Here is a 470,703-nt window from a genome sequence, read left to right as displayed (position 1 = left end):
ACATTCATGTACAGGTTTTTGAAGAGATATATGCTGTTATTTCTCTTGAGTAAATACCTAGAGCCAAAATGTCTGGATCATGTGATTGGTATATATTTAACTTCTTCAGAAACTGTCAAAATATTTTCCAAATATTTTACATTCCCATTAGCAGTTTATAAGAATTCTCCTTCTGCCACAGCCTTGTCAACACTTGGTGTGGTCAGTCCTTTAATTTTAACAATTGCAATAGGTATGTAGTGGTACCCTATTGTGGTTTTAACTTGCATTTCTCTAATGACTAATGATGTTGGGCATCTTTTCACATGCTGATTAGCTGTAAAGTATCTTTTGAGATACTTTGGCCTATAAAGTATCTGTTAAGAACTTTGGCCCATTTACAAAAATTGAGTTATTTCTTATTGTTGAGTTTTGAGAGTTCTTTAAATATTCTGGATAGAAATGTTTATCAGATATCTGATTTACAAATATTTTCTTCCAGTCTATGGCTTGTCTTTCATTCTCTTTTGATGAAGTTCAACATTTCCATTTTGTTTTCTTTCATGGATAATGCTTTTGTTGTCATATCTAAGAAATCCTTGCCTAATCCAAGGTCACAAATGTTTCCAAACAGTGGTGATAAGAATGGAGAGAAATGTACAGATTAAAGAATTATGTGAGAGTAAGGTCTACAGGACCCAGTTAAAGAGAAATAGGAATTAAGAATGATTCTCAATTTTTTGGCCTGGGCGCTTAGGTGATGTCATTCAAAGGTATAGGGAAAGATAATGGATTCAATGTGGCTATCTTGTGCTTGAGAGTTTGCAGGTACATAGTAAGTTTTTGGCATAACCTTGGTGCATAGTAATTGTTTGATATTAAAAAATTAATAAATAAAGGAGTCAAATGTGTTAATTATTTCTTCAGCTATTTTTATCCTGAAGATGGAAAAGATAAGGAAAACTTCCTCTAAGGTCTAGAGAAGCCTGAATCAATTGCTGCTCTGGTAAATTCACGTACTTCTATGGAGATTTGTCTAGAAATGAAACAATGTTATTATTCTTGAAATTTTGTTTTGTTCTAGACTCACTCATTGTATTAAGCAGGTTGTAATAAACAATCCCCAAATCAGGGATTTAATATGATAAAAATTCACTCTCTTGAAACATTTCAAAGTTGGTCTAGTGGTTCCCCTTATCAGAGCTCCTGCTAGCTCAGTGATTTAAGCTCCTGCAATTTTATAAATCTGCTATCTTAGAGATGTGACTTCTGAGGGTGTCACATTAGGTGATAGGGCTGAAGAATTGCTCAAGATATTTTAAGGAATATGCCTAGAAGGAGATTAAATCACCTTTGCCCACATTCCATTGACCAGACAGAGTCACATGGTCTCAACCCAATGCAAAGAGGCTGTTAAATCCAACCCTGTGTCTGCCTAGGAATAGGAACTAGGATAGATGACCATCTAGCCAGTCTCTACAACAATTCAAAATCAAAGAGCTAGTTTTCAGGTAAGTGCTCAAATAACAAGTATACAATACCAATTGTCAACATTTGTGCTCCCATGCAGATTTACTGTTCAAAGAATGTATCATTTATTTTGTAATTCCAAAATAAGATCATACTAGTCTCTTCTACTCATTTAAGACACTTTGTTATTTGGATGCCAAAGGCTTGCTTAATTCTTCCAGAGAAATTCAAATCCTTATGCTAAAGATAATACTTAGTGGTTCTTTAATCCTGCATCAGCTTTTAAAGTTTTGAAGCACTTTTCTCTTTGCTATCGAGACTTAAGAAAAGTTTCGTCAGGATAGAATAATTACTGCACTGTATCTAGATAGGTCAGCCTTTCCAATACTTAGTGGTTCTTTAATCCTGCATCAGCTCTATGAGAATTTGCCACCATAACTACAGAGGAGAATTTGGCAAACTGAAACAGAGACCTTCAAGAGATGTAGAACTCAGATGTTTCAAGTTACAAAATCTCAAATGTCGTTATTTAAAAAAAAAAAACAGTCTTTTTAGGGATATCTTAATTAAATAACATCTGGCATAGTACATAAGAATCCCTTATGTTCACATAATATCTTATGTACATGTATTATCTTATTTGATTATCATAGTCACCCTAATATATTCTCTTTATTTGTCATCATAGTACCCAGATTTTCTATGGGGAATGCTACTCTTCACCTACTCTCTCAAGTTCCTACTGTTTGAGTGGAGCTGATACCTCTCATTTATGGGATGGACATACAGCCTAGACCGGGCCAATAAAACTTCACATCTGCCTTATTGCAAGGAGTAATTCAGAGATAAACACAACATCCAAGTCATGCTAATCAGAGTCATTGCCAATCAGTGATTTAACTACTGTTGTAACAGTTGAGAAACAGACCTTCTCTTTCTGAAGCTCGCTGGATATAAGCTGGAGTTTTTGGTGGCCATCTCACCCCATGAGCAGAACCTGCCTGAGAGCTGGATCTAACAGAAAAAAGCAGAGCCACGGCATCGAGAGTGACTGTCTTAGTCTGTTCGGACTGCTGTAGCAAAATACCATAAACTGGGTGGTGTATAAACAACAGAAATTTATTTCTCTCAGTTCTGGAGGATGGGAAGTCCAAGATCAATTTGCTTGGTAGACTGATGTCTGGTGAGAGCCTGCTTCCTAGTTCATAGATGTCATTTTCTTGCTGTGTCCTCACATGCAAGAAGGGGCAGGGGTGCTCTCTGTGGTCTCTTTTATTTATTTATTTATATTTTGGTCACGCCACACGGCCTGCGGGATCTTAGTTCCCCGACCAGGGATCGAACCCCAGGCCCATGCCAGTGAGAGTGCCAAGTTTTAACCACTGGACTGCGGGGGAATTCCCTGGGGCCTCTTTTAAAAGGCACTACCTTTTATCAGGTCACCTCATGACCTTCATGCCCTAATCACCTGCCAAAAGCCCCACCTCCAAATACCATCACACTGGGGATTAGGTTTCAACATATGAGTTCTGGGGGGGACACAAGCTTTCAGTCTATAGCAGTGACTGAGTCCTCTGTGATATTGTTTGAACTGGAATCCAGCCACACCAATGCAAGGCTACTCCTGGAGGGTCAATGCATTATTTTTGTTTCCTTTTGCCATTTTGAGCTGAGTATCTCTCATTTGCAGCTGAAAGAGTCCTGTGCTTTTTCTTGAGCTGTTACTACTTTCCCTATTTTATAGGAAAATAAACTGAGGTTTAGAGAGCTTAGGCAACTTAACTGGTAGGGCAAAAGGAAAATTGACTGAAGGGCAATGCTCTAATTTTTTATTTAATTAAGATTCTTTTAAAGTTTTAAAGCACTTTTCTCTTTGCCATCAAGATGTAAGAAAAGTTTCGTCAGGATATAATAATTACTGCACTGTATCTAGATAGGTCAGCCTTTCCAATATTTATTGGCAGTTGTTGTGTAGCATTTTGTTATTATAAATATGAATGCTGAGTCATTCCCAAGAAGTAAATAGTAAATTTAAGCACTTTATGAGCCGTATGATGGATGTCTCTGCTTCTGTTCTGTACTGTACTTGAAATGAAACTTTATCTACAGTTGAGCCCCATGTCTGATCTAAAATCAACAGAGAAGGTTTGAAATACTCAAATGTGTGCCTCTTATGAAATCTAGTGGTTTTAGAAAAAAGCATGTGTGTACTGTATACTTCAAAATAACTAAATAACAGTATTCTTAATGGGAAAAAAATCCCATTTTTTCCTGGAACTGTGAATGGAAAACTCAACTGCATACCATTCCAATTCAAGGATCTGTAATCTTAGACCATTGAAGAGTTCCTCTTTCCAAGGAATGTTTCTCTGTGTGGTTTCTAAACCTCCTGACTTTTTGCAAAAATTTAGCATACCCTGGGAAGCTTAAGAGAAACAGCAATATAAGAATATCACAGGTCTTCTTGAGTTTTCACGTCTGACGCATAATTCTTCCATTTTTATCTATCCTATTTAGTCACACTCTTTACTTCATTTGCTTTTACTTAATCTTCAGAACAAAACAGCGAGCTATCAGGTAGTCATAAGGATTTTCTCTTTCACAACAAATGTGAAGACAAAATTTGCTAGGCCTCAGCCATAGGTACTACAGAAACGTGTGGACAGCCAAGTTGTTAGGAATCTGGTGTTCTGCTTTACTCTTTTAAAAGTCAATAGTTATAATTTCAGAGCACTAGATTTAAGATTTTTCTTTTTATAATAATAATAATAGCAATAATTAACATTATAGAGTGTTACTTTGTAGTAATTAATATGCAAATAACGTTATGCACATTTTCTCCATCCTGACAATAGCCATTAATTTTATTTGAATTTCAAAGAAATTAAACAACTGTCTCAATTCAATCAACTAAAAACAATAAAATAAAATAAAAATAAAAGTCAATAGTTATCATTTTAATCAAACTCTGTAGCATTCTATATGGTGTTTGTTTACCTTACTCAGATTGTTTCCTAATTGCCTGCTTCCTCCTGATGCCCTCTGAACAACATATGTGAATAAATAGCTCACACAGAGTCACAAACAGGGTAGAGAGGGAAGTTAAGTTTCCTTAGCTGTTAAATAGAAATACTAATGCCTTCCTCAGGGAATTTGTGCAGATTGAAAGGTTAAATGTTCTTTTCACCTTTACTGTTCAGTCCAAAAATAAGCACTGTAAATCTGTATGTGAATATAAGATATTAACGATAATTTAGCACCAGTTTTTTAACTCCTCCCCTGACATAAAAATTATGGAAATACATTTAAAATCCAAGAACTAACAAACTACAGTCACCTATAAAACATAACCTCTGACAAATTAAAGTCAAGTTAGAACAAGAGTAATTGTACAGTTAAACTGTATTAGCTACCATATATATATACACACACACATACACATAGTTTCAATTTAAGTTTAGCCAAATAGAGAAATCAGATTTGAGAAAAGTCCCTGTCCAATAGATGAAGATGTTAGAAAGTGATTTCTGTGGCAGTGCTCTGATGACTCATCCCTCAACTACCATGGTTTCTTAATTAATTTGAGATATTTTAATTAGATTCTTCCTCATCGTCACTTTAGCCCGGCATCTCTGGGTGGGAATCAATCCCTCCTCTCCCCCACCCTCACCATCCCCAACCCCAGCCCAGGCAGCAGCCATTTAAATTTTTTTTTAATATAAATTTATTTATTTATTTATTTATTCATTCATTCATTCATTCATTCATTCACTTATTCCTGGCTGCGCTGGGTCTTCGCCGCTGCACGCGGGCTCCCTCCAGCCACGGCGAGCGGGGGTCACTCCCCACCTAGGTGCACAGGCCTCTCACTGCAGTGGCCTCTCCTGTTGCGGAGCGCGGGCTCCAGGCACACGGGCTTCAGCATTTGTGGCACGTGGTGTTCAGCAGTTGTGGCGCATGGGCCCAGCCGCTCCGCGGCATGTGTGATCCTCCCGGACCGGGGCCCGAACCCGCGTCCCCCGCATTGGCAGGCAGACTCCCGACCACTGTGCCACCAGGGAAGTCCCTGCCAGTTAAATTGCCACCAGGCAAAGCATTTCATCACCTAACCACAAGGAGAGCCAAGTGGCAATAGGACATAAATAAAACTTGTCTTTGCTACTTCGCATTTCAACTTCTTGGTTCTTATCCTCTGTCTCCTAACCCTCTCCTTATCCTTACCCAGATTCCTGCTCCCCTGCTCCCTTGAGTCGCATGTCTTCTCTGAGGTCCCTTCCCTGCCTCCTCTGAAGGCTCTCCTCCTCCAAGATGATCACTACTTTTTTCCAGTTTCCTTTTCCATCAAACTCACATTCTTTCAGACCTGCTGATCTCAGAGAAGTGTAAACAGAAAAACCAACTAATCAAGCCTAAAGTGTAAAAAGTTGCTTTTTCCTGCCTGGGATTTTGCATTTTAAGCATGTTAACCCATACTCATCTACAATTAGTGAAATCCCATGGAATTTAAAGGGGATTTTGGTTACAGGGTGGGGACATCTATGGCAACAGACTTCTTCATTCCCTTAACTTTCAACTCACTTGTGAAGCTTCCTCCCCCTTCGGTTAGGGCCAGTCTCTAAAGACTCTACATTTATTTCCCCAGAAAAGTCGCTTCCGGCTGCCATCTCAAGCTTGATGGCAAGAGTGCAGCGTTGTTCATGGAGCGTGAAAGCAGCTTGTAGAGTCCTGCTGACTGGTATGAACCCACGAGGAAATAAAGTTTTTCATTCATGTGTGCACATACACACACACACACACACACACACACATACACACACATACACGCATATGCACACAAAGCAACACTTCTTCCTCATTCATGGGCAAACACAATTTCAATTGCATTGGACACTTTTTCACCTTTTTGGTCTTAGAACATAGAAAAAAATACAGGTGTGACTGGTGATTAAATACTGAATTGTCAATTGACAAGTATAGAAGCTACAAACTTCAACTTCCTTGGCCTTTGATGAACTTACTCTCTGGAGGTCTTAGAGAATCTTGGGAAGAATGAGTGTTTTGTGTAAATTTTATTATTTTTGCTGAATATATGAAGTTGCAGTGATTCTGTCTAAGGCAGTGTTCATAAATTGTTGCAGTGTATTATCTTTATTAATTGCTTTGCATAAACTTACATCGAATTTATTGGTAGAAATAAATTGCATTTATGGTTTATTTGATATTTTTTGTTTGTGCCCCTTGAACTCCAGGAACCAGGAAGATCAAAGTGTTCAAGGACCATAGAACCACAGATTCCCTCAGTCTGAGCACAGACCCATGAAGGGAGCAAGAAACGTACATTTGCTCTTTAGCTCTTGTTCTCAAGAGCTAAAAGTGAGGCGGGAGTTACTAAACTGTTTATGTGAAAAAAAATTATTTATGAGACAGGGCTTGAAAAAATAGTCTCAACATTCTTCCACATGTATAATCCACCTTTTGCCTCCACCATACTACTAAGATACTTCACAGGCTGATTCACCACCTGACTTCCAATGGTCATGTTTTATGGCCTCATTTTAGTCCTTGTATCCCACTCTTGACACATTCTCATATTGATCCTTCAATGTTGGAGTTCCCAGAGTTTCATCCACCGTCTACTGGCCTCACTCTTCTTCAGAGTTCTCAAAGTAGAGGCCCACAAACTGAATACAGTCCACAGATACTTTCAATTTGGGCTCAATAGTATTTTAGGCACTATAAGAAACAGGATTTGAAACCTGAACTTTTCATTTATTCATTTAGATTTTCCAGGTTCTTTTAAAACATGGAAAGATTTGACAACACTAGACCAACATTTGTGCATCATAGCTAATTAGTTGGAACTAAATAGAAGTTGCTGGCCATTTGCTCTCCGGTTACTATAGTCCTCACCACTCCCTACTTACTGAAATCTCTGGTCCACCCCCTAAACTCACTTCCATGAGTGAGTATTTGCAGCTACTCCTCATGAACTCCTCCTGTGGAGTCTTATCCTTACTTGTGGTTTGAACTACCTCACTCTAAAGTTCTAATCCAGAACACATTCTCAGACACCTTACAGTATCTCTGTTCCCCCTGGTTGTACTGTAGGTTCCTCACTCTCAACATGTCCAAAACCAAACAGATTTTTTTCTCAATTGCCCCCAAATTCGCTTCTCCTGTAGTCTCTGTACAGTTAATAGTGTCACCGTCTGTAATGGTCAGTTTTATATGTCAACTTGTCTAGGCCATAGTAGCCAGTTATCAGTAAACACTAATCTAGGTCTTGCTTAGAAGGTATTTTGTAGATGTGGTTAACATCTACAATTAGTTGACTTGAAGTCAAGGAGAATATCTTTATAATCTGAGTGAACCTCATCCAATCAGGTGCAAAGCAACATTGAGTCTTTCCTGAAGAAGAAGAAATTTGGCCTCAAGACAGCAGCATCAGCTTAGCTCCTGCCTGAGAGTTTTCAGCCTGCCAACCTCCCCTACGTACCTCAGACCTGCCATCACCCACCATCCTACTGGCTCTGTTTCTCTGAAGAACCATGGAATTGATGCCCCAGCCATTTCGACATCCATACTAAGAATCTAAAAGCCTTCCTCAACACTTTCTCCTCCATATAGCTTTCATCCAGTCATACCCCTTTCCAATTATTTTTCAAAATAATTATCAGATCTGATTTCATATTTCTGTAACTTGGATCTTTTCCCTATTACTTAGACATCCAAGTCCAAACACCTAAGTAGGGTACACATGGCTACTCATTTTCTGGTACCTGCCTACTTCTCCAGACTCATTTCTTACTGTGCTACCCGCTTCCCTGAGGCTGATGAGCTCAGCAGTGAGCCGGCTGTGTCTGGGTTTTAAAAGCCCGGGTCCGGTGTTTGCATTTGGTCCTCCTGTTGTTTGCACAGGGTATCTTCTGCTTTTCAACCTCTGGACTTTGACTTAGTTCCAGCTCCAGTCCCTGGGAAAACCAGTCTTTGACATATTCTGCTCCACTTGGCCAGTATCTGACTGACCAGGCCAATTCCATCTCCTACATGTAGGGGTGAGTTAGCAAATCAAACAAGGGGGAGGAATGGCTAGGTTAGAGCCAAGATTGAGGCGAGATAGGAGGCTGTGAGCTGAGTGGAGAAAGTGCCAGCAGCAAAGCAAAGAATTTGAGCCCACAGTTGGTGCAATGGGAAAACAAGACTAGGAGAGAAATATGCCAAACTATTGCTAGGGTGATCTGATTTACTGCTTCAAAGACCATGTTCATTTCATGCCCAGATGAAATATCTATATTACACATTATGACCCTTTTCCGACATAGGTGTAGGAAATAGACTCTCTTAGGTACTCGAGTGGGAGTATAAATTAGAAAAATTTTTAAGAGGGTAACTTGACAAGTCCCTTAAATATTTTAAATGTGCATTCACTAGCAGCAAAATATTTTTTAAGGAAAGAAGGGGTTCAGCTTTATTATTTAATATTGCTCAAGATGTCCTACTTATGCAATAAGACAAACAGACCCACACTCACCTATCTACTCTATTCCCAAGAGTAATAATTAATTTAATAATAAATACATAAAACTCATATGAAGAAAACTATAATTTCATTGATGTTTATATGAGGGCTAAAAACATCTCTCTTTGATGACGCTAGTATTCTTATATATAGAAAACCCAAAGAAATAACTGATAGTTTCACATTAGAGTTCAGTAAGGCAGTTAGAAATAAGGTAAATATATAGAATTAATTATATACATCAGCAATACTACTTAGAAAAAAGAATGAGGAAAAGGAAGCAGTTCAAATAGGTAAACGACAGGTAGATTAATCAATAAATAATTTGGGAAAATTTGCTAGCCAAGAAAAATTATATTCTTTCTTCATACAACACACACACAATCCAGATGGCTTAAATATGCAAATAAAGAATATAATAATATAATAAAATATGGGAGCACCAAAACAAAATATAGCACTAAAACAAAACTCTTTCTCGGTGTAGAAAATCCTATTGTGACACTCAGGAAAAAATCCAAAAAGTGAAAAGGAAAATATTGACAGTTGATTGCATAAATTTAGAAACTTAAATACCATAGAAAACTTGGCCAGTATATAACAGACTAAGAGGAAATACTTGTGATGCATTTGAAAGGTTGAATATTTTTGTTATAAAGCGTGCCTACACATGGGAAAAGAATCTAAAAAAAAAAAAAAAAAGAGTGGCTATATGCATATGTATAACAGATTTACTTTGCTGTACACCTGAAACTAACACAACATCGTAAATCAACTATACTCCAATTAAAAAAAAAAAGAGTGCCTACATATCAGTAAGTCAAACACTCAGTAGGAAATAAGCAAAGAAAATGAAAAGGTAATTCACAGGAGAGACTTATAAATGAAGAACAAACACAGGAGAAGTTGACCAACATTACTAAATAAAATACATACAAATTCAAACTAAGCAAAATATAATCTAATACCTATTAGGGTGACAAAGATTAAAAAGATTTCTAATCAATGTGGAAGACAAGAAACACCTCAAGAGAAGAATGAGCAAAGAAAAAAAACCAATTTTTGTATATCAGATTAACAGAGATGAAAAAGATAGACATAATGAAGCAGAACAGAGTGATTAATTTGTGTTTGTTCTTCCTGTAAGCATGTTCTACCCCCATTCCAGCCTTTCTATTTTCTTATCTCATGGATTTTTCCAGATTTGCCAGACAAAATCTCCCTGGCTCTGCCTGTCATTTGTACATAACTGAACTTATTGACCAAATTGTCTGGTTTCATAGAGAGGTGGGGAGAAAGTGGTAAGAGAGATGGAGACAGAGATGGAAGAAAACAGAGGGTGATTTACAGGGAGAGAGAAAGTTGAGGTTCAAAGGGTCATGAGGGCGGCAGGACTTGAGCCCCCTGCCCCCCACCCCGGGGTGGGGGCAGCACCCTTCGGAGTCTGGAAACCAGCTCTAGGTTTACAGCTTTTTAAAGTTCCCCAAGTATGGCGTGGAAACGGCAGAGTCATCAGATGCCAAGGGATAGTGAGGCCCTGGAGAATAAGCACGGCTGTTGCAGCCCTGTGGACAGAAGGCTTTGGGGATCTCTCTGCTGCACTGGAATAGTTTTAAGAATCCCCAGATTTTGCAAGACCTTGTGGCTTAGGGTGGGGGACAGGTTTGGAGGAGATCCCCAGTTACAGCTGTAATTTAATCCCTTTTCCCACGTGAACAGGATAGACCACCAAGTCTAATTTAAGTTTTGTTGTTTTTTTTTTTTTAAGTAAATAAGGGAATATGACATTTCTTGTGCACCAAGGCTTGGTGGCTTAGTTGCAACATTGTTATCCAGCATGTGGAAGAACAGGCACCGCCAGAAAATAAGCATAACTATTCAGGAGGACTGTTTGTTAATACGTGTTAAAATGTAAAATGAGCGTTTTTTTCACTAGCAATCTTAATCCCAGGACTTTACACTAAAGAACTGTATTTATTGAGCAAAGCGAATAGATATACTGCAAAATTGCTTATAATGGTGAAAAGATTTTGGAAAATTCTGCTTGCCTATCAGTAGGAAACGGCTTAAATAAATTGTGAAATAAACCAGGGTACATACATACAATGGACTATTCTGAAGCATTAAAAGTGATTATGTGCTCAAAACATTAGTCATTAAGGAAATACAAATCAAAACCACAATGAGATGCCACTTCATATCCACTAGGCTAAGTATAATTTAAAACAAGAAAGAAAATGACAAGTGTTCGTGAGGATGTGGAGAAATTGGAATCCTCATACATTGCTAGTGGGAAGGTAAAATGGTGCAGCCACTGTGGAAAACAGTTTGACAGTTCCTCAAAAACTTAAACATAGAATAATCATACCACCCAGCAATTCCACTCTTGGTTATATATCCAAATGAATTGAAAACATATGTCTATACCACAACTTGTACATGTATGTTTGTAGCAGCATTATTCATAATAACCAAAAAGTGGAAACAATTGCAATATAGATGAATGGGTAAACAAAAGTGGTGTATCCATGCAATGAAACATTATGTAATGATAAAAGGGAATGAAAAAAAAAAAAAAAAAGGGAATGAAGTACTGATACAACCATAAAAAGGAACAAAGTACTGTGATGGTTAATATTTTGTGTCAGCTTGACTGGGCTAAGGGATGCCCAGATAGTTGATAAAACATTATTTCTAGATATGTCTGTGGGAGTGTCTCTGGAAGAGAATCAATAGACTGAGAAAGAAGATCTGCCCTCCCCATTGTGGATGGGCATCATCCAATCCAATCCAATCCAATCCACTGAGGGCTCAAATAGAACAAAAAGGCAGAGGAAGGGTAAGAGTTACATTGTGTGGTTCTTGTAAAGACTGAGAAAATGTGCATTAAAAGATCCAGATTGAAAAAAAGAGTGAGAGAGAAGGAGAGAGAGATGGGACATTCACCTCTCCTGCCCTATGACATTGGAGCTCTTGGTTCTCCAGCCTTCAGACTCTGGGACTTACATCAACAGATCCAAGTTCTCAGGCTTTTGGCCTCAGACTGGGAGTTACATCACTGACTCCCCTAGTTCTCAGGCCTACAGACTCTGACTGAATTATACCACCAGCTTTCCTGGTTCTGGGGTTCCAAACTGTGGGACTTCTTGGCCTCCATAATTGCATGAGCCAATTCCTATAATGTCTCCTTCTATCTATATCCTTATATATCCTACTAGTTCTGTTTCTCTGAGGAACCCTGACTAATACAGGTACTGCTACTGATACCTTTCTCCACATGAGTTACATTCACAGGTTCCTGGTGGACATACCTCTGTGGAGGCACCAATCAACACACTACAGACGTGTAGCAAAATATCTCAAAAGAAATCCTTGAAGGGTGTGATTTCAAGCATTATTAGCTTTTCATATACTTAACTGTATTTTTAAAATAAGGAACATGCACTATTTTCCCAAAACCAGTAGAAAAAAAAAGAATTGTTAACAACTAGAGTTTGCTGGGGTGTAGAGAACTGAGATTTTCATGTACCATTGGTATAATTGTAAATTGGTAGAGCCTTTTAGAGGGCAATTTGACAATTCAATTTCTAGGAATTTATCCTGTGGGAGTAGTTATACCCTTGTGCAAAGTTATATAGGCTCAATGATGTCCATTAGAGCATTGTTTGTGATGGCAGAAAAGTTTTAAAAATTACTTTTTGTGGTCTATTTCCCCTAGGCAAAATTTCCTTATGGACCTAGAGCAAGAGAGAGTAAATAATTCTATATTATTCAGCCATTAAAAATAAAGGAGAGGGGTTGTTTTCTGTATATTGACAAGGATTAATAGCCACAATATATTGTTAAATAAAAATAGCAAGTTAAAAGCACTATGTATAGTGTGATCTCATTTAAGATTACTGTTTTTATACACTCCAGAGAAAAATTCCAAAGGATGTATACCAATTGGATAGCAACAATTATCTTTGAGGGATGGTATTACAGAATTTTTACTTCCCGTTTTATGCATTTCTACATTGTAGGAATATTTTACAATTAGCATCTATTATTTCCATTATAAGAAGGAAAACAATGTAGGTTTTTTTTTTTTTTTTTTAAGAAAGAAAGAAAAATCCCACAGAGAGCAGCCTTGTTCCAGGGCTGGGTCTTGGGCCAAGATTTAGACTCTGCTGCACAGCAGTGGACAGGACCTTACTCAGCTGGAGCTTGTGAATAGCTTGATTGACGTTCTCTGCCTGGGCTGGGCTTTCATGCATCTGGCATGGCTCAGCTGGGAACCCCCTTGAAATTTCCATGAAAGGGCCTCTCCTGCTGTGTGTGTGATATTGACCATTTCTTAGTTTTCTGCACAGAGAGCCAAGAATGCCACCAGCAGTGGAACCAAGCTCTACTCAGCTCATTACTTCTTAGCTGTGTGACCTCAAGTAAGTTATTTAACCTCTCTAGGCTGCCTACCTCAAAGGTTGATTTTGAAAATGAAGTTAAAAAACATGTAAGATATCTTCATAGATGTTGCAACATAGTAGGTGTGTAATAAATGTCAATTCACACCCCCACCAACTCTGCCACTCAATGGGAGCCCTACCATCCTCTTGGTGGCATTTTATAAATGGGAGAAGGAACAATTTTGGGTTGTCACCACAGTGAAGAAGCTACTGACTTTGACTAGATCTGTAGGCAGGGTCCAGGAATGCTAGATGTCCTGGAATACAAGAGACAGTCCAGACAATAAAAATTTATCTAGAATCCTACAAAACTTGTCATTGTTCCACAAGGTATTCATATAAGTTAAAAACCTATTTATATTACCTGAGTCTAGAAGCTAATTCTATTTTATATAACAACACTACATTTCCCAGGGGGAAGATCGTATTTTGTTTTGTTTGGACTTTACCACTGTTTTTGATCACATTCTGACAGTAGCACCACTTATGTATGCTATTTCAGTCTCCAAATAAAACACACCTCTAACCATCTGCCTTTATAGTTGTCACAAGCAGGTTTGGTACATAGGTACAGCCATCTCACTACAGTGTTATGTCTTCTAGAATGCTCATTCCTACGCATTTACATAATGAAATCCATGCTAATCTATTATGAATTATTTTTCTCCTATTTCTCTTTTATATAAGTTTGTACATTCTTTTTAATTTTTTGGGAAAGTTTGTGTATATAGGTTACATTATTCTTGGCTTTTACTTTGGAATCATAAAGGTAGCATTACAAAATAGTTATTACAAAAAGAAGACATGACAGAGTCTAGAAGATCATAAACTTTTCCAATTGCAGCCAAAAACCTGGAAGAGACTATCTCTCCGGTGAAGTAGGGTGGGTTCAACAATTGCATACTTTCAATTGTAGAATAGTGATATTGACAAAAACTCAAGTATCTCACTGTCTGCATTTCCACAGGGCTTATAAGCATTCAAGATAACAGCCAACATTGATCCTCTGGAGCCAGAACCAGGGAGGCAACAGGGCCCAGAATAACACTTACGAGAAAAGGTTCTGTCCAGTTCGAGAAATCAAATAATCTTGCTGTCCTTTGTCAAACTGGAAGGCAAGAGATACCTCATGATCCTGTAGAGGAAGTGAAAGGCAAGAAGCAGAGATGCAAGTACACTAAGAAGGGGCAAGGTGGAGACAGGTGTTGGCAGGTAGTGGACAAAGTAATAAGTTGGATGGGAGTAGGGTGAGGAGTGTGGAGCTCTTTTTTGGCCACAGCGTCTCTTTAATATGGGGACTGGGTTCCAGCTGGGCACCTTGATTTGCATGATTCCACTGAACAGTGAATCTTTGTTACATGGCTTCTTAAAGGTGTCATCCAGCATCTGAAAGACAAGGAATTAACACATCTGACTTCCTCAGTGGGCCAGATGCTAATGGGCCAGAAGATGGAGGAAAAGCGTCAAAAATTGCCAATAAATAAATTGCTATTTATATTTTGGAATACTCTGTGTTACTTTTATTTTAGTTTATATCTGCTAGTGATGGAAGGTCTTCCTTCACAAAGTCGCTGAGAACATCAGCATAGGAAGAACCATGGTAAGCATGGTCTAGACTTAATAAGGATAAAGTGTACGTTTTGTTTGGAACTGCGGGCATACTGCTGGATAAGGGCATGTCCCTCGCTGTCCTCACACCAAGCATCCTGAATGGAAGAGCATTAAACTCTTGGAGCAGTAGGTGGGAAGTCTCCAAGCTCTGCTCCAGGAAATCTCACCTTGCCGTGATGGGCAGGATAGATTAAAGTCAGGCAGGACTAATGGCAGGGAGACCAACCAGGTTTCAACAATCCAATCACTATGTGAAAAAGGCATCTACTTAGTGGCTCTGTGAGTATGGAAAGGAAAGGGTGTCAGAGAGACCATGAGGTAAGAGAGAGAATCTAGAAGGCAAGTGAGAGAGAAGAATCTCCATTCTTGGACATGCTGGTTGAAAAGGCCAGTTAGCCTTGCCCCACTGCAGAAACTGTGGGGATCAGGCCAAACCAACTGAAATGTCAGCACAAGTATCAATGTTTCCCTCTATTAGTAATGTGAGTACTAAGTTACCAGTCCTCATAACAAATACAACACAGAGCATGGAGACCATGAGATGGTACTTGTGAAAGCAGTTGTTTTCTTGGAAGACTTGACTTTGGTACTGTTAAAAAACAAAGCTAGAGGGGCTTCCCTGGTGGCGCAGTGGTTGAGAATCTGCCTGCCAATGCAGGGGACACGGGTTCGAGCCCTGGTCTGGGAAGATCCCATGTGCCGCGGAGCAACTAGGCCCGTGAGCCACAACCACTGAGCCTGGGCGTCTGGAGCCTGTGCTCCGCAACAAGAGAGGCCGCGATAGTGAGAGGCCCGCGCACCGCGATGAAGAGTGGCCCCCGCTCGCCACAACTGGAGAAAGCCCTCGCACAGAAACGAAGACCCAACACAGCCAAAAATAATAAATTAATTAATTAATTAAAAAAAAAAAAACAAAGCTAGAAAGCTCAGTTATTATTTGGCCAATAGGATTTATTTATCTTGCTTATATGAAGTAATAGTTAACAACCTTAAGAGTTTTAAATAGCCCCGAACAGTTCTCTGTCTCAGAAAAGTTAGTCAGCTCATATATAGGTAGGTATGATGGTGTCTCAATATAAATTAATCAGTACGCAGAACCACAGACAAATCATTTGTTTTCTCCACTTTCTCCACGATGGTTTCGGCACATCAGCTCCTCCACCATTTACCACTGGTTAACATTGGCCCGGGAGAATCCAAAGTAATACATTCATTGCAGGGTTCTTTTCTACGTACCTAGATGCCTATGTGGAAAACTTACAAAGAAATACTTATAGAGAATAACAAAGAATAAGCCTATTTCAGGACTCGAGTGGGTGAAACTTGGTTTCAGTACTAATTTTAAGAAACAGACAATTGAGAAGCATGGCAAGTTCCTGAACTAGGTAGGGACAATTAAAATGGTGTTTTAACATTTAATTATAGTTATTGTTTAAAGTAAAAGCGGGAGGGAAAAGACTAGAAGCCTTTACGGGAGCTTGCAAGAGGAAGAGTCGTCGTGATCCATTCAGGCTGCTATAACAAACAACCACAGATGCAGTAGCTTATAAGCAGCAGAAATTTGCTCACAGTTCTTGAGGCTGGAGGTCCAAGACCAGCACGATAGGGTGAGGTCCTCTTCCAGGTCCCAGACTTCTTTCACCTTCCCATGGTGGAGGGGCTAGGGAGCTCCGTGGGCTCTTTTTTGTAAGAGCACTATCCCAATCATGAGGGCTTCACTCTCACTACGTAATCACCTCCAAGGTCCCCATCTACTGATATCATCACCTTTAGGGCTTAGGATTTCAACATAAGAATTTTGGGAGTACACAGACACTCAGATCATGGCGTTCTGAGTGTGTTTTCTGTCGTGCGCTGTATAGCTGTATCATGTTAGGTGGAATTATGATCCTGTTACTGTCCTTACTTGAAAATTAAGTTGAAGGAGATGCATATGGGTACCAAGCTGATAAGAGTAGACTCGTGGTGGCCAGTTTTATGCATCAACTTGACTGGGCGAAGGGATGCCCAAATTGCTGGTAAAATATCATTTCCGGGTGGGTCTATGAGGTGTTTCTGGTAGAGACTAGCATTTGGTTCGGTAGATTGAGTAAAGAGATCCATTCTCACCAATGTGGAGGGCATCATTCAATTCATTACGGGTGCAAATGGGACAAAAAGGCAAAGGAAGAGTGAATTCTTTCTCTCTTCTTAAGCAGGGACACCCATCTTTTCCTGCCCTTGGATATTGGAGCTCCTGGCTCTTGGGCCTTCAGACTCCAGGGCTCACAGCAACAGTCTCCCTGGTTCTCAGGCTTTCAGACTGAGACTGAATTCCACCCCCAGCTTTCCTGGTACGTCTGCCTGCAGATGGCAGATTATGAGACTTGTCAGCCTCCATAGTCACATAAGCCAATTCCTATAATAAATCTCCTCTTCGATCTATCTCTCTATCTCTCTATCTATTCACCCATCTCACATCTATCTATCAATCATCTATCTATCTATCCTGTTGATTCTGTTTCTCTGGAGATCCCTAACAATCATCATAGCAAATAAAATGGAAAACAGGTGGAGTTTCAGATTTTTTTAGTGCCTGGAAAAAGGGAAAAGAAAAAGTGGCTATAAAAGATGTTTTAGATAAGGTGGGCACTATAACTTGAAGCTATGCCACGCGTGAGAATGAGGAACTGGATGAGAGATGTGAGGAAATAGGTGCTACCACAGAAGAACAGATTAAACAGCAAGGCCAGTAATTAGCATTACGGTCAGTACAGGGCAACTAAATTTAGAGATGCAAGGCCACTAGATTTAACCCAGAAGAAATCACTGTTAATCTCAAGTGGATACCCAATTAAAGGATAGTGCAAAAGGAGGGGGAAAATGCTAATAGAAAGCAAGGGAATAATGAAATTACAAAGAGAGATAGGGGGTGGGAGAAAGAAAGCAACAACATGTGTCTGGACCTCAGAAATATGGAAGTTGAAAGATAAATTTGAAAAGCGTGAGTGAAAGTCAGAACGTTCTGGTAGTTTTAGAATTCCTGCTACTTTTTATTGCTCTATGAAGTATGAATTGTGGAGCCTTAAAATCGTTTTGAACATAGCATAATAGATGGGGGAGAGCACGGTTTCAGCACACAGCGCCTCTTGTCTTGTCATCCATCCATGAGAAGGAAAAGGCAGTGCCGTGAACACAGGGGAGCGGGAGAAGCCCGTAGATGAAAGACGGATACAGTAACAGGAATAATGATTAAAGAAACAGAGGAAATAAGTGTGGGGAGGGAATAAACATCTATTTCCTGATAGGAACCAGATGCTCTAAATACATTATCTCATTCAACCTTCACCACAGCCCCGAGGAGTACACGTCACCACGACCCGTTTAGGATCGAAGAAGCAGGAGGTTAAGCAACTGGTCCAAGAACATACAGCTACATGGAAGCTGAGACTGTGTTCAGAGTCTCCTATCACAACACTCGTCTCCTCGATACGACAAAAAAAAAGAAAAAGGCATTTGTAGAGTCGAAGAAACAAAAGGAGAAAAACTGAAGCTGAAAATTATTAAGTAGAAAAAGTCCTAGAGAGGTGATGTTAAAAACATTCTCACAAGCCATGGTCAAAGTCAAGTCAAGGGTCACAGTCATGGAACAGTTGTGGAAAATGCCCCTGAACTATTAAGGAAATAGTAACTATTTACAAAAATGTAATTTCACATATGGAGTGGTGGGAAGAGACTTGGATAATCAACCGAGACATAGTATGAAAATTGTAAATAATGAGGAGACTGTCATGTTTCCTCTGGCAGAAAAATACGGCCAGATTGTGGCAACAGTTCAAGAATTTTATGAAGGAGAGACCCCCCCTGGAGAAGAGTCATCTTTCCTCTCCCTTTCCCCAGTCCCTTCTACGAGCCAGACCTTTCTCAGAAACTCTTGATTTGGGGAAATAAAACCGGCAGGAAATTCAGCGTTTGCTCCTGGCAGCACTGCCTTTCTTTTCAGGCCGCCCCCCTACATTTCCCATTTGATCCATCTATTATAATATGTATCCGCATCTCATAGCCTCCATAACTAAAAGAACTACTAGCTATTAGCAAAAAAGTATCTCCTTCACAAGCGATTTTCTTAAACGTCATTACTTTAAGTCCACATAGAATAAATAAATCAATAAAATGTAAAATGTCTCTTTCCTGGACAAAACATTTCTGAAAATTGTTTATTTCATGAGAAATGCATGACAGATGGTGTGAGGAGTGGTGAGGCATTCAAAACAGTACAAAGTTTCCTACTGTTCTGTCAGATGTTTCCACTCTCTGTTCCATCCATTAAACGCTGACTGACTTTTCCTCCACAAACTTCAGTTTGACTTTTTAAAAACAAATAATGCTTCTGGTATTCATTTAAGATTTTATTACACTGTTACTGGAAACCTCCATCTGAACTGGAACCTTCACGTGACACAGAACAAGTGGTTGGAAGCATCCATTCTCACGTAAATGTCACAACACAGAGAATATGATGCTCGTTGCTCAAGGAGCGTTGATTAAATTACCTATGATCGCCGAAATTATTATATTCAATGTGTAGCGTGATACATAAGTAGTTGTTAAATTTGTTTAGTTAAAGAAAATTACTGTTGGGGGTGTAAGGGGCGGGGTGTCTGGTGGGCACGGGAGAGAATCCCAGGTCCTGCGTGGAGTCAAGCTGAGAGCACTGAGGGAGGACTGTGGGGAACCTGGACCCCAGAATAAAGTGGGTCCTGGGAGGCAATAGGGCGGGATGAGCACGTGCAGCACCTCCTGACATCCGGGTCTCAGAGTCGCTGGGGAGGGGCTGTAAGGGGCGGGGTCTTAGGCAGGCACAGGAGAGAATCCCAGGTCCTGCGAGGAGTCAAGTTGAGGGCCCTGAGGGAGGAATGAGGGGAACATGGACCCCAGAACAGAGTGGGCCCTGGGAGGCCATAGGGCGGGATGAGCACTGGCAGCACTTCCTGACATCCGGGTTTCAGAGACGCTGGGGAGGGGGTGAAAGGGGCGGGGTCTCAGAGAGGCTGGGGTGGGGGTGTAAGGGGTGGGGTCTCAGGCGGGCACAGGAGAGAATCCAAAAAAAAAAAAAAAAGAAAATTACTGTTAAGATTTTAAACGTCCCATCTGTCAGTAACTGATTTGTTAAAACAATACCATAGAAAATTATGTTACCTCAAGGATAGTTCTATTTGGCTACATTTGGGTAAACGATGACTGGTATTCCCCTTGAGGTCCACTCTACTTTATGGCTGTGAATTGATAAATACATGAAATTGAAGTATTTGCACGCCCACTGGCACACGTGTGCATACAAACACAACTTCCAACAAGATATTGTTTAAATATGGTCCTACATGACCCAGATGTTCCAAGCCTACTACATGCTTCTCCCTCATTCAGTTTGTTTCATTCATTCTCCTTTTATGAATCTTTTGAACAACAATTTTGGATCGAAAGGAACAATGAGCTTCTAGAAGAAAACTTGTAGAGATGTGGATGATAATGTTTTCAGTGGGCCTTCCAGATGACAAGTGTGTCACCTTTTTGTTCTTCCTGCTGAGTCAGATCCTTTATTGAATCAAGTGACTTGGTATGTGCTGATCTATGGTCAAAACCTAGATTTTTATCACATTTATATAAAAAAGACCATAATCTCTAAAAAGAAACAAGAAAAAAGGAAAGATATTTGGATGAAAGACCCCAATTAAAGGCCAAAAACTTTTCAGCAAAACCATATCTGCTGAAAATTAGAAGAACGTTTTCAAAGTCATTCTGGAAATAAATTGACTCTGCTTGGCAACCTTCACGAAATGGAAAGTACTGCAGTGTCTCCTGCCAGTTTTCTTGTGTGCAACTGACCAGTGCTAAATAAGAAACAAGCCCCAAACTCCTTTGCTTTAGTTTTTTGTCTGACCAGCAAACCAGCTTAACGAATTATATCATTTTTATAAAAGATTCGTGAAGTAGATTGCCATCTGTAATTGTCTGTTTTTGAAACACAGCACTCAGTAGCATAATTGGCTAAAATTTCGTTGTTAATAGAATCCTAATGGTAATTACCAACTGAAGAGAAAACGAAGATATTGAAATCTGAGTAATTTGAAGCCACATTTTTAAAGTGGCAGCAAAATAAGTCTGCTATGCTGTCTTGCCTTCTAGGTTTCTTGTCTCCAGAATTCAAAACTGTGACAAGCACAGGTTGGTACTTCAGCTTTATACAGTTAAGTTTCACTGGAGGATTAATGGAGAGAGAGATTGGGAGAGAGGGAGAGAGAGAGAAAGAGAGGGGCTAGCAATGCCAGCATGCTACACATGGTTCAGAACAGATGTCTAAGTCACCTTGTCCTGACTTCCATGGTACATTCCAACCATCTTAGTAGAAGAAAGAAAATGTGATTCCTTCTTCTGAGGCTAACTAACTACTTTAGTGCATCCATTAAGAAGTATGTATAGAGTATTTATTTGCCAGTAATTACAAAGTGAATGTTACCCCCAAAAGCAATTTCATTACCAATGGTGACTATCACCACTAAAGAATGGAATTTTTAGGTTCTGGTCCTTTGTTATGATATGAGGATTAAAATAAGATTCTGCTGAGATTAAGTCTCTGTTGGAGGAAGGGAGATAGAACTATCATTAATTCTCTTGTGATAGTTTTTTGGTCAGACATCCTACTTAGCATTAGGATCTAGCTCAGCCCCTCCATTCCCCATTTCAACCAGATGTTCATCTTAAGTTGCAAAATGTCAGTAAACTAACATACAATCCTTATATATTTTGCATTAGATTGTGGCTCCCATTGCCCTTAGAATAAAACACTAATGCTTTTCCAGGCCACACGAAGCCTCCTACAATCTGGACCCTGCCTATCTCACTGATTTCATAGCTACTACACTGCTCCACTATTCTCTAGCCACACTGCTCTTATTAATTTTCCTATAACATTCAAAGTCACTTTTTAACTTAATTTAATTTTTAAATTTTTGCACTTCCTGTTCCCTCTATCTGAAATGCTCTCACTCCAATCTTTTTTTTTTAACATCTTTATTGAAGTATAATTGCTTTAAAGTGGTGTGTTAGTTTCTGCTTTATAACAAAGTGAATCAGTTATACATATACATATGTTCCCATATCTCTTCCCTCTTGCATCTCCCTCTCTCCCACTCTCCCTATCCCACCCCTCTAGGTGGTCAAAAAGCACCGAGCTGATCTCCCTGTGCTATGTAGCTGCTTCCCACTAGCTATCTATTTTACATTTGGTAGTGTATATATGTCCATGCCACTCTCTCACTTCGTCCCAGCTTACCCTTCCCCCCTCCCCGTATCCTCAAGTCCATTCTCTAGTAGGTCTGCATCTTTATTCCTGCCCGTCTTGCCCCTAGGTTCTTCATGACCTTTTTTTTTCTTTTTTTTTAGATTCCATATATATGTGTTAGCATACGGTATTTGTTTTTCTCTTTCTGACTTACTTCACTCTGTATGACAGACTCTAGGTCCATCCACCTCACTACAAATAACTCAATTTCGTTTTTTTTTATGGCTGAGTAATATTCCACTGTATATATGTGCCACATCTTCTTTTTCCATTCATCTGTTGATGGACACTTAGGTTGCTTCCATGTCCTGGCTATTGTAAATAGAGCTGCAATGAACATTTTGGTACCTGACTGTTTTTGAATTATGGTTTTCTCAGGGTATATGCCCAGTAGTGGGATTGCTGGGTCGTATGGTAGTTCTATTTTTAGTTTTTTAAGGAACCTCCATACTGTTCTCCATAATGGCTGTATCAATTTACATTCTCACCAACAGTGCAAGAGGGTTCCCGTTTCTCCACACCCTCTCCAGCATTTATTGTTTGTAGATTTTTTGATGATGGCCATTCTGACCGGTGTGAGATGATATCTCAGCGTAGTTTTGATTTGCATTTCTCTAATGATAAATGATGTTGAGCATTCTTCCACGTGTTTGTTGGCAATCTGTATATCTTCTTTCTCACTCCAATCTTCATGGCTGAGCTCAAATGCTGCTTCCTTACACTGACCTTCCTTCACCTTCTTAGTTACTGTTACTTCACCTTGCTTTATTTTCTTTGTAACAGTTATTTTTATTTGAAAAATTTGTGTTCATTTGTTTGCTGGTTTATGGTCTATCTTTTCTGTTGCTAAAATGTAAAGGACATGAATGCATAAACCTCATTTCTCTTTTCCATTGCTGTGTTTCCTGTGCCTATGACGATGCCTGGCACCTATTTGGTGAATAAATGATTGAATAAAAGAATATGTAGAAAAGATCCTTGATTGAGGTCTCTGTTCACAAGGTCTTCTGGTTATTGGTGCCTCTTCTCCATTTTTCATGACTGGCCAGTCTAAGTTGCTCAGATCTTATTTCCCCAAATTTGAAGGCTCTGATCTCGCTCCACCCCCTGGTGTTTATGTCCTCCTACCTTTGTGCATCCACTTGGCATGTGGCTGACTCTAGTACTCCCCATGCCCGATGCCCCTAGCTGGACCCAGATGTAACAACTTAATTTCTCGCCACGGCTTCTGATGCCCAAGGCAGCTGTGGGATAATGGGAAAAAAGCCTGGATCTGAGTCCAATTCTCCTGCCACTCTGTGACCTCTGGGAAAATCAGCAAAGCATTAAACCTGATGTGTTTTCTGAGAGGCTAGGTGTGGGCTGTAAGAGAAAGGGAAAAAAAGAGACTCTCACGTATTTGACTTGAGTAAACAGAGCTGTGTTTACTGAGATGGAGATGAACATTAGAGAAGCAGGCGTGAGATGGGGGAGAAGTTGGGCAGCTCCATGTTGGATGTGTTAATTTCGAGGGTCTAATTAGACATGCAAAGTTAGAAGTCAGAAAGGCACTTTACTATAGATGTCTAGATATCAGGAGAGCAGTCTGGGCTAGAGGTACAATTTTAGAAGAATTAGCGTATTGGAAGTGTTTAATGTTTCAAGATTGGATGAGATCACCTACCTGTCACCTACAGCATAGAAAGAAAAGAGAAGTGGCCCAAAGTCTGAGCTCTGGGCATGCAACATTTAGAAGTGGATGAGTGAAGGAGCAACTGGCAAATGAAGGGCAAACAAGGGTGAAGAGAATCCAGGAGAATGTGAAGAAATGATGTAACCTCAATCACATACTTTATATATAACTTAATAGATATTTACTAAGCATGTAATCAGTGCAAGTCACTTCAGGGTAACAAAATGAATCAGATTTGCCATGAATTCTGCCTTCAAGGTGATTTCACTCTAGTAGAAGGATAAAGGTCTACAAATCATTCAAATGCAAGGTAAAGAGTGATAAATGAGTCACAGATAATAGTATAAGATTTTAAAAGTGTGTAACTAAGTGCAGTGTGGTATCCTGGATTGAATCCTGGAACAGAAAAGCACATCAGTGGAAAAGCCAGTGAAATCTGAATTAACTCTGTGTTTTAGTTAATAGTATTGTACTTTTGTTAATTTCCTAGTTTGGACAAATATGCTATTGTTATTTAAGAGTTAACTTTTAGGGAAGCTGAGTCAGTGGCATACAGAGATTCTCTGTAATGTCTTTGCAACTTTTATGAAAGTCTAAAATCATTTTAAAAAATTTAAACAGTCTGGAGATTGAGATGAGACAGACCTGGGGAGCGGAAGGTACAAAGGGGAAAACGTCATGGTTTAAAGGGGGGTGGGTAGGATTAATACACAAAACTGAAGAGGGGGTGCATTCTAAGCAGAGGCAAAAACATTTTCAAAAGCAAGGAGGTACAGTTCTGACTAAACATAAGATGTCAAACAGCACGAGCTCCTCGGCTAAGTGGTTCTAAGTGTGGTTTAGAACTACTTCCTTGCTAGACTCAGAAATGGGGGACCAATCACTAGATCTCGGATTTTGCATCATGTCCCCAAACTTCTTATCTGTTAGACACTCAACCCAGTTCCCCCAGAGACTATCTGTCCCCATCTGGTGAATCTCATTTTCTTATTTGGTCCGTGATGGCAGATATATAACATATTTTTACAGCTACTTTGATCAAGCTGTTTTGACATGGGACTTTTTGACATCACTTTACCCATGTTACAACTTCAATTCAAATGCTACTTAAAAATGAAGGAGTCTTCCTTTCTTTCTCTTGGACTCTTGAGCATTTTTCTGAAGGAATCACTTAGTAATTATCACTTTTTGCCTTAAAGCAAACCAGTGCCTGAGAAAAAAGACACTGTACCGCAATGGGGAAGTACTCAGGATCTGTAGTTGCTGTTCTATTTCCTGCTGGTTACATAAGGTATAATCATAATCATCGTCTTTAACTTTTCTGAATGGTTTCCTCACTATTGTGATGCTAGTAACCTAAGCATTGGGTTGCTGTAAGCATGTAATGAAGTAAAATCATGTAGTCCAGGGCCTGGAATAAAAGAAGTGCTTGATAAATGTTTGATATCATTCTCAAGAAGTTTTTCTCTAAGAGGAGAGATTTTGTCTTATTCATCTTGAAACCCCTATAACACAGTGCCTTATGACTATCAAGCTGAATCCTCAAAGGAAAAGACAAACAGCCTGTTGAGATATTGTTCAGTCCCTCTTGAGAACTGTACTGCATTGCTAGTCTTTAGTGTATAGAAAGTGTAGTGCTTTGTGCTGTAGATATCTTAGCATTAAAGGGTTCTCATTGTATAAACTTTACAAAAAGAAATTAAAGATCAAAGGGGTTAAGTGACTTGCTTAAGAATATACAAGATGGCCAGTGGCCATGTTACTCCTATGAGATAGTTCCTATTTCACAAAAGATGAGTCAACATATATTATTTAAATATCTACTCTGTGTCAATCACTATCATGAGTACTTTCAAATAAAGATTTTATTCTTAAATATGATCTTAGAATTTGGATGTTACTTCCTGCATTTCCCCTGACTACTGAATTGTATTTTGGTTGTGAGCAGTTGTAGCTGGATGCCCTGACCTAAAAGAGTCCATTTTAGTTTGCTGTCTAATCTCATTAAGTTCCTAAAGTCATGTGACAAGTTTCAGGTTACTAACAGACTTCTTTCCTACTAGAGCTCTTTCCTTTACTCATACCTGCTTTCTCCGCTATTCTATGGCCAAGGAACTCACCATAACTCCTGTCACAGCTGATGAATGATATCATTCAGCTCAAAAACATCCACTTCTTCATTCTAGGTGAAAATTCTACCTAATTCAGACAAGATGTAAAGTCACAATATGTGATGTGTGACAATGTCTGGTAAAAGATCAACAAATTTCCCTAGTGCTTTTAAAGCAAAAGTGTGTGATGCTGCACTTCCTTTCTATAATTAGAGGTGGATATTTGTTTTATATATATATATATATATATATATATATATATATATATATATATATGTTTTATATATATATAAAACATATCATATTTCTTCTCATTTGTGAACATTAAAACATATTTTAAAAACTCAACATGTTAGCCACAATATTGAAATCATTGGAATGCGTGTCTTTATTTTTTCTATCATATTTGTAAATTAACAATATTTTATAAAACCCTATATTTCTATTTATACTTAATATGAAAGTGTGCTTGGGGTTGAGACAGTAAAAATCTGAATATGGGGCTTCCCTGGTGGCGCAGTGGTTGAGAATCTGCCTGCCAATGCAGGGCACACGGGTTCGAGCCCTGGTCTGGGAGGATCCCACATGCCGCGGAGAGACTAGGCCCGTGAGCCACAATTACTGAGCCTGAGCGTCTGGAGCCTGTGCTCCACAACAAGAGAGGCTGCGATAGTGAGAGGCCCGCGCACCGCGATGAAGAGTGGCCCCCACTTGCCGCAACTAGAGAAAGCCCTCGCACAGAAACGAAGACCCAACATAGCCATAAATAAATAAATAAAAATTAAAAAAAAAAAATCTGAATATGGTTGAAAGCTATATTAAGGTATTTTTAATTAGTTTTTTCTAAATTTTTATAGAATTTAAAACTTGTTGTGTTCATCAAGTTAACTATTAATACATAATAATATAATAATTGCAGACCTCCCCTTTTATATTGTAAGAAATACATGACTGGTTTGGAGCAAAAGATGTAGAACACAGATCTTTCCTTTCTATGTCAGCAGAGTGATGTTACATGCCCAAGTTCTTGCATTTGATCAAAGCAAAACCTGTTTGTTCAATACCTCCTCTTCCCTCCTGAAGAATTGTTTTTTTTAAGTGAATTTGTTACAAATATTTATTTTATGGTTGTTAATAATCTATTTGCCTAGTACTGTGCTTTTGTTTAGCTTACTGGGTCCTCATATGGATGTTAGGGTGGATGGGTGAATAGAGATTTTTATTGAAATTTGAGCCTTTCTAAGTTTCCTGAGAATGTCCTTTATTACTCTTCTGCATAGCAATTTTACTCCTTGAGCTGTGGGCAGCTTAAGAAGAAATAACTAAGGATATGAATAGAGTAAGAAAACATTGTTTTTTAAAACCAGTATTTTTAAATGTATCAATGTCTTCTATTGAATCATACCATGTAAAATTGGTGTCCCAAAGTATTGTAATGTAATTTCAAAAGAATTGCCCTAATGTAATTTTTGCATAATTGGCCTATATGCAATTGTCTACCTAATCTTTTGTTCCTATAATGATAAGAGAGAAGTTCCTTAATTCCATGTTTTCCACAAAGATTCCTTTGACAAAGTTGACTCTTTAAAAGAAGATGGGGGCTTCCCTGGTGGTGCAGTGGTTGAGAATCTGCCTGCCAATGCAGGGGACACAGGTTCGAGCCCTGGTCTGGGAAGATCCCACATATCGCGGAGCAACTGGGCCCGTGAGCCACAACTACTGAGCCTGCGCATCTGGAGCCTGTGCCCCGCAACGGGAGGGGCCGCGATAGCGAAAGGCCCGCACACCGCAATGAAGAGCGGCCCCCGCACCGCGATGAAGAGTGGCCCCCACTTGCTGCAACTAGAGAAAGCCCTCACACGAAAACTAAGAGACCCAACACAGTCATAAATAAATAAATAAAATAAATAAATAAAGTATTAAAAAAAAACAAAAAACTAAACTAATCTTTAAAAAAAAAAAAAAAAAAAGAAGATGCTTTCAATAAGCCAATCAATTAAATTCCCCAGGAGGTCAAGACACAGGTAAACACTCCTACCCTGGCTGCCTCTTACCTTTCCTTTCTCCACACATTTGTTGTTGCTGTTGTTCCATGAACCCCTACCCCAAACTAAGAAGGTTTGCCAAGACCAGAGCTGATTCTATTCTGTCTAGTACAAATTTATAGTTAGTAAATTCCTTCTAGTTTTATTCCATGAATGAAATTCCATGTCTCTTCATTATGGTGTTTTATAATAATCCCCTCACTCATTGATTCATTTATTTTTCTGGAAAATTTTTATTATCTGGCTAAAATGTGTCAACCACAATATTAGAATTTAGAGATGAAAATATGAATAGGAGAAATTTACAGTCTTCATAGACCAATGGTAATATAGGCTTATAAATCATCAAAATACACTATAACAGATAAAAGTGCTAACTGTATAGAAGCACAGAGGAAGAAGTAAGAAACTATAGTTGACTGAACAGAAGTTTCCCAGAAGAGCTGGGTCATAAAAACTGTGTAGGTGCTCATCGGGTGGAGAGGATGAGGATGGACACCTAGGGCGCAGGCAAGGAGTGGCAGAGCAGGCAAGTCAAAAGAAGAATCTAGGCATTTTTCCAAAGAAAACATACAAATGGCCAATAGATACATAAAGAGAAGCTCCACATCACTAGTATCACTAATACTCAGGGAAATGCAAATCAAAACTACAATGAGATAGCACCTCATATGTTAGAATGGCTATTATCAAAAACATAAGAAATAACAAGGGTTGGCAAGGATGTGGAGGAAAGGGAAGACGTGTGCACTGTTGGTGGGAATATAAATTGGTGCAGCCATTATGGCTTCCCAGTAAGAAGGTTTCTCAAAAAGCTAAAAATAGAACTATCATATAATACAGCAGTCCCACTTCTGGGTATACATCTGAAGGAAATAAGAACACTATCTGCACTCCCATGTTCATTGCCACATTGTTCACAAAGCCAAGACATGGATACAACCTAAGTGTCAATCAATGGATGAGTGGATAAAGAAGTTGTGGCATATATTTATATATACAATGGGATATTATTTAGCCATAAAAAAGAAACACCTGCCATTTGTGACAACACGGATGAACCTAGAGGACATTATGCTAAGTGAAATCAGTCAGAGAAAGACAAAAACTGTACATTTTCACTTATATGTGGAATCTAAAATAAATAGATTAAATAGTTGAAATCATAGAAATAAAGAGTAGAACGGTGGTTGCAAGGGGCCACAGGCTGGTGGAAATGTGCAATTATTGGTCCAAGGACACAAACTCCCAGCTATAAAATGAATAAGTTCTGTGGATCTAATACACAGTGTAGTGACTGTAATTAACAATACTGTATCGTACATTGGAAGGTTGTTAAGAGAGTAGATCTTAAATATTAATACCATAAAAAATCAATAATTATGTGAGGGGATGGAGGTGTTAGCTAACTTTATTGTAATCATTTTGTAATATATACATGTATCAAATCATCACAGTGTACATCACAAACTTACATGTGTTATATGTCCATAATGTCTCAATAGGGGCTTCCCTGGTGGCGCAGTGGTTGAGAGTTTGCCTGCCAATGTAGGGGACACAGGTTCGAGCCCTGGTCTGGGAAGATCCCACATGTCGCGGAGCAACTGGGCCCGTGAGCCACAACTACTGAGCCTGCGCGTCTGGAGCCTGTGCTCCACAACAAGGGAGGCCGCAATAGTGAGAGGCCCGTGCACCGCAATGAAGAGTGGCCCCCACTTGCTGCAACTAGAGAAAGCCCTTGCACAGAAACGAAGACCCAACACAGCCATAAATTAATTAATTAATTAAAAAAAATAATGTCTCAATAAAGCTGGAAAATAAAAGAGAGAAGAGTCTAGAAAAATAGAACTCAGCCAGATACTAAAGGGTCTATATCACAATCATCTTGGGAACAGGGAGGATTTATAAAAGGGCTTCAGTCACAGGTTGAAATAAACACACAAAGTCATAATTTCCTCTACATAATATATATCATTTTCTTTTTTCTGGCACAGAATGTTAGGATGTTGTTTAATTTGGCTATTATCATCTCTAGGTATGACTTTATTGATATTAGAACACTTAGCAGCCAAAAATGGTCCAGAACTATTTCTTGTTTAATTAACTCTTCCCCTCCAAGTCCCTAGTGAGGATTCATAAAATTTTACTTGATGATAGGAAAGCATTCCCTTCTAAGAAAAGAGCCGGGTTATTGGGCCATCAAGATGCAGCCCACTGGGGGACCTTCAAGATGGTGGAGGATTAAGAGGCAGAGATCACCTTTCTCCCCACAAATACATCAGAAATACATCTACGTGAAAAACAACTCCTACAGAACACCTACTGAACGCTGGCAGAAGACCTCAGACCTCCCAAAAGGCAAGAAACTCCCCACGTACCTGGGTAGGGTAAAAAAAAAACAGAGACAAAAGAATAGGGACGGGACCCACACCAGTGGGAGGGAGCTGTGAAGGAGGAAAGGTGTCCACACACTAGGAAGGCCCTTCTCGGGTGGAGACTGTGGGTGGAGGAGGGGGGAGCTTTGGAGCCACGGAGGAGAGCGCAGCCACAGGGGTTCGGAGGGCAAAGCGGAGAGATTCCCTCACAGAGGAGTGGTGCCGACCAGCACTCACCAGCCCGAGAGGCTTGTCTGCTCACCCGCCGGGGTGGGCGGGGGCTGGGAGCTGAGGCTCGGGCTTTGGAGGTCGGATCCCAGGGAAAGGACTGGGGTTGGCGGCGTGAACACAGCCTGAAGGGGCTAGTGCGCCACAGCTAGCCAGGAGGGAGTCTGGGAAAAAGTCTGGAGCTGCCGAAGAGGCAAGAGACCATTGTTTCAGGTGCGCTAGGAGAGGGGATTCAGAGCACCGCCTAAAGGAGCTCCAGAGACAGGCGCGAGCCGCGGCTATCAGCGCGGACCCCAGAGACGGGCAGGAGACGCTAAGGCTGCTGCTGCCGCCACCAAGAAGCCTGTGTGCAAGCACAGGTCACTCTCCACACCTCCCCTCCCGGGAGCCTGTGCAGCCCGCCACTGCCAGGGTCCCGGGATCCAGGGACAACTTCCCCGGGAGAACGCTCGGCGCTCCTCAGGCTGGTGCAACGTCACGCCGGCCTCTGCCGCCGCAGGCTCGCCTAGCATCCGTACCCCGCCCCCCTCGCCCCGGCCTGAGTGAGCCAGAGCCCCCGTCCCCGTCAGCTGCCCCTTTAACCCCGTCCTGTCTGAGCGAAGAACAGACGCCCTCAGGCGACCTACATGCAGAGGCGGGGCCAAACCCAAAACTGAACCCCGGGAGCTGTGCGAACAAAGAGAAAGGGAAATCTCTCCCAGCAGCCTCAGGAGCAGCGGATTAAACCTCCACAATCAACTTGATGTACCCTGCATCTGTGGAATACCTGAATAGACAACGAATCATCCCACAATTTGGGGGGTGGACTTTGGGAGCAATGATATATATATATTTTTTTCCTTTTTCTCCTTTTGTGAGTGTGTATGTGTGTGCTTCTTTGTGTGATTTTGTCTGTACAGCTTCGTTTTTACCATTTGTCCTAGGGTTCTGTCAGTTTTGGGTTTTTTTTAGTATAGTTTTTAGCCCTTGTTATCATTGGTGGATTTGTTTTTTGGTTTGGTTGCTCTCTTCTTTCTTTCTTTTTTTAAATTACTTTTTAATTTTTTTATTTTTAATAATTATTTTTTATTTTAATAACTATTTTATTTTATTTTTTTCTTTCTTCTTTTCTTTTTTTCTCCTTTTCTTCTGAGCCGTGTGGCTGACAGGGTCTTGGTGCTCTGGCTGGGTGTCAGGCCTGTGCCTCTGAGGTGGGAGAGCCGAGTTCAGGACATTGGTCCACCAGAGACCTCCAGGCTCCACATACTATCAAATGGTGAAAACTCTCCCAGAGATCTCCATCTCAATGCTAAGACCCAGCTCCACTCAACGATCAGCAAGCTACAGTGCTGGACACCCTATGCCAAACAACTAGCAAGACAGGAACACAACCCCACGCATTAGCAGAGAGGCTGCCTAAAATCATAATAAGGTCACAGACACCCCCACACACACCACCGGACGTGGTCCTGCCAACCAGAAAGACAAGATCCAGTCTCATCCACCAGAACACAGGCACTAGTCCCCTCCACCAGGAAGCCTACACAACCCACTGAACCAACCATAGCCACTGGGGGCAGACACCAAAAAACAACGGGAACTACGAACCAGCAGCCTGCAAAAAGGAGACCCCAAACACAGTGAGTTAAGCAAAATGAGGAGACAGAGAAACACCCAGCAGATGAAGGAGCAAGGTAAAAACCCACCAGACCAAACAAATGAAGAGGAAATACGAAGTCTATGTGAAAAAGAATTCAGAGTAATGACAGTAAAAATGATCCAAAATCTTGAAAATAGAATGGAGAAAATACAAGAAATGTTTAACAAGGACCTAGAAGAACTAAAGAGCAAACAGACAAAGATGAACAACACAATAAATGAAATTAAAAATTCTCTAGAAGGAATCAATAGCAGAATAACTGAGGCAGAGAACGGATAAGTGACCTGGAAGATAAAATAGTGGAAATAACTACTGTAGAGCAGAATAAAGAAAAAAGAATCAACAGAATTGAGGACAGTCTTAGAGACCTCTGGGACAATATTAAATGCACCAACATTCGAATTATAGGGGTCCCAGAAGAAGAAGAGAAAAAGAAAGGGACTGAGAAAATATTTGAAGAGATTATAGTTGAAAACTTCCCTAATATGGGAAAGGAAATAGTCAAGTCCAGGAAGTGCAGAGAGTCCCATACAGGATAAATCCAAGGAGAAACACGCCAAGACACATAGTAATCAAACTATCAAAAATTAAATACAAAGAAAAAATATTAAAAGCAGCAAGGGAAAAAAAACAAATAACATACAAAGGAATCCCCATAAGGTTAACAGCTGATCTTTCAGCAGAAACTCTGCAAGACAGAAGAGAGTGGCATGACATATTTAAAGTGATGAAAGGGAAAAACCTACAACCAAGATTACTATATCCAGCAAGGATCTCATTCAGATTCGATGGAGAAATTAAAACCTTTACAGACAAGCAAAAGCTAAGCACGACCAAACCAGCTCTACAACAAATGCTAAAGGAACTGTTCTAGGCAGGAAACACAAGAGAAGGAAAAGATCTACAATAACAAACCAAAAACAATTAAGAAAATGGTAATAGGAACATACATATCAATAATTACCCTAAATGTAAATGGATTAAATGCTCCAACCAAAAGACATAGACTGGCTGAATGGAAACCAAAACAAGACCCGTATATATGCTGTCTACAAGAGACCCACTTCAGACCTAGGGACACATACAGACTGAAAGTGAGGGGATGGAAAAAGGTATTCCATGCAAATGGAAATCAAAAGAAAGCTGGAGTAGCAATTCTCATATCAGACAAAATAGACTTTAAAATAAAGACTATTACAAGAGACAAAGAAGGACATGACATAATGATCAAGAGATCAATCCAAGAAGAAGATATAACAATTGTAAATATTTATGCACCGAACATAGGAGCACCTCAATACATAAGGCAAATGCTAACAACCATAAAAGGGGAAACTGACAGTAACACAATCATAGTATGGGACTTTAACATCCCACTTTCACCTATGGACAGCTCATCCAAAATGAAAATAAATAAGGAAACAGAAGCTTTAAAAGATACATTAAACAAGATGTACTTAATTGGTATCTATAGGACATTCCATCCAAAAACAAAGGAATGCACTTTTTTCTCAAGTGCTCATGGAACATTCTCCAGGATAGATCATATCTTGGGTCACAATCAAACCTTGGTAAATTTAAGAAAATTGAAATCGTATCAAGTATCTTTTCTGACAACAATGCTATGAGACTAGATATCAATTACAGGAAAAAATCTGTAAAAAATACAAAGACATGGAGACTAAACAATACACTACTTAATAACCAAGAGATCACTGAAGAAATCAAAGAAGACATCAAAAAATACCTAGAAACAAATGACAATGAAAACACGACAACTCAAAACCTATGGGATGCAGCAAAAGCAGTTCTAAGAGGGAAGTTTATAGCAATACAATCCTATCTCAAGAAACATCTCAAATAAACAACCTAACCTTACACCTAAATCAATCAGAGAAAGAAGAACCAAGAAACCCCAAAGTTAGCAGAGGAAAAGAAATCATAAAGATCAGATCAGAAATAAATGAAAAATAAATAAAGGAAACAATAGTAAAGATCAATAAAACTAAAAGCTGCTTCTTTGAGAAGATAAACAAAATTGATAAACCATTAGCCAGACTCATCAAGAAGAAAAGGGAGAAGACTCAAATCAATAGAATTAGAAATGAGAAAGGAGAAGTAACAACTGACACTGGAGAAATACAAAGGATCATGAGAGATTACTGCAAGCAACTATATGCCTATAAAATGGACAACCTGGAAGAAATGGACAAATTCTTAGGAAACCACAGCCTTCTGTGACTGAACCAGGAAGAAATAGAAAATATAAACAGACCAATCAGAAGCACTGAAATTGAGACTGTGATTAAAAATCTTCCAACAAACAAAAGCCCAGGACCAGATGGCTTCACAGGCGAATTCTACCAAACATTCAGAGAAGAGCTAACACCTATCCTTCTAAAACTCTTCCAAAATATTGCAGAGGGAGGAACACTCCCAAACTCATTCTACGAGGCCACAATCACCCTGATACCAAAACCAAACAAAGATGTCACAAAAAAAAGAAAATTACAGACCATTATCACTGATGAACATACATGCAAAAATCCTCAATAAAATACTAGCAAACAGAATCCAACAGCACATTAAAAGGATCATACACCATGATCAAGTGGGGTTTATCCCAGGAATGCAAGGATTCTTCAATATACACAAATCAGTCAATGTGATACACCATATTAACAAATTGAAGGAGAAAAACCATATGATCATCTCAATAGATGCAGAAAAAGCTTTCGACAGAATTCAACACCCATTTATGATAAAAACCCTCCAGAAAGTAGGCATAGAGGGAACTTACCTCAACATAACAAAGGCCATATATGACAAACCCACAGCCAACATTGTTCTTTTTTTTTTTTTTTAAACATCTTTATTGAAGTATAATTGCCTTACAATAGTGTGTTAGCTTCTGCTTTATAACAAAGTGAATCAGTTATACATATACAATATGTTCCCATTTCTCTTCCCTCTTGCATCTCCCTCCCTCCCACCCTCCCCATCCCACCCCTCTAGGTGGTCACAGAGCACCGAGCTGATCTCCCTGTGCTGTGCGGCTGCTTCCCACTAGTTATCTATTTTACATTTGGTAGTGTATATATGTCCATGACATTCTCTTACCCTGTCACATCTCACCCCACCCCCTCCCCATATCCTCAAGTCCATTCTCTAGTAGGTCTGTGTCTTTATTCCCGTCTTGCCACTAGGTTCTTCATGGCCTTTTTTTTTTTTTTCCCTTAGATTCCGTATATATGTGTTAGCATACTGTATTTGTTTTTCTCTTTCTGACTTACTTCACTCTGTATGACAGACTCTAACTCCATCCACCTCATTACAAATACCTCCATTTCATTTCTTTTTATGGCTGAGTAATATTCCATTGTATATATGTGCCACATCTTCTTCATCCATTCATCTGTCGATGGACATTTAGGTTGCTTCCATGTCCTGGCTATTGTAAATAGAGCTGCAATGAACATTTTGGTACATGACTCTTTTTGACCTATGGTTTTCTCAGGGTATATGCCCAGTAGTGGGATTGCTGGGTCATATGGTAGTTCTATTTGTAGTTTTTTAAGGAACCTCCATACTGTTCTCCATAGTGGCTGTATCAATTTACACTCCCACCAACAGTGCAAGAGTGTTCCCTTTCCTCCACACCCTCTCCAGCATTTATTGTTTCTAGATTTTTTGATGATGGCCATTCTGACCGGTGTGAGATGATATCTCATTGTAGTTTTGATTTGCATTTCTCTAATGATTAATGATGTTGAGCATTCTTTCATGTGTCTGTGGGCCATCTGTATATCTTCTTTGGAGAAATGTCTATTTAGATCTTCTGCCCATTTTTGGATTGGGTTGTTCGTTTTTTTGTTATTGAGCTGCATGAGCTGCTTGTAAATCTTGGAGATTAATCCTTTGTCAGTTGCTTCATTTGCAAATATTTTCTCCCATTCTGAGGGTTGTCTTTTGGTCTTGTTTATGGTTTCCTTTGCTGTGCAAAAGCTTTTAAGTTTCATTAGGTCCCATTTGTTTATTTGTGTTCTTATTTCCATTTCTCTGGGAGCTGGGTCAAAAAGAATCTTGCTGTGATGTATGTCATAGAGTGTTCTGCCTATGTTTTCCTCTAAGAGTTTGATACTGTCTGCCCTTACACTTAGGTCTTTAATCCATTTTGAGTTTATTTTTGAGCATGGTGTCAGGGAGTGTGCTAATTTCATACTTTTACATGTTCCTGTCCAGTTTTCCCAGCACCACTTATTGAAGAGGCTGTCTTTTCTCCATTGTATGTTCTTGCCTCCTTTATCAAAGATAAGTTGACCATATGTGTGTGGGTTTATCTCTGGGCTTTCTATCCTGTTCCATTGATCTATATTTCTGTTTTTGTGCCAGTACCAAACTGTCTTGATTACTGAAGCTTTGTAATATAGTCTGAAGTCAGGGAGCCTGATTCCCCCAGCTCCATTTTTCGTTCTCAAGATGGTTTTGGCTATTCGGGGTCTTTTGTGTTTCCATACAAATTGTGAAATTTTTTGTTCTAGTTCTGTGAAAAATGCCAGTGGTAGTTTGATAGGGATTGCATTGAATCTGTAGATTGCTTTGGGAAGTAGAGTCATTTTCACAATGTTGATTCTTCCAATCCAGGAACATGGTATATCTCTCCATCTATTTGTATCATCTTTAATTTCTTTCATCAGTGTCTTATAATTTTCTGCATACAGGTCTTTTGTCTCCTTAGGTAGGTTTATTCCTAGATATTTTATTCTTTTTGTTGCAATGGTAAATGGGAGTGTTTTCTTAATTTCACTTTCAGATTTTTCGTCATTAGTGTATAGAAATGCAAGAGATTTCTGTGCATTAATTTTGTATCCTGCTACTTTACCAAATTCATTGATTAGCTCTAGGAGTTTTCTGGTAGCATCTTTAGGATTCTCTATGTATAGTATCATGTCATCTGCAAATAGTGACAGCTTTACTTCTTCTTTTCCGATTTGGATTCCTTTTATTTCTTTGTCTTCTCTGATTGCTGTGGCTAGGACTTCCAGAACTATGTTGAATAATAGTGGTGAGAGTGGGCAACCTTGTCTTGTTCCTGATCTTAGTGGAAATGGTTTCAGTTTTTCACCATTGAGGACAAGCCAACATTGTTCTTAATGGTGAAACACTGAAACCATTTCCACTAAGATCAGGAACAAGACAAGGTTGCCCACTCTCACCACTATTATTCAACATAGTTTTGGAAGTGTTAGCCACAGCAATCAGAGAAGAAAAAGAAATAAAAGGAATCCAAATAGGAAAAGGAGAAGTAAAACTGTCACTGTTTGCAGATGACATGATACTATACATAGAGATTCCTAAAGATGCTATCAGAAGACTATTAGAGCTAATCAATGAATTTAGTAAAGTAGCAGTATACAAAATTAATGCACAGAAATCTCTTGCATTCCTATACACTAATCATGAAAAATCTGAAAGAGAAATGAAGGAAACACTCCCATTTACCACTGCAAGAAAAAGAATAAAATATCTAGGAATAAACCTACCTAAGAAGACAAAAGACCTGTATGCAGAATAGTATGACACTGATGAAAGAAATTAAAGATGATACAAAGAGATGGAGAGATATACCGTGTTCTTAGATTGGAAGAATCAACATTGTGAAAATGATTATACTACCCAAAGCAATCCACAGATTCAATGCAATCCCTATCAAACTACCAATGGCATTTTTCATAGAACAAGAACAAAAAATTTCACAATTTGTATGGAAACACAGAAGACCCCGAATAGCCAAAGCAATCTTGAGAAAGAAAAAGGGAGCTGGAGGAATCAGACTCTCTGACTTCAGACTATACTACAAAGCTACAGTAATCAAGACAGTATGGTACTGGCACAAAAACAGAAATATAGATCAATGGAACAGGATAGAAAGCCCAGAGATAAACCCACACACATATGGTCACCTTATTTTTGATAAAGGAGGCAAGAACGTACAATGGAGAAAAGACAGCCTCTTCAATAAGTGGTGCTGGGAAAACTGGACAGGTACATGTAAAAGAATGAAATTAGAACACTCCCTAAGACCATACACAAAAATAAACTCAAAATGGATTAAAGACCTAAAGGTAAGGCCAGACACTATCAAACTCTTAGAGGAAAACATAGGCAGAACACTCTATGTGATAAATCACAGCAAGATCCTTTTTGACTCACCTCCTAGAGTAATGGAATAAAAATTAAAAATAAACAAATGGGACCTAATGAAACTTAAATGCTTTTGCACAGCAAGGGAAACCATAAACAAGATGAAAAGAAAACCCTCGGAATGGGAGAAAATATTTGCAAATGAAGCAGCTGACAAAGGATTAATCTCCAAAATTTATAAGCAGCTCATGCAGCTCAATATCAAAAAAACAAACAACCCAATCCAAAAATGGGCAGAAGACCTAAATAGACATTTCTCCAAAGAAGATATATAGATTGCCAACAAACACATGAAAGAATGCTCAACATCACTAATCATTAGAGAAATGCAAATCAAAAGTACAATGAGGTATCAACTCTCGCCAGTCAGACTGGCCATCATCAAAAAATCTACAAACAATAAACGCTGGAGAGGGTGTGGAGAAAAGGAACCCTCTTGCCCTGTTGGTGGGAGTGTAAATTGATACAGCCACTATGGAGAACAGTATGGACGTTCCTTAAAAAACTAAAAATAGAACTACCATATGACCCAGCAATCCCACTACTGGGCATATACCCTGAGAAAACCATAATTCAAAAACAGTCAGGTACCACAATGTTCATTGCAGCTCTATTTACAATAGCCAGGACATGGAAGCAACCTAAGTGTTCATCAACAGATGAATGGATAAAGAAGATGTGGCACATATATACAATGGAATATTACTCAGCCATAAAAAGAAATAAAATTGAGTTATTTATCGTGAGGTGGGTGGACCTAGAGTGTGTCATACAGAGTGAAGTAAGTCAGAAAGAGAGAAATAAATACCGTATGCTAACACATATATATGGAATCTAAAAAAAAAAAAAAAAGTTCTGAAGAACCTAGGGGCAGGACAGGAATAAAGACGCAGACGTAGAGAATGGACTTGAGGACTCGGGGAGGGGAAAGGATAAGCTGGGACGAAGTGAGAGAGTGGCATGGACTTATATATATTACCAAATGTAAAATAGATAGCTAGTGGGAAGCAGCTGCATAGCACAGGGAGCTCGGCTCGGTGTTTTATGACCACCTAGAGGGGTGGGATAGGGAAGGTGGGAGGGAGACGCAAGAGGGAGGAGATATGAGGATATATGTATATGTATAGCTGATTCAGTTTGTTATAAAGCAGAAACTAACACATCATTGTAAAGCATTTATACTCCAATAAACTCCATAAAGAGCAGATATGACTGCTTTCCTCCAATAAAGATGTTAAAAAAAAAAAAGATTCAGCCCATCTTTATGCTTATTTAACCTCACTTTGACCTTGAGAGCATTTAAATGTTTTATTCATTATTTCATGTGCTTGATATGGTCTCATTTCTTGTTTAGTTCCTCTCTAAGGAATTGAATCATTAAAGTGAAGCAGAAAGCTCTCTGCAGTCTTTGAAACACAGGTCAGTGTGGGGAAAAATGGGCTTAAGAAACAGTGACTTTGTGAGATGTAACTTAGCAAATCAGAAGAAAAATAGTCGACCTCTGTATTCAGCCTTAATAGAGTAACAGAACTCAGATTTACCTTCTTGCCGTAGACAGCTGGAACACTGGACAAAATACATGAAACAAATGTTTTTAGATATTTGGCAATAGGCACTGCATGTCTGTGATCTCTGATAAAATTTCTTTTTTTTTTAAAACATGAATCAAGCATCAGTGACCTGTGGAACAATACCGGGTGGTTTAACATATTTGAGTCTTGGGGAGAGGGTAAGATTATTTGAGGAAATAATGAACAAAAATGTTGTAAATTTAATGAAAATTTCAAAAATGTCTTCAAAGAAAAGCTAACAATGTAAATTAAGAATAATAATTTAGATCTAAATTCCAGATTACATCAATCAAAATTGTGAAGTGGGGAGAGACAGTAAGGACAGTAAAAGACTAAAAGATTTCTCATTTTACACAGATGATAACTAATAGACACAGTTACATTCTTAACCTTGATAAAAAATATTTCAAACTGCTTTTAATAACAAAAAGATAATCACTAATAGAAAAAATTGTAATTGTGCCTTCCAAATTACTAGAGAAATAAGAGCTAAGAAAATATAGTTGATGAAAATATAACAGTGTAAAAAAACTATTATACAATATGATCCTGTTTTATTATACGTATATATGACATATATCGGAAAATAAAAAAAAGAAAAACCCCCAAATTATAAAAGTGGTTGTTGGGCTTCCCTGGTGGCGCAGTGGTTGAGAGTCTGCCTGCCAATGCGGGAGACACGGGTTCGAGCTCTGGTCTGGGAGGATCCCACATGCCGCGGAGCAAATGGGCCCGTGAGCCACAATTGCTGAACCTGCGCATCTGGAGCCTGTGCTCTGCAGCGGGAGAGGCCGCGATGGTGAGAGGCCCGCGCACCGTGGTGAAGAGTGGCCCCCGCTTGCCACAACTGGAGAGGGCCCTCGCACAGAAACGAAGATCCAACACAGCCATAAATAAATAAATAAAGCACACCTAGTATAGTGTAATTAAAAAAAAAAATTCATTAAAAAAAAAAAAAGTGGTTGTCTCCAACAGGTTGGGATCATGGGGTTTGTGGTTTGTTTTCTTATTAATGTGTTTCAACTGTTCCTAAATATTCTACAATTAGAACACTATTTCTGTGATTTAAAAAAATCAATAAACATTAAAATTTTAAATTAAAAAAAAACTCATGATATATGCATCCAGATAGATTAGATTCCATGTTGGTGAGGATGGGGAGTAGTAATTGGAACTTCCATTCATTGCTGATAGGATGTAAACTGGTACACCATTGTGGAAAAACAACTTGACAGTTTCTCATAAAGTTAACATATGCTTACTACACAACCAAGAAGTCCCATTTCTAGATATTTACACAAGAGAAATGAAAACACATGTCCACAAAAAGACTTGTACATTAATGTCCATTGCAACTTTATTTATAATAACCAAAGATGTAAATAGCTCAAATGCTCATCAACAAATGGTGAATGGATAAAGAAATTGTGGCATATGCATACAAAGGACTACTACTATAAAAAAATAACAAATTACTGACATAGTCAACAACAGGGATGAGTTTCAAAACATTATCCCGAGCAAGAGATGTCAGACACAAAAGAATATACACCACATGATTCCATTTATATGAGGCCTTAAAATGACAAATTCAATTTAAATGGACAGAGAGCAGATATGACTGCTTGGGGCTGGGAGAACGGCAGCAATTGACTACAAAGGTGCATAAGGGAATTTTGGGGTTTGACAGAATGTTCTATAGTTTGATCGTGGTGGTTGTTACATGGCTATCTATATCTCTCAAAATTCACCAAACTGTACTGTTAAAAGAGGTACATATTATTGTATATAAATTATTTCTCAATAAAGGTGATTTTTAAAGCAGAATAACAATGGCATAATTATATGATGAAATTGAATTCTAACGTAGCACTTATCTTTTAAGGCTTTAAAGTCAGAAGGTCTTGAAGTCAACATTCACTAACCCTGTGATCTTACAGCAAGTGACTTCAACTTTCTTAACTTTTTCCTTATCTTAAAAATATCGATACTGCCTCACAGGATTGTTACTACTAAAAGTACTTCAAATTCTATGTAAAATTATTTTTCAACCCATTTTTATGCGTTGAAAATAATTTTTTACTTAATTTTCATATAATTTCAGATTTATAAAATAATCACATTCTCCATATAACTTCACTCAGATTCCCCAAGAGTTAACATCATGTATAACCAAGAGATAAAAATAAAGAAATTAACATTGGTCAGTACAATCATTGAATCTTACTCACATTTTTATCAATTATTCTTCGAATGTCATTCTTCTTGTCCAGGATCCAATTCATTCCAGGATCTCCTGTGACACTTAGTTGCCACATATTCTTAGTTTCCTTTAATCTGGAACTGTCCCTCAATCTTTCTTTGTCTTTCACGACCTCGACACTTTTGAAGAGTGCTGGTCAGTTATTTTTTAAAATGTTCCTAAATTTAGGTTTATCTGATATTTTCTCAAGATTAAAGTCAGGTTATTTATTTTGGATAAAAATTCCACAGAAATGTTATTGTGTCCTCTTCACTGTAACACATCAGCAGACACCTGCTGTTGATCATCGTCTCATTACTGGTAATGTTAACTTTGATTAGTTGGTTAAGATGATATCTTCCAGGTTTCTTCACTGTGGTTACTATTTTCCCATTTCAATCAATAAGTAACTTGTAGAGAGATACTTTGAGACTACATAAATATCCCATTTCTCATCATATTTTTCACCCAGTAATTTTGGCATCTATTGCTGATTCTTGCCTGAAACACTTATTACCGTGTTGGTTGCCAAGTGATGATTTTCTGTTTTCACCCTTCCTTCTCTATTTGTTAGTTGGAACTCTAGCATGAGGAAGAGCTTTCCACTCTCTCCACTTATTATTTTGTTTCAATTATCTATTTACATCAGTATGCATTCATGGCTTGTTATTTTAGCCTATAGATTTTAATCCATTATAATCATTATTAGTTCATTCATTTTTTGCTCAAATTGTCCCAGATTTGACCATTGAAATTCCATTCAAATTGACTCCTGTATATTTTTGACATTTCCCCATCACTTTTAGGCACCTCCTTGTTTTCTGGTACCACAACATATTTATCTTGCACTTCTTTGGTCTCAGTCCTGGAGTCAGACATTTCTCTATGGAACACTGCCTTCTTTCATTAGGCAATAATTTAACACTCTATTAATGAAAATGAAAGCTCATGTTCCACCTCTTTAATCAATCTTAAAATATGAGCCTCAAAAACGGAATGAATAATAGATGGTAGTAGAAAGATGAGAAAAGACATGTGGAAGCTTGGGTTTTCATCAAGTGATTGGCTTTAAAATCAAAATTGTTGTTGGCTTTCAGTCTTGCCAGTTGAAACATACCTTGGGATTTTACATACTATCCAACTGATACTGGAGTCAGAAGGTGAGGATGGGTTGGGAAGAGTATGAAACTGCCATTCAAGATCTTGCTGGTGCTGCACAGAATGCCTCAAACATGGGTCATAAGCAGGACTGTGGAGCTAATATTTGAGTCATCATAAAATTCTGGGCTCAGAGCATGGCAAAGAGGAACTAAGTTTAGAGAGTCAATGAATGAGCCATTTTTTGTCCCAAATGACTTACTAGTTAGGCAGTAACACAAAAAAGCCTGGCTGAGCTCTGGGTGAAGTTCAACAACCTGTCTGTGTGGGAATCCAAAAGAGTAACTTCAGTCTCTTCTGCACTGAGAAATGGGATTGAGACCCTGAAAGACATTTTCCATTGGAATTTCTGTGAAAAAGGGAAATTCAGTCACAATTTTAGAGAAATGACTATCATATGGACCATTTCACTTGGTAGAAGTTTTCAAAATGACTCTCCTGAATTTTTAATCAATCTTCAAACATCATATATCTTTTCAACACGAGTGAAAATTAATATGATTAGCATGTAACTGGCATAACAATACTTGAGGAGTAGCCCACATCCTGAAGCTACTCAGGCAAAATTCCAGGCTTTTATAAAAATGGAAAAAAATCCTCAGAAAGTGTACACTGCCACATTTTCCCACCCAGGTTGGCATAAATAGAGAGAGAGAGAGAGCGAGCGCAGAGTCCTGACATTTTTTTCAGGGGTACATTGTATCCCTTTCTACATTTCCATATCTTTCCTCTAGTCTAAGTGTTTTTCTTGAGCTACTTTAATTTTTTTTTTAAAGTAGAGATGGAAGGAATCTCCTCTATCCCCATCCCAGTCAGGTTGGAGTTAACGGAGCCATGCCAGGGACAAAGAACTCACCAGGCCCCTGAATTGTGCTGATAGCAACTCCTTTTAAGTGGGAAAGCCTAAGAAATCTGTAACGGGACCAAGAGTGTGCTAATGTGGGTCTTTTCCTGGGTTTTTCTCCATGTAGCATGCCATTTTCTGCTTCATAAAATAGTCATGTGAGCTGCTGTCCCTCATTCCACCCTAGAAGATGGCCTTGAATAGCCTGGAGAAGTCAGGCAGCGGAGGAGTTCCCTCTCTGGAATGTTGAGCAAGTACATTTTTACCTGATGCTGTAACCCTGGATTCATCCTTGGCTCTGAAATCTTCTCCCACGTGGTCTGCAAATCAACTTATCCTCATCCCACTACGCTTGCTTACTCCACTGCTTCATCTGATGATTGCTTGTAATGGCAACATCTGTTGCTTATCTGCCTTTTAGGAGGTTGTGGAGATGAGTGAGGTAATATGTGTGAAAGTGAAAGGAAAGCACTTCAGCTCACCCTTTGCCAGGGGTAGAGTGTCACTGAACACCTCATTTTCCCAGAATGCCTCCTGATTTAATAATGGAAGGTGTCCTTTTACATATAGGAGAACATAATTACCAAAGAATGAAGAGACTTCGTGGAAACACAATTGAAGATGCAAATAATCCAAATTTAGGACTCAAATTTCCAGATTTTACAAGGGCTATATTTAAAACACTGCTATCTCCCTACTCCATGGAACACATAAGAAATGTGTATTAACACATGTAAGATCCAGCTTCCTAGTTACAACAAATTGCGGCTTTCTAGACTCTAAAGCACAAGGCAGAGTAATTCTCATGGTGGAATGCATTTAATTAAGAGTAAGGCTATGGTCAAACCATTTGAAAATAACTTTATTGAATTTACGTTCATATCACAGCCTATTTCTAAGCATGATTAAATTTTTTTAAATAATATGCATATTTTCTGGTTTAAAAAGTAATATAGAATCTATGTAAACCTTGAAAATGTAGAAAAAATGTAATGTAAAAAATGTGAAGTGTAACACAATAAAAATAAAAATCACTGTTAAAGACAACCACTACTATAATTTTGGTTAGTAAATCCCCTCCAATTTTTTTCTTTCTGTTTTTTGAGGTGTAATTGACACATGCCATTGTGTAAGCTTAAAGTGTATAGCATGTTGAATTGATACACTTATATATTGCAATATGATTGCCACCCAAAACTTTTCTGTCCATGTATTATAATTATACTTTTATATATTTTACAATTACATTGTATTATACAATTACATTTATTATATATAGTTATATAGATTTATATAATATAACATACATGTGTTATATATCAATGTATTATAGAATATTATACATTAGTATCTATTATTATACACTATTAATATTATATAGCAATAATAATTATTATTTTATTTAAAAATCAGATGGCTCCTACTGTGAAAAAAACTCCTTCTTACATTTATTATGAAACTTTTCCTGTGAACTTATACAACCTGAGTTTTAATGACTGTGAAGTATTCTATTGGATGATTGTACCATAATTTATGTAAACATTTTACAATACTTAGGTAAATAACATATTGTTGGGACATGGATTCTTTTTTTTATATTATTAACAGTGGTCAAATTAGTGCTCATATATTTGAATCTCTATGCATATCCGTAATTTTTCCCATAGAATACAAATAGGCGAAATATGTACGTATTCAAATTTAAAAGTTTTTGTCTCCATATTGACTGTAGAAAGTTTGCCTCAAGTTACACCCTTCAGTCCCTGTTTCCCTATTTCTTTATTCTAACTATTAGGATTGCATCTGGCTACAGACAACATAAAAATCTGACCACAGTGGTTTTCAAAAGTAAGAGGTCTAATTGTCTCAGGCCGCAAAAAGCCGGGAGTCAAGGTCTGCCTGGTACAGGTGCTCAATGATATCATCGGAAAGCCTGTCTTCTTCTGATCAGTTTTGCCAGATTTGGCATTCGGCTTGCATCCCCTGGGTTGAAAGATGGCTGTTGCACTTACGGGCATGTGTCAGTAATGCTGATTCAGAGAAGGAAGAGCACAAAGCTTTCTCCTCGTGAACCATCATCATTTGTTCAGGAAGGGCCTCCCCAGGGACATCTACCTGCATTCCATCACAGCACACCCCTTGCTACCAGGATAGGTGATTATTTTAGACTTCCTAATTCCTGATTCTATAATAGGAAAAGGCAGGAAGAGGAGTTTTGAATATCGTTGAGTAGTCAGACTCAGGGCTTGCAACATATGGTACGTCTATTTGAAGTTTTTTAAAACATAATGCTAAAATTACCCTCCCCCCTGAACGCTTGAACCAAAATACACATATTTTGATATATGTGTTGTTCATATTTTTTTGCATTTTTTTTACTGGAGTATAGTTGCTTTACAATGTTGCGTTACAGTTGTTTCTACTGTACAGCCAAGTGAATCAGCTATACGTATACACATATCCCCTCTTTTTTGGATTTCCTTCCTGTTTAGGTCATTGCAGAGCACTGAGTAGAGTTCCCTGTGCTATACAGTAGGTTCCCATTAGTTATCTATTATATACATAGTATCAATAGTATATATGTGTCAATCCCCACCTCCCAATTCATTCCACCCCCCGGCTTCCCCCTTGGTATCCATACCTTTGTTCTCTACATCTGTGTCTCTATTTCTGCTTTGCAAATAAGATCATCTATACCATTTTTTTTTAGATTCCACATATATGTGTTAGTATATGATATTTGTTTTTCTCCCTCTGACTTACTTCACTCTGTATGACAGTCTCTATATATAATTTAATATCATCTTTTCATTTAATATTATTTCATATGCATTCTCCTATGCCATTATACTTTTGAAAAATTGACACCAAATGGCTGCCTAATATGATGATTTTATTCTTATCTTCCCCAATTTCCCCTAACTTTTTTGCTATCTTGATTAATTCTGTTTTGAACAGCTCTACGTGTAATTTTTAGTCTGAATCTTGGATTATTAGAGTTCTATGAATGAGGGCTTCTATCTACTTTGATGTTGTGGTCTAGTACTTTTTTTAAAATTAAATTTTTTTAAAAATTTATTTATTTTATTTTTTTATTTTTTTTATTTTTTATTTTTTTAATTTATTTATTTTTGGCTGTGTTGGGTCTTCGTTTCTGTGCGAGGGCTTTCTCTAGTTGTGGCAAGCGGGGGCCACTCTTCATCGCGGTGCGCGGGCCTCTCACTATCGCGGCCTCTCTTGTTGCGGAGCACAGGCTCCAGACGCGCAGGCTCAGCAGTTGTGGCTCACGGGCCCAGTTGCTCCGCGGCATGTGGGATCCTCCCAGACCAGGGCTACGAACCCTTGTTGCCTGCATTGGCAGGCAGATTCTCAACCACTGCGCCACCAGGGAAGCCCTTAAATTTATTTATTTTTTTTTTTTTTTTTTTATAAATTTATTTATTTTATTTATTTATTTTTGGCTGTGTTGGGTCTTCGTTGCTGTGTGCGGGCTTTCTCTAGTTGCGGCGAGCGGGGGCTACTCTTCATTGCGGTGCGCAGGCTTCTCATTGCGGTGGCTTCTCTTATTGTGGAGCACGGGCTCTAGGCGCATGGGCTTCAGTAGTTGTGGCACTTGGGCTCAGTAGTTGTGGCTCACAGGCTCTAGAGCGCAGGCTCAGTAGTTGTGGCGCACGAGCTTAGTTGCTCTGCGGCATGTGGGATCTTCCCGGACCAGGGCTCGAACCCGTGTCCCCTGCATTGGCAGGCGGATTCTTAACCACTGCGCCACCAGGGAAGCCCCCCTTAAATTTATTTTTAAATGAACTTTTTATTCTAGAATATTTTTAGATTTATAGGAAAATTGTAAAGATTGTAAGAAGGTTCCCATAAGCCTTGTACCCATTTTCCCCAGCTGTCAACACCTGACATTAGTAGAGTACATTTGTCACAACTAATGAGTCAACGTTGGTACATTATTATTTCCTAATGTCCATACTTTATTTAGATGTCCTTAGATTCTACCTATTGTCCTTTTTCTGTTCCAGGATCCCATCCAGGATACCATTTATTAACATGTCTCCTAAGGATCCTCCACACTGTGGCACTTTCTCAGACTTACCTTGTTTATCACGGTCTTAACAGTTTTGAGGAATACTGGTCAAGTACTTTGTAAAATATCCCTCAAATTGTACTTTTATGATATTTTCCTCATGACTAGACAGGGGTTATGAATTTGGGAGAGGAAGAACACAGAGGAGGAGTATTATTTTTATCACCTCATATCAAAGGTACATGCTATCAACATGACTTATCACTAATAATGTTAAGTTTGATCTCTTGGCTGAGGTAGTGTCCTTAAGCCTTCTCCACTGTGGGGTCACTCTTTCCCCCTCTTTCCATACTCTACTCTGGAAGGGCACCACTATGAGTAGCCCACACTTAAGGGGTGGACGTTATTCTCCACCTCCTTGAGAAGGCAGTATCTATATAAACTGTTTGGAAATTCTTCTGCATGTGCAGTTATTTATTCATTCATTTATTTACGCCAGTAAGAAACTCATGGATATTTGTTAAATACTTTGGGTTATAATTCAATACTACATTATATCTTTTCTTGCTCAAATGGTTCCAGCTTTGGCCACTGGGAGCTCTTTCTGTTGGCTCCTGTTTCCCTTTGGCATACTTCCATCTTTGGTTTTGTTGTTGTTGTTGAACACTTCCCTACTTTATAACACTACAAAATGCTTCAGGCTTATCTTGTGTATTGCCTGGTCCAGGCCTAGAATCAGTCATTTCTCCAAAAAGCCTGGTTCCTTTTTCTGGAGAATAGAATTAGAAACTAGGATCTGGACACAGGGCTTGTTTAGTACTTTACATCTTGTAATCATGAATATATTTTCTCCAATTTTAATCTTGTTCTCATTATTTATATATTCATTATTTATATATTCTAAGCCTATTCTTTGTGTCCTTTTCTTGATAGAAATAAAGCAAGGATGTTTCCAAACATACGTTAGGTTTCTTCTAATTTTAATATGAGTAAGGGTGATACATGGATATTTGCTTGCTGACAGAGGCCTTTTCAAACTTCCTGAGGTCCACCTGAAGTTCCCAGCCTCAGCCTTCTGGTCACCCTTTACAAACCCTGTGAACTTGCACAGGAGGAAGGAGAAGGTCCACTCTCTCATTCTGCATCACCTCAGTAAACCCAGCCATAAAAAGGCACTTCTGTTGTAGTTTCTCTTCCTTCACACCTCCCACTAAATACCCCCAAGATTCTGCCTCTGAAAAATAAATTTTATATAGCAAAGTAGCAACTGAGCAAAATACACCCTGATTTGAAGCTCCATTTTGTACCATTCCATTTTTAACACCGTTTTTGTGAAATGACAAAACAAGAAGAACAGATGTAAGAAACATGAGGAGCCCCATTCATTCTAATGCAGGCATTATAGGCATCATACAGTGACAGAGGCCACTGGCATCAGAGCTAAAATAAGAAGAGAAGTAGTGTTAATGGGGAATCCATCAATCACATTAACAGCAAATTGCATACTAATCATTTATCTATTATTTATCATACAGATAAGTGTATCCTGTCTAGACTGCGGAAGCACTTAAATACAAAGGTGCCAATAATTACAAATAGAGATAACTTTATTGAATAATAATAGACATTAATTATAAATTAAAATGAATGGAATATAAGGAAAAACACCTTCTAGATTGTGTTTATTGACACAGCCTATTCTATGAAATTGTTCAAGGAATTATGGTTTATGTTAGCTGCTGAGTCTGATTTTGGAAATTAGGTGAAAAAAGTACTTGTTCAGATTTTTCAAATAAACGTACTTGTTAGAAAAAGGATCCCAAAAATGAGTAGAATTTTTAATTTACATAACCAGTGGCTTTGGTGTTTCCAGATATTTTTATTTGATTTTCAACTTTTTATTATATCAATTTTATGTCCAATAAAAGAACTAAAGCAAATAGTTTACTTGGTCAAATTTACCAATCATGACTTGTCTAGTGTTAAACAGGGAAAGATCTCTGTTAAAGACAATCACTATTATAATTTTGGTTAGTAAAAATCACAAAATGTAGTGTAGAATTTAACACATATTTAGATAAAGTCAGGAAATAGCCCCAAATCTTCCTAATTTTTTTTCATTCAAAAACTGAGTTTCCCCTTTTTTGCTTAGTTGTTCAGTTAAAAGAGAATTTCATTTGGACAGTGTGACCAATGGCTCACAGTGGGACAGGGCAGGCAGGGAGGAGCCAGGCCTGACAGAAGGGCCCATTCTCTCCAGTGGGAAAGTTGACCTGCCTCCTAAGGCTTGTAGCCTGGGTTCAAGCTCATGGGCATTTACTCAGAGAAAATTGAGTACGTGGGGGACCCTGGAAATCATTACCTTCATCTAGGGAGTCCTTGGCTCATGTGATAGACGCCAGGGTTGACAGCGGAGATCCATGACACGACACCAGTGTCTCAATGAATGTGTGGGTCCCAGCCGCAGGAGATCCAGGTGTCCACGGATGGACTTGATTTCAGGAACAAGATTCCAATATCTGGCAGAGCATTTGCCTGGAATAAAACAAGCTCCTCATTTTCTGAGAGTATCCAGATAGGTCATTTAAGAAAGATCTTGAACTGGATTAAAGCAGAAGCCCAACTTTAGAATCAGAGGCACATAGCAAGAGTGGCTTTGGGTACAAGACCACCTTTTAAGAACATGGCACCAAAGGGAGGTTGTGATTAGGGCATGAATGCAGAAGTCAAAGTTCAGCTGAAGACACTTCATACTGGATCAAATAAAAAGCAAAGGGGTCTTGGTCTCAGCAAATCAGTTGCTGGAACAGAGCACCATGGAAAGCTTCAGGACTGATTTGGTACCTCACCAGGAACCTTTAGTATGGGGTCAGTTTGATGATGATGGGATTTTAGGTGAAGGCTTCTTTCTGCTGGACCAGAGCAGATTAAATATCGTTGACTCAGGGCTGGAATTGCTCTAGAAAATGGGAAGGCAGGAGGCACAGCTGTGGGGAACTGGGAATTACAGGAAGCTCAAATCTGGAGACGTGACAACTAAAGGTAACGTGACATCCTGAATCGGATCCTGGGACAAAAAAAGATCATAGCTATCTGAATAATGTATGGACTTTAGTTAATTATAATGTATCAGTTGTATATTATTAGTTACAAATGTGTCATAAAATGTACAGTGTTAACAGTAAGAGAAACTGGGTCCAGGGTATCTAGCAACCTTTTGTACTATCTATGACTTTTCTTTAAATCTGAAACAATTCAAAAATAAAAGTTTAGTTTAAAAAAATCAAGCTTCTCATCATCTTCCTCTTCTTTTTTCTCTTTTTCTTGTAAACATTTTTCCTGTTCAATGAGAAAACAGCATTTCTAATTTATTTGATCCGGGTGTTTTTGTTATTATACAACTCAAAATGTCTTCCCAGTAATATGACATTTATACATATATTTTGTGTATTTCATGTACAAAAACTGGCCCATTTGCCTATGTACTACTCTCTGTACTGTATCGAGAACAAACATATACTATGACTTCAAATGTAATAACTCATTTGAAAAAATACTTTTGTTAATTTGGAAAAAGCACATTTTAAGAACAGTATTATTGAAAAACAGAATCAACTTTTGCCAATAAAGATTAGATTAAAACTTGAAATCATTCTAAATTTACTTCCTTACTTCTTTCCTTCTTTCCTTCACCTCTCGCTTTCCTTTTTCTTTCCTCCTCTGCCTCCTTCTGTTCCTTCTTTTCCTCATTCCCATTTTCTTTTTTTTTTTTTTTTAATAAATTTATTTATTTATTTATTTTTGGCTGTGTTTGGTCTACGTTTCTGTGCGAGGGCTTTCTCTAGTTGTGGCGAGCGGGGGCCACTCTTCATCGCTGTGTGCGGGCCTCTCACTATCGCGGCCTCTCTTGTTGCGGAGCACAGGCTCCAGACACGCTGGCTCAGTAGTTGTAGCTCACGGGCCCAGTTGCTCCGCGGCATGTGGGATCTTCCCAGACCAGGGCTCGAACCTGTGTCCCCTGCATTGGCAGACAGATTCTCAACCACTAGCGCCACCAGGGAAAGCCCCCATTGTCTTTATTTTTCATTTTAATAGGTTTGAAGTCCTTACTTAGATAAGTCTTCTTTGGATTCCTCCACATTCTAACATTATTTAGCAACTCCCTGTGGATTAATAACCTGGAATATATATAACATGAAGTATTCTGTTAAAATCTACAATTATATTTGATAACTATAAACATCTAGTTCAATCCCATCTTTTGATAAAGAACTTGAGGTTTAGGGTTTGGAGAGGTTGCCCAAGATGAGCTATGTAATTCCACAGATTAATAAATAGCAGAACTGGGCCTGAATCCAGTGGTCCACCTCCCAGTCAAATGCACATTTTACTGCACAGTATGGTCTTCACTCTATAAAAATTACTCTGTTTGCAGAGTTACTCTTGAAATTTCCCTTCCTATAAGGAGAAAAACAAGTTTGTGCCAGTAACTATTTGCCTGGACTTTATCATCTATTGTTCAGCAGGATGTTGTGAATCCTTTTACAGCCTAACTTTATTATCTCCCTAAAAGTAAATGCTGAGAAAAATTCATGATTCTCTTACTTAGATGAAAGTGTCAGCTAGCTAATAATTTATAAAATTAATTTACTACCGTATGGATTTCCCTCTCATCTAAACCTTTTTTACAAGTACATATATGGGCTGAAATTTTAATAGTGTAAAGAGTGGTGTTGTTTTTCAAATTGTCTTTACAGTTATACAGCTGTAAAGGAGATGAAATTTGTCAGCCGTGAAGGTGATGCTGTAAAGATATACAGTTACTTGTTCAAAGAGGCATGCTCATCTGTGTATTCTGGGCTGTTCTCTATTTTGTAGCTATAGTCTATTTGCTGCAATTTTCTCTGAGGGAATTTCTGCTTCTATCACAAATGGTCTGTGTCCCAGAAGAGCTACCCAAGTTAATTTCTAATCTTCTTTTTATTCCCTACAAGTCAATGTCCTGCTTCATGAAAGATATGTTTTCATGTCCTGAGGGCAATTCTTTTGCTCAAACTAGCAGCTGCCTCAGGTGGTTTTACCTGATATAGCAACTGCTGTCATCTTACTTGTCTTTCAGTGGTGGTGCATGGACCAATGGAAGAGTATTTAGAGATTTTTAAAAATGGCTCTATAGGTCAGATTATTGGTGTGGCAGGCATGGGTTTCTGGTTTTGTTGACAGGGGATCCTACCCTGCTCCAACACTTGAGTTTGGTTAGGGCTAGGTGACTCTCTGGCGCCACACACTGGCATCCTGCTCATAGGCAAATCCCTTTGGACTCTCCATCAATCAGTGCAGCAGGTAATATCCAGAAAAATCAGGGGAAGAGCAAGGTAAACATTTCTGCAAAATCTATCTGATTTCAGAGATTTAGGACTAGCCTAAGTAATTTTCTTTCAAACTTTCTTCCCTTCAAGTATTTAAAGTTAGAGCTAAAGCACAAATTTAGCTTTGAGTTCCCATTTGTACCATATATTTCTTAATTTTCATGTTTTTCTGTTTTAGATTTTCTAATTACAAATAACATAAGCATCACTGAAACAAATCATTTAAAAGGAAGAAAATAGCGAGAATCTCCACCCTATCCCTTAGAGAAAACCACTAATCACACGCAGTATATATCCTTCCAGCTTTTTAACTGTGTTTATGCAAACATGTATGTAAACATACTACCAAATACTACCAAATAATACATCATAGTGTTTGTGTGTGTGTGTGTGATTTGCACTAGCTTTTTAACTTAACAGTATGCATTGACCATCTTTCTATATCAATACACAGAGTCATCCCACTCTTTTTAATAGCTGCGTAGTATTCCACTCTCTGTTACATGGAGTTGTCATAATTTATTTAACCAGTCCCTCAGTCACGTACCTTTGGATTGCGTTTATGTTTTTGCTGAAGGTAACAGCATTATACATGTACCTCTGATTACTTGGGACAATATTTCTGTAGGGTAAATTCCTAGAAGAGAAATTACTAAGATGAAATATTATTTCAGTTTATACTTTTCCACCAAGAATGTATGAAAATGCTTATTTTCTTATGGTCATACCTAATAGTTTAAATTTTAATCCTTTTTATTCTTCACTAGTCTAAGTGAAATTTGCTTTCAGAAGTGAGTCTCTTTTTAAAAAATGTTTCATGATCATCTGAATTCTTTTATGAATTTTATGTTCATATTTTTTGGGTATTTTACATAGTAGTGTTTTCCTTTATCTCACAGATTTGACAGTTAAATTTCCCTCCTTTGTCATTTGTCTTTTATCTTTGTTTATATAATCATTTCTGTTCATCTTTTTCTTTATGGTGTCTATCATGCTGTTATTTAGCAAGGTATTCGTCACATAAAAATTATTTTCTTCTGGGACATTTATTATTTTTGTAATATGTTCTAATAAACTACAAGTCTAGATTTCATTAATCCTTTGTATATTTTTCTTGGCTGTTCTAACTTATTTTTTCTTTTCCAAGTGAAATTTAAAAATAATTTTTCAAGGTTCTGAAAATGCTACATTTAGTTTTCAATTGTAGTTGCAATAACTTTATTATAATTTATCACTTTATACTCTTTCCCCGATATGGTTATGTTTACTCTTTATTTTGCTTTTTGTATTTCATTAAAGGCTTACGTCTTTCTTGTTGGATTTATTTCTAAGTATGTTTATTAGTGTTTTTAATGAGTCTTCTCTCCTGTTTCATTTTCTAACTTGTTATTGATTTTTGGTATATTACTCTTGAATTGACTGTTTCCCTGTACTTACTTTCTGTTGCTATTAATACATCAAATGATTATCTTGGTCTTGCTCCAAGGATGTTATATAATTGTTGTTAAGTGATAGTACATTTTCTCCCAATATGTATACTTTATTTCTTTTCCTTATATTCTTTCATTGGTTAGAAGTTCCAGAATATTGTTGACTGATAGTGGTATTAGCAGAAAGATTTCTTTAATTTATGACTTCAATGTAATTATTTTTGATATTTAATTACTAAGTATCATATTTGTTTTGGATTTCTGAAAAATACTCCTTATCAAGTTAAGAAAGCTTGTTTCTTTCATAGCTCACTAAGAATTTTAGTCAGAAGTAATGTTGAGATTTAGGAGATGACCTTTTAGCATCTATTAACATTAAATTTACGTATTTCCAACACTGGATACATGACATCATACATTTGTCAAACCCATAGAACTGGACAACACAAAAAGTGATCCCTAATGTAACTATGGACTTTTATTAGTAATAATGATCAATTGTAACAAAAATACCACAGTAATGTAAGATATTAATAATAGGGGAAACTGTGTGTGGCAGGGAGAGAGGGAATATATGAGAACTCTATACTTTCTGCTCCATTTTTCTATAGACCTGAAACTGCTCTAAAAAATAAAATCTATTAATTTAAACAAAAGAAAAAAAGAAAAAATACACTAAAAAAGTCATTTAACTCTCCTCAGCCTCAGTTCCATCATCTATAAAATGAGAGGCTTAGACTAGTTGATCTCTAACTTTTCATCCAAAAAGAAGATTCTATCATTCTCACTGCCAATATAAAGATGTCTGGCTGCCAATATATATATTTTTTCTTCCAGTTTTACTGAGATATAACTGGCATACAGCATTGTGTAAGTTTAAGGTGTACAGTATAATTATTTGATTTACATGCATCACGAAATGATTATCACAATAAGTTTAGTGAACATCCATCATCTCATATACATACAAAATTAAAGAATTAGAAAAAAAAATTTTTTCTTCTGAACTTAGGGTTTACTCTTTTCACAACTTTCATATATAACATACAGCAGTGTTAATTATATTTATCATGTTGTACATCACATCCTCAGTGCTTATCCATCTTATTACTGGAAGTTTCTACCTTTTGACCACCTTCATCCAATTTCCCCTCTCCCACCCCCCACCTCTGGTAACCACAAATCTGATCTCTTTTTCTATGAGTGAGTTTGTTTCTTTGTTTTTGAAGTATAATTGACCTACAACACTATGCTAGTTCCTATTACACAACATAGTGATTCAATATTTCTATACATTTCAAACTGATCACCACAGTAAGTCTAGTTATGATATTATATAGTTATTGACTATATTTCCCACACTGTACATTTCACACCTGTGACTAATTTATTTTGTAATTGGAAGTTTGTACCTCTTAATATCTCTCACCTATTTCTTTCCTCCCCCCCACCTCTCTCCCCTCTGGCAACCATCTGTTTGTTCACTGTATCTATAACTCTGTTTCTGTTTTGTTATACTTGTTCATTTGATTTGTTTTTTTCTTTAGATTCCACATATAAGTAATATCATGATTTTTTTTTCTCTGTTTGACTTACTTCACTTAGTATGAGAATCTCTAGGTCCATCCATGTTGTCATAAATGGCAAGATTTCATTCTTTTTTATGGCTGAGTAGTATTCCAGATATATATATATCACATCTTCTTTGTCCACTCATCTGTTGATGGATACTTAGGTTGCTTCCATATCTTGAATACTGTAAATAATGCTGCAATGAACACAGAGGTGCATATATCTTTTGTAATTAGTGTTTTTGGTTGTTTTCGGATAAATACTCAGGAGTGGAATTGCTGGATCATATGGTAGTTCTATTTTTAATTTTTTGAGGAATCTCCATATTGTTTTCCATAGTATATTTTCCATAGTATATATTTTCCAATACTTATGAAGGTAGAAGAAAAGAGTATTTTGAAAAACATAATTCATCAGTTTAAGCAAACTGTAAAGGAACATCATTATGCAATTCTGGCAAATAAATGGAACCATATAATTATTGAATGAATCTGGTGATGAAATTGTAGTTTATGTGAAAGGGATAATGGTGAAATGGAGTGTAAATAGGTATTGATGAAGCATTCATTTAAAGAAAATAGCTCAAGTTTTTAAAAGATAACTTCAGATGCCTCAGGTGCTGTGAAACTAAATGACATGGTCTAATGATAACTAAAAGATTGTCAATCATGGAAGTTTTATGAAAATTATTATAAAATGATTTGTGGCTTGGGGAATTCGTATCTAAAATTTTCTCATCCTTATAAATCAGATGATGATGTCCACAAAGATGCTGATACAGATGTTGTTTCTGCCTCATATGATATATTTCTGTCAGATATATCAGATATATCTGCGTGGGGGGAGCAGGCAGCTGCCTGTGAGGGGTGGTGGGAACTGTAACATATGAGAAAACACAACCCAGAGCACATGGCTCTTCAGTAACAGAAAGGGAATTAAACCTGAGGTGTGAGAGGCACTGACTGGCAGTATCCACAGCGTGGTGTTATGATTAAAACCCCAAAATACATGATTTCATATCCCAGTTCTGCCCTTTGCTGGCTGTGTGACTTTTTGGGCAGTTTACCTAATTTTCTCTCTGTCTCCATTTCCTTTTATGTAAGATGCAGATAATGATAGTAACCATTCTCAGTGAGGATAAGAAGAGCTAATATTTGTAAAGTGCTTAGATCAGAGCCTGGCCCACAGTAGGTGTTATATGGGTGTTTATTAAATAAAAATAGATACACTTGAACCCTGGTTTCCTTAGCACTATCCCACTATCCTATGACTCAGCACTTTTTTGAAGCCTGCCAGGAAATCACCCCAAGTATCTCCTGGTATCATCATTTAGCTGCGTGTAACAGAACACCCTACTACATTGCTTTCAACAAATAGGGGGTTATTCTCACATCACAAGAAGCCTGGAAGGAGGCCACTGCTGGCATGGGTTCAGCAGGTTATAGATGTTAGGGCAAAGAGCTCTGGGATCCTCTGATTCTTTTCTTCGTGCTTACAAGGTGACTACTGAAGCTCCAGTCATCCTGTACGCAGTGAAACAGGAAAAATAAGGATGGGGGTAGGGCTGTAGGGAGGGGTGTACTAATGGAATACTTCTCAGAAGTCCTTTCAGCAGATTTTGACTTTACACAGAATCGTGGCTTGGCCCAGACACATCACTGCACGCTCCAAACGTCCTTTTGGGTCTGTTCTCTTCTTCTGTGTGCAGAGTCCAGCAGGCTTGAGAGGGTTTTTTGGACACCCTGGGTAAGATGTTAACATGGCACTCTTCCAAAGTCCCACCCTGCAGCCTGCTAGCTGACTCCAGCATACAGGTGTGGTGGTGTTGTTCTCGTTGTTGTTGTTTTGGCTGATACAATTTTTAAAAATTTGGACTACAATGAGTCTACATAGGGCATTTGCTCCAGTTTTTCAAAGATCCAATTTTACACTCTTACCTTACATCTAGCTTGACTGAATTATATACATGCCTGGTCTCTGAAGGATTTGGATTTAAGACTTCTGAAATATCTTTAAACTATCTGTTGAACATTTATTTAGACTAGAGGCTGAAGGCTGTTGGGAAAAAAGCCCCCCTGGTGGTAGGGGTCTGCCTCTTCTCTACTCCCCTGAGCAAGTAAGTTCTAGTCCCAAACTCCTGCATATGGTCTACCCAGCAAAACAAAAGCTCTGCAATTATCCTGACACCCACTGGGGAGAAGAAATTTAGCAATGATTTACTATTACTCTAGAGCGCATTAGGAGGGCTCTCTCACCAGTCACCCATCCACTGAAGCAGTTTATGAAAACGTTTCCTCCCTGAGAATAATTCTGGTAAGTGGATTACCTTCAATTTGCCACACTTCCAGGGATATTTTGGTGCCATTAAGTGACTGGCACCCCCAGGCCATCTGGCTCTTCTAACACAGCACACTTGTGATGCTTCCAGACAATGCAGACACTGCAAAGGGGGCAGTTTTTGACAAAGGAAATGGTGAGTACAGGTAGAATTCGGATCGCCACTAAGCCATCCACGTGGATTGTTCAAAGCAGGAAGATGACATCCTACATCCCGAAGAGGGACTGGCAAAGTGGGCTTTCACTGAGTCTTGCCCAATGTGCTGGGTCTGGATATGTGCACACCGAGAGCATTCCTGGCAGGACGAGTAGCTTTGGCAAAGTTACTGACAGATCTCAGGAGTGAAGGGGATGTTTCACATCTTCACATCCGTCTGAGATCTAGCCGGTGCCTCACGCCAAATGTCAGCACTACTTTTTCTAAAGCTTTTCAGTCACTGTCTGTAGAATCCTTGGTGTTTAGAAATCTCATAACTTAGGGTTCTTTATATATATATATATATATATATATATATATATTTTTTTTTTTTTTTTTTTAATTTGGTGGCACTCGGTCTTAGTTGCAGCTCGCTGGCTCCTTACTTGCGGCACATGGGCTCCTTTAGTGGTGGCATGTGAACTCTTAGTTGCAGCATGCATGTGGGATCTAGCTCCCTGGCCAGGGATCGAACCCGGGCCCCCTGCATTGGGAGTGTGGAGTCGTAACCACTGCGCCACCAGGGAAGTCCCGTTAGAGTTTTCTATAGCAATTCAGTCCATTTTTAAATGTGAAAAAAACTGTTGCGATCAGCAACATGAGCACAACTGCTCGTTGCTGCCGCTCATTTGCCGTGTAAGTAACAACCCTTCCTGGTTAATAGCAAAAAAGTCTGGCTAATGAAATGTATTGTCACTATGTTTCATATCTAAAGCAATTAAGAATATCTGTAGTGAGCATCAATTATTGGGAAAAAGAGTGATTTTTGCCCACTTCTTAATCTTCCCAATTGCCCTCTAGGGCAAAAGAGCTCTCCTTGGAACCTCAGTCCATAATAAACACATGTGAACAAATATACACATTAGGTTGTAAAAGGATGGTTTCTTAACTGGTTTTTGAGCTACAAATAATCCCTAAAAAGTGGCTTTCTCAACTAAATATGCAGACATTACAGTGTATTTATAGTGATTAGAAACTGGAAACAAACTAAATATCCAAAAATAAAATTTAAGCAAAATTATGTTCCTATTATGTCATGCTATGCAACAATTAAAAATGATTTTTACAAAGAGTTTTAAATAATAAGGTAACCTACTTATTAAATTTAAAGCAAAAAGAATCTGCTTGATGCAAATTGTTACACGGTATGTCACAACTAAGTATATATTGTAAGAAGGACTGGCAGGTATGTGCTAAAATGTTAACAGTGTTTTCTGTGTGTGTGTTTTCTGAGAGTGGGAGTAATTTTTTTTAATTTCCTATTTTAATATCATAAATATGCTGCTTTTATAATGAAGAAATATGAGCAACCCAAAGGTATCTTTTCTGCGATACTGAAGGGATTCTTCCCAAGCCCAAACCTCTCAAAGGGACACATCCCATCTTCTACCCTTATGGTGCAGACAACTGTGAAGGGGGAAAAATAATCCTTTCAAATACATTGACACTGTTAGAAAATGCTTATCCAATGTAAACACAGAACCAAAGGAAATGCGTAAACATTGAATATTATAAGGATACGCATAAACACAATTATTCCTCCTGAATTTGTAAGCAAATACCCATGGCTATATGAAGTTGGCTTGGTGGAATACAATGTAAGGGAGATAGAGGGTCCTTGTCATTTCCAAAATTAGTAGGGATTATCATCACCAGTATGTTAGATGCTCTCCCCCTTCAAAAAAAAAGAAAAAGAATGAAGAGTCTGTATCAGTTTTTAGAAGTACTTAAGGAGGAATAACTTGAGCCCATATATAGACTAAGAACTATTAACAATAATCAAAGAAACACTAATGTATAATAACTAGAAGCTAAAACAAGGTCTTAAACTCTTCCCTTGGGAAACATGTTTTCATGAAACTCCACTGGACAAGGCTATTCTCCTCCATCCCCACTCATTGTGGGGCAGTATGAAAAAGCTAAAAAAGTGACATGCAGATATTTCTTCTGTATAGTGTACAATGAAAAACAGTATTCTCTAACTCAAATATGGAATCATGTAAAACTTATCAGTGATTAATGTATTATAGTTCATAAAAAAGGATAACCTTCCACAGAGTGAAGTTTTAAGTGCAATACTGTATTGCAGTACTTACACTAAAAAAAACGCAGTCTGTGTGTAGGTTAATATTTTTTTCACAGAGACATGTGAAACATGTCTAAGATTACTAGATATGGTCTAAAAAGCAAAAAGAGCAACCTGGATGTGTTCATAGATAATCATCAAGATGTTCCAAAAATTGTAGACTGACATTCTCATAAAATATTTGAGTCAATGTTTATGCAAATGTTTCATTTTTTTAAAAAAAAAGCCCACAAAACTCATTACCTTATTATGGTTAGCAAATAACAAAAGCAAACCATTAGAATAGGTTCAAAACACTTTTTGAATGCTATAGTTACTTAAAAAGAAATTGAGTACAGAATAAAATTTTAAATGGCTTTATACAAATATTATTATATTTTTCAAGGATGGGATAGGGAGTCTTATTTATGATTTTCTAAATTGTAAGGTAGGAAGGTATATCAAATTTTAAGGATATCACACGAACTCAAAACTTTATTAAGGACTTAGATCTTCAGTAGATCTACTTTTTAATTTTGCAATCTTATGAACCTGTAGCATGGACACACAATTTTTAAAAATGCACTCAACTTTTACATGAAGATAAAACTAGAAATCATCAATAATGAATAGTTTTATGCTGGCAGAACCTTCTTGGAATTATCTTGATTTGGAGGACATTAACTTCTATTGGCATAATTATGAGGCCGATTAGAAAATATCTACTGGGTTTCTTTATTTTGGTTAAGGGATTGGTTGGAAAAATTCAGGAAAACGTTCATGAGTTGCTACTTTACCTCTTAACACTCTGCACTCTGCTTTCCCTGCCCCCTCACTCCACATTCTGTGACTCAGAGACTATTTTCAGAGGACACCTGTTTTAAATGGATCCACAGGAAATACCTATGTTGTCTTTTCATAATCTGACCCTGCATCTGGTTAGCTGAAATGTGATGCGGCCCACAGAATGAAGCAACTTCAGTGTGACAACATTTACTGGAAGGCGGAGGGGATACAGTTTATATTTATTTTCCTTCCATTAAGCCCTGGCATTGGAGTGTAGGAAAAAAATAAATAAGGAAAAGGGCAAAACCAGTTTAACCCTCAAAAGATTAGTATTAAATTACACAAACGGGTTTTACATCCAGACTCAGGATGATCTGCTCCTGAACTGAATGTAATCTTGCAGCAGAAACTTATCCGACACTCCTTTCTTTACAACGTTTTATTGATAACCCCCTGGTCCACAGTTCACAGTCGGCCTTGTTATATATTGATAGGATATTTATAAACCCCCTGTGGAAAGTGCAGGGCAGCCTACCCCCTGGAATAGAATAATAAGGGGATTTCATAGTGGTTAACAGTAGTCTACCACTAAAATTCCAGTTGGGTCCAAAATAAAGCAAGTCACTCGGGGGGCCCCGTTTCACGGGTTTGCACCGCCCCCCCCCACGTGCGCGCCTCCACCGGTGCCACTGGCCAGCAAGTCCCCGAGCTGGACCGTTTGCCCACACTGGGGTCCGCTCCTTCCGGGCGGGTTGCCCGGCCCCCGCGCCCGGCCCCGCGCCCGCTCACCCTGGGCCGCGCTCCCTCTCCGCCCGGCCGCTACCGCTGGCGGCGGTCCCCGGAGCTCGGCGCGCGCTCCCCGAGCCCCGGTCGCCCTCGGAGGCCGCCCACCCGCTCCCGGGGCTCTGAGGGGCTGCCGCGGGCCGGGTCTCCGGGGCCCGCGAAGGCAGGAGCAGAATGACGGAGATGACGAAAGAGCTGACGCCACACCGCCCACCCGGCAGCCGCCGGTGCCCGCACACACCGCCCCGCCCCGCCCCGCCCCGCCCCGCCCGCGAGGTCGCCCGCGCGCTCGCGCTCGCGCCGGTCCCGCGGGACACGTCCGCCCCGGCCCCCGCCCGCCCGCCCCGCCCGCGGCCGGAGTTCCCACAGCGCTCGCCCGAGCCCTGTGCCGCCCGCCCTCCTGGTCGCCGAGCCCGTCCAGGCCTTTCGCGAACATGGCGCTTGTCCCTTGCCAGGTGCTGCGGGTGGCCATCCTGCTGTCCTACTGCTCTATCCTGTGCAACTACAAGGCCATCGAAATGCCCTCGCACCAGACCTACGGAGGGAGCTGGAAATTCCTGACTTTCATTGATCTGGTAAGGCCGCCCCCCTCCCCCTCCCCCGTCCTCCCCTCACCCCGAGCCCGTGTGTGTTTGTGGCTGCGCCGGCACCTGCGCGCGTGCTCCAGCATCCACCCCGGTCCTCGCCTCCTCCCCAGTGACTGCGTCTAAAGGCCAGGCTGCCCCCGCAGCAGCACCTTCTGAAGCACCCAGCGTTACCTGGTAGCTGGGGCACGAGTGGAGGTGGGGCGCAGCCAGGTGGTGGGCTCTTTGGAGGGGAACACACACCTGCTTCTAAGAGGTGACACGGGAAGATTCTCAACTTAGCAACTGGATCAGACGACCTTGATCATGAGCGGCCTCAGCCCCATTCGCCCCCAAGGTGCTTTCCAGAACACCCACCGTGGGATCAAGTCGCAGCAGCTGAAGGAAACTGGGTATTGTCGAATTACTTGGCGCTTCCTCAGAAAGGACTGCCCTCCTAACAAAGGAGAGAAAGCTCCTCATAAAGAAGAAAAATCGCCTAATAAAGTTGTCTTCTTTGCATCTGTTTTTGCCCATTGTCAGTAATTTACTTCCAACCTTCCCCCCCCCCCACCCCAGAAGCATTAGAAGAGAGAGCTTGTCAAAACGCATTCACAGTGGGACTTTATACTTTCCCTATCTTCCTATGTAAAAGTTCACAATAGTTTGCATAAGCAGTTCCTCTGTTGGCACAATGATGGCCTTGGCAGTTGGAGGGTTTTGGTTTTTGGTTTTTTTTTTTTAACAGTTTATCCACTTCTGGCACTAAAAGGGCTGGAGAAATATCACATGAGCATAAAATCCAATAAGGACATGGGGTGGAACCTAGGAACTTCAGGGTGAAAGACTGGCTCAAACATACACTAAAAGATGGTCAAGTATGGACAGAGAATTAAAACAAAAGCGAGGAGTTCTGAGGACTAGAGAAAAAGTAGAACCAATTCCTGGATCGCCAGAACTGCCCGTCCAAGGTTATACACAAGGTTGGCTACACAAGCAAGATTGTAATCTCTAATTGTTGACCCTTCATTTTGATGAAGAGAACTTGACACCTGTTTTAAGATACTTCCAAAGGCTTAGGATGCTTCAAAGATATGCAGTCAGCAGGTTTTTGTATAGAAATACCATTTTAAATTTGTATCATGTTAGATACTTTCAGAGAGGAATTTAAGTCCTTTTCCCCAGCACTTTCCAAACTGAGCACCAAGACTGACCAGGACATAGAGTGTTTCAGGGGTTTCAATTTTCAGTTCCTCAACTTCCAGCTCTTTCTTGAAACTGATCTTCTCTGAACACGGGTGTTGCCTGCCAGTTCTCTTTTCTTCTGCCCTGTTCATCCAAGGGACGAGCACGTGACAAGGCTCTGTGCTACATTTATCTGTTCCTTTTAGGATTCAGAAGATAGACAGTTGTCACTAGAACTATCTTCATATTTGATTGAAAAACAAAGTCAGACTTATCTTGACAGAAAGTCTTCTTGGGTTGATTGGCTCGTCATTGAGGATTGGCTCTACCTTTTATGTTATGTAGCAGACTTCCGGAGACTGAAACCTGCAGCCCTGAAGTTCTGATAAATATGTATCAGAGTGTTAGAAATCATGTCCCCTTTTCAACTGTTCAAACTTATGTTAAAAATATTTAGATGTTATTTAAAAAATATGTGCATAGATTTTCAGAATTCTTTTACTGGCTATGTGAACAAAATTTCTCTTGGATCACTACCTTATCCCATTTCTTCTGATCTCACTTTGAGCTGGCCCATTTGAGTGTTGTCAAGGAACAGCACTGAGCTGAAATACGGATGGAAACCCTACCAGAACCATAGGAACTATGAACAGTTCTCAGAAGCACCTTTGCATTAGATATAGTTTTGGGGGCGCAGGGGAGGAGATTAGCAGGTGAGAGTGGTAGAAATTGAAGGTATTGTTAACCCATGGGAGAAATGACAACTCACATTGGCATTGCTTACTGTGTGTTATAATACAAGACTCACAAGAAACAATGTACCTCTCATAACCTTTGAGTGACGTGAAACTGTAGTAGAGCCAATCTGACTCTGCTTAAACTGTCATACACTTTATATTTTAGCATTTGGTGGTTGGACCTGCCTATTTTAAATAATAATCATGACAAATATATTTTTGTCTCTCAGAATTCAGGCCATAAATTCAAATTTGAAACTTTTACTTTGTTTCATATTTAAATTCAGTTTGTATAGGGCCTTCAGCCAATTATTCAAACTTTTTATCTCTGTGGCTTCTGATTAAAATATAATAAATCTTTAATTGAGGGTTCCTGTGAGAAAATATGTCTAGAATATATTCAAAGGAACAGTCATGCAAAGTGTTATTCTTTTTGTTATTAGAGATTTAGAGTCTTTGGAGCCTAAACATTGTACAGCTGTTAAAACAACCAGCCTGTGAGTCCCTACTATTGGCATGAAAAGATTAGGCTACTATAATTTACCCATTTAACTTTTCATTTTTCTATGTTAAAGAAAACTGAATAAACTTTATTACTTAGTGCTTTGGACATTTTTAATGATTCTAAGCTCATTAGAGCAATTTTGGAAGAGGGTTTAGCCTCTCAAAACTTCAGTGAGAAGGCCCTTGTTCTAGCCAACTTGGATCACAGAGAGTCAGGACATTTATCCTGGTGGCCACAGTCTGATTCCATGATCCGTGGCATCAGTGTACCAGAATGTAGCTCAGGAATCTCAGGCGACACATATCCAGGAGCATGTGGTTATGTGGCAGGGGCCGTTCCAGCTATATCCATACCTTACTTTGAGTATGAGAGTCATCCCAATAGAATCAGAGCTCATGGCAAAAAGTGAAATGAAAGTTATTGCATAAGTGAATGAATCTGCATCATTTGAAGAAAATTCATCAGCTGTGATACTGGTTAAGAAGATATTTGAACATTAGTAATGTTCAGTAATCTTATCCTGTTATCAGTAATCTTTTACTCTTATTGTTATTCCCCAAGAGCTTCTTTTCCTAGAATCGAATAACTGTAGAAGAACTAAAAAGTGCTTCAGGAAAATTCAAGCTAGTAAATGGAAATGGAATACTGTCTCCACATGATAGGCAGAATAATAGGCCCCCAAAGCATGTCTACATCCTAATCCCTGGAACCTGTGAGTATGTTAGGTTACCTGGCAAAGTAATTAAAGTTGCTAATCAACTGACTTTCAAATAGGGAGATTTGCTCAGATTATCCATGTTGCCCCAAGGTTTCTTAAAAGTGGAGGGAGGCAGGGGAGAAGAGTCAGTTGGAGGAAGATGTGACGGTGGAAGAAAGTCCCAGAGAGGTGCAACATTGCTGGCTTTGAAGATGGAGGAAGGGACCAGGAGCCAAGGAATGTGGGAGGTGTCTACAAGCTGGAAAGGGCAAGGAAATAAATTATCCCTAGAGCCTCCAGAAGGAACACAGCTCTGCTGACACCTTGATTTTAGCCCGGTGAGACCCATTTTGGACTTCTGACCTCCAAAACTATAAAATAATAAATTTGTGTTTAAATCACTAAATTTATGCTAATTTGTTGCAGCAGCAATAGAAGACTAGTACACTTGGCTCTAAATCCTGTGACCTAGAAAAAAACCCTTAAATGTTGTTGTACTGATGTGGTGACTCAGCTAGTTCTTTATGTGTATTAGATAACTGGTTAATTTTAGTTTTAACCAGCAACTATGCTGAGGAGACATACATGTGACAACAGGCAATATGAGAATCTATAAAAATGGAATAACTTTGGAAAAACTAGGCCTTTTCTTTACTGTGAAGTATTTTAGAAATTATCATTGCGAAACATGCCATGCTGGGAGGAATACTCTTAACTGGAAATAAGCTGGAAAGAAAAAAAAATTAAACTGACTAATGTTCAAATATTTTCTTAACCAATATCACAGCTGGTGGATTTTCTTCAAATGATGCAGATTCATTCACTTATTCACTAATCAAATAGTTTCCCAAGTTATATAATAATTGTCCCCCAAAATAATAGAAATGAGGAATCAATCAAACCAACATACATAAATTAAAAGAAAGAAACTGGATGTTGAGGCCTCAAAGTAGTGCTGGAATACATTGGGTGTTAGGAAACATTTGAATAAATGGAACTTTCCAGATGTTCAATGAGTATTCTTTTCTTGTCCCGTTTCCTCCTAAAAACATTCAAAACACTACGGATTTTTTTTTTTTTAAATATATCAACCAGAATTTTATTCAGCTCTATATGGTAGAATGTCTAATACGTGAATAAGAATCAACTTCTTTGAAAAACATGAACTGGACATTTGTTATAAAAAATTAATATTGATTTTGGATTTAAGACACTCTGATTTTTAAAGGTTGAAATAGAAATGTGATGATCCTATTTGCTCTAGTTTGTGGTACTCGCCATTTGGATAGTTATCATGTCTTAGGGCTCCATTATATTCATTATTTCTCCTATACTGACTTTCCATTCATGCACAGGCTGAACACCGGTGAGGCCCCACCTCCTCAAAGTGTGGTGTGAGGACCAGCAGTGATCTTATCTGGGAGCCTGGTAGAAATGTGGACCCTCCAGCTCCACCCCAGACCTTCTGAATAAAAATCTACCTGTTGATAAGATCACTAGGTGATTCCTTTTCACGTTTTAGTTTGAAAAATGCTGCTCTAGGCCATGCTGTTTTTGTTTTGTAATTTAACATGGAATAGCTTGTAGGACACAGCCTTCATATATTAATTCTGCCAACTATATTTAAAACATATTTAAACATATTTCAAAATATATTTAATTATGTCACTTTTACTGTGGCATAGTTAAAAACATGTTGTAAAAAAATTACAACTGTAAAATAAAAGAAAGAGAAAAGTATGTATTTGGCACCAAGGGTAAGCTATTTGTTGCAATTGAGAAACAAGTTTGGCTAATCTTCAGGGAAATCAGGTGAAAAAGAATACACATTTGATAGCATTGTCTCTACTGTTGGAATAAAGGAAGCATAACAATTTATCAGGAAAAATACAATTCTTACCAGGCACTGACTTTGCAAGGTTATTTATCACTCAACTAGTCATATAAATGACATCGGGTAGCATAGCAGATAATGCCTTTGATTGTTTTCTAGCAGATTATCTATAGAAATATTCTTATCGTTGATTTTTTTTATATTATGATTTTATGAAAGCCAAAGGCATGGTCTTCTGTTTTGACTGGGTGAAGGCATTTTTGCAGAGGTTTAAGGTAATACAATCTGGGTACTTATTTTTGTTATCTAAATCCATTTTGCAAAAGAATTTGAGAAAACCACAGAGTGAGCAGGATAAATAAGGGCTGGGATGTTGAAAAGCTTGGGGTGTTCAAAGAGCAGGAAATGGTCAAGTACACCTGGAGGATACATTTTTTGCTTTTAGACACACTAAGAATTTTTGACCTTTAAAAAATGTTTAAAAGGGAGAAAAAACTGCATAAGTATACTAAGTGATGCATTTGAGTTTGTCTTATATTTTTACTTATATACTTATAATAAAATATTCTTGACTCCATTAAGTCCATGGCTTAATTTTAAATAGGAAATAAAATATCTTGAGAAGAGATTCTATATACTATTATGTAACTATGATACTTAGCTTTGCCAGTCAAAACTGCAGAGTGCCATGTGAAGGCCAGTAGTTCATTGAGTAGTCTGAACAAAATTAGATTGGTTTGTTTTGGTTTGGTTTTTTCTTTTTTTTGTTGTTGGATATTATACAAAGAGGGTGAAACTGCAAATTTTTTTTCAGTACAATCAGACTTGACCCTAAAATGCACGTAAACTTTAAGGATTAAATAATGCTTTTTCCTAACCTGGGAGAAGAATTTTGAGTATAATACTTTACACAGAGTCCTCTTCCCCCTCTTTGAAAGTGTTTCTTTTGGATCAAACATAAAATAGGGGCCTGGTTTTGTCAGAGTCGGGGAAATAGTTGATGATATAATCTCTAATTCCCTTTCTTAGTTGCAAATGTTATTGAAATTACAGAGTCATCTGACCATGTTGAGGTCACTTCTTTTCCCATCTCTGCCATCCCCCATGTCTGGTATAACATTTAACAAAATTGGTAGCTGCTCTTGAGGCTTTCATTTGTTTCTCTGTGTTCCCCTGAAATGTCATATGTTTCTGTGGAAGTGTGAACAATAGTACAATTTTCCATATTGAATCAGATGTTCCTGTGATCCAAGCACGCTTGGAAAAATCTTACTGCTTAGGATTCCATAACAACATAGCTTTCTTTTGCGTCTAGCAGCCCGTGGCTAGACAGTTAAAGGGCCCCTGTCTCACCTGCAGGGTAGTCCTGCCAGAGGACAGTGAGTACAGACCTCTCTGCATGTGAGAGACCCCTGGATCAGATCCATCATGGAGGGCAGCAAGGTATGCAATGTTGCTTTGATAGGCTGGATCAAGACAGGCTAATTGGGAATCACCAGAGAAATTGCTTGAATTCACCAAGTGATAAGAATACTGTCATTTTGAATCTTGAGCAAATGGCATGTGTTCATGACAGTGCTTTAGAAGGATGGAATTCTAAAAAGTCAGTGAGACAATGGTCTAGCCCTTTCAGATTGACATATTTAGAACTGTCAGGCTGTATTATAACTTAAAATTTTAATTTCAAAAGCAGTACATAAAATTCCAGAAAATTTGTATAATACCGGCAACCGTAGGGAAGCAAATATATTCCATCTTAAGTATCCCTAATTTTCAGTGCATCTTAGCATTGTAGTGCTTCAAGATGGTATTTACTTCAGAACTTCATGAACACTCAGAAACACACATAGAGGGAAAGTCAGACTGCATATATATGCATGTATACATTATATGCATGTATGTGTATATATGTGTGTGCACATTTATATATTCAGGTTTCAGAAAAATCATATTATTTATAAAAATTATTTTTAAATTATATTTAAATTAAAGGAGATACCAATGTTAGTATTTTGACATTTGCCTTTTGAGCCATATATGTACTTTTCTTTAAAACAAAAATTCAATATATACATATGGTTTGTGTAAGTTTGTTTTTTAAAATTAATATACACCATAATTCACTCTTTTTGGTGTGCAGTTCTGAGTGTTGACGGATGCATAGTAGCCACCGCCACAATCACCTAAAAATATTAAAATATTCCCTTGTGCTGTCCCCTTATAGTCAAACCCTCCCCTGAATCTTAACAATCACAGGTTTGTTTTCTATCCTTGTAGTTTTGCCTTTTCTAGAAAAATACGTAAAGCATACAGGATATAGCCTTTGAGCCTGGCACTTTTCGTTTAGCATAATGCATTTCAGATTCCTCTCTGCTGCTGTGTGTATCCATAATTTGTTCCATTTTAACGCTGAGTAGTATTTTATGGTATTGATGTATCGCTTTGTTGATTCACTCATAAATTGAAGTGCATTTGAGTTTTTCCTAGTTTGGGGTGATTATGAGGAAAGCTGCTATAAACATTTGCATACAAGTTTTTGTATGAACGTGAGTTTTTATTTTTACTGGGAGTGGGATCGCTTGGTTATATGGCAAATATATGTTTAGCTTGATAAGAAACTGCCAAACTGTTTTCCAGAGTGGTTGTGCCATGTTGCACTGCCATCAGCAATGTATGAGGGTTCCAGTTGCCCTGCGTCCTGTCAGTGCATGGCATTGTCAATTTTTCTTCTACTTTAGCTATTCTAATAGTTGTGCAGTGGTATCTCATTGTGGTTTTAATTTGCATTTCCCTCATGACTAATGGTATTAAGCCTCTTTTCTTATACATTCTTTTTTTTTTTTAAACATCTTTATTAAAGTATAATTGCTTTACAATGGTGTGTTAGTTTCTGCTTTATAACAAGTGAATCAGTTATACATATACATATGTTCCCATATCTCTTCCCTCTTGCATCTCCCTCCCTCCCACCCTCCCTATCCCACCCCTCTAGGTGGTCACAAAGCACCAAGCTGATCTCCCTGTGCTATGTGGCTGCTTCCCACTAGCTATCTATTTTACATTTGGTAGTGTATATATGTCCATGACACTCTCTCACTCTGTCACACCTCATTCTTATCATACATATATCTTCTTTACGAAGTGCCTGTTCAAATCCTTTGCCCATTTAAAAAAAAGGGTTGTTTTTTTATTGTTAAGCTTTGAGAATTTTTGTGTATGCTGAATAGAAGTTCTTTGTCAAATACATGATTTGCAAACATTTTCTCCCTGTCTGGGGGTATCTTTACATTTTGTTGGTATAGACAGGCCCCAATTTACAATGGTTCGACTTTATGATTTTTCGACTTTTTTATAGTATGAAACTGATACACATTCAGTTGAAACTGTACTTCCAGTTTTGAATTTTGATCTCTTCCTGGTTTAGTGATATGTGGCACGATATGCTCTTGCAATGCTGGGCAGGGCAGTGAGCCCCAGCTCCCAGTCAGCCATGCGATCAGGAGGGTAAACAACCAATACGCTTACATTCTGTTTTTCACTTTCAGTAGAGTATTCAGTAAATTACATGAGACATTCAACACTTTATTAAAAAATAGGCTTTGGGTTAGATGATTTTGCCCAACTGTAGGCTAATGTAAGTATTTTGAGCACGTTTAAGGCAGGCTAGGCTAAGCTATGATGTTCAGTAGGTTATGTGTTCCGTGCATTTTTGACTTAGGCAATATTTTCACCTTACCATGAGTTTATCAGGATGTGACACCATGGTAAATTGAGGATGATCTGTAGTGTCTTTTGCAGAGCAGAAGTTTATCATTTTGATGACATCCAATTAATTTCTGATTGGTGTGTAGTGCTATCTCATTGAGGTTATAATTTGCATTTCTCAAATGGCTAATAATCTTGAACATCTTTTCATGTCTTACTTGCCATGTGTGTGTCTTCTTCAGTGAAACAAATAGTATTGTTTTGTTAAATTTTACTTTTTGTTAAATATTAAATACATTTGATTTTTGCATATTGACCTTATATCCTATGATTCTGCTAATTCACTTATTCATTCTAGGAGCTTTGTTGTGGATTTCATGGAATTTTCTTTTTTTATATAGACAATCATATCATCCGCTAATAGAGACAGTTTTCTTCCTTTCTAATTGTCATGGCTTTTATTTCTTTTTCATGTGTTATTGCATTGATTAAGACTTCTAATATGATACTGAACATAAGTGGTGAGAGTGGATATTCTTGTCATTTCTTTTTTAGGAGGAAACAGTCTTTTACAAGTAAGTATAATAGTAGCTATAGACTTTTTTTGCATATACCCTTTATCAGTTTGAGTACATTTCCTTCTGTTTCTTGTTTACTGAGAAGCTTTTTAAAAAAATATCATAAATGGATGTTGAATTTTGTCAAATGATTTTAACTGCATCTATTGATATGTTCATATGGCTTTTTTTCCCTCTTAATATGGTGAATTACATTGATTGATTTTTGAATATTAAGTCAGTGTTACATTCCTGGGGTGAATGCACTTGATTGTGGTATATTGTCCTTTTTATATATTGCTTAATTTGATTTGCTAATATTTTGTTGATTTTACCTCTCTGTTAATGAGGAATATTTGTGTGTAGTTTTTTATTTTTCTTCTTTGCCTGACTTTGGTATTAGTGTAATGCTAGCCTTATTCCTCCTCAGTGTTCTGGAAGAGATTGAGCAGAATTGGTTTTGCTTCTTCCTGAAATTTGTGACAGAATCTATAAGTGAAAACCACTGGGCCAGGAGTTTTCTTTGTTGAAAATTCATTTTGGTTGATTGCAAGATATAGGCGTATTCAGCTTATTTATTTCTTTTCACTGAGATTTGGTAGTTTATATCTTTCAAAAAGTTGATCCATTTCATCTAATATCAACATTCTTTCCTTATCTTTCTCTTATTGTCTTTAGGGTCTGTGGTGATAACCACATTTCATTCCTGGTATTGGGAATCTGTGTCTTATCTCTTTTTTCTTCATCAGTGTGGCTAAGGACGTCTCAATTTTATTTATGTTTTTCAAAGATCAGCTTTTGATTTCACTAATTTTTTCCTATTGTTTTTCTGTTTTCAATTTCATTGATTTCTGTTTTTAAAGTTTATTACTTTCTCCCTTTTGTTTTGGGTTAAATTGGTTCTTCTTTATTAGTTTCTTAACTAATAAATCCGTGGAAACAGATTGTTTATTTATTAAATTGAGTCCTTCTTCCCTTTTAAAACATTTAATACTAAGTACTGCTTTAGTTGCATCTCACAAGTTTTAATACATTTTATTTTCATTGTCATTCACTTCAAAATATTTTTTAAATTCCTTTGAGTCTTTCTATTTAAAAAAATTATCAAGTCTTTTTTTTTGGAGCAGTTTTAGGTTCACAGCAAAATTGAGGGAAATGTAGAGAGATTTCCCATATATTCCTTGCCCCCACGAGAGTCTTTCTATTTTACAATGGTTATTTAAACATGTGGGGTTTAATTTACACATTTTTGGCTATATCTGAGATATCTTTCTGTCATTTGTTTCTAGTTTAAATTCCATTATGATCAGAGATCATTTTCTGCATGATTTCAATTCTTTTAAATTTGTTAAGTTTGTTTTTATGGCCTAAAATATGGACTATCATGTTGAATATTTCATGTACACTTGAAAAAAAATGTATTCTTCTCTTGTTAGGTAGAGTGTTCCTTAAATGTCAATTACATTAAGTTAGTGGATAACATTGATCAGGTCTCCTATATCTTGCTGATTTTCTGTCTGCCTGCTCTCTCATTAACAGAGAGGAGCATTGAAGTCTCTCTGTAATGGTGTGATTGTGTAAAAGTGTAATTGTGGGTTTGTCTATTTCTTGTTTCAGTTTTATCAGTTTTACTTCCCATATTTTGGGGCATATACATTGTTAAGTACATACACATTTAAGAATGCTATATAGCTTGATGAATTGTTTGTTTTATGATTATAAATATTCTTCTTTTTCCTTGATAATTTTCCTTGTTCCAAAGTCTGCTTTGCTTGCTATTAACGTAACTTTTCCAGCTTTCTTTTGATTGTATATTTTTTTCATCCTTTTACTTTTATCTTATCTATAGTGATATATTTAAAGTGGATTGTTTTTTGACAACATACTGAGTCTTAATTTTAAATTTATTTGATAATCTCTATACTTCAGTAGATACCATTTACATTTAATTTAATTATTGAAATGGTTGGAGTTAGGTCTACCATTTATTATTTGTTTTCTTTTTCTTACCCTTTTTTTTCTTCCCTCATTCCCCATTTCCTGCCTTCTTCTGGATTATGTGAGTATTTTTTAGTATTCATTTTAATTTAACTATTGGCTATTTGGATTATCTCTTTGTATTATCATTTTAGTTGCTGTTCTGGGATTATCATATACACACCTCACTTTACACAATCTAGAGTGAATAGTTTACCACTTCAATTAAAACATACAAACCTTATCTCTTTACCCTCCCCACTTTATGTGATAATTGTCATATTAAGTACATCCAAATAACTTGAGAACTCCATAGACAATATTATAAGTTTTGCCATCAAGTCAAATATTTTAAATAATTTAGTAGAGTAAAATAGTCTATTATATTTACCCAGATATTTACCATTTTTATTGTTCTTCGTTCAGTCCTTGTGTCTATATTTCCCTCTGATATCATTTCCTATAAGCCTGAGAACTTTTTTTTAGCATTTCTTTAAGAACGCATCTACTGGCAACAAATTCCTTTAGTTTTCCTTAATCAAAGACTTCTTCTGTTTTGCCTTCAGTCCTGAAAGATATTTTCACTGGGTATAAAATTCTTGTTAATAGTTCTTTTATCACTTGAAAGATGTTGTGCCACTGTCATCTGGCCTCTGTGATTTCTGATGAGAAATCTGCAATCATCCAAACCATTGCTCCCTTGAATGTAATGTGTTGTTTTCCTCTGGCTTGCTTTAAGTTTTTTCCCTTTATCTTTAGTTTTCAACAGTTTGATTATGATGTGTCTGGCCCTGTTTTTGTGAGTTTATGCAATTAGGGATTTGCTGAACCTCTTGAATCTGCAATCTGATATCTTTCACTCAATTTGAGAAGTTTTCAGTCATTGTTTCTTCAGATATTCTTTCTGCACCCATCATCTATCTCCTTTATCTCTTCTTCTGGGACTCCATTGATATGAATATCAGACCTTTTGATTATTGTCACACAGGTTTCTGAGGACGTGGGGTTTTTTTTTTTTCAGTCTTTTTTTTCCTCTCTGTTCTTTAGGTTGTATAATTTCTATTGATTTGTCTCCAAATTCACTGACTCTTTCCTTTGTTATCTGCATTCTGCTATTAAGTGCATACAATGAGTTTTTAAATTTCAGCTTTTGTCTTTTTCAGTTCTAAAATTTCCATTTTCTTCATAGCTTCTACTTCCCAACTAAGCATTTCTATCTTTTATTCTTTTAAACAATGTTCACCTTTTACCTTATGAAGGATCGTTGAAGAGCTGTCCTAAAGTCCTTGCCTGATAATTCCAACGTCTGGGTCATCTTGGAAGTGGCATTTGTTATTTGTCTTTTTCCTTGAATATTGATCAGATTTCTGGCTCTTTGTATGTCAAGTTATTTTTGAATGTACCCTGAACATTTGGAATATTATGTTGTGAGACTCTGGGTCTTGTTAAAGCCCTTTGGAAAACGTTGACTTGCTTTTCTGTTTGATTGTTTAAGAGGCAATCAATCGGGTTAGGTTCTAACTTCATATTCTGTCTCATAGTGGTTCTGATGTCAGCTGAATTTTCAAAGATTTTGCAAAGCTTTTTGGATCTTACTGGAGCTTACACCACTCAAGGGTTAGTCTAGAACTACGGTAATGTTTTCTATGGTAGTTCAGGTCTTGATGCCTCTGCTATGCTTCTTTAGGTTTGTTCTGGGCAGGTCCAAGACTTATGTCAGTTCATAACATAGACTTAGGAGTTGCTTCTTTTCAGCTCTCTTCTCTCCATGATTTCTCCCATACTCTCCAGCCCTCAGACACTCTTTTTCTTGGTTTCTCTGGCCAGAAAGATGGAGTCCTCTCAGAATCTGAGCCTCCTATGCTGCCATGCAGTCCTACACAATTGGAGCATCCTTCACAGAGAAGCAGCAAGAGAAAAAATCCTCTGTAAGAAGGCCTTTTCCCAGTTCCTCTGGTTTTTCTTGGGGTTTAAGATACATGTGCTGTTGCCTGTGCAGCTCTGTGACTGGGCCTGGCCTCAGAGCACGGCTGGGAGAGAAATGAAAGGTGAAAAAAAAGGGATCTCCCTCAAAATCTCCAGCACACAGGAGTCTTTTTCCCAGACCTCTGGCCGAGAAGAAGGTGTTTCTCCTGGAGTTTTTGCTGTCTGTACTTGCTGCACAGTTCCAGAATTCAGCTTGCCCTCAAGTCAATTCTAGGGAAAAAAGGAAAATAAAAATTCATGAATCTCACCCATTATGGATCCTTAATTCAAGTTTTCACTTTAATTCCCAATACACCTGGTATGTGTACTTTTCAAAGTCCTTAGGTGGTGGTTTTTTGTATTCTGTTGTGAGTTTTAGTTGTAATCAGTGGAAATGATAGGCTGCAGTCAGCTTTCTCCATCATGGCTGGCACTGGAAGTAGCTTACATATCATTTTAATACCTGTTTTTTCCACCTAGAATATTTTGTAAATATTTTTCCATGCCATTATACATTCTTCCATAACATCATTTTTAATGACTGCATATTCCTTTTTATATGGGTGTTTATATTGATTGTCTTAGTGAACAAATGGATAAATAAATTTTTACGCACATCTGTGATTATTTTCTTAGGATAAATTATTAGAGGCAGAATTGCTATACAAAGTCTTTAAAAGAGTATCTTAAACTTTAAGTCAGTAAATTTACATTCTCTCCAATATTTAGAGTGCTTATTTCTCTATATTCCTGCTAATACATTTTTCTATGAATAGAAAAATAATGCCAGTGATCACTCGAGGTGCTTCAACCACACAGTTTCCTGTCCAGGAGATGCTGTGTAAATATTTCACCACATATGTCATAAATATAAGTGACTAGCTATCTTTGACTGTTTATAAAACCCAGTGGTATTAGGCACATTTAGTTTGGGCTCATAAATACTTGAGGCAAACATAAATCTTTAAGTGCCTAAAACATCCCAGTTAGGATGGAATTGACATGGCTGAAGTGAGCAAAATAGTTTTCTATGCGCAGTAATCATGGGTTTGCTTGTTCATTCTACTCATCTTGCATTAAAATTGTATGTTAACTGAGTCATGAATGATTTATTAGATCCAATTTGAAAAGTCAACATTAGGAGTCCAAGGAAAGTGTGTTTGCTGTAACATTACCCATCCTTTTCTTTGTAATTACACTTACACATCTTTGCTATTTCTAAAAAGACATATGAACATTAAGAATGCATATAGTATGGGAAAATATCCTCTTCTAAAATATTAAGGCATTTGTTCTATGCCAGAACAGATCATTTCTGTATCAGCCCAGGTCTTTGCAGAGAAGAGAGATGGCACACTTAATTCCGGTAATTTGAGTGAATTTAGTGAAGGAATGATTTACAAGGGTGGACAGGGTGTAGAGAAGTCACAAGATATAGCACAAAACTTGTGGACTAGTAACAGGGGCAAGTTACCACTGTGAGGCCCGAGCAGTGACCTTCGGTGCTCATCTGGTATGCAAGGACCCTCAGGGATTGAGGGAACAAAACAAATACCCCTGATTTCCTGTCCCTTCCTCTGTCTGATTTCCTGCCAGTACTCCTCCTTGGTTAAACCCTACAGGAAGTCAGAGGGTAAGAAAGCCCCTTCATGCAGTGCACAGAGATCTACCAAAATGAATATAGGGAAATTTATTGAATTTAAATCCCCTACCACAAGCACATTCAGAAATCTCTGGCCAATTTGCAACCATTTGTATATGATGAACGAAAATTTTTGTTTCAGAAGGTATTAATTTATAGTTGAATATATAAAATGATAATTCTTAACATATGAGATTTTTAGCAAAATATACTATCAATTTATTGTAGAATTATATGCAACATATTATACCTGTTAAATGGAGACTTTATAGCATAAAAGGTGAGCAGTTGGGTTTAGAAGTCAGATCGAATTTGAATCCCAGGCTTTCCATCTACCAGATCTGATTCTGGGTAAATTTATTACCATCTCTAAGGCCTAATGTTATTATTGCTGTTGTTTTTAATTTGTTAAATGGGAATAATGATAGTATCTATCACATAGAGTTGTGAGGATTAAATGTGATAATGTATATTAATTGTATAACCCAATGCCTGGCACATATCAAGTAGTTAATAAATGTTATCTACTATTATTTTAATTGTTACATATATACCTGTCAACAGAGACAAGAACCATGATTTGAGAGGACTGTGGTCATTATAGGATGAAACTAATTTTTAAACTAAGTATAGTGTTCAGAAAGGATAGAGAGTTCAATGATTAAGTGCACAGGCTCTGGAGTAAAATCTCCTGGGTTGACAGCCTAGTCCTGCCTCTGACTGCTTCCTTGGACAAGCCACTTATCTGCTCTGTGACCTAGTTTCTTCATCTGAAAAGTGAGGATGATAGAAATATGTGTATACATAGAAAGGATGAGGGACTTCCCTGGTGGTCCAGTGGTTGAGACTTCACCTTCCAATGCAGGGGGTGCAGGTTCAATCCCTGGTCCGGGAGCTAAGATCCCACATGCCTCAGGGCCAAAAAACCAAAACATAAAACAGAAGCAATATTGTAACAAATTCGATAAAGACTTTAAAAGTGGTCCACATCAAAAAATCTTTAAAACAAAATAGAAAGGATGAAATTCACAATAATGTAAAAAATTTAGAATTTACAGTCAACCTGGTTTCAGAATCTGAGAGGATAGTCCCATGAAAGCCAGAGCAAGCGAAATTGTTTCCAGATATGTAACTGATGGCCCTCCATATCTGCTGGTCTAAAATCTGAGATGGTAGTACTGAAGCTCTTTTCTTGTTTCTGATTCAGGGATAAATTGCCTGGAAAGACTTCTTTATTCCAGGGGCGTACATCTGGGAGGCAGCCAAAGTGTTGCCTAATTGGTGTCTGTAAAACCCAGAAACAACTAGGCAAGAGGGAAGTAGGAAAAGGTCTAACAGAAGTGCATTACATCCTAAGAAATGTAATATACACAAACAGAGCGTTGTAGGTTTCTACTAATAAGCAGTAGTGTACTCTGAGATTTATAGTTTCTTTTTCATGTACTCCATTACTTCAGAGTGATAGAGAACCAACCTATGAGTGGGGCAAAATGCCTTCTCAACAGGGCAAATGCTCATTACCTGGAAAGCTTGCAAAATACTACTAAATTGAGCTAAAATTATACATATAAATTATTATTCATCCATAGTTCTGGGACTAGAGCAGCACTGAAGTAAAAGAGTGACCCCCAGATCAAGCTACATATCCTATCTGTTGGAAAATACTAGTCTTAGATAAATCTTTTTTTGTTCTGAGCTGAGTAAATAGAATAAAACCCAACTATATGCAACCCTTGAAAATATTTGAATAACAAAGGAAATGGAATATCATCTTAGAAACTCACAAGAAGAGCATGGTAATAAAGATTATTTACACTAGGAAACCAAAAAATTTTAGAAAACTATTCAGAATTCTCAGATTCATTAGAATGAATGGCCTCCAAGAAACAGAGTACAATGTTGTAAGTTGAGAATAGAACAATGAAAAAGCAACAGGATGAGATGAAAAGGAAGGTGGGTGAGAGAACATTAATTGCGAGACTCTAAAATCCACAATGGGACCAGTAAAAACTAAAATCGATACTGTGGAAAATCAGATCAGTTTGATGGAGAACAAGCTAAAAAAATTCTCCCAGAATTCAAAAGAAAAAGGAAAAGGAACTAAAATAATGAAAATGAAGCCATAATGTAAAGAGAATGGAAATTCAATAACAATTATTGATTATTTCTGAAAAATAAACCACAGCAGTTAGAACAGAAATAATAATCAAAACAAAATTGAAAAAAATTCCCAGTGCTGGGGGGAAAAAAGTTCTGGGTATATGAATTGAAAAGGTTCATTATCTCTCAGGCAAAATAAATAAGAAATGACACACATCTGGACTCATCCTGGCAAAGTTTGTGATTTAAAATAATTATTAACTATCATATAAGTCTCCATGCATGAAAAACAAAATAAGACATAAACATAGAGCACTTTAACAAATTACCTGCTAGGGAGCAAATATTACAATACTCTGAGTCATCTAAATTTAGTATCTATCATTTAGACTCCAAATTAAAGAAAGTAACAGAGCAACACCCACAGAATTTTGAGGAGAAAATGATGTGATTTAAAATTTTGTATTCAACCAAGTTATCTTTTTGAGTTCAGGTAATTGACATTCATTATCAGTTATGCCAGTTTTCATAGAATCCCACCCCTATTTACCTCTTCTTTTTTAAAAAAATTCTATTTATTACTGCCTTTTTATTGAACAAACTGAGAGGAATTAAAATGTAAAATTCAAGAATGAAGTAGGCATAGTATAAAACTTGTGTTGTCTATGAAAATGATGAATTATAGGGTAAAGTCTAAAGAATCTGTTAGGTTTTTTCAGGTTGCAAGGACCAGTGGAATAGTTAAAAACTAAAATGTCACTAAGGGAGACTATTGGCCAGACATCTAGCTGAGTTAGTGAGGTCCGAATTATATATTTTTCTAATGTTGTTTTCTTGATTAAAGTTGCACAGAACTAATCTGAACAAATGTTTCCTAGCAGAGATACTACTTTAGTGAGTACAAGAGAATTATTTGTAATTAGCACCTGAAAGTACTAATCTGAGCAGTGTTGGTTTTGCTGCTTCTGTTGCAGTTTACATGAATTGATATACCAAAACTGGCTAAATCACCTTTCTAAACTGTTAGAATGCTTTTATTATTGGTCAGTTTCAAAGGCAAATTACAGTCTTATTTAGGCCAGTCTAAAATAAGAGATCTCACCTGTCTAGACTGCTCCTCTCTTTGCTCTTAAAATATGATTTCAAATAGCATAGAATTTTAAAAAAGAAGAACCTTGTGTTGTCACTGTAAATAAGACTTAATCTTGAAATCTCACGATATGAATTTCCTTGGACTAAGATTTCACTTATGTGTATACCACCACAGTGCTATAAATACTATATGATGGTCAATAAATACTATATGATATTACTTGATTAGAAGTTTTCTTGATAACTTCTCTGTCTTCAAAAAAATAATTTAAAAAAAAGGAATATCCTTCAATCTAGACATGGGTCTCTACCAAATTTAAGTTAGAAATTAATAGGAGTATATCATAGATACAGTAATACAATTACAATTGCTTTATTCCTACTTTACATTTTTACTGAAGGACAACCTAGCATTATCATTTTAAATGAATTTTTCCTTCTAATATCTAAAATTTCTCCAATGTTAACAGAAGTTAAACTCATAACTTGACTGTAATAAACATAATCTGAGCCAATTTCTGTTTGTCACAGAGAGCCATTATGATGTGACCTAATTTGATATTTTAAAAATTGCTACTAATGACTTTAGGCATAAATAGAAAGGGAGCAGCAATATACCAGAGGATTGAAATTATAAAGGAAAAGTGAGATTTTTTTTTTCTAGAAGAATGCCTGTCAGATGTAACCTCCCTTGCTTTTTGCTGAAATGGGGATTGCTGTGTTATTTTGTAGAGGGAGAATTTCTCAGAGATATTCTGCTGTAGCCTCTTTCCCAGTCCTTATGTCCCCCCTCATTTCCTCATTTTTTACGCATAGATTCCATGGTCCAACATTTTCACACCCTTGCACACCATCAACTACCATGTCCTTTTCTGCTTTCAGTCTTATTGGCCTAGAGAACCTTTAATTCTGATTAAACCCAGCTACTACCTACTCATTCTTGCACCTGAGCAGCTGAGCATGATTAAAGAAAATCATGGAAGCATGCTGTTTGGTCCTCCTTCATATTTATGGCCACAGATATCATGTGGGCCCTCAGTACTGCCCAACAATGCACTACATTTCCCTAATCATTTGAATCTCCTATTTTCACAGCACCTTTTTCATCTGTTTTTCTCTATCCTTAAATCTTGGGCATCCCTTCCCTGATCCTCTCACACAGAGAACAATCTTTATACTGGCCAAAGAGCATGATGAACGTGCTGTTTGTTTCAATTAGAAAACAAAAACAATCAGAAGAAACTTCTTCATCCTCCCACCGTCAAATCTGCCAATCTACCTTCATCTGAGCCTGTACTCCATGTTCCCTCTGTTAGGATGGATGAACTCCCCGTACTTCTAAGGACAACTCTTCCATGTGTGCACTGGACTCCAAAACTTCTTGCCTACTTGAGTGTTCCATTACTGAGATTATTTCCTCTCCTTCCTGTATTATACAGTTTCCCACTTCAGCTGCTTCATTTCCATTAATCTGCAAACATACTTTACTATCTTTTATCATAAACAAAATAAAATAAAATTTATCTTGGTCTTGAATCTTTTAGTGCCACCCTATGTCTCTTGTTCTGTTTCCAGCAAAACTCTTTGAAAGAGCTGTCTACACTTCCAGTTTCCACTTCCTCTTCCCCCATTATCTCTTAAACCCACTCCATTCTGATTAAGGTTACCAATGACCACCGCAATGACAAATATAATGGCCAATTCTGAGTCTTCAGTTAACTTAAACTCTCAGGAACGTTTGATCCAGTCAGTCACCTTCTCTTTCTTGAGACACTTTCTTAAAACTTGGCTTCTGGGAAAATACACTCTCCTGACTTTCCACCTACATTTCTGGCTGTTTCTTCTTAGTCTTCCTTTCGTAATTCTCTTCCTCTTCTTAACCTTTCAATTTCGAATGCCCCAGAAATCAGTCCTAGATCCTCTTCCCTGTATAGTCCACACTCACTCCCTTGAGGAACTCATTTAGCATCATGACTTTAAATATATTCTATGTGATGATGATCCTCCAAATTTATATCTTGAGCCCCAATCTCTCCTGAGCTCCTTATTCTTATATCCAACTGCCTGCTTTTTGTCTCTGCTTAGAGGATTAATATGCATTTCAAACTTATGTTCAAAAACAATTATTGGTTTCACCTTCCAAACTTGTTTTTACCTCATTGTTCTCTATTTCAATAAATATCACCATCATCCAGGACAGCGGTGTTGTACAAATCTGGGTTGCATTGTTCCTCTGAATTAACTGAATTTTTAATTTGCATCTTCTGTGTACTTTCCCCACTGGGATCTCATTTATTCAAAATAGGCTTAAAAATGTAAACAATTAAGCATCAGTATCTAGCTCTTGAAATTTTTAACCTAACTGGGCAGCTACTATATTAATAATATGATGAAAATGATCAACTAATACCCCTTTGTTAGAGAAATTGCTGTAAATCAGGGAATAACCTTCATACCAGTCAAAGCACACACATAATGCACCCAAAAATCTTTTAACCAGTTTTATGTCTTGAAGATTTTTTAGCAAAGGGTTTTTGATTTTTAAAAATTCAGCTTTTACCTAGTGTTTAGGGAAGTAGCAAATATTTTGTAATAACTGTGAATGGAAAGAAGTCTTTAAAAATTGTATAAATAATTAAGAAAATAAATAATGGATAGAGGACCTGAATAGACATGTCTCAAAAGAAGACATACAAATGGCCTACAGCTATATGAAAATGTGCAAAACATCACTAGTCATCAGGGAAATGCAAATCAAAAGCACAATGAAATATCACCTCACACCTGTTAGGATGGATCCTGTTAAAAAGACAAGAGATGACAAGTATTGGCAAGGATGTGGAGAAAAGGGAATGCTTGTACACTGTTGGTGGGAATGTAAATTCGTATAATTCGTATAGTCATTATAGAAAGCAGTATGGAGGCTCCTAGAAAAATTAAAAATAGAACTGCCATATGATCCAGCAATCCCACTTCTGGATATATATCCAAAGGAAACGAATTCACTATCTTGAAGAGATATCTGCATTCCCATGTTCACTGCAGCATCAGCAGCATCATTCACAGTTGCCAAGATACGAAAACAACCTAAATGTCTGTCAGTGGATGAGCAAATAAAGAAAATGAGATAGACATATAGATAAATAGATAGAAAGAAACAATGGGATATTTTTCAGCCTTAAGAAAAGAAGGAAATACTACCATTTGCAACAACTGGGATGAACCTGGAGAACACTATGCCAAGTGAAAAAAGCCAGACACAGAAAGACAAATACTTCATGATCTCACTAATATGGGAAATCTAAACTGGCCAAACTCATAGAAGCAGAGACTAGAATGGTGCTTGCCAGGAACTGGGAGAAGGGGAAAACGGAGATGTTTATCAAAGGATGCAAACTTTCAGTTATGCAAGATGAATAACTTCTGGAGTAGTACTATATTATACACTTGAAATTTGCTAAGAGGGTAGATCTTAGACATCTTGAAAGAAAGAGAAAGGAAGGGAGGAAGGAAGGAAGAAAAAGAGGGAGGGAAAGAAAATGATAACTATGTGAAGTGATGGATGTGTTAATTAGCTTGATTGTGGTAATCATTTCACAATGTATACATATATCAAAATATCAAATTATAAATCTTAAATATATACAATTTTATTTGTCAATTATACCTTGATAAAGCTGAAAAAATCAGTTTTTACCTAGTGTTTAGAGAAATAACCATAAATCATTTTTTGATTTGACCAAAGATGGCCACATTGTTTTTGACTAAAAAGTGGTAAATATTATGTAGAAAATCTGAAAAAGATTGACCAAAAAAACCTCCTGGAACTAATAAGTGATTATAGCAAGGTTACAGGATACACTCACTTTCCTGTATACTAGCAGTAAACAAATGAAATTTGAAATTAAAAAAAAAATACCATTTACATTAAGATCCCCCAAAATGGAATACTTAGGTATAAATCTAAAATAATCTGTGTAGGATCTATATGAGAAAAACTACAAAATTCTGATGATGAAACCAAAGAAGAACTAAATAAATGGGGAGAGATTCTATGTTCATGGATAGGAAGACTCAACACGTCTGTTTCTCCCAACTTGATTTAATGCAGTCCCAATCAAAATTCCCAGAAAGTTAGTTTGTGGATGTCAAAACACTGATTCTGGCAAAAGACCCAGAAAGCCAACAGAAGATTGAAGAAGAACAAATTTGGGGGGCTGACTCTACCTGACTTCAAGACTTGCTATAAAGCTATAGTAATTAAGGCAGTGTGGCATTGGTGAAAGAACAGATGGACAGATCAGTGGAACAAAATAGAGCCCAGAAATAGACCCAAATAAACACAGACTACTGATCTTTGACCAAGGAGCAAAGGCAATACAATGGAGTAAAGATAGATAGTCTTTGCTAGAACAACTGGAGGTCTACATGCAAAAAAATGAATCCAGACATAGACCTTACACTCTACACAAAAATTAACTCAAAATGGATCACAGGCCTAAATGTAAAAAGCCAGACTATAAAACTCCTAGAAGATAGTATAGGAGAAAACCTAGATAACCTTGGGTATGGCGATGACTTTTTAGATACAACAGTAAAGGCATGATCCATGAAAGAAATAATTGATAAGATGGACTTTATTAAAATTAAAAATGTCTGCTCTGCAACAGAAAAGAAGAAGACAGATTGGAAAAAGTATTTTCAAAAGACATATAAAGATCTGCTGTCCAAAGTATACAAAGAACTCTTAAACCTCAACAATAAAAAACAACCCAATTAAAAAATGGGCCAAAAACCTTAACAGACACCTCACCAAAGAAGATATATGGATGGAAAATAAGCATATGAAAAGATGCTCCACATCATATGTCATCAGTGAAATAAAAATTAAAATGAGATACCACTACACACCTATTACAATGGCCAAAATCCAGAACACTGATGACACCAAATGTTGACAAGGATGTGAAGCAACAGGAACTCTCATTCATTGCTGGAAAAGGTACAGCCACTTTGGAAGAGAGTCTGGCTATTTCTTACAAAACTAAATATACTCTTGCCATATGATCCAGCATTTGTGCTCCTTGGAACTTATCCAGAATAGTTGAAAACTTATGTTCACAAATGAACTTGCACATGGATGTTTATCGTGACTTTATTTGTAATTGCGAAAACTTGGAAGCAACCAAGATGTTTTTTTGGTAGGTGAATGAATAAATAAACTGTGGTGCATCCAGACAATGGAATATTATTTAGCACTAAGAAGAAATGAGCTATCAAGCCATGAAAAGACATGGAGGAATCTTAAATGTGTGTTACTAAGTGAAAGAAATCAATCTGAAAAGGCTATATACTGTAGGATTACAACTATAGGACATTGGGAAAAAGGCAAAACTGTGGATACAATGAAAAGATCAGTGGTTGCCAGGAGTTGAGGGATGGGAGGATGAATAGGCAGAGCATAGAGGATTTTTAAGGCAGTGAAAATACTTTGTATGTATTACCATAATAATGGATACATGCCATTATACATTTGTCCAAACCCATAGAATTTACACACCAAGAGTGAACCCTAAGTTAAACTATGGACTTCGGGTGATTATAATGTGTCGATATTGGTTCATCAGGTGTAACAAATGTACTGCTCTGATGAGGGATGTTGATAATGTTGGATCTTGTGGAGGAGGGGCAGGGGGTATATAGGAAATCTCTGTACCTTTCCCTCAATTTTGCTGTGAACCTAAAACTGCTCTAAAATAACAAACAAACAAAACAAAACAGAGCTGGAGGAATTAGGCTCCCTGACTTCAGACTATACTACAAAGCCACAGTCATCAAAACAGTATGATACTGGTGCACAAAACCAGAAATATAGATCAATAGAACAGGATAGAAAGCCCAGAAATAAATCCACACACCTATGGTCAAATTAATCTACAACAAAGGAGGCAAGACTATACGATGGAGGAAGGACAGACTCTTCAAGAAATAGTGCTGGGAAAACTGGATAGCTACATATAAAAAAAAAGGAATTAGAATATTCTTTAACACCGTACACACAAAAAAGACTCAAAATGGATTAAAGACTTAAATGTAAGACTGGATACATTAAAACTTGTAGAGGAAAACATAGGCAGAACACTCTTCGACATAAATTGCAGCCATATCTTTTTTGAGCTGTTTCCTAGAGTAATGGAAATAAAAACAAAAATAAACAAATGAGATATAATTAAACTCAAAAGCTTTTGCACAGCAAAGGACACCATAAACAAAATGAAAAGACAGCCCACAGAATGGGGAAAATATTCGCAAGTGATGTGACCGACAAGGGATTAGTCTCCAAAATTTACAAACAGCTTATGTGGCTCAATATCAAAAAACCAAACAACCCAATCAAAAAATGGGCAGAAGACCTAAAGAGACATTTCTCCAAAGAAGACATACAGATGACCAAGAGGCACGTGAAAATATGCTCAACATTGCTAATTATTAGAGAAATGCAAATCAAAACTGCAATGAGATATCACCTCACAGCAGTCAGAATGGCCATCACCAAAAAAATCTGCAAACAATAAATGCTGGAGAGGGTACGGAGAAAAGGTATTGCCACTATGTATTCCCACTACGTATTCCCACTAAGCTGTTGGTGGGACTGTAAATTGGTAGAGCCACTATGGAGAACAGTATGGAGATTCCTTAAAAAACTAAAAGTGGAGCTATCATATGATCCAGCAATCCCACTCCTGGGCATATATCCAGAGAAAAACATGGTTCAAAAGGATACATGGACCCCAATGTTCATTGCAGTGCTGTTTACAATAGCCAAGATATGGAAGCAACCTAAATGTCCATTGACAGATGAATGGATAAAGAAGTTGTGGTACATATATACGATGGAATATTACTCAGGCATTAAAAAGAATGAAATAATGCCATTTGCAGCAACATGGATAGACCTGGAGATTATCTTACTAAGTGAAGTAAGTCAGACAAAGACAAATATCGTATGATATCGCTTATATGTGGAATCTAAAAAAAATGATACAAATGAACTTATTTACAAAACAGAAACAGACTCACAGAGTTAGAGAACAAACTTATAGTTACCAGGAGGGGAGAGTGAGGGGAGGGATAGATTGGGAGTTTGGGATTGACATGTACACCCTGCTGTATTTAAAATATTAGGTAACTGACAAGGACCTACTGTATAACACAGGGAACTCTGCTCAATATTCTGTAATAACCTAAATGGGAAAATAATTTGAAAACAAATAGATACATGTATATGTTTAACTGAATCGATCACTGTGCTGTACACCCGAAACTAACACAACTTTGTTAATCAACTATATTCCAATATAAAATAAAATTAAAAATAAATAAAGTCCTAATTTTGGGACTTCCTGGCGGTCCAGTGGTTAAGACTCCATGCTTCCACTGCAGGGTGTGTGGGTTCGATCCCTGGTCAGGGAACTAAGATCTCAGATGCCATGCAGTGTGGCCAAAAATAAATAAATAAATAAATAAATAAATAAAGTCCTAATTTTCAAAGAAGTGTAAATATCAAAGAACTAAAAGTGCATCATTAGCTCTTTTTATATGCTGCTACTACTGTCGAAAACTTTATTTGCTTTTCAGCCAGAAATATTGCAAAGATCAAAGAGCTTTCTAAGGGATTTCTGACTAACAATAAAAATAGGTACCCTGCATAATCCAGACTTGCAATGCTCTCTTACATAGAGGACTCCATATTCCAGGAAAGAGAGAGACTTTTCAAAAGTCAATCGTGGAAAAAATTATACACATAAAATAGTGTAATAGATATATGCAAAAGTTATTAAGCATAATTATAAAATTGATTTTGCTGTTGTTGTTTTCCACGTCACGTTCCTTTCCCCTCCCATATTTCTGCCTCCTGCCTAGAGGTAGCCACCATCCTGAATTTTGTGTTTATCATTCCCACTTTTAAAAGATAGTGTGTACTCCTAAACAATATATCGCGTTGGTTAGTTTTGCTTGATTAGGGCCTTCATAAAACTGGTATCATTGTGGAGGCAAATAGAAATGGCATGTTTAAGTAGGGTAAGCCTGACAGTACAATGAGCCATTGTGATATTGTTTACATGCCTGTGTTTCTTATTGCCTCAGTACTGTGTAATTTGGTCTTGCAACTGATTAGCCAGTTAGGAACTGGAAGGGTGATATGTAAATGTTACTGTCTAACTGACAGAATGATTTATTAGATGCGTATATTTGAGGAATTTCACCTGCTTTGTTGTTTGGGAGGCCCAGTGCCAAACTGAAACATGTGTGTCAAGGGCAGAACTGTGGCCAGCTTTTTAAGAAAATTCAGCCAAAGTTGAGTTCCATTCAAGTACAATTTGGTTTGTTTGCCAGTGGTGTCATACTGATTTAAAAATGGATTTATCTTTCCTGTAGCTTCGATCAGCAATGTTGAAACTTTCAGCACGCTTGGATATAACCCATGGGTCCTGATGTCACCCACTCGTTGACTACACTAGCTTAATTTTTGCCACTGCTCATGCTAGGACTTTCTATTCTTCCAATGTCAGCTGCCAAGTGGAGCCCCTGAACCATAAGATTTCCATAAAGATGTCTTCCCTTTTTGGTTAGAAAACTATGTGTACTATTCATTGACCCAGGTTGTTTACTTTGGTCTCAGAGATGGTTGGCGTTTTGTTTTCATTAAAAATATTCTTTTGAATTCAGTATTTTGTCTCAGTGTGATTTGGATAGAAAATGCTATCAATTATTTTTATAAAGAAAACAGAAAAAGAAGAAACTTGACAGTTGGCCATAACTTTAATCAAAAAATAAAAAGCATTCATTTACTTTAGGAAATAACAGGACTCAATATTATAAAAATGTGTTAGTTAAAGGTTCCTAATTTTAAAACGGCTCCCTTAATATTCTGATCTTTTTAACCTTTGTTTTAAAAGGCAAGTGATATATACATACCCCCGTAAAGATTTTATAAGACGCTAATGGAGAATAGAATAATATGGTCATACTTAAAGTTTATTACCTTAAATAATTAATTTAAGCTCGCTGGTATAAAAGCTTGAATTTTATTTTGTACCATTTTTGTATGCATATCTGAGAAGCTTTTATGTTTCTTATAACTCCTTTTACTTGTACTGATGTCAAACTGCTTTAAGTAGCAGACATAGGTAAAATTTATAAAAATGAGCTGTCAGGTTGATGGTTTTTATTCTTCAAGTTTCTATTTTAGTGGAATAAGGTGAGAAAGTATGGCAGTGAGACAGCACATCTAGAGGCATCTGAACCCAATGCTCAGAAATCCCAGGGAGCACATTCTATCAACTGAAGTACAAGTAGCCCACGAGGGTGGTACATATCAATAATACCCAACACGTGTGAATTACTCTGTAATCACATTGTTTGCATTCTAACATCTTAGTCTAATTTCTAGGGAATTGTTGGTTGGAGGAAAGAGGAGCAAGTTGGAAGCGTTGGGGAGAGGAAGACCATGCTCAAGGGCATGAATGGAGCCTGGAACAGAGAGATCTGCAGGGGCTGGCATCTGTTGGAGGACACATGAAGGGTGGGGCCCTGAAAATGAGGGAGAAAGAATCCAGAATGGCTTGTCAGACAAGACCACCATAGAAATCATCTACTGTGACTCCTGAATTAACGTCTGAGCAAACATTTTCAGTCAGAAGAATGGCTTAAAACATCCAGGAGATGTTAAATGGAAATGTCATTATTGCAGGTCTCTGAATATTTTTTAAAGCTCATACACAAAACATACCCAGTGGGAGATTACATTAATTGTTCATCATTGCATTCATTTTAACATTCGGAACCCTGCATGTAAAACTGTCTAGATAAAATAATACTGCTTGATATTATTTTTCATCACCATCATACGTATTTACTTTCTGTTCTAGTTAACAGATATCTGACTTAAAATACAAAAGTTAGTTTTGAGCAGAGACAGATGTAGACATGCCAAAGTCGTCATTTATATTTTCATCAAAGCCAAAACCAAAGTAAAACAAAGAAACAAACCAAAAACTCCATACATCTGATTGCCACTTTATTTATTTATTTATTTATTTTGTGTGCTTAACATAGGTGTTGAATTTATCTTGATATTGACTTTATCCAATTATTTTTTTTGAATTTTATTTTATTTATGTTTTTATACAACAGGTTCTTATTAGTCATCAATTTTATACACATCAGTGTATACATGTCAATCCCAATCGCCCAATTCATCCCACCACCACCACTACACCCCGTCCCTTTCCCCCGTTGGTGTCCATACCTTTGTTCTCTACCACTGTGTCTCAATTTCTGCCCTGCAAACCGGTTCATCTGTACCATTTTTCTAGATTCCACATATATGCGTTAATATATGATATTTGTTTTTCTCTTTCTGACTTATTTCACTCTGTATGACAGTCTCTAGATCCATCCACGTCTCTACAAATGACCCAATTTCGTTCATTTTTATGGCTGAGTAATATTCTATTGTATATATGTACCACATCTTCTTTATCCATTCGTCTGTCGATGGGCATTTAGGTTGCTTCCATGACCTGGCTATTGTAAATAATGCTGCAATGAACGTTGGGGTGCATGTGTCTTTTTGAATTATGGTTTTGTCAGGGTATATGCCCAGTAGTGGGATTGCTGGGTCATATGGTAATTCTATTTTTAGTTTTTTAATGAAGCTCCATACTGTTCTCCATAGTGGCTGTATCAATTTACATTCCCAACAGTGCAAGAGGGTTCCATTTTCTCCACACCCTTTCCAGCATTTGTTGTTTGTAGATTTTCTGATGATGCCCATTCTAACAGGAGTGAGGTGATACCTCATTGTAGTTTTGATTTGCATTTCTCTAATAATTAGTGATGTGGAGCAGCTTTTCATGTGCTTCTTGGCCATCTGTATGTCTTCTTTGTAGAAATGTCTATTTAGGTCCTCTGCCCATTTTTGGATTGGGTTGTTTGTTTTTTTAATATTGAGCTGCATGAGCTGTTTATATATTTTGGAGATTAATCCTTTGTCCGTTGATACGTCTGCAAATATTTTCTCCCATTCTGAGGGTTGTCTTTTCGTCTTGTTTATGGTTTCCTTTGCTGTGCAAAAGCTTTGAAGTTTCATTAGGTCCCATTTGTTTATTTTTGTTTTTATTTCCATTACTCTAGGAGGTGGATCAAAAAAGATCTTGCTGTGGTTTATGTCAAAGAGTGTTCTTCCTATGTTTTCCTCTAAGAGTTTTACAGTGTCCAGTCTTACATTTAGGTCTCTAATCCACTTTGAGTTTACTTTTGTGTATGGTGTTAGGGAGTGTTCTAATTTCATTCTTTTACATGCAGCTGTCCAGTTTTCCCAGCACCACTTATTGAAGAGGCTGTCTTTTCTCCATTGAATATCCTTGCCTCCTTTGTCATAGATTAGTTGACCATAGGTGTGTGGATTTATCTTTGGGCTTTCTATCTTGTTCCATTGATCTATGTTTCTGTTTTTGTGCCAGTACCATATTGTCTTGATTACTGTAGCTTTGTAGCATAGTCTGAAGTCAAGGAGTCTGATTCCTCCAGCTCCGTTTTTTTCCCTCAAGACTGCTTTGGCTATTCAAGGTCTTTTGTGTCTCCACACAAATTTTAAGATTTTTTGTTCTAGTTCTGTAAAAAACGACATTGGTAATTTATATAGGAATTGCATTGAATCTGTAGATTGCTTTCGGTAGTATAGTCATTTTCACAATATTGATTCTTCCAATCCAAGAACATGGTATATCTCTCCATCTGTTGGTACCATCTTTAATTTCTTTCATCAGTGTCTTATAGTTTTCTGCATACAGGTCTTTTGTCTCCCTAGGCAGGTTTATTCCTAGGTATTTTATTCATCTTGTTGCAATGGTAAATGGGAGTGTTTCCTTAATTTCACTTTCAGATTTTTCATCATTAGTGTATAGGAATGCAAGAGATTTCTGTGTATTAATTTTGTATCCTGCAACTTTACCAAATTCATTGATTAGCTCTAGTAGTTTTCTGGTGGCATCTTTAGGATGCTCAATGTATAGTATCATGTCATCTGAGAAGAGTGACAGTTTTACTTCTTCTTTTCCAATTTGTATTCCTTTTATTTCTTTTTCTTCTCTGATTGCTGTGGCTAGGACTTCCAAAACTATGTTGAATAATAGTGGTGAGAGTGGACATCTTGTCTTGTTCCTGATCTTAGAGGAAATGTTTTCAGTTTTTCACCATTGAGAATGATGTTTGCTGTGGCTTTGCCATATATGGCCTTTTTTATGTTGAGGTAGGTTCCCTCTATGCCCACTTTCTGGAGAGTTTTTATCATAAATGGGTGTTGAATTTTGTCAAAAGCTTTTTCTGCAACTATTGAGATGATCATATGGTTTTTATTCTTCAATTTGTTAATATGGTTTATCACATTGATTGATTTACGTATACTGAAGAATCCTTGCATCCCTGGGATAAATCCCACTTGATCATGGTGTATGATCCTTTTAATGTGTTGTTGGATTCTGTTTGCTAGTATGTTGTTGAGGATTTTTGCATATATATTCATCAGTGATATTGGTGTGTAATTTTTTTTTTTTTGTATTATCTTTGTCTGGTTTTGGTATCAGGGTGATGGTGGCCTCATAGAATGAGTTGGGGAATGTTCCTTCCTCCGCAACTTTTGGGAAGAGTTTGAGAAGGATGGGTGTTAGCTCTTCTCTAAATGTTTGATTGAATTCACCTGTGAAGCCATCTGGTCCTGGACTTTTGTTTGTTGGAAGATTTTTAATCACAGTTTCAAGTTGATTACTTGTTATTGGTCTGTTCATATTTTCTATTTCTTCCTGGTTCATTCTTGGAAGATTATACCTTTCTAAGAATTTGTCCATTTCTTCCAGGTTGTCCATTTTATTGGCATAGAGTTGCTTGTGGTAGTCTCTTAGGATGCTTTGTATTTCTGCGGTGTCTGTTGTAACTTCTCCTTTTTCATTTCTAATTTTATTGATTTGAGTCCTCTTCCTCTTTTTCTTGATAAGTCTGGCTAATGCTTTATCAATTTTGTTTATCTTCTCAAAGAATCAGCTTTTAGTTTTATTGATCTTTGCTATTGTTTTCTTTGTTTCTATTTCATTTATTTCTGCTCTGATCTTGATGATTTCTTTCCTTCTCCTAACTTTGGGTTTTGTTTGTTCTTCTTTCTCTAGTTCCTTTAGGTGTAAGGTTAGATTGTTTATTCGAGATTTTTCTTGTTTCTTCAGGTAGGCTTGTATACCTATAAACTTCCCTCTTAGAACTGCTTTTGCTGCATCCCATAGGTTTTGGATCATTGTGTTTTCATTGTCATTTTTCTCTAGGTATTTTTTGATTTCCTCTTTGATCGCTTCAGTGATCTCTTGGTTATTTAGTAACATACTGTTTAGCCTCCATGTGTTTGTGTTTTTTACGTTTTTTTCCCTGTAATTCATTTCTAATCTCATAGCATTGTGGTCAGAAAAGATGCTTGATATGATTTCCATTTTCTTAAATTTACTGAGGCTTGATTTGTGACCCAGGATGTGATCTATCCTGGAGAGTGTTCCGTGCACGCTTGAGAAGAAAGTGTAATCTGATGTTTTTGGATGGAATGTCCTATAAATAGCAATTAAATCTATCTGGGCTATTGTGTCATTTAAAGCTTCTGTTTCCTTATTTATTTTCATTTTGGATGATCTGTCCATTGGTGTAAGTGAGGTGTTAAAGTTCCCCACTATTACTGTGTTACTGTTGATTTCCTCTTTTATAGCTCTTAGCAGTTGCCTTATGTATTGAGGTGCTCTTATGTTGGGTGCATATATATTTATAATTATTATATCTTCTTCTTGGATTGATCCCTTGATCATTATGTAGTGTCTTTCCTTGTATCTTGTAACATTCTTTATTTTAAAGTCTATTTTATCTGACATGAGTATTGCTACTCCAGCTTTGTTTTGATTGCCATTTGCATGGAATATCTTTTTCCATCCCTCTCTTTCAGTCTGTATGTGTCCCTAGGTCTGAAGTGGGTCTCTTGTAGACAGCATATATATGGGTCTTGGTTTTGTATCCATTCAGCAAGCCTGTGTCTTTTGGTTGGAGCATTTAATCCATTCATGTTTAAGGTAATTATTGATATGTATGTTCCTATTACCATTTTCTTAATTGTTTTGGGTTTGTTTTTGTAGGGCCTTTTCTTCTCTTGTGTTTCCCACTTAGAGAAGTTCCTTTAGCATTTGTTGTAGAGCTGGTTTGGTGGTGCTGAATTCTCTTAGCTTTTGCTTGTCTGTAAAGCTTTTGAGTTCTCCATCAAATCTAAATGAGATCCTTGCTGGGTAGAGTAATCTTGGTTGTAGGTTCTTCCCTTTCATCACTTTAAGTATATCATGCCACTCCTTTCTGGCTTGTAGAGTTTCTGCTGAGAAATCAGCTGTTAACCTTATGGGAGTTCCCTTGTATGTTATTTGTTGTTTTTCCCTTGCTGCTTTCAATAATTTTTCTTTGTCTTTAATTTTTACCAATTTGATTACTATGTGTCTCGGCATGTTTCTCCTTGGGTTTATCCTGTATGGGACTGTCTGTGCTTCCTGGATTTGGGTGACTATTTCCTTTCTCATGTTAGGGAAGTTTTCGACTGTAATCTCTTCAAATATTTTCTCAGGTCCTTTCTCTCTCTCTTCTCCTTCTGGGACCCCTATAATGCGAATGTTGTTGTGTTTAATGTTGTCCCAGAGGTCTCTTAGGCTGTCTTCATTTCTTTTCACTCTTTTTTCTTTATTCTGTTCCACAGCAGTGAATTCCACCATTCTGTCTTCCAGGTCACTTATCCGTTCTTCTGCCTCAGTTATTCTGCTATTGATTCCTTCTAGTGTATTTTTCATTTCAATTATTGTATTGTTCATTTCTGTTTGTTTGTTCTTTAATTCTTCTAGGTTTTTGTTAAACATTTCTTGCATATTCTCGATCTTTGCCTTCATTTTTTTTCCGAGGTCCTGGATCATCTTCACTGTCATTATTCTGAATTCTTTTTCTGGAAGGTTGCCTATCTCCACTTCATTTAGTTGTTTTTCTGGGGTTTTATCTTGTTCCTTCATCTGGTACATAGCCCTCTGCCTTTTCATCTTGCCTGTCTTTCTGTGAATGTGGTTTTTGTTCCACAGGCTGCAGGATTGTACTTCTTCTTGCTTCTGCTATCTGCCCTCTGGTGAATGAGGCTGTCTAAGAGGCTTGTCGCCACTTTATTTTTTTATAATATCACAGAGTCCTGAAGATTTGTGTACACTTTAAGCACAAGTATCTAGCATTCAAATATGACTTAGGCCGTTACCAGTGAATCTGTACTTTTGGAGAGTGTTGCTGGAGTGTACATTTAAAATCAACACAGAGGGGGGCTTCCCTGGTGGTGCAGTGGTTAAGAATCTGCCTGCCAATGCAGGGGACATGGGTTCGAGCCCTGGTCTTGGAAGATCCCACATGCTGCGGAGCAACTAAGCCCATGCGCCACAACTACTGGGCCTGTGTGCTGCAACTACTGAAGCCCGCACGCCTAGAGCTCGTGCTCCGCAACAAGAGAAGCCACCACAATGAGAAGCCCATGCACTGCGACGAAGAATAGCCCCTGCTCTCCGCAACTAGAGAAAGCCTGCACACAGCAACAAAGACCCAACACAGCCAAATATAAATAAATTAAATAAATTTTTTTAAAAGGTTCATTTCAATATAAAGATGCCTACACATTGTAGAGATGTGTCATGAGTAAATAACCTATGTGGACAATTTATTTAGATGGAGCAAAGTGATAACTTATCTATAACATTGCCATAGACGCAAATATCTATCATCTAGATTGTGGAAACTAACTATACAAAATTCTAGTGATATTGCGAATGAACTGAGATATTTTCAAACTAGAAGTGAAAATGTGAGTCCTTAAACGTAAACTGGAAAAATTCCTCCCCTCCAAGTGCAAGCAACGAAAACATGCCAACTGGCTGTATGTGGAAACCTCATCATTTGTTTACTTACCATTTAGCCTTTGTTCCAAGTGGCTGAAAAGCAGAGGGGAAAGAGCCTTAGTGAAGACTGCGAAGGGGACAAGACAATTCAGAAGGACACAAGGAAGGGGAGAAGAATTCTGAATCAGAGATGGAAGGGATATCTTCTGTAATACTCGTTCTCAGAACCCATGAGTTACAAGTCTTTTCTGAAAACTTGGAAATCACTAAAGTATCCTTACACCGTGATAACTTGGAAACACTTCTAATTTAATATCTTTCATGTGTTTTGGTTCCTGTGGTTCTTTGTGTTTGGTTGGTTGTGTTTCTTCTAAAAGAGGGAAACGAAGAACAAACACTTTCATTAAATTCATGGTCTGGTTAAACAGATGATGGACAGCATGGTTTTACAGAAAACTTCCCTCAGAAAATTTATGTGCTTGAATTATTGTTGTTTTAACTGGAGTTATATGTTTTGCATAAATGTTTTGACTTGTCAGAATGGCTGCACAAAAGCTTTCATGCTGAATTACATCTCTCAATTGACAGTTATGTAAAAAGTATTTTCAGAGTACAAGGAAGATCATATCCTATGTGGTCAGAGGTGACTCCGTGGCAGCTTTCTCGTACTGTGTTTACTGCGTGAGATTATTGTAAAGTGAGCTGCAGGCTCTAGAGTCAAACCTAGTTTAGGAATATTCCAGATTTACTCTACTGAAAATGGAAGGTAAAAGTTTTCTGTGAGATTTCTTACCTGCTACATAACACTTAAGAAAAATTTACTCAACTTAAGACAGTATCTCGAGAAACCTAAACCCAAGCGAAAGGGCTTGAAAGGGAAGACATCTTCTGACCCTGATGGTCATTTGTGGTGTCTATATGATAGCGCAACAAGCGAAATAGAACTCCTTGCTTTTCCTTTTCCCTGATCTAACCTCTATTTCTAGGAATACAAAACAAAAGGGCAGTTTGCAGCTCAGAGAATTCTCACTTAACAACTTCAGCTGGATGGGACCCAGAACCTGGCTCTGGTGTATAAAATTACACTTTTAACTGTACGTGAGAATATTAACACTTGCCCTTGCTAGTTTCAAACAGACACATATATGTGGTATACACGCAGGTATTTAACTTTCTGAGATATTTACTGTTAGAAATGCCTTTTAAACCCCTGGACTATAGGTGTATTAGTGTGGAATGCCATGATTCCATACACTTGACCATACCTCCTTACTGTGTCCCTTATACATTTATTTATTCACTCACTCACTTGTTTATTTTATTTGTTTATTTATTTATTTATTTATTTTCTAAGCACAACAGATATACTGAGAAGTGCGCAGATCTTACATGAGTAGCTCAAAAAACGTTTACAAAGGGAACATATCTGTGTAACCACCACCCAGATCAAGAGATCAAACACCAGCACCCCAGAAGCCACCTTTGGCACCTCCCTGTCATCACCCCCTCAAAGGTAACCACTCTTATGGCCTCTATCACTATAGACTAGTGCTGCCTGTTCTTGATTTCTATAGAAAAGGAATCATGCATTTGTGCCGGGTTTTTTGGTCCAGCTTCTTTTGCTCAGTATTGTGTCTGTGTGGTTCATCCATGTGTTTGCATGTAGCAGTGATTTCTCCTTTTTCATTGCCTTGTAGGATTCTACTTTGTGTATTTTATTTTATTTTATTTTTATTTTTTATTTTTTTTAAATAATTTTATTTATTTATGGCTGTGTTGGGTCTTCGTTTCTGTGCGAGGGCTTTCTCTAATTGCGGCAAGTGGGGGCCACTCTTCATCGCGGTGGGCGGGCCTCTCACTATCGCGGCCTCTCTTGTTGCGGAGCACAGGCTCCAGACGCGCAGGCTCAGTAATTGTGGCTCACGGGCCCAGCTGCTCCGCGGCATGTGGGATCTTCCCAGACCAGGGCTCGAACCCGTGTCCCCTGCATTGGCAGGCAGATTCTCAACCACTGCGCCACCAGGGAAGCCCCTACTTTGTGTATTTTAAAATTTACTTTCCTTTCTATTGCTGATGCACTTTTGGGTTAGTTTCAGTTTTAAGCTATTAAGAATAATGCATCTATGAACATGGTGGTGTACGTGTTTGTTGCACGTGTATGTCTGCCTAGGAGTAGAATTGCTAGGTTAATATAGACTACACTTCTGTTTAGTTTAGTAGATACTGCCAAACGGTTTTCCAGAGTGGCTTTAAAATTTTACATTCCTTCCAGCAATGTTTAAAAGTTACAGTTATTCTATATCTTCACCAACAATTTATGGTGCCAATTTTTTAAAATTTATTTTATTTTATTATTTTAATTTAGCTATCTGGGGGTTATACATTAATACTTCATTGTGTTTTAATTTATATTTCTCTAATCACTAATAATGTTAAAATTTTTTATTTGCTTATTGGCCATTTGAATAGCCTCTTTTATGCAGTGCCTGTTAAAGTCCTTTGCTATTTAAAAAAATTTGGGTAGTCTTTCTTTTCTGATTTGTAGGAGGCTTTTAAAATACATATATTAATATATATACGTATATATTAATATATATACGTATATATATTAATATATGGATAGATGTGTGTATGTATATTAGTATATACATATACATATATATAGGAGTCCTATTTCAGAAGTATATATATATATTACAAATATATTTTCTTTCAAGATATCTTGTCTTCACTCTTCATGGTGCCTTTCGATCAATTGAAGTTCTTACTTTCAATGAAGCTCAATTTATTAATCTGTTCCATTACTGTACATGCTTTCTTTCGTCCTTTTAAGAAATAGTTATATAATCCAAGATCATGAAGATATTCCCCTATGCTATATTTCCAGAAGTTTTGTCATTTCACCTTTCACCTTTATCATCCATCTGGTAGCGATTTTTGTGTCTGGTGGGAAGTAGGAGTCAAAGATCACTTTCTCTCATATGGATATCTGTTCTTTTGCCCAGAGAATGGCAGTGGCAGCTTTGTTATAGATCAGGTGACCGTTTATGTGTCTGTCTGTGTCTGGATTCTCTTCTGTTCCATTGGTCTATCTATTCTTGCACCAATGACCCACACTTATAATTATAGTAACTATAAATTAAACCTTGATAGCTGGTAGTGTAAGTCCTCCAACTTTACTCTTCAAGGTTGTTTTTATTCCTCTTGGCCTTTTGCATTTCCATTTAATTTTAGAATCAGCTTGCCATTTTTTACACACAAAAATCAGGATATTAATTGAAATAACATTGAATGTTATCCATTTAGGAGAATTCACATTTTGCAATATTGTACCTTCCAGGAGCATAGTATATTCCTCCATTTCTTTAGGGCTCCTTTAACCTTATCTTAGTAAAGATTTGTGGTTTTCTATGTGGTGGTCTTGCACACCTTTTATTAGCTTTATTCCTAGTTATGTGCCCTCCTTTTAGTTAGAGAGCTGCTTCTAGTTTGTATAGAAGCAAAATCTTCCTTTAGACTCACAACCTTAAGCAAAATGTTATGGAGAAACTATTTTGAAGCTGAAGAGAGGAAGTGCCCCTGTGCCTTGAGGAGGAGGTGGGAGTTTTTTTGGTTGGTGGTTTAAGGTAGGTGAGATGCAGTATGTCTTGTCCAGATGGAATCTCTGGAAATCTTAAAAGCAGCAGATGGGTGTGGGAAGAATGACAGAGAATATTGAGAAGCAGACTGACTTACTGTCTTGGGTAATTGCATAGTTGAATGAAGAAACCAATGTGTATTTTAAGTATCTGAACCAAATTCATTGACTTGAAGCAAAGACCCATTCTAAACAAATAAATTATGTCCTGGACCTACCTTTCTACATCTTTGACTTACTTCACCAATCACCAGAGATTAAAAATTTTATAATTAATGATCAAAATATTATCCAGGTGACTAAGTGATAAACTTGTTGGATTTACCATCAAGCGGATTTCCCATTAAATAAAACAAATCTTCAAAATTTAATAAATCATGCATGAGTCAGTGAGAGCATACTGCTTCAGAGTTTCAGAAGTCTCTTGGAATTCCCTCTAATTACTCTTCTGTTTTTCTTCCCTTCCCCAGACATGCTTTGGGAAAGAATATTTCTTATTCACTGACTTCAGTGTCTCAGCTCCAAATGACTTCTCACACTGGCTCCTGACGTCTGTTGAAATTGCTTTTCTCATCAAGACACAAAACCTCCTCATTGTCAGATTCAGTGGAAATATTTGTACTTCTCCAGCTTCTTTTCAATATTTGAGGTTATTGAAATACTCCTTCTCCATGGAACTCTTCTGTCATGGCTTCCTTGACGTTCATCATCCTCTCCTGGTCTTTCTCTTCCCTCTCTGACACTCTTCATCAAGCCATTTTCCAGGCTCTCTTTGTCCTGCACATGTTGGTATTGCACATGGCCAGCTTCAGACTCGTTTTCTCTTTGTGAACTCTCATTCTAGTGGAACTCATTCATCTCTGTGGTTTCATCAATAAATCAGCATTCTGATATTTTCGAAGGCTGTCTTGAAATATCCTATGCCACAAACACCTCTGTCCAGCTACTCGTTGGATTTCTCCATTTAGTGCCCCAATGACACCTTAAAATTAATGTCAAAAACGGATACTTTGTAACATGCTCTGCATTTTGGTGAGTAGCACCCTTTACGGTGGGCCTGAAACTGGGAGGTTGTTATTGACTCTTCTTTCTCCTTTCTCCTCCCATGTCCAGTGACAACATCCTGGCTAGTCTTCCTCCTTAATATCCTTAATATTCTGCAGTCTCGGTCTTCTTCTCTATATCCACTACTATTTTTCTGTTCCCACATCCCCTCACACCTGGCCTTCCTAAACAGCCTCCTGATTGGCTCCTCTGCCTTCAATATTCTCACACTCCAAGCTGTTATCTGCTCTCAGGGTGAGCTCTCCTAAATGTGCTGCTCCTCTGTTTAAAATTGTACAGGGCTTCTATTTCTCCTTTGACATAAAGGCCGAACTCCTCGCCATGGATTTCTAAACCTGGCCCTACTGGAGCCCCTCTCTGCTTCTCTTGTCTCCTCTCTTGACGTTAGTTCTCCAGAACTGCTCGCCGTCCCTTCTGTCACTCTGCTCGCGCTTCAGAAGTGCTGCTGCTTCTGCCCAGAACAGGCACACCCCTCTCCTCATCCCTCCCCCTCCTTCTGGCCTCCTACTCATTCTCCAGAACTCAACGCAGAGAGGACACTCTAGTGAGACCTCATCTCATCCTTCCCCACCAGTCTCGACTCTAATGTTATATTGCATCGTGTTTATCTGTTTTGATCCCCCCCACTCTGAACTTCTTGAAAGCAAGAAACATGCATTTCATGTGTTTTTTTTTTTAATAAATTTATTTATTTTTGGCTGCATTGGGTCTTTGTTGCTGCGCTTGGATTTCTCTAGTTGCGTCAAGCAGGGGCTACTCTTCATTGTGCAGCTCGGGCTCTAGGTGCATGGACTTCAGTGCTTGTGGCTCGTGGGCTCTAGAGTGCAGGCTCAGTAATTGTGGCACATGGGCTTAGTTGCTCCGCGGCATGTGGGATCTTCCCGGACCAGGGCTCGAACCCATGTCCCCTGAATTGGCAGGCGGATTCTTAACCACTGCGCCACCAGGGAAGCCCGCCTTTCATGTTTGTGTTCTCCCTCCACAGTTGCTGTTATAAATAGGCACTGTGTTAGGCCCTGGGGATGCAAAGATGAATAAGACATCATCTTTGCTCATGGGCTCTCACAATATAGAAGGTGAAACAGAAACATCAACAGGTAATTACTGTGTGATTTGATGAGTGCCGTGTTACAGGTGTTTTTAAAACAGGGAAGAAGCGGCACCTGATTCCAGGTCTAAGAGAGTTCTATTAAAGTGTACGCAAGGGATCTCTAGAGAAATAATGTGTGGGGAAATAATCCGCTGAGTAAAGATCATCTCCAGGAAAATTCCTGGCAACCCTATAACACTGTAGTCAGTGTTACCAGTTGCTCTCCTGAGATTGTCCCTCAGATCTCCAGAGGCAGAGAACTGTATAGGAGTTAAAATATTTACAGTTGATACCAGAACATGTAAATAAACATTATGAGGTTTGGATGGAGAGATACATGCATTAAGCTGTATTTTGACTAGAGAGATATATATGCATTAAGCTTAGTGGAGACTTGAGAGAATTAGCATCTTATTTTGTGTGCCCAGGAGCTCTCTGACCAAAACCCAACCCTACTTGAGACAAAAGTTCACCCTGACTTTGTAAATGTTTGCCTTTACGATGAATGAGAAGAACCTAAAGCCTTGAAATGTTCAGTCTAGTTCTTTTTTCAGATATAATGTTAAATCCCAGAAAAGAATCCAGCAAAGCAGGATCTTCACATTTTGGTTTCCCTCTATCCATATCCGAGGAGAGGACACTTCACGGTTGAGAGTGATTCCATAGGTGTTCTACTGGGCCTGGAGGGTAGCCAGAGCCTTGTGCAGTTTAGGATGAACTGACACTAGAGCAGTCAGAGAAGGAAGCTGAATTCATCTGGACCAAGGTAATCTAGTCTGTGTACAGGATTGTCTATGGTAGGGCCTTGTTCTGATGTCTATATACTTGAGGGGCCATGACTGAACTTCAGGAGGTTTGGAGAGTCCCTGAAATTCCACACAAAATTGAGTATGTGTGCATAGGGGGAGAAAGGCCATCGCTTTCATCATATATTTGAAGTTCTTGTCACTCAGAGAACTGCTGGTCTACACCCTTTGGTTTCTGTTTACTATATTTACTCCTCCGATAATCATGTCGTGAGGATCTAGGTCTTAGGCATTTTGCTCCATTCTGACTTACTATTTTGACGTGTGTTGCAGCAATTCAAGTCAGCAGTCATTGAGAGCCTAGGTTGCAGGTGCTTCCATGTGCAAGATCTTGTTAAATCATCACAGTAAATCTGTGTGTTATATATTCTTATGACCCTTTTACAGAAGAGGAAACTGAAGTTCAGAGTGTAAAAAGAACTTTCCTAAGAGCAGCTGAGCCCTCAAGCAGGTGAACTGGGCCTAAGAATCTGAAGATGAATAGAACATTATGCTCTTCTTCAGGAAAAGCTCACAGTCTTCTAGGGCAGCCAGACAGAAGTGAACACCTAAATACAGCGACATAAATTCAAGGGTAAACCAATATACAATATAAAATCTCAGCACCAAGGTGTATGTCATCCCTGCAGCTGTGCTTTGTCAAGGAGAGAGGAGCAGGTCTTGAAGGAGGAGTAATAGTGCACTAGGTGGGCTGAAATTAAAATGCATACCAGGCTGATGTAAAAGCATTTGCAAAACACAGATGTGAGCTAGTCTTCTGCTTGTGATAAAATGATAGTGGTTTGGGATGGCGAGCCCATAAATAAATATCAGAGCTTAGAAAGAGGCAAGTCGGAGAACCAGCTTCTGCCCTGTGTATTTCCACATATATTAACAAATCTACTGTTCCTTTCCAGAAGGTAGCCCAGGCTATACAGGTAGCCACAATTTAAAATGCCTGTTTAAGATTTTTTTTCCCCAAGGCTAATTCAGTAGGTGTGTCCCTCACACTAATAAGTACTGGAACGACTTGTTGATTCTGTGAGTTCTCTTAGGACAGAGACGCACTGTAAACATTTTCTTAACTTGATCTGAATACAAACCAAATCCCAATCTAACAACTCACCCAGACACACAGGTAATTGTTTTCATCTACTTCATAGCCCTGAATAGCAGGAAAGTTCATAGAAAGTACATCTTCAAGCTGAGCTATCAAAACATATCTGTTTTCAAAACTCTTATAGGGATAGTAGTAAATTAATGCTTGTTTTTTTCTCCTGAAAAACAGTGTAACTAGTTTCAAACAATGCTAGGTAATTCCTAAGGGGAAATAGTGTGAGAACCTTTGACATAATTAGTTTATGCTTTAGCTTGCTGTTTTCATTACAAGTTTTCAACAAGTTCTCAGAAATATGAATGGAAAAACTTCTCTGATTCCACTTTAGAATATGTGGGAAAGAAAATGCACAAAGGTGAAAGTGATGGCAGGGAAAGAAAGAGAATACAAGCAAATATGAGGCCAGCACTATTTTTATTTTATTACCAATTAGACATAGTGAGTTATAATTTGAATAAAATGTTCAGCTTGTAAGTGTATATTTTTCCACTTGAAAAAGTCAGTTAAACTGTGATAAGATTTTCAATGGATATCAGCTTACTGGTAGTCCATCACTAGAACATAGTATCCTGGCATACTATATACCCTTATAGGATCATGTCCATCGATTGCTTCAGGTATCCTGACTAAAACCTGTATTTTTAGGTCTCTGTTTCTTTGTATGTTTTACAAAAACTTGAGATCATGCTCTATATCAAATATTTTTCTGGGCCTGTATTCCCTCATCTGTAATATCGAGATTATTGGAGTCCCTGGCTCCCGGGGTTATTGTGAGGATTAAATGAGAAGGGTTAGTAGAGAGCCTAGCTCAGTGCCTGCCACACAGTCAGCATTCAGTTATATTAGTCGTTGCTGTTGAGGTTATGGTTACTTTCGTGTGTGATGAGAACTTTTGAGATCCTTCTCTTAGCAACTTTCAAATAAGCAATACAATACCATTAACTATAGTCATCTGTGGTTACTTTTTGTTACTTGTTTTTCACACTTGATTATATGAGTATTTTCACAAGTTGGTAACTATTGTTCAAAGGTATGATGTTTCAAGGATATATAAACATCCCACCATTCCTTCAAGTTTTAAATACGTCATTTTGGTCAGTTTAACAATTTCCAGATTGTTAATAGTATAAACTCCAGTGAAATAAACATTCTTGTCTGTAAGTTTTTGTGACCCAGTAAGGTGCATTTATACAAGTATTTTAAAGACTTTTGATTCATCTGTTCAGATTACATCCCTGAAAGATTGTACCCGTTTAGAACTCCCCATTTCTATTACAGTGTTGAAATAAGAATTAAGTAAATGTAAAAGAATGTGGAGAAACGTAACAGAAAGCTGTAAGTTTCAGAACCAGAATATTTGCTTTCTTTTATACCTTGGGAGGCGAGGCAAATATAATGTCTATTATCTTTCATATTTAAAAGAAGCTTTTGTGTGAGGACATAAAACATTGTGTAGAAGTCAAGAGGGCTAATTCCAAGACTGACTGATAGTGGAATGTATACAAGCTTGAGGAATTCACTCTACCTCTCATAGTTATATAGTTATAGTTTGTAAAATGGTGATACAATACCTATCTTAAAGGACTCTTGTGGTAGTTAAATAAGATTGTTAAGCACCAGGCAAAGATCTTGGCACAAAGTAAGTACCTGTGGTTGACCACAGTGTTATTGACCAAGGATATAATTTTTGCTGTAGAGCAAGGCTTCGGCCTTCCTCATTTATTGCAACTGTAGATTCATTCGTAAAGTAGCAGAGTTCCCATCAGGTGTCCTGGCTGCTCTGTGAATGAGCAAGGGGCAGAATGCCATGACACCTGTCAGCTGTACTGTCAACATTTTCGATGATCCTGGTTAAGGTTAGCTTAATATGGTTCTCTTTCTTGATTGAGCATACATTTAGCTCCAGCCTTGTTCCAAGCACTGAACCAAGCACTGGTGATTTGAGAATGAATAAAATGTAATCTTTGTCCTTGATGGGCTCACAATATAGACAGGAAGTGGTTACCATCTTCTCTGAGTAAAATCCTTCTCTGTACTTTTAGTGAACATTTTTTATGTTCTTCTGTTGAGACATGCACTGGTAGATATTTGGGGTTAAAAGTGAGTAATCAGAAAACCAGGCCCACCCCCTGAGATGGTAAGAATGTGGTATTACAAGTTAATTAGCAAGCATTGGTAGAAAGAGGATGAGCTTTCCATCAAAAGACCTGGGTTCACAGTCAGCCTGCAAAACATACTGGTTGAATGATTTTGAGCAGGCCAGGCCACTGTATTCTAAGCAAGAAGACAAAAAGAGTTAAAATTTGATTATTCATTCATTCATTTGGCAAGTATTTATTGAGCATCAGGGAATAACATATACAACAAATCCCAACCTTCAGGGATATCAGATTCTAGTGAGAGAAAGGGGAGGATATAAAAAATGTTTCTTGTAAAGAAAAAGAAAAGGCAGAGAAGAGAGCTAGGGAGTGTCACTGAGGAGGAGGGGTGGACATTTTACAGAGAGTTACAGGGAAGGCCTCACTGCAAGCTAATGTTTGAATGAAGACAGTGAGTAAGTAGTTCAAGGAAACAGCAAGTTTAGAGGCTCCAAAGAGGAGAGCACTGGGGCTGGAGCAGGGTGAGGGAGGGGGCCAGTGGCAGGAGACAGGGGAGGGCCTTGTGGAACATGCTATTGAGGACTTTGGCTTTTACTGCACATGAGATAGGAAGCTTTTGAAGGACTTTGAGCAGAGTGACATGATCTGACTTTTCACAACCTCATTCTGGCTGCTGTGTAGAATAGAGTGGAGAAAGGCAGAAAAGCAAGGTGGTCAGATGGGAGCTTTTCCAACAATCTAGGGGAGAGTTGGTGGTGACACGGACCGTGGAGGTAGCACTAGAAGTGGTACAAAGTGTCAGACTCTGGAGATGATTTTTTAAAATAGAGCCATCAGGATTTGCTAATGAATTGCATGAGCAGAGCTTGGGGGCTGCGTTACTATGAAGTCAAAGTTGCCATCCATGGAGATGAGGATGACTGTGGCAGGAGCATATTTGTTGGAGAACACAAGGAGTTTGATGTTGGACCTGTGAAGTTTGAGATGCCTATTTGAAACATTCAAATGAGGATGTTGAATAGATAGTTGGACTTCAAGGTAGAGGTCTGGGCTAGAGATGTAAATGGGGATAGGAGTCCTTATCACAGAGATGGTATTCAAAGTCAGGAGACTGGATCAGATCTCCAATGTAGTGAACGTGGCTGGAAAAGAGAAGCAGTCCAATATCTGAGCCCTGGGGTACACAGAGTTTAGAGGTTGAGAAGTTTGGGAGGAACTAGCAAAGAGACTGAGAAGGAATATCCAGTGGGAAAGGGGGAAAGGCCAACTTGCATAGCAACTATATAAAAGCACATTACATGTTGTAGACTACCGTATAGATGATCATTATATTACTGTAACACGCTTTTGGAAAAATGCAGTATATCATGATTTTGGGTGCAAAATTTGACTGGAGTATATTTCATGTATAGCCTTTACAACCTGTTCAATTGTGGTGACTACCAAACACACACACACACACACACACACATATATTTTTTCTAAATGTTGTCCTCATGACATGAAAAATTTAAAGAATTTTCCTATCAGAGATTGATTCAGGCACAAAGATGATTTGGACATCACTGGAGCTGGTTACATGCAGCCCTGTGCAGAATGTTTCATGATAATGTTCAAGTAGAAATAGTCATCTCACTCTCTATATTTACTACGTGATTTGGAAAAACACCAAAGGAATTTGGGTCCACAGAGATTATAATATTACTTAAATCGATGTATACATTATTTACAATATGCTTTCAACATTAAGGTAAGACAGACCTGTTGATTGGACTTAAGACAGGGGCCAATTTTTCTATATAAAAGACACCTTCCAGAAAATGGTTTGTGTAAACATGCTTTTGTCATTATGTATCCGTAGAGAGCCTTTTCACATGTTGACTATATTTATTCAATTTAAAGACCTTAGTTTAGTAGCTTGACACATTATGCTAAGTGAAATAAGCCAGTCACAGAAGGACAAATACTGCATGATTCCACTTATACAAGGTATCTAAAATAATCAAATTCATAGAAGAGAGTAGAATGGTGGTTGCTAGGCGGTGGGCAGAGGGGGAAATGAGGAGTTGCTAATCAACAGGTATGAAGTTTCAGTTATGGAAGGTGAATGAATTCTAGAGACCTTTTTTACAACATTGTGCCTGTAATTAATAATACTGTGTGGTACACTTAAAATTGGTAAGAGGGTAGATCTCATGTTAAGTGTTCTTACTACAATAACATAAAAAATAAAAATGAATTAAACAAAGGAATTCATTTAGTAGCATAACCCCAAGACCTATCATTTATTGCCTTATGATTTGGTAGTGTTAATAAGTAACTAAATCATAATATCCTATTAAGAGTTTTACAACAAAGAGGGAATTGAGAGACCTAAAGAAAAACATTGCCAATGCCACTCCTATATGGAGCTTCTGGACAGTGTTCCAAAGAAAGAATTTTCATAGTACTTTCTCTTCATCACTTAGTAACACATTTCTAAGCTCATGTCTGGGAGCATTCTGGCTACCAGAGCAACTTAGATTTTTGCCCATATGTGCTCAATTTAAATATCCAACATGTCATAAACTTTGCCACATATATCTTTAAATCAAAGATTTTTGAAGACAAAGCAATTCAAAAGTATGGAATAATTTTCATAATATGCTGCCTTCTCAAGATGTATCCATCTCTAGAGCGATACTTGAGTTAAGTGGAGTAAAATCCACTTCTGTGCATGGGTAACAACCACTAATCCAAAAGCACACAGGCAGCTGGTCCTGATCATAATAGATGCATATACTGTGGATGGAAGAGAATAGCACTGAAGCGCTACGCTTCCTATACTCCCAGAGGAAGGTAAGCTTTGCAAAACTGTGGAGCCTTCACTTAAGATAAAGGGGAAAACAGTTATGTGTTTGCAGTAGCTCATGAACACTTTGGACTTAGTTATCTAAGTGGCTTATCCCTTCTTCCTCCTGTGTTTGGGATTTGAGGCTTCTACCTAGATAAAGAGTCTTGGGCAGAGGCCTTCGTCCCTACCTGTAAACCCTATTCAGTGCACTGCTTGGTGTGATTAGCACAATCACAGCATAACAAAGGAAAAGAAGGCCACTAAAAAGAAAGATTTTTCTGATTCTGCATTTGGGGAGATTTCATTCATAATATTTTGTTGTTACAAAAGTATATTCTGTCCTGGGCTCAAAATCAGTATTAGGTTTTTTTTAAATAGCCAAAGCAGATGTTATATATACTATACATAAGCTTCCTCGTGGTCAATCTATAAATTTGACATAATTTGATGAACACCTGTAGATACGATTTTCAATTCAGTTCTAGCATCTGATGTCAGTCACAATAGAAAAGATGGCTAGATTAGCTGTTATTTGCCCACCATATGTCTATGTGATTTCTTCTAGCATTTACCAGTTTGAAACATCAACCTTCAGCTGCTGCATTCTGATCAAGAGAGTTATTGACTGTAAGTTGAACATCCATGTAATATTAAGAATGAAGCGTATATGTATTTTTTCCTTCAGAATGTGTGAGCATACTACAACTTCACGTTTTCTATGGACTAAATTTTTGTGTCTCCCTCCCCCGAAATTCATATGTTGAAATCATAACCCTCAAGGTGATGGTATTAAGAGGTGGAATCTTTGGGGTGATTAGGTCATGATAATGGAGCCCTAGTGAATGAGATTAGTGCCCTTATAAAAGAGACCGCACAGAGGTCTCTTGACCCTTCTGCCATGTAAGGGCGCAGCAAAACCAAATGTAAAATAGATAGCTACTGGGAAGCAGCCACATAACACAGGGAGATCAGCTCGGTGCTTTGTGGCCACCTAGAGGGGTGGGATAGGGAGGGTGGGAGGGAGACGCAAGAGTGAGGAGATATGGGGATATATGTATGTATAGCTGATTCACTTTGTTATAAAGCAGAAACTAACTCACCATTGTAAAGCAATTATACTCCAACAAAGATGTTTAAAAAATAAATAAATAAATAATTATTTTTTTAAAAAATAAAAAAAGACAACCATCTATGAACCAGAAAGCAGGTCTTCACCAGACACCAAATCTGCCAGCACCTTGATCTTGGACTTCCCAGCTTCCAGAACTGTAAGAAATAAATTTCATAGTTTATAAGCCACCCAGTGTATGATATTTCTATTATAGAGCCCAGATGGACTAAGATAACATTACATAAAGCTTTTCTCCCAAAGATCATTTAACGTATCTTCCTTTCCCTTTTTTTCCCTTCCTCCTTCCCTCTCTCCTTCTCTTCCTTCTTTACCTACCAAAGTTGCCATTAAAATATCACTACTAGTTATTTGGAGACGCTATTAAGGCACTTTCTTAGGATCAGCTCCAGTGTGGTCCGCAGCTAGGGCTTTCTCACTAGCAAGTGGTCGAAGGCTGCACTGTTCACATCTTAACTCGTAGAAAGCATAAGTAAGCATTTGATTTTTCTAAAGCCCCGTGGTAATTATTTCAAATAAAGTTATTGTTAATGGTTCTGATTTTTAAAAACTACATCCAGAAAAATCTTATTTGGAATCACTTAGAAATTTATAAACAGTTTTTTTTTTAATATACTAAATTTAGTATACTATACCCTGGACAGGACAGTTTTTCATAAAGTTGTTTTTCCCAGCTATCTTTAAAGTTTGGTATAAATTTTAGTATGCTTCCTGATATAAAATTTAGTATACTTTCTGATTTCTAACCAACAACAGATGATTTTCATTTATTTGTTATTCTGGTGAGGAAATTATTGCTAGCTTTCAAAGTTAATGTACCTTATGAAGCAACATAAAATATGCATTTTCTGTTTTCTGAGTTTTTAGAACTCTTAGGCTGTTTCTCCTTGATTTTATACTTTTAAATTTATTTTGATTTCTTAATGGGTGGTATTGAATTAGAATCTGTTGGGAGAAGTTTCCAGATGAATACTGTTTTTAGAAGAAGAACTGCGTATTTTTATTAATACCTGTTGGAACTCCAGAAGATTTTGGATTTTCCTTCATTATCCCATCCACAATAAAAGTGATGAGACTACCTTTACCCCTTTATGGGGTATATTCATTATTTTTTTTTTTTGTTCTGTCCGTGTACAGCCTTGGCTACTGATGGGTTTTTACTATTTATTAGCTTTTAAACACACACTTTGTATGTTTATGAGAACAGAAATGTGACAAAGTCAAAAGATGTATTACTTTAATGTAACTGAAAGGAAAAATGCCATTGCTTGTATTTCTATTGCTGCAAGGCACTCAGTTGCTATTCACTGTTTTATAAACATATATTTTATATTGATATACTTAATTGATAGTTTTCTAAATTATCTCTGATATTTTTTTAGAACCTATGCTTCTGCGCATTTTGGTTCCAATTTCTTTTTAAATTTTTCTTTGTCCCAGACGTTTACAATCACCTCAGTACATGAAATTCCCTCCTCACAGTACTTTTTTTCTCCTCAACTCCCCTGACACTTATCATAACCACCCAGGATCTTCTTGCCACGGCCATCCCTGGGTCTCGTGGTCATTGAGAACAGCTTGACCTCTAGCTCATTCTTGGATCACAGCCTCCCATCATTCAACTTGTTCACTCCTACCTGACCTGTGACTCGTCCCCCCCCCCCCAAAAAAAAGCTCATGCTGTATCACTCCCCTGTTTTTCTCTAACCACTCTAAACCCTGTGATCTAGCTCTTTAGTTATTCAGCTCCGGACACCCTCACTGCCCTAGCACCTTGTGGGTTTGCCCCGCCGACGCTCATACCCATTAGGTCCATTTGCGTGCCCTGTGACTGGGGCACTGAGCACGAGTGGAAGCAAATGCAGGTACCCCCTGATTTTCCAGAGCTCACTGTACACCACTTGGCTTTTATGAAAGTACCTGTTTTTCCTAACTGAAAGAAATCCATAGAGGACTTTCACCTTTATGGAAAAAAAAAAAAAGATAAAAAGTGGAAAGAATGTTCAGCATTTGTTTTACAGTGAGTTATTATAGACGCTCCTGAGCAGTGAGAATGGCATTGCCAAGCTTCTTTCCCTGGAAATACATTCAGTATCACAGCATCAAGCCACCATAGCTTTGAGCTGTGTCTGTGAGCATCTGTGCTTTATGTCAGTTTATTTTGTGCATCTGTTAGCAAGATGTGTCCTAAGGTAATTGCTTCTCTGCTTTACCCTTTTCAGCTTATGAGAGGTTCATACGAACACTCTACTTTCGGAGAGCGGGGGACACCTGTAATAAAACAGTGCAGCTCAGTTGAAATATAGCTGTGTGATCTCCTTCTTTACAGGGCCCCCAGCATTTCCCGGCCATCCTTCTACCGGCCCCAAGTCAGGTCCCCTCTCTCTCCACTCAGCTGTCTTTGCCACTGTCGTTAGTTCTGTAATTAGTAAATGTGTGTTAATACTACACCCCAGATGTTGTGCCAGTCTCTAGGGATACAACACTGAACTAAAACCTAACCCTGCCGCCATGTGCCTACAAAAAAGTCAAGCATTTATAAAACAGCAACACTAATGATGATTGCATTACACTTGAATCAAGTGGCAAAAAAAAATAAAAGGTGACCTGAAATGCAGATTGGGGCAGGGAGAGGGAGACTCTAACTTGCTCTAGGTAGCATTTTATTGTTATTCTTGTCTTGCTTTTCCTTACAGTTTTACCACATGTGTGTCCCTGGTCTCATATTGTGGGGGGGTTTTTTTTTTCATTTCTTTTAGAACTTTATCTAAATAGTGTGATACTTTTTCAGTCTTCTAAGATTTGCTTTTATTGTTCAGTGTTATGCTTGTGCAATCATCTGTGTTGATATATGTAACTCTAGGTAATTTATTTTCACTGCTGTATATTATTTTTTTAATATCTCTGTTTATCCATGGTTGAGTCTGTGCACATTTGGGTTGTTTTATTTATTTTTGTCATTATAAACAATTCAGATATGAATAGGATAGGTATGATAGAGATTGGTTAATTTTCAATATGCATGCAAATTTTAGTTCTGGTCTTTCACTTCAGCCTTCTCTATCGAACACAAGTACCACAAATTAGTAGGAAATTTGACCACTTTGAATGTTGCATCATATTTAAAATGTTACAATAATATCTCCATCAGTTTTCCTGATGTACTATCTATAGAAGGTGGCATAAAATAATTAAATGACCCAAAGTCAAGAGATAGGTCAGACCGTCTATCTGAATAATTAAAAGCAAATGTCCTTCCCTCATTCGTAGCATTTCATTAGAATAACTAAAATATTGTCAGCAACGCTATTAAATATCAGGGAAGTCATGGTGAATTAAATGAGGTCTCTATTGTCTCTCGGCTCCAAATTCACCCTATAATACCTGCTCTTCTGTAACTTTTTAAGCATTTCTCCTTCACATTGAGGATAATGTTGAGCTTTCTCAGTAAAGGGCACTGAAGGAACATTGCAGGAGGATGGGGCTTCACTTACTGCTTCCAGCTGCTGCCCCAGTGGTCAGCTGTGTGGGTAGAAGGACATTCAGTATCGTTCTGCCCCAGCCACAGGCAGGGAACGTGCAGTCCCTGCAGCTCTTCCAACAAGAGCACCACCTGCACCAGGTCTCCTGCCCACAGTGGTCACTCAACTCTTGTGCACCTGCCCATCAGCAGAGGCCCCCTTTCCCTGGGAAGGCTGCTTCTTGGTGGAGAATTTCTCCACCATCCAACTGGCTGCAAACACACCTTCTCTAGTCTGAAGCCCATCCTTGGGGAGGGGACTTCTTCCAAGTTCTTCTTTCCTTGGGTAGTCTCCCTGAGCCCTGGGGCACCCTCTAGCATTCTGTTTACATCTAATACTTACTCTTCTATGACAGCCTAATCATTCTTTATATTAAACTTACCCTACTTTAAAAAAGTCAATGAAAAATCTAAAACCTAGCATAAACTTACACATCCAGTGTTCTAAATGTCACCAGTTTTTAAAATACAAGAAAATCATGTTACAATTTAGTTATGACTCAAAATTATGTCCATTAAGTTACAGTTGACCCTTGAATAAGGTAGGAGTTAGGGGCGCCGACCCCCATGCAATAGAAACACCCATGTATAACTTTATAGTCAGCCCTTTGTATCCAAGGTTCCTCATCTGTGGATTCACCCAACTGCAGATCATGTAGTATGTAGTGTTTACTACTGAAAAAAATCCGTATGTAAATGGACCTGGGCAGTTCAAACCCATGTTGTTCAAGGGTCAACTATTTTAAAGCTATAAGAATAGCTTGTTTCTCAATAGAAACATAAGGTGATAACTTTGTGAAGAAAGTAATGGTCATATTTACTTTGTTACCTAAGTAATTGAGAACTGTAATGTATTTCTTAGTTTCCTAATGTCATAAATAACAGTACCACTTCTAACTTTTTAAAATTTCATACTCGTCTAAAGGACAGAAGCATATACCTAAAACTCCAATCCCATTCCATGTTGTATACTCTAGGTACCAGGAGACATACATAAGACCATTCATAGGTATATGCATCCTCAACTTTACTAGATAATGCCATTATTTTCCAAAGTGATTGAACCAAAATGTACTCCCTCTAGCATTGTTCCACATCATCTTCCACAATTGATATTATCAGACTTTTCTGTATCATTAATGTAATTATAAAATGTCTTAGGGACCTTTCATTTTTTCTGAGATTTTATATTGGCACTTGAGTTGATTGGTGGTAGGACCCTTCCAGCACTAGCTTCATACTTTCTCAAACTATAAGAACCCTGGTATTTTATAAATACTCTTAATCTAGAGGTCAAATATTATGGAGTCATAGATGAACTAGCGGAGAATAGAAATGAAAAGAATGGTTCATCTTATACCTTTTTGGCTCTGCACCAGTAAACTTCAAAATGATATATTAAACAAATTAACATGGTAGAACAATGGCGGGTTTGAGTTAAAAATAGAAAATATTATCTGTTAGGGAGTGAGACCTTTCAGAGCCGATCCAAAAGCTTTGTGTGGAAGACCCTGTTTCTGAAGGCAGAAGGCAGCATCTAGAAACAGGGAACTGCTTTCATAAGTATTTTAACCATTCAGTTCCCTGCCAAGTATTTATCTACAATTATGCAGACATAGTCTTTATGTAGACTCAATGTTAGACCAAAATCAATAGATTCATAAATATTAAAATAGAAACGTCTATGGACAGGGGCCATGTTTTTCTCATCGACTTTATTAATACAACTTTACCTGCAGATGTATATGCTCTTAATACATACAGTTTTGTTTGTTATATATAGATTGTGCATGGGTTATGATTCTATGTCAACTTATCACTTAAGATCTGATTTGGCCTTAATTCACATCCTTTTTTATTTAGGTTTCAGATTTATGTAACTCTTTAACTAATGATTATGTTTGGCACTTAAATCATCTTCTGCTGCAGTAAATTGTTACCACAAGTAAAAATTTAGTCAGATAAAATAGATTTTACAGTGTTAGAAAATTTAATGCACTTCAGAACAGATTTGTGTTATTAAAGTTACAACATTTTTTTCTTTAAATAACTGTTCACCACTGTTACTGTGCACTTAGCAAACACAGGTGCCACTAAGTTGGAGGTTAGACACTTCTAAGTACATTCATGTTTGTCGCACAACGTACGATCGTTTAATAGTCTGCGTTAGTAGTTTACTAAGTGTTTTGTATGTAGTAATCAATAAATATTTGTTAAATAAATCAATGGTGTGTTTAATTCAGTATTTGAAAGGATTCATGCTAATACTAATAGCTGAAAAAAATCTTTAAGCCTATAAAAGTTTTGAGTAACTTCTAATGTCAGTGTAGCGCCGTGAAAACACCCGAGGGAAATTTTCTGTCGTATTTGCAGATTAGAATGGAATCTCTGGAAAGATCCCTGCAGTACTCTTATCAGGATGGTGCTGGAACATGGCATGATTGCACCCATCACTTTGTGAAGCACATCCAAATGTTTTCTTTAGATGACTGTTCTCCTTGCTACTTAGATATTGAAAATGATTCTGTGATATTGTAACGAATTTTGTGGAAAAGCTTTCCTTTCCAAAGCTGCTTATCTAAGTGCATTATTTCTGACTGAAAAGCTTATTTTTCTTTCTGTCTGTCTGAATGGATTGCTAGCCAGTGGTGACTTATGGCTGACTTCATCGATTTTCAGTAATGAGATAGAGCAGTATGAGGTAAATGTCTGTGTACATGGGCAAGGACTCTAAATCACATTCTGAAAACCACGGGCTTGATGATGCAATGAGTCCATCTCCTCAGAAATGTTTGTGGTGAAGATTCCTTGAAAATGCTTGGGCTTAAAGCACATCACTTAAATGGCAGATTTAGAAAAATAAAGTTACAGTCATTAGAGTGGGAGAACCATATTGTCTTGTTCAGGCTAACTCTCTCCAAGGGTAGTAACGGAAAATTCACCAGGCAGTACATCTGATGGGTATAGTCTCAGTGGTTTAAGGAGGCAGAGAGAACTTGTGGTACTTTTAAATGCATTTATTTCTCTACAGAGTAACATTCAAACATGTAACTGATCACCGCTTCCATGTAACTGATGGACTCTATACTGTAGAATTGCCACAGATGTTCAGATGTCTCAGGCAAGGAAGGCACTGGAAGCAAATGCAAAAGAATCCTTGCAGAATGCACTCATCTGATTTCATACTGAGTCACTGCCCCTTGGTGTTGAAATACGTTTGGGATTCACTCTTGATCTGGATAATAAGAAGGAGTTGTGCACTATTAAAAAGTAAGACATTTGTGGAATGGAGGGGGGAGTCCCTTAGAAGATTGTGTGTTATGGTATTGCTATTTTGTAGCTGTTGTATTCTTTCAACATGGTGTTTAACTCCTTCAGTCAAATTCACTCTTCATTGAACACACGAATTGCCATGGATTGCTTTTAGGCAAGAACTGCATTGAAATTTTTATGAACTGAAAATAAAATAACTGTTTATGCTATACAGTACCACATGATATATGACTGTGTGAGATACAGGAAGACCTCCAACTCACACCATTTTTCCAAATGTGTTATTCACCCTTCTGCATAGGAGAAATTACACAGATACAAGACATCCATGTATGTTACATGGGCATGAGTCACCTTTCTTTTCTTCTCTTTTCTTTTCTTTTCTTCCTTCCTCCCTCCCTCTCTCTCTCTCTCTCTTTCTTTCTTTCTATTCTACTATTCTTTCCTAGATTACATGTACGTTTACTATACATAATATTGTACACTAATTACAGAAGAGTTTAGATAGATTTTTCATTTCTTCTGTATCATCTCCCCTTTAATTCATGCTCTTTCCTCATACAGAGGACTCCTCTAGGCCTTCCCTTATGACACCTATAAATCTCACTGCCTTCTTCCCATCTGTTCTCTCCACAGTTTTCCTTCATACCATGATCCACGTCACTCCAATTTCATTGCCACCCCTCAGAGTTCTGCCTTCTTGTTTCCTCTGTCTGCCGTGTCTAAAATTAACTTTAAAATAAGCAAAATCTTCAAAACAAACACTGTGGTACTCTTTGCATTAATCTTATGAAAGTACAATATAATCAAAACGCAGTTCAAGATAGATACAAGTTACTGGAAATCTTACTCCCAAAGGTCAAGACAGCTGTACTGTCTTTAAAAATTCATACAAATAGTGATTCCATTTCTTACTTAAGGTGCTGCTTTTCTTATTTTGGTGCATCCTTAGTTCTTGCCTGAGTTTGACCAATTAGGCTGAAATATAAAAATTAGCAACTGAAGTAATGACATAACTTGATATATAGACTATAGCTTTGGTACAATCACATATAAATGAGGATATCGACGATGACCTAGTGAAATGAAATAAAACCCATTCTGGATAAACTATATCATATATGTTTGGGAATAAATGTTAGAGATCTAATGAATTTGCCCTCTAGTACAAACAGAATTGTAATAGTTTAGTGCATTCCAGAGAAAAAAGGAAAATAATGTTAAATTAATTTAATAAAAACCACTCATGTAAAAAAGATAAAGATATGAATGGAATTTTGGTACATTTCCACACTTGTGGAAATGAACCTAAACCTAAAATGACTCAGTAAACAAGTTGTGATTTCTGACAGGGAGAATTGAGGGGGCGGAGAGAAGATGCAGAGCGAATTAAACAGTAGAGAACATTCTAGAGGAGCAAATGCTAGAATGACTCAAAAATATCCTGGGATTTTTTTTTTCATTGTGATAGATTTCTATTTATATTTCTTGGAGAGGTATGGTACATTTGACCACTTCATTTCTACACATGATGATACAAAATAATAGGAGCAACCAGCCTGCTAAGAACTCAAAGCCAGATGGTGTATATGTGTGTCATGCTGGGTTGATGGTTTGGAAATGCCAGCTCTGCAGAATGGCTGGAGCCGAATAATGCTTCAAGGTAATCCTACATAAGATTCACCTGTGCATCTCCATGTAACTTTTACATTCTTAACTTAATGACTTTTAAGTTACAATGGACAACATGATATATATAGGCAATAGAGTAAAATGTCTCTAATGTGATTTGTTAGCTGTCAGCTCAAATCAAATTTTAACAAAGTAGCAGAAATCTAAAATGGTTTAACAGTTTTGGCTAACTGCTTCTTAAACTAGCAAATAACCAAAAGTCAATCCTTGCTTCTCTGCAGGGAATGATGGCCTGTTCCATCATTTTTAGGTATTACATTTTGAGGATTAGCCAGTGTGAGTTAAAAAAACAAAAACAAAACAAACAAACAAAAAACAACCCTAACAAAACCCAACAATTCTCTCTCTGTCTCCTGATGTTTGGAAATCAGGTGAAAATTGTTTTGGGTACCTCCTTTTGTTGATTTCCACATACTCACTTTGGGGAAGTCTTCCACAGCAGTTCAGGCATGGCGGCCATACTGTGGTCATAAGCAGGGGAGAGCCAGTGGAGAGACCTACAGACAGTGACAGGGTAGCCACCAGGTAATAGTGAGGGGACTGCTGTGTTAGATGACACCAGTGGATAAAAAGAGTAAGAGAAGGAATCAGCTGTAGAGAAGTATAAGATTTCATAATACCATTAATCTTCTAAATTTGGCAAAATGTTGTTTAGACTATTACATTTATATTTGCAGAACTTCTTTTGTTTTTCTCTTCTAGAATATGAGATTGTTTCTCCCCTTTCATTTGCATTTTAAATTTTCATAAAAGTGTCTGTTTCCCAAGAACCAGTGAATCATTTATTTATTTAACAAACACTAATTGAGTAATTTAAACCCTTCTTAAATAAGTTTTTGCTTCCTCTGTTTTGAGGCTCAGCTACAGTATTACACATTTAAGATCATTATGCCTTCTTAGTGAATTGATCCCTTTATCATTATGAAATGTTCTTCTTTATTTCCGGTAATATTCTTTATCTTGAAACCTACTTTTTGATATTAGTATAGCTATTCCATCTTTCTTATGATTAGCATTCGTATTCATTTACCTTTTAACAAATCTGTACCTTAACACTTGAAGTGCTGTTCGCTTTTTAAATGCAATCTGTCAATCTCTGCCTTTTAATTGGAGAGTTTAAACCATTTGTATTTAATGTAATTATAGGTATTGTTGGATTAAAGTCTGATATCTTATTTTTTTCTCTGTGTCATCTATTCTTTGTTCCTTTTTCCCAATTTCTGACTTCTTTTGGACTACTTTGGTATTGTTAGTATTCCATTTTATTTCCAGCATTGGTTTATTAGCTGTGATAGAAAGAATTTCTAAATTGACCCCGAAAGATGTCCCACTGTAATCCTGGGAACCTGTCAATGAAAGAGCTATAACTCCTCTGATTACACTATGATATATGCACAGTTGACCTTAAGAAAGAGACATTATCCATGTGGGCCTGATCTTATCACATGAACCCTTAAAATCAGAAAGCTTTTTCAGGCCAGAAGAGGAAAGCAGAAGAGTCAGAGAGCTCTGAAGCATAAGGAGTATTTGATATTCCGTTGTTGGATTTGAATATGGAGGGAGCCATCATACAAAGTTTGGAGAGCAGATACAAGGAGCTGAGAGTGACTCTGGCTAAGAACTAACAAGGGAACATGAACCTCAGTTTTATAGTCTAAAAGAACTGGATTCTACCAACAATCAGAATGAGCTGGGAAGTAGATCCTTTCCTTGAACCTTGAAATAAGAGCCCTACTTGGCCAACGCGATGAGTTTGGTATTGTGGAACCCTGAGCATAGAAGCCAGACTAATCCACCTGGACTTCTGACCTAAAGAACTGTAACCTAATAAATTGGTGTTTTAAGCTGCTAAGTCTGTGGTAATTTGTTTTGCCACACAGACAACCAACACATTAGCTAAAGATCTCCATTTTATTGTTTTAGTGGTTGCTCTAGGGTTTACTATATGCATCTTTAACTTATCACTGTCTTCTACCAAATAATATTATACCACCTTATATGTAACTAAGAATTCAACAGCAGTATGCCTTCCATTTCTACCTTTTTGCCTTTTGTACTATTGTAGTCATAATTTTATTTCTAAATATGTTTAAGACCTCACAATATATTGTTATATTTTTGCTTTAAATAGTCAATATCTTTTAAAAATTAAAACAAATTAGAAGATAAATCTTTTATAGTTATCCACATATTTACTATTTTAGCAACTGTCATTGCTTAGTATAGATTTGAAGTTATATTTGGTATCATATTCTCAATTCCTTTTACATTTCTTATAGTGAAAGGCTATTGGCAATGAATTCTCTCAGCTTCTATTTGTCTGAAAATGTCTTTCACCTTTGACAGTTTTTCCCCCTTAAGCACTTTAAAGATATCATTTTACTGTTTTCTGGCTTGTGTCGTTTTATACAAGAAGTCTGAGATAATTTTTATCTTTACTTTTCTGTACATGATGTCTTTTTCTGTAGTGACTTTCAAGATTTCCTCTTTTTCACAGATTTTCAGCATTTGATTGCACTTCTGTATACCCAATAATCAACTTAAGAAATAAATTACTGATATAGTTTAGGCCCTTGTGTCCTTTCCTCAATCTTATCCTCCTTGTAGAGCTACCTAAATTTACTGTTATTAATTCCATGTGTTTCTTCATATTTTACTTCATATACATGCATCTTTAAATTTATCTTTGCACTTTTTGAAATTTATTTTAATGGTGTCAATATGCAGCATTTTTTGTTTCCTTTTTTGTTTGTTTAGTGTTTTGTTGTGAGAATGAAAAATTGATGTGTGCTTAGAATTCCATTGTGTGACTATAGCATGATTTATTTATCTAGTCAACTATTAAGAGATATTTAGATTGTGTCATTTTTCTGAAGCAATGAATGTTAAAATTAACTTTCATGTAAATGTGACTTCATAGTGAAGTCACTAGATAAAAGAGTATATGCATCTTTAAATTACTAGATATTGCCAATTGTTCTTCAAAATGGTTTTCCCAGTTTGCACTCCCACCATAAGGATTCTGAATCCTGGGCTTCCCTGGTGGCGCAGTGGTTGAGAATCTGCCTGCTAATGCAGGGGACACGGGTTCGAGCCCTGGTCTGGGAAGATCCCACATGCCACGGAGCAGCTGGGCCCGTGAGCCACAGCTACTGAGCCTGCGCGTCTGGAGCCTGTGCCCCGCAACGGGAGGGGCCGCGATAGTGAAAGGCCCGCGCACCGCGATGAAGAGCGGTCCCCGCACCGCGATGAAGAGTGGCCCCCACTTGCCGTAACCAGAGAAAGCCCTCGCACGAACCGAAGACCCAACACAGCCAAAAAAATAAATAAATAAATAAATAAATAAATAAAGTAGCTATAAAATTAAAAAAAAAAAAAAAAAAAGGATTCTGGTTATTCTCCATCCTTATAATACTTGGTACTCTCAGAATTAAATTGTGAGTAGTTACATGGATGAGAAATGTTATCTAAATTTGCATTTCCCTGGTTATCGATCAGGTAGGACACGTTTTAATATATTCACTGCCAGATTGTCATAGAGATTATTATTCCCCAGTATGGCCACTCCAATTTCTCAACCCCCATTAGGGCTGACATAAAGATCTAACATCTAAAGTCATAAGATGTGCTATGGAAAATTTTCCCAAGTAGGAAATTATTCTCTGAGTCATTTAAATCATTTCTGGTCATCACAGCATGATTCTTGCCAACACTTTAATTGTGCCATGCTCAACGTGGCAGTCTTAACTTCTCCTCTGGTTTTTCTAGTTGTAGAAAAGCAAAAACCCTTAAATCATTGAAGGCAAAAGATAGGCTAAATTATGAAGAAGAATAGAACATTACTCTGACTAAGAATGACTAATAATAGCCGGATTTGTTGAGTTCAGAAGAGCCTGGTGTATTATACGTAAAAAATACTGCAGGGCTTTTGTTTATTTGACTAAACCTGGTGGTGGAATCTCCATTACTGGGAATTTTCAATGTGTCTAAGATAAGAGTTTAAACAGAGTGATTAACAATCTGAGTATGTCAGTGCTTTGCTGAGGATAATTTTGAGGGTCCTTCTTCCTTTTGTTCTGTGCCTCAGTGAGGAACAGAGCTTTCATAGATTTGTTCCACTGCCAAGATGGTAATTCACTAAAAAAATTATTTTGTTATGTTTGCTAAACATAATGAGTAAAGTTGTATCTTTTACAAATAAATCATCAGTAAATTATTTCTTGTAAATGAAATCAGAAAAATTCCCCTGAATCTATTCTCGGTGCTAAATGGGTATGATTTTGAGCCTAGGGAATATATTTTCTGCCCTTTCCATAATTTGAATTATCATCTGCCAAGCTGTATTACAGTATGCTGCCTGCCTTCACTCGAGGCTAGGGATCATCAATACTTTTACCCCCACTTTAGGAATTTCACAAATAACTGGGCTCTAGCGTTTCAATGTTCTCTCTCTGTGATAGTCCAAGTAAACATAGCTGATGTCAGTAATTCAATTTGTAATTGATTGGGGAAGGTACAAGTGGTTGTTTTACATTTTTGGGGAAAATGGTGTGGGTATCTAAGTTTACATTACTTTGGACAGATTTTATTTCATAAAGATTGAAAACCTGAGAAGGAGGTCATTTAGTTCAAGTTTGACAACAGAAAATTGCTCCATTTCAGTCTTGATTATTGCATTCAGTTGATTTCTCTATGACTCAAGGACTAGAAGCTTTCTATCACTTCCTTCGGTAGAAAAAATTTTGACTCTAAGAGATTAAATCATAGGAAGGTTTCTTCACATTCAGACTAAACTGTCTCGTTTATTATTGATCTTCTTTTTAATGTATTTATTTTATTTATTTATTTTTGGCTGTGTTGGGTCTTCGTTGCTGCATGCAGGCTTTCTCTAGTTGCAGCGAGCTGGGGCTACTGTTCGTTGAGGTGCACGGGCTCCTCATTGAGGTGACTTCTCTTGTGTGGAGCACGGGCTCTAGGTGCATGGGCTTCAGTAGTTGTGGCACGTGAGCTCAGTAGTTGTGGCTCGCGGGCTCTAGAGCGCAGGCTCAGTAGTTGTGGTGCATGGGCTTAGTTGCTCCGCGGCATGTGAGATCTTCCCGGACCAGGGCTCGAACCTGTGTCCCCTGCATTGGCAGGCGGAGTCTTAACCACTGCGCCACCAGGGAAGCCCTATTGATCTTTTTTAAGTCTTTTTCTTTGCACTTTTTAGATGTTTGTTAAATCACACTAGTCAATATTACTAAACCACGGATGTGATGTTTTAAAATAAGGGACATGTCATTTGAGAACTGATACCACCTTCTGTCCATGCATGTTTTGCATTTGTCCTTAGGTGTGCAAAAATGGAAGCAGTGTTTTTAAGATGAATTTTCTCACCTATGATAGCAAGTTGTAAATGTCTGACTCTTTTTCTATTTGCAGGGCTAGCTCTTAAAATGTGCTTCTGATCCTCTTTTACCCTGTGTCATGTTGCAAAGGTGTAGCTTGTTTGCTGCCCTACAGCTTGGGTTTCTTTCAATCTCATTGACTAATACCAATCATTGTCTCCCTCCAGGTTATCCAAGCTGTCTTTTTTGGCATCTGTGTGCTGACTGATCTTTCCAGTCTTCTGACTAGAGGAAGTGGGAGCCAAGAACAAGAGAGGCAGCTCAAGAAGCTCATCTCTCTCCGGGACTGGATGCTGGCTGTATTGGCCTTTCCTGTTGGGATTGTGAGTATGATGTAAAAAAGCATTTAACCACAAAAGAAACTTGGGTCTTATATCAGACTTCTAAGAGGGAAAAAAGGGCTCATTATAGGCTTCCGTATTGGGGCTGCCATAACAAAGCACCACAGACTGAGTAGCTTAAACAGCAGAAATTTATTTTCTCATGGTTCTGGAGGTTGGAAGTCTGAGATCCAGGTGTCTGCAGGGTTGATTTCTTCTGAGGCCTCTCTCCTTGGCTTGTAGAGGGCCTCCTTCTCCTTGTGTCTTCACATGGTTTTCCCTCTGTGTGTATCCCTCTCCCAATCTCCCCTTCTTAAAAGGACATGAGTCATACTGACCAGAGCCCCTGAATGAACTCATTCAATCTCAATTGCTTCATTAAAGACCCTGCCTCCAAATACAGTCACATTCCGAGACACTAGGAGTTAGGACTTCGGCGTGTGAATTTTAGGGGGACACAGTTCAACCCATAACCGTTTCTTAAGCAGCCCAAACTTGAAATGTATGTTCCGTGGGTCTGTGACCATTCTGGTATTTTTGAACTTGGGAGAGGAAGTCAGTATTAGCTCATACTTCTTCACTTACCCAGCGGTGCCATTAGCTAATATCACTTAAGTAAATGCTGCTTAATGCTTGGGTCTGTTCTGGCTTCGTTGATTTTCATGGTTTTCAGTTAGATTCCCTCCTTAGCTTAACTTCCTTTACAGATCTGTTCATCATCCATTGTCTGTACGTAAACCATGTTTCTTGAAAGGGCTGGGGCCCCATGAGATTCTATAGATTTTAACCTGTGTATAGCCAGGAGAAGGATGAGAGAATGCTTGTAAATTGTGAGAACAATTAAGAGTGTGTTATCTAATTCAAATTCAGAACTTTCATTGGCCACCTGATTTCTGGGAAAAATAGAAACCCATGTACCAAGTCCAAGGTCCTCTGTAGGCAGAGTCAGAAAGTTGTTTTTTAAATCCTTCTAGGACTTCCCTGGTAGCTCAGTGGTTAAGAATCTGCCTGCCAATGCAGGGGACATGGGTTCGATCCCTGGTCCAGTAAGATCCCACATACCACAGATCAACTAAGCCCGTACACCACAACTACTGAGCCTGCACTCTGGATCCTGAGAGCCACAACTACTGAGCCCACGTGCCACAACTACTGAAGCCCACGCACTCTAGGGCCTGTGTGCCGCAACTACTGAGCGCACATGCTGCAACTACTAAGCCTGTGTGCCTAGAGCCCATGCTCTACAACAAGAGAAGCCACCAAAATGAGAAGCCCGTGCACTCCAACTAGAGAAAGCCCGCACACAACAACAAAGACCCAACTCAGCCAAAAAAAAAAAGAACTTTAAAAAAATAAATAAATAAATCCTTCCAATGACTCTTATTTATATCTGGCAGAAACCTCTACGTGCTTATTCTAAGACCAGTTAGTGGACACCCAGACTATCACTGAATTGCTTTTTCTATGTACTGAATTGTGTTTTCTTGGATGAAGTAACCCTCAGCTCTTAAGAACAACACAAGGAGAGTAGTATAATCTGGTCACACTTCTCTGTTCATTCCTCATCCTTACCCTCTGAAAACCTAGATAGATGCTCAGATTGAAGCCATCTACCAAATCTCTCAAACTCTGTTGCTTAACATAACAGAGTTAAATGCTTTATATAATATATTTGATATTTCCTTCTCTGGACTTGCCTTATAAAATGCAAACACCTTCTATCAGAATACTCATCTGAGAGAAAATTTCCATTGGTATAAACTGTAAAGACTAAACTTTCTGCATGAAAGAATTATCTAGAAAATCCAAGTCTGTATATTTTCTGTTACTTTTTACTGGCTTACTCCCTTGGAATTTTTCTTCTTCTTCTTCTTTTTTTTTTTTTTTTTAGTTGCAGCATGCAGGATCCTTTAGTTGCGGCATGCTAACTCTTAGTTGCAGCCTGTGGGATCTAGTTCCCTGACCAGGGATTGAACCTGGGCCCCCTGCATTGGGAGCGTGGAGTCATAGCCACTGGACCGCCAGGGAAGTCCCCTTACTCCCTTGGAATTTCCATAGGCATGTCACTTACTCTAGAAGTCTTCCTTGGCTAGAAGGAATATAATAATAACACAATACAAAGGTAAATAGGAATACAATATTAACCATTTCTCTTAGCTCTGCCTCCCCTTCTGTTACGTGGTGTCAAACTGTGTCTCTGTGAGCTTCAGTTGTATGTCTCGCCACTCTCACCAAAGGCTCATTGCATATGCCCTTTAGACATTTATGACATTACTTTAGCCGAAAACTTTTTGCTCCTGCTTGAGACTTGAGATACTTGTCAGCTTTCAGTATCCTTCCTGAGTTTAGCCCATGTATGTATGCTTCATGGTTTGTAAAAGAATGGGAGCCTTTTTTGTTTGCTTGTTTGTTTGATTACATCTGATATTTTCCTTTGTGCTTCACAATTTTTGTTGTTTTCTGTGTGTTTTAGAAGAGGGAAGAGAAGTAATAATGCCTTTAATTTCACCCCCCTTTTTAAGCCAGAAATCATAATATTATATTTGCATTACATAATGTACCTTTCCTAGCTGATGAGCTTCACAGAAGAATTTAAAGAACAAATAATGAATCAGAGATGTGCGGTTTCAATGATTTCTTTAACTCTTATTTTTTTCTTGCCCACTGGTATTTTATAGTCAATATTTATGTTTTTCATAATTTTCCCTGTTATTATGAGTCATTTTCCCTTTTACAGTCACTGGCCTTTTATTTTTCCTGACCTTTTTGGAGCCTCCTCCCCACTCCTTCCTCTCTTTTTCTCTTTCTGTCTCTCTCTTTAATTTTAGGAAGAATCCTGGCCCGTAATTTCCTTACATTTTCCATTGTTCCTTACTCTGTCATTTGATTTTTTGTATCTGTTTACCTGATTTCTCACTCTAATGCACAGAAATTCATTCTGAGGCAAAAAGCTGTTAATGCCTTCTTCCTAGACCCCATTAATTTTATTGTGAAGTCATATTTACAGAGGATATGAATTTGGTTCTTTATAATCATTTTTATCCAAAATATTTTTTTCATTAAAACATACAATTTCATGATTTTTTCCTATCTTTCCCCATGGTTATTTCCCAGCTTTCCTTCCCAATGAGCCCTAATCTTTGCTATGACTTCTGTATCTCCTCCATCTCCCCCAGCTGCTCAGTAGGGTCTGGAATTCCATGGTAGTTTTACCACTTAAGATTTTCTTCCTTGTTAACATATGTACCCTTCTTGAAGCAATGCCATTAGGAATCACCTGAAGTGGTGTCGTCTTTACTCTTCCTGTGGCTCCCGGCCTGGGAGGGAGGTGCCTGGCCCAAAGAGTTCATTATATCAGAAGGACAGGAATAGTAGTAATGCCCAGGACCTGTAGGATCTGTAGTGTAAGAATGCCTATGTGTGCAAATGATTGGTTATAACATTTGTAATTAAACAGCTTGTACCATGTTGGTTGACACAGTCAAGATCCTAAAGGGCAAACTATGCCCAGAGAGCCTGGGGCGTGGCTCAAGCATCCTAAGGAGGAAGGTACAGAGGCTCCACTTAGAAGCCTGTGGTCGGTCCCCAGAGACCTCCAGGCTCTGACTGCCAGGTGACTGCCAACCTCACAGAGGACTTCCTCTGCTATCTTCTCCTGGCTTCCTCAGCTCCACGCCTTCTGTTTGTCAACCACAAGTTTGCGGGGGGAAAGCAATGTTATTTTTGCTTCCTGGTACAGGGCAAAAAGGCGATGGGCATAAAAAGAGGGCAGAATGGCAGCTGAATGTATCACCTCTGCTCAAAGTTTCCCAAAGAGACCTCTTAGCCCCGAGCTTTTCTGGCACTCCCATTGTCTCTCTCTCTCTCACCTCAGCTGTAACTATGGCAGCAAGAAAGACCTGGTAGGTTATCTAGGATTTGTATTTTCTCCACTAATGCTTCCTCCAGTAACGAGCTGACAGTAATTGCTTTATGTGGGCATGAGGCACTAAATATGATTTTGTGACCCATGGACCTGATGTGTGTCTACTTCATGTACTCTCTGTCTCTCTCTCAAGGATATATAAAAATAATGAAGCATTCCAATCCAAGATAATTGGGGTACGGCTTTGTTTCAGCATAACCTTGAAGAAATCAGGCAGGGTTGCTTGAGTGAACATAGCATGTATCATCCTGATTTGTGTAGATTCCCATAAATGCAAAGCTGGCCTTGATTAGTAACGCTAATGGCCGGAAACCACCGCCACTCCCAAAGCCTTGCAGCTCATTTTTGCAGGGATAACTCCTGGGAGGCTCTTCTTACCATGTGCAGTTCATTTCTGAACGCTGTCCCCCTTTTAAAGAAGCATTACAAATAATTCTATGACATTATGTGGTCTGGAAGCACTGAAGTTTATTAGGAGCAATCAAACCAAGAATGTCTTTTGTCTCCTGTGAGTTCGTTGACTTTTGTGCTGGCAGATACTCTTCTAGTTAAGAGAATAAAGCTAAGGCTTTTTCAACCAAAAAGAAAAAAAGAGAAAGAGTAGCAAACAATGAGTATGATGAGTATGAAATTGCCTCTTTCAAAAATCCTAAATGTGTCTCCAACTGCTATCCCAAGCAGCCCATTTAATGACGAAGAACAATTATATATTTTCCATTCATTCGAGTCTGTGCATCCCATTCCTCCGCAGCTGCTCAGCTTGCGTGATGCACATAATCAGATCTCACCACCTCTCCAGTACACCTTTGTCCCTGGGCTTACTTGGGTTACTCTAGACCAGATGCTGGGTGGCTGCTTTGCTAACCGTGATGGATGGGTGAAGATGAGGATGTACCTGTCTCAATAAAGAAGCAGTGGGTCTGAGAAGGTCCTGGAAATTTGGATCTGTTCTAACCTAGGATGGGATCCAGGGTATCCTGAGCAAACTAGCATGTGCCCTTATGAACTTTTCTGGAATCTGAGCTTTTCATCTGAGTTTAGTCTCAAAGCTATTTGTTAACTCTTTCTGGTGTTATAATCATGTTCTGGTAAAGACTTTGTGAAGATTTTACATGTAACAACCTAGTCTAGAACCCTTTAAAACTCATTTTTGCTTGTGGTGGGAACTGTATGGTACCTGCTGCCTTAGGAAACATGGAAAATGGAGTTTGAAGTTTCAAATGCACACTCAAAGAAAAAGTATCTAGCAATTATTTTCAGAAAGAGATTCCTCAAAGTCTTCATTTATTGATATACTAGCTAACTCTAAGCCATCCTTCAGAAAAATTTTGTGATGCATATAAATTTAGATTGTCATACCTCTACGATTTAAAAAAACATTATTTTCATTTCCGATTTTTAGAGGTAAGAGATTGGCTTAAATGGAAAGCAAACTTAGTAATGAATATTAGTTACTAATATTAATGTCTGTTAATGTAACACACAAAGGAAGGGAATTTGATTCTATTTGAGATTGTAAATAAAAGCCAATGCTTTTCTTTCTGTTTTGATATTAAGGGGAAACTTGGGATTTAATACACTTAATATCTCCTGATCCTCTCTTTATTAAATTTTCACACAGGTACCTAAAATCAAACTCTTTTCTATTTTCTTTAAGCCTTCACTGATGTTATAAGTTTCTTCAAATGCCCTTTTTCTTTCTCTTCACCTTTGAAGTTAAAAATATAATATCTGCTAGGTCATATTTTATGGTTAAACCCAGTTCATTTGGGGTTGAGTCAGTCATAGGCTTTCCCCCTGCACTGAAATGAGTGTGAGTTGAGTTGCCTAAGGGGAGGTTCAGAGATGAGAATTCATTCAAGATCAGTTAGCAAAAGGAGCCTTTACCTCCCATACCATTTTTCAGTCTTCTGAAAAATGTTCAGAAGACTGTCATAACCTAGCCTAGGTGAGTTGTCTTAAACTCACCTTTTTGAACGCCTTTTCAAAAGACCAAGGGCATAATATGACTAGACAGACGTACCCGATAGAGAACCAGGTTGCTTCTTGACCATCTTATATATTCTTCTCTCCTAAATGAAAACCAAAGATTTTCTGCCTTGGTGAACTATTTGATTTGTACACATTCATGCTAACTCAGAGTAGTCAGCTTGCAAGACAAATATCTTCAACACAAAAAATAACCACACTTTGACAAAAATTTTACTGTAGGTGCCTACTTTTAATCACTCTACAATGAAAACCACACATTTATATCCAGAACATTCAAAGGACAGAAGTTCTAGTCAAGTCAGTAGTTATTTGCAGGTACATGGAGCTTACTAGGTATAGCAGGTACTGAGTGCTAGGAGCCATATAGTGGTGACTAAGAACTGATCTTGCCCTTCAGGGTCTCACAGTTTAGAGAAGGTGACTTTATAAGCCATATCAGCAAGTAAATTAAAAGGTAACATGATGAGTATAACAACATATGCAGGTACAGAAGTAGCCCATAAGAGGAAAGGATTGGTTTTACTGAGTGGGAGGTCCTGGAAGCCTTCCCAGAAATGATGATATCGGAGCTCTGTTTTGAAGAATAGCTAAAAAACTTATTGGATGTGTAAGTTAGTGATACTCTCAGCTGCAAGTAACAGAACACCCCCAGATATTCACCTGGCTCACTCTTTCGCTTCATTCAAGTCTCTACTCAAATTATTCCACCTCAGAAAATCTTCCATGAATAACCTGTATAAATCAGCCTCCCTCCATCATTCTGTATGCCCTTAACTTACTTTATATTCTCCTTCATTGTTACTGCTACCTGGCACATTATATGTTTATTCTTTTATTTCTACTGTATGTCTTCTCTGACTCGACACCTGCCCTATGAGGTTAGGGAGATTGTGTGTCTAATTTACTGCTATAACCCAAGCATCAGAAGCAACGTGTAAATAATTCAGTATTTTTTGAGTGAATATCCAACCAACCGTGGCTTAAGCAATAAAGGTATTTAATGTTTCATAAAACGAGAAGCCTATAAGCAGGTAGTTTCTGGGTTGTATTGCTCAGTATTATCACGTGAGGCTTATGGATTTTCTGTTTTCCACTTTTCTGTCTCCAGAGCCTTGGCTTTTTGTCTTTGAACATGCTACCTACAATCTCAAAAGGGTTGATAAACCACCAAACATCATATGCTTTGCACCCATGTTCAAGGCATGGAGAGGAAGACACTCTTAAGGGAGCTCTCCCTAAGGGTTTGTCTCTTCATCGTACCAATGAACCTTTCCCAGAAGCTCCATCAGCCAGTTTGCCCATACATCTCATTTGACTGTCACATGGCTAGAACTGGCTGCATGGAATGCTGGGAAAGCAAGTAGGAGACAAAGGGAATGAGGTCACCATGAGGGCTTAAATTAATTATGATTTATCCTCATGAGTTAGGCACACTGCTGCCCAAACAAAATCACTAATTTCAAGAAATATTGTAAGTAACAAATTTTGAGAATAATAATTAAATGTAAAGTAAATAAAAACTAATAGAATTTTAGGTTATTTATTGTTTATGTTGATATAAAAAATAGATATTGTAAAACTGATGAGACTAATCATGGACATTTTCTATCTTAGCCAAGAAAGGCAGATTTTTTCCATTCATTCTCTGCCAATACAATTTTTTGGTGCATTCTCAGCAGTATTATCATGAGCAACTGTCTAAATCTGACATTTGAAGAAGTTCTTCTCAAAGAAAATCACATATGTTACACAACTGACTAAATGGCTTATGTTCATTTTCTGAAACTCCATATGAAATTTGTCAGAGGTAGCCCTGCTTTATTCCAGCAACCGGGTTCAGTGAGTAAAAATCTGCCTTTAATAATAGTCCCCTAGAAATCGTAGAGAATTATCGTGTTCTGTATACCATCTCACAGAGTTCCCACTCTCTCTAGGCAAAAAGGCCACAAATAAATTCAGAAAATGAAGATATCTTCTTCCCATATTTATATCCATAAGTAAGATACGTATTTGAAATATGTAATGGAGAAAAAAGTAGACTTGTTAATTAAGTCTATTAACAATTAACATAATTAATGTTAATTCAATAACATTAATAATGTATATGATTCTTGTTCTCAAAAATATGAACCCCCGAGACTTCTCTGGTGGCGCAGTAGTAGAATCCACTGCCAATGCAGGGGACACGGGTTCAAGCCCTGGTCCGGGAAGATCCCACATGCCACAGAGAACTAAGCCCATGAGCCACAACTACTGAGCCCACGAGCCACAACTACTGAAGCCCACGTGCCTAGAGCCTGTGCTCCGCAACAAGAGAAGCCACCATGGTGAGAAGCTCGCGCACCATAATGAAGAGTAGCCCCCGCTTGCCGCAACTAGAGAAAGCCCACACGCAGCAACGAAGACCCAATACAGCCATAAATAAATAAATTTATTTAAAAAAAAAAAGTGACCCCCCCCCCCCAGAAACCAGGACCTTTTGTATGCCCTTGTTTGGGGGACCAAGAACAAGATGCAGTATTAGTTGTTGATTTAAAAAAAAAGAAAAAGAAAAGGAAAGAAAAGAGGAACACTTTCATTTTTCGTCTTCCTTCTCTGCATATTTCCTTCCCTCCCTATCTCTCTACTTCTGTTTCTGTCTCTCTTTCTCTCTTACCTTTGCCCCACCCCATCCTTCTACCACAAGCGTCTCCTTCTTCATAGAAAAATAAATAACAATTTGCTGTATGGGTGTTCCTGAAATTACTACAGCCCCTGTGAGCATTTTGAGGTAACTCTTACCTGTTTTAGCTGGATCAAAATGTGCTGTGTTAAAGCAGCCGATATCAAAAGGAATATTTCCCCCCAAGGAAGGAGCTAGTGGAATTTCCACCTACACAGAATGTATTAACTTTTTGTTGCGCAATTACCATGCTAATGATTTGCTTATTTTACCACAAAGAGCCAGTCTTGGATAGGACTTTCATTCATCATGCCTTTCTGTAACTCTCCTAGGAACAGAAGTTGAGGCATGATTCTGGCTTTGGGGGACGTTTTCCCAGAGACACAGGCAAGAAGGCGGGAAGGAGGGAAGCCGGGAAGATGAGGGATGGTGAGGGGAGAGAACGTGTGCGGCCACAGTTCACAGGTGGCCCTGTTGCCCTGCCCACTGTCTCATAAGTGCCTGTGAAGAAACTTTTCCAAGAAGTTTCCCTCTTCAGAACGTCCCTTTAGCCTGTAGGTTAGGTCTGTGCTTCATTTACACAAGGGAACAAACATATGCCAGCAGTTTGGGCAGTGGTGGCCAAAGTCTGGTGCAACATAAGGAAAATGAAGGGAGCTGTGTCTCAGAGGGAACCAGAGGAGCCCTTCTGTCCCAATCTGCTTCTAGGCTTCTCTGAGTTCCCTACCACTTTGTTTATTATTCACCAAGGGGAAACTGGGGAGGGATGTGAAGTAGGAAAGAATCCTAAGCGTAAATTAGTGGTGTGCCAAGGTTGGAAGGCGTGAATGGAGAGGAGTTTTCTCTGCCCATTTTTATCACCTCACCCCGCTTAATCCTAAGGAGGGCCCCTCCCCTTTCTTTGCCTTAACAATCAACTACAAAATTAGAATGGCTGCCTTCATACAAACACAAATAACAAAACAGAAAGAGCCTCAGCACCCCCATGCCTAGAAAATAATACATAGGAGCCCAGGGGTTTGCTGTCAAAATTAGCACAGTCAACAAGGGAAAACAGCCCTTACATTCACTGATATGGTAACATTATTGTCTGACTACTCAGAAATTCTACCGATACCCCCTTCCCTCCCAAATTACTTTAGAGTCCTAAAGAAGATACTACATATGCAGAGGCATTTGCTGTCACCTTCTGAAACTTCTTGCCGTCTCCCTTCCCATAGTGGCAAAACCCACCAGCAACTCAAGAGCCTGAAAAGTCTATGAATGAGAGCTCGCTCCTACTACATGCTGCTGGGGGTCAGACACTGCACCAAGGGCTGTACTCTGATTGTTTATTTAATCCTCAGAGCCCCCAAAGGTAGGAATGTCCATCATTCCCACTTCACAGAAGATGCTTCTGTTGTACAGCTAGACAGACAGGGCTCCCATTTTACAGGTCCCTTGCCTGAGGTCCACAGCTAGGAAACGGTGTGACCTGGACTTGAACCCAATCATTCTGATAATGGAGTGCTTGCTCTTTGCAAGTACTCGAAACTTTTTGACAAACCAAACCCAGCTTTGCTTTTCATCATTCAGCTGATAGACACTTCCAGCTATGTACGTGAACTCCAAGCTGACCACAATTTCTCATTTAGGACAATGCATCAAAAATGAGAAAGGGGCTTATGCAGAATCTGGCTCAAAAGTCACTGTTTATCTTTTTCCTTGAGGCTGTTTAACCAAAGCCTGTTCATTTGTGCTTATTATTGTTTCTCTGTGATACATTATTTCATCGGCACCATAGAGCCAGTGGTTTCATACGGTTTTACAGGCCAGTTTACAAAGTACGAATTTTGGCAAGGAGAGAACATCTTCCTGCCTTGTCTTCTTGTTTCAACAATTGGATACAGATTTAAGCCACCACGGATTTTACCCAGTATACTGGTTTTTAATATGTGAAAATAAGGTATTATCAGTAGAATTAGCTATGTTTTTTAAAAATGGATACTGAATGTATCTAGTATCATCTGTAAATCATCTCTGGTTTTCTAAGAAGGCATAGTTCAGAGCTACACAGTTGCAAAAGAATATTTTTGGCAAGAGATGATCCAGTACATTCTGCATGGGTATCCTAACAAATCAGCTGTGCCTACCCAGTGAAATACCTTACTAAGAATTCTTAAGAGCCATTTTGTTCTGCTTTATCAAGAGAGAGTTTTCTGTCAAATTCGCTTTTCTTTTAAAATTTATAATTTATCCCCCGCCCCTCCTATTTTCGACAAGGATTTGAGGCAGTCTGAGGTACATCAGTTAATCAAAGTGGCCCAGCCTCCTGGGCCTCAGCATCATACAGCAAATGCCACCTGTAAATAATCTTGCCTATTTGATGTGTCTTCTATATTACACTGCGGGATACACAGAGGAACTTGCTTATGTACTTTATCTTGAAAAATGAGGCAAGCCAGGAAAATGGGGAGAAACCTTCGATAGACCTTCTGGCAAATTCAGTTAACATTTATTGAGTGCTATACACCAGGTACTGTGTTAAATGCCCTCACACGGTTTCACTCACTCTATTAGGGGATCTTATAAAAACAAGAGGCAGTAGGCAATAGGAAGCTCAGTCATCCCTACAGACTGTGATGCCAACATAGAGGACTGGGGCACCGAGGAGGGGAAGCTGCTGCCATGCTGGCCATCAGAGTCGCTTCTTGCTTTGCTCAGTCCTATCTAGAGAGTAATGCCTGTCGTATCGGACCCAGTCAGAAATATCTGTTGCTCTGTGCTTGAAGAGTCTCAAGCAAAAATGGAGTAAGGGAGGAGAAAGCAAGCAAGCTCTGGGGGTGGTGGGGATCATCCATACCAAGTAGATTTTCTTTGGGTCTCCTTGCTCTGTTAGCACAGCTTAAAAACAGATATTTCTTCCCAATCTTGGCACCTTCCTGAGATGCTGATCCTCAAAGTAATTAGTTTAGCGTAACCTCCTGGCTCTTAATTGACGAGAAGGGTTCTTGAACCAAAAAAAAAAAAAAAAAAAAAAATCCGTAATTGGTCAGCAGTTCTAGAGGGGGCCTAAACAGATGACAGAGAGTTCAGGTAGACCAAATGCCAAGGAAAAAACTCCTGAAATGCTGTCAGGCAGACGGATTGCTGACGCTCAGGCTGCACGCGTGCATCTTTGAGCCACTTTGGTTCCAAAGATGACGATTTGCTTTTTGACTCCTTCCACTTTATTTATACAGCATAGATCATCATAGAATGATATAAAGGCAAAAACAAAAATCCACACAAATTTCTACAATAAGCGTTTGTTACTTTTGTAATAGGAAAACCGCACATGTGTTCTCATTTGCAAATGTCTTATTTAGAGATGGTCTAAATTTAAAGGGTAAATTGTTCATAGAGGGAAAAAGAAGGAACACTGGTGTGTTGTTGATATGCTACTAAAAAACAAACACACCAACCTCTCCAAAAGGTCTTTTCCCATTGCAAACTATGGCTAGAACTGGCTACACGTTTTCCTAGTTTGTTTATGCATATAATCTAAAAATTAACAAAACACAGAAAACCTTAACCTCCTTCCTCTCTTATCTCCATAGCAATTCAAAGGCAGTGAGGTGGCCATTTGTGGGTGTCCCAGCTGGGACAGTACTCAAATGCCATTAAAGCCTGGGACCAAAGACCCAGACACTCAGTTTTGTGAGTCTTTTTTACAGGAATTCTTCTCTCAGTAAATGAACTCATGCTAAGTGATTATAGACTGAAGTATAGCTCAGAAAGATAATTAATTTATAATTACAAAAAAAATGGTCAGGGCAACTGGAGTCTCTGTAAGCTCTTCCTAGAGGCAGAACAACTTTGAAGAAGACAAAGGATAGCCAGAAGAATCCTGGGGGAACTCAAAAGCAAGGCACGGGGTTGGGGGGTGGTAACTGGATGATAATAGTGGCAGGTAGTCAGATTACTATGGTCTGATCCATTCTTTTGCATCCTAAGGATTGACTTGCTAAGTAGACTATAATGCTACCTTGGGTGGCCAGGGGACCCCCTGCTCTATACAAAACTGGAGACACGTTCGTGTTCTTTAATACCAATAAGCCTAACCACTGTGATGACCAGTTTTCTCCTGTTAACATATCCTTCTTGGGTGGCTCTTATCCATTTGTTCAGGCTTCGTCTTCCGCTGTTACCGTAGTATTCCTGTCAACCCATTCTGATACTACACCCAAGACACTGAATATAGGCAATCATTGACACATAGCCACCTAACATAGGATGCTTCTATGAAAGGATGATCTAATTACTTCCTTAATTAACTTTTTGTTAGATTAGATTACATTAGATTTTTCTTTATTCTCTGGTGGAACTTAAAATTCAAGTTGTGGTTAGCTGGATGTCTCTCTTATGTACTTATAGCTACCCTGTGAATATTCATTTTAATGTAATCATATTAAATAACTATAGTCCTCTTTTATTAAAAAGAGAGAGAGACAGCAAGAGTTGGATTATTCAGTGATTTTATGATGACAAAACATCCAAATCATTTTTCGAAAAAGAAACTTCTATCCATGCTAATTGACTGGCAGTGGTTTTCTAACATAATAAGATAGTCTTGTGTGAGGTTTCTGGATGTGTTTAATTATTCTATTTATGTCACTTGACAGAGAGTGAGAGAAGCCTTGATCAATTTATTTGGGTGCGGAATTCAGTTTAAAATGGATCAATTTATACACTAATATGTATACAATAAATAACTAAGGAGAACCTACTGTATAGTTCAGGGAACTCTACTCAGTGCTCTGTGGTGGCCTAAATGGGAAGGAAATCCAAAAAAGAGGGGATATGTGTATACATATGGCTGATTCACTTCACTGTACAGTAGAAACTAACACAACATTGTAAAACAACTATACCTCAATAAAAAAAATAAATAAATAAAATGGGTCAATTTAAAACTTTGAACCCATAAAGGAGAGTCAGTTATTAGAATGCTAAAATGACACACCTTATGGGGTCATCTCACCAGTGTGAGGCGTAAGGTAACCAGATATTGTCAAAAGAGCATGAGCCTGGAGACAGACCGGTAGTGATCAATCTGTGTCTGTCTCGCACTCTTTATGGGAAGATTTTTAACTTCTGATTTGATTTCACAATTATAAGGCCATTTGTGTTTTGTCCCTGTTTCTGTAGTTTGGCGGATGACCAAAAAGCGGAATAAACAGAGTTTCCGCCCTCAGGGCCCCCTCTTTTCCACGCCCTACCCTCTCACAATGCACACCACTTTCCTAACCAGGTCCACCGCCTGTGGGACGCTCTCAGCACAGTGTAATAAGCCTTCAAACATCACTCTTCACAAAAGAAGACTGCCACCATTAGAGGCCAACCCCAGGCAATTTGGGCTCTGTTGGTGGGAAAGAAAAGCAATCTTTAATAAAGGCCATTAGTTTCATGTTTCAGTCAGTGGTGAAACAGGCCAGGCGGAGGTGCCATGAAACGCTGGAAAGAGCCAGAATCGGGGGAACCACGTGACTGGTGCGGTTTCAGCCTGTAGGCACAGGGATGACCCAGGGCATGACCCTGGGCAAATAGTCTGGAGACTCCAGGTCGTAGGGCTCCAGCCCCACAAGCTGGTATTGTGGGGAAAGGCTTGCATCTCAAAGATGACATGAAAATAAGAGAGGATCCTGCTAGCTGAACTTGGAGTAAGGAAGGGGGCATGGCTCCGCGGAGCAGGACCAGCCCCTAGTGTCAGTTAGGACCAGCACATATTCTACATCGGCACTGCGTCTCTGTCCTGTGGATGCGAATTTGCCAGAGGGAAGATGTACCTGGTCAAATCATCCTTGCTGAGGCGCTTGCAATTCTATGAATACACTTTTTACTAATGAAGGCAAGAACGATGCTTCCACCTTGTTCTGTGTTTCATGCTACTGTCCTGTGGTTTTACATGTATGTCATGTTAGAGCCATGATTTTTGGTGATTTTTCTCCATCTCTGACCATTTTCCTTTTCCTTTTTCTAGAATGATTAATCAAAAGTATTTACTCACCAAACATTCATTGAGTTCCTGCTCTATGCAGGCCTTCCTAGAGAACTGAGAAATGAAATAGTCTTTGGCATCTGTGAGATAATAGAAATATATATATGGGTCTCTGCCCACAGCTCCTGGCACAGAGCTCCTAAAACCCTTGCAATTTCCTAAGTGATAAGAACACTACTAGCATCTCTTGTTCTAATATTTAGTCGTTGACCCCGTAACTGACACAGGGCTCCTGACACCTTTGTAAATTCCTAAGTCAAAAGAGCACCAGGAATGTCTTTTGTTCTAATGAGGTGACTCTGGGTGTGCTCCTGGATAGGGGTTAGTCACCAGAAAGACCAAGGCATGATAGAAGCTTGGAATTTTCAGTCCCACCCTCTATTCTCTTGAGCAGGGAGAAAGGCTGAAAATGGAGTAAATGATCAATTATGTGTTCATGATGAAGCTTCCAAAACTGCCAATAATATGGCAGTCGGGGGCTTCTGGGTTGGTGAAGACGTGGAGGGACAGTGGTGAACCCAGACAGGGCCCTGAAGCTCCACACCGCTTCCCACATACCTGCCCTATGCATCTCTTCCATCTGGATGTTTATATGTATTCTTTATCATATCCTTTATAGTAAAGCAGTAAATGTAAGTAAGTGTTTCCCTGAGTTGTGTGAGCCGCTCTAGCATGTTAATCGAACCCAAGATGAGGATTGTTGGACCCTCGATCTATGGCCAGTCAAGCCAGAAGCACAGGTGACAACCCGGGCCTGTGGCTGGCCTTTGAAGGGTGGAGGCGGCCAGGTTCATGGGACTGAGCCCATAACCTGTGGGATCTGCTGCTATCTCCGGGCAGTAGTATATGAACTGAGTTAAACTGTAGGACACCCAGCTGGTGTCAGAGAATTGGTTGGGGGGGAAAATAGCCTCCACACAGTTGGTGACCAGACGTGTCAGAAGTGGAGTGTTCTTGGTGAAGGTAAAGAGACACACAGGAGGGCTTCCCTGGTGGCGCAGTGGTTGAGAACCTGTCTGCCAATGCAGGGGACACAGGTTCGAGCCCTGGTCTGGGAAGATCCCACATGCCACGGAGCGACTGGGCCCGTGAGCCACAACTACTGAGCCTGCGCATCTGGAGCCTGTGCTCCACAACAAGAGAGGCCGCGACGGTGAGAGGCCCGCACACCGTGATGAAGAGTGGCCCCCGCTTGCCGCAACTGAAGAAAGCCCTCGCACAGAAACGAGGACCCAACACAGCCAAAAATAAATAAATAAAAATTAAAAAAAAAAAAAAAAAAGAGACACACAGGAAAGAAAGACATAGTAGGGGAGAACTGGATTTTTCTCCTACTCGGGAAGGAAAAACCTGAGTTTTTCCTTTATAGCACTGAATTATTCATTCATTCAATTATAATTCCTTCAAAAGTATGAACTATGTGCAGAAAGTGTTTAAGGAGGTTAATAGCAATGGCTCTGGGTTCCCACTGTCTGGCCTCACATTCTGGCCAGCTTATTAACTTTTTGACTCTGGGAAAGTTAAGTTTTCTAAAGCTAAGTTTCTTCATCTATAAAAGTAGAAAAATAATAGTAGCTATCTCAAGGTAGTTGTGATTCTTAAATAAGATCTTACTCATGAAGCCTCTGGCCCATATATAGTTGAAACTAAATAGATGTAAACCATCCTTCATAAAGTACTAGGAAAGATTACATTCATATAATATTCTAGAAATGACGAAATGTAGTGATGGAGAACAGATCCATGATTGCCAGGGGTTAAGATTGGGGGGAGGGTGTGATTCTAAAGGAATAACATTAGGGAGTGTCCTTATGGGGATGGGACTCTTCTGAATCCTGATTGTGGTAGAGGTTGCATAAATGTATACACATGGTAAATTTTTATAGTACAATAACACCCTCTAAAAAAGAATGCATGTAAAAACTGGAAGAAGATCTGTAGTTTAGTTAATAGTATTATACCAATGCCAGTTATGTGAGATGTTATCATTGGGGAGAGCTGGGTGAAGGGTACACAGGAACTCTCTGTATTATTTTTCAACTTCTTGTAAGTCTTAGATTATTACAAAATGAAGAGTTAAGAAAATTATAAAGCACCAAGAGAGATGTGATGATACAACAGAGAGGGAACAGTCTGATCTTTACCTTCATGGAACTTCCATTCCGCTGGAAAGAGAAACTATTAATTACACCATCAATTATCTAATCCTAATTACACTTAGTGTTAGAAAGGAAAAGCATAATATGCTTTGAGAGCACATGCAGGGAAAGGGGGCCCGAGTCTGGGGCAACTCAGGGGAGGCTTCTTGGAGGTTATGACATTTCTGAACCACCTCTATGGTAAGGATGAGCTGGGAGGGCTGGTAAAAGGCATTCCAGGCAAAGAGAGCAGCACATGAGGGGGACTTGGGGTGGAAGGAGCCCTCCAGCAGCTTAGAGGGGCCAGCAGGTTAGAAGGCTTGTAAGAGTCACAGCTAAATGGGCTACTGTTACAAGCAGAAACCTGTAATGGGTCAGGGAAGGAAATAATTACTCCGGATAAGAGACTGGGGTGGGGGAGGGGAGGAAACAACTGCACAATGAGAGTAACACTGATTGAGCTTGGATTTTGAAAAAAAATTGTAATGAGTTTTAAGCTATGGTTATAAAAAGCACAAAGGAATGGGTACTTGGAGGTGTGTGGTGAGTTTGGAAAATGACACATAGTGTGGTGATTGGGTTCCTGAAAGGAGCTGGCAAGGGACTGCAAAGAGAATTTGGGGCCATATCACAAAGGGAGTTTGGATTTTATTCTTTTTTTTTTTTTTTTTTTTAATGTATGGAAATGTAATCAACATTATTCTTTTTATTTATTTATTTATTTATGGCTGTGCTGGGTCTTCGCTTTCTGTGAGAGGGCTCTCTTCAGTTGCGGCGAGTGGGGGCCACTCTTCATCACGGTGCGCGGGCCTCTCATCATCGCGGCCTCTCTTGTTGCGGAGCACAGGCTCCAGACGCGCAGACTCAGCAATTGTGGCTCACGGGCCTAGTCGCTCCGCGGCATGTGGGATCTTCCCAGACCAGGGCTCGAACCCGTATCCCCTGCATCGGCAGGCAGATTCTCAACCACTGCGCCACCAGGGAAGCCCTGGATTTTATTCTGCAAGCAAGGGAGAGCCATTGGAAGCTTTAAACTGGGAAGTTCTTGAATGTTGTTATAACAAACATTTTATAACTCTGAGGCCAAGATAAAGTAGAAATAGAGTTAAGAGGACACTGAAGCCAGTGGGTCTAAACAAGAAGCGACCACAATAGTCCAGGACAGGGACAGGGACACGGTGGCCTGCAGCTGGGGTAAAGGCAGCTGGCGCTGGGAGCGGGGAATGACAGAGGAGCCTTTGTGAAAGTCAACTCGACAGGCAGTGGTGATCTCGGATCCAAGAGCTTCACGTCTAGTCATTTATTCCCCTGAGGTTCTCATATAGGTGCAAAAACCATTAACATAACATGTCCATTGCAACGTTATTGGAAATTGTAATAATTGGAACGAACGTACGTATTCATTAGTGAGTGCTTAAGTAAATGATGGTGTGTAGCATACAGTGGGGTACTATGAAGTGCTTCAGAAAAATGGGGTATCTTTTAAAAATATTTTTAAATTAAAAAATTGCAGAAGACTAGGTATAGTGTGACCTAATTTTGTAAAATACTGTATGGAATGCATTTTAACTGCGTGGAAAAAAATCTTGAAGGATATACCTGTCCTTTTGGCAATGACTCACTACTGCGGGGTGAGATTGCAACTAATTTTTGTACAATTCTTTATGGTGATTGATTTACAACAAATGTTTTCATATTTAAAAATATCTGTCTGTTGCACTTTTACATGAATGGCATGGTCTTGGATTGGGGTCCCTGTGAACAGCTCTGAGATGGAGAGTGCGTGCAGGAGGGGGCTCTTGGGAGATATACCTGTTAGGAAGTGAGGAAGACAGCATTGGGTAGAGGGAGAAGATGACCCACCCTGCAGCTGTAACGGGCATCCTGGGAGCTCTTAGAGCAGGGATGACCCTTCAGAGTTGCCTTAAATTGAGGCAAAGGGGCTGGGTCTTTGTATCCTTGCATCCGTAAGTCATTGGATTTAGACTGTCCCTGGGGTAGGGGCATGGCCTTGAGCAAAGCAGTTCCTTGCAGCTGAGGGCAATTCTAATGAGGGATGCAGCTGACAGTGGCCAGCAACTGATATTCCCAACATCTGCAGGATGGATGCATGGACCCTGAAGAGGGAATCTGGGGTAAGTACTACAATATCCACTACAGTTAATTGATATAAGTATAAAATTTATTTTCTGATTTTGCAAAACTTGCCTAATTACCACATGTAGCTTTCATGAATACAAAGATAAAGGAGGAAGAAGGATGATCTCAGTGCAGAACAAAATTCAATGAAATGAAACCTTTTTGATTAAAACAATCTTAGCAGTTAGGAATAGAAAGCAATTGATTTAACCAGATGAAGGGTGCTTCCTCTAGCCTACCCTTTCTTTGAAGGTGGACCAGGCCCCTCAGGTTCAGGACCCAGTCCATAGATTTGCATGGGCCCAAGGCCATTGTCATCCATCTCAGTGGCCACAGTTCACAGAACACTCAGATTCTGGTGTTAGCGTTTGCCTCCAGGGCAGTCCCAGTTTCTGTGTTTGCTACTGTTCTGGTTTTTTTCCTTGTTCTTTTTTGTCTGTATGGTTTTTTTGGCTCCTAGTGATTTCCCTTCCTTTCTTGTCCGCTCAGCAATACATTTGAAAGTATATTTGTCGTAATTTATTTAGCACCTAGTGTTTCACAGCAGGAAGGTTTCTCAGTGTACCTAGTCCACAGGACTGAGGAGAGCTAAACCCCCATTGTCTATACCAAAGGCAGTTTTTCCTTTCACTGCTTATAAAGCGACTTTCAGTTTTATGTGGTTTTATTTTTTATACTTTATTTCTTGCCAAAATTCTACCCATTCACTTTTATCCTCTTCTCTCACTCTATCTTCTCTTCTTTAAGTCTCAATTTTTCATCTCTGACTGCTTTTCTTTAATGGAGAATTATTTGATCATAAGTTAATTAATACATTTTCTGGTTTGTATTGTTCAGTTACCCCCCGCCCTTTTGGTCATATTCAGCTTTATCTCGCTCTCTTTTTTGTGGTATCTCTTTTTTTGTGGTAATGTAATGAATACATTCCATGCTATTTCTTTTTTAATGATTACTCATCCTTAAATCGGTTTGTTCTTTCTGAGCCAGCTATTTGTGAAAGGCTAGAACTAGAGACAGGCTAAGGAACTGAGTGAGGGCAGCTTGAATTTCTGTCTGTTTCCCACCACTGCCCTCCCCTGGAGAATGGTTTCTTTCTGGGTCTGACTCATTTCTCTCTCTTTGACTCATATTGATCACAGCCCTGTCGTATGGTGACAGAAAGCTTGGTCTTCATCAGGTGAGCAGGAGAGGTCCATTCGGGCTGGTTACCACAGATCCTGTCTTGTTTACCTCACATGCCCACATCCTGCTTCTTGCAGAGATGCCATGCTTGCCCACTGCCTCACTGAACATCATCACCTCTGACCCCTGAACGTTTCCCCAGGGCTCCCATACATCTCAGAGCTCTGGTTCCCAGCAAGGGTCACAGGGTGTCCCTTACAGTGTGTCACCTGTAGCGATCTCTTTGTTCTGCTCGCCAGACCAGAGAGCCCTTGGATCTTGTTTCTTACATTAGTGTCTCCCCCTGGCCGTGTTCAATTTCCCTAACACTTGGCAGCCAGTTGAGAAGAGTGATTATTGGATTAGGGATGTTCTCTGCTTCCATTGGTTTCTTTCTCTTTCTTATTCCCCTTATTCTTGGTTGATTTCAAGAAAGAGAGCCTTTAGTCTTCCATCTTGATCTAGAAATTCAGGGAAAGATTATTTTAAGATGATAGAAGACTTAAACAGGTAAAAGAAGAGCTAACAGATAAAAGATCTGAGAAGGGATGAGCTAAAAGAAAAATCTTGGAAAGAAAGGGTTATCTCCTCACAGACAGGAGGACACAAAATGTGGACAACATAAAAAAGAAATCTTAGGTCAATGGGAAGAAAATTGAAGAAGTAAAAAGGTACTTGCTTCTCTGGGAGATGTGGGGTCTGACACATATAAGGAACAGCAATGCACCTTTATTCATTTTTTCAGCAAATTTTTACCATAAACATGTTATATGCCAGTTAGTGGGGAAACAGCAGTAAATGAGACAGAGAAGTCCCTACTTCCTGAGACTTCACTTTCTCATAGAAGAGCCAGACAGTGAACAATTGAACAACAAAAAGACTATTTTCTATCAGGGTTTCTGATAGAAAATAATGGAACAGTGGTGAGGCTTCCATGCTGTCTAAAGTAGACCTGAAGGAACAGAGAATCCAGCCATATGAAAATGAAGGAAGGACATTCCTGGCATAGAGTAGAAAATGCTGTGGTTCTGAGGCAGGAAAGCACATGATGAGTTTTAGGAACAATCAAATTGCCAATTTTAGCTTAGGGAGCAAGAAAGAATACGGTACAAGTGAAGGTTGGAAATATAGGCAGGCATCAAATCATGCGGGCTCCTGTAGGAGCTGGGCTTTTATTCTCACATAATTACTCAGTCAGAAAAGATAATTAAGGACCTAAGTGTGGATAAATATGGAGAAATTATAAATTCTACCAAAAAGATGAAAGCCATGAGAAAGGTATAACATCAACATGTGCTTTAGAAACTCTCTAAATGGAGATTCTGGTTTTAAAGTAATTTGAGCAGAATGTACAGCATAAAAAAATATAATGTAACTCACAACCTCATCATTACAGTAGAGGAATTCTTTGTCACACTTCTAGGAATGAGTACTAGAAAAAAATTGTACTCTGGAACAAAAGATACTATAACATTTCAGAGTGCCCTATGCTTCCCTGTGCATTTCTGAAGTTAACAGTATGGCTGAGGGAAGTCAGCCAGAAGGAGAGCACCTGCGGACTCAGGATCTTCTAGATGTGCAAAGTGGGAAGACAAGGGCCATGTCAAAATGAGGCATTCACTGCATGGAGGCCATCAGAGACAAAGCCAGCTAGCATCCAGAGCACACAACTTACTCTCATGCTTTGTGCATTTGGAAAGAGAAATCACAGCTGGAAACATGTCTAAATGTTACTTCTCAGCAACAGTATGACCTTGGAAAGAATCGATGGGAAAGCAGATCATGAAAAGGAAATCTAGAAGCAAAGGAGTAGAGCCCAAAAGAGAATTTAAATGTTTTCCAATCAGTAATTGGTAAAGTCTGAGTACTAATAGATTTGTTTTAAAAGGGAAAGCAATTCCATAAACTCATGTCATGTTGAAGCTGAAAACTTAAAGATGCATTCATTTAGTTCCTCCTTCCCTCCTTCAACAGTGGATGTTTGAGATCATGCTAAATGGCCTTCACAGACCAATCTACAGATAAGTGACTTTTTAGCCTCCTTCAGGGTAAATGTCTCTGTGACATCCTTTGCATTCTAATTGGTGTTACTCAACTCCAAGGAATTTCCCACTGATCACTAAAGCTTTTTCTTAGAAGTAAACTAAAGCTGATTAGCTTCAGCTTCTACTGGACTCCATATGAGAGACTCCTTACAAAAAGAGGACAAAGTATGAATCCAGTTTTCTTTTGTGTTTATTTCTAATCCTTCCGGGGGGTTCAAATGAGGCCTCAATAACCACTGTAACACAGGTGTTTTGTCTGGGAAGCTTGAAGAACTCGGAAGTGACTGTGCTTCTCCCACTCTCAGTTCAAGTACAGTATTCTGGTCCTGGCAGCACAGAAGCAGCAGGTGTGTGCTGGGGAACAGCTGGCTACCAGTCCTGGACAGAGAAGAAGCTTCTTCACAACAGTAGGACGTTTCAATATCACTTAGCCTGTCCAGGAGAACCTATTTTTGTTCATATCCATGCCCTGGTAGTAGAGTTCAAACTTATTTTGGGTTTGCTGATGACCATACCATCAAGAGGATGTCAGTGCAGGAAGCCAAGAAGCTACCATCTGTGCAGCGTTTTTATCTCAAGAATTGTTTAGAAGGCTGATTACTCAGTTAGCTGTACCTCTTGATCTTCTAGTGTTACACTGAGAAAGGTGACTAACACTTTCTTGAAAGTCACTTTGCTTTTAATAACCCATATAATTCCGTCAATCTATGGTAGGGGTCAAAGGATTGGCCAAATTGCACTATTAAGTATCGACCCCACAATGCTTTATATGTGGTAGGGACACCATGAATGATCATTCCTGGTGAACAGAAAGTTGCTCTCCAGAGTGATGTGCTGGCAAACTTTAACAACCAGCTCTCTAAGGATAAACTACCTGATTTGTAGCATTTGCTGATTTCCATAGCAGAATATTAAGAACAACTTTATAAATTCAAAAATTTAGATGAAATGGAGAAAATCTATAAAAGGCAAAAATGACTAAAACTAACTCAAGAAAAAATAGAAAACCTGAAACCTCTATACCTATTAAAGAAATTGAATTCACAATTAAATCTTCTCACAAGAAAACTTATAAGTCCAGATGATGCCACTGGAGAAGTATATCAAATAGGTAAGGAAGGGACTTCCCTGGTGGCGCAGTGGTTGAGAATCCACCTGCCAATGAGGGGGACACGGGTTTGAGCCCTGGTCCGGGAGGATCCCACATGCTGCGGAGCAGCTGGGCCCGTGTGCCACAGCTCCTGAAGCCCGCGCGCCTCAACTACTGAGGCCTGCATGCCTGGAGCCCGTGCTCCGCAGCGGGAGGGGCCGCTGCGATGAGAAGCCTGCGTACCACAACGCTCGCCGCAACTAGAGAGAGCCTGTGCGCAGCAACGAGGACCTGACACAGCCAAATAAATAAATAAATTAATTTAAAAAAAAAAATAGGTAAGGAAGAAATAATACCAACCTTGCACAAAGTCCTTCACAAAATAGAGGAGGGAATACTTCCCACTTTATTTTTTGAGGCCAGCATTATCCTGTAACCAATATTAGAAAATGATGTTATGGGAAAAAAAAAACTAACTAGACATTGATATACTTTATGAATAAAGATGGAAAAAATTCCTTAAAATATCAGCAAGTCGAATCCAATAATATATAAAATATTATAAAATAAAAAATAAAATAATTAAATTTAAAAAAGATCATCATAATGACCAGGAATTAAAGGTTGGTTTAACATTAAAAATCAATTGCTATCATTCATCATATTAACAGAATAAAGGAGAAAAAAATATATGGTCACCTGAAGATATGCAGCAAAGCTATCTGAAAAAATTCAGCACTCATTCATTACATACATAAATTAAGAATAGGAGAGATTTTCCTCAACTTGATAAAAGATACCTAAGAAAAACCTGCAATTAATATTAAACTGAAATGTTGAGAAACTGAACACTTTCCCTAAGTAGGGAAGAAGACAAAGATGCTCACTCTTCATCACTTCTGGTCAACATTGTTCAATAAGAAAAGAAAAAGAACTAAAAGGCATACAAATTGTAAAGAAAGAAGAAAAACTGTCTTCATTTGTAGATCGTGTACATATAAAAACCAAAATAATTTATAACATAACCACTCAAATGACTAAGTGAATTTAGCAAAGATACAGGATACCATGTCAATATACAAAAAATCATTTGTGCTTTTATATGCTAGCAAACAAAGAATGTAAAAAAAAATTTAATGCTATCTACAATAGCAGAAAAAACATAAAATGCTTAGTGGTAGACTTAAAATATGTGTAAGAGCTGTCACTGAAGACTACGAACATTGAGAAATTAAAGGTCTTAATAAATGGAGACATAAATTATGTTCATAGGTTAGAAGACTCAATATTGTTAAGATATCTTTTCTCCTCATATTGAATATATTGATTCAGTACAGTCATAATCAGAATTCTAGGGGGATGTCTTTGTAGAAATTCACAAGCTGAGATTCTAAAATTTAAATGAAAATGCCAAGGACTTAAAATAGCCAAAACAATATTGGAAAAGAAGAGTAGAAGCATATGGTAAGCAGGAATCTAAGATGGCCCAAAGATTCTGCCCCCTGCTACACGGGCCTGTATAATCCCCTCCCCTTGAGTATGGGAGGGGACTTGTGACTGTGATGGGATGGCGCTGTCATGATTAAATTACATTATGTGGCAAAGGTAAAGGGATTCTACTGATGGCTCCATCCAGGATTGAAACGGTTTCATGCCTGTGTATGGACACCCAGGCCACATGTAAAACTTTGGTTCTCATCCTACAGGAGTAAATACCCCTTAACCATCTCTCTGGTCAAGGGATACAAACATTTATTGCACAGTCAGTCTTCCAGGGTCAGACCTGAGAAGGAGACCCACACAGGCCCTGAGGCATACTTGTGTCTACTTAGGCAGGAAATTCCAGGGTCATGGTTTCCCAGGATGTGGTTTAGAAGGGGAGGGGGTGCAGGCTCTGGGTAGACCAGCCACTTGGACCTGGGATTGCCTCACTCCATGGCGAGGGAGGAAGCTCCAGGTGGCTGGAGCAGAGCCTTCCAAAGCAGGACATCTCAAACATTTACATGCATAGGAATGACCTCAGGATCTTATTAAAATACAGGATCAGAACATGTCAGGCTGGGACCTGCATTCTGCACATCTAACAAGCTCTCAGGTGGCGTGGGTGCTGCTGATTCGTGGGACCGCACTTTGCGTAACAAGACTGTAAAGCATGGAGCCCACCCAGGTCTGAGGGCAGGGAACACTGATATTCAATACACATGAAGTTAGTAGTGGAATGAACAAACCCAAATTGTGGATAATTCAAAAATTATTTGTTGTACTTGGAAAGATCCTGATGATAGTTAACCTTAAGCTAATAATAGATGTTTTTTTCTTTTTTCCTCTTGTGCATTTATCCACTGAGTGAAAATAGTTGCCCCAAAAGCAGGATAAATAACTGGGGACCCTAATCTGGTATTAAAACTACGTGTGTTATCTACAGTTGCCTATTGTAATTATCATTCAATGTGTTTTATGAATCAGTAAATGTTCATAACATCCTGGGTTTTAAGGGTGAATTTTTTGGGGGTGCTAAGACTATCCGTGTGATAACTGACGTGCTTCTAAAAGCACTTTGGAATCCTTCTGATTACTAGCCTTGAGCTATAAACACCAGGAGTTTTATAAAAAGTGGCAATAAAATATATATTATTAATAAAATGACAGGGCATGGATGACTTACAAGAAATGAGATAAAATTGTTTCTGTTTAACATTCATGCCACATTTTATCATTCCGTAGTATTTATTATTTTGACACATAACTCTGAAGAGACTATGAGACCTCCCTCTGGGATGGTTCATTCCCTTTTCTATGCTACATTTATAGACTATTTACAAAAGCATTCATTTTCTTTAAAAAATATTCTATGGTGAAGGTTAAGGCCTTGGGCCATTCATTTCTTTATTTTATCTGAGCTTCTTCTCTCGCCATTAGTTTGAGGAAAGATAAGATAATAAATTGAGTACTTTCCTTGCTTTTGTTGATGTTGCTGATGGGTCAAAATAAACCTCTGGAATCCAGATGAATTTATGAGTTATTCATAAATTAGGAATCTTCCTTAACTCTTCATACACTCTGCTTCTCAGTGTCGCTAAAGCCCCCGCTTAGGCTATATAAATTAATACATTTGCTGGAATTGTGACTTTGGGACATTTTATAGCAGTGATTTCAATGCTGTGAGTGGTGAAATAGAAACTTGAGAATGTGAAGATTAATTTAAACCACATGATGGGTTCAAGGAAAATACACTACAGCTTCTTGAATGTGTTCTAACACTGTACAGGGGGGAATGGGATCCAAAAAACCACCAATGAACTTTTAAACCCTCTTGAGAGGAATCAAACCAACACACTTAGCCCTGGAAGGGAGCTGTTCCAGATGACAGAGAGATCATCTCTCTCTCCCTCACAAACAGAGCCCTTCGCCTGAGAGAACACAGTTGGGAGATCAAGGAAAGAGGAAGGACCCCAACAGTTACCACTAATGGGTTGAAGTTAGAACAATCTTTGCAGTTATTAGCTGGCTTACTGATTTGTCTTTCATTATAAATTATAGTTTTGTTGGGTTCTTTGAACAATAGATAACCAACAAATTGTATGCTGTGGACAGTTGGTGCCTTTGAAATAAAGGATCTCTTTTTCCCTTCCAGTTCGTTGTAGCGGTGTTCTGGATCATTTATGCCTATGACAGAGAGATGATTTACCCGAAGTTGCTTGATAATTTTATCCCAGGGTGGCTGAATCATGGAATGGTAAGTGGACTAAAACAAATGATTTCCTTTTATTTTAAAAAAAATCTACTAAAGAGCTGTTTTCTCATTTAGACTGTCCACAGAATCTACCTAAATAGCTGTGAATTGAAAATTATAATGAGAGAGTACAGTTAGAGAAGAAAACTGAACGTAAATAAAAAAGGTCTTCTCATGAAATCGAGTCACTATTAAAACTACGTAGTAGATGAATCCATAGTTTACAAGAGGTGTCAGTGGTGTTAGGTATAATACAATTGGCTCACTCCAGGATGGATTTAATTTCTGTGCCATTCAAAGGTTTGTCCCCTGTTGGAGACTAAGGATTGATTCCCACCTGCACCACTATGGACACCCCATGCCTCCTCCACTTCACATCAATGAGATTGTGTTGAAAGTAACCAGTGTACTTGGAGAATTTCCCCTGGAGGAGAGGCAGGGCTGTTACTTTCCGTGGGAGAGTTGCTACAGACGTTGGAGGTGTCCTCAGCAGTGGTTGTCCACCTTGTCAGGGTCTGCCCATCCCAGGGTATTTGCCTGCAGCTGCAAGGTCTTTTCCTTCTTCTCAGTCTAATTCTTTCAGATGCTTTAGCAATGTGTTACCTTCACAAGTTTCAAATCAAATACTTTGGCTGGTTTGCACATTGCTTGACAAGATTTGAGGGTATATTTTCTGCAGAGAAATTTTGTGTCGTCTTCCCTTTCCATCTCTGGAATTGAGCACTGTTTTGTTATTAACTAAGAAGCCTGCATTTTTTGGTTACAGCAATTTTTAGAATGTGTCCCTGGGTGCTCCTAGTGAAAAGGGCAACCCATGACAGAAATTATAGGGAAATGGAGAACTGGAAATCACGCATCTGAGGTCCAAAGTAAGTGTTTCTCTTCTGCCCCCAATTTTGGTATATTTTAAGAAAATGCTGTGTAGTAACAAACAAACATTATTGTACTGAGGGGCATTGACCAAACCTTTTGTAAGCCAACCCCTCAAAAGTAGCACATCTCAGAGAACTGGAATTTTCCTTGAGTCCAATTAGAGCCACACTGTAGAATGATTAACATGGCACCTCAGGTCTAGTTACAAACAAATCAGTTGGGTCTTGTCAATTAAATTTAACCAGGAGCCTGACATGGTTACTCTGCCTCTCTCCAACTTTTTGCTTTTCTTGAATGTGGAAATGCTTTCATAACTCCCAAGTCTTTGCAAGTCTCTGCCCCCAATGCCCTTCCCATTCTTCACTGGGAAACTCTTGCTTATCCTGCCAGCTTGTATACTGTCTTCTTCATGGAACCTTTCCCCACTTTTACAAGCCAAGTTTGCTCCGCTCTTAGCTGTGCTGGCCGCGCACTTTCATATCTCCGTGGTACATGTCCGCAAAAATGTTATACAGCTAGTGCAAAATGGCAGCCTTCAAATCCTGCGTCTCTGCCCAGCCACCTGGCATATAGGAAGACCAGTACATAATCATTAGATTGATGACTAATGCAGTACAGCCAGTCCCCATAATTCCTTGCCAGTCAATACTAATAACTACTATTTTTCGATAACCTACTATGTGCCAGGCTATATAATTTAATTTTCTTAGTGGTTCTATGAACAAGAAACTATTATCCCTTTTACAGATGAAGAAACTGAGGCTTAGAAAGTTTCTGACACCAGAAGGGCCTTAGCTGAGAACAAATGATTGCATCATGTGCTATAGAAGTAGAGCCCTGGGCAATCTGGCCTGTTGTCTACATCCCTAAACTGTACAGTGTTACCTTCTGGCCAGAGAATAAATCACAATCTTTGCAGATACTGGCACTGTCTAATGTTGCGAATGAATGGTTTATTAAGTTTGTATGAAGTTATTAGAACTTCAGCTGGACTCTCCTAATTTTCCCTTGATTCACTTTGATGGGTTAAAATTCTCACTCTTGGAGAAAAACACTACTTAGAAATGCAAGGAGGATTTGAGTGACAAAAATGTTTAGGAAAGGGAAAAGATAAATTAACGAACATGTCAAGTCCTCTCAGATAATATGAGCTCAGTAGATTTCTTTCCCAATGAATTTTGTCTTAGAAAAGCTGAATGACCATTTCTTGGCTTTTTTTCATGTTCCAATTCATGGTTCCAGAATTACTAACAAAGATGTTGGATTTGATGGCTGAGGAATATTTTGCAATGTTAAACAATTTACATTACTCTAAATATGTATATATGAAACTTTAAATACATCATGCATAAAACATGGTGCTAATGCTTTGGATTGGCAATTAAAATATGAACATTAAATGCTGGAATCATGAATAATTTAATCTTTATAAAAATGTGTAATATGACTTATGAAACATCAAAAAATTAAATCAGCATTTTCAGCTTTTTAAAAATTGTATTTAATTAATTATACTTTGTATTTGCCTTTAATTTTAATAACTACTTTTGAATACCTAACTTTAAAGTATGAAAATAATTCATTAAAATTTTTACATGTATTTAATGTTCATGTTTTGATGAAAACATTCAAGTTGTATACACTTTAATTATAATTACATTTTATTTTTAATTGATATTTTAGATTAATACTGTTAGTAGAGCTCCAGTTTTATAAGAATTTCCATTATAAAAACATATTTAGTGAATTTGCTGAAATGAAGGTGAGAAAATAAAATTGGGGGATATTTATATTATACTAAATATTTATATTTGTAATTTATAAATTTTACTACTCATCCAATCATATTATTTTATTTTATTTTACGAAAATATATCTAAGAATGTAGGAGGATAGAACATATTTTATTTAATACTGCCTAGTTTAATTTGTAACCGTCAAATATTTCTGCAAATGGTTTACGGCTCTCTAGGCCTGTTCACTATTATTGCCTGCTTAGATCTTTATAACTACAAGAATTCCAAGAGAGAATGTACTCTGTTCTTACATATAGAATCATATTCATTGTTTGAAGAATCCCAACATAATTTCTAGGGATCCAGAGCCCTGAACCACAGAACTGAGATGCAGTGTATAAGTCTATCAATCATGACACCATTTCAGGAGAATCATCAAGTCAGTCTTGAATTTGCAGCATTCAAACAGGCATAAGAGAAAACTTACAGGGTCTGAAATCCACAGGGGTTTCAATTTTGATTTACACTAAAGTTGCCAAAAGTTAGACATGATTGTAACTAAAGGAAAATATTCTACCTCTTTCTTTCCATTGTCTTCCTCTTTTCTCTCAGCAAGCAATCCTAGAATTTATTTGCAGAAGAGAAGAGGAAATGGGTGAATAGAAGGGTAATACACCCTTGCTGTGTAAACACTAGGTTATCTCCAGGCTCCATTAAAATAGCACACACACACACACCCTCCACACAAAGAATTTTAATTTATTACAACTAAAAATACAAACATATAAAGTATAGCATATTTATTTATTTATTTATTTATTTATTTATTTATTTATTTGATTTTGGCTGCATTGGGTCTTCACTGCTGTGCATGGGCTTTCTCTAGTTGCGGCGAGCGGGGGCTACTCATCGTTGCGTTGCACGGGCTTCTCATTGTGGTGGCTTCTCTTGTTGCAGAGCACAGGCTCTAGGCGCAAGAGCTTCAGCAATTGTGGCACGCGGGCTCAGTAGCTGTGGCTCGTGGGCTCTAAAGTGCAGGCTCAGTAGTTGTGGTGTACAGGCTTAGTTGCTCCGTGGCAGGTGGGATCTTCCCAGACCAGGGCTCGAACCCATGTCCCCTGCATTGGCAGGTGGATTCTTAACCACTGCACCACCAGGGAAGCCCCAGTATAGCACATTTAAATGGAGTCAGTTCAATATTCAAAATCAAAAATTGTTCTGTCCTTGCAACCCTTTTTATCTTTGTATTCCCAGCAATTCAAATAGCATACATGCCCATTAGGCATTCACTAAGTGTTGATAATGTAAAGGATGTTTGTGTATTTGCTTTTGAAACTTAGAAGAATGTCAAGTTTACATTTATTTCTTTCTGTCACCTTTTATTCTCAGTCCACTGATAATCAGACAAAAGGAAAACAGAAGTGATATCAGCAAATGAATCGGAATTTCCAAAATGTAATGAGAGTGGTCACAGATAGTTGTGGTAGGATTCCGCATGGCTGCCACATATGGGGGCTGAGCTTTGGTTTAACTCAATCTAGCAAACATTTTTTGAAAACCCACCACATGCAAAGCACCCTGCTAGGCACTGTGTAGTTAGGGGATGAGAAAAACACATGCAGTTTTAAAGGATGGGAAGGGCATGTTTGAAGTGGATAAAGGTAAGTAAGAAAACAGTTTCCCAGACCAACAGAGTACCCCCAACAGACTGTGTTCACTCTGGCAAGGAGAAGCACTGTTGTTACTCTGGCTTGTTTCTTAGTTGCGAAAGTAGAACTGTGAACATTTCTCTTCTGCTGATTATAATTTTAAAGCATTGTCAATGGAGTAAATACACTTTAAAAACAATAAGTAAATAAATATTTAAACTCTAGAAAGATGGCAGACTCTCAGTGATGCTATAACAGGAAAAAACCAACAAGACAGTATCAGCTTATTGAAGACCTAATTAATGTTTATAAAGTGCTTTTGAGAATGCCAAGCACTGCAGAAGGTTGGGATATTATTATTATTCCACAGATCTTTAAGCAGACATGACCTAGATGTTCTTATAATCACAACAGGAGTTATCCATTCCCCATATAATTTATCAGGAGACAAAAACATAAATCCCACCTCTCATCATGCTTGATTTGTCAGTTGTTCTTGTTTATATGTAACTGATCCTCAAGAGAACCTTAATTTAAGCAAATGTTTATTCTGTTCAATATTATTTTGACATTTGGTAATTACTAAAGTTTTTGTACATCTGTCTTTCCCAGAAAAGAAGGCATTAAATACTGCTTGGATGATCATTGGTTTTGCAGGAACTCAAATTTGACACTATTCTTTTGGTAAATAATACAACTTATAGAAATTTTCCTTTTCTGGGATAAAAAGATTATGCATTTCATGACCTGTGGAGTCTGCCACCCTGATATTGGATATTTCATAGAATAAGTTGTTGGTTGAAAGAAGACCTTCTTTTTCATATGAAAAAACTACCTTTCTCAATTTTCACAATATATTCTAAAGTAACTAGAAGATATCTGAAAATTTTCAAAAATAAAAGTAAGACTGGAACAGAGGTCAGAAATTTCTTGGGAACTTCTTGCTAAGGCTCCCAATGGACCTTCCAAAGAAAACAAATAAGACCCCAAAGAACAAGAAGGAGAGCTACATCCACAGTGAGGCAGATACTTTCAGAATTATTGAATACTGTTCTCGTCTGTAAGCTTTTTTCGTGTCAAATTTTACTGATTTTAGCTTCTTCCATTGTGAATTTTCATTTGTGATCATTAGTTCTACCAAGCCCAGTTCTCCTGTGTTAGATATTGCCCTTCTAAAGTTTGACATGAAGATTCAATTATTCTGTCTCTTTTAAATCAGTAATGGATTTTAAGGTATTTTATTTTAGCTTTTGTCGATTTTCTTTCTTATTTATTATTTCAACTGGAAATATTGTAAATTGAGAAAATGTATTCTTTTAAATGATGTTTGAGAAACCTTTGAACAAGTTTGTGAGGCAGAGACGAAGAGGGTTTTCTGGTTCCACATATGAGGAGCTTGGAAGTTGCAACTCCGTCATAACAGGTAAAAAGCTCAACAGATTGAAAACATCAACAACGCTTCTTGGATCCATATGAGAAGGGAGAACATAGAGCAAACCACTGCCCCAAGGTTAGAGAGACAGACAAGCAAATACAGAGAATAACAACTAAACTGGAGCAGAGTCTCCTGAGCAGAAACCACTGCGGGAACCAGCACCCGGGGAGGGAAACCTGAATGGTAATTGATGGATTACTGGAGGCTCAGAGAGGACAACCTGAGAGTGAAAAAGTCCAGGGTGGCCCAGACATAGAGAGGTTCCCACAATATTGTGAGATTTACCTGCAGGAGCTCAACCAGATTCCCAGAATAAATTTCAGAGAAACATCCCTTCATGCTTCCAGCAGAGGGAAGAGAAAGGAACCATTGTGAAATACATCAGAACACTCAGCTCTTAGCAAAGCCTGACCTTAATGGAAACTAGTTAACCAGAGTCTAACCTGCTGAGGTATCATCAGAGCCTAACTGACCTGGGAGGAGGGACATACCCAACTCCAGCGGGCTCTAGCCTTCCTGTCCTACCTGAGGGGGAAAAAAAAACCCAAGAAACACTTGGGAAGTTCATAGTCCAGAGGCACAGTCTCACTAAAAGACTGAGTCCTAATCATAGGACTGTAGAACACTTTTCCTCCTCTGACACCTCACCACTATATTACTAAAGGCCTTTTACAGTAGTTCCTTTTACTCAGTACATCATGTCCGGCTATCAAAAAAAAAAACATCACAAGGCATACCAAAGACAACAAACACAATTAGAAGAGACAGAGCAAGCATCAGAACCAGACATGGCAGGGATGTTGGAATTATCAGACTGGGAATTTAGAACAACTATGATTAATATGCTAAGGGATAAAGTAGGCATCATGCAAGAACAGATGGGCAATGTAAGCAGAGAGATGAAAATCCTAGGAAAGAACCAGAAAGAAATGCTAGCAATAAAAAACACTGTAACAGAAATAGAGAATGCCTTTGGTGGGCTTATTAGTAGACTAGACACAGCTGAGGAAAGACTCTCTGAGCTAGAAAATATATCAATAGAATCCTCAAAACCCGAAAGGCAAAAAGAACAAAGACTGAAAAAGCAGAACAGACATCCAAGAACTATGGGATAACTACTGAAGGTGTAACAGATGCATGATGGGATTACCAGAAGGAGAAGAAGGAGAAAGAAACAGAAGAAATATGACTGAGAATTTCCCTCAAATTAATTTTAGACCTTAAACCACAAATCCAGGAAGCTCAGCGGACACCAAACAGGATAAATGCAAAATAAAACAAAACAAACAAACAAAAAACCCTATGCCTAGGCGTATCACTTTTAAACTACAGAAAATCAAAGGTAAAGAAAAAGTCCTGAAAGAAGCAAGAAAGAAGAGGAGGAGATAGAGAGGCTAGGATGGGGAAGGGGAAAAGACAGAGAGAAGAGAAAAGGAAAGGAGGGAACATCATGGGTGAGAAGAGAAATGGCCACGAAAAGGAGGGAGATTGAATAGGAGATGAGAAAGAGGAAGATGGGGGGAAAGGGAGTTAAAAATGTCCTAGGGTAAAGAAGGCACAATGTCACGGCCAAACCACACAGTTTTAAATACCATATCTCCTTCATAGCTTCTTGAGCTTTGGGGATTAATTTTTCTCTCTTCAGTACCTGGCATAGTCCTTGGCATAGTGTAGGTACTCAATAATCATCTGATGAATCAATAGATGTTAGTAGATTGAGCTGGCCTCCTTTCTGTTCCTTGAACACACCAAGCACTCTGCTTGTCTTGGAATGCTCTCCACCAGAGATCTGCTTAACTCACTTCTTCACCCCCCCTCAAATCCTTGCTCAATGGCACTTTCTCAGTAAGGCTTATGCTGAGTAGCCTATTCGGCACTGCAGCCATCCGTCCCCCCGGAATCCCCTTACCTTGCTCCTTATCCCCCTCATGGCACTTACTGTCTTTGACATATTATATGCTTTTATTTATATGTTGTATTTAGAGCTTATTATCCATCTCCTTCTTCTAGAATTTAATTTCCATAGAGGCAGGGATCTTTGTTTTAGTGACTGATTTATCCCTAGCACCTGGAACAGTACCTAATTCATTGCATGAATGAATCGACTTTATCAATAGGCTATGTCCACATTTTCTCTTGTTCTCTTTTATCCCACTCTTTCTCGTTTCCCCTCCATAATTGTTGACAGAAAATGCCACCGCAAACCATTCACTTTTTTCCTAACTTGTATTTTACTTCACTTTTCAAATTCAGCTGCACTGCAGCCAAATCTTGCATGCATGGCCTGCTGTCCCCCCAGAGGGGCTTATTGGTTGTACATATATTGTTTCTCTTACCTGAAAAGGCCAGAATTGATGTCTGAAGAACACACCATGGGTCCTTGGAACATCTAAGAGCTACAGGCCAGATAAGTAATAGCCTGGATCAAATGTATTGAAAAGCTCTTCCATATATTGATTGTTTTATTTGGGTATTAGTTATTTTTTCTCTAGCGTAATAGCCAGATGCCTTTTTAAAGTAACTTTCTGCCATCACAAATTCCTTTGTAGAACTGATTTTCCATGCAAGGGTAGAATTCAAGGCTAATATTACTTGGCTTACACTCTGCCCTTTTTCTTGCTACATTTAATAGATGAGCAGGCCCAGCAGTACTGTGAGTTCATCAAAAGGTCTATAAATTATATTCAGATATTTTGGGGTCAGCAAAACCCAAAGAGAGGTTTACTCAAGTTTTTTTACCCCTAATCCTTAAATCCATAGATATTTCAAAGTAAACTTCATTCATATGTTTCCCATTCATCTGCCCTTAGCTCTTCATAGTTGGGGGACGGGTGAGGACAGGCAGGCAGGTGTTGTCCTGGGAACTGGCTTCCTTCTTCACTACCACAGACAGATCATTCATTAGCCACAGACTTAACTCCTTGGCAGAAGTCCATCCCTATATCCTTTCCAGTTCCCTTTTAATTGAAGTTCCAACCTCAGCAAGCATCAGTGATGGCTGCCAAAGAAAGTGAAGTGGGAAAAAAAGCTGCATTTTCTGTCACAGAGGCACAGAATGCCGGAATCTTGGACTTGGGAAGTGACTCCAAAGATCATCTGGTCCATACACCATGTGATACTTAAATCACTTGAACAATATACTGGCAAATTCAGTCTCTGCTTGAGCATCCCTGATGATGGAGCTTCAGTAGTAGACCAAGACCATGGGGTCTTCAGCTTAGGAAAGACTCTCATAAGGAACTGAGTCTTCCGTTCTTTTTAAGTCCAAATCTGCCCAGTCCCTTCATCCATTATTCAAGATTGAAACACCAGTCCTATTTGTTCTCCTCATGTTCTCTTCCAAAAGGGTCTCACTCTCCCTCATGACTTCTATCTCTGCCCTACAAGAGTTATTCCCAAGTCTGTACTTCCTGGTCCAGTGTCTCATAGGGCATCACACTCTGCATTTGACACAAGGACCTTGAGATAAACATATTGAAACAACCTCATTAACCCCTCCTCTAAATCTTGTAACCCCATCTTTCATCTCCTTCTCAATAATGGCAAGATGCATCTAAAAGCTCCTTTTTACCAGACCCCTCAGACTTAGTTGGCAAGCCATATCGTATATACCTCCAAAGTAGCTGTCGAGTCTGCCCCAACCTCCTAACCTCCACCATCCTTGCTTTAGTTCAAGGCTTCATCATCATTCAACTGAACTGAGGCAACGAGCTCAATTCATCTCTCTCCTCCCCACTGTCTCATCACCAGACCTCTCTCCGCACTGCTGCCTCAGTTACTTTTCTAGAAGAACTGAAGGTCTGATGCCCCCTTTCTGCATTTCTTTCTCAGACACCACCTATGAGTGAAGCAGCCCAGAGGCTCCTCGGCATCTGAGTAGGTCTTCTCACTGCACTCATAACACTTTGTTTATACACCTATGTTTTCTCTCATCACACTGTTTGGTTACTGTTCAGTTACTTGCTTACTCCTCCAATTGGCTATGAGGCCATAAAGGACAACAAAATTTTTTATCCTTTCCTCCAAAACCTAGCATAGTGTCTGGGATTAAGTGCACACTCAGTAAACGTTTATTGAGGAAATGGTATACACGCCCTTCATCACACTCTCTCTGCTGACCAGGCTTCAGCTTGTCTAGATTTGTTTTTACACTTTCACATGATTGGGCAAGTGCAATCGTCCTTGCTTATTAGTGTTGTCCAAGCTTCCATCAACTTTTTTGGCAGTTTCCCTATTCTCTACGCTAAAGCTTCCACATCATTCTTACCTGACCAGTGTGGTTAAGCTAAGATTTAAAGTTGTTGTTATTTTTGTTTTTCCACAAATTGCAGGACCCTAAGATGTATTCCTAGGGAATTGCAGCTTGTTAAATGCAGTGTGAATATGGGATGGGCTCTGGGGAAGCTGCAGGACTAAGAACTTGAGGATCATTGAATGGATACACTGGGGTTTAATAAAATGATGTATTCTTTGTTTTGAATTGCGGTGCCTAAGTTTGTGCCATTGAGTTGAAGTTGCTTTGGAGACAACACTCTGAGTAAAGTCAGTAACAACATAATTGATTTTTCAGAGCAGTGAATTATAACTACGTTGTAACTGTGCGTGGAGAGGATGGTTGATTCCTAAGGTCAAGACAGGTATTTAGATGATGATGACATACGTGGTGGCAGACAGGAAGAGCAGGCAGCAGTAACTGTTACTGAGAATGATGTCCGCTTGTCCAAGCTCACCCCGCTGGTGAGGGGACTAGCTGGGAGTAGAATGCTGAGCTGCCTGACCCCACGGCACTTGCTCTACCGAGGGCCTCTCTCCATGGAGCTTTAACATCGAGTTAAAGACATGTCTTTCAACATGAATTGTCATTATAGCTCACAAACATATTTCATCAAGACACTGGTAAACATTCCTGGCATTTTAAATTATTTTCCTTTTCATCTAAGCAAGAGTGATTTTTTTTTCCTATTGTTCTGCCATATCCATATTCAGAGAAGGAGCTTACACCTAATGATCTAATTAAGATATGCTTTAACCTAAGTGCAAAGATTAGCCCTGATTGGTGGAAATGTCTCCCTTTAATGCAAACTTTTTCATCCTTATCAAATACATTAATTCATGTGATCTGGTAATAGATCTAATTATCTTATAGGTCCACGTGCTGCTGTTAACATTGCTACTCTCTATATGTGTAGGGTAAAAAGATCGATGTTAATAAACATTCCTTTCTTTTTTTTTTAATTAATTAATTTATTTATGGCTGCGTTGGGTCTTCATTGCTGCATGAGGGCTTTCTCTAGTTGTGGTGAGCGGGGCCACTCTTCATTGCGGTGCGCAGGCTTCTCGCTGCAGTGGCTTCTCTTGTTGCGGAGCACGGGCTCTAGGCACGTGGGCTCCAGTAGTTGCGCACGTGGGTTTAGTTGCTACGCAGCATGTGGGATCTTCCCAGACCAGGGCTCGAACCCGAGTCCCCTGCATGGGCAGGCAGATTCTTAACCACTGCGCCACCAGGGAAGCCCTAAACATTCCTTTCTATACGTCCTTGTTGCCTTGACCGCACACACAACAGAATGTCTTTTTTGCTCTATTCTCTCTCTCACACCACGTAAACTCAAAAAAAGCTGCTCCGTTTCTGTATGCCGTACTTCAAATAGATGCAGACCTGTGAGCCACCTAGAAAAGGGAACTGAACCAAGTGACCTCCGTAGTTTTCTCCAGTTTTATTATTCTATGGAAACAGTTTAGTGTATGTGATTTAAGAGGCTAATCAGAATAGCATTCTCTGCTCAACAGTCTTTCTAAATTTCTCTGCCGAGTTCCACTAGTGGAGAATTTAAAGCTTATTGTGGGAATTCATGAGATTGTAGCCATGGAAGTACATAGCCCAGTGCCTGCCACATGGTAGGCCAAATAAATGTAAATCCTCTAAAATAGGATGGGAAAAGATAAGGTAAAATAAAATAAAGTACATCCCTTAGCTAATGATTTCAACTTATCATCATATAGTAAGTAACAAATTAGTGTCAAACTCTGTCTAAAGCTTCCAGGGAAGGTGCCCTGGTAGAAATCTTGTATTTGTAGCAACACGGAATTTTTATATACTCCTAACCTAAAAAGTTAATGAAATTCCTTAAAGGCTTATATAAAATGTAAAATATTTATCTTTGGACATAGGCTTCAGATCTTCTTTATTTATTTTTAAGCATTTGCCCTCAGTTGCACTTCTTGAAAAGAACTTTGCTTAAACTCAGAATTCGACTACTAATATTCACACATATGGCAAATATGAACTAATCAGACCACAGATATTTTGCTGCATTCCATGGTGTCTCATTTATTTGTTTAATTTGCAGCTATAGCAACTAGATTCCACCACTTCAGGCTTTCACACAGGCCTACAGTCTGATTAGCTTGGTCAAAGTTTGGCACTCGACACTGTTCTCAATTGAAGACATATGCACAAACTCACTTACCACATTTTTTTAACCCGGTTTTCACACTTGGTAGAGACGTAATATTTGCATAAAAATATGAAAAGCCACCGTCTGCAAGGATAGTAGGCAAGTAAAAGAGGCAGCAAACCTTCTTCTCTGTAGCATTTCACATCTTAAAGTTTTCTTGGCATGCTTTCTAAAGCCCATCTGACTCTGAAGCCGGCTGCCTCTCACAGAAGGCTCACTCCAGCAGTGACTAATGGATTGACCTGGTGCCATGCTAGTGCTGCTCTGTGCACGCTGCTCCGCACAAGGCGAGCACTTGGAAATGACCTTGAAACGAAGTTTTGCCAAGTTAGTGAAATATGGGCCTTCAAGGAGTGCCATTTCACCAGCCATTTCCAGAAGGGTATTCATCACATTGTCAAAACTCGGCCCCTTCATTTGGTACTGGTGTACCATGAGCGTTTAACCTGCACAAGGAACGATGCTCCCTCTTGATGTTATTAGCGGCACTTGGTAACAGGTTGGAAAAATTAGATAATGGTGAAAATTGGCTTCCCGCTGTTGTTCCTCCTAGGTGTTTCTTTTTCAAACGTTTGCCGAAGGAAGGGAAGATGCTCAAAGGATCCAACTGTAAGTGGGGAGATGGGAGCTTAAAACGGAGGGTTAGCTGCAAACGGGGGCGAAGATGCAGGTGGTGGATAAAGAAAGGACGGTGGGAAGAAGTAACTCTCTGTGCTTGAAAACTGCCCAGTGGATTTGATTCCATTTCATCAGATTTAGACTCCAGGCAGGGAACGTTTCTTTTATCTCAGTATGCGCACCCTTATAGTAATCCGTTGCAGTTGTTTAAAAATGTTCAGCGATGTTGACATCAGTTGTTGCTGTATGGATTTCCGTTTTACTGAGTGGTGTGTTTTAAGTCAGTGCCCAATGTCTCCTTTTGATTGCACTTCTCATGCTGGTGAAGTTGGCTGACATTTCAGGCTCTGGATAATGAAGCTGTGCTAAAACCTTATTTGGAAGTCAGTGATCAAGCTGCTGGATCGGTATGACTTGGAAAGGTCCCCCTCAGCTGCCCCTCCTGTGACCTCGCTTTGACCCACATGGGACAGTTGTGACAGTCCAAGGTCAGGGCAGTCAAAGTGGGCTGTTGGAAGGACATTGGGGAACAAGTCATTTCTCTTAATTCATTCTTAATTAATTCTCTTAATTCTTCATGATTTCTCTGAAGCCAGCTCTCAGATTTTTATGCAAAATCAGATTCTATACTTCTTTTTAAAAAAGAAGAAGAAAAGACCATTCAACCCCTCTAGAGTTCCCTGAGGAGACTGTAAAAGACCTCCAGCAAGCCTAATTTTTTTAATGCTGATAATCCTCTCTAAGTAATCCTGGGAAACATACATCTATAAGATCAGGGCAACACACTGTCAACAGCAACTTCCCAGAACATTCCTTGTTACTTCATCTGGGATTTTTCAATAAGTAATTTGATATTTCTGTGAGTGTAGACTGGACTCACTAAAATGAAGGCATTTTTTCCTTATAAGCTCAAGCCTTCCAGACTCATCATTTTGTAGAGTTACATAAGTAAGCCATACAACTAAGCTAAAAGTCTAAATTATAGAATATAACTATTGCAACACACCTTCTACAGCAACTTATGTTAAAACCAGTAATGTATTTGCAAAACAGTTTTTGCATGCAGCAATTTTATATTGAAATCAAGTTTGGTGATTTTTCATTAGATTTTACTAAGTGTCATGTGCTAAATTATTTGCTTGTGAATTTTCTTTCTCCCCAGTTGCCTGTATTTGGAAAGTTTGCTTGAAAAGTTCTGGCATAGGAAACTCAGAAAGATTCCTTTATCTTATCCTGTTTTCTTTGTCTGTATTTAGGAAGATTTGCTTTAAATTGCAGTTACTACCTTTTTTTCCCCACTTTTCAATATTTTAAAATGGAGAACATAATTTGCCAAATAGCCCTCATTCCTGATATAAAGCTCTCTCATATTAACATGACTGATTTTTAATGTATTTCCTAAAACATCTCTCAACTTCTTAAACGATGTAGGAATGAAAAAAATGAATAAAAGACTGAAGGAGGAATGATACAAGGAGAGGGAAATGCAGCAGGGAACATCAACTATAAGGAACACTGTGACTTCTGGTATTCAACATCATAGATCACAGACCATGGGGACCGAGAGCCAGAATAAAAAAGAGAAGGCCCAGGCCAAAGAGCTTTTGATCACTGAGAGTCCTTGTGTCGTTGTTTTGCTGACTTCAGCACACAGCACTGCCTTTCTCCTCCTGATGATATTTTTCATTTATCTTTTCAGTAAACATTTTAGATCTGAGGAAGCAGGGAGCTTATCACTATTCAATATAAGTCAGACAACACCTTCACCTTTAATCTATATTCACAATCTCACCATCCTATTTATTAGAATCATATGAGATTATTTATGTGTATGTGAATAGAATGTAAAGCATTTTCTTGTGAAAAATGTATTGATCTATTCTGCATTCCCCCATAGCTCCCTTCAATTGAACAGGGCCCTTCTCTCCAAAGGTGTGGACTTTCTCAACCTTTATTCTGACATGACGGCACTTTGTCTTCTTTGCTGTTGTGGCTTATCATTGCAAAATCTCTCTCAAATGTTTTCTATGTACCTTCATATATATTTATACTAGAACACACAGTTAAAAGAACTATGATCCTGTATTGGTCAGGGTTCTCCAGAGAAACAGAATCAGTAGGATGTGTGTGTATAATAAGGAATTGGCTCACGTAACTATGGAGGGTGAAAAGTCCCAAGATCTGAAGTCGACAAGCTGCAAACCCAGGAGAGCCAATTATATAGTTTCAGTCCAAGCAAAGGCTTGAGAACCAGAGGAGCTGATGGTGTAGATTCTAGTCCAAGTCTGAGTCCAAAGGCAGGAGAAGACCAGTGTTTCAGCTAGAAGACAGTTAGGCAGAGAGAGCAAAGTCTCCCTTACTCAGCCTTTTATTCTATTTAAGGCCTACAGTAGATTTGGATGTAGCCGATCCCTACTGGGGAGGCTAATCTGCTTTACTCAGCCTACTAATTCAAATGTTAATCTCATCCAGAAAACCCTCACAGACACACCCAGAATAATGTTTAACCAAATACCTGGGCACCCCGTGGTCCAGTCAAGTTGACGCATAAAATTAACCATTACAGATCCCCATTGAAAACTCCTCGTTCCCTTTAAAAACAACTTCACTTTTAGAGGTCTTGAATAATGCTTTCTTCTTTCCATGCTGTTAAAACTGCACTAATGTTGGTCAGCCAGGTTGGCTTAGGTCTCGTGCTCAGAGACCAACCAATGAATGCTGATCGATTCAGTCTGCGATGGGACACATGCGGCATCATCTGTATTTTTTTTTAATGCTCCTTCACATGGTTCTGAGGCACAGTCAAGTTTGAGAGCGCTTGAATTCATGGGTCTCTAGGCTTCCTTGGGGTTTGATGAAAGTGATTGATGGAAGAACACAAAGAGGGAAGTCACCGTGGTGATGGCTGGAGCTGAGCTGAGTGGAGGGCGCGGCAAAGAGACAAACCTGGGTAAACATGCATGACCAGGTCAACTTAACCATTATGCGTTGGTCACAAGGTGCCTCGGTTTCCACTGGGATAGAATCTGGCACCACCCCAAGATTCTAAGAAAAATTAATCAATATTAACATTACTTAGAAGATTAAAGGCATAATACATGTGTCAGTTATCATTAATCCTTGAAAATATTTATGGAGTTAAATGGTCTGTAACTAATTAGAGACGGCAGTTAACGGGATATGGGTTTCCTCTGAGTTATATGAAACAAAATATAAATCTTTTATATAACTCTATTTCCTACAGAATGGATTTTTACTTGTCAGTGGGATTTTTAAAGTTTTATTTTATTCTCTTGGATTTCACTCCTTTTCCATAAATCCTACAAGGAGAATTACAATGAGGTGAGTCACAGCCTTAACACTTTTTTGGAGCTTCTTCTGCCAATGCGGCTTAGAATATAGGGAATTTTTTTTTAACTGTGTTTGGGAAACATGGTAAGAGAAAAGGAGGGATGTAGGGAGGAAGGAGAAAAGGAAAGGTACAAAATATTTTACTTTAGATTACATTTTTTAACGCCATGGCATTATGAAGGTGAAACTCTCATAGTATCTATCAGTACGTTGTAGACCACCTGAAGTACAAATGGACCGGGTTTCAGAAGTTCATTCATGAGCTAGTCATTTAGAACTGGGAACATATTTTCACCCAAAAATTTTGTTCTATAAATGGTCATTCATTTTCGAGGCTAGCTCATAAACACTCCTCATTCTGTTTTGAAGCTGATTGTGCACTTTCAGTGATAAATAGTAGACTGTACTGTTGGAAACACATAGATCTAAAGAACATAAAAGCAATGAAATCAATAGCTGAGTTGCTTAACAATTTTCACTTGAATGCTGGTGCTGGAGGGAAAGCAGATTTAAATGGAGGAGCATGAGATATTCAGAACATCTAACGTGGATATTTGAGAGCGCCTGTCAAGTGAGCAGAAACCGTTCTCTCTTGAGGGTCTCTGCATCCACGTGTACTCCTCAAGCTACTCACCAGAAAGCAACACGCTTAGACCATGTTAGTAAGTTCTCACTAAAAATGCCTTCTTTCCTTCCCGCAATAAATATTGGTGGAGCACATACTTGTGTAGTGTGCTCCTTACCACTTATGCCAGAAGAAAAAACAGGAAGCACCTCTCTCCTTGTGGAGCTTGCAGTCTAGTGAGAGAGACAATCAAACAATTTTACAAATAGACAACTTATGATTCATCCATTTTTATGAAGAATTATAGATGAGCATTAAAGTCCATACATATTTATTAGGAATAATGACTCATACAGCGTACACCTGGGGGTGGGGGACACAAGTCTTTGTTAAACGCTTGCCGTGGCCAGCCACTTACTTGCGTGATCTCATTTCACCCTCAGAGTGACCCTGGGGAGCAGGGATCATGATCACCGTTTCTGAGATTCAGAGAAGTTAATGTGTCAAAGAGGGTAGGACACTGCAGCCTAGCCTGGATGTAAACCAAGCCTGTCTGACTCCAGGCACTTTTCTGTCAATCTCAGCTGCCTGTTCTGCAAAACGACTCTGAAGATATTTCCTATTATTCGACTCAGTATTTTTTTATGTAAGTATCCATGCAATAATCTCCTCCTAGAATTTAATACTGGAAACAGTGCTGTCTCTCCTGGTGCTTCTCATTAATGGGAGATATTTCCGCTTCTCCTCTGATGCCATATTTCGTGTTCTCATGCCGTAGCCAGCTGGTTTTCTCTCCTTTCCCAGTGTACTTTTTTCATCTGATTCTTTATTTTGTGTTGATTTCCACTGCCCTGAGTGTTTTATATGGCAAGCTGCCTTGTCGTTTTGAGAAATGGTTAGAATATACATCACACAAATAGAAAAGAAATAGTTATGACTTCCGCAATTCCTCGCTGCTCTTTTTTTGTATCCTCCACATGACCTAGAATAGGGCCTTGCACTTAGGAGTGAGAAATAAGTGTTGACTGATTGTTCTGGTTATTTTAAAGAGGGTGAGGAAGTTGATGGCTCTGGCCATATATGTTAACTTCACCATAAGACTTACTATCCTTTTCCTTAGTAGGGATTTATCTCTTGCATCGTCCTGCGTTTGTTACCCATAAATGGAATATAAAGGGCAATGATCACAGCCCGCATATACCACGCTCCCCCCTTCTGCTGTGCTAAGCAGTTTATAGATATTGTACACTTCATCCCAACCCTATCCTTATTCCCATTTCACAGAAGGAGAAACTGAGGGCTAGAAAATTTAAGTGGTCAATGGGGAAATAACCTTTTTCCTGGTAATTCAGCAAGAGATGGAAGAAAAGAGTGGGGAAAGAAAAAGGATTATATAAGAGAAATAAATTGCTTCAAGTGTGATCAGTCAAATGCAAAAGAAGGCCGGGAAGAATTGCAAGTGACTTAGAAGGGAATTATTCTTCCCACCCATCCCCTGCTCTGTTGACCGAGAGGAGGAAGAAGTCACATGCAAATGGCTATTTTTATATATGAGACAGTCTGTCATCAGGAGATCATAACTCAGTGGGAGGCTGATCTTAGAAATGTCTTTAATCCACATATTTATTTGGATAATTTCAAGTTATATAGTTTAACGTATGGACAGAAACCTAAAGGTCTTCTTTATCCTTCTGGGCTGGCCCTTACTTTCCCGTGGGTCCCCAGCCTGCTGTAACCTCAGGATCCCTGGAGAATCTGGATGTGTGCTCGATTCCTCTACCTCTTGGGTAGTGACCCCAACACACTTGTGGTCATTACTGCCCCGGGAGCAGTAGCTGAGGCTCTCAGTGCACCTCTGCGGCTCTTCATGGCAGAAGGACAAAGAAACACACTGGAAAGAGGGAGAAGCAGGACCATCAGGCCTCCCCGAGGGAACTGAGGGAGAGTCAGAGTAAGAGATGAAACCATTCATGGGTATTTGCTCAACTGAACACTCTTGTGCTTGGGACTGTTCTGGGTACTGATTTTGTTCTTCTTGAGAAAGAACAGCCAATCATGGGAGAAAAATTAAAGCTCCAAGAGAGGATGGAGGAGGTGACCACTTTTCAGGAGCTGACATTGGAAGTAGATGCAATGATTCTGGGAGAATTTCCTTTCAGGCTGAGCTTCGGGAACTCAAAATAATTGGATATTTCTGGAAGCGAAGTCAAAGATATGGGCATAACTGGAGCTTTGGTTAGAGAAATAAGCAGGGGCTCAGATCTGGGAAAGCCCTACATACCAAAAACTAGTTTTGGTTTTATCTCTTAGGAAACAAGAAGCAGGGCAAAGTTTTGCATGAGGGCAATGATTTGATTTACACATTAGAGAGATGGGGAAAAAAAGGAAGGGTGTCCGAGCTAGAGGAACAGCATATACAAAGGCAGGAAATACCACCATATGTTGGACAAGCTGTGTGGAGAGTAATCTGAATGCAGAAAAGGTGTGAGGAGTTTGGTGGCACTGGGAGGTCACCCAGGACCAGGCCAGAAACACCCAGTGTCCTGGTGGAGGAGACTGAACTTGATCCTAATGGCTTTGGGGAGTGGCTGAAGGATTTCAGAGGGAGTGTGGAATCAGACAGTTATTTCCTTCTTCGGGGTTGAAGGAGAAGAATTGACAGGGACAGCCTGCATTTAGGAGGGAAGGGAAGAGGCTGAGGGTGGAGCCTTGGCCAACGCCCACACTACGGGGAGGAAAAACTGAGAAGGTGTCATCACAGGGGTGAGGGAATAGCTGAGGGAGAAGGGCAAGAGAGAGGAACCAAGAGAGGAGAGTACTTCCTGGATGTTACAGGGCACTTCCGGAGACGACAGGTGGGCAGTATCCTGGGCCACACGGAGGTCTGATCAGACGAGGGCAGCAACCCGCACAGGTGCTGACGAGTGGCAAAAGGACCACAAGGGGACAGACAGTGGAGAAAAGAGGAGCCTGCCTGAAGAGCAAAAAGCATCTTTTAAAAAAATCTCATCAGGGGCTTCCCTGGTGGCGCAGTGGTTGAGAATCTGCCTGCCAATGCAGGGGACACGGGTTCGAGCCCTGGTCTGGGAAGATCCCACATGCCGCGGAGCAACTAGGCCCGTGAGCCACAATTACTGAGCCTGCGCGTCTGGAGCCTGTGCTCCGCAACAAAAGAGGCCGCGATAGTGAGAGGCCCGCGCACCGCGATGAAGAGTGGCCCCTGCTCGCCGCAACTAGAGAAAGCCCTCGCACAGAAACGAAGACCCAACACAGCCATAAATAAATAAAATTTAAATTTTTTTTAAAAATCTCATCCATGTGGCATTTCTTTAGATGAGGGAAGATGGATCGCTTCATCTTTCACTTGAGCCAGAGACAAGGGCAGCTCAGCATTTGAGGGGTAGATGATTCTTCCCTTACTGGTCTCACCTCCTTGTGACCCTCCATTTTCTCCTGGTGAAAGAGGGGCTATTTCTGACACACACCTTCCACAGGGTCAGTTTTCCCAGCTACACGAAGATGGCCTTTGGTGTTCTTACTACCACTTAATGTACTGTCATCCAGAATTTTTTTTCTATATTGATCTGAATGTTAATCTATACATAATAAGGATAAATCATAGGAGAATGTGGGAACCACTGATAAAAAGAATTTTCTTGTTTTGTGCATTTCTTGAGGGGTGGAGAAAAGAAACTTTAAAATAATACTTCCCATTTGTGACATCCCGTTTGTCAACACATCAGAAGCCAGAAAAACAAAAACAAAAACATAATTTGATTAATTGGAAAGCTGAATGATTTAGATTATATGTCTTTCTTTAAAATTTTCTGAAATCTGATTTAGATGTTTAACAGCCTTCGGAAATTTCTGTGGACGTGTCGTTAGAGATAAGCCATTTGTTTTGGTGAGGATTCAAAGAGAAATGTATTTTAGAAAATGGATGAAATTGGACCTGACTTAGAGAAATAGTTCCCTGAAGTTCATTTGAAGACATTGAACTGTGGGATCCCTGCTTTGACCATTTCTCAAGATAAATATGGAGACAGGAACCGGAACGGGCATTTTAGGTTGCTGTGAATTTGGTGTTAGAATGTGCTAAGCATGCCCATGACATCCTTGGAGGTACGAGAGTACAGATGAGACATAAATGCTTCTCAGTTCTTTCTCATAATTTCTCTAATCTTTCTGGCAATAAAAAAAGAAAAAAAGAAAAAAATTTTCAGGGGTATGAAATGTTATTGAATTTGCAGCCGTTGTCATGGTTACCTGCATAGTTTCATTGCTTTATTAATGTGTAATCCCCTTTATTTCTGGAAATATCATTATAGTGAAACATAATAGTCTGCAGCCTCTTAGCAGGTTTCACCACATATCTCAGAGATTCTGACAGTGGCTGTGATGAATGTGTTTGTGGTTTCTGGGCCACCTGTGTACTGTTGATTCAGTAACTAGGACATCATTGTTTAGGAAAAGACAACTTGAAGTTAATAACTCTGAGAATCCCTTAAAAGTTTAAATGCTTTCCTAAACAAAAGTGCTTATTTTTTCTTAGAGGAAAATGATCCAAGGCTTGAGTCTTTTTCTAACTAAAATAATTTAGGTTTTCTGACATTGAAACTTTTTAAAGTAATTTTTATTACTTACTAAAGTCACTTGGAGGTGATCAGGAGATTTTTTTTCTGATCAACTCTTTAAAATATTATCTTTCCTAAATTTGTTTCTTACATCATAAAAGGGTTTTTGTGAGAAACTGTTAATAGAGATTTTGAGTAAGTTTTTCCAAGTGTATTCTCCCACTACTCAAGTTGAAGCTAAATATTATAGTTCAGTAAATTATCTTTCAGTCTCACTGCTACTTATGGTAGATGCTGCTGGCTGATCCCCAGATTCATTTCTCTTCTTCCTGGGTGCTCAGCTGACTACATTTCCCAGCATCCCTTGCAGTTAGGTCTGACCATAAGACTCATGGGACAGTGGAATGTGGTGGAAATTATGAAATAATATATCAACTTCAAATCATACATCAGCTTCCAGTTGTGGCCCATAAGTACCTCCCCCTTGACCCTCCCATCCCTTGTTACCACGCTGGTTGGTGACTCTGCCAATCTGGACCCTTGAATGGAGCAGAGCCTCCCTGCCAACCAGAAACATCTATTGTTATTGAAGGATTCAAACCCTCTGAGATGTGAGGGTTGTGTGCTATATTCAGCTCATGTTACCCTAACTAATACGCTACTAATCAACATTTCTTCTAAGCAGCCGTATAATCCTTGGGATAAGGTCCGTGATTTTCATCCACAAGTTTTTCCTATAACTTCTTTCACAGTCTTTAGAAACAAACTGGCATTGAAAATCCCAGGACCCCTAATCAGTGTCCAGTGATAACTTTGCTGTTTTGAACAAGTGCTGGAGACCTGAATGGCTACAGCTATAGTAGAGAATTGGAAAACATCATTAGCTCCTTCTGACTTATGGCACAGAGAACCGAAAGAAATGGAATTAACCTTTTCTGCATACTTCTATGTGTCAAGTACCATGTTCACTCCTTTAATATACATTATTTATTCACTGTAATTCGTCTTCTAGGGAACACTGTTATTCCCATTTTATAGATTTGTAAAGTGTCATATAGTTTTAATAATTTCTTCATAGGTAGTAGCATGGGGAGGACTCAAATAAAAGTTTGCCTGGAAAGTGTCCATCGACAGATGAATGGATAAAGAAGATGTGGCACATATATACAATGGAATATTACTCAGCCATAAAAAGAAACGAAATTGAGTTATTTGTAGTGAGGTGGATGGACCTAGAGTCTGTCATACAGAGTGAAGTAAGTCAGAAAGAGAAAAACAAATACCATATGCTAACACATATATATGGAATCTAAAAACAATGGTTCTGAAAAACCCAGGGACAGGACAGGAATAAAGACGCAGACGTAGATAAGGGACTTGAGGACATGGGGAGGGGGAAGGGTAAGCTGGGACGAAGTGAGAGAGTGGCATGGACATATATACACTACCAAATGTAAAACAGATAGCTAGTGGGAAGCAGCCTCATGGCACAGGGAGATCAGCTCAGTGCTTTGTGACCACCTAGAGGGGTGGGATAGGGAGGGCGGGAGGGAGACACAAGAGGGAGGAGATATGGGGACATATGTATATGTATAGCTGATTCACTTTGTTATAAAGCAGAAACTAACACACCATTGTAAAGCAATTGTACTCCAATAAAGATGTTAAAAAAAAGAAAAAAGTTTGCCTGGAACAAAATCCAGCCACACTGGATTTTCACAGTGTACATTCAGTTAACTAGTGTCAGTCAATCATCATACTTCAAGACAGCTAGTAATAATTGAAAACACATGCAAAGAATATTGGATTATCTGTCATGTTGGCAATAGAAACTCTCATTAGATTTTTAGAAAATTATAAGACTGACATTGTTGAGTTTTACCTTCTATCTTAATTAAGATATCAGAACAGCTGTTGTAACAGATACCAAAATAACCATAGTTTAAAACTGATGGTCTGGAAGTTGGCAGGCCAGCTCTTCCTCATGAGGTCAACCAGGGCCCCAGGCTCTTTGATCTGGTTGCTTTGGGATCCTCTAGGGTTTTTCTTCATCGGCATCTGCATATAAGCCCTTAAGAAGTGGGTATAAGAGAGGAGAGGGCACACGTCTTTCCAGTTAAAAGTGTGATCCCGAAATGGCACACATCACTTTTGCTCAAAAAATTGCATGGTCTCATAGCTATCTAACTGCAACAGAGTCTAGGAAATGTCATCTCTAAGTGCTTAGCCTTGTGCCAGGACTTCTATTCTTATAGAAGAAAGGGACAAGAGGTATGGTAGGACAAATCACAGCTTTTGCCCCACCTCCTTTCCCTTCCCATTCTTTGATAAACATGCTAATGAGAAAGATCCAAAACAGCAGTAGTGGAAAAAGGGAAGGAAATGAATCAAGCAAACTAAGTCATTCAGAAATTGAATATCTCCTTTCTCCTTAACCTCTTCCAGCACATATGCTAAAAGAATCAAGAGTTAGTGCCTTGCACTAAGTTGTTTAAAATAGGCTATAACTATTAAAGCAAGCATTCTCTGAATAAAATGATTGCAACAAATGGAGGACATATGAACAAAGACTAGATATTAAATCATCTTAAGTAATTAGGATTAATTTCATTAGGTCTGACATGTGGTTGAATTATAAAACAAACCTCATCTGGTAGAGATATTTCCTGAGGGATATATAAGTGAAATGATATACTGTCTGGAGTTTGCTTTAAAATACTCCAGAAAAAAAAAAAAAAATGGGAGTAAGGTTGATGAACAGATGAAATTAGATTGGGAAAATGTTATGAGTTGTTGAAACTGGATGATGGGTTCATGGGGGTTCATTATGCTATTCTTTCTACTTTTATGTATATTTGAAATATTCCATACCATAATACAAAGTTAAATAAATATTTGTTCCAGGAAAGAAAAGCAGTTTTTGGCAGTGCCCTGATATTCATATGAGCTCATTTCTGTACTGCAGTTAAGTACACTCTTAAGTTTCCAGTGAACTATTATTTATTTTGCATGCATACAACTGGAAAAATTCACTTCATCTAAAGAATTCATTAATAATTTGAGCCAATTAAACAAAACTTTGGTGAGTGCCTGCTGCATCTAGTGACGCAAGGGATGCAAAAATGAATACAATAAAGCCCATGAGTTTAAAGTCTAATCAAGCAGATAAGACAGTCTCTCAAATAAATCTAATTTAAGAGAAGTATACAAGAAGGTTTAAAGGTTAGGAGATCACATCAAATTGGAAGGATTAGCAGAAGTTTCCTGGATCAGATATCGTAAGCTTTAAAGAAAAGGGTAGGCTTTTGGCAGATGGGAGTGGCGGAGAGAGTGGTCTGGGCAGGGGACCACCAAGAGAAAGGCTCCAAGCCAAAGACTATGAGTTGGTTCCCTAGTGACAGGAAAGGCAGATATGGTTTTGAGTGTTGAGGATCTGGATGTCCCATTAATGGAAATCGGGGAGTAAAGAGGACCCAACTGAGAAAATTTGTGTTCTTTATAGAGACCTGTTATCTTTGAGACCCTGGTGAGACCCCAGATGAGATGTCCATCTCCAAATATGGTGTTAGGGTACAGAAAGGGGTTAGTGTGGGTAGTCAGCTGCATAAATGGGTGGTTGAAACTGTAGTTAGATGATGAATATACTACTGAAGAGAACAGAGAAAAGATTTATTTTAAGACTAGTTTTATTAGAGTAGAGGATGGGAATTATGACAACAACATCATTGTGAAAACTACATAATGATTTCAGTTGATTTTTTTTTGACTCTTTTTTTTTTTTAATTTATTTATTTATTTATTTTTGGCTGTGTTGGGTCTTCGTTTCTGTGAGGGCTTTCTCTAGTTGTGGCAAGAGGGGGCCACTCTTCATCGCGGTGCACGGGCCTCTCACTATCGTGACCTCCCTTGTTGCGGAGCACAGGCTCCAGACGCACAGGCTCAGTAGTTGTGGCTCACGGGCCTAGTTGCTCCGCGGCATGTGGGATCCTCCCAGACCAGGGCTCAAACCTGTGTCCCCTGCATTGGCAGGCAGACTCTCAACCACTGCGCCACCAGGGAAGCCCCCATTTCAGTTGATACTAAAGACAAAATGAGTCTCTGGTGTGACAAGATCTGTATCTCTCCCTCCCCACCCCCCGCTGAGTTCTCAGCCTTTCTTACCCTCCCAGAGCCCACCTATCTCTACTTTATCTCTCCTTTCTCCTTCAGCTTAAGCTTCTCCAAAGAGTTGTCCCCACAGAATGTCTGCATCCCTGACTTCCATTCACCCTTTACCCAACTCTGCGTCAGAAGCCTGCTGCACCACTCCACTGAAACTGTGTTCAGTTCAACATGGAGAATTTGCAGTGACCTCTGTTGACCAATTCCATTGACAGTTTTTACTCCTCACTTCCCTTGACATTCTGAGCAGTATTTGAGCGAACTGGCCACTCCCTCTTCCTTAAAATACTCTCTTCTTGGCCTCTGGTTTTCTCCTGGCTACTGCTTCTCATTTTCTGTGCAATCTCCTCCTCTCCAGAAGGTTTATGTATTGTGGTGCCTTGGGACCAATGCTGGACTCTCTTTTCTTCCTACAGTGTCTCCTAGAGGGGTTTCCTCCTCTGTTCCATAGTTTCACTTAACAAAAACCAACAAAGCTCTCACGTGTTTATCTCATCTGAGTTTTGTATCTACCTAATACCTCCACTCAGATTTCTCATAGGCATTTCATATATAACAGATCCAAACTGAAATTTGGACCCATCCCTCCCTCCCAAACCTGTTCTCCATCTCAGTAAATATCACCACCATCTACTTTGCTTTTCAAGCAGGTAAAGTGAATCATTTCGTCTGCAAAAGATCCATAGGACAATTCCACTAGGAAGCCCAAGCAACCACCACTTCCTTATGAAATGTCCTTTGATACACAGACTGTTCCCTAAAGTAGCTGAAGTGTGTAAGCCATAAAAATAAAGCTTTCCCACATAGCTTCACTGTAGCCCAGCAGTTTGATTTAGGCACCAATGCTAGCTTTAAATTTAAATTTGTGGTTGACTTTAAGCTATATATTTTAAAGGATTGTGTGGGCTACTTATACTGGGCAGCCAGGCTCTCCGAGCTGACCTCACTTGGTTACAGTCAGGACTAGTCCCAGGGGGCCCCATGAGTAGATGGGACCCCACAAAGCATCCAAAAGATGCTTTTCTCTCAGCCAGATTAGAAATCCACAGGCTGTGGACCTCTTCATCACCCTTTACTGCCCAGAGTGGTGAAAAACGGTAACTCTAATTCTCTTTGGTGGAGAACTGGGGGCACTTTCCTTTCTATCCCACTAGGTCTCAAGAAGTGGAATTAAAGTCGACTTGTGTTTTATCCTTGTCTTATGAATCTCTGTTCTCTGTGGGAAAGCACAGTGACTTGGAGGAAAGAGAACCTGCTTCTAGTTCCACCTCAGGGACTAGGAAGTTAGCTGTACAACTGATGGGTAGAGTTGTCCTTACCTCTTTCCTGTACCACCCTCCACATCCAACGCGTAGCAATAAGTAACACTTCTTGAGTATTTACCTTGTGCCAGACACTGTCCTAATGCTTTGCATCTATGAACTCATCTAATCCTCATAACAACCTATGAATTAATTGTCATTATTATCCTTATTTAATAGATGAGAAAACTGAGGCATAGGAAGTTAGTAAATTGCTCAAAGACACCCAGCTAATGTGAAGCCAGGACTTAAATTCAGGTTATATGACTCCAGCTTGCACCCTCTTAACCACTCTGTTATACCAAACTGCTTAGAAACTACCTCTGAATTACGTTTCATTCCCTCATTGCTATTGTGTCATTGATGTCAGATGTACCGTCATTTTAATTTAATCATAGTTTTCAGGAGGAAAGTAAGCGCTACCAAATCAAGTGTAGTTATAGTAGGACTGTCTTTTCAAATTCTAACCAATGTTTTTTTCTTCTTGGAAATTCCTTTTTTTACCTCATACACAAGCTAATTGCAGAAAACAAAGAAACAAAGAGGCAAATTCTTGGTGATTGACTTCTAAGATTGGGTCATGCAATTCATAAAGGATAGTCTGGAGCCAGGGTTGGGGTTTTGTTTTGTTTTGTTTAACTACTAGGTAGAATTTTTTAAAAAATAAACTTCAAAAAATGTCTTCAAGGTTTGCTTTGCATATCAAGAGCCAAAGCCTGACAACTTAGTAGTTGGAGAGAAGGAAGGATGGTGTCTGAGAAGTTTTGTGTCCCAAAGGAGATAACATTTTAGCTGTTGGCAGGAGAGGAATCTGCAGTTGAGATGCTGAAGGACCCTTAGAAGGTGATCCACACCCAGTGCCTCTGGAGATGGGAGATAACGGAAACCCCAGCAGCACTTGGGGAGATCCCACAGTACAAGAGAGCTGGGTTAGATTCCAACCATCATTCCGGGGGAAGCCACACCTAATAGGATCTCTTGTAGCAGCATAATGGTGGGGAGGAAGCAGCAGCAGCTGGTTGAGACATCCACACAACCTGGAAAGCATCTTAAAATTCCCTGTGTCTCCAGAGGCTTCCCTGGGAGGGGATCCAAAAGGCCTTGGTGTCCTATGGAAGGAACACCATCAGCATATTTGATGCGGATTCCATGTTCCAGAGGCTGTGGAAACAGAAGCAACCTCAACAGCAAAAGCATTGTGGGTTGAAATCCCCCAAAAAGATTAGCAGGATTGGTGGAAGGGTGGAGGATTGGGGGGGGGGGGGCGGAGATTAGCAGGATTGGGGGTGGGTGAAAACTAATGGACCAGATGTCTCTTCCTTGATGCCATGACACATATGGGCCTTCTTAGAATTTAGATATTACCCCAGGAAAAAGAAAAGGAAGGGCAGAACCCTAATTTGACTCTAAACAAGTTCTGAATTTGACTCTAAACAAGTTCTGAATTTGACTGAAATAACTGAACACGATTGAGTATCCGTAGAAGTGGCTGTAGTTATAGAGGCTAAATTTCTGAAGGTCATATAGATAAGAAAGAACTGCAGCTAGGATTCTACCACCATCTATGCTGTATCATTCTGTACTCTACTATCTCCATGTTTCCCATAGCTAAATGGAATGCTGTCTCAAGACCCAAGTTCAATTACGTTATAGAAACAAAAGAGGTGATTGTGACATTCACCCTGTGACATTAAGCATCAATTTTAGGATGCATACACATTTCAATAGCACTAAGATGTCTTTGACTGGAAGAAGTGTAAAATATACTCTCTTCTCTCCATCTCTACTGCCACCACCTAATCCATGTGTTACCTGGATGATTGCCCAGTGCCTCCAACTTGGAGAGATTAGTCTTTTTGTATATAATGAGGAGCAAGAGAACTAGGACCAATGGATGGAAACTTTAAAGAGACAGAATTCTGTGCAGAATCAGAGGACTTCCTGTAATCTCAGATATCCAAAGATAGAATGAGTATCCTTGAGTGGCACCAAGCGCCACATCCCTTGAGCTGTTAAGAGTATCATCAAGACGCCTACTACTGAGAAGGGACCTTATGGAAGGGAATTCAGGAGAGAACATATGGCTGGTTGATGCAGCCTTTAAGGTACCTTCCAACTTTGGAATCCTGCCATTTCAGAATGGAGACTGTGACTGCCAGATTGCTGTGTATTTAAAGAGTGAAATGAGGACATGAGCAGTGGACTAGTCTTTTGAAGCTGTTTACCATCGAGGGAAGCAGAGCTTTATTGTATGATGTGGTAGGGTTGAGGGAAGATTTTAACACTGGAAGAACTGAGCAGATTTCTAGGAGAAGGTAATGAACTGGTAAACATGAGAAATTAAAAGTTAGAGTTCTGTTCCAGCACCTACAGCTAGAAAACACACTACCCCCAAACTTAGTGGCTTTAAACAGCAACCTCTGTGCTACATCTCAGGATTTTGTAGCTCTGGAATTGAGGCAGTGCTCAGCTGGGTGGTTTTTCTGTTCCACCTGGTATCAACAGAGGTCACTCAGTGGTATTCAGCTGGCACAGTCCTGTGCCTTGGTGGGGATGGCTGGAAGGCTGTGTTCAGCTGGGACGGTTGACCAGGGCACCTACATATGGCCTCACCAGTCTCTCAGGCTAGTCCAACTTCTTACATGGCAGCTCACAGCTCCCAGAGAAGTGTTCCAGGAGGTCCAGGCAAACTGCAAGGTTTCTTAAGACCTAGCCTCAGAAGCCTAAAGAATCACTTAGGCCACATCCTATTGGTCAGTCAAGTCCCTAAGGCCAGGTCAGATTCAAGGGGAAAGGAATTTTATGCCACCTCTCAGTGAGAGGAGTAGCAAAGGATTTATAGCCATCTTTAATCTCCCATATAGAGAAAATTACTCATATCCTGAACCATGTGGGGAGTTCAAGTTGACAGCAAAGGTAGAAAGATTATCCTTAGAATGGTGGGGGGACATGTCTGCCTTGGCAATAAGGACCAGGAAAAAGGGTTCCAGGGAGTGGAGATAGAAATTTCGAGATGAAAACAAGAGAACGTAGAAGGAGTTATTTTCATCGATTTCAAGTAATCCAAGGCTATCTAGTGGAAGAAGAGTTTCACATAATGGAAATTACACTGCCTACCCACTCTCCATATATTTTACCTCTGGGTTGCTTCCTCATTCTGATAGTATATCTTCACTGGTTTTTACCAGGCATGCCTCACACAGACTTTTGTCTGAAGTCACTGACAGCAAGATTTGGGGCTTATATTTTCAATGCTCTTCATGCACTCCATCCAGCACACCAAAGTCTGCTGTGGTCCAGGGCTGTGAGGGAGGTAAATTGGTCTCCCTGGAAAGGGAGCCCGTCTGTGGCTTCATCCCCAGTCCATGCTTAAGGGACTGAGCAGACCAGCCGTGAACCAAGGCTGGAGTAGCAAAACATGAACTCTGCCTTCTACAAATTATCCAGATAATCTCTTCCAAGCCCCTTCTGGATAAAAAAACTGAGCCACATGAGGGTGACATTCTGGCAGGTACTCAAAGCAGCAGTGGTCGTGGCTTAGCTCCTGTTGTATGCACAGAGCAGTTGGTTTGGGTTGATTGATGTAGGTCTACTTGTATGTAACCTTTTAATAAGTTTCTCAAGAAGCTTGCTAATTAATTTTAAAGGAATGTTTCTCTTTTGCATCATGTCTCATTCTTTTCACATTATATATTCTGGTGATAAATGATGGATGCATAAATACATTACTTTTGCTCAATCAGTGTTTGCTGTTGTTGATATGAAGTTCACAAATTGGATTTGTTTCAGGATAGCTGAATTTGGAATGTAACATTTTGCCAAGTCAGAAGCTCACTTGCCCAGACAACACACATGTGGATTTTGCTGTTGTTTTCCTTTTAAAATAGTGTATGTCTCTGGTGTCATTGATTAATGTAATATTGCATTAATGTGCTATCACAACACCCTAGGGCATGCATGAGTTCTTTTAGCCAGCAGTAAAGAATTCCCCAAACTAAAGTTTTTAATAAAATACAGATTGCAGGGCAAAAGAAAAAAAAAATCAACCTTGAGAATTTATGGATAGCAAAATTGCTTGAGAAATCAACTTTTGGTGGATTTGCCAATGGAAATACAGGGCAATTGTTATATAATTTCATTCCTCTAAATCATTAGACATTGTCTGTATCTATTTATTTATTGTATCTGTGTTTTTAAGTGCCCCAGATATCTGACTACATTGTTCCACAACTTCTCTTTTTATTTTTAAGTTTCCACTTGCTCCAGTGTTTGTATAGTCGTTATTGTTGGATCCAAAACTTCAATGAAGGCTGACATAGCCACATGTGCAACATAGCTCAAAATGCAAAAATTAGAATTGAATTCTTCACTGTCCATTGTAAATAGCTAGCAGGCAACTTTCTTCACTGCAGTGCTGATGTAACTCTGGCATGGGGTCATTCTGTACCTATTATAAGTAACAACTATTTTTTTTTCTTTCTCAAGATAGTTTTCAATCTTTAACCATCATATTTTCTTTTCACAAAAATCTGGAATAATATTTTTTTAAATCAATTAACTGATGTAAAACTTAACTGAATAAAAACATTCTTGATACAATATCTTCAACTTTGTAAATGAAGATGCTACTGCAGCCTGCTAACAGAGGGCGTAAAGCCAACTCTGCTCTTTTTTTTATTCCAGGGGTATTGTTGTTTCCCGACATTATTTGATAAGAAAAACACAGGAAAGGTTTTGCTTTTTTACTGTTAACCTATCTTAGCCTTACAGCAGATGTAAAATACAGAAAGTATCATCTTTCCTTTTAACCCCCTAAAACTCTTAAGATCCACAAGAAAGCAAAAGATGAGAAAACAAACAAAAAAAGTATGGTGCTCCTTAATGGAAAGAAAATTTTTATGTAAGCAAGTTATATGAATCAGCACTTCGATACAAATAATTTACAGCTATGATCATAAGATCAGTAAGCTTGCAGAAAACCATCCTGCTCTTTGCTAATAGTGCTAATAGAGGCCCATTGAAATGAGGTAGGTCACTGGTCTTAACATGCCTTCAAATCCAACTGCCATTGATGGTCACAGGTGAGATAAAGAAGATGGTATTTCTCTTATATTTGGATACTTTTAGATCTGAACATTTTTCAGTAGATTCTGTAAAATAAATATCAATTAAGATTGACAATTAAAATTTAAAATAGGGGATGATATCTCTGTGGTGAGTGGTTATCTGTGTTTAAAAACTGTATGCCAAGGGACAGGGCTTATAATATCATAAGTAATATAAACCCAGAAGGCGTTGGGGCAGGTATCCACTACCCTGTAAAGTGGTGCAAGGAGGGTGTGGTGGAACTGTCACTCCCTCCCAGATATCATCTCTTTTGTTAATGCAGAGTTTTTTTCTCTGTTACCCAAATTGTAATGACCTAAGACATAGATTCCATCCCATGACTGTCCTTTCCCTAAAACCACCAGATAGAATGCCTCCCATGTCCCAATTATACAGTCCTCTTGTGTTTTTCTGGTGTTTGTATTCCCATAGTTGCAAATAAAAAGTATATTTTTAGTTTTAGAATTTTCCTTTCCATTAAAAAAAAAAATCCCCGAAGATTTGTGGCACCACTGTTATTTCTGTTAATGTCATTGCTTCCATAGCAGCAAGCTAAGACTTTGTAAGAAACTATGTTTGCAAAAAAAAAAAGAAAAAGAAAAGCAGTAACTTAAGTGAACATTATAGCTACTGTAGCAAAGTTTCAGTTTAGATTTTTTGTAACCATTACAGCACACACACATACCTTCCAATTTGTGTTATAAACACAGTGTAACTGGCTAGATTCTACTGTCCGTGGAGCTGAGATGTGACTGATTCTTTGGGTTTCTGTGGCAGAATGAAAGGTCAGGCAACTCACATTCTGAACCATAGAAAGTGGATTCTTCTCTGCTCTCCATTCCCAGTGGGAGTAGAATATAAAATACATGAGTTTGTACTGATATTTAAGCATTAGGGTGGATTTAAGGAAAATTAAAAAATAGAAAACAAAGAAAAAATTTCTGGTTTTCACAGATCATTGTGCTAAGCATAAACCTTACATATTTATTTTGCCTAGAAGGTTTTTTCCTCTCAGAATTTCAGTTGGTAGAATCGTGTCTTCAATTTGGGAGATTTCAGGTTTGCTTTACCATCTTCTAGGTCAAAGATTTCAGTGACTGTTCTATAGAGAAATAAAAATGTCTGTATGAATGATCATATCTAATTCTATCTAACTTGGCATGAGGTTAAGACGAGAACATTTAGAGAAACCATGCTAAGGAATGCACTGCTGAGTTTTTATCCTTAGATGAGTTGGGTTGGCCTCAAGTGTCCAAATGTGGCTTGGCGTTACCAGTTTTCTCTGAAAAACTAATTCCAAAATCTTTCTGATAGACATGGCCTGTGTTCAGTTCTATAGGTAAAAGTTAGCTGAGAAGTAATATTAATATTTTTCTGCAGCATTTTCAAGCAATGCTTTTTACTAAAATAATTCATAGCACCTTTTGGCCACAGAACTCTGTAGCCGTTGTGTAGAAGTACAAGCAAAATAACAGCGATGTACCACTTCCTCCCTTCCTGCTGAGAGCTTACAATTGCATGGAGAACATAGCCATGAATCCAGAGTAAAATAGATGGATACAAATAAAAGAAGCAAAGTGACACATATTCAGCCAACTGTGTTATATAATCAGGGGGCAGGAAGGATCACTGATGCATGGTCTTGTTAAATTGTCAAAGCTTAATTCTTATAAGACATTTTGAGGAACGAAGGCTATAATTTAGTGAGGAGGAAGAATTGCATGCTTTGGACCAGCAAAATCGTGGCAGCAAAATAGTGGCATCCAGCAAAACAGTGGCATCATAAAATCAAGCAACACTGCAGAAATTAAAAATTAAACTCACCATATTCATACTGCCTAAAAGCAAACCCTAAAACTATCTAATCTCACAGTCACCAGGCAAAAGTCTTTCTAAATCATTTTAGATATTTCCCCCCAGCTATTCTAAAATTCAGTTTCCTTATCTGGAACATGTTCTCCTAGGATCTTTTTTAAAAACTGCATTTTATAATTCAGGAAAATTGCCACAGCCAACAGAAATCAAGGTGGTGGAGCTCTCAGGAAGCTGCAAAAAGAAAGGCTGTGGGAGGAGGGGAAGGACGATCACCACCAGGGATCCCGCACTAGTGATACTGCGGGGGCCAGCCCCACAGGAGAAGCAGAGGGGGCTTCTCCTCCAGAGCCTGATGCGGCAGGGGCTACTGAGCCTCTCTCTGTGTTGGGATAACTTTGAGTTAACCTGGAAGGTTGACTGAAACAACCCACCCCTCACCAATTCTGCAATACAGAAAACACAGCTCTTGTTGTGGTCATTTAACAAGAAGCAAATGTATATAGTTCTGATCCATTTACTAAGTATTGAATTTATTAAGCATCTATTCTATGTAGGTTTAGAAGAGGATACTAAAATTATAGTCCCTCCTTATATCATTGTGCTAAGCAGATTAATGGACCCCAAAAAAAGTCTATGCCCTAATCCCAGAAACCTGTGAATATGGTAGAGGGGGGAATTACGATTATAGATGGAATGTAAATGGCTAATCAGTTGACTTTAAGATAAAGAGATTATCCTGAATTATCCAGGTGGATGCAAGGGTCCTTTATATGTGAAAGAGGGAGGCAATGTCAGAGAGAGAGATGATTTAAGAAAGGCTTAACTGGCCATCGCTCGTTCTGAAGATGGAGGAAGGGGCCACTAGCCAAGGAATGTGGACCCCCTTCTAGATCCTGGAAAAAGCAAGAAAATGGATTCTCCCCTAGAGCCTTCAGAAAGACAGCAGCCCTGACAACATCTAGAGTTTAGTCCATTGAGACTCATGTCAAACTTCTGACCTCCAGAACTGTAAGATAATAAATTTGTGTTGTTTTAAGCCACCAAGTTTGTGGCAATTTGTTATGACAGGCATAGAAAACTAAGGCAATCATGCTGTTGATCTCCTTTATATAGTGTCAGAAATTACCTTTTGCATTTGCTTCTTTGTTTTCTTTGGTCTCCCTTCACGCTCAAGAATGCCCCCTCCAGGAAGGCAGGACCTTGCTTACGTGTTCACTGCTGTACCTAGGAGCTGGGAGCAGAGTTCGGCATACACTGGCGCTCCATAAATGCTTCCTGAGGGTCAAGTGAATGATTTCATACATAAAAGAATGATTAGAAATCATGCCTCTCTCTGGAGCTTCTGCAAGATATATTACGTAGGAAATAACCAAGGAAAAACGAAGAGTAGTACGGGATCAGAGACCCGAAGGGAGAGTAGTTGTGAAGAGCAGAAAATATCAATTACAAAACAATTAAGATTTAAATCCTCTGGGTGCTTGAGAGAGTCCTATGCTACAGAAGAATGTAAGACTGCAGAAAGAAGTAGCATTTACACAGGAAGAAGGCTAGCAGTGTTCAACCACAGAAAACTGTTAAAGCCCTTTTTGAGGTTGACTAACCATAGTGCCGTAAGTCAGTTTTTAGCAGGAGACGACAGAAAATGAAATTAACCTATCACAATAAATACAGTGAGAAAACTGGACGTGGCAGAGAAACTGGGTAGAACATTTACTGTGAAGGAAAATCAATATGGCAAAAATGTATATCCTGCTAAGACTTTCACTGCTTTTGCCTATAAATATTAACAAACTGCTTTCCACATTTGTTTCATCACAAAGAAGAAAAATCTTACATTTTGAAGCTCCCACAAAGTAAAAGCCAAGTTGTTTTATGTGTTTTTCTTCGTTCTTCATTTTCTTCATTGGTGGTTTGCAGGCAGATTTTTTTTTTAATTTTTATTGAAATATAGTTTACTTACAATGTTGTGTTAGTTTCAGGTGTACAGCAGAGTGATTCAGTTTTAAATATATGTATATATATATATTTTTGTGTGTGTTTTTACTTTCTCTTCCATTATAGGTTATTACAAGATATTGAGTGTAGTTCCCTGTGCCATAGAGTAGGTCCTTGTTGTTAATCTATTTTATATATAGTCGTGTGTATATTTTAATCCCAAACTCCTAATCTATCCACCCCCCCCCCCACACACACAGGCTGATCCTATGATCCACACACACAGGCTTAACCCTATCTTTGTTTGCTTTTTTGATGCTTCACCCATCGACAAACATTAATTAAGCACGTTGTGCGTATTAAATTACTTAATCCTACTTATGAGGCAGTTGCCATATATCCCTGTTTTTGTAGATGAGGAAACGGAGTTTTTGGGAGAGTGAAGTGACTTGTCCTGGGTCAGACCGTGACTTAGTGGAAGAATGCGGGTTTCAGCCCAGGCAGTGGGACTCCAGCATCCACTCTCCTCGCTTCCCCCCAGCCCACCCCCAACACGAGATGCTGAGCTGGGTCCTGGGATAGACGGGAGACACGTCAGTCCCTGGCCTCATGAGGCTTACACTCTAGGAGGAGAGGCATATCACAAATAAGAATGACACAGTGTTCACGGTGCCTGGCGCTATGAAGGAGACCCAGCACAGGATGCTGAAGAACGAACACCAGGGTAGACTGACCCAGTTCCGAGAGCACCAGGGGCCAGTCACACTGCACATCTCCTAGTAATACTCTGTACCAAGAGCAAATGAATATTTGTATGTGAAAAAGTGCCTCGTATGCAAACATTAGATGAGGTGGAGGTTGATGAGATGTGATCTGAATGATTTTTTTAAATTCCAGCAGTAAGTTAATTTCTACATTTTTTTTTCCTTCTTAGTACGACACCTGCTCTGAATGTCTTTTGTCTAGCCCAGGGCTTCCCAGCCTCAGCAGTATGGAATATTTGAGCCAGATAGTTCTTTATTGCGGGGGAGGGGTGCATTGTAGGATGTTTAGCAATGTTTCTGGCCTCCTCCCACTAGCAATGACCCCTCCCACCCCCAAGTGTGACAACCAAAAATGTCTCCAGACATTGCTGAATGTTCCCTGGAGAGCAAAATCGCCCTGGTTGAGAAGCACTGGTTACCACCCGCCTCCCTGATAATTCAAATTCCACCGATCCTTGAAGGCCAACTATCTGGTCTGATGCTTCTGGCTGTTCCCCTCGCCACCTTCTCTTCTCAGCAACCCTGCACAGTCTTAGAAGCTCAGCCGTTACATTTCTTGTATTCAGCCATCCCCCGGCCTCCACACCGGCCACCTTAGGATGGGACGACCACATCACAGAGGGCAGTCAGTCTGCCCTCAGCTCCCCATTGCTTCACACAAGGCTTGATTTGGGGTTTCTTCCGTACTCTGCCCCACAGACTCTCCCCTCTGCATCCCTGAGCTCTGAAGGTGTGCAGGTTTGGGGGCTCAAGAGCAGGAGAAAAGAGGAAAACTGAGCTTAACAAAGCAAATGGAAGGAAAGAGAGAAAGGTCAGGGTGGAAGGAACTGTTCTAGAGCTAGAGACTGGTTGAGGGTATGGATATGAACAGGGTCTGAGGCAGTTCTGAAAGATGGCTTCCAGACATGTGTGGAGCAAGGGACCGACCAGATAATGAATTCTGATCTGCTGGTGAAAATGTCTCATTACTTTGTAGTTACACCTATTCAGTCCTCAAAACTGAATCATAAAATGAAAGCATGGTACCGTATGCTGCTGGGCTCTGGAGGAGAGAGGGTAAGCTGTGTGAGTGGAGAAGAGCTCTGGATCTGAATGCCTAGGACAAGAGGTTCCTTGTGTTTAGCTCCCATGTGGGCCAAAACTTTAGGGGCTCCTTACTGTAAAGTACCAACATGGAGAGCAGACAAAGAATAGAAATCAAAGTGAATTTTAAAGGCATATGTGCCCAGCATAACATCTGGTCTTCTAAAACAGCAACTCAAGAAAGCAGAAAGACTTTGCTTTTAAACCAAGAAAAGCAGACTTAATCTGTAAAGCCTAGGCTTCTTGTGGGCGATGTGACGGAGGGGCAAGGGAAAGGAACCTTGAAGCAGCCATCTCTGGATCAACTTGTTAAAAAGGCATTGTGGGGCTTCCCTGGTGGTGCAGTGGTTGGGAGTCTGCCTGCCAGTGCAGGGGACGCGGGTTCGAGCCCTGGTCTGGGAGGATCCCACATGCCGCGGAGCAGCTGAGCCCGTGAGCCACAACTACTGAGCCTGCGCCTCTGGAGCCTGTGCTCCGCAACAAGAGAGGCCGCGATAGTGAGAGGCCCGCGCACCGCGATGAAGAGTGGCCCCCGCTTGCCACAACTAGAGAAAGCCCTCGCACGGAAACGGAGACCCAACACAGCCATAAATAAATAAATAAATAAATAAATAAATAAATAAATAAATATGCATGCATGCATGCATGCAGGCATTGTGGTCCTAAGTCTAAACAAACAGCAAAATAGACCCCTAAACAGCCCCTCTGAATTCCACACCCCTGAAGCTTTACCTAGAGCTTTTGATTTTTTTGCAGGAAAATTACAGTGAAGGTAGATTTTTTTAAAAAATGTGCTCAATATTCTACTACAGTGCCATTTTAAATATAATTGTATGTGTTTAGTTACATTGTTGGTCCATGTTATTAATTAATCTACAAACAGTTATTGTGGGCTCTCAAGTGCCAATTACTGTGCCTGGAGATGGTATAAAGATAAATAAATACCCTGTTGCTGACCTCAAGGATCTTACTGTCTAGTGGAGAAAAAGACAAGGAAACTAACTAGCAATCACAAGGCAGGTTTTTAAGTGTCTTGACAGAGTGTGGGTGAGAACAGGTATCTGGAAAGTTCTTTCTGAGAAGACAAAAATCTATGAGAAAAATAAAAATATTATTTAATTCTGTTGATTCAAGACTTTAAACAAGTCTGTTTTGAGAATCTTTACGGCTCCCCACATAAACGAGGAAAGATGGGCTATAATCAAATAGAAAGTTGGAACCGTAGAGAAACATAGATCTTTCATGAGTGTTTGAATAATTGCCACAGCACTGAACAAAGAATAATAAAATATATGGTTGATTTTTCCTATTAAGAGAATTTGCCAAAACCTAATAAAATACTCTTGATATCTTGCCTCACAAAGTAACTGAAGGGAAATGCCTCCATGTTTTCCTACATTTAATGCCACTAAGATATGCTACTGCCAAGACATGCAAATAGTACTGCCTGGCCTGGATTTAGGGGTGACAGGTTGAGTCTGGAATGCTTGCTGCTCTCAACATGCAGTAAAAAGAGCACTGGACTTGGGATCAGAAAACCTTAATGCAAGCCCCACTCTGCCACTTACTAGTTGCGAGATTTCAGATAAACCACTTAACCTTCCTGAGCCTCAGTTACCTCATGTGTAAGGTGGGGCTTCATAGGAGGGCTGGGAGGATTAAATGAAATACAGGTTATTTTTATTCATCGTATCTCTCTATTAATTAGCTTTTGGGTGAATGGATCTTCTCATGCAACAATACAAGATTATACTTTAACTTAAGCATAATTGCAAACATGTAAATGGAAGCCTTCTGCTGTCTTCCTATCTCTTCACCCCACCCCAATCTATCCTCACTATGACCAGAATGATCTTTATGAAACACAGATTGATCATGTCACTTTCCCAAGTGATACCCTTCAGTGCCTACTCACCACTGTCCAGAGGAAACCTAGCACCTTGGTGCCAAGATCCCTTCTGTTCTGGGGGTGATGTGTGCCCACCTCCCCAGCTGATCTCTTGTGGCCCCTGGCACACCCTGTGCTCAGCCAGGCTATCCATGCTCGTTCTCTTTCTCCTCCATGTCTTTGCACATGCTGCTCCCTCATATTGGAATGCCCTTGCTCCCACTTCTTCACTGGCAAATTCCTTCCAACTAGTTCTTCAACATTCAGCTCAAGTCTTAAGACCTTCCTGTGTGCTTTCCATGATATGCCAATATCTACCTCCCCAGGAAACTTCTCTCCCTGAAATACCAGTGTCCACAAGCTTATCTATCTCCCTTGCTGACTCAGACTTTTTGAGGGCAGGAACTGGAGGTCATCACACTTTGCCTTTGCCTCATACCATGCGTGGAACATTGCAGGTCCCCAGTAAGCCTTGTTGAATGGATGAATTGATCAAGCACTATGATGGACTAAATGGTTGTGTCCTCACCAAATTCGTATGTTGAAATTGTAACCCTCAAATGGTATTTGATTCTATTAGCGGTAGGGCCCTTGGAAGGTGATTAGGTCATAAGGGTGGAGCTGTCATGAATGGGATTAGTGCCCTTATAAAAGGGACCCCCAGAATGCCTTCTTGTTCTCTCTCTACCACATGAGAACCCAGTGAGAAGAAGGCTGGCTATGAACCAGGAACGGGGTCCTCAACAGACATCAAATCTTGCCAGCACCTTGATCTTGGACTTCACAGCCTCTGCAACTATGAGAAATAAATGTTTGTTGTTTAAGTCACCTAGTCTATGATAGTTTTGTTATTTTTGTTATAGCAGCTTGAATGGGCTAAGACAATCACTGACATAATTGGCTAATATACATACCAAATGGTAAACATAAGACAAAACAAGTAGTATTTATGATGTCAGAATACAAATTCTTCATTCTTTAAAAACTTCCACCCTGTAAGGTATAAGGAAAAGGTATGGGTTACCTGTGAATCTACTACTTGTGATTTCACTACATAGTGTTTTATGGCCACGACTGCTACTTGCCTAACTCAGCATCCACACTCTCTTTTCTCCAAAATAATAGACCCTTATTTTTAGCTGGGCACAGGGCCACCAGAAATTTTTAAAAAGCAAAAACAAAAAACCTTTATTTCCCAGTCACCTTTGCAGCTAGACAAGACAAATGGTGAGGTTCTGACAAATAAAATGGAAGTGAAAGTGTTTTGTGGAACTTCCAGGAAGGCTTCTTATTATGAGCTGACTCATCAGGGAGGGGTCCCCCTTTACCTTCTGCTTGTCCTCTTCTGGCCTGAATTTTAGAAATGGTAATGAGAGTCTCAGAAGCCAGTTGGATCACGAGGTGCTCTTGACCATGAAAGTTAGGATATCAAAGCAGAAAGGTAGAAGGAGTCCGTTCCCTGATGACACTATTAATCCTCTGTGCCGCTGGCCTCTGGGCTTCTTTACATGAGAGGGAACTAAATTGACACTATAAGACAGTGGTAGGCACACTTTTTCTGTAAAGGGCCAGATAGTAAGTGTTTTAGGCTTTGTGGGCCATATAATCTCTATCACAACTGCTCGACTCTGCTGTTGGAGTGCCAAGGCAGCCACAGACAACACATAAACAGATGAGTGCCTGTCTTCAAATAAAATTCTAATCTACACAAGTAGGTGGCAGGATAGCTTGGAGCTTGCTAATCCCTGCTCTAAGGCACTGAGATGTCAAGTCTTTCTGATACGTGTAGCAAATCTAACCCTAATACATCTTGTTGGGTGAGATGAATCTTTTGATTTGGAAGAGAGAAATTGCCAAGACTCTTGTTTCATTTTTAAAAATGTTTTATTTCAGTAGACTCTTTCTCCCTTACAGTCTCCTGATTGAATTATACAAAGTTCTGACATTGCTCTTTCCAGATTCTTTTGATTATAAAGACCAACTGAATTGGACTCGGGTTTGTCTAGGTTTCCCTCAACTTCATTATGTTCAGTTTGGAGGATTCCAGCAGAATATAAATGGACAGGCATCAGGTGTGTGGACAAGGAGAACAGAGGACAAAAGGCAAGGCCTGTAAGAACTGAATGACGAATGCCACGCTGAGCGCTCCTAAAATGTGTTTGAACTATACAACAAAATTTTCAGGCTGATGGGATGATACCTCATTGTAGTCAGTTACCAGGGAGATCGTACAAGCTGAACTGATGTTTAGCAGCAGGACAACAGCTGGTCTTGAAGATTCTTTTGAGCAAAGACTTTGTCTGATGCTCTTAGGATATCTTGGTTTTTCAGGTTTAGCTCATCCTATGAAAGCAGAAAAATATACTACAGACCAGGAATGGCAAATTGATTTCCCCTTACATGCAAACTCCAACCGATGGGTAGTAGATATCTGGAATATTGAGAAGGATTCTGTGGCTGTATTGTGTTTTAACAGAAGTGGCCTCTGCTTCTTCCCTAACAGTGTTTTTCCCCAGGTGCATGGGTGCAGGAGAGGAGGGACTCAGACAGGTCTCTCTCTTGGAATAGACTCAAGGATCATGAAAGCTAGAAGGGAGCCATAGTTTAAACCATCTCTAACCTGGTTCTTTATTTTACAGAGAGTGATATTAAGGCTCAGAAATGTAAAATAACTTACGCAGGGTTACACAACTAATTAGAGGTAAAACCACAATTAATAGTCAACAGTGGGTTCTTTCATTATACAACACTACACGCATTTAATTAAGATCTTTTTATACTTTTCACTAATTTTTCATACTTTCTTTCTAACACAAAACTTGAACCAGCTTGTTAGTGAGATGTTGCTTGGTTCCCATGACCACACCTCTAGACCTCTTGTTCCTGGCACTTTACAAGCAGGATCCTTCAGACTCCATTTAGTCCTGTGAGCCCCTGATAGCCTTCCAAAAATTGCTTGTTGTTGTTGTTGGGTTAATGATGATCAGAGTCAGTTTCAATTGCCTGCATTCAAGAACTATTGTTGATATGGAAATTGATCCTGGGAGTGGGGTTCAGGAAACATATTCAGGAAATAGGAAGAAATGGGAACTGATTATCTAACGTAGATTAGGTGAGATGCAGAGAAGTCCTAGTTGATAACTAGAGTACAGTTCTAACAGCTCATGGCAACCAGTGGCAAGTGAATGAATTAAATTCACCTGTGCTCACCTGGCATCATGGAGAGAAGGCAAGGTTTTGGATTACCACTGTCATAGAAGAGTAGAAAGGATCTGAGAGGTTAAAGGGCCCGGAGGTGAGAAGTAGAATGACAAGCTCAAATCCAAACGTGCCTGGTTCAAGATAAAGAAAAATCCAAGAACTTTCTGATAACCTATATGAGAAAAGAATCTGAAAAAGAATTAATATATGTATATGTATAACTGAATCACTTTGCTGTACACCTGAAACTAATGCAACATTGTAAATTAACTATACTCCAATAGAATTAAAATACTTTTTAAAAAAAGAAAAACCCAAGAACTTTCAATGGCTACGTTTGAAAAAGACGCTTTTATGTAGCCTCGAAACAGCGCTATGTTTTTAAAAAGCCCACAAAGATTGATGCTGTGGGTATTTGAATCACAGTGTTAGTTGAACTCACAGTGTCTTCAGGTCTCCTGGAAAGAGCAGCGTCCAGGGAACTGGAGCAGTTAATTTAGGGGCTCACAATACCTGGGAAACCCCTGCCCCCGTGGGCCTCCATCGCTCTTGGACATGGCTTCTCCTCCTTACACTGCCTGCAGGAGTTCATTGCCGGGGGAAGCCACTTTTCCCACCTTGGTTAGGACACCAGAATCGTATCTGTTCTTCACTTTGGAGTGAATTTTAGCCTATCATTTTTAGGTAGCAGAATTGTGTAAGCTCATGCTTCAGAGTAACTTTTATTTATGTGAAATTCATAAGGCCTCCATGAGGGAGATTCAATAAATCTGTGGTTTAGAACCCTCATAATTTTTCCACTAAAATAACACAGTTTATTGAACTAACAAATCATTTATATTAATAATTGCTAAAGATATACAACTAAAAGCAGTTTTTAAATAAATAAAAATTCTTATACTTAGTACTTTTCCTCATTAATCTTCATCTTTATTCAATCACCACCTCATTTTTCTGTTTCTCTTCTTGTTTATTATTATCTTTATTTTAAAGGCACTATAACCACATTAGAGTCAAGAAAAAGAAAACGTGACCCATTATTCCATCATTGTTACCGTTTTAGTTTACTTCCTGCTTGGCTTTTTCATTTGCTTTTTTCTCCTAAACACTGTGGTAAATATAATGCTTGTTTAGAGCTTTTTAAATTTAATATATCACACACATTTTAATCACTTAAAATGTATTTCCATGGCCTCCTTTCCAATGGTTTCATAATATTGAAAAGAGGACAGGCATTAAGTTGTGATTATGAATTACTGAGGGAAGGAATTCTGCTTTATTATACCCAGCTACTTATAGGTATTCAATTTTCATTTGTTGAATTGAATTGAAATCCCATGCCCATTCTAAGTTTGTAATATTTTAAACACTTCCAACAAACACCCTTATGGATATAGCTTTTCACATATTTTTTTTATTTAAGATAGATATCCACAAGTGGGATTACTGGTCATGTGGTACGATCATGTTTATGGCTCAATACATATTGCCAAATTGCTTTCCTTTTAGAAGGGCTGTGTCAATTTACAACGCCCCCTGCAATGCATGAGATCACCAGTTTCCCTATACCCTTGTCATCACTCATGGCATAGGCGTACAGCATCTCATTGTGATTTTATTTTCTCATGTCTGTCTTTACTAATTGCATTTTCTTGTTTGTGAATTCACTTACTTGAGCAACTTGAATGAACTCTATATAGAGTGAAGATGTTAACTTACATTTACTGCTAGTATTGTCCTCATTTGGGATTTTTTTTTTTTCCATCCAGTTGTGGGATTTTTTGGAACACCTTTACTCTCCTTTGAACAGAAACCTGTTAGCCTTCTTCTGAAAGTACCTTGAGCTCTGAAAAGTTGCAACCTGTGAGCATGCGCCTGTCACCTTGCTTTCGCCGCCAACATTAATTGACTCAAAGAGGGCAATTTATCCATGACTACTGTCAGCCAGTCCAGGAAACACCTTGAATTACCTTCTCCCACATGCTGGTATTGCTTTCCATGGTCAAAAATAGAATAAAATATCATAATATCATACGTTCCCCGTTGTTAACTATCCTCTTCCAAGTAGGAAATTTGCCTGTATTTGACCCAACTCTCCTGCCCAACTTCTGTCCTTGAAGGAGGCGTCTGACATGTCTTTCCAAATCTTTGCAGACTTCTGCCTTCCTCTAAACCTGCTTCCAATGTTTTAAAGTAACCAGGTTGTCCTCCCGTCCACCAGAACTTGAGTCTAAACAGAACATAAACTGTTCCCTCTACCTCAGGTAGTGATTCTTAAAAAATAGGCATCCTGAAGGATCCCTTATTCGTTCTCAGTATTTTGCACACCATGTCTTTTCTTGTTTTCCTAAACCTGTGGTGCTTTCTGACCCCTGATTCTGTTTACCCTTTTACCAATTTCAGTTTTAGTTTTTCCTCAGGTAGGAAAGAGGGATTCAGCTTTTTAAAAATCTTGTCAGAAGTTGCTGCTTTAATCCTATTCCCTCAAATTTCACTCCTCAGCCCTAACTGACACCTCCTTTGGTTCTGAGGAAACCTCTGTGAACTTCAAGGCACTGAATACAGATCCTGTATTGTTGTTCAAAATTAATTAAATAGAAGTGGTACTTCCCAAAGCATCAGAACTCAGAGCAACAGAATTCACATAATTATAGTTAACAACAGAACCTGGATTCAAACTCAAGTTTGGCCTAGGAACAACACTCCCCTGTTTTTTGGCCTGTCTTGGTGGAAACATTTTCAACTCTGATCAATGCCCATATCTACGTGATGGAATGCTAATAAGAAAATGATCACAATGACCATGAAAATTGTTATACCAATAACTGTACACCCTGTGAGTGTTTCCTGGGCCTCCCTCTTCTTGGTCACCCACAAAGCACACACCACCTCAGCCAGCAGCACAGTTGTCGTTGGACACCACTAGTTTTTTTTTAAAAGTTCTCTCTTTTATCTTGAGCCAAAATCTACCTTCATGCAACTTCCACTCACTGATCCTCATTTACTCCTCTAACAAAAGAAAAACAGAATGAATCCTTTCTAGTTGCCAGGTTGGAGAGGAAGTGGGTAGCAGTAGGGCGGACTCTGTCTGGATCTCCCTAGTTTCTTGCCAGTGTGCAAGCACCTGGTATGCCAAGCACTCCCAAGTGGGCAATTTACAAGGCAGTTTACCTGCCATGAGTGCTTTATTGAGTAGTATTGTTGTTGTTTCATCTTAATTAATGGTGATATTCTTATCCTCCACCAGGAGATTGGTACATTCTTATTAAGGAAATTGGGTCCTCACCACTGGCTTTGAGTGATTAGTTTTGTCTTTGCAAACTGCCTTCATATGAAAGAGGTCTTCATACTATATGTTCACTTTCCTCTCCAACTTGAATGTGGTTAAGATTGATGAGGAGATGGGCGGTAAACCCTCTGAGCTCTTTGAAACCAGTGCCCAATACAAACCTGTTTAATTCTGTTCTTTTGTGGTCTCTGGCTTCAGCATTTGGCCTTTGAGAGCATTTTGGTCCAAGCTACACTGTGGTCTCTGTGGTCTCCACTGGTGGCAACTGGTTCCCTGGGATATTACCTATGTTTGAATCTTGTATGGCTTATAACTTTCATCTAGATCCAACTTCTTTGGTCTGTTCCACATGAAGAAATAGGGGAAAATGTGATAATAACAGCTAGTATTAGTATGCCCTGTGAGCCAAGAGCTGTTCTAAATCCCTACCTTGGATTATTACATTTAATAGACAATCATGTATCCTGGGAAAACAGCATAGGCTGTGTGCTAAGTGCTTCACATTCATTATTTCATTTCATTCTTCATTTCCATTTCTTACTTTATGGTATTCTAGCCTCCTCAATGACATGACATTAGATGCAATAATCCATGTAAAGTGCTTAGAACAGTGCCTGGCATAGCTAACGCTTGAGAAATGTTTATTATAATTACTTTCTTAATGCTGAATAGATTTAGTATTTTTGGATCTAGACTCACAGTGAAGCATGCATTTTTCTGGCTTAAATCAACACACCAGGGACTTCCCTGATGGCGCAGTGGTTAAGAATCCACCTGCCAATGCAAGGGACACGGGTTCGATCCCTGGTCTGGGAAGATCCCACATACCGCGGACCAACTAAGCCCGTGAGCCACAACCACTGAGCCCACACACCGCAACTACTGAAGCCCACGTGCTCTAGGGCCCACATGCCACAACTACTGAAGCCCATGCGCCTAGAGCCCGTGCTCCACAACAAGAGAAGCCACCGCAATGAGAAGCCCGCGCACTGCAACAAAGAGTAGCCCCCACTCGCCGCAACTAGAGAAAGCCCATGCGCAGTAGTGAAGACCCAACGTAGCCAAAAGAAAAAAAATCAACACACCATACTACAGTAGACAGGTTAATAAGGTAGAAATAGCAACAGGGCAAGAGATCAGGAGTCAGGCATGAGCTGTGCCGTTAAATAGACTGAGCACCCAAGCAATTTTCTTGACTCCTGAGGGCTTTGATTTCCTCATCTGTACATGAGATATATGACCCCGATGATCTGTAAGATCCCTTGACCTCTATAAATCTTCCCCCACATATTTCTTTGTCAAAATGTGAATTTTACCTTATTGAGGGCTATGTTTAGTCTTAGTCCATACACCATGTTAAAGACCCAAAGCACCACACTGGAAGATGCTTCTGGAAATTCTTGGGAAGGAAGGTGAGAAGAGCACCCTCCAGGACGCCTTCTGTCTGCTCCCCCAGCCCTCTCACTAGTAGGCGAAGCCGTCAGTAACCAATTGGTTTAGGAGTTGTCAGTGAAAGTGCAGTGTAAAATGCATTATTGGTAGTATTGTTTTTATTTGCTTTTTAAATCAGTTTCTTATAATTCTACTGAATGGAGGTGGTATGTTATAGTAAGAGAAGTGCTGGCCCAGGAATCAAGAGCCTTTGAGTTTAATTCCAACTCCAGCTCTGCCACTGTCTGGTCCTCAGGCAAATGACATTTACCTTTCTTGGGCCTTAGTTATTTCAGCTGTCAAAAAGGGATTGTTAAAAATTTCTTCCAATTCTAAAACTCTGCTACTAAGTTCTTTATATGAGAACAATACTCAGATGAAATTCTATGGACAGAAAAGCATTTTGTCTCTCCTTTCTCCTTTCTTTGCCAGGCATAATGAGAGTTGGTGTGGAAAAAAAAAAAAAAAATCTGCTGTGAAAAGGTTCATTCAGCCTTTTCTTAATAGATTGAGTGGTTGGTATTTCTGCTGGCTTCTGAAATACATTACAAATCACAATCTGGAAAAAGTTCCAAAGCAGCTCCAAGCCTTCCTGCTGAATTTGGATACATCTTTAGGTCTTACTCTGCAGCTCATCCTTAACAACTGACAAAATATTTACTTTGCTCGGTACAGAAAAGGGTAACATTTTCCAAAATATTAAACTAGGTTGGATTCAGAACACAGACAATGAGGCAAAAAGTTGGACCTCTGTTTGAAGCCATGTCGTTGAATCATTTTCCAGAGTGCCATGAGAAACAGGGCCTGAGTGCGTGTTTGTGCTCCAGGGTAATTCTGAAAAGGACAGAAGCCAGCCGGTCCCTGTCTAGCGTATCCGCTGGTGTGTAGACCAGAGGTTCTCAAAGTGTGGTCCCCGGACCAGCAGCATTGGCATCACCTGGGAACTGGTTAAAGATGCAAAGTGTCACAACCCATCCCAGAGCTACCGAATCAGAAAGTCAGATGCGGCCCCGCAGTCTGTGTGGTAATGAGTCCTCCCAGTAAACAATTCCAGGGAAATCTCATGCTAGGAAGAGTCTGAGAACCACTGGTGAAGCCCATGGGAGCTACAGTGCTTATTAGCTTTGAATTAAAAGTATGAAGCAATGACGAGACTAGTAACTTAAGTTCTCATTAATAAATTTTTCTAATATAAATGAACTGGTATGTAAATTGGAAGCCTGGGCGTATTGCCTTTTGAAATGCTCTCCACTCTTTGCCTCCACCCCTCTCCTCTCCCCATCTTCCTCTACCCTCTCCCCAGCCCCACTTACAGGTTCATGACAATAGTGTCTGAGTTTTGCTTGGCTGTTATTTAGGACGGTAAAGAGGCACAGCAATTTGTTTTCACATACTTGCATGTAGCTAGTGATTTCGATAAGCACTAATTGCACTTTTAAAAACCTCTCATTTGAGGCCTCTCCTAAGATAAAAATGTGGACAAAGATTGAATGACTACAGTTTATCATTTTCTTTTCTATTAAGTAAGTCTTATCATTAACAAATTACTATTTCTGCAAATAAATTGTGATTTCTTTTTAATTAAATTACTGGAAATTGCTGTAGCTGCCCGCTTTAATTAAGAAATAGACTACTGTTTTAATGACTGTATTGTTTCGATAAAATTGCAAATACTTTCTGGGAGAAATTAGGATAATCCTCACAAACACCTCCCTCTTCCACTGCTACCCCACTCACGTGTGTTACTTGCCTGGCCGCTGCAGGCATCTGAGCTGTGACCTTTGTCCTGCAGTCTCATGCTTGGCGATGTCATTCAGTCCCAGGGTCCTGCATCTGTTGATTTGGAAGGCTCACAAATCTGTAACTAGAGTGTGATTTTGCTCCCAAATTCCAGCCAATATCTCCAACTGCTTCAGTATCCTCCCAGCACCTTAAGGAAGGAAGGGAGGGAGGGGAGAAAAGAAAAGAAGGAAGGGAGGAAGGGAGGAAGGAAGGGAGAGAAAGAAAAAAAGAAAGAAAGAAAAAGAAAACAAGGCATAAACTCAGACTGTGCCAAGAAGAGCAGGATGTACGTTCATCCTGTGTCATGTATTGTGAGGTGTTAGAGTAACATGTAGTATGTCCTCAATAAATACCAGTTCCCTCACCTTTCCTTCCCACCATCCCGATGTCTGCCTTCAGTGTTTTCTGGATCGGCTTTTAATTTTCCTTCCTCCTGCCCCCAAAGCTATCCTCAGTCCCTGTCCCTGGGAGGATAGTAATGCTGTCTTGATTGGTATTTCATCCCTCTGTTGTATTCTATGCACTGTTGCCAGATTAATCTTCTGGAACCACCTCTCTTAAACCATTCTCTGCCTCAAGACCCTTTAACGACTTTCCATTGCCCACTTAATAGAGGTAGAACTCCCCAGCATGGCATTTAAGAGCCTCCCTGTTTGGGGTCCAATCTATTTGTTCAGACTTCATTTCAAGCAGTGTCCTTTATCTATACCAGGTTCTCGGCAAACCCGACCACTTCCCCAACTGTCCTGTCTTCCCTTGTGCCTTTGCTTCTGTGCTCCTCCCTGACTGTACATCCTTCGTTTTTGTCCCCACTGTTGAAATCCACTTTGTCTTTCATGCTGAAGGTGACCTCTTACAAAAAGCCTTCTCCAGGCTGCCCAGTGAGAAGCTCTCCCTTTACCCCCTAAATTCTAAACATGTCACATTCCTATCCTAGAGCCCTGGATGCTCTCTGTTTTATTTTGAAGTTCATCAGGTTTATGTTTTAGGCATACCACAGTAGGGGGTGGGGAAGGGAGGCAGCAAATACATCTGGCTCAGGCCTCTTTGCCTTAGATGATCTGCACATAAGAGGAACTCAGTAAATGCTGCTTGAATGAATAAATGACTGAATGAAAGTCACTTTTGCTCTGCCAATAACTAAATACTGCCATTGCCTCCTCAGTTAGCCAAAAGTTCCTTAAACTATATGGCAAAGATTCCCATTGACTTTGCTTTTTTTAAGAACTGGGAGATTAAAGCCATCAAGTCTGTAACAGTAAAGATTCTAAAACTACACATAACTTTCCCTTGACGCTTCACATTGATTCTTTTAGCCTGATTTGCCCAAAAGGAGATTATTTGATTTTTTTTTTTTTTAATTTTGGCAAAAGAAGCAAATTTTACACATGCGTATTGTGAAAGCCAGGTATCTGCTTACAACTTGGACATTGTAAAATACTTAAAATCAATCTCTTTGGCTGCCTCTCTCCAAACTCCAGAATGTCTGGGACAATTTTGTCTAGCTTTTTCCTTGTTCTGTCCCAATTTGAGAAGCAAATTTATATATATTCTAAGGTAAGGTGGCATTACTATCTCTTTTGGCATACTTGTTTATGTAACTGTTTTATAGTCAATAAAAATATACAGACTTTTTTATGAGTATCTGCAGTTAAAAGAATGGAAACAATAGGTTTTGTCAAAACATTTTTTAAAAATTTTTACTCAAAATCTCTTTAAGAGAAAGTGCCTTGTCTGAAAAGAGATCATTTGGAATGGTGGTAACAGAGGAACTCAGTCATAATTTTCTGAATTCTTCTATTTTGATATTTATCCACTTGTTTGACTTACAAAAGTGCTCTGGTGTAGTGAAAAAAAGTCACACCTGTACAAGCTTACCTTAAAATGACAGTTCTAGATCCCCTTCTCCATTAACTTTTTAATTTGAGATCATTTTTTTGGATTCAATAATTGCTCAAATAATTCTGCAAACTGCTGTGAATATTTTTACCCAAGACTTTTATCTCAGCATGAGCTTTCAGAAATGAAAATACAGGCAGTTAACTTTCATTGAATTTGAAATGCTTAGGCCTCAGAATTTTTATAATTTTATGAAAATTATAGAGAAACTACTTAACTTAGGTAACCATTAAAAAATTAATGGAATTACAGAGGGGTAGTTAATTCACATTCTGTCTAAGGAAACTCTGGGATGTCAGGACAGGCCACCAAGCATCCTATTTCCAAAGATAACCTAATGCCCTATGGAAAAATAATTAACTGTCTGAATTTCTGTCGTTGAGTTAAGACTCTTGAACAAAGATAATAGACTTCTCAGAGGTAGGAGGGTTGTCCCAGAAAGCAAGAATCTTACCTGGAGTCAGTCCGTCAGTCAGTCAGCCTGTCCATAAGTGCTTATTCAGTGGCTGCCATACACCAGGTACTGGGCTAAGTGCTGGGATACAGAGGGAAGCCAGGCACTGCCCTGCCACACGGAGCACGGTGTCTAGTGGAAAGGAGCCATCACAGCTATGCCAGTGCCTCTGCCCTGGGCCCTTCCTTCACCCGCATCCAACTCAGCTGGCATCAGGAGGAGGGCTTTAGAAAGCAACACCGAGAGGTATCCTACAAGTGTCCTCCAATCTGGGATCTGGACATTTCTGAGTTCTTTGACCTAAGAGATTATGAGACTAGAAAAAAAAAAAAAAAAGGCAAAAAATAGACCAACTCTTAGGGCCTAAAATACCTGTATGATGATGCAGCGGTCAAGTCCTTCCATGATACGCCAAAAGAGCTGTGATCTCTCGGTTAAAATCTTTTGGGTAGTTTGGGGTTCCTTTAACAGGTTCTTCAGATGCAGGACCACTCACTCAGCTGCCTTAAGTGATTGGATGGGGGGAGGAAGCGGGGTGCGGGGTGTGACCATTTACTCTACACCGGGCCCGGGGCAGCCAGGAAGAGCCGGGGCCCCAGAGGAACAGAAGTGCATGGCTCTTGAATCAGTGGTCTGCATTAATGGCCATTCTCCCAGGGCCACTGCCTCCTCCTTCACCTGTTAGATAGCTATTATCTAGCCTCCTTAAGCTTCTTTGGTTCTATTTTTTTCTCTTTTTTATGACTTTCAAACACTTTTAAGCAGTAAAAACCTTTCTTCAAGCAACATCGTATACTTAAAGCTGGTAAAAGTGGAAATAGTCTGAAGAAAGTGGGTGTGGGCTTGGCTCCTCCCCGTGGACCTCCCCTCACCCTTACGTCCGGCCCTTGTGTTACATCCACAGACCTCCAGTGACTCCTTGGAATGAGCTCTGAAAACCTTCACTCTCCCCTTTTTGGCTTTCTCATCGTTTGCTTTTCCCCATCACCTAATATAACCACTGTAGGCCCTCAAGAGAGAATCTAATGGGCTGTATCTTGACTTTTTGCACTAGGTCTATTTACAGAGCAGACTATTCTGGAATGAAGTGGTCACCCTTGATCCAATCAGTTGAGGCCAGGGTGGGCGTGGGGTTAAGTGGTGCACACTGTGGCTACGTGGGTCTGTCCCTCCAACCCGGGCTGGATAAGATGGTGGCCCTGGGCGGGGACTGTGTGTGTGGCGGGCACCATGACAATGTCTAATGCATGGTGGGTGTGGGACCTTGCTGGCACCCGAACCAGCAGAGTATGTGGAAAGACGGAAGCATCAAAGAGCCATAGGCCAACACGAAGGAGAGAACAGCTGAGGAGCAGGAAAGAGAATCTGGGCAGCCGTTATGGGGATATGAACCTCCTTTCCTTACACAAATGAGAGAGACTCTGAGGGCTCTGGACTCGGGGGACTGTTGGAAGCTCAAAACCAATAAAGAAATGATTGTCACCAAATTGATGGGTGTGGTCTGGGGAGCAGGGAAAACAAAGGTAACTTTCATCTGCCTCTTTGTGTAGGTGTAGAGCTAGCTTTTTAAAAATGTGTTCTTTCTGTTTCAAGTGTAAAGCACCAACTCATTCTCAATTTAAGAGTTCAATTCTTATTCCCAGGAAGTCAAAAGTTGCTTTTGTGGCCTCATGAGACATTATTTTGAAGGATGCTTGGCCAAGATTTTTTTTGCTGTTGGATCACACCAACACCGTGGTAGAAACCCAGATGGGAGGAACTGTGATCTTTCCAGCCAGAGGAAGCTGAAGGCCCCTGCGTGGGCCCTGTGCCTCCTGCGGAGGGAAGGCCTGACTCCAGGAATGCCCTTGGACTTGGCGGTGAGGCACCGTGAAGAATGCAGCTCTATTTCCTGCAGTTTGAACAAAGTACTTTAAAACTATTTGTACTTACTACTCACATTTGAAGACCTTTGCCTCCAAAACAGAGTAAGTCTGAAGAGACTCAACGTCTAACTCTGTCACTGGCACCGGCTTAAGGTGTAATTGAGCTCCACTTGCCTAGCCCCTTGGTGTCTCTTTCTGTGAAAGAAGCATTCCACAGCTAATATTTCCCAAGTTGGGAATCCCAACAAAGCATTCCCACAACCTAGTGCCGGTTCTCTTCCACCTTCTCTGGGTTCTATCCCAAACAGATAGGTGGTGCTTGTTGGCAGTTGGAAAAAAGACATCGCATCATGTAATATACATTTCACATTTGCAAGTTAATGCCTTAAAATCCACTAGAACAGGGCTTCCCTGGTGGTGCAGTGGTTGAGAGTCCGCCTGCCAATGCGGGGGACACAGGTTCGAGCCCTGGTCTGGGAGGATCCCACATGCTGCGGAGCAACTAGGCCCGTGAGCCACAACTACTGAGCCTGCATGTCTGGAGCCCGTGCTCCGCAACAAAAGAGGCCGCGATAGTGAGAGGCCCGCGCACCGCGATGAGGAGTGGCCCCCGCTCACCGCAACTAGAGAAAGCCCTCGCACAGAAACGAAGACCCAACACAGCCAAAAATAAATAAATAAATAAATAAACTTATTTAAAAAAAAAAAATCCACTAGAACACATAGTGGATGCTACAACTCCTGCCGTACGGGGAGACTGCTATGACGTCACTGATTGTGTGTCTCACATGGGCTGGGCAACCATGGCCTGGCCAACTGGTCACTCTTATTTCATCAGATAACACCATCTTTGCAAACCATCCTCCACAGAAAATGATCAGGCGGATACCATTTAATTTTTTTTCTTAATCCTTTTATAATAATTTCATTGTTTGGTTGCTTCTGGTATCTGGACTCCCAGAAAAATGATTTTTGACTATAGTCATGGAAGAACTTTGCTGGATTTTGTAGTACTGTTTCATATGCAGCCTGCCCCATTTACAAGGCCTCATTCAGAGGTAGAAACTGACATTAAATCAGACTCTACATGACATTTCATGATCTTAGTGTTTATTTTATTTAAAGGTAATTTAAAATGTGGTTCCAAGCTCACATGACTTCTCTTAACTTACTATTTGCTAGAGTTCCCATCCCAACGTCCTTCCTTCTTTTCACCCTCAGATTAGGAGATTGGCTTCTAGAAGTCTACAGGGTCAACCTGATTATGTCACTTCCAGGTTTAAAGTCCTTTAAAGGATCCCTGATGTCCACAGTAGTTTCCCAGCAGATGGTATGGATATTCCTAATGATGTGTGAAATTATTTTAGGGACATACTGGTGAATGTTTTTACTACTTACATATCTATTTTACTATTTATTAGGAAAAATATAAGCATATATGTTTAAAGCTAAACTGAAGCATATTAAAAAGAGTTTATTTGAGCAAAAAATCAATTTGAATCGGGCAGTGCCAAACCAGAAGTGGTTAGAAACACCACATAGATTTGAGCTGGGGCAAGACTTTTATAGAGAAGACATGGAAACAAAGCAAGGAATTATTTGATGGGCTGTAGCTTAAGCAGTTGCCTTATTTGGGAAAGCCTAGTTGGCTTTGTGATCTGTTGTTCTTAGGTGTTGATTACTTAACCTTGAGGCATTTACAGGCTTAGGTTTTGGCATTAGAACCTCCTCTTCTAATGGCTTCCTTGTTTAATTAATTTTACATATATTAGAGTAAAACTATAGTATATATTACATAGAAATTATTATATATTAAGAATATATTGTACATTAATAAGAATAGTATACTATCATATTATTGTATTTTAATAATAGTATGTATATATCAAACCATTGTTATTGCTGCTTAACATGAAAAGTAAAGTAAATCAGTCAATATATTATAGAATCCATTTTAAAAGTACTAAGAAATAGTAGCCCAGGTTGTTCACAGGTGTGGCAGAGTTCATAAAGATGGTAGGGACTGACTAAAAGTAGAGGAACATTGAGAAAATTCAACTCCTTAAAGTGTCTCCAGCTTTCTATCTTGCCACCCATCATTTCAGCCACTCAGAACTATTTGTTGCTCCTTAAATATGCAATAAACTCCCATTCTTGGGTTCTAGTGTCGCATGACCTTGGGAAAGTCATTTAAACTCTTTGGGCTTTAGTTTCCTCATCTAAAAGAGGAATAATGGCCTACACCCAGCAGAGGTTTTTTTTTGAAGAAAGTTACTGGACATAATAGTACTTTGTAAACCATAATAAATTATACAAACATAAGGGATTATAATATTTCATCTTTGTGTCTCTCATAGTGCATAGCAAGTGCCCATTGAATGTGTGTTAGGGAGTAAATGAATGAATACCATGAATGCTCAAGTTTGAAATGGCATTTATTTAATTAAGTGAGTATTCATGGAATGGCAGGGCCTCATGCAGAAATATTGGAGAAAGGGTTTTTATCTTCAAAGAGTCAATCCAGTGGAGGAGACCAACACCTTAAAGAGGTGCTTGCAATGTCAGGTATCATGTTGATGTTTTTTATAATACAGATAATGATGAGGAGCATTAATTCAGCTAGGCAAGCTTCCCAGGAGAGGTAATGCTGAAGCTGAGTCTTATAGGGTGAGGAGTTGCATCTTGGTGGACGAAGTGAAAAAGGGAATGTGGGCATAGCTGTAGACCAGCATTGCCTAGCAGAAACATCATGCAAGCCACAAATATGAACCAGATTAAACAAAAGTACAAAAAAGCAAGTGAAATCACTTGTAATCATACATTTTATTTAATTCAACAAATCTTAAGTATTATCATTTAACCAATATTTTTAAACTATTGATGAGATATTTTGCATTCTTTATTTCGTACTAGGTCTTCGAAATCTGGTGTGTATCTTACACGTAAAGCACAGGCCAGTTTTAACTAATCACATTCCAAGTGCTCAACAGCCATGTATGGCTAGTGGCTACTATCTTTGGCAGCACAGGCATAGATGGTAGAGGAAAAGTCTGGAATATTAAATAAACTGTGAGTTCCTTGATATGCCTTTTGCACAACCTGTGTGTGGACGGTGGGGGATGAAAGGAAGAGGTAGTCAGACACCAGACCACAAAGGCCTTAGATGCCAAGTCAGGAGAGTCTCAGTTTAATCATGAGGGCATTCAGGAGCCTTTGCTGCCTTGGACAGGTTTTATGTAGATCAAATTTAAGGTTTTGAAAGATGATGCTGGCAACTGTGGGAAAGGTTGATTGGGGAGGCAAAGAACAGTGGTGGTGTTTCTCAGTCTGTGGTGTTTCTCAGTCTGTTGCGCTTCTCTGCATTTAATGAAACTTTCATATAAACTGTAGCAATTAGTAGACAGCTGTTCTCAATTTCCAGTGTTTTATGAGTTTTTATCATTTTTCTGGACCTTTATGAGAATTTTAAGGGTAAGGTGGAAGAAGAACTGAGACTATCAGGTTGTAAGAGAGAAAATATTGGGCTGAGGCTAAGCAGCTCCCGGTGAATTCATAGACAGACCCTGCCCTCCACCAAATCTCTTTGTTCAGGCATTGTGCCATTACTAAACACGTGTGTGCAGGCCACCTGTCCTTAAGGCAAGGTGTATGCATTGAAGGAACTATCTCACCATCACCTTCCAAATACTTTGTTTTCCAAGATGTTCCAACCCCTAAATTCTATAATATAGCTTTCCTTTTTGGGGTAAAATTTGATTGTTTTCTAGGCATCTTCTCTAAAAAGGCAAATGTCTTAAATAGGTTACTTATTTTATCACCATAACCTGCTTATAGTTTGGTTCCTTGCTTTGCTTTTCCCTTTGCTGCAGAATACAAGCTTTCTGGATTCTTTTTTTTTTTTTTTAAAGGATTACCTACCTTACAGGGTGCTTTCTTTTTCTTCCCATCTGCCCTTCCGCCATTTTGTTCCACAGCTCCATTTCAACTCCATTGGTTTCTAATCTAAAAACAGCATATCGGGGCTTCCCTGGTGGCGCAGTGGTTGAGAATCTGCCTGCTAATGCAGGGGGCACGGGTTCGAGCCCTGGTCTGGGAGGATCCCACATGCTGCAGAGCAACTAGGCCTGTGAGCCACAACGACTGAGCCTGCGCGTCTGGAGCCTGTGCTCCGCAACAAGAGAGGCCGCGATAGTGAGAGGCCCGCGCACCGCGATGAAGAGTGGCCCCCACTTGCCACAACTGGAGAAAGCCCTCGCACAGAAACGAAGACCCAACATAGCCAAAAAATAATTAATTAATTAATTAATTTTTTAAAAATTACTTAACAACAACAACAACAACAAACAGCATATCAATACATTTTTATGTGTGAAAGGTAGAGCAAATGAACACAGAAACGTAAAATGGTGTTGTTTCAAAATGAGATGCTGGCCACGCCCCCTCTTTCTGATGCTCTGGAAGCGCCCCAGCCCATGCTAGTCCCCTGAGCCAAATGATGATAACAAATGTATACGGAGCGGCTGGCAAGGACAGAAGCCAGAAGCAAAGCGAGGTATTGTCCTCACTGATGGGGGGGCTGTCCGTGAGTCTCGCATCCCCCCCACTTTAAGCACTAGCCAACCCGCCTGTCCCTGAAGCCCAGAATGCGACAAAAGCATGTGAAAGTGGCTGAAGCCTGAGGTGCTTCTGATGTCACCTTAGGGTTTGGTCCATAGCGGTGGCTCTACCTGACACTGCAGCCATTTCTCAAATCTTGTATTTTCAACCTAAATTTTAAAATCTAGTTTCTTAAGTTTCAAAACCAAGTCCTTGGATTACATGCCCATGGTTGATTGATTTATTTCGCTCAAATGAAAGACCAGGAAATTCAGGAATGATTGGTAGTTTGATGAGATAATAAAGAGGAAGGGGGGAATGAACCCTGTTTAGGTACTTGGGAAATCGCCTCAGCTTTGCTGGGCCAGTTGTGAATAATTGCTGTTCTGTCTCTATCTTGTCCATGGTTTACTGAGTTAGTAAATCATTAGAAAAGGCTTTCTTTCTTCCTTTCTTTAAAAAAAAAATAAAAGTATCTGCATTTTGAGTTAGATGCTTCTGGGAAGCCAGCCCCAGTGCCTGCCTGGCATCTGTCCATGGTGCTCGAGCAGCAGGGGTGATGTTCTGAAAACAACAAAGCCCTCCTAAAACGTACCCCCGCCCAGCCTTGTGGGGCTAGGGTGGGGTGGCCGGGGGGGGGGGGGGGGTTAGTGGGTGTGGATAATGTCACAGGGAGGAGAGGAAAACCTGGGCTTTGACAGTTTTTCCCACTGTTAAATAAAACACTAGGCAACTAGCCTTTTTAAAGGTAAAAGCTTTCTTTTTATCATCTCTTCACACATTGTCCTCACTCATAAAAGAAGAAAAAGTAATTATGCTCTGGAAGACTGCATGTGGTCTATTCCTGTTCTTTGTCAGTTGCCTTCTTTCAAAGGTAGATTGGAGTGATTAGTGATAATCAGATAAGTATCCTAAGGGGGTTTCCCAAAGAAAAGAGAAAATCCTTGAGATTTTCCCACTTGGTTGGGAGCATCTGATACCTTTCAGGAACTTTGTCTCAAAAGAGAAGAAAAATTGACTGAGCGCTGACCTGGAGGTTTTGTCTTTGTATGGGGGAAAAAAAATAATAAAGTTAATTGCTGGAGAAATATAGTAGGAAGGGAAAACAAGAATTCATCCAACCAGTGTCACCTTGCAGGATCTTCTTTTCTCTTAAGGTAGATGTTTCACATGCTCTTTTTGGATGGGGGTGAGTGAGGATTCCTCAGACAGATCCTGATTAGGATCCTTTTATCAGGGAAGAACCAATCCCAATTAGACTCTAGAGCCTAAACCAACACCATTGATAACAGGGTGGAACAGAAATACTTGGACCTTGAATTTAGAAAGTGGCCTTTCACACCTGGGGGTGAATATTCTATGATTCATAACATCAGCGAAAACTAATTGGGGGATGAGGATGAAATGAACTTCAATCAGATTGGCTGACAACACAGCAAAGGGATTATTCCATGCTGAGCTCAGATGCACTGCCCTTCCTGGGGAAAAAAATTAATGATTACTCCATGGCCCTGTATGCATGCGTTTATCCATTCACTCATCAGTCATTAATTGAGGGCCCACTAAATGTTAGGTAGGTGGTGTCAGGGATTTAAAAATGACCAATATATGATGCTGACCTTAGAGGGGCTGAAATTCTAGTAGCAGAAGTGGGTTAGGGAATGGTCACAGACAAGGTAAGGGAGTAGAATGTGTGGAAGGCGGAACTCCGGAAGACAGGCTTTGTCTTCAGATGGAATGCCGTGAGGACTTTATTCCATGCAAGAGTTTTTTTAAATAGTATTTAGTATTTTCTTTTCATCGTTGCATGTCTGCATCAGGGCGCATGTTATGTGTTTCTATATTGTTGGAAGAAGAAGAAAATCTACAATTTATTTCGATACTTTTGCACATGGCTTGGCACATGCCTATATTTTATAAAATAATTGCAGGAAAAATATGTGGGAAACATACGTATCTACAGGACATTTCTGATTTGAAGCTAAACCTGTGTGTGAGAAAGTAAGTGTCTCAGATACGTTCCTGGAATGAAGAACAGGAGAGTTTTTCTGCTAAATGCCTCCCCCAGACTCTCCATCTTCCTCCCTTCTCCCCTGATACATTTTTATTTTCTTGAACCAGTAAGCCCAAAAAGAGGTGTGAAGTTTTACCTGGCCAGGATATTTTGGTGTGTTTGATCCTGGGAAGCCTCTGTGGGCTTTACAGGCTGTGCCAGCTCTCGGGAGTGGAGCGTGTTACGGCTGGTGTCTCTCCTGGTGACCTCCGTGGCCATCTGGGCTGGGACCTGCGTCTGCCCGCTCAGCCCAGCAGGGCAGGACCTTGGCCGTGAGTTTGCAGATGCTTCACTCAGACTCCGCTTCCGTGACTCACGCCATCTGTTGGCAATTTGTCGTTATTCTGGAGTCGGGGGTTTCAAATGCTTCCGTCCCTGGAGTCCCTCCATGGAGTGCGCTGTCTGACTGCAGTTTTCTGACACCAGCTTCCCATCCGGTCTCAAGCCAGACCCCAGCGCTGGGTCAAGCTGCCATGAATGTAATGATAATGTTCTTTGCACTTTCGAGAGCTTCACACCAAGTTCCTGGCCCCTCTTGAGCAAGTTACGCTTTTCGTGGGACTCGTTTGAAGTTCAGCCAAGCTGGCAGCGTGGGGTTCCATTTTTACAAGCTCTAGAAACAGTAGGCTGCAGTCCTTTGTGTCACCAGGCCATCTGCTTAGCTTTTTCCCCGCTTCAAACTGTAAGTAAAATGAGCTACCTGCACCAGAAATGCACCCCCCATTAAAACCCATTTTCATTGTCAACCCAAATGCCACTGCTTTGTCTGTTCTAAACCACATTCCTTTCTCATACCTCTTTAAGAAATTTTATTTGCACCAAAAGCATAGACAACAATAATAGTGAATATAGATTAATTTTTTTCTACATACGAGGCACTGTGCTACATCTTTTATGTTCACACGATTCCATTTTATCCTCAGAAAAAAAGCATGAAAGAGGTACTGTTCCTATTCCTGTTTTTGCATGTAAGGAAATTGGGGCTCAGACAGGTGAAGTAACTTACCCATGACTGTTCTGCTAGTTAGTGATGATACCCAAACCTAAACTTCACCACCTGGCTCCTGAGTGCAAGAGCTTAACTTTTTGCGTGTACTGCCCCCCTCTTGATATTAATTCTCCAATGCTTTGAATTTGAATTAGTGCCTTTGACTAATTAATCCCGCACTCCTTAAATACAGCATCACATCTGTTAGTGATTCCCGTTCATTCATCCACCCAACAAATATCAATATTTATTGAGCATCCACTGTGTGCCGTGCACTGTACTGGGCCCTGAGGGCGCAATCATGAAGAAGTCTTATCTCATGGAGCTTATAACATAGTTGGGGCTACATTTATTTAACAAACTTTTGTAAGGAACATTGTACACTCACTGCGCTAGAGACCGGGCCTATAAGGTCAAAAACGATACGATCCCTCAACTGTGTGACTCTCAGAGTTAAGATTTCCAGTATATCGGGACTCTCAGGGAACTGCAATTCCAGGATTAGGAATCAGAAGAACTGGGTGCCAACACCAGTATTTATGATGTATGTTCTGTTCAAATCATTGAACTTCTCCCTCCTTTGGTTTCTTCATCTACTCTAGAAAAATCATCTCTACTCTAACCGAACTTAGGTTCGCAGGAAGGCTAGCGTTTAGAACTGTGGGGAAAGAGAAAAGAGGAAAGTCTAGGTTCATGAGAAAAGCAGGAAAAAACTTCAAGAAGTGAATTAATCAGAAAGCTTTTGGCTTCAAGTAACAGAAAACATCACCAATGACTTGAAAAATTAGGAATTTATTTTCTCACATAAAAGAAGTCAAAGGGTAAGTGTTTCTGGTGTTATTTCAGTTGCTCATTGATGCCACCAAGGACCTTGTTTCCTTCTAAGTTTCTGATCTGCCACCCTTACTGTGTTGGCCTTTCGTCTTCAAAGTTCATGCCTCGTGGTTACAGGATGATACCTATTGTTTCCAGAATTCTTTTCTTATAATGGTGTCCAGAGCGGAAAGGAAACCATAGGAGAACAAGCCTTTCTCCCTAGTTTGGCACTTTTTTTGGTGCTTATTCTCAGTTCCTGTACTTATCTCTCCATGGATCTGTACCAACAGCCAGCATTGGTCCACAGACCACACTCTGAGTGTCTGATTGAAAGGACTTCCATGAGGAGCTAGTTATTCCTCAGGCGGAAATGTTATACATTTCTGTTTGTCCTTTGCTGGCAGTATTCCTCAGATCTCTCTAGATTTTCCTACACAAACATTGATTGACATGATGTTTGCAAGGCCGCCTGGAGAACTTCTATCCATCCTCACAGGGCATGAGAAAAATGATCTGAAAAAAAACAAAAACAAAACCCCACAACCTCTGCAGTTGATCCTGTGCTGGGCACAGGTAAATGTTAAAAGTCACTTTTAGCAGGGTCAAGAGAGCTGCTGAAAGAGACAGGCCCTGGGCGTACTCAGAAACCCTGTTTTAGCCCAGAATTAGTGCAAATCCCCCGTGAAGCCCAGCCCTTGTGAATGAGACTGAGCCACATTAGGGTTATGTGTTGCCCTTTTACCCCTCACCCTATACCCCTGACTCAAGCCAAACTTGCTTGACAACTTTTTTCCTCGGGTCCAAACTCAAATTTGACTGTCACCATCTTCCCACTTCTGGGATGGGTTGTTAAAAGACAAACAGAAAGAAAGGAGCCAGGCAGAGAGTTTATTCCCATGCAGCCCTGCTCTTACACCTCCTATCAAAATTTCCACTTTCTATTTTATTTCTGTTTAACAAATATTTTCACAGTGCTTATTGTGTGTCAGGCACTGTTCTAAGGAATTTACAAACAAATTCCTCATGACAGTCTTATGAGGTAAGTTCTGTTACCCTCCCTATTTTATAGGTGAGGAAACTAAAGCACAGAACATTTAAGCAATATCTCAAAGTCACACAGCCATGTTTTATCAATGCATCTTCTCATCTGGGGTAAGAAGGAAAGTAGAGGGAAGGGTTTAGAATGAGTGGGAGTGATAGCAGTGTGAGGAGAATTGAGCCTCAGTCCAGAAGAAACAAGGCTTCTGGCATGAGAAAGCAACCACATCTCAGAAATAACAAAAAAGGGATTCTAGTCACCGTAAGGGAAAACAAACTTCAGTATGAGTGGCAGGGTTGGGATGTAATATGAGAAAGCAGAACCAAAATCACATGTATATCGTAACCAGACTCACATCAAAGGGCATGGTGATACATCTGTAGCAGTAACAATAATAAAATGGCTATGCTGTTTTGAATATTATATGGCAGCTTAGGTATGTAACTTTGTTTAATTTTACAATCCTATGGAAAAAAAACAGTGTTATCCCCATTTTTCAGATGAAAAAGTTAATAAAGGGAAAAAGAGGTACAATCACTTGCTCGTAATCTCACAGCTACTGATTGGCAGAGCCAGAATTTCTATCCAGTTTTATCTTGACTCCAAATCATAGGCCGTTGTTACTCAGCAACACTGCCAGAGTTAGTGACTCCCATGCCATGGGGGAATGGGATAGGGGAGTCCTAAATCTATGTGCCCAGTCACTGTGTGTCCAAGAAGCCTCAGAACTATGGCACCCACAGACAAAACTAAACCAGTTATTAGTTTGTTTTCAATTGGAAAAACCCAAGAAAGGTAAACCTAGCCCCCCCCCCCACCACTAACTAGAAACAGAACACTTCTACTTCCTAGAAGTGGCAATGTCTTAGGCATCTTGCAAGAGGACTATCCCACATGATGGCTGAGACTATGTGCCCCCGAGAACCTCAGTGAAACTTCAGTGGGGGGGGGGGGGTCTGTCTCTTACACCAGGTTGTGTGTGGTCTATGGAAGGTGAAGTGTTACTGAGCCTGACGCTGATCTGATGCCCTGGATGGATGACCCACTGGAGGTCTGGGGTTCTGCCAAGGTTATTTCCATCCTAGATCCACATAGAGTTTGTTGGCAGATAGAGCTGGTTCTTGAGACTAGACCAGAGGGTGTTTTCATTACCCCCACGGAGCTTATATAAATTCATTCCCTTCCGTTTACAGTGATCTTTGGTCCAGCTTCTTTTCAGTCGTTGATAAACAATCAGTTGATTGTGTGGGAACATTTGCAGTTGCATATGTAGATGCTAAAGCCTTACTGAGTGCAGAATTGGAATTCTAGCTAGGATATTCATGGTTTATCTAAAGCAATTCAAGAAGGTAATAAAAGCCAAATAATTCCAGGATGGGTCATCCGGAGTGATATTCTTGGAATGCTAAGTGAAATTGTGAAAATAGCATTGATAGGCATTTCAGAAGAAAGAAAGAGACAAAGAAAGAAACAGAGAGAGAGAGGGAGGGAGGGAGGGAGGGAAGGAAGGAAGGAAGGAAGAAAGGAAGGGAGGAAGGAAGGAAGAGAGGGAGAGAAGAGGGAGGGAGGAGGGAAGGAGGGTAGGGAGGAGGGAAGGAGGGAAGAAAGAAGCTCATGCATTCTTGGAATTGACAAGGTACTTTCCCATAATTATATACTTGCTTGGCACCCTAGTCTTATCTCTCTTTGGATGACCTCCCAGTTAAAAATAACCAGATAAAGTATCCTAGATTCCAAAATGCCAGGAATCTTTTGACCAGGTGAAGTCTCATCTTTCAAGATATCTGATGTTAAGTCACCCCAGATCGACCTGTACATTTTATTTGGTGACATAGGTATTGTTATAGTATTGCTACAGGACAGTGGAGGAAGGAGACTTTCTATAACTTGTTTAAGAAGAGAAATAATTCTATATTGCCACCCAGCTATGGTTCAGAAGTATTGCTCTGGACTGTCACTGAGGGTAAAATAGGAAGAGAAATCCCCTGTGGTGTGGGGGGAAAGGAAGATTCAATAGGTGGAGATTTTCTGGAGAGAGCTGAGGTTAAGGGAGGGGAAAAAACAACAAGTATTGGTAATCTGTTCTTGCCAGACTCATCTGTGACTAGATGTCCATTCAGTTTGAACCAGAAAGCATTCTCCGTCCACACCACAGACATTATCAAGCTCACACCTCTATGGAAAAGCTCTTAACTCTCCCCTCCTGCTCTCAGTGCAGACATAGCTAATCAATCACAGCACTCTTCCCTGCCAAGCCAAGATTTGGCATCAAAATGCTCCTCACCCCAGTGCTCCAGGCAGATCCTCTCATGTGCCGTGACGGTTAGCACATGAGTTGAAAGCTGTTTACTTTCTCGGTCAGCACTGGTGATGCAAACATGAATAAAACATAGCACCTGACCTCCAACAGCCCACAGACTCTTGAGGGAAACAGATCTAGCAGCAGTGACTGACAATATTTTGAGATGAAATGATAGAATTATATATTCAATGGTGTGGCCACACAGAAGGAAAAGGCACTGTCTACTCCTGAAGGAGTTTTTCCCAGAGGAAATGAACATGAATGAGACTGGAAAGAGGAGAGAGCTCACTTCTTAGTCAAGATGGGATAGGCATGGGAGCTCTGAAGAGCTTGATCTGTGACGGTGCTTTCTCAGCCTCGGGTCTGAGTGGGGGAATGGCAAGGCTCTGGGGGCAAGGGGCAGGCCAAAGGTCAAGAGCTATCTCCCCTTGATCGCCAGGTAAGATGTTGAGGATTTTTCATATAGAAAAATTACCCTTCTGCAGCATGTGGACCCCTTGGGGGCATAAAATTATTACAAGGGCTCCGTGAATTCACAGCGCATTGAGTAGCCTCCAGTAACAGTAAATGCGTCACATGGGTGTGTACTCATAATGTCACTGCTAAGAAGGTACAATGTGCTTTGAGCAGAAGATACAGGGGAAAGAATACTTTCACCCTCAACAGTTTAACCCGAAGTCCACAAACCAAAGACTGTGGACATAGGGGGGGTACCAGCTTGGAGAATCAATTTAATTGTGAAAATGCACTACCTGTGCAAGCTGGGAAAATGTGAAGAGCTTAGAAGAGTTCTGGACATCTACTCAGGTGCTCTTATGGTATTTTACAGGTTAATTCTCCTTTTTTTGGACAAATACATAAATTCAGTTTGGGTTCACAAGCTCATAGCATCTGTTACCCCTAAAGCCTTTTCCTGACAACCCGGAGTACTTGAACTTAGGTTCATTCTCTGAGCAGTCATTATATTTAAATAAATACTCTATAAAGGAAATAAGCTCAGCCAGTAATCTAATAGTTCAACCTTGAAAGAAGAAACAATCTGTAACATTGTTATCACTAAATTAGCAGCATTAAGAATCAGCAACCATTATCATTTTTAGTTGGGCGTCACACCTCTCAAAGCCCAGTTAATGAACAAGGCTTTTGCGTTTATTCATCAAAATATTAAACACTAGCCAGCCCTCATTACACAAGTTAATATTATAATAATCTCTTACATTTGAATAGGACAGTTCGCAAAGCACTTTCTCTGATGTACATGATATCTTTCGAAGCTCATAATAACCATTCAGGGTAGAGGGAAAGGTATTATTAAACCTAGTTTAGTGGTAAGTATTGCCATTATCCTAGGTCTGGGTTTTTTGTTTTTTGTTTTTTTGAACAAATATCTGTATAAACAGAATGAAACAGAGGATTGAATAATTATCTTCAATGAGAATTTGGGGACAATTAAGTGTACTGGCCCTTTCCCACACCATGCCAGTTAAATCATAGGAGGGCTATGCAGGGTTTATAGGAGCCCTTTAATACTTTTCAAGGTGAGTAGGCACCCCAAAGATGAACCAAGTGAACCTAATAAAAAATTGGGTCCCCTGGCAACCAGGCAGCATGCAATTTGAGGAATTATCCCAATTTGAAACATTGCTATTAATAGCACATTTTCATAAGTACAGAATGTACTCTGGGAAGCATGAAAAACAAAGTCAAATTTGTAAGAAACTGAAGAAAAAGGAAGGAAGTTGAAATGAACAAGACTGGGAAGGAGAAAAGGCTGGGGTGCTAGTTGCCAAGGAAAGGTGAAATAGCGGGTGTGTCATCAGTTCGATCCATCAAAGGAGAGAAATTGCAGGATTTATTGTCACTTCTTTTTCTAGACAGCATTTTGATGTGTGCAGCAGCAAAGTGTACTGAAATGGCATCTATTTATACAAAAGTAGTAAAAAAAAAAAAAGGGTGTGGGAGAAAAACACAGCTTCCAGAGATTTTAAGTGTGTAGAGTTTCATGGTGATTTGATTTTTCCCCTGAGGGTTCTACACTAAATTTACTGCTTCTTTCATTTTATTGATACTGTAATGGAATTTGATACACTCTAATTCAGAAACTAAAATGTTTATTCATTTAATATGGCAGTACAAAATCCAATCAAGAAAAAAGATTGCCCCTCCCAAAGCTAAAATCATACAGAGTGATAATTGCTTGGAAAAGAAATAAACAAGCTTGAGATGAGGGTGCTGTTCTCTGCTATCAGCCAATGAAGCAGTTTCAAAAGTGGGGCTCTTTTTCCAGATTTTTCCTGCAGAAATATTTGTGTGTTTCTATGCAGGAAGGACAAACACTGGGAACTTGATGGCTGTGGCTCCCATTGATTGATCACTCTGCTTGGGGGCTTGCAAACCTCATCTGTAATCATAGCAATGTAGTCCGTGTATACCCTCAACAGTGGTATGTTATGCCGCAGTCTAGCTTATCAGCTAGAAGCATAGGCTTTCACGAAATACGGGTCTGTGTTCAAGTCACAAAGATTAGGGTTTGAGTCCTGGCTTCTGCTGACTAACTGACTTAACTTAGGTAACCCCTGTAAGTTTCATTCAGTTTCCCCATAGAGTTAGTGGGAAATAAATGAGACAATCCATTTGAGCCATTCAACACAGAAACAGGCACATAGTACGTGTTCATTTAAAAAATGATTTGTAAGTGTGTGTAAAGTTTATAAAATAATAGCCAACATTTATTGAGCAATTTATATACTATGTTTTGTCCTAGATATTTTGCATGTCAAAACTTGTGTAACCCTCTCAGCAACTATATGAGGGAATGCAAAAGGTTCAGCCCACAGTGAGAGCCAACTACAAAATTACACAAGACCAGCCTCACTACTGACACCCATTGCAAGTTCAGGGGTTCTTGAAACCATCCTCAGGTTCACAAATCCACTAGAAGGACTCACAGAACTCACTGAATGCTGCTAGGCTCCTGCTTATGTTTATTACAGGAAAAGGACACAGATAAAATCAGCCAAGGGAACAGGCACAGAGCAGAGTCCTGGATGGATCCACATGTGGAACTTCAGTTGAACAGCGTGAATTCCTCCTGGTGAGGGTGTGTGACCCTGTGCACAGAGTACAGCCAGCCAGGGAAGCTCACCTGAGCCTTTGGTGTCCAGAGTTTTACTGGGGCTCAATCCCATACTGCCTGCATGGCTGACCTTCAGTCTCCAGTCCTTCCTGGGGGCAGAACTGCTACCACTCAGCCCAAAGCCCTCATCATAAAATCACATTCTTAGATTGGCTGGTGGCCAAAGTTCCCAGGCAAACAAAGACACTCCCCATCATGCAGGATATTCCAAGGGTCTAGAGAGCAAGTCCTAGTAGCTAAGAGCAAAGACCAGACCTCTCTTTGGGTAGGTTCATTCTTCATTACGAATATTCCCATCTCATAGAGGAAGAAACTGAAATGCAGAGAGGTTAAAAAAAACTGGCCTAAATAAATAAATAAATTGCCTTTAAAAAAAAAAAAAAAAAAAAAAACTGGCCTAAGAGCTCCTAGCTGGAAGTGGGAAAGCCAGGATTCAAATCTAGGCAGTCTTTCCCTGGATCTGTAAACATTACCCCTTGCTGCCTGCTGCTGTGTTCATTGAGTCTACGGAGATCAGACTGCTGATAGATAGTAGGATCTGGATTTGAACTTGGGTGGATCTGATTCAAAAGTTCTTGGTCTCTCTGTTTTCCTCTGGCTTTTCCTTGCAAAAACATAAGAACCCCACTGACCAGTGTCTAAGAGACTCTTCTTTGGCTTCTTGTACCCCTGAACGCAGATGAAGTTGCTAGCAACCCTCCCTGGGTTCTGTCTCTGGCACATTGAGCTGTGATGAACGTCAGTGCCTGGCTCAGAAGGCAAGTGCTCCTTAGTGGTTTCCTGGGACTGTCTTATGACTATTAAGAGTCAGTGGAGTTTTTATGAGCCCTGAAAATAATATTATCTATTAAACTAATAATTCTGTATTATTTCTACAGGAAAAAAAAAATGTGCTACCAGTACTTACCCATATATGCATGTAAGTTTAAGCCAAGGGAAGGTATTTTAGTCCCGAGCTGTAAGTGTCTCCATGAAAGCACGGCTAGAGCTGCCTGTTTACATACAGTGCATCACAATGGTACATGGAAGACCATGCTTCCTCACATATTCTTGAAGGCACAGTTTGATGTCTCTAGTACTCTGAAATTTAGGATGTAATTACAGATACCAGGCTAAAGCTTGTAAAACCCTAAAACCCTGTTTCGGTTGCTTGTCAGGCCTGGAAGGTTTTGAGGGGAGTAGTAGGAGGGGAGCCATACCCCATCACCCTCAGAGAAGAGCTTTTCTGAGTACACTGCAAACAGAGAGGGATCACTGATGAAAACCAAAGGGGCGAGCGTCTCCCACCCACAGATCAGCCATGCTGATGTACACGACCCGCTCAACACCAAGCCAGGGGTCAAGTTATGTGAGTTCAGTTGATTGAATTTGAATCAAGGCAAAAAGTAGGTGTAACCCAACCCCCCCTTCCTACAGCTCCCATCAGTTAGTTGAATTCCTCATTAATCAGAATCTCCCAGGGTAAGACATATATTCTCAAAGTTCCACAGAGATTCTGAGGTGCAGCAAACATCAAGAGCGTAATAGATCTGAAATGATGCCACCACTGAAAAACTTAAGTTTGCAAAATATATGAAACAGAACAACCTATCATCTAATATTCATTTTCAGCATCTAGAGCACGTTCATTCTTTAAAAGGAAATGAAATAACCAACCCCCACTTACATTTAATTTTGGTTTGTCAGAGGGGCTGTTAGTATTAAGTGAAAGTTAAGCGCATAATTATATAGTATGCACATTTTTAAAATTAGGGCAAGTGTACCACAAAGTAATTTAATTGTCATTTACAAATACATTGCAGTTTTTAAAGGGTTTTCACACTGGATGTTAATGCCCACAGCTGAAGAAAATCCTAAAGCCACTTCCAGGCATGGGGATGTCCCTTGACTCATGTTTCTTCTTTGGGGACAAAGGGTTGGTTTGAAGCTCTTTCCTCCATGCACAGTCAGTTTCACACTGGCAGAATAATCAGTTATTAACTATTTATTGACACCAGTGGGATGTGCAGGCTGTGTTTCAGGTTCTTTCACTGAAGTGCACATGGATGCAGTAGGAGGGTACACGGTAAAGTGAGGGAAGACATAACACCCGCTGGGCAGCCTCGCAGCCGGGCCTCACAGAGAAGCGAACATAGGTCATTGTTAAGGCCAGGACCGGACAGTAGCTCCTTTCATCTGAAAGTAGTTCTAGAAACCCGACAGCAACTCTAATAGCCTCCCAAGTTCAATGCTCAGCTCTTCCATCTCTGTTCCTCCCTCTGGACTTCTCATTCCATAACCAGCTATGGTTTCTGCTGCTGCTACAGACGACCTTCCCACATCAAAGCTTCTGTTTACGCAGAGCTTCTACTATCTCATGGCTTCTGCTTTCTGCCTTCTTCTTGTGTCTCTTGCTTCAGCTCACCCTACTGTTTGCTGATGCTCTCTGTGTGTCTCCCACTTAAAGCCTCTAAAAGAAAGACTGGGGGCTTCCCTGGTGGCGCAGTGGTTGAGAATCTGCCTGCCAATGCAGGGGACACGGGTTCGCGCCCTGGTCTGGGAAGATCCCACATGCCGCGGAGCAACTGGGCCCGTGAGCCACAACTACTGAGCCTGTGCGTCTGGAGCCTGTGCTCCGCAACAAGAGAGGCCGCGAAAGTGAGTGGCCCGTGCACCGCAATGAAGAGTGGCCCCCGCTTGCTGCAACTAGAGAAAGCCCTCGCACAGAAACGAAGACCCAACATAGCAATCAATCAATCAATCTTTAAAAAAAAAAAAAAAAAGAATCCGCCTGCCAATGCAGGGGACACGGGATCGAGCCCTGGTCCGGGAAGATCCCACATGCCGCGGAGCAACTGGGCCCGTGAGCCACAATTACTGAGCCTGCGCTCTAGAGCCTGCAAGCCACAACTACTGAAGCCCACGCACCTAGAGCCCGTGCTCCGCAACAGGAGAAGCCACCGCAATGAGAAGTTCACGCACCTCAACGAAGAGTAGACCCTGCTCACCTCAACTAAAGAAAGCCAGCGCTCAGCAACGAAGACCCAACGCAGCCAAATAAATAAATAAAAGAAAGACTGGAATCAGCAGTCAGGATTCCATATGATGCACCTCCACTGAGTACATATCGCAACAAGCAAGTCACCATGAGGGTCACAGACTGCCTGCAGAAGGCTGGCTGTGGATCAACCACTGGTTCTGCATCCAGGTGGCTTCAACCAGGAATGGAGAGTCATGGGATACACAGCATGGCAAGCTATGCATCATAAATCCCTTAGGAAAAGGAAACTGTGAGCATGGCAGGCACCGTGGGGCTTCTCAGAAAGCACTGCGGCGGTCCACAACCAGGCGAGCCACTTCAGCACCGCTGTGGGTTGACGTCTGGCCTGGTCCCCCTTCAGCCCAGCTGTCTGTGTGCCCTGAGCTCAGGCCCAGGGGTTCAATCGCTCTTCTCCATGAATGCTTTCCCATCCAGGCTGGCTCTCCAATAGGAAGCAGCTCTTTATATTCTTCCTCCCCTACCCTCTGTCCCTGAAGGAACCATGTGGCTTTTTTGTTTCAAATGCTTTCCTGCTAATTACCCTGGTTTGAGTATGGGCTAACTACAACACCAAACATTAGGGAAGTTATACATCTCAAAGTAGTTCCATGAGTTGTTTAGATTGAAATGTAAAAAATTTTGACCGAAAAATATGTCCTCATCTTAATTTACAGAACCTGTGAATATTACCTATTATGGCAAAAGAATGACTGTTAACTTAGATGGCAAAATGATGTGATTAGTTAAGGATCTAGAAAGGAGGAGCTTATCCCGGATCATGAGTGTCGTTATATGAGAAAGGCAGAGGGAGATTAGACAGAACAGAGGAGAAGAGGAGGCACTCTGACCACGGAGGCGGAGGTTGGAGTGATGCAGCCACAAGCCAGAGAATGTCGGCAGCCTCAAGATGCTGGAAGAGGTAAGGAAGGATTCTCCCCTGGAGACTTTGGAAGCACTGCATCCCTACCGACACTTTATTCAGATTTCTAGGCTCTAGGACTGGGAGGGAATAAAATTTTATTGTTTTGTTATCCAACTTATGGTACTCTTTATAGAACCCCTAGGTATGTAATACCTATACTGTCTTAAATGTTCCCTGGAAGTCTCCAGAGTTCTTACATTGAGAGACAACCTATCTGATGCTATTTGTTTGCAAACTAGAGGGGACTGTGGCCTGAGGTAGGTTCAGGGTAACATCATGACTAGGTCTGCTGACATAAGTGGTCTGCAAGCTTCATGAGAGTAGAACTGGGCTGCACATTACAGGTGCATGTTTGTTGAATGAATGAATGCATTCTCTGGTTTCCTTCTAATTGTTTGTTATTTTCTGGTTCTGTGCACCCAAATGACTCCTCTGGCCTCAGATGGCACTGAACTTGAAAGCTGGGACTTTTCTGGCCTTTTTCTCCATCCTATCCTGGCCGCTGGCTTTTTACAATTCTTTCCACTGTTCTTCCTTTCACCACCTGCATACACACTCTGGATAAGAAAGGCATTCTGCCCTTCCTTTTGTTCCCTTTAAATCAAGCAAACTGTTGTTTCTGAAATAAACCTCAATACAAACAGACCTTGTTTTATTGCATTTTGCTTTATTGCACTTTGCAGATGTTATCTTTTTTACAAATTGAAGGTTTGTGGCAACCCTGCATCGAGCAAGTCTATTGGCTCCATCTTCCTAACAATACTTGCTCACTTCGTGTCTTTGTGTCATGTTTTGGTAATTCTCACAATATTTCAGACTTTTTCATAATTGTTATATTTGTTTTGGTGATCTGCCATCAGTGATCTTTGACGTTACTTTTATGACTCACTGAAGGCTCAGATGATAGCATTTTTAGCAATGAAGTATTTTTTAATTAAGGTATGTACATTTTTTAGACATAATGCTATTGTACACTTAATAGACTGCAGTATAGTGTAAACATACCATTAATTTGCAACTGGGAAACCAGAAAGTTTGTGTGACTCGATTTATTGCAATATTTGCAGTGTGGTCTAGAATCAAACCTGCAATATTTCCAAGGTACGCCTGTATATCTTCTTTCCATTTCTACTCTCCATTTCTCCATCTCCAAAGCTTAATCAAACTCTATCCTCCCCACAGACAGAACTTTCTCCTCCTTGGAATTTTCATGTCACCTTATCCTTTTTCTATGTCACTTATTTCTCTCTTGAAAACAGATATTTATGTGAATACCATCCTTTCTGCCAGACTTTAGAGTATTCTTACCATCCACTTCATCTTTCTCTTAGTGCATGTTATAGGAACAGCTAACAGTATAGCAACCCAAAAAATACTGGATAATTGAATAGACAGAATATGCGGGAGAACTGGGGACGTTCAACAAGAGAAGAGAAATTTTGCAATAAAATCCTTAATATGCTAAGAAGTTGATAAGGTAAATAAAATTATTTTGAAACAGCGTTGAAGGCCCAGTTGAAATGATGGTGGGCTAGTCTGAACTTGGATGGGTAAAGTCGGAATAGTTAGATGAATCTACACTTGGTTTCTTAGGTTTTTTCTGTGACTCCATAACAAATTACTACAAACTTCGCAGCCTAAAACAGCACATATTTATCATCTCACAGTTTCTGAAGGTCAGGGCTCCAAACGTGGTTTAGCTGGGTCTTTTGCTACAGGGCCTCTTACAAGATGCAAAGTGTCAGCCAGGGTTGGGGTCTTATTAGAAGGATTGAGTGGGGAAGGAGCTCCTTGTAAGTGCACATGGCTGTTGGCAGGATTCAGTTCTTCAAGGGCTGCTGGACTGAGGGCCTCTGTTTCTAGCCATCTGTTGGCCAGAGGATGCTCCCTTTAGGTCTTGCTATGTGGGCTTCCCCAGCATAGCTACGTGCCTCATCAAAGCCACCAAGGGAAGTAGCCTGCTAGCAAAACAGAACCCACAGTCTCATCTAAACTAATCGTAGAGGTGATATCTTATCAACTTTACCAAATACCATGAGTTAAAAGCAAATCCGTGCCTACCTTCAAAAAAAGGCATAGATACCAGGAAGCTGGTATCATTGAAAATACATCTTAGAATTTGTCTGCCATATTTGGTAAGTACCATAGGCATTCCCTGGGTATTTTGAAAGGGTCATGTTCCAAAACTTGTTTCTTGCTTGGTTGGAACTAAGAATTCAGTAGGATTTCCTTATAAAAACAATGGAGTTAAATCCCTGGGCTTACCTCCAGATAAGAGCCATTTTACCCAAAGTAGACTAAGTAGCATGCTAACCAAACTACTCTAACTTACGTTTATTTATGCCGTTGTTATTCTTTGAGAATATGCTTTCCAAATGTCAAGTTGGGATGCTGGGACAAATTCTCCAATTAACAAATCTTTAGCATAGCCATGTAGGGAAGTTAGGAGTACTATGCCTCTGCCATCAGGAACTCATTAATTATTTCACACTGTGTATATGAACAGATGATCCCCAAGCAAAGTATTTATCCATAAGCTGATAATCAATGATGCATTTACTGTGTACTCATTCTCTGAAGTCCTCAATATTTGTACTGAAAATCTGAATGTTTCAACAGGGAGAGCAGATCATTTTCAAAGTCTTTCAGAAAATATAATTCAAGGAACCATTTCAAATCATTTTTAAATTCTTAAGACTAAACAAAAACTTCCACCACAGCAACACTGAAGCCCCTATGCTGAAGTTCCTGGTCCCGGTTTGTTTACACTAAATCTCACGGGTTAGTAATGATGCCACCTCCTCTCCCTACAGGTCAATGTGGAAGAATCTCCTCATTAGGCCAGCAGAAGAAATTCTTCTGAATTTTCAGCTTCATCAAAGACTGGCCCTTTCCCTGTTTGAAGTCTTCTCTTGCTTCTTAGCCATTGGGGGTGCTTTGAACTCAGCTCCCACTGACCCTGTTTCCTCTTCAAAGGCTTCTTCCCTTCCATGTAGGGAGAAGATGCCTTTTGAAGTAGTGGGTTCCTGCCTTATGTGAGTCTGTTGGTGTAAGCAGAAATAAACAAAAATAATAATAAGCAGAAGTAACAGGTCTTGGTAATTACAGAGAGATCCAGAGAAAATAGGAAAATGGAAGGCAAGCCACTCTGCAGTATTACTTGGAAGAGAGGGTATTTAACATGCCTTATTCTCCGCTGTGCTGCAACTTCTGTAGCTTGCATGAAGCAGGGGATGGGCATTTAAAGTGGCCCGTCCTTAGGTGGAAATTTCGGTCCAGGTGGACACCCCAGAGATGTTATACGTGGGAAATTTAAATTTAAAACAACTTCAGTTATCTGAGTGAGACTCTTCCCCAGGCACCTAAACAGTTAGACCCTGTCATGAGACAAAGTCCTAGACATCTTGCATCTGTAAACACCATCAGAAGCTGAAAATTCTTGAGAATTTTTCTTTTTCTTAGCTATTGACTCATGAACTCATGGACTAGTTATGGGTTGATTCTACTGTACTTTTTTTTTTTTCCCCAGTTTAAGTTGCTAACTTACATATGTACGATTTTAGCTCCAATGAAGTATTTTCTGTTTTATTTTCTAAGGAAGATGCTACTAGAGTTGTGATAGCTTGTAAGACACTTAAAAGTAGGTCCTTCCCATTCTGGAAGTCTCTGATTATGTGATCTTAGGTAAACTATCAGGTAGGAGCATCAGCCAGCGTGACGTAGAATAGCTCCTTAAATTGCTGCCTGATACAGAATAGTTCAGGTATTAAACAGCAGTGGCCTGTACTTAGCAACACTAATCAAACCACACTTTCCTTCATATCTGATAATGGGGTGTATTAATGTGCTAGGGCTGCCATGACAAAATACCATGGACAGGGTAGCTTAAACAACAGAAATTTATTACTCACAGTTCTGGAGGCTGGAAGTCCAAGATCAAGGTGTTGACAGGGTTGGTTTCTCCTGAGGCTTCTCTCCATGGCTTGCAGATGGCCGCCTTCTCACTGTGTCCTCACATGCCTTTTTCTATGCATGATCACACCCCTGGTGTGTCTTCCTCTACTTATAAGGACACTAGTCCTATTGCATTAGGGCTCCACCCTTATGATCTCATTTAACCTCAATTACTTCTTTAAAGACACTATCTTCAAATAGTCACATTGGGGGTTAGCACTTCAACATATGAATTTTGGGAGAACATAATTCAGTCCGTAACATGGGGTTACCAATAATGTCCATAGATGGATTGGAGGTCATAAATAGTTTGTGAAAATGTGTGAGTGTGTGCGTTTGTGGATTTTTCTGGAGAGAAAGTTCACGCCTTTCATGGGAATTTCAAAGAATGCTAATAGATAGGACACATTGCTTTATATCAACTTCCCTAATTATTTTTCTAGTTGGGATGATATATGCTGATCCTTCACAAAGATTCTGTGACTTTATTAACCCTATTGTTCCATCCTCCCTAGATTTTGAGATATTCTGTTTGGCTGTGAATCATTACTCTGTCCAAAGATTAGGGAATAGTTGGAGAACGTGTTTTCTTACCCTGCTGAGATGACTAAAATCATGATGTCGCATTTTTTTCATTGATGTCCAGTTTTAGAGTGTCTTCCTTTGTAAATGGTGGCCTAGGTACTTAAGAAAATATGTAGTTTTATAAATCAAATAAATATCTGAGGAAGTTAAAGAGAACAGCAATTAAAATCAATTATGAATTTAGGACATAGAAGTAGTACTTCCAAAACAAAGTTGAACTTCCCAATTATAGGCAGTGTTGTTTATGCCTATATCATGTGCAAAGGAAAGCACTGAAAACAAGTGGTAGGGAAACGGGCCCTATGATAAAAACCTAAAGAAATTAGACATTTTTAAATGGAAAATAGAGTATGACTAATACTTCAAAAGATACCCCTACCCATTACTTTCTCTCCCTCTCTCGTAGGCCTGTACCTTTATTTGGGTCCTATCATATGCTGATCTCTGGGGCTACTATTTTTATTGCATATATGTGCCCCTGACTTTTTAAACCAGAACTTAGGATTTTCATTTGCCATCAATAAATTTCGTTTTGATAGGTTTAGACATTTTTCTTACCCAGTGGTTTTTATTTTTATTTTTTTTAGTTATGGAAACATTAAATCCACACAAAATCAAAATCTTCCACAGATGCCAAGTGGATAAAAATGGAACTTATAGCTGAAAGAAGGAGAGGAAGGGGTCCTGCTGAAATAAAAACATGTTATCAATATGGTATTTCCCCAATCCAAAGTCTTCTCTATGTGGAATTCCCAGTCCATCAGCTGCCCATAGTAGATTATTTCTTTCTTTGCTTAGCATTCTCTGTATATTAAAATATCAGAAGAAACAAAATTATGTTCCCAGTTTGTTTGTTTTTAAAAAAAGGACAAAAGCAGCTGGGACATATTTATTTCCTCTGACTGCAACCTCTTGTAAAAATGTCAGTAGTGGATGGGAAAATTAAGACAGTGCTCACTTCCCTCTCCTCACTTAGGAGAGTGATAGTGGGAAGGGATTGGAAATCCTAAATCCTAAAATTGGCTTTGGAAACATTTTCAATCTTTGGTCTCATTTGCTCCTAAAGCACGCAGCTGCAGTCATAGAAACTAAATATGTAAGACATCCTATGACTTTCTGGTGAATGGCTATTTTGGAAAGACTCCTTTCAAAGCCCCCAGGTCATTTTTTGCTGAAGTCATTATGTCAGTATCAAAGACATCTGGCAGCTCACTGCCTTGATCCATGTCTGATGGCTTTTAAGGAGCACTCCAAGCTCCTGGGGTTCCATCCATTCTGTTCCTGGAGTCAATAACACCTGAATCACTAAAGTAAAATGAAGTTTGAAATGTGCTGTTTACTATTAGAGACAGTTTGAATATTTCCAATTTTTAAATAAAAAATGTTAAAAGAAAAAATCTTCATTTACTGACCTTCGCAAAGAACTGAGGAAACCTTTTTTAAAGAAAAACAAATTAAACCTCTGAAATTAGTACAAATGCAACACTTGTGAGTCTTTGGGGTTTTCCGTGGAAATGCATACTGAATCCCTGCATGTGTGTATGTGTTGAACTGTTACAGTTAAGCATTTATATTTTACAGAAAGTTTTATGCTTGCTTTTTTGGTTTTTGTTTGTTTGTTTGTTTTTGGTTTAGTTTGGTTTGCTTTGGTTTAGTCTGGTTTGCTTTGGTTTGGTTTAGTTTAGGTTGGGTTTTTTGTTTTGTTTTTATTCTCACATTTTGGCTCGAAATGGCTCGGCAAAGAAATAAAGTTGCAATGTTTTATGTAATTTGCCCCCAAGTCATGCAGAGTTTGTGTCAAAACTAAATTGAGATTTTTTTTTTCTGCCAGGATTTTTAAATCTGCTTTAACTAGCCAACACACCATCCTCTGTTTCTTAAGGTATCTGGTAGGTTCTGATACTGTACTAGGGGCCATGAGGACACAGAAATATAAGTCATGGCCCCTCTCCTCACATGTGCACACTATGCCTTGACTCGACAAACTCAGTCAGTCCAATAGGCCAGCATAACCTCTTCATGAGTTCTAATTTTTACTTGTGCCAAATAATGTCTGTGGAAGATGGAGACTTAGTTCCAAAAGCATGCATTTTGGTGAGAGGCTGAGTTCCCCTTACCATTCATCACTTCCTGCCAGCCCTCAAGGTTAAGCATATCCACGTGCAGCTGGTGGTGCTTTCTCTTTTGGGATTTTGAAATTTAAGGAGGGAAGGGAAAGAAAACTAATAACTGTTGAATGCCTGTTTATGCTCAGCTGTGGGTTTATATAATTTAATCTTCATGACAATATTATTATCCTCATTTAACAGATGAGGAATAAGAATCAGAAAAGCCAAGCAGATGTCCAAGGTCCTCCAGCTTAGTCCCTGACATCAGCTGTATTTGAATCTAGGTTTCTCCAAAGGCAAAGGGCAGATGTTTCCCACTAGACTGAACCATTTCTATGCAATTGCTAGAGAAGCCCTTAGTTTCCTCACCAGTAAAATAAAGACAAAATCTTCCACCTTGTTTAATATGTAATAAAATAAGAGAGTATTGAACATGCTGAATAAATTCAAATGAGCTTGTGCTCATTCAGCCTCTTCATGAGTTGTGAACAACCACTGGCAAATTATGACTCAAGTCATCAATAACATTAATGTTCAAGCTGACTCAGCAGTGCTGAGTCATCCCGTCAAAGTTTTCTTCTTTACCATTGTTAACATTAAAGAGAGTACTATCTTCCCTTCTCACCCACACCCTTTTGCAAAACTCATAAAACTTTTGTTTAAAGATTTTTCTTCTCTCAAATGCTTCTTACCCTGCAACCTCTGCTAGCCAATGAAGGTATTTCATAGACTTAATTGGCAGAGAGAATCAAAAAGGGACATGTAAAAAGAATGAGAAAAGAAACCTGTAGAGGGACTGGCATAGCTGAGGCAAAGAGACACTTTGAAAATTATATATGAAAGCTTAAGTTGAAAACAACTTGAGGAACAATGAAGGAAAGGTCTTAAATTCTAGTACCAAGAGTTTAGATTGGATAATATGGGTTATCAGGATCTACTGCACTTTTGTCTTCTCTCCCCATCAACTACTGACATGGGTTTTACTGAGGTCTCTTTTGTTCTCCATTTGCCAGAACATTGGTAGACATTTTTGGTCCTCATTTTGCCCTCTCAGTGCCATTAAATGCAATTGACTGCTCCATCCTTGTATCTTCTTCCCCTTGGATTCCATGATACATTTTCAGGCTTTCCTTTTCTCTCTCTGGCTACTTCCTCTACTATGCATTGCAGGCTTATCTTCTGCCATCCAGCTTTAAACATGGAGTTCTTCAAGGTTTGTTCTCAGGCCCTCTTCTGGTCTTAATGTACACCTTTCTCTTAAGTGAGCTTGTCTACACCATGGCTTCACCTAACTAAGGATTCTTTCCCAAGCTCTAGACCCACATGAACTTGAACATCATAAAGTTTCCTCTTGTCTAACATGCTCATAGCCATAGTTGGGAATGTACACAATGTCTTTTTTGAGCAAGTGTTTGGATAATGGACAGGGAACACTAGGAGAGCAATGACATGGCAAAATGGCTGATGGTGAATTTACTTTTGGACTTGCTGCTTTTCAGCTGCCTAAAGTTTCAGTTCAGTAAGATTTGGATATAGTGACCTGGAGGCCAACTGAACAATTTCTGTAGAATATGTGGGCCAAAGTTGTATTGGAGAAGGGGATAAATGGAGACAGAGAGGGTCTTCTACTTCTTAAAGACAGCCCTCCCTACCCACTACTTCAGTTCATTATACATAATTGTACTCAGTGTTTATTAAATAGTTGGGATTTACTTCTGTCCTTTGCTTTTCTTTGGGGACCAGTAAACTTAATCCATTCATTCGTTCATTCATTCATGCATGATCATAGATTACCCATACTGGCCAATTAAGTCTGCTCTATTCTAAGTTCACTGAAAAACCTTTGGGATACTGTGATCACAAGGGAGAATCAAGGAAAGACTAGAGCTAGAACAATTAAACAACGATTAACACAAACATTTATTGAGTGCATACTCTATGTCAGGTACTGTGATGAATGCTTTCTCTATGTTGTCAGTTTTATTCCTGCACAGCACGATTCAGTTATTCTCTCTAACCCCCTTTTAGAGATGTGTGAACTGAGGTTTAAATAAGTTAACTGTCTGTCCCAAGATCACAAAGCTAGTGAATGAAAAGCTAGAATTCCACCCAGGTCTAAATTGAGAGCCCTTCCCTTAACCACTGTTCTTCTAATCCCACACCTGCAAAAGTTTCCAATTCATTGATTGGTATATTTTGCATAGAGAAGCCCGCCGTTGGCCTCCTTCTTCATTTTGCTCATTAAAGTTAACAAACAAACCAAAAAGCATGCCTTTCTCTTTAACTTCAGCTCTTTAGTTGAAGGGAAAGGGAAGAAAAATTAAAAATGACAGTCCCCTGGAGATGACCTGAGAACCTTATTATCTCCCACACACGGAGGATGCCGTGCAGAGGATCAGGGAAGGATGAAGGGAAGCACGGCTTACTCTTCAAGTTGGCATCTTGCAACCCATGCAAGGCTGGATTCTGGGGTCACGTGTGACTACTGGTGGCCTTGACCTAAGCAGACAAGTTTCCCCCTGAAAAGTAGCTTTGTTTAAATGTTTAACAAACCCTTTGTTTAATAGGGGGAAAATAAAGCTATTAAAAGAAACATAAGCAAATTGGGGCTTCCCTGGTGGCTCACTGGTTAAGAATCCACCTGCCAATGCAGGGGACACGGGTTCGAGCCCTGGTCCGGGAAGATCCCACATGCCGCAGAGCAGCTAAGCCCGTGTGCCACAACTACTGAGCCTGCGCTCTAGAGCCCATGAGTCACAACTACTGAGCCCGTGCACCACAACTACTGAGCCCGTGCGCCACAACTACTGAAGCCCGCGTGCCTAGAGCCCGTGCTCCGCAACAAGAGAAGCCTCCGTGATGAGAAGCCCGCATACCGCAACGAAGAGTAGCCCCCACTCGCCACAACTAGAGAAAGCCCGCACACAGCAACGAAGACCCAACGCAGCCAAAAATAAATAAATAAAATAAATACATTTATATTTTAAAAAATAGGCAAATTGTAACCCTTACCTTTCCTTCATGTAAAAAGTTTTTTAATGCTTGAGTCTCAAGTTTTTCAACACAGCTGCAGAAATAGAATCACCACCAGACTAACCCCACAATGGGTGGAGTTCACAAAAATGGAAAGTTAGAGGAAACCCCATTAACTTAGAGTTAACATTGCCTCATGAAAAGAGAAGAAATCTAGTTCAGGACACCTCCAAGAGAGCAATGAGCTAAACAAACAGCTCTAACCGCACAGTGATTTAAGGAACTTCCTGAAGTTCTTTTCCCTCCTTGCTGTTAGTGCATTAAATTTAAGTTGGCTGGTAATCCTTGGGCTCTGGGAAAATCAAATGGTTAGTTTATGGTCAATTTCTCTCAATGATTATCTTTCAGAAAACGTGTGAGTTGTGAGAGAGAATGGGAGTACTTAATTCATCCTGCTGTTGAAAAATAGAATTGGATGACAGGTCCTAGGTGCTGCTGCTAAGAGGCTTTCAGCAACTGCTGTGCTCAGCCATGGATATTTCAGTGAAATAAATAACCAAAAGCAGGCTAAGAATTTGCAAGAGGAAGTGTTTTCATACTATGGCTTAGCAAAAACATCTCTATATTAAATCTACTTGCAAATTTAAACTGTACCAGGGGAAGGGAGATGGGTTTATATAATCCAAGTAGCATAGGAAATATTAAATACTTCATGTTGTTAAAACAGGGTGATGTCATTGGCAAGGCACTTTTTTCTCTAGGAAATTGAAGGCTCCATCCACCAGTAAGAGGTAGGAAGAATTATTCACTGTGGGAGAAAGTCTAACATACTCACAGCCCTGCCTAATGTTTGTGGTGCCTCTGGAAAACAAGAACTGCCCTGTTTTATCTCATCATATTTTCAAGCTGCAAAACAAAAAGAGGAGCAGAGGTAGGGAAAATAAGGAAATTCTGGGAATCCATGGCCTTCAAATAGAGGAAACTGTTGCCAGGAATCACATTAACTTACTACTTGATCATATATGGGTTTTAAGAAAAAGGATTCTTAAGGATTTCTAGAATGAAGGAAGCGATTTTACACAGGATTAAAAAAAGATAGAGGCAGCCAATATACATCAAACAGAACTACAAACCGAGGACTTTTTTTTTCAAAGGTTTACAATCTAGCAAGTAGAAGATCTTAGACAGACATATAACAATTATGCTGTCCACTCGTTTCCCAGAGGACCAATCCAGGGATAGAAAATCATTAGGGGGACCACAGATGAGAGTTATGCAATTTACACTTTTCTGCCTAAACATTGTGGTCAATATTTCAGAAGTTTTCAATGTGCATTGTTACTGCAATCCTTTCTAATATTCTCCCCTTTACATTCCTCCTCAAATAAATCTGCTTAGCCATCCTGAAATATTATACACAAAATTAACAAAAGAGATAAACAGGGGGGATACTAATCCAGTTGGCAGGGGAAAGCCACAAGGAATATTTGTTAGGACACTTAGGTCCCAGGGGGCCGACTTGAAAACTTGAAACCTAAAACACCATGACTCTTGGCCATGACTGCATACAAGGGAAGTAACACTAGTAACTCTTCCGCACTTGGCCCAACTGTCTTTGACGTTTCTGTTTGTAAAGTCAGTGTTACTTATGGTGACCAGGCATTTTTAAGTGGCCCTCTAGCCAAGCGAAAGGGTTCTACTATTTGGCTCTACAACTTTTATTTGATACATTTTCCTTTTCCTTTTCTGTGTCTTGGTATTTTACTGGGTTTTCTTCCTTACTTGTCACTTACTTAAGCTTCTCCCTCCCCCTCACTCTATTTTATTTCTGGTATCTGGATCTTGCTTATTTGCCCCTTCTCCCGTTCATCTTCTCAGCTTATACTATAAGCTGTGTCTTTTTTCTTCGTATTTCTTTTTTCTTGAAAATGCTATATTCTAATAATTTCCTATACATATGCCACATTCTCTTCAGTGTATCCTTTTAAACATTTAAATGAAGTTAACTTTAAGATGTGCAAATTAAAGAACATTTGAAAAAATAGAAAAATGTAGAAACAGGAAGGAAGACCCCTCATTGTTCTTCAGACAAAGGAAGTCACTGTTAACACTAGAATGTGTTCTTTTTAGACTGCTTTACACACAAGATTTTTTAAAACTATGTTTGATAGTATAAGTAGTCTTTGATAGTCTTTAATGTCTAAATATGGTAATGTAAGTGTTTTTCTTAATATGTTTTAATGGCTACATAATTGAGTGGATATACCTTAGTTTAAAAACCGTTTCCTCATTGTAGATCATTAAGATAATTTTTAATTATTTTACTATTGTAAATAGTGTTAGGGAAAATATCTTTGTTTACTAAGCCAAGGAAGGGTGTATTTTTGTTTTGTGTTTATTTGTTTTATTTAGGGTGATTATTATTTCTTTAGCATAGATCCCAGAAGTTCAATTACAGTCTTTGGGAAAGGGTTTGGGGACCTTGATAATAAGGTCAATTTGCTTTCAAAACAATATTTGCAATGTATTCTTTGTCTGGCATTCATGAGCGTGTGTTTTTCACCTCATTCTTGCAACATTAAGTGTTCTCATTTTAAAAGAAAGGTTTGCTAATAAAATATGCGAAAATGGCTTTTCTCTTGAATGAAACTGCTTATTAGTAAGGGTGCATGCATTTCCATGAAATCTGTTTATTATTAACCCTTATTCATTAGGTCTTTCACCCCTTCTTTCCCTTTCCATTACCTCGTGCCCACATGCTAATTTCCTGTGCTTATCCTTAGTCCCTTCTGCTTGCTTTTTAACCCCCAAAGTTAATTTTGTAATTCTCTTTTGTCTCGTGTCCAGTAACTTGTGGGGCAGTGGGACCCAAACTGCATTTTAGGAGCATTTTTATGAGTTGTTCTCAGCAGGTGTCTTCAAGGCCCCAAGTTCTTTTTTTGTCCCCCACTGTGAAAAACTGATTGGCAGCTGGTGACAGGCAGGGCACTGGTGCTTGGCACTCACAGGAAGCCTTGCAGGAGGTGCCCAGAGTCACAGTGGAGGAAGTGTGGCCAAGCCAGCACAAGGTGGGGGACCAGATGTCGCCCGATTATGTTCTATTGAAATCCAAACAAAGCCCCAGATTCAGGATCATTTCCTTGCGACTCCCCAGTTGGAAACTGGCACCGATTCAGAACCTTACAACAGCTGGTCTCCCCATGCTAGGATTTATGTGCCTTGCAGGAAACTTTACCTGTGTGTTATTGATTGATTTCTGTAAAGCAATCACACACTATCTCGAAGACCCAAAGCGTACTGCTGTCTGCCGAAAATAAAAAGAGCCTGTATATCACTGAACACGCGAGCAGTCTTATTACAGGCTTGGGAATGCTGAGAAGGATGCTTTGTCCTTGTTATTTATGCCACCCATGTTAACCTTGAGGCTGTATCCTGACACTCGCAGCTTGGCAATGACAGTGCTCCACTCTTGTTAGGAGACTAAACCCACCCTTTAGAAATAAATTCTATTATAAAATAAGCTTTCCGGGGACACCAGCAGATGAGAAATCGTGCTTATGCTTCTCATATTCCAGTTCATGTTGGGAAATCTGAGAATCTTTCCAAAAGCTCCTTACTTGTAATCGTCCAGGTCATTTGCATCTATGCCGCCCACTTTCCTGCTCCCAAGGAAGGTGAGCCGGAAGCCTGACAATTTCCTTTTCTGAATATCAAGGAGGAAAAGCAAACAGAAACCGTCCTCCCCACCCACCGTCACCCCCAAAGATATTGTAGTTGTTTGTGCTGAGCAGCAGAGGAAGGTTTCAATCTGAAAACAAGTATTTTTAAGAAAAACTAGAACAAAGAATAGTGAAAGTACATCAGTTTATCTAATATTTAGCTAAATACGTATTCCTGACCTAGATCCAGGAGCTCTATTTTATGCATCACCTTTATAATACTGGCTGCTCCTGCTGTTTCCATCACCTGATAAGGTCTGGGTGACTCTCCCTTCCTCTCTCCCTCTCTCTCTGACTGCCTGGCGGTCCTCAACCCAGATTCTCAGACCTCACAGTGAGATTCTGGAGCTAGCCCTCTCCATTAGAAACAAACAAAATAAATTGTTTCCATTCCCCAAAGGAATGTGCTAAAGCCTTTTTTCCTCTTTAACATGGATGCAATTTAAATTTGGCAAGAACTGGACACAGTATACTTCACTCTGAGGAGAAAGCCTTGTGAGAGAGACCCTTACAGAAAGACCCCTTCATCCTCCCTGTGAACTGTCAATGACAGAAAGTAAGCAGGTCATGCCCTCAGCATCCACAGGGTTTCTGCAGAATCCTCACCCATTCCCTCATTCCACAAAAATGTCTTCAGTACCTACTACCTGGAAACCCTGTGTGCAGGTTCCTCCCCGGCTGTTCCCGCAAGGCTGTGAAGTCAGAGCTTCTTACCGTGTGCGTTTCGTCCCCTTCATCTCTTACCACACCAGGGGCGCCCAAATATCGTTCAGTGACATTTCTCTTCGTTACTCTGATTCAGAATCCTGCTTGTCTGTAATGCTCTGTAGGTGAGGAATTAAAGGGAAATAAGGATAAGACATGGCCCATTCATGACAGGCATTAAAGGGAAATCACCTGAGATGATCCGTCAAAACTTGATCAAAGACAATAATGTGATCAAGGGCCAACTCAAGCAGAACCAAAGAATATGCACATGACTCAGAAAAGCAGCCCTGGCCCTTGCCAGTGTCCTGCTTCTTTCCCCTTCCCTTCCCTGTTCCTCCTCTACGTTGGTAAAACATTTCCTGCTCAAGAATCTAACAGATTCCAACATTTTTGCTCAAACACTGGATGTCATCTTGTTTCCCCTGGACTGGGGCAATCATCTCGGAGGGTCAGACCCCAGGTCAGTTAAGGCCAGAGGAAAGGGTCCTCGAGGTCATGTTGGAGATGGACTTATCTGTCTTTCCTTAACTCTAAAAACACTTGATATTCTTTTTTTTTTTTTTTGAACAATTATTTTTGAATTTTTTTTTTTATACAGCAGGTTCTCATTAGTTATCCATTTTATACATATTAGTGTATACACGTCAATCCCAATCTCCCAGTTCATCACACCACCACCAACACCCCCTGCCACTTTCCCCCCTGATGTCCATACTTTTGTTCTCTACATCTGTGTCTCTGTTTCTGCCCTGCAAACCGGTTCATCTGTACCATTTTTCTAGGTTCCACATATATGCGTTAATATACGCTATTTGTTTTTCTAAAGACACTTGATATTCTTAACGCACCCTAGCCTGTCCTAGTAATCCTTTATTCATTGATCATACTCACAAATTCACCAAAACATTTACTGAATCAATTTATACTTTGAGTCCGTTCCACTTTCACAACCCCTCTTACTGCCGTAAGCACACAGCTTTTCATGTTCCTCAGCTCACTTTATCCCTAGCCCCAGTGTTCCGGGAACTGGCTGTCGTGTCTAGTTCACACAACCCATAACGGTTCTCATTTTATCCCTTTTGAACAGTCTTTCTCTCATCCATTCTCCCTTCATCCTCTTCAATTCTTGAAACTGAAAAGATTCTCAAGGTTCCAAGTGAGCTCTGACCTCATCCTGCTTCCTTCTTTAGTGGCTCCCATAAAGCTTAGATTCATGAGTATCAAAGTGAGAGGAGCATTGGGTCAGGGAGACATGTTGGCTGGAGCAAGGGGTTGACCTGCAGACAAAAAGTGACGAACAGCCCTTAAAAGTCCACTGTCCACTAATGAGGAAGGTTCCTGGTGAAGTGTCATAAATTCCACTCATCACTACAGACACTGGGGATTTTTATGTTCACCTAAGATATTCGCAGAATGGTGACCTGACTCCCAAGGGGTCAACGAAAGCAGGTGTGGGGAAGAGTCCACAAGCTGTGTATAAGCTTACAAAATACATCTCTACCCTTGATTAGTCTGGAGAGGCTAAGGAAAATGTCAAGTTTCTTCGATTTGGCTGAACTATGTGTACAGTGTAGTTAATCCTGTGGATCTCATACTGATCCAAACAAAGCTGGCCAACATATATGTCTTTGATTAATTATATTAAAATGGGGAGAATTAGGACTTGAAATATACGTTTTGGCAAATAAAGTCATTTAAAATATTAGCCTGTGTGTGCAAATAACAAGACATAAGGCCTTAAGGAAAACCTAAAGCTGAAGATCTTTCCTGTGATCTAGATATGGAGCGTGAAGCATTTTTCTTCCTCCAGCAACCCCTCCCAAATGCAGTGTCTCACAAGGGAATACGAGCTTTATGACAGGGGCTTCCTGGTGGTGCAGTGGTTAAGAATCCACCTGCCAGGGCTTCCCTGGTGGCGCAGTGGTTGAGAATCCGCCTGCCAATGCAGGGGACACGGGTTCAAGCCCTGGTCTGGGAAGATCCCACATGCCGCGGAGCAACTAGGCCCGTGAGCCACAATTACTGAGCCTGCGTGTCTGGAGCCTGTGCTCCGCAACAAGAGAGGCCGCAATAGTGAAAGGCCCGCGCACTGCGATGAAGAGTGGCCCCCGCTCGCCGCAACTAGAAAAAGCCCTCGCACAGAAACGAAGACCCAACACAGACAAAAATAAATAAATAAATAAAATTTAAAAATTAAAAAAAAAAAAAAAAAGAATCCGCCTGCCAATACAGGGAACACAGGTTCGAGCCCTGGTCTGGGAAGATCTCACATGCCACGGGGCAACTAAGCCCGTGAGCCACAACTACTGAGCCTGTGCTCTAGAGCCTGCGCGCCGCAACTACTGAGCCCACATACCACAACTACTGAAACCGGCGTGCCTAGAGCCCGTGCTCCGCAGCAAGAGAAGCCACCGCAATGAGAAGCCCGCGCACTGCAATGAAGACACAACACAGCCAAAAATAAAAGAAATAAATGTAAATAAATAAATAAATACATTTTTTTTTTTAAAGACCTTTACGACATCCGTATGACTGGCATTGTTCCTAGAGCCTCAGGTTTCACAGGGATCGAAACTAAGTGGTCTAGCGTGTGCCTTATTCAGCCTTCCTCAGCGGAATACATTGTTCAATGGCTAAAGATTGATAACAAGTTTTAAAGAGCATGGTGTGCCAGCTCTGCCTTGGTTAGTGAGAAACCCAGTTACGTGTCAAGGAAGCTTATTAGTCACGCGTGACCATATATAAAATTACGGTAGCTGCCTTTATGGCCCCCAAATTAGGCGGTAGTGAGGAATTTACCGTATACTGACCAGTTTCTTGCCTCCTAAAACAGTAAGTCATACGATGTCAGCGAAGTCATACTCCTGCAGTGCAGTTGTGAGCTGTCAGGCTCCATCACTGTAAATAGTCCCTTGATGAGTTTCACACACACAGGCTGGAGCTGGCTATGTGATGACCGTGGGTGTGCACTCGTGACGCTGTGATGTGCTAGCCAGGTCCCCTTTGGGGACTGAAGGACTTACTTCCCCAGCAGCTGGGGACGCTGCCTCTTCAGCCCCTCACTGAAGATCCTCTCCAGGAGCCACTCTCACCTGAACTGAGCTGTCTTGCTAAAGCTCAGGCCCCCTTCCCTGGGGCAGCCCCATCCCATCACTGGTCCATGCTTGATATAAAGACCTGGCCCACTTACCCCAATTCGGGGCAACACTGAACGGCCAGCCCAGCTTCAGAGCTCTTGGTGGGGTCAGCTAAGGCCCTTGTTGAGACTGCATCATAGACACACTTCTCCCTCTGCCGTACCACCCTTCCTTCTTTTCTGATCCTCAGACACTCCCTAATAAACCTGAGTCTGCTGGTTCCCATCTCAGAATCTGCTCCACAGGGAACCTGACCTGCTGTCAACTGCTGCAGACTCTTACAGATGAGGAGCCTGGGGTCCAGAAAGGCCCCAGTTGGCTCAAAGTTATGTAGTCAGCTACTGGTGAACGGCTTCCTGGTCCTGTCTTCTCTCCACCTCTCGACAGCGAGCAGAGCCTATGTAGTCACTAGAGTCTGGACTCAGTGCTGGCCACATAATCATCAGTGCAGCCTAAGCAAGACGAGAATGTGCAGGGAAATACTGCTTGAATAAAGACCTAGAAGGAGCACTGAACTTGATGTACTGAGCCCAGGGTAATCCATTTCTTAGAAGCCTCCCTCCACCCAATACCTACTGTCTGCCCACCCACACGTCGGTAACCACCAACATGGCTTTAGGTAGAAAGTGTGTCCTTTTCTGTTTGCAAAGCCAAATTAAGAGGCGATGGAGAAAAAGTTTTGAGCTTTGAGCTAAATTGCCTCTTTCTCCCTTGACTTTCCCCTGTAATCTTTGGGAGAACATTTGAATACTTTGTGCTGTAAAGTTTCCTTCTGACAGTATTGCCTTATGTCATGGAATCACTGTAAAAAAGAGCTAAGTTACAGCTACTTCTATACGTGTTAAATAGTGCTTCTGCAAAAGCTTGAATTTAGTTTAATAGATAATAGAGGTGAACTTCAAGATTAAAACTGAAATCTTCCCCATTCCTTAAGTATGTTGGTATGTCTGTGTGTGTGCATTTGTGTATATATACATATGGGTGTGTGTATGTGTGTGTTTGCACGGGTATGTGTGGGTTTATGCGTGTGTGAATGTATGGGTGTGTGTTTGCATGGATGTGTGTGGGGGGTATATGCATGGATATGTTTGCATGGATATGTATGTGTTTGCATTGTGTATGTGGGTCTATGCATGCACGTGTATGCATGGATGTGTTTGCATGTGTGTATGTATGGGTGTGTTTGCATGGACATGTTTGCATATGCCTTATGGTGTATGCATATGTGTGTTTGCATGTGTGTGTGTGCACATGCACATTCTCTATTAACATGATGCCATTGGCAGGGTGCATGTCTCTCTCTGGAGACTCACGGCTCTCTGCTTTCGATTACACTCAGTCTAGTCCAAAACCCCTCTGAACTAATCCTAATCAACTTGGAAGCCACCAGTCTCAGGCATGAGGCTGTCAAATGTGAGTGTTTGCAGATGTCAGTGAGGATGGCAGGAATCCAGGAGGACAGATCAAGGCTTAGTCACTGAAAAATGCGTGCCAGTGCATCCTAGCTCCAGAGCACTATCGCAGCCGTAAGAAAAATGTGTCGTGACAATAAATCAATAACCTCTTGGAGATGATTCTTCTCTGAAATATCCCTGATTAATTATGCCAGCGCACACTTGGCCACAGTACTTTGCTCCAGCATTAACTTAATGCTTTTTGCGTGAAGCAGGATTATAACTCATTCTCATAAGTCAAATTTGACATTTCAAATTGGGCTTTAAAGGTTTGGGTTATAGATTTTATAACGTCTTCATGTCAAACATAATTGCTCTTATTGCTGCAATCAATAAACGTTTGCCAATCAATCAGAATAACATTTATTTTATCATAAACAAGGCTAAATTAAAACCATTTGAAATCGTTGTATTTGAAGACTCAGTGAAGAAGGTTCTTTAGGACCATTGAAATCTGCTTGTGCACTGTGGTGGAAGAGTGCGGGGAAATTACCAAAGTTGATGGAAATGTGTTACTATTCTCTCACTTCAGAAGAATTAATGCCTCTCTATATTTTGTGAACATGTAGCTTTAGTTGGGGGACTTAGTCCCAGATGACTATGGTTTGGGGCAAAGTAGTTCCCTTCCTTTCTGTAATAGAAGATTATAATTTTTGTACCTTCAAGATGAAGGTACTTTTTAATTTATTTATATACTGCATCCAGGAACTTATTTTTTTATTCATCTTAAATTGCCAGGGGTTTTTTTTTTTTTTAATAATAAAACTAATGGAAAATAGGGTTTACCTAAGGGAAAGTCATACTATCGTGGTCCTTGAACAAAGGTTTGTTGAGACCCTGTTAAGTTGCCTGCACGGAGAAGAGAGCTGAGCGTACAGCAGTCAGCAAAGCTTGTTTCTTCTCCCTAAAGAAGCGTTTCCCACGCCTCAGGGCCCCCTTCCTTCGTGTTCACTGTGGCATTATGTGGCATATTAATATTCAATCTCTTCACAGCTGCATCGGCCTAGAATAGTGTCCACATCACTCCTATTAATAACAGCCCGTTGACCAGAACTCGTCCCAACGGCCCCACCTAGCTGTGAAGGGGCAGAGGTCTGTGAGGGATGATTCCCGGATGAGCAGAAAATGACCTTGCCTTAAGTGTGTACTACAGAGAAGGCCCCAAATATCCAGGGGATTCTAATCAGAGAGAAGAGCATGGGCAAAGGCATGGCCGTGGAAAGCCTCTTGGTGGAGCGGTGAAGTTGCCAGTACAGAGCGGTAGGAGATTAGTCTAGAAAAGCACGCTGTGTCCGATAGATAGTAAGAGTCTCTGAAGGCAATGCTAAGAAGCTTGGATTTTGTTCTGAAGATAGTGAGAATCTTCTAGAGAAGGGAATCAAGGGGTCAGAATAATACTCTGAGAGTGGAGGATGCACATGTGCGTGCATGAGTGGCTTCTGTGGAGCTCAGAATAATTTTTGAGAAGCATATGAATAACATTACAATCCTAGTTTCTTATTTTTTCAGTTTCTTTTTTAATTTCAGAGCACTCCTAATAATGAGTTTCGTTTTTCTGTACTTGCTCCCTGAACTTGACTGTGTGTAATGATCTTTAAGAATGCTGTAAATTTTACTGATGACAGGAACACTTGATTAAATTTCCTTTCCCTTGCCTTCTACTACATCTCCCATTGCTCTTCCTTCCACCCCTCTTCTACCCACCCCCTAAATGCTTTCCAAGTACTTTTAAGGAGAGTAGACCAAAGAAAAGATAAGAAACTAACACCAATAGCATCTCAGAGAGTGCCTGTCTGTGTCAGTGGATTGGGGTTATTCTTATTCCTGCCGCTCTGCCTGCCTGAGGCCCTTAGTACCCATGGGATTTACCCCCAAACATGAGCACAAAGTCTGGTCTGACAGTCTGCCTTTTAAACTTGGGTGTAGAGGCCACTCATCTCTCAGCCCCTGAGTCCCCCTGAGGTGAGTGGCTGGGTGAGGGAAGGGCCAGGCTCCTTCTCCCAGGCACAGCCATGAGACCAACAGCTTCCCTTCCCTGTACCCGTTCTTGCATTGACTGTTCCCAATCCTCACGTCTTCCCAAGGGCTTCACAGGTAATAGAGCATCACGGTTAAAGGATAAGCTCAGAAGCCAAACTGCCCAAGTCTAAGCCCAAACCCACCGCCTTCCAGTTGGTAACCTCAAGCAACTTCTCAACTTCTCTGTGCCTCAGTTTTTGTAAAACAGAACTGATGTTAACATATGCCTCAGAGGAGCCCTGTGAGATGCAAATGACTTTAATCCATGCAGAGGACTGGCATGCAGTAGATGTTAGATGATATTATTGAGCACTTTGTCTTCAGTGAGAAATATCCCAAAATAACTTCAATTATTTTTTGTTTATACTGTACAAGCCACTTTTACTATAGAATCTCATACAATCCTCATGCAGCCCTAATGAATTTGGTCTTTTCTGAGCTGAGAGACTCCACGTTTGTATTAGCCTCATTGAAATGCATTCCCAAGAACAGCCGTCTACTGGGGCAAGGATCTTTGTCTGCTCTGTTCTGGGATATATTTAAATACCTGAAATCGTGAGTGGCACATGGCAGGAATACGATCAGCATTTATTGAATGAATGAACAAACAAGCAAGCTTGGGGAGCAGTGTGTCACAGTAAAAGCACAGGTTTGTGGTCTGGTAGATCTGAGGTCTGAGGCTGGCTGCACCGTTTACTAGTTCTACATGACCTCTGACAAGTTAATCCCTCTGTTCCTGCATTTCTTCATTTATAAAATGAAGGTGCAAATACCAATTTCATTAGAGTTGCTCTAAGAATTAAACATGATGCTGGTGCAAAATGTTTAGTATAGAACTGAGCTTGTTTTAGTAGCTCAGGAGATGGTAGCCATTCTTATCACTATGTATTCAGTATTTCTGCACATAAATGAATGACGGGGGAAGCAACATAAGACACAGAGGGGTGAATGAAGTCATTAACATGTTTACCTATCATATATATGCTTTGCCAGAATTAAGACCAGCTTTCTTTTTTAACCTTTTCCCTATGCTGTTTTCAGTATTATGGTAATTACTAAAGTAAAAGAGAAAAGAAGAGTAGAAACGGGGAAATTGTAGGTGAGGAGGCTGAGGAGAGGTAGGGGAGAGGGGAGGCTGAGGAAGACCTAGAAGAAAGTCATGGAGAGAATCAAGTCCCTTTCTTGAGGAAAGAGCGAGAAGGAGGGAAAGGAGGAAGGAGAGAGCAGCAGGTCGGTAGATAGATCTCTCCTCTCTGTAGTCCGTCCTCCACCCAGCCTCCAGCTTGCTCTTTCTACTATTAATACCCAAATATGTTTCTCCTGTGTCTGTATACCTTCAACTCTATGGAGGAGTTTAAGCCTATAGAGCTAGCTCTGCTTCTTCCAGGACAAAGTCCATACACAAGCCTTCCGCATTTTGGCTTCTGCCTACCTCACCTGTCCAGACTTAAGTCTTCATGCCCTTTCACGTCACACAATGGTGACAGTCCCTCGGTGGTCTGTACTGTGCCTCACACACTCTTTCTTCTTCTTGGCCTTGTGAATGAACTTCTTCCTTTACCCTTTCTTCTGCTTGCGAAGCCCTAGTCACACATAAAAACCCGGTTGAAATGTCTCCTGCTGCGTGAATCCTTCCTTCAACCCGCCCTAGCAGACCAGATCACTCTGGCCATTGCACCGTTGCGAGTCTGCACGTCTGCATGCATCTCATCGTATTATAATCACTTGATCATCTGAGGGCAGTAATTCGAGTTGCTCTTCTGTGAGAACCCCAAACACTAATTGTGAAATGTTCATGGAAGAAGTGAATATCAGGTCACTTTCAAGTCGCTGTTACGTTTTAAGGTACAACGTGGGTTAATTCTGGAATCACATTCACAAAAAGAAGAATTCCTTTTGGTGGCCCACAGGCTGCTGGGCTGAAAAGAAGGCACCACTCTGGAGCCCCCCAGTAATGCCACAGACCCTTGGCACCCTGTGGATACCTTCATTAGGAAGATTCAGGAAGAGATATTACCTTCCCTCAAGTCATATTAAAAATGCTTTTTAAATGCAAAAATAACAGCCCAGTAAAATGGTGCCACTGTCTTAGCGTAATTGTTTCTGTAATGCACCATTTGCTCTTAATTGCAAGGATATGCATGGCTTGGTTTAATGCGTGGCACTATTTTGTTTATTTGGCCTAATTATTAAAACCATATCCTAAGAGCTGTCGGGGCTAATGTTAGAACTGGATGAGTCCATAAAGCATTCTGGAAATGCCTGGAACATACTGGCACTTAATGGCACTTAATAAATATTGGTTCCATCTGAATCTAAGTTTCTGACCCTGGGTCACTTTTCTAATGTCATTCTGAGATGCCCTTGTAAGCGCATCTCAGACCGATTTGACAGCCAGCAGGAACGGGTATCCAACACCACACAGGAAGGGCACAATTTTAAAGGCTCTGGCAGTTTCTGGGGAGATTCTGTGTCATATTGTACCGGCATCACCACATTAAAACCAGCACCTCAGCCTTTAGGAGAGGGAGGCCCGTGACGCGGGAAAGTTCCATTTGACTCCTGGAGACTGGAAACTACTGAGGTTAAAACGGGCAGTTTTCTGTCCCTCAAAGCACTAAAATATCCCTACTGTGAAGAGAGTGAGGGAAGGTGGCGAATCCTGAGCTGACCCATCAGTAAAATTAATAATGACAATTTCTGGTGGCAGGATAAAACAGTTGGTCAGGGTTTCAGAGTTAAAAATGTAGGTTTTTTAGAGCCTGCATCAGCTTTGTTTCTAAGCTTCCTGGGATGACATTGCCGTGTCCTCACATCCACTGACTGAATTTACGCTTGCTCCAGGGGAAGCCCCCACCCCAGCTCTGCGCATGCCCCACCCAACGCTGCTTTTCCCTGCGTTCATCAAACGTTCGCCTTATTTGGAGAGCCCGGAAGATTTGCAAAGGTTAGGATCAGTTAGTGTTTTGTGATTATTTTTTTTTTTTTTTTTGCCAGTCTTTCTCATGTCACCCTTCCTATCGTTTTAGAACACATTTTGCTAATACGATGGGCTTTGTCTTCAAACTTGGAAATTCCTTCTTGCTTTATTATAGCACAAAAATTTCTATTTTAATCCCCTTTTACTCTAGAGGTGGTTAAGGGGTGGGGGGAGCAAAGGAACAAAATATTCATGTTACAATATGGAATTAATAATAATTATTAATTTTACCTTTCTGTATCCTAAAGCAGTTTTCCATATTATTTTTATGTACGATATACCTGTCAATTGTTAGGACATCATAAGGACTCTCCCTCACCACATCCTCCCCAGCAAATCTAGTCACACCTCTAGCCCTGCCTGCAGCCAAGTACCCACAAGAATGCAAGTGCTCTGAACATGTACACACACACACACACACACACACGCACACAGCCATCCTTCAACTTTTTATTTACGATCAAAAGTTGTCATAGGATATAAGAAAAACTAGATATCCTGACAACCATGAAGGCAAGAGCTGGGGTCTACCGTCGTGGGGGCCACCCTGAGCGCTACCCCATTGGAATCCAGTAAAGCAAATGCCGCAGGAGCTGGGCCCAACAATCTCATTTTTAACAAGCTCACCTGGCGATTTGATGCATCCGTTACTTTGAGGACATTCCCAGAGGTCTGCCTGTGCTCTACAGATGCAAATAAGTGGATCTGGGGTTGGCGGCTCTCTCATTATCCAGGTAGGCAGGGGCTGGTCTGGCACACCTTATGTTCAAAAGCTGCTTTTGCTTCCAAGGAAGAAACAATTCTTTTTGTCTTTTCTTTAAATTCATTTTTATTGGCATACAGTTGATTTACAATGTTGTGTTAGTTTCTGCTATACAGCAAAGTGAGTCAGTTATACGTATATATATATCAACTCTTTTTTAGATTCTATTCCTATATAGATCATTACAGGATACTGAATAGAGTTCCCTGTGCTATACAGTAGGTCCTTATTAGTTATCTATGTAATATATAGTAGTGTGTATATGTCAATCCCAATCTCCCAATTTATCCCTCCCCCCCATCCCCCTTGGTAACCATAAGTTTGTTTTCTCCATCTGTGACTCTATTTCTGTTTTGTAAATAGGTTCATTTGTGCCATTTTTTTAGATTCCATGTATAAGCGATATCGTATGATATTTGTCTTTCTCTGTCTGACTTATTTCACTCAGTATGACAATCTCTAGGCCCATCCATGAGGCTGCAAATGGCATTATTTTGTTCTTTTTTATGGCTGAGTAGTATTCCATTGTATATATGTGCCACATCTTCTTTATCCATTCCTCCATTGATGGACATTTAGGTTGCTTCCATGTCCTGGCTATTCAAAAAGATACATGTATCCCACTGTTCACTGAAACAATTTTTAATCTTTGTTCATATGGTATGGTAGCAGTACTCTTCTATTTAAAAAAAAAAAAAAACTTTGGAGAGAAGGAGAAAGACCAGAGAAATGGCAGGTGAAGAGTCCTCACATCTTGTTTAATATTTTTTGTGTTGCACACTCTGACTGCAGCCACAGATGCTAGAGCTCGGGAGTAATCTTGAGTGCTCCCCTAATTCATCCGCTCCAGTTGCCTGAATCCGTACTATCACACAGCATATAGTTTTATCCTTCTATTTATTCCACAGCAAAGTTTATTATAGAACTTCCCTTTAGTTTATAGGCTACTGAATGCCATCACAGATAATGAAAATATTTTTCCCCATAGCAAGTCCAGATCCTTCTTGTGTCATGTAAATTCATTTCTTTAATCTTGTTAAATACCATTAAGTTCCTCCATCAATACCTAAACTTCCTACTCATCTGTCTTTCCATTTTTCTGGCAAAAGAACACCTGTTCATAAATCAAATAATTTAGCAGTTAGAAGGTACAGCTACAATTTATAGATAATCTGTTCCAGTGCATAGGTGTGTCTCTGATTGTATGTGAGATAATTTATGTGGTACAGGGGCCTGGCATTAAATAGTATTGAATCACCTGGTGAAAAGGTAGTTCCCCCTCAATTATCTTTCAGTCCTTCTGATTTCATTTAGAAGAGTATTGCATTCTAGTATGTCTTTAATGCCCCTCTAATACTGACTAACATCCCTATTTAGCAGGCCTCAGACTCAAACAGGCAAACATGTCTATCAAACATTTATTAAGATCAATTAGTTTTCATTGTATTTGTTTTTGTGGTTATCTTTCTTAATGTGTTCCATTTATGAGAGTTTATAAATCTCATAAGTTTTCCTTTAAATATATTTATTTAAGAAAGAATGTGAATTGACTAAGAAAATTTTTTTTTTAAAAATCAAGTAGCATGCGACAGGACTGCATTAGGACATTTGACTTTAGTAGGCACTTTGCATTTGTGGGTCCCTTCCTCCATATAATATTATTCAGAATGCTTATATGCCAGAGGAAAGAACTCATTTAGTAAAATGTGGTTTTCACAGTGAAAATCTTTTTGTTTATTTTGAGGCTCAACCAAAAAATAGTTCTTGTCTGTTGAGAGACATAAGTGATCTTCAGTCATGCACTCCCACAGGTTTTTTGAGTCAAAGATTACTTAACTCTGATATCTTTTAAAGATATAATTCTAATATAAAAAACAGAGCATGGAATTTGGAGACAGACGGAACTGGTCTTGAACCCTCTCCAGACCTAACAGCTCTGTGATCTTGGGCAAGACAATTACCTTTTATGAGTCTTTATTATCTCATCCGCAGGAGGGAGTTGGTAACTCCCACTTAAGATATGGTTTTGAAGATTAAATTATCTCCACCAATATTTATTGAGCCCCTCCTATGTGCCAGGCTCTTTTTTAAGTGCTACAAATACCACAGTGAACAAAACATAAGCTTACCATTCTTGTCCAGCTGATGGTCTTACATGGAGTTGAATATTTCCTTGCTGGTTCTTAAGTCATTGAAGCAGAGTGTTGCCTGGGAGTGGATTAGAACTGAATTTCTTGCACTCCTAGTTCTAAAATAATTATCCCTCTTGCTGCTACAGATTTTGAGTCACAATTAGCTACCAAAGGTTACTTAGAGATTCAGCAAGACCTTTTGTAGATTTTTTTACCGATTTTTTTTTTTTTTTTTTTAGTTCATAAAACTTCAGCTACCTTCAGGGAAACATATTTGCTATAAATATTTTGCACTATTTTTACCTTTTTTAATATATACTGTTTATCAGTAAACATAATTTGCATTATAAGTTTTTAGAAAGGCAGATACACATTCTTCAGTGCCTGAAAATTCTTGATGATAAGCTGTTACCCTCATATAACATTTGCTGCTGGCCAGACTGACATAGGCACAGCTAGCCCCCAAAAGATCTTTTGTCCTCGCTTACGGAACAAGTAGCTCCTTTTTAGTGGTGATGATGCCAGAAATGGAGTGATCTGGAGAGATTTTCATCTTTCAAAGAGATTTTTTTTTTTTTTGCCTGGCATCACCAAAGCACATCCTAAGCTTTCCAGGTATGACATCTGATGATCAGCAAGTAGGCTAGGTAAAATAAAGTTAACTGGATAACTGGATAAGAATATTCAGATTAGTTATTTGAACTTATATAACTTTACAGAAAAATGAGTGAATTTTTACTCAGTTTGGAGCAATGGAGGAAGAGGTAGAGCTTAGATATTTTTTAATATTAATGAGTCAAAAATAACATCATCATTCTACAACCCACACAGGCTATTAGAGTCAGCATTATCTTCAGTGTAAACGTTTCATTTGCAGGTATTTTTCTTCTACGATCAATTCGATAAATCTTGACCTTAGTGCTAACTATATATTTGAATTTTACATGAATGCGCTATTGTAAAACTGTTGTTGGCATCTCAAATTGTTGGTGAAATTCCAGGCCAATGTTATCTGAGGTGACTAGATTATAGTGAAAAAAAACCAATAAAATAGATCTTTAAAATACATACTGTCTCTGTTTTAACACATATGTATATTTTGTGTGGTTCCCTTCAGAGCTAATTATACTGTTTTAAAACAATAACAGAGAAGCAAAGGATAAGGAAATATAAAGCTGCCCAACTGTGGAATCACCCACCTGACATTCTAGGCATACCATAGTCTAATTACCATGTATTGGCAGTCAGAACAGTTACGTAGAGGAGAAAGTTTAAAGCAAAGAGTTTCCAGTGTCTTATTATTTCTTACAGTATCCTGTCTATTTTTTCTATGAATATAAACAACAAGTTGCTCCGAAGATGTTCGCTTTGATATCCCCACCGTGTCTTTTCCTGCCAAGACCTGCCTGTCACCTGGTTCCATTTTGCTACAATACTTATTAGAGTTTGAAAATCATAACATTCAATTTCCTGCCTTTTCCTTGAATATGCAAACTATACAGCAAGAGCAGAACAAAGATTCTTTCATGGCCATTAAGGAGTATCCTTAATAGAATCCAAACTTGCTGGTGGTTCAGTTCTCAGTTCCACCATCTTCTTACTCTTGGGAAGCTTTCCAATGCTGGAAGGTAAATCTATATCCTGAGCCAGTTTTACCTAAGAAGCTCTTTTTCCCTTATATCTGTCCACCAAATTTCAATATCAAGAGTACTTGACTTTCTGCTTACCATATGGAGGGGGTAAGTTTTACCCCACCCTGCCCTGCTGAACTGAGTATCTGGAGTGGCCACTGGGTTCGAGAAACAAATGGAAATGTTCCATGCAACTTCTTTGGCGTCTATCTTCCAACATAGTATCTAAATCTATGCTCTGCTGGCATCCTTTCTGGAAGCTAATTTGGCTTTATTTTCCAACCTGCTGCTGGTTCACACATAATTTGGCATTATGTATCAACAGCCTTAAAATCTTCATAGCCTTTGACTATAAGAAAATAATTTAAATCACTATGTTGTACACCTGACACTAATATAATATTGTAACTCATCAATACTTCAATTAAAAAATTAAAAATAAATTTAAAAAATAGTTTAACATTCAAAGACTTCTACAAAAGATATTCATCATGATATTTTTAATAAATTAAAAATTGAAAATCTTTTACTACTTAATGTCCAAGAATAAGAATCAGTTAAATAAATGTTGGTCAGGGAATTCCCTGGCAGTCCAGTGATTAGGACCCGGCACTTTCACTGCTGGGGCCCAGGTCCAACCCCTGGTCAGGGAACTAAGATCCCACAAGCTGCTCGGCCAAAAATAAATAAATAAGTAAATAAATAAATAAATAAATGTTGGTGCATCTATAAAATGGAGTTTTAAGCAGCTCTGGTCAGCGTTTATATTCTAGAAGTATTTCTATAATGGCATATCAAAAAGTCTCATGCTATAATCCCAAACAAAACTGCATGCACAGTATGATCTTAACTTCTTAACTGTGTATAAATAGTATGAACAAAGAGTGAGGGAAAAGAACGTATAGCAAAATATTAACAGTCGTAATTTTTATTCCTTTCTTATGTTCCAACTTTTTTCCCTATATATCTTTCTATAATTTCTATAATTTCCTGTAACGGGCATAAAGAAAATACAATTTTAAAAATTAAGATACAGAAGAAAAAGAAGGGGAGCAATTGATGGGCTGCATGTTTTCACGTCCATTCTACCTCTAGGTGAGCCATATACTGCTCTCTGCTGAGGCACTTCGGCTAGAAATGTACACTATCCATTCTCCTACTGAAGACAAATAGCTAATTAGGGGTGATGATAAGAACCTGCGTCACCTGGTCTCTTCTTTTTCAGCACACGACGGTTTTGCCCTTTATATTAATTGAGATGAGGACATCACACCATGCGTATCCCAGCAGGAGCAGCGGACTGGCCGCCATATGTACCTTCTCTGTTGGCTATATATTATGGTAAGGACAGTGCCTGCTGGGCTTTCTTACTGTATTAGATTTTGCACTGCTAAATTTGGGCACATATTTCATTATGGATATAATCACTAACAGATTCACACTGCGTGCCTCATTTGGTCCAAGACCTGAGCTTTGTCTCATTTCCCCAGATGCTTATATTTTTAGAAAGTATATGCCAAACCTCACACAACAGGAATTTGTTGAACAATTCCATGTAAGCAGTGGTTCTTCCAAGGCTACATTTTTCAACTCTTTTTCAAACTAAATGTTTTTCTTGGACATCAATTTTATTGCTTAAGGGCTTTTTTGCTTGGGATTTTTTGTTGTTGTTGCTTTTTTTGGGAGTGAGGGAGTTGCAGCAAATGCAAATGAGGACAGAAGAAATGACCTCTTAGAGGAGTGACTTCTATCCTCTAAGTGAAACAAGTGAAAATGTACATTTTCCTGAGTCAGTTTAAAACCTTTTCCAGAATTTGCTATTACATATAGCATGCATTTAATGGTTTTGTTTTGAAAAATTGAGATAAATAAATAGCAGGAAATCTCTGCTTTGTCTATTGGGCATGAATAAGCCCCAAGTGTGAGGTGCCAAATTTATCTGATAAAAGAATTTTTGCCTGTTGAGTTTACTTCACTTTAATTTCAGTTCTAACCATGTTTTAACATTTCAAAATTATTTATCTTAAGATAGTTTCTTATTTCTCTGTATAATTCCAAGTGCTCTTTGATATATTAGCATACACAGAAAAGGTCTCTCCCGTCAGCATTTCCGCCTCTTGGGACTCTCTTGTCCTGAGTTCTGGGTCACCATCACCTCCTTTAAGTCTTTAGGACTGAATCACGTTCTTCCAAACCCAGGACTGCACTTAATCCCACCAAAATCCTGGAGCATTTTGGGAGGTCCAGTGTCTGTGGAGCGTTTGGCTCCAGCCAGTCAAGAGATATAAAATAAAGGTCAGTACAGTACTTCACATACTCTGCCTGAATGATCACATAATGCTCCAAATCTGAACAAAAAGGGAATTTGCTTTTAGGAAGTCACACCCTGTGGCTGGATCTAAGGGGACATCCAGGCTACAGACCCCAGAACAAACATGCGGTCATGTTCAATTCCATCTGCCACTTCATTGATGAGTCACCGACTGTTCACGAGGACTGGGGAACGTTTGTTTTCCTAGTGACTTTTTAGATTTTTTTTTCTACCCAAAATATTAAGTATTGGCTTTCTCTGAAAGAAAAAATTCAAATGATCCGGGCTCACAGGTGAAGTGTGACTGTGAAATTATATCTTAAAAATGAATGCATGTGCTTTATACATAAGAACTTGATGTTCCAATGACTCTTATCTTTCAGAAGAGTCAGGTAGGAAAGCTAACAGTTATTCCAGGGTTGCTACAATGTTTACAACACGTCTGGAACTGCCTATAGATTTAGTTTAAAAATCAAACGCCCGGGCTTCCCTGGTGGTGCAGTAGTTAAGAATCCGCCTGCCAATGCAGGGGACACAGGTTCAAGCCCTTGTCCAGGAAGATCACACATGCTGCGGAGCAACTAAGCCCGTGCGCCACGGCTACTGAGCCTGCGCTCTAGAGCCCGCGAGCCACAATTACTGAGCCCAGGTGCCACAACTACTGAAGCCCGCAAACCTAGAGCACGTGCTCCGCAACAAGAGTAGCCCCCGCTCGCCGCAGCTAGAGAAAGCCCGTGTGCAGCAATGAAGACCCAACGCAGCCAAAAATAATAAATAAATAGATAAATAATAAAAATGATAAATTTAAAAAATAAAAATAAAATGCCCTTCCCACCTCTCCCCCCAAAACACAGCCTCATTACTTTGCACTCATATTCACTTACCTGTGGGAAGGAAGGACTTTTACTCTGGGAACTCTGGGTGTATTTCTGTGAATTCATTTATATGCCATTAAATTATCCGAATCTTGTAGAGCCCCAGAGATTTTAGGAACTACATACTTTATGATGGCTTTTCTTCCACTGTGGGTGCTATCAGTCCACATTCCAAAGAGACACGTGGGAAATACCACATAGTCTTCATTGTAGACCCCCAAGATCCCTCATTAAAATGAAGCATTACTCACGCTCTCTGTGCCAAGGGCGGCCTGCCAACTCTGCACCCTCCCTGAGCAAACCAGTGCTTGTTTGGACACGTATCTGCATTAACCAGCGAACTCTCCCAGCTATGTTCTGAGAAAGCTTTCAAAGTAGACTTTCCTTTGGTGTTCTGCCCTAGGCATTCATAGCTATGCCAAGAGCTAAACAATGCCCTTCACACCAATGTCACATTATACAAACACAGGGATTTTAATTGTCATCAAAAAAGTACTGGGTTTTACTCCCTTCCGGACTATCTCAGATGCAACGTACCAGTGACACAACAGCAAAAGGTTCAGAATGTGAAATCTTTACCATACCACATACCAGGGTTGTTCTGGACATTCCAGAACCTTATGCCAAAATGTAAGAAAGCATTCCTCTTGTCACAGGCTAATTATAAAGTAGATCTCCCTTAAAATCCTCTGTGTGGTTGAGCTGAATCTATACCTCCGAGGCTGCTGGCCAGCCTGCCTGTCTGCTTGGCTCTGATTCTAGCTTGCTGCCCATTTTCACAAGTCTCCCTACCCATCTGAATCTGCTGTCTTCCTAGGTTTGGGTCACAAGAGTTGAGAAAACGAGGGGCACCGGAGCTTTCCCTCATGGACTGGAGCCCACTGAGCTCCCACGCTCAGTGGCTCCACTTCCCAGCCCCCATCTCAGTCCGACCCAAGCTCAGCATCTGAAGTCATCCCAGACCCTTCCCTTGCCCACCTCCACTTGTCTTTCCACTTACCCAGGGGTCTGGGACACAAATATCCCCTGACCATTGATGGTGGGCTCTTAACTCCCTTTCTGTACACCTCTCCTCCACCATCCCTCCTCCGCGCATTTCTCTGCACCTTATTTGTGACATTTCCCCTTAATGAGTGAGATGATCCATATTCTCCTATGCAGGACACAACACAGAAGTCCCCTTGGTTTCTAATGCAACAGTAATTATCAGGAATTGTACTGAGTACTATTTATTCGACTGCTGTGCCAAAAGCGATTTTAAATATTACCGTGTTTACTTCCCCAAAAAACACTTTGAGATAAGCATTATCTGTCTCATTGTACGGATAAGGACACCAAAGCTTAGAGAGATGATATGGCTTGCCCAAGGAAAAGACACTATTTTTGTTGTTGCCAGAACTACAGTTGACCCTTGAACAACGTGGGGCTTAGGGGTGCTGACCCTCGCCGCAGCGGAAAATCCGAGGATAATTTTACAGTCAGCTCCATATACATGGTTCCTCTGTATCTGCAATTCCTTCATATCTGAGGTTCCACATCCGTGGAGTCATCCACGCTCAGATCATGTGGTAGTGTCGTAAGTATTTACTGAAAAAAAAATCTGCATCTAAGTGGACCATCGCAGTTCAAACCCATGTCCTTCAAGGGTGGACTGTACAGTGCGAGCCCTGGGGTGTGCCTGCAGAGTCTATACAGTGAACCATATATTCTCCACCCCTTCTTACTGTGTGAAGGGTAACGCTATGGGTGAACAAGTTAAGTGAGTTTTCAGTTTTTGTTTTGAAGCAATACATCAGAAGCAGCCAGGTCTAATCGTTAAGGCCACTTCCTGGGTTTGAATTCCCACTCCCATACTTAACCTTTCTGGGCTTTAACTTATTCGGACGTAAAATAGGGACAGGGATAGTATGTACCTCATGGGGTGGTGGTGAGGACTCAGTTACTCTATGTAGAGCCCATAGAACTATGCCTGGCAGACAGTAAAAGTTTCTGTATTTGCTATTATTATTATTATTTCTACATTTGCAGTTCCGAGAAGCTCCTCAGCAACAGTAGCAAGAGCACGTGCTTTCTTCTCAAGGGTCTGAGAATTTTAGTTACGATGCTACAAGTCCTTTCTCTTCCTTTACTCATTCTTGCTCACTTATACACTCTTCACTTTAAGAATCCAAAACAATAAAGGATATAAAAATACAAATTTGTTTTTAAGTTTAAAAGGATCATCAGGAAATCTTGAAGGAGGGGCTGAGCAAAACAAGTGAACTTTAAGATCACGGGATGCTGACCGTTGTCACCCTCCAGTTGACAAATTCTACAAGAGCAGACGTCCTCACTCCACCTGGTGCAGGACTCCTGGTGGCCAATCTGTTCCTTGGATGTGGTGCCCTCTCCCCAGCCCCTCACATCCTTGTCTCCCTGCAGTATTAGCTCTGCTTTTCAATCTGCAGGGCACACAAAGAGGAAACCACTGCAGATCCTAGGAAATTTACATCCCCAGGGATTCAACAGTGGGTCTCCTGTGTGCTGAGGAGTCTTCTTGCTGCCTCTGGCCATCACCCCCTCCCACGGTGGTTCTCATTCAGCCAGAGCCCACCTGAGATCTAAGGGGCCGTGCATAGTACATGCTGACCACTACATGCAGGGCACAGTCAAAAGCAAGGAGGCATTAGTGAAGTGGAGAAGATGGGTCCTGGGAGTGTCTTCTCATGGATAAACATTTCTTATCACTGCAGTGAGCTTATATAAAGCAAAATAGAAATTTCTGTTGTCTTGGGGCCCTAGTCGTTTTTGATAAATTCCACAATCCAAGTCCTACTGCCCCAAATGTGTCCATTGTACAACTTTCCAACCTAGAAAATAAAACAAAGTAAAATCATAGTGAAGCGTGATCTTTCTTTTATGATATAGACTTAAATGGCCCAAAATCAGAATTTTATCACCACCAAACTTGGTTATGTCTCAGCCGTACAATTGCAGATTTTTTTTTGTTTTCTTATTGAAACGTTTCTATATTTCCTCAAATTTTTGCTGGAAACATACATTATTTTTAAAGTAGAGAAAAAAATCTTAAAAATAAAAATAAGAGTGTACTCTAATTAAGAAGTCTTGGAAAGAATATTAAGCCATGAACGAGTAAAAAATTTTTGCATAAAATTTGCACCTGCTTCACTAAGAAAATTAAATTTTGGACCACATTAAACTCCTGTTTAGTTGGATGTTTCTTCACCAGTTAAACAGATCTGGCCAGCAGATGACCAGCATTTTCTTCTGTTCAACTTGAATCTTTCCCTCAACCATAACTGCCTACTCTGTTGACTTTTACATCTGGGATAGTGTGTGAAAGTTTTCCTAATTTCCTGGCATCGGAAAACTGGAACCAAGCTGAAAGAGTGACATGCTAAGTGCCTCCCATTCTGAAGAGAGATACCTTTCTTGGGTCTTATAAGAGACAGCCAGAGGACCCTGCTTCCTTACCCATCCCCAAAGCCATCCACACTCTTTGCCATGGCCATCCTCCCCACCCTCCTTCCTCAGCCTGGCTGGGGAAGAGGGAGAGGGTCTTTGCATTCTTGAGCTTGGGGTCTAGGGGAGCTACTGGGAAAGGAAGTGCCTCCCCACACTTGCCAAAGCCAGTTAGTTTTAAGAGGCTCCAAAAGAAGCCCTGGTAAATATCCAGGGTGAGACAGGAATCTAATTTAGGAATCAGACTTGTTAACCTTCCTTATGCCTCCTACCTGAGCAAAGAAAGGGGCATTGGAAGGATATGGCAGGGGGGAGGGAGGGGCAGCTGTAGAGCAGCCTAGATCCTACCATCGTAAGTGGCAAAGATAGATGGGTAAGTTTCTTGTGGATCTGGTGTGACATCAAGGGAGGTTGCTGGGCTTGAACTATCCACTCAAGAAGGCCAGCCCCTGGACAAGGGTTTCCCAGGGGCAAAAACTAGAAGGTTCCGCTGTGGGCAGGAGCCAGGGTGTGTTGAAGAGGGCAAGCTGGAGCCAGCCAGTCTCCCACAACGTCTGCAAGTAGAGAAGCCCTTCAGAGAACCCCTACAAACCTCCTGCCTGTGTACCCCACGCACAAGTGAGCATCTGAGAATCAGCCTCACAGCCTGAATCAGTGCGAATTTGGTATTAGCCAGAGGAGCAGTGGCAACCACTTGTACAACTATGGGCAGTGAAAGCAGAAGATATTCATCCTCCCATTTCACTTCCTGAATGGAGAAGAGACATCCCAGAATCAGGATTTACCCTCCCCTTCTACATCAAGGTACTGGAGTGGAGGGCAGCATGAAAATGTAGCGTCCCCTCCTGCTCAAGGCTCCAGCGATAATCCTGGTGTGTTCAAGGAAAGCAGAAAGCCAGTGTGTTGGAGCAGAGCAAGAGGGAGAGTGAACAGAGACTCTTGGGGTGGAGGGAGGGTCATGTAGGACCTCGTAGGCCATTGTAAGGACTGTGTCCTTAATTCAGAATGAAATTGAGAGTCACTGGAAAGTTTTTTTTTTTAATTTTATTTATTTATTTATTTATTTATGGCTGTGTTGGGTCTTCGTTTCTGTGCGAGGGCTTTCTCTAGTTGCGGCAAGCGGGGGCCACTCTTCATCACGGTGCACGGGCCTCTCACTATCGCGGCCTCTCTTGTTGCAGAGCACAGGCTCCAGACGCACAGGCTCAGTAATTGTGGCTCACGGGCCCAGCTGCTCCGCGGCATGTGGGATCCTCCCAGACCAGGGCTCAAACCCGTGTCCCCTGCATTGGCAGGCAGATTCTCGACCACTGCGCCACCAGGGAAACCCCACTGGAAAGTTCTGAACAGAGAATTGACATGATCTTAGACGTTTTTAAAAATTCACTTTGGCTACTGTGTTAAGAACAGATGGGGGCAAGGATGGAACAAGAGAGCAGTTAAGAAACTATAGAAGTCATTTTGGAGGGAGATGATGTGATTTGGACCAAGGTGGTAGAAATGACAGTGTGAGAAATAGTAGGATTCTGAATATATTTTGAAGATAGAATCAACTGTATTTCCTGTTTAATTTAGACCAAATCCAAATTAAACTCCAGACTCAAACCCCTTTAATACTTTTTAACTTCGGTGTGTGATAGGCAGAATAATGATTCCCAAAGATGTCCACATCCTAATCCCCGGAACCTGTGACTATGTCACTTCACATGACAAAAGAGACTTTGTGGATGTGATTACATTAAAGATATTGACCTGAGGGGATTAGCCTGCATTATCCAAGGGGGCCCAATCTAATCTTAAAAGGAGAGACCCTTTCCCAGCTGTGGTCAGAGAGAGACGTGACTAGGAGAACAGTCAGACACACGTGCTGTGAAAAGGACTCAAATGACATTTGCTGGCTTTGAAGATGGAGTAAGAGGCTATGAACTAAGGAGTACGGGCTGTCTCTAGAAGCTACAAAAGTCAAGGAAACAGATTTTCCTCCAGAGCCTCCAGAAAGGCATGCATCCCCACCAACATCTTGATGTTAGTCCCGTGAGACCTGTGTTGGCTTTCTAACCTACAGAATTAGAAGATAAATTTGTGTGGTTTCAAGCCACAGAGCTTGTGGTAATGTGGTACAGTAACAACAGACAACCCATACACTTGAGCAAGTCACTTAGTCTCTGTGGACCTCAGTTTCCCCATCTGAAAAAAAAGAGGGTGATGATACTTAGGCAGGATTGCTGTGAGAATCAGAAAAATGGGTACAAAATGCCTGCCACGTGATTGGCACTCAGTACAGTATCCATTGTTGTTGATCTGTGTTTATGCTAAGAATACTCAGTTCTTAGGGAGCCTGAATCAGCCCCTTTCTGCATGTTTCTTCACTCGTTAACCTGTCATGCTACTCTGGCAGGTAGAGGTCCATATCCTTGAAGTCAGACAGTCCTTGTTCAGATGCCCTCTTCCTAAGGGCTTTGAGCAAATTACTTATTCTCTCTTAGCCTCATTTTTACCACCTCTAAAATGGGAGGTAATGCCTGCACATTATCTCCCACTAGAGATAATAGATTATTGAGCACGTGGGTCACTCAAGAAATGATAGTATCTTTCCTTCCTCCCAGGCAATAAAAATCCTGAGTGTCTGAGTCTCTGTGAAAAGGTCTCATTTCTCTCTCTTCCTCTTTTCCCCACCATCCTTATTTTCATTTTATCCTCGGCTCTTCTTAAGGATTTTGGTCCTGTTTGGTGGGGTTTGTGTCTCCTTGCTACCTATTAAGAATACTAAAGAGTGTTCTGAAAATTTCTTATGCTTCATGTACTAAGTTATTCCCCAAGCTCTGTTTTTCCCCTGAGATTTGAGAATGTCGTTGCTTTCCCATTATTCTAATCTGTTTGTTTCTACAAACACTTTGTGTAGTGGTAGTTGTTGTTTTCTTATCCTCTGAGGAGGAGAAGCCTATCTAGACAGTTGAGGACTTGCCGAGTAAGAGTGTGGCTGGCACGGGACTCCTCAGAGTGTCCATTTGGGTGCTGGTTGAATCAGCATCTGGACAGAAAAGGTTTTTGTGTACCATCCATCTCAATTCCCAGTGTTTATTATTCTGAGTTTCATCTTCTCTTACCCCGAACAGCTGGTTCTCAGGCATCCTGGGTATACATGAAGAACTAGAATTCCCCATATGCTATTAACCAGACCCCTCACCAAGACCATTTTATATGCACTTATGACCTTTCCCCCACTCCTCAACACCCCTATCCTCCATCCACCCCAACACTACTACTTCTCTTCCCTGCCGTCTTCCGGAACCGCCATTTGGATGCTGCTTGTGCCTTTGATGCTATCGGCAATTTTACTTTGTATTTCTCCAGCCAGCTCTGCCCATCCCCATCCCCCTCCCCCTCACTGTCCCCTGTCCTCTTTCAGCAGACGGCCTAGTCTTTAACTTCGCAGAGAATGTAAAAAACTCTCTGGGCATCATTTGCTGGCTCTTCCCACTCTACCCAAACCTCAGTGCTGGAGTTCTTTGGAGTTCAGCACACGGTCTTTTTCTCTTTTTGTTTATTATTTTTAAATTTTTTTTTGTGGCAAGAATACTTAACTTGAAATCTACCCTTGTAACCTAGGTTCTCTTTTTTTAGTACCTCTTCTTCCTGGATAAATCCATCCACTCCGTGTTTACAACTACCTCCATCTCAGATCTCCAGCTCGGAGCTGTCTCCTGATGTCCGCTCACAAGTCTCTCACGCTTAGCAACTGCAAACCAAACTCATGCAGTGCCTGCTTTCCCAGTCACACCCCCAAACTTGTATCCCCTTGGCATTGCCACCCATCCAGTTATTCATGCCAGAAATCTGTGAAACCACCTCTTCAGCCCACCTCTTTTGGGCCTATTACAGAGAATCATCCACCAATTTCTAGCTTCTACATCTCTGAAGTACTTTTAGAATCCGTACACTTTGCTCCCTCTCCACTGCCAACACCATGGTCCAAGCTGCAGTCATCCCTCGCCTGAACCACTGCTTAGAGCTGGCATTCCCCCACTGCCACCCCATCTACATGTAGGATCCCTCAGCTCTTTTTTGAAAATACATATGATCATGCCACTCCCTTGCTCAGAGAATGTGGATGACTTCCCATTGCTTCTAGGGATAAAATCCAAAATTCCTTTACATGGCTTAGGGGACCTGCATTACGTGACCCCACCAACCTCTCTGGCCTTATCCTCCTCCTCTTCCCCCTTTGCTTATTACAGCCACGGTGACCTTCTCACTGATGGTCAAGAGCTATACGTTCCTTCCAGCTTCAAAGCTTCCACCTGCCCCACACCACCATCCAAACCCCATCTCTCCTCAGTCACATCACCCATAATTATTAGTTACAAATCCTACACATCCTTCAGGTAGTAGCTGAAATCTCTTTCTCAGGGAGACCTTCTCTGATTCCCAAGACTTGGGTCAGCCCCTCGGTGGTACACTACTGCAGTCACCTGTTCATTTCCATCTAGGAAGTGAAAAACCAGTTGTTATTACAGAGAATAACATGTCCCTCTGTTACATGGTTATTTGGTTAATTTTTTTTCAAAGTCTGCCACCCAAAACCCCTCCCTTCACTATCTAGAGGGAGAGAAAGAAAGTTGCAATGATCTTCAAGAAAATAAAAAGAGCCTCTTCGTCTACAGTTTTCTAAGGGTTTATACAAATCCATTCTCTTTAGACATCACATCAATCAAATTGTCAGAGAAACCATTCTTAAGATAGATTGCTTAATAAGAGAAATTGTGATGATAGTATGTGCGTTTTAAATACAAGCAGATAAAGTAAGGAAACAATTTTAAATTATATATATTTTACACCTACCTTACACTTAGCTCAATCATAACCATGTAAAATGTTTATGATACTCCTACCATCTACTCCTCTGATGTTGAATTTCAGCTTTATTGCCACTTCTCCTACTTGCCTGGTTCATTTAAGTTGCCAACTGACGTTGATAGACATGTAGGAGGGCTCACAGTCTGTGCACCTCGCCAGAGTAACATCCTATAGGGGATCCTGGGGAGATGACCCAGTTCAGGCAATAAAAAATTCCAGGTAGAGAAAAGATCCATTTATTAGCCAAAGTACAGCCTCTCCATTTCCCCGAGGGGAGCCTTCTCGATGGCTTTGAGAACGTAAGAGTGTTTTGAAGGCTCAGAACATATTCTCTGGCGGCTGCACAGGTGGGATTACGTAAACCTCTTTGCCGTGATCCCAGGCCCGCCCGGTCCCGCCTTCAGCAGGTGGTTTCCACAGCCTGCGATAACTGGGCAGAAGCGTGTTCCCCGCATTGCATCACCCACAGCACCCAGCAGGGCTGGGCTCCCAGGAGACACAAAATGAAAACCAACTGAAAATAATTCAGATGAGGAGATATCTGCGCCAGAGTTGAGCTTATACCCCAAGAGTCAAAAGAAATTTACAGCCCCAAAGACCTTTTGTTTGAGATATAATGGAAATGGCAAGAGAACTTGGTCTAAAGTACCCATGCAAAACTTTGTCTTTATTCATTTAAGTAGGCCCATTTCGCTAATAATTTTCAAAGTAAGAGAAGGAACTAGCTTGATTATTATTATATTTTAATTCTCCCATATTCTGAAAGAACCAGGTCCATGTAGATTCAGGATGAAATTCCTTAACTCTCTCCAGCAGGTATTTATTTATTTATTGAGTCCCTCCCATGCGCCAGGCATGGTGCTAAGTGCAGGAGGTAAACAGTATATAAAGCTTTGGCTCCGTCCTCAGGAGCTTACAGTCTGTTGGAGGATACAGGGAAATTAAAAAGCAATTACCCTACAGTTCATAAGTGCTATGTATAAGAGAAGAAATACAGGAGGCTTTCAGAGTCCAGAGGTACATTCCCTATCCCAAACTTACGGGGTCATGGAAGGCTTCCCTGAAGAAGTGACGTGTAAGCTGGCCCTTGAGGGTGAATAAGAGTTAGCCATATGAAGATCCAGGGTAAGGGTATCCAGGGTATCCAGGGCAGAGAAGGGAGACGGCCTGGAGGCAAGAAAGAGCAAATCACAGTCAGGCAGTGAAAGAAGTTTAGTGCACCTGGAACCACTGGAATTTTCCCAACTTCAATCACTACCTCTACTCTCCCCACCACAACTGCTTTTATTTCACCTCTCCACAACATCCTTCTTTGAGTTGGGATTTTGTTTGGTTGGTTGGTTGATTGATTTGCCTGTTTCCTGAGATGCCAGGCTGTGTATGGCTGCTCTCTCAGCCTCCTTGACAGGCCCCATTCGTCTGCTCACTCCCTAACGCTCAAGCCTCTGAGCAAGCTTTCCCCACCGCCTCCCATCCACTTGCTACTTCTTGGCCAAAGATTATTTTAAAATGCAAATCTGATCCTGTCAATGCTCCTACTCAAAGCTCTTCAGTAGTTTTTTTTTTTTTTTCTTTTTTGGTAGCACTTTTATTTTTCCTTATACCATGACATATCCTTGGGCCATGATAGTCTCACCTGACAGTAGAAAAACAAGATGTTTCAGTCATCCTTAAAAGCTGAGAATTCCGTACAAAAATCTCACGTAAATTAAAACAGTGCATAAATTTGCAGGTACAAATACAAATCGTTTTGCGACTATAGTGAGTAATTTAGCCCCATGATATTCTGCTGGAAAAACATTGGATAAGAAAGAAAACGGAGTCTGAAAGCTTGGGTTAGCTATGTTTCTTAGCTGTGATGGAAGACTGCAAGAAAGAAGTCACAATTCACTCATAAATTCTTGCCAGCCTCTAGAGAAATCCAGAAATTGTCATTAGTGCTCTGTTCAGATCTGATCAGGCCCCAGAGGGGTGAACAGCTCACAAGAAATTGTCATCAGATCAGGCCAAGTCCCTTCCATAGACACATTACCCTTTGCCTCCCTTAGTTACACAAAATCTTCAACCAGATACACTAAACTTTAAACCAAATGTATGCACAGAATTTCAGAAAACATGTTATAAATAGTTAACTTGAGTACAATGTGAAATGGTGCTATTTGCCTGCCTATCAGGCAAGGGCAGGTGTCTTTTTAAAAAAGACATATTCGGGTAGATGAGTCTAACATAAGATATGTACCTCTGCCAGGGCAAACTTGTACTTGTGAACTAACTCGTACAGAAAGTCAGTGTATCTGCCAGCAGTCCATTTAAAAGTATTTGCAGTGGCCAATGCCGGACTCATCAGAGCCCTGCTTGCTGGTCCACATCAGCTGAAGTAGCCAGATACCATATTTGCACCCAGAGGAGTGATCATCTTAATTGTCATCGTGGTTGGTTCCAGGGCTGTGCATCTGTTTGGGTTTTAAAGTCACTAACACCAAGATACTTGGTGATCCCACCAGACCACACGGTGCACATTGTGTTGGCATATAGGTCCTTTCCAATATCAGCATCACATCTTTAGGTTGAATTGGAAGCATTCCCGTGAATGCCAGGATTCCATGCCCAAGAAGAGTGGCTGGAAAGCGCTCCCGGATCTAAGAGCCTCTCACGGCTGGAGAGCCTTAGCTGACGTCAGGGAGCTCAGTTCTCCTCTCCAGGGAGGACGGGAAGCAGCACGAGCTCCTGTTTGACAACCAGGATGGGGCAGCACCTCTTCTCCTTGATGTCATGTGCAATTTCTGCTGTGGCAGTGAAGCTGTAACGTCTTTTTCTCACAACCTTTAGAAATATTCTTCCCAGTATGAGCTAGCTCGGTCCAGAAACAGGATAACATGGAGCGTGCGTAACCCTCCTAGATGGGCATCGTGTGGGTGACAGCATCACCCCAAGTCTGTACATGCAGCAGCGTATGACCAGAGGTGCACAGGGACGGCACAGCTGGAAGAGCAGCATGCACGGCTGGTTACTGAAGGGGTCAAACAGGACCTGTGACAAGCGGCCTTGAGGTCCAAGGGAGCTTCACCAGGGAAAGCACGGTGTTTCCCAGGAGCAGCAGGAATCACCGCAGTAGGTGTGGTGCCAGATTCCCCTCCTCAGCCGGTAGGAACCGAGCTACGTTCATCAGCGTTCTCCTCTGACAGACACCTCTCTTGTTCTGGGTTCGTCGTCCGTATGGTTTTCCTTCTGCCCCATACCTACCATTACGTCCTGTTATCTTTGGCAATAAATAACAGAAGGTAACCAGGCACAGGGGTTATCGTCCCCAGCAGAGACCCCTTTGCTCGTGCCCGAGCCATTGTTGAGGGAAAGAACAGTGAGTTCTTGATTCTTCCTGTGACTTTCATTTGCTGCACGCATAGATGGAGAAGAACTGGCCGTGAAGCAGGGACGGTACCATTTCACACTGTACTCAGCTATTTATAACATGCTTTCTGAAATTCTGTACATACATTTGGTTTAAAGTTTAGTACATCCAGTTGGAGGTTTTGTGTAACCAAGGAACGCTAGGGGTAATGTGTCTAGGGAAGGGACTTGGCCTGATCTGATGGCTCTTCAGCCAGCTGACAATTTCTTGTGAGCTGTTCACCCCTCTGGGGCCTGATCAGATCTGAACAGAGCACTAATGACAATTTTTGGCTTTCTCTAGAGGCCCTGTGAGATCTCGCCCCTGCCTACCTGTGCTACCTCCTCTTCCCGTCCTTGCGCTCTCACCTCCCACCCTCCAGCCACACTCCACTTCTTTCCACCCCTCAGAGCCGCCAGGCTCTTTCTTGCCTCAAGACATTCACACATGCTTTTCCCTCACTGATCACTTGATTTCCAGCCCAACCCCTTAACCTACTGAGAGGTTATCTACCCGCCCTTGGATTTTTACCTTAAACATCACTTCTTCCAAGAAACCTTCCCTGATTCCTCATCTAGTTTAGGTCTGTACTGCTTCTTCCTTCCTGCTTCTTGCTTATTTGGAATTACTCCTTAGATATCTGGCTTTCCTACTGGATGGGGATGTCCTGAGGGTGGGAGCTAGGCCTCTTCTGTTTTTTCTATATCCCCACCTCCTAGCATAATGTTTGTGCAAAGCGTTTGTCAAGAGGGAAGAGATATGGGGATATATATATGTATATGTATAACTGACTCACTTTGTTATAAAGCAGAAACTAACACACCATTGTAAAGCAATTATACTCCAATAAAAATGTTAAAAAACAAAAAAAACACAGAAATGAAAGAATGAGGAAAGGCTATAAGCAAATGTTAAGGTTTGGTGACCACAAGCTGAGTAAATTATCTCTTGATTTCTGTTTTCATTGTGACATGAAATTATCTAAATGCAAGGAGAAAGGTGGGTGACAAAGAAGGGGTTTTTTGTTTTCTTTTTAAAGAAAGAATAATATAATATACCCCTCTTATCCATCACCTAGTTTCAACAATTATCAATATATTGCCAAACGTGTTTCACCTACACCTCCAGCTTGTTTTTTTATAGAGATATAGTTTACATACCATAGAATTCACCCTTTTAAAGTGTACAATCCAGTGGTTTTTAGAATATTCACAAAGTTGTGCAACCATTACCCTAATTCCAGAACATTTTTATCACCCCCTAAAGAATCCCTGTACCCTTTAAGCAATCACTGTCCCGTCCACCCCCTCTTCCCCCAGACCCCAGCAATGACTCATCTGCTTTCTGTCTATATGCATTTGCCTATTCTGGACATTTCATATAAATGGAATCATACAAAATGTGGTCTTTATGCTGGCTTCTTTCACTTGTCATAATGATTTCAAGGCTCATCCATGTTGTAGTACAAATTCATACTTCAGACATTTTTATAGCCAAATAATATGTCATTGTATGGATATACCACAATTATTTTATCCATTTATCAGTTGATGGACATTTTTGGATTATTTCCACTTTTTTGGCTGAAGATGGAAATGTGAAGGTATAAGGTATCCACATAATTAAAGGGAGAAGAGCTAACAGGGAAGCAGAAGGATGTCAGGCCACAGAGAGGACCCATTTGAATTGAGACCAAAAATAATGCTGCACAGGCATGGAACTTTATGGCCCACAAAGCCCTTTAAACGTGAGCTCTGCCTCTTCTCCAGAACTGCACAAGCCAGTTCTACTAATCTTCTTGTAGTTCCCCAAACCTCCCTTGGTCTGTCTTACCTCTGGCATTTGCAGTATCCTCTCCATGGGGACCATTTTCTTCCAGGCTTTACTCCCACATGCAGTCTATCTTTGAATCTCAGATCAGATGTCACTTCCTGCAGGAAACCATCCCTGACACTCTGGGTTGGTGTTAGGTGCCCCTTTCCAGTCCTCCCATGGCATCCCCCCAGTCACTCATCAAAACACTCACAGCAACTGCTCTGCAATCTCATCCCTGCACCACTGCCAGGCTGGTGGGCAGTAACTACTACGACATTCTCCATGTGATCCTTAGTGCCTCAGACAAAGCCTGGTACATAATCAGGGCTCAGTACATTTTGAAGGAATAAATGAATGAATGAGTGATGTATACTTTAAAAACCGTGAGTCCATGAGGGTCAAAGATGCTAAGAACTGGGGTAGGATAGTAATATGGCTGTCTTTCCAACACACTGACGGTTGCAATTCCTCAGAGATAAATTTTCACACCCTTGATAAGTGAGAACTAGAGTGATTAATGTTTTTCAAAACATAATTATTTGTATTTCTGAGTAAGTTTTCCATCAAAGTTGGAAATAAATATTTCAGAAATATTAGTTCATCTATTCTTCCGTTTTCTTTCTTTGTCCACATTTGGTATTCCATTCTTGAATGAAGGTCTCTAGAATATAAACCAAAGTGGCAAGAGGCTGTTCACCCAGGTGAAAACAGGTAAAGAAGAATAGGATACTAGCCAGGATTTCAAATGTAATCTAGCATTAGAGAGATAGACTCTTAATTGACACTGGAAAGGGTGAAAGTGCTTTTTCAAAAGAAAGAAAACTACTAGTGATATACCCCCCATGGGGTACCATCCATTTTGTTAACTCAATTTTTTATTCCTTTTGTTAACTCAGTTAAAATTTTGACTATGTATACTCCCCCAAAATATTAAATATTATGGAAAATTAAAAATTTTACTAGCATGGTGAGTTAATAGGGATAGTCCCTGAACTTAACCAAATAAATCCTTCTTTAAAATATTTATGCATATAAAATTCAGCAACATTTAAAACATTGTATGCTCCAAGCCTTTGAATTAATTTTCCTTTGAGGAAGGCACTGTGTAGAGGAAGCAATATTGGACACATACAAATTAAGTGAGGTTGATCTATTGAAATGTAGCTGGCAACGATCCAGCTTCCTAGTTTGCTTTCAGTAGTTTATTTCTGAGTGCATGCATCTTTAAACTAACTATGTAGCTTGTTTTTACAGGAGACAGATAGTGGGAGATGGCCTTAAATTGACTCTTGCTTTGCAATCCAAAGTATATCTTAATGCAAGTTCCCCTGTGTTTATCTAATAATGAGGTTGGACAAGAATAATGCTGCCTCAGATTGCAATGTCCAAGGCATTCATTAAAGTTAAGAATCAGTGCTCTTGCAGAGAAGCTTTATGCCTAATGTTGATCAGCCCTTTATTGTGTGGAGTTTGCATGTATTCAAGTAGCAAGGAGCTCACCACAAAGGCCACCAGGTGGGTTTCCATGGTAGCAGTCCTTCTTTTGTTATTCCCATTTGAAACATAGACAGTATCCAAATACTCACCATGTCACTGCTTAATGAAAAGAAATAGAATATTGGTAATGCCAGTAGAGTCAGGAAGCTGGTCTTTGGGTGCAACACCAAAGGAGGACATGCTGTCCCCTCAGGTTTTCTTTTAAGCAGCTGTCCATGAAGCGGGACTAATGTCCCTTTGATCTTATATTATGTCCTATTAATGACCTTCAGTGGCCTCATGTCATTGCTCTAGGGACAAATAGAGCTAAATGATGACCAGGATAGTGCTGAATCTTACGAAAGACAAGTTTGTGATTGTAACTAAGAAGAGTGCAATGTGAAACTAGGGAAGAAAAAAATCAGCTTTTTAACATATAAAGGATAACACTGTGGAAAGAAAATTGCTTCTGGATTTTTGTTGTGTTTGTGTAGGTGTTCATCTTTCCTAGTGACTCAACACCTGGATTTGCCCACTGTGTCTTTGTTGTTTAAAAATAAATGTAACTGGGAGGTGTCATTCCCATTGGTTGTGAGTCAGTTATTGGAGTTCACAGCAGCACATGGGAGCTCTATGATGCAGCCTGGCTTGTTCTAACAGAGATCGCTGGAGAAGTCAACTGGTACTCAGTCATTCAAATAGAATAATTTACTAAGGCTTAACATTATTTTTCTATTCAGTCCTCCCAAAACATCATTTCTGCCACTTACTCAGGAGAGAATAAAAACTGTAACTCTTAATTTAATTTACTTTTCTCCCTCCCAGAGACTAGGAGATCCGAAAACGTTTATGAACTGGTAAGACTTTAGTGCTTTAATTTTAGCTACTTAAATTCATGAAATCTCCACAGGGCTCTATAGGGCTTTCCCTTGTAGTACTAGCCTTCATCATAAATGGCTCAAGTAAGTGTAAAATACGTGGAGGTATGTAAAATTATGCCAGATATTAAATATATTTTAAAATACTTTAAAAAGAAAACTTCAGTGAGATCGAGAGTAGGAATTACTATGGAATTGGATAAGAGTGTGGCTGGTGAGACAGAAATGGAAAGGACCCAAGACTGAGATGGAAGAAATTTAAACTGAATCAAGGGTTGAAGGTTTCCAGCTTGAAGTTGTTGGGAAGCATCCATTTACCTTTCAGGTGGGATGGATGATAGAGGAAATGTGGGCTTTCCCAATGAACAGAGAAGAATGAGTTCAAGGGAGAGATTCAAAGTCAGCAGTACTAGAAACTGGGGGACTTACTGGATACCAGAAGGAGAAAAAGCTAGGGCAAGCAATTAAGGTCTTGCAAAAGAAAAAAATTCTGAGGTCAGTGTTCATTTATCTATAGTTTCCATTGCTTTATTTACAATTGACTTGGATTACAAAATGTTGAAAGGAAAAACCAACAACCTAGAATTCTTTATCCAGCAAAATTATCGTCCAAACGTGAAGGAAAAATAAAGATTTTCTCAGACAAAAAACAAACAAAAAAAAAAAAACCTGAGGCAATTCATTGCCTGCAAACCTGTCCTAGAAGAAATGTTAAAAGATATTCTTTAGGATTGTAAGGCAACTATACTTCAATAAAGATGTTTAAAAAAGAAAAAAAGATATTCTTTAGGGAGAAAGAAAATCATGAAGGTCAGAAACTTGGATCTACGTAAAGAAAGGAATAACATAGATAAAAGAATAAGTAAAGATGAAATAAAATATTTATTTTTCTTACTCTTAATTGATCTATTAGAGAAGTGTTCCTCAAAATTACAATAGTAACCATGTATGTGGATAAGTGAAATGAATGACAATGAAGTTATAAGGGATGGAAACGAGGAAGTGAGAATACCCTGTATTAGGTATCTGCACTACCTATGAATCAGTATTTGAAAGTGGACTTATATTAGTTATGAACATGAAACACTAGAAAAAAATTGGAAAAAGAAGTATAATTGATATTCTGAGAGAGAAGAGAAAATGGAAGCATGTAAAACACTTAATTAAAACCAGAGAAAATGGAAACAAGGGAGAAGAAAAAAAGAAACAAAAAACAAGTACAATGAATAGATGCTACAAACAGTTATTAGTCCAACTATATCAATAATCACTTTAAATGTAAATGTTTAAATACATCAATTAAAAGACAAAGATAACAGTAACCAAATATGTGTTGCCTACAAGAAACCCACTTTAAATATAAAGACATAGATAGGCCAAGATTAAAGGGATGGAGAAAGATTTAACAGGCTAATACTAATCAAAATAAAAATGGTTTAGCTATATTTATTTCAGACAAAGCACACTTCAAAACACACAAAATTATCACAGATAAGGAGAAGCACTATATAATGATAAAGGGATTTATTCTCCAAGAAGACATAACGACCTTTAACGTGTGCTTCTAACAACAGAACATCAAACCATGTGAGGGAAAAACTGATAGAACTACAAGAAGACATATTCAAATCCACTATTATAGTTGGAGATTACAACAACTGTTTTTCAGTAATTGATAGATCAAGCAGGCAAAAATTAGTAAGGATATAGTTGACCTGAACAGCACCATCAATCAACTTGATCAAATTGACATATATAGAATACTCTATTCAACAAGAGCAGAGTACACATTCTACTCAAGCTCACATGGAACATTCACCAAGACAGATAATATTCTGAACCGGAAAACACACCTTAAATTTAAAAGAATAGAAATCATACAAAATGTGTTCATAGTCCACAATGGAATTAAACTAGAAATTAATAACAGAAAGATATCTAAAAGATCCCAAAATATTTGGAGTTTAAGTAATATGCTAATAAATTACACAGGTCAAAGAAGTGTCAAGAGAAATTTAAAATATTCTGAACTGAAAGAAGATGAAGATACAACTTACCAAAATTTATAGGATTCAGAGAATGCAGTGCTCAGAGGTTAATTCAGAGCATTAAATGCATATATTAGAAAAGAAATAGATCTAAAACCAATAACCTAAGTTTCCACTTTAAGAGACTAGATAAAGAAGAGCAATTTAAACCAAAATCAAGCAGAAGAAAGAAAATAATAAAAATTATAGATGAAATTGAAAGCTGGAAATTGATAAAACCAAAAACTAATTCTTTGAAAAGATCGGTAAAATTGATTAAGCTCTAGCCAGGCTAACCAGGAAAAGAACAGAGAAGACACACATTACTAATATTAGAAATTTAAGAGGAGTCTCACTACTGATCCCATGGACATTAAAAGAATAATTAGGGAATATTATGAACAACTCTGTGTCCACAAACTTGATAATAACTAGATGAAAGGGACCAATTTACCAAAACTCACAGAGGAAAAATAGACAATCTGAATAGGCCTACATCTACTAGAGAAATGAAATCAATTTTTAGTAACCTTCCAAAGCAGAAAGCTTCAGGCCCAGAGGGTTTTACTGGTGAATTCTGCCAAATGTTTAAGGAAGAAATGATACCAATTCTTTACAATCTCTTTCAGAAAATAGAAGCAGAGAAAGCACCCTCTAACTCATTTTATGAGGCCATCAATATCAATACTAGAGAAAGACATTACAAGAAGGAAACTTACAGACACATATCTCTCTTGAATATAGATGTAAACCTTCTCAAAAATATTAGCAAATCTAATCCAACAGTGTATAAAAAGTTTTATTCACCAAGACCAAGTGGAATTTATTCCAGGTATGCAAGGCCAGTCAACATTGCAAAATCAATTAATGTAATCCACCACATCAACAGACTAAACAGGAAAAATTGTATGATGATATTAATAGATGTAGGAAAAGAATTTGACAAAGGCCAACACCCATTCATGACTTAAAAAAAAAAAAAAGAAAACTCAGCAAAGTATGAGTAGAGGAGAACTTTCTGAGGTTGATAAAGAACATCTGTCAAAAAAACCCACAGCTAACATCATACTTAATGGTGAAAAACTGGATGCTTTCTCTTTAATGTTGGGAACAAGGCAAGGATGTCCCCTCTCATCATTTCTGAAGTCCTAGTGCATCATTCCTAGCTAGTGCAATAAGACAAGAAAAGAAGGTAAAAAGTATATATAGATTAAGGGAAAGAATAAAACTGTTTTTGTTCACAGATGACATGATTGTCCATGTAAACAATCCCAAAGAATTAACAAAAAACTCCTGGAACTAATTAGTCACTGAATACAAGGTCAATTGATTTCCTGTATACTAGCAATGAATAATTGGTATTTGAAATTGAAAACAATACCACTCACACTAGCATCAAAATAGTGAAATACTTAGATAAAAATCTGACAAAATATGTACAAGATTTATATGCAAAACTATAAAACACTTGTGAAAGAAGTAAATAAGATGTAAATAAGTAAAGAGAGAGTCTGTGTTCACGGATTTGAAGACCCAATATTTTTAAGATGTCAGTTCTTACCAGCTTGACCTATAGATTCAACACAAGCCCAGTTAAGACCCCAGCAAGTTATTTTGTGGACATAAAAAACTGGATCTAATCTTATGTTGAAAGGCAAAAGACCCAGAATAGCCAATGCAATATTGAAAAAGAAGAAAATTGGAGAACTGACACCACCTGATGTCAAGGCTTACTATAAAGCTACAGTAATCAAAACACTGTGGTCTTGATGAAAGAATATACACAAAGATCAATGAAACAAAATAGAGAGCCCAGAGGTAGAAATCTAGTCAACTGATACTTGACAAAGGAGCAAAGGTAATTCAATGAAGAAACCATACCTTTACAACAAATTGTGCTGAGACAGAAGTCCTTATGAAAAAAACTGAATCTAGACACAAACCTTATACCTTTCACAAAAAATAACTCAAAATGCATCATAAATCTAAATGTAAAACTCAATACCATCAACTCCCAGAAGAAAACACAAGGAATTTGGGTTTTAGATACAACACCAAAGCATAAGGAAAAAAATACTGAAAATGTATGCAGCTTCCCAAAATATGTTACAAATGTATTTGGTGGGCAAAAAATAGGAAAAAAAGAGACAAGAGATTGTAACAGAGCTGAACCCATATCTTTCATCTTAGGAAGTCAGAAGATAATATCTAAAATTGATAAGTCAAGAAACAGCAATATATGGGTATTTTTAAGAAACATGGGACTAAAGATAAACGAAACAGCTGAAATTGTTGAAATGTGGCTTCCTCTGGGGAAGAGGATGGGGCATGGGAAGGAGACTAAGGGCTGCAGCTGGATGGGGCAGAGAGTTTCTGCTTTTTTAACTTCAGCTTTATAGAACTTTTGATGGTTTAATTTGGACAAAAATTAAAATGAAGTTGAAAAATGAACACTACAACTCGACTTAAAAATAGTAATTGACTATTACTCCTCCCTCGCGCATAATGCTAAGGTGTCATCTAATGTCTGTGTTACTGTTAGACTTGGGACCCTGTCTCAAGGGCAGGGATCACATCTACTTCACATACTGCTATATTCATGTCTGACACATCCAGGCCCTGATATGTATTTGTTGAATGAAAAAAAATAAAAGAAACATTTAGCAGTTGTAGAAGCAGCACACAGAGGACAAATATGACAAATAATGCAGAGATGGCCTCACTATAACTTGACACAGGGCACTGGCACAAAGCAGGAGCTCAAGAAATGTCTGGAAATGTTGCTGTTTATTAAAGAAGGTTGGCAATTAGAGAGAGGTTGGATCAAAGAAGATGTAATCATGGCAGGGATAACCCAAACATTGTTTGTAACCTAAAAATAAGAATCTAGGCGAGGGAGATGCATGAAATGTGCTAGAGAGACACTAGAGATCATTTCTGCAAAATATGGAAAATTATGATTTTCTGTTGTGGGTATACCATGTTCTTCCTCCTCCTTTTCCAGAGGTAGTAGTTTAAACGCATGGCTTTCTCATTCCTGCAGCCAATTCTGATGATTGCTTGGGCCATAACAATCCCTTGCTGACCACCCTTCCCACCTCCCTCCAGAAAGAACACATCTTCCCTATGGTGTTCAGAAATGTGTCAACTTGATGTTCGGTACCTGTATGCTTTGAGAACGTCCATCCAAATGATTAAAGTTAAGCAAAACCAGTCATGAATTTTATTAAGGGAAATTTGAACTGAATTCTCTCCAGGGCAACATCACCATAAGACCAGGTAGGCTGTAGAAAGTGGGACCCAAAGGAAGCCAATCATTTGAAACCAGTTTAGACGTGTGCCAGGACATTTGTTGTGGGAAAATATTCTGAGGTAGCTTATTGGCCTGCCTTTGTGGATAAATTACTCTGATATTTGTGATTTAGAATCAGGAAGAAAACACATCCTCTCATTACCTCATTACAGGAATTCATTTTGGGAGGCACACACAATTTGCCTGTTTCCCCAGGGATGGGTGGAGGGACTAGTAACCTTGAAAACATCTTTGTGTATGAGAAGTTTGGGAAAATATTCTATATTTCTGCATAAAGAGAAGCAGTGGAAAGCTTACTCGTTTGTTTGGTTTGCTTGTTTTTTTGTCTAACCTAAGTTGACTGTGCTAAGAACTTCACACTATCTAACGACTACAGCTCTGAGGGAAGCAGTACTGTTTACACCCTTTACCAAAGGGGAGACCGAGGCTCAAGAAGTTCAATAATACCCAAGGTGACCGGACTACCACGTGGATGGTCTGCAAGTTAATCTGAAGTATAAATGGCACAACTACATGAACAGGACCCACTACATAATTTGTGGGGTCCAGGGCAAAACAAAAGTGTTGGAGCCCATTGTTCAAAAATTGTTACGAATTTCAAGATGGTGACAGCAGAGCATTAAGCCAACTGTGAGGCCCTTCTGAGCACAGGGCCCCATGTGTCTGCCCCCATAAACCTTGCTCCATGTATAGATACATCCCAGGTTCTATAAATTTGGGCTAGCTCTAAGGAGAACATTGAAAAGACTTTGATGAATCTTAAATTATGATTTTACCTTAAAAGATTGTCTTGAAGAATACTCTATTAAACCTGCAGTAAATGAAGAATTATATAATTATGTCTGTAGCTTCTAAAATTATGTCTGTAACTGAGCTAGAGGATGTTTCAGCACTGCTTCATATGGGATGCCTCCATCTGGTATTTGCCTGTGAATTAACACATTAATTCTCTAGCACCACCATACACATCACCAAGGAGAATTTGTTGAGTCCCGTTTTCAGAGCCCTGTTCTCTTCCAGACAAATGTCCTTTGTCATATTCCCTGGGACCTACAGCCTATTCAGTGGGAAACTTGGCACTCCTCCTCAAGGACACACCTTTGCACCCCGACTGCTGCTTGCTCCCACCTGGCACACAGTGGGGACTCAAGAAATGTTTGTTGAATAAATCAGTGAGTACCTGAACTCCAGAACACTTCAGAATTCTAGATTCTCAGAAATGTAGCAAGAACCAGTCTCCATGCAATCAATACTCAGGCGATGTCCAAGGGGCCTTTAGATTGGCCCTAAAATGAGACAGTTAGATCTAAAGGGAGGGCTAGGTCTAAAGTCAGCATTTGAGCCAAAGGTCAAAACTACCCTTGAAAAGTCCTTCAGAAGCATCAGGTTGGAGGTACCATGTGAGACACACAGAATCCGCTGGGCAAGAAGCTGATGCACATCCTTTGTCTAACCCGACCTTGGGGCACAGGCTCATTGCCTGCCAAGCAGAATCGTAAATTCCAGTAGGCTAACTGCACGTATGATGTGACTGTTTCTTAAGAGGTGAGTCAAAGCTTTCTCTGAAGGAAGTGTTTAATCATTTTATCCCTGCAGTGGCTTTTCTCCCCTTGGGAGAAATTGTAAAATTCGATTTCTGAGTTTTATAAGAGACTCAGTCTTGTGTTAAAACGTCACCAAAACTGATTTATCTTACATCTTGTAAAATTTCTATATCTCACACATTTTCTACACTGAGCATGAGTTGCTTTTATAGTCAGTGGGGAAAAAAAGAAAAAAATTTACACAGAGATTTCAAACTTGGATCATTTTTTTTGGTTCCGAGCACATTAACAGCTGTTCCCATCCACTGTATCCTAGTCTTCAGAGCACGAAGGGAGCCTGGCATACAGGCTAAGAGCTAAACCGCTCAGGTGGGTATCTCCGCTTCTACACTTATTGACCCTCTCAGGGCCTTGGTGTCTTCATCCGTAAAATGGTACTAATATAATCCCTTCCCCAAAGATTTGCTCCTATAAAACACTTAGCACCGTGCCTGTCATTAAGAATTCAATGTCGTTACCTATTAGCTGTTACTGCATATGAGTCTGTGTCCTGTGTCTTTTGCGCTAATAGCCCAGCTGTCAAATAGCCTAGCTCCTTATTTAAATGTGAATAATAAACTCAGTTTTTCAATCCTCTTTCAAATAAACTAATCTTAAGAACTGAAAGGTTATCTGAGGTAAGATAGGTACATGTGTCTATCTAGGATAAACAAGGGTGACAGAGCCAAAAAAGGGAAGGATGATATTTCTCCCTTACTACAACTCCTCAAGGGCTCCAGTGACCACTGCAATTCATGGTCTATGTGATAGGATGAAATTTGGCTATGGGACAGAAAGAGCTACTGAGCTTGACAAGGGCAATTTTTCTTTACTTACTATTTATCATTTATACCTAGTCAACCAAAGTAGAGTTCAGTGATACACATACCACTTGGAATCTGAATTTTTTCTTGCTTCCACTTTGTAGGTGGAAAGTCAGTTTTCTAATTATTCTCAATTCTCAAAGATACTGTGATAATAGATGCCTACTCTCCCCTGGAACCACTTGTCCACTGGCTTCAAGGCACTACACTTCTGTCTTTCTTCCATGTCTCCAGCCCATCTTTTTCAGCCTCTTTTTAACCTCATCCTCCTCGAACTACCCCTTAAATCTTGATCTTTTTCGGGGCTCTCTTATGGACATACTTCCTTCATACTGTGTATTCTACCTTAATCTGTTCTGATGGCCTCAACCACCATCTTTTTGCCAGTGAACCCAATATCTGTATTGCCACATCAGTCCTTTCTCTACAGTCCAAACCCATGTAACTGCCTTCAAGATATCTCCACTTGGATATCTTACAGATGCCTCAAACTCAACGTGTCCAAACTGAATTCATCATCCCCCCAAATCAGCTCTCTGACAGCATTCCCTATCTCAGGAAATGGCAACACTCTCCACCCAGTTAATCAAGCCAGGCATCTATGATTAATCCTTAACTCATCTCAGTTCCCTCATTGCCTAAATCCAATCAATCACCAAGTTCTCTTAATTCCATTTCCTAAATCAGTGCCTTTCACACTAATTTTACTGTAAATAAATGAAACATCTTTTGCATCATGACCCAACCAGCATGCAAACACACACACACACACACACATACACACACATACAAGTGAAACAGAAGTTTTGCAAAAAAAATTTTATCATCGTTATATGCAAGGCTTTCTGATATTTTCTATTATGTTTTCTTCTGTTGTTGCTTTTTAAAATGCTAGTAACCAGTGGGTTACTGGCAAGTGTTTAACAGCCAGCTCTCTGGAGGCGAGGCAAGGAGAGCCAGATATGTAGCATTTGGCAGTTTTTGGTATAAATACTCCCACCATGGTTGAATTTAAGCCACCAACTAACAAGCCTGCAAACATCCTAAAGATACCAGCTCTCCTGACCATATACAGCATGCAACTGCTTATGACCTACAGTTTTTGATGGACACTGGTCTAAATAGCTCTAAATCTACCAACTAATTTTCATTCCCAACGCTACCATTCCAGACCTGGCCACCGCCGTTTCTGATACAATTGTTTTCCAGGTCAGTCTGATCTGTTTCATATTTATTTAATACCCTTCAAAGACTTCCTGTTGTCCACACTAGGACAGAGTCTATAATTCTTACCATGGCTTAAAAAGCCACCCACAGCTTGGCACCTGCCTGTCCCTCATGCCCTCTCCCTTGGCTTCAATAAGAATGGTTTCTTCTTGAACATCTGGGAATTCACCCTTGCTTTCATATCTTTGACTAGAAAGTTCTTGCCTCCCATCTTTGTTCAACTAACTGTTACTCATCCTTCCCATCACAGCTTAAATGCTACGTTATTCATTTATTCCTTCTCCTACTATGTAACAGGCATTATGGTAAGCACTGAGGATACAATGATATGTAGAAATAGACTCAGTCTCTCACCTCACAGAACTTAGACATGCTAGAAGGGGAGAACCATTATGCAAATGAAGATATTCAAATTTAAGTACTAATAAAAGAAGAGCTTAAAAAATAAAAGAGATTCATGGTTCTATAAGAATGTATAAAATCTGACCTACTCTAGCAGATCAGGGAAAACTTTCCAATGTGATGGCTGGTTAGTTATAATAGTTGAGCTAAGCTATAAAATAGAAATATAACTTAATGAGTCTAAGGGGTGGACAACTAACAGCATAGGCAGAAACAGAAGCATGTGTAAATCCACATGGCAGGAAGGAACGTGGTAAAATCAAGGAAACAAATGAAAGCCAGTGTAAGAGGAGCAAGGTAGGAGGTGGGGGTATGAGACAGGTAGAAGCCAACTCTATGAAGGGCACTCTAGGCTTCATTAAAAATAGGGGTCTTTCGCAGATGTAGAGAATGGACGTGAGGACGTGGGGAGGGGGAAGGGTAAGCTGGGACGAAGTGAGAGAGTGGCATGGACATATATACACTACCAAATGTGAAATAGCTAGCTAGTGGGAAGCAGCCACATAGCACAGGGAGATCAGCTCGGTGCTTTGTGACCACCTAGAGGGGTGGGATAGGGAGGGTGGGAGGGAGATGCAAGAGGGAGGGGATATGGGGATGCATGTATATGTATAGTTGATTCACTTTGTTATACAGCAGAAACTAACACACCATTGTAAAGCAATTATACTCCAATAAAGATGTTAAAAAAAATTTTTTTTAATAAAAAAAGATAGGGGTCTTTGAAAAAGAGCAATGGAAGGCCAATAACATGTTTGAAGCTGGCATATAATGTGTCAGGTTTCTAGTTTGAAACACTCACTCTGGTGGTTGTGAGAATGAACTGGAAGGAGGCAAAAATAAATGCAGAGACAAACTAGAAACTATTACACTACTCTAGACAGAGATGATCACAAAAATTAAGATGTTGTTCATGGAGATGGGAAAAATTGACTTATTAGAGAGATGTGTGAGACGACCTTAACAAGACAAAGTAATGGACTGAATATATATATGTGGTGAAAGAGATGGACACAGCAAAGATGACCCCCAGGCTTGAGTTACAAAACTGAATGAATGATAGTACCATTGAATGAAATGGAATACCAGAGGAGGACCAAGCTTGTTGGAAAAAAGCATGACTTCGGCTGTAGCTGTATCGAGTTTGAGGTACCATTAAGATGTGTAAAATGAGATGTTCTGAAGACTATTTGATCAACTGTTCTGGAACAGAGGAGAAATCTGGATTAGGACATAGATCTGTGGAATATCTGTATAGGTGGTAGACATGCAGCATTAAACATGGAAGAACTCATCAACCAAGAAGACATAATATGAGAAGAGTGTTTAAAAGCCAATCCTTAAGGAAATTCAACGTTTAATGGCTGGAGTAAAGGGTGAACTTAGAAAGGAAACCAAGAAGTGCAGCCAAAAAGGTAGGAAGAAAACAGGAGAAACTGAGGTCGAAGAGCCAATATGTTTTGGTGAAGCATAAGAAAAGAAGCCAGACTGTTGGAGGAGGAGGAGTGCAAAGTACAGACCGGGAATCAATGAGTGTAGACTCACTGGAGAAGTTTGTCTTTGAAGAGAAGGAGAGGTATAGAGCAGTATTTGTGAAGTTGATGGAAACTTTTTGATTGTGTTTGAATGAAAAGCATTTGAGCATATTCATAAGCTGTGAAAAAACTGGTTTGAAAGGAAGGTGAACACTTATAAGAGAAAGAATCCCTAATGGTAAGTGTAAGGTTCACAAAAAAGCAGAGAATGATCCCTGTGCCCCCATGACACTCCTACACTTACCCTAATTCTGACTACACTTGTGTTTTCTCTGTGAATATCTGTATTCCTCGTTAGACTGTACTGCGTGAGAACAAGAACCACCCTTGCCTCATTTGCTTCTGTATCCCTAGTGTGCAGCACAACTCAGACAGGAGGCATTAATAAATTTCATTCTTTTTTTTTAATTTATTTTTGGCTGTGTTGGGTCTTAGTTTCTGTGCGAGGGCTTTCTCTAGTTGCGGCAAACGGGGGCCACTCCTCATCGCGGTGCACGGGCCTCTCACCATCGCGGCCTCTCCCGTTGCAGAGAACAGGCTCCAGACGCGCAGGCTCAGTAATTGTGGCTCACGGGCCTAGTTGCTCCGAGGCATGCGGGATCCTCCCGGACCAGGGCCCGAACCCATGTGCCCTGCATTGGCAGGCGGACTCTCAACCACTGCACCACCAGGGAAGCCCAATAAATTTCATTCTTAATTGCACATTCAAGTGAATGAAATTGGAGGTACATTTAATAAAATAGTCAACCCCAGAAGTCTCATAATACTATAGCATATGCATATATATGCATGCACATGCACACACACTATGGTTATCAATTTTTTTAGACTAAAATTTAAATTGACATCATTACCTTAAGCATAAGCTGTTTGGGCACTAAGATGAGAAGGTCTTAGAATGAGATAGAAATTGAAAGTCAACCAAGAACTGAGAACTCTCCACAAATAGATGAGCAAGGCCGTGAGTCATTTTTGTGCAGAAAATTGAGCCCTGATTATATCAAGGAAACAAATTGTGAAAGCACACAACCTGTTAAGACAAGTGGATGCATCATTCACACCAATCCAGGTGAAACCCCACATAACAGGACTTCTATATCTGAGATGGTATGATGACCTACTAAGTCAAAACAACTTAAAAGAAAAGAAAAGAAAACCTTCTCTTTGTTTTTGGAGACAATATTAAATGCCTCATATAAAGAAGCAAGTCCATGCAGGAGAAAAGAAATCAGATGTGCGTTCCTTTCCCAGCTTTGCCATTTTTAAAGACAAGTTCTTTAATCTAGTCTCAGTTTCTTTATCTGTGAAATGGGGATAATCGTACTTCATAGGGTGCTTGAATAAGGTAAGGGGGATTATATACTCAGAATAGCTATCCACTTCCCTAACCTGAGAATTTTACATTTCCATTGTCAGTTCTGACATATTCTGACTATACTCTATAAACTCTGATTTTTACCTCAGTAGAATGAGGATGACATGCTATATCTGGGATTGCTGAGAAGACTAAATAAGATAATGTGCATGAAGGTCCTTTGTGAAATAAAAAGAACTACTTTTTTAAATTGAAGTATAGTTGACTTACAATACCATATTAGTTTCAGATGTACGACATAGTGATTCGATATTTTTATAGATTATACTCCATATAAAATTATTATAAAATAATGGCTATATTCCCTGTGTTGTACATTACATCCTTGTAGCTTATTTTATACCTAGTAGTTTGTACCTCTTAATCCCCTTCACCTATCTTGCCCCTCCCCTCACACTTCTCCCTTCTGGTAACCACTAGTTTATTCTCTGTAACTGTGAGTCTGTTTCTGTTTTATTAACTCATTTGTTGTATTTTTTAGATTGCACATATAAGTGATAACATGCAGTATTTGTCTTTCTCTAATTTATTTCACTAAGCATAATTCTCTCCAGGCCCATCCATGTTGTTGCAATGGCAAAATTTCATTTTTTTTATGGCTGAGTAATTTTTCATTGTGTATATATACCACATCTTTATCCATTCATCTGTTGATGAACACTTAAGATAGTTTTCATATCTTGGCTACTGCAAATAATGCTGCTATGGACATTGGAGTGAATATATCTTTATGAATTAGTGTTTTCATTTTTTTCAGGTATAATTCCAGGAGTGGAATTGCTGGATCATATTGTAGTTCTATTTTTAATTTCTTGAGGAACTGCCATACTGTTTTCCATAGTGGCTGCACCAACTTACATTCCCACCAACGTATATTACGGTTCCCTTTTCGTTACATCTTCACCAACACTTATTATTTCTTGACTTTTTGAGGATAGCCATTCGGACAAGTATGAGATGATATCTCATTGTGGTTTTGACTTGCATTTCCCTGATGATTAGCGATGTTGAGCACCTCTTCATGCGCCTGTTGGCCATTATACAAAGAACTACTTAAATTAGGGAGCAGCAGACTACAGCCAGTGGGCCATATCCAGCCCACCCACCGTCTGTTTTTCTTTTTTTGTTCTTTTATGACCCAGCTAAGAATGGTTTTTACATTATTTAATGATTGGAAAAATATCAAAAGAAGATGAATATTTCAAGACATGTGAAAATTATATGAAATTCAAACAAAATATGATGCATCAGAATCCTTTAGGGTAGTTCAACTTAACTTCTGTTGATTCTCACAAATGCTTCCGTTTTTTTTTTTTGTTTTTTGTTTTTAATTGTGACTAGCTTGGCTTCCTCTTTTGGTAAAAATCTTTTAGTTTGGACAATCAGTCAAGGTGACCTGGGTGGGCTTAATGAGTGCCTCTCCCCTCTAAGGCAGTGTTTCTCAATCTTTTCTTTCATTATTGACTCCCTCCACCAAGGAAATTTTTAGATATTTTTTTCCTAATTTCCACCCCATGGAAATGTTTTATTGTGGTAAAATATGCATAGCACAACATAATATTTATCATTTTAAGCATTTATAAGGGTACAATTGAGTGTCATTGAATCCATTCACGGTGTTATATAAGCATCATCACTATCTATACCCAAATTATTATCATTATCCCCAACTTAAGCTCTGTACCATATATAATCATTCCCTATTCCCCACTCCCCCCAGGCTCTGGTAACCTCTATTATACATTTCATCTCTGTGAAGTATTCTAGGTATTCTAGTATCTTATATAAATGGAGTCATATAATATTTGTCCTTCTGTGTCTGGCTTATTTCACTTAGCATTAAGTTTTCAAGGTCAGAATTTCGTTCCTCTTTATGGCTGAATATTGTCCCGTTGTACGTGTATACAGCATTCTGCTCATCCATTTATCAGCTGACAGACACTTGGGCTGTTGCGGAGTATCAGAAGCAAACGGCGACTGGCCTTGCTGAAGAATGTTTGGAGTAGGGGGGTCTGTATTTGTAATATCAGCAGCTTTAAAATCTGACACGAGAGTAACTGCTGTCTCTGTCTCGTTTCCGATTCCACTGCAGGGTGTGTTGGGTGCATCACGTAACGGGGATGTGGGTGTACCCTTTCCTGGAACACATTGGCCCAGGAGCCAGAATCCTCTTCTTTGGGTCTACAACCATCTTAATGAACTTTTTGTACCTGCTGGGAGAAGTTCTGAACAGCTATATCTGGGATACACAGAGAAGTAAGTATTGTTTGGGGGAGCATAAAACAAAAGAATTGCTGCCTAAAAGAGTGTGTGCAGAGACGGATGGAAAATTCCACTGTAGCACAGGATCCCTTATGAAGAGTTTCATTTTTATAACTACCATATTAATGTGAGCTGCTGGCAGTTACCTGAAAGGTTTATTACTCACTTTGTCTTATTAGCTAGTAAAACATCCAAATCTAAGACAAAAGAAGCATGTCTATAAATTTTTATAGGGAGAAATGTAGCGTTAGCAGAAAAAAAAAGTTTAGGAAGTTCACTCTGACTAACAAAACACTGCTGTAGCTAAAGGGACCCCCCCGGTGAAATAGACAAATTATTAAATGTAACCAAACAGTCTCATTAGAAATCAGCCAAATCTCCACTTCTTACATCATCCTTCGCGTGGGCGCAGCAGCTTCCAAGAGGGCTTGCCACCACTCTGCCAGAACTCTCAGCAGTGCAGAATACCTCTGGCAAGTGTGATGAAGCAGTGACTGTCATATTCAAGACTTGAAGGTGGCAAAGAGGGACGGGCAGTAAAGGGTAATACTTCATTGCTGCAAAAACTCTCTTCACCTATGATTTGATTTCCCTTTTGTTTCTATTTATGGCAGAGCCTCCATCTTGTCAAGGCACGTAATCTTACCCCAGCTGTGCAAAACAAAACTTGTCCAAAGTGTATGTCAGATAACGTAAAAATAGGAAGGTGGAAAAAACGACAGCACAGATATGTAGTGATTTGAGTCCTGCATGAAGATACATCCAAAGGCAAGATGGTTTGGGGATTTTAGAGACCTCTGGGTATTGCCTCCGATACAGTCACGACATTGTAGACATCACCTGCAAATGATCTCTGATCCACAAACATTGCGCACCCTCCTTTGTGCCAAATACTATGCCAGGAAGTTGATCTAATTAGACAAATAAAACACAGTCATTGCATGTTATCGAATTGGACGACTTCTGTGCATGGATCTTCTAGGACTGTATGCGTCAAGGTGTTAGCCAATGTTAAATGGCCCAGAGGAATTTGAGGGTTTCCTTTCTCAGTAGCTGGCTTGATTTTAGGCAGTGGTCTATTAGAAAAAGTGTTAAATATTTTTACCAATTCCGCCTACAGCTTGGGGGACCAGAAATTAATCTTTTAATAATTTTCTTCTCTGTTCAATGGGAATTGTAATCTTTCTCTATTAGATAACTTATAAAAATATTTAGTTAACTTACAAAAATATTTTCAAAACAAAATATAAACTTTTCTCAGCTTCTTGGGAGAAAGGCTATATTTAAATTTAAGCTAATGTGTCCAATCTATGTTATTCAGGAAGTACTTATGACTCCTGTTTCCCCTTGATTAGCTCGATTCCAAAGTTCATTTGGCCGTTGTTCTACTACTTCTAAGAGAAGATTGCCTGAAAACCAGGAGAGAAAAAATCCAGTCTAGATTAATAGAATATTGCTTTTTAGCAGCTTTGAGTTAGACGTTAAAAATGAATAGTGAAGCTAAGGTTTTTGTTTCTTGTTTTTAATGATCTGTCCAATTTAATTTGTGCCATTCTCTTAATAACATGAGTTAAGGTTGACTAACATTTTGTAACTCATTTCAGATGTAGAGATTAATTTTATCTACATGGAACCATCTAGTTAATTCCCCAGAGGCAGATGTTTTGTGTCAAGTGCATCTTTTTTGTTTATGAGAGTGATTGCAAACTGATGGCCTCCTCCAAATTTTACCTGCCAAAAAGTTTTGTTAGGCCTACGTAGGATTTTTGTTTTTGAACCAACATTTAAAAATTGGGAGATTTCACATAAAGGACAGATTTCTCAGCTAATCAAGTATTTTAACATCTGGCAACACCAAGCCCACTATCCTCTTCTGGCAACAATGGATTAGAAATGAGTATCAGTTGCCCCCGTTATATGGCCCTTTAATTTTCCCTAGTTCTCACCAGGCCATTTTGCTCCCTCACAGTGGCTTGGTTCTGTAGGTAGTTGAGTTTGAAACTGTTGATTAAAAGCAGTCGTTTCTGTGTGTGCATGTGTGTGTGTATGTATTAGAAGGAATTGAATACAATCAAGTACAGTATTACAATCCTGAGTACATTTATTACGCCCCAAATAAAACCCCCCAAGGAGCAGGAATACCACATATGAGCCCCCTTCCTTGGATCCATCTTTACAGATTTTTAATGGCTCAGCTTCCTTCACTTGGTTATGTTGGCTTCAACTTCAAAATAAAAATCACATTATTACAGAATCTTAGAATCAAAAATTAGATTAGAAACCATCTATGCCAATTTTTTTTTTTTTTACTAAGAGGCAGCTGAGGCCCAGCAATAAGTGACCCACCAAAATAAGTGGTTGTGGCTTCCCTAGTGGCGCAGTGGTTGAGAATCTGCCTGCCAATGCAGGGGACACGGGTTCGAGCCCTGGTCTGGGAAGATCCCACATGCCGCGGAGCAACTAGGCCCGTGAGCCACAACTACTGAGCCTGCGCGTCTGGAGCCTGTGCTCCGCAACAAGAGAGGACGCAATAGGAGAGGCCCGCGCACCGCGATGAAGAGTGACCCCCGCTTGCCACAACTAGAGAAAGCCCTCGCACAGAAACGAAGACCCAACACAGTCATAAATTAATTAATTAATTAATTAAAAAAATAAATAAATAAGTGGTTGCAAAGTCAACACCTTCTGACTGATGTTCAATCCTCTGTTATTGCTAGTAAACCATCAGAATGTCACCATTGGAAACCCAGACACATGAGAGCTCAGAAATTTTACTCAGAATCATGGATCTAGCTTATAAAATAACAAAACAGATAAGCCTGATATGAACTATGAACAAAAAGCCCTTAAAATAGGCTAAATTAACAATGAAACATTTGCTCTTTTTAAAAGAAAGTAACTCGGACTTCCCTGGTGGCGCAGTGGTTGAGAATCTGCCTGCCAATGCGGGGGACACGGGTTCGAGCCCTGGTCTGGGAAGATCCCACATGCCGCAGAGCAACTAGGCCCGTGAGCCACAGCTACTGAGCCTGCGCGTCTGGAGCCTTGCTCCGCAACACGAGAGGCCGCGACAGTGAGAGGCCCGCGCACCGCGATGAAGAGTGGACCCCGCTCACTGCAACTAGAGGAAGCCCTCGCACAGAAACGAAGACCCAACACAGCCAAAAATAAATAAATAAATAAATTTATAAAAAATAAATAAATAAATAAAGTTGCTTCCCCTGGCAAAAAAAAAAAAAAAAAAAAAAAAGAATCCGCCTGCCAATGCAGGGGACACGGGTTCGAGCCCTGGTCTGGGAAGATCCCACATGCCGCGGAGCGACTAGGCCCGTGAGCCACACCTACTGAGCCTGTGCATCTGGAGCCTGTGCTCCGTAACAAGAGAGGCCGCGATAGTGAGAGGCCCGCGCACCGCGATGAAGAGTGGCCCCCACTTGCCACAACTAGAGAAAGCCGTCACACAGAAACGAAGACCCAACACAGCCATAAATAAATAAATAAATAAATAAATAAATAAATAAAAGAAAAGAAAGTAACTCAAGGTGGCTTTGTGGATGTTACATTGGTTTGCTAGGAAAGCTACAACAACGGACCACTAAAGAGCTTAAACAATAGAAATGTAATGTCCCACAGTTCTGGAGGCCTGAAGTCCAAAATCGGGAGATTGGCAGGATTGTTTGCTTCTGAGGACTGTGAGGGAGGGATCTGGCCCAGGCCTCTCTCCTTGGTTTGTAGATGACCGTCTTCATGTTTACATGGCATTCTCCCCTATACGTGAGGCTATCTCCACATTTCCCCTTTTTGTAAAGACATCAGCCATATTTGATTAGGGCTCACCCTAATTTTAACTTGGAAAAGACCCTATTCCCAAATACAATCACATTCTGAGGTAAGAGGGGTTATGTTTGAAGAGACACAATTCAGCCCATAACATTCTACCTCTGCCCCCCAAAATTCATGTCCTTCATTCATGCAAAGTACATTCCCAACGACCCCCAAAGTATTTCCAGCATCAACTCTTATGTCCAAAATCTCATCTTAAATATCATCTAAATCAGGTATGGGTAAGACCCAGGGTATGATTCATCCTGAAGCAAAATTGCTCTCCAGTTGTGAACCTGTGAAACCAGACAGGAATTTATCTACTTCCAAAACACGGTGGAACAGGCATAGAACATACATTCCCCTTTCCAAAAAACAGAATCATAGGGAGAAAAGGGTCACAGTTCTCAACCAAGTTTGAAAGCTAGCAGGACAAATTCCGTTCGAGTTTAAGGCCTGAGAATAATCCTCTTTGGCCGAATGCCATATCCTCAGGACTCCTCAGGAAGGGGGGTGTGGCCCCGCCCTCTTGGCGCTGGGTGGCGGCCCTCTGGGGCCAAAGAGCAGCCAGCCCCTGGGCCACCTTCAGATTCATTCTTCCTTTATTTCATCCTGTCTCTGTCTCTTTCAGTCCAGGCTGGCTGTGTTTCTGCTGGTACAGAATTCTCCCATGTAATTCGTGGGGTTCCAAGTCATCAGAGGAGAGGTCTCCCACAGGTCCTTCCTGGCTTCTACTGAGATGTTTCCTTGGATCCATGAGTCACATGCCTCATCTCTTTAGCAAATGGTTGTGCAGACACACCCTTGGCCTCCTCTCACATTCTGAGGCCCTGGGCATCAGGACTTCAACACATGAATTTGAGGGAGACACAGTTCAGCCTATAATTGCTGAAATATTCTGTGCTTAAGCTAAAAATTTATTCTAATTCCAGTGTGTCTGACTGGGATGACCAGTCTTATTAAAGTCAAATTTTATACGACGAGAAATGCAAGTGTCCAAAAGTGAAAGGTTGGGGTGAGGGCGGAGAAAGCAGGTAAAAGAGGAGAAGGGAGAGGAGGTCGGAGCCAGGCCCATGTGACAGACACCTCCGCCTTTGTTCTCCCCCAGCCTTCCATCCAGCTCATGTCCCACGCAGGCCTCCAGGGTCCCAGCGCCGCCCAGCAGGCCCCTCTCCCAGCATGGGAGAACCACATGTGACTGACTCTCTCAGGGTCAATCAGCTCTTCCTCTACGTTTCTGAAAGAGCATCCTGCCTCAGCTTTGTGACAGGTTTCTTTCTGCTAGTTGTGTGGAAATTATACCTCTGGTTCTTCCAAATATTATTTACAGCTGTCTAATTTTTTCCGTCCACCTCAAAGCTGCCAAACTAAAGTAGGTGGGGAGCCATTTTCCCTGTCTGGGTCAATGAACACCCCCTGTTCTCCACCCCCGCTTTTTAAGATTCCCCTATTGCTGCCAACTCAACCCATCTGCAGGAGAACACTTAGGAGAAAAGAGACTTTGAAAAGAAAAGCAAGCAGTTATTAGCTTCTCCACAGGAGAGGGAACATGGGACAGAGCTGGGACCCAAGTCATGTGTGCTGTTTGAACAGAATCTATGTTGTGTTTTTCTGCCTTTGCCTTGGTTACCCAACAACTAAGCCATCTCCTGCCTTCTCCCCCTCAACGCTATTCCTCCTCCCTTCAGACGTCCTTACTCTTCAATTTGAAGTTTTCCTTAACGTGATTTCTGAGAAGTACTTTGGAAAAAGTGTTATAGATCTCTGCCAGTTCCTTAGTCATGAAAACCAAACGTAAAAGACTGTTTAAGGACACCTGTTCTGAGAATGTTACCCGCATTCTGCTGCTACCACCCTGATCACACAAACACATGGTGCTAGGAGCTGGGAGCTGGGGGAAGGCACAGGGGTGTCTCTCCTACTCTAAGCCCTATTGTGACGACCCTCCATGTTTCATTCTACTGCTTTCCCACTAGTTCGGCCTTCTCTATGTTCACCGTTTATTAATTTATTCCATAAAGATTAATTGAACTCCTAGTCTCAGACAGACACTGTGTTAGGTGCTTGGGATATAATCAGGAACAAAACAGTTAAGGGCTCTACCTTCAGAGAATTTGCAACTTATAAGAGAATACCAACAAAACCTGCAATGCAGTATCTGGGGTTCTTTTGTTCCAGCAAAAAGGCTCTGAGAATTTGGTGTTAGGAGAAAGGTGTTTACATAGAAGCAAAAGAAAAAAGAAGTGGGGAGCATTTGCCAGATTTAACTTTCATTTATGAGAATGACTTAAACATTTTCATCTCCGGGAAAATGAAATATCACTAACTATTCATTACAGACAACAGGCAAGGTCTTACCAGTCTGGTACGTATGAGTCTTTCAGGAAGAAAAACATAGTTCTACCAGGCCTGGGTAGAACAGAGGGAGAACTTGAGTTTAAGTACACGTGGGTCTGGAAATAAATAGTTCTTGTGGCTAATAAGCTCTCTATGGGCCTTAAAAACAAAACAAAACAAATAAACAAAAAGATTTGCTTTTGAAAATCCAGAGTCCTTGCCTTGGGAAGGGACAGGAGTAAAATAAAAATAAATGAGGTCTCTTTGAAACTCATCAGCTCCACACCTCCTGTTGCTAGAAGCTGGTTACAAGGCAGTCCAGTTGGGATTTCTGTGCAAACTCAACGAGTCAAGAACTAACTTGCGTCCCTCACTCCCAGAGGCCTTAAGAGCTGGGTGTGTCTCAGAGAAGTTATGTCCGGATTTGGGGGGAAGGGGAGGGAGGGAGGTCACTGAGGAAGTTTCCGGAGAAAGTTGTAAATGACTTTTCTTCTTAGCGAGGAGAAAAGGGGTGGGCATGAAGGGTTTGTGGGGAGAAGTGTGGAGAGATGAGAGTGGCAGACCTGCTCCTAGTTTAATCTGATGTCCAAATAAAGAACTTGGCCTGTATTTCTAGGTATGGAAGAAGAGAAAGAGAAGCCTAAGTTGGAATGAGATCTAAGTCTAAACGGAAGAGCAGGATGGAACCACCAATGAAGACTCAGTACCGCCGGGCGCTGGTAACGCAGGAGAGGAAGCTTCAAAGAAACCATTGGAATCCGCCTTCACCTCCCTGCCCCAGAGAGAGGGAACACCTTTTATGCAGAAATATATATATAAGAATAAAATACAGATATTTCCAAAATAACTTGCCCTCAACTGTGTTTTAAAGAATTCTTTCCAAATTCATTATTGATAATAACATCTTTTTTTTTTAACCTCTTCTAATTTTTAAAACTAAAATTGGTCATTGGATTTTAATTTTTGCAATTGTAATTCCATTTAATCAAGGAAGAATAGAATCCTATTGTTTCTGGTTGAGAAATATGTGAAAGTCAAAGGAGCAGATGTGAGGCATAGCATTCGTGTATTTATTTAGTCCTTACAGGAGGCTGAAGAATGTAAGCATAAGCCTGGAGGAAACGAGATGGATGTTCCCTGTTGCAATAATGTCACAGTTGTCTCCAACAGGCAATATGAGTAATAATTGCATTGATTTAGTTAAAACCCTGAGTGTATTTGGATCTCATGATTTAATTTTGTGAAACATTTCCTAGATGCAAACTATAACTTTAATAAAGAGCAAGCAACCCCTAGCCTAATGCCTGCATGGTGTGTCTCAAACCCCTAACAACACCGGTGTTTCCTTTCTTATTTTGTTTCTATCACCTGTTGAAAATGGGTTTACTGAGCCTGGTTCTTGCAATTTTTTTATTTTAAAAATATGTATCTTTTTGATAAATCCAAAAAGAATAATCTTGTTGGAAAAAAAAAGCTAACTTACAAAGTCTTTGACCATAATGATTTTTAAATAATACTAATGCCAAATAGGTAGTAGAAAACACATAAAAATAAATCTTAGAGAAATACAAGGAAGGAGCGAATAAAAATAAAAGCAGAAATTAAGTAAGGCAGCAAGAAAAAAACAGCGGAACTGATAAATAAATTGATTAATAAATGCAGTATCTCATCTATACAAATAGCATTAAAATATGAAACTACTGATAATATTAACTGAAAAGAGAGAAACACAAACTACTTGGCAATACAAGCACAGATGTGAACAAATTTTTAATTATACAAGTGTCATAACTATGACAACAAATTCTTAGAATCCAATGAAATTCAAGGAAAATGGATTCAATAAGAATTAGAAAGCTGTAATAGACTGATATTCGTGAAAGCCATTTTTTTAAACATCTTTATTGGAGTATAATTGCTTTACAAGGGTGTGTTAGTTTCTGCTGTATAACAAAGTGAATCAGCTATACATAAACATATATCCTCATATCTCCTCCCGCTTGCATCTCCCTCCCACCTTCCCTATCCCACCCCTCTAGGTGGTCACAAAGCACCGAGCTGATCTCCCTGTGGAAAGCCATTTTTTTCAATGTTCAATTAACTATCTCCAAAAAAGGAGTTGGGTCCAGAGCATTTTATGAGCAAGTTCTTGAAAACTTTCAAGTAACAATTCTGTGTTTATTAAACTGTTCCAAGATTACAGAATGATGAAACACTTCCCAAATTATTTTTCAAAGTTAATAAAACTCTCAAAACAAAGGCAACATGCAAAAAAATACTTGCTTTAGCTAAAATGTCAGCAACATAAAGCCAACACTATAGAAATCATTTTTCAAAAGTAAGGTTTATTCTAAAAATTCAAGGCTGGCTTAATATTAGGATTTTTGTTAAAAACATTGTCTCAATAGTGCACAAAGAAAAAATCATATGATTCTCTCCACGGTTGCTCTAAGGCATTTGAGAAATTTTAACATTTATTTTTGATAATACCATTAGTAATATAAAAATATCTCATATCATGAGAAGAAACAGTCATCTCAAATACCAAAGGCATTCCCTTTTAAGGTCAGAAACCAGATAAAGATGTCCGTGACAGTGTTATTTTTCTGAGAGGTTTGTGTGTTACATCTAGCATCAAATAAGTTATATTTTGACCTGAAGTGAGAAAGGTCTATGTTTTAAAAAAAAAAGTTTTATATAACTATAGAATTGATATTATTAACAGAAAATCAAATGTTGTTTAAAAAAAAAAAAGGCAGGAAAGAAGAAAAACCACCATTTAAAAGGAAATTATTTCTCCAGTTGACTCTCAGAATGAAGAAACCTCAAGGAATGGAATATTTTTAAGGACTTTCTGGGACAGTTCATCTGGAGCCCTGTTACTACCCCTCTTCTTTAGCAAATAACACTTTCCTACTTTTTGCCACCAAACCAACACCTAAAGGAGTTGACACCTGTGGGGCCTTAGACCTAAGGCTGATTCAACTCACTTATACTGCAGCACGTTGGATTTATACATCACTGCTAGGTTTGAAAGACGATTATACGATCAGATTTGGGGTTTGGTTTGGTTTTCCCATGGTGGGTCATCTTTGCTTTGGGAACCCCAGGCCCTGAACTCTGGCCACACTTCTGGCAAGACACCCAGGGCTGTCCCTCCGGGGAAAGGGAATGTGCTAAGACACGCCCACCCAGCCCAGGTGCTGCCAATGCACCCACTGACCCTTCACAGAAACTCCAGGCTTGTCCTGGAGCAGAATCCATCCGGATGACTCTACTACTTGCTCTATAATCACCGAGTGTTGAGAAAAAAATGACCTGCGGTTTCTCCCTTTGGCTTGGAACCTCCGGCTTAACCCCACCAGTGCTCAAAAGGATGTTCACGCTTTACCCTTTTCTCTACGTGCAAGTGTAAAGACGAATCCACCATCCACATTCTTGAGGAGGGGAGAGGAGGAGGAATGTGCTTCTAGCTCCACTTCTGGAACAAGAAATAATAATTAACTAATGCAAATTAATAGGCAAGCGTTTAACAAGAAATTGTACCAAAGGTGCAGAACAATGGAAAGCTTCTCAAATTATTTTTCAGACTTAATATACCCCTCAAAATAAAACCAAAATTTTGCTTACCATAGATAAAATACCAGCAACCTAAATCTAATACTATAATAAAATGATAATTTTTCATGACAAAATGACGTACATTTTTCTCCTGAGGGACTTTTTAAAAAGACAAATAAAAATGGAAAAATATCCTAAATTCTGGAAAAGAAGACTCCATTCTTAAAGAGGTTATTTCTTCCTCCAAATAATTTATAAGTACTATATAACTCCATTCTAAAATTGCCAAAGTTTTTTTTTCATTTAACAGAAGAAACAGGTAAAAACAACTGAAAAATCTTGAAAATGACACATAATTCAAGCATACTTGTGCTGTTAAAACATATTATAAAAATGCAATAACTAAAATACTGTGGTATGGCTCAAGAATAGAGAGGAAAATCAATAAAATAGAAAGCAAACCCAGAAACAGGTCCTAGAATATATATACATTTAGTAAATAATAAAGATAGCATTTCAAATCAGCAAGGCATACTAAATGATTGAAAGGTGCTACCACAAATGAATAACTATTTGGTAAAGAAGAAAAAGCTAGATTCCTCCCTTAAAACACACACCCACACACACACGTAAAACGTACACACATACAATTTCAGATAGATTAAATAATGAAATGTAAAAAAAAGTATAAAAAATATAAGAATATAGATGAACATCTGATCCTATAATAGAGATATGGGAAAAGTATGTACATATTATATATAATATGTATAGTATATGTACAATAATGTATAATGTATTTATGTATAATATAGGTATTAGGAAATTGACTATTATATATAATATATATGAGGAAATTGAATATAACATATATTAAGAAATTGAATCTTCAGGTCTTGTAGCTGATATACTGTAGGGTAACTGAGAGAATACCATCTAAGATGCGATCAAGATAACGAGAGCACCATTTCCTTAAATAAGAAACCTGGAGGAGAATTAGCCTGGGATGGGTTTGATAATGAACTTGACTTTGGATTTTTCTGTATGTAGGTCAGGTGCCAATTCAGTGAAATTGTAGGGACAGAATCTAGATTCCAGAGAATTGAGGAGTCATTGGCATTAGTGGATGGTAAAGAAGTAGAGCTAGCAATTACAGAATGCCATTTTTTGTTTTTGGCCACACCCCGAGGCATGCAGGATCTTAGTTCCCTGACCAGGGATTGAACCTATGACCCCTGTGGTGGAAGTGCAGAGTCCAAACCACTGGACCACCAGGGAGTCCCCCAGAATGCCATTTTGAAAGCAGAACTTAGACCTGTAGAACACAGCCTGCGAGGGGAATGTGAATCAATTGTGGATATTCCTGGTTTGTGACTATTCTGGGTTAGCCTTAGGAGGAAACACCTCTCCCACTGTCACAGGAAAGAGGAAAGAGACAAAAGTCCTTGGAAGTGAGTTTGCAGGACAAAGGGCAAAGTTCATGGACTTCTTTTTTGGTGGCTTTGATGGCTGCAATTTTTTCCTCAAAGAATTGTCTGAAGAGAGTGAGAGAACAGAGAATGGGGTTGGAGTCTATAACGTACCCTAAAAGAGTGGCCTAGGCTATGAAAATATAGAAAGCTGTCAAGCCCACACTGAGGGCCCTCAAAGATCATGAATTTACCTTGGTGATAACAAGGACCATTTGGGGATTTCCTCCAAGAGACTTCAACAAACCAGGCATCATAAAGAAGTTGAAAGTAGGTGCCGCAAAAGAACAAGCAGGTGTGAGCCAAGGGCATTGGCAAGGATGGTCGGAAGGATGAACCATGGGGTCTAGAAGGAACTGAGGAGGAAAGACAGAGGACCAACATTGGGACACAGTAAAATGGTCCAGAGATTGGCAGTCTCAATAAGGTTGCAGACAGGGAAATGAGGGCAATAGACAGATAGGAAGTCATGATCATAACAGGTATTGGAATTTAACGTTTTACAGGTGCACGAGATCATATGATGTTTTGCTTTTTTAGTTAATGTGACGTGGTAGTAACATCCCCCAAAGATACATCCTCTAATCACCAGAGCCTTTGAATATCTTACCTTTCATGGCAAAAGGAACTTTGACATAGAATTAAGGTAAAGATTTTGATATGTGATGGTTACCCTGGATTATCCAGTGTATCCAGCGTAATTACAAAGGTCCCTGTAAGACGGAGCAGGAAACTCACAGTGATTGCAAGACATGTGACCACGGTAACAGAAGTTGGAGTGATGCAAGGAAGAGGCCACAAGCCAAAGATTGCAGGTAGCCTCTAGAGGCTCAAAAAGGCAAGGAAACAGACTCTCCCCCAGAGCCTCAATACTGCCCTTATTAGCACCTTGACTTTAGGACTTCTGACCTCCAGAACTGTTAGGTAATTAATTTGAGTTTTAAGCCACTAAGTTTTGATAATTTTTTACAGCAGCAATAAGAAACATATGTTATCATTAAGCATTTTTATATGTTTATGTGGGCTAGACTTGTGCTACGCTAAACACACACACACACACACACACACACCTCTACACACAGAGTAATAGCCACATGGTAATATCTAAAACTCATATTTGTGACTTTCTAATCATTGAGTGACCAACACTGCTGTCCTTCACTAAGCCGAACCAATTACCCAGTGCTGAAAGCCTGTCAAAATCGCTCAGAATCTGATTTATTGAAATGGAAGTGCTGAGGATCATTGAAGAAGTCCCCATGGAAACATCCAAAGACATTTGGATGCTTTGCCTCCTCATCAACTAAGCAATAAAAATTTTTGAGACAGATAACTCTAATTTCAAGTACAATTCGAAGGATTTTGGAGTAATAACAAATGCCTATGTTAGCTCCAGGGAGATTTGCCAGGAAGAGAGGTAGCCATCATATGTCCAAGCTTTATTGAAAATATACATTTTCAAAGCCCCAGTCAAATCAACCCATGCAGTAATATTCTCTCAAGGGAATTGTGCAAGCATGTAAAATCAAACACAACGTAAGAGCTTTTTTACTGCTATCTCCAGTCTTACATACATGCACAAGCATATTAATAAGTTTGAAAGAATAGTCTCAACATAGATATTTGCAAGAATGGAATTCATTCATTATCAAGCAGCGCTAAATGTTCTGGGCCCTCAACCCTGCATCCTACCTGAGCCAGACACCTTATTTCTTCATCCCATTCAGGTTTAATATTTCATCCTATGCTTTTTGAAATCCAAACTGTCAAAACTTCCCCATCCCCCTCTCTCTCCTCCCTGTGCCTGGGGAAAAAGGGAGGGACTTCTGCTTGTAGAGCAAATGACATCAGAGCTGGCAACTCCCTTCTCTGCCTCTCAGTCTGACACCAAGGGGCTGGAAACAAGTGTTGGCTCTGGCTTTAGAGTGGGGATGAAACTGTCAGCTCTTTAGGGAGCTCCACGAGGGTCCACCCTCGCACAGTACCCCTGTCCTCTGCTCCCCTATTTCCAAGGCAACAAGCAATCCACCCCGAGGTCTCTGCTTCTGTCCAGCCCCAGCTACCTTCCATGACAGGCACTCCTCCATCCTTGCCAAGCTAAGGGTGGGTACCCAGGCTGCTCTGGGGCACCCTCTCTCACAGCTCCAGCAGCAGCACCAAATGTTCTGTCAGCTCCATGGCACACAACCCTACCCCCAACCCCACAGCTCTTACTGAGGGTGGAGGGAATTGGGGAAACACAGATTTCAACAGAAGAGGGTGGAACAAATAGAAATCTCCCTGCTTTCTGTCTCCCAGGCTCTCCAGCAAGGAAGGAAGGAAGGAAAAGGCATTGTTAATACTTCATGAACCTTCCTTCAGAAGTCTAATACCCTTGTCCCCCCTGTGTTCTTTATTCTATAAAGACCAAAGTAGTGGGGTTTAAGAAACTGGTTCTGCTGGAGGCCTTCCGTTAGCACATCTCACAATGTGGGACTGGCATCAAGAAGGTGGCTCTCTGAACTGAAGAGGTGAGACACTTGGCAAGTTTTATCCTGAACCATAGATTCTGGTTGGCAGTTCAGGGAAGCACAAATGTCCTTCATCACCATTTTACCACTCCTTTTATATATATAAATTCTGTAGTATGGTTACCAGTAATTTTGGAATTTTTATATTACAAAATGGTGTTCCAAAGACAGATCCCCTAAAAGATTGTACCTCTAAGAAGTGAGTTTTCCACTTAAACTGGCTCAACTGGAGACTATGATCTTGACACTAGTTAAATTATAGTTTAGGAAGTCCCTATATTGATTTCAAAAGTCTAGCTGAAAGTCTGGGTAAAAGTTTCTGAGAACTGAGGGTGGTAGGGATGAGGGGAGGAAGCCCAGTAATAAATAGAATTTGCATCTGTGATAGAACCTGGCAATTTGCAGCATGTATTCTGAACTCAAAGCAGAATATTAAGGCAAAGTTGAAAGAAAGTACATTGTGTCTAGGGAATTTCTGCTTCCAGCCATGAAGAAGTGATAACATCTGGAATTATCTCCCCCACACTGTAAACTAGAAAAGATTGTTAAAATATAATAAAAGAACTAATTTTCAGACATTGGTCAACAGAGCTGCTGAAGGCTATGATCCCTGAAGAAAGAGAATTAACTATGTGTGCCCTTTAATCGCCTTGGCTTTTTGCCTGGAGGCGATTCCCAGGTCATAGCACTGGGAGGGGAATCTCAAACAAAGCCCTGGGGGTCTCACTGAGTTAAGGAGCCCAGAGTTCAGAGATCCTGAGGTGGTAGAATTTGTGGAGAGAGTACTGGAACGTAAGGGAGCTCTGAAGAGAAGGGGCTGCAAAAATCTGCATAGAGTTCCTTCTAGTCTTTGGCTGAATATCAGTCTTCACATGAATCGGATGAAGCTCTACCGTTTGAGGAAAAGAACAATTACTGAGGGTCTATAAACTGAATAAATCCAAGAGCCCATTTAAGGCCAGGAGTAATTCGTGTTCCCACTAGCCAGAGTAAAGAGACCTCATTGAACAGAAAGGGCATAAAGGGTCAGGTATGAGTCACTGTTCTTGAGTAAATGTTACTCAAGTCCCACTCTTTAAAGCGTTAAAAGTAGCTTCAAAATTATTAAACTGATCTTCAGAAACTAACAGCCTGAGAGAAAAAAGAACACTGCCCTTTAAGGAAGAACAAAACAAAACAAAAATTCAAGACAAAATTTATCATGCTTGGCATCCAACCAAAATTTCTAGACATGCAAGATGCAGGAGAACTTGACCCAAAACCAAGGGAAAAGTCAATCAATAGAAACAGACTCAGAATTGACAGAGATGAAATTACCTGACAAGGACATTAAAGCGACTATTATAAATGTACTCCATAGGTCAAGAAGACAGAGGGAAAGTTGACATGACTGGGAGAAGAAAGGGAGGATGTTAAAAATGCAAACAAAACTTTTATGTATAAAAAATACACTGAATGGGATTGACAGAAGATTAGAGAATGTAGGGGAAAAAGGATCTGTGAATGTGAAAACCTTGCAATAGAAATTATACATCCTGAAGCACAGAGAATAGAAAGACTGGGGGAAGAAAATGAACACAGTCTCAGTGACTTGTGGAACTATATATATATAACTGGAGTCCTATTTTTAAAAAGAAGAGAAGGGGAGGAGGCAGAAAATAATATTTGAATAAATAATGGCAGAAAGTTTTCCAAATTTGTTGAAAACTATAAATCCACAAATCTGAGCTCAACAGATCCCACGCAGGATAAAAACAAAGAAAATCACATCAAGAGAAATAATAATCATGTTACTGAAAGCAAGTCATAAAGAGAAAATCTTAAAACTGTCCGTAGAAAAAAGACAGATTACATAGAAAGGGATAAAGATAAGAATCATAGATTTCTTCTCAGAAATTATGCAAGTTCAAAGAAATGTAATGACATCGTTAAAGTGCTGAGAGAAAATAACAGTGAACCTAAAGTTACATACCCAGAGAAATGTATTTCCAAAATTAAGGCAAAATAGAGATTTTTTTTGAGACAAACTAAAGTTGAGAGACTCTTTCATCAGCACTACACCTGCAGTACAGGCAGAAGGCAAATGAAACCAGATGGAAACTTGGCTGTCCATACAGAATGAAGAATATTAAAAATGGCAAATTTGTGGGTAAATATATGTCATTTTCTCATATTATTATCTCTTTAAAAGATAATGAATGTTTAAAGCAAAAATAAAACAATACATTGTGAGGTTTAAAACACACGTAGGAGTAAAATGTATGAAAACTTGTAGCACAAAGAATGGGAGAAGGAAACTTTATAAGGTTCTTCCATAATTCAGAAATTGGTATACTGTTTTTGAAGACAAACTGTCATAAATTAAAGATGTAATTCGTAAATCCGAAGGCAACTACTAAAAAGGGGAGATATGGCTAATAAACTAATTGTGGAGATAAAATGGAATACTAAAAGTGCCCAATTATGGAAGTGTTCTGTATCTTGATTGTGGTGGTGATTCAATATGTGTATACAACTATCAAAACTTATCAAATGTACATTTTAAAAGAATGCAGTTTATTGTACATGAATTATTTCTCAATAAACTTAAAAAAATAATCTAGTGGAAAGCAGTAAAAGGGAAGAAGAAGCATAAAACAGATGGAACAAATAGAAAATAAATCATAAGATTTTAAATTTAAACCCAACCATTCAATAATTACATGAATCTAAATATTTCAATAAGAGTTAGGAATTTTCTGGCTGAGTAAAAAGGCAAGACCAAACTATAGTCTGCCTATAAGAAATCCATTTTTAAAATAAAGTTACTGGTTAAAAATAAAAGGATTAAAAATATATAACATGCACCACTAGTCATAAGAAAGCTGGAATAGCTAAATTAATAACAGACAAAATAAACTTCACAACAAAGAATACTACCAGAATAAAGAAAAACATGTGGGACTTCCCTGGTGGTGCAGTGGTTGAGAATCCACCTGCCAATGCAGGGCACACGGGTTCGAGCCCTGGTCTGGGAAGATCCCACATGCCACGGAGCAACTAGGCCTGTGAGCCACAATTACTGAGCCTGCGCGTCTAGAGCCTGTGCTCCGCAATGAGAGGCCGCGATAGTGAGAGGCCCGCGCACTGCGATGAAGAGTGGCCCCCGCTTGCCGCAACTAGAGAAAGCCCTCGCACAGAAACAAAGACCCAACACAGCCATAAGTAAATAAATAAATAAATAAAATTAAAACACACACACACACAAAAAAGAAAAACGTTATAATGATAAAATTGCTAATTCATCAAAAAGACATAACAATCCTAAATGTGTGTGCAACTAACAATTGTTTCAAAATATATAAGGAAAAAACTCATAGTTTTGAAAAAGAAATCAGCAAATCCACAATTGTAATTGGATATTTCAACACTCAGTAAGTAATTGATAGAACAGTTAAACAAGATATCAGTAAGGGTATAGAAACTTAAATAATACTATCAACCAACTTAACCTAATTGACAGAGACCACTCCTAGTAACAACTGCAGAATACACATTCTTTTCAAGTACACACAGGACATAACAACAAGGCAGACCATATACTGAGCAATACAATGTCTCAAATATTTTAAAGGATTGAAATCATTTTAAGTATATTCTTCAGCTACAATGGGATTAAAATGAACTAAGTGATATTGAAAATTCAACATACCAAAATTTGTGTGCTACAACTAAAACAGTGCTTAGAAGAAAATTTATAGCTACAGATACTTATTTTAGGGAAAAAAAAAAAAAAAGGTCTAAATCCAATGCTCTAATCGTCTACCTTAGCAGGTAGAAGAAGAAATCAAAACAAACCTGAAGTCAAAGACAGAAGGAAATAATAAGAACAAAAATGAATGAAACAGGAAATGAACAAACAATAAAGTCAAAGAAACCAAAAAATGGTTCTTTGAAAATATTGATAAAATTGATAAACTTCTAGCTAAACTGATCAAGAAAAAAAAGAAGATAAACATTCACCAATATTAGGAATGAAAGAAGGGAAATCCTACACTATACTAGAAATCCTACAGACATTAAAATGGTCATAAGAGAATATCATGAACAAATTTATGCTAATAATTTAAATTCAGATAAAATAGACAATTTCCTTGAAAAGAAAAAAATTACCAAAATGTGCTCAGGAAGAAATAGAAAACCTAAATTCCCTATAAAAACTGAATAAATTTAATTCCTAATTCAATTGTCACTAAGTTAATTCCAGGCCCAGAAGTCTTCACTGGAAAATTCTATGAAACACTTAAAGAAGAAATAATATAATCCCCACTTTCAAGAAGTCTCTCACACAGTTCTGGCCTGGGGCGGGGGACTGGCCTAGGCACCTACACTTGGAAACCCGACAGCATTTGCCTGGGGCAGGCTGTGAGCAGAGCGGCTGGAGAACCCAGGGGCTGTGACCAAACGACCTCCCCAGCTACCCCCGTAGCCGCGTCGCAGGGAGCAGAACCAACTCTGCTTCACACGTGGGTGGTGGGACCCCGACCCTTGGGCAGTGTCCATGGCCAACCCTGTCCCTGCGCAGGACCAGGAGCTGGCAAAGGCCCAGGGAGCTGCCCCAGTGAGAGGGCACCCCGTGGGTCCTCACTGGCCCGTAGAGTAGAGGTAAAGGTGGGGTGGCTCTTTGTTTAGTGGTTTAATGCCCTCCTGGAAGGCCAGGCTGCGTCCACCGTCTTCTCACTGTGTCCTGGGGTCCTCAGCGTGCCTGGCACAAGGCAGCCTTAATAGTTGTTGTACCGATGAACAACTGAATGCATAAATTGGGAACATGAAGGAACCCTCCAGGTGAGGAAGGATTATAGACAATGACGTTGAGCCTGGAGAGGATCAAGAGCCCCAAGTCATGAAAGGGATGTTTGGGGTACTAACGCATATAATGAAGGCACTAAACTACAAAGAAGAAGAAGGAAAAAGAGAAGGAGTCATCTCTCACAGAATGGGGGTTGCCAGAAGTGGAGAGTAGAAGGTGGAGGAAATGGATGAAAGTGGTCAAAAGTTACTAACTTCCAGTTATAATATAAAGCATTTGGGGGGATGTAATGTACAACATGGTAACTATAGTTAACAATATTGTATATTTGGAGGTTGTTAAGAGGGATTTCCCTGGTGGTCCAGTGGTAAAGAATCCGCCTCACAATGCAGGGGATGCAGGTTCGATTCCTGGTCAGGGAACTAAGATCCCACATGCCGTGGGGCAACTAAGCCCGTGTGCTGCAACTACTGAGCTCGCGTGCCACAACTAGACCCCCTGGGTGGCAAACTACAGAGCCCACGCATTACAACCAGAGAAGAGAAAACCAGCAGGCCACAGCTAGAGAGGAGCCCACGCACCTCAACGGAGATCCCGTCTGCCACAACTAAGACCTGGCACAGCCTAAAATAAATAAATAAATAAATAATAAATCTTAAAAAAAAAAAAAGTTGTTAAGAGAGTAAATCTTAAAAGTTCGTATCATAAGAAAATAAATTGTAACTGTGAGGTGATGAATGTTAACTAAACTTATTGTGCTAGTTATTCTCCAGTATATACATATATCATATCATTATGTTGTACACCTTAAACTAACACAATGTTATATGCCAATTATATCTCAACAAAACTGGGGAAAAACATTTAAAGAACAAAGAATACCAATCCTGTATAAACAGTTATAGATCACAGAGGAGGGAGGAATGTTTCCCAACTCATTCTATGAGGCCAGCATCACTCTGATATCCAGTAGATATCCCTTACACCTGAGCAAGGAGGGTCCTTGCTCTGGACTCTTAAGCCTCAGGTAGCCCCATACTTTGAAGTGCACTCCTTAAGATTTCCTAAGTCCCCTCTGGTGCCTGGGATCAGCTGAGGCTAGCAATGACACCTTGGGCAGGGTGCCTTGAGCTTGGACTGGGACCCTCAGAAGTCCTGGCCCCATGTTCTTTCTTATCTGACCCTCTACCCTTCACCTGGGCTCAACCATATGCCCCTATTTGCTCAGGCATTCATACCTATAGGGTCAACCCAAGATCCCAGGGCAAGGTTCCAGTACCAGGAAGGAGGCCTGGCAAGCAGATTGCTCCCTCTGACTAGCACAATATTGCTTTTGAGGGATCATGAAAGGTTGGGCCTCCAGAATGGAGCTGATGTGCAGAGTGTGAGCGACTCTCACTTATGTCAGACACATAGCAAGTTTAGGTCTCTGGGCTACTAAGAGTTCACTGCCAACACTTGGGTTTGAGCCACATATTTGGACCCATGCCTTGAATCTCACCCCCTACATGCTGACTGCTGCGCTGCCCGTGAGCACAGCCCCTGAAGGCAGCAGGCGTCTTTTTCCTGTGGTGGCAAGAACGCCTCACCCTGTGCACTCCGCACTCTGGCATCTGGGTTGATCAGCCAAACCCTTCTGAAAGCTCTGTATGCCGTGTCAGGCAGTCCCCTGGAAGTGGCTGCACCTGTCTCCTCCGGGGGCTTTAAGATCATTGCTCAGCACACCCATTGCCTTTCCGATTGATTTCTCCCTCTCACCTCTGACTGGTGCGGTTGTGCTAACCCAGGATGGTTTTAATCATGCCAAATGATCAGGGGACATTCCTTGTACAAATGGGACTGCCCTTCCTGCTCTACCCACAGGCCCCCACGTCTTTTCCCAGCTCGTGGCAGTGTCTGGAAAGCAGCAGTGTGGTCAACATTGAGAAAGATCACATGCTAGAAAGGCACTGATTATAGTCTAAAGGCTTCTACATCCATGTTCTAAAATTCCGAACAGTACATTGACCATGACCAGAAAAAGAAATATCATTCACATTTCCCTGCACACCTGGGGTGAGACCTGCATTTGTGGTCACCATCAACAAAGCATAGTAACAACTTTACTGTGTCTCATTGGAAGCCAGTATTCATGGGTGGCAGATGGGTGATGTGACATCATGAGTAATGGTGTGATCAGCATTAAATCGAAGGTAGTAGAGAATTGCAGAGGTAATACTGCAAACAGTGCAAACAGCTTCCAGCTTTTGGAGCAATACTAGCATTGCTATGTCATCTCTAGTTGCGAGATCAGAAATAAGCCAAATGGAGTATTACTCAGCCATAAAAAGGAATGAAATTGAGTTGTTTGTAATGAGGTGGATGGACCTACAGTCTGTCATACAGAGTGAAGTAAGTCAGAAAGAGAAAAATAGGGCTTCCCTGGTGGCGCAGTGGTTGAGAATCTGCCTGCTAATGCAGGGGACACGGGTTCGAGCCCTGGTCTGGGAGGATCCCACATGCCGCGGAGCGGCTGGGCCCGTGAGCCACAACTACTGAGCCTGCGCGTCTGGAGCCTGTGACCCGCAACGGGAGGGGCCGTGATAGTGAGAGGCCCGCACACCGCGATGAACAGTGGCCCCCGCTTGCCACAACCAGAGAAAGCCCTCGCACGAAACGAAGACCCAACACAGCCAAAAATAAATAAATAAAGTGTCTATTAATTTTTTAAAAAAAAGAAAGAGAAAAACAAATACCGTATGCTAACGCACATACATGGAATCTAAAAAAATGGTACTGATGAACCTAGTGGCAGGGCAGGAATAAAGACACAGACGTAGAGAACGGACTTGAGGACACAGAGGGGGAAGGGGAAGCTGGGACGAAGTGAGAGAGTGGCATGGACATATATACACTACCAAGTGTAAAATGGATGGCTAGTGGGAAGCAACCGCATAGCACAGGGAGATCAGCTCGGTGCTTTGTGACGACCTTGAGGGGTGGGGTAGGGAGGGTGGGAGGGAGACGCAAGAGGGAGGACATATGGGGATATATGTATATGTAAAGCTGATTCACTTTGTTATAAAGCAGAAACGAACACACCATTGTAAAGCAATTATACTCCAGTAAAGATATTTAAAACATAAAAAAATAAAAATTGAACATGGAAACTCAAAAAAAAAAAAAAAAGAAAGAAAGAAGCCAGAAATGATGCATTTGATAATAAAGAACTGGAAGAAACAGTTCCTGGACCTAAACAGGAAGAGTTGGATGCTACAAAGAAACTTTATGTGCACCAATTAGACAATAAACAAATACTTGAACATCTCTTTTCTACTTATGCCTGACAGAGGCCCATGGATTTTGTAATACATTTTTAATCAAATTGTTTAGATAGACAAAGACGTTGCAAAAAAAAAAAAAAATTGCCTGGAGCCCCACACAGTCTAGGGGCCCTCCTGCTAATACCAAACCAAACACATCACACAGAAAAGGGACCTAGAGACCAGTATCCCTCAAGATCTCAAAGACAAAACTTCTTAACAGAACATTAGCAAGTTGAATCCAGCAATTTATTAAAAAAGATAATCCATCACTATTAAGTGGAGTTTATAAAAATCCACCAATGGCAGTCCAGTGGTTAAGACTCCACGCTTCCACTGCAGGGGGCCCAGGTTCCATCCCTGGTCGGGAAACTAAGATCCCATATGCCTCGAGGCGTGGCCAAAAAAAAAAAATCCATCAGTTCACTATGTTAGCTGAATAGAAGAGAAAAAGATATGACAATCTCAATAGATCCAGGGAAAAATATTGACAAAATTAAATATCCATTCATGAAAGCATCTGTGTCTGGTAGAAGGGTTTGGGCGGCAGATTCTCCTGAAATAGAGAGAGCCCTGGTCCTGGAGATGAACTGACTCATGATTGTGTACTTGCTATACCTCATTCCAGAACTGAGGCTCAGGGAAGACCAGGAACATTCTCAAGGTCAGCCGCAGAGCTGGGATCCAAATGTTTTCCTGTCTGTCTCTAGACCACATTTCTTTCCTCATACCACTGTGTCCTCTATAAAGAAGAGCTAATTTCATTGAGGGAAACTGCATTTAATACTGTTAGAAAAAAAAAGTAAGAAAAATTTCAAACACTATTTCTACTAACAGCGAAATAACATTTATTTTGTATATTGAGATGCTCATGAGGGCATTTTTGAGACATGAGTTCACTGCACAAAGATTGCTATTCCTTTTTTTTTTTTTCCTATATCTGTATCAGGAGCTAATACAGTTATGTGGGCAGCAGATTGGAGGCCCTTTTTAAGAAAAAGAATGCAACACAAAATTATACACTAAAAATTAGATACAAACATGAACACTTATTCACAACAAATCACTAATTTTACAAAGCTGACAAATACCACAAACAGAAAATCCAGAAAAGTAACAAATATTCTTGGTCATTAATTGTCCGTGTCACCTCTGTGCTATTTTTTCCTTGCCTTTTTTTGACTCATACTTGGTTTTTGTGATATGATTTTTCAATGGAGAAGCTAAAAAGGTAATTTACTTTTTTCCCTAACGTAGTCAAATGCGTTGCTTATTATCACATTAGGATTCATAAAACATGCACCTTCACATACAGATGTACTATCTGTACGGTTTTCATCACATGAACACAAAGATCCTTCTAAATTCTATTTCCACAATCCCCGTTAAAAAGGAAAACAAATGGCATGTTTATATTTAAATCCGTTGCATTACTGAGTATATTCCTGCAGGAGAGAATTCCAGACCAAGAGCCAGGCATCGGGATGTCTCCACCAGAGCAGCCTCTGAATTCTGTGGCCTTTCTCTCATCCTGCTCTATCTCACCAATGACTTGGCTCAATCTGGGAAGCAGGCTGCAAAGCCTCATTCTGGAATCTCACTTTCTCAATCCTCCTTGAACTCTCTCCCCTTCTCCAGCTTAGAGGTTCTTCATCTGCTCATGATAGGGACCAGTGATGCCCAATTGCATCTTCTTTCAAACCACTCCTATCTCATGTTTGCGCTCAGGACTTTGGCACATGGAGACCAAGAACTTGACATTCTTATTCGCAGCTTCCTATGTGCTTCCATCCTTGTTATCTGGGCCTGAGCAAAGAGTCCCAGAGATCAGGGGAAGAAATCCAATACATAAGAGTAGAAAACACCTGGGTTGTCATCCATGAGGTACCACCAGTGAGTACCAAATCCTAGTCAGGCTCATTTTCAGGCAAATCGCTCTTGACAGATGTCCCACGTTTTAGAGTTACTGGATTTTTGCAAATAATATTCCCTGAGTTAACCTCTTGCTACATAATCTAATTTTTAAGAAGAGCTATTTAGGGCACAGAGTGCTCTATTATGTTAATATCAATTAAGACTACGACTAAGAGAAAAGCCTGTTTCGGGCTTCCCTGGTGGCACAGTGGTTAAGAATCTGCCTACCAATGCAAGGGACACAGGTTCGGGCCCTGGCCCGGGAAGATCCCACATGCCTCGGAGCAACTAAGCCCGCGCGCCACAACTACTGAGCCTGAGCTCTAGAGCCCGCGAGCCACAACTACTGAGCCCACATGCCACAACTACTGAAGCCCACACGCCTAGAGCCCATGCTCCGCAACAAGAGAAGCCACGACAATGAGAAGCCTGCGCACCGCAATGAAGAATAGCCCCCACTTGCCGCAACTAGAGAAAGCCTGCACACAGCAACGAAGACCCAACGCAGCCAAAAAATTAATTAATTAATTAATTAATTAATTGTTCTTTTAAAAAAGCCATTTCCCTGCAGGAGGGCTTGAATGTAAAGCGTCTCTCCAATTCAGCTGTGTAGGGGATGTGAATGGGGAGCCCTGAAAACAGGGCAAAACTGTTCGCTTCCCTAAAAATAATTTTTTTACCTGCAATATACTGTTTCAAGCAGTCAAGGGGCAATTTTTCAATGCTCCACTCTAGGTAAAGACATATCTCCCCTTCTTGTATTCTCACCCAGGAAGAGAGCCTGTTTTACCTATTGTGTGCTTTCTTACACTTTATTTAGACATGAAATTGTAACAGCTTAAAAATAACCTGGGATATGTACATATTCCTCTGTATGTATCAAATATTTAAACATTTAAAACAACAACGCAGGAAAAATAATTTGGAGATGGCTGTGGCCCATTCCCTCTCTCCTTTCTCTGGCCTACCCCCCATCTCCACAGGGACCCTCCTCCTCCTTTTCCCAGATTTCTGGCCATTTGCTAGCAAGGCAGTTTTTTAACTCATTATTTTTGCCCATTTATCAGCCTTCAGCCCCCTTCTCTTTATTCCTGTCCACGCTGCCCCCCTACCCAACAATTTTCATTCTTTCTCCTTCCTTGAGACAGCAGGTTTCATAACCTCAACTGGGAGTGGTGGGCATACCCCACCGCTGGGAGGCATGGTCCCTTTTATCCAGAGGAATGACAGGCGAGGGGGCCACACAAGGGTGTGGACATGGGGACAGAGTGGGGCTGGGATTCTGCCAGGCCCCCTGCTAACCTGAACAGAGTGCTTTTGTGTCCCCCACTGCATGGGAATAGAAATGGAAAGTGTGGGTCCCAGGATGCTGGAAGTACTCATGTTAAATTGTTTGGGGATTGTTAGGTGATTAGCATATTGATTGTTGCCACAGACCCCAAACTCTGGATCTCCCCAAGACCCTTCAGCCTTCCCTCATTTCTGTGGCTGTCCCAGCCACAGCCCCTTCAGTTAGTGAAAAGGAAAAATTGTAATAGATAAGAAATGGCAGAAACGAACAGAAAAACAACATTCATGGCCTTTTGTGACAAATTCCCGAGTTTACCTTCCTAAGGCTGAAAGAAAACTATTCTGTCTGAAACAAAAAGGAAGTGAATGGGGAGCTCGAATAATGTAGTGCCTAGTCGCTCAAGCTGCAGAATCAGACAGGCATGGCTTTGATTCCCAGCTGGGCTGTTCCCTCCCTGAGGGACCACTTTATTCAGCCCTCCAAGCCTCAGCGTTCTCATCTAGAGAGTGGAGATGATAATCTGCCCTTCCTCACTGAGCTGTTGTACACATGCAGTGAGACAGTTATAATGGGCTTGACCTAGATTATAAGAAGGACTCAAGAGATGGAAGGCGGTCCTACTTTTCCAATGCAATGCAATGTAGAAACTAAAGGACTAATTAGAGAGGAAGGTATTTGCTGCCCTTTAGGAACCCACAGTCTAATAAAAGAAACAAAAACACAAAGAAAAAATAAATAACAGTATAATTCAGGAAAAGATCAGTGTTACAGACAATAGCCACTATAAGAGACAAGAGAAATTTGTGAACACTTGAGGAAGGGTTTCAAGATGCTACAAAGGGCACAGAACATTCGCTTAACTTTAAGAAATCAGAATTGTGTATGTACAGCCATTCCCATACTGTTTTTATTATCCTTAAAGTTCAGAGATAGTGGGAAATTACAAACGGTTTTGGAGGACAAAGTCTGTGACTACAACTGAAATTGGCCTGAATCTTAGCCTTCTGCCCTAATGGCTACGAGAATCCTATCAAAGGGAAAATCGGAATAAGCTCTGAATAAGATGATTGTGGAGACGGCCGTGAGGATGCTCCCCTCAGCCCCATGATCTTAGACAACTTGCAGGAATAGCTGAGCACTAACCGTATCTGCTCCTATCACCCGTCTCTTTTAGGTGGTCCTCAGTCTAATCATCAACAAGCCAAGGCCATTTTTTTGATCCCCCATACAGTCATGTCCTCAACTCTTATGTTGCTGCAAGGACCAATCAAGGCCCAAGGATGAAAAAATTATTTTTCCCTCAAACAAATATTTTATTATTAATAATTTTACATATTAATAAAAGTGAAATTAGATTAATAAAAAAGAGTAGCAAAAGCACAAACTTAGATGTGTAAGGAAGAAGCCAATTATATTGCATTGTAAAATGAGGCTCAAGATGCTCTAGGTCATAGATGTCAGCTTCCTTGAGCAATTAGAAGAGGCCCTTACGGGGCACTCAGTGGGCAAGGCCATTAGGAAATTCTGGAAAAATGAGGTTAATCGTACTCAGAGCATCTGGCAGGGGTCTAGTGTATACCAGATGCTGGGGCCATTCTGTTCTCTGTGCTTCTACCATGGCCAATCTGTAGCCCCTGGAGTAACCCAAAATGTAGGAAAGAGAATCCTCAGCTGATCCAGCAGCAGAGCATGGAAAGAAGAGAAAAAACTCATCAGCACATGGCTCAGACAAGCCAAATGCAAATTAGAATCTGGGCTGGTGCACTCTGGCATTGTCAGGTTAAACATACAGACAATGGACTAAGGTGTCACAGTGATGGCCACCTTAACCTGCTGGTCTCCTGAGTCACACTGGCTGCTGAGTACCCTTGCCCAGTGAACTGAGGGTCCCCCAGTCCTTCAGCACTGTATCTTCTATTTCTTCTATCATATCCCATGGTTCTTTTTTCTTGGTTTGCTCCCATTTTGTACTTGCCGTATCTTCTACTAGCTTCATAAGAAATGATAAGTGGAAATGTTTTGAGACCTTGTATGTCTGCAAGCAGAAATTTTATTTTATCTTCACACTTGAGTGAATAGCTTGAGTCAGCATAGAATTCTGGGTCAGAAAGAATTTTCCTTCAGAATTCTACCATCTTCTAGCTCTACTGTCGTTTAGCCTCAGCGTTGCTTTGAGAAGTCCCAAACCATTCTGACTCCTGATACTCTGTAAGTGTCTGAAGCATATCAGAGATTCTGTGTTTGTAGAATCTTCTTTTCATCCTCGGTATTCCTAAATTCTATGATGACGTGCCTTGGACTGCATCTTTTTCTTTTATAGTGCTCGGCAGGGATCCCTTTCAAATCCCTTTTAATCAAGAAACTGATGTTTTTCAGGCCTAGAAAATATTGTGAATTATTTACTGGTAATTTATTCCCTTCATTTTTCTCTGTTCTTCGTGTCTGGAAATGCTGTTATTCAGATGTTAGACAGTCTGGACTGGTTCTCTAATTCATCAGTCTTTCCTCTAATCATTTATCTCTTTGCCTTTTTGTTTGCTCTACTTTCTTCAGAATTTCCTTATTTTATCTTCCAACCCTTCAATTGAGCTTTTCAACTGCTAACGTGTTTTTAATTTCCAAAAGCTCTTTTTATGTTTCCTGAATGTTTCTATTTTATAGCATCCTATTTTTTTATTTTCTGGATGCAATCCCTTCTCTTATTTCTTGAGGCTATTGGTAGTGTTTTAAATATATTATTCCTTTCTATATAGTTTTTGTTGACTACATGCTGCATTTGCTGCTTTTTTATTTGGGTGTCTCTGTTTCATTTCAGAGCTTTCCCCAGAAGCAAGACAGTTTTTTGTTGTCCATTCATGTTTAAGAGAGAGATGTTAAAAAATCAATCTGTGTCCCTAAGAAGGTGGGAGGGGTTGTCAACCCACCGCTTCCCATTAGAGGATTTATCTGGACAGCTTGATGCTCTCCAATTTCACCATCTGTAGGTCCTTTTTCTTTGATTGATTAGATGCCCTGAGAAGACTCTTTCAAACTCTTGCCTGGAGATCTAACTGCCAGGGGTCTGGGAGTCAAATAAGGAAGACGAGTGGTGGAGGAGGAACGTCTCGGCATTCGGGATTGTTAGTTGTGTGCATGTGTGTACTGTACACAGATAAACTGTCTTAGTCAGCTCCATGGCCCTCTGCACAATTATCTTATTCAGGCTGCTATAACAAATGCCGTAGATAGGATGGCTTAAACCACAAACTTTTATTTTTTACAGTTCTGGAAGCTGGGAAGTCTAAGATCAAGGTGCTGACAGATCCAGTGTCTGGTGAGAGCCCTCTTCCTGGCTTGCAGAAGGCCATGTTCTCGTTGGATTTTCACATAGTGGAGAACACAGAGAGGATTCTCATGTCTCGTCTTAGAAGGGCACTAATCCCATTCAAAATAATCCCCAGGATAGATGGATGGATAGATAGATAGATAGGTAGATAGATAGATAGACAGGTACTCTACACACACACACATACACACACATAGAGACAGAGAAAGAGAACAAATCACATAATTACCTGACCTGAAGCCTGAGATTAAAAAACAGTCAAGTGTTTGGGTGAGAATGGGAGAAAAACTGTATTGAATTCTTTGTCTCTAATTGAACGGATTCATATATACAATTTATTATGACAATCAAAGAAATTTAGGTTTAAAGCCTTAAAAATCTTTTTTTACAAATATAATCATATTATATTCTATATATTTATTATATTCTAGACTAGGTATGAGCAGAGAAAATGCAATTCATATTGCAAAGATGCCATCAATGTGGCTGGTATAAAATATACATATCAAACTTTCTACTCTACAACAGAGATTTTTACCCTCTTTTTCGGGCCCACATACAACACTGAAAGAAATAGCTATGTATTAACCCACAAAAAAATTCAATAAATCCCTAAAACAAACAGCCTAGGGGCAAAAAAGAGTAGACACTTAATTGTCCAAATGAGCTGGAAGAATTCACAGATAAGATCACTGTTTTAAACTTACAAGTGTAAGCATAAATATACCAAGTAGAGATGTAAGCGGAGAACTTTCTAGACAAAGCGGATGAATGAACCAATTTTCTCAGGACCAGGCACATAAAGAGGGAGGGAGAGGGAGAAGGCGGGAAATGAGGAGGGAGGGTCTTTCCAGAGCTTCCACTCGCAGGAGTTTGGATTTCATCTTGTGGAAGATTTTGAGCAGGAGAATAGCAAGCAGATTTGCAGTTTTAAAAGACCGCCCTAGTTTCAGTGCGGAGGCTGAAAGCAGGAGACCTCTGCCCTGGGAAAGTAAGGTAGGGCATGGACATGAGAATGAGGGGTGAGTGGGAGAATGATGTACAACAATGCTGTAGAACTTTCTGCCATGATGGCAATGTTATATGTCTACACTATCTGTTATGGGAGACACTAGCCATATGTGGCCCTTGAGTACTTGAAATGTGTCTAGTGCAACTAAGGAATTGAATTTCTAATTTTCTTTCATTTTAATTAACTGAAATAGCCACGGGAGTTTATCGGAGAGTGTAGCTTTAGAAGTAGAACTGTATGTGCATGCATGCATGTGCATGTGTGCATTTAAAAAACATTTTTAAATACCTTTAGTGAGGTATAATCGGTAAAAAATAAATTGCGTATGTTTAAAGTGCACATTTCGATGTTTTGACATTTGCATCTACCTTGAAACCATGACCATAATAAGAAAGTGAGAACATCCACCACTCTGAAAGTTATATATAAAATTAATGCACCTGAAAAACAGATGCTGGATAAACATTAAAGGACACTGGATTGTATCAGCTGTTTCTTTTTCTGCTTCAAGGATAAAAATGCAGAAAAACAAAACTTTACACCTTTTTTGTTTTTTGGTTCTTTGGGGTTTTTTCCTTTCCAATTTCAACATTGTATAAAGAATCTTACAGCTAAGGTGAAAGTTTTAGAAAGGATGAAGAAGGTAAGAAATAGATTCAGACACAGAAAATGATTTGGGACCCAGAAAAGCAGGAGGTAGTCTCTGCACCAGGGTCTTCACTGTGCTTCAGGAAGAGCTCTCAACCAACACCAGCACATGCTGTGCATGAAATTTGGGCTATTTTCATTAAATTACCATTAGGCCTGCACTTGGAGAATTCTACTGTCCCTGCATATTTCACTTGAGATTAAGATTTTCTGAATAAACTGTTTCTTGTGGGCTTTTTTTCATTGTATAGATTTTACCACTTAAATATTTGAATGACATAGGATTTCTGTCAGGAACGCCGATGTGCTAATCCAGTGGGGTAAGCTATTTTCAACATTTCAGGGAAAAAGAGAGAAAACGGTTGAAAAAAAGTTAATGGGGGAGCATTTAAAATATACCAATCTTGGGAATTCCTTGGAGGTCCAGTGGTTAAGACGTCTCACTTCCACTGCAGGTTCAATCCCTGGTCAGGGAACTAAGATCCCACATGCAGCATGGCGCAGTCAAAAATATACATGTATATCTATCTTAAGACACGCTCCTCTACTGTCTTGGCTCTGAGGTTCACAGAGTGTGTCTGCGGGAGCCTGGGCCCCCACTCTGCCTGCGGCGGGACACTGTCATCTCCTGAAGTATTCTTAAAGCTAATTCTTAGGACTACCTGAAAAACTAGTCATGTTGACTTAGGAACTGTCCTTAGAGGCTGATATGGGCCTCTTCATTTAATGATAAAGATGAGAGAATTCCTTGCATTAAAAAATAGATTTGTGGGAATTCCCTGGTAGTCCAGTGGTTAGGACTCAGTGCTTTCACTGCGGTGGCCCGAGTTGAATCCCTGGTTCCGGAATTAATAACCCACAGGCTGTGCGGCAAGGCCATAAATAAATAAATAAATAGATATGTGACAAATCCAGGCACTCTACTTAACACTGGTCTTCCATTTTCCTTCACCTCATAAACACCCTCCAGCCCTGGATAGAGCAAGGGTGCTTCATGCATGCATGCATGCATCCATTGATTTATTTCATTCACTAAATATTTATTGAAAGTTCTCTATGTGCCAGGCACTTTTCTAAGAACCGGATGTACAACGGTGAACAACAACAACATATCCTACTCTCATCCTGGCTGACATGGGTAAGACAGAAAATTAAAAAGAACAGCAGTAGGGGCTTTCCTGGTGGCGCAGTGGTTAAGAATCCGCCTACCAATGCAGGGGACACGGGTTCAAGCCCTCATCCAGGAAGATCCCATATGCCACGGAACAACTAAGCCCGTGCGCCACAACTACTGAGCCTGCACTCTAGAGCCCGCGAGCCACAACTACTGAGCCCACATGCCACAACTACTGAAGCCTGCATGCCTAGAGCCTGTGCTCCACAACAAGAGAAGCCACCACCATGGACATATATACACTACCAAATGTAAAATAGATAGCTAGTGGGAAGCAGCTGCATAGCACAGGGAGATCAGCTCGGTGCTTTGTGACCACCTAGAGGGGTGGGATAGGGAGGGTGGGAGGGAGATGCAAGAGAGAGGAGATATGGGGATATATGTATATGTAAAGCTGATTCACTTTGTTATAAAGCAGAAACTAACCCACTATTGTAAAGCAATTATACTCCAATAAAGGTGTTAAAATAAATTAATTAATTTAATTAATTAAAAAAAAAAGAGAAGCCACCACAATGAGAAGCCTGCGTACCGCAGCGAAGAGTAGCCCCCACTCGCCGCATCTAGAGAAAAGCCCACATGCAGCAACAAAGACCCAACACAGCCAAAAATAAAATAAATAAATTTATAAATAAATAAATACAAATAAAAAGAACAGCAGTAAATATACAGTAGGGTGTGGCAGGCAGAATAATGCCCGTGTCCTAATCCCTGGAACTTTTGAATATGCTATGTCACATGGCAAAAGGGAATTAAGGTGGCTAATCAGTTGGGGAGAAATAGGGAGATTATCCTGGATTGTCTGGGTGGGCCCAGTGTAACCACAAGGATCCTTATTATAAGTGAAAGAGGGAGACAGGAGAGTCAGAGTCAAGAATGAGACAATGTCAAAGACTTGTCCGTCATTGCTGGCTTTGAAGATGGAAGGGGGCCATGAGCCAAGAAATTCAGGCAGCTCAGAAGCTGGAAAGGGCAAGGAAATGGATTCTTTCCTAGAACCTCTAAAAGGAATTCAGCCTTCCAACACATTTTAAATTTCTCATCTCCAGAAATGTGAGATCATAAATTTATTTTGTTTGAAGCCACTAAGCTTGTGCTAATTTGTTATAGCAGCAATAAGAAACTAATAGAGATGGGGTGCAAAGGTGGAAGCAGAGATAGTTTAATCACTGGGCACTTACCATGTGCCAAACACTGGGTTAGATGTTGATGATAAAAAAAGAAAAGATATGGTTCCTATCATTAAAAAGTACACAGTCTAAAAGAGACATATAAACAAGTAAATATAGAAGAGAGTAAACACTGCAATACAGATGTACATGTAAGCCTCATTTCTGCCACAAAGGGAGAAGCTGTCAGTCCCCTTCTTCTCTTTGGGAATTAGGAAAGTTTTTCATAAAGGCTCTAGATGAATGTTGAGGAAGAAAAAGAACTAGACATGCCCAGTGGTAAAACCAGCATATGTAAAGACAAAGAGATATGAAATAGGGTGGAATGGTCCAGCACTATAAACAGTTGGGAGATCATGAATATGGCGGAGCAGTGGGAAATGAATTGTGAGACACACAGATCATGAAGAGTTTTCCGTACTAAGAATTGTAGAGAGTGGGAAAATTGCAATAATTGCAGGAGATTAATTAGGGATTTGATCTATTTTAGAAAGATCATTCCAGTGGCAGTGTGGAGCATATATTGGATAAGGATGAAGGGCAGGATAGGAAAAATAAAGGCTTAAAAGAAGAGAGAAAATAAAGACGCAGACATAGAGAATGAACTTAAGGACACAGCGGGGGGAAGGGTAAGCTGGGACGAAGTGAGAGAGTGGCATGGACATATATACACTACCAGATGTAAAACAGATAACTAGTGGGAAGCAACCACATAGCACAGGGAGATCAGCTCGGTGCTTTATGACCACCTAGAGGGGTGGGATAGGGAGGGTGGGAGGGAGATGCAAGAGGGAGGAGATATGGGGATATATATATATGTATAACTGATTCACTTTGTTATAAAGCAGAAACTAACACACCATTGTAAAGCAATTATACTCCAATAAAGATGTTAAAAAAGTAATAATAAATAAATAAATAAATAAAATACCATTTAAAAAAAAAAAAAAAGAAGAGAGAAAGATACCAGAGTGGTAGACTCAATAGGACTTGATGACTGATTGGATGTGGGTCTTGAAGGAGAGGGGATAATCTAACATTACTCTAGGATTTTGGTTTGGCTATATGTCAGTTAGGATTAGGCTTGGCTGTGAGTAATAAAGACAAAAATAGCAAAGTCTAGAGAAAATTGATGCTTAATTTCTTTTGTTGTTTTTTTGGTGTTTTTTAAAAAATTTATTTTATTCCTTTTAATTTTGGTTTCGTTGCTGTGCACGGGCTTTTCTCTAGTTGAGGAGAGTGGGGGCTACTCTTTGTTGAGGTGCATGGGCCTCTCACCGCGGTGGCTTCTCTTGTTGCGGAGCACGGGCTCTAGGCGCACAGGCTCAGTAGTTGTGGCTCGTGGGCTCTAGAGCACAGGCTTGGTAGTTGTGGCGTGAGGGCTTAGTTGCTCCATGGCATGTGGGATCTTCCCAGACTAGGGCTTGAATCCGTGTCCCCTGCATTGGCAGGTGGATTCTTAACCACTGTGCCACCAGGGAAGCCCGATGCTTAATTTCTTGTGTGTAAGTCCAGAAGTCATCAATGTAGGATTAGAACAGCTCAGCTCCTTGAAGCCCTCAGAGATCCAGGATCCTTCTTGCATGAAATTCAGTATTTCTAAGGTGTAACCTCAGTCTTGTGGTCCAAAATGGCAGCTCAAGCGCCAGTCATCACATTCACTTTCCAGGTAGCAGGATGGAGGAAGGAACAAAGAAAATAAAGGCAAAGGAAAGATGCTAGCAATATTTTAAAGGTTTCCAAAAGCTGCCATGTAACACATCAATTTGCATTTTCCTTTGGCCAAAACTTAGGTACAGTGAGATTAGGAAAGTAGCCTTTATTCTGAACGGCCATTAGTCCAGATAGAAATATGGGATTGTAGTACTATGGAAGGAGGGGAGAATTGATAATGGGAGACAACAGCAGCTCTGCCCCAGCCGACACTGGATGATGCTATCACTGAACCAGATAGAGAGTAAAGAAGGAAGAAGTGGAAACAAAGAGAAAGAACTTGGTCTGTGTCATGCTGAGTTTCGGGGGTTTGGAGGCTATAAAAATGGAGCTGTCCAGTGGTTGTTGAAAAAGTGGGTCTGAAGAACAGGAGCAAGTAATATCCTAGAGGCGAATACTTGGAAATCATTGTGATTTAAGAGTAAAGGTGAGTTCATTCGAATAGAATCTAGAGAATGTCAAAAGAAAAAGATCAAGAAGGCCCTTGGCCGTGTCATTATTTACAGGAAACAGAGGAAAAAAGGAGTCAGCAAAGGCACATAGAGAGAGGACCATAAGAAAGTAGTATCTCAAAAAAAAAAAAAAAGAAAGTAGTATCTCGGTAGCCACAGGAAGAGCGAGTTTCAAAAGTGTGAAAATAGCAGTGTGAAATCTTAGAAAGGATGATGAAAGGAAGATCAGTTGGAGAAGGAACCATACAAATTAGTAATTAGGAAGTCATCATAAAGACGGACAAGATGATTTCAGAGGTGTGATGAAGGGAGAAGCTAGACTGAAGAGAGTTAAGAGGTAGATTTTTAAAAAATAAGTGTAACGGACTTCCCTGGTGGCGCAGTGGTTGAGAATCTGCCTGCCAATGCAGGGGACACGGGTTCGAGCCCTGGTCTGGGAAGATCCCACATGCCACGGAGCAACTAGGCCCGTGAGCCACAACTACTGAGCCTGCGCCTCTGGAGCCTGTGCTCCGCAACAAGAGAGGCCGCGATAGTGAGGCCCGTGCACCGCGATGAAGAGTGGCCCCCACTTGCCTCAACTAGAGAAAGCCCTTGCACAGAAACGAAGACCAAACACAGCCAAAAATAAAAATAAATTAATTAATTAAAAATAAAATAAGTGTAACAACTATAGACATCTTTTAAAGATGAAAAGTTTAACAAAACAGAAACACAGGGTGATAAAAGAAATTTTACATGGCCATATGTAGAAGATGATTTTATTTAACCTGAATTTCCTTTTGAATGAAGTAAAGGTGAATCAAGGGAAAAGATAGGCAAATGGCCATTCTGTACCCACAGGTCTACAGCTACGGCAAACTAGACCCCTGTTTACCCACAGGCACTGAACGCTGGGGCGATATTCAAAGAGCTCATTTTGGTCTCTAATTTCATTTTATACTTCTCTCTAATCATATCTCCCTCTACATCACCAACTCCCACTCCCTCACTGGTCTCCCCCACATTCACATCCTGTCCTTCTCTCTCTCCTTGCCTCTCCTCTCCAGGGCTAGATATCGAGTTCACTCACTCACAGAGAACACTATTTTGTTTTTTTTAAATAAAAAAAATCTATTTCCCCAGGATAACAGTCAGAAAAAATTATAACAGTTGTAATCATAATTGGACTCTTAGTGTTAAAAGAAGAGAGGCTGACTTAGCCACCATAAGAAATTAGAAAACCCATCAGGACATGGGACTTTCGGAGTCAAAACCAGGGAAGTCCAGGAAAACTCGGACAAGTTGGTCACCCCCAATGGCAAGCTGTCACGATCTGAGGTCACGGGAGGAAGCTGTTACTCTCCATTTCTCTCTCATGGCGATTCTGCCTCTTCAGAAGTCCTCCCTATTTTCTTCTTGCTAGGAATAAACCAGTCTTCCATGATCCACATCCTAGGAGGAGCTAATCTGAATGACTTAGCTAATAACCTTTGCCCGACCCCTCTCCACCCACCACACATACACATACAGGGTTCTCAGCCAGCCTAGGAGTGGGCTGACCTTGGGTCAGATGACAACCCCATCCAATCTGCGAGCATCTCTTTATAAAGTTAGTTGGCTAATTTCCTAAGCCCTTAACTTTCTTTTGTAAGACAATTTCAGAGCAAAATGGAGCTGGGTGTGGTAGGTACCACGTCATAGATATTGTTTGCTAACCTAAGACAGTGTATTAGTCTGCTAGGGCTGCCATAACCACCTTCTGGTTTTTTCCTGTGTGCTCACATTCCTGGTATTTCTCTCTCTCTCTTATACTAAGGACACCAGTCATATTGGATTAGGGTCACCCTTACAATCTCATTTACCTTTATTACCTCTTTTAAGGCCCTATGTCCAAATACAGTCACATTAGGGGATAGAGCTTTAAATTATGAATCTGAGGAGGACATAATTCAGTCCATAACAGTCAACATTAATCCCTGTTTGGGGGAAGAGCTGCTCCCTCACTCTCACCCTGTGGTCCTGGCAGGGTCTGTCTATCACCTGCCCTGGCCATAAGAGTGGGCATGTGACCAAGGCAGGGCCTATGATAGTACTCCATCACTCTGACTCTAGTAATTAGTTCACAGATGAACAGCTAAGCCAAGTTCAGCCATTAGAGTTCCCCTCTCCAGGTTTTAACTTTTTAAAAACAGGATCTTCCCTTTTATTTTATACAACTGGAAGGATATGAATCTGGAACAGCCATATTTTTAGCCACATGTTTTTACTACATGTTGAAAGCCTGTATGTCGGAGGAGAGAATTAAACTGATGTAGAAAGGAAATGGAGAAAATAATGTGGGAAGGAGAGGGTACACGATGTTACCTAGCCCCTGATTCTAGACCTGTTGCTGCAGGAGCTAATCTGACTCCTGGTTTACACAGTTCTTCCTCTCTGAGAGCTACCCTGGGTCTTTACAATAATTTCCCCTTTTTGGTTAGGTTAAGTTCAGGAGTTATTTCTCTGACTTAACTGAATATACATGAGGGCTAATGTGGTCCCCCAATTCCCACCAACCCCTGCAAGGTACACTCAGGTGGGAATAAATATAATAAACATGTAGGTCTGGGCAGCTAGGCATCCAAAACAAATACAGGTGGCTTCACTGTGGTCAGGAACTCCAGGCAAATGAGCACACAGTACCCAGCAACTGCTTTGGAGGAATGAAGGCAACACCCTCTGGAGGTCAAAGGTTCAGATGTTCAGGAAGATAGAGAAGTTTGGGATACAGAAGTTTGAAAAGATACAGAAGTATACAAAGATACAGACAGACGTTTGGGAAGAATTGTGAACATGGAGAAAAAAAGACCAATATAGAGTTCTACTTGAATTAAGAAAATTAAAGTGAATTGCTTAAGAACAATTGAATGAATTGCCTTACCACATAAAATAAATCACTGGGGCTTTAGGAATTGCTTTGGGGAAATACAGATGGTCAAGATGATTCGATGTCACTGACTGTAATAACAAACTGTTTGGCAATGGTAATTGCCATCAAACATTAACAGTTGATGTCACTTAAGTACTTTTGGACACCTATTAGGGACTCAGAGAGAAGAACACAAAAGAAACAGGAGGCTCTGACCTCAAATGTTGAAGTGTTATATAGAAGACAAGGCTTGACACGCCTGAAACACAAGAGTTTAAGAGAAAATAAAGGCTAGAATATATGGTATTTTACCTCAAGATTTCAGTATCACAGAAGCAACTGAAGGCTTTTGCATCTCTACTTGTGACTTTAGAGGATTCCGTTTCCTAAATTGGACCAGCCTAGAAGGGAAAATATAAAACCCTGAGTATTACCAACACCACTTTTTTGCCCAGTGAAACTCAATACATCCAAACCAGAAACATAGAGAATAAAGTTAATTTAGGTCAATTGGTAAAAGCACTAGAGGGCTTTAAATATCATCTGTAACCCCCAAGGCACTCTAACATAAAGTTGAATACAAAGAGAATGTCCCAGAATGTTGAATTACCTTTTACCCACACAGTGTGGACTTGAGATCACGTGGATAAAAATGACAGCAAATAGAATGGGAGAATAAAATATTAAAATATTACAATTTTGTGCTTTATTAAAAAATGTTAGAAGAGAGATGTTTGCTTTAAATTTCATAAATAGTACTTCCTTAAGCTTTTAATTGTTCATATAATACTTAGAACCTAAAGGTGAAAATAAAATTAGGATAACATAAATAATTCGTTAACAAAGTAAACACAACCACAATTGAATGTCTGAATGAACAAAGGTTACATTAAATGATTCCAGGGGCTATTTTTATTATTCACATGTCTTTAGAGAAGGAGGAAACTGTTTAATCATGCAATTGCTCAGATTTTCCTGCAAAGCAAATTTCAATTCTCTGCATCTTTATACAATTGCGATTTTTTAAAAGATAGAGCTTTATCAGAAAAAAAAAAAAAAAAAAAGCAGTCCTAATACAATCCAGAAATATTTTCCAGGTCAAAGCTTACTTTCACATACATGGAGTGAAAAAATTTAACTTAATTGAAATGCATCAAAGCATGCTCATTATTTTATACACCCATGCACATTTTGGATGTTTCATATTACTTTTCCTGGGCATCCAGGTGGGTTCTAAGGAAAACTCTACTGGATTACATTTCATCTACACAGCTAAAAGAAGGAGAATTGCATTCTCCTAACTTGGTGGTGGTTTTTTACTCAAATTTGAGATTAAAGAGGTTTAAGTTCTTGCAATCACAGCTCTTTAGACCACATCAATGAGTCTTCACGGACTTACCTTCACTAGAAATTGTACAACTGAAGAGATGAGAGAACAATGATATCCTCTTTAATTAGAGCTTTTGTGGATCCATTCTGTGGATGTTATAGACATCCTTCAACTTGATTCTGACACATTTAAGGCAATTGAGGAAACAAAGGTGAACGGATCCCCTAACAACTTTAGCTATGTCTCTCGTTAATTACTATTTTCAAGGGGCCATAGAACTTCCTGTGGTTAATGGTTGACACCATCTGGTGGCCTGCAGGACAAGTGGCAAACATAGACTATTAGGGCTCAAGGAGTCTTGAGAGGCCACTTACATCCATCTCTCTGCCTTTAGGCAGAAGTGGGGAAATATGAGATGCTATCAAATTTTTGAAGACTTTCAAGAAAGTAGATTCTAAGACATAAAAACAGTAACTCCAAAAAAACTTCAGTGTCTAGCAACCCGCATCATCAACTCTCACTGTCATTGTCAAGATATTTTAAATCTGTGAGCCTGGAAAATAGATGCATGACACAACAACTAATCTCTGGATGTCAACACGCTTGCCAATTGTGTGACTCCCCAGAAAATACACACAACTCATATCTGCACTGTAAAAAAAGAAGTGCTCAGAGCCCTCATCATTTCTAAAGGGGTTCTAAGCCAGAATGACTTCCATTCTCTTGAGAATAAAATATTGATTTCAGGAGAGTGAAACCACCTGTCCCATTTCTATTTACCAGGACTAGTCAAGATTTGAGATTTTCAAATTTTATTGTTCTCTTTGTTTCTTCTCTTTGAAATTTGTTTTTACATTGGAAACATCAATGTGAACATGTGCTTTAAGGAATTGAAAAGAAACACACCCTTTAAATGCTAAGTGTGTCTATAATTATCTAGCACCTGCTCAAATAAAGGCAAGAATTGCTCCAAACAAAGAGTGTTGCTTATTTTTGTTGATCATAGGATCCTGGAGAAGAAGGTGGGATTTTGGAGAGGAGAGGAAATAAAGCCCTGAGAGTATGACAAGGAGAAACTAGGTTAAACTATGGTAGTTGCAAATCAAAACTATCACAAGCCAATGACTGTATTCTTTTTCTTTGATCATACCAAATCTCAATTCATATCACAAATTATATCACGCTGTGGAGTTCGTTGCTCTATCAATCCCAGTTCACACCTGAGAGCCCTGGGTGACATCATGTTCTTAACCAGATGTGCCTTGAAGAATAAATTGAGGAAACAGAACGTAAGATGGTTACAGACCTACAAGTCAGGATATAAAAAGATCTGTGGCTATTCCAAAGCAGATGTTTACGGTGAAAAAAAGCTGCCCAAGAATTTCCATGGAAAGAATAGCAGAAAGAAAAGAAGTAGAAGGAGAAGTGGAAACATTATAAGAAGACATAAAAAGAAGAATGGAAATAAAAGCAAAGGGAGAAGATGGCAGCATCAATTTGTGTGCAGTGAGATAGAAATGTGACTTCCAGGGAAGACGAATGCACATGTGTCTATATGTAGGTGCGTGTGTGTGCGCACATGTGCAGAGTATGAGGAAAAGAGCTTGGACTCTGAAATCTGGATTCAAAACACCTGTATTTTGAACCCAGATTTAGCCTTCTCTGGTGACATGACCATAGGTACATGTGTTAGTTTGCTAGGGCTACCAAAATAAAGCACCACAGACTGGGTAGCTAAACCAACAGAAATTTATTTTCTCACACCTCTGGAGGCTAGAAGTCCAAGATCAAAGCGTTATCAGAGTTGGTTTCTTTCAAGGCCTTGTAGATGACCATTATTCTTCTCCCTGTGTCTTCACATGGTTTTCCCTCTGCACCTGTTTGTGTCCTAATTTCCTTTTATAAGGACACCAGTCATATTGGACTAGAACCTACCCTAATGACTTCATCTTCATTTAATTACCTCATTAAAGGCCTGATCTCCAAGTACAGTCACATTGTGAGGTACTGAGTGTTAGGACTTCAACATAACGTTATGTAACCTTTTTAAGGTCTTTTTAAAAAAAAAAAAAAAAGGATTATAATAAGAAGTAACTCAAAATGCTATTGTAATGACTAAATGAAGTAATACATTTTAAAAGTCAAATGTTCAACAGCAGTAAAATGGCTAATTACATAATGTTCAAACAACTGAATATTATGCAAAAAAATTAGGAAAAAATTTTAATCACATAAGAGAATACCTCTTATATTAAGTACTTAAAACTCACAATTCTTCTTAATATGTGTGTGAACATATTTAAATATATTTAGTTTGTAACAAAAAATATTTATTGAAGGACAACACAATAAGACGTTAATGGCTAAGTGTGGGTGGAGAAATTATTCAGAGACGATCTTTGTTCTTCCTGTATTAATCTATATTTTCTAAGTCATCTACAATGTGCATGCATTTGTTTTATTTCATTTTGCATCAGGATAATACTCATCTTTAATTTTAAAAGTCAAGTATACTATCAGACTCCAGTCCTCCTCAGTCTCAACTCCTGCTACATGAGTGAATGCTTTCGACTCTTTTGCCTGTGTCTTCTGATATTTATCTCCATGTTTCTAACACAGGTTTAAACTTTTTTTCTTGATATTACATTTTTTTTCTATTGACTGTCTACTCTGGGCAATGAGGAATTAGGCCTCTTACACTTACAACCCCTCATCCTCCAGACATTGTCTATCTCCTAGCATCCTAATCTAGTTTTATTACATTGTTATTAATTAAATAGATATTCAGTGTTCACATTTTATGACAAATAAAACCTCCTTTCTCAGTTCTAAAAATTTGTTGACATCTGTTAGCAATTGTCTTCTCCTCTCCCCAAAACCAGCTTTTTAAATGGAAAAGGAAAAAATTGTATTTTAATTACAACCAGTCTTGAAAAAATAAACATGAGGATGATTTATCATATAATTTACTGACATACATAAATATATACATATGATAGTGTTAATATACACATTTATGCTTAAATCTTGGCTTTGCCACTTACTAGCTGTATGGCTTTGGAAAAGATACTTAACTTTTCTGATGCTCAGTTTTTCTCATTTGATAAATAATAATAATACTGCCTGTCTTGCATGGTTGTAGTTTGAAATGAAAATGATGTGTATAAAATGACAATAATGTATTTAGAATGTACTAATGGCTCAAACCAGGAAATCAGTATATATCAATAGTTGATTTTATTAACATAAATATCAGTTATAATTTTAAGTTACTTTGTATAAATATATGATATAAAAATCTGAGACTACCATGTTTCAAGTCAGTGCAAAAGGAGATCAGGAAACTACTAAGGAATTTTTTTGCCTATTTCCTGGTGGAGATATGACTTAATTAGAGTGAAACTGGCCATTTTATTTCAAAGTGTAGGTAATTTGGAGGTATAAATAGCTAGCACTGCCCTTAGTGTAGTCCAGATGGTCTTATCAGATCTTATCAAGTTTCTTGTACATTAAGAAACTGAGTTTAATGAGCCAACAACACCCTAAAGCAGGCTTGCAATAAACTCAACAAACGTACTGGCAGCCCTCCAAGTGTGTGAAAAACAATCTCCTCCCCTCCAGTGACAAAGAATCTTGACTCCAGAGCATTACTTACCTTTGGCAGACAGGTGAATGGTCCTTGGAAGGACTGCTGTAAAAATGTTTTTTGAAACCAAATACCTTAAAGCAGCTGAGAGACTTGGGCATTATTTTTTTCATTTGGGGACAAAAGATCCAAAGAAGAGTCTTCCCTCTCTTAAACCACTGGCTTGAGAAAGGAAATGAAGAATAGACATTGGTGGGGAGATGGGAAGAAAGAGTTGGCAGAGGGCAGAGGAGGGCTTTTGTGAGGAAGGAAGGAAAGAGGAAGGAAGGAAAGAAGGAAGGGAGGGAGGAAGGGAGGAAGCGTGGGTAGGGAAATGTCCTCTCTTGATTCTCAGTGTCTGATCCATCTCCCTCAAGGATGTCTCATTCCTCCCACAGACTAGAGCAAGCAAGGAGGCCCTTCCATCCTCCCAGTTCCATTAGAGGTCCGAAATAAATCGATTATATTCAATAGGAAATTTTTCCTTTAACCCTAACATAACTAATCCTGTCTATTCTACTAAACTCTGCACTCCTTAAGGGCATAGAACATAGCTAATTGTCTTCAAATCAACAATACTTACACTCTCTGGCACATAGTAGGTACTAAATAAACAAACATTTTCCTATTAAAACATTTTAGGGCCCATATGCTCTATTTTTTCCCATGAAGTCCATTGTTTATCCTGGGCTGGAAAAAAATTTAGCTTATATGTTAATAATAAAATTTTCTATTTGGTCCTACATAATAAAAAGATGAGTTAAAAGCCCATTTTCTATAAAAAAACTTGGGTCTTCCACTGATGAATGGGTGTCTGCTGGTGGATAGAGAGATGTCCTTAGCTGAGATTGACTTTTTGAAGCGGCGATGGCAATTCCTACCCTCAGAGAGGCAGGTGAGTTCAGGAATATGATTACTGTGGAATATCACTCAGGAAGTCATTGAACTCTTACTCTAAATAGTGAAAACATTAAATAAAGGAAAGATCAAGGTACTTCACTGAATTTCAGAGTTTTGATGATATATAAAACAAATAACTATAAAGCTAAATTTACTTTGGCTTGTTACTCCTTTAAGGAGAGGAGAACTTGAAAGTATTTTTAAATAAGTAAATATTGAGTTAGAAAGGTTTGGAAAAGAATTATTAGAATTGTAATAAAGTTCCCCACTTTTGACTTCTTCCTATTTGGATACTGGTCAACGAAGTAGAGTTCATAACAAAAATCTAAGTAGGGATTAATCTGCACCTGCCTCTAACTCCATAACTATAGTGGTTTTATTTGCATGACTGCCTCTAGGGAATTCAGAATAGATGTTAAAGAGAACTTTTAAGACCAGGGTGGGAGAATAAGTTTGCCCAACACCTGTGGGTAGGATAAGGATGTCCCAGGTGGGGGAATAGTGATATCATCCTAAGGTAGGAGAGAATCAAATGACGTGAGTTTTGGGGGATACTCAGTGAGGTCAGGATGAGTCATGTGGTGCCTTTATTCATCTTCTGGTATAGTCTTGGGTAAGTTACTCTGAGTCCTCAAAGGAGTGCTGTCACACTGAAGGTTCAGACTACATATAAGATACTAGACAAAGATCTCAGGTTACTGAGAAGCACTGTCATCCAAGGTTGGGCTGAGAAAGCTTAGTCCATGAGTTGAGACATAACCATCCTCCATCTTCAGAGGTCCTTGTGGAGATCAGAGTCAAACATCAAACACGAAGTAGCAGCAGATGGGGACACAGACACAAACAGAGGTAGTTGTAGAAGCAACATCCACTGAACGAAGCCACCAAGCACCAAGACTGCAGGAAAAATTTAAAGACTACCAGGGAGAGTGAGACTCCATCCCATCAGGGGAAGGAGAGAAGATAATGAGGAATCAATGCCTTAATAACTTTACTAGGTGGGTACTTAGATGCAAAGGTTAAGGAAACAATAGTCTCATTAGCTGTCTACAATGCTAAAGTAACCAAGAAAAACAAGAGTTATGTCTATTTACTTAATCACATGTTAAGTTTCTCAGCAAATTATGTGCCAAGCACTGTGCTATGTGCTGTGTATAAAACACTTAGAGAAACAGACAAGGTTCCTGCCCTCCTTGAGCTTACAGTCTTGGGCTTAAATATCCCTTATTAACAGTGCTGCCGGTTTTATTGCGGTAGACAACCCAAGTTCTTCTGCAGTTTTAAGATTCACCCGTTATGAAAAAGGTAAAGAGAAGTTAACGTAATGGCCACAAAGAGACTTATATGGTGATTTTACCACCAACCTGAAGATACACTTGCTTTAAAACTAGAGTAACTTGAATTAGAAGAAAACATACTACTACTAAATGTAATACTATATCGCTTCTAAAAAGGAACCGGTTTAAGTAGTAATGTCCTTGTGTAGACTGAAAATGGAAATTCACTAAAACTCCAATCCTAATTGCACTTGGAAAATATTTGCAGCCTCCTAGAGTTGGAAAGTCATGACCTAGTATGAGGGAAAATCCAGTCTCTTGCTTCTCTTGCTCCTCTGTTTATTTATTCACTCATGTAGCAAATATTGACTGAGTACCTGCTACATGCCAGGCACAGTTGTAAGCACTTGAGATGCAGTGATGAACAAGACACACAAATCCCTCACTCTCATGACATTTAAATTCTAGTGGGTAGGAAAGACAAGAGAAAATAAGAAAAAGTAAATAAATAAATTTCCAGTAGTGGTAAGTGCAAAGAAGCAGCAGCAGCAGAATAGGAGGTAGCAACGGGGGGAATAGAAAGAAGTTAGAGACAGAGAAGGAGGAAGGGGGTGGGAGGATGGGGACTCTATTACCCAGAGCTGCCCAGGAAGGCCTCCTTGAACAGATGCCTGAAGGTAGCGAGGGAGTGAGCCATGCAAAGATCCAGAATTACGGGCGTGTGAAGCCTGAAGCAGAACCAGTGTAGCCAAAGCAGAGTGAGGAGAGAACGGTAGGAAATATCGTGGCAGGGGCTAGATCCTGTTGGACTGCGTAGATTTTACTGAGGCATTTTCACTTCTCCCCCTGTTTGTTGCTTCTGCTGTGTTGTGTTGTATTTTCTCAAGGACGCGAAGCTGTTGGAGTGTCTCTGAGCTGGGGAGTGAGGGCTCCTCTTTTTAGCTGCCAGGGCTTTTTCAATGGCACATTTTATTAGCACTTATTCCAGACTGGGCTCTCTGTAAATTTTCTATGTTGCTTGAGGCGATCCTGGACACCCACAGCCCAGCTTCCCATCTCATGCAGGTAAGAACTTCCCTCAAAAGGGGCCATTCATTAGACTTTCCAATGAGGGTTCAAAAAGTTATGGGGGAGGGAGGCATTGACAATGATGGTGTGGCTAGAAGAGGAGTGAGGGGGCCCATGTATCCCTGTCGCCATGACAATGGGAAATCAGGGTGTGACTGCCGGAGAGTAGTTTTCACATATGTTTGTATTAACAGGGCTTCCTCCAGGACCCTTTACCTCAGTGAGTAGCAAGCCTGCTCTCCTGTCCACACCCAGGATATACTGGTGCTTTCTCATCCTGCATGCACACTGTAGCTGGGAGTGGTGTAACAGGCCATGTCCATTAAATGGAATAACAATAGCTACTGTTACTGAACTCCTATCAAACGCTAGTCACTGTGTACTTAAATATATTATCTCTAATTTTCACAACCATTCCCTAAGATGCTATCTCTATTTGATAGATGAGAAACCTGAAGTAGAGACAGATGGCAGAACTCACCCAAGTTCACACAGAAGTGGCAATGCCAGGGTTTGAGGCCAGAATTGCCTGACTCTGAAACTTGAACTCTTTGCCTTCTACCATGCTGCCTCCAAATAGGTCAAATGACTAGAAAAAGAAGATTTAAGTTCAGAATTGTCATTGTAGATTGTTTCCACCAGTTTATTTTATGTAAAACTCCAAATGGGTCAAATTTCATAATAATGAAATTCAAGAGAACTTCTGTGCCATTTTGTTGTAGGGCAGCTGTCTTGGAATTTGTGTCATAACTTATTATGCTGGCTATTTTTGAAATAAGTAGACCTCAATTGAAAATGGGAGGATTTATCATATATAATTTTTAAATAAATAAATAATTTCATTTAATGAATTTCTTAGGGCCTGAAATTGCTTTACTCCATATAAATTTCATTAAAACACAGACCTATAGCTAAAGCAGGGAATAGAGTATAATTTGAGTGTTATTTACAATTAAGGATACTATTTTTCTGCTAACAGACTCTGGCTCAGGACTGCCTCACTTCTCCACCCACGGTTTTGTCAATTCCATGAAATATTTTTCTACTCTTTTTTTTAAATTTTATTTTATATTGGAGTATAGTTGATTAATGTTGTTGTGTTAGTTTCAGGTGTACAACAAAGTGATTCAGTTATACATATATTTGTATATGTATATGTACTCTTTTTCAAATTCTTTTCCCATTTAGGTTATTACAGAATACTGAGCAGAGTTCCCTGTGCTATACAGTAGGTCCTTGTTGGTTATCCATTTTAAATATAGCAGTGAGTACAAGTCAATCCTAAACTCCCAAGCTATCCCTGCCCCTCCACCCTCCCCACTGGTAACCATAAATTCGTCCTCTAAGTCTGTGAGTCTGTTTCTGTTTTGTAAATAAGTTCATTTGTATCATTTTTTTTAGATTTCGCATATAAGCGATATCATATGATATTTGTCTTTCTTTGTCTGACTTACTTCACTTACTATGATAATCTCCAGGCCCATCCATGTTGCTGCAAACGGCATTATTTCATTCTCTTCAATGGCTGAGTACTATTCCACTGTGTATACACCACATCTCTTTATCCATTCCTCTGTTGATGGACATTTAGGATGCCTCCATGCCTTGGCTATTGTAAACAGCGCTGCAGTGAACATTGGGGTGCGTGTATCCTTTTAACATTGTGCTTCTCAGAGCATAACTCTCTATCTACCTCTCTCTTCTCTGTCTCTCTCTCTCTCACACACACACACACACACACACGTCTTCTACAGGGAAATTAACTCTCCACGGAAGATTTTTGGGGCAGAATAGGATGCATTTTTCTCAGACCAACAAAACAGACAGGCGCCAATTACCAGGTTCTAGATCTGGTGTCTCACTAAGTTCTTCATGTAGATAAATGCTGGGAAAATATTCTCCAGGTAAAGATTTTGCCTCAGTGGCTATAGACTTTGACCCTCACTAAACTAGTCCTCACACACCAGAGAGCACTGGGTGACAGAACTAGAATATTCAACTAGAAGAACTAAAATATTACAGTAGAAGGAACCTTGAAAATAACCTCATTCAACCTCCATGACAAATAGAAGAAGAAACTAAGGTCTTGTATAAAGGGTTAGAAGGTGAAATGAGACTGGAACTCAGGTCTTCTTACCTTGAGGAAACTTCCTCAACACACCATATTTTCTTTCTCCATGTTTTCTTTTTGTTGAATTCTCCTGAAACTACTTATTCTTGTAAAACCTGAGTTAGGAAGAACACATCTATATGAAAATCATTGTCCTCTGATACCAATACCCTGTGATTTCCCTGGATGGAGCTGATTTTTCTTTTCCCATCTTCCCAACTCAGTGATTGTAACTTTTTTCCTCTGAAATGCTGCAATCCCTGTGAACACTCACCTGTAGGGATTTCAGAATTCAGAACAAATTCTTGTTGAACAGGAAAGGAGATCAAGGGAACATTGCCTCTTCATGTGTAGAAATTTTATGGCATTTCTCCCAAGTGTGTAATATGTGTGTGGTTGTATTTTATGAAACTTTTATGAGAGCACTTCATTTCAGCTCTCCTGTTCCTTTTATGGTGGGCCTGATCCTATTATTTTTCTGTAACTGAAATTTTATTTTTAAATATTAAATTGTGATTATGAGAAAAGGTTCTTTATTCCCATGCACTCATGTACATGTAACTTCTTCTGACTTTTGGGGAAGCAAGTTCCACATCAGAGCTTCAGCCCTGGGCCCATAATTTGCAAGCATCAAATGGAGCCTCGTATTGCAATGCAAATTATAGTACCCAGGGATCTGCTGTATAATCACCCAGTTGCAAGGAAGGTAAAGAGGAGAGGAAATTACCATAATGGGCCACAGAATATACACAAGAGGATGCTCAGAGGCCCATATGGCAGATTTCACCACCATTCGACAGATAAGCTTGCTTTCCTCTGAAAATGTGCTCTCCTTGGTAGAGAAAGATGTTGTTGGCTCCATCTTGGAGAAACTTGATCTTCAGCTTTTTTGGTAGTGATGGATTGGACTGAATTACTTATATTCTCTCATCTGAACTGTGAAATGGCCAACTAGGAGTTGGGATCGTTTTAGAAGCTGAACTTCAATGAATGAGTAGGTTGAAATATGGAAACATGGAAAGTGAGAGAGAAGAGCATTCCAGGAGGAGGAAAAAGAGTGAGCAAAGGTGTAGAGACAGAAAGACCTGTTTAAAGAGAAGCACAGTCCCCTTGGGCTAAAGTGTGGAAGGACACATCTCTGGCACACAGCCATTTGAACTGAGGCCCCCATTACCCAATGGAGCTTAGAGCCTGGGCCTCTGGGACCCTGATGAACAAGTTCATCTGAGGGGAAAGCTTTCTCTGATCCACTAAACATCTGTCCCTGGGGCAAGATTCCAGAAAGCCCTCTCTGTGAGGGATGAAAGAGACCTGGAACTCTTCCATTTTGATTCCTAGAATTTCTCCAATTGGCAGCAATCACAATTTCTTCTAGGATGATACCTAATAGAATATTGAACATAGGTGGCTCTACCTAAAATCACTTGGAAATGGGCAAAGGATAACCCAATATTTCTTATAAGAAATATTTGTTAATTAAGTTCTTTAAATTCTTTTTTTTTAATTATTCAACAAACAATTATTGAGCACCTACTGAATATGGAGATAGAAAAATAAATGACACACTCCCTGCACACAGCCCCTTCTTGGAAGTGTTGGAGATGACAATCAGATATACAATTTTAGGGAACTATGGAAAAATAAATGCTAGAGGAATGTGAATGAATCATGGGAGCCAGAGGAAGAGTGCTCACCCCACCTAGGTGGCTGTAGGTGTGGAGGTCAGTGATGGGAATACCCACACTGAGTCATATGAGTAAACAGGATTTGACCAAGCAAATGGGGGCTGGAGCGAGAAAGAAACATGGGTGGGAGGGAAAGGGTATTCCAGGCAGGAGGGATGGCAGCAAACTAGCAGAGGCAGGAAAGAGCGTGGTGTGGGTGGTGAGCATCAGACAGATTGAAGTTGCTGGAACGTAAAGCACTAAGTAGGATATAGTGTTTCCTATGGCTGCTGTGACCCACTGCCACAAACACAGTGGCTTAAAACAACATAAATTTGCTCTCTTTACAGCTTTGGAGGTCGGAAATCCAAATTCAGTTTCACAGGGCTAATGTCTAGGTGTCGGCAGGGCTGATCCCTTCTGGAAGCTCTAGGAGAGAACCTGCTTCCTTGTCCTTTCCATCATCGTCTGCTGTTGGTCTGCATTCCTTGGCTTTTGGCTCCTTCTTTGTCCATCTTCAAAGTGAATGACTCCAATCTCTGCTTCTGTCATCATATCGCCTTTTCCTGTGATTCTGCCTGTCCTTCCTTTCCCTTACTTCCTCGTTGACCTTCTTGCCGCCCTTTCATAAGGACCACTGTAAGTAGATCAGATCCACCCAGGTAATTTTAGGATAATCTCCCCATCTCAAGATTTAATTTAATCACAGCTGCAAAGTCCCTTTTTATAAGATAATATTGACAGGTTCCAGGGATTAGGATGTGAACATATTTGGGAAGCTATGATTCAGTCTGTCACATAGGGAAAAGCAGGAAATGAGTTTTAGGAAGCAAAAGGGAATCCAGAAAAAGAGGGTGTTGCAAGCCACGGTAGGAGCTTAACTATAATCCTGTAGTCAGTGGGGAGCCATTGAAGGGTCATAAGCAGGGGAGAGATAGCACAGTAGAAGCTGGACTGAGGGGGAACTCGCTGGAAGCAGAGAAACCACCTGGGAAGCTCCTGTGAGAGTTGATAAGAAACACCGCTTATGCCTAAATATTAGACAAAGTGCTTCCCCATCCCCACATAATCCTATGGAGAAGATAAGCAAACCTTATATGTGAATTTTTATAAATCCTTATTAGGGAGTTCTTTCAATTACCTTAGTTGGAACAACAAACCGGTACTTGATGATATGATTAATGATCAAACTGGGACACTTTTGAGACGGTCCTATTGATAACTACACAGGGACAACATGCTAAACCAGCACTGCCCCCGGCCAACTGGGCATATGGTCACCCTATGTTTGGAGAAGGCACACTGGCCTGAAATGGCTTGAATCAGTGCTGGTTTGGGGTGTTAGAGAGGCCTCCTGACTGATTCAGTCAAAAAAAAGGCAAAGGCAATTAATCGAACTGCAGTAATTTTTCCTGGGATTATGACCTCACAATACAAGTGTTGCACGGTGTTATAAACAAGCGTTTGAAAGATTACTTTTAAATGAATATATTAAGTGATTACATAGTGAGGATTACAATACACAGTTGAAAAAAACCCATCTGAAAAAAAAAAAAACCCATCTGTTTGATGGGTTCTTGTGACTTTAGGAACTGTTTCCAGAGACAGAATCACATTTGGATTCTAAAAATGCTGTGTCTCAAACAACACAGAAGTGACCATGATTTGCTCTAGAAAACCATCTTAATTCTACACTCCAGTGAGGAAAGAAACCCTGGTGTCAAAATTGCATGTGAGGAATTTGAATAAAACTCTTTCAGGAAACATGAGTGAGGATGTTGATTTCTAAATTAATATCTTTATAGCTTAAGTGCTATTTTAAATATACACGTGTAGCTAAATTAATAATTTAAACATAGACATTTGACTGTCGATTAAATTTGCCCCCCTCAAAACTGGCTGAGTCTGAGAGAAGATTATCTCCCAGTTGAAAATCCAGGGGGCTCTATTTTAAATGCTCATGCCTTCTAGTCTGACATATGCAGTATTTTGAGAGCAAACACTGTAGGATTTGATAGGTAAGATGTAGGGTGAGGGAGAAGGATAGTCAGCTGGATGGGTGGTGGTATCACCAACTGAACTAGTCAATGGCAGAGACATTTGTTTACAGGGATAGGGTGGGCAAAAGGATACAAGAAGTTCATCGTTGGCAGTGTTGAGTTTGAGATGCCTGTTAGGGCATGCAGAAGATTCTTGGATATGGAATTGGTTAAGGATACAGGAAAGTTTATTTGCATTGGAACCACAGAGGCAAGACAGCCACAGAAAACTACAGTAAAAAAGAAGAAGCATAGAGATCGAGCATGATGATACCAGAGAGGCTAGATGACCATAGGGTTTTATGTTTGGGGAAGTTAATAAAATAGACCCGGAATGTGTGGCACAGTACAGTCAAGTGGCCTTGGGGTTTCTAATAGCACCGGTCTAAAGGGACTCCTATAGACATGAGCTAATACTCCACTGTAGTCAAATCTGGTACAGCCAGCACGAGGCATCTGGTAGCCTGGGGCAGGGTGAGACCAAAAGGGGTCAGGGTGAGATCAAAAGCGGTCAGGGGGGGCTTCCCTGGTGGCGCAGTGGTTGAGAATCTGCCTGCGAATGCAGGGGACACGGGTTCGAGCCCTGGTCTGGGAAGATCCCACATGCCGTGGAGCGACTGGGCCCGTGAGCCACAACTACTGAGCCTGCGCGTCTGGAGCCTGTGCTCCGCAACAAGAGAGGCCGCGATACTGAGAGGCCCGCGCACCGCGATGAAGAGTAGCCCCCGCTTGCCGCAACTAGAGAAAGCCCTAGCACAGAAACGAAGACCCAACATAACAACCAATCAATCAATTAAATAATAAATAAATCTTTAAAAAAAAAAAAAAAAAAAAAGCAGTCAGGGGCCTTAGCTGTAAGGTTGAGGCCAGATCAGGGACATATGACTTTTGGTTTCTTGGCTCTCAAAATTGAGGTGTGAAGGAAGGAATGGGGGCCACACACACACACACACACACACACACACACACACACACAAACAAGAGAGAGAAAGGGAGAAGAGAGAGCAAGTGTAATTATTGTCACAGACAGAACATTTCTGTCTTCCCCAAAATTCATATGTTGAAGCCCTAACCCCTAATGTGATGGCATTAGGAGATTAGGAGGTGGGGCATTTGGAAGGTAATGAGGTTTAGATGAAGTCATGAGGGTGGAGCCCCAATGATGGGATTAGTGCCCTTATAAGAAGACTCACCAGAGCCTCCTCTCTCCTCCATGTGATGATATAGCGAGAAGGCAAAGGTGGCCATTTGCAAGCCAGGAAGAGAGCACTTATCAAGAAATGAATCTGCCAGCACCTCAATCTCGGACTTCCCAACCTCCAGAACCCTGAGAAATAAGTGCTGTTGTTGTTTTTTTATGGCAGCCAGGGCAGACTAAGACAATTATACCTCAGGAATTGTTTGACTAGAGGGATTGTCATTCTGCCTTTTCAGTGTATTGGGGCATCCCGGTTGCTAAAGAATGGGGACAGGAGCTTGGGGTTACCAGCAGCAACTATGGGTCTACATCCCATACTCACACTTCACCATCTGTCAGACTCATTGTGATCAGAGGTGAGCATCACGATCCCCCCCAACCCCTTCTTGCTACCCAGAGTTAGGGAAGAGCCTGCTTCTTGCCCTTGTTGGCTGGTCAGAACCGTATGAGTTCCAAGACCTTGTTATGGAATGACTCTCCCTGAGCACTGCCCTGAGGTCGCTGGCCCTCCAGACAGGCACAAGCATCCTCTCTTTCCACAAACATCTGTTCTGTTGGGCCTCCAAGTGGGAGGGTGGGCGCTTGGTGGCTGCCTGGCTCAGAAAGTGCCCATTATGAGCAGTAGATCATCTTGCATTCCATTAAGCATGTGATTACAGCCAGATGCTGTGGTGATGGGCATACAACAACTCCCTATAATAACCGTAATTACGATCCTGGTGTTTCTTTAGCTCAACATACTCTGAACTTCTTAAGTCAGAAGAAATTTGAAAGAATTGCTTATTAGAGGCTGCAATCAAATGGAGAAGGAGAACTTTCTTTATAAAGGGGGAAAATTCCTCCCTGACATTTTGGCTTACGCACAGCTTTGCCCTGACAGTGGCATGGTTCTGGAGTCCAGAATGAGCACGGCTCTGGCTCCACACGCCTACTCTTATTTCTCTGCTTCCCTGTGCTTTGCTCTGCCTGGTTCCTTCTCAGCTGCTTCTCCTGGCTGGAAAGGAAAACAAGCACCTGCCTGCCCATCAGCTCCCATGCCCCCCACTGTGGGAGTCTGCCAAGTGGGGCACCTCCCCTGCCCACTTGGGTGAAGTTCTTGGAATACCCAGGGAGAGGGGGTCGTTCGACGCTGAAATTGGCTATGTGCTGTTATGACTAACAGCCACCTGGGCCTGCCATTCTTGTGGAGCCATCTATTTGTGGAACACGGAGCTGTTTAGGGGATATTTGTGCACACGCGAAGTCTTGACTTGTAGGAGCACATTTAAGGAGCTGGAAACCCAGTCTGTGAAGAAATATGTTGCCTTTGTTTTCTAGGGTTGCCATAACAAAATACCGCACACTGGTTGGCTTCGGTAAGGCATTTATTGTCTTGCAGTTCTGAAGGCTAGAAGCCAGAGATCAAGGTTTCTGCAGGAGTGGTTCCTTCCAAGGGCTGTGAGGGAGGGATCTGCTCCAGGCCGCCTTCCTTGGCTTGTAGATGAATGTCTTCTCCCTGGATTTTCTTCACATTATTTTCCCTCTATGCGTGTCTTTCTCGTCACATGTTTTTTTTTTTAAGGACACCAGTCAGATTGAATTAGGGGCTCACCCTTCTCCAATATTTTAACTCCAATCATTTTAACTAATTACATCTGCAACAACACCATCTCCAAGTAAGGTCACATTCTGAGGTAATGGAGGTCACATTCTGAGAACGTCAACATATGAATTTGCGGGAGGACATAAATTCAACCTATAACATGCACGTGAGCCTACCATGTGCCCGGCACTGTGCTGAATTCAGGGGATACACTTGAACAAGAAAGGCAGTTTCTACCCTCCCAGAGCTTGACAGGAATACAGAGAGTAAAGAGAAAAATGACACAGTAATCAATGGATAAAGTAATCAACACTGCAATAGGGCCCTAGGAGGGGCCGTGGGAAATCACAGGAGGAGCTCCAACCCAGCTTAGGGGAAGAAGCTAGGGGAAGGCAGCCCCGAGGAGGTGAGGTTGAGGCTGAGGTCTGGAGGATGATAGGAGCTCACCAGGGAAAGGTGGGGCAGAGCAGAGAGATATGCCAGGTGGATGTGACTAAAAGAGCCGAGGTCCAGAGGGGAGAAGAATTGTGGCCTGCAGAGAGAACTAAAAGAAATTCCACAGGGTTGAAGCATAGCGTGTGAGGGTGTTTCCTGGGGGTTAAAGAGACAAGGAAAAGGAGGACCAAGACAATGGTGGAAGGAAAATGATGCGGGGCCTTGTAAGCCCCCTGAGGATACTTGCATATAGACCTGAGGGAACTTGGGAGCCACTGAAGAATGCCATTTAGGAAACGACACAATCAGACTTAAGATTTAGAAACACCCCACTGGCTGCTGTCTGGCGAGGAGGGGAACAGGAAAGAAGACCACTTAGAGGGACATTTCTGTGGTCCAGGAGAGAGGTGACTGTAGCTTGAACGAGGATAGTGGCAGGAGATGGAGGTTTTGATGCCCACTCGTCCTTCACATCCCAGCCCAGGCTCCTGGGATCTCACAGGGCCTCCACCGTCTCCCACCTGCCACTTCACTTGTTTGTGTGAAGGCTTGATACCAACCTCTCTCCTATCATTTTATTTTTCAAATACTCACATGGTATTTACCATGTGCCAGACACTGAGTGCATTAGAAATTATAATTCATGTAGGTGTCAAAAAGTAACCATGAAGCAGATGCTATCACTATCCCCATTTTACATAGGGAGACAAAAAGACCTTGTCAAAGGTCACAGAGCTAAGGGTGGCAGCGCCAGCCCGTGACCTCTGGCTCCAGGGTCCACACTCTTAACCATGACCCTACCCTCTATCCTACAAGCAGGCGCCACTTCCTCATCCCACCCAGCAGAACACCAGGCATGCAACAGGCCCTTAATACATACTTGTTGAATGAATGTTGGCGATGATCAGATGTGTATGGTGGGTGACAGAGGTTGGGGGGCAGGTGTCAAAGGTGACTTCCAGGACTTTCAGCTTGGGTGGGAGGTGAGGCTATTCACTGAGCTGAGGATCACGAAGGCGGAAGCTGTTACAGGGGCTGTGAAGGGAAAGCGACTGGGACATCCTGATGGGACACAGCGCTTCTTACACCCCGGGCATCTGGAGCCTTGGGGCCCCCCTCAATAGTTTCGTATCACTGCTGCCTCGGTGAGAATAACATCAATCTGAAACTTTTTCGGTCTTACCCCATAACAGCTGAATAACAGCTATTAGCTTTGGACTCTAGGCATTTTTATGAGATCTTAGTTCCAGGGCTTGAGGTTTGGCAAAAAGAGCATATTATTCACACACAAAACAACTACATTAAAATAGCATTAGGAGTCTGGTTTACACTGACAAAACCTAGGAAATTCAGAATTATGGGGAAAAGCCTGTCCTGAGTTCACCCTCACCACTAGGCTGGAGTGGCTCCTTCGGCATTGAGGGCGGAGAGAAAGGTCCCCACTGGGCAGAAGGAGCCACGCTGGGGAAATACGAGGCAGCCCAGGTGAGGGGGGAAGGAGGAGGAGGAGGAGGTGGAGGAAGGGCCATTACAGCAAGGGCCATGGTCCCCGGGCCAGGCCCGCTCCCTGGAGCCTGTATGGTGATGCAGGCATGAAGCACCGGCCCTGGAGGTCACAGCCCAATCCCAGGGCCAGGAAAACATGTCAGCACCAGCCTCTGGCTCCTCTGGGCTGGAGACCTCCTTCCTACAAGCTGTTGACAATGAGACATTCACATCTTTGCCCCATGGGGAAGAAGCCTCATATTTCCATCCCTCTACTGAACTTGGACACACGGGAACTCACAGGCAGATACATTGCTTCCCCACCTAATTCTCATCTTTTGAAGGAACTGAGGAGAAAGAAGCTCAATAATGGGTGAACAAAAAGTGTTGGTTGGGGCCTCCCTGGTGGTGCAATGGTTGAGAATCTGCCTGCCAATGCAGGGGACACGGGTTTGAGCCCTGGTCTGGGAGGATCCCACATGCCACGGAGCAACTAGGCCCGTGAGCCACAACTACTGAACCTGCGCATCTGGAGCCTGTGCTCCGCAACAAGAGAGGCTGCGATAGTGAGAGGCCCACGCACCGCGATGAAGAGTGGTCCCCACTTGCCGCAACTGGAGAGAGCCCTCACACAGAAACGAAGACCCAACACAGCCATAAATAAACAAATTAATTAATTAATTAAAAAAAAAGTGTTGGCTGTGTTTCCACATGGAAGCATGGCTGGTTATAGCATTGGGAGACCACTCTGTTAAGTAAGTTTGAGAATTTAAATAATCTTGATTTGGGGTTGCATTGAGAGTTGGGGAGAGAAGTGAGGAAAAGAAATTCCCTCCTCTTGGCCAAAAAAGACCTTTCTCTATTTGAGAGGAGGTGGAACCATTTGTTACTCACTTACTTGCTTGCTTTATTTATTTATCTATCTATCTATCTATCCGTCCAGGTTTATTGAGGTATAATTGACAAACAAAATTGTAAGATATTTAAAGTGTACAACATGATGATTTTCCATATATATTCACTGTGAAAAGATTTCCCCTGTGGAGTTAATTACCACGTTCATCACCTCACATAGTTATCTTTTTTGTGTGCGTGAGAACATTTTAGTTCTACTCTCTTGGCAAATTTCAATTATATGATATAGTGTTATCAATTATAGTCACCATGTTATACATTAGGTCCTCAGACCTTATTCATCTTATAACTGACAGTTTGTATAGTTGGTTCTTCAGATGTACTTTGGAAGAAATTTCTGTAATTCTAGAATTCACCAGGGCATTTTGGGTAAGAACTTCCCCCAAGCTTTTGAAAATAAAGTGTAATCCAAGAGCTCGAAAATGAGTCAGGTTGTTTTTAAATATGGTGAGAGTTACCCCATCTAACCAATTTTAAAATGACAAAATACAGTCCTTGGAGAAGCTGCCATGGTCTAGCCTAAAGTGACGGGGTGGAAGGGATAGCGAGACACCCCTCCATATACAAGAACCCCAAAGGGATTTTGTAAAATAAAAATAAAATGTGATGTTAATTCCACCAAGTTATTGCCCTCTTCCAATAGCTTTTGAATTTCATTAAACTGTTCATCCTCCCGATTTCTCAGTGATTAATAAATCCCTTTTCTCTGCCCTACAATTACTATTCACCAGAATAATAACCAAATAGATGGGCTCATTTAACCCTTATAGTAATCCTATGAGGTAGCTACTCTTGTTATCCCCACTGATAACATAACGATGTTATTTATCATTGTGATCTGTAATGATGTTAAGGTACTGACCAAGGTCACACATATGTGGTGGAGCTGGAACTGGAACCCCACGTTCCAATTAAGCTGGCACTTAGCCATCCGTCCCCCACCCCAGACCTGAGTTGCCTTTTAAAACCAGCTGGGAGACATCCAGAGCCATAGAGCTCATGACTCTTCCAGAAGTTCTCATCTTAGCTTGAGAAACCCTTTTCTTTATTAACCAAATGAGGGATAGAAAAAGCAATTGTGCTCATTTCTAAATTGTTCAAAGTGACTTTAAAAATCATGTCTTCTTGAAAGCACATTGAAGGCCCATTTCATTTACCTCTCTTCTCAAATGGGAAAACTGAGAGGGTTTTATGCTACCAGCTCAAAAGCTGAGCTGGGGATAAAGTGCAGGAAGACTCAGGCTTTAGCAAATGACCTGGCATCGGGACTTCCCTGGTGGTGCAGTGGGTAAGACTCCATGCTCCCGATTTATGGGGTCCGGGTTCGATCCCTGGTCGGGGAACTAGATTCCTCACGCATGCCACAACTAAGAGTTCACAAGCTGCAACCAAGAAGCCCGCATGCCGCAACTAAAAGACCCCACGTGCCACCACTAAGATCCGGCGCAGCCAAAATAAATAAATAAATATTTTTTTTAAAAAAAGGAAAGAAAAAAGAAAATGACCTGACATCACTTTTCCAATACACTATAAAATGTTAATAATTCTGAGTAATCTGACTGAAAATGCATTAAAGTACAGGACAGCAGGAGGTTGAGAGAAAGTCATTTTTTGTGCCCCTCCTGACCTGTCATTTAGCAAAGGAGGGACAACTTTGGCTCTGTCATGGAGTGCGGCTATTAAGATGTCACAGCCGTGGGGCTTCCCTGGTGGCGCAGTGGTTGAGAATCTGCCTGCCAATGCAGGGGACACGGGTTCGAGCCCTGGTCTGGGAAGATCCCACATGCCACGGAGCAACTGGGCCCGTGAGCCACAATTACTGAGCCTGCGCATCTGGAGCCTGTGCTCCGCAACAAGAGAGGCCGCGATAGTGAGAGGCCCGCGCACCGCGATGAAGAGTGGCCCCCGCTCGCCGCAATTAGAGAAAGCCCTCGCACAGAAACGAAGACCGAACACAGCAAAAATAAATAAAAAAAAAAAAAAAAGATGTCACAGCCGTGATTCTGTGACACTCCATCAGAAGACACTGGTGGTACCTCCCTCTTTTCTGTTTGGAAGAAAGAGACAGGAGGGGTTGTTCAAATACTGGCTGCGGATGGGGTATGGAGAGAGTGTAAACATGGGCTAGAACAAGTTCAGAGAGACACACAGGACACGGTGACATCAGTAGAACCAGGCCTGTCAAAGCCAGTGACAGACAGCACATGGAAGATTTCTTGTGGAGCTCTAGATAATTCTGTTCCCGCTGGAATCTTTAGTTAACAGTCCAGAAGGGCCTGTTAACTGTGACTTAACTTTAAGTTTGAATGAAAAGCACAAGTAGTTGACATGTTTCTTGGTAACACCTTTTGATAAAGGATGCATTTGTCTCTAGTTTTGTACTAAAATTCTTTAGTTGGGACTCTCTTAAAACTCCTCTCTGGAGGTTGAATTTTGAGCCTTTTCCACCCTCCCCATCCCACGAGCCTGCTCCTAGCGCACATACACACGCACACATACACACATGTGCACAGACCCACCAATCCCGGGTGAGGGCTCGCTCAACTGGGATGTGAGCTGCAGGCCTGCGCTCAGTATATCCCCACCAGACTGAAGCTGGGAGGCCCCAGCGGGACCAACGCAGGAGGTCTGAGCCAGTCTTGCTCCTTACCTCCCAGGAAATATCTCTTTTCAATCATGCCCATGGGTTCTTTGCTACTTGAGCTGTGAGGACTCAGTTAGAAGAAAATGGTAGAAGAAAGAAATGCTTGGGTATCAGAAACAGGGGTGTTGAGAAATGAAAATGACGTATAGGGTTTCACCGACCCTTTCTCTTTCCCCTTTGCTGCTTTTTTGTAGTTCAAAAATCCCACAGGTGTGAACATGGTAAAATATGTATCCTTGTTTTATCACATCATTAAATAACACCTCACTCTGAGACAAGTTGAGTTATGAAACCTGAAGGTGCAGAAAGTCAGGTCGAGGATGGGGGGACACACCTGCTCTATGAAGTCTCTGGGTTCATCCCCCGGCACTTGGCATCCTGGTGAAGGACGAGGCCGTCACTGCATGACCAGCTAACTTCTCCTGGAGATGACGAAACCCACGCAAACATTTCGGTTCCACGGAAACCACAGGAAGGCAGGCTGGTCTCTGAGCCTGGGAGAGAGAACTGAGCAGCAGGGTTGGTTCGGCGCTACAACCGCCTTCCTGTGTTGTCACTTCACTCACCACACTGAGGTTTTGTCTTTGGAAACACTGAAGAGAAAGTGTGTGCGGTTCTTGTAAAAGCTGTTTGACTACAGTGGGTTGACTTTGTTGCTGCCCAGAGGCAGGAGAAAGGACGAGGTGAGTAATCTCATTATTCATTGGCTCTGCTGCAGTGCTGGATGGCTTCACAGGGTCTGTCCTGGGCTGGGAGGTCGGCAGAGACCTCCAAAATCCTGCAACCTGTGATTCACAGGAGTAAGTGTCCTTCTTCACGTCCTGCTGTCAAGGACCATGGACACGTTGTCATTACTGGAAAGGTTGAGACCATTCTGATTGGATACAGTCACATTGGGTGTTTTAAATTTTAGTCAGCAAACAAGCCTTTGTTCTTTCAGGCAACAAACTACCTTTCTGAAGATGACAGCAGGCCCATTTAATAGAAGACCCAGGTGGCTTCTGATATCAGTTAACAGCATTAAAAAATTTTTGCAAAGGGGGAAAAATCACAATTTTTTACTTTCAAGTAACTGAAAATATGATTACAAAGTACCCTTGCCTGTCCTCTCCCTGCTACCTCTACATCAAAGGATAAAGTTACTTTTCTAGAAAAGGACATCAGCAAGTGCAAATTCACACATAGGATGCCTGTGAACGTGCCAGCACCCAAATGTGCTGAGGAGTGAGAACGGAGGTGGAGGGACAGGCTGATGAGAAGGGCTTCCTCAGGGCAGGAGCTGCAAATCAGCTTTAGAGGAGACAGGGGAGCAGGGCCGGCAGCGCGAGCGATTTCCAAGGCGACAGGGATGCGAGGAAGCAAATGCATGCAGGAAAGTCTCTGGGATAAGAGAATTGTGCTTTTTCGTTTGTCCAAAAGCAAGCGATGTAAATCCAGCGGGAAAGGCAGATTTATGACATGGTTGGGACAATCGTTCCGAAGAAATTTTAGTTTCCCAGTTTAGTTTGTTGTTGTCGTTCTGACTCTCAAAACATGACGCTCACTTTGCAGCCAGTGCAGGTGTGGTCACTGAGTCCACACATGTGGAGCCAGCCACCCCTCCGTGCCAGGCCCGTTTCTCGGGGCTGCCCGGGGGCCTTGAAGAACACCGGCAATGTCCCTGCTGCCGTTGAGCTCGCTCTCTTGCCTGGGAGACGGGCAGATGGCAAGTGGATAAACAGAGATCAAGTCTCAGAGTGAGAAGAAAAATAAAACGCTCATGTGATAAGTGATGGAGAGGGAGTAGCGTTTGATAGGGTAGTTGGGAAAGACCTCTCGGAGGTTGGGACATTTGGTCAGGGAACTGAATACATGTCAAGAAGCGGCAGCCAATCTTGCAGAGTGAAACGTGCATTCCAGGCAGAGAGAACAGAAAGTGCGACAGCCCTGAGGAAATGAGATTGGTGCTCTAGGAACAGAAAGAAGGCCAGGGCGGCTGAGAAGGAGAGGGATTAGGCAAGACAGTGACAGGAGAGGAGGTGGGAGGTACGGGCCAGATCAGAGGGGCCTTGGAACTCAAGCAAGGGATTTGACTTTATTGTTATAGGTAATAGGAAAGCAAGGCAGTGAGTTGATTTAGGCAGGGTAGGATTATAATTCAACATGTAAATAGTGTATGAATTAGACCCTAGCAGGCAATCCCAGAAGCTCTCAGAGCACTGGGGACGTGGGTGAATGGATGACTAACCAGGGATCAGAGGTGTCCTTGGGGTCTATAATGTGGACATATCCACATGGGATTTTTTTGGACCTTATAAGAGACTCTAGTACCTTACACAGATACATTTTCACAAGTGTACGTACCATACCAGGAGCATCCAAATGACATATGTATACTCCATTTCCTAAGCATGTGTGTGGTCATGAATGATATCCAAATTTAAAAGACAATGAATTCTACAGACTGCATCTAGCATTCGCAGTGGCTCTTCTAAGATTCCATGTCTGGCGAGCATGCTGCAAACACAATCTGAAAAGGAGAGGGGGAAATCTCAGCCCTGGTTCCAAACCAGCCGCCATCCTCAGGAAGCCCCCAGGACCCTCGGGAAGAACCAATCTGTCTGTTATCATCTCTGTGACAGATCAGAATCATGGGTATCTTGTCATCATTTCATGGCCAAGATTTTGTCTCCAGACTCTAGCTCACTCATTTCTGACAACATGTTGAAAGTGAAATACGCCTCCCCACCCCTCTTCTTTCCTTTTAAAATTTATGAATTTTGCAGTTTTGTTAAAATTAAAAGTTGCTTGAGATTTTCAGAATGAGATATCCCTTCACCCATCAGCATGTAGATGGCAAGATTTAAGGGGGTGGAAAAATATTAAATGCAGATCATCTTGGAACATACAGAATGAGATATAACATTTTTAGAGAAAGGAAGAGGATTTTAAAATTCAGGCAGCCCACCATACACCAATGAGGAGTGTGTCAGAATTATTCTTATTCATCAATTCTGATGGCTCCGGGGCCCCAGCAGAGAAGCCACCCCGTTCTCTGTTGTTTAATGGATGCTGGTTAAAAGGTTTCTGTGCAGAAAAGTGGTATCCATCTCCAATCTTGCCTGCCTTGTTCCATCAAGTCAGGGTTGATGACAGAGGCCCAGGTAATTTATTCTGCTGCTCCTGTCCTGATAGCTGATCTCAGGATGGCACTAGATGTGATGTTTACTATTTGGCCACCTGCCACGAGTCTTGTATTTTAAAGGACTTTAAATAGAAACACACACACACAATTCAGAATGCTAAGCTAGAAGACTCTTATTTTCTGTTTTAAATATTTCAACTTACAATTAAGGAAACAGATCCATGATGAATGGTTTATTTCCCAAGGTAGCAACAGGACAGGAAGTCACATTTCCTTCTACCAAATTCACCCAGAGCCACTTTTCGGTTTTATAGTCCCCCAACAGTCTAGGCTCGCTGACAGCTCTCCTAGGGCTCAGCCACGTGGTGTTAAAGCAGTTGTAGGGGATTCTGCCTTAACGTGGTCAGGGTAGAGCACAACCTCCAAATACAATATGACCTTTACCCTACTTTTATTCGTCTTTTTCCTTCAAATCACAGTGATTCCTAATCTATCAAATTATGCTAGCCAAAACCCTCATCTACACAAAACACAGCCAGAGATCAAGAAGTAAGCAAGAAAGGCAACTTTTAGGCAAAAATAGCTCTCTTCTGGTCCACACTAAAGATGGTGCATGCTGGGTCCTCTCAGGCCTTGGCTGGTGTCTCAGACTCCAGTTTAACAACCTTAACAAGCTGGTTTGAAGGGTTTTTCAGCACCCAGAAGCCTGGGAGCAGCAAAGAAGGAAATAGAAGAGATGCCCCTATGGGTCAGAAGCTGTAGGCCATACACTGATGGCACTGAGAAGGCGCCCCAGACCGCAAGGCAGGGAAACAACACCAATATCCACCAAAAGCAGACACGGTAGTCAAAAGGATGGTCTCCCAAACCTCCACAGGCCCTGGAACCAGCTCTGCCAACAGCTGGAGACAGCGATCAATGCTTTAAAGCTATTCCTGATTTAAACATTTCAAAGTACACACTGCTATATTTAAAATAGATAACCAACAAGGACTTAGTGTATAGCACAGGGAACTCTGCTCAATACTCAATACCCTGTAATAACCTAAATGGGAAAAGAATTTGAAAAAAAAAGGAATTAATAAAAAAAAGGTTTTATTTTATTTATCATGCTTTGAAGAAACAGAAAAGTACAATATGTTTTAGCAAGACTGGCAAGACTACGATGCAACGCGGCTGTAACTGTTAAAATTGTATTGTGTGAAGGGTATAAAGACACAAAACCCCTCAGGTGTGTAAGATCCCCAGCGGCTTCGCGTGGCCCAAATATTCCCGATACTCGATTCTCTTCTCTTCAGCCTCCCCTGAAATCCAACCCCAGCCAGTCAAGGAGATCACGTGCTGATCCCCGATTTTTACGCTAAGGAAGCATTGATCGTCTTGGAAAACAGCTTCAATTACACCTCAGTGCAAATTACAGACGACCTGGACGGCGAGCATGTTTGAGACGATGTCCATCCCAGTTCTGGGTCTATATCCACAGCACTCAGCAGACCCTGAGGGGGAGGTCAGTTCTTCTACATTTTCTACCTAAACTGGACACTTTCTCTGCACGCTGCTCTCAACCTCCTCCCCTTGAGGAGTAATTTGTTTGGTACTGGGATTTTTTTTTTTTTAATGTGCTGGACCATGCTGGTTAGACAAAGACATTGTCACAGCTGTTTTGTTAAAGTGTGCATTTCTTCTATGCTCTTTATCCCACTCCTCCTTATAAATGAATACGTTTTTATGGTTTCTCCTCATAAAAAGCAAATTGGAAACCAAAGAATACTATTTTTGAAACAAAGAATCTTTACAAGAAAAGACTCTCTTCTCAGGACTTTAAACAGAAACACACACGCCCCCAACCTCAACCTACCCACCCCACACACACCAAAGTCACGAAATAGGAAAAAATTCTCAGTACAACGTGGGGACACTGAAGTGTTCTTTTAAAGCTATTTACAAACAGGGCTGTTGTTCAAACCCTGGAGTCTGGGTCACAGAATCTAAGTATGTAGGGGACACTTCCATGTGCAAGAGACGGAACCGAAGTCCTGGCCTGGCCACCCTGCTGGGTGGACTCATAGGAGGGTCGTGAGCACATCAGTAATTGTTCTAAGGCCGAACACACAGCCTTCGGGAGAAACAAAAAGATGCCCAAGAGCTCTCCTCACTAGTGGCTGTCCACAAACAAAACCAGTGGCCCAGGCTGGTAATCCCTAAGATATCAGAGTCAGTTAGAAAAAAACTATGGCTCCAATTGATTTGGATTTCCACACCCGAATCTTTCCCTATCTGATCAATTGTAAACTGGTTTTTTCCAGTTGGACCGAACAACCCAGGAAAATAAAAATTTAAAACAAGCAAAAAAAAAAAAAAAAAAAATCCTCAACAAACTAGCATCTCTTAATCAAGTAGTTGTTTTGTTCCCTACCTCCCCATGCCTAATGTGGACTTATAAATAGGCACAGCCCCACTCAGACCATTCCACCAGTCCTACCAGCAGCTGAGAGTTTAGCTAAAATGATCATCATAGTCAACTGGAATTCTGAAACCAACTAATGCTCGGTTTGGTGCTATTTATTGGAAATGGGTGAATTATTCCATGATCTATGTGTTGACCCCTTTAGTGTGCCTTCCCAGACAGCTGCGTTCTTCGGAAAACTGCAAAACAACATAGGAGAGTACAAGAACCCAGGATGGCTGAGAAAGATTTTGCTGGCACAAAAGTCAAAGGAAAACACAGTGTTTTTGAGCAATACCGTGTAAGTTTAGCAATCTAAGTACTTATTCTCTCTGCAGAGAGTGTACATGACTAACACAGCCAATTGTGAGTGAGTGAGTGAAGTGAGCGTTGAAAAAAAGTGTAAAATGAAAGACAATTTCAAATAGTTATAATGTTATGTTTCTGAAATTAAACTTCTGGTTAACGTGGTAGAAGAAGTAGGGATTTTATTTTACTCTCTTCTCTGAAAACTCTGTTTTCAATGAAACAAAGAAATGACCATGCCCCAAACAAAACATACTGCCAAAAACTCTAAAGCCTGGACTGAGGCGGGGAAGGAGGCTAAGGACCACGTCTTTAGAGCTCAGGCAAAAAGCCGATTTCCTCAATGTCAGATCTGAAGACAAAGCCGGCATCCTTGGCAGGGCTTCAGGTCAGGGTGTGCAGGCAGGGCCCTGCAGAAGGATGCCTGGCCCAGAGGGTAAGCAGAGGGAGCTGGAATCAAGCCCCTGCCCTGTTCTACAAGCAGCGCTAAATGCCTTCCCCAGATCACCCGAAGACAGCACTGCTCACCAAGCACTAGCCAGCAGGCATTACCCAAAGCCTTCCTGTAATTCACACATGACCCCACGTAGGCTGCTGACAGCCCTGGGTCTTCAGTGAGAGAAAGGAGACCTGGGAGCTGGACATGCTGTGGATGAAGAGGAGACAGTCCGCGCAGAATCCAGTCCACCCTCTAAAATGGCACAGAGTCAGCCTGTGCTTGAGGTATCTCCCTATACCTGCTAATTCATTTCTTTGGAAACACATCTCCCGTTTATTTTTGACCTTCAAGAACGAGGGTGGGGGGCTTCCCTGGTGGCGCAGTGGTTGAGAATCTGCCTGCCAATGCAGGGGACACGGGTTCGAGCCTTGGTCTGGGAAGATCCCATATGCCGCGGAGCAACTAAGCCCGTGAGCCACAACTACTGAGCCTGCGCGTCTGGAGCCTGTGCTCCGCAACAAGAGAGGCCGCGACAGTGAAAGGCGCGTGCACCGCGATGAAGAGTGGCCCCCGCTTGCCGCAACTAGAGAAAGCCCTTGCACAGAAACGAAGACCCAACACAGCCAAAAATAAATAAATAAATTTATTTTAAAAAAAAAAAGAATGAGGGTGGCTCTCAGCAAAGTCCTTTAAATAAAAAATAACCCAGTTACAGTTGCTTCCCTCTCTCTACCTAAGCAAGCAAGGATGAAAGGAACATAGGGGAAAACAAGTGAAGGACACACATCACAGGAAGACTCTCTTAAGGAAACAAATTTCAGCCAGCAAGATTTCTTTTAAAAAAAGAAAGAAGGGAAGAAAAGAAAGAAAGAAGGAAGGAAGGAAGGGAGGGAGGGACGGAGGGAGGGAGGGAGGGAGGGAGGGAGGGAGGAAGGAAGGAAGGAAGGAAGGAAAGAAAAAGATTTTATGTGTTAATTTTACAGGTCAATATGATTGGGCTAAGGGATGCCCGGATAGCTGGTTAAACATTATTTTTGAGTGTGTCTGTGAGAGTGTTTCTAGAAGAGATTAGCATTTGAGTCTGTAGACTGGGTAAAGAAGACTGCCCTCACCAGTGTGAGTGGGCCTCACTGAATCCATTGAAAGCCCGAAAGAACAAAAAGGCAAAAGAAAGAGGAATTTGCTCTTTTTGCTTGAGCTGGGACAGCTGTCTTCTGCCTTCAGTGTTCCTGGTTCTCAGACCTTCAGACCTGGACTGAATTACACCACTGGCATTGCTGGTCCTCTAGCTTGCAGATGGCAAATAGTGGGACTCCTTGGCCTCCATAATCATGTGAGCAAATTCTATAATAAACCTCTTTTATTTACAGCTATAGCTAGCTAGCTATTTCTCTACCTATCTATCCATCTATCTACCTCCTGTTGTTTCTCTTTCTCTGGAGAAGCCTGACTAACACAGGGGAAAAAAAGGGACAAAAATTCAAAAAATAATTGGCAAACAACAGAAAACAATCAAAAGGAAACTAGCAAATATGTACATTTGAAATTTTGATCAACCCTGTTAATTGGACATCTAAAGATGTTCATCAATATTCACTCGCACCAAAAATAGATGAAAGTTTTCCCACATCCATGCTAACTTTGGATATTTTCAAGTTTTTAAACTCATGGTAGTCTGTTGGATGGAAAAATGGCTACTCTTGGGCTTCCCTGGTGGCGCAGTGGTTGAGAATCTGCCTGCTAGCGCAGGGGACACGGGTTCGAGCCCTGGTCTGGGAAGATCCCACATGCCGCGGGGCGGCTGGGCCCGTGAGCCACAACTACTGAGCCTGCGCGTCTGGAGCCTGTGCCCCGCAACGGGAGGGGCCGCGATAGTGAAAGGCCCGCGCACCGCGATGATGAGCGGTCCCCGCACCGCGATGAAGAGTGGCCCCCACTTGCCGTAACCAGAGAAAGCCCTCGCACGAACCGAAGACCCAACACAGCCAAAAATAAATAAATAAATAAATAAAGTAGCTATAAAAAAAAAAAAAATGGCTACTCTTAATTTTAATTATCATTTGCCCAGTGGTTAGTGGAAGTCAAGCATGTTTACATTTGTTTACTGGTCATGTGTATTTGGCCACATCTAGAAGTATCCTCCTGTGCTGGGAAGAATTCTGAAAAGAAATATGAATGACATTCTCAATTGGGAAAAAGCAGACTCAGTAGTTTTGAAGTCAGACTCTGCTGGCATTTTAGCAGTGTAGAGTAAGCTCAGTCATTAGGGACAGACTTTTGAGAAAATCTAGAGGGTCAAATTATAAGGTTTTCTAAATTTGGGGTCAGCCAAAGGCACAGAAAAGAGAAGAAACAGAATCAGAGAAGTCAGGGAAATCTTATTCAGGGTCAGACAAAGCAGTGTCCTAAACAGTGTGGCTGAGATAAAAGAGTAATACTGCAAAGGCCTCCATCTACCAAAGTAGCCTTGCTAACACCCACAACTTTGAAAGTAATGATTTGGGGACCAGGCTTTGAATCTTTGAAGGTCCATGGTTAAGCAACACATGAGCACAAGATTTCTGAGTACCAACTATGCAGCAGACATTGTCCTAGGCATTGAATAAATCAGAAGGCACTGGAGGGGGGCCCTTCAAGATGGCGGAGGAGTAAGACGTGGAGATCACCTGCCTCCCCACAAATACATCAGAAATACATCTACATGTGAAACAACTCCTACAGAACACCTACTGAATGCTGGCAGAAGACCTCAGACTTCCCAAAAGGCAAGAAACTCCCCATGTACTTGAGTAGGGCAAAAGAAAAAAGAAAAAACAGAGACAAAAGAATAGGGACAGGACCTGCACCTCTGAAAGGGAGCTGTGAAGGAGGAAAAGTTTCCACACACTAGGAGCCCCTTCATTGGCGGAGACTGCGGGGGGCGGAGGGGGGAAGCTTCGGAGCCACGGAGGAGAGCGCAGCTACAGGGGTGCAGAGGGCAAAGCGGAGAGATTCCCGCACAGAGGATCGGTGCCGGCAAGCACTCACCAGCCTGAGAGACTTGTCTGCTCACCCAGACAAGTGAGCGGGGGCGGGGGCTGGGAGCTGAGGCTCTGGCTTCGGAGGTCGGATCCCAGGGAGAGGACTGGGGTTGGCTGCGTGAACACAGCCTGAAGGGGGCTAGTGCACCACAGCTAGCTGGGAGGGAGTCCGGGAAAAGGTCTGGAGCTGCCAAAGAAGCAAGAGACCATTGTTTCGGGGTGCACGAGGAGAGGGGATTCCTTCCCTGTGTGCCCACAGATGGCAGAGCACTGCCTAAACGAGCTCCAGAGATGGGCACAAGCCATGGCTATCAGCTCGGACCCTAGAGATGCGCATGAAACGCTAAGGCTGCTGCCGCTGCCACCAAGAATACTGCATGCAAGCACAGGTCACTATCCACACAACCCCCACCCCCCACCCCCAAGAGCCTGTGCAGCCTGCCACTGCCAGGGTCCCATGACCCAGGGACAACTTCCCTGGGAGAACACATGGCGTGCCTCAGGCTGTTGCAATGTCATGCCAGCCTCTGCCACTGCAGGCTCGCCCCGCATTCCAATTATGACTACTGTACCCCTCCCTCCCCCAGACCTGAGTGAGCCAGAGCCCCCAGTCAGCCACTGCTTTAACCCCCTCCTGTCTTGGCAGGGAACAGACACCTGAGGGTGGCCTACATGCAGAGGCGGGACCAAAACCAAAGCTAACCCCCAGGAGCTGTGCAAACAATGAAGGGAAAGAGAAATTTCTCCATGCAGCCTCAGGAGCAGCGGATTAAATCCCCACAATCAACTTGATGTACCCTGCATCTGTGGAATACTGAATAGACAATGAATCGTCCCAAAATTGAGGTGATGGACATTGGGAGCAACTGTAGGCTTGGGGTTTGCTGTCTGTGACTGAGTTGTTTCTGATTTTTATGTTTATCTTAGTTTAGTTTTTAGCACTAGTTATCGTTGGTGGATTTGTCTATTGGTTGGGTTGCTCTTCTTTTTTTTTTTAATTATTTTTTTATGTTAATAATTTTTTAATTTATTATTTTTATTCTTTTTTCTTTCTTTTTTTCTCCCTTTTCTTCTGAGCCATGTGGCTGACAGGCCTGAGCCTCTGAGGTGGGAGAGCCAAGTTCAGGACATTGGACCACCAGAGACCTCCTGGCCCTATGTACTATCAATCGGTGAGAGCTCTCCCAGAGATCTCTGTCTCAATGCTAAGACCCAGCTCCACCTAATGGCCAGCAAGCTCCAGTACTGAATGCCCCATGCCAAACAACTAATAAGACAGGAACACAACCCTACCCATTAGCAGAGAGGCTGCCTAAAATCATACTAAGTTCACAGACACCCCAAAACACACCACTGGATGCGGCCCTGCCCACCAGGAAGACAAGATCCAGCCCCACCCACCAGAACATAGACACCAGTCCCCTCCACTAGGAAGCCTACACAGCCACTGAACCAACCTCACCCACTGGAGGCAGACACCAAAAACAATGAGAACTACAAACCTGCAGACTGAGAAAAGGAGACCCCAAACACAGTAAGTTAAACAAAATGAGAAGACAGAGAAATATGCAGCAGATGAAGGAGCAAGGTAAAAACTCACCAGAAAAAACAAATGAAGAGTAAATAGGCAGGCTACCTGAAAAAGAATTCAGAGTACTGACAGTAAAGATGATCCAAAAGTTTAGACATAGAATGGAGAAAATAAAAGAAACGTTTAACAAGGACCTAGAAGAACTAAAGAGCAAACAAACAATGATGAACAACACAATAAATGAAATTAAAAATTCTCTAGAAGGAATAAATAGGAGAATAACTGAGGCAGAAGAACGGAGAAGTGACATGGAAGATAAAAGAGTGCAAATAACTATCGCAGAGCAGAATAAAGAAAAAAGAATGAAAAGAATTCAGGACAGTCTCAGAGACCTCTGGGACAACATTAAATGCACCAACATTCAAATTATAGGGGTCCCAGAAGAAGAAGAGAAAAAGAAATGGTCTGAGAAAATATTTGAAGAGATTATAGTTAAAAACTTCCCTAACATGGGAAAAGAAATAGTCAATCAAGTACAGGAAGTGCAGAGAGTCCCATACAGGATAAATCCAAGGAGAAAAATGCCAAGACACATATTAATCAAACTATCAAAAATTAAATACAAAGAAAAAATATTAAAAGCAGCAAGGGAAAAGCAACAAATAACATACAAAGGAATCCCCATAAGGTTAACAGCTGATCTTTCAGCAGAAACTCTGCAAGCTAGAAGGAAGTGGCAGAACATATTTAAAGTGATGAAAGAAAAATAAAATAAAATAAAATAAATAAAGTGATGAAAGAGAAAAACCTACAACCAAGATTACTCTACCCAGCAAGGACCTCATTCAGATTCGATGGAGAAATTAAAACCTTTACAGACAAGCAAAAGTTAAGAGAATCCAGCACCACCAAACCAGCTTTACAACAAATGCTAAAGGAACTTCTCTAGGCAGGAAACACAAGAGAAGGAAAAGACCTACAAACACAAACACAAAACAATTAATAAAATGGTAATAGAAACATACATATTGATAATTACCTTAAATGTAAATGGATTAAATGCTCCAACCAAAAGAAACAGACTGGCTGAAAGGATACAAAAACAAGACCCATATATATGCTGTCTACAAGAGACCCACTTCAGACCTAGGGACACATACAGACTGAAAGTGAGGGGATGGAAAAAGATATTCCATGCAAATGGAAATCAAAAGAAAGCTGGAGTAGCAATTCTCATATAAGACAAAATGGACTTTAAAATAAAGACTATTACAAGAGACAAAGAAGGACACTACATAATGATCAAGGGATCAATCCAAGAAGAAGATATAACAATTGTAAATATGTATGCACCCAACATAGGAGCACCTCAATACATAAGGCAAATGCTAAGAGCCATAAAAGAGGAAATCAAGAGTAACACAATAATAGTAGGGGACTTTAACACCCCACTTTCACCAATGGACAGATCATCCAAAATGAAAATAAATAAGGAAACACAAGCTTTAAATGACAAATGAGACAAGGTGGACTTAATTGATATTTATAGGACATTCCATCCAAAAACAACAGAATACATTTACTTCCCAAGTCCTCATGGAACATTCTCCAGGATAGAGCATATCTTGGGTCACAAATCAAGCTTTGGTAAATTTAAGAAAATTGGAATCATATCAAGTATCTTTCCGACCACAATGTTATGACTCTAGATATCAGTTACAGAAAAAAAATGTAAAAAATACAAACACATGGAGGCTAAACAATATGCTACTAAATACCCAAGAGATAACTGAAGAATCAAAGAGGAAATCAAAAAATACCAGGCTTCCCTGGTGGCGCAGTGGTTTAGAATCCACCTGCCAATGCAGGGGACACGGGTCCGAGCCCTGGTCTGGGAAGGTCCCACATGCTGCGGAGCAACTAAGCCAGTGAGCCACAACTACTGAGCCTGCACTCTAGAGCCCATGAGCCACAACTACTGAGCCCGCAAGCCACAACTACTGAAGCCCGCAGGCCTAGAGCCCATGCTTCGCAACAAGAGAAGCCACCACAATGAGAAACCTACGCACAGCAACAAAGAGTAGCCCCTGCTCGTTGCAACTAGAGAAAACCTGCATGCAGCAATGAAGACCTAACACAGCCAAAAATAAATAAATAAATAAATTTATATATATTAAAAAAATACCTAGAAATAAATGACAATGAAAATACGAAGACCTAAAACCTATGGGATGCAACAAAAGCAGTTCTAACAGGGAATTTTATAGCAACACAATCCTACCTCAAGAAACAAGAAAAATCCCAAATAAACAACATAACCTTACACCTAAAGCAATTAGAGAAAGAAGGACAAAAAAAACCCTAGCAGAAGGAAAGAAATCATAAAGCTCAGATCAGAAATAAATGAAAAAAAAAATGAAGGAAACAATAGCAAAGATCAATAAAACTAAAAGCTGGTTCTTTGAGAAGATAAACAAAATTGATAAACCATTAGCCAGACTCATCAAGAAGAAAAGGGAGAAGACTCAAATCAACAGAATCAGAAATTAAAAAGGAGAAGTAACAACTGACACTGCAGATATACAAAGGATCATGAGAGATTACTACAAGCAACTCTGCCAATAAAATGGACAACCTGGAAGAAATGGACAAGTTCTTAGAAAAGCACAACCTTCTGAGACTGAACCAGGAAGAAATAGAAAATATAAACAGACCAATCACAAGCACTGAAATTGAAACTGTGATTAAAAATCTCCCAACAAACAAAAGCCCAGGACCAGATGGCTTCACAGGCGAATTCTATCAAACATTTAGAGAAGAGCTAACACCTATCGTTCTCAAACTCTTCCAAAATATAGCAGAGGGAGGAACACTCCCAAACTCATTCTACGACGTCACCATCACCCTGATACCAAAACCAGACAAAGATGTCACAAAGAAAGAAAACTACAGGCCAATATCACTGATGAACATAGATGCAAAAATCCTCAACAAAATACTAGCAAACAGAATCCAACAGCACATTAAAAGGATCATACACCATGATGAAGTGGGGTTTATCCCAGGAATGCAAGGATTCCTCAAAACATGCAAATCAATCAATGTGATAAACCATATTAACAAACTGAAGGAGAAATACCATATGATCATCTCAGTACCTGCAGAAAAAGCTTTGGACAAAATTCAACACCCATTTATGATAAAAACTCTCCAGAAAGTAGCCATAGAGGGAACCTACCTTAACATAATAAAGGCCATATATGACAAACTCACAGACAACATTGTTCTCAATGGTGAAAAACTGAAACCATTTCCTCTAAGATCAGGAACAAGACAAGGTTGTCCACTCTCACCGCTATTATTTAACATAGTTTTGGAAGTTTTAGCCACGGCAATCAGAGAAGAAAAAGAAATAAAAGGAATCCAAATCAGAAAAGAAGAAGTAAAACTGTCACTGTTTGCAGATGACATGATGCTATACATAGAGAATTCTAAAGAGGCTACCAGAAAACTACTGGAGCTAATCAATGAATTTGGTAAAGTAGCAGGATACAAAATTAATGCACAGAAATCTCTTGCATTCCTATACACTAACAACCAAAAATCTGAAACAGAAATTAAGGAAACACTCCCATTTACCACTGTAACAAAAAGAATAAAATACCTAGGAATAAACCTACCTAAGGAGACAAAAGACCTGTATGCAGAAAACTATAAGACACTGATGAAAGAAATTAAAGACGATACAAACAGATGGAGAGATATACCACATTCTTGGATTGGAAGAATCAACTTTGTGAAAATGACTATACTACCCAAAGCAATCTACAGATTCAATGTAATCCCTATCAAACTACCAATGGCATTTTTCACAGAACTAGAACAAAAAATTTCACAATTTGTATGGAAACACAAAAGACCGCAAATAGCCAAAGCAATCTTGAGAAAGAAAAATGGAGCTGGAGGAATCAGGCTCCCTGACTTCAGACTATATTACAAAGCTACAGTAATCAAGACAGTTTGGTACTGGCACAAAAACAGAAATATAGATCAATGGAACAGGATAGAAAGCCCAGAGATAAACCCACGCACATATGGTCACCTTATCTTTGATAAAGGAGGAAAGAATATACAATGGAGAAAAGGCAGCCTCTTCAATAAGTGGTGCTGGGAAAACTGGACAGCTACATGTAAAAGAATAAAATTAGAACACTCCCTAACACCGTATACAAAAATAAACTCAAAATGCATTAAAGACCTAAATGTAAGGCCAGACACTACAAAATTCTTAGAGGAAAACATAGGTACAACACTCTATGACATAAATCACAACAAGATCCTTTTTGACCCACTTCCTAGAGAAATGGAAATAAAAACAAAAATAAACAAATGGGACCTAATGAAACTTCAAAGCTTTTGCACAGCAAAGGAAAACATAAACAAGACGAAAAGACAACCCTCAGAATGGAGAAAATATTTGCAAACAAAGCAACAGACAAAGGATTAATCTGCAAAATATACAAGCAGCTCATGCAGCTCAACATCAAAAAAACAAACAACCCAATCCAAAGACAGGCAGAAGACCTAAATAGACATTTCTCCAAAGAAGATATACAGATTGCCAACAAACACATGAAAGGATGCTCAACATCGCTAATCATTAGAGAAATCCAAATCAAAACCACAATGAGGTATCACCTCACACCAGTCAGAATGGCCATCATCAAAAAATCTACAAACAATAAATGCTGGAGAGGGTGTGGAGAAAAGGGAACCCTCTTGCACTGTTGGTGGGAATGTAAATTGATACAGCCACTATGGAGAACAGTATGGAGGTTCCTTAAGAAAGTAAAAATAGAACTACCATACGACCCAGCAATCCCACTACTAGGCATATAGCCTAAGAAAACCATAATTCAAAAAGCGACACATACCACAATGTTCATTGCAGCACTATTTACAATAGCCAGGACATGGAAGCAACCTAAGCGTCCATCGACAGATGAGTGGATAATGAAGATGTGGCACATATATACAATGGAATATTACTCAGCCATAAAAAGGAAGGAAATTGAGTTATTTGTAGTGAGGTGGATGGACCTAGAGTCTGTCATACAGAGTGAAGTAAGTCAGAGAGAGAAAAACAAATACCATATGCTGACACATATATATGGAATCTAAAAAAAAAAAAAAAATGGTTCTGATGAACCTAGGGGCAGGACAGGAATAAAGACTCAGACGTAGAGAATGGACTTGAGGACATGGGGAGGGGGAAGGGTAAGCTGGGACAAAGTGAGAGAGTGGCATGGACATATATACACTACGAAATGTAAAACAGATAGCTAGTAGGAAGCAGCTGCATAGCACAGGGAGATCAGCTTGGTGCTGTGTGACCACCTAGAGGGGTGGGATAGGGAGGGTGGGAGGGAGAGGCAAGAGGGAGGGGATATGGGGATATATGTACAGTATAGCTGATTCACTTTGTTACACAGCAGAAACTAACACAACATTGTAAAGCAATTATACTCCAATAAAGATGTTAAAAAAAAAGAAAAAATGAAGGCACCATAATTCAGCAAGGGCTCTGGGTCAGGCAGAGGCAAGAGAAAATCTGGCTAATGAATGACACAGTGAAAAAAATGAGGCTAGAAATGCCCACTTCATGGAGGGGTATGACATTTAGATGAAACAAGGTACTTAAAGCACTTTTGCCTTGGACAAAGTAGATGCTCTATAGATATTAATTCCCTTCCCTTTTCCTCCTATTTGCTTTACCAGTTAATTGGCCATTATCAACCCTTGTTAACGTAACAATGTTCATGCACTGGACGCAGAACCAGGGACACTGGGCATCTCCAGGCAATAGGGCAGGATGAGATGGTACCATGGGAGAAAGGGGTGAGGACGTGACAAACCGAGCTTACTTCACAGTCTTATCACCAGGTTGGATAAATCGGAGTTTACTGTTTACCTGTTTACGAGCATATGCTCTGCTGGATTCTTTACAAACATTAGGTTAAAATTACAAAGCTCTTGAATTTACTTTAGGAAAAAAAGAGAAACACAGCAGGTGGCAATTTTATGCTTATAAGGAGAAAAGACTCAGAAGAGTGTGCAAAGGGGCTTCAGGTCCTGCTTTTTTATGAGAGGGAAAAAGTGACGTGTGTGTGTGGAGGGCAGGACTGGTGGAGCCCTGTGTGACAGCGAGCGGGTGGGAGTGAGGCCGTAGCCACAGCCAACCTCCGGGCTACAAATTCTAACTCTCCACTCAGGGATGTGATGTTTTCTTACTGCAAAAATCAAACCTGACACCATCTAAAATTTTTCTTTTATCATGAACACTTTATTTCCTTAAATGTTTCACTTTACAGTAACCATGCTTTAGAAAAGGTACCATGCTCAAGATTATTTAAGGAAAGAAACCCTTTGCCATCCCAGAAACTGAAATAGCCCCAAATGTGAGAATTTGCATCAGCTCTCGCTGCTATGCAAATCAGACAGCGGCTTGCAGGGTGGCCTTGTTTATTTTGGTAAATGTGTGGGCAGGGGAGGGAAAGTGGCTGTTTAAAATGCATTTAAAACTTTTAGTTTCAAATTATTGAACTCTGCAAGAGGGAACTTAGATTCCCCAGGAACAAAATGAGACAAAGCTTACTCCAGAAATATGTCAGGCATAAATACATTTAAACAAAACTCTTTAAAGCCACATTGTTGGTTATTTGAATAGAGAGTTGAGAATTTTCCTACCCAATGGGTAATTTAAGTTCACTTCACCTGTGGACTCAGAATTTGTGGGCTCCCACACTGAGACTGCTGGCTCTTTACCACAATTGTGTAAGGTTGTGATTTGCCAACTTCTGAGCTTGGCCACTGCTTCTGAACTTCTGATTTGAGGCTCTAGCCAATCATGATTTCCAGGATATGGATCTTACCTGGTGTTTGCCTCCTACTTCTATGACTTTTCTTACTCCATCTGCGCTACTGATGCTAGGTCCCAAGTCTCTCTGCCATGGACTCCCATTGGCTGAATTATTAACTGCTGATGCAATGTACCTCTGGGCTCCTGAATTGCTTCCTCAGTTTATCATCACATAATTCAATCATATTAACTATCAAGGACAATTTGATATTAACATTAGTATGGAAAAATAAATGTGCAAGTATAGCCAGGAGATCAATTAAAAAGAATAACTCTAAGGGAAACTGGCTCTACCAAACACTAAAGTCTGCTATAAAGCCTTTATATCTAAAGCAGTTGGATACTGGCATATGATTAGGCAAACAGACCAGTGGGATAGAATAAAAAGTCCCTGAAGAGACCCACGTACATATGGAAATTTAGTGTGTGACAAAGGGCATCTCACATTGCTGGGGCAAAAATAGGGAAAACTGGGTAACTACCGGAAAAAGACAAAATCTATACCTATCTTACACCATACACAAGAATAAACTAAATGAATCAGGAATCTGAGCATAGACATTTAAACTATGTAAGTATGGGAAAAAAATATGGGTATATTCCTCTTTAACCTTGGTACAGGGAAAGTCTTTCTAACCATGACTCCCAATACAGGAAAAAAATAAAAGAATAGATTGACTTGTATGGCAAAAGTCAAAAGGCTGTTGACATGTTGGGAAAAATGTTTGTAACTTATACCAGAGACAAGGGGCTAATATCCTCAATATTTAAATAATTCTGTAAGAAGGAGAAATGACCAAACTCAAGAGAAAAACAGAAAAAAAGACAGGAACAGAAAATTTATTTTAAAACATATATATGTCATTTAAACATTTGAAAAGATATTCAAATAATTCATAATTAAAGAAATGCAAGTTAGAACTATACCGTTTCTCACCTATCAGATAAGCAAAAATTCAAAAAGCATGACAACACATCCTGTTGGCAGGGTTAGGGGAAAACAGGCACTCTCACGCATTGCTGATGGGAATACAAATTGGCACAGCCCTTTGGGAGGGGAACTTGGCAATGACTAACAAAACAATTCATTCACTTACCTCTCAACTGAGAGATCCCACTTCTAGGAATCTACCCTGAAGATACATCTCCAAAAATACAAAAATATATATGTGCAGATTATTTATTACAACATTGTTTGAAAACAACCATGTTTTTTTAAATAACCATTTTTAATAACCATGATTAAAAGAGTAGCTGAATAAACTATAGTACATGTAGACAATGGAGTACTATGCAGCTGTAAAAAAAAGAATGATAAAGATTTCTATGAACTGGCATGGTGTATTTACTAGGACATATTAAGTGAAAAAAGCAAAGTATAAAAGAATAACAGTAGGATGCTGTCCTTCGTGAAAGAAAAAAGGAAATAAATTATGCATGTATCTGCTTAATAGTGCAAAAGGAAATAGAGAAAGGATAAACTAGAAACTAATGAGATTGGTTATATACAAGGAGCAGGTGGAATGGGTTGTAAAGGATGGGGGAAATGAGAAGAGGATAGAATCGACTGATGGGGGCAGGGGATTGACTCTTCTGAGCAACCCTTTTTAAATAGTTCTGACTTTTGGCAACGATAGTAGTGATTCACTTACTCAAGGCATATAGATACACAAAATCAACAAGGATGGGAAAGGGAAACCAAATGAAATATGTATGAATCCAATCAGGAGGTATAAATCATGCAGTAATTCAAACAGGGAAATTTAATGTAAACTATAACATGGGAGTAACTGTAAAGGTGTAAGCAGTACTCTAAAAAATACTCTAACACAGAGAGAGGGAGTATAAGGAATGAACGAACTTGGAAGGGGCTCCTCCCTGAGGATGAGATTCAGACCTCATTGGATTCAGTGAAGGCTAAAAATTAGTGGATTTCCTGGGCCAGAGCAGCTCCACAGTCACCAGATAAACAGGAAATAACCCTCTGTGGTACAGGCAAGCCAAAGCTTTCAGGAAGGAAATGCAGCTGGCCAGCAAACCAAAAGCACTCCTCTGGGGTCCAAGTGGCCAAGACTAGCAGACTGGCACACAGAAGGAGTTGGGACACTGGAAGCCCATTCATCAGCAGAGCAGCACGAGGCCCAGAGTGTGTGATGTCCGTGCTGGGAGGGCCACAGTGAGGTGGTCACTGGACCAGGGTCAAGGCAGTGAGCTCACCAAGGGACACTGTGGTCCGGACAAGCAACCCTGGATTTTTCCACACACTGCTGGTAGCCAAGTGATAGGAGTGAGAAGATAACAAAACAGCAGCACACTGGAACCAGGAAGAGAAATCCCTTTCTCTACAATGTCCCTGTAGTGCCCTTCACTGGCAAATTATAACATTGTGCTTATTGCAAAAAAGAAATACTTAAAGGATCCATCTCCATTTTTGCAGAGTAAGTAATGAAGGGTGAATTTGGAGATGAAGGGCAATAAACTGGTAACTGGTAGAGAAGGCAAACAAAGAAATAAACCTAACTGTATAATAACAAATGAATAACACAACCATACAGAAAGCGAAGGAGAAAAAGGAACAAACCTCAGTTACTTTGAAAAACAGTATTTTTACTATGTGCACTAAAACTAAAGATAAAATGAACCATGCACAAATGTACATACAGGGGTATGGGAAATTACTTCCTGTGAATTCTAGTATTAAGTAAATAAATGAAAAAATTGTGGCTAATGAGAGCCTGTTTTATCGTTGTCAGAGAAAGGGGTTACAAATAAAGAGCATTCAGGATAAACCTTGTGGTATTCGAATGGAATTGGAGGTATCACTATGAAATAATGGTTTTTATTATATATAAAGAAAGATAGATATACAAATAGATATAAACATGTGTATATGCACATATGTTTCTAGCTCTCTCCTCTGAGAGAAACTAGAAGCAATGATACTCCAGCAGCAGTAAGTACACCTAATGCCCAGATCTTGGTTTCTGAATACCATGCTCCAACAGAATGAACCAGGGCTCCTTGGAGAAATGGCTCATGTCATGGCTAGGCAGTGAAAGTACAAGATGGGCCTGGGAAAACCTGTGATGCCAGAAAGTAAGTGCTTAAAACAAAATGATGGGAACACATCAAAAGGATCCAGGAGCCAACTCGAAGGGGGTTTTTTGGCCAAATTTGAAAAAACAAAATAAATAATGATAGTAATAGACTGTAAACCACAGAATCCATCAGTCCATTCTAATATAAATAAATAACTGAATAAACAGGGAAGAAGAAAAAGCTCTTCCTTACAATAAAATTCCAATTAATAGATGTAGAAGTAATGATGGAAAAAGAATGTCACCATTTTCAAACACTATAATAATCACTGTTTTAGACAAGAGTGATCAATAAATGATAAAATTAGTGGCAAAAGTATTATGAGAAACAAGGATATTTACATAGTCTCAAAGTAGCTCCCCTGCAAAATACTTATTAATGGCAAAGGAAAAATAGTTTATAGTAGGGAAATCTAGCAGGTACTACCTTAACCAAATGATCAAAGGTAGTATCACAAGTGACGTGACAAATCAACATCACATGCCACTTGGTACGATGCACCAAGAAGGACACAACATAACTTCTATAGTAGTTAACCCACAATGCAAATTTATTCATGAAGAAACAGCAGACAAACACAAATCAAGGAACATTCTGCAGAAATAACTGGTGAGTACTTTTTTAAAGGGTTAAGGGTGTGAAAGGCAAAGAAAGACTGAAGAGCTGTTCTAGACTAAAGGGACTGGAATGAAGCAAGCAAAGCCCCTTGGGTGCAAAATCTGCAGAAGCGCTCACTCCCAGGGTCATGCGAGTGTAGGGCTGGCCCTGAAAGAAATCAAGGAGACGTGACAACTAAATGCAATATGTCATCCTGGTTTAGGTCCTGGACAGTAGTGGGAAAACTGGTGAAATGTGAATAAGTTCTGTAGGTAATATAATAGAATGGTATTAATGTTAATTTCCTGATTTTGAGCATTATACTCTATTATGTAAGATTAACTTTTTTTTTTTAAGATTAACTTTTGAGGAATCTGGATATACAGGGATTTTTGTACCGCTTGTACAAGTTTTTTAAGTTTAAAATTAACTTAAAAGGAAAATTTTAAAATTTTTTAATTAAAAAATATTAAAGACAAACAAGTAAGGGTACCCGTTTCTGGTCAAGAACTTAGCATAATGTCACATACAGAGGCATTTACTAAGTAAAGAAACTATAATGCATGGTGAAAGGGTGGGCTTTGGAACCATCCAGATGTATGCTCAAGTCTGGCCTTGTTACTAATTGTGTGATACCAGGCTAGTTACCTAGTCTTCCTAAGCCTCACTGTCCTCATTACACATTTACATAAATGGATCATCATAATAATACCTACTTCATATGATTATGATTATCTATAGTCCAATCTACATTATGATTATCTATATTCAATAGACAATATTTGTAAGGAACTTAGTTCAAACTCAATCAATAGGAGTCCCAGTGGTTGTGACTGTGGTTGTTAGGATTAGCCATACTAATGACTAGGTTATGCCTTGTGAAGAATTATACACAGTATACTAAAGGGCCCCTTTAAGACCAGGTAGATACATTTTTTAAACTGAAAAATGGTTAAATAAAAGGTGATTGGGCTTCCCTGGTGGCGCAGTGGTTGAGAATCTGCCTGCTAATGCAGGGGACACGGGTTCGAGCCCTGGTCTGGGAAGATCCCACATGCCGCAGAGCAGCTAGGCCCGTGAGCCACAATTACTGAGCCTGTGTGTCTGGAGCCTGTGCTCTGCAACAAGAAAGGCTGCGATAGTGAGAGGCCCGCGCACCGCGATGAAGAGTGGCCCCCGCTTGCCACAACTAGAGAAAGCCCTCGCACAGAAACGAAGACCCAACACAGCCATAAATAAATAAATAAAAATTAAAAAAAAAAAAAGGTGATTATTTTTTATCAAAACATGATTCATAGACTTCTTTGGGAGCAGATAGATTTTGGTTTACTTTTAATTCTGTAAAACCAGATCTATGACATAAAGCAATTATTTGTGCATTGCCTTAAGCAGTTGGGGAAAGAGCCACCACAGGGTGACTTGGGCATGGGGAGAATCTGGCTCACTAATAAGTCTTAATGCTGACTCTTTCAAAGGGGTGAAGAGAAGCCAAACTCCCTAGTTGTCTTTTCTAAGCAGATTCTGAACGACTTAAATGTGATGACATAGATCAAATATTTGAGGTTAAGGATTGCTTGTAGGTTCATGCTTTCTCCTATAATCCATTTTTTGAGATAACTCCAGCATAAATAATGGGCAAGCATAGAAGAAGGCTGAAAATGGCTAAACAGATTCTATTTGGTGCTATTTCAGTGCTAAGTCAAACACTAAAATGTCTGGTGTTTCTAGTGATACATTTATTTTATGAAAAAGATATGAGACCAAGAGACTTCTGTGGCAACTATTCCCTATATAAACAAAGGAAACCATCACAAACAAAATATGTCAATCTGCTGTCTTCCAAATATTTCCAATAATCCTTTAAGTTTAGGAACAAAGGCTACATTCCTGAATAAGTTTTCTTATCTTTAAAATCAACTCCAAAGTTTTGGAAACCCTAGCTTTTGAATATTAACCCAAAATAGTTTCTATCCAGTCATTTGGAAATGCAACTCAAATTCATGCTAACCTTAACGGAGGCAGAGATATTGTCTGTGATCTCTCACTGACCCCTTTTTGATTCCTGAGAACTCTAACCATATTGGATATTCCAAAGCATCTTCATCTTTGAATCCTCATCCAGCACGGCTCCCTTCACTCAGTAGTGACCTCTACCTGATGTGGCTAAGATCTGGTCTGTTTAGAACAAGTGTCATCTAAACTGTTGTGCTGATAGCTCCACCCTCACCCAGCCCCTGCCTATCCTCCAGCCTCTGGACAAGTGGTGACTCTCTCCTTCTTCATGACTTACCCCTTCACTTGGATTCTCAATCTCATACCCAGAAGCTCCTCCCAGTGTATCATTTATTTTTCTGATTTTCTTTCAAAACTACATAGGCTTCCCTTATACTTTCCGGGAATATCTTCTATTCAGATAGCTCTACACTTATGTTTCCCTGCCCAAATCATTGATTTATCCTTTAAACCTGGTATCTGTCCTCACTTCTCTACTGAGACAAATCCAAGGACTTTCTACTAACTTCTGTTTTCTCTGTCTCTGCCATGTCTAACTTTGGTGAACACGCAGCGTCAATCCTAACTCTGAACCTTTGCCCCTCTTGCGGCCCCACCTGAAATCTTCCCTCCTCTTCATTTGTCTCATTCTCACCCATCCTTAAAGGTCCAGCTTGAACCCCTTTTCATCTGTGTAGTCTCACCAGAATCCCCCTTCTCTGAACTCTTGTTATACTGCCAGTAGGATGCACTGCAGCTCAGAGATGCACCCAAATTATCCTTTGGGAAACTACATGGTTCCCACTTTATGCATTCTTGCCCAGCGGCTCTTTCTTGGCCAAGGAGTGAGCATGTATCCCTAATCATGCCAACGGGATTCTCTCTCCCAGGAACATGAATCCTGAATGGAATGACAGGAGAAAGTGGATAGAACTAAACCATCCCAGCTGTAGGGTCCTGCTGCGCCTGTGTCCTAGCCCCACCCCCTAGATCCTGGGAGGTGTAGGATCTGATCTTCCGGGTTGTGACTCTTCCACATTTCCTTCATTTCTGCGAGCCATGCTTTTTTTTCTCTTAAGTTGACAAGAGTAAATATTTCTCCCTACATCCAAATATACTTAACTAGGATTTTCCCATTGCCTTTTATTACTGTTTAATTTGAGGGAAGAGGAGCTAATTAAGTCTTGTGTGCCAATGAGACAGGAAGTTTCTTGAGGGCAGAAATTCTGCCTTACAACTTTATATATCTTACATAAGTTTTTAACAATTCAACTGCATGAATAATCATATATGAAAATCTCAATCTATAAACAAAGAGACAAGAATAATTATCTGAGATCATCTTTATGATTCTATGTTACAGTTTAGGATCATTTGTTAATTCCATAAACACATCCCAAGTGTCAGCTATTGACCATGCACCAAGTTAGACACTGGAGTCCTGTGCAAGATGAAAAAGACAAAAGACATGGCTCCTGTATCTGGAGTTCTTCTTTCCAGTTTAACTTGTGTCTTATATAATGATAGTACCTAGTGTCAATTTGGCACTTATAATTCTGAAAAACTTTCAAATATAAATGGGAAAGCTTCTGATGGATCATGTGACCAAGATCAAAACCAGAGCAACAAGGAGAAGACAGGTCCCCTGACTTACAGTGATGTTCCTTCCTTCTGTCTACCACAATGAGAAACATTTCCTTCAGACACAATTAAATAAATTGTGGTATTATGTTTTATTTAATTCCCACGTTACATCCAACTCATGGGTTATTCTTTTGTTACACAAGATAAAGGCAGTTTTTGAGTTCTTGCTAGAGGAAAACAACAGAAGTATTAGCTGGTTCTGGGACATTTGATTAACAAATATTTATGTAGTGCATGCTAAGTGCAATGCATTGGTCTATCCTGTGATTACACCACTCAAGACATAGTGACAGTCCCTGCCCTAAGTGGTCTTGTGGGAGAGCAGGGGAGTGTCATATATGTGGTAAGTGCTAGAATGCAGAGATACAGCCCATACTCAAGTTCCCCAAATTATTATGTTCACAAAGAATCTGAATTGAATTTCTCAGTCTCCCCCAATCATTTGTATGTTGATTGAAACTTATCAGCCTTGTTTTTTCCCCTCATTCCAGAACCAATGTCCCTTCATCTTCACAGTATCACCTCTCTCCAAATTTTCCCTTTTCTTTATATTCTCCCTTCCTAAATCTGAATTTCCAAGGTGATCCCCAAAACCTTACTGATCCACAGGACATTCACAAAGACCCTGATGGACCCTCAGTGGTCCTCAGAGCTCTATAAAAAATTCCTTTTTCTGAGAAGCAGGAAGTTGTCTTTGTTATATTGTCAATGGTCCAGGACAAGACCAGAGACCAAGAGCCAAAGGGTACACCACGAAATTACTTTTTTAGAAATGCATTGTTGGCAAGCCACATGCTTGAATGTACCGTTCTGCTGTTTTGCTTTTAGGGTCAACAGAAGTATATAAAATTTTTCAACTTTCTTCAAAACATGTGCCATGAAATTGACTTAATAAAAGGAATAACAACAGTAGCTGCAAGTTACAAAGCAAAACTAGGCTAGGACACATCTGTTGAAAGGGCAGTTGAGGACTTCCCTGGTGGCGCAGTGGTTAAGAATCCGCCTGCCAATGCAGGGGACACGGGTTTGAGCCCTGGTCCGCGAAGATTCCACATGCTGCAGAGCAACTAAGCCCGTGCGCCACAACTACTGAACCTGCACTCTAGAGCCCACAACTACTGAGCCCGAGCGCCACAACTACTGAAGCTCACATGCCTAGAGCCTGTGCTCCACAACAAGAGAAGCCGCCGCAATGAGAAGCCCGCGCACCGCAACAAAGAGTACCCCCCGCTCGCCACAACTAGAGAAAAGCCCACATGCAGCAACAAAGACCCAATGCAGCCAAAAATAAATAAATAAATTTATTTAAAAAAAAAAAGAAAAGGCAGTTGATATAAAGACTAAATTTTCTATCAGCTAAGAGTCCACATTTATCAACTGTTAAAACATACAACTTTCTGGACAATCTTAAAGATATTACTGTCATTTTTGTAAAAGCAATTTGTATAGGGTATAACTTTCATGTATAATTACTGCTAGTATAGGCAGATTGGGGCATTGCTAGGATGATTTGAGGCAGAGAGGAGTGAGAATATTAAGAAATGCTATACTCAGTACATTTCTAAACTATGGCAGGTAAGAGAGATCTGAAAGACTACACAATGTAAAATGAGGTCAGGCAGTGATTTAAAAGTCTGTGTGTTTCTTTGATCATAATACCTAGCACTTTTTCAGAGAATTTACTAACATTAATTACTCCTCACCGCATTTTCATGATATAATATCAACAGCTGCATTTTGTCTTCATTGGTTAAGAGGCATAATGAGGGAGTTAAATGATGGCTTATATCTGGAAAGGAGTTGGAGGCATATCTAGTTTCTAAAGCTTGCATTTATAGTACATCATTAAGAGCTCCAGCTTTGAGAAAAGACAAACCCAGGTTCAAATTCAAGCTCTGTCACTTAATATATCTATGTGACCCTAGGTAAGACACTTACTGTCTAAGCCTCATGTTCTCCAGCTGAAAAAGCGAACATGTCCTAGATTGCAAAAATGGGCCCAATTGTTCATCATTTCTTATCTACCTTTTGCCCTGCCATTTTCCAATGCTCTCTACAGGGATGGAATGACTTATTTAACATCCTTACATTTAACTATATGACTTGCTTTAACCAACATGTCTGAGATATTAACAGACATGTTGCACGAAGAAGGTTGAAATGGACTTATGCAATTAGGCTTGTTCAGAGCTTGCAGCTCTCCAGTCACAACAGAACATGCCCAGCCCAGCCCATTGGAGGAGGAGATACAAATGGAGGAGCTGGATTGCCCCATTTATCCCAGCCAAGGCCAGGCTAGATCAGTCTTCAGTGAGCCAAATCCTACATGTCATGAGCCAATCCAGCCAAGACTGGCAGATCTCTTTAGCCAATCACCCCACGTGTATGAGCAATAAATAGTTATTTTTGCATGCCACTGAGGTTTTGTGGGGTTTTGTTACATAACACTGCTGTGACAACAGAAAACTGATACATGATGGTAGTACCTATCACATACATGTCAGTGTGAGAAGATACATGTAAATCACTTAGTACAGAACCGAATGATAATTATAACAGTAAAAGTGATAATAGGTACTGTTATTTTGGAGAAAGGATTACAGAATATGCAAAGGCATTGGCAATTCATCTGCGGATCCTGAATAAGATCTGTCTCATTGAAAAGTTTTTACAAAATCATGCAGTTTTACTTCTAGTTTTTGCAAAGAACCAGGCAGATGGTCCGGCTGTATTTTTTAAGCTTGTGAGTATCCTGGGATCTGTTCTTATAAGTAAAACAGTTCTTTTCCTTCTATAAGATTTACCTTGTAAAGATTCAAAAATACAAAACAAAGAAGATTCAAAAATACAAAACAAAACAAAACCAAAACACCACACACAGAGTACAGACAGACATTCAAATTCATGACCTGCTGAGGGAAGCCAAAGGCTAGCCTCATGAATAAACCCGAGTGACGGAGCTTTGCTCCAGCGGAGGGCTGGGCAGGGAAGAACAATCCTCATCCTTTTGGTTCTTTTCCTATTTGGGTAATCTTCTTGAAATAGTTCAGTATAATGGTGAAGAAATGTGGCTCTAGAGTTTAAATTCTGGTTCTGCCCCTTACTAGCTTTGCCATCTTGAGCACGTTAAACTCTGCATACATTAACTCACTCCTTAAGTGGGAAAAAAACAGTAACCACCGCAGGTTGCTGCAAGGATCCCATAATAGCTGCAAAGCCTTTACAGCTGTGCCTGGCACACAATGAAGTCAGTAAATATCAGCGATTACTAGTTATTCTAACAGATGAGTCTGTGTTCCGTCAGCTCCATTTCTAACTACGCTAGAGAACGCCGCTATCTAAGCCAGGTGAGCCTAATTGGCCTGGATACAAAACAGCCCATTAGTATTGAACTACCTATATCCATCCTAAGTACAGAACAAAAACTGAATCTCAGATTTTATACTCCAAGGTGAGGAAAAGCCACACTCATGAGAGAGAAGAAGATACAAGGCCTGGATGAATGCCAAGGGTGATGTTTCTCAGCGGCTCCCAAGCCATCTCACCTAGTTCTCGTAAGAGCTACGAGAAAGAGTCCAAAGTGACTTCGAACTTTGCACTGCAGTTCTGTCCATTAGCACAAAGACAAATCAAATGCTCTTCACCTAACCAACCAGTAGCATGAATAGACAAGTGACTTTAGACACCAACATTCTTCCTTTTTTGGCTGTTTCTCTTACTAATCCAGTGAAATTAACCATGGGAGCCATAGTCTACTCTGGGAGTTGCTGTCCTCCTTAGGAAAAGGAGATCAGGACAGAAGCCAAAGAAAGTCTTACCCTCTCCTTCATGGAGGCACTTCTTCCATATCCTCTCCTAAATTCTCTTCCTCCATATCATCCAGGAGTCAAGGAGTTGCTACTTCATTCCTTCACGGTTTTTATGAATGCTTCTCTATCGTAGCCCCAAAAGCTGCTGAACAGATCAGGACATTAATTACATTAGCCCCAATGCCACCGTCAGCCCCCATTCTCTTTCTCCTCTTAGATCCTGCTCAGCTATGCTATCCAACCAAGCAGGGTGAACAAAAAGCACCAGATGAAAATATAGCCCAAATAATACGCCAGCACTGTAAAATTCCTGAAATTGACTGCCACCTTGTAAAAGTTAACAATACAAACTTTCTCCTATTATCAGTTCAATCTGTTGCTGCCACAGAGAAATTTCAGTCCAAAATTCTGCCCTACCCTATTTCCTTCTACTGACTCAGTTCCAGGCAGAAGAGATGGTATTTGGGCCTTTGGGTGGAATCTGCACCCTGGGCCATCTGCCAGTATAATTGGAATAGAGCCTTAGCACCTCCAAAGTTTGATCATTTCAACCCTAAGACTCCCATTTCCCTCTTTTCTGAAATACCTAAGGGTCGACAGAACAAATGAGAATATCACAGCACCAGCCTTAATCCCACAAAATTCAAAAGCACAAACAAATTCCCAGTAATAACCTAAACATCAATTTCCATCTGAGGGCAGTTACCAAGCAAAAGATTGCATTTCCCAGAGCATATTCCAGACGCTTATTGCTATTGCCAGCTACAGACCATTGCAAAGATTTGGCATTATCCAGGTCTGCAAGGAAACAAACAAAAAAAAGAGAGCAAGAGAGAGAAAAAGGCCTCTTCCTTTAGATTTCAGGATGCCATTGACTTTGTACCAACTGTTAGAATTCCAGCCTTGGAAAGCCAAGTTCATGGGGAGAGAGAAATCGTGTATCAAGACATGAATTGTGTGGATAACTACTAAGAACCTGTTGTATAAAAATATAAATAAAATTCTAAAATTAAAAAAAAACAAAAAAAACCCGACACGAATTGTGACAGTGTGCTCCTTGCCATGCTTTGCCTGCACAACTGAGCTTATATACACAATTAAAATGGCAACTTAAAAATAAAAAGATGAAAGATGTTCTATAGCCCTCATTGCTAACTCTGCTGTTGCCAAGAGTAATCAGCAGTGAAAAGATAAATCCATCAGTATTTGAATTTAAATGTTAAAATAATAATAAAGCTTATGGTCTCCCTAAGGTTAGTTTATAATAAAAATAACTTCTTGAACCGGAAAACTTATCTGGTTTCTTTCTTCCTTTCATTATCCACTTAATGACTGAAGTTATTATTTCCATGGTGGTCTCCAAGCCACACTTGGTTTCTATGTAGATTGGCGTGTCACCTTCAACAATTTCACCAGCTGCCTTTTCCTCTCAAGAGAATATGATTAAAATATTAACCCAGCTTCTGGACTAATCTAGCAAAAAATTTTAAAAAGTTATATAAATCAATCTCTGCACAACATTTTCCTCGCTCTGAAATGTGCAATGTGTCCTCGTTTTATTTGTGATGCATCCACAGGAAGGTTAGGTACTAGCAAAGCAGATCTAAAGTGTTTACCTCTCTGCCCCTCTCCTGCTTTGTCCTCCTAACTTCTCAAACCTGGAAATGGGAAACTGCGAGCCCCAGTCCGAACGAGAAGAGAGGAGCTGGAGGAAATCGCCAGGGGTCTAAGTCACGCTACCTGGGCGGCCCAGCTGCCTGGCAGTGATCCGCCAAAGCGCCCAGAGATGGAGGGCACACTCAGCCAGCCGACATGGCACTCTCTCGGCAGTGCTAATACGCCCGTTTGTCCTGCTGCCTGGAAACCATCCAGAACTGCAAATCCATTGCTCCGCAAGCATTGACCGAAACCGCCCCTGGGCCTAGCATCGGGCTAAATCCTTGCTTTTGAGGAGATTACAATCTAATGACTGTAATTAGACACCAATTGAGTATTAAACTATGTGACACTAAGTAGGAATTTGAAGAAAATGGTCATTGTGGGCTGGAGTCACTGGAAAAGATTTCATGAAGCCTCCAAGACTTTGAAGGGAAGAGTAAAGTAATGCTTGAGGTTGATGAAGTTGATAAAATGGGCTTGGGATAAAAAAAAAAAAACACCGTGTGGAGTCTCGGGCTTACCTGAGGAGGAAATCCACCAATAAAGGTGCTGAAGGCACACTGGGTTCCCCGGACCGTTGTGTCAGCAGAGCTCATCACTAAGAAAATGGGTTTCCTCTCAGGTCAGGAAGAAATTTCATCCTTCCTGAAATTGTTTAGCATTTGAATCAGGATGGTGATGTTGTTGATACAAAAATCAAGCTGACATCCTTAAGTTACTCAGGTCTCCAATATAGAAATGTCATTGAAAGAAATGACTTTCTAGCAATGCCAGTCAGACTAGATTAAAAGCTGAAAATACTTTCCTGTGAAGTCAGGATTACTGATGGAGGAACAGGTCTTTTCCCAAAGGGCACTAACAGCCAAGAAAGATCATTAGTAGAACCTTCTAGGACTAGGATTGGAATGATCGAGCCGTAGAATTCTGTTCCACTAAATTTAAAAAGTCATACTGTAGGTTTCCGTCTAAGTAATTAAAAAAAATAGCAAGACTTTGTTTCTTCTGTGCCCTTAATTATTAACTTTGCATTAATCTGCATATTTTAATTGAACTACGCGCATTACGTGACAAAAGTGTCTCTGGAGAAACTCTGGTTTCTCCAGTTCGTCCCATGACTAATGACAGATAAGGTGGACGGGGGTGAAAGCATTGTTCAACATGGCTAACTTGATTTCCAAGAGAAAAGCTGTCAAGGCCCATTTTCTCCCTCATGCTTAGCTAAATTGCTGACTGAATCAACTAGTGTAATGGGTTAATTCTGAAATCTTATCTCTAATTATTGTGTAAAACCGAAATGTACCTCTGTCTCCTTTTTGGGAGGATTTTTTTTAATGGCGGAATGACAATCATTTCATTCCAAGTATCATCTGCAAGTCAGGTTTTCCATAAGGCAGACAGGGCCTTGGTGAAACTGATGTTTCTGAAGAGTTTGTCTACACTTCAGCCTGGGAACAGACTGCAAAGTGGGCTGGGGTGGAAATAAGAGCTGGACTTTCTGTGAGCTTTCTGGAAGGTCAAAGGAGGCGTGACGTTCACTCGGCTCTGTGCTGTAAGGAACTCAGGTCTCTCTTCTCCGTTTGAAGACTGTAACGTGGGCCTGGTATCCGCCATTCATCCCCACAATTCCCAACTGTCAAGGAGCATCTCGGAAGCGTCTAGGAGCGGGTGTGGCTGCAGGCTCAGAGAAGCTGCTTCTCAGCCACCGCCAGCTGGGAGCTGAGTTTGCTGTGCTGACCACAAGCCTAGGACTCCTCCAGACCAGCAACTTTGCAGCAAACACACATGATGAATGGTGTATGGACACACACCCGTGGGCGTTCCCAGGATCACGCACGACTCCCTGAGTGCTGGCTTTGACCCCACCCTTTCTCCAAAACAAGAAAGCATGGCACAATATTAGATGAGAGAGAGAGCATAATCGGGAAAGGCTTGAATCCACTCTAAGGTATGCTTTGAACAAAAATAAATAATTCAGAGACGTCAGCACATTATTAAGAAAAAAATGGACTGAAACATTTCACAGAGTTGCGACACCACGTTGAGAACTGCTGCCTTTGACACGAAGCTGCCTGGGACACCGGACACTTGTCACACAAGTTGACAGCAACTGATCAGTCTCGAGGGCTACCCTGACTGGCTGTCTACCACCGTGCTGCCCTTTCTCCGTAGCGAACAGACCCACACCTATGATCGTACGGAGTGATGATTAAGAGCATGTACTTCTGTATATAAAATAGATAAACAACAAGGACCAACTGTATAGCACAGGAAACTATATTCAGTATCTTGTAATAACCTATAATGGAGAAGAATCTAAAAAAGAATAGATATAAATATAGATATATAGAGATATATAGATATATCTGAATCACTTTGCTGTACACCTGAAAGTAACACAACATTGTAAATTAACTACAATTCAATTTTTTTAAATGGTTAAAAAATAGGGCTTCCCTGGTGGCGCAGTGGTTGAGAGTCTGCCTGCCAATGCAGGGGACACGGGTTCGAGCCCTGGTCTGGGAAGATCCCACATGCCGTGGAGCAACTGGGCCCGTGAGCCACAATTACTGAGCCTGCGCGTCTGGAGCCTGTGCTCCGCAACAAGAGAGGCCGCGATAGTGAGAGGCCCGCGCACCGCGATGAAGAGTGGCCCCCGCTTGCCACAACTAGAGAAAGCCCTCGCACAGAAACGAAAACCCAACACAGCCATAAGTAAATAAATAAATAAATAAATAAAATTTAAAAAAAAAATAAAATAAAATCTAGGAAAATAAATGTGAAAATCGAAACCTTTAAAAAAAAAAAAGCACGCACTCTGGAGACAGCCTGCCTGAATTCAAATCCTAATTTCGCAGTTTTTCGCTCTTCATTAGGGCTGTTCACAAATACTCCCATTCTCCTCCTCCTGAGGTAGATGGTGGCTTACATTTCCTGCCACCTTGAAGTTGGGCGTGTCTGTGTGACTTACTTTAATTCCTATGTGAGAAGTGATGATTCACTTCTGAGCAAAAGTCAGTAAGCCCGGGCTTCCCTGGTGGCGCAGTGGTTGAGAATCTGCCTGCCAATGCAGGGGACACGAGTTCGAGCCCTGGTCTGGGAAGATCCCACATGCCGCGGAGCAACTAGGCCCGTGAGCTGCAACTACTGAGCCTGCGCGTCTGAAGCCTGTGCTCCACAACAAGAGAGGCCACAATAGTGAGAGGCCCGCGCACCGCGATGAAGAGTGGCCCCCGCTTGCCGCAACTAGAGAAAGCCCTCGCACAGAAACGAAGACCCAACATAGCAATCAATCAATCAATCTTTAAAAGAAAAAGTCAGTAAGCCCTCCTTACTCGAGTGGCCCAAGGTCCAGCAGTATAGGACTCACCCGGAAGCTTGCTAGAAATGCAGAATCTCAGGCCCCAGACCTCCTGATTCGCGATGTGTACTTCACAAGCTCCCCAGGCCGTGCACACGCACATTCGAGTGGGAAGCCCTGCTCCAAAGCAAGAGCCCTGCTTGCCACTTGCTCATCTCCCTGCCACCGTGACTGATGATGTCCCAGACGGTGGCCTAAGCCCTTGGCCTGACCTGAGATGGACAAGAAGTAAAGCACGAGAGAATCAAAGCTTTGTTCTAAGCCACTAAAACGTGAGGGCTGTTCCTGTGGCATAAACAAGCCTATTCGGGTACAATCACTTAGTGCTCTGCGACCCTGGACAGGTCACTTAACCTCTCTGTGCCTCAGTTTCCTTGATGTAAAACGGAGATGATAACAGTACTGATTCTTAGGGCTGATGTGAGGATTACTGAGGTAACATATGAATAGAGCCTGGCACACATTCAATGTAAATAAATGTTAGCGTCTGTTACTGACACATCCCGTGCCCACAACTCAAATCTTGCCTAGTGATGTGTGATTCCTCAGGGACAGTAGGATCAGAACCTTTGCCCCCTGGCAATCCCCTACCCCAAACCACTCATACTCCAGGACGAGTATGAAATCACTCACATCAGAAAGAGAATGAAAAATGACTCCTCCTCGGAAAGAAGTAGGGGATCTTTGTAACCTGGCCCAAGCATCCCTGGCCTGGATCTTCACATCGCTGCCTTTCCCCTACTCTAATATCGCATTGCAGCCCTCACCCTCTCACCTGCCTTCCCAAATCCTACTTGCCTTTCAGGGCAGAGCTAGTGTCCCTCCTTCTCCATGAAGTCTGCCTCAAAGACTTCTTTACTATACAGTTTAGGATTAAGACATAGTATCTGCCTATTATGCATAAGGCTTTGCCCTGAACTCAATGCTGGGTTAAAACACACACACACACACACACACACAATACCTAATAAATGTTTATTTTTTGTCTTTTCTAGCCTGTTCCCCAAGAAAACTGGCAAAGGCACAGTGATGGGGATGGTATAGAGGTAGTTTCTGTTTAAGTCCTGCTTTTTAAAAGGGTCCAATAGATTTCTGACATTATAGTAACTGTCTTAAAAGTGATAAATACTTGATAACATTTTTTATATGATGATCATGAATAAAATGGGCTTTTTTAGTCTAAACCCAAATAAAATGATAAATTATCTTTTCTCCTTGCCACTCCCTTAAAGTGTATGTAAGGAAACAAACTATTCTAAGCCAGGGTAAATATTTTAGTGTCCTGGATCTCTCTTTCATATTCATAAACCGACTTGAAAAAAGAATCACGGTACCGAAGCGATTCACCACAGCTGCGCAATGAACCACATGACTCAGTTCCAAAGTCACAGAACTTGAATAAGCACCTTAGAAATCCAACCTCAACATTTCATATTCTCTAGACCAGGGGGCAGCAAACATTTTCTTAAAGGGCCAGACACTGGACATTTTAGGCTGTGGGAACCACCGGTCTCTGTCACCGCCACTCGACTCTGCCACTATAGCACAGAAGCAGCCCCAGACGATACAGACACAAATGGGCACTGCTATGTTCCAACCAAACTTAATTTATGGACACTGACCTTTGAATTTCACATGTTCACGGGTCACTAAAATCTCCTTTTGATTTTTTTTCAACCATTTAAAAATGTAAAACCATTTTCAACCTGTGAGCTGTTCCCAAACAGCCAGCAAGCAGGGTGTGCCGGCTCCTGCTCCAGACCCCCAGGTTCATGCTTCTTCAACCGCAGCACAAAGTCTCCCTGGTAGTCATGGATACATGGTATGGAGCCCAGTGGTCACTTAAAAATCAGGTGAGAAATAATCCCACGAGCCCGTTTTTATTAGCTCAACTTGAAAAAGCAAAGATCCTAAAGATGTCAAACTTTTGCCGGAACATATGCCAGTCTTACCACAAAAATAACGTCACCCATCACCCCTTTCCTCACCACACACAATTAACAGTTCACGGAGTAAGAAAAGAGTTGGCCGTTGCCTTCATAGATGAAGTCAATGTTGTCTCACTCCTTTGCCAAAAGGCAGGGAAGGCAGTTCCTGACGGCTCTTCTCCCCAGGGCTATTCAAGGCCAGTTGATGCAGAATGACTAGGAAGGACAAGCTTTGGCTTCAACGTGGATTTTTAACCAGGAATCTCACTACTTTAAAAAAGATGTTTAATTTTTTTTTCAAAAAGAGCCTTGGCTTTTGCTATTTTTACTGACAGTCATTTTGAAAGTAGCAGTGCTTAAAACATTTTAAGTCTAGATATCTCTATGGAAACCCAAGAGAATTCACATTTTATGGCCAAATGACTACCTACCTAGATCCTCTCGGATCACTATAGGCCATCTGTGAAATCAGAAACATCTTAGACCTATTTTTCCAAAACTCTATCTTATCAGATATATAATTAAATTGGTATAATTATTAGTTTTGCTGAGGAAAAGATAAGGAGAGAACTTATTTCTGAGGCTGCCTTTTGATTTTTAAGACATCCCTATTTAAAATATTATTAGGAAAAGAATTTTGTAAAGAATTTTATAAATTTTGGCAGACGTAATAAAAGAGGAAGAACGCAATCAAATAATTTAACAGTTGCTTTGAAATATATGTCATTAATTTTTCTTCCCCCTCCTTTCCATCAATGTTGAATACATTTTCTTTTAAAAAATGTCACAGTTCCTCTCCCCAGACTGCATATTCTTTGCAAGGGAGGGGAGAAAAAACAATAATTATTTGGCGAAGAAATCAGATAACACTTTCACCAGGTGACCAAAATTAACATCACCAGCGAAGGACAGATGGCCTTTAGGGGCCTCCAGATGCCACACTCTGAGAAGAACATAACATCACCTAGAATGCATAACCTGAATCTAATCATGAGGAAACACCATTATAAAAAAATAAAAAGGGCTTCCCTGGTGGCGCAGTGGTTGAGAATCTGCCTGCCAATGCAGGGGACACGGGTTCGATCCCTGGTCTGGGAAGATCCCACATGCCGCGGAGCAACTAGGCCCGTGAGCCACAATTACTGAGCCTGCGCGTCTGGAGCCTGTGCTCCGCAACAAGAGAGGTCGCGATAGTGAGAGGCCCGCGCACTGCGATGAAGAATGGCCCCCACTTGCCGCAACTGGAGAAAGCCCTCACACAGAAACCAAGACCCAACACAGCCAAAAATAAATAAATAAATAAATAAAATATTTAAAAAAATACTTTAAAAATAAAAAATAAAAAAAATAAAAAGAAAGGAGGTGGGGCAGAAGGGTTGTATTATTTTTAAAATGTCAATGTCGCAAAAGACAAAGAAAGGCTGTGGAAATGTTCTAGAATAAAAGAAGCTAAAGATACATGAAAATCAAATGCAATATGTGACCTTACAATGGATCTGATATTGCAGGGGGGTGGGGAAAATTCTCTAAAGGAGGTGAAGGGGTCAACAGACAAAACTGGAATACAAATGGTATATTAAAGTATTGTAACAATATTAAATTTACTGACGTCAGTAACTATACCATGATTATATGAGAATTATATAAGAATGTATGATGTATATAACTTTCTACTAAATGGTTCAGAAAAACATATATTGATATATATGTATTTTATATATATATATTTATATATACGTATTTTTTACAGAGAGAATAATATATATCAAATGATAAATCTAAAGGTATAAAATGTTAATAGGTTTAAGGAATAAGGGATATATAGGTATTTCTGCAACTTTTCTCTAAGTTTGAAGTTATTTCCAAATAGAGTTTAAAGAAAAATTAACAGTTCTTGCCTACGTTGGAGTTCTTGGCTATCTATTTTCTCTCCATGATATTCCAAATACAACACAGTATGGGAGACTGCCAAGTCACAAGAAAGCACAGATATTTTAACATGATCTTTTATCAGTGACTGAAGGTGCCAAAGCATTACACACCACCCATTCTCAGCAGAGTCCGGTGCACAGACCAGTAAACATTGGGTACTCCAGCAACTTAGATGCAATCATTTCCCACTAATTTCTCCAAACAAGGCTGTGATTCTAAAACCTCTGTGCATCCCACAACTTGCAGGATTATGTCATACACAAAACAAGCCTCTCAGCTGGTCTCTTTGACACACTCCATCAGTATCAATCACTTGGATTCAATCTTTCTAACTGCAGCATTTCAATATTTTAAGCCACGTCTAAGTAGCTAGAGAATGTGCTACTCAGGAAGCAGGATCACGTCATCATACATCCTCAACTCCTCACCACCACTGCTTAACTGCTGTCAAAATCCCACAGCCTTCACATCTGTGAGCCCACAATGGCCCTGTATCAGTGCTGGAGGTGCTGACCTCCCATCTTCAGTACTCCATCCAAACTGATTGTTCCCCAAAGCAATGGAGGGAACTGTGCCTAAGACCAAAAATTTAGGAGAGACTATTCTATAAGTCGATTACTGGAGAGAGAATCAAAAAAGTAATAACCAGAGTTAAAATTTTCAGCCATCCTTAGGAATTTGGAACACTTACCCATTCTCCAAAACACAGCAAAGACAGAACATATGTATAGCGGTAAGTCTTTTCTGTCCTTCCCTCTTTTTAGTTTTATTATTTTCTTGATCCTTTTAGTAGTGACTATCTCTGGGTTAAAATACCCAGGTACTATTTGGCTTTGGCTTTTTATCCCAGATATTCTCCTTATTATTAATTTTTCCCTAAATTTCAATCAATAATTTTATTTAACAAATATTTACCAAGAACCAACTTGACATAAGATGCTTGGCTGGACTTAAAGGGTGGTACTCCCCAGAAAAAAGTTCCCAGGGTTTTTAATCTACCAATAATCCCCAAGAAAATGACACGAAGACAATAAGTGCAATGAAGTATGCTTGCAGAAAAGCAAAAGCAGAAATGAATCATGACCAATGGCAAAAAGGAATAACCTAGTCAAAGCACTAAAATTTAATGAGAAGATCATTTTTAAAGTAGGTGAAATTGAAGGGAAGGTATATGTAACATTATTATAGATTTAAAATCATGCATATTCTTCTCCATAAAACTTCTCAAATGCAGATAAAAACACACATGTACAAAACCAAGCAATTATAAATCCTCTGAAGCATGTAACTGTGATCAACTGCTACTCTTGGCAATATAAAAATACTTTACCACAATTACATTCCAGCCTATAATGTAATTCAAAACAAACAAGTCAGAGACATCGCTCAAATGGCAGAACCAACAAATACAGATGCTTTGCATCAAGGAAATAAATCCACTGAAGAAATGCAACGGAGGAGCTGCCCTCCAGGGCCTGGAGCTGGGCTTCTGGTGGAACGGCGAGGCCCCCTTCTGGGCAGATGCAGAGCATCCCGGCATGGCTCTGCAAAGCTGCAGTTCATCAGAGGCAACCCCTGCCGCAGTCAGGAAGCATCAATACCTGGGACTTCCTGCTGTGGATACCCTTTGAGGGTTGTGCTCACACTTTCACATTTTAGTTTTGCTTTTTGTTTTGTTTTGTTTTTTGCCGCGCCACACGGCATGTAGGATCTTAGTTCCCTGACCAGGGAAGGAACCCTTGCCACCTGCAGTGCAAGTGAGGAGTCTTAACCACTGGACCTCCAGGGAAGTCCTTTTACATTTTAGATTTTAAACTCTAAATCTGGATTTTTATAAAGAGAAATAACTGTGTTTGATTTCAGATGAAACGAACCATAATTCTGCAACCAGCATTCCCACCACCAAATGGCATGCCCACCCCTTCTACCCTGTTCTGTTTCTTTTTGCCATAATTCTTATCACCCTCTAACATACTGTGTAATCTGTTATGTTCATTACCTGTCTCCTCCTCCTAGAATATGAGCTCCATGAGGGCAGGATTCTTTGTTTTGCTCACAGCTTCAGCGAACAAACAGAGCCTGGCACAGTATAGTTGCTCAATAACAAAGAAGGAGTTGTCCATTTATGCATTTCTTTTACTGTTAAGACTATTCATCTTCAAAGAAGGCATAAATAAGATTTTACAATAGCAGTAGGCTGTAATTTTTAAATGATACTTAAGCACTTGTTTTAACAGTACGTATTTTCTCTAAATGCTTTATAAAAGCAAAAATCTGCTCTAAGGACCATAGAATCACGGCCTATATGTATATGATTCATATACAATTTCCAAGGAAGTCACATCCTGCCCCCCACACCCTGGGAGAACATAGTGGCTGCCAAGAATGAAGGGTCCGAGTCTGAAAGGCCAGGCCTGGACCAGGTGTCCATAGGGCACCGTACTCCATGCAGACACACCAGGTAACTGAGTCCAGATATACACATCCTCTGAAAGTCAGCGCTTTCCTGGACCGAGCATAATGATTTTGGCAGGAAGAGCAGGCACTGCTTACTAATTTATAAAACGTCAATCTTTAATTTTTCCCCTTCTTAAAAATGTTCTTCCAGCTTGTGGAAAATCTAGGAGTTGTTTGCAGTTGTCAGACTTTTTAAAAGTGCTAATTTGTTCCCTTAACAGAGCAAATGATGAAAAACCATTTTCCCATGGATTAAGGACAATATATAAACATACGATTCAACAATGTCAACAGCTTTCTGTCCAAGGATGTCATCCAGGAGCACGAGTCTTTCATTAGAACAAGTTCAGGATTTCTGACATTCCTTTTTCCGAACCTTTGATTTTGGTGCTGTGAAAAGAATAGAAAAGAAAAAGAGAAAATGAAGAGGTAGGCCTGTGCAGACTCTCTTCGTACTGATTTAAGTGAAGTACATACATACAGTAGCGGAAAACTGACCATTTGGATTTTCTTGTTTGTAGAAGGTCTTTAACATCTCCACTGCTTCCTCAGCCCGATATCCAGGGATGCACTGATGAAACGAGAAAGCTGAGAATGAATGTAGGCCTAGGAAAATGTGTATTGTATCCCACACAAACTGCAATATATACATAATTATGTAAACACATTTCCAATGTTAACACGCCTTGTGGATATTAGTAACATGGGTAAGGAAGCATACTTCCAAAAAAAAAAATAGACATATGGTCTCAAACATCTCTCTCGATCAACTAATTATTATTTCTCAATCAACTACTGTGTGATCATAGTACAAATCACTAGCTATGTGATCTTGGGTAAGATACTTAAACTTTCTATGCTTCGGTTCCCTCATATGTAAAATACAGGGAATTATAGCAATTAACCCAAAAGGATTTTGTGAGGATTAAATGAGATTAGATAATATAACCCCTGTTAAATACCTGGCATATCATTAAGTGCTCACTAAGCACTAAGCTATTTTTTTTTTTTTTAATTTTATTTATTTATTTATTTATTTATTTTTGGCTGTGCTGGGTCTTCGGTTCGTGCGAGGGCTTTCTCTAGTTGCGGCAAGTGGGGGCCACTCTTCATCGCGGTGCGGGGACCGCTCTTCATCGCGGTGCGCGGGCCTTTCACTATCGCGGCCCCTCCCGTTGCGGGGCACAGGCTCCAGACGCGCAGGCTCAGCAGCTGTGGCTCACGGGCCCAGCTGCTCCGTGGCATGTGGGATCTTCCCAGACCAGGGCTCGAACCCGTGTCTCCTGCATTAGCAGGCAGATTCTCAACCACTGCGCCACCAGGGAAGCCCACTAAGCTATTTTTATCTGCTGTTCTTTACTGGTGGCCCATTAAGTGTTTGATTCTATAGAGCTAGGGTTGGCAGTCCACAGCTAGAAATGGTCAGCTAAGAATGGTTTTTATATTTTTAAAGGGTTAAAAAAATAAATAATATGTGACAGAGATGTAAGTGGCTCACAAAGGCTAAAATATTTACCCTCAGGCTCTTTAAAGAAAAAATCAGTCGATCTTTACCACAAAGGATTTTTTTTTTTTTAAGTGTTCAGTTTGTTCTATCTTTGGTAGATTCCTTCAGAGAAGTTATCAACATGTGAAAGAGTAAGAAATTGTAGTAACAGCAGGGGGATGAAACTTAAACTTGCCTTAACGATAGAGAATATTTTAAGAGTCAGCAGATCATCTCAGGGAAAGAGTAGGAATAGGCTTAGGTTGTGAGTGAGAAAACCAACTGATGGGGGTGGGGTGATTATTAAGGGAGTACAAGGAAAGAAATTAAAGCAATAAAAACGAAGTCAAAATATATAGGGCTTTGAAGGAGTTTGGACTTGATACGCCGCCCCCTTCGGAGGTGCAAGAAGTGATGCAATGAATGGAGGAGATTCCAGGGAATCTTCCATCTGGAAGCAGTGCCCAGGAGAGGACGGAGCCAGCACTGGGCCGGCGAGTGTGGTCCACTGCTCAAGATGAGCCTCCCTTTCTCTTGTGCTTCAGTTGGCTCCTGCCTGGGCCCACAAAGCCTGCATAAACCTTCCCCAGCAAAACAACCTGCTACAAGTTCGATGTTTTTGGATTCCACATGTAAGGGAGATCATACAGTATTTGTCTTTCTCTGGCTTATTTTGCTTAGCATAACACCCTTGAGGTCCAGCCATGCTGTTGAAAATGGCAGAATTTCCTTCTTTTTTTATAGCTGAATAATATTCATATATATGACCATATATACAATACTTTCTTTATAGAAACAGAGAGTAGAATGGTGGTTGACAGGGGTGGAGGGGGTGGGGGAAATGGGGAGACTTTGGTCAAAGGGTACAAACTGTCAGTTATAAGAAGAATAAGTTCCAGCATGGTGACTATAGAGAACAATATTGTATTGTATGCTTGAAAGTTGCTATGAGAGGGGAGCTTAAGTGTTCTCACCATAACGTAATAACAACAACAACAAAATAGTAGTTATGTGAAGTGAAGGATGTATGAACTAACCTTATTGTGGTATAAACATTTTGCTATATACGTGCATCAAATCATCACACTGTACACCTTATAATCACACAATGCTGTACGTCAATTATATCTCAATAAAGCTGGGAAAAAAAAAACCCCAATCATCTTCCTTCTACCCTGTCCCCCACGCAAGCTGATACCCTGCTCCTCCCAGAGAACATTCCCGAATCGTGGCCATCACTTTTGCGGCTCTCGGTTCCTCCTCAACCTCATCCTCACTGGCTTGTGCTCTCAGGATTGCCCTCTTAGATATCTCAAGGGCCCCTATTGACCAAAACACTGGTCTTTTCACTCTCCTCAACTCTCTGCAGTCGTGGAGACTACTGGCTACGCTTGCTTCTCTTTAGGACCCTCTCTTCCCTTGGCTTCTCAGTACTTCATCTTCTAACCATGTTGGTGAGTATGGCGTTTCCTACACTGTTCAGCGTTCCTGTCCCCCGGGTCCCCCACCTCTCCTCATTGTCTCAGGAGCACCCAGCTGCACTCTCCTCTCAGGTAAAGTCAGAACCTTGGTTTTCCACCTTGGCTGCTCAGTGGAATCACTTGGGAGCTCACTGAAAAAAATACCAATGCTCCCCCTCCCTCCACGGCTTCCGATTCAGTGGGTCTGGGGTGGGGTCCAAGCACAGGCTTGGGTCCAAGCTTTCCAGGTGATTCTAATGTGCACTCAGGGACCAGACCCATTGAGTTACAGGTGGAGAAGGAAACTGGATCCCTCTAAGCTACCAAGGTAATCTTTTTGGGCATCTAGTATAGCTACAAATTTGTGGCTTTAACAAAAAGCCCGTATTCTTATTAAAATAATTTTTTTACACAAGGCAGGTAAAGTAAATTAATCACCATCTTCTTTGAAAAGAATAGTTCTGTAGGTCTCCTCTATGAACTTTAATGTTGCTTATAATACAGTATTAAAAGAATCTATAATTCTGCAATACAAAAACAGCATCGCACCTCCCACAGATTCCCGCCTCACCCCTACCCACACCCTAAGCCAGCCAAATAAAGGAAGAAAACACAGCGTCCAGAAGCCTGGGGTATTGATAGTTTCTCTAGAATCTCAAAACACTGTAAAAAAAAACCCATATTTTGGCATCAAACCTGGAGATGTGGCTTCAAACCATGGCCATTCATTTTGATGGAGCCAATCTGGCCAGGTACACACACTGCAAGTGAACTTATTTTTTGGTTCAACCAGATCCTGTTGGACTCTGTGCAGGGACGTGCAGGAGAGGACGGTGTGCGCTCAATGTCACCGGCATGTTGGTCAAAAATGTTCCCCCATGTCTGATATCCAATAGCTCATCTTTGTTCTGCCCAGAAGCTTTGAGAAATTCTCTAGATCTTTCTCATAAATGAAGTAAAGTCAGCAATTCACTTGCAAAGAGTTATATAAGCAAAATTTGAGCTACTGATAGAAGCAACTGGAAAAAGCAAATCACTTTGCAGATTTTTTTAATGATCAAGTTAACTGTATTGCTTACTCTCCATCATTCTACTACAATTTCTTTTCTGATGTGATGTTAAAAGTCATCTATTCTCAAAAGTGCAGGAGTTGTTAAGAAAGCCAATGTTCAGCTGGGAAAACTCAAAATAGAATGTTTTCCAAATCTTGTTCTCAGTGGGATTCAGCCAAATTTAGCCCTTCATAGGTACTTAATAGTCTCCCAAGAATATCTGAGGTCTCTGTTGTTAACTACCCACCATGTCCAGCAATTTGTTAAGTCCTTTTCTTTTTAAAGCATAATACTTTTAGGATTAACCTTACATCTGGAGAAAAAAACAATCAAACCAGTTTATGGAAACTGGTATTTGTCTACAGACCAAATGCTGAAATATAAATTCCTACTGCTCATAGCCTTAAACATAAAAACTTTGGGAGAAGTGGCAAGGTTAAAGGGAAAGTAGAATTTCTAAGTGGATTCTTGGGCCTGGGGGAAATTTCAACATGAAAAAGGCAGGGAAAAAAAAAATAATGAAAACAGGTATTGATTGCTAGACACCAAAAATAGTACAGGGCAATCAAGCAAAACGACTGACTTTGTGCAAAATTATTGTAATTCACTGTAAATAGCATCTACTGTCACCGAGCCTCACACAAACTTGGTACAGCGTGGAGCCAGGCACACGCATGGATGGAGAACGCCCACAGTGGCAGGGTCCTCAAACATAGCTGAAGGCATGGGTGAAGACTGTTAGAGGAAAACTCAGAAGGCTGGGGACCCTCCTTCTGGAGGGATTCTGTTAATTAAGAGAGCTGAGCACTCACCTGGAAATGATTACCTGTTGTCTTACACTGAGGCATCAATGACCTTGACCAGAGGTCCCAAGAGCCCACCTGGTTCTAGCGTGGCTTCTTGGTGTACTGAGCACACGCTAACTATTTGCAAGCGCATAGTGAGATCACAGTAATTAGAAAAAAAGAAAAAGTATAACAGTTCATGTTACCTGAAATGGTCTCCCAGTATTCGGTAGATCAGCAGAGGCAATATCTAGAACAGAGCCACAACCACCAAATCGTTCATTCTGACAGCCATAGACAACCAGCGGGATTTCTAAGGAAGAATTAAGGTCCTACAAAGAGTGTGCAGTTCAAGTGCCTATCGTGACAAAACTAGGGTGGGTTTATACCAGCTAGCCTGGAGAGGAAAGCCCATGCTACTCTTAAAAACAATTAAACTGGGACTTCCCTGGTGGTGCAGTAGTTAAGAATCCACCTGCCAATGCAGGGGACACGGGTTCGATCCCTGGTCCAGGAAGATCCCACGTGCCGCAGAGCAACTAAGCCCGTACGCCACAACTACTGAGCCTGCGCTCTAGAGCCCGCGAGCCACAACTACTGAGCCCGCGTGCCACAACTACTGAAGCCCGCACGCCTAGAGCCCATGCTCCACAACGAGAAGCCACTGCAATGAGAAGCCCGCTCACCACAACAAAGAATAGCCCCCGCTCGCCAAAACTAGAGAAAGCCTGCATGCAGCAGCAAAGACCCAACGCAGCCAAAAAATAAATTATCAAAAAAATAGCCACACTTATTAAAAAAAAATTAAACTTAGGCTTCATCTTAAAAATCCAGTTACACAATCCAGTTACACAAAAGAAAGAGATTTAAAGAATATAGAAACTAATGTGTCACAACTGCAAACGTAATGAAAACTGACTGTGTAGCTGCTGAATGCTCAGAGCTCGGTGCTCTCTCTGATCTTTCCTAGATGATTTTTTGGAATCATCAGAGAATTGGAGCCAGAAAGGAGGCAGGAGTTTAATCCAGGGATTTTCACCTCTTAAAAATAGCAGATTTTTCCCTGTTCTTTCCTCAAACAAATACAACCTGTGACCTAGTACAAACCAGACTAAAGCAGAGCCACTCTGTAAGGCAGGATGGGCAGAGAGCTTATAAAGTGGAAATTGTACATATTTTCATACTCAAAACCCTCTCTATTATTTTTAAAGTGATTAAATGATTCACACACACAGCAAAATAAGTACATAAAAATATGCAAGTATGAAATTGAGTTGTTGAATTATCAAATAATTTTTTAAAAGATCTTTAGAGGTTAACTCGCTGTATTCAGTATTTGTGTCGCTTATTCTGTGAAAGACAGAATTCAAAGAGCTGTAACTTTATCAATTTCCCATTTATTTACAATTATAGTATCATAAATGATTTGTTTTTTACTTCATATTTACTTCTGACTTAACATTTTTCAAGCCTTCTATGTAATAGGTATTCATGGCAAAAATAAACAATGAAAACATATTAACAGAGAAAGAAAAATTTTAAATCACCTATAATCTCTTCACTAAAGGCAAAACAGATGCATAGTCTTCAGATCTTTTCCTATGCACGCTGTTTTATAATCTAATTTATGGTTTATCTTTACACGACAGTTTGTCATGTGTTTCTTGCTCTAGCTTACTTAATAGTTATATGTTTATTGATATTAAAAATGAGGTAATTTTATTATTCAAAAATCTTTCCTAAAAATTTTTTGGCCAAGGGATACTGTATTTTATAATGTGCACCTCCTATAATTTGTTTCATAAGTCTCTGTTTTCATGTAGTAGAAATGGGTTATGTTTCTACTATAATGTTTGGCCATTTTCGAGTTCACAGGAAGAGTACGAGACATTAACCCATGAAGTCAAAGGATACTCATCAGGCGGAGAGCGGCTGCGCACATGATACACGGCTCCACAGTGACGTACAGCACCGTGTGTTCAAACACCTCCGAAGGATTCTTGCCATGTCGACGACACCAATCTAGGGCCTGGTCGATGGCCACCATTTCTGCATGTCGAGTAGCCTGAAAGAAGAGGTGCTTGCATTTGCCTTGTTGGCTACATGTAACTGTATTTTACAAATATTCAAAAGTAAATATGAAAAATAGGCCTATCATTTCTGCCAGCGTTTTAGCGAATAAAGGTTTCAGGACACCCTTAGCAGTTGACAGTGTATTTCCTAGTTCAAGTACCATAACCTCACCAACAAAAGACACCTAATCTGAGATGCCACACGAATTATGCTCTATTTTTAGTTAAGTACATAAGTACTTTAGGGGACACTCTTTCAATTAAAATGCCATAGAGAGATAAGTCTCAAAAAAAAAAAAAAAAAGATGTGTCTATGGTTCCTGAATATTTCAGGGGACACTTGAAATTTTCCTAAGCATATGTTCCAGTTACGAATATGTTTTCAAGGCTGTCACTGACCTCACTCTAAGCAAATCTATATTTAGAATGTCATCACTGGAATGTCATCCCTTGTATTTTCTTTGGGATGAGATTTTATATACTGGCAGACTCTAGAGAGAAGCAGAGATTTGGTATCAGTCTCAGATACCTCATGGGAGTAGTTGAGTACAGGAGAAATCACATAGTCTGGAATCAACCACACTTCAATCTGAATCCTGACTGTGACGTTACTGATTACACAGCCCTGGGCAAGTTACATAGCTTCTCCAAGCCTTGGTTTCCCCAGTGTAATACTGGATATACTGGTATCTACAACTCATAAAGCAATCTGAATTATATGAAGCACAATGACGCATAACGTGATATATGCACTCTGCTATGTGATAATTATTTATAATATTCATGATAATCATGTTTATCAATAAACTTACATGGAGTGTCAACTATGTATAAGCCACTGTGCTAAACTCTTTGTGGGAAAAAAAGTCTCTGTCCTCAACAAGCATAAAATTTGATGGGACAAACAGAAAGGTGTTCATTTACCTGTGACATAGGGCAGGGTGTGGAAAGTGCTGGCACAGTGGCCAAGGTGCCATGGAAGCCAGAGGCAGATGGGAGCATTGCTGGCCCAGAATTAATATAAACTCAGAGCTGGAAGGTGCTTTAGCAAAGAGGTTCCCACACATGACTGCATACCAGAACCAACTGGGGAGCTTAAAAAAGAAAAGTTTCCCCAACTTGGGTGCTTTTTAAAAATCAGATTCAGAACTACTGAATCAAATGTCCCCATAGTTCTCAAGAAATAATCGTTGACCTAAATCATCTCAATCAACTCTTTTACTGCTGAAGAACCAGAAGCTAAGCTACATTAGGAGGTTACTAAAGACACACAGCTGGGAGAGGTGATGGTGGTGGTGACAGAGGGTGATGGTATCAGAGCCAAAAGTAGGATTCGGGTCTCCTCATTTGGGGTCAAAAGTCTTTCTATACTGTGATTATAGGGTAATCTTCTATAGAGCATAGAAAACTAAAAATAAATCCAGGTTAATTTCAAGGTGTGGAAGAAACCCAGGTCACTGGGGGTTTAGATGGATGTTGCCAGGACATTCAATGATCTCACATTAAAGATATTGTACTGAACTACAAAATACACATAGGGAGATATGACAATTATTTAAAACACAAAATTCCACTCCTGCATAAGTATCTGTATATTCACTAATTGCTGTATTATGGTTTATTACTTATCTCATAAGCATTTTGATATCCACATAACAATTGCTTCGTGAATCTGGGTTCCTATTTTGCTTGTGTTTCACTAAATCTGAGTTTTCTTTTTGACAGATGTGATGGATGAACTTTAAAGTCCTCACAGCACCAGTTCCAACACCAGCTTGTTCTCTGGCTCCCAAGTAAGATCAAGGTCTGTGTGAGGGGTATTAAAGTTATAAGCTATCCTTGGGTCCACCTAGCACTTTTTATAACCCTAAAACTTGATACTTCATTTATACTCACTGTGGCACACTGTTGTGATACCATGTTCAGGAAGTGTTGCCTTAATTCATGAACTTCTCAAACCACAATAAATTAAAGTCACACAAGCTTTTGAAGGGTACCTGTAGTTAGAGACAGCAGGTGGTGGAGACTGTATTTCACTGAATTATCTGATTTAGGAATAGCTTCCTTTATACAATCTTTTTATACCTCCATAGCTATCAACTGAGGGTGACTTTTTAATTTTCCAGGAGGAATACATTATTTAAAGGTACTAATGGATACGATATGAATTAAACTGATGTGTTTTATAAAGTAGAATTTTCATTAAAAAAATCAACATGTATCACTTTTATAATCAGAAAAAAATGGGCATTCAAAAAAAGAGATGTTTAGGGAAACCATCCTTCCATTGATACTCACGGGACTCTACACAGACCCATCTTCTAGTCAACTACAATAAATTCATTCCACACCTACCATCACTTCCATATGTCTGCAATTATACTATTCAACTCACATACATTTTTGGTTTGATTAACTTCATTTCTTCCCTTCCCTACAACTTCATTGTTGTAGACCAAAAGGCAGCCAACAGGAACCTCAATATTTTCTAGGGCTTCTTTGGCCTGAAAGACAAAATGGAAAATCTAAGAGGTAATGTTCAAAACATGAAAAGATGGCAGGAGAGAAAAGATGCAGCCTGAGCAGTACACACATGTACAAACACCAGAACAAAGAAATGCAGGTCAGCTTTCCCTTTTCTCAAACATACTTCAGTATTTAGTGCCTTTGTTCTCTGTCGTATCCATATTAAGGAGACTCAGGAACAAATCCCCTTCGTGGGTCCTGAGCCCCCTGACTTTTTTCTTCTCATTGGAAGCAGAAGTAATCAAAAGACTGCTACTGACTCTTTTTTTTTTAATTGCCAGGGTCTATGCACCTTTTCTGAGCTAGTGTATATATCTGCAAAGAGGTAGAAGAATAAGTAACATTTATAAATCTTTTGTTAAAATTCTTTCCTTGTTGAAATTCTACTTATTTTTTTGTTTCTCTAAAAATTACAGAAAATATCCTCTAGAGTTCCAACAGCATAAAGGTGACCAGACTGGATATCTCCCTGTGCCCACAATTTCTGCTCTAAGTGAGACAATAAAAGTTTAGGAGCATTCTATACAAAGAAATAGCATAACCACTTTGGAAAACATTTTGGAAGTTTCTTTAAGAAGTAAACATACATGGGCTTCCCTGGTGGCGCAGTGGTTGAGAATCTGCCTGCTAATGCAGGGGACACGGGTTCGAGCCCTGGTCTGGGAAGATCCCACATGCCGCGGAGCGGCTGGGCCCGTGAGCCACAGCTACTGAGCCTGCGCGTCTGGAGCCTGTGCCCCGCAACGGGAGGGGCCGCGATAGTGAAAGGCCCGCGCACCGCGATGAAGAGCGGTCCCCGCACCGCGATGAAGAGTGGCCCCCACTTGCCGTAACCAGAGAAAGCCCTCGCACGAACCGAAGACCCAACACAGCCAAAAATAAATAAAATAAATAAATAAAGTAGCTATAAAAAAAAATTTAAAAAAAAAAAAAAAAAAAAAAAAAAAAAAAAAGAAGTAAACATACATATAGCCTGTGAACATATAGCCTATTCTACTCCTAAGTATTTATTTAAGAGAAGGGAATATATGTCCACCAAAAAACCTTGTTAAAAGAATGTTCATAACAGCTTGATTCATAATAGCCAAACTCTGGAAATAGCACAGGTGTCCATCAACAAAAGAATGAATAAACAAACTGTGGCATATTCACACAACGGAATACTATTCAGCAATAAAAAGAAACAAACTACTGATACACACACCAACATGGATGAACCTCAGACGTGCTAAGGTAAAAGAAGTCAAACACAAATCACGTGAAGTACTAGAACAGACTAAACTAAACTACGATGAAAGAAATTGCAACGGTGGTTGCTTCATGAAAGGGGATGTGTAGATTGGAAAGGGGCACAAGGAAATTTTCTGTGGTGGTGAAAACTTTATCTTGATAAGGATGTGGCTTACACAGATGTCTGCATCACTCAAAACTGAATGAACAATATATTTAAGACCTGTGCATCTCACTGTATGTGAAGTACACCTCAACTGAAAAACACAAATGAGAAAAATAAGTTTAGGCATAGTTCCATCACCATCCCAGGAATGGCAAACCAATTATTATATTTGCAAAGTCTCTCCTCTATCAGAGGCTGTCCATTTTTCTTCTAGCACTGTGGCTGAGGGAACCCCAGCAGCTCCAGGGCCCAGGACAGCTAAGGAATACTTTTTCAGGCAGAGAGCAAAAACAGGCAGGTTACCTCTGGGATGCCCTGATACCACAGGTGAGAGAGAACTTTAAATGGGTGCAACCCTTGGACTAGTATACAATCATTGCCACCTCACTACAGTTAAAAAACCCAAATACAGCTGTTTCTAGAAAGGCACAGCATTTCCTACTTTGGCAGGCCGGAAGACCCTTTGCAAGACAAGACTCCCATTTAAGCAGAGGTATTTTCACACACCATAGGGCATATAAAGTGCCAAGTTGAAGACTTAGCGGAAAACAGTGTGTTCTATCTCCTGCACTAGCCTCTTGCTCCCAGCTACACTATTTATAGTAGCAATAACGTCCTATCATAATGCCAGCATGGGTTCCTTAGCTGCTTCAAGCGTGCTCAACTGACACTTATCATTTGGCCAAAAGCGCTGAAAGGAGAGGCACATGGTGGGAGCATATTGTACTTCTCTCCCATCTGGAGTGGTGGGATAGAGCTGGGGCATGGAGAGGTGTAAACAGACAGTATCTGAAACAATAAGACCGCATTCTTCAGAATTGTGTCATGAACTACCCACAGGCTAGTGCTGTCCCAGTTCTGTAAAAACAGTTAAAGCATACCCAGTTTATGCAAAGTTTGAAAGACTGAAGAGTTCCAAGGTTTGGTGATTATATACAAATAAATATACAAATGTACCACAGGCTACTATAGAAAGGAAAGCCAGGAGGAGGACTGACAGCTGGGGAGGGTGGAGACTAAGTACTGGTGCAGTTAAGGCAATCATCGCACAAAGAATGAAATTTAAAGTAAGCTTAAATCACCATTCTGACTTAACTACGCCAGTTTTTGAACTTTATATAAATGGACTCACGGCGTATATATTTTGTTTCTAGCTGCTTTTGTTTCACATATGCTTTTGAGTTGCATCCGTGTTCATTCCTGTAACTGTCGTTCACTTTCATTGCCCTATAATACTACTTTGTATGCATATACCACAGTTTATTTATACAATCTGTTGATAGATGTTTGGGTTGTTTCCACTTCTTGATTATTACTAATAATGCCGTATGAACATGTTTATACCTGTCTCTTCAGGTACTATTAATTTCTGTTGAGTATATACCTAACAGTATATTTACTGGGTTAGAGGCTATGTGTGTGTTTGCCTTTAGTACAATAGATACTGCCAGCTTCCCAAAGTGGTTGTAATAATTTACATTCCCATGAACAGTGTGTGAGAGTTCCCATTGCTCTACATCCTCACTGACAACTGGAATTGTTAATATTATTTATTTTGGATATTCTGATGGATAGGAGGTAGTGTTTGTGGTTTTAATTTTCATTTCCCTGGTGAGTTAAGAGGTTTACCATTTTTTCGTAAGCTTATTGACATTTGGATACCTCTTGTGAAGTTCCTGTTCAAATATTTTGATCAGTTTTCCTTTGTGTTGTTTGTCTTCACAAAAATAAAAAATTGATTCAAGGAAAATAAAATAAAATAAACTTAGGATGACACATAACCTGGGGTACACAAGAGAGACAAATCATTTTTTCATCCGTCAAGTATTTGTTGAGGATCTTGAGACAGGAAAGTTACCCTGGGTTATTCAGGTGGCCCTAAATGCAATCATAAGTGTCCTTATGAGAGAGGCAGAGAGAAATTTGACGCATAATGTATAAAGCACTGTGATGATGGAAGCAGAGACAGAGAGTTGAAGATGCTATGCTATTGACTTTGAAGATGGCGGAAGGAGCCATGAACCAAGCAAGGAATGTCGCTCCAGAAGCTGGAAAAGGCAAGGAGACATATTCTCCTCTAGAGCCTCCAGAGGGCGCACAGCCCCACCGACAATTGGTTTTGGCGCAGTGAAACTCAGTGTGGACTCTGGGCCTCCAGAACCAAAGGAGAATAAACTTGTGTTGTTTTAAGCTATCAAGTGTGCAGTAATTTGTTACAGCACCCATAGGAAACTAATACACCCTGTTAAGAGGAAGAAAAGATAAGCTAAAACTGGAAGAAAATATTTACAAACCACATATTCAACAAAAGTCTAGATCTGGACTATGTAAAGAATGCTCAAAATTCAACAGTTAAAAAAAACTGTTAGAAAATGGGCAACAGATACTTAAAGACATTTTATCAAAGAGGGCGTACAGATGGCAAATAAGCACATGAAAAGATGGTCGCAATATCGGCCATTAGGGAATGCAAATTAAAACCACAATGAGATTATCACTACACACTTACAAGAATGGCTAAAGTAAAAAGTATCAACGCCAAGTACCAGCAAGGCAGAGAAACAGGATCACTCATATATTGCCAGTAGGAACGTAAAATGGTACAGCCACCCTGGGAGACTGTTCGGTAGTTCCTTAAAAAGCTAAACATGCACTTAACATATGACCCAACAATTGCACTCCTGGGCATTTATTTACCCAGGGAAATGAAACCTTATGTTCATACAATACACAATTTTGTATACAGACATCAATGTTCATAGGCGTTTTATTCATAACAGCCAAAAACTGGAAATGACCCAAATGTCCTTCAAAGGGTGACTGGTTAGATGAAGTGTGCTACATCTATCCATGGAAAACTACACAGCAATAAAAAGGAATCAACTATTAATTGACTCAAAACTTGGATGGATCTCAAGGAAATTATGTTGGATGAATAAAAAAAAAATCCCCAAAGGTGACATATTCATGTATAAAACATTCTTGAATGACAAAACTACAGGTATGGAGAACAGATTAATGACTGCCAGGGTTTAGGGTTTGGGTGGGATGGTGGCTATAAAGAGGTAGCATGAGGAAGCCTTGTGGTGATGCAGCAGTTCTGGTGGTGATTACACAAAACTAAACAGGTGACAAAATTGCATAGAACTACACAGACACACAGACACACGCACATACACAAACAGTTTAAGGTTAGCACATGAAGGTGATGAAATCTGAACAAGCCCTGCAGCCTGGGTCAATGCCACTTTCCTGGCTCTAATATTTCACTACAGTTACGGAAGATGTTACCATCGGAGGGAACTGCCTGAAGGGTATGTGGGCCTTCTCTGGATACTCTGTGTATTCATTCCTATGAATCTGTAATTATTTCAAATTGAAACATTAAAAAAAATAAAGGTGGAATAAACAGAGAAGGCTCTTACAATGGCGATTAAGAAGAGGTGCCTACTGAGGTAGGAGGAAAACCAGGAGTGTCTGGTGTTATGGAAAATCCAAGGAAAAAACTAGGCCAAGAAAGAAGGGTCAATTTGGGTGGAATGGAGGGAATGAAACCAGTGACCTGAAGAGTGACTTATCTATAAGTTACATTTCTAGTTTCTATTACAACAGACTGTTATGTCTACATCTCAAGTGTTCTGATTCTGAGCTTGCAAATAATAAGAGCTTAGAGCTCACTGAAAAACTTACCTTGATCCAGGACTATTTTAAGAACTGTATTAATTCATTTAGTTTATAACCCTATGAGACCGGTTCCGTGAGCTTCCCCATTTTACAGATGAGGAGACTGAGCCATGGGAAGGTTATGGAATTAGCCCCTGTAAGAGGCTAGGACTAGAGCCCAGGCAATCTGGCTCCATCCACTCACTTGTTCGACAAGTCTTTGTGGAGCACCTACCAGATGTCAGGTTCCTGGGCTCTCTGCCACAGCTCTGTCTCTAATTTCTACTGTAGTCACTGCTGATCAGCTACTTTATCAGTGTTTGGGTTCTTAGCAGGTCTAGTTCAAGGGACAAAAGGAGAGGGGACATTTAGCAAGAGAGTGAGGCACAGAAAGTTTAAAGATTAAAAAAAAAAACTGCAAGAGTAAACAAATGGGGAGCCATGTGACAAGGATTTTCTGTAAAACTATCTCCTGAAGAATTCTATGTGAGGCTATGTGGCCATTTCAAACGTGCAGAAGAGAATCCAAGAGGAAGAGGAAAGGGAGTAAGTGGCAGGGGAGAGGGTGAACCCAAGCTGCCCAGTAGGGTTCCTTCCAAGTCTTGACTTGTTCACCTGGAAGACAGCCGGGGCCACGCTGCAGGGCCTGGCAACCCCTCCACCAGGGTCTCCAGGTGACGGGGCTTGTGCCTTTCATTCTTTCCTTTGGATTTTCTCTTTTTCCCTTCCAGCAAATTATCTCCTTTTAACTCTATATCCCAACCCTGAATATTATCTTCCTACTTCCTTAGAGTAACGTGTTTTTTTGTGAAATGCCTTCCTTTGCTGTCCAAATTAGAGAGAAAATATGAGTGAAGGGAGTATTTTAAAAAGGCAAATAATGTTGTTGATGAGGAACGGCCTAGCCTGCCAAGCTCACAGTGAGGGGGTGAGCAGCTGGAATGGCGAGTTAGGGAGGAGGTGGTGAGAATAACCCAAAAACCCCATGGAAGTGAGTTTAGAGTGAAATGCTTTTCAATAAAAAAATATACATATGGGTGTGTTTATATGTATATAAAATACATGTGTATATATGCATATATCAAATATATATTTGCTTTGCTGTCACATTCAAAATAGATTTAATTAAGCTGAAAAGAATTTTCAACTCATCCCATCTTGTACTTTCCGATACTCCCACCAACTCTTCTGTCAAGTCTGATCACTTCTTCATGAATGCACAAGAACTCAGGCAAGATGGGTCTGAAGTGTGTGTAGGTAGGTTTTTAACTCTCTCACCTTTTTTGACAGGAGCCAAGGCTCAGTTACTATTTAAAATGGCAACTTGGTCTTTCATAAATTAATAAATTATCAGCTTTCAAAACTGAAGAATGAAATCTCTCTTCTTCCTGGCCCAATTACTGGTCTCTACTCCAAATGTCTTTAATGTCATTTCTATTGCCCTTTAAATGTCATTTCCTTCACTCTAGTCAGAGCCCGCAGGTTACAGACAATGACAGCTCTAGGATGGAAGAGATTTTGGAGTTTCTCTAAAGCCATCGCTCCCAGAAACTACTCTCTAGTGATGCAGTGGTAAAAGGAGGAGAGATGGGGACAGACTGCAGTGTGCACAGACTCTTGGTGAGTCCCCAGGTACACCTCCTACAAAAGAAAAAAAAAAAATCAGGGGAAAAGACAATTTAGCCAGGACAACTCTTAGGGAGAAAATAATAACGTTCAAAAGGTCAAACTACGCTACAGCTGTTACTGCTAATGACTCTCGGACGCTCTCTTTTCCCTCTACGACATTAAATTCCTCAACCTGGCACCGAGAGCCTCCCAACTACCACCCATGCTCCCCACCAGCCAACTAAGCCAGCCTAACTTTTCATTATCCTTCTAGGTCCTTGGTTCTTAAACTTTCCAGAGCCCCTCTGAGAATCTGATGAACGTCATGGACTCTCAAATGTGAAAAAGGCACATGCACGTGACATTTTTATACATAGCGTCAGGGTTTATAGATCCCCCTAAAACCTGGGCTCCTGTTAGGAAGCCCTATTCTGAACAAACAGCTGGATCACCTCCTAACCTAAGACCAAGTCCTCCATTTCTTTGGACTTGACGGTTCCTCTGCTTGATCAACCTTTCTCTCCTTTTCCACCCACCTACATCCCATTTTCCCTTTTTAAAGTTAAGAAAGCATCCTATAATTTAATTCGACTGACTTGCTCAGGACTTTGTCGCCTATTATCTGATAGTACTTTATATCTGTCTCTTATTTTGGACCCTGAACTTGTTACCATTAACTTTTTCATTTGTGAGTGGCTTAATTTCATCAATTAAACAGTATGCTCCTGAGAGGCAAGCACTAGATCCAAGCATTAGCAAACCTGTTTTGCTCACCTTTGCAGGCCTAGCACGCATCACAAGGCCTAACACGTAGGAAACACTAAATCACACCACATGTGTTACAACGCATGTGTCTGTGCTTGATTTCTTTTTGAATTTTCCTCAGACATAGCACAATATTATAGTAATACTAGGCGCCCAGAAAATGCAACAACAATAATATGCAATTGATTTATTCTAGAAAACTTGCAACTTTTCTCCCTCTCTCTCTGACTCTCTGATAATACACACACACACACACACTCACTCACGCTTTCTTTTTTCCTAAGTATAAAGTAAGTATGTTCAAGGCAAAAAACTTGGGGGTAAAAAAATCCACACATCAAAAAATAAAAACCACTCAATCCCAACACTCCGAAATATGATCTCTGTTATTATTCTGTGACAGAAAGTTTTCAGGTTTTTTCTATGCCTGCATATACATATTCGTAGTTTTCTAAAAAGTCAAATAGATTTATACTATATAAACAGTTCAACAGTCTGCCTTTTTCATTTAGAAATATATTACAAACATTTCCCTATGTTGAGTAATATTTTTTCAGCACATGATTTTTTTAAGTTTACATGGTGCTCCTCTACATGAATATTTATGATTCATTTAACTGGTCCCCTATTGTTTAACTAGAACATGTGGCTATTTTTCAAATCCCTCACTATTATAAACAAGTGAAGAACTTTATATCTCCATCACTTCCTTATGAATTATTCCTAGAAATAGCTATAAAATACAAAGGGTTCCTACAATGTGATTTTTTAAAATAAAACTAATAATAAAACTGGGCACCGCGATGAAGAGCGGTCCCCGCACCGCGATGAAGAGTGGCCCCCGCTTGCCGCAGCTAGAGAAAGCCCTCGCACGAACCGAAGACCCAACACAGCCAAAATAAATAAATAAAGTAGCTATAAAAAAAATTTTAAAAAAAAAATGAAAAGAATCCCCTTTATTTCATTAGGATTTTAAAAAAAAAATTGGGCAAAAGAGGCTATTCCTAGGCAATTCACAGAGGAAAAAAAAATCCGAGTGTCTAATTAGGATGCTCGATACACTGTAGTCAGTGGGCTGAAAGTGAATAGGCAGAGAGGTCCAGCAGGGGGCACTGGAGAGCAGTGAGCAACCAAACACAGCACGGCACAAGCAGGGCGGGGGTGAAGACAGGTGGCTGGGCTCAAATCACAGCTCTCTCCTTACCAGCTCCCTAACTTTGGGAAGTTTACTTAACTCTAAACCTCAATGTCCCCATCTGAAGATGAGGACAGTAATAATACACACCTGATAGGGTAGGGCTACTATGGGGCTTATACATTATGGCCTATATGAAACACTATCCACGGCACTGTGTCTGGAACGTAAAAGTGCAACACTGTTATTCTTTTATTTGATTCTAAGCCTACACCCTTAGAATTATATGCTCTGATGATTAAAACAATAACCTTTATTATACACTTAGCTCTCCAAAAGAAAACTGTCATGAAAAATAGTGATTTTACAAACAACAATAAAGTGTAGAGAACTTTATTGAAAGTTTGATAAATTTATCAAAGAACAACAAAAAAAGTAACACAGATATTATAATACTTCTCACCTATAACACTGCCAAATATTAAAGAGTGATAATTTCAGGGCTAGTGGGAACAGGGGTAGGACAGAACATTCTCATACACTGGGGATGGAATTGTGACCATTTCAGACCAGTGCTATCCAACAGAATTTTCTGTAGTAATGGAAACAGCCTTTGATCTGCGCTGTCCAATATGGTAGTCACTGGCCATGTGTGGCTACTGAGTACTTGAAATGCAGCTAATGTGACTGAGGAACTGAATATTTAATTTTATTTCATCTTAATCAATTTAAACTTAAATAGCCACATATGCTAGTGGCTACTACATTGGGCAGCATAATTCTAGAAGGCAATCTTAAAATGTCTAGATGGTTTTAAAATACATACATCCTTTGTCCCACTTTTGGTAATCTATTCCATAGCAATAAAAGTATTATGGAATGGGGGTGAGAGGAAAACAAACCAAAATAAGAAATATTTACGCCTAGAAACAGATATTCACAATCATAAAGAGAATACGTAATTTCATTTATTTAAACATATATATGTCAAAAAATAAATTTGAAAAAACCTAGCACAGAGATTTAATATAAGAAAAAAGTATATATGTCTGTTTACACATGGACAGAGAGATATGTGGAAGGATGCTCCTAAAATTTTTATAACATTATCTCTTATGGTAGGATTTTTAGGTAATTATTACTTAATTTGTTAAATCTTTTTATAGTTTGAATTTCTTACGACTATGAATTATTTATATAATCAGAAAAAGAAAACATTAAAGTATTTTCATTTGGGAAAAAAAATACTATAAAGGCCTTACTGGATCAAAGGATAAACTAGTTTTAAGGCTTTTTTATATGTACATAACAAAGTTGCCCTCTAGAAAGGATGCCCCAATTTCAGCAACCAACTAGCCAGCTCCTCACACACACACCCTTACCAACAGCAAGCATTATAATTTTTTCACCTTTGCCGATTTAACAGGTGAAAAATTGTAACTCTTTTTAACTTGAATTTATTACTAGTGAAACTGCACATTTGTTCACTTGCTAGTTATTTGTATTTCTTTTAGAACAGCATGTTCATATCCTTCGACTTTTTCAAAATTAGGGTGTACGTCTTTTCTTATTAGTTTGTAAAAGTTCTTTATATATTAAGGTTATCAAACCTGTCCTTTTATTTACATTGCAAATATTTTCCCTGTCATTTGCTTTGTTACTTTGTATCTTATCTTTTTAATATGGAGAAGTTTTCAATACTTATATAACTAAAACCTATTCATTTTCCTTTTATGTTTTCTGCCTTTGGTCATATACTTTAAAGAATCCATCTCCATTCCAATTCCTCCAGGCCTTTGCCCAACAAATGCTAACATCAGAGACAAACATTCGAGTTACTTGAACTGGTCATATAAATATGTGTACTCTGTACAAGTGCTGTGGGGATGCTAGTATCCTCCCTATTACATGTATACTGGTCATTTCACTTTCAAGTTCCTCAGAACACATTAATCAGAGATTAACTTGCTGCCTCCAGATTTGGTACTAGCTGTGCTTCTGGTCTAATCTTAAATTCTTCTCAGAAGTACATAGTACACTTTCAATTACTTCAACAATTGTTTGAAATAATTTAAGATTTGAAGTTTCTTTAGTGGGGAGGGAATGGTTGGACAAAGCCCAAGGTTTATGACAAGCCCTTTTTTCCCTTTTTTAAGTCCTGGAAGAAACATACACTATTGGCCAAAACCAAAAAAATAAGTGCAAACTAAGGACCTCCTTGACCCTGTGTAGATAAACTAGGTAATCACACACCTAGGTGTTTATAATCTAATTAAAAGACAAAAATGTCAAGGCCAGAGAGGGCTTAGAAATTACTTGGAGTTCAACCACCCCATTTTATAGAGTAGGAAGCAATACCCTAAGGGGATAAAGTGACTTAACCAAGGTCATACCAAAAGGTAGTAAAAAGACTCAAATGTTTAGTCCAGAAGTCTAGAGAATAGTACAAAGATACGAAAGGATGGAAAGAAAACATATTTCTGATACACGAAGTGGAGAAGCTCAATGACTGATTAAACTTAGCTGTTTATGGAACCACTATTGAGTCCTCTATGACAGCAACTCTCAAAATTTCATCTACACAAGCTCCACATAAATACTCTGAGGAGAGCTCCTGAAGCAAATGAAAATAAACGGAAGAGACCACGAATTCCCAGTATTCCGGCATTCCCTGGCCTCCAGGTCTCTCGCCCATAGAAAGATATAAACGCAGCTTAATCTGAGATATTTTAGCCTTCCTGTGCATTTATTATCATACTCACTACTTATTAAGATGCTGCCCAGGGACTTCCCTGGCCGTGCAGTGGTTAAGACTCTGTGCTCCCACTGCAGTGGGCACGGGTTTGATCGCTGGTGGGGGAACTAAGATCCCACATGCCGCGCAGCGCGGCCAGAAAAAAAAAAAAAAAAAAAAAAGACGCTGCCAGGCATGTGATATTATTGAAATGATTTGGGGTAAGGAGAGTGAGATTTTTTTTTTTTTTAATGAATGCAATTTTTTTTTAAGACTTTCTTTTATTTATTTATTTATTTTTATAGCTGCGTTGGGTCTTCGCCTCTGTGCAAGGGCTTCCTCTAGTTGCGGCAAGCGGGGGCCACTCTTCATCGCGGTGCGCGGGCCTCTCACTGTCGCGGCCTCTCTTGTTGCGGAGCACAGGCTCCAGACACGCAGGCTCAATAATTGTGGCTCACGGGCCCAGTTGCTCCGCGGCATGTGGGATCCTCCCAAACCAGGGATCGAACCCGTGTCCCCTGCATTGGCAGGCAGACTCTCAACCACTGCGCCACCAGGGAAGCCCCGAGAGTGAGATTTTTTTTGATATCACATGAAAACTCCTTGTCTCCAACTTGGAGAATTTCGTAACATAAAAGGAGTTCAGGACAAACAACTCCATATTACAAAATACAAATTAATTATTTAAAGGCACATGTGAACATTAAAGTATCAGACAGAAAGTTATGCATCCTGTAAGTTTAATGGGGGAAATAAATTTTGAAGTGGGCTTAAAGAGTGGGTCATGAAATCAAATCAGGTGTGATGACCAGCATTTTTTTTTTCCAAAATGCAATGAAAGAGAAATACCAGGAAAACTGTACATAGGAAGATTAAGTACTGTTCTGTAAAACTTTTGTTTCAATTTTATCTGTGTGTGTGTTTACTGGAATGTAATACAAAATAGATTTTGTTTTTACTGTGAGTCACTTTCAAAAGAGTATGAGAAACAAGTTTAAAAGAACATATGCATATATGTGTGTGTGCATGATTTATATACATATACATATATGCCAAATACACTTTTATCCCTATTAAAGAGTTCGCTGGGACACGTAAGTATGGGTAAAGCTTGGATTATACACAAATCTTATTAGAGCCCTCCTTAATCAGGAGTCCCTCCTTAATCAGGAGTCCTGAAGGGAGCGAGGGAAGTGAAAGGATGGATGGATGGATGAGAATCTGGCTGTTCAGGGACTTGTTTTTATCCTGCTCTCTACCGGAAACATCCTCAGCTTCCTTCCTTCTACTAGATAGATTCAAGAGGTCATAAATACAAAATAATGTGACTTCGAGGATTTGCGAATGTCCACAGGAAACAAGGGGACGCAGCACGCCCGTGCCAGCAGCCCCCAAATAGGGATGTTTGGCGCATACTTCAAACAAGTGAAAAAGAAATAATTTCTGTATTTCCTCTCTTCCTTTCCTCAGAACCACTGTGAGAATGGGCTAAAGAACATTTCAGGACAGTAAAGCCAGCTGTTTACCCAGAGAAGGCGAGCGCCATCGAGATTACTGAGCCCAGAAAGCACCCCCGGGGACGTTTACTCAAATGCTTGGGTCAGGATAAGCCGGAGAAAATTCCCACCCTATACATCCACGTCCCGACCCCTCACCATTTGCATCGCCTGTTCCATCCACTTTTCGGTCTCCTCCGCCAACACAGAGCACGCGCCGCCGGTAGTCTGCGTGGACCCTACGTTCGCCTCCATACTGCACCGGGGCAGCCTCGCTCAGCGCCAGAGGCCGCGGCGGAGGAGGAGCGCTGGCAACGGAACGCGGCGGAGCGGGCTGTCGTTTCCGGGGGAATCGAACTGTGAGGCACTCGGGAGCGAATTCTAGACGGACCTCGGCGCCCCAGGCTAGTGAGCGGCGGCGGCGGCGCGCCGGCAGCAACAGAAAGCGCTGCTGCTCAGCTACAGTCCACGCCCCCTTCCCGCTCCGGTGACAGTCTCTGCGGAAAGTCGCGTTCGTGATTTTTGGAGAGCACCGAGTGGGACGACGGCGGTTCAGTCGGGTCGTCCGTGCCAGGTGACGAAGAAACGTTTTCCTGGTGAACCATTCCTCCTTCCCTGTAGGCAGCCCGCACCCCCAGGGCCTGAAGATGCTGAGATCTACGTGGAATTTTCTGAAACGTCACAAAAAGAAATGCATCTTCCTGGGTACGGTCCTCGGAGGTGGGTGACAGTGTTCTTGGAAAGGGGCATAGGGAGGAGGGGGTGGGAGAGAGATGTCTGTCTTCTAAAATAGAGGTGGAGGGATCATGGCCCAGGATTCGTTCAACCGTGGTACGGGGAACCGTGTGACAAACCTCCAGGATTCTTTACATCTCTGCAGTTGTGAAATTTGTGCCCTTTACCCTGACACTGCCGCTTACTCTTTTTCTCGCCTTTTACTAACCCACCACAATTTTTTTTATTTGTTTCTGTTTCAAGGCACCGTTCTCTTACAGACATATTTTTTTTACTTCTCTTCTATTGTTTTACTGTGAGGTTCTTCGTTTCTGTTTGGTACTCCCAGTACTTTGGCATTCACCGTTCGCAGAAGTTTCATAATATTCGAGGGAAGTTAACTAAAGCCTGCACTTCGAGTTCTTGTTTAAAGTTAATTTGAATTTTTGAAAACAGCACAATTGTACTGAAGGACTGGAAGGTATATGCTAGACAAAGAAACACAAATCAATATTTTAGCTCTGTTTCTGCTGTTTTAGAATACAAACTATGTAGTAAATTATGCAGTAAGAAAGTGCTTTCGGGATGTTGTGCAGTCTTCTCAGGATCTTCAAGATTGGGATGAATTCCCACCTAGCTCACATAACTGAGTTGCACAGGCTGAGAGGAGATTTAGAAACAGATTAGATAGCAATCTTGAGAGCCTTTTTCCTCATAAGACACTCATGCAGGGATGTAAAGGAGAAAATAAAAGGTCTTGTGTGATACAGGAGAAGGAAATGTAGGACTGTTAAGAGGGAATTTTTAGCATTGGAGTTTTTTGAGAAGTATTATCACGGACTACATGCTTTGGTTACAGAAATAGTTAAAAACAAGAGCAGAAGTTTCCCAAAGAATTTGGTTGTTTTTCTCTTACTATTGATTATATTCTATTGCCCCAAAACAATTTGAAATTAGCAATACTCTTAGCATCAATAATTCAGCTCTGTTGATTCTTGAAAATTTGAAACAGGCTTCTTGTTAATGAGGCAAGGAGAGTGTTTTTCTCGTCTCTGAGGTCTACCACAGATCGATAATGATTATATGTAAATTTTAATGGCATTCTTTGAAAAATTCTTTATAGATAAAATGTATTTTCTGATATCTTCATGCACTGATATCTAATGTATATTTAAATTACGCAAAGACTACTGAGTCCACTTTATTTGTAGAAGCTAATGATTTATGTGTGATATAAGAAGTGTAAATAAGATATTTTTGCCTCTACTGAAGGAAAGAAAATAGTGTCTCTTTAGCAATCTCAGAAAAAATAGCATACCCCGTCAGATTTATGGAACAACCTAATGGTAGATTAGAAATAATCATAGGGGAAGCAAAAGAGTACACTTAAGAGATAGTTATAGGTGTGATGAATTGGGAGATTGGGATTGACATATATACACTAATATGTATAAAATGGATAACTAATAAGAACCTGCTGTATAAAAAAATAAACTTCAAAAATTCAAAAAAAAAGAGATAGCTATAGATTTTTTTCAAAAATCTATTGAGAGCTTTATAGTTAGAGATTAAGAGGAATGAGAAAGAGGGGAAGAGGTTCAGAGGAACAGAAAAAGAAAATAATCCTAGTGTTTTATAACAAGAAGGGATGTCAGTCTGAAAAGAAAAAAGAGTAGATGACCGTGATTGGCATTTGTTTGAGCCTCATAGTCTTTCTGCTTCAAGGGAAAGGTCCTGTAACGTGGTACGTATCAGTTAATCAATTTTAAGAAATATTTATCCAGTGCCTGTAGTGTTGAAGGTAATATGATTGGAAATACACGATTTACAGAGATTTTTAGTAGTAATAGCTACCATTTTGTGGGTGCCCAGTGGGCCCTGTGTTAAGCTCTTCTATTCAGTGGGGATGATGACAGGATAGTTATTGTTATCCCCATTCAAAAATGTGGGAACCAGAGTGCTAAGGATTTAAAAACTTGTTGAGGGTCCCAGAGTTAGTAACAGGGAAGCTAGAACTCAAACCCAGTTGCGTTAGATCCCGAAGCACATTCTCTTTCCGCACTATACCACTCTGTCTTCATGGACTTTATGGTCTAAAAGGAATGAAAACAAATGACTTAGTTTGTTCAGGCTGCTATAACAAATACCACCGACTGGGTGGCTTATAAACAACAGAAATTTATTTCTCCCAGTTCTGGAGTCTGGAAATCTAAGATCAGGGTACAAGCATGGTTAGGTGAAGGTCCGCTTCGGGGTTGCAGACTTCTTGTAGTCTCACATGGCAGAAGGGACTGGGGATCTCTGTGAAGACCCTTTGATAAGAACACTGATCTCATTCTTGAGAGCCCCACCGTCATGCCCTAAGCGCCTCCCAAAGACTCCCACGTCCTAATACCATCCCATAGGGCATTAGAATTTCAACGTATGAATTTAGGGGAGACACAAACATTCAAACCACAGCAACAAACGTACAAATAATTAAAATACAAAACAATAAGAGCTGAAAAATGCTGTATATATCAAACTGGCAGGTAGCCTGTGCAGTTGGAAATAATTAGGAAAGGGCTTCATGGAAGAAGTAGCACATTTTGACAGATTTGCAAACTAGGTAAGAAATCAACTTGCATGCTCAGGAAGCTTGGCCATTTAGTGGTGGGGAAAAAAACTTTAATGTTTGGTCTCTTTGGTTTTTCATTCATTCAACAAACATTTGAATTAGCGGGCCTACTCTCTCTATATTGGGCTCTGGTGATACACAGGAAGAAGGTACAGTTCTTGCTTTGAGGAACTCATAGTGCAGTCCAGAAAGCAGAAATGGAAATAAACAAAAGTAGTACAGTGATAGTATTAGAGTACCATAATAGAGCAGGGTTCTGTGGGAGCATAGAGAGAGAGAATCACGGAGGTGTTCAGCAAGCCTCCCTTAATCCACTGGAGGGACTTCCCTGGTGGTGCAGTGGTTAAGAATCCGCCTGCCAATGCAGGGGACACAGGTTCGATCCGTAGTCTGGGAAGATCACACATGCCACGGAGCAACTAAGCCCACAAGCCACAACTACTGAGCCCATGTGCCACAACTACTGAAGGCCACGCGCCTAAGAGCCCGTGCTCCGCAACAAGAGAAGCCACCGCAATGAGAAGCCCACGCACCGCAACGAAGAGTAGCCCCCGCTCGCTGCAACTAGAGAAAGCCCACGCGCAGCAACGAAGACGCAGCGCAGCCCAAAATTAATTAATTAATTTTTAAAAAAAGAAGAATCCGCTGGAGTTACAGCTAGCAAAGTAGAGGGGGCACAGCAGGTAAACGGGTTGCTCAGCAGATTCAGAGACCTTGCTTTTGGTGAATCAAAGTGTATTTCACTATGGCTAAGCGCAGGGAACAAATGGGCAGTGGCAAAAGATAAATTTGGAGAAGTAGCTAGAGTGCAGATTTGTGAAGGGCCTTCCTTATTATGCCATTCTACAGAATTTGGAGCTTCTCAGACTTTAGTATGGATAAAAATCACTGAAGGGACTTAATGAAAATATAGAATTCTTTCTCCAAGATTCTGATTCTTTAGGTCCAGAGTGCAGTTCATTAATTCTTTAATTCATTCAACAAATATTTATTGAGCTCCAATTGTGTACCAATATTATATATTGGGGGTACAGCATCATATAAGACAAAACATTTGGGGATGTTTTCAAGGAACTTCCTTAAAGGCTACATTTTTAACAAGTACCCCATCAGTAATTCTGATGTAAGTGGAACAGGGGCTGTACATTAAGAGATGATGGCAGGGTGTTGAAGAATTCTAAATATGGCAATAGTACAGTCAGATTTAAGTTTTAGATAATCACTTTGCATGTAAAAGATGGATTGGAAAGGTGTGAGACCAGAAACAAAGGAGAGTTAGGAAGCTGTTAAACCAGTTCAAGAGCATTAATAATCTGGGTCTGAATGAAGACAGTGGTAGAGAAGTGGACTAAAGTGGCAAAATTTAGAAAATATTTCTGAAATAGAATCAGAATAGAAGGGTTTGGTGGTCTTTTGTGTGGGAGTGAAGTTAATAGATTATTTCCAAACTCTTATTGACATTATTAACCTAGTAAAATAGTTATACTGAAGGATTTTCATCCATTAAGACACTAAGTGATGGTTTTAGAAAACCAAATTCGTAATATGGGAAGGCTAGAAGATATTTTGCTTTACCAGCAATGTTCTGAAAGGAAACGTCAAAACATTTTACGTTTATTTTTTGAGGTATTTAGTGAATGTTTTCATTATTCATAAATAAAGTCATAGCTAAAGAAGAAACTTTAAAGCTCATATAATCCTAGCCTTTCATTTTATGAAGAAATTTAGACCCAGAGACAGGAAGGACTTGCTTAAAGTTACCTGCCTAGTTGGTGCCACAGCCATCAGTATCTGCTCTCTTCTGGGCCAAAATTCAGAGAGCAAGTCAGGTGTATCCTGAGCTCCACATTTTAGGTAATGAATTCTCTGCCTTCGTTCTTACTTCCGTAGGGAAACAAATCGGACAAAATCAGAATTTATGAATTTTGCGAATGAGAGCCTGGGTAAATTAGTCCTTGTATAGGAATTTACTTCAGTGCTAACTCGAGGAAAATAATGGATTGTGGGATTTTAGCCTAATGCCTTGTATCAGTTTGCTAGGGCTGCCATAACGAAGCACCACAAACTGAGTCGCTTAAGCAACAGAAATGTATTGTCTCTCAATTCTGGAGGCCAGAAATCCAAGATCAATGTGTTGGCAGGATTTGTTCCATCTCAGGGCTATAAGAGAGGATCTGTTCCAGGCCCTTCTCCTTGGCTTGTAGATAGCTTTCTCCTCCCTGTGTCTTTACATCATCTTTCCTCTACACATGTCTATGTCCAAACTTCCTGTTCTTATAAGAATACCAGTCGTACTGGATTAGGCCCACCTTAGTGACCTCCTTTTAACTTGATTATCTCTGCAAACACCCTATCTCCAAATAATGTCACTTTCTGAAGTACTAGAGCTTCAACATGTTAATTTGGGGTAGGATACGCTTCAACCCATAATAATTTTATCTTTTCGCTTTAGTAAGAATATACTACATTTACCAAATAAACACAGTACAGTTAGTTGACCCTTGAACAAAACAGGTTTGAACTGCACAGGGCCACTTACACAGTACATTTGACCCTTGAACAACTCAGGTTTGAACTGTGCAAGCCCACTTATATGCAGACTTTTTCAGTAAATACTGCAGCACAACAGATCCTCGGTTGAATCCAAGAGCACAGAACTATGAATTGAGCCCACTGTAAAGTTACAAGCAGATTTTCCACTTCCGGAGGGAGTGTTCTGCACCCCTAACCCTGGAGTTGTTCAGAGGTCAACTGTAGTTCCTAAAGTGTTTTTGTCAGACACTGTTGAAAATCTAATGAAAGCAGTGGACCTTCTCCCCAGGAAAACACATAGACCAATCAAATTTACTATTATTCCAGAAAATTCTTAACTATACAAGGGGTGTCATTGCAGCATTTCATTTTATGCTATTGTTATTATTTGAGAAATAATAATCATTTTACACCTAACTTTTAGCCGTCTGTTGTGCAAATAAAATAGAAGCAATTCATTGAGAAGTAGTTATTATATAAGAGTTGCCTGTCAAAGGGTTACTTTGTGAAACGTAAGTCAGTTGCTTCATTCTGTTAGTAGTATGGCACTGTCTTCAGTTTATTGGGGGTGAATTACAAGAAAGGTAGCTCTGAAGACATTTATATGAATTTTTATTTATTCTTTAAGGAGATTATAATACTCTTTTTGCATATAGATGTAACAGCAGTCAAACTTTATTTCTAATTATTTGTAGCACATACTCTTTCACTGTCTTTTTAAAACATATAACATGTTATCAGTTCATCTGTATTGCTTACATTAGTGAAAATAATTCAGGATACGTGTTTGCTTTGCAGTTCTTAGTGGGCTTCCTCCTTCCTACCTGTGACAAACAGACCAAATCCAATTATTTAGGTCATGTACAATTCTTATGTTCTTTTTTGTTGTATTGGAGGCTACAGACAGTCGGAGGTAGGTGAGGATTAGTTACTCTCCTACAGCCTTGTTGCCAGGTTATCATGAAACAAATTCTGGCTCACATTAAAACATCTATTATCAAGCATAGATAAAACAGTATCATAACTTGTTCTATAAGCTCATTGAAATACCATTGTCCTTTCTTGGTGCTACAACAGAACCATGCATAAACGATTTACCCAAAGCAAATGCAACAGTATTCTAGATGTAGGATTCTGCTGGCCATTTGGTTAACCCTCTTGACTAAGAATCCTTCGAACTAGCAGCGGAGGATCCGAGACTAAGCCATTCCTAAGGGTGAAGGACTTGCTCGTATATTCTTGTTCAAATGAATATTACTAAAATGTTTCAGCTAACCCAGCATCTTAAACACCATTTATTTAATCTGTGAAAAGCCATTTCTGATATTCATTTTGCTAGGTTAGTTGAAGTGCTTAAACCTTGAAATGTGGCTTTTGATCAAATGCTAACTAACCACGCTGGAGTGTTAACATTCCCAGTAAGGAAAACTGACTGCCTATAAGGTATAACCAAAATGTGCACATTTTATATTATACTGTCTGTACTGAAATGTGTTAAAGTAAATTACAGGCTGCAAGACCCCACCTATATTTTTATATCGTAGTGTCATAATTTAGGAATTTTTGTACCCTCTTCACCTTCCCTTTTTCACTTGTTTCTAGTTTTAGATGTCTGCTTGACAACCTACCTTTCTTTTATTCTTCCTTTTAAATTTTTTCTTATATTTTTAAGAAGTATTATATTTTGATTGAAGAAAATGTGTAAACTATAGAGAAGCAAGCAGAAGGAAAAAAATCACCTGCTATCCCACTATTCAGCAATGATCATTGTTTAATATATGTAAGAAATTAAAATCCATCTGTTGTCATATATGTTTACTTACATTAAAAAGCAAAACTTCCAGGATCTTATTTTATCCTCTAACACTATAACATGGATGTTTCCTTAAGTCATTAACTATTTAGCAATGTAGTTTTTAATAGCTACGTAAGAGTCCATTGTATGGCTAGACCATAATGTATTTAAACAGTTCCCTTTTGCTGGACATTTAGAATATCTCCAGTTCACTGTTAAAGGCATTGCCTGACTTTGTAGATTTAATTCCTTTCTGTTTCTTTAGACCTAGTCTTTATGTACCCATCTATCATTGGCTTTTAAAATGCCAGTCTCCTTTTCCTTCTCTTCAGGTTGCAATTCTTATACAGTTCTTTAATTTAGGTTCTTAAAAGTTGTAATTTTTAGCTTTTCATTAATATAAGCCTCATATTTGGATAAAGTGGGTTAAAAATACTGTTTAGAATTTTTAATACTCTAATTAACTGCATTAATATACTAACTTGTTTTAAAAAATAATTTTAGGAGTATATATCCTGGGGAAATATGGACAGAAGAAAATCAGAGAAATACAAGAAAGGGAGGCTGCAGAATACATTGCCCAAGCACGACGACAATATCATTTTGAAAGTAACCAGAGGACTTGCAATATGACAGGTAAGACAAAGAGAAATATTTATACATGTATAAAGTTGCTTGATGATTTATATTAATTTGCATACCTCCAGGGCCAAAGTTAGAGGAAAAGGCAAAAATGATAAATCTAGCAAGTATTTACACGATTTAACTGAAATACATCATTTAATGTGGATTTGGAAAATCAATGTAAATTAATATGCAACATAGATGCTTGTTCATTCATTTTATTTATTCATTCAGCAAATACTCAGAGTACTCAGCACTGGGGAAACAGAAGGTGAACAATTAAAAAAAAAAAAAAACCTGACTTTCGGAGTTTATTTACTAGTGAGAGAAAAAGACGATAAACAACAGATAGATGACTTTAGGCAGTGATGACTGCTTACAGGAGAATGAGCTGTGTGAGGGGTGGGTGCTCTTTCAGGTGGGGCAGCCAGGAGAGTCAGGCCACTTTAAGGAGGTGACATTTGAGGAGAAATTAAATGGTACAATGGAGGGAGCCATACAAGATGCCTGTGGTGGGAACGAGCTTGGCGTATTTGAGAAATAGCGAAAAAGGCTGTGTAGCTAGAGTAGCATGAGCAATGGAAGAAGGGTGATAGGAGACAGGGCTGCAGCAGTGGGCCTGATGCCATTGGGCCATATATGTCATAGTAAAGAATTTCTTACACTTACAAGGCATCTAGAGACCTATAAGTCTAACACAGTAGTATACACTCAGTGTTAATCGGTGGTAATAATTTAATCTCCAGAGCTAGAAACCTACTGGGAGGATGCTATAACAAAATCAGCTGCCCATATTTGAAGAAAACAAGGTGTTATGTTATAATTGGCATAACTCCTTGAAGAATTAGTTCTCAAATCGATGTCAAACTTGTTTTTCTTTGTTATTGTTTGAAGCTTAATGCTAGAATACCATTTCTTTCAAGAACAATTAATTTAGAAAAAATTTATAAAGGTAGGTTCTCTTTGTTCAATTTTAAAAGTAGAATATTTTTTCAAGGTTGGAAGAACTTTGTTTTTAGTTCAGTCTCATTTGATAAAGAGGCTGGGATTAAGAAGGTTAAGAGACACATTCCATTTCAGCTGGAGTATGAGTTTGTTTTTTTTTTTTGGTCTGTGCCATGCAGCATGCGGGATCTTAGTTCCCCTACCTGGGATTGAACACGTGCCCCCTGCATTGGGAGCGCAGAGTCTTAACCACTGGACTGCCAGGGAAGTCCCATGATTTTTAATGTTGGAAATAATAATACTTCAATCTATAAAGCAAAAATTAATCATAAATGCTGTATAAAATGGCAACTCAGATAAGGTACAGGAAGTAAGAGCACAGGCTCAAGCGTGAGGCAGATCTGGTTTCATTCCTAGTTTTGCCTTGTAATATCTGTGTGTCTTTGGGCAAATCTAAATCTAGTTCTTTCCTCTATAAAATGATCATCATAAAACCCACTTCATAAATGTTTTATGAGAATGCAATAATTCATATAAAGTGCTTGGTACATAATAAATACTCAGTAACTGATAACTTTTTTAAAATTACACAATTCTTTAAATCAATATTTAGCATTCAATGTAGTGGTACTACCAAGGACATTTTAATGAATTTTTAAAGAATAAGAGCAGTCCATTTCTTTTTTTTCTTTTCTTTTTTTTTTAATTGAATGAAAGATTCTTTAAATTCTTTAGTGCTTTAGAATTTTCAAAAGTTTCACATACATGATTTCATATAATCCCATAATAATCCTTTTTTTTTTTCCTACCCCTGTATTGCCCCTGCCCCCTTCCCTCTCCCCACTGGTAACAACTAGTTTAAGAACAATTCATTTCCAGTTATTACTCAAATTTTCAAAAAATGAAAAAAGCTAACTTCTGGGATCTCAGAATACATCTTAGTTTGACTTGGACCCTTGTGTCAGTTTAGGTGCTCTGGGAAGAACAGCTAAGATGGGATTAGATGTGCAGGAGACTGATTAGGGGGACACCCATGCAGAATAAGGAGGAGGGAGCAGAAGTAAGCAAGGAAAGCCTTTAGACCACTGTACGGGTCTGATAGTTGTGAACAGAATGGGCAAAGGAAGGAAGGTTAGGTAAGAAGAGTCTCTGACTACAGCACGGTTTTAAGAAAGTTTTGGCAGCCCAGTCGGGAGTCCTCAAGCCTAAGTTCCCTGGTAGAAGAGTCCTTCAGGATCGGGCCTGCTTTAGTATCCCCACCAGGCACTGTCATTGGCTGAGAGCAGTGTAGATCCAGAGGGGTGGCAGCTGGAGCTGTCAGTTAATTATGGTCTTCCCAGCAGAAGTTGCGAGTGGCACATTTCCATGACCATCACACCCCTCAGATGAAAAAATAGCTGATATAGGCAGTTAAAACTAAAATATGGTGCCCACTAAGAGCCAAAATATAGGTTCACTGAAAAAATTTCCAAATTAGCTTTCTGATATGTATTGATAATGGGCTTACAAATCATATAATTAAATTTCTATTGTTTTGAATAAGATGTAATGGACATACTAGAAAAATTTAGTACTTTTAGGTAAATATAATCAGTTTTTTAACCCAAGAAGTTGGCCCCAACTTGAAAGATAGTATCTAATGGAATGCTTCTGTGCCCTGCCCATTGACTTTACCATCTTCATGATTTTACTAAAGATTTGGGAGAAGTGCTTATTAAATTTACACATGACACAATGCTTGGATGCATAACTGACACCACAAATGAAGTTTTGGGATGCAAAATAGTCTAGTCCCGTTTAAGTGCTAGACTGGGATAAAAGAATTGTTCTGCATTAAAAGTCAATTGTATTGATACAGAATTATCCAAGCTTGCTTAAAAACAGGATGTATGAGTAAAGACTGGGAATTCTAGTTGAACATAAGCTTGTTATGAACCAGAGTATGATGTGACTTCTGGAAATACTAGTTTAATCTTAGACTGCAGTAATAAAGTCTGTGGTTCAGCTCAAAGGTAGTTATAACATGCTCTGTGGTAGTCAGAGCACAGGTCCATTTCTGCCTCTCACATGTTAAGAAGATACAAACTGGCATGTGTCAGAAGAAGCCAAGTAAGGATAATAATAAAAAGAGCTAACACTTACTGAGCATTTCCATGTGTAAAGAAGCACTGTTCTAATGCCTTTTATCCTTAATCCTTACAACAGTCCTGTAAGGTAGATCCACTATCATCCTCAGTTTACAGATGAGGAAACTGAGACACGGAGAAGTTAAATAATTTGCTCAGGGTCACACAGATTCAAGGCTGGTGAAGGGTTGTCCTGTGATTTGTGGTTGGACTGGGGATGTTTATCATGGAGACCAGGTGGCTAAAGCAAGACATGAAAGCTGTATTCAACTCAATACAGAAACATATTTGTTCAGTGTCAGTACAGATGGCTAGAAGAGAAGAACAGCCATGTCTGTGGTTGGGTATGCTGAAGTGGAAAGTCAGAAGCTCTTATCTCTCAGGAGAATTATTGAAGAGATTCCTCTTAAATCATGTTGTCATACCACATAATCTTTAAAGTTCCCTACTAACTCCTTTTTCTGAATGTAGGACTCTAGCGTTGCTTTTTCTTGGTAAGATAAAATACCATGTTTAGGCTAGATATATATACCACGGACACTAAGAGAGAAACCACGTTTTACATTGACTGAGCTGCTACTTTAGTTAGTGGTCTAAATAACTTAGGTGATTTAATCATATAGAGGAAATATGCTGAAGCTACACAATGCAGCACTGAAATAAATGTTTAGAGTAGGTTAAAAGCTGAATTTTCTATAGAAAAAAATAACATGGATCTTGTAATTAATATCTTGCCTTGTCAGGAAGTAAAAATCATACACTAAAGTTTTCCCTTTTAGAATATGGCATTTGTAATCTCTTGATATTTTTTCATTTTGTTATCACTACTTCTTTAGTGTTAGAAATACATTTTAAATTTATGTATGTACATTTCACCAACATTTCTTATACCATGCATAGAGCCATAAATAAACTCCCATAAATTACATGCAGTCTTTTTTTCCATAGAGTATTATATCTTATTGTATCTTCATGTTGGTATTCGAACAATAGCCATTGTCAAAACCAAAACTACAGCTCGGCAGCTCTTAATTCCTAGCCTGATGCACTTTTGTCTAGGTTGTAACAAATGCCTGTTGCTTTGTCGTATTTAAGAAATAAATGTTTTCTAAAATTAGAAATAAAATGTGAAGCAAGAAGTATAGCTAAAGACAAAAGATCATTTTATTGAATCAGAAATAAACATTTATTGTAAAAGATCTGGAAAAGAAAAAAAAGAATTATCCATAGTCTGTAGCCCAAAGACCAACACTGTTAACATTTGGGAACAATTCTTCCCATTCTTTCTTCTACGTGTACTTGTTTGCATCACTATGATCATAACATGTATATGCATAATTTTGCTTCACGTGAGCAGATAAATGATTTATTAGTATGTAACTGGTTTTTTATTCTTAATAATAATTTGAAAGCCCTGACCTTCCCTACCAACCCTTGCTAGTTGCTAGTCCTGTCATATAGCCTAAAACAATGTGCATTTCTCAGTGAGGACAGTCCTATCACTTGTAACCTTTTTAATTTTCTGTTTGTATTATAGTGCTGTCCATGCTTCCAACACTGAGAGAGGCCTTAATGCAGCAACTCAATTCTGAGAGCCTTACAGCTCTGCTAAAAAACAGGTAAATGCAGTTACAGCAATTCTCATTTATACATTGCACTGAAAATTTATAGACTGTAACTGAAATACTTTTCAAAAGTCTTTGTTTTCTTATTTTTCTTTCTATTTAAAGCTTATAATAAATAAGCTCATTTAGAAAAAAATATTTACTTACAATATCATTTAATTCATATTTTGTCCATTTATTTATGTTCTGCCTTGATGTGCAAAGTATTTAGGGTGACAATATTTGTATGTATTCTGGTTTTCATATGAAGAGATCTTCTGTCACTTTGACATTTTTTCAGAAATTTAATTATTGAGTACTTAGGGAATGTGTTCCTGAACCAGATGTTGTGAAGCAACAGTAATGTTAAATATTAAATATTAACTCTTTAATATTCTTAAAGAGTTTACAGCGTACTAGCTAAAGCATGTGAACATACATTTTAAATAACTAAAGCATATGAACTTACATTTTATATCATTAACAAAATGAAGTACAAATATAGCATGAACATATGATAATGATAATTTATCTTACCATGACAGTGTACTGTGTACAAAGCACTTTCATACATAGGACCTTGTATGTGGAGAGTAGTATGTATTGGAGTATTGTAATTTAGTGTGATGCTGTGTTAGTTTGAGAAGCCTTCCAGAAGGAAATGGCTTCTTCTTTTAATGAACAAGAAGGGGGGTGGAGGGGAATGGTTTCACTAAATATATTTTAATCATTGTGGCCTTATCGAAAGATATTCATTTTCCTTGTAATCATCCTCCAGTAGTCAGGGGAAAGAAAGTGCTCTTTCTGGGGTGTCTCTTTGTGCCAGGCCCAGTGCTAGATACATTACTCCCATTGAATTTCCACAGTATCCTTGTGAGGCAGATTTTTTTTTTTTTAACATCTTTATTGGAGTATAATTGCTTTACAATGGTGTGTTAGTTTCTGCTTTATAACAAAGTGAATCAGCTATACGTATACATATATCCCCATATCTCCTCCGTCTTGTGTCTCCCTCCCTCCCACCCTGCCTATCCCTCCCCTCTGATGCAGACCGAGCTGATCTCCCTGTGCTATGTGGCTGCTTCCCACTAGCTAGCTATTTTGGTAGTATATATAAGTCCATGTCACTCTCTCACTTCGTCCCAGCTTACCCTTCCCCCTCCCCGTGTACTCAAGTCCACTCTCTGCATCTGCATCTTTATTCCGCCCTGCCCCTATGTTCTTCATAACCATTTTTTTTCTTTAAATTCCATATATATGTGTTAGCATACAGTATTTGTTTTTCTCTTTCTGACTTACTTCACTCTGTATGACAGACTCTAGGTCCATCCACCTCACTACAAATAACTCAATTTCGTTTCTTTTTATGGCTGAGTAATATTCCATTGTATATATGTGCCGCATCTTCTTTATCCATTCATCTGTCGATGGACACTTAGGTTGCTTCTGAGGCAGATATTATTAACTCCATTTTGCAAATAGGAATTTAGTGCTCAGGCAGGTTACGCAGCAAGCTGGAAAATTTCTTTGAAGACATTTTCTGTAGTCAGATAATACCTCCCAAAATAACAGTGAATTTATATACAATTGGTTTGTGTACTTTTTTTGGATGGGGGTATAAATTGTAATATTTTTATTAGAAAACAAATACACAACTTGGAATGGATTTGAGGCAAATTGTGTCATAACAGTTTTTAAGTGGCTAAAACAAAGTTTAAAAATCAAGTAACAGGAACTTCCCTGGTGGTCCAGTGGTTAAGAATCCATCTTCCAATGCAGGGGACACAGGTTCAATCCCTGGTTGGGGAGCTAAGATCCCACACGCCATGAACTAAGCCTGCACGTCACAACTACTGAGCCCGCACGCCACAACTACTGAGCCTGCGCGCCACAACTAGAGAGAAAGCCCATGCATGCGCCACAACAAAGAGCGCACGCGCCACAACAAAGAGCCCACACACTGCAACAAAAGATCCCATGTGCTGCAACCAAGACCCAACGCAGCCAACAATAAAAATAAATTTTAAAAAAATAAATAAAAATCAAGTAACAATAAAAGAAAAGTGTATGAGTACCTGGATAATACACCCGTTTTGCAATAGTGCAACTTTTAAATACATATTATTGACTGTCCATAATCCACGCAAAGTTACAACTCTGCACTTCAACAACATGATGACAGTTCCTAAAGAAAACAACTTAAAAAAAGGCATAACCTAGATGTTCCCTCATTCAACCAACTGATCAGGTCTTTTAATCTGATTATGGTATAATGCTAGTGATAAGAATTTTTTCCCTAGTTTCATGATTCTTAGAGGTTGACACACTTTTACTACTACTTATGGATGTAAGATTTGGTTTATAAATTAGTTCATGTGATTATATAAAGAAGAAACATATAGAAAAATAAATTTTAACTGCCTCAAGTTTTAGTCTTACTGAGAAGGCAAGACAAATGAAACAAGTGAATACACTTTTATAAAAGCAACATATGAACACACACATTAAACATAAGTGGGATTCTTTCTTGGTAACCCTGTTTCCTGTGAGGCCCAAGTTCCCTGTGTTTTGGGGGATTCAAGATAATTAAGATAAGGTCTCTTTCTCTTTAAGACCTTGTCATCCAAAGGAGGAATTAGATGAAATAAATTGTCATAATTCAAGACATACTATGGTTAGTCTGTGGTAAAAAGTAAAAGCAAAATGTGGGGAGAAAATGTGGGAGGCTAGAGAGCAAAGGGATTAATGATTGGTAATCCTGGATAGCTTTAAAGAAAAGGCATGAGCCCTCTTTTCTTTATACACAGGAGAATTTCTTAAATTCTTGGAAGGATAAGATGCACAACAGTTCTCCTCATTGCCTGTTTCCTCTTTAAACATCTCCGTGTTATTTTTTCTTTCCTTTCTTTTGATTTGAAATTACTATTTGCAGTTTGGGGGCTGGGGGAGAGGAGAATGTCCATTTGAAAAGTATTCGCATAAAGAGGAGCTTGAGCCCTTACGAAGTGTAATTAAAGTAAGGCCTCCAATCTTATGACTGCTTTTGTATTGGTTTTCAGTCAGCTCTGGTGTCATATAAGCCTGTCAAGCAAGTTAATTTTCTCCTTAAACTAATTGTGATAATAACTAATCAGAAATAAATGAAAGATTTGATAGTCTTATTTTAATCAGTTTTATAGTAGCAAATAAACAGCCATCACTGCCTTTAATATTTGACATTCTTGGGCTTCCCTGGTGGCGCAGTGGTTGAGAATCTGCCTGCCAATGCAGGGGACACGGGTTCGAGCCCTGGTCTGGGAGGATCCCACATGCCGCGGAGCAACTAGGCCCGTGAGCCACAATTGCTGAGCCTGCGTGTCTGGAGCCTGTGCTCCGCAACAAGAGAGGCCGCGATAGTGAGAGGCCCGCGCACCGCGATGAAGAGTGGCCCCCACTTGCTGCAGCTAGAGAAAGCCCTCGCACAGAAACGAAGACCCAACACAGCCATAAATAAATTAAATAAATTAATTAATTTAATTAAATTTAAAAAAATACAAGGTGCTATAGAAGCACTTTAAAAAAAATATTTGACATTCTTATTGATGATTGATAATGGCAGTGTAGTTTCAATGGCAAAGGATCTTAAACATCCTTCATCACAAGACAGGTAGAACACTTTGAAAGGATTAGTTTAATTCTTAAACATATTTTGGTAATATTAAAGAGTCTGATTGTGTTTAACTTGGAGTTGGTTTCCATCAGACAAATCATTTGAAAGGAATCTTGGCCTAGAAAGTACTTAACTCTGTTCTAAATAGGTTTGGAATCAGAATCTTTAAAACAGATACGGTGAATTTTTTTTCATTTTTCGTAAATGTATATATTAAAAATGATTACCACAGTCAAGCTAATTAACATATCCATCACCTCATGTAGTTACCATTTTTTTGGTGTGTGGTGAGAACACTTAAGATCTATTCTCAGGAAATTTCAAGTATGCGAAAGCATTATTATCAACTGTATTCACCGTGCTGTGCATTAGGTCTCATCTTATAACTCAATTAAATCTACTTTTAAGTCTGATAGTGGTGAATGTCAACATGAATAAGTGTCCTGCATGGCTGTAGTTCAGTCCTGTCCCACCAAAATCATGCCAAATAAGTACAGTTTCAAGACAGATACCCTAATTTGCCCTTCCACAGCCTGCTGCTATTGAGCACTTCCTGTGTTAAAATTTTGGAACCACTGTTTTCTTATCTTGTTTCATTTAGAATTTCTATAAGAATCACTTTGAAATTTATGTTAGATAACATTCAAAAGAAGTGATTTACTTGCATTAAAATACCTAACCCTTGAATTGTGGTTGATTCCCAATTTAATATGGGACTAAAATATGGTGTTCTGCCACAAGGCCTGAACAGTAGCATAACGTTGCAGCAGGGCCTGGTAGGATTTTCTCCATATAGCTGCCAAACTTGTGCCATCTAGGGAAGGGATGCCTGAAGCTCTACAGTCTCTCCAGTGCCAAAGAAAGATAAGAAGCTAGTAATAGCCCACAATTGTAATGGTAACTCATTGTCTGATTATAATTATAAAGAATATGGGATTGTATTTTTTGTATCTTTGTGGTTTTTTAATTTCATTTTTCTAGTAATTTATTTTTATTGTATTTTACCAAACTGTTCATCTATGACAGATTAGAAATAAGAAAAAAAACTGGTTCTACCACAAAGGTGATTTGAAAAGCACTGAACTTCGTCCACATAGTATATACACACAGTGAGTGGAGTACTATGCCGTGGTTTTTTAAAAAAAAAAAAAGAAGATGGCCACTATCTCTATACTATTATGGAATGATCCCCAGGATATATTGTTATATTTTGTAAAAAGATAAAGGAAAATGTGTATAGTATGCCACCATTTATCTAAGGGGGCAGATATGAATATATATACATATTTGCCTATATAAAGCAAAACAATGGGAAGTTAAAGTATATTTTTTTAATAGTTACCTATGAAGAAGAAAAAGAATAAAGGTGGGTAGGAATGGACTTCTTTGAATATACTGTGTTGTATAAATTTGAGTTTGGAACCATATAAATATTTTACATATTTATAAAACTATGTTTAGTGTTTAAAAAGCAATGTCTAAAAAGTGATAGTAAAATACATGAAATTAACCCAAATGCGTATCTAGTTGGTGTTGTAATCACAAAAACAGAAACTATGCCAAGTGACTTTAAAATAGAAATTTGACTGTGTGTTTTTAGTGGGATATATACTCTTAGAGCATACAGAATTGAAAAAAAAAAAACTTAAACTCTTTTCACTGTTGCTATTGCTATTCTGAGACTGTTCTCCATAGAGTGAGGGATGAAGCAAATTAGTAATTATGTTAGTTTTACTGATTTCTAGTGTGGGCAAAAAGAAATACAGATGTAAGAGCAATGAGATTGTTAAAAAAAACCCAGTGGTCCTAATTTTAAATTAGAAGTATCAGTATGAATTCATGATGTATTTTATCTCTTTGAATATATGTTCATATAAATAAATATATACATACATATACTGATATTTACTAGCTTAGCCTACTGAAAAGGCTTAGAAATAATGACCTACCCAGTAGCAATGAACATCCTTAATTGAAGTTTGCAGTCTTAGACTACCATTTTCCACTACTAGGAACCAGGACTCTCAGAGAAATGGATGATTTCAGGTTTGCAGCAAGAATTGAACAAGATGAACCCAGAACAGCTTTTTATGTCAGAAAGCAAGGAAGTTGTCAAAGACTAAAGGGGTCGGGCTTCCCTGGTGGTGCAGTGGTTGAGGGACTGTCTGTCAGTGCAGGGGACGCGGGTTCGATCCCTGGTCCGTGAGGATCCCACATGCCGCGGAACAGCTAAGCCCATGTGTCACAACTGCTGAGTCCACGCTCTGGAGCCTGCGAGCCACAACTACTGAGTCCACATGCCACAACCACTGAAGCCCGCGTGCTTGGAGCCCGTGCTCCGCAACAAGAGAAGCCACTGCAATGAGTGGCCCCCACTCACCGCAACCAGAGAAAAACCCGCGCACATCAACGAAGACCCAACACAGCCGGAAACAATAAATAAATAAAATAAAATCATAAAATAAATAAATTTATTAAAAAAAAAAAAAGACTAAAGGGGTCGTGTCAAAAGGACTTAGGAACTAACCTGAACATCAATATTATTGAACATCAATAAGGATAATAATGACAGTGGGTAGAAACACATCAAACACACATTTAAATGCATGTGTTTGTAACGATACTTTTAAACAAAAAATACTTCATTACTTACCTTTGAAGGATTATAGAACCTACTGCATTATTTATGAAACAGTAAATAAGGGAAAGAAATAAATACTATTCCTGCTTTTCCTGTATGATTTTATAACACACATATGCATACGCTCAGAAGGAGGAGAAAGACTGGAAGGATATACACCAGGATACTAGTGAAAATGGTTGTTATTGTCAGTTACTGAAATTACGGTTGTTTTTTACTATATTTTATGGGCTTTGTTTTCTGCAGTTATCCTGTGATAAAATATAATTAAGTATAGAGCTGTAAAGTTCAAAGTTTTCTATTAGATTACCTATATTATTATTTTCATATTTTCTGATATTTTTCTTTAGGCCTTCAAACAAGCTAGACATATGGGAGGATCTGAAGATAATAAGTAAGCCTACGTATTCTGTGTAACAGCACAGCCTTAAAATATTTTTAATGGGAAATTTTTGTACTCTATTATGTGGGTAACTCTTCTTTACCTACCTCATAGAGTTTTTGTCAGATTAAATAATTCTCATAAAGCAGTAGATCAATGTCTGGTCATAGAAACTACTCAATAAATGTTAGCGGTGGTGGTGGTATTATTATTGTTATGATAATATGTAAACCTGTCCTAGACTACATATATGCATATTAGGTACTGATATCAACAATATATACTTTGAAGGAAGTTTTTACTCCAACCCAGATAATAACTTTACTTTGATATTGTATGCAAACTTTGATTAGTGATAAAAATTTGTAGCAAAAACTGCCCTAGAGTAGCTATATCTCCGTGTCTCAGAACTTCATACTCTATCAGATATTCCTGTGTTTTCCTATCCATTCAACTAATCCTTATCAACTGAATCATGCTTAAACTTTGCCTGTTTGAAAATGAACTAAACTTTTGTAGTACCCTGTATTTCCTTTCAGCTATTGTACTTTCTCACATCCATTGTATAATACAAAAGATTTCTATGTTCGCTTTCTTTCCTTCTTCACTCCTACTCACTCTTTGACATACTAGAGCCTGGTTTCCAGTCGTGTATCTCCACCCAAGCAGATGTCTCAAGCATCAGTAGTAACTTCTGTGTTGCTAAATCCACTGGACATTTTCATCCTACTAGACCTCTTCACAAGAGTCAACACCTTTCTCTCTCCTCTGGTTTGAACACTCTGTCCTAGCCGGGTCTCTGGGTGTTTCCCTGTCTTTGTGTACCTTCCTCCAGCCCTTTAATGGGCTTATCCTTTATCCTCTTTCACCTGCCATTGACGGCTGGAGCTCTTCCATGCTCAGCCCTCTTCTCTTACTCAGAACTAGCTCCCTGGACAGCTCTGAGTTCTGAGGCTGCAACTCTTAGTGCTTCCCAGTCCTTTCTTTTTTTTCTTTCTAAGCTAATAATAGATAACCCTTCACTGAATATATTGGTTATTGGTTTTTTTGGTTACTGTTTCAATTAAGAGATCATTCCTAATTTACAATAAACATTTTGTAAGCAGATAAACTATGAAATATTTTGAATTGACATATTTTTGTACTTGAAACAATTACAAATGTATTTTTAAAGTCATCTTATGAAAAAATAACTGTAGGAATGGTTTGTGATTTTACACATTTGTGTGTATTTTAATAATTAGTACCAAGTGGTTTTCTTTTCTCTGTAAAGGTTTCACAAGAAGTATCGTAGCTGTGTACAGTACTTGCATGCTGGTGGTTCTTTTGCGAGTCCAGTTAAACATAATTGGTGGATATATTTACCTGGATAATGCAGCAGTTGGCAAAAATGGCACTGTAAGTTTAATAGACTTAAATATATATTGCCCTTTCTTTCAAGAGGTTCAAAATTTAACCAAATATTATTTATCATGATAATTCATATAGAATAAATATCTTTATATTTCATGTGATTATAAACTTTTAACATTATTCTTCTTCATATTTTGAAGCTAGGCTTTTTGTTATGTTAAAGAATAGTATTTTTCCTGTCGTTCCAGGTCCTAAAGAATCTCAGCTCAAGTTATAATGAAAATATTATTATTTACTAATAATATTGGGTACCTTATTTCTGTTTTATACAGACAGTTCTTGCCCCCCCAGATGTCCAACAGCAATATTTATCAAGTATTCAGCACCTCCTTGGAGATGGTAAGATTCTTACTCGTGACCTGTAAACTAATTCTGATTCATTCATTTGTATTATTGAGGAATTGAAAAAGTGAACAAGGCTTTTATGTTTGTTTTTGCTTTAATAGGCCTGACAGAATTGATCACTGTCATTAAACAAGCTGTGCAGAAGATTTTAGGAAGGTAAGACATTTTGCTTTGGCTTTTCTGACTTACTGATTCTGATGAATAAAAGAAAAATTAGAATTGTTCTAATGAAGCTAGTGATTTGACAAATGGTGGCCTGCGAAACTCTTTTAACCTAATACGGACACAGCCCTGGGGTGTTACATTGTGGAATCCATTTTCTTCATCAGTATCAACCTTTTCATACTAAGGGAAAAGATTTAATGTTTCATTGTTTATTGATTGATTTCCAAACAAACCAGAGATATTTGTGTCATGAGATAAAAGACCTGCTTTTAAAAATCTGTGTCTGAGGCTTTTAACTCCCATTCATACTAGTAATATCTTTAGTTACAGTGGGAATTTTCTTGTGAAATCTGCAACAAGATTTTTCTTGACCCTTAACTGGTAGTTGATTTCTTAATCTACTCTAGTGATTTCACAGTCAGCAGTTTCAGGTTTGACTGGTTGAAACAGGATCTCAGGTAGTAACCTGTTAGGGAAAGAGTGTGTATAGGATGTGTTGTATAGTTTCAATTTATCCCAATTCCCTTTTCTCTGTTTCTAGTGTTTCTCTTAAACATTCTTTGTCCCTTTTGGACTTGGAGCAAAAACTAAAAGAAATCAGAGATCTCATTGAGCAACATAAACCTTCTTCTTGGATTAATAACGATGGATCGAGATCTTTATTGTGCCATTATATGATGCCAGATGAAGAAACTCCATTAGCAGTGCAGGTGCTTAATACATAACCATTTAACCAAACGAATTACTCTTTTTTTTTAAGGTTTTTTTCACTATCTCTTAAAATTTAGATTTCTGAGTCTGTTGAAAGGTAAGTGATTGAAAGACATGTATTTCAGTAATTTAAATAAAACCTCATTAATTTAGAAAACAAACTGTAAATGGAACTGACTTCTAGTTAGAAACAACTTTAGATATTCAGCAGAATTTTATTGAATGTTAGTTATGTGACAGACACTAGTATGATTGGGATATAAAATGAATAAGACATATTCATTACACCTGGGGAACACAGGAGACAAATTCAGTTCCTTTGGCTAGAGCATTTCTGTATGAGGTCAGGTAACAGAAGATAAAGCTGGTAGTTGGGGCAAGATCCTAAAGAGCTTTGTGTGCCAAGATAAAGAGTCTGAACTGCCATTTCAAATTCTGATACCACAATCACAGTACCAGTACCAGTACAGGCCAGTACCACAATCACATTTGCTTTTTAAGATGAATCAATGATGGCAGTATCTGAATGGACTGAAGGAGTCATCTAGTTGAGAAACAAAGAAGGCCTAATCTAACATTTATCAGTCATGGTGTTGCTATACACTGGTGTGTCCCAGCCAGTTGTGATTTAAGTTATTCATTGATTAAGAATAATAAAAATGCCAAAGATTACAGGTTATAGACCTCATTTTGAAAAAATTTTCTATGTAAGTGGATTGCATCCATTCTTTGCAGTTGAGAGAAGAATATCTCTCACTTAACAATTGGAGAAGTCTTAGACCAGAGAGGCCCCTATGCCATACCTCAGCGTAAAGGCCCTGTTAGAACAAAGACTGCCATGTTTTTCATTGCCTGCTGGTTTCCCCCTTCCCCAGAAACCCCAGAGATAGATGTTTGTGGGTACTGAGAGACCCTGCATTCATGAGTAGGCCAAAAAAAATTGCAAACCATCTAAGGAAACCCTGTGAACTGCAGGATGGAGGGTAAATTGAATGAGCAGAACAGACCTGACAGAATTCATGAAAGAAACAGGAGAAAACTTACTTACAAATTAGAATCTCGAAGAGATGCAATAATAGTATTTTAAAAGCTTTCTGGAATGATAAAGAAATTTCCAAATTTTAAAATTCAACAGTGGAATTAAAAAAGAAAATGATTCAAAAGAACGGATGATAGAGAGGGATGATAGACCAAATCTTACCTGAATTAAATTTAAACCTGCAACTTCAGATTGAAAGGACACACAGAGCCTCAGATGAAACTAGATTGTTGAGAAAAGACACATACATATCCTGATAAAATGTCTTAACAATCAAAGAAAAAAATCCCTGGCCTCTGCAACCTCAAAGACTATATTTTTGTTTGTAAGTGTGTTCTAGAAATGTGTCCAAGAGGGATCAGATAAACAAAGATCTTACTGTGACTCATGTTTTAAATACTGCTTACCTGTGCACATGCACCTTTATAGTTTTTTGAGTTTAACATTTTTTGATTGTTGATAGAACATAGACTTTTAGACTTCCTGAACTCTTGAGTTTATTAATATGATTTGTTTCATCATAACCCTGTGCTAATATTTGAAACCCTGAAATGTGGCCTTTTAATTTCACAGGCCTGTGGGCTTTCTCCTAGAGATGTTACCACTATTAAACTACTCAATGAAACTAGAGACATGTTGGAAAGGTATGTATACTGCATGTAACAGAAAACATGTGTTTCTTTTTTGAATGTACTTATGACCATTTTATAGTTTTTCTTGAACAACGTTCAACATAATATTTTGTTAAAATTAAATTTTAAATCTATTCCCCTGCCTTAAGTAGGATTTCCTACCTAAACTAATGGTCCTCTTATTAGGGTGGGGAGGGAAGCAAAGATTTTTTTTAGGATACCCATGCCTTGCCCCCGCCTACTTTCCTAGCCTAGAGTCTCTGATATACTAGTTAAGGAACTGGAAGATAGTTAGCATTTATATTTTGAGGAAAGCTTTCCAGGGTGATTCTCATATGCTCAGTGTATAGCGGTAAATGGTTAACAACCAGCCCTGTAAAGAAAAAAGACCAGAAACAAATTATAGCCACAGCAGTGCTGACTACCAACTTGACGTCACTCAGCGCTGACTTGGAGAGTTGGGAAAAGATGCTCTTGGCAGCCAAAGCTAGCCAGCTCCAGCTAGGTCTCAGGTGTAGACACATGTACACACATGCTAATGTGTATGCACACACACCTATACTCAATTTTGAGAACTACTTCCCCTAACCCTTTCAGGATAGTCTGTAATGTTCCTAAATCTTTGAGTGATAAAAATTTCACATCCTCCCTAAACTGAGTATTACTATTTTAAATTACCCAGAAGAGAGCCAGAGTGTTAGAAATGGAAAAAGCATCAGATTATGCATTAGAAGACGAGAGGACCTAGATTCAAGGTTGGCTGTCCTATTTATTATCTGGTCAACCTTGGTTGAGCCACTTACACTCGTTGAGGTAGTTCTATCATTGTAAAATCTTAGTGGTAATACCAGTTCCATCCACTTTATCTTAAGTGATTAAAATATCAAAGTTTCTTTTCAATTAAAGATAATTTAAGATCATTTTTTCTAGTTCTGTTTTCTGGGCAAATCATATCCTTTGTTTATAATATTTTTTCATAATCTTGAAGAAAATCAGCAAATTTTTAGGTTAACTCAGCTACTGACTCTACTATCTGAATTTATCAAGTTCTAGTCCCTTGACTTTCTACAGTAGCGATCTCCACTTTTTTCTTATTCAAACCACTCCATGAAGCTCTAGAAAAAGGTCATCAGTGATCTTTTGCCAAATCCAGTCAACATGTAATGTTCATCTTACTTGGCCTTTCTCTAATAATTGACACTGTTGATCGAGGCTTTCTTGAAATTCCTTTCTCTTATGGCTTCAATGAAAAGTCTAATTTTTCTCCCAGTTCTCAGATCATTTCTTCTTAGGTTCCTCTGTGCCTGCCTTTCCTTTAAATATTAGTGTTTCCCAGGTATTTCTTCTTACTTCATCCTCAGCTGCCCCAAGCAATTTTATATACTCCCATTAATTTACTGTCTGTAAGTTAATAATTCCCAAACTTATAGCCCTAGCCCTCCACTCTCATGAGTTGAATTGAGATTTCTACATGTCGAAGATAGAACTAGTCTGTTCAACTAGGCAGTTTCTAACTCTCATAGCATACATATATTATTCTTTATATCAAAGAGTTTTTGTGAGGTACTGACATGATGTAATGAAAAGAGCTTGAACTTTAAGATCAAAAAGGCCTGGGTTCAAATTCTGGCTCCTGTATTTACTAATTACATAACCTTTGGACAGATTTCTTCATCCCTCAAGTATCCAGTTCCTCATCTGTTGTACATGTTAATAAAATATTCTGTCTCACTGGGATGATATGATAGAGTATATAAAGCAAACCAATAATCTGTGACTATAAGAGGATTCCTCTTCAAGTGTTTCCTCAAGAGAAGTAATACTATTTATTGATATTTATAAAAATACACTTATAAAGTGCTACCTAATGTAAGAAAATCTAGCAAAATACATGAATAGTCTCATTGTGTTGTGCTAAATAATAAGCTCACTTTTTATGCTTAACTTTTAAGATTGACTCCTTGATATATTTTTATAGTGTTTTAGTCTAAAAACTAAATTGTGACTAGAAATGTTGGTGGCTGTCAAAGGTAGCCACATGATTATTGAATTTGTGTCCTTTTCCCTTGAAAATCTGAAAAGTAACTTATCCTCTTATTTTGTGTAGTCCAGATTTTAGTACAGTTTTGAATACCTGTCTAAACCGAGGATTTAGTAGACTGCTAGACAATATGGCTGAGTTCTTTCGACCTACTGAACAGGACCTGCAACACGGTAACTCCATGAATAGGTAAGAAGACATAAAAGAATGTTATCAGTCTAAAGAATGTTCTAATAAAATAGTGCTTTTGGATGTGTTTATTTTTTGTTCCAGGTAACAAAAATATCTTAGAGGATAAATTTGAATGTTTGTTTTTTCAACAAATTAAACTCTATTCAACCAATGACTCCTTCATTAGGAGGAGCTCTTTCAGTATTCAATATTAAAACTTTCATTTCTTCCAAAAATTTTGCCACTGTATAGAGTACTTAAGTTGTGAAACTATTTTTCTATAGGCCAAATTTCAATTATTGGGGCTTTTTAAATTTAACTCTTTAGAATATAAAACTGAAAACGTTATTTAAGTTTTAATGTTTTCTCTTATATTATTCCAGTACTATAAGCCATAATTAGCCTGTATAATTCAGCCAAGCATTCTTGTTCTAAATTCCCACTTGATGAATTATCATCTCCTAGTTCTACAGCCCTTCTTGTAGGATTAGGAATGTTTAGTTAGTGCAACTGGTAGTGATTTTAATCATAACTATTACTAAGTCATGGATTCACACTGCCAAAAGGTATCTTATGGTTTTATTATATTCTTATCATCTCAGCATGAGCACCTTGAATCTCCTATTAGGATTTACACTCTTTTGCAGTTTTTTAATGTTAAATTCAGAAAATAATAGGTACTAAATCAATGTTAACTGAGTATAAACTCATCTGTTAAAATTAGGGGTAACAGTAACTGATATGCAGTACGTATGTGCAATGTCCAATTTAATTCTCAAATACACAGGGCAAGATTATTTGCCCAGTTCTCTGGGACCCATCTTTATTATACAAAAAGGAATAATTTGCAGTTAACATTGAGGATTTGGAATGCCTAACGTCATAAAATTTATTTTCTGAAGCAATTTAAATATCATCCTAAAATCTTTTTTAGCAATTCTTTAAATTATAAAAAAAAAAAATTTCAGCCTCTATAAAATACTCCCTAAATCAAGGTGCTCCAGTCAACAAAACTATAATCTCTACCTAGCAGAAGTATTAGTTATTTCCTGAGTAGTTATAAGAATTGTAATAGTTGTTATAATATAAACAAATACTTGATCTTGTACACTAAAGAATTATAAAAATTATGTTACAATTACATCAGCCATTGATAATCTTTTCTGGACTCCTGTAGTACTCAGTGTTTATACTTAACTATTGGCAAAGAGACAAAATATCACTAATTATGTGTACTACAATTAATAATCCAGAACCCTCAAGAGAATCAACAGAAAAATGATGTAAACTAATAAAACATTAAATTTTACATATATATATGTGGTATATATTACATATGTATATATTTATGTATATACTATATATACAACATGTGCATATATGTGTATATATAAACATATATATATATAATATTAAAAGTTTTCCTATCACAAGAAACAACCCAATAGAAAATATAATGGATAAACATGGCATGTAAAAGAAAAACTATACAGACTTAAAGTATGAATATAGATATAAGAATCCTAAATAAAATATAAACAAATGAAATACAGAAATATAGAGCAATAATAATAGTGACCAGTACTTCTGTTTCTTTTTCTACGTACAAGTATGATAGGTATTTTTCAGAACATTATCTCACTGAATTCTTAAAATAGCCCTAGGAACTAAGTACTAGTATCTTCCTCTTGCCACAGGTGAGGAAACTAAGAAAGAGAAAAAGTAAATAATTTGAGGTCAAGCAGCTAGCGAGTAGTAAAGCCAGATGTTCACTCACTTTTGTCTCACATCAGAGCCTGGAATTTCTAGTTATTCTCCAAGACTGTGACTAATTAAGGTTTATTTTAAGAATGCAAGGAAGTTTAAACATTAAGAAAGTTATTACACTAATTCATAACATTAATAAGTTAATAGGACAAAAAACAAGCATCATCTTCAGTGTTGCCGAAAAAGCATTCAATAAAACATAACTTTTATTACTGATAAAACCTCTTCTAGAAATAAAAAATCCTTTTTGTATAATAAAATATTTGAAATCAAAAGCAAATGTTATACTTAATGGCAACACACTAGAATTATTTCCATTAAATTAAAAACAATATAAAGATGATCACTATTGACATATTTATTCAACATCATTTTATTATTCTAACCAGTGCAGTAAGACTAGGAAAAGACAATTTTTAGAACCAAATTCAGGAATGCCAGTGATTTTTATATATTTATTTTGCGAAGAGACACTTACTGAATGTTTATTACTATATAATAAACTGTTAGTTGACTCTTGATTTTCTAAGTTAAATTCTTATCTTCAGAAAATGACATTAGTTTCGGAAAGGGAGAGAAAAAGGTTATTGTTATATGAAAGTGACATGATTTTATACTTAGAAATCCAAGAGAATCAGCTAAAAATTGTAAAGTTAGCTTCCCAAAATTAATCTATAAATGTGGTCAAACTACCATCAAAATCCACTGAGGATTAGAGAGTGGTTGCTTTGTTATTTTTGAACCTGAAAAATTGATAGTACTAAAGGAGGAATAAAGGGCTGAGAATATTCAAGAAATTATTGAAAAAGTAGAGCAATGAATGTACTCTCCCTATAGAACATGTATTATAAGGTACAGTTATTCAAATAATATGTTACTAGGAATAGATGAATCTGTGAAATAGGATATAAAATCCAGAAACAGGCTCTAAAATATACAAGATATAGCATATGGTAAAAGTGAGGAAGAGATGTATTATTTAGTAAATAACGGTAAGACAGTCATTGTAAAATGACTAATTGTAAAATAAAGTTAGAGCCCTTCTGTACCATACTTATAGTCAAAAACAAAAACAAAAGCAAAAACCAGGGGGTTTAAACAATCGAAACATAAATGAAGTGATAGAAAACAGGTGAATATTTAGCTGATCTCAAGATGGAGAAAGTTTTTCTAAGAATGAAAGTAAAGAACTGTATATGAATAAAATAATGTTTGGCGGTAAAATTTAAAAGTTAAAGATCAAGCAAGTTTTAACTTTATAATCAATATTAAATGCAAATGGGGCTTCCCTGGTGGCAAAGTGGTTGAGAATCTGCCTGCCAATGCAGGAGACACGGGTTCGAGCCCTGGTCTGGGAAGATCCCACATACCGCGGAGCAGCTAAGCCCGTGTGCCACAACTACTGAGCTTGCGCGTCTGGAGCCTGTGCTCCACAACAAGAGAGGCCGTGACAGTGAGAGGCCCGCGCACCGCGATGAAGAGTGGCCCCCGCTCGCAGCAACTAGAGAAAGCCCTCGCACAGAAACGAAGACCCAACACAGCCAAAAATAAATAAATAAATAAATAAATTTATTTTTTTTAAAAAATGCAAATGATGTGTTAGGGGAAGTATTTGCAAACTATATGCATCATATAAAGAGGTTAATAGCATTATATACACATCAGTTAAGGAAGGAAACCCAAAGAAAGAGATGGTCAGAGATACAAACATAATTCACAAAAGAGCATATAGAAATGACCAATTTGTCCATTCATCTATAATCTGTTTATTGAACATCTGCTATTTATCAGGTACTTTACTAAATCTCTGTCCTCATGGATCTTACAATCTAGTAGGAGAAACAGACAGTAAACATAATTGTATTAACTATGATAAGTGTTATATAGGAAAAGAATGTTGAGCATATAATAGAAGTATTTGAACAAACATGGAAAGTCAAGCAGAGTTTGCAAGGAAATAATTTGAACAAGAACAAAAAGATGAGGTCTTGGATGGAGTGAGGCAGTTGACATTCAGAGCAGAAGGCATAGCGCAAAGACTTTGAAGACGGGGACCGCAGTACACTTCCAGGACCTGGAAGACCAGTGTGGTAGCTGAAAGGATGGAACTCGGAAAAGAACAGTGTGAGATGAAGTTGGAGAATTTAGCACATACAGGTTATGATTGTCAACTTGAGAATGCTGGGGAGCCACTAGAAAAGTGTCAGGAGAGTGACAGGATGGGATTTACATTGTAGGATCACTTTGATTGCTTTGTGAAGATGGAATCGGGAAAGTGGACATTGGGGGTGGGACATAGCAATGGATGAATGAAACTTTTATTAATCGCGTCAACAAGTATGTTTTGAGCACACACTGCACCAAGCCCTTTACAAAGTGCTAGGATAATACAGTGAGTGAGGTAGGCATGAAACCACATGGACCTTGTGTGGTAGTGCTGTCTTCAATTTCTGTTGAAGACAAATTCACTAATCTATAAAGAGACACATCAAACAAAAATCATGACAAGTTTTGAAAAATGCTGCAATGGTACCAAGGGGGAGAAGTGGCGGGGGGTGGGGTGGTGGGATGAACTGGGAGATTGGGATTGACATGTATACACTGATGTGTATAAAATAGGTAACTAATAAGAACCTGCTGTATAAAAAATAAATTAGGGCTTCCCTGGTGGCACAGTGGTTGAGAATCTGCCTGCCGATGCAAGGGACACAGGTTCGTGCCCTGGTCTGGGAAGATCCCACATGCCACGGAGCAACTAGGCCCGTGAGCCACAACTACTGAGCCTGCGCGTCTGGAGCCTGTGCTCCGCAATAAGAGAGGCCGCGATGGTGAGCGGCCCGCGCACCGCAATGAAGAGTGGCCCCCGCTTGCCACAACTGGAGAAAGCCCTCGCACAGAAACGAAGACCCAACACAGCCAAAAATAAATAAATAAATAATTTAAAAATAAATAAATTAAATTTAAAAATTCAAAAAAGGGAAAAATGCTGCAAAGGTACTGTGAAGGAGAATAATGACTGATCTCTTCAGGAATGCATAAATCTCTCCACTTTTTTCATTTTAAGCATTCCCTCAAATCTTAGGACAGCATACTAGTTAGATACCATAGCTTCAGCATTTTCATGATATTTAAAAGGAAAATTTTAGTGTAGTCCCGGGTTTAAATGTATGAAATGTGATATTTTATGTAATAAACCAAGTCTTTAACCCACACACAAAAAGTAGTTTCAGTATTTAACAGTCATTATATATATAGTCACACATAACATACATTCATTCATTCATCCAGGAAATGTTTATTGAGCATATTTACAGGTTAGAAGATCATTGCTGTAGTCTAGAGAAGAGATAATGCTTAGTGTGGATAAGTTTGGCAATGGGGAGAAGTAGACACATTTAACGAATATTGAGGATTGTGGAGAGGCTGGATATAGGCAGGAGAAGGAAGTACTGATGATCCCAGGTTTCCTGCTTACTCAGCTGACTAGATGACAGTACAGTTCACTGAAGTAGAGGAAAAAAACATTTGACATTGCTAGTAATTAAGAGTAATACAGACCAAAACTGTGAGATACCATTTTCAGCTATCAGACATATGAAGGTTAAAGAAAAAGATAATGCTTGATGTAGAAAGAAGGCATGATAGAGCAGGTATCCTCATAAACTGTTAGAGAAGCAGAGAGCATTTGGCAATATACATTTTAAAGCTTAAAAGCATTCATGCCCTTCGACCCAGTAATTTACTGTAAATACAAAAAGTTATTTATATTAAGGAATATTAGGCAAAAACTTAAATGCCCAACTGTAGGGAGCTGATGATATAAATTGTCAGCTAGAGGATGGGTTACTATATAGTTATTAAAAAACAGACAAAAACTTTGGAAGAAATTTTAATGAGATGGAAAAATGATTATAACCTGTGAACAAAAATGCAAAACAAGTGCTGCTTGGGAGGTTATAGTTGTGTGTTAAAAACACAAAAAGGGGCTTCCCTGGTGGCGCAGTGGTTGAGAATCTGCCTGCCAATGCAGGGGACACGGGTTCGAGTCCTGGTCTGGGAAGATCCCACATGCCGCGGAGCGACTGGGCCCGTGAGCCACAATTACTGAGCCTGCGCATCTGGAGCCTATGCTCCGCAACAAGAGAGGCCACGATAGTGAGAGGCCCGCGCACCGCGATGAAGAGTGGCCCCCACTCGCCGCAACTAGAGAAAGCCCTCGCACAGAAACGAAGACCCAACACAGCCATAAATTAATTAATTAATTAATTTTTTAAAAAAAACACAAAAAGTATAGATATGTATATATAAAAAATTACTGGAAGAAATTAACTATGATGTCAATTATAGTTGTTATTTCTAGGTGGTAGAATTATGTGTGGTTTTTATTTTATTATTAATACATTTCTATAAGTACTTTTCAATGACTGTTACTTTTATAATTAAAATATTAAGTTCCTATAAGATAATTTCAGAAAATAATTATTACTGTGATGATTTTTTAGTCTTTCCAGTGTCAGCCTGCCTCTAGCTAAGATAATTCCAATAATAAATGGACAGATCCATTCAGTTTGCAGTGAAACACCTAGTCATTTTGTTCAGGTAAGAGGAAAGCTTGGGGGTATTATTAAAAACAGATTGTACTCTTGGTTGTGGTCCTATTTGTCCAACATAAAATTACATTTCTCTTCTATGATATTTGTTCAAAGAAACCAAAAACTTGAAACCACATGTAGAGTATGGTAGAATGACCTGTGAGAGTAATAATGTATCATGGCACTTTTATGAGGTTGGGAATACCTTTCTCCATGTTATAGTCCAACACGTGTTAGACAGACTACATTTTAGTCCAAGTACATTCTAGTGGTCAGTTGAATTTACAGTGTTACTGTTTTGTATTAAGCTGTGCTAGTAGAAAAGTTGAGCCTTGAGGCAAATCAGCGAACCAGTTCCTCACATTTTGAGGAAAAATTAAAAATTTTTGTGGGAAAGTAAAGCATTTTAATAGCTAATAAATACAGCAATTAATAGTGCACCAATAATCTGCTTATTAAAAACTGCATACTCAGTAGGTTATTTAAATTTTTCATTAGACTACCTATAACTCCATCTCCTTTCTTAGGAAAGCATTTTAGAATACATTGAGTAAGACTGATTTTATTAAAAGGACAACTTTGAATCCATAGGATTTTTTCCGAGTCACTTGCAAACTTGGAAACTATAACAAGTAATAAATTACTCGCAATACACCTCAGTTCCAAACCACTGCCATGATGTGCAGTGAGAAGAGACCCTAGGCCTAAGTGTAAAGATGGTGTCTTCTCAGTATCGTTTATCTCTGTGGACTTCTACTTGAGGACATGAAGAGCCCTGAGACTATGGGTTGTAGTTCTTCCTTTCTCTGTGTAGTGTCATTAGCTTGTCCTTAACATGCTACTTTTCCTCACTGTTCTCTTCAGTCTTCTGTGTCATCCTCTCACCCATGAGAATTAGCCATTCATATTTCGGAAGAAAGAATGAATAAGGCTGATCTCATTTCACTTAATTTTAAGCTTAATTTAAGCTCAAAAAAATCTTAAAAGCTTAGTTTAAAATTTTCTGTTTATTTTTTTAAAATTTTTACATGTGTATTCGTGTGAGAAAAAAAATTGTAACTTCTGGCATTTGAACCTTAACTTTATCTTTCTCCATTTTCATAAAGTCTCTGGCTTCGTCAGTAAGCTGTTCATCTTGACAAGTGGGAAATACAGCTAAGCGTAATACAACACCAGCTTTGGTGCTTAAGTAATTTATGTACTACATTAATTAAAGTCTGTATAATTGAGAATGAAGACAAAAGGTTTCAACCTAGTAAAAACATCATTGATACTAATGCTTAGTAAATTTTCTAGTGTGACTGGATGTAGATTAAGTTTATAAACTAGACCATTAATTGACAAGACTTCCACCAATTTTTTTAACTATGATTTCTATGAGTTAGAATGCCACATGGTATTCAGAGAATTTAACCTTGAATTTGTGAGATCAAGACTTAACCTAAGCTCACTTGGGTTTTCTGATGCTGAGGAGAGAACACAAAGGATACGTTCACTTCTTGTTTCTCTGCTGCTCATAGGGCACTTAAGGGTTTCTATTGTCATAGATCCTTTCACTGTCTGGAGAAGCCTGTGGACGCCTCCTCAGAATAATGCCTATAAATGCATATTGTAAAATACATAGCTTTTAAAGAAAACCAATTGCATACAGTTTTAAAATACTTTTTAAAATCAAATTTACGATATAGCAGTATTGCTTCTTTGTTCATGCATTAAATAACAAGATGTAATGGCACTTCATGTAACTTCCACAACTGTCTATCATATGATATAAAAATGTCTGATTTCTACTAAAGGCAAATTCACAGGTTCTGCTAATACTATCACTTTGTTGCTTACATTCATAACTGAAGGAAATGCTAGATTTTAGTTGAAGGTTAATGAAAATAAAGATGTAATTTTTTTCCTTATCTATGTTCACAAATCCCTTAAGAACCCCTGTTCTCAGGTGTATATGTGTGATTATGCATGTGTGTATATATAATATATGATATACTACATATATTCTGTTAGAAAGTAATATACCTCAATCATGTCATGTCAGCTTCCAGCAAAAGTACCTTTAGACTTGTATAGTTAGTGTTGTAATCATTTATTCAACAGATACTCTTCTAGCACTTGACACACACAGAAATCCATTTGAAGACTATTTTGGGTCTTCTTCTCAAAGCCACATTTGAATACATATCATATCCACTATCCCTCACGTAAGAACTTAAACATCTGCAGGAATTTATTATAAGAAAAACTACTTCTTTCATTAAATGGTTTTCTTTTTGGCCTTAATGCCACAAAACTTAGAGCTAACTTTGTTGCTTGATTGCAGAAATGAATTCTGATTATCTGTTCTTTTTATAAACTGTAATGTTTTATTGTCGTCTTTGCTAGGATCTGTTAATGATGGAGCAAGTGAAAGACTTCGCTGCTAACGTGTACGAGGCCTTTAGTACTCCTCAACAACTGGAGAAATGATTTTTTCCTTCAGGAAGAACTACAGTGGAATTCATTTGCTTTAAAAAATACACTGAATAAATCAACTATATAGAGGGTAATGATTTGGTACCAAAATGTCTAATAAAAATATATTCATAATCAAAGTCTTCATTTCATAATAAAATAGATTTATTTGGCATCTTAATATATTTTTTTAAAGTCATCAACAGACTGGTTTTTGTGGGCATATCTGAGTGTACACAGGGCAAATGTCAGAATTGTTAATAATTTGTTACACCATGGATATTAGTTACAAACTGATTAATGTAGATACTTTTTTTATATAATAGGAAATTCAGTATACTTTGACATTAATACTGAGGTAAAATCTGTTTGGGAAGTAGGTGTGAAGTCTTGAAAATATGCTATTTAATCATAAAGTTCTCTGGACTGCAGTATACAGGAGTGAATCAGACTTTTCTCCAGTTAGTCTTCAAAGGGATAAATTATTTGTCTTAAATATACCTGATTGAGGACTTCATTTTTTATAGAAATCAGTTAATTTAGCAACTGTGATCGGGACTTCCCTGGCGGTCCAGTGGTTAAAACTCCCCACTTCTCCTGCATGGGGAACGGGTTCGATCCCTGATCCCTGGTCGGGGGAACTAAGATTTTGCATGCCGCGTGGCACGGCCAAAAAAAAATAGGGAACAACTATGATCAGCAATTTTTTTCTTTACTGTTGTTAACAATCCTTAGGAAACTACATACTGATTTAGGGACAAAAATTGTGTTTATGCCGTATACTCACAGCTATGATTAACTACTGTACATAGTTTCATTCATTTGTATGTAAATAATTTTAATAACTTACTTTGTATTGATTTTGAGCACAGTGAATCTTATTGCAATAAAATATTTTAGTAAAATATGGTTTTATTGAGTTAATACTTTACAGCTATTAATTTATTTGTCCCATAGCATTTTTGCTGTTATTTTTGGAGATTACACTAGCTTTCAAGTTTCATTTTAACTGGTAATTGATGCTTTCTTTTAACTTATTTGTTTAGAAAAAATAAATAGCATTTCCTTCTGAAAAGAAATAATTCATTGTTCTAGTAAATCTATAGTTCTTTATATGGGTAATTAGAACAGAGATAAATGAATCATGTATCATCATTATATTAGATATATTTTCAGTAGCATAAGAATATTTTCAGTAGCATAATTTTATGTTGTTTTATGTTTCTCTAACATATAACATATAGCTAAATAGTAGAAGGTAGAAAATGAATTGTGAAGTCTCTTCTAAGGCCAGGTTAGGCCTGAAGCCAACCACTAGGGAATCTATGCCTAGAATATTTTTTTAAAAAAACAAAAAACAAAAAAAAGCAGAAAAAACAGATGTAAAAGTGGAGAGGAGAGCAAATGCTTCTTTTCAAAATTTGACAGAATATAATGATGTTATTTCTCATAGGGTGGTGGAAAAACTGTATTTTGGAAAATTAGTGAATGTGTGGGTAATAGGGCATGCATCTCTTACAGCAGTATTAACCCAGGATTTCATCCAAGGAAATTTTGAGAATGAACAGGTGCGACCTTGTTAAGGCTAGAAAGCTGATCATCTGAAAATTACCACCTGGAATCATCTACCTCTGTAGAGTTGTAGCAGTTGTAGAGATGACAAGGTAAAAACCACATGTATTTGAAGCTAATTGGACTTAGACATTATAAATTTGTCTTCTAATTGTACAGTAGGAGCCCTTTTATCTGGGACCCTTAGTTGTTTGGTTAATCCAAAAAGTCATTTAAAGCAGGGTATCGTTAAAAAAATAACACGTGTTCTTAGGTATTTTAACTTAAAATATAAATAATCTTTATTTGCCAGTTATTGAATGTAGGACCCAGATCTTTTCTACCTTTTCAGTGTAGGTCTGCTTATAAGGGTTCTCTAATTGTCTTTCTTATACAAATCACATGTATTACATTATATAGTTATAAACCAGGGGTACAGAATTCTTGTAGATTTTTACTATATTTCCCTTCAGTCTTTTACAACTTTTTTTTTTTTTTTTGGCTGCGTTGGGTCTTCGTTGCTGCGCGCAGGCTTTCTCTAGTTGCGGCGAGCGGGGGCTTCTCATTGCAGTGGTTTCTCTTGTTGCAGAGCACGGGCTCTAGGCGCATGGGCTTCAGTAGTTGTGGTGCATGGGCTCAGTAGTTGTGACTCACGGGCTCTAGAGCACAGGCTCAGTAGTTGTGGCGCACGGGCTTAGTTGCTCCGCGGCATGTGGGATCTTCCCAGACCAGGGCTCGAACCCGTGTCCCCTGCATTAGCAGGCGGATTCTTAATCACTGTGCCACCTGGGAAGTCCTTTTACAACTGTTTTACCCACAATTAATTAACCAGTACATTTAAATTGGAAAAAAAAAAGGTAACATACTTTTATCTAGTTTTTCCAAAGTATTCAACTTGGTTTTCACAGAAACTATAACTGTTCACACTCATTTCATCCGCTTATGCAACATGATAAAAAGTTCTACTGGCATAATCAGTTTGGTAATCAGTTAGTTTCCTAGAACTGCCGTAACAAATTGCCACTAACTGTGTGGCTTAAACAATAGAAATTTATGCTCTCACCATTCTGGTGCTTAGAAATCCAAAATTAAGGTGTCAGCAGGGCCATGCTCCCTCTGAAGACTGTAAGGAAGAATCCCTCCAATCCTTCCTTGACTCTTCCAGCTTCTGGGGGCCCCAAGAATTCCTTGGCTTGTAGCAGCATAGTCTCTGCTTCTGTCTCCATATGGTCATCTTTTACATGTTTGTGACCCCCGCATCCAGTATGATCTTACCTCAATATTTACCTTAACTGCATCTGCAGAGACACTACTTCCAAGTAAGATCATATTCTGAGCTTTTGGGTAGAGGTGAATTATTGGAGAACACTATTCAACCCATAACAGTAACAAACTCAACTAACCCTTGGTAAACATATATTGCAGCAAGTGAAAATCAAGGTGAAGCATGTGCCAGACAGAAGCCTACTAACTGAAAGCCTGCAGCTTGCCTGGGCGTCAATCAGTATGCTTTTCCAAGGAAATGGAGAGCATCCGTTAATCTAGTGAGTTGTTTAAATGGAGATTACTTAAAACAGTTTCTACTTTCTCCTTCAAACTTGTATAAATGTGTTTGTTACTGTGTATATATAAAAATCTGATATGAACAGTTATTTATTTTTTTGCAAGTTAGGAAGGTTTTTATCTAACCAGGTCTTTTACTTACAAAACTGAAATGAACAGAAGGCAAAACATCTGTCTTGTTTTCTGTTGTCCTAATTCATATTTATTTGATTAGCCTGACCTTTTAAAGTAATTGTGTTGCTTCATGTGGCACTCATAAGAAAATGAGATAGTCTTATTAAAGTGATATCCATATTTTAAATGATATCAATGTCTAAATCATTCAGTCTAATAATCTAGCTTTGCTTGCCTTCAATATTTCTCATCATTAAAGAAAAATCCAAAGTTACTGAAGTTCAAAACAAGTCAATTTTGTGCCTATTTAGTAACTCTGGGAAAAGGCACAATTGCTTGGAGGGATAAGAACTATTGGCTTAAAATAGGTAACAAGAGCTCTGATGTTTAATTATCCTTAGTATAATTCTTGCCCTCCATACCAATGATAATGCTAGGAATTTGATGGAATATTTTTAAATGTTTGTTATGAGTCCCACTTATAGTATATTTCACATATAAGCAAGGTATACCTTAAATAAACTTAAATTTGGTATCTCATTCTGTTTCATATATAATGTCTGGTTATTAGCAAAGCATTTTATCAGCACCTCTGAATGCTGAGCTGTATTTTATCATTTAGCTCCCTCACAGCTACCCATTAACTAAACCCTATACCTAACTATAATTTGCTTACATAGTTCCATTTTCCCTCTATATTCTCTTATTTGTAAAGGTCAAGATGGACAGGGTAGGAATTTAAATGATTGACATGTTTTTAGTCTCAAAAATACTTTCTTCAAACAAACAGATGACCTCACTTTTATGTTAAGATTCTTCTAACCCTGTTTATTTGGGTTTGTTTGAGGGCTTTTTTCCTTTTTTTGTTTTTCCTTAGTCTAGTGTTCGGGATCATGTAAATCTGTCTTTGTTGGACCTCTAATAAAATGTTACTTGGGATTTAGAACTCTTAAAGTACTTATTCATGTAAATACTTTGGCATGGTTTCAAAATTTTGATAGTTGTAGAAACTTCAGCAATGAATAATTTTTAAGAATTTCAACTTCAAGATGATTTTAGAAAATAAATATGAATAGTATTTTATTTCCCTGTCTACTTGAAGGACTTATAGGGAACAGTGAGATGTCCGCATTTGATTGATATGACAAAATGAAGCCTGTAGCACTTCAAATAAAGATCTAGCCATGTGGAACATCTTTTGTTAAGGGGAGTGAGTTCTTTAATCAGTGTTTCTTTAAATTTACATCAATATCAGTATTATTTTTGCTTCATTCTTAGGGAAAATCTGAATAGACTTCCTAATTTTCAGCTGGGTGTTCAACTTCAATTTGCTTAAAGGCATATACAGGAAGTAAATTTATTAATTTAAATTTGACCTCAAATTAGCCCACCTACAAAAATAGGCCCATACCTCCAATCCCACACACTCACCTCCCCCTGCCAAAAAAAAAACCTGGAAGAATATATATTAAAATATTAGTAGTGGTGATCTTAACAGTGATTTTGCCTTTAAGCATTTCTGTATAATTTTAAATATCTATAGTGAACATATCAGTTTTATTACCAAGAGGGAAAAAAAGACAATTTTTTTTTATAAAAAGAAAATTACTGTAAATATTGGAAATAAATATTAAGCCAAATTTATTATATACCTATGAACCTGTATTAGTCGGCTAGGGTTGCCATAATAAATACCACATATAGGATGGCTTAAACAACAGTAATTTATTTTCTCACAGTTCTGAAGGCTGAAAGCCCAAGGTGTCATCAGGTTTGGTTTCTCTTGAGGTCTCTGTCCTTGGCTTGCAGATGGCCACCTTCTCACTGCATCCTTACATGGTCTTTCCTCCATATGCTTGCATCTGTGCTCTTCCTCTTCTTATAAGGGCTCCAGGCATATTGGATTAAGGTCCCACTCTTATGACTTCATTTAACCTTAGTTACTTCTTTAAAATCTCCAAATACAATCACATTGGGGCTCAGGGCTTCAACATGTGAATTTGGCAGAAGACACGACTCAGCCCTTAACACCACCAATTCCTCACTACTCTGAAACAAAATCCCCACCTCTGAATCACACATGGAAATAAATTCAGTGTGAAGGGACATCAATAGCAAAGTGCACTGGAGAGTTAAACCAGTTATGTGAGTAATTTAGGAAATTCTGGGCCAATTTTACATTTGCTTTCTCTGTGTGCTACAATTATAGAAACCTGATACATTCTAGTCTTAGATATAACTGCATCAGGAAGCACTCTACTGCAAATCAGGTCACATTAGTTAGTGCTAGAGCCCAGCCCCATTTACAGGGCATCTGATGAACAGTTAGCTGAGGCAGTTCTACCATGATGCCATTTTGCTCCAAAGGAGTCCATTGAAGTGGCTGTCCATGTCCCAGTAGTTCAACCTGAAATTAAAAACATACACACAAATGTCTCCAAGTGTATCTCTGACTTCCTCACTTTATTGGGAAGGAGTGGTTTATATCTCTTAAAAAGCAATGTGGACAGGAGATTCAGTTTTTACTTTTATTTAGTGGATCACAAGCTGTTTTAAAACGAGTGTATTCATCTGTCTTGCTCCCATATTACTCTCAAAAGTGTGCAGGATTTGGGGAAGAATTTTAAAGATTGAGTAGTGTCAGAGTAGAGAAAATTATTCTCAAACCAATCTGCATGACTAAGGCCTGCCCAGTTCTCACACAGAATGTTTGAAGAAAGGCTCAGCTTCCTTATCCAGCCACCATTCCTCCCCAGATATTCCAATAACCTCCACTAATCAACAATACCTAAGTGTGATCAATTATTACTGTAACTGTTCTATATTCTTAGTCTTATATAAGGTGAATTTAAATAAGTAGTTTTCTATATATCTATGGTTATTTTGAACCAGAAAACTTTGCTTATCATGTAGAGTAATACAAAAACAAAACCCATGAACTTTCAAATAACAGTATTAATGGCAGCCAAAGAGAACATAAATAAAGTAAAAAGATAATGTCATGCCCAGGACACGAAGCTGTAATTAAACATCAGATCTGAACTCTTATCTCCTTTTCTGCCTGATTGGCCACAAGTGTTAGAAATGAAATATGGAAAAATGATGCAAGGAAAAGCATTTGGACAATTCATATCCCAGAAAATTTTCAGTTTCTTAAAAATAATCTATAAAATATATCAAAGTGAACTCAGTGCCAGAGCTGATGGTTACAACTGTGAGATTAACCTTTAATTTTCCCCCAGTTTTTTGTGAACTTGAAATGGTAGGGCCATGACATCTCATAGTTATTCAGATGTGTTCTGGGGTGTGATGTCAGGGGAAGAATCTGGACTCCAGTTTTACGAAAAGAGTCACTTTGGATGCATGCAGTGAGCCTGAACAACATAGAATGACTGTGAAGAAGATATTTTAATTGATATGCATGGAGATAATGTAGCCGTTTTATAGGTTTGGCTTTCTGGGAGATGAAAGAAAATTTTCAAAGGTTTTTGCCAAACATTGCCATTGATGAAGGCCATTTTTAAATTACTCTTATGAGGTATAAGAGGAACACATATAAGGCTCACCCTGAAGTTAAAAGTTATGTCTTCATTAGGTTATTCTAGTCAGCAAGTTAAAGGAACAATAAAGACAAAATTCCCTCTTACCTCTGTTGCCCCCAGAGTAGCTTTGGGCTGACCAAGAAACAGCTGTCCTGATGTGGGCCATTTGAGAAACATGGCATAGACCAATTTGTTTTTAGGTTTGGATGTGTACCTGGTTAAAAGGGAAAAAAAGCATAGTAATATTTCTCGTTATTTATGGGTCAGGTCTAGAATTATTTTACAGAGATACTTCCATTCAGTAAATATTTACCAGTGTTTTTATAGAGTGAAGGAAAACTAGCCCGTTGGTAGCATAAAAAGCACCCAGAAGGGTTCTGATTCCAATTCCCGTGTATGTGTGTGGAGTGGGGGAGAAGTTCCCCACACCACCAAGCAATTCTCGGACACTAACTGAGTGTCCTACAATTCAACTCAATTCTGACACCATCTACCCAGAGATAGTGTCAGATTCCACAGGTTAAGGGTTTAGTCCTACAAGACTGCCCCCTCCCCAAATTCAGACACCAGTCACAAGTCCAGATTGTCACCTGGGCTTCTGACCCACAGGCTATAGAGTGGAGCTTCCTACGACCCCCTCCTTGAGTTCAATTAATTTTCTAGAGCAGCTCACAGAATTCACAGAAACATTTTACTTCCTGGATTACAGGTCTACTATAAAAGGATATATCTCAGGAACAGCCAGATGGAAGAGATGCACAGGGCAAGGTATATGGGAAGGGGCAGGGAGCTTCCATGCCCTCTCCAGGTGCCCCACTCTCCCTGTACCTCCACCAATCCAGAAGTTCTCTAAACCTCATCCTTGGGGTTTTCATTATTGATTAAATCAATGACCACTGATGATTGGTTCAACCTCCACCCTCTCACCCCTCCCTGGAGGCCATGGGTGGGACTGAAAGTTCCAACTCTCTAATAACATGGTCGGGTCTCCTGGCAACCAGCCCTCATCCTTTGGTAGTGTCCAAAATCACCTCACTGACATAACAAAAGACACCTTTATGGCTCTCATCACTTAGGAAATTCCAAGAGTTTTAGGAGCTCTGTCCCAGAAACAGAAAAAGACCAAATATATATTTCTTATTATAAATCACAATTATCACAGCACCTCTCTTCCTCACTTCCCCAGTGCTAAAAGGAAGTTCTTGGAACAGAGATTTATCTAGTACTGCGCTTCTTCATCAGACTTTTCTCATGGAGCTGGAAACAGGTGGGGGAATGCGAGCAAAGAGCGTAAGATGCAAGAATAGATGGCTTTCCACCTGATGATCAAATCTTCATATTCCTTCACTCAACAGGTATGTATCTGTCGACGCTGGGCCCAGTACTGTGCTTGGTGTTAGGGATACAATAGAAAACAAAACACAGTTCTTGTAAAGTTTAAACTAGAGTGAGGAAGAGAGACATCAAATAATCACACAAATAATATAGAAGTGTGAATTTTTATAAGCACTATGAAAGAAGAGGAAATTGAAAGATTATAACAAAGGCATCTTTTTAGGTTATACCATTAGCAAGAAAATGACATTTAATCTGAGACTTAAAGGATGAATGTGAGCAAAAGGGAAAAGGTAAGAAGAGTAAGGTCTAGACAAAGAAAACAGAATTCATTCATTTTTTCACTCAATTATTTGACAAATATTTATTGACATCTTAAAATGCTCATCACCGTTTCAGAGCTGGAGACATAGCATTGAACACAGTCCCTGTCCTCATGGAGCTTACATGTAGTGGAGAAAATTAGAATGAGCAAAAAAATATATGTCAGATGATGATTAAATGTTATGGAGAAAACTGAAGCCCAGTAAGAAGAATAGAGCATGCCAGTGTAAAAATTAATAAACAAGAAGCTTAATTATAATAGAGTCAGGAGACCAGAGAGGGGAGCTCCCATGCCCTGCAACAATAGCAGAGCCCACAGGAAGAAGGAAAACTCCTCTTATTTCCTAGCAACATCTCAGCCAATGAAAAGCCATGGACTCTTTGTTTACTATAGCTTTCCCAACTTCCTTTTCCCCCCAGTAAAAGAGTTCTCCTTCCCTTGCTGTGCAGGGACTTGCATGTGGCTTGCCATGTTTGCAGACCCCAAATTACAATTCTTTGCTGATCCCAAATAAACCCACTTTTGCTGGAGAAATAACTGGCAGTCTATTTTAGGTCAACACTAGGCTGGCAAAAAGGGATCTAGGTGTTCTTTTAAATAGAATAGTCAAAAAAGAAAACTACAGACCAATATCACTGATGAACATAGATGCAAAAATCCTCAACAAAATACTAGCAAACAGAATCCAACAGCACATTAAAAGGATCATACACCATGATCAAGTGGGGTTTATCCCAGGAATGCAAGGATTCTTCAATATATGCAAATCAATCAATGTGATACACCATATTAACAAATTGAAGAATAAAAACCATATGATCATCTCAATAGATGCACAGAAAGCTTTTGACAAAATTCAACACCCATTTATGATAAAAACCCTCCAGAAAGTAGGCATAGAAGGAACTTACCTCAACATAATAAAGACCATATATGACAAACCCACAGCCAACATCGTCCTCAATGGTGAAAAACTGAAACCATTTCCACTAAGATCAGAAAGAAGACAAGGTTGCCCACTCTCACCACTATTAATCAACATAGTTTTGGAAGTTTTAGCCACAGCAATCAGAGAAAAAAAAAGAAATAAAAGGAATCCAAATTGGAAAAGAAGAAGTAAAGCTGTCACTGTTTGCAGATGACATGATACTATACACAGAGAATCCTAAAGATGCTACCAGAAAACTACTAGAGCTAATCAATGAATTTGGTAAAGTAGCAGGATACAAAATTAATGCACAGAAATCTCTTGCATTCCTATATACTAATGATGAAAAATATGAAAGTGAAATTAAGAAAACACTCCCATTTACCATTGCAACAAAGAGAATAAAACACCTAGGAATAAACCTACCTAAGGAGACAAAAGACCTGTATGCAGAAAATTATAAGACACTGATGAAAGAAATTAAAGACAATACAAACAGATGGAGAGATATACCATGTTCTTGGATTGGAAGAATCAACATTGTGAAAATGACTCTACTACCCAAAGAAATCTACAGATTCAGTGCAATCCCTATCAAACTACCACTGGCATTTTTCACAGAACTAGAATGAAAATTTTCACAATGTGTATGGAAACACAAAAAACCCCGAATAGCCAAAGCAATCTTGAGAAAGAAAAATGGAGCTGGAGGAATCAGGCTCCCGGACTTCAGACTATACTACAAAGCTACAGTAATCAAGACAGTATGGTACTGGCACAAAAACAGAAATATAGATCAATGGAACAGGACAGAAAGCCCATAGGTAAACCCACGCACATATGGTCACCTTATCTTTGATAAAGGAGGCAAGAATATACGATGGAGAAAAAACATCCTCTTCAATAAGTGGTGCTGGGAAAACTGGACAGCTACATGTAAAAGAATGAAATTAGAACACTCCCTAACACCATACACAAAAATAAACTCAAAATGGATTAAAGACCTAAATGTAAGGCCAGACACTATAAAACTCTTAGAGGAAAACATAGGCAGAACACTCTATGACATAAATCACAGCAAGATCCTTTTTGACCCACCTCCTAGAGAAATGGAAATAAAAACAAAAATAAACAAATGGGACCTAATGAAACTTCAAAGCTTTTGCACAGCAAAGGAAACCATAAACAAGATGAAAAGACAACCCTCAGAATGGAAGAAAATATTTGCAAATGAAGCAACTGACAAAGGATTAATCTCCAAAATTTACAAGCAGCTCATGCAGCTCAATATCAAAAAAACAAACAACCCAATCCAAAAATGGGCAGAAGACCTAGACATTTCTTCAAAGAAGATATACAGATTGCCAACAAACACATGAAAGAATGCTCAACATCATTAATCATTAGAGAAATGCAAATCAAAACTGCAATGCGATATCATCTCGCACCAGTCAGAATGGCCATCATCAAAAAATCTACAAACACATGCTGGAGAGGGTGTGGAGAAAAGGAAACCCTCATACACTGTTGGTGGGAATGTAAATTGATACAGCCACTATGGAGAACAGTATGGAGGTTCCTTAAAAAACTAAAAATAGAACTACCATACAACCCAGCAATCCCACTACTGGGCATATACCCTGAGAAAACCATAATTCAAAAACAGTCATGTACCACAATGTTCATTGCAGCTCTATTTACAATAGCCAGGACATGGAAGCAACCTAAGTGTCCATCGACAGATGAATGGATAAAGAAGATGTGGCACATATATACAATAGAATATTACTCAGCCATAGAAAGAAACGAAATTGAGTTATTTGTAGTGAGGTGGATGGACCTAGAGACTGTCATACAGAGTGAAGTAAGTCAGAAAGAGAAAAACAAATACCGTATGCTAACACATATATATGGAATCTAAAAAAAAAAAAAGGTCATGAAGAACCTAGGGTCAAGACGGGAATAAAGACGCAGACCTACTAGAGAATGGACTTGAGGACACGGGGAGGGGGAAGGGTAAGCTGGGACTAAGTGAGAGAGTGGCATCGACATATATACACTACCAAATGTAAAATAGCTAGCTAGTGGGAAGCAGTCGTATAGCACAGGGAGATAAGCTCGGTGCTTTGTGACCAGCTAGAAGGGTGGGATAGGGAGGGTGGGAGGAAGGGAGACGCAAGAGGGAAGAGATATGGAGATATATGTATATGTATAACTGATTCACTTTGTTATAAAGCAGAAACTAACACACCATTGTAAAGCAATTATACTCCAATAAAAATGTTAAAAAAAAAAAAGATCAGAGGATTGTTAGGGGATTCTTTGGCTCCTCTGTGTTTATACTAACCTCAAATTAAATATCTGTACATTCTGTTCCATTAATTTAAATCTTCACTAAACTTACTTTGTTAAAAGGAATAGACAACTTGTTCTCAAGGTAAATCAGTGATGAAGAAAACAGAAAAAATCATAGACCTTCTGATTCTCTAGACTGATTCCTTACTGATTTGGAGACAAACTTCAAATTATAAAAAATTATTTTGAGCCATGTTAGAAATCATAATCACTCTCACATTTGGTAATCTGAAGCAGTTTTAATTTCTTAAACCAATGGCATTGCTGGAAATTACCTGACCCCTAAATTTTAAAATGTGTTCATTTATTCAAAAATTATCTATTTGTGACTACAATGTACCTGGAACTCTTTTAAGTTCTGGGTGTACAACAATAAAGAAGAAAGTCTACATGCAGAAAAATAAAAAAATAAAAATAAAAATAAATAGAATAGTCAAGGAATACCTCTTTGAGGAGGTGGCGTTGAGGAGACCTGAAGGATGTGAGGGAGAACCACATGAGTAGAGGAAGAGAGAACAGCAAGCACAGACGTCCCAATGCAACAGTATGCTTGGCCTGTTGATAGAACAGCAAGGAGGGCAGAGTGGCTGAAGGAGAGGAAGTGAGGGATAGCATGATAGCCAGTGAGATCACAGAGACAACAAGGTGATCGTTTTTATAGGACCTTATAAGCCTTTGTAAGTCCTGGATTTTTCTCTAAGACTGGAAGCCGCTGGGAGTGTCATAACCTGACTTATTATTTAAAAGGTTTTGTAGCAGATAGATTAAAGGAGCACGGATGGAAATAGATCAGACAAGAAGCTACAGAAATAATCCAGGGGGGAAACGATGGAGACTCACAGGAAGAGGGTTGCCACAGAGAGGATAAGAAGTGGTCAGATTCCAGATATATTTCAAAGATATGACGAATTTACTGATGGACTGGCTGTGGGATGTAAAAGAAAGGGAAGTTAAGAATTCCAAGGTTTTGGGCCTGACAGGCACCTAAAAGGATGAAGCTGCCATTAACTGAGATGGGGGAGACTGTGGGTGGAGCTAATTTAGAGCAAAATTTTAAGGACCTAAGTTTTGGACACAACAGGTTTAAGATGCTTATTTATATTTTTAAGTGGAGACGCTGACTAGGAAGTTGAACATATGAGTCTCGAGTTTAAGAAAGATGTTTGCACTGTAGAGGTCATCAGTATGGCATTTAAAGCCCTGAAAATAGATGAGATCACCTGGGGAATTAAAATAAAGAATAGAAGTCCAAGGGCTGAGCCTCAGGGCACTTCAAGGTTTAGTGGTTGGGGACTTGAGGTGGAACCAGCAAAGGAGACTAAGAAGGAATGGCCAAGAGGCACAGTGAAGACAGAGACAGCCATCACCTGGGGCGAATGCTGACAGTAAGCTCAGATGATAGGGACCGGGACTGACCCAGTGAGGGAGAGGTTCCTGTGGACCTGGATAACAGTGATTTTATAGAGTGTGGGGTGGAAGTCTGACCAGAGTGAGTTAAAGAGGAAAACTGGAGCAAGAAACTGGAGATAGCAAGTAAAAACCATTCTTTCAAGATGTTCTGCTATAAAGGAAAGTAGAGAAATGGGAAGGTAGCTGGAGATCTAAGTAGGATGGAAAGAGTTCAAGATTAAAAAAAACAAAACAGGTTTTTATGCTGATAGGAAAGGATCTAACAAAGAGGGGAAATTGAAGATGAGGAGCAAACGGGGAGAATTGCTAGAACAATATCCTTGAGTGGATAATCTGGGATGGGATCCAGGATACAGGGGTTGGCTTTAAAGTCAAAAGTGAGAGCATTTGACATTGTGTGTGTGTGTGTGTGTATTCCTAGTCACATTTAGCTGCACAGGCGCAGACATGGAATAAGTAAAGCTGAGTTTAATCAAAGCTGAGTTTTAATGAGTGTTGACATTGTGTGTGTGTGTGTATTTCTAGTCACATTTAGCTGCACAGAGGAAGACATGGAATAAGTAGAGCTGAGTTTAATCAAAGCTGAGTTTTAATGAGTACGACAGAGGGAGAGAGAGTTAAGGAGTTGAGGGTGGATGCACTGGAGTGATGCATAGAATCTGACCTGGATAAGGAAAAAGAGAAGACATGAGAGGGTTGAGGCAGGAGGAAGAGGAAAAGTGACAGAATCAAAGACGGCAGATCCCTTTGGAAGCTGAAGTGAGCTGAAATATAAGAGGTGGGAGTTAGACAATGGAATGCTTCAGACTGAGAGCATAGAAGGAGTACAGTTATTGGAAATGCAAGGTCTAAGGTACGACCAACAGAAGGGGAAAGGATCCCTAGAAGGGAGGAGGTACAGGAACTGAGGGGCCAGCAAATTAGAAGAGCTGTGAATATAGACATTAAAATCACTACGAATTATGTGAAGAGTAGTTCTGGGGACAGTGACAGTGAGCCAGGGCTAAAATGTCAAAGGATTTCAAGGGTAGCCCTGGGAGTCTAGATAGTTATCTAAAGATGCAGCAAGGAGGGGAAGCACACGCGATGAACCTGCGGGGAGAGAGCTCCTCTGGTGAGGCAGGGAGAGCAGGCCACTGGGCTCGGTGCAGTGGAGCCAGACTATGGCTTTATAGGTCTTGCTAATAAGTAGTTTGGCTTTTATCTTTACTTATTGAAAGAAAATGTAATGGAATAATGGTTAACCATTGTCAAATCCCAGATCAGACACCCTCATAGTCAAATATAAACACAGAAGCAAATTCTAAAACCCAAGTTAAACTAGCCTCTGTAAAATGAAAGATTGGTTCTGAGTTCTTATTGTGGCTTCTCCCAGACCCAGCATTCGAAAATTCTATAGTCAGTTGCTTCTGTGTAGACTGCCTTACTTTATTTTCTTCAATGAACTGACAATTTGTTTTAAGTCGTAAGTTCAAGGAAGATTATTTAGTCTAATCTTTTGATATATACTTGATCAGGCTGTACTCGCTTTGGTGGCAACACAAGGTGAATTTTTAGAGCTTCACTAATACTACTCTTATTTATATATGTTAAGACCCCACATCAGTAACCACCATATTTGCAGAGTCTGACTCATTGGCCCATAGAACTTTCCAAAGCTCAGACAGAACCTGAGGTAAGGCTTTTAAAGGAGATACTAGTTAAAAGAAAAGTTAGCCAGTTAAGATAATTTTAAAGAAACTTCAGGTTTAGATTTATTAGAATAATAGGAACAAGGTACAATATTTTTAATCAATTTAAATAATGCTGTTATTTTTGCAGATTTTTAATATTTTTTCTGCCCTTCCGCACCTCCTGCTAATTTGATGCGATGTAGCACCTGCAAGAGTTAGAATTTACCTGACTAAACCAGAAGTCTCTTTTGGATTAACCACTCAGCATTTTTTTTTCATTTTACTGAATGGTCTACAATTTTTGTAAGAGCTGAATATTTTTCCCTGAAATCTGTCCACTGTTTGGAGGAATCTAGAGATGATTTCAGCTCAATTTGATAAATAATGTGTTTTAAAATATGCTAATTTCTTCTAGAGTAAGTAAAGGAAGTGTTTTGTGTAGGTGGGCATTCATCCCATTTCCTTTTTTATTTTACTTTTCTCTTTACCTCTGAGAAATGTTAAATGCCTTCCTCTATCTAATAGTACTTACCATACATCTGGGGTGACAGTGTCATTCTGGGATCTCCAAGCATGGGTGTCATAGATGGCTTCTCCATTGACTTTTAGCCAGGTCCCCATTTGCCTTAATCTCTCCTCAAAAATTGCAGAAATGATGCCATCTTTTGTGGGCCCAATATTCATCAAAAGATTTCCTCCACATGAAACTGTTTCTACAAGTTGCTAAAAAATTAAGAATAAATATGGTTCTTAGAGAAAGAAAACAATTCCATCCTGAATGTGTTAACATGTGGTATTTATGGGCTTAGACATATATATATAGTCACTATCTCGGAGAACACACATAGAAAAAAGAGTAATGTCCTGTGTTATAGACCATTGAGCTATACAATTTAGAAAAAATAATTCTCATACACCTACACTATTACAAGTGTTACCATAATGGTCACCAGACATTTTACTGTACCTTCACCAATTCTTCAATTGTAAGATAGTCAGAGATTCCAGCATTCCTCCTATAGCCCCAGGAAAACTGGTCTATTGTCATGCAGTTTTCCCATTTATGTGGCAAAAGATGTCCTGGGTTATAACGATCACTGCAGGTATAATAGCCACCGTGCTTACAGATGCTACCAGCTCCCCAACGGTCATTGGTCACCACTGTGTCCCGAACTGGGCTGAAATGAAAAGGATGATTTTTTTTTTTTTAAACAAAAAGTAAAAAATTTTTACATAAAAGCAGTGTCACTGAAAAGAGGTCTGACTGAAATCCACTCCTGGAAAATAACCATAGTGGAATATAATACAAAGCCCACGGTTTTGAAGTCAAATAGACCTGGGGAGATTGTAGTCCTGGCCTGTCACTTTCTAAGCTCCCTGTCCTACAGCAAGTTACCTAACTCTTCTGAATAATCAATTTCCTCATCTATTATTAGAACAGAACTAATTTATGTAAAACACCCAGCCCAGTGCCCAGCACACATAGCACTTATAAGAGTATTATACTATTATTTGAAGGTTCTCCTCCCTGCCCCCATATTGTGAATGATAGCTAAAATTGAATTTACAGTCAAGATATTCTTCACCTATGACTGAATAATCTCCTACATATATTCTAGCCTTTCTTTCTCTTACAATTGTGCCTAATATTGAAAAATCTCAGGAAAGTTGACTGTTATCATGGAATTCACTGTGGCATGAAATATCCCCACTACATTATTCATCGTAGCAGTTGGTACCTCCTGCACTTCTCCACTTAGAGGGGATCGTTTGGTTCACAAACTGAAGTGGAGGGCTCCCCATATTTCCTTTTGGAAGGAGTACCTAGAGAAACTTCAGTTACATATCAAGAGCTCTCCAGAGTATTTGTATGTGCGCCCTTTGTGGGCCCAGAGAACACAAGCAGGACACTCCCTGACTTCCTAGCATGATACCAAGTACTTTCTAGTTACAAATATAAATTTGGTCCATATGGTGTAAGCCTTATAAAGGAGCTCAGTCAGAACTTCCTGTTCTAATGGGGTAGCTTGGAACATGCTAGAAAGCAAGAGGAGAGAACAGGAAGAGGTGAAATGCTGACGATGAGGGAAAAGAGGACACAGACAAGGGTGACATTGTCTGAGCAGCAAAGATTATCAAATGTATGAGGATGAAAAGAAGCAACTAGAGGAACTGAAAAGCACATCATCAGAAACAGTGATGAATAAATAGAGTTGTCCCAGAAGAGGAGATGAAAATGAGGACCCACAAAATTAATGTCTTCAAAGTTCTTGATCCTGTGATGTTTAGTCTGATTTCAAAATCAGACTATTGAGTTGTATTTGACTTCTGATTTGTAACTCTTGATTATTCTGAGTAAATATTGATATATCTAATGAGCATTATTTACAATGATTTCCTCCCCCATGCCACAAATGAGCCTGAGAGGACATATTTCAAGAAGCAAGGGAATTAAAATGTTATACATGTATTAGGAATGTTTAAGGTCACGACAGCAATCTAATAACACACACACCTCTCATTGTACAACCATGCTAGGAAGCCTGTGCTGTTCCAGTAGGTATCTGGGGCCCCTCCATCGCCATCTGACCACAGGACCTCGGGCTGATACTGGTTCACTAACTCGTAGAGCTCGGGCAGCATCTTAGACAGTGGATATTGTTGTTTCTGGAATGAGCTGGATTCATCCTCAAGGAAGAGCGGATGAAACCATTCAAAAAGGGAATAATACAGTCCAAAGTGCAGGTCAGTCCTGGTCCTAATGGCTGCTGCAAGTTCCTTGACAATGTCCCTCTTCGGCCCCTCATCTACAGCATTCCAGTTCCACGAACACTCTGAGCCCCACAAAGTGAAACCTGAAACATTATATTAAAAAGCTTGTAAGCATATCAATTCTGTTTTAGTAAATTTCCACATATACAAACACCAAAACAAATTACATAGGGGGAATTCCCTGGTGGTCCAATGGTTAGGACTCTGCGCTTTCACTGCCAAGGGCATGGGTTTGATCCCTGGTTGGGGAACTAAGATACCACAAGCTGCACAGTGCAGCCAAAAAAAAAAAACAAAAAGAAAACTTTCAAATTACATAGGCAGTACACGTAATATATAAATCACTGTTTCTACAAACAACTGCTTTATGGCAATTTTTTTCCATAGTATACATTTTGCTTTCATACAAGAAACAAATGAGAATTCAAACAAAGTAGAACAAAGATTTTTAAAAGCAACTCTCAGGGTTCCCCATAAAGTCCGTATAGTCTGATCTATCTCCTGTATTCTCCCCCTTAGACTATAAGCTCCTTGAGGGACAGCATCAAGTCTGCAGTGTTCTCTGCTATATCCTCAGCCAACAGCTAGCACAGGGTCTAGCACAAAATCAGCAATCAACATTAGCGATCACAGCTAAGACGGGAACATCTTCCACATCTACCATGCTAAACAATGACTTTTACTACTTACAGTGAAGATCCTGAGATGCACTCCTGCAAGATTCTTATTTGTCTTCTAAACCAAAAATTAAAGTATATTCCCTGGTTTTAGGATTATTTGTTTTATTATAGTATGATTCTTAGAACACTGGTGTCCATGTATAGTAGTAAGTCTCCTTTACCCTCATTATTCATTTTACCAAGGTGGGGGTGGGGTACTAGTCCCCAATAGTTCTGTACTTTGCAATGTACCCACCATTTGTAATCTCATCCTACTCTAAAATCATAAGCTTGGATGTCGTGCTTTAAATTACCTAAAAGTGAATTATCTACCAACTGAATAGGTAAGAAGAATGTCTGCCTTTACATAAGCACTTTGAAATAATTCATATTTTAAAAGGAATTTGCATTTAGATTGCTGGTTGTTCTATATAAAAACCATAGAAGCCCTATATAAACTGAAATACTTAAGAAATAATTAAAAAGCCTCAAAATGTTTAGTTGGCACCTAGGAACATAAATACATTGTTGCTGTCCCACTAAAATCTAAAAGAATCTTTATGAACAGACATAAGTAAGGTGCTTTGGTGCAACACTTTACTCTTGTAAATTAGGACAAGACTAAGACGGACACACTCTGGATTCATTTTGAAGAAGCTTTTAAAAGAGCTCACACTGGTTCTAAAGATGTTTGTGGTAAGCTTCAAAGCATTGCTGATGATATTTAAAGTCTTATTCAAAATGTTTCAACTTGACAGACCCTAATGTCTGGCGATGCTAAAACCACATGGGTTTTCGGTTCAGTAGCACCACCAGAAGCTCACACAGTGGTCTTCCTGCCTAGCCAGGCTCAGCAGGGTCTCTCCCATAAGCATGAAAACTTCCAACAATATGAGTCTTAGAGAGTTGATAAATGTGGGCTACATCATCTGTCCTCACAATGTGATTAAGAGTTGTTTTGTTCTGTTTTTAAATAAGCCCACTATGTAATACTTTGTGCCATACAGCTTGCAGAAGTTCCTAGGCATCAGGAAATCAACATGTTCACAAGCAAATACGCTTTATAAATATCCATCTCAGCCTGAGAAACATCTATAGGAGAAAATCATTAAGCCACTAGAATGTGGCCAAAGGGAAAAATATTCTAAGATAATTCCTTATTTGGGGTTTTGGTTCTTCCCTTCTAATCCCCTACCCACCCCTGGAGAAAATAATGAGGCAAAATTTTTTATTCCAAGGCAAAGATGGTTATGCAAACAAATTGTCTAATTACTAACATGCTGTTGGAACAATAATAATTTGCTGATGCTTCCTTGATCTTATAGATACTGGAATGGTAATGGGTGGAATCTATCCTATTAGTGGAAGATCACTATGATGGTAATTTTATGTGTCAACTTGATTGGGCCACTGGGTGCCCAGATATTTGGTTAAACATCATTCGGGATATGTTCCTGAAGGTGTTTCTAGATGAAATTAACATTTGAATAGGTAGACTGAGTAAAGCAGATTGCCCTCCCCAAGTGGGTGGGCCTCATCTAATCCATTGAAGGCCTAAGCAGAATAAAAGGCTGATTAAGAAAGAATTCTTTTCTCTGCATGTCTTTGAGCTGAGACATCAGTCTTCTCCTGCCTTTACACTCATACTTGGACAGGAACCTAAATCATCCACTCTCCTGGTTCTAAGGCCTTTGGACTCAGACTGGAACAATACAACTGGCTCTCTTGGGTCTAGACTTCTCAGCCTCCATAGTTGCATGAGTCAATTTCTTATGATAAGCCTCTTTCTATATATTATACTGCCTATTCGTTCTGTTTCTCTGAAGAACCCTAATACAACCACCGTGTTTCCTTTACATATTCTTCCACCATCTCTGATATTTCTGGGCACCATTACAGCTCCATAATCCTGTTCCTTCCAGGTGACCTGTGTCATTTTCATCACTAGCAAACTGTCCTCAATCGGGCCATATAAGAGTTGGCCAAAAGCACAACCTTGTGTGTCAGTCATGATGCAAAACTACAGCAAAATAATCCCCTGGGTGCCTTCCCAGAATGCATTACAGAGGTAGAAAGAAAGGAAGAATGCAATTCCAAGTGTAAACTTTGACCTGCAACCCACTTCCCACTTCAAATAGCTTCAAATCAAATCTTGGATTACTTGGAAATCGTTAAATATGCATATAACATAATGTGATCAGTTTCCATTTTTTCTCTGTTATGTGGAGGGTATGATCTTTCTGCATACATACTGCTTCTTAACTGGGTGGAACACATGGTCTCTGAAGTTGCAAGCAAATGTCAATAGCCACTTATGATAGCTCCTAAGAGAAAACTCTGATTTCATGTGGATGACCTTGCTTCAGTTTCTTGTTCCAAAAGAACTACTTTACATTTCATAACCACTGTGAGTTTTTGCAAATGTTGTACTTACCTTCATGATGTTTGGAAGTTAAGACAACATATTTGGCACCAGAAGCCTGTAAAATATCTGCCCACCAGTTTGCATCAAAAAATTTTGCTGTAAATAGTGGTCCAAAATCTGCATATGTGAAATCAGGAGGGTAATTATTTTTCATAAAGTCCACATAACTTGGTAACTTTTCCTTTTGCCAATACCACCTAAGGGGATGAAGGAAACAGCACATAAGCAGCATTCACATAAACATCTGAAATATAGTTATCCCTCAGCATCCATGCGCGGTTAGTCCCAGGAGCCTCAGCAGATGATACCAAAATCTGTGGGTGCTCAAGTCCCTTATATAAAATGGCAGAGTATTGGGTTGGCCAAAAGTTCGTTCGTTTTTTTCTGTAAGATGGCTCTAATATCACTTGTCTTTAACTTCATTCAAAACAATTTTGTTAGGTTGTATTGTGACAGCTGTCATATCAGCGTGCATTTAAAAAAAAACTTATCAAAATTGGTGAATTTTTGTGTAGACATTTTAATATTGAAGATGGAAGAAAAAAGTAACATTTTTGGTATATTATGCTTTATTATTTCAAGAAAGGTAAAAACATGACTGAAACACAAAAAAAAGATTTGTGCAGTGTATGGAGAAGGTGCTGTGACTGATTGAACGTATCAAAAGTGGTTTTCGAAGTTTCATGCTGGAGATTTCTCGCTGGACGATGATCCACTCTCAGGTAGACCAGTTGAAGTTGATAGTGATCAAATCGAGACATTAGTTGAGAATAATCAACATTATACCACGCGGGAGATAGCCGACATACTCAAAATATCCAAATCAAGCGTTGAAAATCATTTGCCCTTGGTTATGTTCATCGCTTTGATGTTTGGGTACCACATAAGTTAAGTGAAAAAAACCTTCTTGACCATATTTTCGCATGCAATTCTCTACTTAAACATAAAGAAAATGTTCCATTTTTAAAACAGATTGTGACAGGCGATGAAAAGTGGATACTGTACAATAATGTGGAATGGAAGAGATCGTGGGGCAAGTGAAATAAACCACCACCAACCACACCAAAGGCCAGTCTTCATTCAAAGAAGGTGATGTTGTGTATATGGTGGGATTGGAAGGGAGTCCTCTACTATGAGCTCCTTCCAGAACACCAAACGATTAATTCTAACAAGTACTGCTCCCAATTAGACCAACTGAAAGCAGCACTCGACTAAAAGCGTCTGGAATTAGTCAACAGAAAACTCATAATCTTCCATCAGGATAACGCAAGACTACACGTTTCTTTAATGACCAGGCAAAAACTGTTACGGCTTGGCTGGGAAGTTCTGATTCATCCGCCATATTCACCAGACATTGCACCTCCAGATTTCCATTTATTTCAGTCTTTACAAAATTATCTTAATGGAAAAAATTTCGATTTCCTGGAAGACTGTAAAAGGCACCTGGAACAGTACTTTGCTCAAAAATATAAAAAGTTTTGGGAAGATGGAATTATGAAGTTGCCTGAAAAATGGCAGAAGGTAGTGGAACAAAACAGTGAATATGTTGTTCAATAAAGTTCTTGGTAAAAATGAAAAATGCCTTTTATTTTTACTTAAAAACTGAAGGAACTTTTTGGCCAATACAGTCAGCCCTCCATATCCACAGTTTTGGTTATCTGTGGATTCAAGCAACCGTGGATGAAAATTTCCATCTGAGGTTGGTTGAAGCCAGAGATGTGAAATCCTCAAAAATAGAGGGCCAAGTGTATATTTATTGAAAAAACTCCACATAAAAGTGGACCAAACCTGTGTCGTTCAAGGGTTAACTGTAACTGCCCCAGCTCCCTTTACTAAATCCCCCTTACTCACATATTACCAAGATTCTCTTCCTCACTTTCCCATTTAGTTTGACTTCACCTTAAAGAAAGCTTATGTAAACTTCCATAGTTTTCCATCTATCCCTCTGTGAACTCCACTCAACTCATTAACCTGAACATTCTAGACAACACAGCCACCCATTTGCTCTTAATTCTTCACTTTTAAATTGCAACATGTAGTATCTTTACATAGTTAGTCCTTTGTAACATAAGTGATGAAGGCTTAAAAAGAAGACAAAGCACATAAAGCGTAACACAAATGTATTATATTCACTAGCAGAGAACAAGTCGGGGAGGAGATGACAGTAAAATTAAGAAGATGCTGTTATTTTAATATATTGACTCAGCCTTCAAGGATTACTGGTTATATGCGTGTTTTCTGAGCAATGGGGCCTAAACTGCCTAAGCAAAGCTTCAGGAGGAAAACAACATCGAAAACGTCATTTTTATATAAACATGGCAGTAATCTTATGCTCATGAAATAGATGCAAGCCCCATCTCTGACCCATCTTCTACTCTTCCTTCCACCACTCCTTTCATAAGAGTGTTTCTAAAGGATGAGTAAATTCATAATCAGCATTACATCCCCAAAGATGATCAGGAGGTTCATCCCACCGAGAAGCCTTCACTGAAGGACATAAGATGTCACAGGCACTATTCTTTACCTGCCCAAGAGTCAGATACATACTTTCCCAGTTTCCATCACACCTACCACATGGACACCTGACCCATGCTGGCCAACAGAACTTGAGGGGAAGCCAACTTGGGAGATTCTGGGAATGGTTTCCTCTTTAATAGAAAGAGATACGACTTGCCTTTGGACGAGGTTGTATGAAGTGATGCCTGTCCACCATCATGTGACCATGACAGGACAAGTCAACAGGCTGAGGATGACAGAAAGAGCTTAGGTCTTTGATTTCATCAATGAGCCAACTACCTCTAAATTTCTCATTATGTAGAGTAACAAACCCCTATTGTTAAACATTTTATTTGGGTTTTCTATACCTTGAAGTGAAAGTATCCTAATTGATCCATGATGCATTTTTACCTTTTAAATCAAACTACAAAAGAGAAACTGGGACAGTCAGAAAGTTAAAAGATAAGAGATTTATATTTTTTCCTAGCACATCTAATTTGAACCTGCATTCTCTATTATAGTCGAGTCACTTCTCAAATTTCATACTAATAGAGATGAGAAGAGGCACTTACAGTAAACAGCCCATAATTTATATTTGGTTTCGAACTGCCATTAAGGACAGTCAGATATACTCATCTCTACTGTTGACGGCTCCAGGTCAAATTGGGGTGGGGAGCAGAGATTTAGAGGGGACACAAAGGGAAACTATAGATAATTAAAGAATCTTCCACAGGGTTATTGCACTTCCAGACCATAAAAAATATACGCTGTTTTGTATGAGAATTATCTTTATTGTTCTAGGTCAAAACAAAGAACTTTGTGTTCATTTGTAGAAAATAAAAAGTTAACCATTACAAAGAATAAGATGACTCAAAACTAGCTGTTTTGCACAGAGCACTAGTTTCAATTAACAAACATCAAATCCTCTCTCAGCACCAAATGTATATTTACCTAATCTTCCCAGTTGAAGAAAATGGCAAATTCAAGTATAATTTATTATATCTTAAGAGGAAAAAATCTGTTAATTGATGTACCTTGCTAATCTGAAACATTTCAAAAATAAACTCAAAATGCCTCACAGCACAAAACTTGCAAAGAAAGATTTATAACATCCTGAAGCAAATATATTTGGTAATACAAGTTATGGGAAGAAAGAGTCCCTTGGTTTTTAAGTTGATTTCAAAAGAGTATATGAATAGTACTCCATAGTTTATACAGTTCTTTTACATCAACCGGCCTAACTGAATTAGAAAAGTTACGGGTTGCAGAAAGTCAGTCTCTTTATAGAAACTGGTACAATGTTTATAGTGTAACGTTAATACAATATATAGTTTATACTCTGTATTGTATCTGCCAACTAAAAATTGTCACTTGCCATCTGGTTCTATAAGAATGAAGTCGCTAACCACTGAAGTCACTGACCTTCATCACACCCTGGAAGGAGTTCAGGGTGGAGATCAGGAATGAGGCACTCTGTGCTCAGGGAAAAACTGGCAGAACAGGCCTTCAGATAATTAGATATTTTCAGGAGAAGATTTTATGAGCCCAAATTCTTGCATCTTCTCATATCTAGAAAAGCACTAAAATCACAAGGGAGACATCTGCTCCTGGTGACTAGCAGCACCCTTCTCGTGACCAGCAGTAACCTTCTGCCAGAATGCGTGCTTGATTGCACGTATCCCCCTTCGCCAGAATCACATATGTACTGATCTCTCCCCCCAACCTCTTCAGAGCAGTTCCTCAGAGCTCTCTGAGAGCCTGTCTCCCAAGCTTCAGTCCTCATTTTGCCCCAAATAAAACTTAATTCACAACTCTCACATAGGGCATTTTTTTTTCAGTTGACATATCTAACATATATTGTATATATTAAATTTGTTGTACACTATGTATATAGTATAAAGCAGGTTTAAATATTCATTGTTTATTTTCTTATTTCACTAGAAATATATTATATATGTATACTATATATATATATATATATATATATATATATATATATATATATAACATTTCTATCCTGAAGAACTTAAAATACCTGAGGTATTTAATCAGGAAAGTATGTGAGACACTTCAAAGTTGTAAGGGATTACATGCACATTTTTACATAGATCTCAAGGTAAAATCTAAAGAGCAATTTTTTGTGCAGCACTTTCCACATAGTGGTCTATTAATAATTGGGGTTTTTTAGGGTAAACATTCTAGAACTTTTTGTTTCTTGAGCCACACGTGGTAACATTTTAACATTAAAGAGCCAGTGAATGCCCAAAGGAACAGAAGTCTCACATACCCATGAATTTATGTTTAAACCATACTTCATGGCAGAACAACTAAAAATTGACAGATAGCAGCAGAACTGCGATGGGACAAGGTGTCTGATTCTCTAAGGACAAGGACGGCAGTTTAGGCCCAAGCTTCACAATATGACCCCACACAGTCGATTACTTTTCTGCTGTTTTAGTCATCCGGTGGCTACAGAGTGATAACTACAACTTGATAAGTGCAGCTATCAAGAAGCTGAGAAGCCAGAGTCACATCAGTTGTCTGACAACTCTTGCAGTCACACGGAAGAAAAATTCAGTGTTCACCCAGCACGAACCACTTACACAGTAAATTATTCATTTAACACCCGGAAATGCTAAACACCGCTAAAACAGCGGGAGGTGAAACTGACTAGGGGGCAAAACAAACCGGCATAGGCTGCGATCTGGGTCGTGGCTGGAGGCCAGTGGGGTGCAAAGCGGGGTCAGAGGAGACGGAGGGAGGTGCGCTCACCAGAACCATTCGCTCCCGAAACTGGGCACGGAGAACACGCCCCAGTGGATGAAGATGCCGAACTTGGCCTGGTCGAACCAGGCGGGCAGCTGGCGGGCATCCAGGGACTCCCAGGTGGGGTCGAAGCGCGCGGCGCCGCCAACTGGACCCGGCGGCGGCAGCAGCAGCAGCAGCGGGAGTACGAGCCCAGGCAGCTTCGGGGACCTCATGGCCCCGCGCCCGCCGTCCTGCCCGCACGCCCGCGGCCTCCTGATCCCTCGTCCTTCCGGGTCCCTGGCTAAGTACGAGCCGCCAAGGTCACCTGACCAAGCTGTCCTAGGAGAAAGGCACCCTCCTCGCTGGGATGGGAGTGGCCGCGGTCCCGGCGCCGGAGCAGAACGACCCCAGGAGGCCTGCATCGCTCACTTGCAAAACTAAGTACGCCAGTATTACCCCAAAGCCCGCCCTGAGGCTGCTCAGCTAAGCCTCCTAGTCAATCCGCTTGGGGGAGAAAAAACGAGTCGGGTTCAGGGACCTGTGGGAGCTCCTCTCCCCTCAACCGGCAGGACCCTTCTAGAAACAGCCGGAGAAGACGCGAGAGACCAGCCTGGGTGGAACCGTGGACCTGGATCCCAAGGCGGGAACCTCAGCCGCGTCATCCAGTCGCTCCCTGGCCGGTGGCACCGAAAAACCCAGATCCTTCTCAGCCTCTGCATTTTACACCCCGCTCCCACTCCCCAAGGTCCTGGGTGTGTTTAGAACTGTGGCTGTCAACCTTGAGTCTGTATCAGGTGAAATTCCAGGAGTTTCCAATGCAGGTTGGAGCCCCAGAATTTGCGTGTCTAACCAAGTTCAAGGTGATGCTGATTTTGCTGGTCTGAACATCAAACTTTGAGAACCACTGAAGTAGAAAACAAAGTGATCTAAGACAGGTGAAACCAGTGAAATGAATGTTTAAGAAATCTGCTGGTGGCGCAGCGGTTAAGAATCTGCCTGCCAACAAGCCCTAGTCTGGGAAGATCCCACATGCTGGGGAGCAACTAAGCCTGTGCGCCACAACTACTGAGCCCACATGCCACAACTACTGAGCCCACGCACCTAGAGCCCATGCTCCGCAACGAGAAGCCACCGCAATGAAAAGCCCGCGCACCACAACGAAGAGTAGCCCCTGCTCGCTGCAACTAGACAAAGCCCGCGTGCAGCAACAAAGACCCAAAGCAGCCAAAAATAAATAAATAAATAAATAAATAAATAAATGTTCCTTAAAAAAAAAAAAATCTGCTGGCTTGGGAAAGAAGGCAGAAACTTGGAATGATTAATCAAGGTGAAACTGCACAGCTCAAATGGGCTTCAAACCCAGCCAAACCTCAGATCAGGACTTGAACCCACTGTCTTTTAATTGAAATCACACAGTAGGTTTCAACACTTTCTGAAGCTCAGATTCTTTATGTCTCTGTGCAGAAGGAATTCAGCGAGAGG

The 470,703-nt window shown here is 39.6% G+C and overlaps 4 protein-coding genes across 14 annotated transcripts; 2 read left to right on the top strand and 2 right to left on the bottom strand.

Moving 5' to 3' along the window:
* Positions 1–63,288: 63,288 nt before the first annotated feature.
* Positions 63,289–293,729, top strand: AIG1 (androgen induced 1). Of its 6 annotated transcripts, XM_057528085.1 has the most exons (6): positions 63,293–63,577; positions 125,345–125,500; positions 152,303–152,404; positions 253,891–254,006; positions 286,106–286,269; positions 293,051–293,729. In XM_057528085.1, the coding sequence occupies exons 1-6, from the start codon at positions 63,437–63,439 to the stop codon at positions 293,086–293,088; spliced, it is 717 nt and encodes a 238-aa protein (XP_057384068.1). In that variant the 5' UTR covers positions 63,293–63,436; the 3' UTR covers positions 293,089–293,729. The 6 variants fall into 6 exon arrangements, with proteins under 6 accessions (XP_057384071.1, XP_057384072.1, XP_057384070.1 ...); XM_057528088.1 differs by lacking the exons at positions 253,891–254,006; positions 286,106–286,269; positions 293,051–293,729 and adding exons at positions 165,103–165,158; positions 169,527–169,672 and having other exon boundaries at positions 63,289–63,577; XM_057528089.1 differs by lacking the exons at positions 253,891–254,006; positions 286,106–286,269; positions 293,051–293,729 and adding exons at positions 165,103–165,158; positions 166,599–167,185 and having other exon boundaries at positions 63,289–63,577.
* Positions 293,730–294,759: 1,030 nt separating this feature from the next.
* ADAT2 (adenosine deaminase tRNA specific 2) lies at positions 294,760–408,667 on the bottom strand. 5 transcript variants are annotated; one of them, XR_009005198.1, is made up of 8 exons: positions 408,523–408,667; positions 395,440–395,544; positions 392,883–393,033; positions 391,175–391,281; positions 386,684–386,756; positions 386,461–386,575; positions 323,966–324,054; positions 294,760–295,915 (listed from the first exon to the last, which is right to left on the bottom strand). XR_009005198.1 is itself a non-coding variant. In XM_007171319.3 (6 exons), the coding sequence occupies exons 1-6, from the start codon at positions 408,616–408,618 to the stop codon at positions 386,532–386,534; spliced, it is 576 nt and encodes a 191-aa protein (XP_007171381.2). In that variant the 5' UTR covers positions 408,619–408,667; the 3' UTR covers positions 385,900–386,531. The 5 variants fall into 5 exon arrangements, 1 of the variants encoding a protein (XP_007171381.2); XR_009005199.1 differs by lacking the exon at positions 323,966–324,054; XR_009005200.1 differs by lacking the exons at positions 294,760–295,915; positions 323,966–324,054 and adding an exon at positions 373,723–374,996.
* A 74-nt stretch (positions 408,668–408,741) lies between these two features.
* On the top strand, positions 408,742–444,230 carry PEX3 (peroxisomal biogenesis factor 3). 2 transcript variants are annotated; one of them, XM_007171321.2, is made up of 12 exons: positions 408,742–409,068; positions 416,526–416,657; positions 421,254–421,335; positions 427,961–428,004; positions 429,266–429,390; positions 429,678–429,744; positions 429,852–429,906; positions 430,457–430,625; positions 432,239–432,309; positions 434,405–434,527; positions 440,779–440,875; positions 443,257–444,230. In XM_007171321.2, the coding sequence occupies exons 1-12, from the start codon at positions 409,011–409,013 to the stop codon at positions 443,338–443,340; spliced, it is 1,107 nt and encodes a 368-aa protein (XP_007171383.1). In that variant the 5' UTR covers positions 408,742–409,010; the 3' UTR covers positions 443,341–444,230. The 2 variants fall into 2 exon arrangements, with proteins under 2 accessions (XP_007171383.1, XP_007171382.1); XM_007171320.2 differs by having other exon boundaries at positions 408,743–409,083.
* Positions 444,231–448,080: 3,850 nt separating this feature from the next.
* Positions 448,081–469,564, bottom strand: FUCA2 (alpha-L-fucosidase 2). The gene is made up of 7 exons (XM_007171322.3): positions 469,246–469,564; positions 463,987–464,174; positions 460,637–460,976; positions 459,089–459,299; positions 458,654–458,844; positions 450,201–450,309; positions 448,081–448,960 (listed from the first exon to the last, which is right to left on the bottom strand). The coding sequence occupies exons 1-7, from the start codon at positions 469,452–469,454 to the stop codon at positions 448,820–448,822; spliced, it is 1,389 nt and encodes a 462-aa protein (XP_007171384.3). The 5' UTR covers positions 469,455–469,564; the 3' UTR covers positions 448,081–448,819.
* Positions 469,565–470,703: the final 1,139 nt, after the last annotated feature.

This window comes from Balaenoptera acutorostrata, chromosome 14 (genome assembly GCF_949987535.1).
Source record: "Balaenoptera acutorostrata chromosome 14, mBalAcu1.1, whole genome shotgun sequence".
Taxonomy (NCBI): Eukaryota; Metazoa; Chordata; class Mammalia; order Artiodactyla; family Balaenopteridae; genus Balaenoptera; species Balaenoptera acutorostrata.
This window is presented reverse-complemented; position numbering and strand designations above follow the sequence as displayed.

What these genes read in the sequence shown, in the direction of transcription:
- PEX3 (XM_007171320.2), top strand. Translation starts at nt 409,011, where the DNA reads ATGCTGAGATCTACGTGGAATTTTCTGAAACGTCACAAAAAGAAATGC. An exon ending in TCAGCACCTCCTTGGAGATG is followed by an intron (nt 429,745 to 429,851) that starts GTAAGATTCTTA and finishes TTGCTTTAATAG; the next exon opens with GCCTGACAGAATTGATCACT. An exon ending in AAACTCCATTAGCAGTGCAG is followed by an intron (nt 430,626 to 432,238) that starts GTGCTTAATACA and finishes TTAATTTCACAG; the next exon opens with GCCTGTGGGCTTTCTCCTAG.
- ADAT2 (XM_007171319.3), bottom strand. Translation starts at nt 408,618, where the DNA reads ATGGAGGCGAACGTAGGGTCCACGCAGACTACCGGCGGCGCGTGCTCT. An exon ending in AAGTTAATCAAACCAAAAAT is followed by an intron (nt 393,034 to 395,439) that starts GTATGTGAGTTG and finishes CTCTTCTTTCAG; the next exon opens with GCTACTCGACATGCAGAAAT. An exon ending in AGCCGCTCTCCGCCTGATGA is followed by an intron (nt 391,282 to 392,882) that starts GTATCCTTTGAC and finishes ATTCTTCCTTAG; the next exon opens with AAATCCCGCTGGTTGTCTAT.
- AIG1 (XM_057528085.1), top strand. Translation starts at nt 63,437, where the DNA reads ATGGCGCTTGTCCCTTGCCAGGTGCTGCGGGTGGCCATCCTGCTGTCC. An exon ending in TCCTGACTTTCATTGATCTG is followed by an intron (nt 63,578 to 125,344) that starts GTAAGGCCGCCC and finishes GTCTCCCTCCAG; the next exon opens with GTTATCCAAGCTGTCTTTTT. An exon ending in TATCTGGGATACACAGAGAA is followed by an intron (nt 286,270 to 293,050) that starts GTAAGTATTGTT and finishes CTGTATTTCTAG; the next exon opens with GTATGGAAGAAGAGAAAGAG.
- FUCA2 (XM_007171322.3), bottom strand. Translation starts at nt 469,454, where the DNA reads ATGAGGTCCCCGAAGCTGCCTGGGCTCGTACTCCCGCTGCTGCTGCTG. An exon ending in GCATGGTTGTACAATGAGAG is followed by an intron (nt 459,300 to 460,636) that starts GTGTGTGTGTTA and finishes TTTTCATTTCAG; the next exon opens with CCCAGTTCGGGACACAGTGG. An exon ending in ACTGTCACCCCAGATGTATG is followed by an intron (nt 450,310 to 458,653) that starts GTAAGTACTATT and finishes CCTTTTAACCAG; the next exon opens with GTACACATCCAAACCTAAAA.